At 42.9% G+C, this 576,716-nt stretch overlaps 1 long non-coding RNA gene across 1 annotated transcript; it reads right to left on the bottom strand.

Moving 5' to 3' along the window:
• Positions 1-123,965: 123,965 nt before the first annotated feature.
• LOC124596456 lies at positions 123,966-574,283 on the bottom strand. Its single transcript, XR_006978301.1, has 3 exons — positions 574,211-574,283; positions 331,205-331,285; positions 123,966-124,045 (listed from the first exon to the last, which is right to left on the bottom strand). It is a non-coding gene; the product is annotated as an uncharacterized LOC124596456 (long non-coding RNA).
• Between the last annotated feature and the right edge of the window lie 2,433 nt (positions 574,284-576,716).

The following is a 576,716-nucleotide window of genomic DNA, read 5'->3' as shown; positions in this document are numbered from 1 at the left end:
GTTCTAGGGGACTGATGACCACAGCAGTTGAGTCCCATAGTGCTCAGAGAGAGCCATTTGAACCATTTTTTCTGGTTCCGGGCGCTCTAAGCACGGTATTCTGTGAACGGAGCCGAGACCGCCTGTTCCTGCTTTGGGCGTAATTTTACATCTTGCATTTGTTTTGTTGGATGTCAGCTAGCCTGACCGAGATTATCATTAGTCGCTCATTAGACTGCCGCTAGACCGAGTTGCCATCTTTCGATCTGAATGCAACTCTTGGCTCCCGTTTCTTCGCCCGCGAAAGTGTTTTTGTAGCATCGTCTGTCACTGGCCCTTGTGTTTATTTTATTATTGCATTATTAAGTTCCCATCTTTTGTCTCACCTGTTTGGTGATCTGTTGTTTATGTTTGTTTATTAAAATTAACTTTTGCTATGTCATTCGCCGTTTGATCGAATGTTTGTTAAATTTTTGGGTTCAAATGGTTCAAATGGCTGTGAGCACTACGGGACTTAACATCTGTGGTCATCAGTCCCCTAGAACGTACAACTACGTAAACCTAACTAACCTAAGGACACCACACACATCCATCTCCGAGGCAGGATTCGAACGTACGACCGTAGCGGTCACGCAGTTCCAGACTGAAGCTCCTAGAACCGCTCGGCCACACCGGCCGGCTAAATTTTTGGGGTTAAAGGCCTTCATCCGTGATTGTGGTTACTTGCTTTAAAATTCTGGTTGCGACCATAATGGCTTGTTTTCCAAAATTATTTGCTGTCTGTATCTTATATATGTTTGTTTAATTGTTTTATAATTGCCATTCTGGCGTTAAAGGCCTTCAACCATGATTGTGGTTACGTGTCTTAAAAGTCTGATTGCGACCTCATGGGCTTATTTTCAAAATTATTTATTAAAATACATGAGTAAAATTGCGTAGCAAACCAATAGTAATTGATTGGGGCCCCGTCCACAATCGTAACCCAATCCTGCTTCCTTAATTACCAGGTTTCACAACATTGCGTGAAATAACGGCAGAAATCTATGATTGATGTGCGTCGAACGTATCCGATAGGACAGTGTGGCGTCACTGGGATGTGGCAGCAGACTACCGACGCGATTATCTTTCCTTACAGCACGACATTGCCTACAGTAACTCTCTTGATTTCGTGGCAGTATCAATTGGACCCAAGAAGAGTGGAAAACCGTGACTTGTCAGACGAGTTTGTGTGATGTCCTTAGGTTAGTTAGGTGTAAGTAGTTCTAAGTTCTAGGGGACTGATGACCATAGATGTTAAGTCCCATAGTGTTCAGAGCCATTTTTTTGTCAGACGAGTCCCAATTTCAGTCGGTAAGAGCTGATAGTAGGCTTCTAGAGTGGCGCAGAGCCCAGGAAGGTAAGGAACCGAGTTGTCAACAAGACAGTGTGCAAGCTGTTGCTGGCTACATAATGGTGTGGACTGTGTTTGCACGGAATAGACTGGGTCCTCTGGTCCAGCTGAACTGATCAGTGACTGGAAATGGTTATGTTCGGTACTTTTGAGACCATCTGCGGCCATTCAAGGACTTCATGTTCCCAAACGAGAAAGGAATATTTATGGACAGCAATGCTCCATGTCATCGAGCCACACATGATCGCAATTGGTTTGAAGATCATTATGGAGGGAAAGATTTGGCCATCCAGATCGACCGACATGAATCCCTTCGAATATTTATGGGACATAATTGAGAGGTCGGTTCCTGAACAACACTCTGCACCGGCAAAGCTTTCGCAATTATGGACGGCTATAGTGGCTTCATGGCTCGATATATTTGCAGAGGAGTTCCAACGACTTATTGACTCCATTTCACATCAAGTTGCTGCACTATGCCGGGAAAAAGGTGAGTCCGACATGATATTTAGAGGTATCCCATGGCTTTTACCACCTCACTTTAATGACGGGAACTGAAGATCGTATACAACGTAAGTCGAAGGGTAGAGACAGTGCCGATCAGGCACTGGAACAGAAACCTTGCATTCTACAAACCAATTTGGTGAGCTTCTGCAGGAAGTAACGATTTGGCACAAACCACTAGAAAAATGGCTCTGAGCACTATGGGACTTAACATCTATGGTCATCAGTCCCCTAGAACTTAGAACTACTTAAACCTAACTAACCTAAGGACATCACACACATCCATGCCCCAGGCAGGATTCGAAACTGCGACCGTAGCAAACCACTAGATTCAGGCAGAAATGATAAGAAAGATATGAGCTTTAAACTTCAACCGTAGCTCATCGAGGCAATGCTCGGAGACGATTATCTGAAGAAAAGGTCCTTTTGTAACAACGTTCCGGCAGTTTTCCTGCTCGTCATTTTCAGGCCTGGAGACAACTTCTAGGAAATTTGTTGATACACGGCTTCAGTGATCACTGTTACTTGGATGACAAGTCGCGAGAACTTCCTCAGCGAAAGCGGTCAAGAAATCATGCATTTTCTTACTATCTCTCGTGTCGCAAAAGTACAGCTCGCGTTATTCTCACGATAAAAAGTTAAAACTGAAGAAAGAATTTTTTTAAAAATTAACTGCCGGGAAAGTTTTAACGGTTCATTTCTCTTACAGTCTAGTTGCGCCACTTGGCTAACGTAACATAATGAAGAGGGTCAGGATATAACGTCTCGTCGATGCCCACATCATTAGACACGGCGAAAAAGATCGGCCTTGGTCAAGACATAAATATCAAAGGTTGATAATATCTAAAGGGTTGTGTATTTGTTTCCTCCTAAGTATTTACAAAATACCTGTGGGATACTCTATGGAAGTATTTTTGGTGCTATGTGTATTACCGCATGTACGGAGAATGTTGAATTACGTAATCATGTGTCTACTAAGACGTAAGTAATACCTTGAAGAGCTTTTTTCCCAGAGCTGGTTAGGTCTCATAAAACCGCAAAGTATTCGTTTGTACGTATTCGGGATATAGGTGTCCCCGTTATGAGAGCAGCGTTTTATCGCTGTTTCAATTCCGTCCATCAAAAGCAGTTAATGAAACAAATATCTTTCGCAGAAATTATTTTGAACGAAACACGCAGTTGTCGGCCACATAATTTGCACTGTTTAATAAACTGCAATCCCCGCGCTGCCACCCACACCAGTAACGGTCGTTAATTTTTGGCTTCGATTTGGAAGTAAATGTTTCCGACTGCACACGCGGCCAAATGAGGTAGGTAATTAATACAAAGGAAGAGTTTGTGCTGTTTCCCCCTGTTATCAAATATTTGACAGAGAGATTCGTTCTTCAAAGGTTGCTGGTTATCCCCAATCAAGGGAATTCGTGGAAAACTCGTCGGTGTGTCGTCCACGGTTGTCTGTATCACTAAGTAAATATTGCAGTGATTAATCATTTAAGACAGTGCATTACATTATAAACAATTGAAAAAGAATGTTTTATTTTTTAGTAAAATACCTTTAGCATATTAAATTACGAATAAATGTAATTCTGCGGCCTAATGCAGGACCAGCCAATGTCAGAGAATCTAATTTGTGGGAATCGAGCATTGAAATTAAGAAAAAGCGTCAATACTATTAACTCTGTTAACACTTTGTTCTGCAGTTTCATATTTGGTAGAAACAAATATGATAATGAATGATATTTTTTGTGATGTACGTTATCAACCACTTTTGTTATTTACAATTTTTCTGACATTTGTTGAGGTTGTATTGAATTTTTTTCAGCAACGTTTAGACGCAGGATGCTTTTATGGCATTTTTTATTTACGAAATATGCCTATTTTTGCCTTTTTAGGCACAAAAATAAAATCAGGTACTTGCATATTTATAATTTGTGCATGTTCTACATTTCACTCTAATCCCCGTGCATTGATACTAAGGGCAACGATATTAGATGACGCTGTATATTACAATATTTGAAGGCGTTCTACATATGGAATCGTCACTGTATATATCAGTCCGTAGTAGAGAAAGACGAAACAACCTTTTAAAACTCAAATAAAATATAAATTACACTTTTATCTGCCAATTTCTCTACACAGTCTCCTTGACGATTCGAAACCAGGTTCTTATAAAACGTCCTACTGTGTGGGTGAATAAGGGACATTAATGACTGTAGGTCTTTCACCATATCTGCAGACGATCGTATAGGTTTCCTGTGAACGGGTTACAAGTCATGATTCACCGGTTACTTGCTTCTGCCTGTTGCATTTAATATCCTGAACGCCTTTTGTGGACTGAAGTAAAATTTATGGTATACGTTCGCAGGCTGCAACAATTTTATCTTTAACCAACAAACGGATTCTCTAAATCTTTTGCTTTCTCTTAACGCAACATCCAGGAAGAAGTTAACTGAAATTAAGCAAGCCGTCCTGCTCAAGTTAGATTACGTTTTTCGGTGGTTTTTATAGGAACTAATCTGCTCAAATTAGCTCATTCCGTAGGTATATCAGTTTTTGCAGCTGTATTCGCTTTTGTTTTTTCGAAAGCAGCCTGTATGGATTCGTGATCCACGTGGGCGTGATCAAATTCAAGGAACATCTCATTAATAACCGTCAAAGCGCTCAGTGCTTTTCTCCTGAAATATATTCATGAACATGGTTGAGAAGTTAATATTCCTGTTATGATAACTGCAACAGTTACCGAACATACTTATGTCAATAATTTTAAACATAGCTACACAACAGCAACGGTTTCACATAACAGAATTATAAACAGCCGACCAGTTGCAATGGATAAAGAGATTCTTTACCTAGTTTCCGACAAATATAAATTTGTCTTCTTCAGAAGGTAGCCTAAGGACAATGAACATCATAGCTTACATTAGAAAAGTATGAAACTTAAGGCAAGAATAAGTTTTAACACAAATTAGAGAACTCTTGCATTACAGAAGTATGATAACGAAGACTGGTGCTTACAATTTTACATCAGTAAGGACTAGTGTACCATCGCCGTTTTTACAATTGTCGACATAGATCCATTTGTCAGAAATGAAATATGGCCCTAGAATTAGGGTTTGTTACGTAAATATAAAATAGTTCATGGATCCTGCAGAGCTCACAACCGACTGAGTGTAATCGGCGAGCGTAGTTACTCTGAAAACAGGGCAGGTGGCGCTCGTGGCGAGAAACATGTATAGTGTCGGCAGACTTGCCAACACTACGTACACTAATAGAAAGAGGCGGCCAAGATGCACGCGCTAACTCACGCAGGGTGGCGTCAGGTCTGAAACAGGATACGTAATGAATGCTATAAAGAAAAGTACGTAGCTGCTGGAATACTTAACTTTAATCCATCATTTGTATACAGCGTTCTTGATGAGACAAGTGAGACTCTCTCTAGATAAATGCAATGTAATGCTAATGGCGCCTTGCTAGGTCGTAGCCATTGACTTAGCTGAAGGCTATGCTAACTAGCTGCTCGGCTAATGAGCGATGCTTCGTCCGTGTAGTCGCTAGCAAAGTCGTCCGTACAACTGGGGCGAGTGCTATTCCGTATCTCGAGACCTGCCTTGTGGTGGCGCTCGGTCTGCGATCACTGACAGTGGCGACACGCGGGTCCGACATGTACTAATGGACCGCGGCCGATTTAAAGCTACCACCTAGCAAGTGTGGTGTCTGGCGGTGACACCACAACATGTGCCGATTGGCGTACAAAGGCAACGTGTAAATTATCAGCATTAATAACGTCCTTAGGTAGAGTAACAATAAAAAAAAGGAAGGAAATTAACACTCACGTTATAACAGTATGGGAGCATTGGTACAAATTATGTAGTTATACATGAAAAAAGAAGGTGGCGCTTACGCCGAGAAACATGCGCCCAGTGGCATATACAGCCAAAATATAAAAAATTACATCACTATATTAGAGAAGCCCACAAACGGTATATATGTCAGAACTTTAAAATTGACAATAATGGCTCTTGTCAAGAAAGAATTAGGAACACTGGTACACGATCCTGTAAATATACATTCTCAGGGAAAACCAAAATTTTAGAGCCAGGCAAAATCACATAAGGGCCGATGGAGTGGCAAACACACATCGTGAGAAAACCACATTATATAAGGGGTAGTGAGCTTAAAGCACTGAAGGTGCATCACAGCTTCCTGAGGAAATAAACCACTAAGGTTACCAGCATTAATGTTATACCATAAACAGTACAGGTTTAAAGCCTTCGAAACATTGTCTACAAGCAAGGTTCAACTGATCGTTCAGTATATTACCGTCCTTGAGCTCAAGATGTTTGAAAATTTGTAACTCTTCCCACAGATCTAATCTACGCCCTTTGACTTCTCTGTGTAGGATAACTGTCTCTTCTAAATGTTTAGGCGTATGACTGGCTATCAGGAGGTGTTCAGCAAGAGTAGAACTGTGTATATTCGCTCCTTTTTTACCTAGTGGGTGTTCTTTATATCTTGTTTTCGCAGCTCTGCCTGTTTGACCAATATAATATGAAGGACAGTTATTACAGTTCTGTTTGTAAACCCCTGAATTTGAAAACCAATCGCCGGCGATCTCTACTGAATGTATAAGATTTCTCTTTAAACTCTTATCTGTAGAGAAGGAGACGTTACAGTTATATTTTCTCATTAGAAGACGTTTTATCCTAAACGATATATTACCAAGAAAGGAATGGAAATAATTTTTTTAGCTTCTTTGCTGTCAGTGGGGAGGTTGTTGCTCAAAGTCGAACAGTTTTGGAAAGTTTTCTTACAGAACATGTAATCAATCCTATTCTGATTGTACCCATTACTAACCGCAATCGCTTTGAAGACATTCAATTCTTTTTGTTGATCGGCAGGTGATAAAGGAATAGTTACCATACAGTGAATGGCAGAATGAAAAAACGCCACTTTATGAGCTTTCGGATGAGTTGAGTCAGCAGGGATGACATTATCTGAATACGTTTCCTTACGGAAGATGTTGAAATTGAAGGAACTATTCTGTATACAAATTGTTAAATCAAGAAAGTTAAGTTCACCTCTTTTATTCTGAAGTCTTTTGTTAAGGAAATTTTTTCATGTAAACTATTGATAGTATTGAAGAGAAGCTCTAACTCATGATCAGTACCGTCAAAAGCAATGATAATGTCGTCAACATAACGTGCATAATAACGGATTTTGTGGCGTGATTCTGAACTTGAATTGAAGAACGTTATTTCCAGAGCGTTGATGAAAACATCTGCCAAAATACCAGCGAGGGGACTACCCTTTGCTAAACCATCTGGTTGTACGTACATTTTCCCATTGAACGTGAAATAATTGTATTTCAAAACGACTTTAAGCAAACTAATCAGTTCCGCAATCTGAATTTCACTTAGTTTCTTATGTTTTAGTATATTCTTTTTTACAAGGGCTATGGTTACATCGACAGGGACACTTGTATAAAGACTGACGATGTCAAAGGAAACAAGTCTAGTTTCAGTTAAAATATTGTTGAACAATTCCTTGCTGTTTTTAACTGAAAAATTATTTTCAAATATGAAAGCATCTTTAATTTTAAAATGGAGGCGCCTAGCGACTGTGTGATGTGGACTACCTATTCCAATCACTACAGGGTGAATAGGGGTGATTTTGTTTGTGCAGTTTAAACTGACTTCTGAGCACGGGTGGTTTCGGGTTCATATTTATAAGCCATTTCTTTTGGAAGTTATTGAACAAGCTGAGAGAACTAGCTTAAGTACGCCGGATTTCTTTTTGCAATTCCGCGGTTGGATCTACGGTAACCTCAGTGATGTAAAACTAGGTAAAACTAGGTAAAGAATCTCTACATCTATTGCAACTGTTCGGCTGTTTAAAATTTTATTTATTATGTCAATAACTTATATGATTGGGAATACAAAAATCTGTGTTCACATCCTTCGTGGCCAACAACAGTTTCATGTCACATACAGTGTAGCACTGAGCGGATATGTGCGTGTTGGTTACGGAGCACACAGTTAAACTGAGCATCCACAGCGATCGTTTATGGAATGCTATCCCACTGTGTAAAGGGGTGTCGGTAAACACTTTTGCAAATCAAAGCATAGCCAATAACTGCTTTGATTTTCTCTAATTTTTTTATCGAATTTCTTCTGCTCATAGTCAGATTCTGCTAAATTTAAAAACACTTTTTTGATGGATTTTAATTTTTTCGTTTTCATTATAAGCACTGGCATTGGAAAACGCATAAAATGATTGAGTTATGAATACAATGATTACTGTTGCATGAAGTACTTACGTGTTTATGGTATGACACTGGTTTTCCGGAAACGATGTTCTGTCGTTCCCATTAAAGATATTTTGTTTAGTTTTACATATAAAACTTGGTAATATTCTTAGCCAATTACATAATGTAATCAAAGTTGTTAGACATTGACTCTGGTTGTTCTTGCAAAAAGAGCTACAGAATTAATCGTACATGATAAACGATTTATTTTGGAAACATTACTCAAATATTCTTTTCACCGACCAGCAAGACGTGCGTCATCAGGGTATATGATGTCGGCTACATTGTTAGTATCCGAAACATGTCTCCGAGTAGGTGTATTCAATGAACGTTTCCCTCAGCAGTATTCCCACCATGTCGCCACGTGCAACACCTTCAACGGCGTAAATCTAGGAAAACTTTCTGTGTGCCACAATAAACAGCGTCACTAGTACACAACGTCGAACAAGATCGAAACCGTGGACATACGAGGGCAGTTCAATAAATAATGCAACACTTTTTTTTCTGAAACAGGGGTTGTTTTATTCAGCATTGAAATACACCAGGTTATTCCCCAATCTTTTAGCTACACAACACTATTTTTCAACGTAATCTCCATTCAATGCTACGGCCTTACGCCACCTTGAAATGAGGGCCTGCATGCCTGCACAGTACCATTCCACTGGTCGATGTCGGAGCCAACGTCGTACTGCATCAATAACTTCTTCATCATCCGCGTAGTGCCTCCCACGGATTGCGTCCTTCATTGGGCCAAACATATGGAAATCCGACGGTGCAAGATCGGGGCTGTAGGGTGCATGAGGAAGAACAGTCCACTGAAGTTTTGTGAGCTCCTCTCGGGTGCGAAGACTTGTGTGAGGTCTTGCGTTGTCATGAAGAAGGAGAAGTTCGTTCAGATTTTTGTGCCTACGAACACGCTGAAGTCGTTTCTTCAATTTCTGAAGAGTAGCACAATACACTTCAGAGTTGATCGTTTGACCATGGGGAAGGACATCGAACAGAATAACCCCTTCAGCGTCCCAGAAGACTGTAACCATGACTTTACCGGCTGAGGGTATGGCTTTAAACTTTTTCTTGGTAGGGGAGTGGGTGTGGCGCCACTCCATTGATTGCCGTTTTGTTTCAGGTTCGAAGTGATGAACCCATGTTTCATCGCCTGTAACAATCTTTGACAAGAAATTTTCACCCTCAGCCACATGACGAGCAAGCAATTCCGCACATATGGTTCTCCTTTGCTCTTTATGGTGTTCGGTTAGACAACGAGGGACCCAGCGGGAACAAACCTTTGAATATCCCAACTGGTGAACAATTGAGACAGCACTACCAACAGAGATGTCAAGTTGAGCACTGAGTTGTTTGATGGTGATCCGTCGATCATCTCGAACGATTGTGTTCGCACGCTCCGCCATTGCAGGAGTCACAGCTGTGCACGGCCGGCCCGCACGCGGGAGATCAGACAGTCTTGCTTGACCTTGCGACGATGGTGACACACGCTTTGCCCAACGACTCACCGTGCTTTTGTCCACTGCCAGATCACCGTAGACATTCTACAAGCGCCTATGAATATCTGAGATGCCCTGGTTTTCCGCCAAAAGAAACTCGATCACTGCCCGTTGTTTGCAACGCACATCCGTTACAGACGCCATTTTAACAGCTCCGTACGGCGCTGCCACCTGTCGGAAGTCAATGAAACTATACGAGACGAAGAGGGAATGTTTGAAAATATTCCACAAGAAATTTCCGGTTTTTTCAACCAAAATTGGCCGAAAAAAAAGTGTTGCATTACTTATTGAACTGCCCTCGTAGTAAGAACCGCGCACCTCAGACCGACAGCCGCAGAAGAACACCCACTGCGCCAGACCGAAGAGTGGACAGCCTGGAAGTTAGTCTACAGACTGCGCTCTAAAGCTGCAAGATCCAAATAAATCACTTAGGGGAGGCGCTGCCTTAACAGACTATGTGACTGCGAACACCTGGAGACTGCCACACGCTTGGCCTGTGTCCAAATACGGACACTTTGGAACATCTACACAAGGCTAACCCAAATGCACTGGACAAGGCCAGCTTTTGGTCTACGGCAATATAATGTAAAAAATCTACATATACATGGATACTTTGCCAATCGCACTAAAGTTCCTGGCATACAGTTAATCGAACGACCTTCACAATAATTCTCTATTATTCCACTCTCGTACAGCGCGCAGAAGAAACTAACACATATACCTTTCCATGCGAGCTCTAATTTCCCTTATTTTATTATGATGATCGTTTCTCTCTATGTAAGTTTGTGTCAACAAAATATTTTCGCATTCGGAGGAGAAAGTTTGTGATTGAAATTTCTCGAGAAGATTCCACCGCAACGGGAAACGCCCTTGTTTTAATGGTATCCATCCCAAATCCTGTATCGTGTCAGTGACACTCTCTTCCCTATTTCTCCATAATCCAAAACGTGCTGCTCTTCTTTGAATTTTCTCGACGTACTCTGTTAATCCTATCTGGTAAAGACCCACATCGCGCAGCAGTACTCCGCAAGAGGACGGACAAGCGTAGTGTAGGCAGTCTCTTTGGCAGATCTATTGCATCTTCTAAGTGTTCTGCCAGTAAAACGCAGTTTCTGGTCCCTTCCCGCACTATTTTCTATGTGTTCTTCCCAATTTAAGTTGTTCGTAACTGTAATTCCTAGGTGTTTAGTGAATTTCCGCCCGTGTTTGATTGATGTATCTTGTGACCCAAATTTAAGGGATTCCTTTTAACATTCATGTGAATCCTCGCTTTTCATTTTTTAGTGCCAGTTGCCCATTTACTCAACATTCAAACGTATTTTCTAAATTGTTTTGCAGTATGTTTTGATCTTCTGATGATTCTACTAGAGGTAAACGACAGCGTCATCAACAAACAATCTAAGGCGGCTGCTCAGATTGTCTCTAAATCATTTATATAGATAAGGAACAGCAGAGGGCCTATAAAAATATCTTGGGGAACGCCAGAAATCAGTTCTGTTTTACTCGATGACTTTCAGTCAGTTATTAAGAGCAGTGACCCTTCTGACAGGAAATCACGAATTCAGTCTCACAACTGAAACGATATTCCATAAGCACGCAATTTCACTTCAAGTGGCTTGTGTGGTACAATGTGAAAAGCCTTCTGTAAACCTAGAAATAGAGAATAATATACACTGCATAATATAATAAAAAGAAAAGAAAGCACCTAGAAGTGGAGGAGGCAACGAAATGAAACTTCGGGGCTTGAGCAGGTAAGTGATATTATTTCAGTCATTACAAAATGGACTCAAATTCATAAAGAAGTTGCCATTATGAGCTCGTTTACCTGTGTAAAGTTCCACCCACTCTTGCCTGGATGCATGCTCTGATTGGGTTGGGAATAGTGTCGTAAGGCCGTTGTACATTAGATTCTGGTGCCAGAATGGTTCGATTTGGTCGTACACGTGTTCCATGGGCGACAGATCACTGTAATTTGCTGTCCATTTGAGTCCCTCAGCGTCACGCAGTCAGTTCGTAGAGACACGTACCAGGTGCGCAAGAGCATTGTAGCGTTGTAAAATAACACCACCATGCTATCAAATGAGAGGTAATATGTGAGGACGCCGGATGTCAGTGGTGTATGGTTGTGCCGTCAGAGATATTTCAGTCATTACTGACGATGACGTCAAGTCATAACTAATAGGTCCCCCAGCGAAGAGGCCAGTAGTGTCTCCGCTGTGCCTCTCAAACGCATTGGAAGATTGAGTCCTCTCAAGAATCAGCCATTTGTGTTGTGGTGTCAACGAGAGCCTACACATAGGACGGTAATTCTGTATTGTGGCTGCTGCCTCACTAATGTGAGGGATAACACAGAGAGTTGTAAGGAGTCTTTACTTGTTTCCTGATGCCTGGAGCAGATATGAAACGATTACGATGTGCTTGGTGCACAATACGGCTATCCTTCCTTGTGGTGGTCAGGTTTGTTCAACTGGAACCTTGTAGAATACGCCTGACCTCATTTTCCATCCAGTGCCCCATCAGGCCACTGCCCGTCCCAATGCCCCAAAAAACTCTATGCTGGAGCATTCGAACAGCTGGCCAAACTGAGACCCACAATGAGGCCATTTTCGAAGTCTTGCACCTGGTGATAACGCTGTCACTTAAGAATGTGTGGCATTCCCGTGTCTTCCACAGTGTCTGTTCAACATCTGACGTTGTTCACGCCCCTTATATACCCTACCAGGCCTCGTAACAACACTAATGCAAACTGTTGGCCGTTCTACCTATAGCAGACAAGTGCTACTCTAATTATTTAATGACCTACAGATAGTGTGTACCTGTACGGTGTTACATTGACATCCGATCACGTATCCTGGATACGCCACTCTTCTTTACAGGTAGCGTATGAGTTCGCCCTTAATTTTCTTTTGCACACACTATTTTTGCGATTGTTACACGAATAAATATAAAAGTAAGGGTTGATTTGTTGGTACCTTTTAGAATACCACCGAAGACACATCTGTCAGTGGCTACGGCGCATGGTCGTAAGCGGTCGCATCTGAATGTCATGGATTGGTTCAAATGGCTCTGAGCACTATGGGACTCAACTGCTGAGGTCATTAGTCCCCTAGAGCTTAGAACTAGTTAAACCTAACTATCCTAAGGACATCACAAACCTCCATGCCCGAGGCAGGATTCGAACCTGCGACCGTAGCGGTCTTGCGGTTCCAGACTGCAGCGCCTTTAACCGCACGGCCACTTCGGCCGGCTGTGTCATGGATTGGACAGACAGCTAAAAGTGCAGTAAGTCACTCATAAATTCAATTCTGGATGACAACAACCGAAGAGCACTAATACTGCACCGAACCACCACGTCGCTAAGCGGTGCTGAACCAACCATTCCAGATCCCTACATCTACATATCGAAAACAACGAGGCAAGGAGGTTAGTATGGGCGAACGAAGAGGGGTATAGCATGATCGAACTAGGAAACGATCACCAGCACAATTTGGTACACGCCCACGTCAAGGTGCAGGTACATCAAAATTTTATGGATTCTAATAAGATCAAATGATTAGTGCTACTTACTCTATTTTAATTTTCTCTTATTCCGGAGGAATATTACTTTGATTCTTGGTTCGATTTCAGTAACAAACATAGGCACTAACTATCATTTAAAATTAATGTCTGGCGTCTCTTAGTGTGTTTTACAGTATAATTTTGGTCAGAAAGTTGTAAAGCACTGATAATCTCCTTGAAAACTGCATTCGTTTATATTCTCTCATTGTCGATCAGTCAGTAAATCAATTTGTCAAATACTGGATTGCTCTTTGTTATTTTCATTATGACATCGGAAACAAATCTGGTAGAAGCTAAGAGTCACTGTCTTCGGGATACATGTCTTCTTTGTAATATCAAAGACGGTCTAGGTCTCCGAGGAGCCGGGTGTGTAGCACATTCCATGCAAATGTGACGTCCTGCACCGGGCGGACTATTAGAACAGCCGAAGTCAGACTCAAGGCACATTGGCGACGCGCCCAGCCAAAGCAACCAAGCAGACCAGCTGTCTCAGAGAACTGTCTCGAATATAATCGTGGAAATAAATGGGATTAGACCAGTGAAGTGGAGCAGGCGTAAAATTTCTGGTACAGTGTAATTGAGGAGTCTGTTGTAATAAAGATATCGGAAAACCTAATAAACCTGGACGGAGGTTCAAATTTAAACAAGGCTTGGGGCCCGGCACTTAATTTATTAATTTTTCGTCTGCCCCAAAATCTACCAGAGTCGCAAAACCCGGAGAGAACCTCCCGTGTAACGGAATGACTATGTGGTCTCTGAAAAACAAAACAGCACCAAAGGTCGCAGTGGGCGTTGGGAGTTGAACTCTGCTATAAATAGCATCGAGAGACGAACACGTTCCGAAGTATTGCATTCGTGCGAACGCTCTGATTAATGCAGTTACAGACAGCATGGTTCGTATCCATCTCTTCAGCAAATGCAGACAGTATGACTATAAGCATTCTTGACCAAATGAAAGGTATACTGATGTTCAGCATAATTCTTGCTTCCATTTTATGAACGATATTTCGATGAGCGACTCAGTCTTCTTCGTCAGGTGGTGCATCTCATGCTGTTACGATCACCATCGAACTTGATTTCAAACAGACTTTCAAGAATGCTGACTAGCCCTACTGTCCGCATTTGCTAAAGAGATTGATACGAACCATGACGTCTGTAATTGCATTTAATACAGCGGTCGCACAAATGCAATACTCCGAAATGTGTTAAACAGTGTGTGCATTTGCATAATTTCATAATTGTCGGTGCATAGCTCTCAGGTGTAAAAACTATTAACGTATTTTTAGCCTTTAATGTGAAGGTACACCTACATGTTCACAGGATTAGTCAAAATGAAAAAAGATTTCGACAGTGTAAAATGGTGTAAGAGGAAAGTATAGGTAAGCTGTAGGGAGAGATGGGTAATATACACTACGTACAAGACCCAGAAGGGAATAATAACAGTGGACGACCAAAAACAAAGTGCTCGGATTAAAAAGGGTGTAAGACAGGGATGTAGTCTTTCGTCCCTACTGTTCAATCCGTACATCGAAGAAGCAATGATGGAAATAAAAGAAAGGTTCAGGAGTGGATGTAAAATTCAAGGTGAAAGGATATTGCTAACTTGAGTGAAAGTGAAGAAGTATTACATAATTTGCTGAATGGAATGAACAGTCTACTGAGTACAGAATATGGGTTGAGGGACAATCGAAGAAAGACGAAAGGGATGAGAAGTAGCAGAAATGACAAGAGAGAGAGACTTAACATCACGATTGGTGATCAAGAAATAGAATGCCAAAAGGGCATTCATGGCCAAGAGAAGTCTACTAGTATCAAACCTAGTCCTTAATTTGAGGAAGAAATTTCTGATAATTTACGTTTGGAACACAGCATCGTATGGTAGTAGAACGTGGACCGTGAGAAAACCATAGCAGAAGACAATCGGAACATTTGAGATGTGGTGCTACAGACGAATGTTGAAAATTAGGTGGACTTGTAAGATAAGGAATCAGGAGATTCTGCACAGAATCGGAGAGGAAAGGAACATGTGGAAAACACTGACAAGTAGAAGGACAGTATGACAGAACATCCTTTAAGACATCAAGGAATTACGCTACTGGCCATTAAAATTGCTACACCACGAAGATGACGTGCTACAGATGCGACAATTAACCAAGAGGAAGAAGATGTTGTGATATGCAAATGATTGGCTTTTCAGAGCATTCACACAAGGTTGGCGCCGGTGGCGACACCTACAACGTGCTGACATGAGAAAAGTTTCCAACCGATTTCTCATATACAAACAGCAGTTGACCAGCGTTGCCTGGTGAAACGTTGTTTGATGCCTCGTGTAAGGAGGAGAAATGCGTACCATCACATTTCCGACTTTGATAAAGGTCGGATTGTAGCCTATCGCGATTGCGCTTTATCGTATCGCGACATTGCTGCTCGCGTTGGTCGAGATCCAATGACTGATAGCAGAATATGGAATCGGTGGGTTCAGGAGGGTAATACGGAACGCCGTGCTGGATCCCAACGGCCTCGTATCACTAGCAGTCGAGATGACAGGCTGTAACGGATCATGCAGCCACGTCTCGATCCCTGAGTCAACAGATGGGGACGTTTTCAGGACAACAACTGTTGTGTACATAGTTCCACATATTCAGCGCGTACACAACTTTCCCACTAGAGAGCGCTCCGCTAAGCACAATAGCGCAGGCGCAGCGCTTGTCCATCTCTGCACTACGAGATGGCGCTGTCTTAGAGACAGACCAAATTCTGCTTCCGCCGATCCGCGTATTAATATGTAACGCAGCCAATGAGATTGCTGCTAACGTAGAACCTTTTCTCCTCGCGGATCACACTCGCGCAGTGATACCTGAACGCTCGAGGTATTATAACGAGTGTACAGACCTCCGATTAGTCAGTCTGCATTAGTATGTAGTCGATTTTCAGTCTGCGCCTAATAAGATTATCATATTCCTGTACATATCCATGAAGATAAATGAATAGACAGTTTGTCAAGTATCAGTGATATGTGAGAATAAGATTAACGTACCAAGATCAAAGGAACTACAGATTGTCAATTGTAAATAGGATCTAGAATCCAGTTAAGTCAGGTTTATGATTGTTATTATTTTAATAAATGTGTGTGAAAATTAATCAAGTTCTGTTTAAAGTTGGTCACCGTCAATCTGCTACTCTAAGCGTGCAAGTGGCATTTCTATCGTCTGACCTAACGGCAGAAGATAAACACGCCACGTTAAGACCACGAGACATATTGCTGACACTCGCCTACTTCGTTAGAGCGACAAGTCAAATAATCTGATGGTGTGTGTACCGAAGGTCTCACTGTACGCACACCACAACAACCATCTGCCGAAACAGTTCGACGACGTTTGCAGCAGCTTGGACTATCAGCTCGGAGACCATGGCTGCGGTTACCCTTGCTGCATTGCCGGTCGAAGTGGCCGTGCGGTTAAAGGCGCTGCAGTCTGGAACCGCAAGACCGCTACGGTCGCAGGTTCGAATCCTGCCTCGGGCATGGATGTTTGTGATGTCCTTAGGTTAGTTAGGTTTAACTAGTTGACGTCATAAGCGCGTGACTGCGTGTGAGATCGCTCTCTAAGTTTTCATCTATTTTTATGTGTCTGATATATATTTTAAGTGTTTTTGTGATAATATTTACTATATAAGTGACTTATTAGTGGTTTCTTCATTCACCTCTGCATTTCTTGTGTTGTGGCCTGATATTTGTGAGTGTTTCGTATCGAGCAACTTAACCTCTTACCCGTGTTTACATTCCGCGCTGACCAGTTGCAGCTGTAGCGGCGCATCGAAAGCTAAGTACTAATTAATTGTTTGTGTATAGTAGTTTATTTAGGAACTTTAGTAGTCTTCAACCGGTGTTCTTGGTGTTTTCCGGTGAAATAACTTCAGAAGAAATTTTTGCGAACTGCTTTCAGTTTCGTTACTGTCATTAGACGTTTGATTTTCTTTCTGTGTTAGTATTTTGTTATATTCTCATTTGTTGTGATTAATACTGTCAATAATAGTAGTTACTTCCCTTGTAGAGCAAGTTTGTGATAATTGTAGTCAGTTTTTAACATCTTCTTATTGTAGTAGCGGAATTTACAAGGGGAGGCCGCCAATTGTGAAATTCAGATTCGATTCATACTGCGCATAATAAAAGCTCATGGCCAGAGGTGTAATGTGGCAAAGCACCAAGATGCACTTCTCAGCCGTTGTCGAGAAAATCGACAGTTAAAAGAAACCGTTGCGGTGAAAAACTCTCTACGATTAATAGTTCTCTACAGCGTCGTGGCGCAGCGGTAAGCGCTCGGGTTCGTAATCCGAAGGTCGCCGGATCGAATCTCGCGCTATGCAACTTTTTTTTAGTATTTGTTTTTTATAATTCAAATATATATATATATATATATATATATATATATATATATATATATATATATATAATTCCCGGCAATCAGTTGCAACAATTATGCATATAATAAGTTGTTGCAAGTCGTGGAAAACCTGGCGACTTCGAACATCATTATGTTTTCCGCAAACAAAGTTGTATTTCACAAATATTATTAATTGTCTTCATAATGTTAACCACGTATAGTTAACGGAAGACGTAGAAACGATATTCCGAAACGAATACGTATAGCGTAAGTCAAACGTTCGAATTAGAATAGAGACCCCACGAACACAAATTTGCTGTGGCAGGTATGAAATATAAACTCCGTTACTCGCTCGTTACACTTGAGTGACAGATGTTGAATGGGCCGAAACGAGCCGCCGCATAACAGCGTAGTTGCCTGCTAACTTCGAAAGAAGGTAGATGCGGTCCCTAGCGCAACTTATAACATTGTCGAAAATCAGTGCGAACGGGAGAGCTTTGGTACACCCTGTTAAAAAAACGGAAAAATTGAGGCGGTACAATTGGAGACCGATCCGCCTTCACCAACATGCATAAGCAATTCATTAATACTTATATATATATATATATTTGAATTACAAAAAACTAATAATAATAATAATAATAAAAAAATTGTATGGCGCGAGATTCGATCCGCCGACCTTCGGATTACGAACCCGAGCGCTTACCGATGCGCCACGAAGCTGTAGAAAATTATTAATCGTCGAGAGTATTTCACCGCAACGGTTTCTTTTAACTGTCGATTTTCTCGACAACGGCTGAGAAGTGCATCTTGGTGCTTTGTCACATTACACCTCTAGCCATGAGCTTTTATTATGCGCAGTATGAATCGAATCTGAATTTCACAATTGGCGGCCTCCCCTTGTTAGATAAAGTTGTTTTCTTGTTTCAATAATTGTAAAATTTTACCATGAGTGAGAAGTGTGGGCTTTGCCGTAGGTTCGTGAGTAGTGGATTGCGGTGTGAGACTTGTTCGAAGTATTTTCACTGGGGGGAATGCAGTGGGGAAGCCAGTGGGCATTCTGGTGAGATCCTCTCCTGGAACTGCAGGTTATGTAGCAAGAGTAAGTTGATAGAGGAGCAGGAGCGTAAGATCTGTGCCCTTCAGGTGCAGTTGAAAATCGCACAGGAGGAGTTAGATAGGATGAGGAGGGAGAAGGGGGTTGGGGAATGGGAGCTGGCTGTTGGCAAGAGATCTGCTAGGAGAAGAAGATTTTCAGATAGTTTTACTATTGGTGTTTACAATAGATATGACCGACTGTCAGTCTAGTGGAGAGGAATTTCTAGTAGCTGTAGATGTAGGAAGTATGCAGCAGACCTCAGCAGTTACGGTGGCTAGGACAGTTGCAAAGTCTAAGATAAAGAAGAAGGTTCTGCTGTTAGGTAGTTCTCATGGTAGAGGTGTAGGCCAGCAGTTGCAGGAAGTTTTGGGGAGTGAGTACCAGGTCACCAGCATTGTGAAGCCTAATGCAGGATTGGCTCAGGGGACTTTTAACATAGGGGGGTTATGTAGGGATTTTACTAAAGAGGATCAGGTAGTGATTGTGGGTGGGGCTGGTAATAGTATTGATAGGGATGGGGAGTATGACATAGATGGTGACCTGGAAAAGATAGCCACTCAGACTGGCAACACGAATGTGCATTTCGTGGAACTGTTTCAGCGTCACAATCGGCCTCATCTTAATACAGCCGTCAGGCGTAATAACATGAGACTTGGGGGTGCGCTGATGACAGAAGGCATGAGTCACATTTCAGTGGTGTCAGTGGAGTCTATTAGTAGGACGGGTTTCACTAGACATGGCCTGCACCTCAACAGGTATGGGAAGGGGAGGTTGGCAAAACTTATAGGTGACAGCATAGGTGGGGGTGGTGGGATCACTCATGGGAAAATTCCGGTAGTTGTGGGTGTTAGAGCTGTACCTTTTTTAGATTGAAGTCAGCTGATAGGTATTCCTGCTTAAGGGAAGTCTCTCTAACAAAGAAACCACTTTCGACAAAGCTTAGGTATCCGATTAATCGGGGAATTAGTATATTTCATCAAAACATACAAGGCATTAGAGATAAAGTTAGTGAACTGCTTATAGATGTTGACTCTGAAATTATTGGTATATCTGAACACTTCTTAAATACGGTGATAATTCAGAAGCTTCCTTTACCAGGATACAGGTTGGCTGGTAGCTTTTCTAGGAGCTCTTTGCGGTGTGGGGGAGTAGCCATGTATGTGAAAAACGGTATCCCATTTGAGTCAATTGATGTTTCAAAGTACTGCACCGAAAAGGTGTTTGAATGTTGTGCAGGTGTGGTTAAATTTAGTGGAGCTAAACTTCTTACTGTTGTTATTTATAGATCCCCAGACTCCGATTTCACAACATTTTTGCTAAAGGTAGAGGAGGTTCTTGGTTCACTTTATAGGAAATACAAAAAGTTAGTTATATGTGGTGACTTCAATATTAATTGTATAAGTGATTGTGCAAGGAAAAGGATGCTGGTAGACCTCCTTAATTCATATAATCTTATGCAAACCGTATTCTTTCCAACGAGAGTGCAAGGGAACAGTAGAACAACCATAGACAATATTTTTGTTCACTCGTCATTATTAGAAGGGCATTCTGTTAGCAAAAAGGTGAATGGCCTTTCAGATCATGATGCACAAATTTTAAGTCTACAAGATTTTTGTGCTGCAACACATGTTAAATATAGTTACCAACTTTTTAGGAAAGCTGATCCAGTTGCTGTAGAGACTTTTGTAAACCTTATCAAGGAACAAGAGTGGCAAGATGTTTATAGCGCTGATACGGTAGACGATAAATATAATGCTTTCCTCAAGGCTTTACTCGTGCTCTTTGAAAGTTGCTTTCCGTTAGAACGTTTAAAACAGGGTACTAGCAGAAACAGGCAGCCTGGGTGGCTGACTAGAGGGACAAGAATATCTTGTGGAACAAAGTGGCAATTATATCAAAACCTTAGAAACAGTCAAAATCTAAATGCAGCAGCCCATTACAAACAGTATTGTAAGGTGCTTAAAAAAGTTATTAGGAAGGCAAAAAGTATGTGGTATGCAGATAGAATAGCTAAGTCTCAGGATAAAATTAAAACCATATGGTCAGTCGTAAAGGAAGTGGCTGGTCTGCAGAGACAGGTCGAGAATATAGAACCAGTGCGTAGTGGGGATGTCCGTGTTACTGACAAGTCGCATATATGAACAGTACTTAATAATCACTTTCTGAATATAGCAGGTGAACTAAATAGAAACCTAGTCCCAACAGGGAATCATATAGCGCTCTTAGAGAAAAGTGTTCCGAGACTGTTACCTGAAATGCTCCTCCATGATACTGACAAGAGGGCGATTGAGTTAATAATTAAATCACTAAAGACCAAGAACTCTCATGGATATGACGGGGTATCTAGCAGAATACTGAAGTATTGTTCCACGTATGTTAGCTCAGTACTTAGCCATATCTGTAACTTTTCCTTTAGGAGTGGTCGGTTTCCTGACCGATGAAAGTACTCTGTAGTGAAGCCACTTTATAAAAAGGGAGACAGGGATAATGTTGATAATTATAGACCTATTTCTATGCCATCGGTGTTTGCTAAAGTTATCGAGAGGGTTGTATATACAAGGTTACTGCAGCATTTAAATTCACATAATTTGCTGTCAAATGTACAGTTTGGTTTTAGAAATGGCTTAACAACTGAAAATGCTATAGTCTCTTTTCTCTGTGAGGTTTTGGATGGATTAAATAAAAGGTTGCGAACGTTAGGTGTTTTCTTTGATTTAATGAAGGCTTTTGACTGTGTTGACCACAAAATATTACTGCAGAAGTTGGAACATTATGGAGTAAGGGGAGTAGCTTACAACTGGTTCGCCTCCTTCTTTAAGAACAGAAAGCAAAAGGTAATCCTCCGCAATATTGAGAGTGGTAATGATGTTCAGTCCCAATGGGGCACAGTTAAATGGGGCGTTCCCCAAGGGTCGGTGCTGGGGCCACTGCTGTTTCTGATTTATGTAAATGATATTCCTTCTAGTATTACAGGTGATTCAAAAATATTTCTGTTTGCTCATGACACCACATTATCAAATAATGTAGTTCATGATATAAGTTTGTGGCTTGTGGAAAATAATTTGATGCTAAATCACAGTAAGACTCAGTTTTTACAGTTTCTAACCCACAATTCAACAAGAACTGACGTTTTAATCAGACAGAATGGGCATGTTATAAGCGAGACGGAACAGTTCAAGTTCCTAGGCGTATGGATAGATAGTAAGCTGTTGTGGAAAGCCCATGTTCAGAATCTTGTTCAGAAACTAAATGCCGCTTTATTTACCATTAGAACAGTATCTGAAATAAGTGACATTTCTACACGAAAAGTAGTATACTTCGCATATTTTCATACGCTTATGTCATATGGTATTATTTTTTGTGGTAATTCTTCTGATTCAAAAAGGGTATTTTTGGCTCAAAAACGGGCTGTTCGAGCTATGTATGGTGTAAGTTCGAAAACCTCTTGTCGACCCCTATTCAATAGTCTGGGAATTTTGACATTGCCCTCACAGTATGTATTTTCTTTAATGTCGTTTGTTGTTAGCAATATTAGCTTATTCCCAAGAGTTAGCAGCTTTCACTCAGTTAATACTAGGCAGAAATCAAATCTGCATGTGGAATGCACTTCCTTGACTCTTGTGCAGAAAGGAGTGCAGTATTCTGCTGCATCCATTTTCAATAAGCTACCACAAGAACTCAAAAATCTTAGCAGTAGCCCAAACGCTTTTAAGTCTAAACTGAAGAGTTTCCTCATGGCTCACTCCTTCTATTCTGTCGAGGAGCTCCTGGAAGAGCTAAAAAATTAAGCAAATTCCAGTGTTACATTCTTGATTTTCTTTATTTAAACTAACGACTTGTCGCCTGAATATGTTTCTTATATTTCATTTTATCTGTTTCTACAATCGTGTAATAATTTCATGTATTGACTCGTTCCATGACCATGGAGACTTCTCCTAAATGTGGTCCCACAGAACAATAAATAAATAAATAAAAATAAAAAATAAATAGTTCTAAGTTCTAGGGGACTAATGGCCTCAGCAGTTGAGTCCCATAGTGCTCAGAGCCTTGCTGCATTACAGACAGGAGCGCCTGCTGTGGTGTACTCAACGACGAACCTGGGAGCACGAATGGCAAAACGTCAATTTTTCGGATGAATCCAGGTTCTGTTTACAGCATCATGATGGTCGCATCCGTGTTTGGCGACACCGCGGTGAACGCACACTGGAAACGTGTATTCGTCATCGCCATACTGGCGTATCACCCGCCGTGATGGTGTGGGGTGGCATTGGTTACACGTGTTGGTCACCTCTTGTTCGCATTGACGGCCCTTTGAACAGTGGACGTTACATTTCAGGTGCGTTACGACCCGTGGCTCTACCCTTCATTCGATCCCTGCGAAACTCTACATTTCAGCAGGATAATGCACGACCGCATGCTGCAGGTCCTGTACGGGCCTTTCTGGATGCAGAAAATGTTCGACTGCTGCCCTAGCCAGCACAATTTCCAGATCTCTCACCGATTGGAAACGTCTGGTCAATGGTGGCCGTTCAACTGGCTCGTCACAATACGCCAGTCACTACTCTTGATGAGCTGTGGTATTGTGTTGAAGCTACATGGGCAGCTGTACCTGTACTCGCCATCCAAGCTCTGTTTGACTCAATGCCCAGGCGTATCAAAGCCGTTATTGTGGCCAGAGGTGGTTGTTCTGGGAACTGATTTCTCAGGATCTATGCACCCAAATTGCGTGAAAATGTAATCACTTGTAAATTCTAGTATAATATATTTGTCTAATGACTACCCTTTTATCATCTGCATTTCATCTTGGTGTAGCAATCTGAATGGCCAGTAGTGTACTTCCATGGTGCTAGATGGGGCTGTCGAGGGCAAAAACTGTAGAGAAAAACAAAGATTGGAGTACATCCAGAAAATAACTGAGGGTTGGTACTTGGTGTTGTAGCAACACGCCTGGCCTGAGCCTTGACAGGAGTAGAACCGTCTTGAGCTATACTGCCCGTTTCGAATTGAGCCCCAATGACCAGCGAAGACGTTTCTGGAGACTCACCAGACAACAGTGGGATACCAGTCTGATCGTCAACCGTCATGTTGTCCGGCAACGGGGAGTGATGGACTGGGGTACCATTTCAAGCCGTAGCAGGATCCCTTGGGTTGTCATTGCAGCATCCTTACAGCTCGGCGATATGTCAACCATATTATACGCCCTGTTTTGTTGTCTTTCACGACAAGCCATCCTGGACTTACATTTCAGCAAGATAAAGTCCTTCCACACACGGTGAGCTTGTCTTCGTACCCCAAACTCTACCTTGGCGAGCAAGGTCTCCGGATTTCTCCCCAATTGAGAACGTTTACTGCTCAATGGGCAGAGCCTTCCAACCAGCGTCTCTTGGACGGAATTTGTCTCGATATCCCTCATGAGTACATTCAAAGACTCCATCAATCAATGCCAAGCCGAATGAATGAATGCTTGCATAAGGACCAGAGGCGGACCAAAGCGTTATTGACTTGCTAAATTTGTGAAGCTCTTTCCCTTGAATAACTCACCCAATTTTTATGAAATTGTAGTCATTTATTTGTCTGTACATGAACGTCACATCTGCCGATTTCTGTCCGATTCGGATAGTTTGTTCACGGTGTCTTCGTCTTGTGTTTGCCATGTTGTAACGTCGCAAGTTATTACGGGATAACATTTACGGCAGTGAGATACGTCGATGTGGAGCGGGTGGCTGTGAGGAAGCTGCAGGAAGACGCCTCAGTTATGAATCACTACGCAGCTGACGCTGTGTGGCCGTGCGAACGGGCTACCGTGTCACCTAGTACAACCGTATATTCGTACCCCCTACGAATCTAAATAAATCATAGCAAGAAAATAAATATGTAAATGTCGTGTGACTAGGGCCTCCTGTCGGGTAGACCGTCCGCCGTCTGCAAGTCTTTCGGTCTGACGCCACTTCGGCGACTTGCGCGTCGATGGCGATGAAATGATGATGATTAGGACGACACAACACCCAGACCATAAGCGGAGAAAATGTCCGACCCAGCCGCGAATCGAACCCGGGTCCTGAGGATTGACATTCTGTCGCGCTGACCACTCGCCTACCGGGGGCGGATATCATAGTAAATATTAACCAATTGTTTTAAAACTTGGTCTACTTCTTTTTGTTATTCATTAGAAGATCTCATAAAAATTGGAGCTTTCTAACTATTATAGTTTCTGAGATTGAGAAAATTACCTAAAAACCATAAAGCCGACACTTGGGTGTAAAATATAGTTACGGACAATAACCGTTTGTCTTTTGTTATCAACTGAAGTCATAAGTTAAGTTCTCAATGTGTAGAATCATTTAATTGGGATTTTTGTTTTCAAAAACTTTAATTATTTCCCATTTCGTAGTATGAAATTCATGAAAAATTAATATTTGTTAATTATGTTGTTGTGGGAATAAATGGGAAAGAACGAGAATGTGTATGTGGTACGTACGTTAAATTCGCAATCGGATCGTGCGAAAGCTGTATTGTACCCACATTACTGATGACGTATGTCAAGGTGTAAGAAGGCAGTCAGACTATCAGTTTGAAGTGTAATCGGTTTCTAAATTAATTTCAACATTATTTTTCATTTCGGTCTTTTTATTAAACATTATTCTAATATTTGCATTTTAGAATGGCGCAAATTACTTTCTGAAGAGTGATTGGCTTAGGCAAATTTTAGCGCAAGAATGATCTCGAAGTTCATTCTGATTGGCCTGTCAGACTGATCAGCCAATCGGGCTGAAGCTTTTCCCGCCCGCAGAAACTGAGACATGCAAAGAGTGGGGAGGCATTGCAAGAGTCGATCGCCAGCTATCGGACGCGAAAGGTCGTGGTAAATGTCTCGGTGCTCATTATATGTAAAATGAAAAAACCACCTTCCACGCGGAGCACGTCCGTGTCTCACCACTGACTTCTAGTATCAGCCGCACGCAGTTGACGTTAACAAGTGTATGGGCCTGAAGATGACGTTGTTACAACGTTGAAACTAGTTGCCAAAATAAAATCGACACCTTAAATACAGCTGGAGGAATTTCTTCATTTTTAATATAGAAGAAATATCGAGTTCTCGCGTTTAGTACAATTCGTGACTAAAGCTGTTGCAGTTACGAACATTTTGATGAAATTTTGAAGTTTCAGGATTGTTTTGTTGGAAAGTTACTAGCGTGTGAACTTTCAGCCTTAGTGAAAGTTCCGCGTGGTATATTCTGTATTCATTTATGGAGTGTTTGGCGAGCACGTCTTTTATGTAGGGCCACTAAATGAGACCGAATGTAGAACGCGTCAACAGTGGTGAATCAGAGACTGTGAGATCGCAAACATGAACGGGCCGGACTTGTAATTTCTGGCTGCTTTGAGTGTGAAATTTGTTGTTTGACTGGGAACTGAGAATGATAGAATAGTACCTCACTAGATGTTACTAAGCAATAAATATTACTGGTCTTGAAATTTTAGGACGCTAATTTCAGTCAAAAATACACCATATTAACACCCGAAATCTTGATAAATAGAAACATTCGGGAACTGTTTCCACCTCTAGAGTTACGCAGACTCTGCTGGGTAGGTATTAGGCGACGTTTTCTTCAACGCTGCTTTTCCACTTTCTAGTAAGTACCTACGATTGCAGAGTGAAGGGACGTCGAGCGGAGGCCGCACTAAGGTAGGTGGGAATTTAATATGAACAGTACGACGAATGTTCGAGACATATATTTAAACCAGTCCCGCCTCAATGTTTTAACAGTGTACGTCATGGACTTTAAGTTAGGTAACACAACTTAAATCCACCGTATACGAGGCGTATGATGTAAGCTGGATTGCCTAACTTAAGGTGCATGAAATATTTTCTGTGGGAATTTCAATTTATCATCCTGTAGCAGAGGCGTCGCACAGTTGAAGATCCTTTTATGTTTTCACTCAACTATGATGACTAAAGGATTGATACAAACGTTTAAGCTGATATGTGACTACGTACTGGCAAATAATTACGCGCACTAATATTATTGGATTTCAGCGTATTTCCTTTGTTAAGCAATCTTGGTTACATAAATTATGGACTCCACAAGGGTAGCTTAGCATTTCAGACTAATATCACACCAAATTCGCAGATATAACATTAATATGCAGTGTTGTTACAATTTAGATAAATTAAAAGTGCCCCCTTTTTTTTTTAAAGACCTGGATAGTGCACAAATGAGCATCCACGAAATTACGCCTGAATCTAGGCTAATCTGACGCCCCCTCTGCTGTTGCGTCTGTGTCGTCAGGTAGAACAGTAGCTGTCTGTTCTCAGCCAAGAGCGAAATTGGTTACCGCATTTCACCTATTTTGATTCAATAATGTGGTATGAAACAACAATTTGTAGGGACTCTGGTTTAACATGGAAAGTTGTCGTTCTCCAAAAACGCGCTACAAGAGTAGTAAGCGGTGTGACCACCATCTTATAGACATCCGTCTCAGGAATTTTGATTACTGGTTCGTAGTATATTAATTCCCGCATGAAGTTTGCTGTAAACGACCTACTACAGTTCAAAAGGAACAATGGTGTCCGTAATTACAATACCAGGAGAAAAACTGAAGTGAGAAGTCGCGGCTCCAATGTCTGGAAAGCTGATAACGGCCGTGAGAGCGATGTGCTTCTCTCACGCCACTCCATACCGCATATAATGACGCCATTGGCACAGAATGACACGGCAGTCGGTCTGAGCCTATTGATCTGTCAGGGTCAGAACGCGGAGCTGCCGGCCGCGGTGGTCTAGCGGTTCTAGGCGCTCAGTCCGATACCGCGCGACTGCTACGGTCGCAGGTTCGAATCCTGCCTCGGGCATGGATGTGTGTGATGTCCTTAGGTTAGTTAGGTTTAAGTAGTTCTAAGTTCTAGGGGACTGATGACCACAGATGTTAATTCCCATAGTGCTCAGTCATTTCAACGCGGAGCTTTGTTTTGCTTGCTGTTACTCGACATTAAGCCTGTCTTTATCACAAAAAGTGGTGCACGATGCCGCCACCAAAATTTTCATCGCTTACCCAATGATAGAAAATATTTGACACTTAAATTGGAAAGAAACTGAAAAAGCTTCTCGTTGATAAATCCTCTTTCGTAGAAGAATTTCTATATCCGTAATTGTAAAACTTGGTGAATAGGAAGAACTAATTGACATTTGTATTTTTTAGAAAAAGAGGAAACTTGTAAATGGTCAGAATGTAGTCACATTTATATATGAATGTTTAATGTAAGTATAAAGTGACTTTTTCCACAACATTACGATTAATCTCACAAATGATCACGGAACATGGAACTAACTAGCATCATGCCTCTGTAAAGGAATCTGTAAAGCAGCCAATGGCAGGATTGAAATGTGCTGCTATGTGCCTTTCTCGTAATCGTCGACACACCCAATGTGTGATAACAGTTTAAAAACCCCACATCATCTGGTTCCTCATAGGCTATTCCACATTGTATCGCTTTGCAGAACTTTGCATGTCTTATGTAAGCCAAAAGTAAAACGTCGAAATAATTTTCCTCTACCGACAACATACCTTCCCGTCTTGTTAGATTGATCGCATTCAAGTATATGATTGCTGACGGCGGTGGCCGAGCGGTTCTAGGCACTACAGTCTGGAACCGCGCGACCGCTACGGTCGCAGGTTCGAATCCTGCCTCGGGCATGGATGTGTGTGATGTCCTTAGGTTAGTTAGGTTGACGAAGTTCTAGGGGACTGATGACCTCCGAAGTTAAGTCCCATAGTGCTCAGAGCCAAGTATATGATTGACTAGCCGTCAATATCACGTCCTTCTACTATCCTTTCTGATGCCAGGTTAGCTCAGTAGCTGTAGTGTAGCCTCTCGCACATTTTTTTGGGTGATGTCATCCTTCCCTTCTGTAAACGCGACCATTATCTCTATTATCTCTATAAGGCAATGTCCCGACTAACTGACTCACTGACTCATCGTCGGTCAGCCCAAACCACTAAGAATACGAACTTGATATTTGCTGAATGTGTTGATCTTATGCCGTAGCGGCGTTTAACAAGAGATTTTTCGGAATTCCACCCCTAAGGGAATGAAATAGGGGAAGTGTTCTTAAAAACATGTCACTGTTAAGGCAATTTTAAAGATAGACCTACGAAAATTAGTATTTGGTTTCTCGGTCATAAAACAAGAGCTATTTGTTTCAGCATTTTTGGAAATTTGAACCCTCTGGGGTAAAATAGTGGGTGAAAGTTTTCTCAAAAGTAAATCAATAATAAAACACTACTAAAGTATTTTTAAAGCTACATCTATGAAAAATGGTATTTGACTTCTTGGTCAGAAATAAAAAAAAAATGCTTGCTACAGTGTTTTCTAAATTCCATCCCTAAGGATGTGTCTTATGAAATATTAGAAATGCAAAATGCGTGTTTCACTGTTTTTGGAAACTGAGCACTTCTGAGGGTGAAACAAGGATGAAAATTTGTATGGAAATATTTCATTACGCAAGCATCTTTGTAGATAAATTTATCAAAATTTGTGTTTGCTTCTCTGTTAGAAATAGAAAAATACACATCTCATTGTTCCTTTTTACTCAGACTCTTAAAGGGGGTGGCATAGGGGGGGCCGGGAATGAAATGTTGTATGAAAACATTAAATTGTGAAAACATTTTTAAGCTATATCTATGAAAACTGGTATTTAGTTTCTGAGAAATGAAAGAATATATTTTACTGTTTTTGGAAATTCAATCCGTAAAGGGTCGAATAATGCCAGACTGATTCACTGATCATCATCAGCCAACCCAAACCTATAACGATAGAAACTTGACACTCTGGGAGGATGTGGATTGTATACTGTAGGCGACGTTTAAGAAGGGATTAAATTACACTCCTGAGGGGATGAAACAGGAGATGAATTGATATACACTCATAAATACACTACTGCCAATTAAAACTGCTACACCATGAAGAAATGCAGATGATAAACGGGTATTCATTGGACAAATACACTCCTGGAAATGGAAAAAAGAACACATTGACACCGGTGTGTCAGACCCACCATACTTGCTCCGGACACTGCGAGAGGGCTGTACAAGCAATGATCACACGCACGGCACAGCGGACACACCAGGAACCGCGGTGTTGGCCGTCGAATGGCGCTAGCTGCGCAGCATTTGTGCACCGCCGCCGTCAGTGTCAGCCAGTTTGCCGTGGCATACGGAGCTCCATCGCAGTCTTTAACACTGGTAGCATGCCGCGACAGCGTGGACGTGAACCGTATGTGTAGTTGACGGACTTTGAGCGAGGGCGTATAGTGGGCATGCGGGAGGCCGGGTGGACGTACCGCCGAATTGCTCAACACGTGGGCCGTGAGGTCTCCACAGTACATCGATGTTGTCGCCAGTGGTCGGCGGAAGGTGCACGTGCCCGTCGACCTGGGACCGGACCGCAGCGACGCACGGATGCACGCCAAGACCGTAGGATCCTACGCAGTGCCGTAGGGGACCGCACCGCGACTTCCCAGCAAATTAGGGACACTGTTGCTCCTGGGGTATCGGCGAGGACCATTCGCAACCGTCTCCATGAAGCTGGGCTACGGTCCCGCACACCGTTAGGCCGTCTTCCGCTCACGCCCCAACATCGTGCAGCCCGCCTCCAGTGGTGTCGCGACAGGCGTGAATGGAGGGACGAATGGAGACGTGTCGTCTTCAGCGATGAGAGTCGCTTCTGCCTTGGTGCCAATGATGGTCGTATGCGTGTTTGGCGCCGTCCAGGTGAGCGCCACAATCAGGACTGCATACGACCAAGGCACACAGGGCCGACACCCGGCATCATGGTGCGGGGAGCGATCTCCTACACTGGCCGTACACCACTGGTGATCGTCGACGGGACACTGAATAGTGCACGGTACATCCAAACCGTCATCGAACCCATCGTTCTACCATTCCTAGACCGACAAGGGAACTTGCTGTTCCAGCAGGACAATGCACGTCCGCATGTATCCCGTGCCACCCAACGTGCTCTAGAAGGTGTAAATCAACTACCCTGGCCAGCAAGATCTCCGGATCTGTCCCCCATTGAGCATGTTTGGGACTGGATGAAGCGTCGTCTCACGCGGTCTGCACGTCCAGCACGAACGCTGGTCCAACTGAGGCGCCGGGTGGAAATGGCATGGCAAGCCGTTCCAGAGGACTACATCCAGCATCTCTACGATCGTCTCCATGGGAGAATAGCAGCCTGCATTGCTGCGGAAGGTGGATATACACTGTACTAGTGCCGACATTGTGCATGCTCTGTTGCCTGTGTCTATGTGCCAGTGGTTCTGTCAGTGTGATCATGTGATGTATCTGACCCCAGGAATGTGTCAATAAAGTTTCCCCTTCCTGGGACAATGAATTCACGGTGTTCTTATTTCAATTTCCAGGAGTGTATATTATACTAGAACTGACATGTGATTACGGGTCGTAACACATCTGAAATGGAACGTCCACTGTTCAAAGTGCCGTCAATGCGAACAAGAGGTGACCAAGACGTGTAACCAATTCCACCCCATACCATTTCGCCGGGTGACACACCAGTATGGCGGTGACGAATACACACTTCCAATGTGCGTTCACCGCGATGTTGCCAAACACGGATGCGTCCACCATGATGCTGTAAACAGAACCTGGATTCATCCGAAAAAATTACGTTTTGCCATTCGTGCACCCAGTTTCGTCGTTGAGTACTTCACCACTGTCTGTGATGCAGCGTCAAGGGTAACCTTAGCCATGGTCTGCGAGCTGATAGTCCATGCTGCTGCAAACGTCGTCGAACTGTTCGTGCAGATGGTTGTCTTGTAAACGTCCCCATCTGTTGACTCAGAGATCGAGACGTGGCTACACGAGACGTTACAGCCATGCGAATAAGATGCCTGTCATCTCGACTGCTAGTGATACGAGGCCTTTGGGATCCAGCACGGCGTTCCGTATTACCCTCCTGAACCCACCGATTCCATATTCTGCTGACAGTCATTGGATCTCGACCAATGCGGGCAGCAATGACGCCATACGATAAACCGCAATCGGGATAGGCTACAATCCGACCTTTCTCAAAGTCGGAAACGTGATGGTACGCAATTCTCACCCTTACACGAGGCATCACAACAACGTTTCACCAGGCAAAGCCGGTCAACTGGTCTTTGTGTATGAGAAATCGGTTGGAAACTTTCCTCATGTCAGAATGTTGTAGGTGTCGCCACCGGCGCCAACCTTGTGTGAATGCTCTGAAAAGCTAATCATTTCCATATCACAGCATCTTCTTCCTGTCGGCTAAATTTCGCATCTGTAGCACGTCATTTTCGTTGTGTAACAATTTTAATGGACAGTAGTGTAAAAAAGTATATATTTCAGAATTTTTGGAAATTCATCCACAAAGGGTGTAAAATAGACAATGAAAAGTTTTAAGAAAATGTTTTGTTACATTCAAATTTTTAAATCTAAATATATGCAAGTTTGTATTTCATTTGTCGGTCATACATAGAGAAATATGTGTTAGGAGATGAAGTTTCTATGGAAATACCGCTACAAGTACGCAAAAGGCATAATTAACAAAAATCTTTGATGCCAACTGCCAGAATCGCTTTTTGGTCAATGATGCGTTCGGTGAAAACCGTGTTTTTATGACCTTATTTAGCGTGAAAAGTTGAGAAGGTGTTGCAATTTGTGAACAACATAAAAATTCGATTATAGAAAAAAAAAATCTGTGCAGGCTTTACAGTCTACGCAAGCGAAACAGCGAACGATAAGATAGTTTCACATAACCACTAATGGCAATGATTCTGAGACACGTATGCGTAAGGGATGGCCATTCGAGTGCAAGTGCCTATCTACATCACAGGGGGCATATTCACGCCGTTACGTCAGGATCTAATCGAAATGTAAGCACGAATGGAAGCATTGCGTTTGACATAGGGAGCCAGTTTTGCGTTACACCTGTATGTGAATGAGAATCGTGTGAAGCACGCTATCGCAGCAATTTCCGCTAACGCTGTTCCCATTGTGTGTTGTGCGCCGCGGCGCTCATAAAGCACTGAGGCGACCCCTATCAGTGATACACTGCGACGGTCAGATTGGGTTTCCAAGCCACCTGCCGGTGGATTGGTTGCGACCTGGCCCGCACTGAGATAATGTGGTGAATTCCATTTCCTCTGCAATGTCCGATCGCCAGGTGGTTCGCGGTCATCCCTTCACACCCGATAACGTAATTTTCCGGTGTCGGGCGTTCAGGAGCCACCACAGACACCTACCTGCCTCGCTCCAGGTCGCTTCGGGTCTTTATTTTCTGTTCCTTACAGAAATGCTTTCGAAATGTCTTCATGGGTCTCTGCAGGGCGAAGTTTCTCTTCGGTACTACGCACAACTTAGGAATATCTATTTCATTTATTTATTTGTTTCACCTGATCTGATTAGGGCTATCAGGCCCTCTGTTACATCAGACTAGGATTTCACACATATAATATCTATTACATAGTAGTTACCTTAGAAGTAACAGTTTTAATTTGACAACTAATATTTAAAAAAATTATATTGACTATGAACTAACAATGTTAATAGTTGTACTATGAATCCGATTGCCACTAACAGTGATAATACGAATAATTATCATAATAATGACAATAATTGTGTAATTAATAAGAATAATGACGGTGGAAGATGTAAAAAGAATTTGTAGGCTTATAGAATAGGTGTTTTATGATGTCGCGAGTTCTGGGAAAAGGAAATTTATGGAGGCTGAATTGGATAAGAGTACTTAGAAATGAAGAAGATTAGGTTGTAAGAGGGTTGGTTGGTTGACTGATTTGGGGGACCGGACAGAACAGCGAGGTAGTCGGTCCTATCGAATTAGGGAAGGATGGGGAAGGAAATCGGCCGTACCCTTTCAAAGGAACCATCCCATCAGTTGCCTGGAGCGATTTACAGAAATTACGGAAATCCTAAATCAGGAAGTCAGGACGCGGGTTTGGACAATCGTCCTCCAGAATGTGAGTCCAGTGCGCTACACACCGTGCCACCTCGCTCGAGTAAAGAGGGATGCACAAGGGTAACTACTGCGTCTAGGGACAATGATAATTCTTATTGTTGCTTTAGTGGATATGTCATTATCTCTCTTCTGAAGCTGGAGGTGCTCACTTTTCAAATAGTGTGGGACGTTGTTCCAGAAATGGGTTCCTGCTACTGAGAAGGCCTCCGAGAAGGTGGCTGAACGATGGAGTGGGTCAGAAAGGATTTTTCTCTGATGGGAGTGGGTGTTCTTCTCATGTTGTCCAGAGAGGAGCCTTAAGGCCGAGGAGGGAGATGAGGGACAGTGTTCATTGGTAAGACGATAGAGAACACAGACTATGGAAATCTCTGTGCCTCTCTATGTCCAAGCAGGACAGGTCTGCATATGATGGTGAAATGTGATCAAAGAGTCGAACATCATAGATATGTCGAACACAGGCATGCATAACCTGTTGTAGGAGCCTTGAGCTGTCCTAGAAACGCCTTGCAGGATAACATCAATAATTGGAAGTATAAGTGTTCGTACAAGTTTCTCTCGCAGGTGAAGTGGTAGAGCTTGTTATATTTTTGTAGGGCAAGGGGAGATGCTGATGCCCTCTTCCAAATTACAGTTACGAGCTCAAGCAGATTTAGTTTTTCAGCTGTTATTGCTCTTACTATGTAGTCGGAGAGAGGTCGATATTTGGTCCATTTAGGATTAATGTTGGTATTTGGGGCGAATGAGCCTAGAAGGCACAATCATTATCGCATGGGTTTTGGATGCCTCGAGATTTAATTCTGTATCCTGGGCCCATTTGGTAGTGTACAAAGGTCGGATTTGAGATTCTCGCTAGCTATTTATAGGCTTTGTACTTAGATACGACTGGAGGCTCATGTGGTCTCTGCAGTAGGACAAAACTGATGCTACAACATTTATGTACAATGAAAAGAGTATAGAACCTAATACCGATCGCTGCGGAACGCCTGGTACTACCTGCCTCCTTTGTGACTTTATGGTGCCGGACGTGACTCATTGCTGGCGGGCGAGACGTCAGCTACTGGGGAAAGCATTGCACAGCAGTTAACAAGAAATTTAGGCTTCGAAGTTTGAAAAGTAAAATGTCATATTCGACGATGTCAAATGCTTTGATGAGGTCTAAGAAGCATATGATAGTTGCCTCTTGTGCATTCACCACAAGTTTCAGATTATCTGTTTCCTTTATTAACGCAGACGTTGTGCTGGGATGTTTACGGAAGCATGACTGGTATTCGTTTAGTAGATTGTTTGTAGCTAGGTAGTTTGTTAGCTGGTTATGGACTATATATTCTAAGGGCTTGCACAATGCAGGAAGAATTTAAACAGGTAGGTAATCAGAGGGTGATGTGGCAGTGTCCCTTTTAGGTACGGCTTAGTTAGTTAATGTTTCAGGCCTCAGGGAATACACTTGTTGTTAAAAAGTGTTTGATGCTGGTCTGATATGCATGATGGCTTTCTTGACAGTGTTGCAAGTAACATGTTTTAATGGCTACAGTCGTTTACCCCCGTGGATAAATAAATGAGTCTATTTTCCGTTTGTGCTTCAGTTGACATTGTAGGTAACGTGAAGTACGGGTTCAGGTCATTGGCTGGGACGATGAGATCAGCTCTAGCTTTTACTTTGTCTATATCAAGATCACGCAAGTTTTTCCATAGGACAATTAGTCTAGCTCTGTTATTGCTAAACGTAGGGGCATACCTGATTTTTGCATTTCTGACGGTTTCACGGAGCCGGCCGCTGTGGCCGAACGGTTCTAGGCGCTTCAGTCCGGAACCGCGATGCTGCTTCGGTCGCAGGTTCGAATCCTGCCTCGGGATCGAATGTGTGTGATGTCCTTAGGTTAGTTAGGTTTAATTAGTTTTAAGTCTAGGGGACTGATGACCTCAGTTATTAAGTCCCATAGTGCTTACAGCCATTTGTACCATTTTTGGTTTCACTGATACTGTTCCGCTTATGCTTGCAATTAATATGTTTTGCAGGCGTGGGGCGTAGTCTGTATGCCGAATGTGCAGCGTCTCTGAGATTAATGAACTATTTCCGTTCTTCAATCAGCCAAGGTGCAGGTTTGCTTTTCATTGTTCCGGTCTTTAAGTCGATATATTTGTTATGTAATTGAGCAAGTTTGTTAAGAAAACTTATAAAGTTTTTGTTTATTTCCCAGAAACGTATATACGGGGGTCGGAACTTAAATACTTCAAAAAATGGCTCTGAGCACTATGCGACTTAACTTCTGAGGTCATCAGTCGCCTAGAACTTAGAACTAATCAAACCTAACTAACCTAAGGACATCACACACATCCATGCCCGAGGCAGGATTCGAACCTGCGACCGTAGCGGTCACGCGGTTCCAGACTGAAGCGCCTAGAACCGCTCGGCCACAGCGGCCGGCGAACTTAAATAGTGACAACTGTTTATTCACAACCGATACAAAAAGGATTACATGTTTGCACCTGTTACTTTCCTTCAAAGTAGTCACCAGCGTTGTGTAGAACCCGTTGCGAGCGATGTGGAAGGCTTAGTATACAGTTAGAAGAACCTGTTCTGTTGACGGTACGAATGGACATTGCACAGTGGAGGTCTCAAGCACCCGTTTGCCCGGATGTATCCGGACATGGCCTGTCGTAACAGGAAACGTGATCCATCCGACTAGATGAGACGCTTCAATTGATCCACGGTGCAATCTCGATGGTACAGTGTCCACTGTAATCGTAAATTACGATGTTATTCGATCAATATGGGGGGGACATACACTAATCAGCCAGAACATTATGACCACCGACCTACTACCGATATAAACCGGTCAATATATATATATATATATATATATATATATATATATATATCAGCGTAACCTGTCTAGGAATGACTGCTAGTCACACGCACTCTCGCTGCATGTAGTATCAGTGAGCGTGTTTTCTCTATACAGAATCGGGAAGCCCCGCGATCTGTCTGAATCTGACAGAATGTAGATTGTGACAGCCTGGAGGCTCGGCACGAGCTTTCTGAAAACGTCTCACGTTCGAGGAGTGCTGCGATGAGTGTGTTCAACACGTGGCGAAACCAAGGTGAAACCACGGCCGGACGTCGTGGGGTTGGGCGGCTACCCCTCATTACAGATGTCAGACGTTGCAGGCTGGACAGACTGATAAAACAGCACAGGCTGTGGTGGAATTAGCATCATATTTTAATGCTGAGCCTAACATAAGTGTGAACACACAGTGCACCGAACACTTCTAGTGGTGGGCATCCGCAGCCAGTGACTCTTGGATGTGCCAAGGCGCCGAGTCCATGGGGCATCAGGGGCCCGAGCCCCCTCAAAAATTCGCTTGGGGGGCAGCGTCCCCTCCCCCCCCCCCAATAATTTAAGAAAATTATTAGTTATATTATGCTGTGTAAAACCACAAAATTATGTTGGAATTTATTATTTTCCTTGTTTGACGACAGTTACCTTTTAAAATATATTCGTAATGAGTTAAAACAAATAATTATTAGAGTAGTAAGCAAATGAATTGAAAACGAGTGATGTGAATCATGCTAGTGTTACGGTGCTGTGGGCACACTTAGAATTTGTCCCGAGGCAGGTTACAAACGTGCAGGCTACCTTGAGTCAATGTTGTAATTCAAGACTTATTTCTTTTTACGTCTTTATTGCCATGCAGTGAACCCAGTAGAGGATGTCAATGGAAAAATTCAGTGCCCTCATCTAAGTATTGCTGATCTGGAAAACATATATGAGGGTTTGATTTGTATATTAAATAGAAGGCGTGATAGTTTCGGACACTTCTGGGAATTGCGTTGAAAAGAACAGCCTTCACAAGTTGATGATCCTTCGCTTCCTCGGAATCGAAGTATACCAAAGAAGTATAAAAACAACGATGGCAGCTCACCGCACACTTTCAAAACCCCAAAGGAATACTACAGAGCTATTTACATTGAAGTTTGTGAAACGGTGCAATCTTGCATTACTGAGCGGTTTGGTTCAACTGGACTCTCACAGGTCATTGCAGTTGAACAAGAGTGCTTGCTTTTAGTAAACAGAGGTGAAACAGATTTGGAAAAATCAACTGAGTTTTTCAAAAATGACCTAGACATTGAGAGACTGCGCATACACTTGAATATAAAACAACTGGTCTTAAAAGCATGCGTGATGTAAGAAAGTACATTACACAAGAGCCTGCAGTTGGGGAAATGTTATGTGAATTAGTGAACTGCATTAAGCTTCTCCAAGTCGTTCCAATCACTACAGCAGCAGCAGAACCGTCATGTAGGGCCCTTAGACGTCTGAAGTCATATCTTCGATCATCAATGGGACAGAAGCGATTGAACAACTTGGCTGTTCTTCATGCCCACTGAGATGTTTTGGATGAATTGGATATCCGATCAGTCATCAACGACTTCATATTCAGTAATCCAGTCAGACGGTCGACATTTGCCCCTTTCTAAAGACACTCTAGCCATAATAATGGCATTTAGAGGAATGTTAAAAATCTTTATAAAATAGAGAATTAAATACATACGTAATGTTAAATTTCCAATTTCAAAACATTAGTACTGTACTACTATGTTAGTATAGTATTCTATTAGTTATTTTCAAATACATAAATATTTTTAGGGTGTAAGACCCAATTAAAACCCGCTATTTACATATTTTTTGACTGAGAGTATTAGGCATACTGTATTAACTTCGTTAACTGTATTAAATCATTAACTTTGAATATTGTTTATATTTAATGAACTCTGAGCCTTATTCAAAGTAAGCTTAAATTAGCTATTACACTTATTAATCAAAGTGTTATTACTGTGCGACAGCAATATTTTATGCCTTATTCTGTTAATAATAGTTTAGGATTTATTTAAATATAATTTCAGTCTTTTCAGAGCTATATACTCACTGCTCTGCAATAATCTATAAGCACGAGTATTACTGTAAATTAAATTAGTTTTTTTACGAAAATACCGTGCGTATTTATGTTTTGTTTCTTTTTTCAAATCCAAAAAATATGTCAGGCTTGTCGAGTTTCCAGGAGTGTCGAGTTATCGAGACTCCAGTTTTCGGGGTTCTAATGTTGATCATATGACTCTAAGATGCTCAAAAAACTTTAAAACTCACTATTTTTCATCTAAAAATTAGAAAATTTCCCGGTTCAAGACAGTATGGCACCCCATCAATATTTTTATAAATCGGCGTCCCTTAATACCGACATAGGCATCTAAAAGAGACGTAGACAACTACGACTGAAATGAGCACTTGATTAGCGGCACCGGACGTTGGCGCACTGCCAGAGGGTTGCATAGTCTAATGATTTCCGATACCTTCTTCATCATGCCAGTGGGAGGGCGCGAATCCGTCGCCTTCCAGGGGAACAGCCTCTTGACACGTGTACTACAGGATGGCGACAAACTGACGGCGGCTGCATTATGCTCTGGGGAGCAGTCACGTGGGCATCTATGGGTCCAGTGGAGCTCGTGCAAGCCACCATGACGGCCAAGGAGTATCGTGCACTGGTTTCGAACGACGTACACCCCTTCATGACGATCATGTTTCCCGACGGGAGTGACATTTTTCAGCAAGATAAGGTGCCGTGCCACAAGGCAGGAGTGTGATAGAGTGGTTTGAGTAACAGAGTGACGAGTTCCAGTTGATGCTGCTGGCCTTCCAACTCGCCAGATCTGAACCCAATCGTACACATCTGGAACGTGACTGAACGTGGTGGCAGAATCCATCTTCGTCTCCCCGGAATTTACGGGAATTAGATGACTCGTGTATGCAGATGTGGTACCAGCTCCCTCTAGCGACCTACCAAGGCCTCATTGTTTCCATGCTACGACGTGCCGCCGCTCTTATCCGTGCCAAAGGTCGACGTACTGTCTGTTAGATTGGTGGTCATAATGTTCTGGCTGTCCAGTGTATAGGGTTTACCCACTTCAGACTTCCACATGTTCAACAATGTGCACTAAATGTTGTGCTACGGAGCGCTTTTGCCTGCACCAACACTGTTCTTTGTCGCCAGGCTCCCACCCATCATCCTTTACAAATCGATAGAGGCATCGACCTCAAGCGCCTGTGATAAAGTGCGGACGTGCAGCACCCTGTTGCACTAATCGTGGTTCCGTCCCCTTCAACCGCTTTTCTTGGATTTTCATGACAGTAGAACACGAACAGTTAGCACGCGAACAGTCGACCAGTTTAGCTGTTTCTAAGATCCTCTTTCTCAGAGTCCGTCTACAACAACCTTCCCTGTGACAAAAACGCTCATCTTCTGGATTTCCTTATTTGAGGCTCTTATCATCCTTAGATTGTTTGGCTTTTCGTTTCTGTTGCGCTTATATACGTTCCTCACCACGTCACGGCATCCAATGTCGCGGCTGGCACTATTCGTAATATTTTATTTCATCAGTGTATACTAAGATCATTAAAGGCTGCTTCGCAGACATCAGTGACGCGACAGTGTCATGACCGGTCCGTTACACAACCGATTTGTTTGAAGGTATTGTTTCATGAATTTAAAACTCGCCCGTGGCGTCACCGTGACAGTCCACACCCTGCTCCTACCGACGTCGTTTCGTAATCGCTGTATTTCTGGCGTCCAACGATTTTTCACTTGAGGCCGCGACACGGTCAAGTTGTTGTGTTGTCGTGTGGTAGTTTATCATCACAAACGTGAATGACGGAAAAGTTATTGAAGTAGTGCACAACAATCCTGAGTTTTATGATGTCTCCAGTCCGAAATACATGGACACCGTGGTGAATAATACACACTGGAATAAAACAGGAGCAAAATAATAAATAAAAGAATTAAAAAAATAAAACTGTAAGTACTTACGTGTATATGTCCGATTTTACTTTAATGAATTTAACAAACTAGTAAAAGATTGTTGGCTACAGCTGTAACATTTTCTTTCCGCATGCCCCGGCATCTAGTTACACTGAGCACCTACAAAAGGCAACAAAGTTATTGAGAATGTCATTGTGTATTTAAAGAACACTTACCCGGTGTTCGAATTAGCCTGAACTGAAACATGTTTCCCATCCCGAAATTCTACAAAGTTAGGAAAAATGCCACATTTCATAAAAACCCTTGCTGATGTTCCTCCACATTTCGTCCATTATATTTCCTGTATTTATCATGCAGGTTTCTCATACATCGCCGCGCGGGGTGGCAGCGAGGTCTGCGGCGTCTTGCAATGGTTCACGCGGCTATCCCAGTTGGAGTTCGAGTTCTCCCTCGGGCATGAGTGTGTGTGATGTCCTTAGCGTAAGTTACTTTAAGTTAAATTAAGTAGTGTGTAAGCCTGGGGACCGCTGACCTCAGCAGTTTGGTCCCATAGGAACTTACCACAAATTTCCCATTTTTTTTTCCTCATACACTCTTGTGAACTGCACTGTGCTCCAAGCGAAGCTAAGTGAAATCGCGTTTAGTGCATATACTGTGGGCAGATATCTGAAAAAAAGTATACAGTAGGGATATAACAGACGAAGATTTCACTGGTGATCCTAACGGTGATGAATCAGTATCGTGCGAAACAAAAGAAGGCACTCAAGATTACACAACAGAAGCCAGTAATGATGAATGTTGATGTCATATATTTAATTACCAGTAAATTGTCAAAGTGTGTGTTAATTATATTATATACTAAGTAACTTCAAGCAAACTTCGCGGCGTGGTCTGAGACACCTTGCCACGGTTCGCGCGGCTCCCCCCGTTGGAGGTTCGAGTCCTCCCTCAGGCATGGGTGTGTGTGTTGCCCTTAACCAAAGTTATTTTAAACTAGATTAAGTAGTGTGTAAGCCTAGAGACTGATGACCTCAGCAGTTTGGTCCCGTAGGAAAGTACCTCAGATTTCCAAATTTTTCAAGCAAACTCCCGACATGTGATGGCTTTTCTTCAGGATGTATTTTGCTTTTTCAGATGAACATCCAACTTGTACAACAGTAAGTTGAATGAAATTTCCGACATACTGAATTATTTATAAAACTTCGGTCTATCGTCCATCACTGCACGGTACAGAATGGCAAATTCCCTTTCTGATGGTCATTTTTTCCCTCCTAATGACCCACTTTCCTATCTTTTTCCAATTATTTTTCCACTTCTTCATCCAAAATCACAGCGATCAGGATGAAACTGTCGTCCGAGCTTTGTTCCCGGCCGCCGCAGTTCACTGCTACAGGACGGAAGATAATGGTTCTGAGCACTATGGGACTTAACATCTGAGGTCATCAATCCCCTAGAACTTAGAACTACTTAAACCTAACTAACCTAAGGACATCACACACAGCAATGCCGGAGGCAGGATTCGAACCTGCGACCGTAGCGGTCTCGCGGTTCCAGACTGAAGCGCCTATAACCGCTCGGCCACCACGGCCGGCACGACGGAAGAAATACAGAACGCTGTGGCTGGGCATCATTGTGGCAAGACGGCCGGTGCAACTGAGCGACGATCAAAGCACTGTCGCGTCACCGATGTCTGTGTGTAAAGCGATGTCAACGGTCCCGTTACATTTCTGTTGGAGAAAAACTTCGTTATTTAATGTGAGAAATATCTAAGATGCCACCAGCTGTAAGTTCATCTCTAATTTATTTTAAAAGCCGCTGGTTTCGACGATATAGTACGCCATCATCAGGCCCTCTTTTCTACTAGGGTAATCCCAAAAGTAAGGTCTCCTATTTTTTTATAAATACATATACCTGTTGTTTATTTCTGCAATGGTTTACATCAGTTTACAGCTTGAACATTTAGCTATTTTTCGACATAATCACCATTTCTGTCGATGCATTTACGTAGATGCTGTGGCGATTTTTGTATGCCCATGTCATACCAGCTCGCCGCCATGCTGTTCAGAAAGTTATGAACCTCTTCTTTCATCTCGTCGTCGGAGTTGAATCGCTTTCCGGCCAAATGATCTTTTAACCTGGGCTGCAAGTCAGGACTATAGAGTGGATGGGTGATTATGTTCCACTGAAACTGTTACAGGAGAGCTACGGTTTGCCGACCGATGTGTGGCCGAGCGTTGTCATGGAGAGCGTGTACGCCCTCGCTCATCATTCCTCTTCTCCGGTTCTGAACTGCCCGTTTGAGTTTTTTCAGAGTCTCACAGTACTCGTCTCCGTTAATTGTGGTCCCAGCGACTCAGCTCCAACGACGAGGAGAAAGAAGAGGTCTATAACTTTCTAAACAGCATGGTGGCGAGCTGGTATGACATGAGCATACAAAAACTGCTACAGCGTCTACAAAAATGCATCGACAGAAATCGTGATTATGTCGAAAAATAGCTAAATGTTCAAGCTGATGTAAACCAGTCTAGAAATAAACAGGTCTATGTTCTTATAAAAATCGGAGACCTTACTTTTGGGATTACCCTCGTAGATAGTGGCTGAATTTTTCTATGACAAAATATATGTACGTCATGTATGAAAATTAACCGTACTACACACGTTACCAGCCTACGTATGAAAGATTTTAGCAAAAGTCAACAGCTAGAACAACAAACTTCGTTATTTAGTGTTAAGTGATGATGCCATATTAGGCAAAAATGTTTTAGCTTATAGCGTACTCTATCCGTTATTCCATGTTACAATATTATAGTTATCAGTCGACAGCTTTCCTTTGGAAAGCGCTCCGTCTGCGTCCAGGCTTTACGTGACCGCCTGAGCGGTCAGACTCCGCCGTCTCCCTTTATGCCGGCGACGACCGCTGTGGCGGCTGCAGCTGCAGCGATAGGGCGGGGGGTTTGCAGCCGAGCTCCAGTTTGGCGGCCCGTTAATAGCGGCCGCAGCCGTGACTCCAGCCGCAGCTGGAAGCTGGAACTAGGTGTCGGTGGGTGGAGGGAGGCACACGGACAGGGACAGGCACAGGCGCAGCCACGGTCTGACGCAGGTGTCGCGGGCCCTGCCGAGGTAATTAAATATCGACCCGGCCTGTTGCCGCCTCTGCTTGCCTCTGCTGCTGCACTAGAGCGCCCAGTCCGCCTACAGGGCCGCTGCCCGCGCAACACGCCAACCCTTTGACGCCGCCTGGTGCAAGCGCCGCTACTTGATACCTGCCACCTGGGCATCTACAGGGTGACTCATGTGTCCCTCCCGCCATCGTTTAATGCAGTCAACAATCTTACTTCTCGTCTGCAAGAACCACGCTCGAGATTTTCATATACTCTCGCTTGCAACACACAAACTATTAGTGCTACAGAAAAAATGAACAAGGCCATATCTGTAGGAAATTTAAAGTAGCTAAATTTTGCACTGAGGTTTTCATTCGCTGGAGGCCACGGTTTTACAGTTATTCTAGAAAAACTGACCTTTAAACGCATCTCCATCCCGACACTCATTTCTTACCAGTCAAGATTTCTAGTATGTTACTCGTGGCACTCTCTGCTACCACTGCACTACATCTGATGCTAAGCAAACGACAGATTCATTTGCATGCATAAAGAACGTATTCACAGGATGTTAGGGATGTAAGTGCTGTTACTGTTATTATTGGTAACTTGGTATGTACTCACTTCAGTGTGTTAGTTGTTTTGTCTCTGCAGCTAACAATCTTCCCACAAACAAGTCATATAATATATTGCCTGACGTTTACCGCTCAGTAGTAACTGCACCACTAAGTGGACTACGCCCGTCAACACAGACTAACCATTTGCGTCCACGTTTCCACAATGTAACATGTGTTCTGTTGCCCAGGGGAAAAAAACATTGATGGGTTGCACTTGCCAAGTATACTTGGAGATGCTAACCAACCTAAAAACATACTACACCTAATAGCTGTAATTTTTAGTCTGCAACTGAAGTAAATACTGATGCAATGTTATTAAGTAGACTGACATCAGTCACCAATAAAAATATCTGCACTTATATCCCTAATACTCAGTCTAGAGGCTAAAGAAAAATCAAGACACTTTCATAGGATTTGTCGACCTGGAAAAAGCGTTCGACATATAAAATGGTGCAAGCTGTTCGAGATTCTGAAAAAAGTAGGGGTAAGCTATAGGGAGAGACGGGTCATATACAATATGCACAACAACCAAGAGGGAATAATGAGAGTGGACGATCAAGAACGAAGCGCTCGTATTAAGAAGGGTGTAAGACAAGGCTGTAGCCTTTCGCCCCTACTCTTCAATCTGTACATCGAGAAAGCAATGACGGAAATAAAAGAAATGTTCGGGAGTGGAATTAAAATACAAGGTGAAAGGATATCAATGATACGATTCGCTGATGACATTGCTATCCTGAGTGAAAGTGTAGAAGAATTAAATGATCTGCTGAACGGAATGAACAGTCTAATGAGTACACAGTATGGTTTGAGAGTAAATCGGAGAAAGACGAAGGTAATGACAAGTAGTAGAAATGAGAACAGCGAGGAACTTAACATCAGGACTGATGGTCACGAAGTCAATGAAGTTAAGGAATTCTGCTACCTAGGCAGTAAAATAACCAATGACGGACGGAGCAAGGTGGACATCAAAAGCAGACTCGCTATGGCAAAAAAGGCAGTTCTGGCCAAGAGAAGTCTACTAATATCAAATACCGGCCTTAATTTGAGGAAGAAATTTCTGAGGATGTACGTCTGGAGTACAGCATTGTATGGTAGTGAAACACGGACTGTGGGAAAACCGGAACAGAAGAGAATCTAAGCATTTGAGATGTGGTGCTATAGGCGAATGTTGAAAATTAGGTGGACTGATAAGGTAAGGAATGAGGAGGTTCTACGCAGAATCGGAGAGGAAAGGAATATGTGGAAAACATTGATAAGGAGAAGGGACAGGATGATTGGACATCTGCTAAGACATGAGGGAATGACTTCCATGGTACTAGAGGGAGCTGTAGAGGGCAAAAACTGTAGAGGAAGACAGAGATTGGAATACGTCAAGCAAATAACTGAGGACGTAGGTTGCAAGTGCTACTCTGAGATGAAGAGGTTAGCACAGGAAAGGAATTCGTGGCGGGACGCATCAAACCAGTCAGTAGACTGATGACCAAAAAAAAAAAAAAACCTCAGTCTAATGTGACAACTTTTAGAATCATAGTAAACCGTTATATTTTAGGATTCGAAACAATGCGTTTATGAATTGCCTAGGTTATATAATTTCAAATTCAGGCATCATTTAGTGTAGTGGCGTACAATCGGCGATAGTGACCAGTCACCTGCGTTATGTTTTGTATCTTATTTACCTCGACTCAAGACAACAAAATTGATAATAAGACAACATTATTTCATAAAATAAATATACTAAGACATTGATGTATTAAGATCTTCCTGAAAACCTATTTCCTCTTATTACGGTTGTGTTTTATGATGGTATCAAATTATTTAAGAAAAACACAACAACGATCACGGGATGATCAATCAGTGCTACAGGCACTGGAATCTTTCAGAAAATGAAAGATCCCGTTTGCTGCAGTAGCCAATCTATTCATTGTCTCAAGAAAGATACATAAAAACAGTTCCTTAAAAAAACCTTCGTAATACTGAAGATAAGAATATTCTTGGAAACTTCATATGGGCGTTCAACCAACAGCAAGAGAAAGAATTCGTTAAACATATTTTCGACGAAGTACGAAAGTATTATGGCACATCACTAATTTATTATTGCCGCTTGGCTTTTCCGTCGCACCCTTTCAATGAAGTGACAAAGATGCGAGGCAGGAACTAAGTGACACAATTTAGGAAGAGTCATCGAAATATAAATCTCAGAAAACCAGGTTCCGCTTCATCTTAGTCTTTGCAGAAAGACCTGTAACGATACATTCGTAGTCTGACATTCCGCAGATGTGGCTGACACCAACACTTGAGGACGACTCCCGAGATTCCATTTTCCAAAAGGCTGGAACTCCATCCCACTTCCGTAATGACGTGAAACGGTGCCTGAATTAACAATTCCCACAGTATTGGATACGCCGCAGTGGTCCTGATGATGAAGCGTTGAGGAGATACCTTCTTTTTATGGGAATTTTGTCTGAGACCGAGTACCACCACTACGTCGATACCTGACGGAGCTACGATAGTGGAGCATAGAAGCGTTTGCTGCTGTTGATTTATGTGTGGGAGGAAATGGAAGTGTAGATACATGATGAAATACCCCCCGGATATGGTAATGTTAAAATTTATTAAAAAATGAATCAGCGATAACGATATAATCAAAGAGCGTCTATAAGCGTCGGCAAAGACATTAGTTATGAATGCGTAGTAAAGCAATGACCATAAAACATCATTCACTTTTTTGTACATGATTTCGTTTCACTCTTTCGTATGTAGAAGTTTTGTTACGCTGTACTTCTCGGAGTGTGACGGGCTACGAGTCTTTTGTATCATATGTGTTTCTGAGTAAGGGAAGACTTAATAACAGTATTAAGTATTTTTATTAATGTGAAATAGAACAAAGTTAAGAAGAATTCCTTCACATTTTATATCATCTTGAGAGGTGCTGGTGTTCCCTAGAGTCAGCTGCTACATCTACAACTGAAGTTGAGGAAAAGAAGTCCACGGTCATATTTTCGTAAAATTAACAGAAGAAGAAGATTCCAGAAGACGATAAATATAATTAAAAGATATATAGTTTTGGGCACAGAAAACGAAACGACCAAGGTACAGTGAATGAACAATAACACAATTTCGTACAAGCAGAACATTTCATAACAACGCAATTGTATTAACATTCAAGTAATATTTTTTATTATAAGACATGCACCATCGACGAGGTATTTGCTGTAACGCGAAGGGGGACCATCTTTCTAAGACAGATAAGAACGTTCGATGTATTATGTTATTTCTAGTATATAAAGGATTGCTATGTTACCCAGGGGCTCCGAGAGTATTTTGTAAAGGGTTCCTTCTGTTTTTGGACTCCCTGGGCAGGATGTTCCAGGAGAAGTAGCAAATGTTTTAGGAGGTGGTGACATAGACTATCTCCAGAAAAAAAAATTCCCTATAATGAAATTTCCTGGCAGATTAAAACTGTGTGCAGGACCGAGACTCGAACTCGGGACCTTTGCCTTTCGCGGGCAAGTGCTCTACCAACTGAGCTACCCAAGCACGACTCACGCCCCGTCCTCACAGCTTTACTTCTGCCAGTACCTCGTCTCCTACCTTCCAAACTTTACAGAAGCTCTCCTGCGAACCCGAGGTACTGGCGGAAGTAAAGCTGTGAGTCGTGCTTGGGTAGCTCAGTTGGTAGAGCACTTGCCCACGAAAGGCAAAGGTTCCGAGTTCGAGTCTCGGTCCGGCACACAGTTTTAATCTGCCAAGAAGTTTCATATCAGCGCACACTCCGCTGTAGAATGAAAATTTCATTCTATTCTCTATAACATGTATGCAATTTTTGTTGGTGTCAGGAATGCAGCTGTTAGATTGTGACTCAGGAAAGGAGGGAGGAGGAGGAGGAGGAGAAGATTACTGTTTAACGTCCCGTCGACAACGAGGTCATTAGAGACGGAGCACAAGCTCGGATTAGGGAAGGATGGGGAAGGAAATCGGCCGTGCCCTTTCTAAGGAACCATCCCGGCATTTGCCTGAAGCGATTTAGGGAAAGCACGGAAAACCTAAATCAGGATGGCCGGACGTGGGAATGAACCGTCGTCCTTCCGAATGCGAGTCCAACTCAGGAAAGGCAAAAAGTTCAGAGTTGATTTTGATAAATTCCTCCTCTGTGTTCTAATTTTCTTGACACAATGCGTGCATCTTTTCTGATGTCCTACTGGTGCTGTTTTATGTTTCTTCGTTTATGTTTTTCTTTGCAGACTTCACCTTTCAAACAACAACTCGGATAAAAATGTAAAGGGATCATGTCCTGGGGCCTTGGTGGCCAAGAAAAGCGACAAGTTTTCGTCACTCTGTCCCCTGGAGGATGTTAAGTTTAGATGATGTGTCACCTGACGGGTAGAATGTGAAGGCGCCTCGTCATGCTGCCGCGCGGAGTGGCCACGCTGTTTGAGGCGCCATGTCACTGACTGCGCGGTTCCTCCCGCCGGAGGTTCGAGTCCTCCCTCGGGCATGGGTGTGTGTGTTGTTCTTAGCATAAGTTAGTTTAGGTTGTGGTTAAGTCTAGGGACCGATGATTTCAGCAGTTTGGTCCCTTAGGAATTCACACACACACACACACACACACACACACACACACACACTCGTCATGCTGGACGAACAAATCTATCCTTGTAGCCAAAGGAACCTCTTCCAATAATGCTGGAAGGCAGTTCCAAGGAAGCCTAGATAACGATGTCCTTCAAGACGACACGATAACACAACAGACTATGACGAGACTACAAACGTGTGATTCTGGAATAAAGTAGATGGAGATATAGCAGTTATCAATCATACACCACAATACACCTTTTGCCCCTTTAACATTCTGTAACATTGGTAATACATATTTTCTCAATGTCATTTCATTGATTTATTTCCAACTTTAGGACCGCATAATTTTTGTGTCATGTTTATTGATCTATTGTTTTGAAATGCTGTGCAAAATTAATCGATTATTCAGTGTAAACTAAATACAGTAATTGTATTATGTAAAATTTTCTGCTTACGTATTACAAGTATTTAGAAATGGGTACGTTTTGTACTCTACGAGTTATCGATGTAAAGCTTAGGTATCTTCGGTCTATGTTCTCTCTGGCGATCAGTCAGGACACACACACACACACACACACACACACACACAATGATCAGCCAGATCATTATGACCACCTACCTAATAGGCAGTACGTCCACGTTTGGCACGGATAACAGAGGCGACACGTCGTGGCATGGAAGCAATGAGGTCTTCGCAGGTCTCTGGAGGAAGCTGGCACCACATCTGCACGCAGAAGTCACCTAATTCCCGTAAATGTCGGGGATGGGGCGATGAGTTCTGACACCACATTCAATCACATCCCAGATGTGTTCGATCTGATTCAGATTTGGTGAGTTGGGGTTCCAGCATATCGATTGGAACTCGCCACTGTATTCCTTGAGCCACTCCATTACACTACTGGCCTTGTCACACTGTGCATTATCTTGATGAAAAATGCCACTGCCGTTGGGAGACACGATCGTCATGGAGTGGAGAACGTGGTCTGCAACCAGTGTTTGATACTCCTTGGCCCTCGTGGTGCCTTGGATGAGCTCCACTGGACCCATGGATGTCGATGTCCCCCAGAGCATACTGGAGCTGCCGCCAGCTTGTCTTGACCATGTAGCACAGCTGTCAAGGAGCTGTTCCCCTGGGACAGCATGATGAAGAAGATACCGGGATTCATCAAGCAATGCAACGTTCTTCCTCCGCATTAACGTCCAGTGCCGATGGTCTGGCGGTAAGTCGCGCCAGGGTAGCCTAATGGCAGCCGGCACGGTAGCTCAGCGTGTTCGGTCAGAGGGTTAACTGCCCTCCGTACTAAAAAAAACTGAGTTAATAGATCAACAACGAACTTGAACCGATATCTTACGACGTCCACCCCGAGGAGATGCAACGAACAAAAGCGAACAAAATGAGATTTTAAAAAATTGTAAGGCGACCGCTCGCGGTAAACGGGAAATCCGGGTTAGAGTTCCCTTCCAGCACAAATTTTCATCGCCGCCATTACATTATGCAGCTGATGGCTGTCCGTATTCGAAACTGCGAATACATTTCATGCTCATAAGATTTGTCGAACTAGAATCTTAGATCAAGTTTTGAAGAAACCCATGTCCGGAAATGCACAATTTTGAAGATTGGATTACTGTCGGATCTTCCGCATCACGGTACGCACACAGCGGACACAACTCGCTCGGACCTGTGTACTCTATAGGAGCCCTTGGCTCATGCAGTCTAAAATGATCCAATGCGTTCGATATTTTAGGAAATTTGTAGTAACTTACAGGGAAAGACGTGTGAAATATAATCTGTAGAAGAACCAAGAGGGACAATAAAACTGGAAGACCAAGAAGGAAGTGCTCGCATTACAAGGGGTGTAAGACAGGAATGCACCTTTCGCCCCTAGTGTTCAGTCTATATACCGAAGAAGGAAAGAGGGAAGTAAAAGAAACTTTCAAGAGTGAGCTTAAAAAATTGAACGTGGAAGGCTATCAATAATAAGAATCACTGATATCACTTCTACTCCCTGTGAAAGTGAAAAATAATTACAGAATCTGTCAATGAAATGAACAGTCTAACGAGTACAGAATATGAATTGAGAGTAAACAGGACAAAGACAAAACGAATAAGTAGCATAAATGAGAATAGCGAGTAGCTTAACACAAAGAATGGAATTCACAAAGTAGACAAAGTTAAGGAATTCTGCTTTCTTGGAAGCAAAGTAATCTGTGACGGACGAAGCAAGGACGTAAGAAGCAGAGCAGCACACGCAAGAGGGCTTTCCCGGCTAAGAATATCTGATAACTTAAGTTTGGGGCACACCGTTGTTTCGTAGTGAACCATGGACAGTGGGGAAACTGGAATCGGACAGGTTCGAATCTCTTGAGATGTGATACTACAGAAGAACGTTGAAAATCAAGTTGACTAGTGATGTTCCTGCCGAATCGGCGAAAAAACGAACATATGGAAAACACTGACAAGAAGAAAGGATATGATGGTAGGGCATGAAATCCGAACGCAGGGTCGCCAGTGAAGTGCATCACTTGGTACTGAGAGTACGTTTACTACGAACACCGATGAAGTGATCCGAAAACATACAAGTATTACACACATAAAAAAGGTTTAGAACTTTCCAGGAGTGATAACGAGTAACAGCATGCGGTCGAGTTCGAATTTCCGGCAAGCAACAGCCGACCATCAACACTAGCAACTGCGACACACTGCACACAGCACAGATACCCACAATACTAAACATGAAGCAGGCAATGATGTCTTTTTCAAAATGGCTCTGAGCACTATGCGACTTAACTTCTGAGGTCATCAGTCGCCTAGAACTTAGAACTAATTAAACCTAACTAACCTAAGGACATCACACACATCCATGCCAGCGGCAGGATTCGAACCTGCGACCGTAGCGGTCACGCGGTTCCAGACTGAAGCGCCTTTAACCGCACGGCCACACCGGCCGGCCGATGTCTTTTTCCTTCGAAGTTTTCGTGACTTCTTACAAGTGTCTTTATACCGCAATCTGTGCTGAAGAAATCCTGCTAACAGCAGAGGGTATCAGAGAGTTAGTAGGTGAAATACAAAAAAATGTACTTTTGCGTTTTCTTTACAAGCTGAAAATTATCATAAATAAGGTCATATCTACACAGAAGTAGGTTTTCTAGTAGAAGTAGTTTATCTGTCGGTGTATAAGGTCGTGGTCCACGAAACTCTCCTATTCTTAACGTTTCGCCCAGAACTATGATCTTCAGAGGCGTTGCTCCTCCGTTGAGTCTTGCTGACTGATGGGTCTGACGTCTGAGAGCGACACGTATACTGTAGAAACAGGGGCGTGGCCGGAGTTACACGTGATAAGCAGAGATAATCCTCGTCCAACATAAAATTTTTAACTGTCGACTATCGTCTTGTCAGAGACAAAGAAACTGTTTAGAAGTTCACCAGGGCTATTGTCCATATGTCGCTAAGTTTCATGGTCTCTTCCTTCTTATTAAAAGTATCCCTATGTTTATATGTTTCAATGGCTTCTCTGCATAGCCATGGATAACAGCTCGTCGTCGTAGATAAAACTTTTGGTTCAAAAAACTTCTCTTGGTTACTTCTCGACTGAAGAGCATGCTCTGCTACGAACGATTTGTCTACTTTCCCTAGTCGACAAATGGTTTTGTGTTCCTTTAGCTATGTACTCGTGCTTCTCTAGGTTGTTCGAATATAAACTTTCCCACATGTACACGGAATTTTATATACCTGACATGCTGACAGAGGTTGGCGTTTATCCTTCACGCATGAGAGTGGTTGATCTATTTTCTATGCTGGTCTAAAAACGGGTCTAATGTCATGTTTCTGTAAAATCTTTTCGATACGAACTGGAATTGATACTTTTTAGTGAAAGGAAGAGAAAATGTATTCTTCCATCGCTGTTTTTCATGCTTGACCTTCGGTCTTCCGATATTTAGTCGTAGAATTCAGTTTACTTAATTCCGCGAGTAGCCTTATTTTCGAAAGCATGCCTTAGATGTTTTAATTCTGCTCATGATGTGTAACTTCGGCCAAGGTCATTTTTCTACAGTATTATGTCGCTGTCAGACATCCGCGACCCGTTAGTCGGCAAGACTCAAAGGAGGAAGACCGCCGATGAAGATGTCCAGCGCAGTTCTGGACGAAACGTTAGGAACAGGAGAGTTTCGTAGACCAGAACCTTATACGCCGAAAGGTAGACCAGTAGCAATGTCATTCGGTCGGGAAAGCCTTCATTCTATCATCAAAAGTAATTTACCTCAGTTCATTATATTTGTGTTTAGCTTTACTACATTTATACTCACAGTTTGAACAACACCGCAATTTGTTGGCTTACGTTACAATCCCTGCAGTAATATGTGAGTAACAAACTAAGTTGATGTGACGACAAGCAAATGCAAGAAGTCGGTGACTCACAAAATTACAAGTCGATTCCTCACTACCGCTACATCTTTGTATTAGTGAGGACACCAACTACGAAACACATGAGTCATGCCATGAAATATCCCACTGTGTATGCATAGCATGAGATGCTATGCGACAGACATGCCAGCAGCATTACAAACTCCCAGGCGACTCGTGGATGGTGACAGAGAGTAACGGAATGAGAAAGATCTGTTGTGGGTGGCGCAGAGAACCAGCAGAGAACGTTGCAGAAAAGGCAGTGCAATGAAGTGACATGAGACATAATGATTTTAACCTACATCCACAATATGAGATTGATGAAAGGTGAAGATAGTGTTGTGGTTCCACATTGAAAGAACGTATGCTTTATAACTACATGCAACTTACACTGTACGGTATACGAGGTAATACGGTAAAAATAACCACAATAATAATAGTATTCTAAGTTTGATTTTTGAAGAGCACTTTCACGTGGATGAAGATACCACTAATATAAATCGAGAACCTGGGGACACTAAGCTTACACAGAAAAATAAGAAATTCACAAAATTCGCAGCAAAAAAAAAAAAAAAAAAAAAAAATTGTTCATTGGTTCTGAGCACCATGGGACTTAATATCTGAGATCATCAGTCCTACTTAAACCTAACTAACCTAAGGACATCACACACATCCATGCCCGGGGCAGGATTCGAACCTGCGACCATGGTGGTCGCGCGGTTCCAGATTGAAGCGCCTAGAAGCGCTCGGCCACACCGGCAGGCTCTCAGCAAAGAAAAGATGTATTCAAGAATACCAAAGGAGGTTAAAACTGGTAGTAGGAATCGAACTCAACTCTAAATACAAACTTTTGAAGATATGGTCCCTGATAATTCGTAAGTCAGTACATCTCCGTTTGGGTACACTGGACACTTCAAGACATTTTGTCTGCAGGTAAGACACAAACGTTACTGACCATGTATATTACTGTACATCCCAGAGCTGATATCGACACGTAAGATAGGGGATCGATGCCTGACGGAGACAAAAGCGGGCACCATAGTAAAATGCGGCAGACAGTTTTCACAGGCATGGGACTCATCTACTGAATGCACCACTAAAGTGTCAAATAACTCAGTTCGAGATGCAAATGTAAACAGAGGAATTTTTGCCCGCTCTATAAACAGTTGCATGAAATTTTCCACAGAATTCAGATGATAGTGGTGTTTACTCTTTTCCACAAAGTAACATTAAAGTACAAACTCAGAACAAGTTTAACAAACCTGAAGAATTATTGCCCAAGCTAAAAACAATTGCATGGAAATTGGTTCCGAATTCAGATGATAACGGCAGTTACTCTTTTCTACGATGTAACATGAAAGTGGAAACTCAGAAAAAGTTGAAACTAAGCTGGAGGCACAAATCTCCCTGTGGTCCGTACCCAAGACTTAAAGATAGCTTGAATGTCTGATGTCATCAGATGTATCTATGACTTAAAACAGGAAGAATGGGAACAGAAACTCTAACAGTGTCTACACAAGATAAGGCGTTGGGGATGAAAAGCTACGAAGAAATAATGGAAACCATTCAATCCAATAGATATCGATGGATGTGCAGTCCGAGACCATGGATCACATAATATCGGGCTACCATGTCTTAATAAGAATGATTACCTCAAGAGGCACAATAAGGTGTGCTCATACGTTCACTGGTAATTACGTAGATCTTCGGCAAAACGAAAAATTTTCGACAAATGTTACGAACACAGACTTAAAGCGGTCACTAGAGCTCGAGTAACTGTCCTGTACTACCAATAAATGCATACAAACCTGACACTGTTGAATTGGAACAGACCTCTTAATTAGAGTCCTCCTGTACCAGAACTACGGTTCGCTAGTTTTGGTACTGTACATAAGTGTAAATGGTGGGATTAAGTAACAATTGCTGAGGAATGAAAGAAATAGGAAGTGCAGGGAAGCTAAGACGAAATGGCTGCAGGAACAATGTGAATACATCGAAAAAGATATGATTGTCGGAAAGACAGACTCAGCATACAGGAAAGTCAAAACAAGTTTTGGTGACATTAAAAGCAACGGTGGTAACATTAAGAGTGCAACTGGAATTCCACTGTTAAATGCAGAGGAGAGAGCAGATAGGTGGAAAGTATACATTGAAAGCCTCTATGAGGGTGAAGATTTGTCTGATGTGATAGAAGAAGAAACAGGAGTCGATTTAGAAGAGATAGGGGATCCAGCATTAGAATCGGAATTTAAAAGAGCTTTGGAGAACTTACGGTCAAATACGGCAGAAGGGATGGATAACATTCCATCAGAATTTCTAAAATCATTGGGGGAAGTGGCAACAAAACGACTATTCACGTTGGTGTGTAGAATATATGAGTCTGGCGATATACCATCTGACTTTCGGTAAAGCATCATCCACACAATTCCGAAGACGGCAAGAGCTGACAAGCGCGAGAATTATCGCACAATCAGCTTAACAGCTCATGCATCGAAGCTGATTACAAGAATAATATACAGAAGAATGGAAAAGAAAATTTAGAATGCGCTAGGTGACGATCAGTTTGGCTTTAGGAAAAGTAAAGGGACGAGAGAGGCAATTCTGACGTTACGACTAATAATGGAAGCAAGGCTAAAGAAAAATCAAGACACTTTCATAGGATTTGTCGACCTGGAAAAAGCGTTCGACAATATAAAATGGTGCAAGCTGTTCGAGATTCTGAAAAAAGTAGGGGTAAGCTATAGGGAGAGACGGGTCATATACAATATGCACAACAACCAAGAGGGAATAATAAGAGTGGACGATCAAGAACGAAGTGCTCGTATTAAGAAGGGTGTAACACAAGGCAGTAGCCTTTCGCCCCTACTCTTCAATCTGTACATCGAGGAAGCAATGATGGAAATAAAAGAAAGGTTCAGGAGTGGAATTAAAATACAAGGTGAAAGGATATCAATGATACGATTCGCTGATGACATTGCTATCCTGAGTGAAAGTGAAGAAGAATTAAATGATCTGCTGAACGGAATGAACTGTCTAATGAGTACACAGTATGGTTTGAGAGTAAATCGGAGAAAGACGAAGGTAATGAGAAGTAGTAGGAATGAGAACAGCGAGAAACTTAACATCAGGATTGATAATCACGAAGTCAATGAAGTTAAGGAATTCTGCTACCTAGGCAGTAAAATAACCAATGACGGACGGAGCAAGGAGGACATCAAAAGCAGACTCGCTATAGCAAAAAAGGCATTTCTGGCCAAGAGAAGTCTACTAATATCAAATACCGGCCTTAATTTGAGGAAGAAATTTCTGAGGGTGTACGTCTGAGTACAGCATTGTATGGTAGTGAAACATGGACTGTGGGAAAACCGGAACAGAAAAGAATCTAAGCATTTGAGGTGTGGTGCTACAGACGAATGTTGAAAATTAGGTGGACTGATAAGGTAAGGAACGAGGAGGTTCTACGCAGAATCGGAGAGGAAAGGAATATGTGGAAAACACTGATAAGGAGACGGGACAGGATGATAGGACATCTGCTAAGACGTGAGGGAATGGCTTCCATGGTACTAGAGAGAGGGTAGAGGGCAAAAACTGTAGAGGAAGACAGAGATTGGAATACGTCAAGCAAATAATTGAGGACGTAGGTTGCAAGTGCTACTCTGAGATGAAGAGGTTAGCAAAGGAAAGGAATTCGTGGCGGGCCGCATCAAACCAAAAAAAAAAAAAAAAAAAAAGTAACAACCGAAGCGTTAGTAGGGAAGGAAACACATACGAGTGTTTGAGAGAGAAACTGTGAACAGGCGACATTTCGCTGTTTCTGGTTTGTTTCGTCGTTTGTTTTGCAAATCATTAGAACTGCGCATCGTTCAGTGTGTTTAATATGCTTACAAAGTACAAATTCGATGCTATAAGTAATACAAATTTGTTATTATCGTAACCCCTGCGTTTTTACGTAACGAAAGCAATTTCTTTTGATGTAAGTACAGTTTACATTCGCGAAAATAAAAAATCTGCACCATTATTGTTGTTAATTTGTACTTAGTAGAACGTTCTTCATATTGATCAAAGACAAAGGTTTCCTGGTATTACTGATAAGTATGAATGTTATTTACGAATAACAGAAACATGTTCTATACAAGGTTGACGGGGAAGTGAAGCGATTTTTGATATAAAACTCCTTGGCCTTTTGCGGGGAAGTGCTCTACCATCTTAGCTACCCAAGCACGACTTATGACCCGTCCTCGCAGCTTCAGTTCCACCAGTACCTCGTCTCCTACCTTTCAAACTTCACAAAAGCTCTCCTGTAGAACTAGCACTTCTGGAAGAAAGGATGACAGTGATGCTGATGGAGATTTGATAGAGGAAGATATACAGGTCGGAGATGAAGTGGATATGAGTGACTGTGAATAATATGGTAATGGTACTTAGGTAACGAGTGGATCTACTTTTGTAGACAAATAACGTATAACAAATTACCACCTGATGTGCGAAAGAAGGTTTCAAGGAATGTAATACGTGAAACTGTGCACGTTTCAGGGCACTTTAGACCACTACTACAAACAAGGCCAGATTGTTTCAGACTATTTATCACAAGTCATATGCAGAGTGTGATAGTAACGCATACCAATAATCATGCAGATGATAGCAAAATTCTGTAACCAACTCTTGAATGCAGGATTGAACTTGATTCTTAAGACCTGCAGGCATTCTTTGGCCCAATAATAATAACTGGCTTTCATAAGGCACGTGGGAAGCATTTGAGTGAATTCCTCTCAGAACTAAGAAAAGAACTAGTCAAACCTCACACTGAACGACGAATTCTGTCGCTTTAGAGCAGAACACAATGCATTCTTTCAGCAATAATATTTCCAGGCTTCACGGATGTTCTAAGGGAAAAACAACACGATAACCAGGAAGCCGATGTTCCAAATCTGAAAAGAAAACGGTGTGATTCCTGCCCTAGGTCAAAGGGCAAGAAAGTAAATCAACAATGCGATGGATGTCACAAGTTTGTCTGTAAAGAACATGCTAGGATAAGTATGTTGTGTAATTATATGACATGGAGAGTGAGTAGGAGTGTATTTCCAATAAAATTCCATGTAAGTGATATTACACAAAACATTAATAAATTACATTATTGTTACATAGTGTGTGGGCTATGAATATTTTGCGTTAAAATAATTTTTGGAACTAAACAAAGTAAATAAAATACGTTTTCCTATTTCAGAGGAATGTAGTAAATATTTCGAACTTATTATGTAACTTAATTACATTAACCTTGATTTGAATTACCTTGCAGGTCACACTGGGGTCCACTGGACCCCAGTAAAATATTATCATATATCATTAATATAGACAATGGAGTGTCTCATGTATATGGGACGTTGTAAATAACTACTTAATTACCTGTAGTGATATTTTATTCTTACAATAATGAGTAACATATTGGATTTATAAAATGTCCATAGTGTTATTAATAAGTAGTGTTTTGTATTTGTTTATGTTTAGATTTCTCATATTTGAATGTGTATAAAGCAGCAGAATGTCTATGTAATTATTACAATGAGTAACATACGGTATTTACAAATTTGGTAAATGTTTCACTTCAACATTATACCGAAAATTAATTTTAATATATATTTTTTGCTAATGTATAAATTCAACATGAGTCTGAATGTGAATGTATAATGTAATGTAATATAATATAATATAATATAATGGATTATTTGATTTTTTACAGGATTTTTGGCATAGGGTGTTTACAAAATTACTATTATAGCATAATTGTGCAAAAACGCATAAGAAAGATGAAACTAATGTAAATTATAATCAAGTGAAAAACTGTAACTAATGTATTAATCACTATTTGTATTATCATTGAGAACACATGGTACAAATTAGGGCTCCATGTTCATCACAGATCGCCCTTTTACAATTCTGGCAACACATTTTTGTTTTTCTGTCCCTTTTCCTTGAACTTTACTGGTTAGAGGTTCTGGTCTGTCTGGTGGAACAGTATCTATTTCCAATGTTTCTTCTAGATTTCTCTTCACATTCCTTCGTAGTGTAGGTATATTCAATCTAGCCCTTAGGTGAAGCGCTATTAAGTTCCATGACAGTTCGTGCAGAAATTTCCTTCGTGGCTTCTTTATTTCAGTGCTGAGAAGGGTAAACAGAACCATAGCATTTATCCCACTTTGATCAAAAACGCCACGGAAAACTCTCACAGACGATCTTCTTGTTGCACGTGTAGCGGTGTAAGTTTTGCACAGCTGATCAAAAGTGTCAGCACCACCTTTTGTTTATTGTATGAAATTATCATTTCAAGTTTTCCTGTTATTTTGTCGATGTCGTTTGAGTAGTGCACGGTAGACACCAAATGTACAAATTTATTCTTCTTTTGGAGATACGACAGTGGTGCCTTATTCACATCAAAGGCAAATTGTGTTTTTCCGACATTTTGAGAATGTAAAAATGATTGTGGTATTTAAGATTTATTTTTTCTTACGGTTCCCAACATTGTTAAACCAGAATTTGCACTCATTGTCTGATAAAGAGGAGCTGATGAAAACCAGTTGTCAACAGTCAGGTTATTATGAATTGGATCTGATAACTTTCTCACATAATAAGATGGGACAGCTTCGCGTTCTTCTGTTACCACCTTGCCATGTATGGAATGGCGTTGAGCATGTAATAAGTCTTGGAATCATTCAACATCAAAATATGAATTCCATATATGTCCGACATTGAAGACATGTATATTCTAAATGGGCATCTGCCACGGAAATCCTTTAGCTGCTCGTCTATTTTACAGTATTCGAAAGGGGCGTATAGGGATTTACAGTTATCAATAAATTTAGTCCAGATGCCCCGAATGGGTGCAAATTAGTCTTCTTGTTTTCTTTACATGCGGGTTGCTCTGTCTACAAATCTTAGACAACCAGTCAAAAACTAAAATAGCCTTTATGACTTTGTAGCGCGAAATAGGGCACTGCCAAATTTAGGAGACCAAAGTTCTTCTACATTTGTGTGAGCAGCCCTGTTTACGACGCAGAGATACAAGGGTCCAATGGCAGCTCTTAGCTCTACAATATACGTAGTGTTATGGTAACTATCTGGGTTTCCGCTTGAAGAACGTTTGTGAATAATTTCGTCGTTTGTGCAAGTGACAATCGTGTCCAGCATTTCATCTGTCACTAATAATTTCCATGCTTCAACTGGACTAGAAACAGACCTTGCTTGACCCTTTGGTCCTGGGAGTGAGTAACTAAATTTATGGATTTGGTTCTTTCTCTCTTAGATGCTGTAGTTGAAGCCCACTTGAGCCGTTCTTACTTAGAAGGATGTTACAGTTGAAGGAACTACCATGACTATCACCATCGTCTACTCCATTCTCTTCTGTACCTGATGGTTTCGGTATTTCGACAAAAATCAGGAACTTCATCAGAATCTAGGCATCCAAATGAATCGTCTTCCTGGTGCAACTCGTTATAAGTGCATTATATATATCGTCATCAGTTGTGAGTCGTTTATTCATTGTCACTGAAAAATGAAATAATATGGGGCTACATTGAAAGAAAATAGTTATAAGTTAAACACAATATACATTTCAGTATTGTACACTTACCAAGTTATTATTTTCAGTCTGTATAAATGAGCTACACGGAACGCACACTGCAGTAATCAAGACCCCGCGGACGTTTACAGCTTGACACTACCGTAACAACCATGCAAATGTTTGAGTTAACATCGCATACATGTAGGCAGTGTTACCAACCTAGTATACACTAACTTTCAATAAATTGTAGCCAACATACTCCTTGTAACAAGAAATAAAAATTACGCTTGTGTCTATAGGACCCCACAGTGTGCAGCGCGAGGGTTAAGAAACTATTGAGTTGTAATATCAACATGGTGCATACGATTCTCAATAAATTATAATTACTTTCGTGGACATACTTCAAATTTTATCACCATAAAATTGCTTGAATCACTTTAAAGTCAAAAAAGACGCCAGGCATGCAATATGTTTTTCCAGAGCTGATACCATGCGAGGGATGTAGAGTGCCACATATAGTAAAAATTTCGGGAAGAAGACTATTGATGTAGACATACGCGTGAAAGCCTCTGGGGCAACAGATAACAGCTCTGTTGACGTCAGCGACATAGCGCTGACATGCACGACGCAAATCTTTTCAGAAAGCATGCTTGCAGAGGTCATGTCCGGTACTGTCCTTTATTTGCGGAAGTGACATTAATGTAAGAGTTTTGACCGTTAATAATACACTAGATTAAGCGTAAAATTTAGAAGACAATGGGGATAAAGTATAGGAAATGAAAGTGTGTCTACAACTTGTACTGGATTGAAGTTGCAAGAGCTGGTGGTCATGAAGAGGGGGTGGAGGGGGGAGATGGTATTTGACAGAGAAGTGGAACAGAGACGTAACCCACCACCAACCTCGCTCCCACCCGTCTGTCCCGTACAGAGAGCGAGCAGTAAACGAAACCAAGGGCAAATTTGTACGATGCATTAAAGCTAAGGGAGAAGTTATAAAACTTTAAGATATGCCGATAACATTCTAATTCTGAAAGAGACAGAAAAGGACTTGGGAGATCAGTTGAATGGTAAGGGTAGTGTCTCGATATAGGATTATGAGATGAGCATGAGCAGCAGTTAAAGAAGGGAAATGGAGTACAGTCGAATCAGGTGACAATTAGATTACGAAATGAGACCGTGAACATAGTAGAAGAGTTTTTCTATTTGGGGAGTAAAATGAACGAAGACGGCAGAAATCAGGACAGAATAAAACGCAGCCTTACGATGGGAGAGAAGTTATTTCAAAAAGGAGAAATATGCTATTTAAATCAGGTGCACCTAATGGAGGTCACTGAGCGTGTTTGAAAAAAGTAGCATAGTTTACACAGGATTTCTGTCCCCGAGGGAATGCATGGATATTATGAAAAATTCAGGCTGACAGACACCCATAGAAAGACGCCAAATATCACGCGAAGTCGCAAGAAAATTATCAGGATGGATTATTCTTCAGTTAACCACGTATCATTCTTGCCGAGACTGTGTAGAACAGATTAAACGTACAACGTCAACAGCAGTCAGCCACATGTGCGGTTTAAAAATGTTTAATTAAACTAAACCACTACATATTTCTGATAAATTACAAATCCATATTCAGGTGGCTCTTACAGATTTTCTTGCTTTCCTGCTACGACCTCGTTTTATAGCCGTTATTGGTTTTCTGCCGACGTTTATATACGTAGGTTGGAACTTAAATAGTGGCAACACTGCTGCGGAGACAGTATGCGATGTGCTGATAGTACACGTTGTTGATATACCTGCCTTACCTCCTAGTGAGCGAGCGGTCTAACGTAACGGTGTCACTATGTTTTCGAAACAGGAAGAACGGAGTTGGATCAAGATTGAATGTGCCACAGGTCGTACAGCACGGCAGTGTCATCAAGGTCTTCATGAGGGGTGAGAGGAATCGGTATTGCAGTACAGAACAGTGGCACGTTGGGTAAAAGCTTTCAACGAAGGTCGGCAAACTGTGGCAGACATCCATCGGGCGTGTCGTCCTAGCGTCTCTGAAGAAGAAGAGAATGCTGTTTCCGCGATAGTGGACAGTGGTCGACGCCATACACGCGAAAAATTCCATCACGATGGGTTCCGCATGAATTGACGGAAATGCAGAAATTGATGCGTTACGACGCTGCTCAGACGCACTTGGAGAGCTATGAACGCGAAGGAAAGGCGAGACATGGACCACATTGTACGAGCTAAAACTGAAACGCCAATCCAACGAATGGCGCCATTATGGGTCGCCGCGAAAGTCAATAGTACGTCAGAGCCCCAGTATGGTGAAAGTTATGGTGATTCTCGTGTACGACTGTGATGGTGAAATCCTAACGCATTACGTTCCTCCACGGCAGACGGTCAGTGCACAGTATTAGTGTTCGTTCTTGAAGCATCACCTGGGACCAGCTTTGCGAAAGAAGCCGCGACACTTCCTGCGCAACCCACCCATCATTTTGCACGACAAAGCTCGGGCGCATACACCGCACGCTGTGGCTGCTCTGTTCGGTATATGGGACTGGGAAGTACTGTATCATCCACCATACTCCAAGGACTTAAGTCCTTGTGACTTTGATTTGGTTCCGAAGATGAAGGAACCACTTCGTGGCATTCGCTTCAGAACTGTTCCAGAGATTCGACAGGCAGTTGACCGCTCCATTCGCACCATCAGCGGAACAGGCTCTGTTAACGGTATACTACGCCTTCCACATCGCTGGCAACGGGTGATACACAACGCTGGTGACTACTTTGAAGGACAGTAACAGGTGGAAACATGTAACTCTTTTGCATCAGTTGTGGATAAATAGTTGTCACTATTTAAGTTCCAACCATCGCATTTATTATACATGATTTTACTTCTCTTTTCCATCCTTTAGCCTTACAGAATTAGCAAACGCTTACTATGGTGTGCTCCCATACGCCGTACAGCACCTGTTAGTTAACATCTTCACTACTCTAGTATCTTTGGAATTAATATTTTCGTTACTCATGTGAAGCTGGGCGACATTTTGTAAATGTCTAGCCTATGTGCAGCCATAAAACAGAAAAATATGAGAAATGACAGTTTCCAGAGAAATTAACCGCACTCATACAGTGCACGTGCCAAAATGTGGAAGCTTCAAAATGTATAACACAAACACGCGACGCATTCGTTTCACTGAAATATATAGTGGGGTGACAAAAGTCATCGGCTACCTCCTAATACTGTGTGGAACATCCTTTCCGCCGGAGTAGTGCGCAAATCGACGTTGCATCGACTTAACAAGTCGCTGAAATCCCCTGCAAAATAATGAGCCATACTGCCTTTGTAGCTGCACATAATTGCGAAAGTATTGCTGGTGCAGGATTTTGTGCACGAACTGACCTCTCGATTATGTCCCATAAATGTTCGATGGGATTCATATTGGGAGATCGAGGTTGCCAAATGATTCGCTCGAATTCTCCTGAATATTCTTCAAACCAACTAGGAACAATATTGTCCCGGTGACGTGGCGAATTGTCATCCATAAAAATTCCATCGTTTGGGAAGAAATACCATCTAAATAACCGCTATTTCCCCTCAATGATCGGTTCTATGCACCAGAGGACACAGTTCAGTCCAAGTAAACACAGCCCACAGCATTATAGAGCCACCAAAAGCTTGCACAGGGGTCGATGGCTTCGTGTGGTCTGCGCCACACTCGAAAGAAACGAACTGCTAATAACATCTGATATTGGAACTCATCTGACCAGGGCACGGTTCTCCAGTCGTCTTAGGTCTAGCCGATATGGTCACGATCCCAGGAGAGGCGCTGCAGGCGATGTCGCGCTGTTAACAAAGGCACTCGCGTCGGCCGACTGCCGCCGTAGCCCATTAACGCCAAAATTCGCCGCACTGCCCTAACGGATGCGTTAGTCGTATGTCCCATACTGATTTCTAGGGATATTTCAAGCAGTGTTGCTTGTCTATTAGTACTGTCAACCTCTGCTCTCAGTCGTTAAGTGAAGGCTGTTGGCCACTGCGTTGTACGTGGTGGGAGGAAATGCCTGATATTTGGCGTTCTCGGCACACTCTTGACTCTGTGGCTCTTGGAATACTTAATTTTTTGACGATTTCCGAAATGGAATGTCCTATTCTCCAACTTTCATTCCACCTTCAAAGTCTGCTAATTGCCATAATCCAGTCAGAATTCTTTTCGAATGAATCATCCGACTACAAGTGACAGCTCCGTCAATGCTCTGGTCTTTTACACCTCGCCTATGCGATACTTCCGGCACATATGCATGTCGCTATCCCATGACTTTTGTCACCTCAGAGTAACTGTACCTTATAACTGTACTGTTTCCAGGGTTCTAACAATTTCTGCTTCTCACTAGGTGGCGTATAGACTGAACTAACAACAGCTCACACCCCTGTGAACAGTCAATATTGTCACCCTCCAAATTGGAATGGATAGCAAAGAAACTCTAAAATATGCTTTCATAGGTACTCTCGCCACACTCCATAGTAATTCACAGAGTACAGATACATTGGAGCGACAAAGAAACGGATATAGACATGCATATTCAAACACAGAGATATGTAAACAGGCAGAATATGATGCTGCGTTCGGCGACGTCTATATAAGACAACAAGTGCCCGGCGTAGTTGTCAGATCGGTTGCTGCTGCTACAATAGCAGGTTGTCAAGATTTAAGTGTGTTTGAACGTGGTATTATAGCGGGCGCACGAGCGGTGAGACACAGCACCTCTGAGGCAGTGATGAAGTGGGGAATTTTCAATACGACCATTCCACGAGTGTACCGTGAATATCAGGAATCTGGTAAAACATCAAATCTCCGACATCGCAGCGGCCGGAAAGAAGATCTTGCGAGAACGGGACCAACGACGACTGAAGAGAATCCTTCAACGTGACAGAAGAGCAACCCTTCCGCAAATTCCTGCAGATTTCAATAGTGGACCGTCAACAAGTGTCAGCGTACAAATCATTCAACGAAACATCATCGATATGGGCTTTCGGAGCACGACACCAAGCTTTACGCCCCGCCTGGACCCGTCAACACCGACGTTGGACTGCTGATGACTGGAAATGTGTTGCCTGGTCGGACGAGTTTCGTTTCAAATTGCATCGAATGTACGTGTGTGGAGACAACCTCATGAATCCAAGGATACTACATATTCAAAGGAGACTGTTCAAACTGTTGGAGGATCTGCAACGGTGTGGGACATGTGCAGTTCGAGTGATACAACTCTGACAGGTGACACGTACGTGACCATCTTACCCGATTATCTGCATCCATTCACGTCCTTTGCGCATTTCGACGGACTTGGGCAATTCCAGCAGGACAATGTGACGTCCCACACGTCAAGAATTGGAACAGAGAGGCTCCAGAAACTCTCTCCTGAGTTTAAACAATTCCACTGGCCACCAACTCCCCAGACATGAACATTTTTGTGCATATCTGGGATGCCTTGCAACGTGCTGTTCAGAAGGGATCTCCACCTTCTCCTACTCTTACGGATTTATGGACCACCCTGCAAGATTCCTGGTGTCAGGTCGCTCCAGCACTACTTCAGACATTACCAAGTCCATGTTGCGTCGTGATGCGGCACTTCTGCGTGGTCCTGTGGGCCCTACACGATATTAGGCACGTGTACCAGGTTTTTCAGCTCTTCAGTGAATATTCCCAACAGCAAATTTCTTTTGTCCAGAATAATGTAGTAGATATTTGAATTCGTGCCACGAGGAAGAAGAACTGTTCACTCGTAAAGAGGAAGACGGAGGTGGAGGAAAGCGAGAAGGTCTTCGGTAAGGGAAATAGCAGGTAATAGAACGTTTCTCTGGGTCGTCGTTATCATGGTTTCATTCCGAGAAACCGGCCTATAACACCTTTGTACGTACGTTGTGCCAAACATGACGTTAACGTACAATAAGTATTACCCTCTGGGAGGAATTTTGAATTTTACCTAATGGAAAGAGGGTATCGAAAATGAATTTCGTTACTATGGCAATTAGTAGAAAACTGAAAGACTTTAATTTTATAAGTAATGAGAGTAGTAAAATTCTTGTAAATGATATACTAAACGGGTGCCAGCCTAGTTAGGCATCACAATTTGAAACATTAAGCTCAAAGAATTTAAATACAATGTAGCAAAAGGGGGTTTCATTTTTTCTCTCTTGGTAAAGTGCAATGAACACACAAATACCAGACGAACGGACCCATGGCAAACAGTAGTTATCATTTGCATAAATTAGCGCTCACAGAAAGGTAATTAGCACTTTACTCCTTTTAATAATTATTACCACCTCAACCATTAACCAATTCAGCACGAAAAGGTTATCAAAGACATCACGAGACTAAATGAAGTATGACAAGAGTCCTGGTTTAACTAACACACACCACAAATGCAGGTAAATAACACTGTACAAACACTTGTTTACACACTCTCATTTATGGAAATACTTTGGATTGCTTTAGCAAAACAATCTTTAGTTTAACTTTCTCATGATAGAAAAGAATATAGTGGGGACCCACAAAGAGTCATTTCCTTCATAAGCAAACTATGCACACGTTTCACAAATAATTTGCATCACACTAATACCGATTTCTAACCCAACTTGGAATTATTTATCTTTCAATGCTTTATAGCAATTTACATTAACAATATTCTTAATTACCTTCAAGGTAAATTAAGTTCAAAGTAAATATAAGTTTCAAGGAGGTTCAAAATTGTGTTCTTCTTTCATTACTTGTGAAGCAAGTGATTTTTAACTAACAACATATATGCCCTTTAGCACTAAAACTTTGGCAAATTCAAAGTAGAAAGAATTCAAAGCAAAATAAAGTTTTTTTTATAAGTTCCAAATTACGTGTCTCTCTCTTTACCTGTGAAATAAGTAATTTAACTAGCAACATTTATATGATTTAACACTGAAATTTAGGCACATTGAAATAGAAACAAGTTAGTGGTTATTCATAAACAGGATACTCGGCCTTTAGCATGTTTAGGATAGAACCTTGCTTGGTTTCATGAACAAGACAATTTCAAAGTTCAAACGCGAATTTGTATCATTGAAATTATTATTGAAAAACACCCACACACAAGCATACTGGTCCATACTGTGATACGTGTCTGAACTCTTGCAGTTGGTGGAGCAGTGACGCAATAGTGGTGGCAAGCACGTGGCGGCCAAGTGGTCCCATGCTCTTGAAGTTGAATGCTCTTTTAAATTCTTTTGGTGACGTATTTCCTTCATTTCAGAGCCATTCCATGATAACAAGAGCACCATTCGACAGCCGAAACCACACCCGAGGCAATTTCAACATAAATTGCCTTCCAAATGCCTCACTTGGCACCCGCATTGTTAACAGTACAACGTCTAACCACTGACTGCGTAATGTGCTCCCTCTCTTGCCGCCCAAAATGACCATCAGATCCACCTTTTCCCACGCGCCAAGCCCCTTCCGTAGTAGAGGGGGCTCCCTACGCCTTTTCCTTGATATAATACTACTTCCCTAAGTATGGATCAGTATTCAAAGTACAATTGCTCTTTTACAAACAGGCATAACTTACAAAATTTCATTAATTTTAAACGTCTTTTACGTTTTCTACTTTACTTATATTACACATATCAACTTTTCCTTCACAACTCAATGAACTTAATCAGTAAAGAACAACCACTTCATAGTCACGTACATAGAATTACACAGTATAAACTACTTACAATCGATACTGGTGTTATGGGCTGTGACAAAGATGAGGGCTTTCTGTTTGCGGCGCGCTGCCTTCAGCTACTGCACTCTCGTGATTGTCCTCGACAGTGGGAAACAGCCGGAGCGGATTCCTGCCGCACGGTCAGTTGCGATGGGCAGTCGCGTGCAGCAGCGACCCCGATGATCGATTGCGGTGAGCGATATCTCGCTGCCGAAAGCGATCTAGGGCCGCCTGCAGCCAGAATAGCGCTCCACCCCACCCGACTTCACCGCTCACCTGCAGGCCCGAAACCATTGTCCTCTGTCCAGCGTAATGGCCGCATCACAGTTATTTCTCTCTCTCTCTCTCTCTCTCTCTCTCTCTCTCTCTCTGTGTGTGTGTGTGTGTGTGTGTGTGTGTGTGTTCATCAGCCGACAGGTTGCTGAAAAGAGCTGATATCGACGATGGTGGGTTGTTCCTCTTTCCTTTGTTGCACTGCACATTAAAGACCAAAGCTACGGGAATATACTGAGCAATTAAATGTGATTTAAAGTCCTGAGAAATGAAATGCATTCTCGATTAATTTCTCTCCAAGCGACGAACGTGCATAGGTACTTAATCTGCTCCGGCTTAATCCGCTCTCTATTAGTTCCTTGCGGCGTGGGCTTGGCGCAGAGAAAAAATTCATTCACTTCTTCGGTTGAGGCCTGAGAAGCAGTTTCTGGGTTTTCCTTTCTAGTACCTAAGCTACGGAGATTATTTCACAGTCAACAATGCGGCATCCACCCTACACAAAGCTCCTTTCAAAATTCATTTCTCACGAATAATTACTGGAATTACTTCAAAAGCTGGTAATCCCGTAACACACTGAAAAGAAATCGGAACACCAAAAAATATTTAATATAGAGTAACGAAATTTCGGAAAAACATTTGTCTAAGTAATATATGTAGAAAGATCACAGGTTAATGTAAGCGCGAAATGAGCTAAAACAAATGTGAAGTGCTCGTACGTTACTAGTCGATGTAACCGCCAGATTGTTGAACGCAGCCGCGTAGGATTAGCCGAGCGGTCTCAGGCGCTGCACTAATGGACTGTGCGGCTGCTCCTGGCGGAGGTTCGAGTCCTCCCTCTGGCATGGGTGTGTGTGCTTGTACTTAGGATAATTTAGGTTAAGTAGTGTGTAAGCTTAGGCACTGATGACCTTAGCAGTTAAGTCCCATAAGATTTCAAACACATTAGCTTTTTTTTAAAATGCAAACATGCAAAAGTGCATGAAGTGTGTTGCACAGGTACAGGATGGTTGTTTGTGTGATGGATCTACATGTTTTTTGCACTTGATTAGGCGATACAGGGACGATTAATGCTGACTGTGGATGACGCTAGAGGTGTCCTGTATATGCTAGACTGGAGACAGATCTGACGATCGAGTTGGCCAAGGCAATGTGACGACACTCTTTAGAGTATGGTGAATTACAATAGCGGTATGTGGACGAGCGTTATCCTGTTGGAATACGTCCCTTGAATGCTGTTCATGGCCGGCCGCGGTGGCCGAGCGGTTCTAGGCGCTTCAGTCCGCCACCGCGTAACTGCTACGGTTGCAGGTTCGAATCCGGCCTCGGGCATGGATGTGTGTGATGTCCTTAGGTTAGTTAGGTGTAAGTAGTTCTAGGGAACTGATGACGTCAGATGTTAAGTCCCACAGTGCTCAGAGCCATTTGAACCAATGCTGTTCATGAATGGCAGCAAAACAGGTCGAATCATCAGACCAACACACAAAGTCGCAGTTAGGGTGAGTGGGATTACCACGAGAGTGCTCCTGATGTCATACAAAATCTCACCCCAGACCATAACTTCAGGTGCATGTCCAATGTGTCCAGCTCGCAGACAATTTAGTTGCTGACCCTCAACAGCCCTTCTTCTAACCGACACACGGCTATCACTGGCACCGAGGCAAAATCAGCTTTCATAAGAAAATGTAACAGACCTCCACCCTTCCCTCGAACGAGCTCTCGCTTGACACCACTGAAATCGCAATTGGCTGTGGTTTGGTGTCAGGACTACAGGGCGTCTGGCTCGAAGCTGTCCTTGAAGTAAACGGTTTGTAACATTTGCTGCTGTAGATGCAATACGATGTGTCAGAGGCATACCGTACACGGTGGTCTTCCCTCTCGGTAGTGCCACGTGTCCGTCCAGAGCCAGGTCATCTTTTGACAGCACATTCTCGTGCTGCCAGCAATCACTTACAATGCCTACATTTCTGCCAAGCCTCTCTTCAGTATTGCAGAAGGTTCATCTAGCTTCTCGTAACCCCATTATGCGACATCGTTCTAACTCAGTGAGGTGTTGATTACGACGTCTTTATCACCGAAAAGACTTTCTTCACTAACATCAATTCACCGCGTCCAATCTTAACCATTACACAGTGTATTTGAGACAAAACTGATTTGCATCCTCATAGCGGCACTCTTGGGTGACTAGCGCGAAATTTGAACACACATCATTTTTCGGATGTAGAAACACGTCTGACAACTTCCGTTTATGTCGCACAACTCCTTCTTGGTGTTGGAATTTTTTTCCGTCAGTGTATATTGCTTGTTTTCTAGTAGTTTCCGTCTGTGCTTGCCGCTTATGGGATTTACATGGATAATCTAATTCATTCATTAACTTTTGAAAACGAAAGTTTAGGGTACTCATAATTCTAACTAACAATGGATAAATGTATGGTACGATACAAAACTAGGAATTTAAGGACGTTATTCCAGGGTGCCGTCGGCCAGAGTGGCCGTGCTGTTCTGGGCGCTACAGTGTGGAGCCGAGCGACCGCTACAGCCGCAGGTTTGAATCCTGCCTCGGGCATGGATGTGTGTGATGTCCTTAGGTTAGGTAGGTTTAAGTAGTTCTAAGTTCTAGGCGACTGATGACCTCAGAAGTTAAGTCGCATAGTGCTCAGAGCCATTTGAACCAGGGTGCCCATCTGACAAAACCCATGCACAACTTCGTTATTTATTTATGTAGCGTATGGCAATGCACATCATTTTATGCTTCTTACAAATGTTTTAACAAAGATATACATAAAAAACACAATAAAATACGCAGTACAAGAAATATAAAACATACAGATAATGGGCAATACAAGTAAATGCAAACATCAAGATTATATATGGACAATATAATTAAATGCCAACATCAAGGTTATGTATAAAGACGTTTGCGGCGTCTGTTGTCATCAGAAATTCACTGAACTTGCCACTGTATGCTCTTCTGTCGCACTCTTGGACGATGTGGCGGATGATCTGTCTCTTGGCTGCAGTCCGCGTCGGGAGTTGGCGTTTTTCCCCCCACTTGTAAAGAGTATCTGCACATCTTCCGTGATTTGTGCGTATTCTGTTAAGGGATTATCATATTTTACGCTGTAGTTCACACCCTGGCGGTCTGTCAGCGATGCAGATGAGACAATGCTTGGGACACACTTCTCGAAATTGGTCCCTCCAAATCTTTATTGCATCAAAGTTTATACTTTGCAATTCCTTGGCTGTTATCACTGTTAGTTGTCTAGACCGAAGTCTGTTTCTTTCCTGCCCAGGCATGTCGCAGTGTACAGGTACTTGGGCGTTGTCGATTATCTTCCTATTTTCCCGGAGAAGAGGATTCTTCTGACGGAGGCCCGCAGGTGGTATGTCGCTCAGAATTGGTAGCCAATGTGTTGGGGTTGGTCTCATGGTTTCGCTGACAATTTGCATCGTGCTATTCAGCTGCACGTCGAGATTTTTTTGTGTGAACACTGTTCATCCAGACCGGAGCGCAGTACCCAGCGGCCGAGTAAACTGTGTACCCAAACTACCTGGAAGATGTGGATGGCATATAGGCAACATACAAGCTGATCAGTAGTGGAGTCAACACGGAGGCCTGTGGTAGGCCGTTGTTCAAGGTTCTTTGGACGCTTATCTGCTCTCCTGTTACTACTTGGAATGTTCTGGCAGCAAGCATCGCATCTATAAGTCTGGTTGTTGTCAGGCAAAAGATTCTTTGCATGAATTTGTACAATAGGCCATGTCTCCAGACAGTGTCGTAGACAGCAGGCAGCTCTACGAAAACAGTTGTCTTTAATTTCCTTTGGTACCCAGCATCTATGTACGTAGTTAGTGACATAACCTGGTCTGCACAGCTGCGCGCAGGGCGGAACCCGCCTTGCTCCACAGGAACAGGCTCCAGAATTTTGGTGACAGTACGGTTATAGAGAAGTCTTTCAAGGAGTTTATAGACAGGGCTCAATAATGCGACTGGGCGGTAGCTCTTTGGTTCGTTACTTGGCTTCCCTGGCTTTAGGAGAGCAATGATTTTTGATCGTTTCATTTACTGAGGGACTGCGCCTATGTTATAATATCTGCAAAGAATTCTGTTAACCATCTTTTCGCATATTTTCCGCAGAAGAAACTCCGGATGGACTCCATCAAATCCAGGTGCTTTTCCAGATTTTACGTCTTTGAGAGCGCGCATTATGCCTTCTGCCGAGAATGCACGGGAAAAATCCGTTTGGTTATCACAGAGAGATTTTAATGTTGTGAGCTCATGCTTGAAAACATTAAAATCTCTCTGCGATGACCAAATGGAATTTTCCCGTCCATTCTCGGCAGAAGTAATAATGAGGGCTCTCAAAGGCATAAAACTTCGTTAAATGTTTGGTAGAAACAAAAATGTTAACCAGAGCTTTGTCGGACCTGACTTACTGTACTAGCTCAAAGAATATCGTTGAGATCAATCTCAGTTTCAATACCAAGTCGGAAATGCTTTACTTCCTCACGTACAACTGTGTTTGTTCGCCACTGGGCCGCTGTTGGTGGTCTAGTGACTAGTCTAACCAGCACGGTAGCTCAGCAGGTTGGGTCAGACAACTGGCTCCCACTCTAGTAAAAAAAAAAAAAAAAAAAAAAAAAAAAAAAAAAAAAAAAAAAAAAAAAAAAAAATGAAATATTAAACGATGAACTTGAAGGGATGTCATGTGACATCCACCCGGACGAAAGGTCGAGAATAGTGATGAACAACATGGAGAAAAAGTGGTTAGGGTGGCTGCCTTCAGATCACGCAGTCCCGTGTTCGATTCATGTGCCGGGTCGGAGTTTTTCTCCGCTCGGGGCAATCATTTCCTGATCATTTCGTCTCGTTTTCGTCACAAAGGTGCTGATGTCATCGAAGTGGCGTCAAACAGAAAGACTTGCTCCAGGTTGCGAAACTACCCCAGACTTGGTCTCCAGGCCATTCATGGCATAAGATCATTGCATTTCATTTTCTTCACCGTCTGTAGCTACAGATAATGGCTGATTACATATTGACATTTGTTTCTGCTGCAAACTCGGATAACTTCACTGCGGCAGCTCTTTGCACCAGATCGGATTTATTCTTCTGCGATAATGGTATATTACATAAACACTGCTGGAGCTCATAGGGCTCCTTTGAATAACCACCCAATTTTAACTAAATATGAGAAGAGCACTACAGTACCAATTAACTGCGAAATTTCCTCTCTTCTATTTGTTTTGAGACAGACATGAAAGCTTATTTGCCGCTGTACGCATGAGAGCGATCTGCATTATTCGATAAAAAAGGAATATGACTGTTATATAGAGCGCCTACTGTTATTTGAGAGCTCTGTCAATTAATAACTGCGAGTGTGCTAGTAATTAATCAGTTTGCAGATATCGTATTTTACTTTAACATATCTGATACAACATTAAACGCTTTGTGTACATGCACATGAGCATTTTAGTTTTCAAAAATCCTTGTATGAATGAAGTTTGTTTTAGCTTTGCTGATAATGATCATAAACAAAATCAGAATCTCATTTGTATTTCGATACACATGTAGATATCGACTGTTTCAAGGCCTTTGGAAGAATGTCTGTAAGCAGGTTTAGCAGGTTTAGTGGATACAAACATCGGACAAATGACGTTGCCCTTTGTGTTTTATTGGATGTTACAGTATGAATAGCTTCATTATTAATTTCTGGAACAGAAGTTCCTTTATAAATGCCAAATACCACTTCATTCGGTCAATATACTTTACTTCGAATATTCTTCTAACTCTCACAGCGCATCCTGAATGCATGCATATTACTGCACCCCCCAAAATCGAAAATAATAACAATAATAAAAGAAAGGTTAATAGTTTTAAGGATCGCCACTGTAAGACACGGCAGCGCAAATATAAGAACGCAGAGCATGTTCAAATGTGTTTAGATTATACCAAAAACCAACTTTTTTGAAAGAAACACGACGAAATATGTAAAAATCGCATTGGTTAAAAGATATGTCGTGATGGGAAACGTAGTTTTTTAAAATCACGTTGTACGTCAAAAAGCGGAGGCATTGTCCACAATTGACTATTGTGGAAACGATATTTTCCGCGGAGAAATTTCTTCATTTAGCTCGGTTATATGCATGCCTGTATACATCAGAGAATCTAAACATTAGAGAATTTAGGAGGCGCTAGATTGGTGTAAATGAAATCCAGAAATGTTCAGCAATTGGCGATAGCTTTTCTATTAGCCAAATGTTAGAGAACCATTCCAGATAAAAGATTGTAGTATGGCCCCATTGCTCTATCACTTTTAAGACATAATATAAGTATCTTAGAACTAAAATGCAAATTACACAAAAGTAATAAATTATGGTCAGAGTCATTATGTGCCCCTAGAAAGATTTTACAATGTGAAATCTGGTTCTGAAATCTCCAATTATATATTGAGTCTGAAACCTACTTGTGTCTCCAGGTCTCTTCCACGTATGCATCCATCTTTTATGATTGTTAGTTAACGAGCATTGCACTCTCATTTAAATATATGGTCATAAGAGTCAGCCTAAAGGAATTGTCAAACAAACCTTGTCGTCCAGGCCTGTGTGCCACAAAGGGCAGAGATTCACCACGAGGTGGGGAAACTCACAGGCGTCTATTATCTATCGAGGCCTAAGCACTGTAGTGTGCGAGTGAGACAGAGGAGAAACTGCGTCGTAGGGAAACTCCTCCGTAGAAGGCGTTTGTGGCCAGGGAGACGTAGGAGTGTTAAATATGGCGGACCTAAGATCGGCGATAAAGAGAACCATTTATGGAAATTATTTAATTCTGCGGTAATTCAGGGAATGAAGCAACAGTAATTTTAATCTGCAATCCTCCATAAATATCCATGGTGCGCCAAATAAAACTTGAATTTTGCTCATATGTACAATAGTCAATGATTTACTCTTAAAGTGAAATTAACAAGCCTTGTAACAATGACCTGAATGCTAAAATCTGAACGCTCTGGTCGATCTTAACGATCTACGCTTCATATAGAGAAGCATCATTAAAATGACAAACGTTGTAAATGTAAACTCTGTCACATTATTTGTTTAAAACATATAGTAAATTTAAAATATCAATATTTTCTTTTAAGCATCAGATCATCATTTCCTCCACACAAAACACATTGAACGATGACAGTATGACACCTTTTTGAATCATTAGGTAATTGAATATTTGTTGTAAAGTTTAGTGCATATTAGTTACTTCTGATCTTTATATATTTATCAGAAAACACATTGGTGAAAGGCTACTGGCCGTGACATTCAAAGCTAAGAAGGAAACTATTGGTTTTATGTAAACGAATTCAAGGTTTATTATTATTGTTAGTTTATTTAGAGCGTGAAAGTAGTGAAAAAATGGTTCAAAGGGCTTTGAGCACTGTGGGACTTAACGTCTGAGGTCTTCAGTGCCCTAGAACTTAGATTTACTTAAACCTAACTAACCTAAGGACATCACACACATCCATGCCCGAGGCAAATGATAAAATGTAGAATAATGTAGAATAACCTGCAGCCAAGCAGGTGGACGGCTTCAAGAAAGGGAACTGCCCTAGTCAGTGGAGCGGGGATATTCGGTGAACGGGAAACGGGACCGGGGACAGGCAGAGGCAGTGTGCTGGTGCAGACGCGAAAGTGGAAGGTTGGGCTGGAGACACCAAAGGGTACAGTTCTGACTGAGGCATGAAAGCAGAAGGTAGGGATGGAGACACCAAAGGGTACAGTTCTGATTGAGATGCGAAAGTGGAAGGTAGGGCTGGAGACACCACAGGGTACAGTTCTGACTGAGATGCGAAAGTGGAAGGTAGGGCTGGAGACACCAATGGGCATAGTTCTGACTGAGACGCAAAAGCAGGAAGTTGGGTTGGAGACACCAAAGGGTACAGTTCTGACTGAGACACGGAAGCGGAAGGTTGGGCTGGAGCACCAAACGGTACAGTTCTGACTGACACACGAAAGACGAAGGTTGGGCTGGAGACACCAAAGGGTACAGTTCTGACTGAGACACGAAAGCAGAAGGTTGGGCTGGAGACACCTAAGGGTACAGTTCTGACTGAGACGCGAAAGCAGAAGGTTGGGCTGGAGACACCAAAGAGTACAGTTCTGACTGAGGCACGAAAGCAGAAGGTAGGGCTGGACACACCAAAGGGTACAGTTCTGATTGAGATGCGAAAGCGGAAGGTAGGGCTGGAGACACCAAAGGGCACAGTTCTGACTGAGTCGCGAAAGCAGAAAGTTGGGCTGGAGACACCAAAGGGTACAGTTCTGACTGGGACGCGAAAGTGGAAGGTTGGGCTGGAGACACCAAAGGGTACAGTTCTGACTGAGACACGAAAGCGGAAGGTTGGGCTGGAGACACCAAAGGGCACATTTCTGACTGAGACGCGAAGGCGGAAGGTTGGGCTGGAGACACCAAAGGGTAAAATTCTGACTGAGGCGTGAAAGCAGAATGTTGGGATGGAGACACCAAAGGGTACAGCTCTGACTGAGACACGAAAGCAGAAGGTTGGGCTGGAGACACCTAAGGGTACAGTTCTGACTGAGACGCGAAAGCAGAAGGTTCGGCTGGAGACACCAAAGGGAACAGTTCTGACAGAGACACGAAGGCAGAAGGTTGGGCAGGAGACACCAAAGGGTACAGATCAGAGTGAGACGCGAAAGCGGAAGGTTGGATTGGAGACCTCAAAGGGAACAGTTCTGACTGAGACGCGAAAGCGGAAGGTTGGGCTGGAGACACCAAAGGGCACAGTTCTGACAGAGATGCGAAAGCAGAAAGTTGGGTTGGAGACACCAAAGGGTACAGTTCTGATGAGACACGAAAGCAGAAGGTTGGGCTGGAAACACCAAAGGGTACAGTTCTGACTGAGACGCAAAAGCGGTAATTTGGGCTAGAGACACCAAAGGGCACATTTCTGACTGAGACGCGAAAGCAGAAAGTTGGGCTGGAGACGCCATAGGGTACAGTTCTGAGAGAGACACGAAAGCAGAAGGTTGGGTTGGTGACACCAAAGGGTACAGTTCTCACTGAGACGCGAAAGAGGAAAGTTGGGCTGGAGACAGCAAAGGGCACATATCTGACTGAGACGCGAAAGCGGAACGTTGGGATGGAGTCACCAAAGGGTACAGTTCTGACTGAGATGCGAAAGTGGAAGGTTGTGCTGGAGACACCAGAGGGTACAGTTCTGACTGAGACACGAAGGCAGAATGTTGGGCTGGAAACACCATAGGGTACAGTTCTGACTGAGACTTGAAAGCGGAAGGTTGGGTTGGAAACACCTAAGGGTACAGTTCTGACTGAGACACGAAAGCAGAAGGTTCGGCTGGAGACACCAAAGGGCACATATCTGAATGAGACGCGAAAGCGGAAGGTAGGTCTGGTGACACGAAAGGGCACAGTTCTGACTGAGACACGAAAGCAGAAAGTTTGGCTGGAGACACCAAATGGTACAGTTCTGAGTGAGACACATAAGCGGTAGGTTGGGCTGGAGACACCAAATGGTACAGTTCTGAATGAGATGCGAAAGCGGGTGGTTGGGCTGGAGACTCCAAAGTGTGCAGTTCTGACTGAAACACGAAAGCGGAAGTTGGGCTGGAGACACCAAATGGTACAGTTCTGACTGAGACACGAAAGCGGAAGATTGGGCTGGAGGCACGAAAGGGTACAGTTCTGGCTGAGACACGAAAACGGAAGGTTGTGATGGAGACACCAAAGGGCACATTTCTGAGTGAGATGCGAAAGCGGAATGTTGGGCTGGAGACACCAAATGGTACAGTTCTGACTGAGACATGTAAGAGGAAGTTTGGGCTGGAGACACCAAATGGTACAGTTCTGACTGTGACGCGAATGCGGATGGTTGAGCTGGAGACACCAAAGTGTACAGTTCTGACTGAAACACGAAAGCGGAAGGTTGGGCTGGAGACACCAAATGGTGCAGTTCTGACTGAGACACGAAAGCGGAAGGTTGGGCTGGAGACAGGAAAGGGTACAGTTCTGACAGAGACACGAAGGCAGAATGTTGGGCTGGAAACACCATAGGGTACAGTTCTGACTGAGACTTGAAAGCGGAAGGTTGGGTTGGAAACACCAAATGGTGCAGTTCTGACTGAGACACGAAAGCGGAAGGTTGGGCTGGAGACACCAAATGGTACAGTTCTGACTGAGACACGAAAGCGGAAGGTTGGGCTGGAGACACGAAAGGGTACAGTTCTGACTGAGACACGAAAGCGGAGGTTTGGGCTGGAGACACCGAAGGGCACATTTGGGACTGAGACCCGAAAGCGGAATGTTGGGCTGGAGACACCAAATGGTACAGTTCTGACTGAGACACGTAAGCGGAAGGTTCGGCTGGAGACACCAAATGTTACATTTCTGACTGAGACACGTGAGCGGAAGTTTGGGCTGGAGACACCAAAGGGTACAGTTCTGAATGAGACACGAAAGCGGAGGTTTGGGCTGGAGACACCGAAGGGCACATTTGGGACTGAGACGCGAAAGCGGAATGTTGGGCTGGAGACACCAAATGGTACAGTTCTGACTGAGACACGTAAGAGGAAGGTTCGGCTGGAGACACCAAATGGTACATTTCTGACTGAGACACGTGAGCGGAAGTTTGGGCTGGAGACACCAAAGGGTACAGTTCTGAACGAGATGCGAAAGCGGAAGGTTGTGCTGGAGACACCAAAGGGTACAGTTCTGACTGAGACACGAAAGCGGAAGTTTGGGCTGGAGACACCAAAGGGTACAGTTCTGACAGAGACGCGAAAGCGGAATGTTGGGCTGGAGACACAAAAGGGTAGAGTTCTGACTGAGACGCGAAAGCGGAAGGTTAGGTTGGAGACACCAAAGGGTACAGTTCTGACTGAGACACGAAAGGGGACAGTCGGTCTTCAGGCAGCTAGGAAGTGAGACGACTTAGAAAACGGTTGAAATGGCTCAGAGCATAGAACTTAGAACTACTTAAACCTAACTAACCTAAGGACATCACACACATCCATGCCCGAGGCAGGATCCGAACTTGCGACCGTAGCAGTCGCACGGTTACGACCTAGAAAATGTCGCATTGTGTGGTATCATTTACGGGTTGTTAATTTAGTTCCCGATAGTATAATTAGTGTTATTATGTGTTACATTAACTTTGTTTCATACCATTTCGCAAACTTGCCATCAGCCGGACAATGTTACCAAAGGGGCACAAGTGTCTAATTTAGGGTGTGTAATGTGACACGTGTGGTTCAACACCTAAACAAGTTAAAGCTAAGACATTTCGACGAAGAGTAACCACATGTGAGCCCGAACATCTTTGGGATGATAGTTTGCATGATTCTTGAACCAAGTGTTAGCGATGATGATTCTTAAACCAAGTGTTAGCGATGATGGTTCTTAAACCAAGTGTTAGCGATGATTTAATTATGGTTTGTTCAAAATTCTTCCAAGCTTTCTCTTTCATTCCTTTCGCCGAGTCCATATTCACCTACTATTTTTCCTTCTCAACCTTTGCCTAGAATGGAATTCCAGTCCCCCATTACAAATAAATCATCGTCTCCTTTAACTGTCTGAGTAATTTATTTTATCTCATCATACATTTCTTCAATCTTTTCATTAACTGCGGAGCTATTTGGCGTAAAATCTTGTAGTACTGTGATAAACGCGGGCTTCGTATTAACCGACAGAAAATAATCAAGTTGAAGTGACACCTTTCGTTGCCCAAGGAACCGTTAAAGAGTCTCTACCGTTCCTAATCTGCATGAAACATTTATCAAACAATCTGAGCAGCACCATTACATTGTTTGGAGATGATTCTGTCATGTACCGTCTAGAAAAGTCATTAGAAGTTCAGAATCAATTGCAAAATGATTGAAACACGATATCTGTATGGTGTGAAAAATGCCAGCTGACTCTCAAGAAGGTAAAGTGTGAGGTCATCCACATGACTATTTAAAAAAATCCATTAAATTTCAATTACACGATAAATCACAGAAACCTAAAACCTGCCAATTCGGCTATATACTTAAGGATTATAACTGCAAACAGCTTAAGCTGGAACGATCACACAGGCAATGCGGTGAGGAAAGTGAACCAGAGACAGGGTTCAATTGGTAGAACACTCAGAAGATGAAACAGTTGTACTAAAGAGACCCTGCTAGAGTACTGGTAAGCGGTGTCGGATCCTTACCGGACAAAATGCTCTAAATGGCTCTAAGCACTATGGGACTTAACATCTGAGGTCAGCAGTCCCCTAGACTTAGAACTACTTAAGCCTAACTAACATAAGGACATCACATACATCCATGCCCGAGGCAGGATTCAAACCTGCGACCGTAGGTCTTTACCGGACAGAATTGGCAGACAACACCGAAAAAGTAATAAAATGATGGTGTTGTACTATTGGGAAACAAGGGAGAAACAGGTGAGAGAGTGCCACGGACTAAGCAAATTCGTAGGGCAATCATTAAAACAAAGGTGTTTTTCGTAGCGGTGAAATCTTCTTCTGAAATTTCAATCATCAACTTTTCCCTCTGAATGTGAAAATCTTTTATTGACACTAACCTACATACGAAGAAATTATCTTCGTAATCAAATAAGAGAAATTAGAGATCGTTCACAAAAATTTTAGTGTTCGTTTTTATCACGTTCTGTTAGAGAGTAGAAATTTAGAAAAAAGTCTGAAAGTGGTTCGATGAATTTTACCCCCACCCCCACCTGACACTGAAGTATGAATTACAGAGTATTCATTCAAATGTAGATGTGGACGTCACTCTTCGAGGGCCTGCCATTGAACGGTTAACAGCACTTGCTCTTTAGACTCATTTTAGTAATTTCGTTGGTTCGTTTTAGATCCCAAAACCAAGAACCATCTCAAACTGTGTACTTTTCTTTTCTCTAAACTCTCGTTAAAGAATCAGTAAAAGCGAAATGGTTTTTATGAAAAATCAATCTTCCTTGAAAGAGAAACGTGATCTGTCCTACGAATAAGGTTAGTACGTTAACATTTGCCTCTGAAGTAGAGTTTTTGGAATTAGCGAAAAAAATAAAGAAAAATCTACTTCAACGATGTTGAGATATACGTTTTGAGATCAAATGTTGATCGATTTAAACTATAAAGATAAACTTGAAATAAGACAGTTTTTTTTGCAAATAGTTTTTATCTGTTTATTGTTAATGATTTGTTTCGCAAATCTTCAAATTAACGTAGAGGTGCAAAATAACGCTGTGGGGCACAAGTCATTAAAAATGGGGTATGGGAGTAGTATGGGTCAAAGTTCCAGGTTGTGTAGCCGTCCGCACATGTAATAATAACTGAACGTACGTAAGGAGCAATGTAGTGAACCAACGGATGTGCCTCAGACTACCCATATCCCCCCTCCAGAATCACCAAAAGTGAACGAGAGTTCGAGCTTACTGCATTCAGCCCATAATGCCTTGGGTGGGGACAGTGTGTCGTGGACAAATGCACTCTCCGAGACAGTGCTCACCAGATCTACGTCGTACACCCAAACGACCATCACTTCTGTGCAGGCAGAATTTGCTGTCATCACTGAAGACCATTGCACGCCATTCCTTCCTCCAAGTGATCCTCTGACGGTACCAGTAGAACGTTCCACGTCAGTGCTGTGGCGTGAGTGGTAGACGTGCTACAGGCGTGCGTGCCCATCATCCTACTGCTAATAAACGGTTCCTAACACTTCGCGTTCATACGTCTGGGCTCACAAACCCTCTTATCTGTGCTGTGGTAGCTGGACGATCTGTCGCTGCTTCCTTTACAATACTTCGACCTGGCGGGTGTCGGTGCTGCGCAGACGTCCAGAACCTCGTCTACGGGTGTGAGATTGTTCACGTGACTACTGATACCAGCATTGCCGTACAACTGACGCAGTGTGTACAGCTTGTGTTGTAATTCTACGAATGGACCATCCAGCCATACAGAACGTCACAACTTGACCCCTTTCCAACTCGCTCTGTTGGCTACAGGAAGCTCGAGTGGGTCTCCGTGGCACAGTTGCCTACTTGCTTCACTTGTTAGCATTACATTCAGCCTTCAGGCTGTAAATATTCCCCATTAAAAAGCAGACACAGATGGCGCTCTCGTAGCTATGTCGCCACGCTTCCTTTTGGTGGACGACGCTGAAACCATTATCAGTACATCTGCTATCCCACAGGTGGCGTGTGTAGTCATCGCCTTTCCACGTGACTACTTTTTTCCAGCATTGTAACTGTTGGTCCTATAGAGGCGTCACATACATTATTGAAAAGGGGAGGAACGGTAGAATTTAATGTTCCGTCGACATCACAGTTAATAGGGATTGGTCGTCTTTTGGGGGGATGCACGAATGGCGAATGACAACAAGGAATATTGGGATAAAAAGTAGAAAACCTTTTTTGAGAAACAGTCTGTAGAATTACAATATGATAGTACGGGTGGACACAATTTACGTTAATAACGCCCGTAAGTTACGCTAAAGCTAGAACGTAGGAAAGGAACGTCATACGCATATACACTGCTGGCCACCGTAAATGCAACACCAAGAAAGACAAGAGGTAGCACAACAAAATTTATTTTGTAGATAACATGTTGACCAAGTATCAAATGATTACGTTTACAGATGTCTGTGACATGTGGTTCCTGCCAGAATCAGTAGCCAGAGTAGCCGCCATTGCTGGAGATCACCGCTGCCACACGTCTCGGCATTGAGTCAGAGAGACGTTGGATGTGTTCCTGGGGTACAGCAGCCCAAGCAGCTTCCACACGTTGCCAAGAATCATCTGGTGTGGCAGCTGGGGATGTAATCTGGGTCACTCGTTGAGCAACCATGGACCACATGTATTCTATCGGCGAAAGATCCGGAGAGCGAGCCGGCCAGGGAAGCAATTCAATCAGTTTATTGACGAAGAAACTTTGGACAATGCGTGCAACGTGTGGTCGCGCATTATCCTGTTGAAATATGGCTGTGGCCGATCCCTGAAGGTAAGGAAGGACAACTGGCTCCAGCACCTCGGATATGTAGCGCCGGCTATTTAAAGTACCGGCAATGCGTACTAGAGGCTTGCGAGAGTAATATCCAATACCGCCCCATACCATAATACCCGGTGCAAGACCAGTGTGGCGGTGCATAATGCAGCTGTCCAGCATCCTCTCTCCACGGTGTCTCCACACTCGAATCCGACCATCGTGGTGCTGCAGACAGAAGCGTGCCTCGTCAGTAAAGACAACGTCATTCCATTCTGCCGTCCACATCCGTCTGTCATCACACCATTGGCGACGGAGACGTCTGTGGTTCTGCGTCAATGGTAGACGAAGCAATGGACGTCTTGCGGACAGACCACTCTGCTGTAAACGGTGTCGAATGGTACGCGCAGCCACTGGATGATGCGTTACAGACGCAATGAGCTGTGCTATGGTTCGGGATGTCACTGAGCGATCCGTCACTGCCATGCGCACAATTTGCCTACCAGCACGAGCAGTGGTGCACCGAGGTGAATGCGATCGACCACGTCGGTCCGTCGTACCCTCCTGCATCCAACGGTCACATATCCGCATTACAGTTGTTTGGTTTCGTCCAACACGACTATCGATTTATCTGTATGATAATCCACAATCTCGGTATGCCACTATCCTTCCTCTGTCGAACTCGGATACTTGATCGAAAGATGTTCGCTGTTGTCTACGAAGCATAACTGATCGTCTTGTGAAACAACCACAAGGTAAACACACGTGCCGAACGTACACTCGTCGAAATCGCCAAGCCTTAAATGGCGCTATGAGGTGGCGCCACAGGCGCGCGTGATGTGCGTCTGCGCTGAAATTCTAATGAGTTGCATATCTCATCCCTGCAAACTCATGGTGTAAATTTCACTTGATTCGGATGCTTCCTTCAGGGTGTTGCATTTACGGTGGCCAGCAGTGTATATTACGGCAACGAAACATCTACCGGGAGCGTCCGCTGAATAAAGCTTAAAACTTTAAAAAACTTTAAGAACTTTAAAATTTAAAAAATTATTCTGTCGCAAAAATGTTTTATAGGATTCTTCACTTTGACAATTGAAAGGATCCAAGATTGTATTAAATTTTGATACTTATTAAAAGTAGATAAAACTTAAATTTATAAAAATTTTGAAACATACTTGAAAGGAAGACGTGGAAAACCTAAGATAATAAAGTGCATGCATAGGAGGCAAGCCGTTTACTTTCCTGTCGTCACTATGACAGAGCACACGGCCGCGTCACGTATTGCGATTCCGTAGAGAAAATTTTCAGAAGGGTGTGAATTCCTAATGGACCAAACTGCTCAGGTCATCGGTTCCTAGACTTACACACTACGTAAACCTGCTTAAACTAACTTATGCTAAGAACAACACACACACCCATGTCCGAGGGAAGACTCGAACCTCCGGTGGGTGGGGCCGCGAAATCCGTGACATGACGTCTCAAATGCTATTTTCAGGTTCTGTTTTTCCATCAATATCTACTTACTTACCACATTTAGTCCATGTAGAACATCACTCCATTCTGTGGCAACTCCTTCCTGGTTTTGTTATTCTGGCCCAAAATTACGTCTTAATAGTTTTCATTTATTTTCTACTCACCAATGGATCACTGTGGTATGACTTGTTTACGACCCATCAACTATATTGATATCTGGCTGTTGTATTCTATGACATACTGTCTTTTAGTGGTGTTTTGTTCTGACGGACAACGAATGTTGGCCGACCGGGGTGACAGAGCGGTTCTAGGCGCTACAATCTGGAACCGTGCGAACGCTACGGTCGCAGGTTCGAATCCTGCCTCGGGTATGGATGTCGGTGATGTCCTTAGGTTTAAGTAGTTATAAAGTTATAGGGGACTAATGACCTCAGAAGTCAAGTCCCATAGTGCTCAGAGCCATTTGAACCATTTGAACAACGAATGTTGGGTAAAAATGTTCCGAGCATTTCCGCTCTAATGTTTTATTTATGTGAGTACTAAAATTTGATATTCTCATGTAAAAATTTTTAACTTTTCTTCAGAAATTTTTAAAATCTTAAATAATATACAACTCCAGTGTATATCTCAGGGTTGCTACTCCTTCTGGAATTACTGTTATACAGACGTTCACCTGAAGGATGTGGCTTTTAATGCCACGAAACGGGTAGTGATCCAACAATAGAGGACAAAATACAGCTGAAGCGGTTTATTAATACCAAAGATGATTACTCATAGCTGTGGTTTCCCTGCCTATAAGGTTGTCTGCACTTTCGTCTTTTTCCGTATTTCTTTCAATCCATATTCCCCATTCATCATACAGTTCATTCCATTCTACATTCTTCACTTTCACTGAGGACAACAATGCCATCAACAAATCTGATTACCCTGAATTTTTGTCCCATCCGCCACTGCTTCTTCGACACATAGATTGAACAGTTGGGGAGAAAGACACTCTTTTTAATCCGAGAACTTCGTTTTTGGTCTGGCAGTCTTATTCTTCCCTCTCGGTTCTTGTACATACTGTATATTAACCGTCTTTCCCCATAGCTTACCCCTACTTTTTAATATTTTTGAACAACTTACATGAATACATATTGTCGAACATTTTTTCCAGGTCGACAAATTCCATGACCATGTCTTCAACTTTCTTCAGTCTTGCTTGCATTATGAAGCGCAATGCAGGATTGCATCTCTGGTGCCTTTACTTTTCGTAAATGCAAACTGATTACCATCTAACACACCCTCCATTTTATTTTCCAGTCCTCTGTATATTACTCTCGGCAGCAGCTTGGACGCTTAAGCTGTTACGCTGATTGTGCGATAATCCCCCCATTTATCTTCCAAACTTCAAAATTGCGTGGATGATATTTTTCTGAATGTCTGATAATAGATTCTACACACCGACGAGAATAATCGTTTGGTTCCATCTTCCTTCAATGGTTTTAGAAACTCCAATAGGATGTTATCCATCGATTCCGCCTTATCTGATTTCAAACGTTCTTAAATTCTGATATTGTATCCCTTATCCATATCGACGCCAAATTTTTGTTCTATCACGTTCCAAGAAAATTCCTCCCCGCTCATGATACCTTATTTCCATCCATCAGCTATCTTCTTGCGTTTAACAGTGGTATTCCCATTGCGCTTTTGATGTTACCACCCATCATTTAATTTCATCGATGGCTGTTTTGACATTTCTGTATGCTGAGTCAGTCCTCCAGAAGGTCATTTTTCGATTTCTTCTACATCTACATCTACATCCATACTCCGCAAGCTACCTGACGGTGTGGTGCGGAGGGTACCTTGAGTACCTCTATCGGTTCTCCCGTCTATTCCAGTCTCGTATTGTTCGTGGAAAGAAGGATTGTCGGTATACCTCTGTGTGGGTACTAATTTCTGATTTTATCCTCATGGTCTCTTCGCGAGATATACGTAGGAGGGACCAATATACTGCTTGCCTCTTCGGTGAAGGTATGTTCTCGAAACTTCAACAAAAGCCCGTACCGAGCTACTGAGCTTCTCTCCTGCAGAGTCTTCCACTGGATTTTATCTATCATCTCCGTAACGCTTTCGCGATTACTAAATGATCCTGTAACGAAGCGCGCTGCTCTCCGTTGGATCTTCTCTATCTCTTCTATCAACCCTATCTGGTACGGATCCCTCACTGCTGAGCAGTATTCAAGCACTGGGCGAACAAGCGTACTGTAACCTACTTCTTTTGTTTTCGGATTGCATTTCCTTAGGATTCTTCCAATGAATCTCAGCTTGTCATATGCTTTACCGACGATCAACTTTATATGATCATTCCATTTTAAATCACTCCTAATGCGTACTCCCAGATAATTTATGGAATTAACTGCTTCCAGTTGCTGACCTGCTATATTGTAGCTAAATGATAAGGGATCTTTCTTTTTATGTATTCGCAGCACATTACGCTTGTCTACATTGAGATTCAACTGCCATTCCCTGCACCATGCGTCAATTCGCTGCAGATCCTTCTGCATTTCTTAACGTCTTTAGTGCAAGTACTTCGTTTTCTTTGCCCAGCACTTACTACTTATTTCATTCCTAAGAGAGTTATAGCGCCGTGTTCCTGTCTTTCCTTAATCATTTCTGTATATCCTACTTTCTTCGATCAATTAAAGTATTTCTTCGGTTACACAAGGTTTCTCTGCAGTTACGTGCTTATGCTTTTTTTGCCAAGTATGTGTGATCGCCGATCCAAGAAATGTTCACTTCTCTAACGAACTTCAGACGCGTGTCAACATTTTTCAGTACTTCAGTATCTCTATTCCTTCCACACAGATGAGTCTCTTAAGCTTCAGTCTACTCTTCATCACCGTTAAATTGTAATCTGATTCTATATTATCACCTGGGTATGCTTATCAATCCAAACTATGGTTTCGGAATTTCTTTCTGACAAATATGCAATTCAACTGCGATCTCCTCCTGGCCTCGGATCTTTTCCAAGTATATCTCCTCCTCTTGTGATTATTGAACAGAATATTTGCTGTTACCATCTGGAATTTATTGCAGAACCCAATTAGTCTTCCCCTCTGTCTTACGTACTACCAAGCCTACATTCACCAGTAACCCTTTTTTCTGTTCCTTAGCCTACAATTGCATTCAGATTCCCCATGATTATTAGATTTTCATTTCCCTTTACACACTGAATTACCCGTTCAATGTCCTCACATAGTTTCCCTTTTTCTTCTGCTTGAGGCATAGGCATCTATACCTGAACTATGGTTGTCAGTGTTGGTTTTCTGCCAAATTTTATGATGAACTGTTCACAGTAGCTCACTCCTATTCACAACGAATCGTATTCCCGTTATATATTTTCTGCTACTGTTGATGTTACTCTGTGCTCGTCCGACCATAAGTTCTTGTCTCCTTCCATTTCACTTCACTCACCTCTAGTATATTTAGAGTGAGTCTTTGCACTTCCTTTTTCAGATTTCCTTTCTTTCCTACACGTTCGGACTTCTGACATTACCGAGCGAGATGGCGCAGTGGTTAGCACACTGGACTCGCATTCTGGAGGACGACGGTACAAACAAAATGGCTCTAAGCACTATGGGACTCAACATCTGAGGTCATCAGTCCTCTAGACTTAGAATGACTTAAACCTAACTAACTTAAGGACATCACACACATCCATGCCCGAGGCAGGATTCGAACCTGCGACCGTAGCAGCCGCGCGGATTTGGACTGAAGCGCCTAGAAACGGACGGTACAAACCTGCGACCGGCCATCCTGATTTCGGTTTCCGTGATTTCCCTAAATTACTTCAGGCAAATGCCTCGACGGTTACTTTGAAAGCGCACGGTCTACTTCCGTCCCCATCCTTCCCCAAACCGATGAGACCGATGATCGCGCTGTTTGATCGCCTACCCCAAGTCAACAAAACTACTTTTGACATTCCAAGCCAAGAGTCGCAGAATGTTATCCTGTCACTGGATATTCGTTTGACAAGGCTGCTGGCAAACGAGATGACTTATTGAACCGAAAATCCTCAGTCACTGTTGCTGATATTTTATATTCCGAACTTAGGCAGTGGCTGCGGTCGAACTTGGGACGCAGGGGCTGTTATTACTACTCAAAGACTATACCCCTACCCCATTAAACAGTGTGAAATGGATGTACGTTGCATTAGTATTTCGGAGGTGAAGAGGTCTGGTAAGAGTAGAGTGGCGTGGAGATTTGCATGAAACCAGTCTTTCTACTAAAGACCACAAAAACAACATTTCATTACCACTGTTTTCATTTGTTGATGTTCATCTTACAATCTGTTTTGAAGAAAAAAAACCATTCTGTTCAACTGGAAATTTATAATACATTACTTATTAGTAATATTTGAGATGTACCACAGGTCATTGCAGGTTTTCTTACTATCTGTTTTGAAGAAACTACCCATTCCGTTCAACTGGAAACGGATAATAAATTATTTATTAGTCGTATATGAAATATATCACAGGTCATTAAAGGTTAGACCCTGATCGGACAACTTCAAATATGCTGATTTCCGTGGTAACATTTAAATTCCTCGCCGTATATGGCTGTCTCAACGTTAAAATTATTTCCAGGTATAAGGGCGCAAATTTAGGAACCATACATAAATAGTCATAAAATCACAAAAGCCTCTTAATCACATGTTCTACGCTGTCTAAACCAAAGTTTCACACTCACCTCTAGGACCAATCCCACAATTTGAGAAAATTCACAATCGTTTGACGTCACTTGTTTATGTAATTCGAACCACTTCAGCTGCAGTTCCACGTGTGCAGTAAGGCGTTGAGGTATGGCGTGAATACGTCTAAACGATCAGCTCTTTGATGAAGCTATCTAACGAAATGTTGGAATCTAAGAAACCGCGATATAATACAGACATAATAGCACGCCAAGCAGTTGTATCTTTCACATTCCCGAACGTGAATGTTTGCATTAGTATTGTGAACCGAATGAGAGCCACCTATAGGTGGGATTGATAAATCTGGAACTGGTCATGTACCCGTACCCAATATATACATATATTGGGTACATGATCTGAAAAACTAAACTAGCAAATAATACTACGAGTAACTGACTTAGATCCGGAAATCAGAGGTCTTCCCGAGGGATGTATTATGACGGAGTACCTATATAAAGACCTTATCACAGAATCGTCGACGATCAACGCAGCAGATATGCTCTCGAGTAAAAAACGATTTAGAATAAGTGTTCCACATCACCATCGTTCATTTAAAGACAGGCTTCAGAACGTCTCCTCACAGATGGTCGTAAATGTCCAAAATTCCCAGACGTATTCCGGAAGCGCTGAGGAGCATTCAGTATGCATTCGGCCGTTCACCATCAATTATCATCATGAATAGGGCTAGATACATTAAGGTTTTTAAACGGCCTCACACAAAATTAACCAGCGGATTTAAGTCTGTGGAGCTGGAAGGTCATTATGTTGACGAGCCACGATCGGTACATTTGCTATCGAAACGCTATTTACCAGGACTCACGCATACTCAATGGTGATGAAATTAATCGCTTTATAATTTCTGCTCGCTTGTGGTGTGTCTTAATTAACATAGCACTAGACAAACGCGTCATAAGATTGGAATACGTCTTATTGAGGAAGCCATTGGTTTCCGAAACCATATTCAGTAGGTCTCTTTTTATTTCTTGTCTTTTGCTCTTCCTTTTTGTAACTACGAGAGGCGTCCAATAAGTAATACAAAATATATATTCTCGCTTAGCTGCCGTTTAAAAATGTGAAATTTTTTGTTGAACATCATAGAATATTCCCGCATTAGTCCCTGAAGTCATGAAGTTCCGACAGGTTGCGGCGCGGTACCTAGCTTTAAAAATGGCTTCTATAGCGGAGGCGTGTTCCAAGCAGAGATATGTCACTGAGTTTCTTTTTCGGGAAACCAGAGTATCGCAGATATTCATAGGCACTTGTAGAATCTCTACGGAGACCTGGCAGTAAGCAAAATCACGGTGAGTCGTCGGGCGAGGAGTCTGTCATCATAGCGTGGTCGCGCTAACCTGTCCGATATCCCGCGTGCCGACCATCCGCAAACAGCTGTGACTCCTGCAATGTTGGAACTTGCGTACACTCTCACTCGAGCGATTGACGGATGCAAACGAACTTCTCTTTGTCCATGGCAACGCAAGGCCTCACACTATTCTGCCAATACGAGAGGAGAGCAGAGAACTTCATTGGGCTGTTTTTCTTCATTCACCCTAGAGCCCGGATCTCGTACCTTCCGACTTCCATCTCTTTGGCTCAATAAAGGATATGCTCTGCGGCAAGCAGTACGTGGATGGTCGGGAGGTTATTGATGCATCGAGACGTTGGCTCGGACGTCGACTAATAGAACATAACAATGCAGGAATACGGGTCCTCACAGTAAGGTGGAGTAAGGCAGCCGCATTAAACGGAGATCGTGTTGAAAATTAGGGTTTTGTATCCAAAAGGTGTGAGGAATAATATGGTGGATTGAAATCTGAATGATACCAACGTCTTATAATTAAATTTTGTCCTAGACATGTTAATGTCATGTTTATCTACGATAGTAATGGAAACTGAAGAAATGAATTGAAATCTGTGTCACAGTCGAGAGTCGAACGTGGATTTTCTCGCCTGGTAGGCAGAGATGGTCACCATTACACCACAGCACTGGCGTCAACGTTGCTGCACGAACTAGTCAAGTCGAGTGCCCTCTCCAAAACAAACTTCAATTCATATCTGCAGCTTATTTTCCCCCTAAATTGTCACTATTTTCAGGGCTCTCCGGCATTGGAATAACACCCCAGCGTTGGACGTAATGGGGAAGTACTGTACCATCTATCTATAAGATAACTTGTGGGCCGGCCGCTATGACCGAGCGGTTGTAGGCGGAACCGCGCGACTGTTACGGTCGCAGGTTCGAATCCTGCCTCGGGCATGGATGTGTGTGATGTCCTTAGGTTAGTTAGGTTTAAGTAGTTCTAAGTTATAGGGGACTGATGACCTCATATGTTGAGTCCCATAGTGCTCAGTGCCATTTGATAATTTATGGTACAAGACTTCCCTATTACGTCCAACGCTCGGGTGCTATTCGAATGCCGGAGAGCCCTGGCAATAGTGACAATTTAGAGGGGAAAATAAGCTGCAGGTATGAACTGAAGTTTGTATCAGAGAGGGCATTCGACTTGTGTAGTTGGTGCAGAAATGGTGACTGTAGTGCTGCGGTGGCGTAATGGTCTGCATTTCTGCCTCGTAAGCAAGAAAATGCACTTTCGAGGCATGACTGTGGTACAAATTTAATTTATTCAGCTTCCATCACTATCGTAAATAAAATCAACGTCCCTTATGAAATAGTCAAACACTCGGTACAACTGAGAATTGCGTTGGAAAAGTAGAAACTAATCAGACAGCGCGATGCTGAAATTTCACTTCATAAAAATAATTTATTGCAGCGTGTGGTCCATGTCAAGTCCACCGTAATTTATATACTAACAACAATTCCCTTGGCAGTAGGACGTTGTTTATTCAGGGATGAACTGTGGCTCCTTGTCAGAAATGACAAACGCAGAGTCAAGCCGCTGGAACGCTATTTCTTCTATTAAATTTGGAGGTGAAATAAATACTTAAGAACTCAACACTTACTGCTTGAAAGAATAGAAGTTAGAATACCGCGAAAATTGAGGATTTCACATGTTGACTGGGTAGGCGATGAACGTATGCCAACACAAGTCTACAGGTGTAAGCCTAAAGGGTTCGGCCGAGTGTGTCAATCGGCTTTCGGCCGTGGTCGCGTGCGGACCTGCTCCGAATGCCCGATACCGCTCCGCTTACGGAGTTATTTACGTCCGCGTCATGGTATTTGCGTTGTATAGCGTCCACCAATAATGTACCTTCTGGCACACTCTTTCCGCCGAGCGACACGTAAGGTTACGTTCCACGCCGAACATGCACGACCACGTTCTTATGAAATTGAACAATTCATTCACGAGGGTTTGCACTTGGGCCCACAAGAAGCGATAGGTATTCAGTTCTCTATCACCATCAGCATCTTCTACATTGAAATGACTATGGAAGAATCATGCGCTGATGTGATTAGACTGCACGCACGTGGACTAAAATTCAAACACTGTAACAGGCATGTGACTTCGTAGACTTTCTCGGCGTAATACGTCTGTTCGCCATCCTCAGGGGAACACTGCGCTGCTGAGTCATACTGAGAACTGATGGGCATATTGAGGAGGTGATGGTAGACCACGCTGGTTTCGGTCTTCAAACAATTCGGATGCTTCAACTCACCATGGGGGTTCTCGAAGACATGGTCGTTGAAGTTTTTCGAACCTATAGCAATGTTGTGCGCCACACCGCGGAAAAATGGCAGACGTTCAGGACATACCACGTGTTAAATGGTGTCCAAAGGATCAAGAACTAACCGTCTAAACTTCTACCACCCTCCCTGCTGGCAGGTGGTGTGCGAGTCATCGTCATGTATGATGGCCGACATGTGCAGGATGTGGACAGGAGGGCCTTCTTAGGTCCTATTGTTTCCGTTGGCGTTTGCTCCAGATCCTAACTGGTGACGAAGCTCCCATGGACACCTATGTCTTGGCCATGTGCAACCTGGATGGCTCACTCAGGATGCGCCTGTTCTTCCACCACCAGTAGACCTCAGGAACGACGGTGTGCACGAGATCTCAATGGCAACACGTCCTTTGACGGCGACGGGACACACAACTCTCCAAAGCTCGGTGAACGGCTCACCCGCGGTGATGGACTTGAGTGTGGTGCTTACCTCAGCTTTCCTTCAGACGAGCAACAAGTAGGACAACGAAGAGTCATATTCCGATATGGAGCAGCACCTCCAAAAGCAGCGATCACCCCTAAAACGGAAGAAGTGAAGTCAAAGGCCTCCTCCATATGACATCACAGGTAGTGGATCAGATACCAACGACTGGTCCCTTTGAATGCCGTGGCGACAGGAGTAGCCACACCCAGTCTGTCACCTGGGTAGTATCCTTTCACTGCCTGCGATCCCACCTGACAATGATGGATATCATAGACGGAGGTTCCCCAGATGCCACATTGGCAGCGTCACCACCCCTAACCAGTCATGGATTTGATAGTCACCAGCCACCAGTTTCGATCGCCTGAGCTGACGATGTCGACGATAGTGCAGATCGGGATGCTGGCTCACTCATCAGAGAGTGCCTCACAGTGTCCCCCAACAAGCTTCCACCTAATGATAGTGGTCACAGTGGCTGGGCCAGATGTCGACACTGCCGAGAAGTGGTGGTCACTGACTTCTATTTTCCAGTTGGCTACACAGCCATGGTTCCAACATTGTTACTGATATGGATAAGGTAAATGTAAGTGGTTATAAGCTCTCTGCACATGTAATGAGAGAAAATATGGAGAAAGGAGGAGTTGCCATATATGTCAAAAGTTATCATTGTGCAAAAAGTATAGAAACACAAAAGTTTTGTGTAGAGAAACATATAGAAGCATGTGCCTGTGAGCTTAAATTAAATAAAGGCACATTTATAATTGTAACTGTATATAGGTCCCCATCAGGAAATTTTCATCTATTTCTGAAAAATTTGGACTCCTTGTTGTGCTATCTGTCAGACAGGGGGAAGCAAATTATTATTTGTGGGGACTTCAATGTAGATTCTCTGAAAGAGGGTAATAGGAAAAATGACCTTGAAGTATTACTCGGTTCTTTCAGTTTGACACCCGTTATTGATTTTCCTACTCGGGTGGTAAAGGATAGCAGCTCACTGATAGATAACTTCTTTATAGACCAAGATAAGTTTAACCAGATAAATGCTCAGCCTGTTGAGAATGGTCTTTCTGATCATGGTGCACAGCTAGTTACAATATATGACATAGCTCCATTCAGCAATACTAAACAGTCCTCGAAAGTAGTACGTTCAGTCAACAATTTAACAATTGCAAATTTCAGGGAAAGCCTACAGCAGTTAGACTGGAATGAGGTGTACCGTGAACCTGATGCCAATTTAAAATATAATTTATTTCATGACATTTTTGTAAATGCATTTGAAAACTGCTTCCCCAAGAAAATAGTTAAATATACTCGTAAGAAACCTTGTAACAAACCATGGATTACTAAGGGTATAAAAATATCTTGTAACCGGAAAAGGGAAATGTATCTGACAGCAAGAAAGAGTAGTGACCCAGAAACTATCAAAAATTATAAAAACTACTGTGTTATATTAAGAAAAGTTATTAAAAAATCCAGGAGTATGTGTATCATGTCTGAAATCAGCAACTCTGATAATAAAATTAAAACAATTTGGAATATTATTAAAAGAGAAACAGGTCAACCAAGAGCAGAGGAAGACAGTATTACCATCAAATTGTATGAAAACTTTACGAACAAAAAGTCAGAAGTTGAAAATATTTTTAATAATCATTTTCTAAATGTTGTGGATATAGTAGGATCCAGGTGTTCATTAGAAGATGCTAGGCTGTTAATGGAAGAGGCCAAACCTATGCAATTTGATACAATTGAAATCTCACCCACTTCTCCCTCTGAAATTAGGAAAATAATAAACTTGCTTAAAAGCAAAAACTCACATGGAATTGATGGCATTTCCAGCAAAATACTAAAAGCTTGTTCTCAACTGATAAGTAAGATTCTCAGCCACCTGTGTAATAGCTCTCTGGAACAGGGCATTTTCCCTGATAGACTGAAATATGCTATTGTTATACCTTTGCATAAAAAGGGGGATAGATCTGATGTCAACAATTACCGTCCAATCTCCCTTCTAACAGCTTTATCCAAAATTTTTGAGAAAGTAATGTATTCAAGAGTAGCTTCACATATCTGTAAAAATGAAGTACTAACAAAATGTCAGTTTGGTTTCCAGAAAGGTTTTTCAACAGAAAATGCCATATATGCTATCACCAGTCAAATTTTAAATGATCTGAATAACCGAACACCACCCATTGGGATTTTTTGTGATCTCTCAAAGGCTTTTGATTGTGTAAATCATGAAATTCTGCTAGACAAGCTCAAGTATTGTGGCATGAGTGGGACAGTGCACAAATGGTTTAATTCGTACCTAACTGGAAGAGTGCAGAAAGTTGAAATAAGTAGTTCTCGTAACATGCAAAGATCAGCACATTCCTCAAACTGGGGAACTATCAAGAATGGGGTTCCACAAGGGTCAGTCTTGGGTCCTTTGTTGTTCTTATTATATATTAATGACTTGCCATTCTATATTTATGAAGAGGCAAAGTTAGTTCTCTTTGCTGATGATACAAGTGTAGTAATCACACCTGAGAAACAAGAATTAACTGATGAAATTGTCAATACTGTCTTTCAGAAAATTACTAAGTGGTTCCTTGTAAATGGACTCTCACTGAATTTTGATAAGACACAGTACATACAGTTCCGTACAGTGAATGGTATGACGCCATTAATAAATATAGACCTTAATCAGAAGCATATAGCTAAGGTAGAATACTCCAAATTTTTGGGTATGTCCATTGATGAGAGATTAAATTGGAAGAAACACATTGATGATCTGCTGAAACGTTTGAGTTCAGCTACTTATGCAATAAGGGTCATTGCAAATTTTGGTGATAAACATCTTAGTAAATTAGCTTACTACGCCTATTTTCACTCATTGCTTTCATATGGCATCATATTTTGGGGTAATTCATCACTGAGGAATAAAGTATTTATTGCACAAAAGCGTGTAATCAGAATAATAGCTGGAGTCCACCCAAGATCATCCTGCAGACATTTATTTAAGGATCTAGGGATATTCACAGTAGCTTCTCAGTATATATACTCTCTTATGAAATTTGTTATTAACAACCAAACCCAATTCAAAAGTAATAGCAGTGTGCATAACTACAACACTAGGAGAAAGGACGATCTTCACTATTCAAGATTAAATCTAACTTTGGCACAGAAAGGGGTGAATTATACTGGCACTAAAGTCTTTGGTCACTTACCAAATAGTATCAAAAGTCTGACAGATAACCAACAAGTATTTAAGAAGAAATTAAAAGAATTTCTGAATGACAACTCCTTCTACTCCATAGAGGAATTTTTAGATATAAATTAAGAAAAAAAAGAAAAAAAACAAAAATATTGAAAAAAATAATAAAAATAAAAATAAAAAATAAAGAAAAAAAAACACAAAAAAATAAAGTTGTTATATTAACTTAAGTATGTTGTTAAATTAACCTAATTATGTCATGTATTGGAAAATTCGACTTGTTCCACATCATTACGAAATATCGTATTCATGATCCATGGAACTAGTATTAATCTAATCTAATCTAATCTAAACAGTGGCGGAGTGGTCATGCTCGTCCCTGAAGGGCTCCTCATTGAAGATGTAGTGTACATCCCTAATGCTAGGGTTATGGCCGCACGCTGTTCAGCGTCTGAAACCTAGTTGTATATACACCATCTGGCTCCAGTCAACGTCATGAGCGACAAACCTTCTTTGCTGATGAGGCAAAGTTGCTTTTTGAGGGTCCCCTGGATGATCTGGTCCTCATATCCACACAAGGGCCTACTGATCAACTGCCATGACATTCCCCATGTGGGACCCTCTCTGTTGTCATCGAATGAGTTCAGCTAATGGACACAAGGGAGAAGAGTCATGGCACCAGCGTGGGTTTCACATATTGTGCGGCGCACTCGACCAGTTGACTCGACAGTACCTACCTCACTTGTTTCTTTACTGGCAACACTCAACATGTCAAAGTTTGGCCCCTGGCTTTCTCTAAACATAAGGCCTACATCTACCATGTCGCCCTCACCTGCAAACTGGTGTGGCACCTGTGGAAATTCAGCGCTGCCCCTGACTGCTGACAGATCGCTGATGAAGCATGGGCCCTCTGTCATCGACGTCGCCCTCCTACACATCTACCATATCCTGTTGGCTGTCCTGTGTGAAACTGGCACTATCCAGGACATTCATGGGATTTGGTAAAGACGTCAAGGCTGGGCAAACGACTTTTATTACATGTGCTTACATTACTGAACTTGCATTCTCTCCTGCCATCAACTGATAGCGCATAATGCTAAAGTGCTGGTCACTTAACTCCTACAAGAATACTTGGAAGGGACCCTTGTCAGGTCCTGACCCTACAACCGTACATATCATGAAAAGCCATCGATGTACCACCTCCTCACAAACCGTCATCGTCGTCGTCGAGCTCTCACACACAACCTCACCAATGCCAAAGGACGATGGTATACAGTACTATGCAGTGCGCCGTTGGTCATACACTCCATTTCCAGTCAGCCAGCTGTATGCTGCTGTCTATCATCCAACCTTAACTGAGGATGTGGCAGCACTCACGATAAACACCATACCAGTGGAAATGGATCAGGAAACTTTAGGATGATGTGATGATTGATGAAGTCCTAGGTGCTACAAAGGTGGGAGCCTCCAATAGCTTCCCACGGACACGATGGCCACCCCTCGAATTTTATAAGTGTTTTAACCATCCGTTGGTACCTACTTGGACGTTCATCTGCCGTGAACTGATGTTCCCAACAACAACGATCCCGTCCACCTTCCTAGATGGGTTCGTTATCCCCATTCTAAACGGCATGGTCGATCGCAGATATGTCATTACTGGCCCATCACTCTACTCAATGGTGACACGAAAATATCCACCCATTTATTGGAAACACAATTTAACAAGGCAGCGTAATACGTCATGTCTCTTGATAAGACTTTTCTTGATAGTGACAACATTTATATGGCACTTGGCCATTATAAGGACGTGATGGCCGTCGCCAGGTCGTGACAATTGCCTGGTGCTTTGGCATCGCTTGACTTCATTCAGGCATTCGGCCATGTCAGTGACACCTTTTTGAAGACGGTCCACTAGCACATGGGTTTTCCAGCTGATGTAGGAGCGGTGGTAATATGCCCCTTGAGCGGCGCAACTTCGAGAATATTCTGTAACGGATGCCTCACCGCGCCTCTAGCGACTGAGCACTCCATCCGGTAGGGTTGACCACTTTTCCACGATACTGTATGCTTTGGTGTTTAGAGCCCCTACTCCAGGAACTTCGCCACCACCTGGTGGGTCGGTCGTTGCACGGACACCGCTTCTGTTGTAGCCTATGCTGTCGATCTCGTCCTCAAGCTACGCAGCTCTGACGTATGACCCGAAACCGGTAATTTTAAATAAATGATAATTTGCGATCGTGAGTTTCTTTCTAATTATCATGAGTAATTCTGACATGGATGGCGACATATGGCTTTCTTAACATTTTCAAATCACATGTTCTACTCATCAGTAAAGTCCTACCGGGGAGGTGTGTCGTTCCTCTAAATACGACCACCGCTGTCCGCTCCTTAGGCATCGATTTTAACGAATGGTATTTGTCGTTCTGCGAAAAGAAACGGCAGACGTCTCCTCCAAACGATAAGGGCTGGCCTCATTGATCACCAACTAAAATCCCTCGACACTGTACAGAGTGTGTGATACGTGAATGTCTTCCACATCTCTCGTATCCTTCATACGACCGAGCGAGGTGGCGCAGTGGTTAGCACACTGGACTCGCATTCGGGAGGACGACGGTTCAATCCCGTCTCCGGCTATCCTGATTTAGGTTTTCCGAGATTTCCCTAAATCGCTTCAGGCGAATTCCGAGATGGTTCGTTTGAAAGGGCACGGCCGATTTCCTTCCCAATCCTTCCCTAACCCGAGCTTGGGCTCCGTCTCTAATGACCTCGTTGTCGACGGGACGTGAAACACTAACCACCACCACCACCTCATACGACACAACTGTTGCCGGCCACGTTTACCCTTGTCCATCGTACGCTGATGGCGATGTGGTTCTTTGTCACCATCGGGATGTTATTGAAATTTCAATGTGCTTCCCTTGCCTTCCTATGGGAGTATGGTGACATGGTGCGGTCGACTCACTTGATGTGTCAGACAGAATTACGTCACTTTTTGTTAATTTCCTGCTGGAAGTCTGACGCCTTTCCCTGAAAAGCCTCACCAGACTGCTTTTAAATAAATATATGTCGATCTTTATGTCAGCCCCTGTCATGTTATCAGACGTTCCACCTCCCTTTTATCTCTTTCGTCATTTCTTTCTGGAATTAAGTTACATCCTCCACTCCTTACCACTTTCACGAATACTTTAAAAAAGGCCGTATATGATGTGTTATCAATGCATCGGCCCACGATCCCATCGAACGCAAGTTTCCGCAGATGGTATGGAAAGCGGTGCATGCAGGCTTCCTCGAGACGAGCGTCCAGTCCGCCTGGTATTTCGCTGTCAGTTGCACACAGGTCGACCGGTCTCGTTTGCACTGCGTCCGCCTTGCTGACACACCCCTATGTGTTGACTACGGTTTGGAAGACACAGACGTCCATCGATTCTCATGTGGTCCATCGTTTGATATCTGGGGGCTCGCGCAGCGTATCTTTACTTTCCTTGCCAGACAGACACCTGCGCAGATCGCTTTTCCTGGGGCTTTTTATTCCCGACATGATTCATTACCTCGCAACTAAAACTAACACTGCGAACCGTATATGCGGCCATATGATCACCTACCTTTTTGGCTCCGACGAAAAATCCGCACTGGGTTGTGGGACGTGCCTAAATGATCGATACTGTGCACTTGTTCGCAACCCCAGATACAAGCAGTTCTTTTCAAATTTTCTATGGAGTCGTTTTCATTACCCACCTTCAAGCTGGAACATCCAAGCCATGAATTGCAGATTTTTTTTTATGCCGACATGATGCTCTGAATGAGCTCCCAACAGAATAGCAGTAAAATTTCGAGAAGACATGTTTGGGTATTCCACCAACCGAAGGCGCAAGTGACTCCTGGAACACTGGTACAAATAAGAAAGGTAATAAAATACAAATAAATTAAAAGAAAAAATAAAAAAATAAAACATTACAAAAAAACTGTAAATAGATGAAAGACGCCCCTAAACAACTCCTTTCATTGTCATCGCTCATGTGCATGCTCTCTCCCTCTACTTTATTCGTGTCCTACCACCCTTTAGTGATAGGTTTGTTGTTCTGGAATAGGCATAGACAGGCGCCAACGCCTGAAGAAGTGAAGTTCTTTCTTTCTTAAGAACAAGTGGCGGTTGCATGTAGATCTTCTTTTTTTTGTAGTGTCCCTTTCCTGTTCAAAGGCTTCAATAAATATGTAAAACGAAAAGGGAAATGGGGGCAGACCAAACGCAAGATAAGGAGGAAAGTTCGAAGTTCACAGCAGATCGGAGGGCCTAATGCGTGAAGAAGAAGATGATTTTGATTTAATAGAAACCGTCGTTAGATAAAATGAGTACCCACATGTCAGTTACTTAACTGCGAAATGCATTACGAATTAATTTGCATCTAGAGTGATGTGTGGAGAATGAGGGATACGAAGTGGCTGCACATAGGTCTGCCTCATTACTCTGGTGGGGGACGGTGGCGCCGCCTCGGTGGCTAATGGCCACACCCGGTCTGCGCAGCTGCAGCAGCCGTTAGGCCCAGAAATCCCGTTAACACGCCATTTGCAGCGGCCAACTCTGTGAGGAGTTCGCCTGTTCCGCGAGGTGGAGCACCGGCCCCGCCCCTGCGGGAGCGAGAGTGTCTTCACCCAGTGCCTGCGAGCGGTAGCAACGGCGCGTGGCCGCCAGATAGCGCCCGGAACGGCCAAATTCCGCCCGCGATACTGGATAGGATAGTGCAGCCGCCCCACTGCCCTGCCGCCACGGTGAGCATGGCGAGCACGTCTGTTGCGTCCAACGGCAAGGGCAGTACACTGGAGTTGGAGTGGCTGTTACAGTTACCGAGTAGACTGCCTAGTCTATAAGACGAACAAAACTGATACTGAAACTTAACGTTGTATACCGCAAGTGCTGTAGAAGAGACAAGCAGACACTGGTCGAACACGCCCTCCTCACCAGCCCACCGCCCCCTCCCCCCCCCCCCCCCCCCAACTCCCCGTTCCAGTCGGCTGAAATGGCCACTCAGCACTCAGTTGAAGACTGCACGTATAATGGCTTTAAGGGGAAACAGAATTTTGATGTTTAGTATTTCATATAATTACTGACCAAATTTAAAAATTTCATACGTTGTAATAATCTGCAGCGGAGTGTGTATTGATATGAAACTTCCTGGCAGTTTAAACTGAGTGCCGGACTGGGACTAGAAGTCGGGACCGTTGGCTTTTAGAAGCAAGTACTCTACCGAATGAGCTGCCCATAGCCCTTAGGAACGCTCCCTGTCTCTTCGCTGCTACTGCCAGCGAAAACTTTAATTGTTCCCAGCGCTTGTAATTTTATAGTGTTAGGGAGAAGCAAGCCAGTATCAACCCCTTTCATTAATAAAGTGACAACTCTCCTAACCATATATCTCTTTTGATACGAAGTATGTGTATTAACTAACATAATTGCTGACTTTTAATTGATAATTCCAACATGTGAGGTTACAAAAATATCGGCGCATTACAAGACGATTGAAAATAAGTTTTCTTACAACGTGGAGCTAGATTCCTTAAGGAATTCGGGTGAGTAAGTTATTGTTTCAGTGGAATGGTTTATATTTCTACACATGTCAGTTTCTAAATTTCACAGCTAGCTTTCGAGGAGCAAAGCATGAAAACTAACTGTTTCGAAAAAGAGAAGGAATTATAGAAATTGCAAGCTACATTGAACCCATTAAGTGACAAAATGTTTTTCCAGTATGACAATAAAATCATATTACTACGAACGCTGGGTAAACTCTAATAATGTAACTTCTCAGTTTATTACTTATTTCCAACTCCACCATTGGGTATGGGATGTTAAATATTCATAACAATGAATCCGGAGAAACGAAATTATGCCTGACATTTTCGCGGTAGCGCCAGTTGTTCGCGGGCGTGCTTAAAACTTATGCCTCTGAATTTTTCATGTGAAAACTCTTAGGAATTTTTCAGTAAGGCAAACGTAATTAACATTCTACATCTTTGTTCTTCATGTCAACGTATTAGCAGCTCCCTGACGCTAGAGAACTCAGAATTGCAGCGTGTAACGTGGCGGTGTATAATGTAACTATAACGGTGTGTGAGAAACAGCGTGCTGTAATCGAGTTTCGAATTGGAAGAGTTCGTCCACACATGAAGCAACCACTCCATCAGCATAACAATGGCAGACCACACACGAGCGCTGCGACGTCTACAACAACTCGACGCCTTGCGTTCACTGTCGTCGAACATCCTCCATATAGTTTCGACTAAGCCCGATCCGATTTTCATCTGTTTCCACAACTTGAAGAACTCCATCGAGGACTTCACTTTGATAGTGATGAACTGGCGAAAGCAGAGGTGAAGTTGTTGCTCCGACAGTAATGTCAAACATTCTACAGTGACGGTATCAATAAACTGGTCTCTATTTCGGGGAGCTGTGTTCGTCGTCACGGTGACTATGTTGAGAAATAAATATGTAAACATGAAGATTAAACATATAGAATGTTAACAGCGTTTGCTTCATTCAAACAGCTTTAAGAGATTTCATACAAAAAATTCGGAGGGAATATTTTTCAACACGCCCCCGTGTATACATTTACCAGTTACTGTAGGAAATACTTTTGGGTTGCTTGCGTGAGTACTTACTGCCCAAGTGGATGGGCTTACGACCTCGCCAGAAACATTCAAGCCAAGAGGCTGACCTCATTTACTATCAACAACAAATCTGACACATTTCATGAGTCCACAGCCTACAGACCACAGATAAATGAGCAAGGCAAGCCATGAATGGAAAGACCCTCCACTAAGAAAAAATAATAATAACAGGAAGAATGAATTCCCGAAAGTAGGTAGAAACGACCGAAACAAACAGCATCCGTTATTTTGAAGCTCACACAGCCTTAGTAATCAGGTATGTGTTTAGAGTCGTAGAGCTAAGTGAAGTATATATTGCGGTGAGCGTAAATTTCGATTTTAAATTTTGTAAATTATGACGTTGTCAAACTTGTGACAGGTGTGCAACACATATAGTTCTTTATCTAATTACGTGACAGAAGAATAATTATTAATTAGAATATTTCGGTGAATAAAAATTTCTTGGATAGTATGATAAAACGATGCCCTAAGCAATCATATAAGCATATTATTATTATTATTTCTTTACTTTCTCAGACGTCAAGTCTGGTTAAAAATGGAAAGTGACGAAGACCTTGATCAAGCGTCATTTCCTTTTAACTGTACGGTATATGTTATATTGCATTTAGGAACTTTCGGGTAATTGAACATGTATCAATAATTACGGATTTCTGTAGTTGTATATATAAGTTTGGATGTAGCTGTTTTGCATCGATGTACTGGTGGATATTGTGTGGTACGACTCCTGTAGTTGATAGTATAATTGGTATAATGTCAACCTTATCCTGATGCCACATGTCCTTGACTTTCTCAGCCAGTTGGATGTATTTTTCAATTTTTTCTCCTGTTTTCTTTTGTATATTTGTTGTATTGGGTATGGATATTTCGATTAGTTGTGTTACTTTCTTCTTTTTATTGGTGAGTATGATGTCAGGTTTGTTATGTGGTGTTGTTTTATCTGTTATAATGGTTCTGTTACAGTATAATTTGTATTAATCGTTCTCCAGTACATTTTGTGGTGCATACTTGTATGTGGGAACATGTTGTTTTATAAGTTTATGTTGTAAGGCAAGCTGTTGATGTATTATTTTTGCTACATTGTCATGTCTTCTGGGGTATTCTGTATTTGCTAGTATTGTACATCCGCTTGTGATGTGATCTATTGTTTCTATTTGTTGTTTGCAAAGTCAGCATTTATCTGTTGTGGTATTGGGATCTTTAATAATATGCTTGCTGTAATATCTGGTGTTTATTGTTTGGCCCTGTATTGCAATCATGAATCCTTCTGTCTCACTGTATATATTGCCTATTCTTAGCCATGTGTTGGATGCGTCTTGATTGATGTGTGGCTGTGTTAGATGATACGGGTGCTTGCCATGTAGTGTTTTCTTTTTCCAATTTACTTTCTTCGTATCTGTTGATGTTATGTGATCTAAAGGGTTGTAGAAGTGGTTATGAAATTGCAGTGGTGTAGCCGATGTATTTATATGAGTGATTGCTTTGTGTATTTTGCTAGTTTCTGCTCATTCTAGAAAGAATTTTCTTAAATTGTCTACCTGTCCACAATGTAGGTTTTTTATGTCGATAATTCCCCTTCCTCCTTCCTTTCTGCTCAATGTGAATCTTTCTGTTGCTGAATGTATGTGATGTATTCTATATTTGTGGCATTGTGATCGTGTAAGTGTATTGAGTGCTTCTAGCTCTGTGTTACTCCATTTCACTACTCCAAATGAGTAGGTCAATATTGGTATAGCATAAGTATTTATAGCTTTTGTCTTGTTTCTTGCTGTCAATTCTGTTTTCAGTATTTTTGTTAGTCTTTGTCTATATTTTTCTTTTAGTTCTTCTTTAATATTTGTATTATCTATTCCTATTTTTTGTCTGTATCCTAGATATTTATAGGCATCTGTTTTTTCCATCGCTTCTATGCAGTCGCTGTGGTTATACAATATGTAATCTTCTTGTTTAGTGTGTTTTCCCTTCACTATGCTATTTTTCTTACATTTGTCTGTCCCAAAAGCCATATTTATATCATTGCTGAATACTTCTGTTATCTTTAGTAATTGGTTGAGTTGTTGATTTGTTGCTGCCAGTAGTTTTAGATCATCCATGTCTAGCAAATGTGTGATTTTGTGTGGGTATGTTCCAGTAATATTGTATCCATAATTTGTATTATTTAGCATGTTGGATAGTGGGTTCAGAGCAAGGCAGAACCAGAAAGGACTTAATGAGCCTCCTTGGTAAATTCCACACTTAATCTGTATTGGCTGTGATGTGATATTGTTTGAATTTCTTTAGATATTAAGTGTGGTTTTCCAATTTTTCATTACTATGTTTAGGAACTGTATCAATTTAGGATCTACTTTGTATATTTCCAATATTTGTAGTAACCATGAGTGGGGTACACTATCAAAAGCCTTTTGGTAATCAATGTATGTGTAGTGTAGCGACCATTGTTTAGTTTTAGCTTGATATGTCACCTCTGCATCTATTATCAGTTGCTCTTTACATCCTCGTGCTCCTTTGCAACAGCCTTTTGGTTCTTCATTTATAATTTTGTTCTGTGTTGTATATGTCATTAATTTCTGTGTAATGACTCAAGTTAATATTTTGTATATTGTTGGTAGGCATGTTATGGGGCGAAATTTAGCTGGGTTTGCTGTGTCTGCTTGATCTTTAGGTTTCAGATAAGTTATTCCATTTGTAAGTGCATCAGGGAATGTGTATGGGTCTGCAATGTAACTGTTGAATAATTTAGTTAGATGTGAATGTGTTGAGGTGAACTTCTTTAGCCAGAAATTTGCTATTTTATCTTTTCCAGGGGCTTTCCAATTGTGAGTAGAATTAATTGCTTGGGTGACTTCATGCTGCAAAATTATAACTTCAGGCATCCGCGGTATCATCTTGTATGTGTCTGTTTCTGCTTGTATCCACCGTGCAAGCCTGTTATGTTGTACCGGGTTTGACCATATGTTGCTCCAGAAGTGTGCCATGTCTGTTATGCTTGGTGGATTGTCTATTTTAATGTGTGTGTTATCTATTGTCCGTTAAAATTTCTTTTGGTTTGTGTTGAATGTTTGGTTTTGTTTCCTTCTATTTTCACTTTTTTGTATCTTCTAAGTCGTTTGGCCAATGCTTGTAATTTCTGCTTCTTTTCATCTAATTGCTCTATCACTTCTTGTTGTGAGATTTTACCTAACCTTTTTCGTTTTTTTTCTGACATTTGATTTCTTATAAATTGTGTTAGCTGTCCAATGTCTTTTCTCAGTTTTTCTATTCTGATCTGTAGCCTGTGTTGCCATGCTGGTTTTGTGGATTTCTTCTGTGTGTTGGTTTTTCTGATCTCTGACTAGTGTGTATATTTAGTGTAGTAAGTGCTTCTATATAAACCAGTAGTTGTAACTCTTCCATAGTTGTGTTTTAATTTATTTTGTTGTGTATGATTGTGTTGATAGTTTTTATTGTTGTTTCGACTTGTGGGTTATTTGGCGGTCTATGCAAGAATGGTCTAATGTCTGTATTTGTGTCTTTGTATTCTATATATGTCAGTTGAAATTTCTCTTCTATATCTAACATGTGTGTCACTTCATGTTCTATTTGTGCTTGTTCTGGTGGCTGTCTTAAGATTTCGTTTTCCTCTGATTGTTTAATTGATATATGTTGGTCTTTGTTTGTTTGCTCTGGGATGTTTGAGTCAATTACTGTATTTTCTTCTTCTTCTGATTGCACATTATTTTGTTTCAGTATTTGTTGTACTTGTTGTTTGATGTTTTCTAATTCTGACTGGGGTATCCTGTTATTTTTGATTATTACACGGATCTGATCAGCTGGTCGTTGTTCTGTTAAAAAATTTAATTCTGGGTATCTGGTAATAAATGTAGTGTATACTTGTGATCTGTATCCAGTTATGTTGGTTCCTAGGTTTGTTGCTTGGTAATAACAGAACATGAGGTGTCGATTAACTTCATCTGACCATCTTATCCTCTGTCTTTGTTTTCCTTCTAGGGTGGTTGCAGGAAGCATATCCTGCAAAACACCTGTATTTGGATTTAAATCATTTTCCAGTTGGCTAGCAGTGTCGTTATCATTGTGGGCGGGCATAAGGTTCAAGCATCGTCCCCGACCATGACGGCTCTTGACCGAGGCTTCTTTAGTTCTGTCCTGAACCAAGTAATCACACTAAAAGGGGGGTTAGCCCTATTAGTGGTTTGTTCTTTTCGTCGCCTTTTACGTGTGGCAGAACATACCGGAGGCCTATTCTTTTCCCAGGCCTCGACGGGATTTATTATTATTATTATTTCTTTCTTGTCTCAGACGTTATGTCTGGATAAAAATGGAAGGTGACGCGGACCTTGATCAAGCGTGACTTCCCTTTAACTGTACGGTATATGTTACATTGCATTTAGGAACTTTCAGGTAATTGAACAAGTGTCAATAATTACAGATTTCTGTAGTTGTATATATAAGTTTGGATGTAGCTGTATTGCATCGATGTACTGGTGGATATTGTGTGGTATGACTCCTGTAGTTGATAGTATAATTGGTATAATGTCAACTTTATTCTGATGCCGCATGTCCTTGACTTCCTCAGCCAGTTGGATGTATTTTTCAATTTTTTCCCCTGTTTTCTTTTGTATATTTGTTGTATTGGGTATGGATATTACGATTAGTTGTGTTAATTTCTTCTTTTTATTGGTGAGTATGATGTCAGGTTTGTTATGTGGTGTTGTTTAATCTGTTACAATGGTTCTGTTCCAGTATAATTTGTATTCATCGTTCTCCAGTACATTTTGTGGTGCATACTTGTATGTGGGAACATGTTGTTTTATAAGTTTATGTTGTAAGGCAAGCTGTTGATGTATTACTTTTGCTACATTGTCATGTCTTCTGGGGTATTCTGTATTTGCTAGTATTGCACATCCGCTTGTGATGTGATCTATTGTTTCTATTTGTTGTTTTCAAAGTCAGCATTTATCTGCTGTGGTATTGGGATCTTTAATAATATGCTTGCTGTAATATCTGGTGTTTATTGTTTGATCCTGTATTGCAATCATTAATCCTTTCGTCTCACTGTATATATTGCCTTTTCTTAGCCATGTGTTGGATGCGTCTTGATTGATGTGTGGCTGTGTTAGATGATACGGGTGCTTGCCATATAGTGTTTTCTTTTTCCAATTTACTTTCTTCGTATCTGTTGATGTTATGTGATCTGAAGGGTTGTAGAAGTGGTTATGAAATTGCAGTGCTGTAGCTGATGTATTTATATGAGTGATTGCTTTGTGTATTTTGCTAGTTTCTGCTCGTTCTAGAAAGAATTTTCTTAAATTGTCTACCTGTCCACAATGTAGGTTTTTTATGTCGATAATTCCCCTTCCTCCTTCCTTTTCGCTTAATGTGAATCTTTCTGTTGCTGAATGTATGTGATGTATTCTATATTTGTGGCATTGTGATCGTGTAAGTATATTGAGTGCTTCTAGCTCTGTGTTACTCCATTTCACTACTCCAAATGAGTAGGTCGATATTGGTATAGCATAAGTATTTATAGCTTTTGTCTTGTTTCTTGCTGTCAATTCTGTTTTCAGTATTTTTGTTAGTCTTTGTCTATATTTTTCTTTTAGTTCTTCTTTAATATTTGTATTATCTATTCCTATTTTTTGTCTGTATCCTAGATATTTATAGGCATCTGTTTTTTCCATCGCTTCTATGCAGTCGCTGTGGTTATACAATATGTAATCTTCTTGTTTAGTGTGTTTTCCCTTCACTATGCTATTTTTCTTACATTTGTCTGTTCCAAAAGCCATATTTATATCATTGCTGAATACTTCTGTTATCTTTAGTAATTGGTTGAGTTGTTGATTTGTTGCTGCCAGTAGTTTTAGATCATCCATGTCTAGCAGATGTGTGATTTTGTGTGGGTATGTTCCGGTAATATTGTATCCATAATTTGTATTATTTAGCATGTTGGATAGTGGGTTCAGAGCAAGGCAGAACCAGAAAGGACTTAATGAGTCTCCTTGGTAAATTCCACGCTTAATCTGTATTCGCTGTGATGTGATATTATTTGAATTTGTTTGGATATTAAGTGTGGTCTTCCAATTTTTCATTACTATGTTTAGGAACTGTATCAATTTAGGATCTACTTTGTATATTTCCAATATTTGTAGTAACCATGAGTGGGGTACACCATCAAAAGCATTTTGGTAATCAATGTATGCATAGTGTAGCGACCTTTGTTTAGTTTTAGCTTGCTATGTCACCTCTGCATCTATTATCAGTTGCTCTTTACATCCTCGTGCTCCTTTGCAACAGCCTTTTGGTTCTTCATTTATAATTTTGTTCTGTGTTGTATATGTCATTAATTTCTGTGTAATGACTGAAGTTAATATTTTGTATATTGTTGGTAGGCATGTTATGGGGCGATATTTAGCTGGGTTTGCTGTGTCTGCTTGATCTTTAGGTTTCAGATAAGTTATTCCATGTGTAAGTGTATCAGGGAATGTGTATGGGTCTGCAATGTGACTGTTAAATAATTTAGTTAGATGTGAATGTGTTGATGTGAATTTCTTTAGCCAGAAATATGCTATTTTATCCCTATTATGTTGTACCGGGTTTGACCATATGTTGCTCCAGAAGTGTTCCATGTCTGTTATGTTTGGTGGATTGTCTATTTTAATGTGTGTGTTATCTATTGTCTGGTAAAATTTCTTTTAGTTTGTGTTGAATGTTTGGTTTTGTTTCCTTCTATTTTCACTTGTTTTGTATCTTCTAAGTCGTTTGGCCAATGCTTGTAATTTCTGCTTCTTTTCATCTAATTGCTCTATCACTTCTTGTTGTGATATTTTACCCAACCTTTTTCGTTTTTTTTTGTGACATTTGATTTCTTATAAATTGTGTTAGCTGTCCAATGTCTTTTCTCAGTTTTTCTATTCTGATTTGTAGCCTGTGTTGCCATGCTGGTTTTGTGGATTTCTTCTGTGTGTTGGTTGGTTCTGATCTCTGACCAGTGTGTATATTTAGTGTAGTGAGTGCTCCTATATAAACCAGTAGTTGTAACTCTTCGATAGTAGTGTTTTAATTTATTTTGTTGTGTATGATTGTGTTGATAGTTTTTATTGTTGTTTCGACTTGTGGGTTATTTGGCGGTCTGTGCAAGAATGGTCTAATGTCTATATTTGTGTCTTTGTATTCTATATATGTCATTGTTATTATTGTTATTATTATTGTTACTATTACTATTTTCCAATTCCATCGTGGCAGGCTGTTACAGCAGCCAGTTTAAAAGTGTATCACAACAAAAGCAGTCTCGTATGTCTATTTTACATTATATGTCGTTTTAAGGTTGATGGTTCACGTATCTAGCTGCTTTTCTTTTACACAATCTGATGATGCCCCAAAAGGGAGAACCGCGCCATTGGCATCAAACAACCGAGACTGTTTTTGTTCTGAAATTATTATTTTTATTATCACTATATTAAAACATGCCATACATCTGTGGCACGTTAAAAGGGTGGATAGCATCAAGCAATAATTGTAAGGGAAGGGGGCAGAGAGGCAATAACAAGCTGTGACCCCTCCAGACCCACCCGAGTCCCGGCCAGGATGCGAAGGAGATCTGATTTCCAGTCCAGGGTATGTTGCTTCTTATTCTAATCCCAGTGTGTAGTTGCAGACAGATACCAATTTATCATCGATTTAGATCTTAATGACCATTATCAGAAGTGTTTTACGATGAAAAAATTTAGAGGCAAATAAATTTGCGAAGTGAACTACGCAACGTTACATTGTACACGGTAGCGCTGCCATATCTGCATAGGTATCAAACACAGGCTAGATAATCCTACCTGAACGTCAATACTTTAAAAAGGCGGTAGTACAAAAGTAATTATGCAACATATGTATGTCAATTAAAATCAAATACAGAATAATATATTTACATTAAGTGCAGTACAATAACCAGTCGAACGATGTATCAAAAATTTCTGTAATCATACTAATTACACCGAGTGCTCGAACCTCTTGGGGGATAAGACAGCCCTCCCCCGCAAGCTCTCAAAACTACGGTAACACTTGTAGCCGTAGATTATACTAGGTGTTGGAAACGTTATGGAGAGATATTGGTCCAAATATATTGCAGCGCTACCTACAATTCATCTTGTGTAGATGGTTTCACAGGGCCTACAGCGCTATCGACAGCTCGACAACATCCTACAAATACTCTATTGGATTAAGACTGGGAGGAGGCGGGAGAAAGCCTTGTTCATTACGCCAACTGTGTGGTGGAGGTAAAGACTGGTGATTCGTGCCAGGGTCTTGTTGAAACGAGGCTTCACCATCAGTGTACTCTAATGGCAGAGAAAGGTGCTGACCATAAATTCGCTGTAGTGTCCATTAAGCTATCTCCGTACAACCAGAGAGCTGTGACATCTCACATTTTGCTGCCGAAGCAAGTGCATCATATTAGTTTAACTTCTGGGATGCAGGTAACTGCAAGAATGTCCACATAATGTACACCCATCAATGATTCCTCCTTCCGAACAATGGTGCACAACTGCGACCATGTGAACAACCAGACCACAACTGATCCATCCCTGCCGGGATACAGTTCTTTTGACATGTAGAATGAGGTGACTGCGGGGGAACCACATATAGAAAATTCGGGTTTCCAGGTGAAACCGTACAACCAAACACTTACGGGGCGAAATTACAATGAAATGAATACCCCTAGTTCCATACAGGTGTTGATACAAATCAACGGGGACAGCTGAAAACGTGTGCCCGACCGGGACTGGAATCATGGATCTCCTGCTTACATGCCAGATGCTCTATCCATCTGAGCCACCGAGGACACAGAGGGTAGCGCGACTGTAGGGGCTTCTCTCTGGCACGTCTCCCGTGAGACCCACATTCCCAACCTATTGTCCCGGACTATATTCAGAGTGCCCCTTTCCCATTATACTCATTGGTCGCGGCACTGCAGAAGATGGTCAAATGGCCGGTGGTAGCAATAACTTCCAGAGAATGGGGTGCATTATTTCCACGCGTAACAGCGCCACCGTCCAATTCCAAATATGGCCACCAGATGTAGCGACCAGTCATCGTAATTCATAGCCTGACACACCTGACTAGTCGCAGTTCACTTGTTGACGTGTCAACGTGAGCTTGGACTCAAGGAGCACGGCATTACTGGTAAAGCTCTTTTATCAGTACGATAGTAATGCTGCAGCTGCACTTCGAGAGTATCGCTGGCTGAAAGTATAATGGAAGGCTCCCCTTTCTCCACCTGCTGTGTGGAGCATAAGTTCGAATCAACTGGAGAACTGGGCGTTGCTCTGGGAAGAGGCCGACGACCGGTTGCACCACAGGTGGTTGATGAAATCGCTGTTGTCATGGTAGACAACGCTGCGCGCAATTCCCGATCGTCATACAGTGAGTGTACTGTGTCACGACGGTTGAACATCCCGTGGTCCTCTGTATGGGAGGTGCTCTGAACCATTCTCATATGATATCTGTACGAGATCCTTATCGTACAGCAGCTTTCACCACAGGACGCACAACGACGTGTTGACTTCGCTCTCTATTTTCCTCGCAGTGACTGAAGTTGAGGACGGCTGGCCCTGACCATCCTATGCACAGACTAAGCTCATTTTTCTCTGACGGATGAGGTGACCACACAGAATTGGCGAGTGTGGGGGTCTTCACCGACATTCACTGTGCACGAAGCTCCTGTGTATGGTGAACTTGTCACCATATGGTGTGGATTGACGGCTAATTCTTCATTGGCCTTTTTTGGACACATTGACGCTGAAGGACCAAAGACGTGCAGTTTGACTGGCCAGCGTTACTGCGGTACCCTTCGCCAGCATGTCATACCCGCACTACAGGGGAGAGCGTTGACCTCAACAGTTTTCATGCAAGATGGGGCCCCACCACACGTCGGTCGTGAAGTTTACCTGCTCCTCCGAAGCACATTTGGAAACGATCGAATTATCAGCCGATCATTTTCCAATGCTTGGCCGACACGATCGCCTGATCTCACTCCTTGTGATTTCTGGTAGTGGGGTTAGTTGAAGACAGGGCTTACCAGAGGAACATTCACACATGTTCTGATCTGAAGCGCAGCATATCAAGAGGGGTAGCCAGCGTACCTACAGGCATGCTTCGCTCTGCTGTGCAGAATGCAGTACTGCTCTTTCAGAATCTCCTGGACACTGATAGGCGCCATATTGAGCCCCCTTTTTAGCAGTAATGGTACTGGTATGTAATGGTTTGACGTACCATAGCAACACTTCAAAAGTGTTTCAACTGAATTGATTATGCATTATTTATTTTGCCCATGACCTTGACTTTAATGTTACCAAATCAGGTACTCGTACGGTAGCTAGCAGCCCTGCGTGAAATACCCACAGAAGTAAATTTGGGATGTACGAAGAATGTATCCGTTAGGACAGCACTGCGAAATTTGGAGCAGCAGAAGACCGAAGCGAATGTCTTTGATAATAGCACGACATCGCCTCCATGTTCTCTCCTGGATTTGTGACCAAATCGGTTGGACCCTAGACCGAAAACGGTGGCCTGGTCAGATTACTCCCTATTTCAGCTCGGAAGAGCAGATAATAATGTTTGAGTGTGGCGCAGTCCCCACTAAGGCATAAACCCAGGTTGTCAGTAACGCAATGTGCAAGCTAGTGGCGTCTCTGTGTTTACATGGAATGGACTGGGTCCTCTGGTTCAATTGATGGTTCAATTGGACCAGAGGCAATGGTTATGTTCGTCTACTCTGAGACCATTTGTAGCCATTCATGGGCTTCACGTCGATGAAATGCTCATGTATGACAATGCGCCATGTCACTGAGCTACAGCTGTTCGCGAGCCACCCAAATTAAATGAATCCCATCGGATATTTGTGGGACACAATCACTGGTCAGTTCGTCCACAAACTCCTGTACCGACAACACTTCTGCAATTGCGGATAGCTGAGGAGGGAGCATGGTTCAATATTTCTGCAGAGGCCTTCCAAGGACTTGTTGAATCCATGCCACGTAGACTTGCTGCACTAATCCAGCTAAAAGGACGTCCGACACAATATTAGGAGGTATCCCAAGACTTTCTTTACCTCAGTGTGTGTGTTCATTCACGAAGTAGCCTGTCTGTGAAGGCAGCAGTGCCCCTACCAGCGGTGGACTTGCGGTCGCGCCTGGGTTGCACGCAGACGCTGTTGCAGGATACATCACAGAATATATGACCCTACCTGGCATACAACACACACTCACGTGCCATTCAGCCACTCAGCTTGAGAGTGGTAATCATCGGACATGCTAAAGGTCACCAATGTTCGTTGTTACAGTGACAGAATATACTTGCTCATGCCAGTCTGAGCACTGATTCTAGATGTCAGAAAAGGGACATGAAAGGAAGCTCGAGTGCACCTGGAGCACAGTCGTTGTAGGAATAGGTTCCTGATGCCGTCATGCAACTGGGTGCCGATCTGCCCTATAGTAGACTGTCGATATTCCTATGTGGCCCTGAGGAAACGACGTAACATGCGTTCTTCAGATGTTTGTGTTCGTTCTCAGTGATAATTTACGTTTGTACGTCATATGTATGATAATGAACATACATTTTTAACCCTCAAATAGCAATTCTTTTGCAATCTCCGAAATGGTAAGACCCGTGTCTCTTGCATACATTATCACTTCAAGTTGAAAGTCGATTAACACGCACGAGCTGCCATGTTTACCAATCACCTGTCGTTCAGTAGACTGCTTAGATACTGCCATTCGCCAGATCTAACTGCAACAACAGCGCATCAAACACGCAGGGCCGATTCAAGATCATTTTTACACATGAGTGACTAAGCACTTGGAGTCCCCCTCCCCTTGTTTTCCACTGTGGGGCTTTCACCCGTGTCAGTTTTCGCTGCTTATTGTAATACGTCGCGTACAGAGATCTTCCCGTTGTGTCGCTTCTGATGACCCTATCCGCTTCCCCCCCCCCCCCCCCCCAAACTGTGGCTTGTGTCGCTTGGTCCTTCAATTGGCCCGACATATACGGCACATCCTCAAATGGCACGACTCTTCCCCTGACTTTCGGCTACAGAGTTTAAAAAATCTATGAAATGTGTTTTCAGTCTGTACGTTCAGCGGGCCTTGAAGGAAAACAAGAAGAAATTTAAAAGGGAATTAAAGTTCAGGGAGAAGAAATAAAATCTTTGAGGTTTGTCGATGACATTGTAATTCCGTCAGAGGCGGGAAAAGGACTCGGAAAATCAAATTAACGGAGTATTTAATGCCTTGACAAGAGACTGCTAGGCGAAAATTTCAAATTTTTTTAAAAAAGTTTAATGGAGTGTAGTAGAAAAACTCAGGCGAATTAGGGCAAATTACGTAAGGAAATGAGACACTAAACGCAGTAAATCAGACACTAACGTAGTATATGATTTTTGTTATTTGGGCATCAAAATAACTGACGTTGTCGAAAGTAGAAAAGGTATAAAATACAGGCTACAGATAGCAAGAAAAGCACTTCTGAAAAATACAGATTTGTGATATCGAATGTAAATTTAAATCATACAGTCTTTTCGGAGAATGTGGGGTGGTTGTAATTAAAGTTCATGTACTCACGTAGGTCCAGTGTGGACTGCAATTATCGTATGGCAGAGAAACTTGGTACATACGCTAATCCGTTAACCGAGTTATGCTGGAAAACTAATTAGTTAAAAATGGGGCACCAGGTGCAAATGTGGCACTGCACACTATTTTTGTGACGGTATGACATCCATACTGTCATTTCAGAAGCCATAACGTGAGTGAACAGTATGGTTAACGACAAGAGAGACCGTGCTCTGTTATCGAAACTGTCTCAAGTGAACGGCAGGAATTATAGTGCTGCCCTGTGACAGTATCGCTAACAGAAATGTCTGAGGAGAGGCCCGATGTCATTAAGTGTTTTAAAGCAGATGATAACGAAATTCGAAAATACGGTTGAGGTGGGTGTGCTAGCTGAAAGAAGAAGGCGTCTTGTCCCAGTGGAATTTGTTGATGAGCTGGCTGTTACTATAACTGACCATGCAGCAAGTACCTTGGTTAGTACCAGTGATTGTGCAATGTCAGAAGAATTTGCCAACAGCACTAACTGTGCGATACATTTTACATTGGTGCCCATACAAGATTCAGACTGTGCAGCAAAACTGAAACTTCATGACTCGCAGCAATGTTCTGAATCTGCCAGTTTCTGGCACGAATCGAAGTTGATAATATGTGGCTGGTCATGGAGAGACGATGCACATTTTTCACTACAGAGTGCAGTGAATACACAGAACTATCGTATTCGGGACGTTGCTAAAACGCGTGTTGTACACGAAGATCCATATGTGACCGTATGGTGTAGATTCACAAGCACTTTTATTCTTTCAACTGAATATACGCAGAGGGCCTGTCAGATGTACCGTGGTGCCTGCAAGTTATCGAGACCTACTTGTATAGCGTGTGATTCCTGCTTCAGAAGAGTGCAACTGTGTAGAAACCACTGTTTTCGTGTAGGATGGGGCAACACCTCATGTCTCTCGCCCAGTGAAAGATCTGCTTAATGAAACCTTCCATGAACGTATTATGCCCAGAGGTCTTCCAGATGCATGGCCTGCAAGATCACCTGATCTGAGTCCACGTGTCTTTTGGCTCTGGGGACAGATAAAACAAAGTGTTTAACAGGGACACCTTCGGTCTCTACCAAATCTAACGGCCAGTATACAGAAACACGTTGCTCACATTTCACTGGAACTGCTGCGAGCAACTGTTGATAACTTCGTTATATGGATGCAGCATTTTGTTGACGTCTCTGGTGCTCGTATTGAACAATTTATGTAAGCGTCAGTTAATAATAAAACAACATAATGCATTTCTCGCTCGTTTGACTTTTTCTGCCCGCTTCTCGTTCCTAATCCATTATATATGGAAACATTTCTATACATCTTTCTTGCATTGACGTCGCCGTTTTGCACCTTTCGGCAAAAATTGGTAACAATTTTTGTCTGTGTAAATCTGTTCAGCATTAACGCATTAGCATATCTACGATGTTTCGCTGTCATGCGATAATTACAGCCCACACGGGCACAATGTGACTAGCTGCACTTTAATTATAACCACTCCGTATTTTTCTAAGAGTGTCGCATTGTAATGAAGTAATAAAGTTCTGCTGAGAAGAAAATAGAAGCTTCTGTAATGTTGTGTTACAGGGGAATGCTGGAGGTTTGATAGATCGTATAATTAATGACGACGCACTGAAACGAAATGGGGAGAACAGAATTTTACATCACAACTGAGTGAAAGAAGGTATCCGTTCACAGACCATATCCTGAGGCATTGAGGAACTCTTTGTTTGAAGATGGAGGGAAGTCTGGGTGGTAGGTGCTTGAAATGTATTTAGGTTGCTGCAGTCACACTGATATGAGGAGAGTTGCTTGCACGTGACAGGTTAGCTTGAAGAACTACGTCAAATCACTCTGGAATGAACGACACAACAATGCCTTGTCATTAAAATGCACGCTCACAAGATTGTGTATTGGTTTCTAAGTTTGTCAGAGTTACTGTGGTAGCTCTTCTGTATCGATATAATGTTAAAGTTCATGAATGCTTCAGTGCATTGCAGGTATGGTGGCTCTCGTATTAATGTTAATAAAATCTTCTCTGGCTTGCAAGCGATACAAGAGGTTAAAACTACTTTGCATAATTTACTTCTTGGCAGCTGCCAAGTGGTAAATTGCATTAATCATTAAAAGGTATGATCCCCAGGGGTGGGATCGACATATGTACGGTGATGTTGGTTAAAGTTCAAGGTATTACACTCTGCAACCATTCGCCCTGGTGGGCTCTTGTTTGGGAAAAAAAAAAGAAATTTTTGTGATGCTCTACAGCTTTATCAAAGTTGTAATTTACGACATACTTGCGCAGCGTAGTGGTTATAGGGGTCAAATCGCCATGGGTGCTTCGAAATTGTGTATTTTTAGATCTTTGTCAAAATGCCTTTGATCATTATTTCTACTCAATTAATTGGTTTAAATGTAATATTATTATTTCTCTTCCTGTCACATCATTTCGATCAACGTATTATCTTTTTCAGTTTATCTCAGTTTTAATTCCCACCATTACCATTCGTTTTCCAACTGGAATCTTTGCGCATGTGAAGTGAACTATTTAATTATTTTTATTTTTCTACCATAATATTTAAACATTTGAAAATACCGATCTATCAGTTAAAGAGCTAGAGACGAAATAACCTACTAATATGAGCATTGGAAATGTAATTTTCATTGCAATGTAAGCATTTTCTTCGGTGGTAGTCATTACACAGACATTTAAAACAAATTCTTATTGCATTATGAATAAAATAACGCCGGTGAAGATTTAAACCAAAGAAGGGATTATAAGTACGTGAAATTCAAGCTAAATGAGGAATAGAAACAATGAATGGAATAAAATGGGTCAAAATACGGGACGATGAAACGGAAGAAACTAAATCGATATTAATACAAGAAAATCATTAAAATTACATGTCGAAGATTCCAAGAGGAAAAAGAATGGTAGGAATTAAAAAAGACAGCAAATGAAAACCTTACTACGGTGATTAAGATGATGTGGCAAAGGAATAGAAATAAAAAATTATATTTTAAAACAATTAATTGAATTAAAATAACGATCAAAGTCATTTCGATAAAGTTTAAAAATAAAAAATTTTAAACCTCCTAGCGATATTCACACCCACAACCTTCTGCATGTGGGGCTAGCACTGCAACCATTATGCTATGCAAGCACTAATTAAAATACACCTTATTAAACCTGTAGAGCATCAAGAAACATTCCAAAAACTTTCTTCTTCGATTACTTACAAACGAGGGTCCACCAGGGTGAATGGTTGTTGCATAGTATAATACCTTGGAGCTTAACCTACATACCGTATAGAAGGTTTCAAAAAATCGATGCAACCGCTGGGGACTTCTTCCCGTTAGACAGCAACATGGACGTAGCTTTTTACCACTTCATGCGGCGGTAGTGTACACTGTAAAAAGCTCGTAGAAGCTAACCACCTGACAAGGGTAGCTGACGCATCTTCGTTGGTGACAGATTTTCGTATTCACGCAGTTGATTTGAGATCATTTTCTGAGTAAACCTCTGTCGAATAAAGCGCAGTGCTAGAAGCGCCCCTGAGGAAGTCAGTGTCAATAGAGAAGAGAGAGCTGGAGTCGCCGCGGAGGGAGGCGCCGCTTTGAGAGAACTTCTTCGCCTCTGGTTAAACGTCCGACTTGCAGAGGGGACAAGTTCGACGGAGACACACCAGTTGGTCCTGTGGGAGGAGACGCTGGCCGACTTCAGTCTTCCATTCACTCTCTACGTTCCGAGTACGCTGGTTGCCAGTCGAGGTCAAGTAGGCGCTTTGGAGAAATTAATTCGCAGCTGAACTTTTAATGACAACCGACCTGCTAGGTGCTTTGTTTATCTGTTGCGCTGTACCAGCTACGCAGCTTCGTGTGAGCTGCCAAGGCGAAACTGTTCACGAATGTCAACGAAGCCGCTTACAAGCAGTCTTTTCATTTCTGAGTGGAATGCACTTTATACAATGAAGAGGCAAAAAAACTGATACACCTGCGTAATATCGGGTTGGGCCCCCAGGAGCACGCTGAAGTGCCACAACACGTCAACAAATGTCTGAAGTAGTGCTACAGGGAATTGACACTATGAGTCTTTGAGGGCTATCCGCAAGTCCGTAAGAGTACGACTGGGTGGAGATCTCTTCTGAGCAGCACGTTGCAAGGCATCCCAGATATGCTCAATAATGTTCATCTCTGGGGAGTCTGGTGGCCAGCGAAAGTGTTTAAACTCAGAGCAGTGTTCTTGGAGTCACTCTGTAGCAATTCTGGACGTGTGGGATGTCACATTGTCCTGCTAGAATCACCCGTCGGTATGCACAAGATACATGAATGCGTGCAGGCGGTCACGCAGGATGATTAAGTACTTGTCACGTGTCAGAGTCGTATCTACACGTATCAGGGATCCAATGTCACTCCAAATGCGCACGCTCCACACCATTACAGGGCTTCCACCACCTTGAACAGTCCCCTGCTAACATACAGGTTCCATGGATTCGTAAGGTTGTCTCCTCACACGTACTCTTCCATCCTGTCCATCCGATTTGAAAGGAGACTCGTCCGAGCAGACAAAATGTTTCGACTCATCAAAAGTGGAATGTCCGAGTTGTCGGGCCCAGGTGAGGCGTAAAGCTTTGTGTTGTGCAATCATAAAGGGTACATGAGTGAGCCTTCGGCTCCGAAAGAACATATCGAAGATGTTTCGTTGAACGGTTCGCATGATGACACTTGTTGACGGCCCAGCATGAAATCTGCATCAGTTTGCGGAACGGTTGCACTTCTGTCACGCTGAAGGATTCTCTTCAGTCGTCGTTGGTCCCGTTCTTGTAGGATCTTTTTCCAGCTGCAGCGATGTCGTAGATTTGATGTTTTACCTGATATTCACGGTACAGTCGTGAAATGGTCGTACAAGAAAATCTCCTTGGAGACGGTGTGTCCCATCGCTCGTGCGCCGACTATACCAGCACGTTGTAACTCACTTAAATCTTGATAACCCGTCATTGTAGCAGCAGTAATCGATCTAACAACTGCACCATACACTTGTTGTCTTATATAGGCGTTACTGATAGCAACGACGTATCCTGCCAGTTTAAATATCTATGTATTTGAATACGCATGCCTATACCAGTCTCATTGGCACTTCGGTATACGTAACTGCATCATCTGAAAAAATATGAGGCTGCTGTTAATATTTTGTGTCAGATCGTTAATATGGCAGCAAGGGTGCACATACACTTCCATGGGGTACTCATTGCATTTTTCGATGACTGAATCATAGATAACTCGTGACATACTTTTACCGAGAAATGCACATCCAGTTATATATGTTGTTGTACAGCCCGTGAGGTTGTCCTTTATTTAATGAACATTGGTGTAGCAGGGAGTCAATCGTCTACTGAAAGTCAAGTAATACTGTGCCCATTGATTTTAGGACGGCGTGCGGGAAATGCGCAAGCTGGGTTTAGCATTACTGATATTTCGGGAATCGATGCTTGTTAGTGCTGAGGAGCTCAATCTGGTCGAGATAACGCATTATGTTTGAGCTCAGATTATTTTTGTGAGATTGTACGGCAGTTAAATTTCAATGAGATTCCACAGCATTTTCTGTGGTGGTTTACTTCAGTTTCCCTTCTTCGTATTATTGGGCACTGATTATTGTTCGACTAATGTACAATATATTGAATTTATTGTTGGATTCTAGAGCATGCTTTAAGCTCGAACTGAATGATGCTCCTAGTGGGAAAGGAGTTTGTCTGAAAGACACACGCATGCGCAAATAAAACCCAGACACGTAGCGGTACATTCCAAATTACCCATTACTCAAAAATGTGTTCGCCACATTACCTCATTCTTTCCTGGAACGAAGTTGAGAAAACACAAAATACCTTCCAAGACACGTAACTGGCACCAAGAAATTTTGATGTAAGAATCACCTTACATTTAACTGCACGGTGAAAGTTTAACAGAGACGAGAGCTTCATCGCATGTTCCCGGAAAAAACGTGGGAACACGGAGGTGATTCTCCAGCAGCAGTCACAGGATGTGTTGTCTTTAGGAAATCAGCCCTGAATGGTTATAAGAAAATGTTGAAAGTCGGCAGTAACTCTACTTGGTGTATGGATTTGAAGCTCTCCTTATACAAGTATATTTGATTTTCAGCTCTTTTGCTAGTGATAGAACTGTATAGTCAATTGTCAGTTCTCTGGCAGATAACATTGTCCGTAGAAGGCAATACAATTATCCCCTTCGTTCGTTGTTCGATTAGCCAGTTTTGAAACTAAGTCATTTTAATTACCTACAAAATAACTCTGAAGAGTGGAGAAGAATTACACTAACTTTATGCACCATAGAAAACCATTAAACATAACCACAATTGTGATTAAATTTAATAGAATCAGTCTTACGTATTTATACTCAATCATTACGCAGTACTTGTACGTCATACTTAACACAATCAAAAAGTCATTCCATTTGTGACGCCGTACGTCAAGGAATCCATTTAAATTACAATCTAAGAACGAAAACATCATCCTGGAACACATAAAGATGTCATATTAACCGTGAACCAAAGCACACTCACGTACAGTGTGTGGCTGGAATTAGCTACAACAATTTTGTAACAAGAATGGCACAGATTACCTGTCACGGACATTTTTGTGTATTCCATGATGTGCTGGCAAGTCATTCAAGGCAATTTAATGTTATATACGAAAATAGATCATAAGAAACATATGTTACAGCGTCAGAGTAGATTAATGAGACGTCAAAGTGGTATACATCAAACATACATTAAAAAACGATAGTTTAAGATACTGAAGGTAGGGCTCCAAGTGCGTATTTATTGTCATATTGGAATTTTCAGCTCTGTTCTAGTTCTTTTTCTTAAGTGATTATAAGTACGAATGGCTACGAGAAGGATATAGGATGTCGATAGCATAATATGCATAATCTAAGTTTTTGCCAAAGATGAGATAGACATCGGAGGGACTGTACACTGCAGCATGGTTCGTCTACAATGAAATAAATTGGCTTAGAAATATATATGCATAGTCTAGGAAGATGCTTGTTATATGCCTATACATATTTACGTTATATCACTATGCAATATAATTTTAAAAGGAGCCTGTAATTGAAAATAAAGGAATGTGCATGTTATTATCTATAAAGAGAGCCAGAGACGTCACTGGGGAAGAATATTTTAGTATGAATGACAAGTAAAATGTTTTGTGTAGGACCCACAACCAGTGAGATTTAATAGGTATGGTTGACAATTAGGCGTACACAGGACTGGGGCAGTAGTTCCTTCGCAATTGCGTTATCCCTCAAGGAAATGCCGTAGTGAGTTATTTGATTTTGTAAATTCTATTAATAAAAGTACGTACAAGATAAAGGCTACTTAAATTCAGCTGTAGCGCATTCTTACCTTGTAGAACTGAATAGAATTGTTGTTGACTGATAACCGCCAGCCGTCAGACGTTCATCTCGGGCAGGAAGTCAAGCCGGGATGCCTGTAACATAAATAGAATATTTGTCACGTGATATAATTCTTTCAGCACGAGTTACCTGCCTCTGTTAGTTGTCCAACCAAACAACCATAAGGTAGTGCTAGACAGAAAAACACGACGGAGGCAGTCCGTTTAAGTTTATTACTGTACGCATAAAATGGTCCGTGAACAGCACGTACACACACACGTGCCTGTCATTGATGTTGTTTACAGAGCTGCAGGAGTCTATAGTCTCCTGAAATTTAACGCAAGATAGTGCAAGAGTTAAACAGCACAACCTGAACGTAAGTGCAAACAGCAGAAGTGTATGAGCCAGTGAATGAGAATATTCACACTGTAAAACACAGACAAAAAAAAAAAAATTAATGTATCTGAAAAGACGACATCGATTTTGATCCGATGCCGGTATATGCCACCTGGAGGATAGTAAATGTACTGATAACGGTTTCATTGTCTTCAGCCAACAGATAGCGCTGTGGCATAGCTACCAGCAACATCTACGTTTACCCTTTAATAAGGAACGTCCATAGTCGGAAGATTCAGTATGGTGCAAACGTGTGAAGCAAGAAGGCAACCATGCCACAGAGACGCACTCATGCTTCTTATGGTCAAGTGAGCAAATTAGAAAGGGGTCAAATGGTGGTCCTCCGAGTGGCGGGATGGTCCTTTCGGAGAATGGCCATACACGTTGGACGTGATGCGCTAGTTGTGCAATGAGGTTGGTATCAGTGGTTATATGAACATTCTCACACCCTTAGACGAGGTTCTGGACGCGCTTTGCATCACAGAAGCCCGCCAGGATCGTAATATTCTAAGGGTGGAAGTGGCAGAATGTACAGTTACCACACCATAGATAAGAGAGTTTGTGAGTCCAGACGTGTCAACACGAACGGTTGCGAAACGGTTGTTAGCAGTGGACTACGGGCACGCACGACTCTAGCCCGTCATCGACTCACACCACAGAATGGACGTGCATTGCTCGACTGGTGCAGTCAGAGGATCACTTGGAAGATGGAATGGCTAGCCGTGGTCTTCAGGGATGAAGGGAGATTCTGCTTGCATGCAAATGATGGTCGTTTGCACGTATGACGTAGAACTGGTGAGCGCTGTTTCGTAAAGTGCATTTCTCCAAGACACACTTGTCCCATCGCAAGCCTTACAGTCCCGGGTGCGATAAGCAACAACACTCGTTCACCTTTGGTGTTCCTGGAGGAGACGCTAACCAGCACTACGTACGTGCAGGATGTTGTTAGATTCGTTCTTTTGCCGTTCTTGCAACAGCAAATTGATGTGTTGTTGCAATACGATAATGCGCGCCCACATACTGCCCGTGAAACTCGACGTGCTATGCCAGACGTGAAGCGAACTTCCCTGGCCAGCATGATCTTCGGACTTCTCTCCAATCGAGTACGTTTGACAAATAATGGAACGTAAAGTGAATCGAGTGTCAGTCAGCAGCTGCTATAGAAGTACGTGAACAGGTCGAGCAGGTGTGGCATAACGTATCCCAGGACAGTATTCAGCATCTGTACGATCGACTACATTGCCGCCCGTGGAAGCTACACTGCGTAAAGCTATACTACGTACTAATATGGATCTTTCATCATGGGTCGCCCCTGGTATTCAGAACCGCTTGTGCTATTGATCTGTAAATGTAATCATTTCATGTACTCCATACGCACCGTTGCAACAATAAATCTTGAATGAATTGAAAACCTTTAAAGTGGTGTACTACTTTTTTCCCAGCAGTGTATTTTTAATTTGCAATGGGAAAGATACTTTCCAAATGAACAAAAGTTATCCTTACTTCCAGTCTGATCTCTAATATGACCTTAGAAACAAGATTACTACCCTAGTTTCCTTCCTGATCTCTTCACGGAAATAAATTGTACTTCCTACTCCAGCCGCTCATCTTTATTTATCTATCTCTATAACATAAGACTTTTGTAGCTTGTCGTGGTTACGAGCGGTTGCGATCTGTGGAGTAAGTCAGATACATGTACAATACAATGAAGAATTATTATTTACCTATTGGAATAAAAGGGAGTGCTGAATCTCTAATCATGTTGCACTCTGTTTGCGATTCTCTTACAAGGGGAAGGCCTCAGACATGGCGAACCGATTCGGCTCAGATTTGGCAGGTCGCTTGTGTACTACCTAAAACGAAGGACTCTAAGATTTTTGGGTCAACACTCCCTCAATTTTGAGAAAATCACCCCTAAAAGGAGCAATCGACTCAAAATTGGAGGGATCGATAGATAATTGTAAATAGTGCATTTTTCATCATCAGGTAGGGGGTCCGCAAACACAAACTTTTCCAGCAATCGAGGAGAGAAACTTTTACAACTGCCGCTTCTGTACCCACATGGTAAACCCTTTTCGCCGACAGCGACGATAGCGCAACGGCCAAGATAAATGGATGGGAATCGGAAAACCAGGGTTAGAATCTCGAAGAAACCTAGCAGATGTTAAATGGTTCAAATGGCTCTGAGCACTATGGGACTCAACTGCTGAGGTCATTAGTCCCCTAGAACTTAGAACTAGTTAAACCTAACTAACCTAAGGACATCACAAACATCCATGCCCGAGGCAGGATTCGAACCTGCGACCGTAGCGGTCCTGCGGTTCCAGACTGCAGCGCCTTTAACCGCACGGCCACTTCGGCCGGCAGCAGATGTTATTCTTTTCGTCAATTGATAGGGATAGGAGGGTTAATAAGGTAAATAAATCAATAAGGAATGATGATAATAAGATAGGCAAACTAATTTTCCAAACGCCGTGAGTTAGTAAAATATTAAACTTTTAAGCCTTTTTACATGAAAACAACTCCGAGTAAGAGTGCTGCGAATTTCTCACGAGGGATCACAGATAGCCAACTGCGCGACGCTTGTTTACAGTGAGGCACGGGACAGAATGCAGGCGGGGAGAGTTATGTTGTCCCGGTTGCCTCTTCGTCATATCATAGTTGTGAACCTGGAAAAGTGAAGGTGTCCAGCACGAGCCTTATAGAAGTCAATCGGAAAGAATTGTTTTCCGTCATTAGGCTGCCGCGAACCTCGCGGATACATGTAGTGATTCTTCCATCGTTAATGCGAAGAATGAAATACGTTATGAGAATGAATACAGTGTTCTTCCGTAAGTAACATGTGACGAGTACTGTTTGTAGTAATTTGCTCGTCTGTTTAGTCCGTAGTAACTAGTTATTCTTAGTTGTGTAATACTTTTCAGGTGCATAATCTGAATAATGGAGGATGTACGCTCTTCGACTATCGCTGAAATATATAGTTGGGAGCCTGTCACAGACGATGGCAAGCGGTGAGTTACCGACGCTGTGTTTTGGTTTGTAAAAGTGTTGCAAGACAGATGCATTATCATTGCACTACCGGAAGCAGGCAGTTCTATTTCTCGGCGTTCCAGATTGATAGGAGCGGATGTCGTCGAGCGACTTTCGGAGCTGACGAACGAAATGACTTTTGTTGATACTGAAGTACTATACCATGAAGACGAAGCAGAAGGTGATTCAGTGGAAGATATCCCGACTAGTGAATCGCAAAATGGTCGTAACACTTTGGAAATCTCCACGTCACTGGGAATATGTGCTTCATCTGTTCCCGATGACTATTACGAACCGGTTACTAAACGATTCAACTACGGCGCTATACCCCTTGAAGTAAATGTAAAGGCGGTAGCGCTTGTCAGGAATCATCCTAATTGGAACTTAAAAACACTGCAAAAGCATGAGGCAACAACAGTCCTGAAAAGGAAGAAGGACTTGAAATTGTGGGAAGGTGATATCGTTAAAGGAGGGACAAGATACGACAAATACCAGGCGATAAGTAAGTAAGTGGACATACGACGATTTGTCGAATCTCGTTGTCGTAACGAGAATGTAACAACGAGACTACTTCAGGAGTAGGCTGCAGGTGTAGCGCTTCAATATACTGCCAACAAGGATTTTACATTTGCTGCATCATTATCTTGGGCAAGAAATTTCAAATCGGACTGTAAAATTCGTCAACGGCAGGTCATTAAAAACGTCTCTCATAAGGAGGTACAAAATATAGAAGATATGCAGAAAGTGGCGGCTCTTTTTAGCACGCAAACAGCGTCACTTATGACCGGTTTTAATCGTGATTACTTGATCAACGCCGATCAAACAGCATGTGAGTATCGGGTGAACATTTGACGCATGTTATCGCATAAGGGAGAAAAACGAACCCTTGTCGCAGTTGGTAGTAAAAACAAACTGACACATTCGTACACGGCGCAATATGCCATCACAGCCTCTGGAAAAGTGTTCCCTGAGGATTTCCTGTGTTTACAAGAAACAAACGTTACTTTTGGTCCTCGGGTTATAGAAGAGGTCAGTCGTTGAAAAATGTTTACATTACCTGCTCCAAGTCCGGGAAACTGACGAATGCGATTTACAGAAAATTTCTTGAGAATTTTTTAAAACCATACGTTTCTGATAACAAGTTTTGTCTAATACTGGATTTCCAGGAGTGGAAAAATTATACTACAATATATGACACAATGTTTATAGATGGCGAGGGTCAGCCGACGTGCACAGTAAAAGTAATACCGCCAAACTGCTCACCTGTGTGCCAGCCGTGTGATGTTTATTTCTATCGCCAGGTTAAAAACTTTATTTCCAGGTTTCAGAATTGCAGTGTGCTTCTGGAAACCCAGCGAGAATTGCACAACCGCACGGTTGCAATAACTATTCACAGAATAATTCATAACCACCGATTTTCCAGGCAACGATATCGTATGTGCGGTACGCATCAAAATTAATTCCCGAAAAAGACATATTTTAAAATGTAAACCAAGTTTGTTTTCCGCCGACTCTTCAGAAGGAACAGTATAGCTGCCGAAAGATTGCATTCATTAAATGTTTTTGGTGCCGTGAGTATATTTGTTTCGAATGTTTATATAACAAGTACCATTCATCTAGTTGTTCGAAGAAAAGTGAGGACACGTAACAGTTACTGGACGAGCCATTTTAAAGTGACCTGGAGAAACATTTTAGTTGTTTACTATCCAAAGAGGTTTGAGAAATTTATTGGCCTACCTTATTATTATCATTCCTTATAGATTTACTTGCCTTATTAACCCTCCTATCCCTATCAATTGAGATATGGAAAAATACAAACGGAAAGAAGAACATCGGCTAGGTTTCTTCGAGATTCAAACTCAGGTTCTCCGATTCCCACCTTGGCCGTTGCGCTATCGGTTCTGTCGGCGAAAAGCGTTTACCATGTGTGTAGAGAAGCGGCAGTTGTAAAAGTTTCTTACCTCGATTTCTGGAAAGGTATGCGTCTTCGGACCCCATATTTGATGATGAAAAATCCTCTATTTACAATTATCTATCGATCCCGCCAATTTTGAGTCGATTGCTCGTCATAACCTTTAGGGGAAATTTTCTCAAAAACGCGGGGGTGTAGACCCAAAGTATCTTAGATGCCTTCGTTTTAGATTGTACACAAGAGACCTGCCAAATTTGAACCGAATCGGTTGGCCGTTTCTTAGGCCTTCCCCTTGTTAGTCAAATTAAAAGAACGTCACTAACTTACGAACGATGCTAGACAATGGTGCCCTCTGTAGCGTCACCAAATATGATATACAGTTAAGAATTTCGGAGTAATCAGGAGAAACGTCAACCGATTTCAAATTCCACCCATATACGGAAGACAAAGACTCTAAACCACTACTACACTACCAATATCATGTTAGCCATCACTCTGCACGAATAATCGTACACTTCATTTTATTTCAGCGGTAAAATATACTGCTGCCTGTGCCCTAGTCAAGGCGGTTGTGAATATAGGAATAACTGTCATGCCAAGCTGGCGGCAGCGAAATCAGATACACGGAAGTACTGTCCTGCAGACGGTTGATGGATTGAGACCCAACATCACAGTTACCGATAGTCAGCGTAAAACTGTTATGTTGGCCACTAATACATCGTGTATATGGATCGTGGCAACTCCTTCAGAGTAAGCTAAGGCCTAAAGATGTCGCATTGAAGCGCCGAAAGTGGTAACTACACAATAAATGTCATAAGGACGGCTGGAGGCATTTCATTTTCCTACAGAAGTAATTTTTATCCGCAATGATATTTCAAAGAGGCGAACACACGCCTGTATATGAAAACTAGCTAAATAACAGTAAATTATACAATTAAATACAACAGTCACTAACTTTTACATTTTATTTTGCCAATATGCGTTTCGGGACCACCTTTAGGTACCTTAGTGCAGTCCTTTGTTTGTCATGACATCAGCGGCAGTAGTGTAGCTGATGCCCAGCGCAAAATTTCAATTCATTTTCTGAAACCGTGTTTGAAGTCAGATACGTTACGGAAATTAATTATGAGCGATGGAAAATTTATGGAAATGAATGCTCTAAGCCAGCTACAATAAGTTAATAGGTTTTTTAATATTTTACGCGACAGGCCTGTGTCGGCTTATTGCCATTATGAGGTGACGTCTAATTGGAAGTGACGACCACATTGCATCTATAGTAAACTTTTCCTCTCATGTCTCGGTTGTATAACAGTTCTTGTAGTGATCGAAATATAAAAATTCGTCTTTCTCATATATTTTGACAGTTCATTTTTCACATTTCTTTACTATGATGCTGTATGTTTTACTGTATTATATATTTACTATACATAAACTAAAGAACTGTCAAAATATGTGACAGAAACCTTTTTTTACGTTTCGATAACTAGAAGAACTATTATACTTACCGAGACATGGCGGAAAGACTTTACTATGGATGCAATAAGGTCGTCACTTCCAATTAGACGTCACCTAACAATGGCAATAAGCCGAAACAGGCCTGTCTTGTAAAATATTAAAATACGTAGTAACTTATTGCAGCTGGTTTGGAGCATTCATTTCCATTATGCCTTATACCGACATATGCTACGCTGCAAGACCCAACAGAACGAAAAAGAAAATGGAAAATTTGTACAGCGATCCAGGGAGAAAGCTACGTATGAAATAATGTTCATTGCTTGATAATTCAGTTTTTATTTTTTGTGGGAGTAAACTGAAAGATGAAAGAGAAAGTGAAACTAGAGCTACGTTCATCTTCATTAAATACGAACAGTGATTAAACTAATAAAAAAACTATACAGAAACTCCACCGACACAATCCCGGAGGTTATTCACTGATAATTTTAATACAAGGGGACAGCGCTTGCTCATCATCACCGATTTCGTCCTAATTTACGGTATATGCATGGCTTCGTCAGAACAAGGTGGCAAGTTGTAGTTCCAGATGACGGATAGTTTGGGAAAAATACTATTTTTTGTGCAGGTGAGATGAAGCGTGAACCATTTACGTCAACGTAGTTTCCAGGCAGCGGTTGGCGCAGCGAGATGAGCACAGAACGGTCGAGTACCTAAACGGAAACCGTTTTCTTTAAATTTTCAGTTTTGACTTTACTTATACCGCACAGAAATCGAAATTGTATTTAATATATTTTTTATAAAAGGCATGAAAAAAGAAATAGAGCAAAATTTGAGATTGTATATAAATTTCTAGCAAGAGATCATAAGGTGTATACAAGAACTTCGTATAAAAAACTAAAAACTTTTATTACTTTAAAGTTGATGATTTACACGTGTTGTAGTGACATTATCGTATAAACAGGTACCATGAATGTTCTCGGCAACTTACACAAATTATCAAATTATGAACACTGCATTACGAGGATGTTTTAAGGTTTATATAGAAGAACTAACATGGGTTATATTCCTAAATGGTTTGCTCTCATCGCACAGTTTTTCAGCAAACCACGCGTAACACAATATATTGGGGAGGATAGCTGGTGATGTACTGTGGAATGTATTTTGATGCAGTTTTTTCGAGATGTTTCCTTTTCTCTCTGGGTGAGATAAGAGCACTTTTGAATTTTGTCATATACCTGACGATAAAAATAAACATCATATGTTTACTCTAGCGGAGTGCATATCGGGAGAATCTCTTTAATACTGCGCGACGGCAATTCTTCTTCCATTATTGTGAATTCAGTTATTATTTTCACTAGTCAATTAAAAGAAGAAATTTCTCCTCCTGAACGCGGGGCTCCATCATGTCACTCAAAACGTTTTCTATATGTCTGCTGTAAGTTTCGAAGATTTTACAGAAGTAATGAGTGATAATATTCCTAACTTTGCAGCGTGCTCACCGACCGTTTTTTGAATACGCGTTCAAAAGAGCCAGTACAATCTTGTAGACACATGTAGACTGTCGAAAATAATTTTGCAGAAAGGTTTATAGCACACTGTGCTGTATGCGAATGTGTTACTTTTAGTTTATTTGCGGGGTAACTGACCTAAGAACTGGAATTGAATTTTTTTTGTTTCTACACTTCTGTTGTGGTCGCTGGGGAATAATTTAGTCACTTGATGTTCAGTAACTCAACAATATTTACGCTTTCCGAGTGAACTTATCTTCAGAATATCTACAGAAAAGCTACAAAAGTCTTAAGTTACACAGTTATTTAAAATAGTTAACAAAGACTAAATTGACAAAATAACATGAATTACAGTTAACATGCCAGAAGAGATACGCGGCTTTATACACACGGTATATCACGTACAAGTAACCAAGTTCAAAGTACTGCTGAAAGAGCAAATATGACGTTACGTAGAAGCTGAAAAAAACGAAAAAATAGAAAAAAACAGGGTGCCGTGCAGCAACTTCCAGCAAAAAGTCTTACGCACATCCAAAAAAGATATTGTTAGCGTCTTGTGGAACAGCGACGGTGCGGTGTACTGTGAATTGCTTCTCTCGGGTGTAACCATCACAGCAGAAATTTATTGTCAACAAATAAGATGCAATGCAGACGCAATCCTAGGACAACGAGCAGTAAGACTACGGGAATTGATACTTCACGACGATAATATCCACCCTCATTCTGCTAGACTGACACAAAACACTACACGACGGCTGGGAAGTCATTCCGCACCCAACTTATTCACCTGATCTTGCGCGTTCAGATTTTCACCATTTCCGCTCTCTATTGAACAATCTTCAAGGGACTTCCTTTCCGGATGAAAATGTGCTCCGAACATCGCTCGACGAGTTTATTCATGGATAGCTAACTGAATAACGTAATACATAATTCAAATAAATGCCATTTTTTTACTATAAGTAGCAATGTTAAGGATCGTAAAGCAATCGGTATATTTAACTACATTGGCAAACTTAAGGAGACAGAAACCGTTAACATTAGCGTTTCGTGCGCCAAAATTAGAATAACGGTAAAATATTTACATTGTCTTTATGGACGTATAACATTGCAAAATGCGTAATCATTAACAAAAGGATAATACACTGAAGCGCCAAAGATACTGGTATAGGCATGCATATTGAAATAGAGGGATATGTAAACAGGCAGGAAAACGGGGCCGCGATCGCCAACGCCTATACAGGGTGTTACAAAAAGTTACGGCCAAACTTTCAGGAAACATTCCTCACACACAAAGAAATAAAATATGTTATGTGGACATGTGTCCGGAAACGCTTAATTTCCATGTTAGAGCTCATTTTATTACTTCTCTTCAAATCACAATAGTCATGGAATGGAAACACACAGCAACAGAACGTACCAGCGTGACTTCAAACACTTTGTTACAGGAAATGTCCAAAAAGTCCTCCGTTAGCGAAGAGACATGCATCCACCCTCCGTCGCATGGAATCCCTGATGCGCTGATGCAGCCCTGGAGAATGGCGTATTGTATCACAGCCGTCCACAATACGAGCACGAAGAGTCTCTACATTTGGTACTGGGGCTGCGTAGACAAGAGCTTTCAAATGCCCCCATAAATGAAAGTCAAGAGGGTTGAGGTCAGGAGAGCGTGGAGGCCATGGAATTGGTCCGCCTCTACCAATCCATCGGTCACCGAATCTGTTGTTGAGAAGCGTACGAACACTTCGACTGAAATGTGCAGGACCTCCATCGTGCATGAACCACATGTTGTGTCGTACTTGTAAAGGCACATGTTCTAGCAGCACAAGTAGAGTATCCCGTATGAAATCATGATAACATGCTCCATTGAGCGTAGGTGGAAGAACATGGGGCCCAATCAAGACATCACCAACAATGCCTGCCCAAACGTTCACATAAAATCTGTGTTGATGACGTGATTGCACAATTGCATGCGGATTCTCGTCAGCCCACACATGTTGATTGTGAAAATTTACAATTTGATCACGTTGGAATGAAGCCTCATCCGTAAAGAGAACATTTGCACTGAAATGAGGATTGACACATTGTTGGATGAACCATTCGCAGAAGTGTACCCGTGGAGGCCAATCAGCTGCTGATAGTGCCTGCACACGATGTACATGGTGCGGAAACAACTGGTTCTCCCGTAGCACTCTCCATACAGTGACGTGGTCAACGTTACCTTGTGCAGCAGCAACTTCTCTGACGCTGACATTAGGGTTATCGTCAACTGCACGAAGAATTGCCTCGTCCATTGCACGTGTCCTCGTCGTTCTAGGTCTTCTCTAGTCGCGAGTCATAAGCTGGAATGTTCCGTGCTCCCTAAGACGCCGATCAATTGCTACGAACGTCTTCCTGTCGTGACACCTTCGTTCTGGAAATCTGTCTCGATACAAACGTACCGCGCCACGGCTATTGCCCCGTGCTAATCCATACATCAAATGGGCATCTGCCAACTCCGCATTTGTAAACATTGCACTGACCGCAAAACCACGTTCGCGATGAACACTAATCTGTTGATGCTACGTACTGATGTGCTTGATGCTAGTACTGTAGAGCAATGAGTCGCATGTCAACACAAGCACCGAAGTCAACATTACCTTCCTTCAATTGGGCCATCTGGCGGTGAATCGAGGAAGTACAGTACATACTGACGAAACTAAAATGTGCTCTAACATGGAAATGAAGCGTTTTCGGACACATGTCCACGTAACATCTTTTCTTTATTTGTGTGTGAGGAATGTTTCCTGACAACAAGTGTCTGGCGCCGTTGTTAGATCGGATACTGCTGTCACCAACGGCAGTTTATCAGGATTTAAGCGAATTTCAACGTCCTGTTATAGTCGGCGCACGAGCCGTGGGACATATCATCTCCAAAATAGCGATTAAGTGGGGATTTTCCCTAACGATAATTTCACAAGTGTACCGTGAATATCAGGGATCCGGTAAAACATCAAATCTCCGACATCGCTGCGGCCGGAAAAAGATCCTGGAAGAACGGGACCAACGACGACTGAAGAGAATTGTTCAATGTGACAGAAATGTAGCACTTCCTCAAATTGCTGCAATTTCAATGCTGGGCCATCAACAAACGTAAGCGTGGGAATGATTCAACGAAACATCGTCAATATGGACGTTCGGAGCAGAAGACCCACTCATGTACCCTTTATGACTGCATGACACAAAGATTTACGCCTCGCCTGGGTCCGTCAGCACGACATTGGACTGTTGATGACTGGAAACATTTCCTGGTCGGACGAGTCTTGTTTCAAACTGTATCGGGAGGATGGACGTGTACGGGTATGGAGGCAACCTTGTGAATCTATGGGCACTGCATGTCGGAGTGAACAGTTGAGCTGGTGGAGACTCTGTAATGGTGTGGGGCGTGTGCAATTGGAGTGATACGGGACCTCTGAAACGTGTAGATACGACTCTGACAGGTGACAAGTACGTAGGCGTCTTGTCTGATCACCTGCATCCATTCATGTCCATTGTGCTTTCTGACGGACTTGGGCAATTACAGCAGGACAATGCGACACCCCACACGTCCAGAATAGCTACAAAGTGGTTCCAGGAACATTCTTCTGAGCTTAAACACATTCGCTGGCCACCAAACTCCCCCAACATGAACATTAATGAGCATATCTGGGCTGCCTTGCAAAGTGCTTTTAAGAAGAGATCTCCACCCACTGGATTTATGGAGAGCCCTGCAGAATTCACAGTGTCCGTTCCCTCCAGCACTACCTCAGACATTAGTCGAGTCCATGTCGCGTCGTGTTGCTGCACTTGTGCGTGCTCTCGGGCCCCTACACGGTATTAGGAATGTGTACCAGTTTCTTTGGCTCTTCAGTGTAGAATGTAATTATGAAGGCTTTCGCGGCCAGTCAGTTGACACTAAAGTTTTATGAATATCGTACCGCAAAAATGGCTCAAATGGCTCTATGCACTATGGGACTTAACATCTGAGGTCATCAGTCCCCTAGGCTTAAAACTACTTAAGCCTGACTAACCTAAGGACATCACACACATCCATGCCCGTGGCAGGATTCGAACTTGCTACCGTAGCAGCAGTGCGGTTCCGGACTGAAGGGCTACAACCGCCCGGTCACAGCTGCCGGCTTCTCGTACCCCATCATAATGTATAAACCCTTACCGGGGAATCATGGCGTGTAGGCTTTCAAGGCCGGTGTCTTCATTAATTAAAACGTCCGAGCTAAGAGGCTATGGTTGAACAGCGGTAACTCTTAGTCGTGACGTTTCGTTTCCAACTACGAGAACATGTTCCGAGGAGAGCCAATGTCTGTCTGCTAGGGCTTGGAGGTTACAATTACATAAAGCGCATAGAGGGCGCCACATCTCGTCATGTGCTATCGACAGTGGAACTATCTCTGGCTAACGTTATTACTGACGATCAAAGGTAATCGATCGTTACATCACTGGTACAAAGTCGACCGCCATATCTTATCTAATTATAAGCGTTCTTCTTTTATGTTACATACGCGCATAACAATTCTATATCTTAACTAGCATGTACAGAGAATACTTAGAGATCTATAAACACCATAATGATTTTAACAGAAAAGAAGAATTCTTAAAGATAAGATATAGCTGTCGACTTTGTAACAACGATGTAGAATCAATCACCTTTGATCGTAATGGCGTTAGTGAAAGATAGTTTCACTGTCGACAGCACGGGACGAATGGTGGCGCCCTCTATGCTCTCTACAGCGCCAAATATCTCACGAAATATGCATCAAACGATAAAACTACAAAGAACGAAACTCGTCTAGCTTGAAGGGGGAGACCAGAGGGCGCTACGGTTGGCCTGCTAGATGGTGCTACGATAGGTCAAACGGATATCAGCTGCGTTTTTTTTTTTTAATAGGAACCCCCATTTTTTATTACATATTTCGTTAGATATTTGGCCCGGTCACGATCAGTGGACCACCCTGTATATAAACGGTACCTCCATGGCGTAGTACCTCCTTGAACTTCCACTGTCGGAAGGTGGTATGGGACTTTCAGTGCCACCCCCACACCTTCAAAGTGCACTTCAATGAAATCATTGGAATTACATCTATGTAGAACAGAATAAATTTAGCCTTACGCCAGAACAGTAAGACCGAGATCCACCGGTGACGCTGTACCTCAACCTAACCCCCCCCCCCCAAAAAAAAAAAAAACCTAGCAGCCAGTCGTTAGCCAGTCTCGGAAGATGTTTCCTGCAGTTGGCAACGAAACTTCAGGAGGAGGACGTTCTATCGTTCCACCACCGCCTCTTAGCCCTGACGTTTTAATTAATTTACTGGAGAAATCAACGTTTCGGCCACGGTTACAGTGGCCTCCTTCTGGGTCTATTGACGTGATTTAGCCGTGAGCAGTCACTTTTATTTTGCCATTGCCGCTCGCTGAGCACAACGTTACGCCATGATTTTGGAACGTCGTAGCTGTGACTGGTTAGTTGTGGCGGGAGGAGCGGGAACTTTAGGACTGCTGCGGTGGGCGGAATGGGGGTCTGCTGTTAACTACTGCTTCTTGTGTCGTTTGTTACGATTGATGCTCATTGGTGAATGAGGCGTGGGCTCCTCTGTTCAAACGGTGGGCGGAATGGGGGTCTGCTGTTAACTACTGCTTCTTGCGTTGTTTGTTACGATTGATGCTCATTGGTGAATGAGGCGTGGGCTCCTCTGTTCATGTTGTTTGGACATTTTGTTATTTCTGTGGCTTCCCTGAACTTGCATTTCGTCAAATTCAGGTGCTTAGCCAGTGCGCGAGTTTCGTTTAACGTGATTTCCTTGCCGCAGTCTTGTCGGTGTTCGATTAGTGCAGGCTTGCCGTGCTGCCTCATACGAATGTATCACTCATATTCCTGCATGCGCGTAGCTATCGGGCTGCGTGTCTCACCGATGTACATTGATCAACCAGAAAGTTATGACCGCCGATCTAGAATCGATATAATCCTGTCCAGGCGATAGCAGCGTCACCTGCAGAGGAATGATTACTTCAAACACATGCACGGTGAACGTAGTATCTTAGAGTGCCATCCACGTGTAGAATGGGGAAAGCGCGCGGTCTATCTGAGAGGGCAGATTGTGATGGCCCACTGTCTCGGCACGAGCGCTTCGGGAACTGTACGACTTGTCGAGTGTTCGAGGAGTGCTGTGGTGAGTGTCTCCAACACGTGGCGAAACCAAGGTGAAACGTCCAGACGGTGTGAGGTCGGGGAGCCACCCCTCATTACAGATGTCGGATGTGGTACGCTGAGCAGACTGGTAAAACAGGACAAGCGGCGATCTATGGCGGAAAGAACATCAGACTAATGCTGGACAGAGTACAAGAACACACAGTGCACCGAACACTCCAAAAGATGGGCTTCCGCAGCCGACGACCCGTGCATGTGCCAATGTTAACACCACAGCATCGACAACTACGTCTGAAACGGGCACATGACCATCGGCACTGAATGTTGGTGCGCAGGCAGAGCGTTGCATGTCTGATGGATCCTGATACTTTCTTCATCATTCCTACGGGAGGGTGCCAATCCGTGTTGACACCTGTACTGGGTAACATTCATGTGGGCATCCGTGTGTCCATCAGAGTCCGTGCAAGGCACCACGACGGGCAAGGAGCATCGTACACTGGTTGCAGACTACGTACACCCCTTGATGACCATTATGTTTCCTACTAAAATGTAGACTTTCACAGCCGGAAATGTCATGTCCATTATAATTATCCGGGCTATTATGCCGTGGTCGGTTGGTGAATTCTTTGTCAAATCCCAACGTTTCATCCCCGTCAGCGGGAGACATCTTCAAGGGGTTCGGTAGCTCGATGGAAGGTCCAACAAGCCCACTGGCTCGCTACTAACTGCCGCTAAATTCCGTGTCAGCAGCGTGACGTCACGTGTTCTGAAAACGTCAGTGCAATTGGCCGCTGTCCGTTTCCGTCGATCGCCGTTGCCATCACCCTGTAGTGGACCTGTGGTACACATCTTCTTTATCACCGGCATCCATATACCGTTTAATTTCACGCCCTCCTCCTTACGATTGAAATTATTAGGGTGTTTAGCGATTTCGATTGCCTCCCTGTAGAGCCTTTCGTAATATCCGCTTGTGGCCGCTAGTACTTGCGTCTCCTCGAAACGAATATGGTAGTTCCGTGGCTGGAAAGCATGCTCCGCAACAGCTGATCGTTCCGTTTCTCCTCTTCTACAATTGCCCTTCTGCTCTTCCAAACATTTTGAAACCGTTCTTTTAGTGCTACCCACATAAACATCTCCACAGCTGCATGGGATCCTATACACTCCAGCTTTTTTCAGTGGTTTGCGAGCGTCCTTGGCAGGCTTAAGGTATTCCTGTATCTTCCTGGTGGGCTTGTAAATTACAGTGATTTTCCGCTTCGTCAAGATCCTCCCTATTCTTTCCATTACATTTTTAACAAACGGCAGGAAAACTTAGATTTTGCAGTAGCCTGTACGTCACTATGATTTCTGCGTGGCTATCTCAACGCACGTTTTATTTCGGCGGACGAACATCCGTTCTTCATTAGTGCATTGTGTCTATGTGACGATGATGTGCTGATTATATTTACATGTTTTGACGATGCCAAAAAAAATGTTCAAATGTTTGTGAAATCTGATGGGACTTAACTACTAAGGTCATCAGTCCCTAAACTTACACACTCCTTAACCTAAATTATCCTAAGGACAAACACACACACCCATGCCCAAGGGAGGACTCGAACCTCCGCCGGGACCAGCTGCACAGTGCATGACTGCAGCGCCTAAGACAGCTCAGCTAATCTCGCGCTGCCGATGTAGCTACTGATTTAGACTCAAATCTTCCCATCGCTCATAAACGCCCATCTTTCGTTTCTGTTGTCAATAGGTCTGCCAAACTGCAACTTAAGGACATTACTATCAGAAAAGATACTGATATTACCGTTCAAGTTGGAATTGTTAACTGATACCCTGAAAACTTCGTTCGCGAAATGGGACTTAAGATTCTCAACAGGGGGAAAAAGAAAAAAAAAAACCACCTGCTGTACATTCTATTGAAAAATTGTATTTGCTTCCTTATCTTATCTTGGTCCTGTCTGTGACAAAATAGACTGTGCCTGTAAGAAGGCCTACTTAAAAATAGGTTCTCGCAACCACAAAAACTTGGCTTTTCCACATCATAGTGTTGATGGCTGTAGAGACAAACATAAAGAATCTGAAGTGTACAAAATTAACAGTGGCTCGTGTGATAGAATTTACATAGGGCAGATTGGAAGTTATTTTGCCACTCGTTGTATGGAACACACTTTTAAAAACAACAGTGCCCTCGGTTCACATTTAAAAAATGAAGGTCGTGTACTGTCATCTATTGATGACGATGCGGGAATCTGGCATATTGAGCCAAAAGGACAGGATATGAACGTCCTTGAGGACATCGAAATTTACATTCACCGTTCTAATAGTCCTTCAAAAGTATTCAACGAACAAACACCAATGACGTTTCAATATATTTGCTGGGCTGTTGGTTACACAGATAATTTCCAGGTTGCGCTGTATGTCTCTCGTAGTGTTTTCCTGCAAAGATTCATTCCTCCATATGTGGTTCTTATGCATCTTTCGGTCATATGCAGGTGGTGTTGCCATTGAGGCGAAAGATAGGAACTCCATTAAATAAACCTACGAATAATGGAAGCAGAAAGTGCGAAAACTTGACTTATTGTTTGCATAGTAACGAATAATTCTAATGGTAGGGGACCTGAAGGCCTCAAACGTTTTAAATGTGTTTACTACTTTTATCTAGGTGTTGTTTTAATTAGTGATGATAATATGAGGAAGTTAAATCTGATATACAGTCTTACAGGTATTTAAGAGTTCTTTGATTACAGAAACAACAAAGTTAAGAATAAATATTCCCTTGTGCGACCAGTTGCCGCTTAGAGGTGAGAAATGCGGACGATGACAGAAGCACATACAGGTATAAACAAACTAAGGGCAGTTGGAAGGAGATCTGCGAATGGAAGATGTTTGCAGACAACAGTGATACATGGAGGCAGGTTATTGAGAAGACCAAGGCCCATCTAAGTTCCAAATGCTGAAGAAAAAAAAGATAATGACAAAATCGCCCCAAAGTAGGCAAAATTCCATTCATTTTTTATGATGTCTTTACAGTGACGTAAATTTATTCGAGTGCCAATTGGAGAGTAACAGGAACTGCTGTACTTATACATCTGATTGCCCAGTTATTTTCACTGTCTCTTGTTGACGTTGCAGCTCTTTACTTCGTATTTCCTTGCTTGCTACGAAAAACTGGAGAGGTATACTGCTTTCTGCAGTACAATGTTTTATAATTCTTTTTCATCCAGGCATGATTCAGACTTTCTGTACTATCTTCAGTGGGTTCATTTGTTTATTTTCTTTCTCATCTGAATCAATTATTTGTTTAGTCTCGCACCTTTAAATCTATTACACAATCTACAGCTTGTCCATTTCTGGTATTGTGGTATTTGTGTTGAGTGAAAACACTTGTTACTTTCGCTGTTGCCATTGCACATGCATTCTGTGTGCTCTGTTAGCTAAGCGCAGAGTTTCTAACGCCTTTACGTAACGACAGCACCGAAAAAAGTATGCGTCTCAACATGACGCAAACAAGGTATAAAAAACACCACGCCATAAAAAAGAATGACAAGCTGTAGATCGTGTAGTATGTTTATAGCTATCGGCATAAACAACTAATGGCATTGTGTGAGGAAGAAAAAAAAAAACGTAAACTAAATGAAGACGGCACAAAAAGCGCTGGAACATATCTGGGTGAAACCGAAACTATAAAACAGTACCTCGCATAAGGCAGAATTCTTCTCCTGTTTCGTGACCCTCTAATGGACAGGAGAGAGGAACGAAGGACGTGGGGATGAAACTTGAAATTTTCTTCGCACCGTCCCAGAGACACTAGTGCACGACCTGTCGCAGCTGGTATTGCTGAAGTGCGACGTTGCCACTTCTCAGTGGTAGATGAACGGCGTCACGCAGAGCTCGCGTGAGCGAACTTGGCACCGCGGGACCTTAAGCACTCTTGCAGAGGGAGGCTTTCAAGTCACGCAACGCGCCGTGAGCAAGTGCAGCTCTACTAGTGCGAGCAGATTTTTCGCCGTTCCACAACTGCTTTCCCAAACAGAGTTGGTAAATGTTTGCGAGTGGGTAACATGCCTTGTGTCTCTGCAAACGTAATGCCAATTTAGCTACGATCTGAAACGTTCGAAATGGAAACGAAAGGTAGTGGACAATAAAATATTTTAATTTAACTAATATAATACCAACGTAGCAGTGCATTGTTTCAAAATGAGAACTTCAGCACGTCAGAATTGGCGAATATTTTGATATATAAACTGATGGTTGACCCATTACTCACTTCGTGATCCACAACAATGGTAACATTTTAAATACTAACGAATTAAAATTTTATACCGGACACGTACTTAGACGGAAATTGAGTAAACAGTGGACGCTTCACTACCCCACACTGAGCTATGGTCTGTCATATAATTCAGTTTGCTTCCACTGTCAACATCACTGAACCAGTGTTACTTGCTTTTACTTACATTTTATTCTCTAAGTAGAGCTGGCTGTTGGAGCAGAACTGTGTAGCGTCAGGGACTCATCAGCCAAACTTCACATGGGCATGTAGTGGAATAGATGGAGTCTCACCCGGACATGTTTGGGAGGACATCTCTAGTTCTGGCATTTACAATGGAAACGAGGGGAGCCCACCGAAAACGAGAGCTGTAGATCGGCGTGTGAAGCTTACTAGGATGGATGAGCTGGTACAGAAATCTGAGTTCTTGTCGTGGCCACTCTAGTACCTACACCTAAATCGAATGCAACACATCGGCTGCCACTGTAATGGAAAATATAACAGCCTCCACAATATTACCACCAGTATCTCCTCATCCTCATGTGTAGATGTGCTCATAAGGACAGCAGCAGCAGTATGGCGATGTAGGTTGACAGCATCAATCCTCTCCACAGTAAGTGTCTATACGCCCTATAGTTGTGATGAGGCTTCAGACTTTCTACATACTACACTGCTCCCGACAGACTTACCCTCAGTCTCTCGGTATTAATCCCTAACAATCACTTCCTCGTTTGAATGTTTCACCTTGTTTGTCCTAACACCTTGAACTGTGTTTACCGTTTTCACTTCCTCAGTACTACGGCTGAATGTTACATCAATGCACTTTATGGTTTTGGCAGCTAGTTGTTTTTTTTTTCTTCTGTTACTTCATTCCCACAAAAGTGGGGCTGGAAAGGGGTGGTGGGCTGGCAGCAATTATCTGCAATACTGTACAGAAGCAACGAAAAAAGCATGCCAAGTTTGAAAGAAGGCAAAATCCACAGGACTGTCAAAGTTTTACACAAGCCCGAACTTTAGCGCGAACTTTAGTGCAAGATGCTTTTAATGGTTTCCGCAACGAAACTCCGTCTCGAAATCTGGCAGAAAACCCAGAGATATTCTTGTCGTATGTAAAGTACACCAGTGGCAAGATGCATTCAATACCTTCAGCGCACGATAACAATGATGATGTTATTGATGTCAGCACCACTAAAGCGGAGTTACTAAACACGGTTTTCCGAAATTCCTTCAAAAAGAAGACTAAGGAAATACTCCATAATTTGAACCAAGAACTACTGCCAACATTAGTAACTTAGAAGTACATATCTTCGGCGTGGTCAAGCAGCTTAAAACAATTAAGAAAGGCAAGGCTTCCTTCCACATTTCATACCACTCATGTTCCTTCGGGAGTTTGCTGATACAACAGCTCCACACTTAGCTATCATATACAACCGCTCGTAGATATATCCTTTCTCTTAGACTTAAAAGTTGTACAAATCACACCAATACCCAAGAAAAGAAATATGAGTAATCCGCTGAATTACAGACCCATAACACTAACATCGATTTGCACTAAGATTTTATAAGATATACTGTGATCAAACATTATGGATCGCCTCGAAGAAAAGGATTTATTAACAAATAACCAACACGGCCAGAAAATACCGTTCTTGCGAAACACAATTAGCTCTTTATGCCCAGAAACTAATGAGAGCTGTCGACTAGGGACGTAAAATTGATTCCATGTTTTTAGATTCCCAGAAGGCTTTTGACACCGTTCCTTATAAACGACTTCTAAACAAACTGTCTATGGAGTATCGTCTCAGTTGTGTGACTGGATTCGCGATTTTCTGTCAGAAAGATCACAGTAATAGTTGATGGAAAGTCATCAAGTGAGACAGAAGTAATAGACTATCTGGCGTTTCTCGAGGAAGTGTTATAGGCCCTTTGTTGTTGTTGATCTACATAAACAATTTAGGGGACAATCTGAGCAATCCTCTAGGATTGTTTGCAAATGACGCTGTCATTTGTCATCATGTAAAGTCATTAGATGACCTGACGAATTCGAAAATGGTTTAGACAAGATATTTAAGTGGCAACTGACTGTAAATCATGAAAAATGTAAAGTCATCCACATGAGAATTAAAAAGAATCCACTAAATTTCAGTTGCACTATAAATAACACAAAAGACCTGTAAACTCAGCTAAATACTTAGGGATTACAGTAACGAATAACTTAGCCAAGGACTGCGATTTATTGTCAGAACATTTAGAAAATTTAAACGCCTAATAGACAGCTTACACTCCGTTTGGACGTTCTCTTCTGGAGTATTGCTGTGCAGCGTAGGACTCGCATCGTATAGGGTTGACTAAGGACATCGAAGAAGTTCAAAGAAGAGCAGCGCGCTTTGTATTATCGCGAAATAGGGGACGAAGTGCCACGGATACGATACACAAATTGGGAATTGGGGTGGCAGTCATTACAACTGAAGCAATTTTCTATGCGGCAGGACCTTTTCATGAAATTTCAATCAACAACTTTCTCCTTAGAGTGTGAAAATATTTTGTTCCCTCCCTCTCCTTCCTACTTAGGTAGAAATAATCATCCTAATAAAATAAGAGAAATCAAAGCTCCTACAGATAGAGTCAAGAGTTGCTTTTCCCCGCGCGCTGGGGGAATGGTAGAGAAGTAGCTTAAAGGTGGTTCGATTAACCTGTAAGTAGGCTGTTTAGGTTTTTATATTGGTAACGCCACGTAGCGCACTGTATCAAAATCACTGGCTGCGCTGTGTGCAGTCTGCGGCTGGGTGGCATTGTTGTAATATTCGCTATTGTAGTGTTGGGCAGCTGGATGTTAACAGCGCATAGCGTTGTGCAGTTCAAAAAATGGTTCAAATGGCTCTGAGCACTATGGGACTCAACTTCTGAGGTCATTAGTCCCCTAGAACTTAGAACTAGTTAAACCTAACTAACCTAAGGACATCACAAACATCCATGCCCGAGGCAGGATTCGAACCTGCGACCGTAGCGGTCTTGCGGTTCCAGACTGCAGCGCCTTGAACCGCACGGCCACTTCGGCCGGCTATACCGTTGTTCAGTTGGAGGTGAGCCGCCAGCAGTGGTGGATGTGGGGAAGTGAGATGGCCGATTTTTGAGAGCGGATAATCTGGGCCTGTGTCCATCAGAAACAGTACATTTGTAAGAATGGATGACATGAACTGCTATATATATTATTACTATTAAGGTAAATACATTGTTTGTTCTCTGTTAAAATCTTTCATTTGCTAACTATGCATATCAGTAGTTAGTGCCTTCCGTAGTTTGAATCTTTTATTTAGCTGGCAGTAGTGGCGCTCGCTGTATTGCAGTAGTTCGAGTAACGAAGATTTTTGTGAGGTAAGTGATTTGTGAAAGGTATAGGTTAATGTTAGTCAGGGCCATTCTATTGTAGGGATTATTGAAAGTCAGATTGCGTTGTGCTAAAAAATATTGTGTGTCAGTTCCATATGAAACGTCCCCTTAGAAAAATTATACATGACTGTGCTTAAACTGACAGTAAAATAACCAATGACGGACGGAGCAGGGAGGACATCAAAAGCAGACTCGCTATGGCAAAAAATGCATTTCTGGCCAAGAGAAGTCTACTAATATCAAATACCGGCCTTAATTTGAGGAAGAAATTTCTGAGGATGTACGTCTGGAGTACAGCATTGTATGGTAGTGAAACATGGACTGTGGGAAAACCGGAACACAAGAGAATCGAAGCATTTGAGATGTGGTGCTATAGACGAATGTTGAAAATTAGGTGGACTGATAAGGTAAGGAATGAGGAGGTTCTACGCAGAATCTGAGAGGAAAGGAATATGTGGAAAACACTGATAAGGTGAAGGGACGGGATGATAGGACATCTGCTAAGACATGAGGGAATGACTTCCATGGTACTAGAGGGAGCTGTAGAGGGCAAAAACTGTAGAGGAAGACAGAGATTGGAATACGTCAAGCTAATAATTGAGGACGTAGGTTGCAAGAGCTACTCTGAGATGAAGAGGTTAGCACAGGAAAGGAATTCGTGGCGGGCCGCATCAAACCAGTCAGTAGACTGGAAAAAAAAAAAAAAAAAAAAAAAAAAAAAAAAAAAAAAAAAAAAAAAGACTTCTCTTGGCCAGAAATGCCTTTTTTGCCATAGCGAGTCTGCTTTTGATGTCCTCCTTGTTCCGTCCGTCATTGGTTATTTTACTGGCTAGGTAGATGAATTCCTTAACTTCATTGACTTCGTGACCATCAATCCTGATGTTAAGTTTCTCGTTGTTCTCATTTCTACTACTTCTCATTACCTTCGTCTTTCTCCGATTTACTCTCAAACCATACTGTGTGCTCATTAGACTGTTCATTCCGTTCAGCAGATCATTTAATTCTTCTTCACTTTCACTCAGGATAGCAATGTCATCAGCGAATCGTATCATTGATATCCTTTCACCTTGTATTTTAATTTCACTCCGGAACCTTTCTTTTATTTCCATCATTGCTTCCTCGATGTACAGATTGAAGAGTAGGGGCGAAAGACTACAGCCTTGTCTTACACCCTTCTTAATACGAGCACTTCGTTCTTGATCGTCCACTCTTATTATTCCCTCTTGGTTGTTGTACATATTGTATATGACCCGTCTCTCCCTATAGCTTACCCCCACTTTTTTCAGAATCTCGAACAGCTTGCACCATTTTATATGTCGAACGCTTTTTCCAGGTCGACAAATCCTATGAAAGTGTCTTGATTTTTCTTTAGCCTTGCTTCCATTATTAGCCGTAACGTCAGAATTGCCTCTCTCGTCCCTTTACTTTTCCTAAAGCCAAACTGATCGTCACCTAGCGCATTCTCAATTTTCTTTTCCATTCTTCTTTACATTATTCTTGTAAGCAGCTTCGATGCATGAGCTGTTAAGCTTATTGTGCGATAATTCTCGCACTTGTCAGCTCTTACCGTCTTCGCAATTGTGTGGATGATGCTTTTCCGAAAGTCAGATGGTATATCGCCAGACTCATATATTCTACACACCAACGTGAATAGTCGTTTTGTTGCCACTTCCCCCAATGATTTTAGAAATTCTGATGGAATGTTATCGATCCCTTCTGCCTTATTTGACCGTAAGTCCTCCAAAGCTCTTTTAAATTCCGATTCTAATACTGGATCCCCTATCTCTTCTAAATCGAATCCTGCTTCTTCTTCTATCACATCAGACAAATCTTCACCCTCATAGAGGCTTTCAACGTATTCTTTCCACCTATCTGCTCTCTCCTCTGCATTCAACAGTGGAATTCCCGTTGCACTCTTAATGTTACCACCGTTGCTTTTAATGTCACCAAAGGTTGTTTTGACTTTCCTGTCCGCTGAGTCTGTCCTTCCGACAATCATATCTTTTTCGATGTCTTCACATTTTCCTGCAGCCATTTCGTCTTAGCTTCCCTGCACTTCCTATTTATTTCATTCCTCAGCGACTTGTATTTCTGTATTCCTGATTTTCCCGGAACATGTTTGTACTTCCTCCTTTCATCAATCAACTGAAGTATTTCTTCTGTTACCCATGGTTTCTTCCCAGCTACCTTCTTTGTACCTATGTTTTTCTTCCCAACTTCTGTGATGGCCCATTTTAGAGATGTCCATTCCTCTTCAACTGTACTGCCTACTGCGCTATTCCTTATTGCTGTATCTATAGCGTTAGAGAACTTCAAACGTATCTCGTCATTCCTTAGTACTTCCGTATCCCACTTCTTTGCGTATTGATCCTTCCTGACTAATGTCTTGAACTTCAGTCTACTCTTCATCACTACTATATTGTGATCTGAGACTATATCTGCTCCTGGGTACGCCTTACATTCCAGTATCTCATTTCGGAATCTCTGTCTGACCATGATGTAATCTAATTGAAATGTTCCCGTATCTCCCGGCCTTTTCCAAGCATACCTCCTCCTCCTGTGATTCTTGAACAGGGTATTCGCTATTACTAACTGAAACTTGTTGCAGAACTCAATTAGTCTTTCTTCTCTTTCATTCCTTGTCCCAAGCCCATATTCTCCTCTAACCTTTTTTTCTACTCCTTCCCCAACAACTGCATTCCAGTCGCCCATGACTATTAGATTTTCGTCCCCCTTTACATACTGCATTACCCTTTCAATATCCTCATACACTTTCTCTATCTGTTCTTCTTCAGATTGCGACGTCGGCATGTATACCTGAACTATCGTTGTCGGTGTTGGTCTGCTGTCGATTCTGATTAGAACAACCCGGTCATTGAACTGTTCACAGTAACACACGCTCTGCCCTACCTTCCTATTCATAACGAATCCTACACCTGTTATACCATTTTCTGCTGCTGTTGATATTACCCGATACTCATCTGACCAGAAATCCTTGTCTTCCTTCCACTTCACTTCACTGACCCCTACTATATCTAGATTGAGCCTTTGCATTTCCCTTTTCAGATTTTCTAGTTTCCCTACCACGTTCAAGCTTCTGACATTCCACGCCCCGAGTCGTAGAACGTTATCCTTTCGTTGATTATTCAATCTTGTTCTCATGGTAACATCCCCCTTGGCAGTCGCCTCCCGGAGATCCGAATGGGGGACTATTCCGGAATCTTTTGCCAATGGATAGATCATCATGATACTTCTTCAATTACAGGCCACATGTCCTGTGGATACACGTTACGTGTCTTTAATGCAGTGGTTTCCATTGCCTTCTGCATCCTCATGTCGTTGATCATTGCTGATTCTTCCGCCTTTAGGGGCAATTTCCCACCCCTAGGACAAGAGAGTGCCCTGAACCTCTATCCGCTCCTCCGCCCTCTTTGACAAGGCCGTTGGCAGAATGAGGCTGACTTCTTTGCCGGAAGTCTTCGGCCGCCAATGCTGATTATTTATCAGAATTTAGGCAGTGGCGGGGATCGAACCCGGGAGCGAAGACGTTTTGATTATGAATCAACTACGCTATCCCTAGACCACGACCGAGCGAGGTGGCCCATACTTTGATTGAGGACAGATGCTGATTCCCTCTTCCCTAGCCGGCCGCGGTGGTCGTGCGGTTCTAGGCGCTCCAGTCCGGAGCCGCGCTGCTGCTACGGTCGCAGGTTCGAATCCTGCCTTGGGCATGGATGTGTGTGATGTCCTTAGGTTAGTTAGGTTTAATTAGTTCTAAGTTCTAGGGGACTGATGACCACAGCAGTTGAGTCCCATAGTGCTCAGAGCCATTTGAACCATCCCTCTTCCCTAAATTTCTTGGAGATTTACATCTGCCCATACATGCTGGTTATGGGAATTTACAGCACTATCTCTTGTGAAACCGGCCTCATCGGTAAATAAAATCTTGGATGTGAACAGTAGATCTGCGACAAATTTCTGCCACAGCCATTGACAGAAGCGCCCTCTGCCATGGTGATCCTGTGGCCTTCAAGCCTGAACACGCTCTAGATGATGCGGATTCAGCAGACAAAAGAGTGAGATAAGCCTTCTGCTGCTGTTAATCGTTGCACACTGGTCCCAGGGATTTCTTCCACCGCACGTAGCATACACTCCTCCATGTCAGGCGTGCGGACTGTGCGGGCTGCCGGCCGGGGTGGCCGAGCAGTTCTAGGCGCTATAGTCTGAAACCGCGCGACCGCTACTGTCGCAGGATCGATTCCTGCCTCGGGCACGGATGTGTTTGATGTCCTTAGGTTAGTTAGGTTTAAGTAGTTGTAAGTTCTAGGGGACTGATGACGCCGAGCGACGTGGCGCAGTGGTTAGACACTGGACTCGCATTCGGGAGGACGACGGTTCAATCCCGCCTCCTGCCATCCTGATTTAGGTTTTCCGTGATTTTCCTAAATCACTTCAGGCAAATGCCGGGATGGTTCCCTTGAAAGGGCACGGCCGACTTCCTTCCCCGTCCTTCCCTAATCCGATGAGACCGATGACCTCGATGTCTGGTCTCCTTTCCCAAAGAACCCAACCCCCAACCCTTCGCTTTCATCCTACAAAGAACTACAAAGGGGACTGATGACCTCAGAACCATTAGAACTGTGCGGGCCTTTACTACCAGTCTTCTGAGGTGCAAGGGTACCTTTGCCCTCGGACGCTGGAAAAGTTTGCCGAACAACTTATCAGAGGATATTTTTCATCGTAGAAAGCACGGGCTCGCAGCTACGTCCACTTGCTAAGCCATGGTAGAGTATCACATCCTCCATTTCCACTTGTCGAGTAGTAGGTTTCTGTTGCTAACAATTGGTGGAAGAGAGAAGATGTAAATGTATTACATCATTTGTATGAAAAAACAGCGCAATAACAGCAAACACTTAAGTCAATCCACGTTTGGAAGAAGATAAACACCATGATACGTTTCGAGGGTCGATAGTAATGTACAATAATGTACACAAATTCGACAAAAACTGACGTATGTAAATTGAAGGGGGACGACTGCGATCAGCTGCAGCGGTGCATTAAGTTGAAGTAGAGGCGACGAGTGAAAATGTGTACCGGATGGGGATTTGACCAAGGCCTCTCCTGCTTATTGAGCAGGTGCGTTAACCACTGCACCACCCTGGACACAGTGTTATCGCAACTCCGCGGACTATCTCGGTACGCCTCACTGCCGATCCACACTCCCATCGAGCGTCACCTACCCGCAGTCCCTGTCCATTATACTCCTGTCCATTATACTCCTGTTAGGGATTCCCACAGGAGGTCGGACGTATTTGTCCATTCTCACTGAAGAAAGTGGATTCATTGCCTAGCCGGGCTTACCAACTGTTTGAATGCACGGTGTCTTCCAAAGAACTGACACCAGGCAAAGAACTGACACCAGGCAGATCCAGCAGCTACAACAAGACTCGAACCACACGATTGACTGCAGAGCACCTAATGGTAGGTAGAGAACTGTGAGTAGTCATAATACCCTGACGAAACATTTGACGGAGCACCAATGCAACGACTGTGCTACTATGAGCAACCAAGCGTCGCTCAGCCCTTCTTATAAACACGTGTTTATCTCGGAAAATATGCGTTTCCGGACCTATGTTTATTGGACTTATTTTTCTTGCTTCGATGAGCATTACCAATTACCACCTGTCAGAATATTCAACACTTTTTTTGAACACGCTGTACAAATTACATAAGAGAGGAGGAAGTACAGATCGCTCTGGAAAGCCATTATTCAGTTCTTTTGAACTGTTTCTTTTCCTGTAGTTACTGAAAATGTCCTTTCAGCTCACATGTTGTCGATTATTTTTGTTGACAGTCTGCTTGGGACAAAGAGCAATAATTTATAAAGGACTTAGAAAACCACACCTACCCGCACTATCAACTGCATATCGTCTGCGTAGCAACGTGCCTAGGCACTGTGTCAGGCGGCGAGGCTTTCCTCGGTCCTGTGTCTTATGAAGAAGTACTCCGTCTTCCAGGCAGGCAGTTCAAGGGTCGCACGCTTGTGAGAAGATGGCTCGTCCCGCACATAAGTCAACGGCGGCTGGTGGGGAACGTTTAATTTGAGCAGGGCGGCTGGAGGCGAAGACGCGTGCTTTGTTAGGAGGGCGCTCGGGGGCGGGGGGCAGCCGGCTGGCTGAGGCGACTCTGCCCGTAGCCGGCAGCGCCGGCGCTCGCTGTGCGCCAAATTAAGTGCCGGAAAAATGAGGAGAGGCCAGGCGACGGCTGACGGATGGGCTGGTCCCTCAGCACTCTTCGCCGGCGTCTCACGCGGCACCGGCCTACCAAGGTCGGGATGCTAAACAGCAGTCTGGTACTTACTCGGCCTGTAACCTAATGTTAGCGAAAGAATTAAATTTTTTTTTCTATTCCCTACACTAGAAATTCCCCCTATTTGCAGACCAGGCCCTACCACACACTATAACATCGGTAAAAAAAAAAAAAAAAAAAACGAATATGAAATTGTAACGAGACACCACAATACAAAGAAACACGAACGAATAGAAGACCAATGACAGTTGGAAAGTCTACAGGGTGAAAACTATTTAAACCGACAAACTCTGGGAGGTTGTAGGGGACATCGAAACAAATATTTTCCCCTAAAGTCATTTTTTCCTACGAGGATTATTTAAACCGTTGGAGGCCGTATTACGCTCTTCAGTTGTTAGAGGTCGTATTACGCTCTTCAGTTGTAGGCAACTGCTGTCGGTGTTGTTTAATTGGGACGTATCTGCTACCTAGTTGTTGTCTCTTGGTCATAAAAAAATGGAAAAGTGTTTGTTGGTTTAATTAATTTGCTGCCAGAGATGTCTTCCTCTACTGGTTTAAATACTCTTCATACGTAAAAATGACATTAGGGAAAAATATTTGTTTTGATGTCCCCTACAACCTCCCAGAGTTTGTCGGCTTAAATACTTTTCACCCTGTATATGCAGTTGATGCACACAGCTAACGCACAGTCAAACTGAAGTGTTCAATTGAAATATGTTCGATTACGCCGAATATCGAACATTCTGGCTTATGCAGGTCATCTGACTACAACTACAAGGCTATACATATGAAATAATACAGTGAGGTGACAAAAGTCATTAGCTAGTGATATGCACAAACACAGATGGCGGTAATATCGCGTACACAGCCCACAGAAATGCTGTGCATTGGCAGAGCTATTATTTGTACTCACGTAATTCATGTGAATGAAAGTGGAATGATACTTGGAGCTAGACGCTTGCGACATTCCAGCCCTTGCCTGCTTAAGCTTACAATAATAAAATAAACTTGTTGGACTATTACAGGCCACTGACTGTGCTTCACCAATAAAAAGAAGCGAAACACGTATTGAATCCATTTAGTTCCATTGATAGACCGCATCTCCAGTAAAGAATAAATCTGTGAGGGACTTAACATAAATACTGCATAGAATATCTGTAATTTTTATGGAAACGAGGTCGGTTTTGTAATTTAACGATGTAAGAGAATAGTTCGGCTCATCCATGTTCATGAACTTTTTCACACTATTATTGACTCGATTCGGAAGTACAAGCTTCCATTTTCAGGATGCAACCATTACAAAAACCGTAACATCAGCGTATAAAACCACAAATCATTTCGTAAAAGATGATAATATTTGCAAATTAGGCTGTCTTAGGCGTTTGGCAGTCTTGTCCGGCATCATATCCGTTGTGAATGTGCAGTTTGTCGAACTGTGTAGTGTCATATAGATCAATAGCAACTGTCACTTGTTGCCACTTGTTTTCTTGCTTGTCCGATATACTCGGTTTAAGAAGTACACGAAGCGTGCACTTCTGCAGGTCAACTGATATTCACCAGTACTGAACTTATTATGCACTAGTTGTTAAAAACGTTTGATTTCTTTAACACAACGTATTTCAGGACACCGCTGTGCCATTAGCATGTCCATAAAGGGATAATGGAGTCCCGTATCTCAGCAGGAGTGCATTATCCCTTTATTCGTGGTACAGTTGTACAATTGTTTCGCAACAGCTAACCTGAGACGCCTCTCATTTGCATTAATTTGAGAAAGATAGGCCCCTTTCCTTTCTCAAACACACACGGCTTGGTTGTCGTTTCCCTTGAACAGAAGGAAATCCAAGAAGAACTTAATGTCCTAGACAAAATCTATACGGAAAGATTAGGATCGAAACTCCGTTTCAGGATAGCAGCGTAACATTGCAAAAGGATGAGAAAGCAGAAAAATTTAGAAACGTTTCTAAACGTTTCTCTTCCCTACACAGGTATCATGTCTGACAAAATAACCATAGTTTTCAGGACATTAAAGTTCGCATAGGCTACTCCGCTGATAATACGTTAGCATAACTATGTGATGTTCCACTCAACAAACCAACTCCTTTGATTTTTCTGATGTATCCAAAATTAATTCTGAGGCCCGTGAGAATTTTTACATACGACAGGCGGGTAGAAGCTTTTCCAAAAGATTTGGGATCATATTAACATAAGCGAAAATTGTAAATTTACGCTTATGCACCACTTACCACAAGTAAGCATAACTTGAAAGAAATTCGCAATTCTATGGAAATTTCCATAAGAGTAAAAATGAAAGGCTTCTAGATATACTTCAAGAAAGATATTGAGATTGTACCTTGGTCGTATTAATTTTGGTCACTTATTCGTTTAAGTAATGTTGGTATTTACTATTTATACTGTTTTAGGCATGTCTGATAATTTCCTTACATAATAATTATGCAGGGTCTCTCAAATCCCTTGGATCAAACTGAGATAGATGATAGTGGATCCATAGCCGTTTATATTGAAACGGGGGACAAATTAACATCTAATTCAGGTAGCATCTCCTCTATTTTTTCATTTTTGTTCCGTTCCGTTATCCTATTACTTTCTTCCATATTGCTATAGCTAACTTTCAATTTCTCTGTCAGACTGCTAAAATCACAATGCAGGATACCCACACTGCTGTTCACCGCGTTCTTGTTATCTCTCATAGTGTTTATGTTAGTGTTCATAGTGTTCATATTGACACTCACCTTTTATAATATTTCCATGATTTCAGACTCGAATGGTACACTCTGATTCAGTTTATGACTTTTGTCTTCATCTTCTACTGGTCCACATCCCACTTTAACTGGACGTGGAATGACCGGTTCTGTTTTTGTGCATCTACATCTACATCATACTCTGCATGCAACCTAACGGTGTGTGGGAGAGGGTAGTTCTGGTATCACTAACGATCCCTCCCCCCTTTCCCGGTCCCATTCACAAATGGAGCGTGGGAAATACGATTGTCTGTAAGTTTTTTTATTGGCTCTAAATTCTAGAATTTTCTTGTCGTGGTCATTTCGTGAATTGTATGTTGGAGGATGTAATGTGTTGTCATGTTAGCGCAAAGCGCCCTCTCGAAATTTCAGTAGTGAACACGTACGTGATACACAACGCCTCTCTTGTAACATCTGCCACTGGAGTTCGTTGGGCATCTCTGTGACGCAGTCGCGCCGACTTAACAACCCGTGACGAAACGCACCAATCTTTGTGGGATCTTCTCCATCTCTACTATCAGTTCTTCCTGGTAAAGTACCCCATGTAGATGAACAATACTCAAGAATCGGTCGAACAAGCGCCTTGTACGCCACTTGCTTTGTGGGTGAGTAACATTTCCTTAAGAACCTTCGTATGCATCTCAGTCTGGCATTTGCTTTTCCAACTGTTTGCTTTGTTTGGTCAATCCACTTAAGAACGCTCTGGATATTTACCACCAGGTATTTTGGGATAGATACTGTTTCCAGAAATTTATCATCAATAGCGTTGTTGTGGAGTAGTGGATTTCGTTTCTTATGTATGTGCAAAATGTTACATTTATTTCCGTTCAGGGGCAACTGCCAGAGCCTACAGCATTCATCAGTCTACTGCAGATCGTTATGAAAGTCGGTCTATTTTTTTTTCTTCATTGAATTTTCCCTTTATACAAAGGTGAGTCGCAACGGCGAACAGATGCTGCTCTTCGGCCAACAGAAAGAACATATAGCAAACATGGAGACAGAAATAGAAGTTCATGAATGTTAAAAAGAGAAGACACACAAAAGAATAGTGATGAAGGCGTTCGTCGGAAGGCACTGGTTCCAGAAACAAGGTCCACAGTGAGCACAAACAAAGGTAATTAGTTTTACACCTGAAGAAGGACCACACCGAAGATAACACTGATGCACAAAAGCGAAGAGAACACTGTTGCACTAAAACACTGATGACGATCTTTGGCACAGAAAACACTGAACACACTAGATGAGATTGGGGGGGGGGGGTTCAAACTGGGTATAGGGGACAGGCAAGGGGTGGGGAAGGAGGGGTGGGGGGAAGAAGCGAGCGTGAGAAAATAAGGGAGAGGGAAGGGAAGAAGGTAGGGTGGTGTGTGTAAGCGCAGGGAGGAGGGGGAGGGAGTGGGAAAAAATGGGATAGGGAAGGGGAAGGAAGAAAGAATGGTGAGAAAGAAGAGAGAGGGAGCCCTTGAGGAAAGGGGGGAAGGGGGAGGGGAAGGGGGAGAGGAAGGGGAGGATTAGATCTGGTAGGACGGGGTCGATACAACTGGCATAGCTAGTTACTTACAGACAACCGCATCATTTATGAACAGTCTTAAACTACTTCTGACGCCTTCTAATAGATCATTAGGTCCTAAAACACTTCCTTGAGGTACTCCGGAAATTATATTCACATCCGTCGATTTTCTTCAGTTAAGAGCGACAAATTGGGTTATGTCTGGAAGGAAGTCCTTAATTCAGTCACAAATATGACCCTACACTCGGTTAGCTCGTATGTTTTCCGCTAGATGGCAGCGCGGGACCGTATCAAATGCCTTTGGCATCAACCAGACCGCCGTTGCCTTCAGTGCTACAAATCTCGTGGAGAAGCAGAGCAGGCTGAGTTCCGCAAGTTCTCTGATGGTGGAATCCAATTTGATATTTATAAAGGTTTCTGGCCTCCAAAAAGTTAGCATAAAACATGTTCCAAAATTGTACAACACATTGAAGTCCTCCAAAAAGTTAGCATAAAACATGTTCCAAAATTGTACAACACATTGAAGTCCTCCAAAAAGTTAGCATAAAACATGTTCCAAAATTGTACAACACATTGAAGTCAACAATATAGTCCTACGACCGTTCTTAAAAACGGAAATGAACTGCACTTTTCTCCTGCCGTTAGGTACCCTTTGTTGCTCCATCGGTTTACGGAAAACTGCTGCTGGAAAGGTAGCACGTTCTTCTGCATAATATTTGTTGAATGTTAGAGACACCTTATCTGGTCCTGATGACTTTCCAATACTAAGCAATTATAGTTGCTTTTGTGTTCTGCGATCAGTTTTAGCAATATCTGACACTTTTGTTCCAATTGGACTGTCTCCTCTCCCCGAGTGCGCTACACGCTCCACACCTACGTTTACGCTGCTGGTGTAACCTGTTGATTACTGCATTTGCACGTTTGCCACTTCTAACAGCTGCATCACAGTTTCGCTCTATCTTGAATTCTACTAACATTTCTTCAAGCGGTGTAAATTACAGTGCTCTCTTTCCTGTCTTGCTTCCACACAGATGCAGTTCAAAGAAATTTTACAACGTCTTGAATGATCTTTCTTATCACTGTTTTGATAGTTTGTGTCATGGATTTTACCAAACATCTGGAAATGTCCTTTCGTAACAGTCTCTGCACTGTAAATTACTGTCGTAGAAAGACCACGAATAATATCACCCTCCTTGTACTGACAAATAGTAAGTAACGTACCTCTCAGTGGCCTGTGTATAACCAAACTTGAGTGAACTTATCGTACCCCAGTGTTCGGAGTTACAGTTACGTTTCAGCTGTGGTGCGTCTGTCAACGTGACGTCACTTCGTGGCCTTGACTTCCGAACGGAATGTAAAATTTACACTAGCAAGTTATGGCAAATTCACATGAAACCTAGCCTTCTTTTATGCAGTCATTACAGTAACAGAACACCCAGCAAAGTCCTGTTTTCACCACTGTAACCCATCTTACTATACTAGGAAAATACATCACGCATAGTAATTTTGACACATACGACCGCATGTAAGCCGGAGCTAAATTTGTTATTACGGGATAATCGTTTGTTTAATACCAAAGTGTAAACTGGATGTGTGGTTCGGTTACTTTACCAGCCACACATGTAAATACAGGAAAGCAATTCAATAAATACGTTCAGTATCGTTTTGATACAACTATACAGTGAATGATCAGAGTCAGGATGAGAGCCTCTACAAACTTACCGTTAGCGTACTGATGAGGCAAATTCTGGATATTCTTTTACCATGAACTAAGTTTGTTTTATGCAAGATTTTTCTATTTTTGTAAAGTTATTTGAAAAGGAGACGGATGCAAGAAGCTACTTTGTCTATGTAGCATTCTGACTATCATTTTGAAATTTACATTAACTTAACCATCGAAAGAAATTACATTCTGTCTAACATTTTGAAATTTACAGTAATTTAAATATCGAATGTAATTAATGTTGAATATTACTTTAACGACAGACGAATTTAATTGAAGCAAGATAAAAAAGGCGACAAGTTCCACACAAATGTATGAATTAGTAGTAGTTAATTCCACCAGTTGGTTACTAAAATACGACGAGAATTTGACGTTATCGTTTAAGAAATATACCCTTTGTAAAAACATATTTATAACACAAATTATGTTTTAATGTAACAAAATGTGAAAGGATTTTGATGCTTTTGAGTAACACGAAAATATAAATACGAAAATATGAATAACTACACTGCACAAACGTCCAGATGTAGAGCATTCGCAGTAAGATGTGTTTTTATTCCTTTCACACAACTAAGCATTTAATTACAATAAGGGTTCTTGCCTTGCAGCATTCGAAATGTTATTGACGGTGATGAATATGACACTCAATTTCTCCATGTGTCAAATACTATTGTTTAATATATGCTCGCCATGTTGTCAACCAGAGGTGTTATTCTTGAAGTGATTGTGATGTAATGATTTGAGAACGTGTGTCCAGATATCTTTGAATCTGCGACTATTAAGTTTTGGGGACAACTGATAATTGTGTAAACCGTTGCTACATTCTGTTGTAGACCATTCGATTTAAAGTCCGCCACATGTAAATGCACATTTTCCTATGGGCTTGAGGGCGTTATTTACACGACTCCACTATCGAATAATTAGAGTCACTCATCTCAAACACACTTTTAACGTACTTTCCGTCATCAAATTTGTTACGGAAAAGGTACAAGAGTAATTTTAGTAGCTTAAAACAAACAATATCCCTTTTGTGCTTGCCATCAAGCAGCACGTGTACTAGCAAACTGCCCTCCAGGCTCATTCAAAGCTAAAAGCGCACAAAGCTAAAAGCACTCAAAGCTAAAGGCGCTCAAAGCTAAAAGCGCAGCAAGGTCATCCAACAAACGAATCAGGGGAAGAGAGAGTGTATTTCACCGAATTATTCGGTTTAATATTGGAAACGCTAAAACAACATAATACATATCCCTAGGAAGACGCACATTCATTTTCAATTACTAAATTAGTTTTATAAATATTAACAATTATTAATTTCAAATGGTTGAAATGGCTCTGAGCACTATGGGACTCAACTACTGAGGTCATTAGTCCCCTAGAACTTAGAACTAGTGAAACCTAACTAACCTAAGGACATCACAAACATCCATGCCCGAGGCAGGATTCGAACCTGCGACCATAGCGGTCTTGCGGTTCCAGACTGCAGCGCCTTTAACCGCACGGCCACTTCGGCCGGCAATTATTAATTTCCATATGTTTATAAATCTTTCAGATAGAGTATTTGAAAACGAAGATAATAACGCAGTTTAACCGGTTTCATCTAATAGTCAGCATCGATTATCATATAATCGATAATTATCGATAGTTAAAAGGGGCGGTCAAAAAGTTTCCGTTTGAGAGTGTAGCTGCAGTGTATATGCAGCCCAGGGAAGCTCCGACGTGTATATATAGGCAGGGGTTAGAGTGGCCTTCGAAATGAAACTTTTTGATGGCCTCTTATAAAAACACAATATATTCAAGACAAATTTAGACTAAGTAGTTTGATGTTTACTACGTCACAAGACGTTCTTGATTTTGACTGTAACGCCCATTCAATTTGACGATTTGAGTACTAATTCCTTTGGAACACAATTTGTAAGTGTTGTAAATCTCCGTCGAGGATCTCCTTGCCTGGAAGTGTTCGAGTTCTATGTATCGAATTTCTTTGTGACGGACGGTGACGGCTCCAGGCTCGGGGGTAGAGGTCAGTTTGAAAGGGTTTTCTGTATACACTGTGACACACGGATCCGTCCAGTCTTTTCGTAACTAAATCGTCAAATAAACATAGCTGAACACCCGAAAGCATGCTATTATGTCACACCCAGCTGTCAAACGAAACCATACGACCGAGGAAATATACCACTGTCGTGCTTTTTATCAGGTTTTGCGGTTATCAGTGTACCTCCATACTTGGACACTATTTGTACAAGCTTGATGTTTGGACTAGAGTCCGTAAGTACCACTCACTTTTTCTGTTTCATATAGAACAAATGCCTATTCTTACGAACCATTGTTCAAATGGCTCTGAGCACTATGGGACTTAACATCTATGGTCATCAGTCCCCTAGAACTTAGAACTACTTAAACCTTACTAACCTAAGGACATCACACAACACCCAGCCATCACGAGGCAGAGAAAATCCCTGACCCCGCCGGGAATCGAACCCGGGAACCCGGGCGTGGGAAGCGAGAACGCTACCGCACGACCACGAGATGCGGGCCCGAACCATTGTATGTACTTGTTTGAGGCATGCTTCGAGCTTCCTTAAGATGACTAATAATATTCGAAATTGCACCCATGAATGGAAACTTCGTGGACTTGCTCCGAGGGGCTGAAAACTGTAGTGTTCTTCTGAATGGGTCAGATGCGCACTACGCATCAGGGGCCGCAACGCAGGTTGAGTTTTTTGTAGGTTAAATGACTTCCCATCTAGGCTGGACGGCGATAGCTGTAATAAGATCCAAAGAAATGCCCGCTATAGACGAGAGCATAAAATCCTAGTGATTAACTACCGAAGCATTCGCAACAAAATGTTAGTATCTCAGACACTTATGGAATGCAGTGGAGCTCACGCGATACCAGGTGGAGAAAGCTTGTAGAAACTTGAAATTAATGCCGATGGGACTTGGCGGAAAATTTAAGTGTATATCGTAAGATTAAGCTAATGGTAGACGAGAAACTAAAACCACATAGACAGAAACTGAAACCACGTGCGAGACTGTATGGGCAAGATTAAGTATCAAGAATGGGCATAAACATGTAATATGGTCCTTCTGTCGACCACAGGACTCACCTCGAGATGTAATCGAAAACAACAGAGAGAAGCTAGATTTACAAGTACTGTGACTATCGAAAGAGACTTTAATCATCCAACTATCAATTGGGATACTTGCAGGTTTGTTAGTGGTGTCCTGCGAAATATTATTCAATGCCTCCTCTGACAACTTCCTAGAACGGGTTGTTCGGAAGTCCAAGCAGGATGGAAATATATTGGATATAACGGCAAGAAACAAATCTGACTTCTTTGAGGAAGTCCACACGTAAACAGGTATCAGTTACCAAGAGACAACTGTAGCTACAGTGATTACCAAAATACGGAGGGTAACTAAAACAACCACAATGATTTACATTTCCAGCAAACTAGATACAGAGGTACCAGTGTCGTACCTCAATAAAGAACTCAAAACATTTATTTCTGGAGAGGAGCATATAGATGAAGTGTGGGTCAGATTTAGCAGAATAGTTGACCATGCAAGTCTTAGATATGTACCTAACAGGATAGATCATGATGGGAGGGACTCACCATGGTGCACAGTCACCGTAAAGAAACTTATAAAAAAAACGGAGATTACTGCGTAATTAGTGTAAATCAAGTCGTAAGGCTATAGATAATGATATGCTGAATGAAATGCGTGTTAAGAATACGACTCTTGAGACTTTCATTTTCCGTAGTAGAACATTATCGAAAGATCTTTCACAAAACCCAAAGATATTCTGGCCACACATAAAGGTTGTTAATGGCACCAAAGTTAGTGTACACTTTTGGGCGGGAAAGGAACTAAAACTGAGGGTAGCGAAGCAAAAGCAGAAATGCTTAGCTCTGTTTCCAAATGTTCCTTTATAAATCAAAACCCAGGAGAATTGACCCGCCTTAAACCTCGTGTGAAACAGGTATTTTGCCTGTGTTGTTGAGTAACAGCTGAACTCGCTAAAACTGAATAAAATCCAGGGATCGATCAAATCTCTGTCGGCTTTCACACGGAAGATGCTGCTAAGTTAGACTCTCTTACAATCACAATCTACCGTAGATCCCTCAGGAAAAAACAGGGCCCAATAGTTGGAAAAAAGTGTAGGTCACACCGTCCACAAGAAGGGTAGCAGAAGTGATGCAGAAAACTACCGTCCAATATCCTTGACATCCTTTTGTCGTAGAACATTGGAACGAATTCTGAACTCAATTATAATGAAGTGTCTAGGACAATATGACCTACTCCACGATAAACAGCATGGATTCCGAAAACATCGATCACGTGAAACCCAACTCGCACTATTCTCACTGACATACCGAAAGCGATGGATCAGGCATATACAATATTTCTTCATTTGGCGCATTATCACATCTACTCTTATTATCGAAACTACCATGGTGTGGGGTATGAAGCAAAATTTGTAGCTGGATTGAGTATATTTTTTTAAGGAGGACCCAGCATGTTATCGTGGGTGGATAGTCGTCTATAGACGTTGACGTAACTTTAGGTGTGCCCCAGGGCAATATGTGGGGACCCTTTCTGTTCATGTTGTATATTAATTACCTTGAGGATGACATTAATAATACCCTCAGATTTTTCACAGATGATACAGTTATCTATAATAAAGTACAGTCACTTCTTGGGAAGTGGGGCAAAGATTGACAACTTCCTTGCAATAAAGAGATACATAAAATTGTACCCTTGGCAAAACAAAGAAAAAGGTCTTATCCTATTACTACAGTATCAGAGGGTGACGAGTCTAGAAACATACCACAACCTCTACGTGTCGTTCCCGTAGGGGTCACGGCGATAAGATTAAAAGTCACTCACTCTTCCCGCGCTCCATACGTGAATGGAAAGGGGAGAAGCTCTAATAACTGCTACAGTGGGAAGTACTCTCCACCATGCGCTACACAGTGGGTTGAATGTATACGTAGAAACAACCATGTTTAAAGTTAGTGTTCTTTGCAGATCACACTATTCTTCAAAGAAAAAGAACAGTGTGAAGCCTACTTTCATCACAAAGTCTCCGTGAGAACAGAAGAAGCTGAATGATTTAGCGACAATAGAGCTGTGAGAAAATGATGAGGAAACCTTATGGATGTGCTTCAGAGATCTGCCACGGGCGGAACCCTCCAGACAGTTATTTTATATTTTCCCATTTTTGTGCCTCTCGGGTGGAGCCCTGGTGGTATAGATTCTCTTTGCCAGAGAGTAACTTGTGTGAATGTGGTCCGCTAGGTGGCGCGTTGCGGGTCAGTGAAGAGGTTTTAGGCCACCAGCGGCACGAGGAGGTAGCGAGCCGGGCCGGTACTGAGAACAAATCCGGTTTTCTGTGGAAAAAAGTTTTGTCTGTACCTGGAGTGATACCGAGACCCCATTCGAGTTGAGGGCCGTTTGTTTGAAACATCTTCTGGAATCAAGCGTTTGCTGGTCGCACTGTACTGATGTTCATAGATGTGCTGCAAATTAACGGTGTCTAAGCTTTCGGATCCTGTGTCCGTTGACCGGAAGAAATTGTCGGTCGAAGAAAAACTTGAAGCTCTGTACAGCCTTCACTACGCTCTCACTGCATCCTGTTTGCATTTATGGACAAGCACTTGTTCACTCCGTGCGAAGCTAAATAGTTCTGCTAATCAATAGCTGGTGATCTGTTTATTTTATCTTTTCGTGTTGTGAAGGTTGTTATTGAGTCTGCCAAAAAAATGGCTCTGAGCACTATGGGACTTAACATCTATGGTCATCAGTCCCCTAGAACTTAGAACTACTTAAACCTAACTAACCTAAGGACATCACACAACACCCAGCCATCACGAGGCAGAGAAAATCCCTGACCCCGCCGGGAATCGAACCCGGGAACCCGGGCGTGGGAAGCGAGAACGCTACCGCACGACCACGAGATGCGGGCTATTGAGTCTGCCCTTGTGGATGCTATTTGTATAGTGTGTATGTGTGGGACCGGTAGCAGCTGACTTATGTTTCATGTTTTATCATGTCAATTTAATGAGTGTATAATATATCGCCAAGAAGTCGAACGGAAACGTGAAATAAAATATGACCGCAAGCTTAAGGCACTGTAAACCAACTGAGGTAGCCGTGGATCAATTCTAACACTGTAGATAGGTCTTTAATTTATCACATTTGTAATCACATAAATAATCACATTTGTAATCACATAAATAATCACATTTGTAATTGAACAATTTGCGTCTCCTTATTTGGTGCTCATCTGAAGGCACTCAGAGTTTAAGCTTGTTTTGAAATTTTCTGGTTCGAATCCTGCCTCGGGCATGGATGTGTGTGATGTCCTTAGGTTAGTTAGGTTTAAGTAGTTCTATGTTCTAGGGAACTGATGAGCTCATATGTTAAGTACCATAATGCTCAGAGCCATTTGAACCATTTGAAAATTTCTGGTACTTCCGTACACTACTTGAGTAAATCTTAAATTGTGGCACAAGCCAAATTGGTGTACTCAAAACTGTTGAGTAGGGGTCATGCTGTAATTGTTATTGTATATTTTAAGCTATATTGCTAAACTGATTTTATCTTAAGACATTTTCAATTTCAAGTGATGTCAGTTTATCGTTATAAACTTTGTTTAAAGGTTTACTACATGCATTTTTAAGAGAGGTTTAGGGATTTAAATTTTAATGTTAAGTAGCTATCTAGTTTCAGCTGGACTTTTAATCAATGTCGAATTGTGTTGAGCTTAAATCTGACATCATTGTATCACCACTATATGCCATCAATACTGGATCAAGGTTATATTTAATCAAAAATATTGCAACGGTTAACTTTAAAAAAAAAAGGATTAGGCAACACATATTTTTGCAGATGTTGAGTGGGAATATATTGTTAATAAATTTGTTGTAAAAACATGTCTGAATTAATGTTATGCCGGCGCCTTAACATATCCTGTAGCTCCTACCATACCAAGAGGTATAACAAAAGCCACAACTAATACAGGCATAAAATTGGGGGCTGCAGCATTGCAAAAACATCTTACATAAAGTTTGTATGAGTTCGATTACTTGATTATTCAAGACGGGAAACATGTAAAGATTGTGGAAAAAAGATTGAGTAAGTACTACTATGTCTTTAAAATTCTTAGACAGTACTCTAGTACCGAAGCCGTACTGTGTGCTTATTGACCAAATGAGTATAGTCTGTCACGGAATAGTATGACGTCCCGGAGAAATTAAAAATAATCCATTAAAATTCAGAGACCAGCAACAAGAACAATGAAAGGAGTTACTGATACGGAATTTTACAGGAACATTTAAAATAATTTGAAATTTTGACTCTTCCAGCAATGTATGTAATGGTTGTAAACGAACAGACATTGTCTTCTGAATGGTTAGACAAGGTGATTTTTTTCAAATATTCCTTAGGAGTTAAGAACACTTGTTCAGTAGAAGAGATTCTTTCAAAATACCGAAGATGAACAAGTGCTCGTAGATCTTAAGTTGTTCGCTTTAGAGCCCGTGTTCAGGAGATAACTTTTTCTTGTTTTGGTCCAGGCTATCACCTCAGAAAATATGGAAAGCTAAGAGCTTGCACGAGAACTAACGTGTTTCACAGTATTAAAAATGAAGAGGTGCTCAGAGCTCTTAAGGTGTGAATTTTTGGACCATGTGTACTACACTTTTTCGCTTCTCAACTCAGGTGATTGATATGCTACTGTCTCGTATGTGTCTTGTTCCTTCGTTAATTTATGACACAGTTGTGATTTTCTGTTTAAATGCCAACACAACTGAGATATCATGTAGATAGGGAATCGACACAGTCGACCTATCTTGGAAGTACCGGATACGGGAGTGGTTTTCGTTCATGAAATATGCTCCCAAACTTACGGCTGGTGTGGTTGAGTGTCGGTCTTTGCAAATGAATTATGCAGTGACGTGCGACTTGGGCGCAAAGAATCCCTGAATAATTCAGCTGGGCAGACATCTCCTCGGTAGACGTGGCAGAATTTCGCGGAAAGTGTACAGCCAGCTAGCGAAAAGTTGCGGTGTTACGAATCGCAACAGGATTCTTGAGTGCGTTACGTATTATCCTAAGCAGATTCACTAGAAACACTTTTCTCTGAAATTTTATGCAGCAGACAACAGCACGTTCGGCTCCTACATTTATGCAACTGTCATATTTGTTATGTTCCCAATGGAATTCAATCTAATTTCATTCAACTCTTTAAAAATACTGTGCAGACTGTTCAAGTTAAGGCATTACATTATGTTCTTCTAATCCAGAAGAAGTAAGTACATTCATATGAAAGGAAAAAGGAGCACCCACTGAACGTCATAGCTATTTGTAAATACAATATTTTTCCTTATAAACTGAAATATTTAGACTTTATAATCAGACAGACCGTTTTACTGCGCAAACATGTCGCTGACAACGACCAATTGTCTGTAATGTAGTGTGAAGTATTAAATATATCGGTCGGGTTAAATGATTTAACTAAGCCCTTCACATCTCAGTAGAAATTTAATTTCTGCTGGAACTTAGTCTTAAATTCCTCATATGATTAAATGCGAGCATTCCACTTTAGGTCTAATATATGGTAACTAGAATGATGGTAAGTAAATAACAAACAGTATTTGTAGTCAGTTAAAATACACTGAGGTGACAAAAATCACGGGATACCTTCTAACAATGTGTCGAACCCCTTTTGCCCAGCGTAATGCAGCAACTCGGCATTATGGACTGAGTAAGTCGTTGGAACTGCGCTACAGAAATATTGAGCCAAGATGCCTCTATAGTCATCAAAAACTGCGAAAGTGTTGCCCGAGCAGGATGTTGTGCACGAACTGACCTGTCGATTACGTCCCGTAATTGTTTGATGGGATTCATCAAACCATTCGCTCGAACTGTGCAGAATGTTGTGGTACGGTGACACGGTACTTTGTCATCAATGAAAATTCCATCGATGTTTGGGAGCACGAAGTTCATGAATGGCTGAAAATGGTCTCCAAATAGTAGAATATAACCATTTCTAGTGAATGATTGGTTCAGTTCTACTAGAGGACCCAGTAACCCTACGACTTTCTTTCTTGTATTACACTCTTTGTTTCAGATTAGCCCTTATACCTTAGACGGTTATGTTCGAAACTCTATCTTCTCCTGAAGGATCTCTCCTCCACGCCCCCCCCCCCCCCTTACCACCATCGGGTGTTGTTGCCTGATGTCTTAACAACTGTCTTGATATCGTAAGTTCTGCTTTCTTCTGGTCAGTGTACTGATCAGCCACAAGATTATGACCAAATACGTGCTATCGATATAAACCTCCCCAGTCCATAGCCGAGTCACCTGGCGTGGAATAAGTGCTAGTCAGACACAAGCACAGTGCATGTAAAATCTGTGAGTGTGCTGTCCGTCAGTAGAGTGGGGAAATCTATCTGAGTTTGACCGGCGGCAGACTGTGATGGTCTGGAGGCTCGGCACGACCATTTCGGAAAATGCACGACTTGGCAGGTGTTGGAGGAGTGCTGTGGTGAGTACCTTCAACACGTGGCGAAAACAAGGTGAAACCACGTTGAGACCTCGTGGGATCGGGCGGCCACCCCACTTTACAGATGTCGGACGTCGTAGGCTGGCAGACTGCTGAAACAAGACAGGTAAGACAGGTGGCGAATTATAGCGTAAGTGACATCAGACTTTGATGCTGGGCAGAGTACAAGTGTGTGAACACGCAGTGCGCCGAAAACTCCTAACGATGCGCCTCCACAGCCGACGACCCACGTATGCGCCGATGTCAACAGCACGAACTCGGCAACTAAGAGTGGAATACCCAAGTGACCATCGGCACTGGACGTTGGCGCAGTGCCAGAGCATTGGATGGTCAGATGAATCCCGGTACCTCCTTCATGCCTATGGACGGGAGCGAATCCGTCGTCTTCCAGGGGAACAGCTCCTTGCTGCAGGACGGAGACGAGCTGGCGGCGGCTCCATTATGCTCTGGGGAACACTCACGAGGGCATCCGTAGGTCCAGTGGAGCTCGTGCAAGGCACCATGACGACTAAGGAATATCGTGCAGACCAGGTACATCCCTTCATGACGATCATGTTCCCGGCGGCAGTAGAATTTTTCAAGAAGATAACTCGCCATGTCATCAGGCCAGGAGTGTGATGAAGTTGTTCGGGGAACACAACGTCGTGTTATAACTGGTGTGCTGGTCCCCCTACTCGCCAGATCTGAACCCGATGGAACGCATTTGGGACGTGACTGAACCTGACGTCAGAACTCATCGCCCCCTCCCTGCAATTTACGTTCTGTGTGCAGATTTGGCGCCAGTTTACTCCAGCGACCAACTAGAGTCTCATTGATTCCATACCACGACGCGTCGCCGTGCCAAAGGTGAACGTACCGGCTATTAGGACGACGATGAAGTCCCGTACTCCTTCGCAGTGCGTAGGGGACGATGCAGGAGACCCGCACCGCTGTACTAGGCAAGGTCCTATCGGAGGTGGTTTGCCGTTGCCTTCCTCCAACCGTAATGGGGATGAGTGACGATGATGAAGTCGACACAACAACACACAGTCATCTGGAGACAGATAGAAATCTCCGACCCCGCCGGGAATCGAACCAGGGACCCCGTGCTCAGAAAGTGAGAGCGCTACCGCGAGACCACGAGCTGGGGACGGCTATTAGGTAGGTGGTCATAATGATCTGGATGATCAGTGTATTTCATGCTAGCTGATTGTGCAGAGAATTCCTTATTTGTATCTTATCAGTCCACTAATTTTCAGCATAATCCACAGATTTTTCGATTCTGTAATTTTCCAGTTTTCTCATAATCCATTACTCAGTTCGACACATACCACTGCTCCAGGTGAACGTCATCAGAACATATTTCTCCAAATTAAGTCCTTTGGTTGATAGTATCCGACTTCTTTGAACGAGGAATGCTCTCTTCGCCCGTTGCAGTCTGTTTCTTATAGTGTTGGATTCGTCCGTCACTAGCTATTTTGTTTACAAGGTAGAAGAATCCCTTCACTTCGTCTGAAATGAATCACAAAATTCTGATGTGTTGTTAATCATTAATCTCAATTCTAGTCCTCCTCATTAGTTCCGTATCTCCTTTGTTTACCATCTATACACTCATAACAGTTCAACAGTTCCTTCAATAGCAATGTCATCAGCGAAATTTGTAACTGATTCCTTTCTCTTTGAATTTTAATCCGACTACCATACCTTTCTTTTGTTACCATAATTGATTCCTCGATGCATAATTTTAGTACTTGAAGAAAAGTATTTAATTCCTTTCTTATGTCCGTTTAAACAGGAGACTCTTACATTCTTATTTTTACCTCTCGTTCCCTGGACACAAGTATATTACCCGCCTTCCTATAAAGCTTATACCTATTTTACTGAGAATATCAAACATCATGCGTCATTTTACATTGTCGAACGATTTTTATAAGCCGTCAAATGATATAAGTGTCTTGATTTTTCCTTAAGTCTTTCTTTCCATTTATCGCATCGACAGAACTTCTTCTTTCCTGTTTTTACCGTTAGTAAAGCCGAACTGATTATAATTTAACAGATCCGTTCTTCTAACATGAATAAAATCACACATCCTTTGATAATATATCAGTAACTTTGTTTGAGCTTGCATCAAGGGACATCCATCACGTGGACCAACTCTGAGGAAGTATGGCCACAACTTTATTTTAACTGCGCTCATCCACAACTTTAATTCAGCTGCAATTTTGTTAAGTGTTAAAAATGAAGAAGACGACTACACTGAGGTGACATGCACATAAACAGATGGCGGTACCGTCCGATACAAAAGGTATGAAAGGACAGTACAACGGCGGAGCCGCCACTTGTACACCAAAGATATATGTGAGAAGTGTCTGACTTGATTACGGCCGCACGACGGAAATTAACAGATTCTGAACGCGGAATTATAGCTGGAGTTAGACACATGAGACATTTCGTTTCGGAATTCGTTAGGGAATTGAATATTCCGAGATCCAAGATGTCAATAGTGTACCGAGAACATATTTCAGGCATTACCTCTCTAAACGGACAACGAATTGGCCGACAGCCTTCAGTTAACGACCGAGAGCAGTGGTGTTTGCGTAGAGTTGTCAGTGCTAACAGACACAACACTGACTGAAACAACCACAGAAATCAATGTGAGACGTACGACGAACGTATCCATTAGGACAGTGCGGCGAAATTTGGCGTTAATAGGCTATGGCAGCAGACGACCGACGCGAATGACTTTGCTAACAGCACGAAATCGCCTGCAGCGCCTCTCTTGGGCTGGTGACCATATCGGTTGGGTGCTACAAGACTGCAAAACCGTGAACTGATCAGATGGTTCACGATTTCAGTTGGTAAGAGCTGATGGTAGGGTTCGATTGTGGCGCAGGCATCACGAAGCCATGGAACCAAGTTGGCGGTGGCTCCATAGTACCGTTGGCCGTTCTCTGGACCATCTGAACTGATCATTTACTGAAGATTGTTACGTTCGGCTAGAAGCAAACCCTTTGCAGCCACTGATCGACATTATATTCCCAAACAACGACCGAAGTTTTGTGGATGACAATGCGCCATGTCATCGGGCCACGATTGTTCGCGATTGGTTTGAAGAACTTTCTCGAAAATTTGAGCGAGTGGTTTGACCACCTAGATCGCCAGACATGAATCCCATCGAACAGTTATAGGAGGGACATAATCGAGAGTCAGTTCGCACACATAACTTTCGCAGTTATGGACGCTTTAGAGATGGCATGGCTTAATGTTTCTATAGGTGACTTCCAAAGACGTATTGAGTCCATGTCTCGTCGAGCTGTTGCACTACGCCTGCCAAAAGAAGATCAGACACAATATTAGGAGGCATCCCATGAATTTTGTCACCACAAAGTATATGAATCCGTGTATCGTTGATGAATTTATTATTGACGATAAACCGTTCAGAGAAGAGATCGTCAAGGCGAAAAAATGTGCTGACTTACCCATTTGGACGACAGAAGTACGACATAACTACTTTTAAAACCACTCAGATTTCGCATGCGGCCAGCAGGAGCTAGTGACCAAAGGTTGTATTGAACGGTGTGTTCAACAAGGGACCTAGAAACGACGGAGAGGCTTCGTCCCGCCGTAGCCCTCAGTGGTTCACAACCCCACAAAAGGCCACAGCAGCCGCGTGGGATTAGCAGAGCGGTCTAAGGCGCTGCAGTCATGGACTGTGCGGCTGATCCTGGCGGAGGTTCGAGTCCTCCCTCGGGCATGGGTGTGTGTGTTCGTCCTTAGGATAATTTAGGTTAAGTAGTGTGTAAGCTTAGGGACTGATGACCTTAGCAGTTAAGTCCGATAAGATTTCACACACACACACAGGCCACAGCAGTCCATCCACCTCACTGCCACCCCACACCGAACCCAGGGTTACTTTGCGGTTCGGCCCCCAGTGGACACCACCACCCCCAGAAACTTCTCATAGGAGACAAGTGTAGCACGGTAGAGTAATTATGGTGTACGCGTACATGGAGACAGTGCTTGCGCAGCAATAACCGATATAGTGTAACTGAGGCAGAATAAGGGGAACCAGCCCGCACTCGCCGAGGCAGGTCGAAAACCATCCACAGGCTGGCCGGCACACCGGATCTCGACCCCAATCTGCCGGGCGGATTCGTGCCGGGGACCGGCACGCCTTCCCGCTTGGGAAGCAGCGCATTACACCTCGCGGCTAGCCAGGTGGGCTCCGACCAAATGGTGCCTACCCGACCAGCCACTTAAGAATTGTTGGATAGTTGTCTGCGTAAAGGAAACAAAAGTCCAGGGGCAGCACCAAGAGAGTTGCCGAACTGCAAGGCATTTGAGATGTGGTGCTATAGACGAATGTTGAAAATTAGGTGGACTGATAAGGTAAGGAATGAGGAGGTTGTACGCAGAATCGGAGAGGAGAGGAGTATGTGGAAAACACTGATAAGGAGAAGGGACAGGATGATAGGTCATCTGCTAAGACATGATCCCTCCCTTCCATGGTACTAGAGGGAGCTGTAGAGGGCAAACACTGTAGAGGAAGACAGAGATTGGAATACGTCAAGCAAATAAGTGAGGACGTAGGTTGCAAGTGCTACTCTGAGATGAAGAGGTTAGCACAAGAAAGGAATTCGTGGCGGGCCGCATCAAACCAGTCAGTAGACTGATGACCAAAAAAAAAAAAAAAAAAAAAAAAAACATGCATTTGTTTAATTGCATCTCAATGTTGTAGCCCCCCCCCCCCCCCCCGTTCACAAGTCATAAGAAGGTGTGAAAAAGCATAAACAGTCTTCCCCGCTGTCATAAAAATGGTTTAGAACGGTTTCTGGTGGCTCCACCCTATTTAATGATGATGAGGTCCCATACTCCGAGGAGCGTAGAGGACGATGCCCTATATAGCAGAGCAAAAACTGCGGTCACGCAAGACACTAAAGAGGTGAGATCACGTACATTGGAGTTGCAGCCCCATCATACCCTCACAAAATGTTTTAATGGTCCGTTATATATATATATGTGTGTGTGTGCGTGTGTGTGTGTGTGTGTGTGCTCCATGCTCCACTGAACAATTTGAGGAAGGGAACTTGGTATCGGAGAAGCCATCTTAAGGAGATATGGAAGTAAACTTGTCTTCCGCTTTGTCTAGCATTACTGTTTTCCAGCTTATTCACAACTAACATGCGTATAAGTTTGCACTTACTATGCTGTTTATTTACATGTACATTCTTTATTCCCTGCAAGGAAACAAGGAGGACGAGTTTGATTACCAGGAAGTCATGATGCAGGTTATGTTATTCTACTCGCCCATAACGTGTTTTGATGACTGGGTGTTGTGTGCTGTCCTTAGGTTAGTTAGGTTTAAGTAGTTCTAAGTTCTAGGGGACTGAAGACCATAGATGTTAAGTGCCATAGTGTTCAGAGCCATTTGAACCATAACGTGTTTCAGTTGTATCGTATTTACATTATCCCATAACAGAACATGCTACGAATCAACGACAGTACCAGTGCTATTCGGTCAGGAAGGTACAGTACAATACGATGGAGAAGTACCGGTACAGTATTTCCCAGTCGCTGGATTGGAATGGGAGGTTCTATTCCACAGCCTGCGAGATCATCTGACCTGAATCCCCTCGATTATTTCCTAAGGGGATATCTAAAGTCACTTGCGTATGAGGCCCCAGTGGATACGGAGATGGAAATGGTTGGCAGAATTGTAGCTGCCTGTGATGTCATTCGAATCACACCAGGGATATTTGTCAGGGTGCGTCAGAAATTTGTTCGCCGAAGGCATACTTGAATTGTGACTGATGGCTGTCAGTTTCAGCCCATTTTGAGAGATACAGTAAAAATGGTACTTTAATTGTGTGATGATATTTCAAGTTAACTGAATGAAAAAGTACACTGTAATGTGATTTTATTCCTATTATCTCCTTAAGCTGGCTTCTCCGATCTCAGGTTCCCTACCTCAGATTGTTCAGTGGAGCGTCCGCTATCTCCTCTTAAATTTTTGAATGCTCTTACGGGCACACCATATAAGGAGCGCCGTCAATTTTCGTAGCTTCTTCGAGGATCGGTAGTGCCAGCCATGATTTCGAAATCCTTCTCCCGCTTCATACATCCGTAAATTTATACAGGGTGACTCACAAACTATTGCCTTCTAGAATAACTCCGAAAGTTTGATAGTAACCGAAATGTTTGTAGGACAAAAGCTGCGTGTGACAACTGGGGCCATAATATGATGTTGGTTTTTTGTTGCTAGGTGGGGTCGCGTCAGTTTTTTTTTGTTTTTTTTTTTTTTTAACGGGTAGCTCTTTACTCGCATGAAGTGTTTAGTGCTGTTGACAAGGGATTTCAAATTGATTCCGTATTTCTGAATTTTCGGAAGGCTTTTGACACTGTACCACACAAGCAGCTTGTAGTGAAATTGCGTGCTTATGGAATATCGTTTCAGTTATGTGACTGGATTCGTGATTTCCTGTCAGAGAGGTCACAGTTGGTAGTAATTGAAGAAAAGTCGTCGAGTAAAACAGAAGTGATTTTTGGTATTTCCCCAAGGTAGTGTAATAGACCCTATACTTTTCCTTATCTACACTCCTGGAAATGGAAAAAAGAACACATTGACACCGGTGTGTCAGACCCACCATACTTGCTCCGGACACTGCGAGAGGGCTGTACAAGCAATGATCACACGCACGGCACAGCGGACACACCAGGAACCGCGGTGTTGGCCGTCGAATGGCGCTAGCTGCGCAGCATTTGTGCACCGCCGCCGTCAGTGTCAGCCAGTTTGCCGTGGCATACGGAGCTCCATCGCAGTCTTTAACACTGGTAGCATGCCGCGACAGCGTGGACGTGAACCGTATGTGCAGTTGACGGACTTTGAGCGAGGGCGTATAGTGGGCATGCGGGAGGCCGGGTGGACGTACCGCCGAATTGCTCAACACGTGGGGCGTGAGGTCTCCACAGTACATCGATGTTGTCGCCAGTGGTCGGCGGAAGGTGCACGTGCCCGTCGACCTGGGACCGGACCACAGAGACGCACGGATGCACGCCAAGACCGTAGGATCCTACGCAATGCCGTAGGGGACCGCACCGCCACTTCCCAGCAAATTAGAGACACTGTTGCTCCTGGGGTATCGGCGAGGACCATTCGCAACCGTCTCCATGAAGCTGGGCTACGGTCCCGCACACCGTTAGGCCGTCTTCCGCTCACGCCCCAACATCGTGCAGCCCGCCTCCAGTGGTGTCGCGACAGGCGTGAATGGAGGGACGAATGGAGACGTGTCGTCTTCAGCGATGAGAGTCGCTTCTGCCTTGGTGCCAATGATGGTCGTATGCGTGTTTGGCGCCGTGCAGGTGAGCGCCAGAATCAGGACTGCATACGACCGAGGCACACAGGGCCAACACCCTGCATCATGGTGTGGGGAGCGATCTCCTACACTGGCCGTACACCACTGGTGATCGTCGAGGGGACACTGAATAGTGCACGGTACATCCAAACCGTCATCGAACCCATCGTTCTACCATTCCTAGACCGGCAAGGGAACTTGCTGTTCCAACAGGACAATGCACGTCCGCACGTATCCCGTGCCACCCAACGTGCTCTAGAAGGTGTAAGTCAACTACCCTGGCCAGCAAGATCTCCGGATCTGTCCCCCATTGAGCATGTTTGGGACTGGATGAAGCGTCGTCTCACGCGGTCTGCACGTCCAGCACGAACGCTGGTCCAACTGAGGCGCCAGGTGGAAATGGCATGGCAAGCCGTTCCACAGGACTACATCCAGCATCTCTACGATCGTCTCCATGGGAGAATAGCAGCCTGCATTGCTGCGAAAGGTGGATATACACTGTACTAATGCCGACATTGTGCATGCTCTGTTGCCTGTGTCTATGTGCCTGTGATTCTGTCAGTGTGATCATGTGATGTATCTGACCCCAGGAATGTGTCAATAAAGTTTCCCCTTCCTGGGACAATGAATTCACGGTGTTCTTATTTCAATTTCCAGGAGTGTATATAAACCATTTGGGAGACAATGTGACCCGCCATCTTAGGTTGTTTGCGGACGACGCTGTTTATAGACTGGCGCGAAAACTGGCAATTGACCCTAAATTATGAAAAGTGTGAGGTCATCCACATGAGTGCTGAAAGGAATCCGTTAAACTTTGATTACACGATAAATCAGTCAAATCTAAAGGCCGTTGAACTACATATCTAGAAATTACAATTACGAACAACTGAAATGGGAAGGAACACATAGGAAATGTTGTGGGGAAGGCTAACAAAATACTACGTTTTATTTGTATCAGGTCTACTAAGGAGACCGCCTAGACTATGCTTCTCCGGCCTCTTTTAGACTACTGCTGCGCGGTTTCGGGTCCTTACCAGATAGGATTGGCGGAGTACGCCGAAAAAGTTCAAAGAAGGGCAGCACGTTTCGTATTATCGTGAAACAGGGGAGAAAATGTCACTGAAATGATACGGGATTGTGATGGACATCATTAAAACAAAGATGTTTATCATTGCGGAGGAATCTCCTCACGAAATTCCAATAACCAACTTTCTCCTCCGGATGCGAAAATATTTTGTTGACGCCGACGTATATCGCCAGAAACGATAATCATAATAAAATAAGGAAAATCAGAGCTCGTACCGAAAGATATAGGTGTTCGTTCTTTCAGCGCGTTATTCGAGATTGGAATAGTAGAGAATTGTGAAGGTGGCTCGATGAACCCTCTGCCAGGCACTTAAATGTGATTTGCAGAGTATCGAAGTAGGTGTAGACATGATGTCTGCTGACTGCTATTTTTATCTGTATTCTGTTGGCTCAAATGGCTCTGAGCACTATGGGACTCGACTTCTGAGGTCATTAGCCCTTAGAACTTAGAATTAGTTAAACCTAACTAACCTAAGGACGTCACACACATCCAGGTCCGAGGCAGGATTCGAACCTGCGACCGTAGCGGTCTCGCGGTTCCAGACTGCAGCGCCTAGAACCGCACGGCAATTTCGGCCGGCTGTATTTTGTTATTAATATATAAACACTCCACAGTTTTTATAATATAGGACGGAATACCTCCGTTTCTTAAAATTTATCGTAGTTTGTTACTTTGTCAAATGTCTTTTCATAGTGAATGAAGGTAGGAAAAGTTGGTAAATTGAATTCATTTTGTTTTTCTGTCAGTTTTGTCGTACTGAAGGTAAAGGTCGAACATAACCTGCCTTTTCGGAAACCATGCTGCGGATCTGAGTGTGTAGTTTCAGCAATTTGAAATAGACGCTTATTTAAAATTCTAGCATAAAGTTTATCACGTGAACTCAGAAGGCTGATACTTCTGTAGTTTTGACATTCATGTCGGTTTCCTTACTTATAAATTGGGCAGATCTGGGCTGCATTCCGCTCTTCAGGTATATGACCACTTTGCCAGCACATGCTATTATTTTCGTAATATTTGGAGAATATTTTATAACCTCTGTGTTAATTTTGTCACGCCCTGGCGTCTTGCTGTTCTTTCTGCACGTTATTGCAGACTGTAGTTGCTCCAACGTTATTAAGTCTGCGATCCTATCTGCTTCAGACAGAACCATCTGTATATCTTCGCTGGAAAGCCCATTACACACAGCAACGTCATACGGCAATAATTCTCGGCTCCTGTTTGCGTTCTGGAACAGCTTTTGTTCCACAGATTGTTCTCTTATCTGTTCCGCCGCTCCGTTTCCAAACAGCACAACAAACGCCGTATTTGCAGCGGGCGTCATCGCCAACTTCCTGCTGCGCAGCTGTTGTTAGCTGACTCGCACTCGTTCCTCTCTCTCTCTCTCTCTCTCTCTCTCTCTCTCCCCTTCCCTCCTCCCACTCTGTGCCATCACTTCCGCACCACTGCCTCACGGCTGCCCGTTGTGGATAACGGTTCCTTTAATCCTCTGCATTGCCAGAGCGCTCGACTTGTTTCCTTTTTCTTTTTTCACTCGCAGGCTTTTCACTGGCTGGTGCTGGATGACAAGTGCTTGTGTGTGTGTGTGTGTGTGTGTGTGTGTGTGTGCTGGATTAGGACAGGCCTCGATCGTTCCCCCCGACCGTTGTTGCGGTGAACATTGTGTGGGAGGGCGCTCGTGTGTGAGCGCATGTGGTAGACATCGTTTTTATCGGGCGCCATCCGGCTGTACGTGCAGTGGAGCGGCAGCCGATTCCTGCGGTCGTAGCTTTGAAACGCAAAACCGGCAGCTGCGTTCCTTTCCGCTACATTTGTAATGTCTCGTGTCAACAGCTAGACAGTAAAAAGTGTGCTCTGTCCCATCTGAAATCACCGGGTCATTCTGCACTACTAGTCTCGTTAGTACTATATTACCAACATTTTACTGTATTTGCTCAGAAATTTAGTTGTCTGCGTTCTATACAGGGTGTTGCAAAAAGGTACGGCCAAACTTTCAGGAAACATTCCTCACACACAAATAAAGAAAAGATGTTATGTGGACATGTGTCCGGAAACGCTTAATTCTCATGTTAGAGCTCATTTTAGTTTGTTCTTCCACCTACGCTCCATGTCGCACGTTATCATGATTTCATAGGGGATAATCTACCTGTGCTGCTAGAACATGTGCCTTTACAAGTACGACACAACATGTGGTTCATGCACGATGGAGCTCCTGCACATTTCAGTCGAAGTGTTCGTACGCTTCTCAACAACAGATTCGGTGACCGATGGATTGGTAGAGGCGGACCAATTCCATGGCGTCCACGCTCTCCTGACCTCAACCCTCTTGACTTTCATTTATGAGGGCATTTGAAAGCTTTTTTTCTGCGCAACCCTGGTACCAAATGTAGAGACTCTTCGTGCTCTTATTGTGGACGGCTGTGATACAATACGCTATTCTCCAGGCCTGCATCAGCGCATCAGGGATTCCATGCGACGGAGGGTGGATGCATGTATCCTCGTTAACGGAGGACATTTTGAACATTTCCTGTAACAAAGTGTTTGAAGTCACACTGGTACGTTCTGTTGCTGTGTGTTTCCATTCCATGATTAATGTGATTTTGAAGAGAAGTAATAAAATGAGCTCTAACATGGAAGGTAAGCGTTTCCGGACACATGTCTACATAATATATTTTCTTTCTTTGTGTGTGAGGAATGTTTCCTGAAAGTTTGGCCGTACCTTTTTGTAACACCCTGTATAGCACGATGTAGCTCTAGGTTTTCAGAAATTAGATTAGGGCCATGGATCTAAAAGCGTTTCAGTTCATTTTGTTACCTTGGAAAGATGGCAATTACCCCCACAACTCTCGGACCTCTCTCCCCCAACCACTAGCTGCTCAAAAATGGTTCAAATGGCTCTGAGCACTATGGGACTTAACATCTGAGGTCATCAGCCCCCTAGAACTTAGAACTACTTAAACCTAACTAACCTAAGGACATCACTCACATCCATGCCCGAGGCAGGATTCGAACCTGCGACCGCAGCAGTCGCGTGGTTCCGGACTGAAGCACCTAGAACCGCTTGACCACAGCGGCCGGCCTACTAGCTGCCTGCTACGGTCGCAGGTTCGACTCCTGCCTCGGGCATGGATGTGTGTGATGTCCTTAGGTTAGTTAGGTTTAAATAGTTCTAAGTTCTAGGGCACTGATGACCAGTGATGTTAAGTCCCATAGTGCTCAGAGCCATTTGAACCATTTGAACTAGCTGCCTCCATCACCTTACAGGCATCCCAAGTAGTGGAGCGGTATCACTGGACCATTAGGATAACAGCTGCAACGACTGATTGAGCTTTGGGTTACACCTTTAACAAAGAATGTAGTAGTTCCCAAATCTAACAGTGCCATAAATTTCTGTATCACAACCAGTTACATGGACTCAGTGCCTATGATAATTTTCGTTTTTTGGTGCGATCAACAGCGTGGTTATCAGCGCCCGTACAGAATCCCAATCTTTTCACTGCCCAGTCCCTCCATTTTCCTGGTGATGAAATGTTGAGGACATCACATCCAGTCCCCGGGCGGAAAAAGTCCCCGACCCAGCTGGGAATCGGGTCAGGGACTCCGTGATCCAGAGGCAGAAACGGTAACCACCAGCCCGCGAGCTGCGAACGACTCAGCCCGGCTAAGGACAATGTGACTTCCAAGTTAAATTTTTAGTTCTGATTTATACTAAAGGAAAATAAATTTAACTTGATTAAAAAGCTGCATAATAAACCATTAATACACAGGAGGGTGTGGGTGAATAAGAAATAAATAAATGTGCTTAAATACACTATTCCACGCAGATATCTTAACTAGGAATAATAAACAACGCGCCTTACCAGCAATATCACGGGTCCAGAAGGCGAAAGAACTGCCAACCTCTGTATACAGTGTCAACACTGGCGCAGTAGAGACGATACTAGATATCGTATGAATTCAACAGATATGCTATGAGACTCAATGTACCGTTTCCGCTGTGTCCTTCACAAGATCCAGAAAGCAACGATACACAGAAAGGCAACAAGCTAACTAGTACTCAGCCGCAACTGAGTTAAGGCCAATCAGCAGAGACGGCACAGAAAGACGATTTTTATTTTGTGCTTCAGGCATACGTCACTCAAATACTTCTCAAGCGGACGTTCATTTGCGAAACGCTGTTACAAGCAGATACACGGGCCCTCTTAGACAATAACCGCACAATATTAACAGTACTTCGAGACAGCATCAGTACCACATCTAGTGTCTGTGTAAAGAGCACCAAATATCGATGTTCTACTAGTGACTGTAGTTCCCGTTCGCTGGAGTCAGGACTAGACCAGAGCTAAAGACAGATCAAAGCAAGTGGACATTGAACTATTCCCACGCACCATCTTTGTACTACAGTTAAGTATTTGGAAGACTCCTATAATTAAATTATAGTAAATTGTGGCAGAGCTGCGTTGCCATCACTTTTGCCATAGTGTTGCCTAGCTCTCTTCGGCTCTCACACTAGGCTGCATATTTCGTGCGTGTAAGCAGTCCCGAACAGAAACTCGGTCGGCAGTAAGAGGTTCTCTTTCTGGCACATTAATATGTTTAGCGCGAAGTATAAGGAGGCGGTCAAGACGTTTTAATTTTAGGGCTGCTTGCTATGCGCCTTGCTGTGAGGACAGCATTTAGGCGCATGCGACGAGCTGAAGACCAGTGAAGGAAATTTGCAAAAAAGCATACATGACTGACTTCTATGAGAAGGTATGGGAAAGTTGGTACCACGGTACGACAAAATCTCGACGTTGGAGCCATGACTATATAGAGAAGTATCTGGAAGGTGTAGCTAAATGTTGCACATAAAACAATTTTGATTTTCACTGCGATTTCATTTCGTAACCGATCGAAAGAAGTCCTCGTGTTCTCGCAAAAAAAAAAAAAAAAAAAAGTGTAATGAGTCAGTATTCAAAGTAAAGAACAACTAATTCTTTGTAACGGTACGTGATATGTGTCTCGACACAACCGAGTACATACAGTACAAAACGTTGTCTTTACATGTAGCCCTAATTCCAGTAATTCCTAATTTAAATGCAGTAACAGTTCACCTTACTTAAAAAGGTAATCATGGAGTTTCAGTTATCATTTCAAAAGAATGAAGTCATATTACACACTGAAAGCTCTGCGTCATACTATCGTAGCATGCTGCTAGACGGGTGAAAGTAAAATGGCTTAGCCCACCTATAAAGCGGAATAATGTGTGGAAGTTTGCAATCGGCAGCAGTGAACACGTTATAGCCGTGAATTGCTAAAGAAGTGACGTATTGCAGTTCTGTGGCGCGGGCAGTTCGGTGTCTGAAGTTATTTTATGTTGATAACTAATGAACTTTCCAGAGGTCGGGGGCAGAATTTGGCCCTCTCTCAGAGGGATATCCAATCAATCAATCAATCAATCAATCCCAAGAGGAATAACTACGTGGATAAGTGCCAATGTTAGACGAACGTGCCGGCCGAAGTGGCCAAGCGGTTCAAGGCGCTACAGACTGGTACCGCGCGGCCGCTACGGTTGCAGGTTCGAATCCTGCCTCGGGCATGGATGTGTGTGATGTCCTTAGGTTAGTTAGGTTTAAGTAGTTCTAGATTCTAGGGGACTGATGAGCTCAGAAGTTACCTCCCATAGTGCTCAGAGCCATTTGAACCATTTTTTAGACGAACGCATTGTTGACTTGCTCTATTTATGGAGCTATATTTCTTGAACAAATCATCCAATTTCTCTGAAACTATAATCATTTGTTTGTCTATACATGTACATAATATCAAGCGATTTCCGTCCCATTTGGATACTTCCTTCGCGGCGTATGTTTCGTGTTAGCGTGTTTAAAATCTGTTTGGGGGATTTTATTGACTCTTCAGCAGAATGCTTCTATAATGCATAAAAGTCAATGGATTTTTAAAACTGCTTTCATAACGTGTGGACGGTTGAGCCATACTTCTTCCGTTGTGGACCATGTTATACTTTGTAACAAACGTTCTTCTACCATGGAACACTTTATCTGCAAATAAACTCATTTTTCTTATTTCATATCTACTTTCCCTGTCTTTAAAATGGAAATACATGTTATTTTCCAACAGCTTCTATTTCAAAAACGTTTTTAACTTGTAACTGGTTCTTCATAATACTTATGAATTTGATTTCACCTACTAATTAATTATTTGTGTGTACTGGAGTAACAATGTAACACATAGACTATTTAATACACTACTGACAAGATTTTCTCGTTTGCAACACATTTCAATTTGGATGCAATCTATACTGTTAGGTAAATGATCCAGTTGTACCTTGGAATAGTTTTTTCTCACTTAGTAAATCCACAAATTTATGGAGTAATATCTGTAGCTTCAGAAAAATTCGGCAGCACGCGTAATGTGAATGCTATCATTTCAAATTGGGACAGAAAAATACATTAAAGTTTGTTTCAGTGCAGCCTAGAGACGAAAGTCAGCTCCAAGGTGCAACACTCTCCCGAACCGAATATGGATCTCCAGGCCGGGACTACTCAGGGGAATATCACCATCAGGAAAACCAGGACTGGTTTCTGTGGGTTGGCGTGTGGTGAGCTAGATCTCTTAATTGGATAGGTAGGGTACAGAATTTAAAAAGGGAAAGGGATAGTTTCAATTTAGATAGATACTGGGAGTTTGTGAAGTGTGGCGACATGAAAAACAGGACTTGTGGTCGGTTCCCTAAAATATTATTAATACAAAATAAAACAGTTGTAATGCAGGAATAGCTCTCATTAATGAACAAGAAAACTGCACCGCCTGTCAGCTGCTATGAACAGCACAGCGAACACATTATCACAACCAAGATAGAATCGAAGCAAACGCCGAGCGGAGGAGTACAAGTTTATATACCATCTAGCTCTGCAGATGATGAAAAGATTGAGAGAATTTGTGATGAGGTATGTTAAGAGAGACGGAATTTAAGTGCGGCCCTTGACTGGAATTTAGTAGTATGAAAAAGAAGACATGGAAAAATAGGAGAACAACATGGAATGGTGGGAAGGAATGAAAGAGGAAGCCGCCGGGTAGAATTCTGCTCACAACATAATCATCGCTGATAGTTGGTTTAATTATACGGAAAGAAATTTGTATACGTGAAAGAAACCAGGGAATACTGGAATGCTTCAGATAGTCTGAGACAGAGACTCTGAAATCATATTTTAAATTGTTATACGTTTGCAACGACATAATCTATCTGATCAAAAGTATCCGGACACTCCCAAAAACATACGTTTTTCAGTGCATTGTGCTGCCACCTACTGCCAGGTAATCCATATCGGCTACCTCAGTAGTCATTAGACATCGTGAGGGATCGGAATGGGGCACTCCGCGAAACTCACGGACTTCGAACGTGGTCAGGTGATTCGGTGTCACTTGTGTCATACGTCTGTACGCGACATTTCCACACTCCTAAATATCGATAGGTCCACTGCTTCAGATGTGATAGTGAAGTGGAAACGTGAAAGGACACGTGCAGTACAAAACGGTACAAGCCGACCTTCTCTGTTGACTGACAGCGACCGCCAACAGTTGAAGAGGGTCGTAATGAGTAATAATCAGACATCTATCCAGACCATCACACAGGAATTCCAAACTGCGTCAGATTCCACTGCAAGTACTATGACAGTTGGGCGGGAGATCAGCAATTTGGATTTCATGGAAGAGCGGCTGCTCATAAGCCACACATCAAGCCGGTAAATGCCAACGACGCCACGCTTGGTGTATGGAACGTAAATATTGGTCGATTGAACATTGGAAAAACGTTGTGTGGAGTGACGAATCAAAGTAAACAATGTGGCGATACGATGGCAGGGTGTTGGTATGGCGAATGCCCGGTGAACGTCATCTGCCAGCGTGTGTAGTGCCAACAATAAAATTCGGAGACGGTGGTGTTATGGTGTGGTCACGCAAGCCGGCCCCCCTTTTCTCTCTTGTTGTTTTGCGTGGCAAAATCACAGCGCAGGCCTACATCGATGTTTTAAGCATCTTCTTGCTTCCCACCGTTAAAGAGCAATTATCAGGGATGGCGACTGCATCTTTCAACACGATCGAGCACCTGTTCATAATGCACGGCTTGTGGTGGAGTTGTTACACGACAATAACATCCCTCTAATGGAGTGGCCTGCACAGAGTCCCGACCTGACCCCTATAGAACACCTTTGGGATATTTTGGAACGCCGACTTCGTACCAGGTCTCACCGACCGACATCGATACCTTTCCTCAGTGCAGCACTCCCCGAAGAATGGGCTGCCATTCCCCAAGAGACCTTCCAGCATCTAACTGAACGTATGCTTGCGAGAGTGGAAGCTGTCATCAAGGCTAAGGGTGGGCCAGTGTGACACTTAATTCCAGCATTATCTATGGAGGGCGCCACGAACTTGTAAGTCATTTTCTGCCGGGTGTCCGGATAGTTTTGATCACATAGTGTTTATGAACTCAGACCATAATTCATTAGTAATGAAATGCAGAGTATACTCCTGGACTATGTGATATTCCGTTCGAATTATTGGGTTCATTGGGATAGTCAGAAAAGCGAAAACTATTCCATCGGGTGTGCAAGATATATGAGACAGGAAAAATACCGTCAGAATTCAAGATGATTGGTATAGTTCCAAAGAAAGCAGGTGCTGGGAGCTGTGAATGTTACCGAACAGACACTTTCATAAATTACCGTTGCAAAATACTGACACGAATTATTTACAGAAGAATGGAGAAGCTGATCGAAGATGATCTTGATGAAGATTTGTTTGGGTTTAGGAGGAATGTAGGAAAACGATAGGCCACTCTGACGTAATGACTTACCCTAGAAGACAGCTTGAACTAAGGCAAATCCATATTTATAGCATTTGTAGATTTAGAGAAACCTTTTGGCAGCGCTGACCTGACTTACTATTTGAAATTTTGAAGGCAGCAAGGATAAAATACCTGGAGGAAAAAAATTATTCACACTTGTACAGAAACCAGATTGCAGATTTAAGAGTAGAAATCATGAAACGGAGTTGATTGATGATGAGGAGTTAGTGAAACATAGATGTAGCCCATCCTTGACGTTATCCAGTCAGTACATGGAGGAAGCAATAAAGGAAGCCAAGGAGAATTTGAGGACGGAATTAATATCCAGGGTGACCAAACAGAAACGTTGAGGTTTTTTCGATAACATTGTAATTCTATTAGAGACAGCAAAGAGCAGCTGAACGGAATGCAGAGCGTCTTGCAAAGATGTCGCAAGATGGGAACATCAACAAAAACGAAGCCAATAATCTGAAAAGCGGACTAAGCACTACAATCATTTCTAGTAGGGTGAGCGGTTAACTTCCCCGTTGTTATCTTTTGTTTCTCTCTCCCAGTCTATGTTAGAGCGTGTCGGTTGCGTGTGTGCCAAGGCATCTCATATGCACGCTGCTTGCCCGCTTGGTTCAATGCTCGGAAGGATTCATTGAAAGGGGAACGGCTCGAAGTTAGTAACAGATTGACTAGGTGATTATCATATCAAGATTTCGCAACGGAAAACGCGGGGGAGGGCTAAAGTATCCAAGTGAGCAAGTAACTAATTACCACGCTCTAAAATGATTTATATTCTCTCTCCTTGCTAATTTTCATTCCCGCCAGATTATTATGACTTCAATTTAGTACTAACATTGTTCTCTACACAGGATGGGGGTGTTATGATCAGTCACTGAATCCATGAAATTAAGTTCATATAACATTTTTATTGTTTACGCAGAGACTTTACAAACGTTATAACCACTTTATTACTCGGTTATTAGTCGGTTTGCTTGAACAGTGATTGAAATTCGCACCCCATGTTGTTACTTGGACCGAATCGTTATGAATTAATGAATGGGCCTCGGTTCCTCAATGGTCTCTCTCTCTCCGTTACTTCTCAGTAGAGTTATAGTAAAGATTCTTGGCAGGAGAACGGGGGAAACAAAGCAGACACAAACACCTGTCGAACACACACACACAAAAATTCTTTAAGCATAAAACATTCTATAAAATTTGGCACACGCAAATTAGCAATTACGACACACGCAAGCATCCTCATCTTAACTATTTTCCACAACGAAATGGTAGCTCGCTGGCGGTGCAATTCGACCCCACGTGAGTGATCGACACCAAGGGCTAATTTTTCTTTTGTACTCACCCCATTGTTCATTGTTGTTTTCAATCTATACAATCATTCACACGCACAATCAATTATTTATCAGTTAATTAGGACGTGAAGTCTCGTCTAAGTTGCTGCTTGCAAATGGGGGTAGTCATGAATCAAAAGATCTGTGCACAAAATTTATGAATTTGCCAAAAAATTACGTCACTCGCACAGAGCCTTAAGTAACTCCCACAAAAAGCACGCCAATCCTAACAGGTTTCACACGGAGTCATCGTCTAAATTTCTCATCATCAGTTACGACCACTTATTAAGCTAACGAGGCAGGTTGAGGCCCCATGTTACTTTAGCAGACCAGTAAAAAATGGTTCAAATGGCTCTGAGCACTATGAGACATAACTTCTGAGGTCATCAGTCCCCTAGAACTTAGAACTACTTAAATCTAACTAACCTAAGGACATCACACACATCCATTCCCGAGGCAGGATTCGAACCTGCGACCGTAGCGGTCGCGCGGTTCCAGACTGTAGCGCCTAGAACCTCTCGGCCACTCCGGCTGGCCAAGACCAGTAAGAAATTTAAAATTGCAAAACGCTACTGCTAAAAGCGGAGCTATATGATTTTGATACTTTTGCTGGTCTCGTGTGCTGAAGGCACAAAGTGACTGCGGTACTGCAAATGGATAACGTGAGGCCCCATGTTCACCTCTGGAAAAGAAACCCTAACTGAAAATTTTAATTTTACGGGCATAATTTCTAAAAAAAAAATGAACGGTCGTAACTACTTGCTGCCTATTTCCATCCTGAAAAAGAATGTATTATTAACGATATAATAAACTATACCTCATCCCATAAAGAATTTGGTGGCAAAGACGGAGATCTCCTCGATTTCGTCCGCTCAGTTCAACGGCTTCCCCCAGAGTGGCCCAGTCATGGCGGCCCTCACCGGTGGTTCTCCTCCTCCCTGGAGGGTAGAGGAACCTGTTACCAACCCCGAACTACCCCTGGCAAACAGGTGCATCATCGCTGCCTTTACCCCAAATTTAAGCTAGCAGTAACCAATCTACAGAGTGACCACATCTCTGCCTTGCCACTACCAGCAGACGAACTCTTAATACAAACACCAAAGTTAACTAACTCAAGGCAACGTAGAGGGATTAAGGAGAGGAAATGCATATGTGCAATTATGAATTAAATAAACCGGTAGTCCATTTCTTCACTCGAGTTATAACATTTCTTAAATTTGGAAAAAAAAATGATGAAAGTATCTCAAACATCTATAGTATTCCACATAATGCGGAGGAACAAGCTAATTATAATGAGATGGAAGAAGCTGTTCCCTCTCAAGTGCACAAAGGGTCCGATAGATAACATTATCGTCATGCGCCGGCCACTGGTGAGGCTGAAGCTGTCTAAGTGCCACAAAGCTTTGTAGTTGTTTGCAGTATGTGACAGAGATTTTGTACAGATTGAAAAAGTAAGAGATTGGAAGAAGCTCAAGTACCTAAGGATCTTGTAAAACTTATGGAGAATGCAACACCTAGGAATCCATTCGTGGTTACTATGCTCCAGCCTGAGGACTTTTTCGGTTTTAGGAAAGCGGCCGATACAAGTGTTAACACAATGAAAATAATTATTTCCAAGTGAACTTGGACTCAAATGAATAAAACTGCACCTGGTGTCGTCAAGATGAGAACGATGTTTAACGAACTTTAATACTGAAGTACCTACAACATTTTCAAGAAAGGGATTTCCACTGATGCAATAAAGAACTTGGTTTTACCGTCACGACTGTGAAAACAACTTGTCAGCTGAAAAGAAAAATGACTTGCAACAAACGCTGCCGTATCTGAAAGCAGCTCAGAATATTTTTCGAACTCTTAATCAATTATAATTACTTCGTGCTCTATAAAATTAAAAGAAGGATTAAAAGTGATTTACTCACAGAATAGTGTTTCTGTAAAATTTATCTGTGAAACTTTTATTATTAACAAAAGTGATAAATGCTTGAGACTTCTTTCATTGACGTTTACCTCGTTTTCGCCGATACCTGCATGGTATTCAGCACGTTCTGCGTTTTTCAGAATACAATATTTATTTTCATTGATAACAGTAAGGGAACTGAAAAAATAATATTGCAGAAGTTGTGTGATTCTTACGGTAGACAACAAATAAAAGTATAGTGAATAGGTTTTTTTAATTAAAATATTTTGTCAAGACAAAAAACTAAATAACTCGGAGTCCGCCCTTTGGCACTTAGCCCTTTATTGATTTCCACTGTACAATTAGTGTTTCTCCTCTCTAATTCTTGATACAATGCTCATATTCTCCACTAACCCTTTCTTCTACTCCGTCAACTACAACCGCAATCCTCCATGATTATTAGATTTTCATCTCCTTTAAGCGCAGTAATTTACTTGTTCAGTATCCTGATGCATTTTCTCTATCTCTTCGTCTTCGGCTTGCAACCTCTTGTCTTGCTGTCGATTCTGCTGACCCTATCACTGAACTGTTCACAATTTTCCTTTCCAGGTTTTCTACCCTTCCGACCGCGTTCAAACTTCTAACAATCTACGCTTCGACTCGTGGAACGTTATTCTCTCGGTGGTTATACAGTCTTCTCCGCACGGTCATCTCCCCCTTGGCAGTCCTCTCCCGGAGAGCCACGTGGGGACTAGTCCGGAATCTTTCGTTAATGGAAAGAATATCATGGCACTTTTTCAATTACAGGTCACATGTCCTATGAAAAAACATTATGCGTAAAAAAGTCAAAACAAACTTCAGTGAAATTAAAAGTAAGGGAGGTAATATTACATGTGGAATGGGCATTCCGCTATAAAATGAAGAGGGGAGAGTGGGTAGGTGGAAGAGTAAATTGAGGACCCTTATGAGGGGAAACACTTATCTGATGACGTGACAGAAGACGAAACAGGAGATGATAGGGAAATGACACGGGATACAGTATTTGAATCAGATTTAGCTCTGAAAGAATTAAATTCATCTAAGACAGAAGGGATAGGTAACATGCCGACAGAATTTCTAAAATCATTGGGGGAAGTGGCAATAAACATCTACTCATGTTAGCGTATAGATATATGAGTCTGCCGACATATTATCTGACTTTCCGAAGTATATCATCCACACAATTCCGAAGATTGCAAGAGCTGGAAAATGCGAAAAATTGGAAATTTGTAGTAAGTTCCTGTGGGGCCAGACTGCTGAGGTCATCGGTCCCTAGGCTTACACACCAATTAATCTAACTTAAACTAACGTACGCTAAGGACAACACACACCCATGCCGGAGGGCGGACGTGATCCTTTGACGGGGGGCTGAGCAAATGCGAGGATTATCGCACAATCAGCTTGACATCTCGTGGATCCAAGTTGCTGATAAGAATAATACACAAGAGGAGGGTAAGAAAACTGAGGATGTGTCAGATGACTATCAATTTGGTTTTAGGAAACGAAAAGGCATCCGAGAGCACTTCTGACGTTGCGGTTGGTAATGGAAGCAAGACAGAAGAAAAATCTAAACACGTTCATATGACTTGACAACTTGGGAAAAGCGTTCGACAATGTACAATGGTACAAGATGTTCGAATTCCTGGGAAAAATAAGGATAAGCTCTAGGGAAAGATAGGTAATATACATTATCTATAACGTACATTGAAAAGGGAATGAGGGAATTGAAACAAAGTTCTAGAGTGGGATTATAATTCAGGCTGAAACGATATCAATGTTAAGATTCGCTGATGAAATTTCTATCCTCAGTGAAATCGAAGAAGAATGATAGGAATTGATGAACGGAATTCGCACTCTAATGAGTGTAGAATATGGATTGAAAGTAAATCGGAGTAATAAGAAGAAGCAGACGTGAGAACGTCGAGAAACTTAACACCATTACGGGTGATCCTGAAGTACATGAAGTTAAAGAATTCTGCTATCTAGGCATCAAAATAACTCCTGACGGACGCAGCAGCAATGGCATAAAAAAAGTCTAGCATTGGCAAAAAAGGCATGCCTGATCAAGAGAAGTCTACTCGTTTCTTAATTTCAGGAAGACATTTCTGAGAATCTAGATTTGGAGTACAGTATTGTATGGTAGTAAACATGGACTGTGAGAAAACCGGAACAAAAGGTAATCGAAGCATTTGAGATGTGATGGTACAGAAGAACGTTGAAAATTAGGCGGACTGATAAGGTAAGGAATGAGGAAATTCTCTGTAGAATCGGCGAGGAAAGAAACATGAGGAAAACACTGACAAAAATAACGGACAGACGTCAGGGAATAACTTCCATGATACAGTTTTAAACGTGGCTCTCAGCTACCGTATGTAAGTTTCAACATAGGAATCACACAGCCAACGGGTAGTAAACCAGTCTGCTGTTGTGCCTAGCAAGGGGTACGTGCGAAGGACTGCAACGTTTTTGGTTCTAATTTGTGACTTGAGCTTACCTGCTGTAAATTTTGGCTATTGTCTTCTCGCAATGTAACTTTACGGTTTCTTAAAATTTCATTCTGATGAAGACATCATTAAAAGTGTCGAAACCTAGGTCAGTGTACCAAACAGCTATTTGTAACCGGTGGGCTGTGTAATTGCTATGTTGAGACTTTCATGGTACTAGAGGGAGCTCCAAGGTGTAAAAACTGTGGACGAAGATAGAAATTGGGATACATCCAACAAATAACTGGGTACATAGGTTGCAATACTACTCCGACATGAAAAGAGGAGGAATTTGCATCTTGCTGTAGCCCATTTAGAAGACTGATGACTCAAAAAACAAATAATCTCCACCGCGTTCGGTGGGTCTTAAGGTTTCAGTGTGAAGTGATTGATGTCGTATAGTGGCATGCTGGATGTTGCTAAAACTGAGTGTAGTTAAATTGATTGAAATCAGTAATGACTTCGATAACAAACCGTACAGTCTGTTTATTTTCTAGGGTCCTTTAGCAAGAGCCTGAGTTAAAATGTGGCCTCACTGCGTATTTGGAATCAGCCATGGGGCAAGTAATACCAAACCCTTAAATAACTTATGCGAGCAGTAACTGAAATAAACGATACAGTTAAATATAGCGCGCTCATTGTTGATCTCTTTAGAATACGTGGCAAATATGAACGCAATGTTTGATGTCAATTTTAGGGTCAGAAGGTAAATCCATGTTTCAAATAGTCGAATATTGCCTGCAGTTACTTTCGTTAGACCTTATGAGAAAATGCGCTCCTAATGTGTGGTGGTTACGTCGCAGACTAGACGTTACAGACTTCCACCATTCTCCACTGATGGTAAGCACAGTGTAGTACAAAATACACTCAGCTTCGGCAGTCTCAATAGAGAAGCTGGACTGCTGTTTTTAAAAGGGGTGGTCAGTACCGAGTCGGGTCGTGTAATTCCCTTGTAGGAACTTTTCCTGTACAGGACTTCATCCACTTTGTACGCACTTATTAGCTGTGACACAGATCGCCTGTTGTCATTACAGCGCCCTGCGCAAGTATACTATGTGATCAAAAGCATCCGGACACCTGCCTGAAGATGACTTACAAGTTCGTGGCGCCCTCCATTGGTAATGCTGGAACGTTTTTCCACTGTTTAATCGTCCAATGTTTACGCACCTTATACCAAGCGAGGCGTCATTTAATATTTACCATCGTGATGTGTGGCTTATGAGCAGCCACTCGACCATGAAATACAAGCTGCTGAACTCCCGCCTAACTGTCATAGTACTTGCAGTGGATTCTGACGCAGTTTGGAATTCCTGTGTGATGGCGTGGATAGATGTCTGACTATTACAAATTACGACCCGCTTCAACTGTCGGCGGTCTCTGTCAATCAACAGAGGAGGCCGGCCGAAGTGGCCGTGCGGTTAAAGGCGCTGCAGTCTGGAACCGCAAAACCGCTACGGTCGCAGGTTCGAATCCTGCCTCGGGCATGGATGTTTGTGATGTCCTTAGGTTAGTTAGGTTTAACTAGTTCTAAGTTCTAGGGGACTAATGACCTCAGCAGTTGAGTCCAATAGTGCTCAGAGCCATTTGAACCAACAGAGGAGGTCGGCCTGTACGCTTCGGTGCTGTACGTGTCCCTTCACTTTTCCACTTCACTATCACATCGGACCTGGGGATGTTTCGGAGTGTGGTAATCTCGCGAACAGACGTATGACACAAGTAACACCCAATCACCTGACCACGTTCGAAGTCCGTGAGTCGCTCTGAGCGCACCATTCTGCTCTCTCACGATGTCTAATGACTACTGAGGTCACTGATATGGAGTACCTGGAGTAGGTGGCAGCACAATGCACCTAATATGAAAAACGTATGTTTTTGGGGGTTCCGTATACTTTTGATCGCATAGTGTTTGTTAACTGTTGTAAAAATGTGTTCAATAAAATTATCGCATCTATATGTCTTTTTTAGTTGTTCTGGTAACAGTTTTAAACAAACTGATGCTGGAAATATTTTAGTTACTCAATGGTATTGGTTTCTGTCATACTTCAGCAGTACGCCTGAAGGACCCTCAACCCTGCAGATGGAGAAGCAAAACTTACATGCATAACTCCAAGGCGTCACTTCCCAGGGTTCTGGCTGCCAGCGAATGTCATACGGCAACCAACAGACGGCGGGGAAAGCGCAACCAGAGGTTATCCCCTCTGGGTATGTACTTCCCTCTGCAGAGTCGCACGCGCGGGAGTAGATCCAGAAGCATAACTCCGCGCACCAGCTACGTATAGCGGCGCAACTGCACTCATCGTCAGATCCCCGCCGACACTCTAGGCCAACTCATGTGCTGGCTAATACTAGTCCATGAATCAGAACATTGTTGGAGCCACCGAAGTGGAACTTCGGACCCGTCCACCGCTACGTTCGAGAAGTATCTTCCGCTAGTTGCTGCGGAGGTACTGGCGGAAGTACAGCTGTGAGGGCGAGCCGTGAGTCGTGCTCGGGTAGCGCAGCTGGTAGAGCTTTTGCCCGCAAAATACGAAGGTCCCGAGCTCGAGTCTCGGTCCGCCACACAGTTTTAATCTGCTACGAAGTTTCATAACAGCGCACACTCCGCTGCAGAGTGAAAATTTCTTTCTGTAAACATACCCCAGGCTGTAACAAAGCCATGTCTCCGCAATATCCTTTCTTCCAGGAGTGCTTGTTCTGCAAGTTCCGGAGGAGAGCTTTTGTGAAGTTTGGAAGGTAGGAGACGAGGTACTGGCGGAAGTAAAGCTGTGACGAGGGGGCATGAGTAGTGCTTGGATAGCTCAGCTTGTAGAGCACTTGCTCGAGAAAGGCAAAGGTCCCGAGTTCGAGTTTCGGTCCGGCACACAGTTTGAATCGGCGAGGAAGATTCAAACTCTCCTTTCTTACAGTGGGAGAGTTTTTTGGAGTAGTGTCATCTTAATTAACTTTGTTGTTTTCCATACGAACGTCTGATCGATCTCTTTGAGAGTTTTGTTTTAAATTTTTAAGAAGAAATCTTTTTGTTTAACTATCAGTATCAGTATCAGTAAACCATTCTCTCCTTGATTTGGAGGGTGTTGTTCTCATGCATCTCACCACTTGCTTGTATTATATAATCTTATCAGCTGTTAAGAAGTTAATTTTACGTCTCGTAAATCTTCGTCCTGCCCCCATGAACCATGGACCTTGCCGTTGGTGGGGAGGCTTGCGTGCCTCAGCGATACAGATGGCCGTACCGTAGGTGCAACCACAACGGAGGGGTATCTGTTGAGAGGCCAGACAAACGTGTGGTTCCTGGAGAGGGGCGCAGCCTTTTCAGTAGTTGCAGGGGCAACAGTCTGGATGATTGACTGATCTGGCCTTGCAACATTAACCAAAACGGCCTTGCTGTGCTGGTTCTGCGAACGGCTGAAAGCAAGGGGAAACTACAGCCGTAAATTTTCCCGAGGGCATGCAGCTTTACTGTATGGTTAAATGATGATGGCGTCCTCTTGAGTAAAATGTTCCGGAGATAAACTAGTCCTCCATTCGGATCTCCGGGCGGGGACTACTCAAGAGGACGTCGTTATCAGGAGAAAGAAAACTGGCGTTCTACGGATCGGAGCGTGGAATATAAGATCCCTTAATCGGGCAGGTAGGTTAGAAAATTTAAAAAGGGAAATGGATAGGTTGACGTTAGATACAGTAGGAATTAGTGAAGTTGGGTGGCAGGAGGAACAAGACTTTTGGTCAGGTGAATACAGGGTTATAAATACAAAATGAAATAGGGGTAATGCAGGAGTAGGTTTAATAATGAATAAAAAAATAGGAGTGCGGGTAAGCTACTACCAACAGCATAGTGAACGCATTATTGTGGCTAAGACAGACACGAAGCCCATGCTTACTACAGTAGTACAAGTTTATATGCCAACTAGCTCTGCTGATGATGAAGAAATTGATGAAATGTATGATGAGATGAAAGAAATTATTCAGGTAGTGAAGGGAGACAAAAATTTAATAGTCATGGGTGACTGGAATTCGAGAGTAGGAAAAGGGAGAGAAGGAAACATAGCGGGTGAATATGGATTGGGGGAGAGAAATGAAAGAGGAAGCCGTCTGGTAGAATTTTGCACAGAGCATAACTTAATCATAGCTAACACTTAGTTCAAGAATCATAAAAGAAGGTTGTATACATGGAAGAATCCTGGAGATACTAGAAGGTATCAGATAGATTAAATAATGGTAAGACAGAGATTTAGGAACCAGATTTTAAATTGTAAGACATTTCCAGGGGCAGATGTGGACTCTGGCCACAATCTATTGGTTATGAATTGTAGATTAAAACTGAAGAAACTGCAATAAGGTGGGAATTTAAGGAGATGGGACCTGGATAAAGTGACTAAACCAGAGGTTGTACATAGTTTCAGGGAGAGCATAAGGGAACAATTGACAGGAATGGGGGAAAGAAATACAGAAGAAGAGGAATGGGTAGCTCTGAGGGATGAAGTAGTGAAGGCAGCAGAGGCTAAAGTAGGTAAAAAGACGAGGGCTAGTAGAAATCCTTGGGAACAGAAGAAATATTGAATTTAATTGATGAAAGGAGAAAATATAAAAACGCAGTAAACGAAGCAGGCAAAAAGGAATACAAACGTCTCAAAAATGAGATCGACAGGAAGTGCAAAATGGCTAAGCAGGGATGGCTAGAGGACAAATATAGGGATGTAGAGGCTTATCTCACTAGGGGTAAGATTGATACTGCCTACAGGAAAATTTAAGAGACCTTTGGAGAAAAGAGAGCCACTTGTATGAATATCAAGAGTGTTGACGGAAACCCAGTTCTAAGCAAAGAAGGGAAAGCAGAAAGGTAGAAGGAGTATATAGAGCGTCTATACAAGGGCGATGTACTTGAGGACAATATTATGGAAACGGAAGATGCGATACTGCGTGAAGAGTTTGACAGAGCACTGAAAGACCTGAGTCTAAACAAGGCCCAGGAGTAGACAACATTCCATTAGAACTACTGACAACCTTGGGAGAGCCAGTCCTGACAAAACTCTACCATCTGGTGAGCAAGATGTACGAGACAGGCGAAATACCCTCAGACTTCAAGAAGAATATAATATTTCCAATCCCAAAGAAAGCAGGTGATGACAGATGTGGAAATTCCCGAACTATCAGTTTAATAAGTCACAGCTGCAAAATACTAACGCGAATTCTTTACAGACAAATGGAAAAACTGGTAGAAGCCGACCTCGGCGAATATCAGTTTGGATTCCGCAGAAATATTGGAACATGTGAGGCAATACTGACCCTACGACTTACCTTAGAAATTAGATTAAGGAAAGGCAAACCTACGTTTCTAGCATTTATAGACTTAGAGAAAGCTTTTGACAATGTTGACTGGAATACTCTCTTTCAAATTCTAAAGGTGGCAGGGGTAAAATACAGGGAGCGAAAGGCTATTTACAATTTGTACATAAACCAGATGGTATTTATAAGAGTCGAGGGACATGAAAGGGAAGCAGCGGTTAGGAAGGGAGTGAGACAGGGTTGTAGCCTCTCTCCGATGACATTCAATCTGTATATTGAGCAAGCAGTAAAGCAAACAAAAGAAAAATTCGGAGTAGGTATTAAAGTCCATGGAGAAGAAATAAAAACGTTGAGGTTCGCCGATGAGATTGTAATTCTGTCAGAGACAGCAAAGGACTTGGAAGAGCAGTTGAACGGAATGGACAGTGTCTTTAAAGGAGGATATAAGATGAACATCAACAAAAGCAAAATGAGGATAATGGAATGTAGTCTAATTAAGTCGGGTGATGCTGAGGGAATTAGATTAGGAAATGAGACATTTGAAATGGTAAAGGAGTTTTGCTATTTGGGGAGCAAAATAACTGATGATGGTCGAAGTAGAGAGGATAGAAAATGTAGACTGGCAATGGGAAGGAAAGCGTTTCTAAAGAAGAGAAATTTGTTAACATCGAGTATAGATTTAAGTGTCAGGAAGTCGTTTCTGAAAGTATTTGTATGGTGTGTAGCCATGTATGGAAGTGAAACATGGACAATAAATAGTTTAGACAAGAAGAGAATAGAAGCTTTCGAGATGTGGTGCTACAGAGGAATGCTGAAAATTAGATGGGTAGATTACATAACTAAAGAGGAGGTACTGAATAGAATTGGAGAGAAGAGGAGTTTGTGGCACAGCTCGACAAGAAGAAGGGACCGATTGGTAGGACATGTTCTGAGGCAGCAAGGGGTCACAAATTTAGCATTGGAGGGCAGCATGGAGGGTAAAAATCGTAGAGGGAGACCAAGAGATGAATACACTAAGCAGATTCAGAAGGATGTAGGTTGCAGTAAGTACTGGGAGATGAAGAAGCTTGCACAGGATAGAGTGGTATGGAGAGCTGCATCAAACCAGTCTCAGGACTGAAGACAACAACAACAACAACAACAACAAATCTTTGTCTGTGTGGACGTGGTATTGTAGTCGGTAGAGCACTATACTCGGGCCCCGGAGGTACTGGGTTCAATCTCGTGTAGGGTCGGGCAATTTTTATCTTTCCAGTGCTTTCAGGACGTTCCCAGGGCCACACAGTGTGCTACAAAGTCAGTACCAGAGATCTTTCCTTGATTTAAAGGTGACGGGCTTGCCTGTCACCCGCCACCCCTAGTGCAGTTTGGAGGAGTGGCCGCTGTCAGGCCAATAGGCCGGTCACTGGCCCTTGCCACAGACTTCACTTTATCTCTCACGTCTTTGTCTGATAGCAGCTAACCTGTCAATGCCGTGGTGAAAGGGGCTGCACTCCATCTGCAGTCAGGACAGTAAATAGACCGGTCATGGGCATTCGCCATAGACGTTACCTTTACTTTTCTGTATCTTCTCACATCTTTTTCTGATAGTAGCTAAAAGAACATACACAAAAGCAAACAATAGCGACCGCTAAGCGTCGTCTTGCTCCCCTATTGTTAGTGACACCCACCTCCCAGTCGTTTTCATTCCACTGCCCTCCTCCAGAAGTAACAGAGCCCCCCCCCCCCCTCCAACCCGCCTTAGGGGGCCATAGCGTTGAATACTTTTGTAATGTATTGCGAATACATAGAAAGAAGGATCCTTTATTGTATGATTATATGATAGCGGAAGAAACACTGGTAGCAGTTACTTCTGTAAAATATCTGGGAGTATGCGTGCGGAACGATTTGAAGTGGAATGATCATATACAATTAATTGTTGGTAAGGCGGGTACCAGGTTGAGATTCATTGGGAGAGTGCTTAGAAAATGTAGTCCATCAACAAAGGAGGTGGCTTACAAAACACTCGTTCGACCTATACTTGAGTATTGCTCATCAGTGTGGGATCCGTACCAGATCGGTCTGACGGAGGAGATAGAGAAGATCCAAAGAAGAGCGGCGCGTTTCGTCACAGGGTTATTTGGTAACCGTGATAGCGTTACGGAGATGTTTAATAAACTCAAGTGGCAGACTCTGCAAGAGAGGCGCTCTGCATCGCGGTGTAGCTTGCTGTCCAGGTTTCGAGAGGGTGCGTTTCTGGATGAGGTATCGAATATATTGCTTCCCCCTACTTATACCTCCCAAGGAGATCACGAATGTAAAATTAGAGAGATTAGAGCGCGCACGGAGGCTTTCAGACAGTCGTTCTTCCCGCGAACCATACGCGACTGGAACAGGAAAGGGAGGTAATGACAGTGGTACGTAAAGTGCCCTCCGCCACACACCGTTGGGTGGCTTGCGGAGTACCAATGTAGATGTAGATGTAGATGAGGTAGTGATGACAACTGTAACATGTTCATTGAAAGACGTCTTTATGTTAACCACCATTTGCTGTACAAACTTTACTGAAATTTGAACACAGAGATTTTCCACAGATGTTTAGTGCTCGTGTCGCAATAGCTGTGCAACCCAATCCCTTTAAAAAAAGAGAGAGTATAAGAAATTAAAACTGCTGTTCCAATCACAGATATAATTTCCTTATACAATTAGAGTTCAATGGTAGGAGACACGGTACTTGCACATTAAGGACACGATGAATTTAATTCGCTTGATTATGCATTAAAAATTGAGGGTGGCGATAAATATTTACCCTGATTTCAAGACTAAATACTAGTTTTATTTGTGATGGGAACTTTTGTTTTGTTTGTTAGAGGCTATTAGCGAAGCCATGAAGTTTCTGTAAAGCTGTGTCTCATTCAACACATTCGCCACAAGAGGTGCTATGTGAGCTATATCGTAAAAATGGATCCCACTAGGAGAAAGCTCAATGTGTTATGTGGCTAGCAAAACCAAATCATCGATTACTATGCAGCGAAAGTTTATGTCCCATTATGGAAAGAAAGTACCTGATGTCAAGTTAATCAGAACATGAATGGAAACGTTTTCTGCAACGTGGTCGGTTCAGAAACGGACAAGAAGCGTCAGACTGTCAGATTCGGAGGTGACTGTGCAGGCAGTTCAAACTGCATTCATGCGGTCGCCACAGAATCGATCAGACAAACTTCGCTGGAGGTACAAGTGCCAAACAGTACTGTGCATAAAGCGGTTTGCGAACGTCTTAAATTGTATACATAAAAGGTCGAAATTGTTCAGGCATTACAACCAGATGATCGCCCCCAAACGTGAACAGCTTTCGATGGACACTCCGAACCGTTTGGGCGAGAACAATGATTTCTTGAAGCCTTCCAGATGAGGCTACATTTCATGTTTGTATCTCAGTTAACAGCCATAATGTTGGGAACTGGGAATCAGAAAATTCTCATTCCAGACGACAACATATTCGGGACAGTCCAGAGGTTAATGTGTTGTGTGGATTAATGTATGCTCGAGTGACTGACCCATTTTTCTTCCTTGAAAGCAATATAAGTAGGCACGTTTAGCTAGACATGTTGGTGCATTATGTCGTACCCCTGATGAAGAACACACAAGACACAATAATTTTTCAGCAAGAAGTCACTCCCCATCATCGGGCTCTAGAAGACCGCAATTTTCTTGATGGGAACTTTCCCAACAGGTGGACTGGCAGTGACGGTCCAATTCCATGGTCTCCGAGATCAACTGACATTACTCCCCGGGATTTCTTTCTTTGGGGGTACGTAAAAGATATACAAAACAGAAAGTCCTGATAGTGTGACATTGTAACAACGCATCAGAGAAGCCACAGGCATAATTACACCAGACGCTGCAGAGTGTATCCAAGAGGCTGAGTACCGGCTCGATATTATGCATATTATCAGGGATAAAGTGATTTAAATGTAGAAGTGTATAACCTGTAGTAAATGTTTATGTAAGGTTCAAGACTTAACGAGCAGAGGCATTTTAACTGAATCAACTGCTGGTTTTTGGTCAAACTTTCTAAATTAACTAAACAAACACTGTTTTTTGTCTTGTTTCACAAATCTTATTATTTTAGTGCACAACCTAGGTTTCGGTTTACTAGTTCATTTTCAAGTTTATTACTGATTCCAAAAATGATAATGCAAAGATAAACATGATAATAAGGCAAAGATAGTTATCTCAACTTCTTAATGTATCGATATTTGGCTAAATGCAAAATTACTTCCATGACCGTTTTTGACAAATTACATATGGAATTAGACTAACATGACTAAACATACATAAGGATACAGTTTTGCATGACCCAAGAATTTTTTATCTACTGATGGACTGAGGGCCAATTTGTACTTCTATCCCGGAGCTGTGATAACATATAAAGAAGTGTATAATTGAACTGTGATAGAAGTAAAACTCTGGGCCTTTATCCATTAATAGATGAAAAGTTCTTGGCTCATGCATAACTTTATTCATATGTATGTTTTGTCGTGTTAGAGTAATTGCTGAATTGTGTAATTCCGCATGTAATTTGTCAAAAATGATCATTGCACTAATTTTACATTAGGTCAATGATCGATACGTTAAGAAGTTGAGAAGACTATCTTTGCCTTATCATCATGTCTATCTTTGCATTATCATTTTTGGAATCAGTAATGTAGTTGAAAATGAGCTTAACACCCGAAACCTAGGTTGTGCTGTAACAATAATAAAATGAGTAGAGGCATATTGGTATAACGCATGTTTTATTTTCTATATCCAATAAAGAGTTACATTGTTTTGTTATCAGGGTAAGCGTTTTCGAACACCCTTAATTTTCTCAAGTTGCCTGTAATCATTGAGAGTTTGCCCGAGCACAGAAGTACCAAATTTTCTGGGTCCACTTATCACTTCATTCATAAATTCCTCAAAATGGTGTAAAACTGCATAAGTTTCAGTCGTCGTTGGTTTCAGAAACCTTCACCAAAACGACTGTTACGCGGAGGGACGCCGTCCTGTTCGACCGTCAGATGCCTGGCGTCACCCTGTGCTTCGGTGGGCCGAACAGCCCCTCGGCCGTAAGCCTAAAGGACCGTCGGTATTCCCGTCAATGCTAGTTTTGGCAACAGGGGCTTTTCGCTCTCGGAGGAAGCATACAGTGTGCCAGGACCCGAAGCTACAAAACTACTGAGACCTCAGTTCGTAGCAGTACTAGACAGGCTTTACTTCGTGACCAGCAGTCGTGAGGTAATAACCACCATTTTGCGATTCATGTGTTCGTTTCCAGTATCTTTCAAGCGACCGTGCGCAGTTACGTTCAGTTCTGATCAAGAAATTCGCGATAGAACTGTTGTAGCAAAACGTACCGTGGTTAAGATGCCCGTGTTCGATTTGCAGCGCGGTGAATCTGCCTCATCGTTTTATCACTGTTAAGCGGTAGTCTTTATCATGCTGCTCCTGTCCATGTGCTCACAACGTGTCTCTACTCACGGCAGTCTACCTTAATTTGTGATTCCAATCCTGGGGTTCGTCTTAATTAAGCTACATCAAAACTCTCTATAGGGACCGGAATAGTCACCGTTATTTACGTACATTTTTTTTTATCTTTTCATGTACTTGGCCCGCAACAAGTCTGCAGATCGCTTGCGTAGTCTGAAATTGTGGACGGGCTAGTTATCAACTATTTGTAACTAGACTGCCTCTCATTTGAATGTGTCTACGAGAATACAAGTGCTATTCTTTTAGCTGTATGTTACCGGTCTGTAGTCCCTCCCTGTTCTCTTCGTCAGTCAATTAATTTAAAACAACAATCGAAATCCCTGCAGTATGTGAAGAAGAAGACGACTCCGTAGCAGTCCGGAGAGCAGCAGATCATCACGCGAGGTCCTCCTAATTGGATGGTAGGGAAGAAGCTGACAAGCAGAAATCATTTCTTTCTTTCATTGCAGTCCCTGTCTGCCTCGATAGCTGAGTGTTCAGCGTGATAGAAGGCCATGCATAGAGGCCCGGGTTCTATTCCCGGCTGCGTCGGAGATTTTTCTCCGCTCAGGGACTGGGTGTAGTGTTATCTTCGTCGTCATCTTATCCCCATCGACACGCGAGTCACGGAAATGGCGTCACCTAAAATGACTTCCACCAGGCGACCGGTCTCCCCGAAGGGAGGCTCTAGCCACATGACACTCATTTCGTTGCAGTCCCTTCGAAAGCTACAAAATGCGCAATTAGTTTTGGTCAATGGGTATCATTTTCTGGCACCTTACAATTATAAGCAAAATAGACTATTTGAAACGTCCCATTAGAAAAATTATACATGACTGTGCTTAAACTGACACACAATATTTTTTGCGCAACGGAATCTGTCTTTCAAAAATCCCTACAAAAGAATGGCCCTGACTAACAATAATCTATACCTTTCACAAATCACTTACCTCACAAGAATCTTCGTTACTCAAGCTACTGCAATACAGCGAGCGCCACTACTGCCAGCTAAATAAAAGATTCAAACTACTGAAAGTACTAACTACTGATAGGCATAGTTAGCAAATGAAAGATTTTGATAGAGAACAAACAATGTATTTAGCTTAATAGTGTTCAAAAGTCTATATACGAGGGTTATTCCAAAAGTAAGGTCCGATTGATTGCCAAATTGAAACCACAGTGAACATCAGAAATGTTTTACTTGTAACAATTAGCTACACCTTTCAGCTACTTCTCTACGTAGTCGCCGTTCTCACTTAGACTTTTGTCATAGCGTTGTACCAACTTTTCAATAGCCTCATCATAGAAGGCAGCCGCCAGTGCTTTCCGCCAATTCTCCACGCTGGCCTACACCTCGTTGTCTGTGTCAAAATGTTGTCTTCAAAGACAGCGGTTCATGTGACCAGAGATGCGGCTGAGAATTGTCGTGAAGACGAAACATCACGACAGTTATGTAATGTTGGCTGCATAGCTTCAGGCGAAATTTCTCACCAGGCCCTCGTACTTGGCGGCAGACACTATTTTCTAGACATCTTTACGCACTCACTGCGAGCTCAGAAATGAGAAGAGCGACGTGATGCTAACTGGGGTTATACTAGAGACACTACCCAACACATCTGTGCAAAGCTTTATAGGATTTTCATAGTCGTTTCCATTTCGCGACCGATCGGACCTTACTTTTGGAATAACCCTCGTATATATATATATATATACGAGGGTTATTCCAAAAGTAAGGTCCGATCGGTCGCGAAATATATATATATATATATCCGCTCTCAAAACTCCGCCATCTCACTCCCCACATCCACCACTGCTGGCGGCTCACCTCCAACTGCGCAACGCTACGCGCTGTTAACAGCCAACTGCCCAACACTACAATGGCGAACAACAATGCAGCCAACCACAGACTGCACACAGCACAGCCAGTGATTTTCATACAGAGCGCTAGGTGACGTTACTAACATATTATGTAATTGCGAAATTCTAAGAATTTATAAAAGAATTATAATTTTTTAACACTGTATTGCTTAATATCAACAGGTACATCCTAAACAAATAGTCGTTTCAGGATCTTGTCTTCCGACTTATTAAACGTAATTGCCTTGATACTGACTTAAATAGGGAAAGATCAGTTTTTATGTTGTGCGCCACTAACAGAAAACATCTGTACTACCCACGAAAAGGCGGCATATACATTTGGTACTGGAGTGGTGAAGTTGATATTGTTCATGATAGTCGCTGTGCTAAATACAGCAGCCTGCGTACACAGCTAACCTATCTTATTACTCTCACGTGGCAAATGTTGCGAAAATTTCGTAACATTCCATCATCTCTGTTTTAATTTGGCAATGTTCCTCTAATATACTGTTTCCAAGACACTACTCATTTCTTGCAGATTAAAACTGTGTTTTGGATCGAAACCCGAACGCGGGAACTTTGCATTTTGCGGGAAACTGCTCTACCAACTCAGCTACCCAAACACGACTTACAATCCGTCCTCATAACTTCACTTCCACCAGTACTTCATCTCCTATTGTCCAAATTTCACAAAAGTTCTCCTGCATAGCTTGTGGGACTAGCTCTCCTGGAAGAAAGGATTATTTATTTATTCGTATGGGTCATTTCCCCATGCAGTAATCGTCCCTACCACAGTTAACCTGCTCTCAGTGCTTGCACTTAGTGAAGTGGCTCATATCACTTTCCACGTACGTGTACTAAATGCCAGTTGGGGACGATGTAACGTCCGTTTTATTTTTAAAAGATTTCCGACAAAGCCGTGCTAAATGTCAGCTGGATCCAATGGCACGTGTGCTTTATTTCAGAAGTAATACCACAACGTCCTACAGCATTGGGATAATGCCTTCTGTTATGGACTTTAACTTTTGATATTTCTGATTGACTTGCACAGTGTACTAAACAAGAGGCTATTGTCTGTAGTATCCGGTTTTGTCAATACGTGATTTTGGTTCATTTCCTGGTTGACGTTAGTACTTATTTTGTCATATGGAATTACGTTATGCTGTGAGAAATGTGAGTTTCACCTTTATTTTCGATAAGGTTAGTAGCTGAAGCAATGAAGTAAAATTTGGGCCACAGCCAGGACTCGAACCTGGGTCCCGTGCTTACAAGGCAGATGTTCTAAACAACACATCACAACAGCACAGTGGCTGCCACAGCCGCACAGACTACGATTGTCCACTGCCCTGCATAACACAAAACATCAATTCACACCTTGAGCCCATCTTCCCCTTATTAAATCGTCAGCATTCCCTAGGCTGTCCGACACTGGAATAACACCCCAGGTTTGCACTTATTGGGAAAATACAGCCTGTTCCTCAGATGCACGTGATGTATTGATTGAGTGGATTCACATTTTCCTGGAGACATGAGAGTCTCAACTTTATCTTCTATCCTTATCGACGGTATTTCGTAATAATTTCTTCAGTAGGTTAATTTCTCTCCTGAAGAAATATTTATATTTGTCGAAATCATGGCAAATGGTTAATAAGCCTTTAATTCTGCAACTGGCTGGGTGTTTTCTTATTTTCCCAATCTATCAACCTTCCAGTTCATATTCTTGTGGCAATTTTTCCTTTTCGGTTTCGTCCTATTTTCCTAGCGTCAGTTTCTCTTTAACGTCCCTGCATTCTCTGTCTAGTGGTTGCTGTTCGTGAACTGTTCTCGTAGCACTGAAGGCTGACCTTTCCTGCCAGTAGTATGGAGAAGCAGCCTACTCTCCACATTGCCTTTGCTACTCCCCAAGTAACAGCTCGTTACAGCCCCGGAATACTCACCCCGCACCTCCCACAGCCGCCTCCTCGTTGGGACTGAACGCGACGCGCAGTGTGTGGCGGTAGCTGGCCCGTGTCTGGTAACTGCCTTCCGGCGCACCGTTGGTGGGCGTGGCCGCGTGGCCACTCCGCAGGCGCGCCGGGTCAAGCGGATGCGCATACATCTGCATGCCAACGCGCGACAAAGGAGCGCGCCCCGTGAATCGGCCCGCCCCGCCGCCCGCCGGTGCTGCTTTGTACTGTTCAGCTCTTGTCGCCTCGAAAGTCACAGCACAGGTGCTGTAGTAAGCAGCACGCACGGTAGGTGGCGAGTGTGACTCCGAGTTCAGCAAACAGCTGAACAGGTGAAGCATGCGGCCTGTGTGATTTATTAGTCTCAACAGATTCATCCCCAGGGCACAGTGGAATGAAAGCTAAAAGGTGGGCGAAGAGGCGGTACACAGTGAAAGGGGCAGTATACCACGTGACAGCCCAGCGAGTAGAGGCTTATGCGTTTGGCGTTGTTTTTTATGTTAGTTTAAGCCTGATGGAGGTACTTAGGGGTATGTCTCAAACCTTTTGGACCAAACTGAAACAGGTGGTATTAGGTCTACAACAGGTCAATACAGGGACGGTTGATGCTGTTTGTGAATGACGCTGGAGTTCTCGTCTGATGATAGTCCATGTGTGCACGACTGGACACAGATCTGGCGATCGAGGACCAAGGCAACATGTCGACACTCTGTAGAGCATGTTGGGTTACAACAGCAGTGTGTAGGCTTGCGTTATCGTGTTGGAAAACACCCTCTGGAACGGCGTTTATGAATGGCAGCACAACAATTCGAATCAATAGATTGACGTACAAATATGGTCAGGATTTTTGGGATAACCACGGGAGTGCTCCTGCTGTTATGGAAATCGCACCTCAGACCATGACTCCAGGTGAAGGTCCAGTGTGTCTAGCACGTAGTTACGTTGGTTTCAGGCCCCCAACTGGCCTGCCTCAAACCAACAGACTGCCATCATTGGCACCGAGGCAGAAGCAGCTTTCATCAGAAAACACGACCTCCACTCTGCCCTCTAATGAGCTCTCGATTGACACCAACAAAGTTGAAAATGGCGGTGGTTTGGCGTCAGTGGAATGCACGCTACAGGGTGTCTTGCTCGGAGCTGTCCTTGAAGTAAGCGATTTTTCATAGTTCGTTGTGGCACTTTGGTGCCAATAGCCGCTGGAACCGTTCGTTGTGTCACTGTGGTGATGAATGGTTCTCAAAGCACTGTTGCAGTGCAGTACGACGTGCCAGAGAGCCACGCCAACACGATGATCTTCTATCTCGGTAGCGCTAAATGGCCGTTCTCTGGAGAACGTTCTTGTTGCAGCCGTACTCACCATGACCACCGCTGCCAGCAATCGTCTAAAGTGGCTACATTCGTGCCATGTGTTTCTGCAGTATCGCAGAAGGAACACACAACTTATCGTAGCCCTATTAAAAGGCGCCGTCCAAACTCAGTGAGGTATTGATAATGACGTCCTTGTCACCTTAAAGGCATTCTTGACTAACGTCAGCTCACTATGTCCAATCCCCAAAGTACCTAATGCTCACGACACTTGCAGCGTGTATTTGAAGCAAACTTAGTTTGCATCCTCTTATTGGCGCTACTAGCGTAGAAACACGCCAACAAACTTTGATTATATCACACAATTCCTTCTTTTTGTTGCGATTTATTTCACCGTCAGTGTAGGTTAGAGTTTCGCATTTTGCAAGTTGCTCCGTCTGGTCACTAGATCTCTTGCATAAGTAGTCATCCGGCAATGACACCATAGTCGGTACAAGATGGATACGATTTTGTTGGGTGTTGGTAAACTATTATTGTGTTAATATCGATAACGATAAGGTTCATTTGTCGATATCCTCTGATCAGAAAATACGACACGTGAAATGTCAACGGCTCTACCTTGTTGAACGGTTCTCGTCAGACTACCACAGTTGAGCATAGTTGGGTGCGGACAAAGCCTGGGTGGGTAAACCCCTGGGCACGCCACGTCCTATTGGCCAGTGGGTGGTGTAAAGCTGCATGCCCTCGGGAAAAAATGGCTCTGAGAACTATGGGACTTAACATCTGAGGTCATCAGTCCTCTAGACTTAGAACTACTTAAACCTAACTAACCTAAGGACATCACGCACATCGATGCCCGAGGCAGGATTCGAACCTGCGACCGTACCAGCCGCGTAGTTCCGGACTGAAGTGCCTAGAACTGTTCGGCCACATCGGCCGGCTCCAATATCTTTGGGTGAACTACAGCACCCTGTAGTAAGAACAGTGAATGCAGTAACTGTCCACATGTTTGAAAAAGAGTGGAACGCGTTTGACTATCGTGTGAATGTTCGTTGTGCATCCGATGGAAAGCACATTGAATATTTGTGAAGGGTAAATAATAATTGCACAATGTACCTGCATGCATGTAACTATATACCCCGGTAAAAAATGGATGACTCTTTCGAAAATAAAAGCTTTATGGTGCTACACTTAAGTTAAAGTTCATCTCAGATGTTACCTGCATTCCTATGTAACATACAGTGTTGTGAAACCATATTGAAAAATTGTCTACGTTATTCATAGTGTAGCAAGAACGGAAACTGCACGTAGACCACTGTTGGAAACTCGTCAAGAATGGTAAGCAGCTTCCCACCATGGGTCTTATTCTCTTCTCTCATCCATCTCCATTATGATCACGGAAACGGTATTTCCTCCCAGCAAAAAATAGTCGCATTTATCCATTCATCTGCTCTCATGACAAATGATTTAAACGCCAACTTGTGAAGAGCTAAAAGAGAAATAACGCCATCCTGAGTAAGTGGGGTATACCGTTCCCAATCCGAATGGTGAATTACCAGTACAAGAAATGTAGGAACTCAGCTTTATTTGAGACAGACCACAGTGTGATTTTTCTCGTCATACTGGTGACATTTTGGTCCCTCTGCCCCTACCTAAGAGGAAAGGTAACATATTACGGTATCTCGCTCCTGAACAGCATATCAAATAAAATCACAAGACAGACTCTCGCTGTCAGCGATCAATATTATTTACGGAATATGGAGAAGGTGAGTTGATATATATTAAGAAACGAAAGCACTTCCTCTTCAGGCCACGAGTGGCCTACCAGTACCATGCGACCGCCGTGTCATCTAGCGTGGAGGATGCGGATAGGAGGGGCGTGGGGTCAGCACACCACTCTCCCGGTCGTTATCGTGGTATTCTTGACCGAAGCCGCCACTATTCGGTCGAGTAGCTCTTCAATTGGCATCTCGAGGCTGAGTGCACCCCTAAAAATGGCAACAGCGCATGGCAGCCTGGATGGTCACCCATCCAAGTGCCGACCACGCCCGACAGCGCTTAAGTTCGGTGATTTCACGGGAACCGGTGTAAACACTGCGGCAACGCCGTTTCCCCATTAAGAAATGAAAGGAAGTGCTTATTTACAATGTCTTTGTGTGAGTATTCTTTTTTTTATTTTATTTTTCTCAGCCGAAAAGATGCGATCTTGGGCTGCAGTAGTCTGCACACGACATCTATTCGGAACTGCTTTTTTTTATCTGTAGTAATGTCATTCCCTTGGTGTGGCAGGTGGTAAACTTCGATTGACTGGTAGCGTACTCTGAAAATGCATTCAGATATCTATGATAAGGCGAATATAAAAAAAAGTAAAACATCGCTAAAGCAGGATAGGAAATCAAATAAGGTGAAGCTGAATCCAATTCTCCAGATGTCAGAGATTCAGATCGATACCAAACGTTTTATACAGATACAGTAAGAACCAAAACACCGATTCAGTTCGTGCTTTGTTCTGTCGTCCAGTATAATATGCGGAAACGGTAATTAAAAGTGATACCCGAATTATGGAGCACAGGAAAAGTGTATTTGTGAGTGATCGGTCTGTATATCTCGCGCCAGTGAGTTGAGAGAGCGTGAGGTCGTTGTACCAAAGGTCCCGCGTCCAAACTCCACTCATGACAATTTGTTTTAAATTGTTCATGCGTGAAACTGATATATGGGAGAACATTTTCCCGACATGTAAGAGGACTTTTCGGAGTTTTTATCACTGTTCGTTTGACAGTCTGGATTCGCATCATTAGTTGAAAGTAGCAAACCTATAGAGTTCATTTGTGTAGATGGGTGTGGTGTTCTGCCGGACATGTGCGACAGAACAGACACCACTCGTGATGAAGCAGCGAGTGCGTTTGTAGTTCCACAGAAGAAACATAAACAATCGGAGCTGCAGAATAAAGAAACAATTGCATTACACGGGTGGATGTATTAACAGTCCACATAACACTTTCATGCATAACACATTAAAGAAAATTGTCATCATTAGGGCATGTACTCCGATCGCTCGGTACGACGATCTAACGCTGTACCAACTTCCCCGCGGATGCTATACGTATTAGTTACATAATGCTTTTCGTGTGATCCGTAGTTCTGGTACTACTTTAGCGTTTACGCCCGTTCTGCTGGACGATAACACAGAATACGAACTAAATAGGAGTTTTGGTTGGTAGTTTATCGACATATAACGTTTGCTACCCATCTGAGTGTCTCACACCTGTAGGTTTGGGCGTGAGAGAAGTAGATTAGGAAATGAGACACTAAAAGTAGTAAGTGGATATTCCTTCTTCTGCAGCGTGTTGACAAAGTGAGCAGCCCACACAAGGCACGTTGTTCCGTCCATGACACGCATCGCGCTCTGCTCAACTGCAGTCAGTATTAAGATTTATTCACGCACCCGTCACACAGGTGGCTGCACGTGGCGTTTTCATTGATCACAGATCTGTGTCACTTTTCGAAAATTCCAGCAATGAAGGTAAGATGAAACTAGTTTCATGAGCAGATTATTTCTATATACCAACTTCTGAGTCAATCGACTAATACGTTTCCGTTCGTCCCGCCGTTTTGTATAAATACTGTTGTGGAGGAGTATTTAGCTTGAACATCAGTCGGGGCGTACCCACAGAGCTATTTAAAAAATACTGAAAAGGAGAAACAATTTCTAATGTTCTGAAACATTATATGAACCGGTTTTAGGCTTCTCAGGCCATCTACAGATGACAGAAAAATATGAAGTACGACTTACACAGATATTATTTGTACAAAAAATATAAAAATGACAGGGTTTACACTGGAAAACATTACAATAATTATATAAACTAAAAGAGGAGTAAATAAAGTTTTTATCGTGAGATACAATTATCAAATGATGAGAAGTAAGACGCATATACATTTTGAATACAGCATGTCTAACGAAAACTTAATTTAACAAAGGGGAAAATAGAAACAATCTGATCATGTAATGCTAGGCTGGCGTTCTGTATCACGCGTTTGCTGATTTCCAGTATTTCATCTTTCTGCTTTTCTTGGCAGAATGTAGAACTTCACTTTCTGTATCGTATGAATGGTTTTCTGTTAAAAGAAGACCAGCAATGATCGAATCTTTCTTCCTTAACCGTCAGCTTGTGTGACGTCCACGTAGGCTAATTACGACAATTACTCCTCTCTGAACAACATACACTTTTCACCCACCTTGAAAGTAATATTATGTATACCGCTCTGTGTCAAGGGTTGCATTATTTGCAAGACTTTAACCTTCTTGCAAGATTTTCTGAAATGTTGCCAATATATGGAATTTTGCACCAGGATTTGTAACCACTGATTGCTCTTGCAAAACTATAGAAGTGTAATTTTATTTGTTTTCTTTTTTCGTTGAATATAATCAATCACGGCAGAGCTACAGTCATTGCTGGAAGCGATTTGTTCAATGGCTTGTAGTTCTGTTTGAAAATCTGATTTGGATGTAGCAGATGTGAGGGGAAGCACCATTGAATGGAAAGCTGAATGTTAGTGACTGTGTGGATGCTGGGAGATTATAGGGATTATCGTATCAGAAGCTATTTTTCTTCTAGATGCTAAACATATATTTTCTTGTATGAACATGTACATGGATGGATACCCGTGGTCTAGGGGTAGCGTATTTGATTCATAATCAAAACGTGTTCGGTCCTGGGTTCGATCCCCGCCATTGCCTAAATTTTGAAAAATAATCAGCAGTGGCGGCCGAAGACTTCCGGCATAAGAAGTCAGCCTCATTCTGCCAACGGCCTTGTCAAAGAGGGCGGAGGAGCGGATAGAGGTTCAGGGCACTCTCTTGTCCTAGGCGTGGGAAACTGCCCCTAAAGGCGGAAGAATCAGCAATGATCAACGACATGAGGAAGCAGAAGACAATGGAAACCACTGCATTAAAGACACGTAACGTGTATCCACAGGACATGTGGCCTGTAATTGAAGAAGTGTCATGATGATCTCTCCATTGGCAAAAGATTCCGGATTAGTCCCTGATTCGGATCTCCGGGAGGGGACTGCCAAGGGGGAGGTTACCATGAGAAAAAGATTGAATAATCAACGAAAGGATAACGTTCTACGAGTCGGGGCGTGGAATGTCAGAAGCTTGAACGTGGTAGGGAAACTAGAAAATCTGAAAAGGGAAATGCAAAGGCTCAATCTAGATATAGTCGGGATCAGTGAAGTGAAGTGGAAGGAAGACAAGGATTAATGGTCATGTGAGTATCAGGTAATGTCAACACCAGCAGAAAATGGTATAACAGGTGTAGGATTCGTTATGAATAGGAAGGCAGGGCAGAGGGTGTGTTACTGTGAACAGTTCAGTGACCAGGTGGTTCTAATCAGAATCGACAGCAGACCAATACCGACAACGATAGTTCAGTTTTCATGCCGACGTCGCAAGCTGAAGATGAACCGATGGAGAAAGTGTATGAGGATATTGAAAGGGTAATGCAGTATGTAAAGGGGGACGAAAATCTAATAGTCATGGGCGACTGGAATGCAGTTGTAGGGGAAGGAGTAGAAGAAAAGGTTACAGGAGAATATGGGCTTGGGACAAGGAATGAAAGAGGAGAAAGGCTAATTGAATTCTGTAACAAGTTTCAGCTAGTAATGGCGAATACCCTGTTCAAGAATCACAAGAGAAGGAGGTATACTTGGAAAAGGCCGGGAGATACGGGAAGTTTTCAATTAGATTACATCATGGTCAGACAGAGATTCCGAAATCAGATACTGGATTGTAAGGCGTACCCAGGAGCAGATATAGACTCAGATCACAATATAGTAGTGATGAAGAGTAGGCTGAAGTTCAAGACATTAGTCAGGAAGAATCGATACGCAAAGAAGTGGGATACGGAAGTAGTAAGGAATGACAAGATACGTTTGTAGTTCTCTAACGCTATAGATACAGCAATAAGGAATAGCGCAGTAGGCAGTATAGTTGAAGAGGAATGGACATCTCTAAAAAGGGCCATCACAGAAGTTGGGAAAGAAAACATAGGTACAAAGAAGGTAGCTGCGAAGAAACCATGGGTAACAGAAGAAATACTTCAGTTGATTGATGAAAGGAGGAAGTACAAACATGTTCCGGGTAAATGAGTAATACAGAAATACAAGTCGCTCAGCATGCAGGAAAGTCAAAACAACCTTTGGTGACATTAAAAGCAACGGTGGTAAGATTAAGAGAGCAACGGGAATTCCACTGTTAAATGCAGAGGAGAGAGCAGATAGGTGGAAAGAATACATTGAAAGCCTCTATGAGGGTGAAGGTTTGATGTGATAGAAGAAGAAACAGGAGTCGATTTAGAAGAGATAGGGGATCCAGTATTAGAATCGGAATTTAAAAGAGCTTTGGAGGACTTACGGTCAAATAAGGCAGAAGGGATAGATAACATTCCATCAGAATTTATAAAATCATTGGGGGAAGCGGCTGCAAAACGACTATTCACGTTGGTGTGTAGAATATATGAGTCTGGCGATATACCATATGACTTTCTGAAAAGCATCATCCACACAATTCCGAAGACGGCAAGAGCTGACAAGTGCGAGAATTATCGCACAATCAGCTTAACAGCTCATGCATCGAAGCTGCTTACAAGAATAATATACAGAAGAATGGAAAAGAAAATTGAGAATGCGCTAGGTGACGATCAGTTTGGCTTTAGGAAAAGTAAAGGGACGAGAGAGGCAATTCTGACGTTACGGCTAATAATGGAAGCAAGGCTAAAGAAAAATCAAGACACTTTCATAGGATTTGTCGACCTGGAAAAAGCGTTCGACAATATAAAATGGTGCAAGCTGTTCGATATCCTGAAAAAAGTAGGGGTGAGCGATAGGGAGAGACGGGTCATATACAATATGTACAACAACCAAGAGGGAATAATAAGAGTGGACGATCAAGAACGAAGTGCTCGTATTAAGAAGGGTGTAAGACAAGGCTGTAGCCTTTCGCCCCTACTCTTCAATCTGTACATCGAGGAAGCAATGATGGAAATAAAAGAAAGGTTCAGGAGTGGAATTAAAATACAAGGTGAAAGGATATCAATGATACGATTCGCTGATGACATTGCTATCCTCAGTGAAAGTGAAGAAGAATTAAATGATCTGCTGAACGGAATGAACAGTCTAATGAGTACACAGTATGGTTTGAGAGTAAATCGGAGAAAGACGAAGGTAATGAGAAGTAGTAGAAATGAGATCAGCGAGAAATTTAACATCAGGATTGATGGTCACGAAGTCAATGAAGTTAAGGAATTCTGCTACCTAGGCAGTAAAATAACCAATTAGGACGGAGCAAGGAGGACATCAAAAGCAGACTCGCTATGGCAAAAAAGGCATTTCTGGCCAAGTGAAGTCTACTAATATCAAATACCGGCCTTAATTTGAGGAAGAAATTTCTAAGGATGTACGCCTGGAGTACAGCATTGTATGGTAGTGAAACATGGACTGTGGGAAAACCGGAACAGAAGAGAATCGAAGCATTTGAGATGCGGTGCTATAGACGAATGTTGAAAATTAGGTGGACTGATAAGGTAAGGAATGAGGAGGTTCTATGCAGAATCGGAGAGGAAAGGAATATGTGGAAAACACTGATAAGGAGAAGGGACAGGATGATAGGACTTGAGCTAAGACATGAGGGAATGACTTCCATGGTACTAGAGGCAGCTGTAGAGGGCAAAAACTGTAGAGGAAGACAGAGATTGGAATACGTCAAGCAAATAATTGAGGACGTAGGTTGCAAGTGCTACTCTGAGATGAAGAGGTTAGAACAGGAAAGGAATTCACGGCGGGCCGCATCAAAACAGTCAGTAGACTGATGACAAAAAAAAGTACATCTAGATCTACATGGATACTCTGCAAATCACATTTACGTGCCTGGCAGAGGGTTCATCGAACCACCTTCACAATTCTCTGTTATTCCAATCTCGTATAGCGCGCGGAAACAATGAGCACGTATATCTTTCCGTACGGGCTCTGATTTCCCATATTTTATCATGGTGATAGCTTCTCCCTATGTAGGTCGGTGTCAACAAAATGTTTTCACATTCGGAGGAGAAAGTTGGATATTGGAATTTCGTGAGAATATTCCGCCTCAACCGAAAACGCCTTTGTTTTCATGATGTTCATCCCAAATCCGGCATCATTCCAGTAACTTAAAATTTGAAAACAAACTGGGAAAGCTTTTCCTTCACAACTCCTTCTGTTCCATGTAAGAATTTCTATTACTGTAATGTGTAAAAAGTGGTTAGGACTTACTAACCCTCAACATCTGTATACATTCTTGTCTTTTTTTTAAAAAAGGAAATATAGAGACGTCAGACGGCAGCCAATGCACAAATTAATTTTACGCTATATTAGAAGCACATTGCTACCGAGCAGTTGCTGCAAAGCTTTTAAATATAACCTACTTAACGTAGGAATATTATGACTGACAGTCAGACAGAGCTTTAAATGAGCAAAAAGACCTACGAAATGGGAAATTCCCTGACAACTTTCTCCCAGTTGTACGGCGAAGCATTACAGAAGCATAGAATGTAAAGTTATCGTTACACTCATAAATAAATGTGACTGTAATGCGAAACATCTCGAACGATAAAGCAAGTTTTAATCGACACTCATATTTCTGAGTACTGTTTCGTTAGAGTACTGTGATACATCTGAGATATAAGATCCTTATACCAACTATTCGAAAATGACGTGCTCCTACAGTAACAGAACAAATACTTACGAATCATACACCAAATTACATACACCAATGATGAACGATAATTAAATATAGCTGAGAACAGAAGTATATGCAGGTTAACTAGCCAATTTCTGTAAAATAATTGTAATCTTCCTATTGCTAAGTACGTTATATATCAGAGCTTCGCAACAACTGCTCGGTAGTAGCTTGCTCCTAAAATAGCGTGAACACCTCGGAATTATTTTATGAGCATATCATGATGTAACAGGAACAACAACGTATATGACACAAGCCGCTACTAAAAAATCATCCATAAAGTAAGTTATAATGCACCTAGTATATCTACAGATATGACTGGTTGTTACATCAAAATCACAAGTGTCACTAACGTATTCAATGTATAATGGTTCCGTTTTAGATACTTGAAAATGACGTAAGGCTGAAATTGTACGATCGTACAGGAAATAAACAGATTGGCAGCTGAAGGCTTCAGGAAATCTATCAAAAAATTAATTTCCCATGTGAATGTAAAATTATTCCTTCCACATCATTAAGCTCTATCATGCAAAATGATCAAATGGTTCAAATGGCTCTGAGCACTACGGGACTTAACTTCTGAGGTCATCAGTCCCCTAGAACTTAGAACTACTTAAACCTAACTAACCTAAGGACATCACACACATCCATGCTCGAGGCAGGATTCGAACCTGCTACCGTAGCGGTCTCGCGGTTCAAGGTGTAACGCCTAGAACCGCTCAGGCACTTCGGCCGGTGGCAAAATGATCTGTGGAACATGAAACTAACTAACTATCTAACCAACTCTGAATGTACAAGTGTACCCTGATGAACATTTAAGGTTCCTCCACATTACTCGTCACAGTGAAACGATTAGTGGTAAGCGATTAGCACAAGTGCTGAGAAATTTTGCCTCTGGTAGCGGACACGCTGAGGACTCAGATTTTAGCGCCTGTAGCCATTTAATGCCCGTTAACTCAGCTACCCCGCACTGGGGCGTAAAAGACAGGTGTTCGCCGGAGACTGGCCTGTAAAGACAGAATGTGCACATTAAGGCAGGCGAAGACCGGTCACCGCTCGAACAGAGCCGGCGCGCGCATAATTCGGCGCGGCAATATGGCGGCGGTAATTGGACGTTATGTTTTGCTTAAAATGCCGGGCGGCGCTCATTAGGGCGGCTGTTTCTCGAGGGGACGGCCGTCGCCGTAATTAAGTGCGGCTTTTATGTCGCGGGCACGGGCAGGGCTCCCGCAGCGCAACGGCGAGGCCTCGGCGCCCGGTCCAACCCCAGCTGGACTGAATATTCATGGCGCCCCCGGCGGCGGGGGGCGGCAGCGGCTCCCGGCGGCCCAGTTTCCACACTCTGGACCGACGGCGCGAGCGCCGACTGGGCACCAGTCAGCACGACGGGCTGTAGCAATCTACCACACTTCCGGTTAATTATGGCATAAACGTAGCGTGTACCTAAAGTTCCCTGTTGTGTGGGAAATGCATCTACTCCGAAGAATGACTGGAATCCCAGAAATGTAGGTGCATTTATAAAAGAATCGCCAATGCTCAGCACTTGTTGCAATGGAAATGGAAATGGAAATGAGCGTTTGGCGTCATTGGCCGGGAGGCCCCTTACGGGGCAGGTCTGGCCGCCTTGGCGCAGGTCTTATTACATTCGACACCACATTGGGCGACCTGGGCGCCAGATGGGGATGAAATGATGATGAAGGCAACACAACACCCTGTCCCTGAGCGGAGAAAGTCCCCGACCCAGCCGACAATCGAACCCGGGCCAGTAGGACGGCAATCCGTCACGCTGACCACTCAGCTACCGGGGCGGACACTTGTTGCAGTGACGGCAAGAAATAAAACTCGTTTAAGGTTAAAAGAATGTACTCTGGTATCCAAAATCAAAACAAAAAACCGCTATTTCCCTGTCCTGTGTCTAGGTCAGGATATAATCGTACCAGCTGATAACATGTCCGTACGAACGTGTTCTGCAAGGAATATGAGATTCTGATCAACGGATAACCACGCCAGCGATGACGTCAGGGTACCCATCAAACGGCGTAATACTTGTCGAGTAGTCCCACATCCACAATCACTGTGTAGAGAGTCACAGGTAGTTCAGTATGGCAAAGGGAATATGCCTAGCAGACCCTCTTCAGTGGAGAGCCGTAGGAAGAATGGTAGCAGGACAGTCGCAAATGGATGTGGCCCGATGGCTTAACGTGGATCGTTCTGTTGTTTCTCGGACGTTGCGTCAGTTGGTAGGGTCCGAAACTGTACCCCAAAGACCAGAGCAGGGCCGACGACGTGTGACATCAGAAAGAGCTGACCGTTATTTGGCTGTAAGATGACGACAGTACCACGTTAGTACTGCACGGTAACTGCCATGTGGTCTCGCAGTATCCACTGGAATTGTTGTATCGAGATAAACGCTGTAGAGAAGGCTTCGGCAGAGCAGCCTTTATTCTTATTTATGGATTCTTCTGTCGCTTCTTGATAGAACAATTCCATACTGAGGGGTGAATAACACTTAGGCGGTTTTTTTGTTCTACTGATTTTAATGTGTATGAACTAGTTTTCGGCTTATTAGGCCATCTTCAGATAACTACTATTGTTACAAGGAGCTTGTGTTCTTACGAACCAAACATTCTGGACTAAGATACAACGCTCTTACATACGATATTTAGTTGTGGTATTGTCTTTGGAATTGTCAAACGGGTCTTTTGACTTTTTGTTTTGCAAAACTGTTCTTTACCATAATAAATCACATTTTATGGTTTTTCAGTACCATGTATGACAACAATTAGAATTATTTAGAATACACATTACTACAAAATTTTGTGTTTGTTGTGAACAGTTGCAGTGGACAATAATTGTTGGTTGCACGACAGTTTTACAGACCAAAAAGTCAAAAGACACGTTTGACAATTCCAAAGACAAAACTGCAACTACAGATCGTATGTAAGTCCGTTGTATCTTAGTCCAGAATGGTTGGTTCGTTAAAGACACAAGCTCATTGTAAACAATAGCCAGTAGTTACCTGAAGATCGGCTAATAAGCCGAAAACTAGTTCATACAAATAAAAATCAGTAGAACAAAAAGCGACCTTTATGGTCGAAGGCCTGCTGTATATGTACCTCTGACGAATCTTCACGGAAGGGAACGTCTAGACTGGAACCGTGAACGTGTCACCTCGACGGCCGAACAGTGGGCCAATGCTCTTTTCGCAGATCAGTCCCGACTGGGCCTGGAGAGTGATTCTCGACGGACTGGCATCGGGAGAGAACGTGAGTTACGATATCGGGACCTAGACCTTGTAGAATGAGACCGGTATCGAGGGCGGTCCCTAATGGTGTGGGCAGGGATTATGTTGATCACTTAAACAACTCTTCATGAAATTGTGCAGGTCAATCGGTAAGGTTTAATTGCTGTCAGATAGCGTGACGAGATTCTGGGGCCTCACGTGCAGTTGTTGCAAGGTGCTGAGGACCCAGACTTCGTATTCATGGACGGTAATGCTCGACCTCGTAGAGCACGGATGGTTGATGTTTTCTGAGAAACGGAATATACTGCCTGCATGGCGTGGCCTGCTAGCTCTTCCGATTTGAATCCCATGGAGCATGTCTGCGATGCAGTGCGGAGACGGATTGTATCAAGTCAGCATGCGCCTACCACTACCCAAGACTTGCGTGCTGCTTTACGGGAAGAAAGGGCGTAATTCCGTCAACATAAGGTTGATGACATCGTTCACTGCATGTCCTGTAATTGTCAGGCCTGTGTTGCCGCCAGAGATGGTCTCACCCCATACTCAGAACATTAATCAGTTGTCAGAAAGTGTGTGCAAATCCGTTAAGATAAAAAATACGAAGAACACTTTTGTGTACCGTTATTCATAATGCAAAGTTACGTTCTATTGTTGTTTTTGTAGTCTTCAGTCCAGAGACTGGTTTGATGCAGCTCTCCATGCTACTCTATCCTATGCAACCTTCTTCATCTCCCAGTACCTACATCCTTCTGAGTCTGTTTAGTGTATTCATCTCTTGGTCTCCCTCTACGATTGTTACTCTCCACGCTGCCCTCCCATACTAAATCGGTGATCCCTTGATGCCTCAGAACATGTCCTGCCAACCGATCACTTATTCTAGTCAAGTTGCGCCACAAATTTCTCTTCTCTCCGATTCTATTCAATACCTCCTCATTAGTTATGTGATCTACCCATCTAATATTCAGCATTCTAATGTAGCATCACATTTCGAAATTCTATTCTCTTCTGTCTAAACTATTTATCGTCCACGTTTCACTTCCATACATGGCTACTCTCCACACAAACACTGTCAGAAACAACTTCCTGACACTTAAGTCTATACTCGATGTTAACAAATTTCTCTTCTTTCAGAAACGCTTTACTTGCCATTACCAGTCTACATTTTATATCCTCTCTACTTCGACCATCATCAGTTATTTTTCTCGCCAAATAGCAAAACTCATTTACTACTTTAAGTGTCTAATTTCCTAATCTAATTCCCTCAGTATCAGCCGACTTAATTCTACTACATTCCATTATCCTCTTTTTGCTTTTGTTGATGTTCATCTTATATCCTCCTTTCAAGACACTGTCCATTCCGTTCAGCTGCACTTCCAGATCCTTTGCTGTCTCTAACAGAATTACAATGTCATCGGCGAACCTCAAAGTTTTTATTTCTCCTCCACGGATTTTAATTCCTACTCCGAATTTTTCTTTTGTTTCCATTACTGTTTGCTCAATATATACATTGAGTAACATCGGGGATAGGCTACAACCCTGCCTCACTCCCTTCCCAACCACTGCTTCCCTTTCATGCCCCTCGACTCTTATAACTGCCATCTGGTTTATATACAAATTGTAAATAGCCTTTCGCTCCCTGTATTTTACCCCTGACACCTTCAGAATTTGAAAGAGAGTATTCCAGTCAACATTGTCAAAAGCTTTCATTAAGTCTACAAATGCTACAAACATAAGTTTGCCTTTCCTTCGTCTATTTTCTAAGATAAGTCGTAGGGTCAGTATTGTCTCACATGTTCCAACATTTCTACATAATCCAAACTGATCTTCCCCGTCGTCGGCTTCTACCAGTTTTTCCATTCGTCTGTAAAGAATTCGTGTTAGTATTTTGCAGCCGTGCTCTCTTTGGGACTGGAATTATAATATTCTTCTTGAAGTCTGAGGGTATTTCGCCTCTCTCATACATCTTGCTGACTATATGATAGAGTTTTGTTAGGCCTGGCTCTCCCAAGAGGTCAGGAGTTCTAATGGAATGTTGACTACTCCAGGGGCATTGTTTCGACTCAGGTCTTTCAGTGTTCTCTCAAACTCTTCACGCAGTATCATATCTCCCATATCATCTTCATCTACATTCTCTTCCATTTCCATAATATTATCCTCAGGAACATCTCTCTTGTATAGACCCTCTATATACTCCTTGCACCTTTCTGCTTTCCCTTCTTTGCTTAGAAATGAGTTTCCATCAGAGCTCTTGATATTCATGCAAGTGGTTCTCTTTTCTCCAAAGGTCTCTTTAGTTTTCCTGTAGGCAGTATCTATCTTACTCCTAGTGATATGAGCCTCTACATCCTTATATTTGTCTTCTAGCCATCCTTGGTTAGCCATTTTGTACTTCCTGTCGATCTCATTTTTGAGACGTTTGTATTTCTTTTTGCCTGATTCATTTACTGCATTATTGTATTTTTTCCTTTCATCAATTAAATTCAATATCTCTACGTTCTGTATGTCTTACTTTATTTCTACTTTACTGTCGCCTGTTTATACTGTTTTGTGGCAAAATAAACGGCAACCTTCCAAAATTTTGGTTTGTTGCTTTAATTTTGAACAGCAGTGTAAAAATATGCTAGTTGGAATTACAAAAGTGAGTTGAATTTGAAAAATTTTACGAGTTTCATTGATGAATTAAAGATTATTAACAGCTCATTAAGTGAGTAAAATTTTTGCCATTGTATTCACTATGTGTTAATGGTGAAAAACTTTGTAAAATTCTTGGTTTTGTTGCAAGGGGAAAACAGTAGAAAACTGGCAAATATCCCTCTAGCAGGACTTCAGATGGGTATACCACAGTGAACAAACATCTGTCAAATAGAAAGAAGCTCATGGAAATCAATTAGCAATAATCAAAGGACAACAAAACCAGTAAACAGTTACGTAAATGGAAAAACTCGTGATATCACTCACTGTAATACTTACTGTCTTTAATTTTACTCAGAACTTTATTTTTGTTTATTCAATACTGAATGTTGTCATTTAGATTAAAATTTATCGTAATGAATGTAGCATCATTCAATGATCACTATTCTGTGAGCTGCAGTTACGTAATTTGTAAAGTTAAAACTTCGATTGTGAAAGATTGACAAAGCACATGATGCGGTTTTACTGATTCATTGTTTTCTTGTAACTTCAGATTTTATTACTGCTCATTAACAAGTACTGCTAATCAGTTTATACAGTTACTACTGTTATTGGCTCAAGACGCTTAACACACATGTCTGACTGATTGAAGTTGCGTAAAAATGAAAACTTACTTATCCACAAAAATGTACAACGAAATAACTTTTATTGAATTTTACTTCGTTAATTACTCTGTTTCAAACTGCTGTTAACTAGACCGAAACACTTGCATTAGTTATTGTTTTGCAAATAATTGCTGTTCTAATTACTACTATTATTTTTATAATAAAAACATTGCGAGTATTTCCCTAGCATTAGGATTTTCCTGGATCAACAATAATGGATAGGATGGTGCCTGCTTAGGTATTACACCTTAGGTAAAAATAACTTCAGGTTGAGATGTCGTCGATGCGATGTAGGCATTGTTCGTTGACAATGTGTATCACAGGCTCTTCTTCTTGCAGCTCCGTAACAAATGTAATTGGGCCCACAGTACTATTCACGGTAATTAGCATCCTCTTGCAGTAATTGCGCTGTGCCCATATAATGCCGTATATTAAAAATGTACACCGAAATAACTTTTATTGAATTTTACTTCGTTAATTACTCTGTTTCAAACTGCTGTTAACTAGACCGAAACACTTGCATTAGTTATTGTTTTGCAAATAATTGCTGTTCTAATTACTACTATTATTTTTATAATAAAAACATTGCGAATATTTCCCCAGCATTAGAATTTTCCTCGATCATCAATAATGGATAGGATGGTGCCTGCTTAGGTATTACACCTTAGGTAAAAATAACTTCAGGTTGAGATGTCGTCGATGCGATGTAGGCATTGTTCGTTGACAATGTGTATCACAGGCTCTTCTTCTTGCAGCTCCGTAACAAATGTAATTGGGCCCACAGTACTATTCACGGTAATTAGCATCCTCTTGCAGTAATTGCGCTGTGCCCATATAATGCCGTATATTTCGCCCGTCTGAACCAAATATTCGCCGAACCATTACACACATTAGCAGCGCTGTTTCACGACCATTTCTCAACAAGCAAGTGGCAGCGCGACCTTACTCGACTGCCTCTCTTAACTCTCTCTTACGTTCTGCTCTCCACTGAACTCAACCGCTGGCGCACTTGCCCTCCCGGCGATAGTGCAACTGCCAGTTCGCTATAATCTCTGACAGTATCACATTCCCCTGACTAAGCCAGAGTGTCTACTTACAACTACGTTACAACTAAAATTTATTTAACTTTAGAACGAGAACATATTCCGTTTCATCATACAAACATTAGTACACTTATTTACAAACTTTGATCTATAGAAAAAAATACATCTAAAACTAAAACTGCAAGGAAAATGTTTTGTATCCCACAGAGCTGTGGTGTTGCAAGTATTCCTCTCCACCGCAGTCAAGACAAGAGGTACGTCCGCAGTATTCACGTAGCAGCTGTTACTGACTTACAGAACCACGCGAAAAAAAAAAAAAAATCTGTCACCCCCAGGAGAAATCGCGGTAACAATAAATAGGACGCCGTCGGTTGACAATCACACAGACTCTCGTATGGAGGACATAGTGATAGGCATCCCTGGCGTAGAGAAATAACTGAAAGACTTAGACTGAAATTCCTTTGAAAAACCGAATTGGTCATCCAGGAGGACTCGCCATCTTTCTGTCTTTGGCCATTTTCCACTGTTTCGCCTAGGTCTTGCCAACTTTTCTTGCATCCCCTTCCATCGAACTCTTCCACGTATCTCTAGGGCTGCCTCTCATGCTTGTTCCTCGGGGATTCCATTCCAATGCATTCTTTTCGACTGCTCCATCTGGCATTCTAAATGTGTGCCGCAGCTAACTCCACTTTCCCCCACGTATTTGTTCTTCTATAGGTGTCTGGTTTATTTTTCTTTAGAGATCTTCTCATTACTTACTTTTTCTGCACAACAGATTTTCATTAGGCGCAGGAGACACCTATTTATGAAGCTCTGTAGCTATGATGTTATCTTTTTATCTACTTTCCAATTATCACTACCTTACAGCCTTCACGTCTGCATTAAAAACACAAATTTTAGTTTTTCTTGTAATGTCTCTGCCTCTCCATACCGAATACAGTTGTAAGAAGGCAGCATTAGTCTTCTTTATGCTGTTATTCAAATTTTTAACGACCCCACCATATTCTGTCCCGACACACCCAGATACAAGTTGGTTGGTTGATTTGGGGAAGGGGACCAACCGGAAGGTTATCGGTCCCATCAGATTAGGGAAGGATGGGGAAAGGAACCTTTCAAAGGAACCATCCCGAATTTTCCTGACGCGATTCAGGGAAATCACGGGAAACCTAAACCAGGATGGGCAAAAGCGCGTTTGAACCGCCATCCTCCCGAATGCGAGTCCAGTGTGCTAACCACTGCGCCACCTCGCTCGGTCCAGACACAGGAATGAACTGACAATCTCAACTTGCTGCTCCCCTACAAGCATTTCCTTTGTTTTACTCATATTTATCTTGAGCCCAGCAATCTCTTCTTCTTTTGACAGTGTGTTTAATTTACGTTTCATATCTGTGAGCCTTCGAGCTAACAAAACAATGTGGCCTGCGAAATGCAAATCCCCCAGGTGTTTTTAAATCCCAAATTGGATTCCTCGTCTCCTACTCTCTGTGACCTTCCCCATAACTGAATCAAGGACAAGTAGGAGTCACGTAGGTGGTAAAATACAACCCTTCCGGACTCCAGGTTTTACCGCTTTTGGATCTGTGAGATTTCCCTTGTGGATTACACAACATTTGTCTCTATCATGCAGACTTCTGATGATGTTTAGAATCTTCTGTGGTACACCACACTTCCGTGGCACCCGCCACAGCAGTTGATGTTTCACAGATTCGAAGGCCTCTTCAGAATCACTGAATTCCAGGTACATGGTTGCCTGGAATTCTTTGCTTTGCTCTGATAGGATCCTAAGCGTATTAATAAGATCAACGTAACTCCGTTGTGCTCGATAACCGGCCAGTTCTTTACACAGTTGATTTTCAACTGAGTCGTTAATCCTATTTAAAGTAACTCCGGTGAGGACCTTACTTGGAATTGACAGCAATGTAACACCTCGCCAGTTGTTTCAGCCTGACAAATTTATTTTTGAAACCTTTATCACCAATCTACTTTTACATTCCTCTGGGGTTTTCTCGTTGAGCAAAATATACTTCAACCAGGTGTGGAGAGTTTCAATGGCACTTTCGATATTCGCTTTTAACAGCTCCAGTGCTGTGTTGTCTGGAACTCTGACAGAATTACAATGTCATCGGCGAACCTCAAAGTTTTTATTTCTTCTCCATGGATTTTAATACCTACTCCGAACTTTTCTTTTGTTTCCGTCATTGCTTGCTCAATATACAGATTGAATAACATCGGGGAGAGGCTACAACCCTGTCTCACTCCTTTCCCAACCACTGCTTCCCTTTCATACCCCTCGACTCTTATAACTGCCATCTGGTTTCTGTACAAATTGTAAATAGCCTTGCGCTCTCTGTATTTTACCCCTGACACCTTCAGAATTTGAAAGAGAGTATTCCAGTCAACATTGTCAAAAGCTTTCTCTAAGTCTACAAATGCTAGAAATATAGGTTTGCCTTTCCTTAATCTTTCTTCTAAGATAAGTCGTAGGGTCAGTATTGCCTCACGTGTTCCAACATCTCTACGGAATCCAAACTGATCTTCCCCGAGGTCGGCTTCTATCAGTTTTTCCATTCGTCTGTAAAGAATTCGCGCTAGTATTTTGCAGCTGTGGCTTATTAAACTGATAATTCGGTAATTTTCACATCTGTCAACACCTACTTTCTTTGGGATTGGGATTATTATATTCTTCTTGAAGTCTAAGGGTATTTCGCCTGTCTCATACATCTTGCTCACCAGATGGTAGAGTTTTGTCAGGACTAGCTCTCCCAAGGTTGTCAGTAGTTCTAAAGGAATGTTGTCTACTCCGGGGGCCTTGTTTCGACTCAGGTCTTTCAGTGCTCTGTCAAACTCTTCACGCAATATCATATCTCCCATTTCATCTTCATCTACATCCTCTTCCATTTCCAATAACATTGTCCTCAAGTACATCGCCCTTGTATAGGCTCTCTATATACTCCTTCCACCTTTCTGTTTTCCCTTCTTTGCTTAGAACTGGGTTTCCATCTGAGCTCTTGATACTCATGCAAGTGGTTCTCCTTTCTCCAAAGGTCTCTTTAATTTTCCTGTAGGCAGTATCTATCTTACCCCTAGTGAGATAAGCCTCTACATCCTTACATTTGTCCTCTAGCCATCCCTGCTTAGCCATTTTGCACTTCCTGTCGATCTCATTTTTGAGACGTTTGTATTCCTTTTTGCCTGCTTTATTTACTGCATTTTTATATTTTCTCCTTTCATCAATTAAATTCAGTATTTCTTCTGTTACCCAAGGATTTCTACTAGCCCTCGTCTTTTTATCTATTTGATTCTCTGCTGCCTTCACTATTTCATCCCTCAAAGCTACCCATTCTTCTTGTACTGTATTTCTTTCCCCCATTCCTGTCAATTGTTCCCTTATGCACTCCCTGAAACTCTGTACAACCTCTGGTTTAGTCAGTTTATCCAGGTCCTATCTCCTTTTCCCACCTTTTTACAGTTTCTTCAGTTTTAATCCACAGTTCACAACCAATAGATTGTGGTCAGAGTCCACATCTGTCCCTGGAAATGTCATACAATTTAAAACCTGGTTCCTAAATCTCTGTCTTACCATTATATAATATATCTGATACCTTCTAGTATTTCCAGGATTCTTCCATGTATACAACCGTCTTTCATGATTCTTGAACCAAGTGTTAGCTATGATTAAGTTATGCTCTGCGCAGAATTCCACCTGGTGGCTTCCTCTTTCATTTCTTAGCCCCAATCCATATTTACCTGTTATGTTTCCTTCTCTCCCTTTTCCTACTGATGAATTCCAGTCACCCATGACTATTAAATTTTCGTCTCCCTTCACTACCTGAATAATTTCTTTTATCTCATCATACATTTCATCAATTTCTTCGTCATCTGCAGAGCTAGTTGGCATATAAACTTGTGCTACTGTAGTAGGTGTGGGCTTCGTGTCTATCATGGCCACAATAATGCGTTCACTATGCTGTTTGTAGTAGCTCACCCGTACACCTATATTTTTATTCATTATTAAACCCACTCCTGCATTACCTCTATTTGATTTTGTATTTATAACTCTGTATTCACCTGACCAGAAGTCTTGTTCCTCCTGCAACGGAACTTCACTAATTCCCACTATATCTAACTTTAACCTATCCATTTCCCTTTTTAAATTTTCTAACCTACCTGCCCGATTAAGGGATCTGACATTCCACGCTCCGATCTGTAGAACGCCAGTTTTCTTTCTCCTGATAACGACGTCCTCTTGAGTAGTCCCCGCCCGGAGATCCGAATGGGGGACTATTTTACCTCCGGAATATTTTAACCAAGAGGACGCCATCATCATTTAATCATACAGAAAAGCTGCATGCCCTCGGGAAAAATTACGGCTGTAGTTTACCCTTGCTTTCAGCCGTTCGCAGTACCAGAACAGCAAGGCCATTTTGGTTAATGTTACAAGGCCAGATCAGTCAATCATCCAGACTGTTGCCCCTGCAACTACTGAAAAGGCTGCTGCCCCTCTTCAGGAACCACACGTTTGTCTGGCCTCTCAACAGATACCCCTCCGTTGTGGTTCCACCTACGGTACGGCTATCTGTATCGCTGAGGCACGCAAGCCTCCCCACCAATGGCAAGGTCCATGGTCCATGGGGGGGATAGCCGTCTTAGTGAAAGAAAAATTTATGACCGGATATGTCACTTTATAATTGGATGTGTATCTAACTGTGAAGAAAAGAGTGAGGATGGGCCGTACGCTTCGGAAGCGGACAGGAATATATAGAGACAACTGAACAAATGCTTTGTGACAGAATTGTTGATATTTTGTTTGAAACGAAAATTATCCACGATTCAGCATCTATGAACGCACAAACACAAACAGGAACGTTTGGAAATGTCGAAATAACATTTGAGGAGAAGCAATATTTCCTCAGTCACATAGTAACCTTTGATGAGACTTGATTCTATCGCTAAGAACCACAGAATAACTAGCAGAACGTGGTGTGGAAATATCCATCTTCGCCTACAGCAAAAATATTCATAATCCAAACTTCTGCACGGAAGTATTGATAACAATGAGTTAGGATATGAAAGGACCACTGATGATTTTTTTAACTTATAAATGTCAGCTATTGTGAGTTCTGGAACCCAAAATTAAAACGAATAAGAGAAGGAAGCTATGTGAAAGTGTGATTTTGCTTCAGGGTAATGCCTGACAGCAGAGGAGGTTGCTGTACAGTGGTGAAACAGATATCAAACAGTGGTAAAAATGAATAAATTTTCGAAATTTCTAGAGGAACCTACAGTTAGCTTAACTTAAATCTCGTGATCTATTATTTCCACTGCTTGTGTATGGAAAATTGCGAATTACTGAATGTAATCAAGCTATTGTCTGGACTGGTTCTGGCCTTGACTTTCCTCAGTATGTGATCTCACAACGATACACAAAAATTGTAGAAAATCAGCTGTCTCCACAATAATTCACGGGAAAACATAGAAAAAGGAAAATCAAATAAATTTTGTGAAACAGTTTTCGTAAAAAAATTGATTTAAGCATGCACTAATCCTTGCAGCGCCAACCTATTTCCAACGCAGCAATATAATACCAACTAAACTGAAGCAAAATAAGGCAAATGAAGGCATTAAGATTCAAATGGTTCAAATGGCTCTGAGCACTATGGGACGCAACTGCTGAGGTCATTAGTCCCCTAGAACTTAGAACTAGTTAAACCTAACTAACCTAAGGACATCACAATTATCCATGCCCGAGGCAGGATTCGAACCTGCGACCGTAGCGGTCTTGCGGTTCCAGACTGCAGCGCCTTTAACAGCACAGCCACTTCGGCCAGCTTAGCATTAAGACCAAAAGAATAAAAATGTATCCACTTCTACATTCGAGCGAGTACTGTCACACTCCATTTATATGTGAGCAGTCACAGTCCATTGATCATAAATATATCCACGGTACCATAGGGTGACAAAAAACACATCTCACTTCTACTGTACACGCTGCCAGATGCAATGTAACGCAACTATTCTTAGTGTTGTTTTGAGGCAGTAGTTATGTAAATGGATTTTTGATTAATTCTTCAGATGATTAATTACGGTAACAACAATGGCTCATGGCTCATGCATACAATTCAGTACAGAGAAACAGACTTTAGCCTGGGATAAAATTTTCCACACGGACAAAAAATAAGCTGGAGTTCATTTAACACGTTGGCTGACGCACGCATGGTGATGGATGTCTCAGTGTCGGGCTGACGAACACCACTGCGCCTTGTGTCTGGCTTTGCTATGGTGGCATCGTGGTAGCCAAAGTGTTTACAACACTGAATTCTCAACTGTAATGTGTATGAAGTTACTGAGAGGTCAATAAAAAACTGAGTGGATCCTAACCGGCGAGTAGCAGCTCTTTAGCACGTTGCCATAGCTGTTGATACGTAGGCAGATGTTGCCAGCGCTTCGATCTTGTAAATGAGCAAATCCACACTTGCTCGTCGTATTGCATCTCCTCGAGTAACGCTGTGGGTATCTTCTCCATACAAATAATCTTATTACTTACCTTTACAAGTGCTCAGCACTCCATCACATCTCCCCTTGCATTCTTCGCTAGCCACATTCCTACTGCCATATGAGCTTCACGCAACAAACAGTTACTTCAACACTACTGATCACTCGTAAAATAACTCGGATTTTACAGGATTACAGCTTTCAAGAATAGGATGAAAAATGACTGCGTGCTTATAGACGTTAAACAAAATCTGAATATGACTATTTAGAAAATATTAACCTTACGAATTACGTGAATGAGTTAAATAAACGACCAGCATATGGCCCATTCTGGACTTTCACGTTATAACTATGCAGATTCGACACAACAAACGTAGTTGAAAAAAGCGACAAATGATATCAGTGCGTATAGCCATAGTTTTACACTATAGCAACCATATATACATGCTGGCGTATTTCATCTCGGTGACTGTGCTCAAGTGCCTATAATGAAGCCATAAAAGGTTTGTAAATCGATTTTCCAAATATAGCAAACAAAGAAGACGAATGAGTGGAAAGTTAGTGTGAAATGGTCTCCGTACCCAAAACAAAGTAATTTGTAGCTGTAGACTTCATTATTCAAAGCTACTGAAGCAAAAGAAATTGAGTATTGTGAACAGTACGTATCAGGACGAAACACACGTACATGTTGCATAACTGTACCTACGACACGAGATGGACGGTAGTTATCAATGTTCCTTGGAACACAGAAGGAATTAAAGCTTAGTTCCACTCTTCCTTTTCTATAGCTCATTTAGATGAGCACTTCTAATACTATAATTACGTGCATTCATTTTAAATCATAATGGATCACATAATTGTTCCCCTAACAGGAGTAATCTGAAGCAATGCTGTTTGTAAATAAGATGCTTATTACATTAAAAAATTGGCGAAGCTTGAGTAGCACTAACGCACTGAGGTTTCTCAATTCAATGACTTTTCCCTGTTATCGATTTCTATACTGGCAAGATATTGGTCCGAGAATTTACAAGGCTGTATCAAAACCTCTACAGCACTTCCTCAGACTAGCTTGAACGTACAAAAAGAAGCGAGCTGGGGACTTCAGTTTATATACGTAGAGGGAGAAGATCTAGTAAAAAATTTTTGCTTACTTACTAAAACATTACTACGACATACATTTTATATTTGCTTGCAGCAATGTTCGTCAGTTATGCTTTCGAAGGATCACGAATGCAATGTATATTCAAATCGCAAAATATATTTGTTGTGCGACAGATTAGAGTTTAACAAGTTTTAGAATTTTACTTTACTTGTTCTTCGAAACCTTTCTTCTTGTCGAATTTCGTGATTCTAGATCAGTTGGAAGTATTCTATATGTCTTGACGTCCGAGCTTGCGAATATCAAAATATGTGACATAAAAGGCAGAATCTTTTGATTGCGCTGACTTAGAAGCTTAAAATTTTTACTGCACTGAGGGACCAAGGACTACAGTATGTGACATAAATTTTAGCTTCATACTCCAACACCCGAGGGACAAGGACTACAGTATGTGACGTAAATTTTAACTTCATACTCCAACACATTCCAGACAAAAAGGGATCTAAGAAACGGGCAGACAGACAGACAGATAAAAAATTAAAAAACATTTTTCGTTTGATATAATTAGCGACCAGCAATTTTCGGATGCCTTCCTTTACCTGCACTGTGAAAACTTGCTTCTTGCCGAATCTTATGATTCTAGGTCAATGGGAAATACCCCGTAGGTTTTGATGAGTGTCTTTTCGGGTATCAAAACGTGTGACAAAAATGACCATAGCATTTCATTAAAGTGACTTAGAAGCTTAAAATTTTTACACCGCCAAGGGGCCCCAGACCTTAATATGAGACCTAAATTTGAAAGTAACACATCTACCAGGCCCCGCAAAAAGGGTTCTTAACATTCGGACAGACACAGAGACAGAGAGATGGAAAATGAAGCGATACTATAAGGGTTGTGTTTTTACAGACTGAGGCACAGAACCCTAAACAAAGTCCCAGACCACCAAATACATCCTCTTTCTGACACAATGGCGTGATTAGCCTTACGACACAAGAATGTCAAACTTTGATAACCAACAGATGCACTCTAATGACTGTAGATTCCCACTTTGTACGCGTGAGAGAGAAGTTGGCAGGGGCATGTTCTCTCCCCAGATGGAAGTCCCCTCTCTCCCGCTCCCTCCGCCACCTGCCTGAACGCTCCCCGTCGGGGAGGAGGATGCATCGTCTCGTGTAAGTTTCGATGGACTACTATCCTGAAGAAACCAAACTTGTATCTCGAGTCCAGTTAAAGCTCATATTAAGTACACAGATCAGATTTGTAACATTTCAGGTTGCGATGACCATTACTGTGATAAACGAGCAATTGTTCATTAGATGTGAAGATTTTCACACAAACCGAAACCGGTTATCTTGTTATTAAAATGCGACACCGGTGACAAATAAACTATTCTTTGCTACAGTAACAAACTGGCAGACTAATTCTCATTTTTTAAAGGTTCCATTGGACTATGTGAGCAAGGTATTTGTCCACAGAGTGAGGAAACAAATATCGTACACAATGCTGTTTCGAAAATTCCAAACCTAAAGAATTAATAAGACGTGAAAAACTGTAAGACAGTAAATGCATAAATAACATTTAAAGAGAAAACGTCTTTCCCTATGGTGTTCATTGAATGAATATTTCAGTTTCTTCTGAGATAGTCAGTTTTGTGAACAACATATATCATGACATCGATGTGAAGAACTGGCCGAGTAAGTAACCCGAGCCAACTGAACAGCAGCTTAGCTTCATGAGTGCATAGAGGTACTCCAAAAATAACACCATAGAAGATAAGAGAGTGAAAGTATTTTTATGGTGAAGACAACAGCATTCATTTTCTGCACAAAATCTTGAACGTGATACTTCCAGAATTTCTTCCATCTTAGTCCTGCGTACGTGACTGTGGGGCACTAAAATTTAGCTGATAAAATTGTTCTGTGTCAGAAACTGTTTGCATTGAGTTCTACGGTAGTTAAGCGGTAATTGTTCTGTGATAGGTATATGCTGATGTTCCTGACTGGTGCCTCATCATTTATATCACATTCCACGTGTTTCACAATAGCACCTGTGACATCCGCAAAGATAATTTTTTAACTTTTTTATTTGTTTTAACGCTGATAACCCCACCGTTGAGCGCCGATAAAGTCAATCAACAATTTTTATGTCATTTGTTATCTTTAGTGGTGGCAGATCATTGATATGTACCAAGAAAAGAAATAGACCCATAACAGAAACCTTGGCACCCTGTATTTTGCATAAACTCTGCACACTGCGGACATTTCAGAACGGATGTTGGGTCTTATGCTTGACGAGGAAGACGGCTCAAATGGCTCTGAGCACTATGGGACTTAACTTCTTAGGTCATCAGTCCCCTAGAACTTAGAACTACTTCAACCTAACTAACCTAAGGACATCACACACATCCATGCCCGAGGCAGGATTCGAACCTGCGACCGTAGCGGTCGCGCGGTTCCAGACTTTAGCGCCTAGAACCGCTCGGCCACCCCGGCCGGCGAGGAAGACGAATTAGAAACTGTCATAAAGTAGCATTTTAATTGGAGATACCTCGAAAGCGACAGTTAGGCTTTTAAGTTCGCTAAGAAAATCATATAAGTATTTCTGTATTTTACTCATGCACAAACACACTAAGTATAGCGTAATACGTGGATGCATAGTGTTCCGCAGACACCTGGCTCTCGAGAGAAACGCGTTCGCCGGGCTGGTATAACTGCTAGGCGACATGCTAGCAGCATATCTCAGCTCGAAGCACGCTACCTGAGCCCAGCACCGCGAGCCTTTGCCCGCATTTATTTTCGCTAAGAGCTTATTGCCCCATCTCTCTGGATAGCTTCGTATCTAGTCTGAGAAAAAAGAACGAGAGTGCTTTCCGTGGAAGGTCAAACGCCAAAGTCGGGTCGTCGGCCGAGTTACACTGAGGTGACAAAGTCATGGGGTAGCTATATGCCTACATACGGGTGGCGGCAGTGTCCCGTACATAACCGTAAAAGGTCAGTGCATTGTCGGAGCTGTCATGTGTATTCCTATGACTCGTGTTAAAAGGTTTCCGACACGATTATGGCCACACGACAGAAATTAACCCACACTGAACGCGGAATAGTAACTTCGAACGCAGAATGGTAGCTGGAGTTACAGATATGGGACATTCCATTTCGGAAATGGTTAGGGAATTGAATATACCGAGATATACAGTGTCAAGAGTGTCGAGAATACCAAATATCAGGCATTGCCATTCATCACGGACAACGCAGTCGTCGACCGCCTTGACTTAAGAACCGAAAAGAAAATGGTTCAAATGGCTCTGAGCACTATGGGACTCAACTGCTGAGGTCATTAGTCCCCTAGAACTTAGAACTAGTTAAACCTAACTAACCTAAGGACATCACAAACATCCATGCCCGAGGCAGGATTCGAACCTGCGACCGTAGCGGTCTTGCGGTTCCAGACTGCATCGCCTTTAACCGCACGGCCACTTCGGCTGGCTTAAGAACCGAGAGCAGCAGCGTTTGCGTAGAGTTGTCAGTGCAAACAGGCAAACAGCAGTGCGTGAAATAATATAAGACGAATGTATCCGTCAGGAGAAATTTGAAATTAATGGGCTATTGCAGCAGACGACCGACACGAGTGCTTTTGCTAACAGCACGACGTCGTCCGCAGTGCCTCTCCTTGTCTCGTATCATCGGTTGGGCCTTAGACGATTGGAAAACCGTGGCCAGGTCAGATGAGTTGTGATTTCAGTTGGTAAGAACTGACGGTCCTCTGGTCCAACTGAACTGATCATTGATTGAAAATGGTTATGTTCTGCTACTTGGAGACCATCTGTGGCCATTCATGGACTTCAAGTTACCAAACGACGAAATTTTTATTAATGACAATGCGCCATGTCACAAGGCCATAATTGTTCGCGATTGGTTTGAAGACCATTCTGGACAGTTCGAGCGAATGATTTGGGCACCCAGATCGGCCGACATGAATCCCATCGAACATTTCTGGGACATAATCGAAAGGTTAGTTTGTGCACAAAATCCTATACAGGCAACACGCAATTATGGACAGCTATAGAGGCAGCATGCCACAGTATTTCTTCAGGGGACGTCCGACAACTTGTTGAGACCGTGCGACATCAAGCTGCTGCGCTACGCCGGGAAAAATAAGGTTCGACACAAGGTGGCCATGACTTGTCACCTCAGTGTAAAACTGTGTCTAAGCAAGCACATAAAAATATAAAGCGAGATCACTACAAACTGTGTGACATGAATTTAGCTCAAAAGAGAGTACCGTCATATTAATTTCAGTTTCGTTGAAGAACTTATGTAGAATGCCATAAACTATCTGTAGAGTCAACAAATCGTCCAAAAACTGAATTTTCACCAATATAAAGTTTATTCAGGCATTTGTGAGATGTGAAGAACGTTCTACACGATACTGAATATGATGTATCAGAGAGCTTCGTACAAAGAAGAACTGTTTTGAAGATAATCGGTCGGGAATATATACTTCTACATCTAGATTTATTCTCAGAATGTACATAGTGAATTAATATCACTTACCAAATTCGTTATCTATTCTTCACTTCTGGTGCAATAACTATTGAAGGAGAAGTGGGAATAAGTAAAAGATGGAACTCATGCTCAGTATGTTTCAAGAGAAATAGTTGCACCCATAGATCATCTTTCTTGTAACTACTGGAAATTCAGAGTTTGCTGAAGGTTGCTATGATACTATTAGAATGAATGAACATCATTCTTCTTTGAATTCGTCCTTTAAATCAACACAGGAAAGAAGCTAGAGTCAAGAGTGCGTAGGCAAGATGCTATTAGTGAATTTCTACATTCATTGGCAAATATTATTTCTTACTTTCTTTAACTTCTTGATAGGTTTTGGCTTGGTTGAGTGTCCCTCCGCGTAAGTAAGGGATTTCTAGTCTCTAACTTGATGGCGTAAAGCAATAGAATCTATCAGTAATTGTAGAGGCTGAAAGAGATCAACTTTTTTTCGTTAATGGGACGAAGGTTAGTATCTGTTCTTGACGAAACAAAGGAAGAGCATCTGAGTCGAGCAGGTAAGAAATCAAATCTGGCACGCTTAATTTTACAGTCTCGCCGTAACCAGACACTTGCCAAAGAAATGAAACTGTTGCCACAAAGATTCCAACTAGCGATAACACGTCCCGGTCTTTTTCCGCGGAAACGAATTACGTTGCTGGATATGTTGTAGATGTCGCTTCTTCCACAACTGCGAGAACAAATCAAAAATTTCGTTTGTCAGTAGCACGGAACATCATCCGGACTGGCACTTTAATGTGAGAGTATTTGGTAACAGTTAGTTGCCTCAGCGATCATCGGTTCTAAGGGGCAAACGGAACCGGCACTGCACCTTTGTCCAGTAAGGTCATTGCGTAGCGGCAGCAGTGAATGAATTAACTTCGGATACACAATCGAAGGTACGGAAGTTTGTCGTGCGTCCGATGGAGAGGATATTGAACTATTGTGACAGGAGAAGGAACTTTGAGCCGCGCGGGATTAGCCGAGCGGTCTAAGGCGCTGCAGTCATGGTCTGTGCGGCTGGTACCAGCGGAGGTTCGAGTCCTCCCTCGGGAATGGGTGTGTGTGTTTGTCCTTAGGATAATTTAGGTTAAGTAGTGTGTAAGCTTAGGGACTGATGACCTTAGCAGTTAAGTCCCATAATATTTCCCACGTATTAATTAAACTTTGTTCTGAGTGTCTGTCTTCATTCATCTAGAAGATCTAGTCTTGTCAAATAGTATGAATCTTTCTGAGGAAACGTCCTATGCTGTCAATGGATGTAATAATCTGGCTTAACAGCTCATACTGAAGGAAATTAGTGTCAGGGGAAACAAAGTTGAAACAATAAAAGAACGCATTAAAAATCTGCCCTAGTAACTCTTTCTAGAGACAGACTTAATTTAAAACTTAATTACATGATGAGTGGTGCCTGGGATGAGCCTAATGCACTTGCTAAGGGGATTAAGTAAGTTCATTTACTCATACCGTGGAGAATTTTAAATTTGAACAAAACAGTAAACTGCCTGACAAAAGCAGATCACACCCCATCAACACAGTAGGTCCTCGACGCTAAACTGACGTACGAGGCAGTAGAATTAAATCTGCCACAATCCTCCTTGCACATTTTAACATCATTACTGAAAGCATTCTGTAATCCAGATGAGACAAAGGCATCATCACGAGAGTTACAATAAATAAAATAAACGGATAACTCAAGTTTCAAACTGTTCTAGAAATAGAAAAATATATATACATTTTGGTAACCTTACGTCTAAGTGAGAAGAAGACAGATGTCTCGTACATAACGTCATTAACAATCTTTATTGTCATAGACTAAAATTTTCCGGAAATTACTTCTTCAGTTGTGCTCATTACGTATGAAAGTGACTGCCATCATGCACTCATATAGCAGATTTCAGTATGAAACTCCATCTTATGTCTTGGTAATATACAGAATGTTCCAGTTCCGTTTGGAATGTGGCTATGACAAATAAAAGCCACAGATTAATCCACAAAATCACTATTTTTACTCAAAATAGTTTCCCCCAGAATCAATACACAGCTAAAATCGTTTTAAAAGTGTTTTGAAACAGACATTGTAGTCCTTTTTTGGAATTAATGCAGTATAATGTTCACTTGTATCGTAATTTTGTCGTTAATTGCCAACTTCAATTTGGGGAACTACTAAAAGTCGGGTGGAGCCAAATCCTGCTAATACGACGGCTGATCGTGGACTGTGATTCATTTGATAACCAAAACCTCGCACACAGTCTTCGCTTTGTGGGCTGGGGAATTGTCGTGGAGGAGCGACCAGCAACATAACTCCCGATATTCAGATCGAATTCGATGACTTCTCACCCACAAACGATGGAGGATTCAAAGAACTTGATGTTGCCTCAGCACTCCATCGCCGTTTCCGCTCTAGTGCCAGACAAGTACTCTTACATTCGTAGTCTGGACCCCTGTTGCAGTGAAACTCGTGCTTTGGCCTTCTACGCGGACGTTGTTGAAACTTCAAGGCTGGTAACGCCACTACATGAGACAGCATTGTAATTTCGACATTTTACACAAGAAATCCTAATCGAGGGCATGGCGAGGTAGGACCCCGCTAACAACGATGGCACAGATGGGGCGCAAACACTGACTGGAAAAAAAAAAAAAAAGGAAAACAGAGCGACAGACCCTTTGACAATTTACTGGGAGAGGTACGTGTGTTCTCCCACCCCTCCTTTTCCTACCTTCTTCCTATCACAAGACTCATTTCCCTCGCCCCACGACTGTAAACACACGCTGCATTCACGGTGTCATTTCTACACGATCATATCGCCAAAGCAGCGTCGTAAACATATGATTATTGCGAACAGACGCCTGTCGGTGTGTGACGAGAGTGCGCTTGGTTCACAGTTAGCTCACGCTCAACACTGAAGTTCTTGTGGCACTGTAGCATCTCAGAGGGCCGGCCGGGGTGTCCGAGCGTTTCTAGGCGCTACAGTCTGGAGCCACGCGGCCGCTACGGTCGCAGGTTCGAATCCTGCCTCGGGCATGGATGTGTGTGATGTCCTTAGGTTAGTTAGGTTTAAGTAGTTCTAGGGGACTGATGACCTCAAAAGTTAAGTCCCATAGTGCTCAGAGCCATTTGAACCATCTCAGAGGTATGCGGGCGCATGCAGTGGCAAATACGCTGTTTGATAAAAGCAGTGCGATTTCTGCGGGCTGAAGACTAAGAGGCAGAACTCAGATGCATCATACCACTTCATTTCACTATCTTGATATCAAATCTAGCGCTGTTATTGATACAGCGGAAGTAGTTAATAAAGTTGATGCACTCAATTTTGGTGCGAAAGACGTTTTGAAGAGCACTGAAACGGTATACCATCGAGACTTTTTGAAAGTTTATTTATCTTTTTAAGTACGCATTAAGAGGTGTTAATTAAACACCGAAACAGCTATGAAGATTTTTTTGACAGTGGCAGTGACTACAGCATCTTGTGAATTCAGCCCAAGCACATTAAAAATCATATAAAAGACACTTAAGGTCGAGCAGACTGTCAAATTTTGTAATCTTATCGGTATAATACGACACAGTGCTAAGCTTGACTTCAGTGACGTAACCAATGAGTCTGCGTCGCACAAGCAAGAAAGTGCAAATGGGACGTTTCCTCCACTCTTCATTATACTTGTTTTCTTGCTTTTCTTTTACATTTAACTAGTTTAGCGCCCACTGCTTCGCTGACGTAGACTGTATGGTCTGCACAGATTTATTTTTCTTTTTCTTTAATCGAATTTTTATGTTATCCACAGATTGCAGTATCTTCTAATCATTTCACGCTAATTAAGGCCATAGAGGCATAGACTTTTTCGAATGACCTCTGACCAAAAGGGATTCTGGTGGTAGTCAGAGGTCTGCCATTTGAATTCTTGTGGTGACATTTCCATAAAAACTTTCATCCCTTAAAACACACTTCTTTAGAAGTAAAATAACGACTTCAGAGATTTAGCTTTAAATGTGTTGAAATATAACGAAAGATATTCATGAAAATTTTCGTTAACTATTGGAGCCCGTTAAGGGTTGAATTTCCATAAACACTGAAACACACTTCTTTTTATTTATACCGAGAAATCAAATACCATTATTTATAGAAGTAGCTATAAAATGATTTAGTAGTTCTTTAATAATGACTTACTGTTTTTAATAAATTTGACCTACTGTTTCACCTGCATAGCGGTTAAATTTTGAAAACTGCTAAGATGTGTATTTATTTCTGAACCAGAAACCAAACACCCATTTTCGTTGTTCTAGATTCAGAACCGCCTTAATAGTGACACATTTTCAAAATACCCATCATCCCTTGTTTCACCCTTTAGGAACGGAATTTCAAAAAAGCCATTCTTAAATGACGACTACCGTACAATATTGAAATTTCTATTTTCTATCCATAGTAGTTTGGGCAAATAAAGTCTGTCATGACATTTCCTATAAACGTAAAGATTAATAATTTATGAACAATTAATAATTCATGAGGAACAAATAAAATATTTTCTTTGCTTTACACCACACAAAAGCCAATGTTCAGCAGTTGCCATAAACAAGATGATGTAGTTTTCGTTTTAATTTCAGATTCTTTTGAGCTTTATAAAACTTGTTATTTCTATAGTACAATGATCCATTTAATGTGTTCTGCGTAGTATTTTCATTAAAATAATTCATTTAAGTTATATTTTACCAATAATGCTTAATTTTTATGAAAACTGCTGAAGAAATTTGTTAGATCTGCATAGTAAAAATTTCACAAATTGAGGAAATGGGGTAGCTTTAGCAGGTTTTCAAGGAGTGCAAGACCACTTTGGTACAGCCTTTAAAACCGTAATGCCTGACAGTATCTGTTTTGTACAACGACTATGAGGCCTTATAGGAGATATTAAGTTAATCCCTTACTTTACTAAGGTCTCTGGCCCATGGGTAATGATTTTTTTCCCAGAAAATAATTGCCTGCATTTTGCACTTCAATAAGTTTCCAGCACGCATCCATCCGTCAGTTCTTTGTCCTGGAGTCAAATTTTACACACACTTTTCTATTCTTCAAAACAATCTGGAGAATGCCTTCAGGACATCTTTGTACAGGTACTGCTCCGTTGCAAATCATGACACAGCAAGGTTGACATACTACGGCGGTGAGCTCACTACTTAACACTGGCCAGCCGAAGTGGCCGTGCGGTTAAAGGCGCTGCAGTCTGGAACCGCAAGACCGCTACGGTCGCAGGTTCGAATCCTGCCTGGGGCATGGATGTTTGTGATGTCCTTAGGTTAGTTAGGTTTAACTAGTTCTAAGTTCTAGGGGACTAATGACCACAGCAGTTGAGTCCCATAGTGCTCAGAACCATTTGAACCATTTGAACTTAACACTGTCTCTTCACAACTGGTTGGGTGAAAGCACAACTGTTGTTTACAGTTGTTAGTTCAAGGAGCCACCATAGTTACGGCACTCATGTGGCGTATACGCCAAGAATAAAATCAATCTCGGAACATTTTGGACGCACGGTGTACTCTCCATACTACTGCCGCTTTAGTAGTTTGTTGTGATCAGCTGACAATCAACAGTGTATACAGAGAGTTTACTGTGTGTCTCAGTGTACCACCTTACCGCCGGCGTGCGCTGCCTTTGGGAGAGTCAGTCTGAGACCTGCAGACAGCTACCTCAGGAAGGAGCCGAAATTTAATAGCGCCAGGGCGAGCGACACTGTGTGCGAGGTGGCGGCGTCGACGCGCCCGGCCTGCAGCGCCGCGAGGTAGGGGAGTCCCCTGACAGGGCTGGCTGGCGCGTAGTCTGGTCACGCGGGAATTCCCCTCCACTCTCCTCTCACCCCTTCCCTCTTCCTGCTACTGCCTGCTAGCTGCGCTGCTGCCTGGAATGTTGATGATGCCGCTGACGTCACGCGTCCGCCATAGCAATGCAGCAGGGCCTCACGTCAGGCGATGACAAATGAAATCTCAACCATTTCGCTTAGTACGAATTCATTTCTGCCCCACAAATTCCTCTTTTGTACTACCTTCGGTAGTTGTATATAATTACTAGCTAGAAGCCAATCAGTTTTGCTTAAGAGACGATTAAGTCACCACAGAGGAGGTTCTGAAGTTGCGCTTGATAATGAAAACAAAATTTAATAAAAGTGAGGTAAAATTAGATATGTATACCCAGAAGAGGTTTTTTACAGTTTAAAATTGTACTATCGTAATTAATGATTACAGCCAGAGGCTGCGCCTAGTTGAAGATTCCTGCAGGTGCCGCATTCAGCGCTTTAAGCATCGACGCTAATAGGATGTGCTGACCGAGGACGAACTTCCATGTGCTGACCGATGACGAACTTCCATGTGCTGCCCAGTGAAGACCGTCAAGACAGTGTTATAAGTGGTGGGCACGTGGGCACCTACCTATCGTTCGGGATTAGTTCTGTGTTCCTGTTTGGTGCTGAAAGTTACACCAAACTGTTGGTAGCTAACTCCACTGACAAACATTCGGTGTACAAAGACACGTGGATGTTTCGGGCCTCTGCTTATAGCTGGCCACGGCTGCCACGGGTTGTCAACAGTGCAGCAGTTCTTCACCAAAAAGTTGAGTAAAATTTATTTGCTTAAAGTGCACTTGTGTCAACTAATCTTTTCCTTCCCTCCCCAGATTCCTACAGCGAAAGATAGTTTTGATTACTTTCCACCTATTTATCATTAGCAACGAGGACATAAATTTGGCTCCTCAGAACAAAATGGCTGCCAAATTTCTTCATAACAAAAATGCTGCAAGATTTTCGAAACTCTCAGGTATGTAGCTCTGAATCGTCACACTTCCTCGGGCGTTTACGGTATGTTTAAGCTGCAACCTCACTGCTCGGTGCTAGCACATCGCTGCTCGTTGCTAGCACATCGGACCACCTGCTCATTGGGAGTCGAGCATTGTTGCATTTACAATGCAGTCTTGCAGCTCGCAGGAAGTAATCACCCAGTGCTGTTCCCATAGAAAGCACAGCGCCTGCAGGGTCAAATGCGCCAATGATGCAATGACCATGAAGCAATCAATCACGCCTCAAGTTTCAGCACGTACTACAACGGTAAGAGCGCGAAACACACATCAACTTGATATCATGGCCTGGTAAGTATCGCTGCCAGAAACAGGTTTTTTTATGGGTATCAGGTCACGGTCTAATGCATGTTGAAAGGTATGTGCTGAGATTCGATCAGGATATGTTGATAGTTCCCAACCGCAAGGTTGGACGAGTAGTACATCTTCGAATAGTAAGATCTTTGACAGCTAACAGAACTAGGTGCACGCAGTAAAAGTTGGGGTAGTGGTGAGGAGATGCGCAGAGACAGCAGACGTGTTTCGAGTCGGAGCTAGATGCCTGCAGGAAGCAGCCGGGTCGTGACAGCATCAAAGTAAGAATTGGCGCTACGCACATATTAAGCTATATATTCAGCGAAACTCGTCACATACCTGGGGAAACTAGAAAGAATAATTAATAAAATAGGTTTTCTTTGGTTAAATAATGTCTAAAAGATAGATAGAAATCCCATTGTTGGTGCAATAAGCGTTTTGTGAAACTTTCTCGTAAATCCATGCTATAGAAGTTTTTTTTTAGTTTTTCACATATGCCTTAAAAGTTCGAACAATATATATTTTTTAGATAAAATTAGAGTTTCATCTCACACCTTTTGTCGTTCTTCGCATCCTGTGCTTGCATTCAACCAAAAGGTACATTAAAGTAATGTTCCCGTGAGTAAAGCTAATAATTTCATTTATCAGAGTAAAATAATCTATATGCCATTGCACAGTTGGCAAATTATTCAGATCAGGACAGAATTTTTATTAAGTAACAAACAGGGCCAAAATGAGTAAAGTTATCTAGAATGAAAATTTTATGCCATTGCACTACGGCTGAATTGAATATATGTTTTATTATCGGTTAAACGGGAAGGAGTGCACGAGCTAAGTCCACAGACGCAGTCAGATGCAGGTTGGTGACTTTCATTTATTTTTACCACTAAACTTTCATGCAGTCAGATGTGTATTTTGAGTATTAATTTTCCAACAATATTTTCATGCAGTCAGATAAAGTTCAGTTCAGTAAAATACAGAGTCAGATGCAAGTTTTATTAAAGACTAAAGCAGTCACATGCAGTACAGTCTAGTTTAAATAGAGAATTTTTATTAACAAAACTTTCAATGTTTCTGTGAAAAACTATTCGTCTACTAAAGCAGAAGATATGATCAGAGGCTATAAATACTCAGACAGTTGTTTCAGACTTAAACAAGCTCAATAAACCGAACTGTTTATATGTATCCAGGCAAAGGTCGGTTCGTCACTCCATGGACCACAAAGTCGCTCAGATTATAACAGCAGAGCTTGTAGTACGAAGGAATTTCTTCTATTTCTTTTATTTGTCACTGAGGTCAATAACCTGTTTAACTTCAGCCCTTCTTCCTTTCCGTTAAAGTCGTTTCTGTGCTATTAAATTTATATGGTCTCTCTGTACATGTAGCACAGTAATGGTTGGATCTTGATAAAACCACAGTACTGGATAAACGAATTTGGTGGTTCCTTGGTCTCAGTGCTTGATGTACTACAGCTGACTAACCCGTGTTGCTCACATGGTGGCCGTAAGTTAACTACAGTGTTCAAACATTCATGGACGTTTCTCGCCTGTTTCAATAGCAGATACCTTTTGATGGTTGTTTCTACGAATGAGAGAAAAACTTTCCGTTAGCTGGTTCCTTTTCATTTGAAGCTGTATATCTTTTGTAACGTTGTGCCCCAGATCTTTTAGGAAGGAGTGCCTATGTCATTAAATGATCGAGTTCTTTCTCCAAGTGCTGTGGCTCACATATTCCGATCTTCACCAATGTTTTAATCACTTAATCCGTTGTGAAGAAATTGTGAGAAGAAGCTTTGTAAAAGCATATATACATGTTAGGAAGAGTTTATTCTCTAAAGTTCGATCAGATATATCTTTACATCCAAAAACAAACCGAACAGGATGGTTGCTGACATAACGATCAGGCAATTGCGAGAATGCGTTTGTTTAAGTTTGAAATCGATATCTGAGATTTTGCAGTCTTTGATGATCTCTCCAGTGTTAAGCAGCGAATCATTAAGCACACAAACATGCCTTAGACTAAGGCCTAATGGCCATACACAAAAACCAAGGACGCAAATACTGGCCCCGAAAGCCTGCATTCTATGAATGTCGTGCTCCTTCAGAATGTCATGTCGCTACCATTTTTCTCTTGTGGTAAGCGGGTATTAACTTTTCACTGTCCTTCGTTTATTTATTTATTGTATAAAGAAACCACGATGTGTTACATGTCACTTGCAACTGGCTGATAAGCTGCCGACGACTGATGCCTTTCTATCCAAATTTTCTGTTATGTGCGGAATGAATTTAATTTGTCTATAGCCGGACAGGATGGCCGAGCGGTTCTAGGCGCTACAGTCTGGAACCGCGCGACCGCTACGGTTGCAGGTTCGAGTCCTGCCTCAGGCATGGATGTGTGTGATGTCCTTAGGTTAGTTAGGTTTAAGTAGTTCTAAGTTCTAGGGGACTGCTGACCTCAGAAGTTAAGTCCCATAGTGCTCAGAGCCATTTGAACGATTTTTGAATTTGTCTATAGCGTTACAACAAATATAACTGCAATATATAAATAATCAAGTAAAGTGATTCATAAATTTTGATAATATAATCTCAAAAATCCTCAGCAACTGTCACTAATCAGTGTAGCAACCACCAATTTACAGATTTTCATATGACATTTTGAACTGAATCTTCCAAGTTAGCTGCTAATAGTTTAATTATATTTTTTTTCATTCAATAGGCTTATTTAGGCGGTATTTTCATTGTCAAGTACACGCCTAACTGGACGGAACGAACATATTACATCAATGATGAATCTGTTTGTCAGTTGCCGCTGTTTCTGTGATGCTAAAATAAAGTTACTTAGTAATTTGGCAGCTAGCTTGCTGACAAAAGGATTGATCAGTGATGCAATATGTACGTCTCGTCTAGTCTGACGTGTACTTAACGAAGCTAATCTCGCCGAAATAGCCCTATTGTACGAAATATAATAAAACTGTTAGTAGCTGACTTGCAACATTCAACTGAAAATATTACGACGTTTTTCGTGCTCCAGGCCCAAATATACAAACAAAACTATAGATTCTACACTACAGTTTGCTGGTACCATCCAAGCCACTGCCATCTGGCCATGGAAGGAGTCAGTATACACTTTACAGACTACTGATTAGAAAATTTGTAAACAAAAGAAACTAACGACTACTGAAATACGAAAATAAAACTAGAAAGTAAATTATTCGAATAAATAACGCACTACAAAGAAAAGCGCTCAAGTACTGGGAGAAAATCCTGCACAGAACAGAAGGAGTGTTCCACAAGAAAATGATTCATTTTAAATTAGCAGACTTGGAGTTTGTCACACAAATCTTTTTTTTTTTTTTCGATTCTGCTGGAAGTGTATTCGAAATGAAACCTACTGGCTATAGGACATCTTTCTGTGCAATGCTTAAGGAAATTTTATCCAAATCCTCATCGTCTTTGCGTTTAGTGATCACTGAATAAGGATTGCAGTTTATTCTGAATAAGTGAATGATCTCAGTAAGAAATATCGTGATGGAATATAAAACGTAAAATGTGTTATATCTACGACATTATCCTGTTACTTAAGTAGCGTTTATTTCGAATATCTCGCCCAGCACCAAGTTCCAAGTGAGTGGAAAAAAGTGCAGGTGACTACTTTTATAAGAGGGACAAAAGAACGGACCCCTTAAATGAAAGACCAGCGTCTTTATCGTCGGTCTGCTGCAGAATTCTTGAACAATTTCTAAGAACGAATATACCAAATTTCTGGGAGTCGGCAAAGCGTTTGCCGACATATCAGTAGCATTTAGATATCATCACTCATACGAAACTCAGCTTTCACTTATCTCACATGCTACAACGCCAATCATATTCGTAGATTTCCAGAAAGTATGTGACATGGTGCCCCACTGTATAATGTGACCCAAGGTACCAGCATACTGATTAGGATCCCAGATAAGTGAGTCTCGAAGATTTCTTGAGTAGTAGACTGCAACACATTGTCCTCGACGGCGAGTGTTTAGAGCGATGACCGTATCGTCAGGAGTGCTCCTCGGGCCGGCCGCTGTGGCGGAGCAGTTCTAGGCGCTTCAGTCTGGAACTGCGCAACCGCTACGGTCGCAGGTGCGAATCCTGCCTCAGGCATGGATGTGTGTGATGTCCTTAGGTTAGTTAGGTTTAAGTAGTTCTAAGTTATAGGGGCCTGATGACCTCAGATGTTAAGTCCCATAGTGCTCAGAGCCATTTTGGTGCTCCTCGGAAGTTTTATAGGACTGCTCTTATTCTCTATATACAATAATCTGCTGTTGTTTACTGATGTAGCTGTGTTGCACGGGAAGGTGTCGTCGCTGAGTGGCTGTAGGAGCGTACAAGATGACTTCGATGTAATTTCTAGTTTGTGTGATGAAAGGCAGCTAACTCTAAATGTAGAAAAATAATACGAGCGAGTAGGGAAAACAATCCCATAACATTCTAATACGGCATCAGTTGCATACAGCTTGATACAGTCACGTCGATTAAACATATAGACGTAACGTTGCAAACAGTATAAAGTGGAATGGGTACGTAAGGAGAGTTGTAGGGAAGGCGAATGGTCGATCTCAGTTTATTGAGAGAATTTTAGGAAAGTATAGCGCATTTTTTGTTACCTGTAGGTTCTATCAACACGTCAGTATTACGTAGCTTCTTCGCGAGCTCAAATGGGAATATTTGGAGGGAAGATGACGTTCTTTTCGCGAAATACTATTGAAAAGATTTAGAGAAGCGGAATGTGTTGTTGACTGCACAAAGATTGTACTGCTGCCATGTACACTTTGCACAATGTCCGTGAAGGTAAGCGGAGAGGAACTAGGCCTCGTAGGGAGACGTATAGCTGTTTCTCCCTTGCGCCACTTGGAACATAACTACTAGTGTTACTTGGTACCCTCCGCCACGCACCGTACGGTGGCTTGTGGAGTATGTTTGCAGATATAGATTCACATAGCGGGATGAAAGCGTCCACGAAAACGATCCAAAGACACGGTCACGGACTGACATGTAAACTATAAGAGCGAGACAGAGGATCAAGACCCTTATGACCTAGTGAGGTGTCGCAGTTGTCAACACACTGGATTCGCATTCGGGAGGACGACGGTTCAAACCCGCGTCCGGCCATCATGATTTAGGTTTTCCGTGAGTCTCTAAACCACTTCAAGCAAATGCGGGATGGTTCCTGTGACAGGGTGCAGCCGACATCCTTCCCCATCCACCTCTAATCCGATGGAGCCATGAGTTCGTTTTTGGACCCTCCCCCCGAATCAACCAACAAACAAACCGATCCTTATGCGAGCGTGCGTAGGCCGAGTAAGCCATATCCGGACCCGCCTACTACGCGACTGCCTTCATTGTCTGCGTAGTGGACTAGAAATGTCCGACGTGAGAGGCACAGGGCAATGTATGCGGCACCCAGCCACTTACGGCTGACTCGCGGATCACCGTGACTGTCGACCAAGAATGAGACCTCTCGTCTGACGCAGATGGGTCTGGCGGAGATATCAAAGAATATGTCTCCAGGAATGGCAGAGTAAGAATTCCGAACACCTTGAAAGGTTAAGATAGATGTATATATCACAAGAAATGTCAGTTTGTTTGGTATGTTTGCAAGTTTTCTTTTTTGGAATGTTTAAAACTTTGTGCATCTTTGCATGCCGAAAACATGAAGGATACACATTCTTTGGCTACCAGAGGTCGTAGTATTATTGAGTGCAGCTCGAGCTAGCGAAGAAATCGGAAATAATTGTCGGGCAGAGAGCGAGAGAGAGAGTTGTGTTGTGGCAGAGTAAGGAGATTGGATGGCGGATGTGGCGCACAGAGATTTTTGTTTGAGGATAGAGGATGATTTGATATTATTGTGTAGAGAGAAAGGTCATTTGCAAGAAAAGATAACCTACATTTGGTTTATTTTGCTGCAAGAACTAGTTTAGCGATTATTTCAGTGTAAAGATTTAATTTTGTTTAACAATATCTACATGTTGGTATCCAGGGCGAATTATCGGTCATGTGTCCAGTATCCTAATCACTTTCTTCCCACCAAGATTAACTTAAAAATATGCATTTGTAATTTCTCGCGGCGTAATGAGTAATCCAGTACATTTCGAGGGTGCAGCGGTGCAAATATTACTTCTTCCTCTGATATTTCGGACGTGGTCTGGAGGTCACACTACCAGTTTATTATCGACTCAAAATTGTGCATAGATGTCGGTAATAAAATGATTATGCGACCTCAAGAGCAGATGAGAGGAAACGCAGATCAGAGCAAATCGTAATTACTTTTTTACATGAGAAATCGCTACGCGAACTGTTTGATAATTTAAAAATAACAAAATTGTATCGATATAGGTCCCACTGTTGATGGCTTAGAGCAAGGAAAAGTCAAAACGCGTGTGGGAAAAATAAATTAAGTGGCAGCAGGAAAAAGCAGTTTATTTACGAAACAAGTAAATCAAACCTCATTTACACAACTATGTTCGTCTTTAGAAATATTGTAGCAAAAGCGATTCCAGATCAGACGTTGTAATAGAAAATAACACACACACACACACACACACACACACACACACACACACACGCTCACATACAGTTTGCAATTACTAAAAGTAAAAGAACGTTAGTTTCAACCTCTACATCGGCCCACACGAAGTCGGGGAACTGACACTCCAGATATGCCTGCCGGCGCTTACTGGCCTTTGACTATTGTTAACGAGTGTAGAGAATTACCCCATAATACGAAGCCTCCACATTTTGTTACCGGTAACAGTGGAGGTTATTCATATTGTACAGATAGCAGTACTTAGTTTGCGCATAAGATCTTGCTAGTGAACCCATCCAATCTCCTCTTCTTTTTGAAAGTTCTGGGAGTGTCTAACACCGACATGTTCTTCGTTTTATTTTAATTTAGTACGACTGAAGTCCCTTCAGAACTTTCCAAATTTCCGTTCACCACCACAATCTCAGGTTTGTCCTCTCCATAGAGTGTATTTTATCCATTTATTTGTTTCTTTCTCATTTTTTTTCGGGCGTAAGTCGCTGTTACTGTTCCTGTGTCGTGTTACACACACACACACACACACCTCCATTTTCATATAAGCAGAGGGCAAAATTTTTAGTTCGTGGCAGCTCCTCTCGTGGAGTTCAATAAAAAATTGTTATGATTGCAGGACTGGACAATTAACTGCGGGTGAGGAAGCAAGTCTGTCATTCGAGTACTAGCCGAGTGAAAAATTCAATGTAAACAGTGAAATCAAATGGAATGCATCAGTGCCCGCGCGGCTTTAGGCATGCAATCCGAAACGCCTGGGTCGGCGTGGGCGACCGCTCGAACCGCAAACACACGCCCCCGCACACATATGTGGCGTGCACCGCACATTCCACACAGGGGGCAGACCACCCTCGAAAGGCAACACCGGAATCTCAACAAGCATGATGGGAATGAGACCAGCCGACCGGCTAACCGCAGCATCCGACATGTGCGCACTCACACTCTCGTTTTTTTTCATAATTATTTATCTCGAGTTAGAACGCAAACAGCTATCACGATTTAATATCACCGTGATGTTGTTGTTGTGGTTTTCAGTCCGAAACCTGGTTGTATGCAGCTTCCCATTTTATCCTAAACTGTGCAAACCCATTCACCTATGTATAACTGCTCCAACCTACGTCCATCTGAACCTGCTAACTGCGTTCGAGACTTGGTTTTCCGATACAATTCCTCTCCCCCCCCCCCCCCCCTAACCCCTTCGTTCCCAAATCGATGTGTCCTGCAAACTATAGCCTTCAGATTGTGCCACAAATTTCTTCTTTCCCAATTCGATTCACCACCTCCTAATTTGTTATCCGATCCATCCATCAGCATTCCTCAGTAGCACCACAGTGCATTAGCTTGCAGTCATGTCTGAACTGTTTGTCGGCTAAGTTTCACTTCCATACATGGCGACACTTCAGACAAATACCTGCAAAAACATTCCTAATCAGATTTTAGATGTTAACACACCCTTGTTTTTCAGAAATGCTTTTCTTACTATAGCCAGACTACATTTTATATCGTCTCTGCTTTGTCCTTTATCAGTTATTGTGTTGCCCAACACTCATATACAACTTTTAATGTCGGGCTACTTCAACTCCCACAGCGTCGTCTGATTTAATTCGACTACATTCCATTACCGCTGCTCCACTTTTGTTGATTTTAATCCTATGTTAATGCTGTGTTCCCTTTTCTAGACACTATCCCTTCCGTTCAGCTGCTCTTCCAGCTCCTTTGCCATCTCCGACATCCGGTAGCATCAACGTTTGGATTCGTCTCACTGAGCTTTATTTCCTGTTCCAAAGTTCTCCTTGGTTTCTTTTACAGCTTACTCAAAGTACCGTTTGAATAACATTTGGAATAGGTTACAGTCCTCATTCACTCCTTTCTAAACTACGGCTAGCCTTTCATATCCTTTGACTCTTATAACTGCAGCCAAGAATTATCTCCATATGTTTTCAAAAACTGTTAATGATTGTCGCCGAGTGTGGTATCTTCAGAATGAGGAATTGAATTATGGATAGAAGATGTGATGAAACTTGGGTGATATGAGAACCACTTCGTTTAAGTGCGTATCTACGAATTACACCGCCATAGGATTACTGATAACGCGGTAAGGTGAGGCGCTTAAGTTCCCACAGTGAAAGTGCCGTCCGCTGTTCACTGTGAGATGGATTATTGTCATGTGCATTGCTTCTAGTGTTATAGTTTCCAAAGCACTCAGCATAAGCGAGTAGATGGTAAGACAGTTGGTTATTATTTATTACAGAATACGTAATAGACAATATGCTTTTTTGCAGTGACTATTTATTCATATGTTATTCCTCATAATGCTGCTTCAAAAAGCAAAATTCTTGTTGACCTTGCTCACTTTTAACATAGCTGACACGGGCAAGTTGAGTGGGACGATTTGATGACCTCGTCATATATTGCGTAGTCAGTATCTCCAAGCAGGTACAGTAGGTAATGCAGTTATTGGGTTGAAACAATATGAGATTGACCCTTATGATCTTGTGCTTAATTAACATCATTCTGCTGTGGCAAAAGCCACAGATCGTTATGTCGTTGCGAACCTCACCGTAACTGAGAATGCTCGGCTGCAGCATCTAGGGGTCAGCTCACAAAAAAATCTTAGTTATTATTCTTAAGAATATCAGGCAGAGCATTATGAAGAACGTCGACCTTCAAAAAATGCTGCTCCCAGTAAACCAAAACGTTGCTGAAGAATTTTTGTAAAAAAAAAAAAAAAAAAAAAAAAAAAAGCGAAAAAGTCGAAGTACGCAAAGTACAAGTATTTGGATAACGTTACTGTAACACAGATAAGGAAGCACACATGGCACGAAAGAACATTCAAAACGATAAAGGAAGCCTTCCAAAAAAAAGGATGGTGTGCTTACGTTATCTACTTTGACCTTCCACTAGAAAAATGGATGGTATCTTGCCACTGCTGCTGTCTGTAGCCGCGAAGAATGCGCACTAAAGAAATGTCACCAGGAATAGGCTGATGTCTTCTAGATAGTATAGTACACACCGTACTAGAAACTTTTCATGAATGGAACTAGCCGAAAATTGTAACTGACGAAGCGGTTCGAGTGACGTATCGCCCACGTCTTTAGTGCACTGATACATCCGAACTAATGTCATTCAAACTCCACATGTTTGTACACGATATCGATAAAAAAATTATTAATAATGGTACCGTGTACGCAACTACGAAAGAGTGTTCTCTTTTTAAGATACATGATTAGTTTTATTCAGTTACAGTACAGTAAACGTTATGATTTTCTCATCTTTTTCTTGTTTTTAAAGTGGATTTATTTATTTATTTACTCGTCTAGTTCCATAGGACCAAATTGAGTAGCAAATCTCAAAGGTTACTGAACGTGTCAGTATATGAAATTACAATATAAAAGTAATAACAGATAAAATAAAATGTTTATGAACCCAAAACAAGTCAAGCCATAAGTTTCAGTAAACTCAACAGTATAACATAGGAATTAGCTTAATTTTTCAAGGAACTCCTCAATATCATAGAAGGAGCGACCCATGAAGAAACTCTTCAGTTTCGATTTGAAAGGGCGTGGATTACTGCTACGATTTTTTAATTCTTGTGGTACCTTATTGAAAATGGATGAAGCAGTATAGTGCACATTTTTCTCTACAAGAGTTAAGGAACTGCAATCTAAACACATATAGGACTTTTGGGTAGTATTAACTGTTAATTGTTGCGAATAAACTGATATTGTTAACAAGAAACGACAGTAAAGAATATATTTAATGTGAGGTCAGTGTCAGAATACCCTGACTAGTAAACAGGGGTCGACAAGAGGTTAGCGAACTTAAGCCACTTATCGCCCGAACTGCCCATTTCTGAGCCAAAAATATCGTTTGAGAATGTGAAAAGTTACCTCAAAATATAATACCATACGACATAAACTAATGAACATTAGCAAAGTAGACTAATTTCCATGTCGAAACATCACTGAGCTCAGATACCGTTAGAATAGTAAAAATGGCAGCATCAAGTCTTTGAACAAGATCCCGAACATGGGCTTTCCTCGACAGTTTACCGTCTGAACACCTAGAAATTTGAACTGCTCAGTTTCACTAATCATATGCCCATTCTGTGAAGTTAAAACGTTGGGTTTTGTTGAATAGTGTAGTATAAATGTAAAAACTGAGTCTTACTATGATTTAGCGTTGGTTTAATTTCTACAAGCCATGAACTTGTGTCATGAACTGCACTATTTGAAACAGAGCCATTGTTACACACAACGTCCTTTACTACCAAACTAGTGTCATCAGCAAACAGAAATATTTTAGAATTATCTGTAATACTATAGGGCGTATCATTTATATAAATAATTCTAGAAGGCATATCATTTTTATAAATAAGGAACAGGGGTGACCCCAACACTGATCCCTGGGGATCCCCCCCCCCCCCCCATTTGACCATACTCCACTCAGACCCCACATCACAACCATTCTCAACATTGTTAATGTTGACCTTGTAAACTCCCCCTCGCTTATCGACCCTAATGACACTGAAAAATTAAACCGCGTGTACCTAATGGAAATTTGGGAAAAGCAATCGTCACCAAAGTCAGTTTGTCGGTAAAGGAAAAATGCAAATGAAACTGGTGGAAATTAATTTTGAAAAGGGGTAAAGTTAATAAAGGAAGTAAATGTGCGGCCGTTACGTTAACAATTAACTAGCGGTAATTAGATATTTGAGATTTGGGGGAAATTACGGTCGCCAGTCCTAAGGACAATTACTATAGTAACTGAAAAAAGAAAGGTTATTACACATATAATTAGCACTAGAAGCGCGGCAACTGAAGGATGACACGTGTAGTGTGAAAACTGAAAGTTTGTCAGAAGTAATAAATTTCGCTACACTCTGACTTAATTTAGCAAAAGAATTAATAAAACCGGAAAATCGAAAGTTAATTTAGTGACTGAAGTTAATAGTGAGCTTTCTTTCTGAAGCACATCGAAATTCAGTAAAATACGGTTAGTCTTGGACTACCTCAACAATCATTTCAAAAGCTACTTGAATCTACGCTGCAGTCACAGGTAAGCTAAAATACGGTAACAAAACTCGCACTCTTAATTTGTGCTTGTGTAATCTAAATATTGTAGCCAGCTATGAATACCTTAACTGAACTTTGAAATTATAGCAGTGAAATCGAATGATGCTGGCGTTTGAATTTCAACGACACTCGGGTTCATTCCGGAAAAGGAAAGGACCCTGCTTGGTAATGCAATTGGGACAATGAGCAACAAAGGTTCATGCTACATTGCTATAATTTTGTGATCTGAACAGTTTGAAAAGCTGAGGTCTGCCATACAGTTCTAAAACTTTACGTGCTTCCAGTCTTCCTTGTTGGCTGATTGAAGGTTTGAAGCCGTCGATCGAGGAGGTGGCGACAGTCACTCATTGTCGGCCGTCGCTGTTGCAGAAGCTGGATGTTGGCGCGCCTTCTTCTCGACACGGTCACCAGGCGAAACGGGCTCTTGATGTGCGCCAGCTAATGCTTCCCGTCCGCGACACCGTGTCAGAAACTATCATAGCAAGTCGAGTGCAATTACATGCTGCCGAACCCCGAAAGCGCGGCAACTCGCGGGTGCGTCCCACCACACACCTGCTCCACTGCACCACCCCAGCGAGACTCTCCCTCTACCCGCGCTCCACGCGACAGAGTTAACACTACCAAAGATCCTAAACACTTCTGTTCTCCACACGACCTATCGATGTATTCGTTCGATAGCATAGTTTTCCCTAGGCCAGACCCAGCGTATAAATACAAATAATATTCACAAAACAAACCAATTATAAATCGGCATAAATGCATAAATATATACAAATAGTAAAAAAATTACAATATACAAAGACACAGAAATGTTATATCTTCAGGTAACAAAATAAGGAAAAAATTTGCAGTGCAATAGATGGAAATAGGAGGATATGCATTTCTGGCGTTACAACCTTTTGCTGTCTGTTGTTAAGGTAATAGGTGAACCACTTGTCAGCTGTTCCCCATATTATATAACGGTCTAACTTCTGGAGTGATATTTTGTGATCAACACAATCAAATGCCTTAGTTAAATAAAAAAAATACGCCTAGCGTTCGAAATCTTTTGTTTAATCCACTCGGTACCTCACAGAGAAAATAGAATATAGCATTTTCATTTGTTAAACGACTTCTAAAGCCGAACTGTACATTTGGTAGCAAATTATATGATATAAAATGATCAATTATCCTTACATACACAGCCTTTTCTATAACTTTAGCAAGCACTGGTGGCGTAGAAATAGGTCTACAATTGTCTACTTTATCCCTTTCTCCCTTTTATAAAGCGGCCTTACTACTTAGTACTTTAATCGTTCAGGAAACTGACCATTCTTAAAGGAAAAATTATAAATATGGCTAAGTACATGGCTAACATGGCAGGACAGTAGTTCAATATTCTGATAGGCACTCCATCATATCCAAGAGACTCCTCAGTCTTCAGTGATTTAATTATTGAATCGATGTAACGCTTGTGATGTGATATCTACATTCAGCTTCATTTGAATATTTTCCCCTTTGACAATGGAGCTGTAAAGAAAGAACAAAAAGAAGCTGAAAGGATTTGTGACACCGTAAGAGGCGAACAATGACACATATCAAGGCTGACTGTCAAGTCTCCTGGCAAGGTAATATCTTTCAGACGACCTATAACACAGTTCATACACAGGTAACGAAGGGAAGGAATGTCCCTTCCAGACACCACGTCTCCCCTCTCGCAGCGATTCTTCTCAGCTGCCTGCTGTAAACATGGTTGGTGGGATGAAGATATTTGAATTTTTGAAGGAGAAAAATGTGTCTGACTTATATTTACGAAATACAGTTGTCTAGAGCTATGCTAATTTACAGCCATGAACTTATGTCATGAACTGCACTATTTGAAACAGAGCCATTGTCGCACACAACGTCCTTTACTACCAAACTATTCAGGTACTGAGGTAAGAAGACTGTTTTCCAAAATTAGCTTCTAAACTCGGCAAAATAACTGCGATTGAACAGGCTAGTAATAATTATACTGATGATGTTCGGAGTGCTGCAGTATGGGTTGTGTACATCGCAGGATGCTGAAGCATCGTGAGTATGTTCATTAACCCTCTGAGTCTCACCAACATGAAAATAAATAACGTTAACACTTTTCCCTCAGTTAACCTTTATTATCACAGTAACCAAGGAATACAAGAAGAAATTGATTAAAAGTAAGTACTCAGTTGTGTTAACAATGTGGTTTCAATTCGAAACATAATTATAAACATTTTCACAATATTAACATTTATTGTAATAGTAAACAACTAAAAAAAGGAGAAATTGGCAAAAAGCTTTAACTACTAGGTTTCACATTAGAACAATTAGGACGTACAGTTTTCAGCCATTCATCATTTCAGCTGATATATTTGTAAACGAATTCGCGTTTTCTCTTGATACAGTCCTAAATCTCGAAATTTCCGTTAATTTATAATGCCTGAAAAAGCAATAGCTTCAAATAAGAAGCAAAATGGATCGAAAATTTAATAAACTGTTTTTCAAAACTGTGAAAGTGGTTTCATTTTAAAACCACTCATAAAAGTAGTAGCAACGGCGTTGCCGCAGTGGCTATCCCGGTTCCCATGAGATCACCGCAGTTAAGTGATGTCGGGCGTGGCCGACATTTGGATGAGTGACCATCCAGGCCGCCATGCGCTGTTGCCATTTTTCGGGGTGCACTCATCGTCGTAATGCCAACTGAGGAGCTTCTTGACCGAATAGTAGCGGCTCCGGTCAAAGAAAACCTGTATCACTACATGTGTCCGTCTTACAACATCATCGGTAGTGTCAAGACAAAGGCACTGGCACTTAAAATAATTAGTGAAATGTTGTTTTCAGCAGAAACCATTGGTACTCGGACGTTTAAATGGTGAGCTCACTGAGTATGCTGCATAAAACAATAGTTCCACATTCTGCCACCAGGCGAAAATATGGCGTTGTATGCAGTCAGAAAGTGGTGTGGGTGCAGAAAAAGGTGAGGAGCAATATAATACGCGATAATGATGGTTCTGGCATGTTTATTAGGATATGATCATAAGTTACAACATGAGTTCATTTTGGTTTCCCGACTCAGCAACATACTCTATCCGTAATCCTGTGTGGTCGACAGTTGCTCGTAGCAGGTCTGGTTTAGTCAGAGCGATATGTCGTCGTATGCTGTTCTTCAGAACAGGAAGAGTCAAGGTACATCTCTTGTAGACACGATCTTTGAGACATCCCCGTAACCATAAGTCATGTGGACTTAGGTTGGGGATGTGAAAGGCCACACATCTTGGAATTGTTTAGAGATGACGTTTCTCGAAGCAAATCTTTCACCTAACAATAGACATGTGGCGTCGCCCCATCTTGCGTGAATATATTTGTGAGGATACAGTTGCGTTCTTGCAGAGGTGGACACACGTGATGCACAAGGAGGTACTTTTAACGTGTAGATGTCACTACACACCTAACAGGCCCAGAAAGTGTCATCTCCTCTAGAAGTCACACGACATTTCCATTTTATTTAACATGCCATCTATTTCCACGGGTGCCAAGAAACAATGGCAAATTACAGCCTTATTAACTACGAGGGTTATTCCAAAAGTAAGGTCCGATTGATTGCCAAATTGAAACCACAGTGAACATCAGAAATGTTTTACTTGTAACAATTAGCTACACCTTTCAGCTACTTCTCTACGTAGTCGCCGTTCTGACTTAGACTTTTGTCATAGCGTTGTACCAACTTTTCAATAGCCTCATCATAGAAGGCAGCCGCCAGTGCTTTCCGCCAGTTCTCGACGCTGGCCTACACCTCGTTGTCTGTGTCAAAATGTTGTCTTCAAAGACAGCGGTTCATGTGACCAGAGATGAAACTCAGGGGGAGACAATTGCGGACTGTATTGTGGGTAATCTAACATTTCCATTTGAAAACGATGCAGGAGCATCTTCATTGCCCCTGCAGAATGCGGCTGAGAATTGTCGTGAAGACGAAACAGCACGACAGTTATGTAATGTTGGCTGCATAGCTTCAGGCGACATTTCTCACCAGGCCCTCGTACTTGGCGGCAGACACTATTTTCTAGACATCTTTACGCACTCACTGCGAGCTCAGAAATGAGAAGAGCGACGTGATGCTAACTGGGGTTATACTAGGGACACTACCCAACACATCTGTGCAAAGCTTTATCGGATTTTCATAGTCGTTTCCATTTCGCGACCGATCGGACCTTACTTTTGGAATAACCCTCGTATCTTGGGGCTTCATTTGGTGGACATTCTGAATCGTGTAGGCATATCAATGTAAAATGCGCCGTAAAATCTAATGAACTGTTGACTAGGGGAGAAAGAATTCCCGTGTAGCAGTGGCTGCAGAATTTGAAGTATGTGCTGCATGGTCCGCTATAACTACGGCAAGTTCGTCAGCAACTGTCATGTAAATGGGCTACCTCCCTCACCCTTCTGCACTAACTAATTCACCTCTTTCTTCAAATTTCTTGATCACATTCCTTAGCTCACTTATTGAAATTCGGCCACTTCGCATCTCTTTTATCAGTGATATTGCAACAGTGCAGCGGTTGTGTTCCTAGCGTCCTGATAAAACAACTTTACGAGCAGTGCACGGTCTTTCTTCTCAATAGTCATTGCGTTTCGCAGGAAAAACTTTTATCTTATTAACCCTTCACAGAAAGAGTCACTCCACAAAAGAAATCAACACGCGTCCCAAAGCGGCAAACAGCATACTGACATCAAAATAAGAAATATTTCGCATTATGGCTGCTTACAGCGCCATATTTTCACTTGGTGGCAGAAAGTGGAACTATTATTTTTTCAGCGTACTTTCCAAGTGCTGCGATGTATACAGCGCGCACTGTAGCACAAGTGGCGCTGCCCCGTAGAGTTGGCACTGACTTTTTGGTTTTCTTTTGCTGGGTACGCTTATTACATCAATAACAATAAAAAAAGTTGTTAGCGTAAAATATGGGTATAAGAAAAACAAAAAAGAAAAGGGGTAAAAAAGAAAAACCAAGAATCTAAAAAAAGACAAGAAAATAAAGAAAATTCGATAGCGTTGTACAGTAACAATTCAGTAGTATCCATGCTCAAGGGTTCAAAACTCTGTTTGGGCATTCTTTTTTTCTGTTCAGTTTGTAATCTCTTCGTCTTTTAAATGTAAGATTCTTCAAGTACATTCATCGCAAATCCCTCGCCCAGTACAAAGTCCCAAGCGAGTTAAAAAAAAAAAAAAAATACGCAAATGACTGCTGTACATACGAAAGATAAAATAACGGTCCCGCAAAATTAGAGATCAGTATCCTTAACAACAGAGTTCTTGAACATATTCTCAGTTCGAATACATTAAAATAGCGTGAGACAGAAAAGCTTTTGTCCACAAATCAGCATGGTTTCAGAAAGTATCTATTGTATGTAATTCCTTGCCCTTTTCTCGCGTCCTATCCTTCAAACTATGGATGAAGGGCAATAGGCAGATTCCATATTCGTAGAAATGCAGAAAGAGTTTGACACGGTGCTCCACTGGAGATTTAAATAAGGTCCGAGCATATGGATTAGAATCCCAGATATGGGAGTGGGTCCAAGAATTCTTACGTAATAGAACCTAGTACGTTGTCCTCGACCGCGACTGTTCGTCAGAGACAAAGGTATCTTCAGGAGCGCCCCAGGGCAGGGTGATAGGACCGCTATTAATAGCCGGCCGCTGTGACCGAGTGGTTCTAGGTACTTCAGTCCCGAACCGCGCTGCTGCTACGGTCGCAGGTTCGAATCCTGTCTCGGTCATGAATGTGTGTGACGTCCTTATGTAAGTTAGGTTTAAGTAGTTCTAAGTCTAGAAGACTAATGACCTCAGATGTTAAGTCCCATAGTGCTTAGAGCCATTTGAACTATTTAATCCGCTATTAATCTATGTATACAACAATGATCTGACTAACGGATGAGCAGCAATCTGTGGCTGTTTGCTCCTGATGCTGTAGTGTATGGGGTGGTGTCCTCGTTGAGCGTCCGTGAAAGGAGACGAGTTGTCTTACAGGAAAATTTCTGATTGTTGCAGTGAGTGGAAGCTTGTCCTAATTGCTGATAAATGTAAGTTAATGCAGAAGAGTAGAAAAACAGTCTTTTAATATTGTAATACACCATAAGCAGTGTGCTGCCTGAAACATCTGGGTGTAACTGTACAAAGTAATATGAAATGGAATGAACATGGCAATAGGGGAGGCGAATAGTCTTGTGTTTATTGATTGAATTTTAGGAAAGCGTGGTTCATCTATCAAGGAGACCGCGTTTAGTATACGAGTGCGACCCATTCTTGTGTACGGCACGAATGTTTAGGGTCTCCTCCAGATAGAGTTAAAGGAAGGAACCTCAGCAATTCAGAGGCGTCCCAGTAGATTTGTTAGCGGTAGGTTCGATCAACAGACAAGTATTGCGAAGATGTTCGACCCCAAATGGGAATCTGTGGAAGAAAGACAACGTTCTTTTTACGAAACTGTTTTGGGAATATTCAGAGAATCGGCATTGGAAGCAGACTGCAGAATGATTCTAGTCTCTGCAACGCACAATTCGCGTAAGAAAATTTTGGAAATTTGTGGTAAGGACTGTGGGACCAAACTCCTGAGGTCATCTGTCCCTAGGCTTACACACTACTTAATCTAACTTAAACTAACTTACGCTAAGGACAACCACACACCCATGTCCGAGGGAGCACTCGAACCTCCGACGGGGGAACCGGGCGAACCGTGACAAGGTGCCCAAGACCGCACGGCTACGCCGCGCGGCTTCGCGTAAGAAACACGAAGGTAAGGTAAGAGACATTACAGTTCGTAAGGAGGCTTAAAGGCAGTCGTTTTTCCCTGGCTCTGTTAGCGAGTAGAAGTGGAAAGCAAGTGTTAAAGCAGTGGTAAAGGCACCCTCCGCCATGCACCATACGGCAGCTAGCGGAGTATGTATGTAGATGTACTGTAGATGTAGAATCAAATACCCTCTCAACCTGTGGTGTTTCATTTCGTTTCCTCCTCTTTCTGGGTGCTTAATTAATTTGCCAGGTGGTGAAGTTTGCTTCGCTGTTACCTGCAACTTGGAGTAAGTATTGAACGCCCTGCAGAAGTGTTCGTTCCCCGCCAAGAACCCTTAGATGCGTGAGAAGTAGCGGGCGCCGGTATAGTCCCCAGAGCGGGGTCGTCTTGGGGCAGTTGATTGGGCAAGTATATTGAGCATTGGTCCTTGAAAGCGTTAGTCCAGCCTCTGCTGCCGACCATCGACGGTTCGGCAGAATACGAAACCTGTTGGTGTGGGGAATAGACTCCGATGGGTGTGTTGCAGCGGTGGCAGCGTCTCGTCAAGCGAGTTTCACCATCGGCCTGCCATCGGATTTCCAATATTTTAGCGTAGTACTGGCACCAACGGCAATGATGGAATTCTAAATGAGCCTCTACATGATTTTGCTTAACATTTAATTAATGTCCCCACCTCTGGCACCTCAACTGTGGGCGAAAACTGTCAACTACGTAAAAAAAGACTGAGCAACAGGGTGTGTCTATAATGGCCACTATCTATATTACCTTTATTTCACTTCATATTTCACTAAGAGTTTTGGTAATTACCTGAGCCCCACACGCACGCATATTCAATACATTTATGTGCGATTTGTCAGTTCACTTGATGAATGAAACCATGATTGAGAGTGTACAAGATAAATTTCAGTATGTAGATCTGTGGGAGTAAAAGTAGTCTGCTGCTGTGGCAGAATAGCCAACCCTATAAAGCAGGTACCAGGTAGCAAAGAGGTTTCTGTTCGCCATGACCGAAGCTCTTGTGCAGGTTGGCACCACACAATAGGGGGCTCTCTGGACACTTTCGGAGGAGCGGGACGCGTGGGTTCCGAAAGAGTTCACTCGTCAGTGCTCCGGGAGACGCGAGACCGGCGACACCGAGTAAGTGCGAATGTGCCCGTTCGTAGTTAATTCATTATCTTATTTTTGTAGATTTCAGCTTGAGTCAAAATTAAGGTCTTGCTCTCATTGCTCATTGGTCGTATACGGAATTCTTCTTGCTAATTTCGAAACATTATTACCAGTTGCACTTAGCCACGCATGTAAGCTATTGTTATGCTTTACCTTTGTTCAGACATTAGGACACGAGATGTATCTTCTCAGTTCAGTCTGATTTAGTTCGTTGGTGATCTCACGAGTGTAGCATAACTGAACAGATTTGTGACTCTTCTCCAGTTTCGATTTCAGTTCGTAATCTAGCTTCCACATGTCTTTGTTGTCTCATCACGTCTTAAGTACGGATCTGAGACCATTAAGTTCGCGTATCGTATGTCTCACTGTAAAGTGTCCTTTACAATTTGCTTAGCTGTTCTGAATTTCTTTTGGCCAAGCGGCTAAAGGCGCTACAGTCTGGAACCGCGTGGCCGCTACGGTCGCAGGTTCGAATCCCGCCTCGGGCATGGATATGTGTGATGTTCTTAGGTTAGTTAGGTTTAAGTAGTTCTAAGTTCTAGGGGACTGATGACCTTAGAAGTTAAGTCCCATAGTGCTCAGAACCATTTTTTAAATTTCTTTTATCCACAGTTTTTTTTTTTTTGTGACGACCACGTGTTCGTGGAGTGAGAATTTTTACATATCACAGTTACTGATTATAGGGGTAAAACTTCCAAATTCGTTTCAGAATTTCGTATATGATGCAATTATTAACAGTTTACTTTGAATCCTTGTTCACTTACTTTGTGCACTCAAGCCAATGGAACAACGTGATACTGGCGAAATTTTTATTTATTTTAAAATTTATTTTGAATCTCTACGAAATGTGTACATGTGCGTGAATGTCGCCATTGGAAGATTCCTCTGACCCTTCCATAATTAATGATAAATCCTACAGTGGTCTCCAAGACGCAGTTGTAAACGTAATTTTGTAACTTACCCGAGAGTTATGGAGAACAGCAACCATCAGACACTTATTAGTTGTTTAGTTTATTAGTTTGCTCAGTTGTGTCTTGAATAAATGTGATATTTGTACCAGTGCACGTGCTTGCGTATCCCTTCACAAACTTCCATTTTTACGTCCAGCTGGTATCCGTTAAGCAACAGATGAATATTGCCAAGTTATGTATTTGATATTTATTCAAAGATAATAAATGTGCAGATACGGCAACTAAGTTCTATTAAAAAAGCAAAAGGTTTTTCTCTCATGTATATCCAGACACCGTCTTCCCACATTCCGTGTTAATAGATACCTCATTTTTATGGATACATTTATCACGAACACCGATCCCCAATTTGCTGCTTCACGTAGAAGTACCCTTCGTCAGTTCATCGGAGGTGCTTCTCCACCAGAGTGCATTTAATCTGCCAGACTGTTGCTCGACTTCGTGCACTCGCTAATCAGGTGGTACACAGCAGCTTGACGCACGCTGCCTTCTCATGGCACTTCAGGGCAGCATAGCGAATTCCCTGACATTGAGAGCGCTTCGTGGTACTCCAGTTTCTTTCTTTTTGTTTAGTGCTTCATTACCGTCTCTTTGAGAAGAAGTAAGCTGGGCTGCTGGTGTATCGGCTCGTCTTTACTCGGTAGACCAGTGAGAAACAAGGTCTGCTCAACACTGCCCTCGATCGAACGTTCTGAACTGTAGGGTCTGGCAATAAACTTTTTGACAAGTCCACGACCGTGGCTTCAGGCGCGGTAGGTGGCATGTCACGGATGACAGCCAGAGTCTTGGGATTTCGTCCAGTCAGTACATAATTCAAAATTCCTTTTCCGAAATTCCTACGAAGGGAATTAGTTGTTCGGCAAACCGAATGGTTTTGCGTGTGAAAAATTTGCGGAAGTCTCAAATGTGTTTTCAGCGTCCATGTAGTTGTCTGAATTCGTAGGGTCTGAATCTTTAGTTCCCTGTGAGCCAGAAATTTTTCCTTCACGCTTGCCATGGTATCTCATACAGTTTGCGCTCTATTTTTTGGTCGAATTGTCAGGGAATCCACGTTTCCGCAGCAGACTGTGAGTGAGAGTGTCCTCAGAATGTCTATAGCACGACTTCATCAACAAATGGGTGGTGTTTGCTGTCAGTGAACGTGGTTACCATTTCGTCGAGACCTGCAGAGCCATCGCCTAGGTAATGACGACACGCACGGGTAACCAGGCAGTGCCACGAGTCCTCTGGTGCTGGCTGCCTATTCTACCGTCGAGCAAGGAAGACACCTCGCAGCTCCAGCTACAAAAGCGGCTCGGCGTAGGTTGAAACCAGTCGGGAACCTAGGTCTTGTACTTCAGCCAAGTGGTCGCTTACACTTATCAGAAAAGTGACAAGGCGTCCGCCACAAAAGAAAGTACAAAGCTGATACGACAAGCAACCAGGAATAAGCACAAAATCAGGGCAACCCAAGCAAGAACACGCAGGTTAAGGCGGCAAATAATTCACAAGGCGTTAACAACTGGTAGTTCAAGCTCGTGAAGGACCGGAGCCCACATACTCTGAAACGCACCGGCTCCCCGTCTACGAGAAACCTGCTCTGTAATCTTTCCCTGTATACGGAATGAAGTTTTCGAAATACACAGAAATTGAGCGAAATAATGTGATTACCGGTGTGGCGAAGCCTGTGCTTTACTTCCACGACACTTCGCATAGAAAAAATAGATCGCCATACACCACACTTATTCACCTGTCTTCTCGTTCTACATCTGCATATGTACTCCGCTAGCCACTAAGCGGTGTGTGGCGGAGGGCACAATTCGCGCCAAAGTCATATTCCCTCCCCCCCCCCCCCCCCCCCCTTGTTCCACTCGCGGATTGCGAGAGGGAAAAACGACTGTCTGAACGCCTCAGTAAGAGCTCTAATTTCCCTGATCTTTGTATGGTGATCATTGGGCTATTTGAAAGTTGGTGGTAATAATATACGCTCTACATCCTCGGAGAAGATCAGAATTCGGAATTTAATGAACAGCCCCTTCCGTTTAGCGCGCCGTCTATCTGCAAGTGTGTCCTACTTCAAACTTTCTATGAGATACGTAACGCTCTCGCGATGGCTAAACATACCAGTCACGAATCTTGCAGCTTTTCTTTGGACCTTCTCAATCTCTTGAATCAGACCCAACTGGTAAATGTCCCTTACAGACGAACAATAGTCTAAGACTGGACGAACTAACGTGTTGTAAGCTATTTCCTTTGTTGAAGGACTGCATCGCTTCAAGATTCTACCAATAAACCGCAATCTAGAGTTTGCCTTACCCGTTACTTGTATAATCTGATCATTCAATTTGAGATCATTTAGAATAGTCTTACCCAGATACTTGACGGATGTTACCGCTTCCAGAGACTGTGCATTTTTTTTGTACTCGTACATTAATGGGGATTTTCGCGTTGTTATACGCAGTAGGTTACACTTACTAATATTGTGAGATAACGGCCAGTCTTACAACACGCATTAATCTCCTGCAAATTCTCATTGATTCGTTCACAACTTTCGTGTGATACTACTTTCCCGTAGACTATAGGATCATCGGCAAACAGTCTAATGCCGCTGTCAATACCATCAACCAGATTATTTATGCAAATCGTAAAAAGCAGCGGACACATTACGCTGCCCTGGGACACACTTGAAGTTACGCTTGTTTCTGTTGAAGTCACCCCCTTCAGGACGACATACCACTCCCTTTCTATTAGAAAATTTTCTATCCAACCGTATATGTCAGCGGATAGACGGTAAGCGCGCACTTTTTGGAGCAAGCGACAGCGTGGAACTGAGTCGAACGCCTTTCGAAAGTCGAGAAATATGGTATTAACCTGGGAGCCGGTATCTAGAGCCTATTATACACTCCTGGAAATTGAAATAAGAACACCGTGAATTCATTGTCCCAGGAAGGGAAAACTTTATTGACACATTCCTGGGGTCAGATACATCACATGATCACACTGACAGAACCACAGGCACATAGACACAGGCAACAGAGCATGCACAATGACGGCACTAGTACAGTGTATATCCACCTTTCGCAGCAATGCAGGCTGCTATTCTCCCATGGAGACGATCGTAGAGATGCTGGATGTAGTCCTGTGGAACGGCAAGCCATGCCATTTCCACCTGGCGCCTCAGTTGGACCAGCGTTCGTGCTGGACGTGCAGACCGCGTGAGACGACGCTTCATCCAGTCCCAAATATGCTCAATGGGGGACAGATCCGGAGATCTTGCTGGCCAGGGTAGTTGACTTACACCTTCTAGAGCACGTTGGGTGGCACGGGATACATGCGGACGTGCATTGTCCTGTTGGAACAGCAAGTTCCCTTGCCGGTCTAGGAATGGTAGAACGATGGGTTCGATGACGGTTTGGATGTACCGTGCACTATTCAGTGTCCCCTCGACGATCACCAGTGGTGTACGGCCAGTGTAGGAGATCGCTCCCCACACCATGATGCCGGGTGTTGGCCCTGTGTGCCTCGGTCGTATGCAGTCCTGATTGTGGCGCTCACCTGCACGGCGCCAAACACGCATACGACCATCATTGGCACCAAGGCAGAAGCGACTCCCATCGCTGAAGACGACACGTCTCCATTCGTCCCTCCATTCACGCCTGTCGCGACACCACTGGAGGCGGGCTGCACGATGTTGGGGCGTGAGCGGAAGACGGCCTAACAGTGTGCGGGACCGTAGCCCAGCTTAATGGAGACGGTTGCGAATGGTCCTCGCCGATACCCCAGAAGCAACAGTGTCCCTAATTTGCTGGGAAGTGGCGGTGCGGTCCCCTACGGCACTGCGTAGGATCCTACGGTCTTGGCGTGCATCCGTGCGTCGCTGCGGTCCGGTCCCAGGTCGACGGGCACGTGCACCTTCCGCCGACCACTGGCGACAACATCGATGTACTGTGGAGACCTCACGCCCCACGTGTTGAGCAATTCGGCGGTACGTCCACCCGGCCTCCCGCATGCCCACTATACGCCCTCGCTCAAAGTCCGTCAACTGCACATACGGTTCACGTCCACGCTGTCGCGGCATGCTACCAGTGTTAAAGACTGCGATGGAGCTCCGTATGCCACGGCAAACTGGCTGACACTGACGGCGGCGGAGCACAAATGCTGCGCAGCTAGCGCCATTCGACGGCCAACACCGCGGTTCCTGGTGTGTCCGCTGTGACGTGCGTGTGATCATTGCTTGTACAGCCCTCTCGCAGTGTCCGGAGCAAGTATGGTGGGTCTGACACACCGGTGTCAATGTGTTCTTTTTTCCATTTCCAGGAGTGTATATCATGCACAAAGAGTGTCTCGCATGACCGCTGTTTCCTAAGACCGTGTTGGTTTCTGCTAGAAAGATCATTACATCTGAACACAAAATATGTTACATGATTCTACAACGAATAGATGTCAGTGAAATTGGCTGGAAATTGTGTGCATCCGATTTTCTACCCTTTTTATAGATTGCTATGATCTGGGCCTTCTTCCAGTCCCGTGAAACTTTCCGCTGTTCCAATGATATCTGATAGATGATGGATAAGAATGGTGCTATATTTGTAGCATAGTCAACATGTAATCTTACGGGGATACCGTCTGGGCCAGATGCCTTCCTGGCGTCTAAGTATTTTAACTTTTGTACAATCCCAGATACACTAAACACTATTTCAGCCATCCTTGTGTTTGTTGAATAACTGAAAGGGAATGGTGCTGCAGTCCTCTACCGTAAACGAGTTTTTGATAGCTAGGTTTAGAATTTCGACCTTCTGTTTATCATCACCAGTTACATTACCGGTACTGTCAGCAAGAGAAGGTATTGAATTATTTGTAGCGTTCATAGATTCTACGTACAACCAAAATTTTTTGGGATTATTTTCAGAATCTGCAGATAAAATATTGCTTTCAAATTCGTTAAAAGAATCTCTTATTGTCCTTCTGACAGCTGATTTCGTTTCTCATAATTTCTGTTTGTCAGCGAGGCAGTGACTACGTTTAAAACGACTGTGCAAAATTCTCTGCTTTCTCTGCAACTTCCTAATATGTTTGTTGTACCATGCTGGATCCTTTCCCTCCCCTATATTTTTGCTAGGCGCATAGTTCTCTAGCACATGGTGGACAATACCTTTAAATTCCGACCAAAGATGCCCAATATCTTTGTGTCCCGCGGTGAATGCCTGGAGCTGACTATGAAGATATTAATTAATGACACTTTTACTTGCTTTCCCAAACAAGAAAACTCTACGCTGTTTCTTTGGTTATAACTAACGCAACACGTTTGTTTCTGAAAGTAGGTTGGTTTTATTCAGGATTCAAATACACCATATTATTCCCCACTCTCATACCTACGAAACTCTATTTCTCAATATAATCTCCGTTTATTGTGACAGCCTTACGCCACCTTACTATGAGACCCTGTATGTACGCATGTTACTACTCTACTGGTCGATGTCGAAGCCAATGTCTTGCTGCTTCAATAACCTCCCCTTTATCAGTGTACTGCTTACTGCGGAGTAAATCCTTAATTGGGCAAAACAGCTGGAAGTCAAAAAGTGCGTGATCAAGGCTTTAGCGTGGATGAGGAAAGCAGTCCAATGAGGTTTCGTGAGTTGCCCTCCAATGCACAGACTTGTGTGAGGCCTGGCATTGTCATGGAGAAGGAAAAGTTCGTTTGCAGTTTGTGGCAGTGAACACGTTGAAGTCATTTCTTCAATTTCCTGAGGATAGCACAATAAATTTCAGAGTTTACTGTTGCACAATGAGGGAGGACGTCAAACAGAATTACCCCTTGAGTGTCCCAGAAGACAGTCGCCATGACATTAACGGCTGAGGTTGGGGAACTTTTTTCTTGGATAAGTTGTTGTGTGGTGCCACTTCATGGATCGGACAAATTTGCGCGACCTTGTTGCGATGATGAGTGCTGAAGTTGGAATGTACCAGGTTGTCCCACAGCAAATTCCGCATATTTTCAACTGAAATTGGAAGAGAAACAGAACGTGTTGCATTACTTCTTGAACGAACATCCATCGTGTGTTACACTTTCTCACCTGCGACTAGGTTGGTTATGTTCTGAGTTAATTTCCAACCGACACTGAAGCATTATGAAACGATACTGTATGTTATCAGACACCGTGCTTGTTGTTTTTACGTGACGCAGTGTAAACTCCCGAATGACAAACACGGTGCGTGGAATCTGCACAGTGGCCTTTGACGGCGTAAATAACTTTGCTGTTTAAACCGAATTTTGCTACATAGCGCTGTGGTGTAAAAAGAGAGTAAGCGCGTTCTGCCGTATCAGTTTACACATCACCGCCAAACGCTTAATTTGATGGACCCATGTTTATACTGTACCCGAGTCAGGCTGGTGATAAATGTTTCTTTTTTACCCAATCTCTGGAATTAATCAAATGGGGGACAGAATACCGGTATTTTAACGTTTATAGCAGTCTCTCGTATTTCAAAAAGCGTGTCTGAATCTTCATTCACTCATTACAAACTAACGCAATCAGAAGGAAAGTCTTAGCTGCAAAAATTATGATTTCCTTTTTCTGGCGAAAGTGTTTTTTTTTTTCCTTTATTATAAATACCTTTGACACAAAGGGGTGTCGGCAACGGCTTACAGACGCCGCTCTTCGGCCTGTATAATAACAGAAATCGTATAGGAAGACATAAAAGCAGATACACATGAATGTTAAAAACAGTTGGTATACATAAGAATGTGATGGAGGCGTTCGATGGAAGACACATGACACATAAGCAAGGTCGACAGAGAACACAAACGAAGGCAGTCAGTTGTCCACCGAACGAAGGATTACACCGAAGAGAACACTGACGCGCAGCAACGGCGAAAGAAACTGTTACACAAAACACTGGCGATGATCTTTCGCGCTGAGAACACTGAACAAAAGGGGGAGGGGGCAGCCGCCGGGGAGAGGGGACATCATGGACTGTGCGGCTGGTCCCGGCGGAGGTTCGAGTCCCCCCTCGGGCATGCGTGTGTGTGTTTGTCCTTAGGATAATTTAGGTTAAGTAGTGTATCCACAGGACATGTGGCCTGTAATTCAAGAAGTGTCATGATGATCTCTCCGTTGGCAAAAGATTCCGGAATAGTCCCCCATTCGGATCTCCGGGAGGCGACTGCCAAGGGGGAGGTTACCATGAGAAAAAGATTGAATAATCAACGAAAGGATAACGTTCTACGAGTCTAGGCGTGGAATATCAGAAGCTTGAACGTGGTAGGGAAACTAGAAAATCTGAAAAGGGAAATGCAAAGGCTCAATCTAGATATAGTAGGGGTCAGTGAAGTGAAGTGGAAGGAAGACAAGGATTTCTGGTCAGATGAGTATCGGGTAATATCAACAGCAGCAGAAAATGGTATAACAGGTGTAGGATTCGTTATGAATAGGAAGGTAGGGCAGAGGGTGTGTTACTGTGAACAGTTCAGTGACCGAGTTGTTCTAATCAGAATCGACAACAGACCAATACCGACAACGATACTTCAGGTATACATGCCGACGTCGCAACCTGAAGATGAACAGATAGAGAAAGTGTACGAGGATATTGAAAGGGTAATGCAGTATGTAAAGGGGGACGAAAATCTAATAGTCATGGCCGACTGGAATGCAGTTGTAGGGGAAGGAGTAGAAGAAAAGGTTACAGGAGAATATGGGCTTGGGACAAGGAATGAAAGAGGAGAGAGACTAATTGAGTTCTGTAACAAGTTTCAGCTAGTAATAGCGAATACCCTGTTCAAGAATCACAAGAGGAGGAGGTATACTTAGAAAAGGCCGGGAGATACGGTAAGGTTTCAATTAGATTACATCATGGTCAGACAGAGATTCCGAAATCAGATACTGGATTGTAAGGCGTACCCAGGAGCAGATATAGACTCAGATCACAATATAGTAGTGATGAAGAGTAGGCTGAAGTTCAAGACATTAGTCAGGAAGAATCAATACGCAAATAAGTGGGATACGGAAGTACTAAGGAATGACGAGATACGTTTGAAGTTCTCTAACGCTATAGATACAGCAATAAGGAATAGCGCAGTAGGCAGTACGGTTGAAGAGGAATGGACATCTCTAAAAAGGGCCATCACAGAAGTTGGGAAGGAAAACATAGGTACAAAGAAGGTAGCTGCGAAGAAACCATGGGTAACAGAATAAATACTTCAGTTGATTGATGAAAGGAGGAAGTACAAACATGTTCCGGGAAAATGAGGAATTCAGAAATACAAGTCGCTGAGGAATGAAATAAATAAGAGGTGCAGGGAAGCTAAGACGAAATGGCTGCAGGAAAAATGTGAACACATCGAAAAAGATATGATTGTCGGAAGGACAGACTCAGCATACAGGAAAGTTAAAACAACCTTTGGTGACATTAAAAGCAACGGTGGTAACATTAAGAGTGCAACGGGAATTCCATTGTTAAATGCAGAGGAGAGAGCAGATAGGTGGAAAGAATACATTGAAAGCCTCTATGAGGGTGAAGATTTGTCTGATGTGATAGAAGAAGAAACAGGAGTCGATTTAGAAGAGATAGGGGATCCAGTATTAGAATCGGAATTTAAAAGAGCTTTGGAGGACTTACGGTCAAATAAGGCAGAAGGGATAGATAACATTCCATCAGAATTTCTAAAATCATTGGGGGAAGTGGCAACAAAGCGACTATTCACGTTGGTGTGTAGAATATATGAGTCTGGCGATATACCATCTGACTTTTTGAAAAGCATCATCCACACAATTCCGAAGACGGCAAGAGCTGACAAGTGCGAGAATTATCGCACTATCAGCTTAACAGCTCATGCATCGAAACTGCTTACAAGAATAATATACAGAAGAATGTAAAAGAAAATTGAAAATGCCCTAGGTACGATCAGTTTGGCTTTAGGAAAAGTAAAGGGACGAGAGAGGCAAATCTGACGATACGGCTAATAATGGAAGCAAGGCTAAAGAAAATCAAGACACTTTCATAGGATTTGTCGACCTGGAAAAAGCGTTCGACAATGTAAAATGGTGCAAGCTGTTGGAGATTCTGAAAAAAGTAGGGGTAAGCTATAGGGAGAGACGGGTCATATACAATATGTACAACAACCAAGAGGGAATAATAAGAATGGACGATCAAGAACGAAGTGCTCGTATTAAGAAGGGTGTAAGACAAGGCTGTAGCCTTTCGCCCCTACTCTTCAATCTGTACATCGAGGAGGCAATGATGGAAATAAAAGAAAGGTTCAGGAGTGGAATTAAAATACAAGGTGAAAGGATATCAAGGATACGATTCGCTGATGACATTGCTATCCTGAGTGAAAGTGAAGAAGAATTAAATGATCTGCTGAACGGAATGAACAGTCTAATGAGTACACAGTACGGTCTGAGAGTAACTCGGAGAAAGACGAAGGTAATGAGAAGTAGTAGAAATGAGAACCTTAACATCAGGATTGTTGGTCACGAAGTCAATGAAGTTAAGGAATTCTGCTACCTAGGCAGTAAAATAACCAATGACGGACGGGGCAAGGAGGACATCAAAAGCAGACTCGCTATGGCAAAAAAGGCATTTCTGGCCAAGAGAAGTCTACTAATATCAAATACCGGCCTTAATTTGAGGAAGAAATTCCTGAGGATGTACGTCTGGAGTACAGCATTGTATGGTAGTGAAACATGGACTGTGGGAAAACCGGAACAGAAGAGAATCGAAGCATTTGAGATGTGATGCTATAGACGAATGTTGAAAATTAGGTGGACTGATAAGGTAAGGAATGAGGAGGTTCTACGCAGAATCGGAGAGGAAAGGAATATGTGGAAAACACTGATAAGGAGAAGGGACAGGATGATAGGACATCTGCTAAGACATGAGGGAATGACTTCCATGGTACTAGAGGGAGCTGTAGAGGGCAAAAGCTGTAGAGGGCAAAAGCTGTAGAGGAAGACAGAGATTGGAGTACGTCAAGCAAATAATTGAGGACGTAGGTTGCAAGTGCTACTCTGAGATGAAGAAGTTAGCACAGGAAAGGAATTCGTGGCGGGCCGTATCAAACCAGTCAGTAGACTGATGACAAAAAAAAAAAAAAGCTTAGGGAGAGTGGACAGGCAGTGGGGAAGGAGGGGGAAGGAGCCAATGGGAGGGGAGAGGTTAGTGTTGGGTATGGAAGCCCAGGACAGGAGGAGGGGGAGGGAGTGGGAAACTGGGAGAGAAGAGGGGGAGGGAGAAAGAAGGGTGAGGAAGGAGAGAGGGAGCCCTGGAGGAAAAGGGTGAAGGAAGAGAAGGGGAGGTTTAGATATGATAGGAGGGGTATATGGAGGGAACATCATCAGGAAGGGGGAGTTGGTGGAAGCCACCTTGTCATGGGTGTGGAGAGTGTGAAGATGGAGAGTGGTTGGGATGCAATGGTAGAGATGTGGCAGTAGGGTGGGGTGGAAGAGGATGGGAGAAGCAAGTGGGTGGGGAGGATCAAGCTTGCGGGAGGTGTAAAGGATCCATATCCGTTCAAGGAAACGGAGGAGATGAGGGAAAGGAATTAAATCGTAAAGGATCCGCGTGAGGGGTGGGAGACAGATGCGATAGGCAAGGCAGAGCACATGGCGTTCAAGGATTTGAAGGGACTTATAGCAGGTGGCAGGGGGGATACCCAGGTGGGGTGGACTTAACAAAGGATGAGGTGGATGAGTGACATAAGTGTGGAATATAGTGGAGGGGTCCAAACCCCATGTTCGGCTGGAGAGGAGTTTGATGAGGTGGAGACAGGTTGGTGCCTTGGCTTGGACTATCTGGAGGTGGGGGATCCAGGAAAGACGGTGGTCGAAGGTGACGCCAAGGTACTTCAGGTTGGGGGTGAGGGCAATGGGACGGCCGTAGATGGTGATGTAAAAATCCAGGAGACGGAAGGAAGGAGTGGTGTTGACTACAATGATTGCCTGGATTTTGGAAGGACTGACCTTGAGCAGCCACTGGTTGCTCCAAAGTCACTCAGCTCCAACGCAATTCACTCCACAGCTACACACTACACTTTTCTGTCCACGACTGACACTTGCAAAGCACTGAGGTGTCTTTCGTGGTCAAATAGAACAGCGTTACCTGCAGGCTCTGCCAGTGTCGGTGTTCACATTTCAGCTTGCATTTCTCTCAATTTTTCCACATTTTTATCAAACCTCTGTATCTCCTTCACCCGAAAATTTCAGGTCTCACACTGATTTCTTGGCCTCAAATTTTGTCTGATGTGAACCCGCTGGAATACACAGGACGCCAGCTCCGCGCCCAGAAACCGTCGGAATTGCTTGATCTGAGCGTAGAATTCTGGTGCCACTGGAGAGTTACCGAGGTCTATAGCCTGTGTCATGTAGAATGGCACTTTCGCGTATGGAGGCGGAGCGATAGGGAAGCGTGAAGAGGATGAGGTCTGCGCATGCGTGGCGATAGAGAGTGGGCAAACAAAGTTCGTGTGGCCAATCTGTTTTGCTGCGAACAACAATAACGTTCATTTGGGAAATCTTACTTCACATCTTGAGGTTGTGTCCACGGTTCCCTAGAAATTGTCTGTGTGACGTCGGATGCATTCCACTATTGAACAGCGCGCGGGAAACACGAACGCTTTACTCCTTCTGTGCGAACTCTAATTTCTCTTATTTTATTATGGTGATCATTCTTCCCAGTGTAGGTGAGCGCCAACAAAGTATTTTCCCACTCTGAGGAGAAAGATGGCTACTGAAATTTCATGAGAAGATCCTGCCACAACGAAAAAGTCTTTGTTTTGAATACTGCCACCCGAATTCGCTTATCATATCCGTTGCAGTCACTCCCCTATTTCGAGATAATACAAAATGAGTTGCCCTTCTTTCAACTTTTTCGATTAATCCTATCTACTGTTCATCCCACGCTGAATAGTAGTACTCCAGAATAGGGCGGAAAAGCGTGACGGAAGTGATCCCTTTAGCAGACCTTCTGCATTTTCTAAGTGTTCTACCAATAAATCGCAGTCTTTGGTTTGCTTTCCACATAACATTATCCACGTGATCGTTGCAATTTACGTAGGTTCTAACTATAATCCCTAAGTTTACAGTTGAATTTACAGCCTTTAGATTTGTGTGTTTTACCCTGTAAACCGAAACCATCTGCTGACTTTATACGACGCTAAATCACTGCATCATCCACAAACAGTCTAAGGGGGCTGTTCAGATTGTCCCTTAAATCTTTTATTAGACCAATAACAGCAGAAGGCCCACAACACTTCCTTGCGAACGCCATATATTACTTCTGTTTTACTTGATGATTTTCCGTCGATTACTACATACTGTGACCTTCCTGACAGGAAATCAGGAATCCAGTCGCACACCTGACACGATACTTCATAGGCACGCAATATAATTAAAGCTGCTTGCCGTCACCTGACATTCATTCGGAAATCACACCAAAACGTTTACAAATACACATTCACAGCTGTACTGCTCCAAGAAAGTAACATGGATATCTGAATGAGAAATTCGGTTGCTTTCTGAATGAAACTGAATTGTCGCGAAATACGGCAATAGCAATGCGGGAGAGAGATTCTCGCAGTCTAGTTTTTACACTACTGGCCATAAAAATTGCTTCAGCAAGAAGAAATGCAGATGACAAACGAGTATTCGTTGGACAAACATATTATGCTAGAAGTGACATGTGATTACATTTTCACACAATTTGGGTGCATAAATCCTGAGAAATCAGTAACCAGAACAACCACCTCTGGCCGTAATAGCGGCCTCGATACGCCTGGGCATTGAGTCAAACAGAGATTGGATGGCGTGTACAGGTACAGCTGCCCATGCACCTTCAACACGATACCACAGTTCAGATCTGAGATCTGGAGAATGTGCTGGCCAGGGCAGCAGTCGAACATCTTCTGTATCCAGAAAGGCCCGTACAGGACCTGCAACATGCGATCGTGCATTATCCTGCTTAAGTGTAGGGTTTCGCAGGGAACGAAGGAAGGGTAGAGCGACGGGTCGTAACACATCTGAAATGTAACATCCATTGTTCAAAGTGCCGTCAATGCGAACAAGAGGTGACCGAGATGTGTAACAAACGGCACCCGATACCATCACGCCGTGTGATACGTCAGTATGGCGATGACGAATACACGCTTCCAATGTGCGTTAATCGCGATGTCGCCAAACACGGATGCGACCATCATGATGCTGTAAACAGAACTGGACTCATCCGAAAAAAAGAAGTTTTTCCAGTCGTGCACCCAGGTTCGTCGTTGAATACACCATTGCAGGCACTCCTGTCTGTGATGCAGCGTCAATGGCAACCGGAGCCGTGCTCTCCGTGCTGATAGTCCATGCTACTGCAAACGTCGTCGAACTGTTTGTGCAGATGGTTGTTGTCTTGCAAATGTCCCCATCTGTTGACTCAGAGATCGAGACGTGGCTGCACGATCCGTTACAGCCATGCGGATAAGATGCTTGTCACCTCGTCTGCTAGTGATACGAGGTCGTTGGAATCCAACACGGCGTTCCGTATTACCCTCCTGAGCCCACCGATTCCATATTTTGCTAACAGTCGTTGAATCTCGACCAAAGTGAGCAGCAATGTCGCGATACAATAAACCGCAATCGCAATAGGCTACAATCCGACCTTTATCTAAGTCGGAAACGTGATGGTACGCGTTTCTCCTCCTTACACGAGGCATCACAACAACGTTTCGCCAGGCAAAGCCGGTCAACTGCTGTTTGTGTATGAGAAATCGGTTGGAAACTTTCTTCATGGCAGCACGTTGTGGGTGTCGCCACTGGCGACAACCTTGTGTGAATGCTGTGAAAAACTAATCATTTGCATATCACAGCATCTTCTTCCTGTCGGTTAAATTTCGCGTCTGTAGCACGTTATCTTCGTGGTGTATCAATTTTAATTGCCAGAAGTGTAGCTCGGGCCTAGCCGCTGGGAGAGATGAATCTTATTGGCTTCCAGCAGTTATTGGTGGGGGATGCGCAGAACGCCTGAAAATAGGGCCCCCTTCCTACATGATGCGAACTGTAGTCAAATCCATAATGTGCAGAGCCGCTGCTGGATTGCGTTCTACAGTTACCAAGCATGTGGCGATGATGATGTGACTGATCAGTGCAGCTCGAACGCCGAGAAACAATATGCGCAATAAAATATGCATGAGGTGTTAACGGAAACGGCACGGGCAGGCAGCTATAGCTGTGCCTTTAAACTGAGCCGGAGCAACAGAGGGTTCTGGCAACGGCCGCGGACCTGCATCAGCAGGCGCCGTGCCGGTTATCTGCGGGCGATCGCGAGGCGCTCCCGTAACGGCCCCAGGTCACGTAAACTCCCCGCCCGCCTTACTACGGCGACCGGCTAAAGCGTTCTGGCACCGACTAACCCCATTTCGTTCGTGTACTCTCGTCACGTAGGAACCCCCCGCCTTACTCGCTTTTTACAAGCGGGGCTCGTGGATGAGAGAGACGACATTCTGTGGATGGTGATTAAATTCAACAAGGTGAACCAATTACTCCTCCTCTTCGCTTCCCACCAACTTACTGCCCTCCTTCGCTTCAGGTGCTTTTCTGGACGTTCGTCAATATCTTGTGTCTGAGGGCGAGTAAGTCTTTGCATGTAATGGAGCCCTTCCGGATCTTACATTCACATTAATACTACACGCCTGTGAGTCTTTCTATGATTATATAAAAACCTTTCTCCTTCTTAGTTCGCACTTGCGAGGAAGAGACAGTGATCGTATGTACTAGAAAATCAGAAAATTTGTATGTCGTTAAGCATTAGTTGAGCTGAATTGTATATTCGATTTTTTTTAGTTTTCTTGACGGCTTGGTCAAGAATTCATTAGTGCTTCCCTTTCAAGCCCTACCATTCTCATTACTATAGTCTGGTTTCTACAAGTTGAAGATAGGCTTTATCCCCGTTGCTTTCAGGATTTCAACCGTTTAGTGCATACACCATTGATAAAACATTCTCCCAAACCGCAAAGCCGGCTGGGGTGGCAGAGAGGTTCTAGGTACTACAGCCTGGAACCGCGCGACCGCTACAGTCGCAGGTTCGAATCCTGCCTCGGGCAAGGATGTGTGTGATGTCCTTAGGTTAGTTGGGTTTAAGTAGTTCTACGTTCTAGGGGACTGATGACCTCAGAAGCTAAGTCCATTAGTGCTCAGAGCCATTTGAACCCTCAAACCGTAAGCGCCATAAATGCAAGTTTTCCTTTTTATGAGATAAGTCATAGTGTCAATGTTTCTTCGCGTGTACATCTGGAATGCTTACTTAATCTTTCCCGAGGTCGGAAACTGGCAGATTTGTCACTCTTTTGCAAGAAATTCATACTAATATTTTGCAACCAAGACTGATCAACATAATGGTTTGGTAATATTCACACCCATCATAACCTGCCTTTCTGGAAGTCGAATGCTTACATTCTTCGTAACGTCCAAGGTTTTCACGCGGCTCATTCACTGTTTAATGATAATATCGTGACCACCGACCTGCTATCGATATAAACCGGTCCCGGCGATAGCAGCGTTACCTGGCAGGGAATGACGTAGTCAGATACACGCACAGTGCATGTAGTATTGGTGAGCGTGCTGTTGACGTGTAGGATGAGGAAGGCGCGCCATCTATCTGAGTCTGACCGAGGGCGGATTGTGATGAACTCGAGGCTCGGCTCGATCATGTCCGAAACTGCACGACTTGTCGGTCGGGTGTTGGAGGAGTTCTGCACCACAGCCTTCAACACAGGGCGAAACGAAGGTGAAACGCATCCGTACGTCGTGGGGTTGGGCGGACGCATTAATGCTGGGCAGAGTACAATTGTGTCTGATAATACAGTGCACCGAACACTAATAACGATGGGCCTCCGCAGCCAGCGATCCATGAAAGTGCCAATGTGAACACCACGACATCGGCCACTACTACTGAAATGGGGACGCGACAGTCAACACTGGACGTTGGCGCAGGGGCAGAGCGTTGCATGGTCTGATGAATCCCGATACCTTTTTCATCATGCCAATGGGAGGGTGCGAATCCGTCGTCTTCCAGGGGAAAAGCTCTTCGACTCTTGTACTGTGGGACGGAGACACACCGGCGGCGGCTCCATTATGCTCTGGGGAACATACACGTGGCGTCCTTGGGTCCAGTGGAGTCTGTGCAAAGACACCATGACGGCCAAGGAGTATCGTCCTCTGGTTGCAGACCAAGGACACCCCTTCATGACGACCATGTTTCCTGACAGCACCGTCATTTTTCAACAAGATAATGCACCATGTCACGAGGCTAGGAGTGTGTTCAAGTGGATCGAAGAACACAGTGACGAGTTCCAGTTGATATCCATGCCCAACAACTCGTCAGATATGAATCCGATCGATCACATTTGGGATGTGATTGTATGTAGTGTCAGAGTTCGTTCCCCCCTCCCCCTTACTATGTGCGCAGATGTGGTGCTAACTCCCTCCAGTTACGTACAAAGGCCTCAACGCGTCCATGCCGCTGTTATCCGAACCAAAGGTGGACATACCGGCAATTAAGTAGGTGGTCATAATGTTCTGGCTGATCACTGTATATTTTGCACACCACATGTAACAGTATGTTAATGCGGTGCACCCCCACGGATGTCAATAAATCTCACGGAATGCCGTCTTATTTCGTCTTAGATCAATCAGTGCCCTAGAAAATATTTCTCAGAATAGTGTCACCTAGAAGAATGTGTAATTAGATGAATGGCGAACACTAACTTCATTTAACGAAGGTTTATTCAGCACTTGCACGTTCAAGAGGGCAGAGCGAACACATACGGTTTATTTACAGTTACAGAACATTCCAGCAGAGTGATTCCAGACATCGGTGGATACTTTTAGAATATACTCGAACCGAATATGGAAATTAAAATTTTACAGTTATAGTCTAGTATCATAACCACCACACCACGGTGACTGTGCTACTCAGCTTCTTCTGCGACCTTTCTCCTTCTTTGAGAGAACAACGTCTCGGTGTTACATCCTCCTAGCTCGGGAATGAGTCATCAGTCCAGCATACTCAGACTCCCGATGACTGATGTTCGCCCTGGTGGTGATCTTTATAGAACTTCCTTTGCCGCTACGCTTTTCGTCACCTTTCCACTTGTTGCCTGTCGGTGGAGCTTCGAATTTACTCTGGGTTGCAGGATCCTTATAGGGCTTCATTAGAAGGACGTGGACCGTATCTCTGATCTTTCGTCGTCTTGTGTCGGGGCCAAAATCTTCAGCTTCATAAGTAACATCAGACAACTGTTTTACAACCTTATAAGGTCCAAAGTAACGCTTCAGGGGCTTCTCAGAGAGACCAGCCTTCCAAACGGAAGTGAAGATCCAGACGAGGTCACCAGGCTGGTAGACAACAAGGCGGTGGCTCGCGTCATACCTTCGGCGATCGTTTTCTTGTGTCTGCAGCGTGCGGTGTCGAGCTAACTGCCCAGCTTCCTCAGCTCTGGTGAACCCCTGGTCGGTGTAGTCGTCGTCCACGTGATCAGGATGTAACGGAAACACGGTGTCCATCGTCGTAGTGGCCTCTCGCCCATGCACCAAGGAAAATGGCGTAAGTCCTGAGTTGTCTTGTTTGGCGGTGTTGTAGGCAAACGTTACGAAAGTAGCACCTCATCCCAGTTGCTCTGCTCAACACTGACGAACATTGATAGCATATCGGCCACGGTCTTATTAAGGCTTTCCGTAAGCCCGTTAGTTTGCGGGTGGTAGACAGTCGTCATCTGATGAGAAATGTTGATCATACGGTTTATCTCTGTCACAAGATTCGATTGAAAATCGTTCCCTCGATCCGTAATTAACGACCTTGGGGCAACGTGTTTTAATACAACGTCTTAGGCGATGAATTCGGCTACCTCGAATGCTTCGGCTGTTTTCACGGCTTTTGTAATGGCATAGCGTGTCAGATAATCAGTGCAAACAATAATCCATCTATTGCCACTAGCAGACGTTGGAAATCATGCGAGAACGTCAAACCCAACACGCTGGAAAGGCGTTTCGGCTGCTGGAATTGGTGAGTCGGCCAGGTGGTTTCTGAGGAACTTCGTTTCTTCTGTGGCTCTCTCGACATTGCGACACATAGTGACGAACATAGACTGGCAATGGCAAGGAAAGCGTTTGTGAAGAAGAGAAATTTGTTAACACCGAGTATAGATTTGTCAGGAAGTCGTTTCTGAAAGTATTTGTATGGAGTGTAGCCATGTATGGAAGTGCAACATGGACGATAAATAGTTTGAACAAGAAGAGAATAGAAGCTTTCGAAATGTGGTGCTACAGAAGAATGCTGAAGATTAGATGGGTAGATCACATAACTAATGAGGAAGTATTGAATAGGAATGGGGAGAAGAGAAGTTTGTGGCACAACTTGACCAGAAGAAGGGATCGGTTGGTAGGACATGTTCTGAGGCATCAAGGGATCACCAATTTAGTATTGGAGGGCCGCGTGCAGGGTAAAAATCGTATAGGGAGACCAAGAGATGAATACACTAAGCAGATTTAGAAGGATGTAGGTTGCAGTAGGTACTGGAAGATGAAGAAGCTTGCACAGGATAGAGTAGCATGGAGAGCTGCATCAAACCAGTCTCAGGACTGAAGACCACAACAACAGTGACGGACACTCCTAAATAAACCTGGCCAGAAAAATCTCTTGCGGATTCTATCGTATGTCTCAATAAATCCTAAATGTCCGGCCTCAGGTGTGTCATAGAATTTCTGTAGAACATCTGAGCGAATGTGTTTAGGAAATCACTGGAAGCCACCTCTTTCCAAATGGATCAAAGTTTCTCTTGCAAAGTAATCCATTAACTACCCTAAATTGGTCTTTCACATCCTCTGATCGATTTAAGGCAAGCATAATTTGAGATATCTTGGCGTTCCCCTTCTGCACAGCAGAGAGATCCTGGAGTGCAGCGAGACAGTCACTATCTTCATCAAAGTTTTGATGGTCTTGCACAGGGTTTCTTGAGAGACAGTCGGCATCTTGGTGTTTTCTTCCACTTTTGTACACTATGGTAATGTCATACTCTTGAAGACATAGTGCCCACCTGGCGAGTCGTCCTGATGAATCCTTAAGACCTGTCAACCATCAAAGTGAATGGCCTTCCATAGAGATACTGTCGAAATGAGCACATGGTCCAGATCACAGCAAGACATTCTTTTTCTGTAGTTAAGTAGTTTCTCTCGGCTTTTGTTAGTGTCCTAGGTACGCTGGCAAGCGCGACATCGGCACGTCCCATCCGTCGTCGGATCCAAGTTGTGAAGTCTCTTCTTCGACCCCATCTGCCGTTGTGTTAGAATTTGTGTTATGTTCATGGGTTTGGGTTTGTTGTATACCACGGGAATCATCTTCATACATGCCTCTTCTGTATCCCACAGCGGGACGCAAGTGGTACGCCATCCTGCAATGTCCAAAACATAGAATAACCTAGTCAGCCACTGTGCTCGATAATGTAAACATAATTCGTAGCTGCATTTGCATTGCCATTTCTTCTTCTCCGTACTCAACTTGTGCACAAGCCTATATTTGGTGTTACCCTGATCTCCACCAGATCTGCACCGATCCCATACCCACTGTCATGTGAGTGTAGTTCTGTAGGTGCTCTCTCGTCATACAGACCAAGTACAGGATCAGTCGTCAGAGCTTTTCGCAGCACATCGAAAGAATCTTGTTGAGCACCACCCCAGATAAATTTAGCATCAGCTTTTAAGAACTCTTGGAGTGACCTGGCTTTGATACAAAAGTCTTTTATGAAACGACGCTAATAAGAACGTAATCCGAGGAATCTTATCACATCTCTAATACTTTTAGGAATAGGAAATTCCGTTATAGATCTCACCTTTTCTGGGTCTGGCCGCACACCTTCGTCTGACACAAGGTGTCCAAGTATTTCGATTTCTTTTGCTCCAAAGAGACTCTTTCTTGGATTAAGATTTGGTCCGGCTTTTTGAAGACACTTAAGAACGGCCCTCAGTCTTTTTACGAGTTCATCAAATGTCTCTGAGAACACTATAATATCATCTAAATAACAAAGACACATCCTCCACTTCAGGTAACATGCGTTCAAAAGTTCCTGGTGCATTACACAGACCAAACGGCATTACCTTAAACTCATACAGACCCTCAGGGGTGATGGATGCAGTTTTCTCACGATCAGCCTCATCTACTTCGATTTGCCAGTATCCCGAGTACATGTCCATGGTTGAGGAAAACTTAGTCCCCTTCAGACACCCCAGCGTATCGTCAGTTCGTGGAAGGGGGTAAATGTCCTTTTTAGTTATCTTATTAAGCTTCTTGTAATCAACACGCAAGCCTCAACTGTCATCCTTCTTCCTAATGAGAACCACTGATGACGACCATGGGTTCTGCGAAGGCTGAATGATGTCATTCTTCATCATTTTCTCTACCTCGTCGCGAATTATTCGACGTTCCGTTGCTGACACACGGTATGCTCTCTGGCTTATTGGTTGATCGTCTCCAGTGCTGATCCGGTGCTTCACCGTCGATTTCAAAAATGGTTCAAATGGCTCTGAGCACTATGGGTCTTAACATATGAGGTCCCAGTCCCCTAGACTTAGAACTACTTAAACCTAACTAACGAAAGGATATCGCACATAGCCACGCCCGATGCAGGGTTCGAAATTGCGACCGTAGCAGCAGCGCGGTTCTGGACTGAAGCCCAGAGAACCGCTCGGCTACAGCGGCCGGCATCGTCGATTTGTCTAATTTGCTCTTCACCTGTGGACTGAAGCATTCAGAGAACTCTTGAAGAATGGCAAGTAGCTTCTTCTGTTGCTCCTTAGTGAGATCTGGCGATAGTCGAGCTAGAAGATCGTGTCTCGTAGTGGTAGCGCTAATTGCGCCCACAGACTCGGCATGGGAGGTTTCTATGACGCTCAGCTGTTCTGCAATTAACGGCTCAGCATTTGTTAAGCACATGCGTCTTGGAAGGATCTGTGGTTCTCGTCGACAGTTAACCATCCACAATTCATCGAATCCATTCTTAAACGAGACGACAGAGGCTGGGATGACGAAGTTATTCTTCAGTGGCATGCTTCTCTTACATTCCACTACACGATCCATGGGTTGATGCACGGCATGACACGTGACAGTTACCTTTCTAGCGCTGACTGAAGGAATGATCACTTCATCCAGCACACATAGTCTCCACGAACTCGGATGCGCATCTTCCTATGCACAATATCTCATCCCGTCTAGGATAATCTTCGAGCGACCACAATCTATAATTGCCTGAGAAGTTTTCAAAAAGTCCCATCCGAGAATTACGTCATGACTATACCGTTGTAAGACGTGGAATTCTAAGGGCTGTGTATGGCCACCTACACGAATGACACATATTCCTGTCGGTTTTACATATTTTAAATCAGCGACCTTCAGCAGAGATGTTTTGCTGTCGACGAATAAGGTTTTCTGCAACTGGCGACGGTATTTCTCCGAAGTGACTGAATATGATGCTCCAGAGTCCACAAGAGCTTGGGCTGATCGGTCATTCATGAGGATATCGACGTAGTTTCCGATCATTTTTGTATATGAAGATGGTATCTGTTCTTTCGGACATGTCCCTGTCGACAGTTCGGTCTTGATTTAATTATCATATCATCCCAACCCGAGCGCCAATACGAACTCAAAAGTAGGCAGAAAAACCGAGCTCGGCGACCCAGAATAATTACTGCCGCAAGCCAAGGAGTGCTGACGGGTGAGATAAGCGAGGGCAAATATGATCATACACTGAGAACCACCATATCATAGGCGTGTGCTCGGCCCCTTAAATAGAGACTCTTTCGGAGCTGAAGAGCACATTCTGTGATAGTGTCAGTGCATCCACGTTGCTAGAACCAGAAAGAAAGACAGTCTGTTGAGTTTCAGTAAGAACACGACAAGCTGATCGATGATCTACATCTACATACACTACTGGCCATTAAAATTCCCGCACCAAGAAGAAATGCAGATGATATACAGGTATTCATTAGACAAATATATTATACTAGAACTGACATGTGATTGCATTTTCACGCAACTTGGATGCATAGATCCTGAGAAATCAGTACCCAGAACCACCACCTCTGGCCGTTATAACGGCCTTGATACGCCTGGGCATTGAGTCAACAAGAGCTTGGATGGCGTGTACAGGTACAGCTGCCCATGCAGCTTCAATAAGATACCACAGTTCATCAAGAGTAGTGACTGGCGTATTGTGACGAGCCAGTTGCTCGGCCACCATTTTCAATTAGTGAGAGATCTGGAAAGTGTGCTGGCCAGGGCAGCAGTCGAACATTTTCTGTATCCAGAAAGGCACGCACAGGACCTGCAACATGCAGTCGTGCGTTATCCTGTTAAAATGTAGGGGTTCCCAGGGATCGAATGAAACGTAGAGCCACGGATCGTAACACATCTGAAATGTAACGTCCATTGTTCAAAGTGCCATCAATGGGAACAAGAGGTGACTGAGACGTGTAACCAGTGGCACCCCATACCATCACGCCGGGTGATACGCCATTATGGCGATGACGGATACACGCTTCCAATGTTCGTTCACCGCGATGTCGCCAAACACAAATGCGACCATCATGATGCTGTAAACAGAACCTTGATTCATCCGAAAAGATGACGGTTTGCCATTTGTGCACCCAGGTTCGTCGTTGAGTACACCATCGCAGGCGCTCCTGTCAGTGATGAAGTGTCAAGGGTAACCGCAGCCATGGTCTCCGAGCTGATAGTCCATGCTGTTGCAAACGTCGTCGAACTGTTCGTGCAGATGGTTGTTGTCTTGAAAACGTCCCCATATGTTGACACAGGGATCGGGACGTGGTTGCACCATCCGTTACAGCCATGCGGATAAGATGCCTGTCATCTCAACTGCTAGTGATACGAGGCCGTTGGTATCCAGCACGGTATTACCCTCCTGAACCCACCGATTCTATATTCTGGTAACAGTCATTGGATTTCGACCAAAGCGAGCAGAAATGTCGCGATACGATGAACCGCAATCGCGATAGGCTACAATCCGACCTTTATCAAAATCGGAAACGTGATGGTACGCATTTCTCCTCCTTGCACGAGGTATCACAACAACGTTTCACCAGGCTACGCCGATCAACTGCTGTTTGTGTATGAGAAATCGGTTGAGAACAGTGTCAGGTGGTCTTTCATTTTCTTCAAATCCTTGTCCTTCTGAAGCAACACTGACGATTACTGTTTCTACACGTTCCAGAACATTTTCAATTAGCCGAAACACAAATCAGACTGTTTAATGAAACGGGATTGGTAATTTGCTTACCATGTCCTTAAATTAAAACAACACAATTTCAATTGATGGTTACAAATCAAGTTCGAATCAAGTAAATTCAGCATCAGATCCGATGTTTGTAATAGAGTGAACTAATCATCAACTGTTAGTGTCGCCATCTTTGAAATTCGTGATTTTCGTTTTAGAATTATTCGCTCCGAACTTAGATAGAAAAAATTTTGAACTATATTCCCATTTGTCTTACCACATGATAGCACAGAACACTTTTGGAAGTATGATTTCTGTTCACCCTACTGTTTCCATTCACCCCATTTCATGGTATAGCAGCAATACACTTCAACCAAGAGTATTTGATGAAGTTCCGACATTTCCTGTTCAAATCAGGAGGGAACAAATGTTTGGTGTGATGGCATTTTGTCAGTTCAATTCAGTTTTCTGATGCGGCTAGACCCAGCTGCAACCCGACACGAACTGCAGTTGTAGATCAAGTGAGGCCATTACTGCGGAGAGAGGGTAGGCAATACCCAAAGAAATTACATACGTCATAGCTGTTACTACCGACGTTATACACTACCGATTCAGCTGCCTTCTTCACATTTTCAGTTCTGTCAGCGGAGTACTGATTCCCTCTTACTCTGAAAGTTCTGAGAAGTAGTCTTGCGCACTGTGCTAAATTAGTATTTCTCAGATGAAGAAAAATCGGAGCTGTGAAGCAGGCTTAATGTTTTGTGTTCTACCTCCATAGCCTAGAAGGTAAGGTGCAACAGTTTGATTTCGAGTCCATGGCGGCGTATCGTTTTCCTTCGTTAGGAAGTATCACTATAGTGGCCACTCCTAAAATGGCTCTGAGCACTATGGGACTCAACTGCTGAGGTCATAAGTCCCTTAGAACTTAGAACTACTTAAACCTAACTAACCTAAGGACAACACACACATCTATGCCCGAGGCAGGATTCGAACCTGCGACCATAGCGGTCGCGCGGTTCCAGACTGTAGCGCCAGAACCGCTCGGCCACCAGCGGCCGGCTGGCCACTCCTAAAGTGGCAGCAAGATTCCAGCTGAAAACGGCAACTGATGTCAAATTTTCCTTCTACGTAATATGAATGTGCATTCAGTTGTCTTTGAAGGTGGGTACAAAATTTGCACTCACATGGATCCATGCCTGCTTTACCGTCGTAGCTGCAGTGTTGCTTACATAATAGTACCGAAAATTTTATTCGCCGTTGCTGCGAAGTTTTGACTTTTCCACAGGGAACTCTCTGTCGATTGGATATCACAATAAGGTCTTTGTGTGTCTGGTATTTCCTACCGTCGTCAGTTTCTCCTTTAATTCAACAGACTCGCGATTATAGTCTGTTCGCTTCCTTTGCAGCTTCTTCAAAAAAATGGCTCTGAGCACTATGGGACTTAACATCTATGGTCATCAGTCCCCTAGAACTTAGAACTACTTAAACCTAACTAACCTAAGGACAGCACACAACACCCAGCCATCACGAGGCAGAGAAAATCCCTGACCCCGCCGGGAATCGAACCCGGGAACCCGGGCGTGGGAAGCGAGAACGCTGCCGCACGACCACGAGATGCGGGCGCAGCTTCTTCCTGTGAGTCAAGAGACACTTTATAAGATTTATTGTTGATAGTGAAAGCAAGACACGTTAATAGGATTTGTCGACAGAGAAAAACAGTTCAGTTTAAAATGTTGTAAGACGTTTGTAAATCTCAGGAAAACAGATGCAGACTATAGAAAAAGACGAATGATATACAATATGAACAAAAACCAAAATGGAAGAACGGGAACCGAAGACCAAAGAAAGAAGGGCAGGAATTAAAAATGGTGAAAGACAGGGATGCAGTCTCTTGCGCCTTCTATTCAACCTATCACGGAAGAAGCAAAGGCGGAAATAAGAGGAAGATTCTGAACAGGGATTAAAATCCAGGGTGAAAGCGTATCAATGATAAGATAAGCCGAAGAAGCGGTCACCCTCAGTACAAGTGAGGACGAATTGCAGGACCTCTTAAATGGAATGATCTGTATAATAAGCACAAAAACTGGGCTCAGAGAAAAACGAGGAAATACGAAAATAACGAGGAGTAGCAGAAACCAGATCAGCGATGAACTTTACATCAAAACTGGGTTCTAAGACATAGACCAGGTAAGTGGGTATTGCTGCCTCGGAAGCAAAATAACTCACCAAGAACAAAACAAGGACGACACCAAAAGCAGACTAGCACAGGCGAAGAAGGCATTTCTGGCCAAAAGAAGTCCTCTCGTATGAAACATAGGCCTTAGTATGAGGAAGAAGTTTATGAGAATGTACGTCTGGAGCTAGGCATTGTGCGATAATGAATCGTGTCTGCTAAAATACCCTAAAAGAAGAGAATCTAAGTGCTTTAGAGGAATGTTGGAAAGTAGATGGAGTCATAAGAAATGAAGAGTTTGTCCGCAGAATCGGCGAAGTGGAACATGGCCATAATGATTGAATTTTCTCATATTGAGAATATTAAAGGAGCGACGTCTTTTACTGGTTAAACATTGAAAAGCCTAAATCGCATGAGTATTTCGTTACCTAAGACAATCGGTTTCGACGTAGTTTGCTGTCACCTTTAAATTTTTTTTGTTTTTTTTTTTTTTTGTTCTTGTGAAACGTGTCAACTTTACCAATTATAATGTGCACCTGGCGTGAAGTCTAACGTAAAATGGACACTTTTCACAACAAAAAGATTTTTAAAACTTTAAGATCTGTCGAAACCGGTTGTCTTAAAGAAATATTTATACGATGTGGGCTGTTGAATGTTTCAACGTGCGCAAAACTTTAAAAAGGAGAAGCGACGGAAAGGTAGTAAATGTCCTAATACGCCGCGGAATAATGTCCGTATAGAGGGAGCTGTAGATGGTAAAAACGTTTGGGGTTGACAGAGTTCGGAATACATCCTATAAGTAACTGAAGACGTTGCGTGCAGCTGCTTGCCTATATTTCTCTGTCATCATACAGTAAATAAACTGCCTGCCTGAAATGAAGAGGTTGGCACAAGATATGCATTTAGTCAAAACGCTGACGACGAAAAGAAATGTGGAAGAGCAGTCTTTAAATTGAAGAGACGTCCACTAAGAATTATTTAGTTCCCAGGACTGCAGATACTGGTATGACAGGCACACGTCTGCTTTTTCCAAAGTTCGGGCGTCAATGTTTTGCAAGGACATACAGCGGATAGGCACTGGCCGCAAGTATACAATCATGTGATCGAAACAACGTTGCACTTTCCAGAAAAAACAGAGCTGCTATTACCATGTACGAACACACGCATATCGATGGAAAGGCGTTCTGAAATTCAAATGAAATTATGCGCACTTTTTAACGGACCAGCTCCGTTGTATGGCGGTTTTTAAACGCTTGTATTTTGATACTCGCTAAAGAAGCTGGCAGTCGCTCGTTTTCAGATTCACCATTACCACTGCTTTAATTTGCGTAATTGGGGCTCAGCGCAGTAGTACCCGCACGAACAGGTTTAATTACTAATTAATGGCGAAACGTGACGTTCTGTGTCACGTGAAGGTGCAATGCAGGAGTCCGAAGTCGTTAGTTAGAATTTCTAGGGCAGTGTTGTTTCTGGTCAGCAAGAAAAATAACACAAGGGCTCATATTTAATTTTATCTGATTAATGATGCTATATTCTCAAATAAAAATTAGATATGTGTGTGTATGTTAGGTTTTTTGACAGCTCTATCCAACTTCAGTGTGTTATCTCAAATTGTGAAACGAAACCAATATTAAACTACGGATTATTGTCTTCATTCACAAGTAATGCATGGCAATGCCAAGTTTGATTTGGACTTTCAGATGAAACAGAAAAATATTTATGTCTGTTTTGAAAACTGTGTGTGAAAGGTTTTCGGAATTGTAGCGCACGTATATTATTCAGAACTGTGATGAAAAAGCTTCCTTATACATGGTGGTCCATTGATCGTGACCGGGCCAAATATCTCACGAAATATGCGTCAAACGAAAAAAACTACAAAGGACGGAACTTGTCTAGCTTGAAGGGGAAACCAGATGGCGCTATGGTTGGCCCGCTAGATGGCGCTGCCATAGGTCAAACGGATATCAAATGCGTTTTTTTTAAATAGGAACCCCCCTTTTTATTATTTTTTTGTAGTACGTAAAGAAATATGAATATTTTAGTTGGACCACTTTTTTCGCTTTGTGATAGATGGCACTGTAATAGTCACAAACATATTGCTCAGAATTTTAGACGAACAGTTGGTAACAGGTAGGTTTCTTTAAATTAAAGTACAGAACGTGGGTACGTTTGAACATTTTATTTCGGTTGGTCCAATGTGATACACGTACCTTTGTGAACTTATCATTTCTGAGAACACATGCTGTCACAGCGTGATTACCTGTAAATACCACATTATTGCAATAAATGCTCAGAATTATGTCCGTCAACGATGCATTTGGCAATACCTGCAACGACATTCCTCTCAACAGCGAGTATCTGGCCTTCCGTATTGTTCGCACATGCATTGACAGTGCGCTGACGCAGGTTATCACGCGTTGTCGGTGGGTCACGATAGCAAATATCCTTCAACTTTCCGCACAGAAAGAAATCCGGGGACTTCAGATCCGGTGAACTCGCGGGCCATGATGCTTCAACGACCAATCCACCTGTCATGAAATATGCTATTCAATACCGCTTCAACCGGACGCGAGCTATGTGCCGGACATCCATCATGCTGGAAGTACATCGCCATTCTGTCATGCCGTGAAACATCTTGTAGTAACATCGGTAGAACATTATGTAGGAAATCAGCATATATTGCACCATTTAGATTGCCATCGATAAAATGGGGGCCAATTATCGTTCCTCCCGTAATGCCGCACCATACGTTAACCCGCCAAGGTCGCTGATGTTCCACTTGTCGCAGCCATCGTGGATTTTTCATTGCCCACTAGCGCATATTATGCCGGTTAACGTTACCGCTGTTGGTGAATGACGCTGCGTCGCTAAATAGAACGCGTGCAAAAAATCTGCCATCGTTCCGTAATTTCTCTTCTGCCCAGTGGCAGAACTGTACACGACGTTCAATGTCGCCGCCATGCAACTCCTGATGCATATAAATATGGTACGGGTGCAACCGATGTTGATGTAGTATTCTCAACACCGATGTTTTTGAGATTGCCGATTCTCGAGCAATTTGTCTACTACTGATGTGCGGATTAGCAGCGACAGCAGCTAAAACGCCTATTTGGGCAGCATCATTTGTTGTGCAGGTCGTGGTTGACGTTTCGCATGTGGCTGAACACTTCCTGTATACTTAAATAACGCAACTATCCGGTGAACGGTCCGGAAACTTGGATGATGTCGTCCAGGATACCGAGCAGCATACATAGCACACGCCCGTTGCGCATTTTGATCACAATGGCCATACATCAACACGATATCGACCTTTTACGCAATTGGTAAACGGTCCATTTTAACACGGGTGATGTAGCACGAAGCTAATACCGTCCGCACTGGCGGAATGTTACGAGATACCACGTACTTACACGTTTGTGACTATTACAGCGCCATCTATCACAAAGCGAAAAATGTGGTCCAACTAAAACAATCATTTTTCCTTGCGTACTACACGAATATGTTATAAAAAATGGGGGTTCCTATTTTTAAAAAAACGCAGTTGATACCCGTTTGACCTGTGACAGCGCGATCTAGCGGGCCAACCATAGCGCCATCTGGTTTCCCTCTTCAAGCTAGACGAGTTTCGTTCTTTGTAGTTTTTTCGTTTGATGATTATTTCGTGAGATATTTGGCCCAGTCACTATCAATGGACCACCCTGTATACATAGTAAGACAGGAAAAAAGACACACCACGAAGGAATTATTCGAATGGTTGGAAATCGGTAGATGTGACGCATACGTACAGACAAACAAGTGATTACAGTTTCAGAAAAATTGAATGATTTATTCAAGAGAAAGAGCTTCACAATTGAACAAGTCAATCTCGCGCAAGTCCACCTCTGGTCCTTAAGTAGGCAGTTAATCGACTTTGCATTTATTCACACAGTTGTTTGATGTGCTCCTGAGTCATATCGTACCAAATTCTGTGTAATTGACGCTCTAAATCGTTAAAATCCTGAGATCATTGAAGGGCCCTGACCATAATGTTCCAGTCTTTCTCGATTGGGGAGAGATTCTTCGACCATGCTGGCCAAGGTAGAGTTTGCAAGCACGAAGACGAGCAGTTGAAACTGTAACAGTGTGAGGATGGGCATTATCCTGCTGAAATATAAACCCAGAATGGCTTGCCATGAAGCGCAACAAAAAGGGGAATAGAATTCGTCGAAGTTTCGCTTTGCTGTAAGAGTGCCTCAGAAGACAAGCAAAGGAGTCCTGCTATGAAATGAAATGCCACCCCCAACCATTACTCTTGGTTGTCAGGTCGTATGGAGGGCAACAATCAAGTTGACATCCCTCCGCTGTCCAGGTCGTCTCCAGACACGTTTTCGCGGATCGCCAGGTCTCAATTGGAAGTCGGACTCCTCACTGAAAATTCTACTCCAGTAAATGAGATTGGATGCTGAAGGCGTGTTTGGAGCCACCCTGGATAGCAGTGGGATATCAACTTGATTGTCGCCGGGCATACAGCCCGACAACCAGGAGCCTTGGTCCGGAGTGTTGGTTGTCATCAGTGGCACCCTGCCACCAGACGGTACGACGACGATATTCTACGATCCGTTTTGTCGTCCTTCATGGCAAGCCATCCTGGACTTACATTTCAGCAAAGCAATGCACGCCCGCTCACGGCGTGAGTTTCTACTGCTGACCTTGGTGCTTGCCGAACGCTACCTTGTACAGTAAGGTCGAAGGATCTCTCCACGGTTGAGAACGTTTGGAGCCTTACTAGCAGGGCCTTTCCACCAGCTCATGGTTTTGACGGTATATCGCTCCAATTGGACAGAATGTGGCACGATATTTCTCAGGAGAACATCCAACAACTTTATCAGTAAATGCCAAGCCGCGTAACAGGTTCCAAAAGGGTCAGAGGTGCTATAACGCGTTATTGGCTTGCTCAATTTGTGAATCTCTTTCTCTACTTTTTCTGAAATTTTAATCATATCGTTGTATGTGATTGTATGTAGATGGACAGCATATCTACATCTACCGATTTCCGTCCCATTCGCATAGTTCCTTGGTGTTTTTTTTAAATTAATTAATGTTTTTTTTTACTCCAGTTATACCCAACATGTAGCTTCTTTGAAATCAGACTGTTCAATGCTGTGTGGAATGGACTGGATCACAGGATGTCCAGTTTCGTTCACATCGACCTACTGCTCATCTGTCACTCTGCGGGAAGGCTCCCCGTCGAATTTTTTTTTGGTCGTCAATCTACTGACTGGTTTGGTGCGGCCCACCTCCTTTCCTGTGCTAATCTCTTCATCTCAGAGTAGCACTTGCAACCTACGTCCTCAGTTATTTGCTTGACATATTCCAATCTCTGTCTTCCTCTACAGTTTTTGCCCCCTACAGCTCCCTCTAGTACCATGGAAATCATTCCCTCATGTCTTAGCAGATGTCCTATCATCCTGTCCCTTCTCCTTATCAGTGATTTCCACATATTCCTTTCCTCACCGATTCTGCGTAGAACCTCCTCATTCCTTACCTTATCAGTCCACCTAATATTCAACATTCGTCTATAGCACCACATCTCAAATGCTTCGATTCTCTTCTGTTCCGGTTTTCCCACAGTCCATGTTTCACTACCATACAATGCTGTACTCCAGACGTACATCGTCAGAAATTTCTTCCTCAAATTAAGGCCGGTATTTGATATTAGTAGACTTCTCTTGGCCAGAAATGCCTTTTTTGCCATAGCGAGTCTGCTTTTGATGTCCTTGCTCCGTCCGTCATTGGTTATTTTACTGCCTACGTAGCAGAATTCCTTAACTTCATTGACTTCGTGACCATCAATCCTGATGTTAAGTTTCTCGCTGTTCTCATTTCTACTACTTCTCATTACCTTCGTCTTTCTCCGATCTACTCTCAAACCATACTGTGTACTCATTAGACTGTTCATTCCGTTCTGCAGATCATTTAATTCTTCTTCACTTTCACTGAGGATAGCAATGTCATCAGCGAATCGTATCATTGATATCCTTTCAACTTGTATTTTAATTCCACTCCTGAACCATTCTTTTATTTCCATCATTGCTTCCTCGATGTACAGATTGAAGAGTAAGGGCGAAAGGCTACAGCCTTGTCTTACACCCTTCTTAATACGAGCACTTCGTTCTTGATCGTCCACTCTTATTATTCCCTCTTGGTTGTTGTACATATTGTATATGACCCGTCTCTCCCTATAGCTTACCCTTACTTTTTTCAGAATCTCGAACAGCTTGCACCATTTTATATTGTCGAACGCTTTTTCCAGGTCGACAAATCCTATGAAAGTGTCTTGATTTTTCTTTAGCCTTGCTTCCATTATTAGCCGTAACGTCAGAATTGCCTCTCTCGTCGCTTTACTTTTCCTAAAGCCAAACTGATCTTCACCTAGCGCATTCTCAATTTTCTTTTCCATTCTTCTGAATATTATTCTTGTAAGCAGCTTCGATGCATGAGCTGCTAAGCTGATTGTGCGATAATTCTCGCACTTGTCAGCTCTTGCCGTCTTCGGAATTGTGTGGATGATGCTTTTCCGAAAGTCAGTTGGTATGTCGCCAGACTCATATATTCTACACACCAACGTGAATAGTCGTTTTGTTGCCACTTCCCCCAACGATTTTAGAAATTCTGATGGAATGTTATCTATCCCTTCTGCCTTATTTGACCGTAAGTCCTCCAAAGCTCTTTTAAATTCCGATTCTAATACTGGATCCCCTATCTCTTCTAAATCGACTCCTGTTTCTTCTTCTATCACATAAGACAAATCTTCACCCTCATAGAGGCTTTCAATGTATTCTTTCCACCTATCTGCTCCCTCCTCTGCATTTAACAGTGGAATTCCCGTTGCACTCTTAATGTTACCACCGTTGCTTTTAATGTCACCAAAGGTTGTTTTGACTTTCCTGTAAGCTGAGTCTGTCCTTCCGACAATCATATCTTTTTCGATGTCTTCACATTTTTCCTGCAGCCTTTTCGTCTTAGCTTCCCTGCACTTCTTATTTATTTCATTCCTCAGCGACTTGTATTTCTGTATTCCTGATTTTCCCGGAACATGTTTGTACTTCCTCCTTTCATCAATCAACTGAAGTATTTCTTCTGTTGCCCATGCTTTCTTCGCAGCTACCTTCTTTGTACCTATGTTTTCCTTCCCAACTTCTGTGATGGCCCTTTTTAGAGATGTCCATTCCTCTTCAACTGTGCTGCCTACTGCGCTATTCCTTATTGCTGTATCTATAGCGTTAAAGAACTTCAAACGTATCTCGTAATTCCTTAGTACTTCCGTATCCCACTTCGAATATTAACTAGAAAATGGCAGACATTTGACAGGTCAAAAGAACTTCCTGTCTTTGTAGCGAATTATTCTCTTCTTATTCTCCTTCTATTATGCTATTACAGTGAGAGGAGTATGTGACGTCATTACTAAGGCTCACCAGTCTATTCTGTAGGGTGTTTCAAAAATATTCGTGCTATTTTACATTAGCACATCTTCTGCAACAGTGAAGATACTACGGATGAATTTTAACTTACGCTTCGAAAATATGAGTTTACCTTGGCTCCAAATGTAGGCAGCTGGTTCACGGTATAGCCGCTAGGTGCTTCCCTTCAGCAGCTGCTTCACTCACCTGCTCCCTCGGTCCCTCGTTCATCAGCGAACATCGACTCAACATGGTGACAACACGCTCCGTTGCAGCATGTGCATTACACCTACAACTGTATGGCGTAGTTTTTGCCGAGAGTAAGGTATTCCTGCAACTCAAAGCATTCAACCACTGCGTCACCAGTTTCAGCACACTGGTTGTTTTTGTGGCGGGAATCCACTGGAAGCCCCATTACCTCGTTCAAGATCTGGAGAACATTCAAAAAGTTAGAGCGTACGAGAATGGTCTGACAAATCTAGGAAATTTCCGCGAAAGAATGGCACATTTTTGTAGCACCATCGTGGTTGGTAAGCCTTGATATTTCAAAAACCGCACAAGGAATTTCAACAATGGACAGCGTGCTGTATATTCTTGCCTGCCGTCTGAACTGGTATGTGTGTCGACTGCTATTGAAATTGGAGAAAACCGAGATTCGTGGTGTTACAAAAATTTTCATTCGAAGGGTTGCGTTGGATGAGAAAAGACCAATGTTGCTATGCAAAAAAAGTGCTGTTTCACCGGGTTAATGCACCATCCCACTCATTAGAGATAACATTGACAAAAGTGCATGACCTGGGCTTTGAACTGTTTCCTCATCCACCCCACTCACCAGACAAAGCTACAAGTCACTTCTTACGGTTCGCGAAATGGAATTGTGGCTTGCTGGGAAAAAATTTTCGTCAGAAGAGGAGGTCTTCTAATTCAAGTACTGAATTTCCCTTAAATGTATTCGCAGTTGAAAACGAACAACCATCAGCTGTATAAGGATTGAAGAGAATGAAAACTTGCTCCGGACCAGGACTTGAACCCGTATTTCCCACTTTACTCGAGCGGTCACCTCAATCGCATTTGCTATCCGTGTACGAATGACAGCCAGATCCAGACTTAATGCAACACAACCTGTACCCCTCCACACATTATGTAATTCCCCTGCAGGTGAGGACATTTTAGTTGAAGGTCCCTGCTTGGTATCGACGGATAAATACGGCATTGTGAAGATGAAGGATGGAATATTGTATCAATTACTGATGAATGGAGAACGTAGTGGCTTATTGTTTATCTACCAACATTTCGTGACCACTTATTAAAAGATGCCCTCTTTGTCTCAAGCAACTGTTGAGCATAACACAATTTGCCAAGTATTTAATATCTGAGATAGTTTCCCATATTTATAACAATACTTACCCCAGTGATATATATGCTGGTTTCGGCGTCTTGACGCCGGTCGCTGAGCCTGATTCTGTACAGTGAATTTGTTCATGTTGCCAAACTAAATTACGTAGCGTATTACCCATATGCGGCTAGTATCGCGCGGCAGCTGACGCATGTCCAAAACTTTCGAACAGCAACCTCATTCAACCGAAGTCGAATTTCTACGGGTTATTGGCTTATCCTATCTGGATATTATGATTAAATCAAGGGGACTAAATCCCAACTGCACTGTGTTCGACTATAAGTTGTTGACTACCACTGTGATAGATTTGATAAGATTTTATCGGTGAAATCCATGTTCATTGATGTTCCATTACTCATACCATACTTGTAATTTATAAAGTTGTCTATTTTATGTAAGCATGAGCTGCTTATTTAATTTTGTTTCCATTACTGTAGTCAGCATTCTTACAACACACACACACACACACAGAAAGAGACACACACACGCAATACATACATGTAATAATACAAACAGTGTGTAACGGAGCACGTTGTACATAAATAAACAAACAAAAACAGCATTCTTTAATTAGTTATAGGTCAAGAGTTAGTTTATAATAAGGTACAGTTTCACGCAGTCCAGCTTCATGGTTCTACTTACAACAGTAATTCAGTTTAAAAAGGAGAAGTAGCCACCTTACAAGGTAAACCGCTTCCTGTCGCATTTAGTGTACAGTGATGAGGCTACGTTCTACTCAAGTTGAATTGTGAAGCGATGCAGTGTAGGTAATGGGGAACAGATCAGGTAGGTGCCTTAGTGGAGTGTGAGGGGCGGTTCTCCAGAGCTTCATGTGTTTTCCCGAGAAAAATTTACGATCCGATCATTTTAGAGAAGATTAACGTTTTTCATAGTTGCGGGGAGATGCCGAAGCCTTCCATTTTTAAACTAGAAGAAGCATCACCTCTCTGACATTAGTGTGTAAGAGCATTTCTAAACAATTACTTGCGTCAGCGATCAGTGGTGGCGGAAGGACTTCGCTTTGCACTGTTGGCCTCTAAGGCCGCTTGACTTCAGGGCATGTGATATTTTTATCGGGTTTGTGAACGACTACCTGTGTAGGTGCCTCCCTTTGCAAGAACGCTGGTGGACTGCGACGTGATTTAGCAATAGTAGTGAATGCGATACGTGCTCTCGGAAGTACCAGTTTACCTCTCGTCTGAATGTTTGGCGTGTATCCTGTGGAGTAACCCAAGGTCAGTTATCCGAAAACTTTTATCCTAAATGTATTGCAAAAGTGTTTCCACGTTTGTATGTGAAATCACATAAGCGACACACCCTTGCAAAATACACTGAAGACCCAAAGAAACTGGTACACATGCCTAATAACCTGAGGGGCCCCCGCGAGCCCGCAGGAGTGCTGCAACACTACTTGGCATGGACTCGACTAATGTCTGAAGTAGTGTTGAAGGGAACTGACACCACGAACCCTGCAGGGCTATCCATAAGTCAGTAAGAGTACAAGGGGGGTGAATATCTCTTCGGAACAGCACGTTGCAAGGCATCCCAGATATGCTCAATAATATTCATGTTTGGGGAGTTTGGTGGCCAGCGGAAGAGTTTCAATTCAGAATAGTGTCCCTGGAGCCATTTTGAAACAATTCTGGACGTGGGGGGTGTCGCACTGTCCTGCTGGAATTGCCCAAGTCCGTCGGAATGCACAATGGACTTGAATGGAACCGCGCGGAGTGGCCGCGGGTTTGAGGCGCCATGTCACGGATTGCACGGCACCTCCCGCCGGAGATTAGGGCCCTCCCTAGGGCATGGGTGTATTTGTTGTTCCTAGTATAAGGTAGTTTAAGTTAGTTTAAATAGTGTGTAAGTCTAGGGACATATGACATCAGCAGTTTGGTCCCTTACGAATTCACACACACACACACACACACACACACACACACACACACACACACACGCACGAATGTATGCTAGTGATCAGAGGATACTTACGTACGTGTCAACTGTCAGAGTCGTATCTAGACGTATCAGGGGTCCCATATCAGTCCAACTGCCCACGCCCCACACCATTACAGAGCCTGCACCAGCTTGAACAGTCCCCTGCTGACATGTAGCGTCCACGGACTAATGAGGTTGTCTCCATACCCGTAAACGTCCATCCTTTCGATACAATTTGAAACGAGACTCGTCATCAACAGTTCAATGTTGGTGTTGACGTTACCATGTGAGGCGTAAATCACTGTGTCGTGCAGTCATCAAGGGTACACAATAGGGACTTCGGCTCCGAAAGCCCATATCGATGATGTTTCGTTGAAAGGTTCGCACTCTGACACTTGTTGATGGCCCAGCACTGAAATCTGCAAAAATTTGGGGAAGGGCTGCACTTCTGTCACGTTGAACGATCCTCTTCAGTCTTCGTTGATCACGTTCTTGCAGGATATTTTTCCAAAAGCAGAGATGTCGGAGATTTGATGAAAATCCCCACTTCATCACTACCTTGGCGATGCTGTGTCCCATCACTCGTGCGGCGACTATAACAAGTTCAAACTCACTTAAATCTTGAATACCTGCCTTTGTAGCAGCAGTAACCGATCTAACAACTGCGCCAGACACTTATTGTCTTATATAGAAGTTGCTGACCGCAGCGCCGTATTCTGCCTATTTACATGTCTCTGTATTTGAATACACATGCGCATACCACTTCCTTTGGCGCTTCAGCGTATATACCTTAGAAAATAAAAACTTTATAGTCGAGTGCATCAGATAAAATTTGCAGCAATTCTGTATCTCCATTCCTGACAAAGAAACACCCCCGCGAAATCACATTTTTTGTTGAAACAAGCTGCGACATCGTCGCGAAAAACACCCGTATATGTAATAAATTTCCTTTAGTTTACGTCTGTGGTCACAATCTTTTTGTTTAACAGATTACCGGTTTTGGTCTTTAATGACCATCATCAGACCTGTTTCATAAAAACAAATACATATAAATCACATCACGTGCACGAGTATTACTGACAACATGACTCGTGCATGTGATGTGGTTTATATGTATTTGACGATACTGGTGCTGATTCCACATTTAACATTTGACGATGCCACTATGGCTGCAGTACATTAGGACTTTGTTTTTATGAAACAGATCTGATGATGGTCATTAAAGACCGAAACCGGTAATCTGTTAAACAAAAAGATTGTGACCATAGACGTAAATTAAAGGAAACTTTTGTTGAAAGACCCTGAGTTTTGATCTTTATTTTGCTTAGTGTTTGTTCTGAAATCTTATGACAGTGGCTGAAGTATGTTAACAGCCACATGACAATACGTATCTTCCTGTGTTTGTTCGTGTTCCATAACTTCAGCAATGCTAGCTAAATGTTTGCCAACTGGCGACCTTCGCATAGCGGTATAGCGGTGTCTTTTATGTGGTCTTATTTTTATTTTGCGTACTGTCAATACGACTGTTTATAAGTCAATTCACAACTATTTTAACAAGTTGTATGTAAAAATGACCGACAAACGGTCAGAAACATTTAATCAGTAAAATATGGAAGTGTCGTGCACTGGGTCCGTCTGTACCTTGGAAATGGTCAATGTGTCCTGTGGACTTTATATCTTCAATTACGAGACCCAGTATTTCCATAATAAAGAATGGCCCATACGGAACGCAACCTCTAAGTGCATAAAAATGGGTCAAATGGCTCTAATCACTGTGGGACTTAACATCTGCGGTCATCAGTTCCCTAGACTTAAAACTACTTAAACCTAACTAACCTAAGGACATCACATGCACCCATGCCCGAGGCAGGATTCGAACCTGCGACAGTAGCAGCAGCGCGGTTCCGGATTGAAGAGCCTAGAACCGCTCGGCGACACCGGCCGGCTAAGTGCATAATAAGGTACAACTGTACTGATGTAATTAGGTAATTTACATATTCATAAAGTTTATGCTAACTGTGTTTCTGTATTAAATATCATCTTTTTCCAATGCCCGACACGGCTCTGTAGACAAGGTCTCGTTTCCCATAACTTTTCAGCTTTCTAGTTCTGAAACTACACGCTTAACCGCAGCCTTGAGCTATAGAAACGATCGTGTTTCGTTGGTGTACATACGACATTCCATACATCCTCCAAATATAAATCAAATGATGTGAAATCACAAGATCTTGGTGGCGGTTGTGAGAAATCACCTGGCCAAGGAACTTCTCTCGTGAAAGTCTGTCGTTGCAATCGACGTGTGATAGGCTGTGCCATTTTATTGACACCACACGTCTTCACCATCCAGTTCAGACCACAATAACTTCTTAACATACTGTGGCAGTGTTCGCCGTCCGCTGTTACTACATTCCAGAGGCTATCCTCGAAGAAGTGCAGTCCAGTTATGCCTCAAACCAAATCCGGCCCCACAATGTTACTCGTTGTGAATGTAATGCCTTCTCCATAACTATTTGAGGGCTTTTTGTGTCCCTAGGATCCTGCAATTTTGTTTGTTCGCGAAACAACTGAACGGAAACTACACGTCACCAGAGAACGTTACTTCCTTGATGAAACTGTTGTGATCTCTTTCTTTCACAAACTCGATGGGCAAATGCTCTAAACTTTTTGAGATCGTTTTGCTGTTGTTCTTATATATCAGTTGGATTTTGTAGGCCCTAAATTGCTGATTCGTTCAGAATTAGTTGCATGCTCATTCTGGGAATATCCAGTGCTGCGAACGTCGAGGAATAGACTTTGCCGGACTTAAGACTAACATTCTCACTCAAGATGGTGAAAGTCTCCACAGAAAGACCAATCACTCTCAACACATTCGACTTACTAGTTGGATTACGTTGATTGGATTACGTTGACCAAATATTCTATGGAGCTTACAGACAGTCTGTGTGGAACACTCATTGCATTTGTTAAGTCTTCGCTATGGCAGCACGGTGTTCCGTTGTGTAGCACCAAGTTACTAACCACACACACACACACACACACACACACACACACACACACACACACACACACACACACAAAATAAGAAAACTATGCGATATTCAGTGTTTTCAGTGCTCGCAGGAGGAAAGGTGGGCATTTCATTTCAGAAGTTGCGTTCTTTGTGCACTGACAGTATCGTGGGTGGGTGGGTGGGGGGGGGGGGGGGTTGGCGGAGCTTTGTGCTAACTTCATAAAAATATTGTAGCCTAGTCTGGGACTTAATATTTTAAAATTTAAAAAAAAATATTTATCGTTTTTGGTGAAATCTTCTAAAGGATTTTATAAGTGATTTAAATTTTTCAATGAAACTCAACCCATAAATTTAAGTCTAAGTAGCAGATAGGAGATCATGGGCTATCCTATTTTCCGGCTATAAGTGGTTTCTGCATGTACGACTGCTGATGACCTAGGCAACAATTTATAAGAAGCTGAAAATAGTAAAAGAAAAGAGCTGCATCGTTGTTTAACGTATGTGGCTGGCTGCGTCTCGGTGTACCTGAAATAATTTACAATTAACGTTCATCTGCTACACTGAAAATGGCAATAACTCGGGGGATAGGTGGTCTACGCAATACGAACATTAAATAAAATCAGTCATTTTGTATTAACGAACAACAATTATATTCTGAGATACTTGTTGCGTCACGTACCCTACTATCCACGTAATAAAATGTTACTGCACAAGTTTGGCTCTTGTTCTTCCAAGGACCCAAACAGAAGTGAGTGTTAATAGTGTCACAGTCCTCACACAATTAGTGTTAACACTTTGCCGTCGGTACGTCTCGTACAAATGTATTCGTTTGGCGCCAGCAGCTCTAATTCGGATTACTTGGCTTGTCGCTGGCCATTCTTGACATTATCAGGAGATTATAAATTGTTAAGTTTTACTAATCTCATCGTTAGTTCTCGTAAGTTCTCAACGCTCTTCCCCTACTTTCATGAAATGTCGAAGATGTACGAGTGTAAATAAATACAAAACTTGTTTGTTTCATTTATTTGTTTGTTTGCATTGTCTATGGTACTTAGTATTTCTCTTTCATATGATATGCAGCAAAACAGTTTCCAAGATGTAACGCAACTCCAAAAGACTTATACATTAAATTTGTTTTTCTTCTTTTTTGTTTTTGGAACATACATGGAAGTTTCTCCGTTTTTGTTTATTCGTTTCGGAAATAAGTATTAGTTGGTGTTGGTTTTTGTGACCGGAAAGTCTGTCAACCGGAACATGATGAGACGTACGCGATGTAGTGGCAACCTCCAAGTTTTACTCTGAAGCAGCTACATGGTCTCCTATGCACGAATCAGACACTGCGCGATACTATGCTCACGACACCACTGTGGTGTTGCCGGACGGCATAGTCTTAACAATCAACACTGTATTTTCTTTGATTTGCTGTATCGTATATACTATTAGCTCAGTTTATTGGATTTTTTGCTTTTGTCACTTCTTGTCCTTTCACACGCAAGAAAATATTTATTTAGCACTTTTTCTAGTTCCAGGCGACAATACAGTCTACACCGTCCCTTCAGAGATGTTATCTGTGTTACAAATATGTTTGTTTACATTGGCTATAAGGATAAAAGATCGAACCGTTTCCACATAAATAATGAAACGTCTCTGTGAGATTCGTTTCATGCTACTCATGTTGTATTTCGTGCTGTCGCACTCAGTTATTTGTAATTTAATTTTATACTTCGTGTTTGTCCCCATTCAGCGGTATACAATTACATTGAAGTATCAGTTTTTCTATTAAGCATCTAATCCTATGTAAATTACCTATAGTTCATGTTCTCGTTTCCTTTCTCTCTTTATCGTCAGTGTGAATGAGTGAGTGAGTGCGTATGTTGAATTTGTCTTACACGTGGTAGCAGGACAACATCTGGCTGTCTGCTGTGGTAGCTTCGTGTAGCCAACGTAGCTTTCTTAGTCAAGGCAAAAGTGATTTGTACGTTTTCGACAGTCATTCGACAGCAGTTATCTTGGTAGCGGAAAGGACCCCTCTGGTCCATTCCGGCTACCTGGGGGAAGGTCGTTGCAAGGAGAGCGTGCTCTCGTCACTCGGGACTGGACCTTTGGTGAGTCAAGACGGTACTTTTACGAGCGACTTGGGGCTGGGGACTGCATTAACGGGTGGTGGTATGTAGCTATTGTAAGTTATGTACACGTCTGATGTGCTAATTAATTTTAAAGTTCGGTAATTGTATTCATATATTTTTCAGAGTGTAGTTAAGCGTATATTTTCTGTGTTTAGTAAGCTTCTCCGATCCTTGCTATGTGTAAACAGAACACGTGGTGTAGGATGTTCGTTACTCCACCACAGATTTAAAATTCAGTTGTCTGACTTTTCTTTTAACTGGCATGTATGTGTGAACTATTCTCGTGCGTATGTGTTTTATTTCGTCTACTTTTTGTTTCCTTTCAGTTTCAAAATGTCTTGGTAATTCCACCGTGTGTGGTTTTAGTGATATCTTGAATAGGTTTTATTCTTAATTCCACTTGATATTTAATCGCTATTTGCGTCTAAACGGTTGATATTTGTATGTTTTAAGTATTCTCATGTCTTAATAATTTTGCTTTGTTCAAGAATATTCATAGCATTTGCGGGTATTTCACGCCAACCTGACTTAGTTTGACAGGCAAGATGATGCAGAAAAATTTCTTTGTCAGTTAGTGTCCCATAGTATCCTTGTTCACAATAATTCAATCATAGCAATAGGGTTCAGACTCTGAGTCTCTGACTTACTATGATGGCCAAAATTCCTTTTACCTCTGTTCTTCTCTGTGTGAACCATGTGTTAGTTTGAACTTTTCACATCAGCGCCTAAGATTTCCTTTCCATTTATCAGCGCAACGTACCTCAGCGCTCAATATAATAATGATATAAGTGAATTTATTAATTAAACAACAAGCAACGGCAGATCATGGTTTAGAATCACTTTCCACGCCCGGGTTCCCGGGTTCGATTCCCGGCGGGGTCAGGGATTTTCTCTGCCTCGTGATGGCTGGGTGTTGTGTGCTGTCCTTAGGTTAGTTAGGTTTAATTAGTTCTAAGTTCTAGGCGACTGATGACCTCAGCAGTTGAGTCGCATAGTGCTCAGAGCCATTTGAACCATTTAGAATCACTTTGTCAGTTTTTAATATGATGTTTTATATTAATAAATTATGTTAAACTATGATGACTGTTTCTCAGACAAACCTGATCCCTTTTGTAAGGTTATTTTTAATACATCCCACCTGTAGTTTCAGAAGCACAGGAGACAGGTCTTATATTTGTAGACTTTTGTCTCATTATCTTGTTCTGTTTGTTAGGGCTTAAGCTCCTGCTTGCTCTAAATTATTTGATTTAACGTTTGTACTTAAATTGTTCCCACACGCTCATTCCGTATTTCCACTGGGATCTTTTTATTAATGTCAACACGTTAGCTATGGTTACCAATTCAGTGATTAATTCTGTTCTTATATTAAATTTTCGCAATTTTCATTACATTGGGTGGCGACCCAGCGAAATTTTACGGCACACTAATCTTACTGTAGACTGCAGAGTTCCAGATTGACTAACTTCCCGAATCTCTGTTTTGCAAGCCTCTTTCCAGATAACCATTCAACTACTAACAATCATTAAAAAAAAATATAAACGGGCTGCACCAGAATCTGGACATGTGCACAGTTCAGCTATTACATTAGATGGTTATATATACGTAAATCTGTTCTTCTTGTATTTTTTAATAATGCGTTGCACCAGAATATGAACAGGCGCAAAATTCGATTATTATATTAATTTATTATATGTAAAAGATTATAACAGATAATGTATATCTAACATAGGCTGAATTTATTAAGAGATGAATGGGAGTGGTCACACTAATTGCTCTGCATTGCGACTGTAAATTATGAAAATACTTCAACTACTTTGTCAAAGCCTTTGAAAAAGTTGGTTTAACCTCTTTCGCTATTGTTCTTGAGTAGCGGTTCCACATTTTCTTTCTGTGGGTATAGAGTTCTAGTAGTTCGTACAGTGGCAGTCTGTGCCCTTTGTTGAGCGTATGTAGTATTTCAAAGTTTCTTTTCTAGATTGCCTAATGGATATCCAGTGTCTTTTACATGGGAGCCTGTTTGGCCTATGTGCCTATGTGCTGAGCTGGGCACATACGAAGCCAAATAGGCACAGTTCACAGTCAGAAAGTCATGTTTCTTAATCTAAAGTACCAGAGGAGTTTTGCTATTTGGGGTGCAAAGTAACTGATGATGGTCGAAGTAGAGACAATATAAAATGTAGACTGGTTATGGCAATGAAAGCGTTTCTGAAGAAGTGAAAATTGTTAACATAGAGTATAGCTTTAAGTGTCAGGAAGTCTTTTCTGAAAGTATGTAAGTTTGTGTATAGAATGTAGCCATGTACGGAAGTGAAACATGGACGATAAAAAGTGTAGAAAAGGAGACATAGAAGCTTTCGAAATGTGGTGCTGCAGAAGAATGTTGAAGATTATATGGGTAGATCGCGTAACTAATGACGAGGTACTGAATAACACCTGCGCGGGATTAGCCGAGCGGTCAAAGGCGCTGCAGTCATGGACTGTGCGGCTGGTCACGGCGGAAGTTCGAGTCCTTCCTCGGGCATGGGTGTGTGTGTTTGTCCTTAGGATAGTTTAGGTTAAGGAGTGTGTAAGCTTAAGGACTGAGGACCTTAGCACTTAAGTCCCATAAGATTTCACACACACACTGAATAGAATTGGGGAGAAGAGGAATTTGTGGCACAACTTGACTAGAAAAGGGATCATTTGGTAGGACACATTCTGAGGCATCAAGGGATCACCAATTTAGCATCGGAGGGAAGCATGGATGCTAAAAATCGTAGAGGGAGACCAAGAGACAAATATACTAAGCGGATTTAGGAGGATGTAGATTCCAGTAGTTATACGGAGATGAAGAGGCTTACACAGGATAGAGTAGCATGGAGAGCTGCATGAACCATGTCGTTTGGCACGCTTCCTGTTTTCCCCTTGTTTTACTCTGTGTGGAGTTTCCGCGCTTTCCTAGGGGGTAATGCTATGAAGCACGTCTGCGGCTGCCAATAACCTCCGGAAGGTGGTTTCGTCACTGAATGTAAGGTTTTTCATCTAGTTAGCGCAACGGCCGTCGTCTGGCGGGGACAATCTCCCGGTGTTGTGGGAGCTATTAATAACTGCGTGGCAACGTTTCTCTGCTTTGAGTTTGTGATCAGAAATTGCCTTGCATATGTACGCCATTCTGACTTAAGGCGCGCGTCGTAAAGAAACGAAACTATTTTGGCTGTGGACCTTCTGCAAAACGTTGTTTTCTCATGGACGTAGGTCACTGGATAAGCACTTTGGAAAATTTTAAATAACCTTGTACTGCCTGGCGGAGAGATAGAGCCAATAAATTTGATGGATGTCTGAAATGCGAACTTATGTTATGTTCGTCAATATGTCCTGTGTTTTAGTACGTAGGCATATTTAACTTTAGTCGTTATTGTGTATATATTCTTGTGTTAACGAGTTTAGTCCACGTGACATTTAAGTGCTTTATTTAATTATATTTAAGGTAGTGCTAGAGTTTCTATTTGGTAATCCGCCTAGCCACGAATGATGTCGGTTGCTCGGTCTGTCTGAAATGTTGGGCCTTTTGAGTAGAGGCCGTTGTTGACTTGCTCTCCTCACCTCCGAAGTCCCGTATTGACACCACGGCGGTAGTTCTGTTGAAATCTCATTTGTAGAAGTAATCAATTCTTGTGAGCACAAATGAAGCTACCTTTGCTTCTGTAATTTTCGGCCGCTGGCCAGCAAGCTTTGGTTAATGATTAAAAATCGCCAACTGGTCTTCGTCCAAAGCAGTGGCTCGTGTTAGACGAGTTCCCTTTCCAGTTCGGGTAAATGTTTCCTCCTGGTGGAGACATTCTCTTTCCTTAGCCACACTGGGGTAAAAGTTGCCCGAGTGTCTATTGACACTCAATGTTCCAGGAGAACGAAATAAGTATTGTACACTATTAAGATAGTTCTAGGCTTGGAGAAATTGCTGTTTGGTTAAATTTAGCCTTCCGTGTCGGCAATACGGCGTATTCCACGATCCAACATTGTTATTGAACTGAAAGATTTGGTTTTTATAAATTTGCTGACTCGTGACTTAATTATTTGCTATTGATGTTAATTGCTTTAAATGAATCTTCTTTAACTTGTGGTTATAATTCTTGATGAGTGATTGCCCTTAATGGTGTAACATTTAATGTACGTCTGATTGTCCCCTATGTTACCCACTGACCTCATTCAGAGACTGAAAAGATGATCCTTGCTCAAATTTATGGGACTTTATTAACCGTTGATCTATATTGTTTATGGTCTTCAAAATGTTTGTTAAAAAGGACTAGTTTCAGATTCATTTTATTTATTAAGTAATTCTTAAGTTATATAGCAAATATCACGTGTACAAATATTCTCTCATTCTTACACTTGCTTGTTCTGTGGTTTACACTGAAGGGTGTGACAATAAATGCAAAATCTAAAGCGAAGCGTTGGGGCGAATTAATCCTTTCCCTTATCAGTACCGTTAAAGATCACTGATTGTTGGTCGCTTGTTATTGAAACTGGTTGGGAGAATAGTTTGACCCCGTAGAAAGAGTACATCACTGCATCAAACCAGTGTCTGGGCTGAAGACCACGACAACAACCACCTCAAGAGTGCCTTTTCGGAATAAACAATGTTCATCATTAGTAAAAGACGCAAAATAGCCTGCACTGCTCTTGGTCTGCTACTGTGAAAAGACGTCTGCACTCTTCACCAACAACAGCTATGTAAATAAATAATTCTCCACCTGAAGATAATGATATGAACTATCGAAACACATAGTGACAAAATACGCAGTGACTGACGCAGAAACTATTTCTACCCGTTACTTATTCAGTTGTCCCCAATTATGAGGGAATGTAAGTCTCCTTTTTCTCCGCCCATTCGTCTCCTCCTTCGTCTCCCCACGTCCGTGTCAGCGTCTGACCAGCGTCCCACTGTGCACCCAGCCGCCCGACCGCGCGCCAGGGCCCGCTGACGGACGCCAGATGCGGGGCGGACGCACCTGTTGTCCTCCGCCTCCGCTGCCACCGCCGCTGCTGCCGGCGCCCCGCTCCGTCGGCGTCGATCAATACACGGCGTGCCGCGACGCCGCGACGCCAGCCAGCTGACGGCGGCCGGCCCCTGTGGCCGCCGTGCCGCACGCCACGGTACATATTTACACCGCGTAAACTACTCCTCGGCATGTCCTACACGACCAGATCGGACGGAAAATTAGTCACTCCCACGAGACATCACGCTAACACCGTACGACACCGCCTCTCCCCTTGATAATGGTCTCAGTGAGCGAGGAGGAGTGTCCACTAGTTTGTTCATGCATGCCGTACCCCACTAAACCCACTGCGGGAGACCAGAATAGTCCGCTCAAAGCCTTATATTTGTTTTGCCTACTAAGGACCACATGAAACCACACATCTTCTTTCTTTTCTCCCTTCTTTCTTTCTACTAGTTTTTCATTCTTTTCCGACATTTTTCTCTTCTTTCTTCTGCCCATATTGCACGTGCGTTTTTCTTTGTTTTCTCCTGGGAGCCCATGAAACTTTTTATTTTTGGTCTGAACTTTTTCCTTCCACCTATTTCATCCTCCGATATTTCCACTTCCCTCAGGTCTAGCTTATTTTATCCACTTCATTTATGTTTTTGTGTTTCTGTCAAAAAAGTCAAAAATTCTTTTTTTCAATTTTTTTTTCATCCCTCCTTTTTAGGTAGTCATGGACTACAACTCTTTTCCACTTGATCGTGATTAATATTCATTCTATTTTTTCATAAATTTCATTACTGCTTCGTAATTTCCATTTCCTATTGTCATATTTTGGTCCCAAGATTTTCCTGATTACTTCCTTTTCCTTCTTTCTTGTTTCACCTAGCTGTTCAGCTGTATTGAACGAGAGGCATTCTGAAGAGTAAAGGCTTTCGGGTCGAATCGATGTTGTAGCGTCGGAGTTTTTCATCACTGAAAAAGGTACTTTCACTTTTCTTGCCGGCCGTTGTGGCCGAGTGGTTCTAGGCGCTTCATTCTGGAACCGCGCTGCTGCTACGGTCGCAGGTTCGAATCCTGCCTCGGGAATGGATGTGTGTGCTGTCCTTAGGTTAGTTAGGTTTAAGTAGTTGTAAGTCTAGGGGACTGATGACATTAGATGTTAAGTCCCATAGTGCTTGGAGCCATTTGTACCTTTTTTTTTCAATTTTCTTGCCCTTAATAAGGTACCTACTTTGTCCAAAGTATTTGGTTGTATTTTTTCACCAAAATATTTAAATTTGTATGTATGTATGTATTGAACTGGAGACAGAGAAACGACGGAGAGGCTTCGTCCCTGCCGTAGTCTATAACACTAACTTGGGGGACGCCAGAAATCACTTTTGTTGTACTCGATAACTTTCCGTCAATTAGTACTAAGTGTGACCTCGCTGACAGGAATCCATAAATTCAGTCATATAAATGAGACGATATTCCATAAACAAGCAGTTTCACTACAAGCGGCTTGTGTGGTACAGTGTCAAAAAAAGCCTTCTGGAAATTTAGAAATACGGAATCGATTTGGAGTCCCTTGTCAGCAGCACTAAACACTTCGTGTGAGTAAAGAGCTAGTTGTGTTTCACAAGAACGATATTTTCTAAATCCGTGTTGACTGTGTATCAATAGACCGTTCTCTTCGAGGTAATTCATAATGTTCGAACACAATATATGTTCCAAAATGCTACTACATAATGACGTTTATGATATGAGCCAGTAATTTAGTGGGTTACTCCCACTACCTTTCTTGAATACTGGTGTGACATGTGCATCTTTCCAGTTGTTGGGTACGGATCTTTCGTCAAGCGAGCGGTTGTGCATGAGTGTTAAGTATGGAGCTATTGCATCACCATATCTGAAAGGAACCTAATTGGCATACAGGCTGGACCAGAAGACTTGAGCCGGCTGAAGTGGCCGTGCGGTTAAAGGCGCTGCAGTCTGGAACCGCAAGACCGCTACGGTCGCAGGTTCGAATCCTGCCTCGGGCATGGATGTTTGTGGTGTTCTTAGGTTAGTTAGGTTTCACTAGTTCTAAGCTCTAGGGGACTAATGACCTCAGCAGTTGAGTCCCATAGTGTTCAGAGCCAGACAGCCGGAAGACTTGCTTTTATTAAGTTATTTACGTTGCCTCACTACTCTGAGGATATCTACTTCAAAGTTGCTCGTGTTGGCAGCGGTTCTTGATTCGAATTCTGGAATATTTGCATAGTCTTTTTGGTTGTGGTGCTATTTGAAGTCGCAAATCTACCGCGTTTGTTCGACCTCATTAGGGATGTTGAAAAAGAACTTCAGACGGTAGTTTCTCGCCATACCAACTGATAAGTTAAACCGTGCTGTCCGCAACTTTGTGCCTGGACTGGCCGGCCGGTGTGGCCAAGCGGTTTTAGGCGCTTCAGTCTGGAGCCGCGCGACCGCTACGGTCGCAGGTTCGAATCATTGCTCGGGCATGAATGTGTGTGATGTCCTTAGGTTAGTTAGGTTTAAGTAGTTCTAAGTTCTAGGGGAGTGATGAGCTCAGAAGTTAAGTCTCACAGTACTCAGAGCCATTTGAACCATTTTTATTACAAAGAACATCGTCTTTGCTAAAAGACAATTCTTATGTTAATTACGGCCTTTGCATCGTATGAAGCGCCATCTGTTGGCCATTTTGTGCACTTTTTTTGTTTCAAAAAAACCCCATGTCATTTCAAGACTATGTGACAATTTTTACCTATCTGCCCACATTATTCCGTGAAGTATTGAATTTTCAAATGTTGATGAACTTTTGTGGCACTTTGTATTTTTCGTTACACACTGTAGAGTGGCTTACCGAGGATGTAAATGTATGTTGGTGAGGGGCAGTAGTCAGAATATAGGTGAGGTCGCGGACACGCGCGAGCTGTCGGCCGCTCCTCGTCCGCTTTAAAGGGCCCAATGCCGTGTGGGCCCGCCGGAACAGTAACCCGCAGCCTGGGATCGATTAATTACCGGCCGCACTCGGGGTTAGGGTGGGGCGGCAGGGTCGCGCTGCGGCCGTGCTGTGGCCACGCCTAGCCGCCACGCCGCGTCCCACGGGGCGGCGCCGGGCCCGGCCCCAAGCGGGACACGCTGTGACCGCCGGCAGGGGCTGCCCTGCTCCGCGGCACAACACTTGCTGCTACGAGCGCCGCCGTCTGCTCTCTACACACATCTGCGTCCGTGCAGGCACTACGTACACCACTGTACAGTGGCTGATACTACATTCATTTTATAACGTGATTAGCTTCTTCCCCATACCTACCCCCGCTTACGCGCATGACACGTATTCAACATGTAACGGGTATAAGCGCAGATGTTTCTCTTAGTTACTGACGACGGTATACTGAGCAACGTTACATCAGTATTTACGTCATTTAATAATTATACCTGTTAGAAGTCGCAGGTTTTTAGATTGGTTAGTACCTCCAATTACATGCGCAAGAGCAGGTCAGATGTTGAAGTGTGGACGCAAAAACATTAACCTAAACTGAGAGGCGAGCCAATTTATCCCATTGGTTTCTCATTGGTTTCTTGTCGGATGAAACGTGTGATCTTTATATATGTGGTATGGCTAAGAAAGGCTATAATATGACATGACAGTGTCCACACTTTCATCGTCTTTCCATGCACTAAATTGTGTACATCAGTGTCCTATAGGCCGCACATATGGAAAGGGGCGAATGAGCTATCAACCACTTTTATTTGGTGCAGCCTGTCGCGTGTTATGTACTTGTGGTTAACTGAAATTTACCATGACGATCGAACCGCCGAGGGGGGTGGGGGGTGGGTGGCTGCTGCACGTAATGCCAGAGAGAGGATGGATCAGCCTATCAGGCTATCTTTGGATATCGCCATTCCATCACATTCCTGTCATGATACCGCATTAAGAGACGATAAATATCACGAATCGTCGAGTCTCTATACGACGGCAGCTCATGGCGGACATAGCTGTAGCCTACAAGAAATGAATCGGCGAGATGTTGCCGACTGGAACAGGTGGCGCATAACAGCATAGCATCTGTTCGTCAATCAGTGCCGATGTTATTTTCTATGCGTCCGACCATTCAGTATTGTGAGCATCGCCCGCATGAACAGGGCTGAAGGCTTAAGGCGGATTTTCGTAGATCAGGGGTCGATGGAATCCCCAGGCGTCTCATCGTTTCCACCCCTCGTAATGGGCTGAGGTGCCCATCCAGTCCTCGTCCATTGGGTGATATTCCCGGTTTTGCCACATTCAGAACACTGAGAGCCACAACTCCATAGCGTGCGAACCAATCAAGGGACCTCTGCATCTCGTCTTCCGATCATACAAGGAACAGTAGATCGTCCGCATACGCTCGAGAGATAGTGTTGCCTCTCAACTGCATGCCAGTGAGCGTCCGCCCAAGAGGACCACTGATTTCGGACAGGCTTGCCTCACCGAGCTCAAATCGGTACAGGATTCGCATCTCGGCCATTCAGTACAACTCTGGAGATGACACCCCGCAGCAGCCACGTGATTTTCTTAATAAAAGCGTGTGGAAACGTCATGCAGCGCTTGACGATGTTAGGAAGTCATGAGTAATCCAGGGAAAAGCCTGGTCAAAGTCGGCAGAGACCACAGCTGCTCTAATCCGACAGGTGGTGGTCAGTGCGATCACGTCTCTATAGTCGCTGAGAGCCTGTTGTATGTTGCTGTGTATTCCAAGACACGTTCGATCTGGGGAAATACTGTGTAACAATATTGTCTTGAGCCATGTCGCCATCAGTTGGACAAAGGTTTTGTAATCACGATTCAGCATGGTGAGCGGTCGGAACTAATCCATACTGTGGCCTATAGCCTTTTCTGGTATCGGGAGAAGGTATCCTTCAACGAAAGCCAACGGCACATACGTGAAATGCTGCAAGAGGTCATTATACGTGTCAAAATTCCTGTAAAATATTTACAAAATTCTAGGGGTAAACTGTAAGGTCCAGGTGATTTGTTTGCTGCCTCTTTTTGAGTGCTTCCAACATTTCATTTTCCAAGAGCACTTCCTTATTCATCTGGTTCCGTCTCGCCTGTGTTGGTCGCAAGATCTCCTCCCCAAACAGTGAACAACCGACGAAATACATCCAAAAATGTTAAAGCTATGTCCCTTTATGGCTTCATATGCCGACCATTCACGGTCTGAAAAGTGTCAATTAACGTTCGACGAAATCTTCTTTTTACTCTTATCACATGATGTGTTCATGAAGGTTACCCATCAAAACCGTCCAAGAATCTGGCCTTTAAAGGAAAGTCTCTATCCCGCGTCTTGTGGGAGTGATACTGCACGCTTTTACACGGTTGACTTCGATCTGACAGACGGGGGCTTGCAAGCACAGCTCATGAAGCATAATACTCCATATTGCCCGGTGCCACTGCATTTTGACTCTGCCGTGTGTAATAGGAGCACGACGTAAAGTCGGCTTCGCACATCACACTCATTATTGTGTCACCATTGTGTATGTTGGGGGCCACCGACCACATCTGGCGCACACGTTCTCAATTCACTCGTGACACTCTCGATCTGACAATAGGGAAACATTCAATTTCCAAGGTCCTCGGCTGCGCCACACACACTGTCGTAGTAGTTTGATGGTTCTCAAGTTTGCTAGATGATCAGTAAAAGGCGTAGGCCATATTTCAGTAGCAACGTCGCTTCCTGTAGTGCACTGGAGACATAAACACAGCCAATACGGCTCACCTAGTGAAAAATGTGAAACTCCCACTTTTCCCGTGGATCAATTTCCATGTGACACATGTCCAGGAATATTACTTGTACTTCCTTGCAGGTATTAAAATTGGGAGTTTGATCCTTGAGAACTAGGAAGCTGTTGAAGTCACCATCGACGGGAAAGTGGTCGTACCTACTGGCAAAACGAGGTGCAATAACGGCAGAATAAAACTGTGCTTTCTCATGCGCCGATCAGTGTCACAGGGAGTGTAGATGTTGATCTACATCTACATCTACATTGATACTCCGCAAGCCACCCAACGGTGTGTGGCGGAGGGCACTTTACGTGCCACTGTCATTACCTCCCTTTCCTGTTCCAGTCGCGTATGGTTCGCGGGAAGAACGACTGTCTGAAAGCCTCCGTGCGCGCTCTAATCTCTCTAATTTTACATTCGTGATCTCCTCGGGAAGTATAAGTAGGGGGAAGCAATATATTCGATACCTCATCCAGAAACGCACCCTCTCGAAACCTGGCGAGCAAGCTACACCGCGATGCAGAGCGCCTCTCTTGCAGAGTCTGCCACTTGAGTTTATTAAACATCTCCGTAACGCTATCACGGTTACCAAATAACCCTGTGACGAAACGCGCCGCTCTTCTTTGGATCTTCTCTATCTCCTCCGTCAGACCGACCTGGTATGGATCCCACACTGATGAGCAATACTCAAGTATAGGTCGAACGAGTGTTTTGTAAGCCACCTCCTTTGTTGATGGACTACATTTTCTAAGCACTCTCCCAATGAATCTCAACCTGGTACCCGCCTTACCAACAATTAGTTTTATATGATCATTCCACTTCAAATCGTTCCGCACGCATACTCCCAGATATTTTACAGAAGTAACTGCTACCAGTGTTTGTTCCGCTATCATATAATCATACAATAAAGGATCCTTCTTTCTATGTATTCGCAATACATTACATTTGTCTATGTTAAGGGTCAGTTGCCACTCCCTGCAACATCGGGTATCATGAATTGAAGCTGATAGATCCCATGCAGATGGTGGAAAAGAGGGGTCCGTTGCCGATTTTTCTTCTCATATCAAGGTCGTCGTGCCACGTTTTCTGCCCGAGTACGATGTTTTGCGCCTGAAGTACCCAGGTATCTCATGGAATGCGTTGAGCCGTTCTTCTTGCACGAACAGGACATCAACGTCAGAAGCGTATAACATATCGTGAAAGAGTTGTAACGTCACTGTTCAACCAATGTTGCGGATATTGACAGTCCTAGTTTTATAGGATTGCGTTTCGGTGTCCACCATACCAAGTCGAAGGGTGTAAGGGGTGTATCCTCAGCGTAGAATCCCGCAATTTCCACGGTGGAGCTACCTTCCTACAACCGTCCAACGTTATCCATCATCTGAGTAGGTGGGCGCCACCATGGCGTCCCTAACAAACCGTGTGTTAGCGCCTTCGGCGTCGTCTTCGTGGTCGCCCAGTCGAGGGTGTCAGGAGCCATACTAGCTTCTGATCCTTATTGTCGGGTAGTATTAGCGGCGCCTCTGTCGCATCCTGTTGGAATCTGGAAGACTGTACAGGATCCGTAGGGAAGAATTATCAGAAAAGCATGACATCCTCTCACCATCTGGAAGCACACAGTCTGCCTCATCATGGTGTTACAGTTCTCGTGACAAATTCTCGAAGGATTTGTAATTGCCACTGATCTCAAATAGCATTGAACGGACGTAGTCTTGATTGAGTCTGCGTATTTTGTGTCGTTTCGAAGAACGCTGTACACGTGCGTACGTCAACGTCCGTAGTGAGTGGTTCGTCCTGATGTGCATCCTCCACTTCGTCGCGTGTAACGTCATGCATCTCCACATCCACGTTATGCTGCAGTATTACTTCTATCGCCTCTGACACTTCCGGTAGTGTGTCGGGCTTAAGTGCGACGGTATTTTCTCGACCGTACGCAACGGTACTGCTGCCACTTCCTGAGTCAGCGGATCGGTAGAAGACTTCGGCGTCGGTGCCGGAGTGTTGCGATGTGTCGCCACGAATGACAACGGAAGATACGTGGTCGCACCTGTAACTTCTTGGTCGCCTCAAGGTAACTGAATTAATATTCTTTAGAGGCATTCCGACCGAACAGGGCCCTCACTGTCGCATCTGGAATAAGTCTTTCAGTGTCTGTCGTGTATCGCCATGGCTTTGCTGCCCCCGATGTACATATGTGAGGGAATAGGTTTCGTGAACTCAATGCGTACCTTTCAGAAACTGTTAAGTACTGGATAAGCTGTGAAAATAGCACAGTTTTCGGCGGTGTGGCTGATGACCATACCATATTGTTGTAATGCATCTGAGTGTCGAAATTTTATTCGCCGCTTGACATCGTTCAGTTTCTTATCACATGCCTGATCTGTGACCATCTTGACGTAGGCGACACTGCTTAGGATTGATAAATTGATTGAGGTCTTTGTAATTAATGTGCATTTCACCTTTCAGACAGCGTTAGATTATATGAGCCTTAGGTCTCACATACCCGTTACAGAACGTGAATTTGAGTATTGTCTTTCTGAAAGAGTGTACCATAGTGCTCGTGTATAAGAATTTACACACGCAGAGCCAGCTGGAGTAAATACAACCTCGACTGTGAGCATTTGCAGCAAGGACATAGACAGTACGTCCGAGCTGCTTCACTGCCGAAGCCACACGGCGAACTCGACTACAGAGCCACTTCTGTCTCCACTCTCGTTGTAGTTATTGTTTAATCGATCAAGTTCAATTACTGATTCACGTCTTTGAGTAGGACCATGTGAGATGCTTTCCAGGGGTCGTGGTACAGCGTCAACTTCTTTGGGATTCACTTGGTAGAAGAAGCGTAGGGAGGCGCAGTGAGCTAGGAAAAGTGCATGACGGAGGCTACTTCTACCACCGTTATCGAGTTTCTGTCCTATTCCGTTATCGAAATGAAAGAGGGAAGAAACACTGCCGTTATATCTCTATGCATGGCCTAATCTCTCGTCTTACTTTCAACAATCGTAAGCGAGATGTGAAAGGACGGCAGAAGATATTTCGCATACTCTTCATTCAATACAAGTTCTCAGAAGTTACCCGCAATGTTTTCTCGAGAACTACTTCGTCTTTCTTTCAAGGATTACAGTTTAAGTTCCCCGAGCGTTTATGCTATGCTTTCGTGTGAAATGTGCTGGTTTGGCCCTCAGGGGGGCCCCCCTGATGCTAATCCTATTAAAAATGTATGGTGTTATATCACGAAATAATCAAAAGGAAAAAAGATCTTCACCTTGAAAGAGATGGCAACGCAAATTCGACGCATTCGGAGGTCTCTTCCACGTGAATGCGCGGAAAGCTTTGTTGCAAGCATGCCTGAGAGATACCAAGTAGTTATAGAGACTGTGGGTAATTGGACGTATTATTCTTCTCTTGTTCATATATGATGTATGTATGTTTTAGTTTCTTTGTCGAATACATTTTTCTACTAATTAAGCAGCCCACGGTCTCCTTAACAGACTGTAACATTTTAACATAATCCTTACATGTTTAAATGCAATGAGAGGGTACAGACACTATTCGGTTTTTTCTCCTTTTTTCAGGCATAATGTGGCATTTATGCGCATTTAAAGAGAGCTACCATTTACACACCAGCTAGAAATTTCCTCTCTTTCTCCATATCATAACGATCGTCCAACGACCGTACTTTACACAACATCACCCCAACTAACAATCTCACAGTGCTGCCGATCCTGTCCGAGATATCGTTTCTGTACATTGAGTACATTACAAGTTTTTTTAGCTTCCTTTCTATTCCACACAACAATCCCCGTACAATGAGATGTACTGGGCTATATTTTTTCAAATACACGTGGAGTGTACGATGTGTTCATCAAGACAATCCATATGACAGTCTGTGACAACGTCTCTATCTGTGAACAAGCAATGTCTGTGAAAGTGTAGCTTAATACACTGTAGTTATTTGGATGTTCCGTAGATCATGAAAACTGTCTCTCGCTGTGATATGAGACGAATTAATTAGCTAACTACCAATGAGACAGACTTGTAACGGCATCGACAGTGCCGGGCAACCTCGACCCCGTTGGAGAGAGGTGAGATCAGCAGTAGACTTGTCAGAGCGGACGTTACGACTGCCCTCAACCATTGCCTGTTGGTTCTCTAGTGCAAACAGGACCAAATCCTAGTTGATTTTAGTTCAGTATTCATCAAATATCTCATGCCCACGTCCAGCAGGTGGAGCGATGGACCTGGAATTCACGGCCCTCGGGGATAAAGCGTTGTCGTATATTCAGCTGCGGCCAGCCCGGCCCAGCGCAACCCACAAGTGGAACGAACTTGAGATCTTCCCTCGTCTAATGGTGGCTGAGTACAGGTACTATTCCTACAGAAACTTCTTTTAGTCGTAATGAAACACGTAAACACAATGCCTAACGTATTTTGCAGTTAGTTGATTCTATGATCTAAAAATTATTATTATTATTTGTAATTACACTGAGGTGACAAAACCAATATCCATACATACACATGGAGGTAGTGTGGCGTACACAACGCAAAAAAGGGCAGTGCAATGGTGGAGTTGTCATTTGTACTGAGGAGACTCATATAGAGATGTGTCCACGTGATTACGGCCATACCATGGGAATAAACCGACTTTGAACGCGGGATAGTAGTTAGAGCTAAATGCATGAGACGTTCCGTTTCAGAATTCGATATTCCGAAATCCACAGTGCGAAGAGTGTGCTGACGGTACAAAATTTCAGGCATAGCCTCTCATCACAGACTACACAACGGCTTACGGCCTTCACTTTAACGACCGAGAGCAGAGGCGTTTGTGTATAAGTGCCAGTGTTAACAGACTCCATCTCGATAGCTGAGTGGTCAGGGCGACGGAACGCCATGCTAAAGGGACCGGATTCGGTTACCGGCTGGGTCGGATATTTTCTCAGCTCTGGGGCTGGGTGTTGTGTTGTCTTCATCATCATCATCTTATCCCCATCGACGCGCATGTCGCCGAAGTGGCGTCAAATCAAAAGACTTGCACCAGTCGACCGGTCTACCCGACGGGAGGCCCTAGCCACACGACGTTTAAATTCTGTGCTAACAGAGATGCCACACTGTAGAACACACGACGAACGTTACCGCTAGGACAGACGGGCGAAATTTGCCGTTAAGGTCTATGACAGCAGACGACCGACGCGAATGCCTTTGCTAATACTTCCTCATCACCTGTAACACCTCTCCTGGGCTCGTGACAATGTAGATTGGACCATAGACGACTGTAAAACCGTGGCCTGGTCAGATGAGTCCCGAGTTCAGCTGGTAAGAGCTGATGGTAGGGTTCGAGTGTGGCGCAGATCCAGCGAAGCCATGGACCCACGTTGTTCAAATGGTTCAAATGGCTCTGAGCACTATGGGACTCAACTGCTGTGGTCATAAGTCCCCTAGAACTTAGAACTACTTAAACCTAACTACCCTAAGGACAGCACACAACACCCAGCCATCACGAGGCAGAGAAAATCCCTGACCCCGCCGGGAATCGAACCCGGGAACCCAGGCGTGGGAAGCGGGACCCACGTTGTCAACAAGGCATTGAACAAGCTGGTGGTGGTTCCATAAAGCTGTAGGCTGTGTTTACGTGGAATGGAATGAGTCCTCTGGTCCAATTGAACCGATTATTGATAGGAAAAGGTTATTATCACCAGCATGGAGACCATTCGCAGCCGTACATGGACGACAGTGCGCTATGTCACCGGGCCGCAAATGTTTACCTTTGGTTTGAGGAGCCTTCTGGAGAATTCGAGGGAATGATTTGGCCATCAAGATCGTTCGACATGAATCCCATCTAACATTTATGGGACATAATCGAGAGGTCAGTTCGTACACAAACTCCTGGACCGGCAACACTTTCACAATTATGGACGGCTATGTAGGCAACACATCTCAACATTTCTGTCGTGGATGCCCAACGACTTGTTGAGTCCACGCCACGTCGAGTTGTTGCTCAATGCTGGGCATAAAAAGGTCCGACACGGTATGTGGAGGTATACCACGACTTTTACACCTCAGTGCAAATGTACTTACGAGTTTGGTCAGTAATTAGAGTTTAGGAGACTGTAATATGATGCTATAAAAATAACTAACAAATGATTGCGTCAGAGCTTTGTTGTAAGCACGCTGACAATGTCAAGGAAACTCATACTCTAAGGAACCCAAAGAATATCTTTTAATGTAACTACACACCTGGAAATGGAAAAAAGAACACATTGACACCGGTGTGTCAAACCCACCATACTTGCTCCGGACACTGCGAGAGGGCTGTACAAGCAATGATCACACGCACGGCACAGCGGACACACCAGGAACCGCGGTGTTGGTCGTCAAATGGCGCTAGCTGCGCAGCATTTGTGCACCGCCGCCGTCAGTGTCAGCCAGTTTGCCGTGGCATACGGAGCTCCATCGCAGTCTTTAACACTGGTAGCATGCCGCGACAGCGTGGACGTGAACCGTATGTGCAGTTGACGGACTTTGAGCGAGGGCGTATAGTGGGCATGCGGGAGGCCGGGTGGAGGTACCGCCGAATTGCTCAACACGTGGGGCGTGAGGTCTCCACAGTACATCGATGTTGTCGCCAGTGGTCGGCGGAAGGTGCACGTGCCCGTCGACCTGGGACCGGACCGCAGCGACGCACGGATGCACGCCAAGACCGTAGGATCCTACGCAGTGCCGTAGGGGACCGCACCGCCACTTCCCAGCAAATTAGGGACACTGTTGCTCCTGGGGTATCGGCGAGGACCATTCGCAACCGTCTCCATGAAGCTGGGCTACGGTCCCGCACACCGTTAGGCCGTCTTCCGCTCACGCCCCAACATCGTGCAGCCCGCCTCCAGTGGTGTCGCGACAGGCGTGAATGGAGGGACGAATGGAGACGTGTCGTCTTCAGCGATGAGAGTCGCTTCTGCCTTGGTGCCAATGATGGTCGTATGAGTGTTTGGCGCCGTGCAGGTGAGCGCCACAATCAGGACTGCATACGACCGAGGCACACAGGGCCAACACCCGGCATCATGGTGTGGGGAGCGATCTCCTACACTGGCCGTACACCACTGGTGATCGTCGAGGGGACACTGAATAGTGCACGGTACATCCAAACCATCATCGAACCCATCGTTCTACCATTCCTAGACCGGCAAGGGAACTTGCTGTTCCAACAGGACAATGCACGTCCGCATGTATCCCGTGCCACCCAACGTGCTCTAGAAGGTGTAAGTCAACTACCCTGGCCAGCAAGATCTCCGGATCTGTCCCCCATTGAGCATGTTTGGGACTGGATGAAGCGTCGTCTCACGCGGTCTGCACGTCCAGCACGAACGCTGGTCCAACTGAGGCGCCAGGTGGAAATGGCATGGCAAGCCGTTCCACAGGACTACATCCAGCATCTCTACGATCGTCTCCATGGGAGAATAGCAGCCTGCATTGCTGCGAAAGGTGGATATACACTGTACTAGTGCCGACATTGTGCATGCTCTATTGCCTGTGTCTATGTGCCTGTGGTTCTGTCAGTGTGATCATGTGATGTATCTGACCCCAGAAATGTGTCAATAAAGTTTCCCCTTCCTGGGACAATGAATTCACGGTGTTCTTATTTCAATTTCCAGGAGTGTATAACGTTGTTAGCGCGAGTGCCCGCAACGTAGAGGTGGAGGCAAAGAAAAGAGTTGCAAATGATCTGTGTAATGATACGGACATGAAATGTTGGTGAGGTAATATCAAATGGAGATTGTTCTGGTTTTGTTTTCGTGATATGGTTCAAATGGCTCTGAGCACTATGGGACTTAACATCTGAGGTCATCAGTCCCCTAGAACATAGAACTACTTAAACCTAACTAACCTAAGGACATCACACACATCCATGCCCGAGGCAGGATTCGAACCTGTGACCGTAGTAGTCGCGCGGTTCCGGACGGAAGCGCCTAGAACCGCTCGCTCATGGCGGCCGGCTTTTTTAACACGTGCCAAGGCAAAATATGTAAGTGGGCGAATATGTGTACGGGTGCAGTATATGGTTGTAAGAAGGTTTATCAATTAAGGAAGATTACGGTGTGTCCCAAAATTATTCATGCTGCTCGCTGACCAAGAATAGTCTGTCGTCAATAATGGATCCCACCAAAATCATACGTCACAGCACAAGCAACTCGTCGCCAAGTAAGGTCCAGGCAGTTTATTTCTAGTTGTGTAGAAGGTTTCGCAGCGTAGTAGTTACTTTTTTTTTTTTTTTTTTTAAGATTAAAGAGTTATTTTGTCAAATTATAAACTTAGTGAGGGGAGCTAATTGGTCCTAGTAATTAATCACCAGCAGGGTCCAATCCGTTCTAGTAAAACTTCCGGGGCTTGCCAAATGGTTGTTGGTACTAATGAAATCACTGAAGACCGTAATCTGAGATATAACGATTAACGAACAGCAATTAGTTTTGGCCACGGTGTTTGAAACTTTTCAAACAGTCAGCGTAACAGTGATTGACGTAATTCAGGACAGTTTTCATAAATTGTTGCTGGTCATTGCCTGGTATTACTACGAGTAACTATAAATAATTTCAGTATATTTCAAATTAACATCATTTTGTTCAAGCTGCACGGGTCTTTGACATCTAAGCTCCCGCGAGTGCATTCTGATCAGTTGCTACCTTATTATTTAGTACCAGTTACTATGTGATTTCAAAGCAAATACAGCTTTTGTTCGTTTTTGAGCTCGCGACCGCAATTATTCTTCGAAATTATTGATATCTATAGCGAATCGTTAACTTATTATCATTTTCATATTTCGACCATTGTTACGAGAATGTACTGTCTCTTGTCGGAACTACTTTTTAACTAAAAATATTTATCATCATTTGTTGAATTTCTTCGAATAGGAGTAATAAATATATTTTTCAGACGAAAATCATCATTACAAATTCTGTATATTGTATACCGCACTGAATTCATCTTGTAGATCAGTTGTATGCTGTCACATAATTTCTCCCATTCAGTCGCCACTCACCGTTTGGGCATTTTGCTCCCGAGACGAAATTCGTTATTAAGAAAACCCACTATTCAGCAACTTGGACAGAAAATTAAACTAAGGCCAAGTATCGGAACGATGGTAACAGTGACGACAGGCGATAAGAGTGCAGTCAACAATAATAACATCTTGTTGTTGTTGTGGTCTTCAGTCCAAAAATTGGTTCGATGCAGCTTGCCATACTACTCTACCCTGTGCCAGCCTCTTGATCTTCGAATTACTACTGCAACCAACATCTTTATGAATCTCAGTACTGTATTCATCTCTTGGTCTTCCTCTACGATTTTTACCCGCCAACAGTTCCCTCCAGTACCAAACTCATGATCCATTGATGTCTCAGAATGAATCATATCCACCGATCCCTTTTTCTAGTCAGGTCGTGCCAGAAATTTCTTTCCTCCCCAATTCTATTCATATCTCCTCATTAGTAATAGGATTCACACATCTAATCTTCAGCATTCTTCTGTAGCACCATATTTAGAAAGCTTTTACTCTCTTCTTGTCTAAACTGTTTATCTTCCATGTTTCACTTCCATAAATGGCTACAAATACAATGCTTTCAGAAAAGACTTCCTAAAACTTAAATCTATATTCGATGTTAACAAACTTCTCTTCCTCAGGAACGTTTTTCTTGCAACTGGTAGCTTACAGATCATATCCTATCTATTTCGGCCATCGTCCGTTATTTTACTGCCCAAATACCAAAAATCATCTACTATGTTAAGTGTCTTTTTTCCTAATGTAATTTCCTCACCATCACCTGTTTTGATTCGACTACATTCCATTATCCTTGTTGTGCTTTCGTTGATGTTCATCTTGTAACTACCTTTCAAGACATTGTCCGTTCCGTTGAACTGCAATTTCAAGTCGTTTGATATCTCTGACAGAGTTACAATGTCATTGGTAGAACTTAAAGTTTTTATTTCTTCTCTCTGATCTTTAATTCCTTCTTCAAATCTTTCTTTGGTTTGCTTTACTGCTTGCCCAGTGTATCGATTGAAAGACATCGGGAGTAAGCTACAACTCTTTCTCACTCCCTACTCCGTCTCACTCGCTACTCAATCACTACTTCCCTTTCACGCCCATCGACTCTTATTACTGCCATCTGGTTTCTGCACAAATTGTAAATAGCCTTTCGCTCCCTGTATTTTACCCCTGCAACCTTCAGAATTCCAAAGAGAGTATTCCAGCCAACATTTTCAAAAGCTTTGTCTAAATCTACAATTGCCGTAAACATAAGTTTGCCTTTCCTTAAACTCCCTTCTAAGATGAGTCGTAGGGTCAGTAATACCTTATGTGCACCCACAGTCCTCCTGAATCCAAACTGATCTCTCTCAAGGTCTGCTTCTACCAGTTTTTCCAGCGCTCTGTACAGAATTAGTGTCAGTATTTTGTAACTATGACTGACATATTAAACCAACAGTTCGAAAATATCACACCTGTCAGCACCTCCTTTCTTTGGAACTGGAATAACTTCATTCTTCTTAAGTTTGAGGATGTTTCCCCTGTCTCATATATCTTACACTTGTCGTAGCTGGTTGTCCCAAGGCCACCAGTAGGTAGTACTTCCTTCCACATTTCACCTTTCCGTTTTTGATTAGTACTGGTTTTCGATCTGAGCTCTCGATATTGATACACCTGCTTCCCTACTCTCCAAAGGCCTCTTTGATTTTCTTGTAGGCTGTATCTATCTTTCTCCTAATGAAATATGATTCTAAATCCTCACATATGTCCTCTGGCCATTCCTTCTTAGCTGTTTGCACTTCCTGTCAGGTTCGCTTTTTAGACGTTTGTACTCCTTTCGCCTGCTTAATTTGATGCATTTTTACGTTTTATGCTTTCACCAGTTAATTTCAATATCTCCTGTGTTATCCAAGGATTTCTACTAGGTCTTGCTTTTTTACCTATTTGATCATCTGCTGCCTTCGCTATTTCATTTCATGATAAAGTTATGCTCTTCCAAAATTCTACCAAGCTTCCTCTTTCATTCTGCCTCCCCCACCCCCCACCGCTCCATTTTCACCCACAATTTTTCATTCTCTTTATTTTTTTCTATCGAATTCCAGCCCCCCACCACAATTAAATTTTCGTCTCCCTTAACTACCTGAATTGTTTATTTTATCTCATCATACATTTCTTCAGTCTCCTCATCACCAGCGGAGCTAGTTGTTATATAACTCCGTACTACTATGGTAGCCGTGTCTGTCTTAGCTACAATAATATGTTCATTATGTTGTTCATAGTAGGTTCCTCGCATTCCTATTTTCTTATTTATTATTAAACACACTCCTGCATTACTGCTATTTGATTTTGTATTTACAACTCTCAATTTAATTGACCAGAATTACTGATCCTCCTGCCACCGAACTTCACTAATCCCCATTACATCTAACTTAAATCTCTCCATCTCCTTTTCAATATTTTCTAACTATCTGCCCGATTAAGGGATATAACATTCCACTCTCCGATACGAAGAACGCCAGGTTTGACGACGTTCTCCTGAGTAGTCCCCGTCCAGAGATCCGAATGGAGGACTATTTTACCTTCACAGTATTTTACCCAAGAGGGTGGCATCATCATTTGATCATATAGTAGAGCTGCATGTCTTCGAGAAAAGTTACGGCTGTACTTTCCTCTTACTTTCAGCCTTTCGCAGTATCAGCGCAGGAAGGGCGTTTCGGTCGATTGAATAGGCCAGATCAGTTAATCATCCAGACTGTTGCCCCTGTAACTACTGAAAAGACCGCTGCCCCTCTTTAGGAACCACACGTCAGATACCCCTCCGTCGTTGTTGCACCTACAGTACGGCTATTTGTATCGCTGAGGCACGCAAGCCATCCTACCAAGGGCGAGGTCCATGGTTCTCGGGACATGACTTAACAACATCAAAAAGATCAACTGATTCTGCTGAGAACTGAATGGGCCGAGTGGCATTTTCATTTGTGCAGATGCGTGTGAACTCGGTTATTCATTGTTTGCAGTACTGGGTAAAGTTAGACTTAACTGTGAAACTGAGGTACCAACGTACGATTTTGAGTACTATATCAGCTAGTTTTTACAGGCTGTGAGATGTAAGCAGGGTGCATGCATGGATGTGATTTGTACATCGGTAGCTAGTGTAATTTTTTGCTCATTACATTTACCTGTCACACATATAAATGGTTGATTAAATGTTTAAGGGTTAGACTCCAATGATTTTTAATTTATGGAGATCATCATACCTGTCGCTAAAATGCGACAATGTTGCTTCCTCCTTCACGTACCCCTAAGGGAACTTTTGCAACCAACTTTGTATCCCAACGATTCATGGGCTTAATTAGTTACGTGTTCATCGCATCTACAACTCTTAATTCACGGTAATATCAGTTTTACCCTACCAATACCAGTGTATTTTCCATAACTCCTACTACCAAGGCGGGTGGGGGTGGGGGGGGGGGGGGTGGGGGAGGGGTTAATTTACGCCCACAACCAAGAAGAAATGTTTCGTTCATTATTGTTAACTATTGTTAACAACGTATTTTCTAAGTAAGTGTTGATGTATCTGCAGGGTCCAGAACCTGAAAATATCTTTTACCACGACATCCACAGGAGTGTTGCATTCTTCATTAATGTATACATCGTGAGTGCGAGTACTCCATGACCATTACAATTTTTTTAATGCTGATTTCGTTAATTACCGTCGAATTTTATTCACGTCATACATTTTAAGGGATCCTGAAATTGAAAATATGGCTATGACATTTGTTGCAAGAAGCCACATTTGCCGCAAAAGGCAGAGTAAATGGCGGCTAATAGATTGTTATCTCAAAAATGAGCACGAACATCTTGCGTTAAATACTAAACTTCTTGTCTGTATCTTACGGTGTGAGGACATAATACGTTTTTAATGGGGATCGCCACATCGAATGGGTTGCATTTTACTGAGAAATTCAAAGAAATAATGTTATCTGGAAGAATGATTTTTTTAAAGTTTAAGATATAAAGTACATAATTAGATAACAATATTTTCGAAAGTGGGCAAAAAGTAGCCCCCTCCCCTGTGGTATCACGAGGTTTAAATGATGTACAGTAGAATTACTCTGTTCCGTACGTAATTAAATACTGTATAAATAAGTATAATGTTACCCTCTGGGGGTATGTGTACCCCGGCTGTAAACCACTGCTTTGCTTCAACTAATGAAAGCACTGCAGACCAGTGTCGCTAAGAAGAATGAATAAATAGATCTATCAACTAAAACAGTAAAGAATTATTTCCGCTGAAATAACGACAGTAAACATACAGACTGGTTACACCTGAGAGGAAAGAATAAGTAATTCACTCGATACGAAAATCTCCATCAGACTCTATGATGTATTTTCAGTCGACAGCTTCCAAGGTATGATTTCACTTGAAAGAAATAAATAACAGTCCGACCGATATGTGAAACTGCAACCGTCTGAATCTATTTCTTTCATTCGACTGATTCCGTAGACTGGTTTTACTCAAACAAATTAGTCAATAATTCACACGACACATAAAACTGCAACACAATTAGTCAACCCTTCTCCAACAACCGACTGTATGGACTGTATTCATTCGGTTGTTGCCAAGAGCCTATTGCTAACATTTGCTCCCCACAAAATTCGCAGCCCTACTTATTTATCTGTTTACCTGATGATGACCCAATAGCCGAAAACCAATTAGATAAATAAGAAATATTTTAGAATGTCACACAAGTATCATGTGTTTTTCATTCATAAACATCGATATTCTAAAGTCGTAAGAGAAACGATGTTGCCAATATTCTATTTTATGATAGCAGTTGTAGTGTTGAGAGATTTTGATCATACTGACATTTTTAAGAGGTGTGACTGTAGTGTTATGAATCCAAGTTCACGATTATATTGAGTATGTGTCATGAGAGACATTAGCAGAAAGTGGAGGATGAATATAGACGGCGATATATGGTCGACTCTTCTGGACAAGAACTAATTGGGTCAAAGTTATTAACGTCTCCATCCGATGTGGCGATCCCCATTAAAAACGTATTAGGTCCTCACACCGTAAGATACAGACAAGAAGTTTAGTATTTAACGCAAGATGTTCGTGCTCATTTTTGAGATAACAATCTATTAGCCGCCATTTATTCTGCCTTTTGCGGCAAGTTTCCGGCTATGAAAACTTCATCCTCCAACAAGATACGTACGAGACCTTCAACGTTCGACAGTACCTGCGCTAATCTGCTCTATCCAGGCGGTTTCATCCAAAAATGAATGCAGAAACAAAATTGTACTTGTTGTTGCTGCGGCAATTATAAAGTCGTACCGTTCATAATGTCGTAATTCAGTTTCAATGCTTTAGACCACGCGGCTGGGAAGGATACGGTTAAAACAATATTTGTAGAAATAATATAAAAATGTACGATGTAATTCTAATTTCATACAAGATGACAAGTTTTCAGGTTAATGCCGCGGCTAGTACTGTAGAATGCCAATACAATAGACAGAAGAGGGTGTGCGTTTCGTATATGTGGAGCTGTTGACGTTTTAGGTGCAGCACAAGTTTAAATAAGACATTCGTGGAGTAACTTATTGTTGTCCACTTTAACAATTCTTTCAGCGATCTCTAAGTAGCGCATATAGAATGGAAAACATGGGTATTTTTTACTTAACATGGTGCTGCAGCGCCGAAAGAGGGACAAATTGAGAATCAGCTAAGAAAATACAGTAGTTCAACTGCCGAAACAAAGACCTTCTGTATGGTATTTATACTGCTGTAATCCTGTTTAAATTACAGATGAAATAATGAAATCTGATAAGGTAGATCACTGACTAGCTTACTAGTTTTTCTACTCATCTGTCAGAGCTGATATGTGTAGCTCAACAATCTTGTGATCACTGATCCCTGTATCTCTCACGATGCTCTATATTTGGTCAGGATTATTTGTTGCTAAGGTGTCAAGTACGTTTCCAGAACCATTTCCACTTCGAATGGTCGCTTGAACTTATTTTCCAAAATCATTTTCTAAGAAAGCAATCAGTACGATTTCGGACGACATTTTATGCCTACTACTGACTTTAAACATGCATTTTCGTCAAAATATTGAACGTAGATGGAAGGCACCAACAACTTTAATTCTGTGAGTGGGGTACCTACTTCAAACGAGACTCAAGTTTTCTTTGAACTGTTCAGAAACTGCGTAACCTGTTATTATAGCTGGTAGTATAAACCCTGAAACGAATGTGATTCAACATCTGAATTGAAATAGTTCGCTCAGCGTTGCGTAAGACGTAGTTTCCCAAAAACCAGACTCATACATACGAAGTGCTACAGTAAAATCATACACACTAAGACTAATAATTTTTGGATAACATTTAAGAACTGGTCTTAGCTGATCAGCCTTATCCAGTGACCATACTTACACCTATAATACAGTTCTTTTGAGAAACACTATCACGCGTTTTAAATATGCCATAGGATTGGCTTACTAATCGCTAAGATAAATACATGCAGCGATGTGATCAGTGTATTAATGTCATTTAATATGATCATTAGTTAACAGTTTTGCGTGAATGAATGACCGGAGTATTGTGCATTTTGTTGTTTTTAAGTGCTCTCTGTAACAGCAGAAGTTCATGAACGGATAATCTTCATTGATCTGAAATCAAACAGCTTGAGTTAATGTGTTTCGAATTACTGTAAGGTTGCAGAACAAACTCTTCGTGATTGTCTACACTACAACAAAACTTTCAGTGATATTACATAATAGTACACAGACTAAATTCATGTTAGAACTTGACTCTGCCTGAAGATAAAGTCGATATATACAGCCACTGTGTTTTTATCTTGTTAGTTTCCAGAAAAATAAAAAAACAGTTTACATGCCTATTATCCATTATTACAACCGACCGAGCAACATTAACTCTTATGTAAATAGTTACAAGGTAAACATGTTGCAGTTCATGCAAGGATATTCCACGTGATCTCTTCGAAAGTCACTTAAAAGATACTTTTTGCAAACTTTTAGTGAAAGCCTAGTTTGATTGCCTAGAACGTATTGCAAAAACTACATTGACAGGTTAAAACTAGCAGAAACTCCAGCGTAGTGGCGTCTTACCTTCGAGATGTGAGTTGTATGTTGGAATGTTAATCACTCGCTGCTAATTATTCATCTCTGATGAGAAGTCAAGCCGGAAACCTGTAACAAGAAGACAGCGTGTACAACTTTTTACAGAACCCTACTTGAGGTTATTTGTATGATATATTAAACTAAACTGAAACTAAGATAAACTCCGGCCAAACAAGTCTCTGAAGACCCAACAGTACTGACCGACCGCCGTGTCATCCCCAGTCCACTGGCGTCACTGGATGCGGATACGGAGGCTCATGTGGTCCGAACACCGTTCACGCTGTCGTTGTCAGTTTTCGTGACCGGATCCGCTACTTCTCAACAAGTAGCTTGAAAACAGCGTTCACCTGACGGGATGGACACCCAGCCACGTTTTAGCTAAGCCCGACAACGCTTAACTTCGATGATCTGACGCCAACCTCTGGTACCACTGCGGCAAGGCTATTGGCGGTATGATACATTAAGAACTGGAATACACATTACTGATGTTTTAGAAAATCGTAGTAGAGCGTCGGTACTGTGTATTTCAATTTTAATATACCGACTGATTATTCCTCATAACCTTAAGCGGCCCCTAGACTGTCAGTAATAATGGGCACTAATAACGTACTATGTATTGATGATTGGCTTTATGCAGTGAATCGCGCAAACTTCACGCCCAGTCTCGGAGATGCAAAATGACAGAGGGCTGCCTTTGGGCTGCCTTTGCGCTCGCAGGAAGAAAAGAGAAGGTAGAAATGGATGTAGGAAGGTGTAAGAAGAGTGGAAAACTTATCACATGAAGATTTACTAAGTAACTTGAGGATAAGCGAGCCAAATATTGTTGGAACTTTCTGGAGACGGACACTCGCTCATTTGATGTTCTTTAACAAATGCAAACGAGCTATAATCAAGAAAAGTGACACTTATTTACGACAAACTAATCCCGCAACTGAGAGCTTGTCAGCTACGAGTACCTTACGTTATTTGCCTACAGGAAATTCATTTTAAGACCTAAGATTGGTAAGAACGGTAAGCTTTATAATGAGAGAGACGTGCACAGCTGTTACAGGCATTTTGAAACATTACATAAAGACGTGGAAATGTGTACATACACATTTAATGTTGAAAGTATTGGCTCCAGTTGCTCTTCAACTCTAGATCCCCTTTTCGTTGCACTTTCTATAATTACTTTACAATGAATTTAACTTCGGTATTAACTGAAGTCCATCCACTTCCGTATACAATTCCCTATACTTTGCCGACCACTGATCATATTGTTCGCCTTTCTTCTGAGGATTAGTATACTCGCTTTCTTTTACATACGATAAGGCTGGGAGACTTCTACAGACATCCAATACTTCTAAAATGAAGATAAGTTCACATTGATTTCGAAGCTATATCCAAAATTCAGTTTCAAAACACTACAAACTGGGCAAAATAAACAATTCTGCATACGAGACTGAGCTGACAAACTTATGCAATATTAGCCGGAGACGGACAAGGGAATCGTCTAGTCCGACGTGTCGAAACCTACCCTGAAATTTTTCACATGCGAAGAATGCACCGTGGCCGAGCGGTTCTAGACGCTTCAGTGTGGAACCGCGTCACCTCTACGGTCGCAGGTTCGAATCCTGTCTCGGGCATGTGATGTTCTTAGGTTAGTTAGGTTTAAGTAGCTCTAAGTTCTAGGGGACTGATGACCTCAGATTTTTAGTCCACAGTGCACAGAGCCATTTGAACCATTTAGAAGAAAACACCTAAGGAAATCCTCTGTCAAAATTTTGGCTGATAAGGAGCACTGTAAGTATTTTTTGAACAATGTTAAAGTTGCTTGTAACAACAGTTTGTAGAGCCTTTCCTGCCTACCGCGCGATTCCGCGAGTAATGAAACGCAGAAAAAGTACAGCCGCGTAGTGCGTCGTCCAACATACACGCGCGCCCAGTTTAAGCGCTTAAACCATACCAAAAATGTCTCAGATCATTAACTTTTTAAAATAACTTTCATTTCGAATCGGCAGCTAAAATGTAAATCTGAAATGTAGCACCGTACAAGACTTTGATTCTCATTTCTCTTCTAGTAACATGTGGAACAATTTTATCTAGCTCTGGATTTTAATTTGTTCACACGAAATATTTTACAACAATACCTGTAGCTCAGTAGTTACGATAAATTTTTTTTAAAAACATATACACTGAGGTGACAAAAGCCATGCGGTAAGTCTTAATATCGTGTCGTACCTCTTTTTGTCCGACGTAGTGCAGCAAATCGACGTTACACGGACACAACAAGTCGTTGGAAGTCACCTGCAGAAATAATGAGCCATGATGACTCTACAAGCGTCCATAATTGCGAAAGTGTTGCCGGTGCAGGATTCTGTGCACGAACTAACCTCTCGGTAATGTCCCATAAGTGTTCGATGGAATTCCTGTGGGGCGATCTGCGTGGCCAAATTATTCGCTCGAATTGTACAGAAAGTTCTTCAAACCAATCAAGAACAATTGCGCCCCCCGTGACACGGTGGATTGCCATCCAGAAAAATTTCATGGTTGATTGGGAACATTAAGTCCTTGAATAGATGTAAATGGTCTCCAGGTAGCCGAAAATAACCATTTCCAGTTAATGAACGGTTCAGTTGGACCAAAGGACACAGCCCGTTCCATGTAAACACATCTGAGACCATTATGGAGCCAAAACCAGCTTGCACAGTGCCTGGCTCTATGGTTTCGTGGGGTCTGCGTCACACTCGAATCCTACCATCAGCTCGTACCAACTAAAATCGGGACTCATCTGACCAGGTCACATTTTTCCAGTAGTGTAGAGTCCAGTTGACGCGGTCATCAGGCCAGGAGACACGCTGCAGGCGATATCGAGCTCTTAGAAATGACACTCGCGTCAGTCGTCTACTGAAATAGCCTTCTGACGTCGGTTTTCACTGCACTGTCCTAACGGATTCATTAGTCTAAGCCCCACATTGATATCTGCGGCTATTTCATGCAGTGCTGCTTGTCTGTTAGCACTGGCAGCGCTGCACAAACGCTCCTGCACTCGATCGTTAAGTGAAGGCCGTCGGCCCTTGCGTTGTCCGATGAGAGGTAATGCCTGGAATTTGGAATTCTTGGCTCTTTCTTGATACTGTGGATCTCTGATTATTGAAATTTCTAATGATTCCCGAAATGGAATGTCACTTGGGTCTAATTCCAAGTCTGCGTTCAAAGTCTGTTAATTTTAGTCGTGCGGCCATAATCACGTCCGACACCTTTTTACATGGACCACCTAAGTGCAAATGACAGCTCCGCTAATGCACTGCCCTTTTACAGTCTATGTACGCGATACAATGCCATCACGTGCATATCTCTGTCCCATAAGCCATAGTGAAATGTTCCTTATTTATTCCCTGTTCTCGTCACAGAAATTTGAAACGTAGTACTGGATGACGAAAGAAATGTTTTGTTTATCGAGATGCCGAATTACAGTAATAGTTCTGGATAGAATGCCAATTATATTCTTTTCATCGTTGTCCTAAATGAAGAGACGTCGTTAGGTCCAGGTGAAAAGCCAACGAAACCACAGAATTATTTTCGAATGCACAAGCGACACTTTCTTTTCCTTTTCTAATCCGCGTACATGTGGTGTCTGTTCTTTCGGATAAGTGCAATTTGCACCAAGCAGCTTTTGTACGAAATATGATTGGCTGGATTTACACACAGCATTTTAGGGGATAACAAGAAGCCTAGACTTCACTTCAGCTAGGAATTGCTGTACAGTATTAACTATTAACGACATCTCGTCTACTTGTTTACTTGCAGTAAATTTCGTACTTTCCCGACTTCCTTTTCCGTACAATTTCCTGACTCTCTTTAACGATGTAGAGGCAGCCTGGAAATAAGTAATGCTAGTCTCGGTTGCATTTCAGAGTGGCTTGACCCATAGGTCTCCCTCGGTAACGGTGCATTAATCCTTACAAGCAGTTCTAAATCTTTGCAAGACTTTTTCTTTCACACTTTTGTGAGTTTGATTTTGGTGCATGTTTCATACTTTCTGTAAGTCTTTTTTCACATTTCTACAACTTACATTCGCCTTTTGCGAAACGAAGCCAGCTTTTCATAAGGCTTAACTTTAAAAATTTTCTCCCTCCTTCGTTTAACCAAAAAATTTCAGCCTTTTCTTTGTCACTGAAAGCTATTTCTGAACATGTTTTCTTTGGGCTAGGACGGTACTGTATTTTTTTTTTACTTTTAAGTTGCACACCTCCCGTCATTCGAGCCATAACTCATAAAATTACCAGTTATTTAATATTTTTTCAATGTTTCCACAATTACTAACGAAATTTTGACATTGTTGGAATGAATGTTAAATAAAATAACTAATAATAACACATATGTAGATCTTCAGGAGAAGTAGTTGATTTCGACTGCATATGAAGTCATCTTTGCAAGGTTGTAAACATAGGTTCCACTTTACTGTGAAACCTAGGAACATGCACAAAGACAGATGAAATTAGTAACCACACTCGAAGAAAACACAAAGAAAATTAACTCAGTTGTATCACCATTGTTAACATCTAGCGATACCGCAGAGGCAACTACTAATTATTGCAGGTATAAATGATTCGAGGAAATAGTAACTATGAACAGTTCTGTGACAGGAATTATCAGTGGAAACTGAAATTCGGTTTACAAATTACGATCACGTTGTGCCGTGCTATCTACACACAGATGTGCCATCAACGAAGGATATCTGCTTCCCGTGTTACGCCTAGGCCGTCTGCTACTGCAACTGCTACTGCTATTGCTACTGGGGACCTACGATTCGACGATGTTCAACTTTTTTAAACAATTTTTTTTTTGCACAATGCGTTGCTCTGTCTTCAGTCTTGATCACAGACGGACAAGAATATTTCACATTACAAAACACTGCAAACTTTTACTGACAGTGTAGGCGCTGCTTTAGATATTTTAATGAAAGAAACATACTGAAAGCAAAGTCACTTAATGAAGCTAAAATTCAACACCTTCAATAAAGGGAAGTGGCTTACCTTTGGATTTTAGTACGCTGAAGTACACCTTGAGCTGCTTGATTATTGAATATTTATCGGTTGTAGTAAACGATGTTTCTATAGAGTTTCTACTATAGTTTCTCGTTTCCGTAGACAGTCACACGCAACTCTTCACCATAAATAATGCCCAGATATCTGGTTCAGAAAAGAGTCTACTGAAATATGAATGCAGTTAACAGCAGATGCTGTGTGTTATCGTAGTCAGAATGCGTTTGTTAATTTTTACTAGTTTCGTGTCAGGATGGTACTTAGTTACTGAGAACTCGTGACCGGTGTTAAAGCTGCACGAGACTCCACATATTCTACAATGTACAATTAATGTTTATTACATTATAGTTTATGCTGTGCTCATTTGCTAACGTGAGACAGAATCAGAAATAATAACACACATTGATAAGCCAAAACGTTGTGACCCCCGACCACGCTTGGTTGCTTCGGCTCTAAGGATGGGTATTTTCTCCCAGCATGATGGGCCAATGCACATTATAGTTATCAGGTGACATATTATCTAAACCTAACATGCCCCCGTAAGAAAGTAACCAGGAATATTTACATTTTTTGACCAGACACGCCCCCAGACCATACCCGTTTAGATATTTGCCTTAGGGAATGGAGTATATAGTGTCACAGCTCTCCCATTGCTTTGAGTTGGTGTTGTGCTATATTTGTTACCAATTATTGAGATTTTCCATCTATTGAACAAGCATGTTTTCATTAACGGTAATATTTTAGCAATACACTGTGTTCCTACGGTATGAAATACATCGAAAAAAAAAAAAAAACGATCTATGAATACTAAACCAGCACTAATTCAGAAGATGTCGTTCTTTAGAAATATAACTATCTCTTTATTCACACAAAGTAATGAGTTCTATTATCGACTGTGGATTTCAAGTTGCTTCTCAATATTTCTAGATTTCCAGATGGTTTTTATGTCTTTCCTCACGCACATCTTCTGATCAAGTTGCGTGCCTACGGAGTATCGTTTCAGATGTGCGACTGGATTCGTGGCTTCCTGTCAGAGAACTAACAGTTCGTAGTAACTGGCCGGAAGTCATGTAGTGAAACCGAAGTGTTAGAGGCTCTCTGCTGCTCTTAATTTTTGTAAACAATCAAAGAGAAAATCTGAGTACCCTCTTAGATTGTTTACAGATAATACCATCTGTCTAGCTATTTCTTCAGATGATAATAACGCATTGAAAAAGACTCAGACAAAATACCTGCAGGGTGCAAAAAGTAGTGAATTGACCCTAAACAGTAAGAGGTTTGAAGACTTCTACATTAGCACTGAACGAAATTCTTTACGTTTACGTTAAACGATAAATCACACAAATATATAGGTTGTTGATTCAACAGCATATCTTCGACCTCTTCTGGAGTATTGCTACACGCTATAGGATCCCTGCAGAGTAGGATTGACGGAGGACATCGAAAAAGTTGAAAGAAAGGCAGCTCGTGTAGCATTTTAGTGAAATAGGAGAGTGTGTCAGGAATATTTAAGTGCAATGGGATGGGAAATATTAATAATATTGACATTTTTCGTTTCGGCGAGGTCATTTAGGGAACTTCAGTCACCAACTTCCTCCTCCGAATGCGAAAATATTCTGTATAAGAAGTAAGAGATAGAGCGATTCTTAAGAAGTGCGTACCAGTTACTACTTCTTACAGTTTTCTGTATTTGATTTGTATATATAACATGTCTGGTTAATGTTGGTTTTCAAAATCAAATGCCGTTTCGTAACATATGGAGACGATACGAATTTACGATCCTCCATTACCCTATTTCATACTCGACTGTGCTTTCAAAGTGTTTATCTAAATATTTGTGCGTCTAGTACACACATATCTACGGACTCTGTCAACGTTTTCATATGTTGTGCTAGACGTTATGTACACTGTACATTATGACCTGTGGCTTTTGATGTCAGTAATAAATATCAAACGGAGGATACATATAATTTCTGTTCTATTATCCATCCTGTGCCTACCAAAAGCAAAAGTTAACTAATAGAGCTTCGTACATTACCTCAAGTCAGCGACGTTTATCAGGTGCCATCCCAGGCCCTTAATTCTGCTTGTGACAGAGAAGGGTACCTTTAATATCCTAGTAATATACCATTTAATAATGCACTGTGCTGTACCACACGTCTCTAACGTAGTTTTCATTTTAGTCCCATTTTAATACAAGAACATTTAAGTGGCCTGTTATGTCACATAAGGAATAACTTTCAATTAATTATGCTTTGCAGAATACTCAACGTCTACGTCACGTGTTCGACTTAACTACGAGCTAAAATTATCAGGAAAAGTGGCAATTTCCTCTCATTAAAACTTTCTGCCGAAGCAGAAAATAATTAGGCCCTTCATGCAGAAAATTAAACTTGGAAACACACCACTTTCATGTTAATTACAATTCGTGTGGAAATTTAATTCTTCGGCCAGATGAAGAGCGTGTGAGATGAAAGTAGAAGTCAAAATGTGAAAAAAGAAGTCAATTTTAAGACACAAAAGGGACAGAAATGTTGTTTTTGTGTTTTAGAGGTTATGACGGAAGGGAAATAGCAACCATACTGCACTGGAAGTATTTAAAGCATAGCAAAAAGTACATTAATGGCTCTCTTTGCGAACAGGCTCTCAAATCAACAAATCTACATATAGCAGTCTCTTATGATTACGGACTTTAACGTAAGTTATTTCTGTGGAGTAGCAAAAAGTTCCTCAAACAAGATCACGTGATAGTGTCTGAGCACCTTTCCCAACTGATCTCCATCTCCTAACTACATTCTTGTCAACGTAGCAATAGACATTGATCTTGCCTTTGTTATTTTCTTATTTTTTTTCCTGAACAGCAAAATTTCCTTAATAATTTTCTTTGTTCCTTTAATTTAAAAATCATCTCAGTTTTATTAAGTATCTCATTGTCCTCTTCACACACAATTGCATCACGTTAATTTTTATTGTTGTGTGTCATTCTGCATTAACGCATGTAATTGCGTGTCACATGCCGGTCCTTCCGTTTATTTATTTCTGGTCTGCACGTGTGTACGCATACGTCAGTTATGTTTTGGCACTGATAGGGGCTGTCAAGTCAGTCCACCTGGAGATACCAACCATTTTATTTCATTGTCGACAAGTTGCGTAATGTAATGATGGTCATTTATGTTTCGTGGCTGAGTATGATTATATCAGCCAGGGTATGTTCTTCCTCTTAGTTTTATAACTTCTTTCAACTTAAAGGTTTCGTTTTCTGCTATTCACGATTAATTATCAGGTATGTTTCCTGCAAGCGTACAACAATTCGCAACTTTTGTGCGGCCCCATCGGCGTAACACCAGAATCTTATGTGAACATTTTAACATAACAGTTATACAGGGCATTTGTTCCGTATGTGAAATGTTGATATTTTTACCATGAAGGATAGGATTTTAGATTTGTAATCGTGTCTCTTCTGTCACTTTAAAAAAATTAATAAAATTATTTGGAACGGTATGGAAACAATTCTTTGCTAAGATATTTGTTTTGTTCTTGAGCACTAGGACTCTTAGTCATGTTGCTTTCTATACGAATATGTAAAGGGCTTATTTCAATAGCAGTACAAGTCCATTTTTGCTCATTCTGAGATGCAGAGTCCTAACTAACCTAAGGACATCACACACATCCATGGCCGAGGCAGGATTCGAACCTGCGACCGTAGCGGTCGCACGGTTCCAGACTGCAGCGCCTAGAACCGCTCGTCCACTGCGGCCGTCTCAGAATGAACATAAATGGACTTGTACCACTATTGAAATAAGCCCTTCATATGTCGCTGCATCATTGTTATTACTAGCATATCGAGTTTGTGTCCAGCCTGCATTTAAAATAAGCATGGTATGTTAAATTAAAACATAAATTTTCTTATCCGTGTAACACTTTAAATTAGAGTGTGATGCACGTTCTTTTTTTTACATATGATGTTTTTTTCGCTTACGATGTCATACACTGCCATTTTTTTATCAGAGTAGTAGGTTTCACCTTTGTATTTTGTGCTTTGTCAAACGATTTTTATAATGAGTATTACACTGTAAAGAGGTTTCCCTAAGCTGAATTTCTGTATTTTGCTTCATTACAAATCTGAAGATGGTTGTTACACCCGGAACTAGCTAGCCGTCATATTTTAATTGTCTTATGGAAATTGTATCTAGGCATTAAAAGATTTTACTGATTTTATTTTTTAAATTTTAACAAACTGGATAAAGATCACCTTCTCCAGGGATTACTAATTACGTTCGTCACGCCACTAAACGTACGCTGCATCCTATGGAATGAGACTCATTTAACATTTTTTTGATAATGTGTGTGGCTCCAAATATAACGCATGTGTGCCTGTTTTGTTTTCCTGCTGTTGGCTTCAAGGATATTACTACCGCCTTTGTCTTTAACGACTGGAAGATCCTCGTGCGGGTAACAGTAGCTTTGGTCAACTCTACTCATAGCTGCCGAGTTGCATTATGAGACAAAAGAACGACGACAATGACAAGTAACAACATAGCGCAGGATACCGCTCTCTGACTGTGGCTCATGTTGGCTTCGTAACATATTAAATTCTCACGGTCAAAGTGCGTGTACAGTTCAGTAATCCTAATGATTTGTGTATTATCACTCCTTGATCTGTGGAATTAATTTCATTTAATCACAAGTCTGCTTCTTGGAATTGCAGCTTCAACAAACGGAGTAGAGGTAGAAGTTACCGCCACTCCCGTTGCTCGCTGCAAAAGACGAGGAGCCACGTGCAGCGCGTGTGGGCCGGCTGTCGCTGGAGGACTGGAAGTTCGCCACTGGCCGGAGGCGTCACCGCGTCCTGTTTAGCGGCCGACCATCAAAGCGACGCCGGCGGCGCCTATTTCCGGACACAGCCGTAAATCCGTCCGTCCCGTGGCGACAGCTCTTTGCCTCTGCGCTGGTACCGATGCGCGGCCAATACTGCGACTGGCGCTGTGGCGAGACGCATTCTCGCTACTGTACAAGACACACACCGCCGCAGTTCAGGACACAATCTGGGATTCGTTAAATATATTCGCAATTGCGAATATGGAAAATCATTGTCTGTAGAATGGAATGACGACAATGGAAATTTCTGCCGTACCGAGACTCGAACCCAGATTTCCGCCTTACCGTGAGTGGTCATCTTACCATTTGGCTAACGGTGCAAAAGTCACGGCCAGTTGTCTTTTATCTCGTCTGTCGTTGCAAATCTTAGTCCTTTCAGCGGGGTTTTCAACTGTGTAAATAGAAAAAAGGCCGCAGGGCCACGTCTCTAGAGCAAGGAGGATGAGACAGCACAGTGAATTCATTTTTTGTGGAATACTCATGCACCAACAGGGATGAATGTGCTGATGCAAGAGCCGTGAATTGTCTCGCAGCATTTGAGGCCGTTTCCTTGTAACATTTTCTCGCAGGTGTCGCAACACATCCCAATAGTACCATCGATTAACAGTTTGTCCCTGTGGTATGAATTCAAGATGAACTAATCCTTCAAAGTCAAAGAAAAATATCAGCATGGCTTTGAAATCTGACCTGACCTGACGAGCTTTTTTTGATCTTGGAGAACCTTTCCCGATCCATTACGAAGATTGACCTTTAGTCTCAACATCATAACCATAGACAATCTTCGATTGGCACGCACAATTTCTTGACGTCCCTGACATGAGCGTCGTCGGTAAACGGGAGGGGCGTCTTACACAGTCATTTTTAACTTCAGTCCAGCCACTTATAAGCCGTGTGAACCATTCGTATCATTTGGTGTATCTCGGTAAGGGTTTTCTTGAGTTTCACGCCAACTTTAATGCAGACACGTTGCTTCTATATGATGCCAGAGTTCTGCCATCTCGGAATTCGCAAACTGTGGGATGCAACATTCTACTCAATACAGCACTGAACAATAACTAACAGACATACAGCAATGAAACTTCCGGCAGTTACATATTAAATACATGCATGTGCAGAGATGCCAACCGCATTTCACACCCACACACGATTGGCTCGATGTTATGTACCTTTTTCAGCAGACCTCGTGTATTCCCGTACGGGTGAGACATTTTACGTGAAAGTCGCTTGTCCGGAATTGGCGGATAAATAAGATATTGTAGCGTCTGTTATATTCTGACCTACAATGCAGAGTTCCTTTGGACATGGATGCATGCATGCATAAAATTGCGAATATGGACAACCATCAGCTGTAGAATGACGGCAATGTAAATTTGTGCCGGGCAGTGACTCGAACCCTGCTTTTCCGTCTATATGCATTCGTGTCCAAAGGAACTTTGTACTGTAATTCAGAAAAAGACAGGCACTGCAATATCATCCAGTCATGGTTCTCATCCATTCCCACGATTCTAACGTGTACCAAGAACTGAAATGGGAACTTCCACTCATTTAGCACACTGTATGAAACATTATTCACACTCTGGTCACTCTGCACCTATTCCACGCCTGTAGTTGTGTGGCGTGACACTGTTACTGCAGTTCATGTATAGTTAATGACTGTTTGCTCTCTATTATAAGAACGGTCTATTAAAGTTTATGCCTTCCTAATCTAATTACATTCTATTGTTTATTTGCTCAGTGATTTTCTTATTGTACGATCGAATCCGCCTGGAAAAGGAACAGTGAAGTCAGCAGCATAGCCAGACACGACTCACATAGCCGGCGCTTCTGTGTGAGTGACGTCATGCCGACTCATAATGGAGCGAACTATCCACTAGGCCACACCCGGCTATCGACCCTGCTCCAGATGTCTCGACGAAGCTTAGATACAGGGGGCCATCGACAACTGTGAGCACGTGGAAACCGCATTTTAAACAACCATGACTTCATGTCAGCAGCTCGTCGCATTGGGCCGCCCGATGTCGCACAACCCGTGTCTGTCCTCTCCGCAAGACGTTTCAGTTGTCGATAAATGTCAGCAGTGATGGTAACATCTCGGGAAAGCAGTTCATAGTACACCATACCGTCGCTGTTCCACCAGGTGCTTAATACTTTCTTTTGTGGATGCACGAAGGAGCGCGGGGTTGCTGCGTTGTTTGGGCTCAATCATTCCTTTCTTTTTCTTATGTTAGCATAAAGACAGTATTTTCACCAGTAACGATACTGAATAGGAATGGTCGGTGTTGTTTACGAGCCCATTGATGACGAGCAAGCAAAGAAGCACAGATGGTCACCCGCTGGTTTTTGGGATTTTCGCTTAGAGCATGCGGTACCCGTACACCCGGTTTTTAACCTTCCCCATTGCGTGCAAATGTCGCAGGATGATGGATTGGTCACAGTTCATCACATTTGTCAGTTCTCGATTACCCTGACGTGGACCATTGTGAATTAATTCGTTTAAACGATCTCCACGAAATACCGAAGCTCTTCCTGAACGTGGAAAGTCACTAACGTCAAAGCGATCCTCCTTAAAAGGTGAAAACCATTTCATCACTTTAAGTGGCGCTTAGCATTACCTACAGAAATGTGGACCGTATACCTTATGATGAGCTGCTCGACAATTTTGCCCCATTGTTTATAACTCCCTACTCACAGCCATTGCGGTATCCTGGACTGCTACTACCACTTTGTAACTCACGGGTGACGCCTTCTGATCATTTCCTGTGAATTTTTAGAACCATATCCCGCAATGTTCGGCTGTTCCAGTTCGTCAGTATAAGAGGCCTGCGTGGTCTTGGTTTAGCTGCGGCTGTTCCTTCGCGCTTCCTCCTCATTATACCATCACCAACAGTCGACTAGGGCAATTTTAGAACGGTTAAAATGTCCCTGGCGCACTTGTTACTCAGGTGACACAGGCTGAACAGTTCATGCACCTACCCATTCTGCTACTACTGTTTCTCTGCCGACAGCAAATGCACTCCCGTTTGACTGATGATGCCTTACATTTGTAAGGTACGCGACCATTCATAGTTGGTATGTAGTACCGGGGAAATTATGTATTTGCGAAATAGTTATTATGTTTTAATATAATTCTAAATATTATTATGTTTGTTGTATAAAATTCAGTGAAAAATGTGTCATTGGTGTACCATTCCACCCATTCCTTCTTTGTTTCCCTCCATCCCTTCATACTATGATCCCTTCCAGTTCCTCGTTCCTCCACCCTTCTTCCCCCCTCATCATCCCTTGCCTATTTTCGTATCACTTCCCCCTTACCCCTACTCCCCTAAACATATCCTACTTCTGCCTCACTCTCCACTTCCATGCCGTTATTTTCCCTCCACCCCACGCCACTACCACACCTCCCCTATTTCTATCTATCTCTAGTCCATCCATACACGGTTAGAAAATTTGTTATTTATGATGAGATTTCATTTGTTTCTAACCCAGTTCATCTGCAGTCTCAACAGGTCGACAGTTGCTTGCATTGTTTCAAAACTAACTAAAAACATATATTGTCTTCCTTTATAATGACAGCATTTACATTGCTGTCTCCCAATGGAATGTTTGGACATGTGCTGTACCTTCTTTGTGTAACTCCCACGGCAGTTCTTATTTGTAATTTATACTGTGTTATTCTATTTTTCCTTTGACGTTATGACGCCTATTGAAAAAGAGAGACGCATTATGGTAAGTGTTACCTACGATGTTTTGTGTACTGTAAACGTTAAATCCTGGTATGTTTCGATCTTTGAGATCAACGTTATCTGGCGCCAAGATGAAGTAATATGGTTCTTGAGTCTGCTGCCACCAGTCGTTTGAAAATACGCTTAATGGCATTTGCGCATGATAGTGTACGTTTTTCTTGTATTGTTTAACTGCATGAGCTTTCCAAGAGCATTGTAAGCACTTACATTCAATGTGTAATTTTGCTTCAGGTATTACATTGACATAGTAGTAATTATACATATGTTTTTCTGAGTATGGTTTTTTTGATAATTTTGGGCGCAGTTAATTGATGGTGATTACTTGAAATACGTGATAAATAATTTAGCGATCAAGGCGTCTGCAAGGAATTGCCACATGTCAACACAATAGTCCGCGCTTCCTTTTTGTAGTGGCGGCTCTGCTCCTGTGATACCTAGTGATCAATTCCGCGTTAGATAGGGATGTCCAGATAGTTCTGATAACATATTGTACATTCTCCTCGTGCTTAGGGATAGGAAAGCGATATATATATATATATATATATATATATATATATATATATATATATATATATATGTGTGTTGTTGTTGTGGTCTTCAGTCCTGAGACTGGTTTGATGCAGCTCTCCATGCATATATATATATATATATATATATATATATATATATATATATATATATATATATATATGGCGTAGCAGTGATAAAGACACGAAACTTTGTTTCAAGTACTTTATCCACATGCCACGACGGTAGGGTGAACGATGAGGGAAGGGATGTGCGAGCAACACGTGAGACGCTCTCGACGGCCACTGTGCACGGACCTGCTGCAGGTGGGGCTGGGGAGGACAGCGGGTTGCCTATCGGCAGGCGCTGCCAACCGCCGCGGGCACGACAAGACAAAACAGAGTGCTGTGCGATAAGATAGCGGCCACCGCTACGGTGGAGGCGGCGGCAGCTACTGCAGTTCCCCCCCCACCCCATCCCATCCACTCTCTCTCTCTCTCTCTCTATCTATCACTCGGCTAGGCGGTATGGACGCTCCTGCTGCCTTGGGGAGTCACAGCACAGTCGGATAAATAACTCAAGCGTATAGCGTATTACTTGTTGATTAATCTTCCGGGTTCTATGGTCGTCCATCAGTCCTATTTTGTTTCTTTACGTTTCGTCCAGAGCTCTGTTTGACAACTTCAGAGGCACTCCTGCTTACGCTGAGTCTTACAGGAAGTAAGAGAGCAGCATAAATAATGGAGTGTAGCCCATGTTTACCTGTCAAAGAAAGAACTAAGCTATTGAACTAGCGCCTGTCAAAAATAAAATTTTGTAGAACCACTGCCCATTAATGGTGTCTCTAAGTTTGATGATTCCTTCTTTTCTATTAAAATTGTCATTCTAAACAAAATTTTGCTTAAAAAGTTTTCAATGGCGCTGAGCCACAGTCATACAATACTTTCTAAATCATAAAACGCCAGTTTACTGTGTACTGTTATATTTCTATTTTGTAGTATCCAGATTTCGGCTTTTATACGATTATGAAGTCAATGCTAAAGGTTGTTAGACCATTATCAACTCATGTCTGTTAAGGCAAGTATTGCCTTACAGACACGGCTTAATAATGATCTAACAACTTTTAGCACTGTAGCACTGTATTTGATAATGGCATGAGAATACCAAAGGTAGCTATAACAGTACACAGTCAAACGGTGGTTTACTCTTTCTTTTTTTATATATATAAAAAGCTGAGTCTTCGCGGTTTCCTATGTGTAAGTGGGAAAAAACCTATAGCTGAGCCTGTTATTCAGGCAGAAAGGATAATTTTAACAGAAATGAAGCCGTGAAATATATTGCTGTATGGGCAGTAGCTATGAAGAATCGATAGACAGGTATGCATGCGACAACATGCTCACCGATATGTTCTAAAACGCCGCGCATAAAAACGGAATTTTTCAGTGTTCACACCTCGAGTTCTATAGGTGATAAAAAGTAGGGTCAAGTCTTTTTGATATCCCTTGGGCTAGAGACCAATTTTATATCCAACAAAAGGATCGTCTTGGTGTCACTATCCCGCAGCACAGTGTCACCTTACATACTTTCTCCTACTTAGGCAGATGGAGCAAATCGATTGGCTCTTTTTGCATTTGATGTGTTCTTTGGTGACGTTGATGAGCCTTATAGACGAATTGTTATTACGTGGGTGATCCACAGGAAAACCCTCCAGAAATGTTTTTTACTATATTTTCACCGATATCAGCGAACCAAAACTCGGCCGAGCATTTCAACATAGCTATGCACATCATATGGCTGAAATTTTTACGATATATACCCAATATATTGATCTCAAATTAACTTGAAAGTTTTCTTGATATCTCTATCCATTTGCCAGATACAGAGGTTCAGATATACACTATTCGTTTAAGTAAAATACGCAAGTAATATTATTAAATAAATTGACTAACAATTGATGATGACGGCTATATCCGTGATATTCCCTGATTGAAACTGACGGGTATACCAGCGTAAATTTTATGGATACAATTCATCAAAATTGTATTACCTGTAGCCTTAAAAAGTGATTGAAACCATGATTTTTTGGTACCAAACCCCGGTTATGCACAGAAAGTAGCTGAACGTTTTACGATATAGTCGTAATATTTCGGCCTCGAACCATCTTGAAAATTTTCTAGATATTTTCCTCTGTTTCCGAAATACAGATCATAAAAGTTACTCTACATGTGCGTGCAAAATATGAACACAAAATGTGGCGTGAGGCGAAAACGTAAAGTGACGTAGCAGGGAGAATTATGATGTAAAGAGTCTCTGTTATCATCAGAAGGGTCCTGAGAGCCCCACGTTGTGTAACTGAAGCGCATTCGCAAGCAACTGAATCATTCGTTTAGTGAACGCTAAACGAAAAAAAAGAAAAAAAATTCATTTTGACAACACTTCTATCATTTTAAATTACTAGGACTGGGGGTAGATAAGAAGCTTTCCTGGGAGGATTTCGTTCAAGATCTTATGCAGAAACGGAATACAGCTATCTTATCTTTAGGAATAATTTGCAATGTCTCACGGTGGAGCACGAAGGGTTGTTTTCCTTCCTCGCTTTCATTCCGTTGTCCCCTTGGTAACACGTTTTGTTGCAACTTTGTGCGTTTGTCTAGAACATTCTTAGTTCAGGAAAAGAGGGCCTGGTAGACTGGTGGTGTCAGTTTGTGAACCTCGTGGAAGTAGGTGTTCAGATGTCTCGCAGTTCTTAATCTTCCATATCTGTACACAGAAAGTGTCATGGACTTTATTATTTGCAGTATTGATTTATTCATTCACTCAACACAAGACGGGAATACGATTTACACGTGGATAACACTTCCTAGAAAACTGTGCAGAAAGATCCGTACCATCGAACAGGTTTCAATTTGAACAGGCTTCCAGCAACACTGTTAAATTTGAGTTCTATATTCTGTCTTCAAAGCTGGAAGAGACCCTTATGGCACACTCCCAACCCATTCGCAAATTTCTCGCAATATTTGAGAACTTTTCTCTGCAATCTGTTATTTATTCTTATGTCGTTTCAGGAATTTTTCATGTTTTATTAATCCCTACGTTTCTTTTTAGTATATATAGAAGTAAGTAACTACCGACAAGGAGCTTGTAACGATCCAAGTGTCATTACGAGCATAAACTGTTAACTTCGAACGATATAAATTTTTTACGTAATAACATTGGATTGTAACAACTGGCAACGCTTAAACACTTGTCTGTTCTCATGAGTAAAGAGCCACGGGATAGACCACTCCTAACAATACGCATATGCAGCGTAGCAGGTTGTAACGAGAGTAAATATTGTGAAATGACTGTAACATTAAAAAGCCACCGTAAAGTGCTGCCGACTCGTAGCTAAAGTTGCAAGTAATGATGCTGTAAACATTCATAAGCCATATTTGCGATATTTGCAAATGTATGTTGCTTGCTAACGCTGCAGTCAGTTCACAATATTAGCTCTCGCCACGACCTGCTAGATTGCATAAGCGTATTGTTAGGAGTGGCCTATGCCGCGGCTCTTTACTCATGAGAACAGACAAGTGTTTAATCGTCGCCAGCTGTTACAATCCAATCTTATTACGTAAAAAATTTATATCGTTCGAAGCTAACTCTTTATGCTCGTAATGACACTTGGATCGTTATAAGCTACTTGTCGGTAGTGATTTATTTTTATTTATACACAAAAGAAACGTAAGGATAAAGAAAACATGAAAAATTCGTGAGGGGACATAAGAATAAATAACAGGTTGCAGAGAAAAGTTCTCAAATATTGCGAGAAATTTCCGAATGGACTGGGAGTGTTCTAAAAGGGTCTCTTCCAGCTACGGAGACAGAATATAGGACTCAAATTTAACAGTTTTCTGGAAGCCTGTTCAAACTGAAACCTGTTGGATGGTATGGATCTTTCTGTACAGTTTTCTAGGAAGTGTTATCCACATGTAAATCGTATTATCGCCTTGTGTTCAGTGAATGAATAAATCAATACTGCCAATAATAAAGTCCATGACCCATTCTATGTACAAGGATGGAAGATTAAGGACTGCGAGACACCTGAACACCTACCTCCACAAGGTTCACTAAGTGACACCACCAATCTACAAGGCCCTCTTTTCCTGGACTGAGAAAATTCTAGACGAATGCACAGAGGTGCCACAAAACATGTTACCATAGGAGACAACGGAATAAAAGCGAGTAAAGAAAACAACCCTTGTGTTTCATCGCGAGACATTGCTGATTATTCTTAAAGATAAGATAGCTGTATTCCATTTCTGCACAAGATCTTGAACGAAATTCTCCCAGGAAAGCTTCTCATCTGCCCCCCGTCCTAATAATTTAAAATGGTAGAAGTGTTGTCCAAATGAAAATCGTTTTTTTTTCCTTTTTTCGTCCATTGTTCTCTAAATGAATGATTCAGTTACTTACGAATAAGTCAACATTGTCAGCAACGAATTGCATAATGCAGTATGTGTACAGCGATGGTGCAAGTAATTTGTCTGTGTGTAGAGGAGACTGACGTGAACTAATTTCAGCGAGTCACACAATATTGTATCATATAAAATAGGAAATAAACGTGTGCTCTCGGATGAACAAATACGTTTGTAGGCGCAGTACTCCAACAACTGACAACTCTGAAACGCAATTGTATGCTACGAACGCCAGCAGTTGCTGTATCCGCACAGTCGATTCTTCCTGCGTGAGTGTGCGGGAGCATGCAAACAGACAGCGGCACTGACCCGCAACCTCCAGTTGAATTTTTCAACAGCTTCACGTAACCGATCCTGTGTGTTCTCTGCTCAATACTGTATACCTACCGAGCTAGAAAGGGAATAACAACGAGGCCAGAAGTGGGCCTTCGGCCTTATTTTTGTAACACTGTCCAGTTTAGGACAAGTTAACAAGCGAAACATAGAGCTCATGATGTTATTACTAGCCCTCAGCAACCCTTACCTAGGGTTTGAGAGAAAAAAGGTTTATTTGAGAGTTCGTATCCGATGATTGCAAACGCTGTCGAAGCAGCTAGACATAAGGTCTCACAGCAGTCGCAGACTAGTCGTGGACTTACCGTGAATCCTCAATCAGTTTTCCATAGTATACTTACAACACATTCGGCCTGCGCCGCAGCTCGTTGTTATATGCTTACTGTTAGTCCAGTTAGCTTGTTCTGCGCCTCTAATTGTCTCGACGTCGGCGAGACTTTTAATCCAAATATTTCTTTTCCTTCTCCTACCAAGAAACTGCGTCTAGTGTTGACATGACTGGTTGAAGTCTGTGTGTCAACGTATTACCACACGGTCAATTAAGTTTTCACGTCCACTGATAGACAATATGCGGTATAACTGGTTGTAAAATTGCAAAGTATTTAAATAACCATTTTTTAAAGTGGCATTTCTTGTACATAAACTGCTGGCCATTAAAATTGCCACACCAAGAAGAAATGCAGATGATAAACGGGTATTCATTGGACAAATATATTATACTAGAACTGACATGTGATTACATTTTCACTCAATTTGGATACATAACTCCTGAGAAATCAGTACGCAGAACAACCACCTCTGGCCGTAATAATGGCCTTGATACGCCCGGGCATTGAGTCAAACAGAGCTTGGATGGCGTGTACAGGTACAGCTCCCCCTTGCAACTTCAACACGATACCACAGTTCATCAAGAGTAGTGACTGGCGTACTATGATGAGCCAGTTGCTCGGCCACCATTGACCGGACGTTTTCAGTTAGTGAGAGATCTGAAGAATGTGCTGGCCAGGGCAGCAGTCGAACATTTTCTGTATGCAGAAATGCCAGTACAGGACCTGCAACATGAGGTTGTGCATTATCCTGCTGAAATGTAGGGTTTCGCAGGGATGGAATGAAGGGTAGAGTGACGGGTCGTAACACCTCTGAAATGTAACGTCCACTGTTCAGAGTGCCATCAATGCGAACAAGAGGTGACCGAGACGTGTAACCAATGGCACCCCATACCATCACGCCGGGTGATACGCCAGTAAGCCGATGACGAATACACGCTTCCAATGTGCGTTCACAGCGATGCCGCCAGACATGGATGCGACCGTCATGATGCTGTAAACAGAACCTGGATTCATCCGAAAATATGACGTTTTGCCATTCGTGCACCTAGGTTCGTCGCTGAGTATACCATCGCAGGCGCTCCTGTCTGTGATCCAGCGTCAAGGATAACCGGAACCATGGTCTCCGGGCTGATAGTCCATGATGCTGCAAACGTCGTCGAACTGTTCGTGCAGATGGTTGTTGTCTTGCAAACGTCCCCATCTGTTGACTCAGGGATCGAGGCGTGGCTGCAGGATTTGTTACAGCCAAGCGGATAAGGTGCCTGTCATCTCGACTGCTAGTGATACGAGGTGGTTGTGATTCAGCATGGTTTTCCATATTACCCTCCTGAGCCCACCGATTCCATATTCCGCTAACAGTCATTAGATCTCGACCAACGCGAGCAGCAATGTCGCGATACGATAAACCACGATCGCGATATGCTACAATCCGACCTTTCTCAAAGTCGGAACGTGATGGTACGCATTTCTCCTCCTTACACGAGGGATTACAACTACGTTTTACCAGGCAACGCCGGTCAACTGCTGTTTGTGTATGATAAATCGATTGGAAACTTTCCTCGTGTCAGCACGTTGTAGGTGTCGCCACCGGCGCCAACCTTGTGTGAATACTCTGAAAAGCTAATCATTTGAATATCACAGCATCTTGTTCCTGTCGGTTAACTTTCTCGTCTGTAGCACGTCATCTTCGTGGTGTAGCAATTTTAATGGCCAGTAGTGTACTACACTGCCGAAAAAAAATCGTACATCCTTCTAGAGATTCAGTTCTAGGCGCTACGGTCTGGAGCCGAGCGACCGCTACGGTCGCAGGTTCGAATCCTGCCTCGGGCATGGATGTGTGTGATGTCCTTAGGTTAGTTAGGTTTAAGTAGTTCTAAGTTCTAGGCGATTGATGACCTCAGACGTTAAGTCGCATAGTGCTCAGAGCCATTTGAACCATTTGAACCGTCTAGAGATTTCTAGTTAAGTCAAGATTTATTGTTGCCGTATTGCATATCGAGTACATGAATAGCAAAAGCGATTCCGAGGTATACCAGGTATCGACCCACGCTAAAACATCCATATTAGTACGTGGTGTAGCCTTCATGGACGGAGATGCGGGTGCTGACTCTGCCATCCACTAGATAATAGAGGTGGCGTATAGTGTCCTGGGATATGTTACGCCACGCCTGCTCGACCTGTTCGTGTAGTTCTATAAGAGTGGTTGGCTGACGAGTCGCGCAGGTACTTCTCGTCCCATCATATCCCACACGTGTTCGACCGGAGACTTCTGTGACATCGTCTTGGAGAATGAAGATGCTTCACATCTTGCAGAGCACATGGAGTTTTACGAACAGTGTGTGGGCGAAAATTATCTTGTTCCAAGAACTGCAAGGGAACCGAGCGCTTGTTAGCGGCCCCTACAAAAATATCAGTCGTGAAGAGAGTTGTAGCTTTTTACACACCACACCATAAGGCCTGGGGCAGGGCCAGTGGGTCTTGGACGAAGACACTCTTACAGACAGCTCTCATCAGTTCTACATCGTACTTGCAAACAAGCAACACTTGCGTGCAGGCAGGATCTGTTTTCATCGCTGAAAACCACGGTGCCCGCTTCCACCTTCCAAGTGATCCTCTGACGGCGCCAATCAAGCCGTGCACGTCGATGCTGTGGCGTGAGTGGAAGACGGGCTAGAGGGGTACGTGTGCCCGTACTCCCACTCCTAATAACCGGTCCGCAGCTCTTCGTGTTGACACGCCTGGGTTCACAAGTCCTCTTATACGCGCTGTGGTTCATGTATTACCTGTAACTGCTGCTCTTATTATATGGCGATCCGGGCGGGCATCTGAACTGCATGGAGTCCAGAACCTCGCCTACAAGTGTGAGAGTGCTCATATGACCACTGATACCAGCACCGTTGCGCAGCTGATGCAGCACGTTCAACATATGTGGCAGTTCTCCGAAAGGAGCATCCCACCCTTTGCAAAGACACAGTTTGTCCCCTCAGTTGGCTGTAGGAAGCACCAGTGAGTTTCTGTGGCATGGTTGTCTACTTGTTTCACATATCTGCACCGCACTGAGCCTTTTGGCTGCGAGCATTCCCTATTAAAGGGTAGACGTAGATGGCGCTCTCGTAGCTATGCAACTACGCCATCTGTAGACGGTGAAGCTCAACCATTATCAGTACAGTTGCAATCCCCCAGATGGCATATGGCGTCATCGGATCAAAGTGGCCGAGCGGTTCTAGGCGCTACAGTCTGGAACCGCGCGACCGCTAGGTTTAAGTAGTTCTAGGGGACTGATGAACTCAGCAGTTCAGTCCCATTGTGCTCAGAGCCATTTTTTTACGTCGCTTTTCTAGGCGTATTAATTTTTTTTCTGGTAGTGTACGTCACCAGCACCTTACTACATGAGAGACATATATGACGATTCAGTTTTCTTGTGTAATGAGAGGCAGAGCACATAATAGCTAATTACCGCTAATGATAAAGTTGGAAGATGACTGGTACACTGGTTTTTTTAGGGTTCAATTTTCAATCAGCAAAAACGATACTCTTATCGAATCATTTTGTTCTGTGTCTGTCTGTCCGTCTGTTACGACCACTTTTACTCTGGAACGGAGAGATGTATGACGTTGAAATCTGTATCAAGTACTAAAGTCTCTACGGGCTCTTGCCGGTGTAAAAAATGTAATCTCCTAATTCAATGAAGTCAAAAGACACGGACATTTATGCCATACATTTTGATAATCACTGATCAAAGCCTATAAATGAACTGTCTGTATACAGAATTAAGTTTGTGCAGAGCCCTCCAGAGCACAAATAGTACTTCAACCTTTCCGTTAAAAAAGTTCCTAAGTGAGTCCCGGCAAGAGCACCCAATAGGGCAACTGATTATCACTTTAATTATGAACAACTGGATGAAATAAATTTTGTTACCCGGTTCTTTTGATTTCTAGTGCAAAGAAAACAATGGTCATGCATTACTACCGGGATGGGTGTAACAGGTAGTGTGTAGAGAACTGGGAGCTGAGAACTGAGAACTGGGAACTCTCATGAGGTAGGTTATAGTAAACGAACTCAGTGACCCATACCAGTGCATTTTGATAAACAAACACAGGAACATAAATTCTGTCAACGAAACACATTCCCTTAAAACAAAAATTTATGCCTTGTGGTTCTTATGTAGTAGGCAGTACGTCATGCAGTTCAATGAAGGAAATTACGCGGTCCAGACACGTAAGAAGAAATTGAAGTACACTGCATTAGTCGAAGAAACGAGTGACCATAGCAACTCATGCACAAGGAGGCTACCATGTGTACAATAGTTTTACCGGTTCAATACCCAAAAGGTAGGCCATCTCCAAATTCGAATGTATGGATTACGAAACTGCTAAAACAGTGCCAGATGCCTATCTAACAGCTCAAAGCGGCAGTAAAAAAATTATTTTCGGTTATTTCAAAATAATTAGTGACCGAATTTTACAAAGGTAAATGCTGCCATAATCTGCTCAACACAGGTATAATCGTAAGTTAAAGTTCTAACACAGTAAGATAACTATTACAATTAGAAACTGTGTATATGTCTTGATGCAGTGTGCCGGCCGCTGTGGCCGAGCCGTTCTAGGCGCTTCAGTTTGGAACCACGCTGCTGCTAAGGTGGCAGGTTCGAATCCTGTCTCGGGCATGGATGTGTATGATGTCCTTAGGTTACTTAGATTTAAGTAGTTCTAAGTATAGGGGACTGATGACCTCAGATGTTAAGTCCCACATGCTTAGAGCCATTACAACCATCTTGAGGCAGTGTAACTCAAGGGATGCAAATTACCAAGATAATATCCACCCGCTATTTTAGAACGAGAGCACTCTGCGACTTCTAACATACTTCACACATGATTTCAAACTTTGAGAAACTTTCCATTGCTGATATACTCACAAAATAACGCAAGGAAAAAAAGTTTGTCGCTATTCACGCAGTAAAAAGTCAGAATCACGCATGACATTCTAATTTATTACTTCCTTACTAATAACATATTTTTCAGACAGTATACACACAGATCAGTAAATGTATCTTGAAATTTGTATCATTGTACGACGCATAGTTCAGGAGATATGACGTAGTAAAAATTGAGATGCACGAAAAATTACCTTTTCTTTGAAAGAAGTGCAATTTATCCATACTATACTCATATAAGGTATAATAGAACGAAAAATCCTCCTTTAATGACGCAACAAAACGGCGAAATGCCCTGGGCGGGGTATGGGTGTAAAAGTAGGAAACTAGCTGTCAGCTAATCGGCAGTTTCAAAGACATTTAAATCAAAACGTTTTGACAAACTCGCGTTTTTTTACTTTTCTGCTGTAGTATGATGCATTGTGTCAAGTAAAGTAGCGTCCTACATGATGTCATGTCGTGTAAGATGACAAATGCCGTCATGTCATCCAACATGAGATTTTTCATATCGTGCAGTACGACACACCTCATTGAAGTATAGGATGTATGCATCCACACTCTGGGATACTTCCCATTACAGATGCACTCCGACGCTCAGATTCCTTTTATTGTAAATGCATCCCACCTTTATAAGCACATACGTTTGTAGCTCATTGTTCTTACATCTCTTACCATACGTATAATAGTGGGTGGGTTTGGGAGAGCAATGGTCACCTCAGGAAAAAAATGAATATCCTTGCCCTACACAAAGAACGAAAAATTGTTTTAGCGTCCTCCCAGAAATTTTATCCTCCCAGGAAAAATTTTAACTATTACATTTATGCTCTTCTGTCTTGTGAAATTATACATTATTTACTGTGGCTAGCGAATCTTCTGGATACTGGGCACAGAATCATGGACTTTATTATTCTATAAACTACACGATGCAGATGTGCCAACATCTCGCAGCTAAGACAGCTCATTGCGCTGGGAAAGCTTTAGAAAAGCGCCAATACGTCAAGATACTTTGATTTACATGTGTCTGAAGCTGCCAGACAAGTCGAAAAGGTAGTTCCCTTCCTCTGTATCCCTAACGCTGTCGAGGACATATTCGTCTTTTTTGTGATATGGTGTGAGCAATTTTGATTCTGGTTTCCAACTTTTACTCTACCATAATTTTGACATTAGACGGCCACAGCTTGGCGACCGATGTAAATTTTTTGTGGCGACAACGGATCCGGTTTAGGTTTCTTTATTCCCTGTCGAACCATGTTGCTCACACCGTAGCAACGAATAAGGTTTTCACAAAGCAAGAGGAGGTTATTAATTACATGTATTTGTCTACCATCTTACAAAATTTCAACCGATTCGCATAGGTCTGAAACTAGAAGTGCTGCGCGTAGAAAAAAAATCCACAAAACACGTGTTTTGCGCATGAAAAAGACGAATGAAGCTTTTTTTTTAAATTGAGTGTCTTGTTTTATCCTAAGAGCACATTTTTTATTTATTTAATTCTCTGTAGGCCGTTTTCACGCATTCAGTTCATGTGGGGATGAATTTTACATACTACATTTAGCTCGACTTTAAGGCATCAAATTTCGACAACGGATAAAGATTATTGGACAAAAGTAATTTCGTTTTGACTGTATCCATTCATCACCTTGGTGCAAAGTTTGAACCTATTGACACATATTTAAAGGTTAGATGTGTCTCGCTTCAAAAACCTCCCAGAAAAGAATGTTGTTCGCACGTAAAACCCAAACGAAGCAAGATTTTTTCTGGCGGTAAAAAATTATCATATACCAGTGTCCATCGGTGGACCAGAACTGAACCGTCGGTCTCGCTCCAGTGAGAATTTTTTTAAGTGTGATTGTTTTTACACGTAGAATCCAAACGGTGCACATACAAATGATGTCATAAGCTCAACATAAATTTCAGCACAACTGAAATGTTTTGCAAAAGAAATTAATCGATTCGCACAATTTACCTGTGCGTCAGGCCTTGCTCGTCGTTCAAACTGACTTAACGCACTGTAACAGCGTAGCTAAGGCTATGTAAATAGCCTGGTTCCGTTATAGGAAAAATTTTTTACTCCGCGTTCCTAACTCAAATAGGAACCAAGGATCCCCACACCCTCAAGCAACAATACTGCGCGAGGCGTTTCCATACATGCAATATTGGAAAAGAAATCGCAGCCCAAAATGTAGTTAATGTAGAGTAATGAAATTTCGGCAATAACGTTTCAAGATCCCAAGTTAATATAAGCGCGAGATAAGCCACTGCGAAAGTGAAACGCTAGTTCATTTAAAGCCGGTGTAACTGCCAGAATGTTGAATACAGGCATGCAAACGTGCATGCATTGTGCTGTCCAGGTGCTGGATGTCTGTTTGTGGGATGGAGGTCCATGCCTATTGCATTTGTTCGGTAAATACAGGAACGATTAATGCTGGTTGTCGATGACGATGGAGTTGTTGTCCGATGGCGACCCACTTGTGCTCGATTGGAGACAGATCTGGTGATCGAGCAGGCCAAGGCAATGTGTAGACACTCTGTAGAAAACTTTAGGTTACAACAGCGGTAAGTGGACGAGCGCTGGAGTGGCCGAGCGGTTCTAGACGCTACAGTCTGGAACCGCACGACCGCCACAGTCGCAGGTTCGAATCCTGCCTCGGGCATGGGTGTGTGATGTCCTTAGGTTAGTTAGGTTTAAGTAGTTCTAAGTTCTAGGGTACTGATGACCTCAGATGTTAAGTCCCATAGTGCTCAGAGCCATCTGACGAGCGCTACGCTGTTGCAAAACAGCCCCCGGAATGCTGTTCATGAATGGCAGCACAAGAGGTCGAATCACCAGACTGACGCACAAATTTTCATTCTGGCTGGTAGGATAACCACGAGAGTACTCTTGATGTTATACGAAATTTCACTCCAGAACGTAACTCCAGATGTAGCACAAGTGTGTCTAGCATGTGGAACTATGGTTTCACACCCACAACTGGCCTCCTTGTAGCCAACGCACGACCATCACTGGCACGGAGGCAGACCAAGCTTTCATCAGAAACAAAACAGACCTCCATCTTGCCCTGCAATGAGCTCTCCCTGACACCAATGAAGCCGCTAATGGCGGTATGGCGGTGCTTTGGAGTCAGTGGAATGCACGCTATAGGGTGTCTGGCTCGGAGCCGTCCTTGGAATAAAGAGTCCGTTGTGTCACTGTGGAGCCAACTGCTGCTCAAATTGCTGCTGCAGATGCAGTACGATGCGCCGGAGCCAGACGCCGATTACGATAGTCTTCCTTATCAGTAATGGCACAAGGCTGTCCGGAGCCCGGGCTTCTTGCCGACGCTCTTTCTCGTGACCACCGCTGCCAGCAGTCATGTACAGTGGCTACATTCCTGCCTAGTCTTTCTGCAGTATCGCAGAAGGAGCATCCAGGTTCTCGTAGCCCTATTAGACGACCTCGTTCAAACTCAGTGAGCCACGAGGGATATCCGCGCGGTCTAGGGCGCCTTGTCACGGTCCGCGCGGTTCGAGCGTAAGTCCTTAGCGTAAGTTAGCTTAAGTTACGACGAAATAAATCTCGGGTGAACAGCCTGGTATGAGTGTGCATAGGACACAATATTTCGACAATCGACCACGTTGCCATCATCAGGTGCGCTGATGTACTGACCGGCGGTGGGCCGGCGCGAGGTATAAATAGGACAATCCCCCTCCTGCTCCTCCCTCAGGCGCTTCCTATGAGTCGGTTCGGTCCGCGCCCCGCGCGCGGTCCAGGTACACCGTCCGTTCTCCCGCCGTCTGGGCGCTGCGTCCTAGGTCTTCCCATTCAGGAGTGTCTGCCGGTACCGCTCTCGTTATTCTTCCCTCCTCCCCCGAAGTCGGTACCCTCTGGGAAATATCCTTTTTCTTCTTAATCCGGGTGATCGTGGGTTCCCACGCCTTGCTAAAGATGTAACCGATGTCACGATTTAGTTGTGGCTCCCTTATTCTGATCTCTATGGCTTCTTTGATGACACAGCCCCAGTATTTGGAAGTCTGTGTCAGGACTTTGGTTTGGTCATAATCCATGCTGTGGAGTTCCGACAGGCAATGCTCAGCGATTGCCGACTCACTGGGCTGTTGCAGTCTATGATGTCGTTGACGTTCTCGGCATCGGTCCTCAATGGTACGAATAGTTTGACCTGTGTATACACTACCGCGTTGGCAAGGTATCTGATAAACCGCTGATTTACGTAAACCAAGGTTTTCCTTGACACTACCAAGAAGGCTCTTGCTTTTGCTTGGAGGACGGAAGATGGTTATCTCTTAGTGTTTGCGTAAAATGCGTCCAATTTTTCCGTATAAGGCCCCACAAAACGGAATAATAGCCAAGGCCGTCTCCTCCTGAGGTTCATCCTCAGTTTTCGCCGGTGCTGCAGGTGTGGGATGTAGAGCCTTCCGAATTTTTCCTTCCTTGTAACCGTTCCTCCGAAACACGGTCTTCAGATGGTACAATTCTTGTTGGAGACTGTCCCTGTCGGAGATGGTGTGAGCTCTGTGTACAAGAGTTTTGAGCACGCCATTCTTTTGTGCCGGGAGGTGGCAGCTACCCGCATGTAGGTACAAATTGGTGTGCGTCTTCTTCCTATACACGATGTGGCCCAAACTGCCGTCAGCTCGTCATAAAATATGCCTGGAAAAATGGAAAAATCACATAGATTAAGTTAGATTAAGTAGTGCGTAAGCTTAGGGACCGATGACCTCAGCAGTTTGGTCCCATAAGATCTTACCAAAAATTTCCAATTTTTTTTTCGAACACAGTGAGCTGTTGATAATGGCGTCTTTGTTGACTTAAAGGCGTCCTTGACTATCATCAGTTCACCACGTCCATTCTCAAAGATAACTAACGCACACGACCGTCACAGCGTGCATTGAAAGCAAACCTGAATTACCTCCTCATAGTGGCGCTACCAGCATTACTCTTATGCGACTGACGTGAAGTCTGAATAGTCATACCTCAGATATAGAAACACGCCTAAAAACTTTCGTTTATGTCTCACTACCCCTTCTTGGCGTCGTGATTTTTCTTCAGTCAGTGTATTTATTACAGAAATTTCGCGCTGTAGCCATAATGTGACAGTTTAGTGAATTCAAACGAAATGTAAATGCATGTTGAAACCCTTTAGAAAATTTTCTTCATTGTACGGATAAATAACCTTAAATAATAAAATGTACATATTTAGGGTTCTATGTCTTCAACCATAAATGTTTTACATACTTAACATATGAGTACTAAGAAATCAGTTAAATACGTCAGGTACTTCACATTTTAACTGATATGTAAGTAATAATACGTTTGAAGCTTTTTTATACATGTGAGTTCGATTCTTTTGAGGAAGGGGAGAGTTACTGGTAAATCAGTACAGAGCAAAGCACAGTGACTCGACTCTCATAAGGCACAGTCCACTAGAATACTCACACAGGAAAACACTTCAGAAATGATGAACTAAACCCATAATTTATACAAGAATAATAAACAAAATCCCACCTGCATCACACACTGAGACAGGTGGACAGGTGCAAAGGCATTTACTTGGCGCAGAACGCATTTGAATGCATTTTCAACTCAAAAGACAAACGAAATCAATTACTTTTGAATCGATTGTGGGAGTGAACAGTGATCAATGTGTTATAAATATTAACTATCAAAAACAGTCTTGATGAGAATTATTAATAAATAAATTCTGATCAAGACTGTTTTTGATAGTAAATATTAGAAACAAAATCACCTATCAAAGTCTCTTAACTTGGCGGACGAAGCCATCCGTAATACTAAACCAACATCAAAACTCTATAAAGTAAGATTCTTATTAATATAATAACTCGCATGTTCAGTTATCTTGCTTTGCAACTACCCACAAACAGTCGAGGGGCAGAAGAGTATGTAACAGGCAAATGTCTAACACTTAAAAGAAGCTCTTGATGTCTCAAGTTTTCTCGGTGCGATTGAAGAATGCTGAACTTCCGGTTGTTCTGACGGGTTGTTGTTTCCATCTTATGCACAATATTTTGACAGGAGTGGCTGGAGTGCTGGCAACGAGTACACTTAACATCAATCTCGTGTGGGTTATTGCGTGTTCGGGAGTTGCCCAGAGTGTCTGGTTAATAATTTAGTTAAGAGGAAATACACTCCTGGAAATGGAAAAAAGAACACATTGACACCGGTGTGTCAGACCCACCATACTTGCTCCGGACACTGCGAGAGGGCTGTACAAGCAATGATCACACGCACGGCACAGCGGACACACCAGGAACCGCGGTGTTGGCCGTCGAATGGCGCTAGCTGCGCAGCATTTGTGCACCGCCGCCGTCAGTGTCAGCCAGTTTGCCGTGGCATACGGAGCTCCATCGCAGTCTTTAACACTGGTAGCATGCCGCGACAGCGTGGACGTGAACCGTATGTGCAGTTGACGGACTTTGAGCGAGGGCGTATAGTGGGCATGCGGGAGGCCGGGTGGACGTACCGCCGAATTGCTCAACACGTGGGGCGTGAGGTCTCCACAGTACATCGATGTTGTCGCCAGTGGTCGGCGGAAGGTGCACGTGCCCGTCGACCTGGGACCGGACCGCAGCGACGCACGGATGCACGCCAAGACCGTAGGATCCTACGCAGTGCCGTAGGGGACCGCACCGCCACTTCCCAGCAAATTAGGGACACTGTTGCTCCTGGGGTATCGGCGAGGACCATTCGCAACCGTCTCCATGAAGCTGGGCTACGGTCCCGCACACCGTTAGGCCGTCTTCCGCTCACGCCCCAACATCGTGCAGCCCGCCTCCAGTGGTGTCGCGACAGGCGTGAATGGAGGGACGAATGGAGACGTGTCGTCTTCAGCGATGAGAGTCGCTTCTGCCTTGGTGCCAATGATGGTCGTATGCGTGTTTGGCGCCGTGCAGGTGAGCGCCACAATCAGGACTGCATACGACCGAGGCACACAGGGCCAACACCCGGCATCATGGTGTGGGGAGCGATCTCCTACACTGGCCGTACACCACTGGTGATCGTCGAGGGGACACTGAATAGTGCACGGTACATCCAAACCGTCATCGAACCCATCGTTCTACCATTCCTAGACCGGCAAGGGAACTTGCTGTTCCAACAGGACAATGCACGTCCGCATGTATCCCGTGCCACCCAACGTGCTCTAGAAGGTGTAAGTCAACTACCCTGGCCAGCAAGATCTCCGGATCTGTCCCCCATTGAGCATGTTTGGGACTGGATGAAGCGTCGTCTCACGCGGTCTGCACGTCCAGCACGAACGCTGGTCCAACTGAGGCGCCCGGTGGAAATGGCATGGCAAGCCGTTCCACAGGACTACATCCAGCATCTCTACGATCGTCTCCATGGGAGAATAGCAGCCTGCATTGCTGCGAGAGGTGGATATACACTGTACTAGTGCCGACATTGTGCATGCTCTGTTGCCTGTGTCTATGTGCCTGTGGTTCTGTCAGTGTGATCATGTGATGTATCTGACCCCAGGAATGTGTCAATAAAGTTTCCCCTTCCTGGGACAATGAATTCACGGTGTTCTTATTTCAATTTCCAGGAGTGTATTTTTGATTTAGCAAGATGAATGAATACTCGTCATACTACGGTTTCAGGAACCTTTTCTCTGTGTGTGAGCATAATATTCAGTTAATCCTGAGATAAACTAAATATTCTATATATTCTAAATATATTATCAGGTATGACGTGTCAGAGTTCTTCCACTTTTATTTAGATGAACGCTGTCATCTTCAGCTAGATACATATTCGAAGGGGCCATGTTCCTTCGCAGTGTGCAGCTGCAAATTTGTTCTCTTGAACGCACTGACCGTCTTGTTTCACAGTGTTTAAAATGTATTACGGTGATTACTTTTGAAGTAATAAACAGTTTACTTAGTTTTTTCCATCTGTCTCACTTTCATTTGACTGCACCTTACACACTCTTAAGACAAAACAGGACGCACTACGAAGTAACTGTCTGCATAGGACGAAAGTCGGTAGACATGATGAACTTATACAGACGAGCAAACGATTACAATTCACTTCGCCAGAAGATGGGTAGTATGACACTTCGCGAAACGTTGCGAGATATCAATGCTACCACCCGGCTGGAGACCCGAGAAGCCTTCATCAATTTGAGAAAAGTTTGATGTTCTAATTAAGAGAAAGAGCTTCACAAATTTAGCAAGCCAGTAATGAGTTGGTCCACCTGTGTTCCTTATGCAAGCAGTTATTCGGCTTGGTATTGGTTGATAGACTTGTTGACTATCCTCCTGAGGAATGTCGTGCCAATTTCTGTTCAAATGATGAGTTAGATCGTCAAAATCGCGAAATGCTCCAACTGAGAGAGATCAGGCAACCTAGCTGGCCAGGCGGGTTTGGCAAGCACTAAAACAGCCAGTAGAAACTCTCGCCTTGTGCAGGCGGTCATTATCTCTCTGAGATGCAAGTCCGGGGCTGCTTGGCAGGAAGGACAACACGACGAGTCGTACAATATCATCGACGTGCCGCCGTGTTGACGACTGAAGGAGCACTACTACGAACAGATATGGCACCCCAGACAACGACTCCTAGTTGTCCGGCCGTATGGCGGGTAATACTCATGTTGGTATCCCACCGCTGCACAAAGGGTCTCCAGAAACGTCTTCGCTGGTGATAGGGGCTCAGATAGAAGCAGTACTCATCACTGAAGACAATTCAACTTCAGTCAATGAGATTCCAGGCCAAAGACGTGTCTGGAGCCGCCCGGACTGTGGCGGGATACCTACATGACTGTAGCCGGCCATGCGGCCCAACAGTAAGGAGTGATGGTCTGGGGTTCATTTGTTTTCACAGCGGAACCCTTTGGTTGTCATTCGCAGCTCCCTTACAGCACGGCGTAGGATGTACTACGTCCCGTCTTCTTGCCCTTCATGGAAGCCATCCTAGGCTTATATTTTAGCAAAATAATGCCCATCCACACAAGGGAGAGTTTCTACCGCTTGTCTCCGTGCTTGCCAAACGCTACCTTGGGCTGCAAGATCACCGAATGTCACCCACATCAGAACGTTGGAGTATTACGTGCAGAGCCCCCCAATTATCTCGTGATTTTGACGATTTAGCTGGCCTATTGGATAGAACATCTTCCTATAGAACGTCCAACAAGTTTATCAATCAATGTCAAGCAAAATAACTGTTTGCATAAGGAATAAAAAAAATCGTGTTTTGCTGTTGTTGCTAGATGTGCTCGAAGTACTTGCCCGTAATATCGTGGCCGGTTTTTCCTCACTTCCCAGCAACAGGTGCCACTCCGGGAAAACCCGCGAATTTCATCATTGGTCACATGATCGTGAAATATTGGACCATACGTCCACCGAAGTGTTTTGTTTCCCATTGAAGCAAGTTCTTCTTTTGCTGCAGGCCAACATCCTGCGCTGCAACTGGGTGGATTGTAGAGCTCTTTCTAGCTCGTTAGATAAATTGTGGTTACAAAATGTGACCCTTACGAGATGTGAGGACAAAAGATGTAAGCGCGGCTATCTGACATAGTACTCTTTTCTTGTACTTGGAGGAAAGCAACATGAGTGTTTCAGTGTGTTGAACCACTGGAGCGCGAGATTTGTGCGTTACTGTCTCAGGCGTGCCTCGCTAATAACCCTTGGCGACAGCAGGTAGAGCGCGGCTGCTTCAGAGGTGGAGCAGAAAGGAAATGAGGTCAATTAGTTCAGGATGTCGGGTCTGGCCGGGTGACGACGTTATCAGCGAGCCGGGATGGGGGTGGGGCGAGGGAGAGAATTTGCCCAGCACGGGCGCCTTGGCTGTGCGCAACATTGGGAGCGAAACGTTTATACGTGAGGCGGGATTCCAGTTCACGGGATTGGTTAGTACTGCGAGCACTCCCCAGTCAGTACTAACGCTGTTACCGACTCACTAGGATCTGAGTTACCTAACAGCGGACGGTACGCACATTCTAATTGGAGTCTACCTGCCAGCTCGATACTTGTGAACTTGTGATGCCTACATACATGGACAGTAAATAATTAGCTGGCGTTCTATACACTGAGGTGGCAAAAGAAATGGGATAATAATAAGCACATGCACAGATGGCGATGGTATCGCGTAAATAAGGTTTAAAAGGGCTGTGTGTTGGCAGAGCTGTCGTTTGCACTCAGGTGTTTCATGTGAGAAGTTTTCCGTCGCGGGACGGTAGATGGAGCTAGACACATGGGACGTTCCATTTCGGAAATCGTTAGGGAATTCAGTATTCCGAGATACACAGTTTCAAGACGGTGCTTAGGACACCAAATTTTAAACATTACCTCCCACCATGAACAACGCAGTGGCCGACGGCCTTCTCTTAATGGCTGAGAGCAGCAGCGTTTGCTTAGAGTTGTCAATGCTAATAGAGACGCAACACTACGTACAATACTCGCAGAAATCAGTGTGGCACGTACTACGATCGTATTCGTTCGGACAGTGCGGGGAAATTCGACGTTAATGCACTATGGCAGCAGACGAACGACGCAAATGCCTTTGATAACAGCACTACATCACCTTCTGCGCCTCTTCTGGGCTCGTGACCGTATCGGTTGGGCCCTAAACGACTGGGAAACAGTGGCGGGGTCAGATGAGTCACGATTTCTGCTGCTAGGAACTCACGGTAGCTTTCGATTGTGGCACAGACCCCTAGAAGCCATGTACCCAAGTGGTCAAACAGGCACTGTACGAGCTGGTGGTGGTTCCATAATGGTGTGGGTTGTGTTTACATAGAATGGAATGGGTCCTCTGGTCCACTTGAACCGATCATTGACTGAAAATGGCTACTTGGAGACCGTTTGTAGACATTCAAATACTTCGTGTACCGAAATAACGATAGAATTTTTATGGCTGACTGTGCACCATGTTACTGATCCACAATTGCTCTCGATTGATTCCAAGAACTTTCTGGACGTTTTGAGCGAATGATTTGGCCACCCAGATCACCGTATATGAATCCCATCGAACATTTATGGGACATGATCGATAGGTCGTTTTGTGCACAATAACCTTAACTGGCAGATTCTGCTCTAACGCAGAGAAACTGCTCGTGAATTAATCGTCAATTAACAGCTGTTTGTTTTTTTAATCAAGAGGAATTTACTGTGCATTTCAAAGATAATGGCTGTCCAGTTTATAAAGTTGCATGCTACCAATGGCAAGGCGGTAAATGCCTATAGCTGGACGCGTCAGAAACGCTGACGTAGCTCAGCTGCTGGTACGACTCGAAGCTCAAAACGAATAGAGGCAGAATGTGGCGACAGCTACAAGCTTTGTGGCTAGATTGAACCCATACGATAACAAGCTTACAGATTTAAAAAAATAAAGGTATTGGCAACTACGTGGGAGGGCAGAGTCCATAGCCTTCCTGATAAGACGTAACAGTTGGCCGCATCTTTCTGCTGACAAAGGTTTCCTTTTCTGGCCCAGTTTCAATCATTGCAGACTTGGTTTTCACTGTTTTCCTGTGCCTCTAGACGCAAGAAGAACGATCGTTTAACACGTGAGTAGTTTTGATGGTTGTTTTTTTTCTGTACGTAATAGCAAGCCTAGATAATATTTCAGTAGTTTTACTCTAGAGGAAGTAGAGCAGTTCCTACAACACGTACAAAGAATATTGGTTCGCTTAGGTAGCAGTCTTTGATATAGAATATGTTGGGTCTTGCCCACTCGTCTCGCATAGGGTGCCTAAGGGATGCCACGTTCTCGGAATGCTATACAACATTTGAAGCAAATAACATTAGTAGTTATTTCAGTAAAGCAGATTGATAATACCTATCTTTGGAATTACAATAACGTCTCGCGAGCGGTGGGCGACATGCAAATAAGTAATGTTGTTTGCTATAGACCGTGTCCAAGTAAGCAGTTGATACGGATCAGCCGGCCGAAGTGGCCGTGCAGTTAAAGGCGCTGCAATCTGGAACCGCGAGACCGCTACGGTCGCAGGTTCGAATCCCGCCTCGGGCATGGATGTTTGTGATGTCCTTAGGTTAGATAGGTTTAACTAGTTCTAAGTTCTAGGGGACTAATGACCTCATCAGTTGAGTCCCATAGTGCTCAGAGCCATTTGGTACGGATCACTGCTATCGTAGCACTCTCTGCTAGTCCGTACTAATACACTGCGAATAATGTCCACTAATGCCCGGCCGAGGCTGGCAGGAGCGGCGCCTACATTCATTTCGGATGGATACCGCTCCTATCGTGGTGACGTCCGGATCAGCGCACTATTGGCCGACATCGTCTCACCGCCTTCTCTTCTGTTGCGTTCTTCATCTTTCTTCCGGCGCTTGTGGTTACGCAAGAACAGAATACTTAACTCTGATGCAATCGATGTGCATATGAATAACAACACTCAGAGTGGTAGGTGTGTAAGTGCAGTCATGGTGATCACTTGTATTGTAGCATGTTGGTTCAAATGGCTCTGAGCACTATGGGACTTAACATCTATGGTCATCAGTCCCCTAGAACTTAGAACTACCTAAACCTAACTAACCTAAGGACATCACACACATCCATGCCCGAGGCAGGATTCGAACCTGCGACCGTAGCGGTCGCGCGGTTCCGGACTGAGCGCCTAGAACCGCGAGACCACCACGGCCGGCTATTGTAGTATGTACCCAGATCAGTGTGTTAGGTCTTTTTTATCTGTGTGTGACACTATTTCCACAAACAGGTCACAAGCTTTACGACCTGATGTTTTCTGTATGGCTGTAAAAGCAGCACTAAACGGACTACACCTGCCGTAGAGAATAACCGTTTTGCATTCACGTGTCAACACTTCAACACATGATCTGATACCCAGAGGAAAATATGTCTCAGTGCCTTGCTCTTCTCACACATACCTGGAGGTACTAACCAAGCTGGAAACATAGTACTCCTAATAGGCATAATTATTAGTCTACAAATTAAGTTAACAATGATGTAATTTTATTCGGTACAACATCCTCACTCACTAATAGAAATACCTGGAATTCTACCCATTACAAGCTATGTATGTAGTACTGTCACAGAGCACAGTGATAACAACATTGAACAATACTGAATGACAACCAGATGACCAGCCAGGGTAGCCGAGCACGCTAACGCGATGCTTCCTGGACTCGGGTAGGCGCGCCGGCCCCGGATCGAATCCGCCCAGCGGATTAATGACGAGGGGCGGTGTGCAGGCCAGCCAGTATGTGGTTTTTTGGCGGTTTTCCACATCCCGCTAGGTGAATACCGGCTGGTCCCCACGTTCCGCCTCCGTTACACGCGTCGCAGACACTTGAAATACGTCCACACTTGACGCAGACATTTGGGGTACACTGATTCCGTCCTGGGGGTATGGGGTGGCGGCAGGAAGGGCATCCGGCCATGACTAACACTAATATTGCCAATCCGTTGTAACTACGCCGATACTGCGATCGCTGCGGGACTATGGCGTAAGTGAAAGAAAGAAAGAAAGAAAGAAAGGAAGAATTGAACTACAATCAGATGTCACATTCGTTTCACAATGGATTTGGTGCACAGTCTACATCTACATCTACATCCATACTCCGCAAGCCACCTGACGGTGTGTGGCGGAGGGTACCTTGAGTACCTCTATTTCTATTCCAGTCTCGTATTGTTCGTGGAAAGAAGGATTGTCGGTATGTCTCTGAGTGGGCTCTAATCTCTCTGATTTTATCATCATGGTCTCTTCGCGAGATATACGTGGGAGGGAGCAATATACTGCTTGACTCCTCGGTGAATGTATGTTCTCGAAACTTCAACAAAAGCCCGTACCAAGCTACTGAGCGTCTCTCCTGCAGAGTCTTCCACTGGAGTTTATCCACCATCTCCGTAACGCTTTCGCGATTACTAAATGATCCTGCAACGAAGCGCGCTGCTCTCCGTTCGATCTTCTCTATCTCTTCTATCAACCCTATCTGGTACGGATCCCACACTACAGAGCAGTATTCAAGCACTGGGCGAACAAGCATACTGTAACCTGCTTCCTTTGTTTTCGGTTTGCATTTCCTTACGATTCTTCCAATGACTCTCAGTCTGGCATCTGCTTTACTGACGATCAACTTTATATGATCATTCCATTTTAAATCACTGCTAAAGCCTCCTCCCAGATAATTTATGGAATTAATTGCTTCCAGTTGCTGACCTGCTATATTGTAGATAAATGATATGGGATCTTTCTTTCTATGTATTCGCAGCACATTGCACTTGTCTACATTGAGATGCAATTGCCATTCCCTGCACCATGCGTCAATTCACTGCAGATCATCCTGCATTTCAGTCAATTTCCCATTGTTACAACCTCTCGATATACCACAGTATCATCCGCAAAAAGCCTCAGTGAACTTCCGATGTCATCCACAAGGTCATTTATGTATATTTTAAAAACAACGGTCTTACGACACTCCCCTGCGGCGCACCTGAAATCACTCTTACTTCGGAAGACTTCTCTTCATTGAGAATGACATGCTGCGTTCTGTTATCTATGAACTCTTCAATCCAATCACACAGTTGGTCTCATGATCCATATGCTCTTACTTTGTACATTAAATGACTGTGGGGAACTGTATCGAACGTCTTGCTGAAGTCAAGAAACACGGCATCTACCTGGGAACCCGTTTCCACGGCCCTCTGAGTCTCGTGGACCCAGCGCGAGCTGGGTTTCACACGATCGTCTTTTTCGAAACCCATGCCGATTCCTACAGAGTAGATTACTAGTTTCCAGAAAAGTCATTATACTCGAACATAATACGTGTTCCAAAATTGTACAACTGACGTTGGAGATATAGGTCTATAGTTCTGCACATCTGTTCGACGTCCCTTCTTGAAAACGGGGATGACCTGTGCCCTTTCCAATTCTTTGGAACGCTACGCTCTTCTAGAGACCTACGGTACACCGCTGCAAGAAGGGGGGCAAGTTCCTTTGCGTACTCTGTGTAAAATCGAACTGGTATCCCATCATGTCCAGCGGCCTTTCCTCTTTTGAGCGATTTTGTTTCTCTATACCTCTGTCGTCTATTTCGATATCCACCATTTTGTCATCTGTGCGACAATCTAGAGAAGGAACTACAGTGCAGTCTTCCTCAGTGAAACAGCTTTGGAAAAAGACATTTAGTATTTCGGCCATTAGTCTGTCATCCTCTGTTTCAGTACCGTTTTGGTCACAGAGTCTGGACATTTTGTTTTGATCCAGTTCTGCCTAATGTAAGCAGCTAGCTTCCGAACCTGAACTACGGTAAGGCTTCTATCAGAATCGGCTATCAAAGAGCCGGGGGGAGCAGGTCTGCGCACTGCCGTAGTAAACTTCCTGCAGCAGCGGCGTGTAGAACCTCTTGAGGAAGTGTCTTCGCCGGCATTTCTCATTCATGGCTGAATCTGACAGCGATTGTCCTTAACTTGTGGCTCGATCATGAGGTACGCACTTCACACTGGGGCCTTTCATTCTTCGGACGACGCCAAGGATGCCATCATTTTGAGTAATTATCAACTCTAGTCAAAACGACGGCGGCAAAAACTGTTTCCGGAGTTTTGTTCATTAGTATGCTAGAACTCACTATCATGAAGTTCCTTTTCTCACAGAAATTTCGTTAATGGCTTAAATCGTAATTTCTACTCGATCTTTTCTTTCTTTTTGTTTACAGCCTCTTGCGGCTGCCCATGTGTATTTCGTCACTGGGCTGTGCTGGGAAGGTTCCTTGTGTGTTACTGTCCCATCTGCACTCTGTATGTAAGGAAAGGTTAGGCAGCAAGTTTCTCATTCAAAAATTGCGTTTAAATGTCGGTTCTTTCTGAGAGGTCGTACTATCCCTTGTGTTGGAAGGAGCGACATATGCCTGCGCATGTTGGAAATCGACTGTGACTCGATCGTGGCACTCAAGACGCCAGTTTATTGTTCCACAATATGTTGTTCACGATCCAACGACTGCCTTGAGAACATGGAATCGATAGGTACAGGAGAACGATATTTAACGCCATGTAGCAACTTAGCGACCACAGGCTACTATCGTCCGAGAGGACAGGCACGTTTTTCACTCAGGCGTGCAGGATCATTCACGTCACATTCCTTAAGTCAGGAAATGGGTTTGTTTGATGCAATACGGGCGTGACAACGTGTGGATCACCACGCACAGTCGTCATGGAAACCACTGCTGCGGCTTCCTTCGACGTGGCCGCAGGAGATGCTCGCTGACAGTGGTGCGCACATCGAGAACGCTGGTAACAAGAGTTTACACTACCTTGTATTTTCAGACGTCCCGGTTGTGCATACAGCAGGACGAAGTGTGAAACCTTCACGGATGGAAGATCGACACCTATGATTTTAATGTGCACAACTTAAATGGGTAACGTTAACTTTAATGGCCTAGCTATTGATGCTAAAATGTGGATTTACTCGTAGAACACGCAATTTGAATAGGAAGTGTCTAACAGAAACAACATTTCGCTTAAACACGTTAATTTAATCACCCAAAACGTCATTTACATGTATAAGGCATGAGAAAACGGGGAATGGTTTACAAACACAAATTCCAGAAATTCTAATTAGTGACTTCAATTGATTAGCAGTGTTACTCGATTAGGCGAGAAAGTATGCCATGCTGAGGCTAAAGCTGATCAGAAAATCAATCGCAAAGCTTGTCAGTCCCACACTGAAAACATGGTGATCAACTGCAAAGTTCACACATTCAGCACGCCAAGGCTGATTCTAAGACGGGTACTAGTACAAAATCCTGAAAGTGTTGACCAAGAAAGCCCTATGACGCCGATGCTGCTACTTATGCCAACCGTAATTATATACGATTGCCGCAATGAACAGTGTCATCGTGTGTATGCTTCTGATAGAAGAGGAGGAAGCGTTGCTACGCCTGCAACTCTGCTTCCTGCTCGTCTGCTAAAACGTAATGAAATCCGTTCAAAATGGTTCAAATGGCTCTAAGCACTATGGGACTTACCATCTGAGGTCATCAGTCCCCTAGACATATAACTACCTAAACCTACCTAACCTAGGGACATCACATACATCCATGCCCGAGGCAGGATTCGAACCTGAGACAGTAGCAGCAGCGCGGTTCCGGACTGAAGCACCTAGAACCGCTCGGTCACAAGGCCGGCGCAATTAAATCCATCCCCGTAATTGCCGCTTGTAACCTCCCCCCTCCTTCCTTCTTCCATCTGTTGTCGACATTAAACAATGTCTAGTCCAAGTAATTGATAATCAAATGCTTTTATGAAGATTTGAGAGGAGCGAGCATTACAATAAACTCTCAAGTTTACTTAGCTTGTCATTTAGATATGGCTCCAGTTCTTCTTGTCTAGGGGTGTGATCCTTGAAGCTGAAAATCTCACATCATGTCCTCACTGTTGGTTTAAATTAAATACATTCGAAGATTGTCGTTGCAGTATTTTTTTACGTAAATACATTTTCTCATGTTTTAGTATATCATACAGTATTTTGATTTTTCATATTAACAAAGCCGAAATAGCATTGTCCGCAGAAAAATACAAAAACACCTCCGATCACATCAGAGGCAAGCTTACGACACCTACACTTGCGGAAATATCCATATTAGGATGGGTTTACAGTTTTCCTTAACAAATGAATTTCTACTAGTTTTCGTTACATTATTAATTTCCATTACTATTTCATAAATGAATCCAGAAATAAAAATAGTAAGCAGCACAGGATTGCGTAATTAATAATAGAAATTTTAAACGTGCGAATAATTCGTGATTTCAAATATTTCTAAAAAAAAATTAACCTTACATTCAGAGCTAGTACTTATCAATTTTAACATCGAAACTAAAATATCTTATAAAATAATTCCTTTTCATAAATTTTACCGTAAAATATAACATTCTGTGTATAAAATTACATGAAAGTTTTCAAAAAAGCAACCGAGATAATACTAACCAGTCTAAAATTCGAAAAATAATACTGGTATCGACAACGACTGCTGAGTAAAGGTAATGCTAAAGGAGGATGTCCTGTTACAAGCTGACATGCGCAACTGTGTACGGCTCTGAGTCCCCATAAGAAGACTAGCTGTGTTCCTCCTACACCTCTTCCCAATAAGTCTCTAAGTTTTGGTGGATTTTAATGCCCTGCTACCTTGTCTGGGAACTGTGCTGCCCGCTAATAGTGGAAAATGCAAAACACAGCAGTCCAATAGCGAGGTTGTCTCTACACACACAGAATCCCGCCAAAAGCAGTGCGTCGTGGTCTGACACCAGTCATACCAGAAAACGCCACCCTACCACCAAAACAGTACCGCTTAAGGGGCGTTTCCATGACGTCACTGACAAAAAGACGAGTGGCACATTTTCGTGCCCAGCAACTAGCTTTGCATCAGAGATCCTCTGGAATTCCAAGAGCAACTGAGGTTTGGCCAATGTTTTCTGCAGGCCACATTTTCTTCCTAAAACCATCAGATAGTTATCCACACAGGTCCACCGAAAAAATGAAAAAGCTACAGACTTCGGATACTAGCGTCTCCATCACAGTTCCATTTGGGCCGCTGGACTGGGCAAGGCGATGCAGTAAAAACACACAACAGTCTCTACCCCTGGCTGGGCCGTCGCGTCCTCGCTTCTGTGAACACCTGAGGCTCCGGCCTGCTCTCATGCCAAAGACTTATTCGTTCCATTCTCTGTTCATCCTACCTCAGATCCAATGTGTTGTGCCTTCCCACGCACACAAAATCGTCCAGAAACAATCGAGTCCAGTACCATGTTAAACGAATGAAAATGAGACTACATATAGCACAAAATTTACAGTAATGGTGATTCCACGTATTTCAATAAAGACATTCCATGTGGAACCCTGTCAGTATCATCCTCTAATTGCAGACACAATCTTACTATCAACGAAATTGGCATGCATTTCACATGAATGTACCCATGTAACAAGGCTTCCAGAAGTGCTTTGTCGTTGTCATAAGGACCCAGCACGTAGCATAATGGTGTAGGGTGTCAATGTGTAGACAACAGGATCACCTCCCCTGGTTCGCATTTGTAATAACTTGGACAGCAGCCGTTATATTTCTGATATGTTGAAGCAGGACTCTGTGCCTTATCTTTGAGATGACAGTGACTTTATCTTGCAAGAAGATAGCTTTAGACCGCATGTTGTCCAGGGATAATCTGAGCAGCCCTGTTAGGCATGTTAGACAGTTTGCGGATGATGCTGCTGTTTACCGTTAGTGAGGGCTCCAGAAGACCAAAATGAACTGAAAATGATTTAGACAACAACGTGCTAAAAAGCAATGCTCACGATCTTTTTGGTGAAAACTCTTAAAGGTTTATAAAGAAAACAAACCTTATTAACATTATACATCGATTTTTCTTCGTGATAACGTGGTCATTTCTCAACATAGTCTTACTGATGTCGAACACGTTGTTACCAATAAGAGACCAGTTTGCTGGTACCGTCACTATAGACTGTTGCCTTTGTTGATGGAGCAAAAACCTATTTCTGCTTGCCATGCTTTATCACTGTCAAAATGATGTCCTAGAGGGACCAAGTCGGAACTGTGTGGATCAATGACAGCAAACCTAAGCCATCAGATTGTTGAAGATGTTGCACTGCTTATGAGTCGTCTGACGTTGTCATTCTGAAGGAGAGAGTGCTCCATGTGTAGACGAACTCTTCGTATTGGTGCTTTCAGTTTGCTGAGGGTCTCACAGTACACCGTCATTGTTACGTTGCACACCGCCACGTTACACACTACAATTCGGAGCCCTCTAGCGACAGACAGTTGCAGCTTGCGTCAGTAAAGAGGAGAAGACAGCCGATCAGTATGCATGACATGTAACACCTCAACCGATATTGACAACAGAATAAAAAATTCGGAGACATTAGTTTTCAGCATGCCCTCGTGTGTGAGTGGTACAAAAATTTTCAGTTGACCCTAAACTATTAGAAGGGTAGAACTACTCCACCTGAGTGCTAAATAAGTTGTGATAAATTTAGTACACTTAATAAATCACACAAATTTCACGTTTGTAGATTCAAGAAAATACCAAGGGATTATAATTATTAATTACAAACAAGTTAAAGTTGAACCATCACATAGATAATGTTGTGGGGAATACGAACCCCAAGACTACCTGTCCGTCGTACTTATGGATTAGATTAGATTAGATTCAGTTTTCGTTCCATAGAGCAAAAAATAAGACGGTTCCCGTTGCTGTGTAACAAATGAGAAAATTTGAAATGAGAAACAAAACATCTGAATATACGAGTAATATTCGCCATCCCAGCCCTTTGTCAGGAGATTGTTAAAATATGTGAATACATTACAGTGAAGTGGAACTGCTAATATTTACAGAATTAATACCCTGTCAGAATGAATCACAGCTGCACACTTTTAACAAATTTATCATACACAAAATAACTAATCCTTACCGTTATGACCAAGCCTTGTCGCAACTGAAGTCTAACAGACTTTTTATTTAATCTGGTCTAAAAGTCTCTGTCAAGATATTCATTTATAGAGTATAAGGAGTTGCCTATTAAAAAATCTTTCAGACTCTGTTTAAATTGTACGTTATCTGAAATCAAGTTTTTAATGGTTGCTGGTAGTTTATTAAAAATGTCTGTTCCTGATTATTGGGTCCAATTTTGGGCCGAGAAAGTGATTTTAGGTGTTAATGTAGGTTGTTCTTCATTCTAGTATTGATGCTATGTGTTGAGCTATTGGTTAGAAATAGAGACATACTACTTAAAATAAATTTCATTAAGGAATAAATATACTGAGAAGCAGTGGCTACAAAACAAAGTTGCTTGAACAGGTTTCTACGTGATTTTCTTGTATTTACCCCATTGAATCTTATTATACGCTGTTGCACTCTAAAACCTTTCACTCGGTTGGACAAGTTACCCCAGAATATGATCCCATATGACATATTAGAATGAAAGTAAGCGAAGTATGCAAGTTTTTTACATTTATACCTCCTACATCTGACATGGTTCTCATTGCAAATACCGACTTGTTTAGGCGCATCAGTAATTCTGTGGTATGCCCATCCTAAGTGAATTTATTATCGAGTTGCAATCCCATAAATTTAACGCTATCAACCTCTTTCATCTGCATGTCTTTACGTGTCACGTAGATGCTGGAAGAAAATCGCTTACAGGTTCTGAACTGCACATAGTGGGTGTTTTCAGAGTTTAATGACAGTGAATTAGTTTTAAACCATTTATTAATGTCAGTGAAAATTTTGTTAACAGCCAGTTCTAAACCTGTACTTGACTTACTACTTACTGCAATGTTTGTATCATCTGACAACAAAACAAACTTAGCATCTGGCAATGTACCAGCTGAGAGGTCATTAATGTATACAAGAAAAACAACAGACGCAAAATGGAACCTTGAGGAACGCCACAGGTAATTAATTCCCAATCAGGATGAAGACTGACTGCCTACTCCGTAGCTATTTTGCAAGAATACCCTTTGTTTCCTATTAGTCAGGTAAGGCTTAAACGATTTCGCAGCATTGCCGGTGACAACACAATATTGTAATTTGCTTAAGAAAATGCTGTGATTACACAGTCAAAGGCTTTTGACGGGTGACAAAAAATGCGAGTACCTTCTAATTTTTTGTCTAATGAATTAAGGACGTTCTCACTGCACTTGTAATATCTTCCCCTATATAGAAGCCCTTAAGGAACCCAAACTGTCACTTGGACAATATATTATTTACAGTCAGATGCTTAAGGAGATGTTTAGACACAACCTTCTCAGATATTCTTGAAATATGCAGAGAAAGTGAAGTTGGTTGATAGTTTGACGATATTACTTTATTCCCCTTCTTGCAAAGAGACTTAACATCAGCATATTTTAGCCAGCATAAACACACAATTTCTCGTTACTAGTAATGACAGAGGATAGAAGTTATCGGTGTTTTCCACAAGCCACCTCCTGACTTTTGTGATTTTGACTTTAAGCGTGCAGTACCCGTTCACCCGATTTTTGAACCTTTCCCATTCCATGCTGATGTTGCAGAATGATGGAAAGATTTGCTAGTTTTGGAGTACACTGACGTGGATCTTTGTGGGTTAATGCGTTAATCGATCTCCATCAAACACCGAAGGTCTTCCTGAAAGTGGAGAGTCACTACCGTCGAAAAGGTCCTCCTTAAAACGGGAAAACCATTTTCTTGCCATGTTCTGTCCACGGGCATTACCCCATACACAACGCAAATGTTTCTGGTAGCATCTGCTGCCGTCACCACTCTGCTGAACTCAAACAATAGAATGGGTCGTAAATTGTCCGATTTCTCCACTAGGCACTTCATTTTATAGCGTCAACAGCTCCACTCACGGTCTCCAAATTACATAACGACAAAATGTAAACTTCAATAACAACAGTATTCTACAAATAAAAAATATCAATCCATAAATAACCTCTGGCAACCAAAATACAAACATGCAAAACAAGAACGCAACGAACTTATGCACCTACATCGTACAATCCACGTAAATTGCTGTGCAGTGCGAAACGTAAGCATGCCATACTGCAGGTATCTACACTGAAGCGCCAAAGAAATTGGTATAGGCATGCGTATTAAAATACAGACGTATGTAAATAGGCACAATATGGCGCTGCGGTCGGCAACGTCTATATGAGACAACAAATGTCTGTCGCAGTTTTTAGATCTGTTACTACTGCTACAATGGCAGGTTATCAAGATTTGTGTGAGTTTGAACGTGGTGTTACAGTCAGCGCACGAGTGATTGGACACGGCATCTCCGAGGTAGCGATGAAGTGGTCACTTTCCCGAACGACCTTTTCACGAGTGTACCGTGACTGTAAGGAATCCGGTAAAACATCAAATCTCCTACATCTCTGCGGCCGGAAAAAGGGCTTGCAAGAACGGGACGGACGACGACTGAAGAGAATTGTTCAACGTGACAAAAGCGGAACGAAATTGCTGCAAATTTTAATGCTGGGCGTCAACAAGTGTCAGCGTGCGAATCATTCATCGAAACATCACCGATATGGGCTTTCCGAGCCGAAGGCGCACTCGCGTACCCTTGATGACTGCACAACACAAAGCTTTACCACTCGCCTGAGCCCCTAACACCGACATTAGTCTGTTGATGTCTGGAAACTTGTTGTTCGGTCGGGCGAGTCTCGTTTCAAATTGTATCGAGCGGATGAACGTGTTCGTTTATGGAGAGAACCTCATGAATCCATGGAACCTGCATGTCAGCAGGGTACTGCTCAAGCTGGTGGAGGCTCTGTAATGTTGTGGGCCGTGTGCAGTTGGAGTGATATGGAAACCTTGATACGTCTAGATACGACTCTGACAGGTGACACGCACGTAAGCATCGTGTCTGATCACCTGCATCCATTCATATCCATTGTACATTTCGACGGACTTGGGCAACTCCAGCAGGACAATGCGATACTCCACACGTCCGTAATTGTTACAGAGTGGCTCCAGGAACATTACACATCCGCTGGTCATCAAACTCCCAAGACATAATCATTATTGAGCGTGTCTGGGATGCCTTGCAACGTACTCTTACGGATTTATGGACAGCCCTGCACGATTCGTGGTGCCAATTCCCTCCAGCACTATTTCAGACATTAGTCGAGTCCATGTCATTTCGGGTTGCGGCTCTGCTGAGTGCTCGTGGGGGCCCTACACGATATTAAACAGGTGTACCAGTGTCTTTGGCTCTTCAGTTTGGGCTACAGTGTAATAAACAAATAAATGAATAAATGTTTGAATGCTCTATGACGTGAAATTCTACCTTTTGATGTCGCAAAATCTAACCACATCCACGTCTACTGTCGCTTTCATGTCCCGCTTGAAGATGGGTTAAACGCAGCGCATTTTGTGGTTGCCCGCATTACACGACGACACTGATCACTTCTTTGTGTCACAAGTAACTGCCGCGTGCCCCCAAAGTTAACTGCGGTAATGCCCCTCAGTGGGCGTCGGTGGCCACACCAGCACTCGACCTCGCGCTCGTGAAAAGCCATTACCTAGCGATCCGCGGCGCGCCGCGTGGGGCGCGCAGATGAATCACTCGTCAGGCGTGGCGCGGTGTCTCCGCGAGAGAGGAGGAGCCGCCACAGAGGAAGCGAGCCGTGGCTGCAGCAGTGAAAAGAGCAGAGTGCCGCCAAGGGCGCGTGCGTGCGGCCGCGACGGCGGGGCGGCGCGCGCGGCCTCTTTTGATCGTTCCTCAAAGAAGGGGAGGCGAGGCTAGGCGAGGGAAGGGGCAATTAGGACGCACTCTCTTCCACTTTGGCCTTTTTTACTCGAGACTACCTCCTTCCCACCCACCCAGCGCACGAGTCACGCGTCACGGGCCACGACCTGGCTGGCGGAGTAGCGGAGACGACGCGTAACACAGTTTTGCCACACATCCTCACATTCTGCCCTCCATAATACAGTCAGATTCATGTTGCTACAAGCAAAGCATACACCAGACGCGTACATTATTTTTAATACCTGTCTATTACGTTGCTTTCTTGACTGTCTGCTTGTTCGTTACAATTTTTGCAATTGATTTGAAACTAGCTACTCGCCGGAGTCTTAAAATTTTACCACAGCAATATTAACTCTCTTTCTTCTCGGTCTGTGTGCGAGGGATGCGGCGAGAAAGGTTGGTAGCGCCTGACGTACCAGCTGCCCTGCAGGACCGGCGTGTTTTGCGGGTACATCTACATCTACATCCACGTGAGTGCTCTACAAGTCACCGTCAAGGGGCTGCCAAAAGATTCATCGAACTACTTTCACTCTGATTCTCTACCATTCCAGACTCAGGCAGCACGTGGGGAAAACGAACACTTAAATCATTCCATGTGATTCATGATTTATGTTATTTTGTTACGATGATTGTTTCTCATGAAAAGTTTTCGCAGCAACGAAAAATGCCTTCGTTTTAATGATTGCCACCTCAATTTGCGTATCATATTGCTGGCACTCTCGGCCCTATTTCGTGATGATACAAAACGGGCTGGCCTTCTTTGGAGCTGACCGGGGTAGCCGAGCGGTTCTAGGCGCTACAGTCTGGAACCGCACGACCGCTACGTCGCAGGTTCGAATCCTGCCTCGAGCATGGATGAGTGTGATGTCCTTAGGTTAGTTAGGTTTAAGTAGTTCTAAGTCTAGGGGACTGATGACCTCAGATGTTAAGTCCCATAGTGCTTAGAGCCATTTGAACCATTTGAATCTTCTTTGGACGTTTTCGATGTCTTCCGTCAATCTTGTCACGTCCGGATCCCGTACCATGCACCAGTACTTCATAAGATGATGGACAACCGTAGCGATGGCATCCTCTATGCTAGACACATTGCATCTTCTAAGTGTTCTGCCAATAAAACGCAGTCTCTGGTTCACCTTGCTCACTGCATTTTCTGTGTGATCGTTCCAGTTTACATTGTTTGTAATTGTAATCCCTAGATATTTAATTGAATTGGCAGCCATTATTTAGATTTGTGTGACATCGTTTAACAGAAGTTTAGTGGCATCATGTGAATGACCTCACACTTTCCATCACTGAGCCCCAAATTTTGTTATAAATCTTACAGGTATTGTCATGGTTATTAATAATTCCAAGCTCAGATCTTCAGGACTGTTGTATGGTGCTAGGAGAAGTTACTTTCTACTTAGTAGTTGGATTCAAAATATTATATAGAAGTTTACCTTTATTTAAATAATTATTCTTATCTCTTGTACCATTTATGTACATACTTAGAGGTAATGAATGCTGGTCTAGGAAACGAGATTCACAAACTTTTTCTAAAAATCGAGGTTAAAAATTTTACTATCTTGTTGAAAAATACTTGAGAGTTCCAGCTTGAATGTAAGGAATTCAGATGGCATGTCCGTATTACGTGAAGAAGGGGAAAGTTAAATGAAGCAATATAATGGAAGGAAATTGCAACACAACATTACCGAAAAAGAAGAGTCAGTAAATGAAATAAGTTGGAAATATGGAACTGTGAGAAGAATTCGGCAGAGGACGAAGGACTAAAGTTGAAAAAAGGGCTCTGGAGTAGATGAAATTACCTCGGAATTACTGAGATCTTTCGGAGATCCAGACGTGACAAAACTATTCCACCTGGTGGAAAAGATATACACTACTGGCCATTAAAATTGCTACACCACGAAGATGACGTGCTAGAGACGTGAAATTTAAGCGACAGGAAGAAGATGCTGTGATATGCAAATGATTAGCTTTTCAGAGCATTCACACAAGGCTGGCGCCGGTGATGACACCTACAACGTGCTGACATGAGGAAAGTTTCCAACCGATTTCTCATACACAAACAGCAGATGACCGCCATTGCTTGGTGAAACGTTGTTGTGATGCCTCGTTTAAGGAAGAGAAATGCGTACCATCACGTTTCCGACTTTGATAAAGTTCGGATTGTAGCTAATCGCGATTGCGGTTTATCGTATCGCGACATTCCTGCTCGCGTTGGTCGAGATCCAATGACTGTTAGCAGAATATGGAATCGGTGGGTTCAGGAGGGTAATACGGAACGCCGTGCTGGATCCCAACGGCCTCGTATCACAAACTGTCGAAATGACAGGCATCTTATCCGCATTGCCGTAACGGATCGTGCAGCCACGTCTCGATCCCTGAGTCAACAGATGGGGACGTTTGCAAGACAACAATCATCTGCACGAACAGTTCGACGACGTTTTCAGCAGCATGGACTATCAGCTCGGAGACCATGGCTACGGTTACCTTCGACGCTGCATCACAGACAAGAGCGCCTGCAATGGTGTACTCAACGACGAACCTGGGTGCACGAATGGCAAAACGTCATTTTTTCGGATGAATCCAGGTTCTGTTTACAGCATCATGATGTTCGCATTTGTGTTTGGCGATATCGCGGTGAACGCACATTGGAAGCGTGTATTCGTCATCGCCATACTGGCGTATCACCTGGCGTAATGATATGGGGTGCCATTGGTTACACGTCTCGGTCACCTCTTGTTCGCATTGACGGCACTCTGAACAGTGGACGTTACATTTCAGGTGTGTTACGACCCGTGGCTCCATCCTTCATTCGATCCCTGCGAAACCCTACAATTCAGCAGGATGATGCACGACCACATGTTGCAGGTCCTGGTTCAAATGGTTCAAATGGCTCTGAGCACTATGCGACTTAACATCTAAGGTCATCGGTCGCCTAGAACTTAGAACTAATTAAACCTAACTAACCTAAGGACATCACACACATCTATGCCCGAGGTAGGATTCGAACCTGCGACCGCAGCGGTCACGCGGTTCCAGACTAAAGCGCCTAGAACCGCAGGGCCACACCGGTCGGCTACAGGTCCTGTACGGGTCTTTCTGGATACAGAAAATGTTCGACTACTGCCCTGGCCAGAACATTCTCCAGATCTCTCACCAACTAAAAAGTCCGGTCTATGGTGGCCGAGCAACTGGCTCGTCACAAGACGCCAGTCATTACTCTTGATGAACTGTGGTATGGTGTTGAAGCTGCATGGGCAGCTGTATCTGTATACGCCATCCGAATTCTGTTTGACTCAATGCCCAGGCGTATCAAGGCCGTTATTACGGCCAGAGAAGGTTGTTCTGGGTACTGATTTTTTAGGATCTATGCACCCAAATTGCATGAAAACGTAATCACATGTCAGTTCAAGTATAATATATTTGTCCAATGAATACCCGCTTATCATCTGCATTTCTTCTTGGTGTAGCAATTTTAATGGCCATTAGTGTATATGGCGCAGGTGAAATACGCTCAGACTTCAAGAAGAATGCAAAAACACTATTCCAAAGAAGGCAGGCGCTGGCAGGTGTGAATTTTTTCGAACTACCAGTTTAATCAAGTTATGGTTGCAAAATACTGACTGGAAGTATTTACAGAAGAATGGAAAAACTAGTATAAAGTAACCTCTGGGAAGATTGGTTTCGGTTCTGAAGAAATATAGAAACAGTTAAGGTAATATTAACACTACGCCTTATCTTAGAAAATATGCTGAGGAGAGGTAAACCTGTGTTTATAGCATTCGTACATTTAGAGAAAGCTTTTTTACAACGTTGACTACAGTACACTCTCCGAAAATCTGAAAGCAGCAGACGCAAAATTCAATGAGAGAAGGGTTGTATGCTTGTACTAAAATCAGAATGCAATTATAAGAGTTGAGTGGAATGAAAGGGAAGCAGTAGTTCAGAAGGTAGTGAGACAAGGTTCTAGCATGTCACTGAAGTTATTCAAACTGTACATTGACTAGCAGCAAGGGACGCCGAGAAGGAATTTGGCATAGGAATTTAAGTTCATGGTGAAGAAATAAAACTTTGCAGTTTGCCGATGACTGTAGTTCTGTCAGACACGGCAATGTCTTGGAAGAACACTTGAAAGGCACGCATAGAGAGTTGAAACGAGGTTGTAAGGTGGATATCAACAAAAATAAAACAAGAGTAATGAAACGTAGTCCAGTTAAATCACGCGATACTGATGAAACTAGATTAGCAAATAAGACACTAGAAGTAGTCGATGGGTTTTGCTATTTAGGCAGAAAAATAGCTGACGCATGCTGAAGCAGTGATAGTATAAAATTGAGACTAGGAAAACAAAAAAAAATTTCTGGAAGAAATAATTTTTTAACTCTGGATATAAATTTATGTGTTAGGAATTCTTCACTGAAGGTGTTTGTATCGAGTGCAGTCGTGTATGGATGTGAAACGAGGATGATAAGCAGTTCGGAAAAGAACAGAAGCTTTTGAAATGTGGAGCTACGGAAAAACGCTGAAGATTAGATGGTTACGTCGTACAACAAACGAGGAGTTACTGCATTGAACTGGGGATAAAAGAGATTTGTGGTACTACTTGAGTAAAAGAAATGATCGTTTGGCAGGACACATCCTGAGGCATCAAGGAGTAGTGAGGGAGGCAATGGAGAATAGTGATGGGAGGGGGTTGAGAAAGTGGGATATAAACTGTAGATTGGAAACTGGGCGTGAGAATAGTTAGTTGAAATGGATGAAGGGGCAGTAAATATCCAGATATTAAGAGGAGTGCGCAGAATAGAGTACCGTGGGGAGCTGCATCAAACGAGTCTGGACTGAAGACCACAACAGCACATGTACACACTACTACTGTGTTGCCCTAACGTCAATGCTTGTCGCCTGGCACTCTCGTGTGGTATCCAGCAGCCATGTAATACATAGTCGGAAAAGTCAGTTGATGTGAGAATCAGTTTAGACAATGAGACACGAAGAAGAGTTGACGAGTTTGAAAGACGGCAAGACGTCTGGGCTCGCCTCTCTTTCGCTTTAATTATTCAGATGATGCGTATACAATTACGGCACTTGTTTCTAGCACTCCGACTGATATGAAGCTTATAAAGAGGGCTGACAGTGGTTGGGTACTGATTTTATTGATTTCTAATTGCATAGGGTAATTTGAGGTGACGGTGCTAAGTTTGTGTTTAATAAATTGTTTTGTTGGGCAGTTTCGTCAGCAGGTGGGCGAAGGGAAACTCGCCGAGACAGACACAGAGAAGAGGCCGCTTTAATGCCAGTTCGGGGATCAAGGACAGGTATATCTGCAGGGCCTTTGAGTTCGGTCACTGCTTTTTACACAGAAGGCGGCAAGCTGGCGGAAATTGCCTGAAACTGAACAGCGAACAGCGGGGGGACTCCCAGCCACGTGCAGAGAAGTGCTCTTAGAGGTTTTAGCCGAGTCACAATGGACTGGCGCCCTCATCATTGATCCCTGTTGAGGAGATACCGTTCTTCAGATTCTACGAGTATACACGACGATATTTTCCATGGTCCTTCCTGTGAGATCCGTATCCATAAACATTGCGAAAACGGGATGCCCATTGCGTTTCCTTTTAGAGGTCGTGTAGACACCCATGCCGAGTGATTTCCCGTGCGAGGAGAGAAATAGCATTTTGATGGGCAATTCTAAGATCACGTCAAAAGATATACCAGAGGCCGACTGTTCTCCGTCGTGGAAAGACTTAGGATTGGAGGAATGGAATTTGTCTGTCTTCTAGGGAGATGCGATTGGAATAAAGAATAACTACTGCATTTCGATTGGCAGTCTTCAGTTTTTCGGAAGTACTCCGCATCGCGTGTGTTTGAAAATGATTGTGGAGAGACTGACAAAGATGTTCAGACTTTGGCCGTGAGGTGACTCTGATCGGATATTAAGGCGATTCGTAAAAAATCGTCCAATCATGTTTGATCTGGAGATGCGGCAGCGGATCCTGCGACGAGAAAAGAAGTCTGAGGCTTAGTGTTGGAATCAGCGCAGGGGCGTGCTGATCGTAGTGCTGCAGACTTCCTCAATGCATGGTGAACATTTTGCAGCTCCGGCACAGTAGGAACCATTAAGGTGAATTCTCAGCGTTTACGGCATGCTCTTTCAATCAGCAGCAACCGCTGTTCAGTTTATGCATCTCGTTCTAGCTTGCAGTTTAGTGGTTCACAATCACTGTCAACCAAAGCAGAGTCAGACATACCACGTTACCGACTTGTGAAGTGGAAGGCATAGAGTAAGTTGTCGCACCAGTTCCCCAACTTCGTCAACCGTGCAGCAGTACGTACTTTGCTTCTTTAAACAGATGCTTAAATTTATGCTACGGTAGTGCCTACGTTGTACATGAATTTTGTTAATGTTTGTTTATTTCTAATTACGTCTGATTTCAGGTTTTCGTGTCATAAATCGATCGTTATCTTGAATGTCATCACTTGTTCCGGTAAATAACAAAGGCCAGGATGGAACGATAAGACTGGAAGATCAAGAACGAAGTGTTCGACTAAAAAGGGTGTAGACCTAAGTCAGGGATGTTTTCATTCACCCTTACTGTTCAGTCTATATACCGAAGAAGCAATGGCGTAAATAAAAGAAAGACTGAAGAGAGAAATTAAAATTCAGTGTGAAAGGATATCAATGAAAAGATTCGCTGATGACATTGCCATCCTCAGTAAAAGTGAAGAAAAATTACATGATCTGATGAATAAAATGAAACGTCTAATGAGTACTCAACATGAACTGAGAGTAAATAAAAAAAGACGAAAGTAATGAGAAGTGGTAGAAATGAGAACAGCGAAAAACACAACATCAGAGATGGGATCATGAAGTAGACGATGTTAAGAAATTCCGCTATCTAGGCAGCAAACTGATCCATGACGGACGGAACAAGGAGGACATAAAGAGCAGACTAGCACTGGAAAAAAGAGCATTCCTGGCCAAGAGAAGCGTGCTAGTATCAAACATAGGTCTTAATTTGAGGGAAAAAATTCTGAGAATGTGCGTTTGGAGCATTGTATACTTTTGATATGTGGACTGTGGGCGAACAGGAATGTATATCGGACAAACAATTCGCACGGTTGCGGAGCGTTGTACCGAGCACAAGCGCCATATAAAACAAAAGGAGCTTGACAAGTCGGTCATAGCAGAGCATTGCTTAGAAAACGGACATAAAATACAGTTCGAAAATAAAAAAGTGTTGGCTCACGCACCTACATATTGGGAATCCATTATAAAGGAAGTTGCCGAGATTCGTTTAAACAACAACAATTTCAACAGAGACCAGGAGTACACACTCAGCAGGGCATGGGGGGCGGGTGCTGGACATCGAAAGACAACAAAGACAGATGCGCGACGCGGGAGCGGCAGTTTCAAACGTGGCTCCTGCCCCTGGCGCCTCCTGACGTCACCGGTGCTGCCACGGGCATCCGCTAGCTGCCCGGATCGACTTACGCGCGCGCCACTTTGGTCTGTCTGACTGCTGATGATGTCACCATGTCTATACAAGCGAGAAACCGTAGCAGCCGCGGTAGTCAGTGAACTCCTGACGACGATGGCGGAGATGGCCATCGAAAGCTCGAGGGTTTTATTCGAACTGACGCGGCTTGAAAGCTGAAAACGTTTTATTCATGTATGCTGTTGCGAAAGATTCCGATGACACAAGGCTTACATAGTTACGCTGCATCTCCGTGTCCTCCCCACAACACTGTGGGTGACTCTGTCCATGGCCCATATGTTACACCTCAGACTTGAGAACAACACCGGACACGAAAAACGCTCTAGTTTATTTATTTTCTTATTTATTTTCAATATGAACCTTTTCAATATTTGTAATTCTATAGAGAAGGGAGAGCTGAAACCCGGTGCCGGCACATAGCCTACGCCTAGCGAGTAACACCAAGGGGGCCGGCGACGTCAACGGCCCTCTCCGACGGACGGATCACCCTCAACAGTGCCACATGCCATCACCTCATGAAACACTGCGGAGAGGTTTGGTATTCAAACCAGGACACTGGCACAACGTCTGGTGATCAGAGAGTTTACGCCACACTTCTCCACCCCTCGCGGCCAAGTACTGGCACTGAAAGATCTATCTACCACCAGGATTCGAACCAGCTTACCCCCAGGTGGAGCGCCACCGCACTAGTGTACGTTAGGGACCTTTCTTTTTTAAGGAATCTTCCTGGCCCCCAAAGGGAGAGGTGGGGACAAAGTGAGAGGGGATAGCAACCCGAGGGTTGGTCCCCATGCCCCGTTCCCTTCGCCCACGAACTAAGAAAAGTGTAGGAAACGTGGAGTAGAGGTACAAAGAACATCAATGCTTTATTTATTTATTTCCTGTTTTTAAATTATTGCTAATACCACCGAGACAATCAGGAAACCGGCGTCGTGAGGAGGAGGAAACGGCAAGCTGCCAGATTCTGTGAGACTATCGACGCATAATTTTGCGGAGAAGAACGTTCCGATGAGCGGAAAATGACCATTTCTAAGAGCGGTGGTGACGTGACCCAAGTACTGATTGCAGTAACGTCCCACCTCTGGAGTGGGTTAAGAAAGAAGCTACAAAGGAAATTTTAGAAAAATTGTCTGTGTTTGGAATTGGTAACAACTGCACAATGGGGTTTATTAAGAAAGTGTTAAAAATCAAGGATGTTTTTCCCGCCACTAGTAAACAAATAGTAAAATGCGTGTCCACAAACCACATTAGAATTCGTTTTCGCTTGCGGGAAGTATACTGCGTCAGGAAGGACGAGCAGGTGGATAGGTATCTGATAAGGAGTCATAGGGGTAATTAGGACTAGCATCTGTCGGACCAAGAACCAGACACCTCTCGGCGATCCGAGAACCAGGCGACGCTCGTCCGTGTCCAAATCGTCACAAGCGACACAGGACCTTAGCCACGGAGATGGGTTTAAGGAAGTCTAGTGACCGATCTACCTGTCACTATGAATAGCAAGCCTAATCAATTACATGAGTGCCATTGGCGTGTACGTGTGCTATGTTACACTGACATCCAAACATGTCTGCCGAGCGCTTCAATTTTTGTATTACACTGTATATAAAGCAGGACATCGTACAAATGGGAACACATCACTGTTTAATAGGCGTATCGGTTATTCAGTGATAAAAATGGAAACTATTACAGCATGAACTTGTAATATCCACGCATATATTTATTCAGAAAATACGACCGTTGTGTGTGGAATCTGAGTGAACATTATCGTGATATTAATAAAAAAGGACTTCGTCGTTAGTAAAATAATAAATAATTATTATCAGTGACATATTTTAATATTCTGTGAAAACCTGTATCTCAGACAATACCTACGGAAAAAAATGAAAATCTCCATCTTTTGTTATCTATGATTCTTCAATAAATCCTTCGTCTTGTACGAACTGTTGCAATGATCAGACGTGATTGATGTCTTGTAGCACTGAGGTCGGTAAAAAATTGTACTTTGTTGCTAATTTAATATTTGAAAAATAGAGTTTGAGTCACTGAAAAGAATCTACTTTGTTACAGTTTTATTTCATTGCGATTTTCGTCATGTATAAATGTTGTTTTTCTGATCAGCTACAAAGGAGCGCAAACCGATAGCGCTATTGATCTACAGGGCGTATTCTTGGTAAATGCTGAATAATAAGTGATTAACATTGAGAAATAGTTTTAAATGTTAATGCATATAGTAAAGGTAGAGAAAAGCTTTAATATATATTATTTGTTGATAGTAAAACAATGCCTGAACCAGATTCGGTAAGTGATTGTCTTACGCTAGCCACCGTCTTAGTGAAATATTGCAGCGGCACTTTTAAATCAAACTTTTAAACAGACATAAACCTTGAGGGTCAATTTTTACGATAATAATTGTATATTGGTGGCCCAGAAACCGCTCAGAAATAACAAATTCTACTTGGCTTCTGAATAACCTTTAAATATAGTGCAAACAGCACCTTTCGTGATAAAATTGTTCTCTGCTAATGTATGGACCCTGATTATTTTTTAAGAACTTTTATAAAATATTTTTGACAGGAAAGAATACATTAGTGTTGTGCGCATGTGGTATTCTGTGTAAAAACTGTTCGTTCTGCTTAAGGAAAAGTGTTGCCACCTTGAATAACAGCTCGGTAAATCGTATGAGATCACTCTTGTGCGTGAACTTAGTGCCATTTGCACTGCTTGAGAAACAACATTGCTACACGATCCCAAATGGAGATTTCTTTAACAGAATAACTATCTTTAGCCGGGAGGGAGAGGGATTAAATGAAACCTCATGTTATGCTAATAATAAGTAATTGATTTTGTTGTAGTCCTGCCAACGATTTGTAAAATACTGCAATTTAACCAGCACGCCACAAATTCCTTTATCGGAACTCACAAAACTTGTAGTCCAGTATTAATATGTCAGTGGGATAAGTTGATTAAAATTTCATCTGTTTACGAGTTGACATTCGGTATAGACAAAACACTTGCTACATGACGGCTATTGCTTATCGCTGAAGTTACTCCAACGTTTCAGGTGGAAGTGACAACACAGTATGTGTAGAGAATATGCGCGTTAAGCTTATCGCTATCTTTCGCCCAATGAGAAAGATCGAACCGTTGGCATGAGAGACAGTGGGGCAACCTATCACAGATCACAGAGACAGTGCTGACAGTATGGACTTAAGTCGACCATATGGCAAGAACATTATGTACAGGGCCTTCCAGAAGGACTAGAGTACAATAACTTCGTGCTCAAAAAGGTTACCTTCGAAGTTTTCTGGTAGTTTAGAAAATTGGTATTTTTATAGATTTCGACGTGCTCTTTTCGATTTTTCACTTTTTCTTCTCGTATCTTTGCCGCTCGTGCCACCATATTGGAAAAATTGCGCCCAAAACCAATTTTTGGACAATATGTCCTTTCCGGTTCATTTTATGATGAAAATACGCTACTGGCCACTAAAATTGCTACACCACGAAGATGACGTGCTACAGACGCGAAATTTAACCGACAGGAAGAAGATGCTCTGATATGCAAATGATTGGCTTTTCAGAGCGTTCACACAAGGTTGGTGCCGGTGGTGACATGAGGAAAGATTCCAACCGATTTCTCACACAAAAACAGCAGTCGGCCGACGTTGCTTGGTGAAACGTTGTTGTGATGCCTCGTGTAAGGAGGAGAAATGCGTACCATCATGTTTCCGACTTTGATAAAGGTCGGATTGTAGCCTATCGCGATTACGGTTTATCGCATCGCGACATTGCTGCTCGCGTTGGTCGAGATCCAATGACTGTTCGCAGAATATGGAATCGGTGGCTTCAGGAGGGTAATACGAAACGCCGCGCTGGATCACAACGGCCTCGTATCACAAGCTGTCGAAATGACAGGCATCTTATCCGCATTGCCGTAACGGATCGTGAGTCAACGTGAGTCAACAGATGGGGACGTTTGCAAGACAACAACCATCTGTACGAACAGTTCGACGACGTTTTCAGCAGCATGGACTATCAGCTCGGAGACCATGGCTACGGTTACCTTTGACGCTGCATCACAGACAAGAGCGGCTGCAATGGTGTACTCAACGACGAACCTGGGTGCACGAATGGCAAAACGTCATTTTTTCGGACGAATCGAAGTTCTGTTTACTGCGTCATGATGGTCGCATCCGTGTTTGGCGACATCGAGGTGAACGCACATTGGAAGCGTGTATTCGCCATCTCCATACTGGCGTATCACACTGCGTGATGGTATGGGGTGCCATTGGTTACACGTCTCGGTCACCTCTTGTTCGCCGGCCGTTGTGGCCGTGCGGTTCTAGGCGCTTCAGTCTGGAACCGCGTGGCTGCTTCGGTCGCAGGTTCGAATCCTGCCTCGGGCATGGATGTTCGTGATGTCCTTAGGTTAGTTAGGTTTAATTAGTTTTAAGTTCTAGGCGACTGATGACCTCAGAAGTTAAGTCGCATAGTGCTCAGAGCCATTTGAACCATTTTGAACCTCTTGTTCGCATTGACGGCACTTTGAACAGTGGACGTTACATTTCAGATTTGTTACGACCCGTGGCTCTACCCTTCATTCGAACCCTGCGAAACCCTACATTTAAGCAGGATAGTGCACGACCGCATGTTGCAGGTCCTGTACGGGCCTTTCTGGATACAGAAAATGTCCGACTGCTGCCCTGGCCAGCAAATTCTCAAGATCTCTCATCAATTGAAAACGTTGGTTAATGGTGGCCGAGCAACTGACTCTTCTCAATACGTCAGCCACTACTCTTGATGAACTGTGGTATCGTGTTTAAGCTTTATGGGCAGCTGTACCTGTGCACGCCATCCAAGCTCTGTTTGACTCAATGCCCAGGCGTATCAAGGCCGTTTTTACGGCCAGAGGTGGTTGTTCTGGGTACTGATTTCTCAGGATCTATGCACCCAAATTGCTTGAAAATGTACTCACATGTCAGTTCTAGTATAATGTATTTGTCCAATGAATATCCGTTTATCAACTGCATTCCTTCTTGGAGAAGCAATTTTAATGGCCAGTAGTGTAGTTATATAATAAATTAATCTAGAGAGAATTTCACGTATTTCACGTGGTAAGTTTTTTGCAGCAGATATAAAGCAATGCACGGCAGGTATAAAGGAATGTTGGTAATGTTGGCATTTCAGAAGTCATCGGTGGTGATTTCTGTACTGTCAATTTCAAATTGAATGACAGAGTAAAAAGCACTTAGTGCTATGGACTTGAAGCGTTCCTTATCTACGAAATTGCTTCATTCAATGACGAAGGAACGTACAAGTGTATCAAATCTTCTCTGTATAAGGCATTTCAGCAATATCATGAAGATATATGTTTTGGAGATGCTATGTATGTCATCAACAGAGGATACTTATTGGACTGAGTAGTTTGGCAGTGGGATGAATCGTTTTCATCCATTTGCCATGACAACGTCGCTTTCATTCGGTCGAATCAAAAAAGAACCGCCTGTTTGGCAAGTTAAATAAAAAATTTGAAGCTGCAAACTTCATGGTCAAGAGAGGCGCGGAAGATGCGGATACGTTAATAATCAATATAGCAATCAGCATTTCATCAAGATTCGATTCAGTAATACCAGATCGCGAAGATGTAGATCTTGTTATTCTTTTGACGGCTACCTACGCTTTCAAGCATATACGTTCTCAAGCCAAGAAAAGGAAAAACTTCGCAATACATATATAAACTTCGTAATAAATATATTCAACAAAAGTATCAAAGATAAAACTGACTGAGATATATTACTCTTTTACGCCTTCAGTGGCTAGGACACAATATCAGCACTGTTTAATCAAGGAAAATTAAATCTGCTAATCTACTCCTACAAAACCCAGATTTAAACGCACTTTTCTAGGCATTCAAAAACCAAAATGTTGACCCACAGATCATTACTGTGCTGGAGAACGGTTCCTCCGTGTCTAATACGGTTACAGTGGCGGAAAAAGTATATCCTTAAACACGTGTTCACAGAATCAGCATATAAAAATCAATTTAATATTGCATCGCTGCCAGCGACAGAAACAGCAGCAGGACAACATTCGTTCTGAACCCGTCACCAGTATCAGAAATGGTATCCTGTTGAAGAAAATGCAGAGCGATAGGGACGGAGAAAAGCAGGAATGGGCTAATTCAAGAAGGGATGTCGGGCAGCCAGAAGATGCCGATAGGCTGGATTAAAGTGCTCCGTTATACGCACGAACTGTCAGGGTACCTGTGGCAATTCCAGGTTCCACTACAAGGCAGCGGGGAAGAGGGAGAGATGGAGACTGTTCTCCAGCAGACGCATGACGAAATAGAGGAACAAGAGGATTGCGACGAAGATGATAATCTCATCGCGGTTGATGTTGAAGAAATTTCTGTCAGTGGCGTTTCGCTCACTACTGAAGATGATGAACTCGCAAATCCCGGTTCATCGAGTGTAGGGAAGCGAAGGAGGATGCGCAAAATTTCGTAATAGTGCAGTACATGTGGATTAGGTCTGCTGGTGATACCACAAAAAACGGACCCCAAACTCCACCTCATTGGCGGTTTGGAAATAAGTTTTGTGACCAAAACGTAAGTTGGAATAGACTGAGTGACACTATTGCGCTATAACTATCCATTTAACACATAAATTTTAAGAAATTTTGTCTAGCATAGTTTGTTACAGAACTGTTTTCATCATAACATCAGGCGGGAAGGAGATATTTTCAAAAAACCTACTTAAAGTCGAAACAGGTCATAATACATAAATACCACTGCGATCTACACTGTCAATTTAACAAAAATTAAACAGAAATGTTTAGGAAACAAATATAAGTTTATTGAAGACTGTGTAATTCTGGGAGATGATAGATGCAGCTATACAAAAATTAAAGCCCTTTGATAAAAATAAAAGTAGCAGTATAAAAATCAAGGGCTCAGGTGGAAAACTAGTGTTAAGCAAAGAAGAGAAAATTGAAAAGTGGAAGTAATACAAGGGAAATTAATTTGAAGGCAGTATTATAGAAAGGGAAGATGACTTGGGACATAAGATACTCCGGGAACAATTTAACGGAGCACTGAAGGAACTAAGTTGACATAAGGCTTGTTGAGTAGACGACATCCCCACATAGTTACTAGTATCCTTTGGAGGTCCAACATTGAGAAATCTGTTTCACCTGATGTACACGATGTATGAGGCAAGCGAAATACTCTCAAACTTCAAGACGTATGTAATAATGCCAATTGCGTGGGGTATATAAAATCCAAATATGTGCGCTGCAGGAAACCAGATTTACAGATGAAGATTTAATGGATTATGAAGGATACAGGATATTTAAAGGAAAGAAAGGCTGGAACCCATGTGGAAGAGGCCTTCCCCACCTTGGAACAGGCTTCATCACGAAATCTAACTGGGTAAACTCAATAACCGACTTCCAGTCACCTAATGAACGCTTGTCTTTTCTCACATTCCGCGCCCTAAATAAAACCTATACACTTATTAATTGCCACGCACCCATCAACAATGACAATAAGAAAAACCCTCAGAAAGTAGATACATATTGGGAATCTCTAGACCACGAACTTTCTAAAATCCCAACATCAAATGTGAAAATACTGTTTGGGGACTTCAATGCACAAATAGGCCAAGAAAAAAAATACAAAAAAACAGTAGGAAACTACCCGGCTCACAAAAGGACAAACAGAAATGGAGAAAGATTAATAGAACTATGCAAGGGTCATAACTTAAAATTAATGTCTACAAATTTCAAAAAACCTCCTAAGAAACAGAAAACATGGAAATCACCAAACACAAGTATTGGAGAGTTCCAGATAGATCACATAGCCATCACACACTATAATCAAAAAGAAATAATGAATGTGAGAGTTCGAAAAGGGGCAAACATTGTAACTGACCACTACTTATCGACAATCAAATTAAATTTCATACCACAAAGAAAGAAACAAGTACAAAACAGGAAAACTCAAAAGATAGACGCAATCATCTTGAAAGAGAAAAGAGAAGAGTTCTGTCAAAACATAGTTATATGTTCGGATAAATGGGAAGATATAAAAGAAGGAATGATAAGATCTGCTCAAGAAGTCGCAAAAATGAAAAAGAGAAAGAAACACGAATGGTGGGATGAGATATGTGAGGAAGCAATAGAACAAAGGATGAAGGCATGGAAGAAATGGCACTCAACCAAAAGTGATAAGGACTACCTGGAGTTCAAACAGCAAAGATCTTCTACAGCAAAACTCATTAGATCAGTAAAAAGACTATTTGAAAAGAACCAACTTACACAAATGGATAAAGATTTTAAGAGAAACAATAACAGATCCTTTTACAGCACATTCAGAAAGAAACTACAAAAATATGTAGCACCAAATCTGTGTTTTAAAGATACCAGTGGAAAACTGGCAATGAATAATGAAGAAAATTGTGAAATATTAGCAAAATATTTTGAACAACTCCTCAACTGTCAGGAACCTATTGAAAAATTACCAGCCAACACCCCAAACACAGTAAACAATAATTCTGAACCCCCATGCCTCATAGAAATCAGAGAAATCATTAAAAACCTTAAGAACAATAAAGCACCAGGGGAAGACATGATAATTTCAGAAATGTGGAAAAGTGTGGATAATACAACTCAAGAAAAACTACTGGGAATAATCAATGAGATTTGGAGAACGGAACGTATACCAGAAGAATGGAAAACTGCATTAATCCACCCCATCTTCAAGAAAGGGGATAAAACCGATGCAAATAACTACAGAGGGATATCTTTACTTCCGGTAACGTATAAAATTCTATCTAAGGCCCTACAAAACAGATTGGAGAAACAACTTGATCAAGAAATTGGTGAATACCAAGCAGGCTTTAGGAAGGGAAGATCTTGTGTGGAGCAAATTTTAAACTTGAAGTTAATTATTAAATATAGACGATTAAGAGGAAAAGACATCTTTATCACGTTTGTTGACTTCAAGAAGGCGTACGACTCCGTTGACAGAACAACCTTGGTTAACATCCTTAGGGAGTTTGGAGCAGACAAGAAAACAGTCGCAATCGTCAAAGAAACACTTAAGGATACCTATGCAAAAGTAAAGTTCCGTGGTGAGGTATCCAGACCATTCAAAATCAGAACAGGATTAAGACAAGGAGATGGGTTGTCACCTACCCTATTCAACTGTGTGTTAGAAAAAGTTATTAGAGAGTGGAGGAAGAAAACGACTGAAGAAGGAATACAAAAAATCAGATTAGGAAGAATAAAGGATGGATTAGAAGTAGGATGACTTAGCGATTCTGGCAGGAAGTTTGGAAGAAGCAGTCAAACAGATCAATATTCTGAACGAAACAGCAGAAAAAGCAGGACTGAAAATCTCCTTTGAAAAGACAGAGTACCTAACCAATGTAAAAGAGGCACCGAACAATATGATTACAAAGTATGGCCAGATAAAGAAGGTTTCTAATTTCAAATATTTAGGGGAAATCATCCAGCCCAATGCTTCAGATAAAGAAGGAAATAAAACAAGAACAAGAAAAATGGAAATGGCATTCCAGCTAACAAAGAATGTGTACAACAAGAAGTCAGTATCAATTAACGCAAAAATAAGGCACTACAACACTGTGATTAAGCCAGAGTGTCTGTATGCATCTGAATGTTTAGCAATGAACACTAACAAGGAAATGGAAGCTATAGTAAAAAAGGAGCGAAAAATCATTAGAAGAGTACTTGGGCCGAGGTTTGAGAATGGGACTTGGAAGCTTAGAAGTAATAGAGAAGTGTATGACAAAATTGAGAAAGTGGGAGATACTATGAGGAAGAGAAGAGTAAGCTTTTACGCCCATTTGAAAAGAATGAATGATGAAAGGCTGACAAAGAAAATATTCATGTTTTTTGACAAGAACCCCAGAACCCAAATTACCTGGTTCAAAGAAGTCAAAGCAGACTTAGAGGAGATGGGTATAGGAGAAGATGATATAACCAACAGAGACTTAATGAGAGACAAAATTCAACATTTTGAAGGATTTGAAGTGAAGAAGAGAAGAACTGGAGGAACAGTGTGGACAGAAGACCGAAGGGAGCAGCACAGAGAGAGGATGAAGACATATTGGCAGAAGAGAAAAGAGGAGGAGCGCAATAGGAGAAATGTACATTGAAAAATAGTTGTTTAACGCGGTCCCTAGACGGCCAAAATCGGAATAAAAAAAAAATGCCAATTCCAAAGAAAGCAGGTGCTGACAGGTGAGTATTTTACCGAAAAATCAGATAAATAGGTTATGGTTGCAAAATACTAAGAGAAGAATGGAAAAACTGTTAGAAGCCAACCTCGGGGAAGGTCAGCTTGAGTTCCGGAGAAATGTAGGAACACATAAGGCGATACTGATACAATGACATATCTTAGAAGGTTGGGTAACAAGAAAGACGGCTTGGTATATGGTATTTGTTGACTTAGGGAAAGGTTTTGACAGTAATGAGTGACATGTACTGTTTGAAATTGTAAAGGTAGTTGCTGAAAATACAGCGATCGAAAGGCTTAAATACAACGTGCACAGAAATCAAATAGCAGTTTTAAGAGTTGACGGCCCAAAAGGAATCAGTGGTTAAGAACGGAATGAAACAGGGTTATAGCTTACCCTGATTTTGTTGTATCTTTGCACTGAACAGGCTGTGAAGGAAACGAGGAAGAAATTTGGATGGGAAATTAAACTCTGTCGTCTGCCGGTGACATTGTAATTCAGTAACAGACAGCAAGGATTTGTAAGTGCCGCTGTAGGTATTGGACAGTGTCTCTAAAGATGAACATTAACAAAAACAAAACAAGGGTTATGGAATTTAGTCGGATTAAATCATGCGATACTCAGGAATTAGGTTAAGAAATGAGACACAGAAAGCAGTAGTTGCGTTTTGTTATTTGGGTAGCAAAATGACTGACGATGGCCGAAGTAGAGAGGATATAAAATGCAGACTGGCAATAGTAAAAATGTTCAAATGTTTGTGAATTCCTAAGGGGCTAAATTGCTGAGGTCATCGTTCCCTAGACTTACGCACTACTTAAACTAACTTATGCTAAGAACAACACACACATCCATGCCCGAGGAGGACTCGAACCTCCGGCGGGAGAGGCCGCGCAATCCGGGACATGGTGCCTCTATCTGCGCGACCACTCCGCGTGGCGGCAATAGCAAGAAAAGCTTTTGTGAGAAAGAGAAATTTGTTAGCGGCCAATTTGAGTGCCGGGAAGTGTTTTTAGCTGGTATTTTTCTGGAACGTAGCTTTGTGTGGAAATGACACATGGATAGTAAGCAGTTCAGACAAGAAGGGAATAGAAGCTTCTGAAAGGTGGGATTGTAGAAGTGTGATGGAGGTGTTTAGATCGCCTAAATAATGATGTATTGAAGAGAAACTGAAGAAACGCAATTTGTGACATAACTCGAATAAAAGAAGGGATCTGTTTTTAGCGTACATTCTGAGACATCAAGGAATCATGAGTTTAGTACTGAGGGATGTGTGCTGTGAGCGGGAGTTGGGGGGGGGGGGGGGAGGGAAGTAGGGAGATGCAATTGTAGAGAGAGTCCGAGAGACGAATAATACTAAGCAAGTTCCGATAATGTAGGTTGCAGTAGTTGCTCGGAGATGAAGAGAACTGGAGAAGATTGAGTAGCGTGGAGAGCTGCATCAAACCAGTCTTCCAACAGAAGACCACTGTGTTGATATGCCTCCAAAGACACCAGTCAAAGGGCGATGTAAACCTGGACTGCGCGCTGACCACACAGCAGGTCCTGTTGCGCTTAAGCAAAGCTCCAGAACGTCTGAGTCAGCTGTACCCCACATAAGTACTCAAATGCGCGGGGGTTCTACTGTGATGGAACCAGAAAATGGCGCGCACAGCTGGTGTAAATGCGCCCTACAGCTGCGCAGAAACTGATGGTGACTACCCCAGTGAAACGTCATGGCAGACGTACATAAACTGACGAAAAAAAATATTGCAACATAAACGAAAGTTGGTAGGCGTGTTTCTACATCTAGAAGATGTCTATTCAACTGCGCCCCAGTCGCGTAAGAGTGGCGCTAGGTGTGCCGCCATGAGGATACAAATCAGTTTTGCTTTAAATTACACGCTGTAACGGTCGTGAGCATTATTTACCTTTGAGATAGGACGTGGTGAGTTGATGCTAGTCAAGATTCCTTTACGGTGATGAAGACGCCATTATCCACACCTCACTGAGTTTGAACAGATGCTGTAACAGGGCTACGAGAAACTGGATGTTCCTTTTGCGATATCACAGAAAGGCCTTGCAGGAATGTAGCGACTGTACATGACCGCTAGCAGCGGTGGTCATGAGAATATACAGTCGCAAGGATACCGGGCTCCGGACGGCCACGTGGCACTACCGAGAAGCAAGACCATCGTGTTTGGCGTTTGGCTCTGGCGCATTATACTGCTCGTGCAGCAGCAATTTGGCAACAGTTGGCACCACAGTGACACAACAAACTACTACAAATTTGTTACCACAAGGAGAGCTCTGAGCCAAACGGCCTGTAGCGTACATTTCACTGAACCCCAACCACCGCCATTTCCGACTTCAGTGGCGTCAAGCAAGATGTCAATGGCGTGTCGGTTGGAGGTCAGTTGTGTTTTCTGATGGAAACTGGTTCTGCCTCGGTGCCATTAATGGTCTTGTGATGGTTAGGAGGCCGGTTGACGACATGAAACGAACCTGTCTGTCTTAGATACACTGGACCTACACCTGGAGTTGTCTGTAGTGCAATGCCGTTTGACGTCAGGAGCGTTTTCGTGGTTATACAACACACCCTGACTGCAAATTTGTGCGTAAATCTGCTGACTCGATCTGTTGCGCTGCTATCGATGAACAGCATTTCAGAAAGTGTTTTCCAAGAGGTTAACTCCCACCCACATTCAGCTGTAACCCAACATGCACTACAGAGTGCCGACATGTTGCGTTGACCTCCACGATCACCATATCTGTTTGCAGACGATCATATGTGGGATATCATCGGACGAAAACTCCATCGACAACCAGCATTAAGCGTCCCTATGTAGACAGACCAACTGCAATAGATCCTTAACGCCGTGCCACAAATTCACATTCGGCATCTCTACAACACCATGCATACACGGTTGCATACTTGTATTCAACATTATGGTGGTTACAAGGGCATCTAGCGCTTACATTAACCTGTAATCTTGCAAAATTTATCACATACATATGTCACCTAGAAAAAAGTGTAAACGAAATTTCATTACTTTGTCTTAATTATTTTTTTATATTGCGATTTTTCCTTCAGTGAATCACAGAAGGTGGTTACGAACTACTGCAGCCCAGAACATTTCTTAGTGATATCTAGCAACAAACAAATGTGTCAACATAGTCCAACAGCTGGCTCTTGCGACTGTTAAAATAATCTATGAGTAATTCATTCGAGCGAGCGAGGGAGAGTGCCTGCCTGTCTCTCTCTCTCTCTCTCTCTCTCTCTCCCTCTCTCTGAGTGTGTGTGTGTGTGTGTGTGTGTGTGTGTGTGTGTGTGTGTGTGCTTGCATGCATAAGTGTGTTTGTAGAGGGGGAGGGGTAACTGGGTGGGATGACATGATGTGAGTGTAGAGAAACAGCACCATTAGCATTTTAATGGAAAAAATCGCGGCACAAATGATATTGCAGGAGCGAAAAGGTGGGGTCCTAGTGCCTACATGCCCTGAATTTGATGCACCAGTTCAGTTTTTGTTTTCTTTAGTGGTTTCTCGTGGCACACAAAGATAGTGACATATGGAATACATTTCATTAATAAAGGGATTACGGCTGTCTGTATTCCGTTATATAGTTTCTTTTTCTGATACGTATTTTGGAGCGACGTTTCAGCATCAGAGTTTACAAGATCCATTTGAGGCCTTTCCTCGTGACCTGGTGAAGAATTCGCGTCTGACGACAGTTACATTTCCAAATAAACGTGAAAATATATGAGCGCTATTAAAAAGGCAGGGTACAGCACAATAAAGTACCGGCATATTGCGAGAATATGCATCAGTGATGGTCTACGGATGTTTCCCCTAAGAAGTTTCGTTTTCATTGCACATATATCACCATGAAGCTGAAGTATGAAACATTGAAAATAACATCCTATGCAGCCAAATACAAAACGGAAGGAATTACGCCATTGACCAGCAATAAAACAGATACCCACAATACGCAACTTTTGTTCAGGTTTCCGAACCCCAGTCGGTATATAAACGTAATCCGTACAGGATCACTTTGTTCTGCGTCCTCAGCAACGGGTGGACGAATCATGTTGGAATTTATATCACACACTTAGGTCTACAATGCCTTCGCGATGGAAAAAAAATTTAAACTTATAAGTCAGTGCAGTCAAAAGATATGGGAATTTATGTCAGTTGTTTTGACACTCGCAAAATCACTCATTAAAACCTATAGGCCACTTCCCGTTGGACTGTAATCCTTAAATTTCGCAAGAAGCAGGATTTCACAGTAGATGTAAAGGAAAAATATCCGAAAAGTGTTGATCTGTAATTATATCACACGAAACAATTTTTTTTCTCGATTGTTATACGACTCTCTCTCTCTCTGTCGGTTCGTCTGTCAAGAGGAATGGAAAGGCGTATCAAACTGAAATGTATGTAGTCCCTTGATAATCAAAAACAGTTAAGCTTCTAAGTCAATATAATCAAAAGATACGAACATTTTTGTCACACATTTTCATACTTGCAAATTCAATCTTTGTACCACATTGTGTACCTCCTATTGACCTAGAATCGTCAAATTTGGCATGAAGCAATATTTCACAATAAAAATAAAGGAAAAATGCCAAGAAGTTGTTAATTTTCCGGTATATTACTCTAAAAACCTATTTCTTTTGTCATTTGTTATCCGACTTCAAACTCAAAACATTCTCGAAAATCGGGGAAAAGGCACATATCGTCGAGGTTCTCGTTCCCCGGGATTAATGAGGTGCCTATATTCACAATTAAGTTTCTATGGAACCCTCAGAGCGCGCGTTCTACTCGCCCGGCCTTTTCTTTAAATTTTTTATTTATTTATATTTTAACATTACTGGTTCTCATACGTTTATCAGTCCATATTTCCTACTTCTAATGAAAACAGTACTTTACACTGAGGAGTCTGTGCAAGGCGCTATCTCAGTCGACCTGTATTACGTAGACACAGCCTCAGTATTTACATACCTCACACACGGCTGTTCTTCCATTTACTAACTGCCACGGAGTATGATGCTAGCATTCGTCATCCATAAATACATAACCAACATCCATCCGAGGCTGCAATTTCTTGGACCCTTTTTATCCTCGAATCCACACCGGAATAGGTTAGCATCTGATGGCTGACGATCGACTGGTTCTTTATTCCCAGTTGGCACGCTATTTTTGCGATCATCATCATTTACTTTGGCGCGCTTTTGCCTCCATAACAAGCACAGGGTCTCCCTTCCCTTCCTTCCACCTTTCTCTACTCTGTCGTCACAATTTTGACTATAGACACTATAAATGGATCAGCAAACTATGTAGACTTCCTGACAAAAAAGTGAAGCTTGTCCATTAGGCTGACGTGTTCCATGACCTCGGAGATTTGCTCCTCGATTTGATCATGTGGATCTAGACGAGTAAAAAGAAAGAACCCCTGTAGTAGTGTTCTTCGTGTTTACTGTTGTTACCAGGCTTAGTAGGGTATGTAAGTGCAATGAACAGCGTCAGACGGTAAGTGGTCACTGAGATGGAAATGGCGACGCCTTTACTCACTTGGGGCAGCGTTATCAGCTCCTAACAGAGTTTATAGCACTACTGGCGCAGTGTGCTATACTGAGCTTTTGTAAATCTTCCAACCTGTTACAAAGGAGCCAGGTATAACACCTACCGGCTAGTAAATGCCAAATATGACCTAAACCGGCAGTATAGTGTTATCCTCTGGGAGGAATTTTGAATTTGACAGTGTGTTACCTAACAGAATGAGGGTATCGGACATGAATATCCTATTGTTCGCAATTGTCAGAAAACAGAAAAAACGAATTTTGTTAAAAGTTACAGTAACAGAATTCTTGTAAATGAAATAATAAAACGGTCGCCAACCTAATTAGGCATAATAATGTGGAAACATTAGTTTGAATGAATCTATCTTTACTTGTGCAAAAGAAACTTTCATTACTTCCTTCTCAATGAAGTGCAATGAACCTTTACAGTAACCAGACGAACTACCCAGTGAATAGCAGTAGTTATGAGTACCATGTATAAGCAATCACAGAAATGAACAGGAACTTTATCCCCGTTAACCACAGTCTCCACTCCTACCTTTGAATAATGTAGCACATAAATTGTTCTCAAAGGCAACGCTAGACTGAATAGCATCTGGCAGAAGTTCAAATTTGATTAACACACGAAAGCACATCACAAAAGTAACAAGATTTGGTTTCCTTTCTAATATTAAAGATTGAAATGGAGGCCCACAAACTATCCTCTTTATAAAAGTAAACTATACACACTTTTCATAAAATAGTTTGCATTATGATAGCAGCTTAGTTACTTCCCCACTTAAGTTCATTTACCTTGCAAAACTTTGAAACAATTTGCTCTGGTAACATTCTCTACAGACTTCAAGTATGACTTCAAGTGAAAATTACACTTTGAATAGCATCAAAACCTAGCGCTTTATAATACCACTTGTGAAGCAAGTGATTTTCAGCTACAACTTTTTATGTAGCTGACTTTAAAACACTGACACTTGTAAAATATAAACAAACCAGAACACATTAGAGATTTTCATGGATTCAGTAATTAATGGCCCCTTTTATATCTCTTAAATTAATAATCTAACTCTCACTTCTATATATTTTGCATTCAGAACTCAGCATTGTTAAATAACACAGATGATTATCAGTTTTTCACACACAGGACACTCGGATATTGGTCCTTATGAGGAGAGTACCCTGGTAGATGCCATGAAAGGAAACAATTCATGGTTCGAACACAAAGTTTCATGTTATTTGCATTATTATTGCAAATTAATTCACGCAAATACGCTGGTTCATACTGTTATACAGTTCTAATCTCTTGGACCTGATGAAGTGGTGGCGTAATAGTGGTGGCGAGCCCGTGGCGGCTACCTGGTCTCTCCTTTGGCAATAATATGCTGTATTAAATACTTCTTGGCGACGTGAATACCATTTTTAGAGCCATTTCCAATGAGAGAGCACCATTTTACAGCCGCAATTACACCCGAGGCCATTCCATCTCAAATTAGTTACTGGATGCCTCGCTCGTCACCTGCGCTGTTGACTGATTGGCTGCTGGCTACTGACTCCTCACTGTGCTCTCTCGCTTGCCACCCAGACTGAGCACCAATTCCCCCTTTCGGCGCGCGCCAACTCATTTCCGTTGCGGAGGGGAAGTACTATGTCTTTTTCATTATACAATGCAAGTTCCTATTTTAGAAAGTCTCATTATTTAAATACACATTTACAATTCTACAAAACATATTTCGTGAAACTCTATTTCCTTACAGTAAATCAATGATATTAAGCAGTAAAGGAGAAACACTTTACAATCCACGTAATTACACTGAACAACTACTCCCTATCGATCATGGTGTTAGAAGTTACGCTGGGTGCCTCATCTTGTTCGTACGCTTCTCAACAATAGATTCGGTGACCGATTGATTGGTAGTGGCGGACCAATTCCATGGCCTCCACGCTCTCCTGACCCCAATCTCTTGAGTGCAATGTCTGTATTTGTGGGGCACTGGGATGTGTCAGTGGCACGATGTTGAACTGCATGGGAACATGATGGGAAGCATATGCATCATCAGGCGTTAGATCGACCACCTCTGCCCGCCATAAAGGAGTACTGTGCACGATGCACGGTGTTACCTCGTCACATCAGCGCCTGGCACCCGCGAACGAAAGTACTACTCCCTGCAACATCATGCTTCATCTTGCACCACTGGCCGGAGACCAGCAGCAGCCGGACTAGGAAGCGGCGGACTGCTGATGAACGCTTCATTGTCAGCAATGAATCGTGACTCTTGCACTACAGTGGATGACCATCGTTTCCTAGTATTGCAGCAACCTAAGGAGACATTCTGTTTTTCCACTGTTGTTTTACACCTGGAGTCGTGGGGAAGAGAGTCATCATGTATGACCTCACATCAAGGCTTGTAGAAGTCGAGGGAACTCTAATGCAATAACGGTACGTCACCAACGCCCCGTGTCCTCATGTGCTACTACTCACACGAGAGTATCATGGTTTCATTTTTCAACAGGACAATGCTCATCCACTCACGGCACGTTTCTCTATGAACTGCCTCCGTGATGTTGAGGTAGGTCTTGCTCATGTGGCCATCCAGAGCCTCACGTCTGTCCCCGACAGAACCTGTGTGGGACCAGCCCGAAAGTCAACCGAGTCCCCATGCGAGTAGCCAGTATGTTAAGGACTGGTATCAACAGCTGTGGGCCAGCTTGCCTCAGGAGATGACACAACGGCCTCATGAGTCCCTTCCGAACCGAAGAAGTGCAGGCTTACAGGCCAAAGGTGACGCAACGTCATACTGGTAAGCGAACTGAAACTGCCGAGTTCTTTGTAAATTTGACTCAAACTCTTAATCACTAAAATAACATCACATACTGAGACGGACATATCTTAGTACCCACTAGTATTTATATAACAGCCTACCCACAATTCAATATTCAATATCTCATAGGAAGCGTTATAAATTTGTAATATTCTCTTGTTTTCATTCTTTGGAACTCTTTCATTTGTTTAGTGACCTTTCTATGCATAAATATGTACCAATAAATTGTTATATTAACTAATACATTATTTGACTGGTAATACATTCCAAGACAAAAAATATATATTACTGTGGAACTATCCGAATAGGACGGAAATCGATATATGTGATGTACATGTACAAGCAAACAAATGATTGCAATCTCAGAAAAAAAGGATGACTTAAACAAGAGAAGGACCTTCACAGATTGAGCATTATGGAGGACGACTGTTCCAACGCGCCTACGGCCATCTTGATTTAGGTTTTCCGTGGATTCTCTGAATCGCTTCCCGTAAATTCCAAGATGGTTCCTTTGCAAGGGCACGGCTGATTTCCTTCCCCATCCATTCCTAATTCGAGTTTGTGCTCCGTCTCTAATGACCTCGTTGTCGACGGGACGTTAAACACTAATCTCATCATCTCAGGTTGAGCAAGACAGTAACGCCATGCTCCACCTCTGGCTATTATGCAAGCAGTTATTCGGCTAACCACTGATTGACACCGTTGTTAAATGCCCTCTTGAGGGATACCGTGTCACATTCTGTCCAATTGGTGCGTTAGATCGTCCAAATCCCGAACTATCTGGAGAGCCCTGCCCATAAAGCTCCAAACGTTCTTAATTGTTGAGGGATCTGGCAACCTTGCTGGTCAAGGTAGGGTTTGGCAAAGACGAAGGAAAATAGTAGAAACTTTCGTCTGGTGCGAGCGGGAATTATCTTGCTGAACTGTAAGTCCATCAAAAGCAACAACACGTGACGCAGAATATAGTCGACGTTCAACTGTGTTGTAAGTGTCTCGCTGATGACAACCAAAGGTGTCCCGCTACTAAATGAAATGGCACAGCTGATCATCACTCCTGGTTGATATCCCACACATGTCTAGGGCGTCTCCAGACACATCTTCGCTAATCATTAGGGTTCAGGTGAAAGCGGGACTCATCACTGAAGACCATTGTACTCCAGTCAATGATATTCCAGCCAGAAGACGTATCTGGAGATGCCCGGGACAAGGGTGGGATACTGTCGTGATCGTCGCCCGTCATACGGGGCGACAGTCAACAGTGATGACGTAGGTTGCCACTTGATTTCATTGCAGGACCTCTTTGGTTGTCATCAGCAGCACCCTTACAACACAGCGGAACGTCGACGATAATCAAGTTTTTGTTACCCTTCATGTCAAGCCATCCTCGGCTTACATTCCACCAAGACAATGCCTGCTGCTTTTCCTCGTGCTTTCCAGATCCTACCTTGGCCAGAAGGGCCACCGGATCTCTCCACAACTGAGAATGTTCGGAGTATTATGAGCAGGACCCTCGAACCAGCTAGGGGTTTTGACGATCTAACGCACCAGCGCCAGTTGGACAGAATTTATCACGATATCCCTCAGGAGAACATCCAGCAAGTCTGTCAATCATTGCCAAGCCGAATAATAGCTTGCATAAGGGCCAGTAGATAACAATTTTCTGAGAGCAATCATCAATACAGAAATTCTTATAGTATTTACGTCTTTTGTTTCTGTATGTATATTGTTTTGTTAGAGTAACTGTGGATGTAGCTACGTGTTGCATTGATCATTGCGTTCGTAGAATTTTGTAAACTGATTTGACTAAGAGGCAGGGCGCATCAAGTTAGCAGTTGTGGAATGTTTAGGTACTGAGATTCTATATAGTCAAGACAGTATCGTGTACTCTGGTTACCAGAAGTTCAGCTACACAGTTAAAATGATATTATTATTCCACTACTTTTAACTACAATCGGATATCCCGTCGAGCACATAAAATATTTAAAGACTCCACAGACTATCATAGAATTGTCTTAAATTCTATACACTGTCCAGTCATATTAATATGACCACCTGCCAACCATATTCTGGAGCGTGAGACATGCAGGATGAGAGTTTATGACGTTCTGGACTGTACCGGCAGGGATATGGAGCCATGCCATCTTCACTGCCGTGGACAGTTGCCCCAAGTTCTCGGTTGAGGATGCATGGTGCGAACTGCCACAGATTCTCGATCGTGTTCGGTGAGTTTGGTGGCCAGGACCTCGGGCTGTTCGATCCACTGAAGTACAATGTGAGCTGTGTAACAAACCTTGCTGGTAGATGCCTTTGTGCTGGGGAAATACAAACGGCATATAGAGGTGAGGATGGTAACCAAAGAGAGAGACATTGTGCCCTCCAGAATGACAGAATGACGAGATAATCACGAGATTATTCCCAGGACAATAAATATCGCAGGCTTTGATTCCAGACGTTTCATTCCGTACAAGCCAACGGCCATCTGTCCGATGGAGAGTAAACGGGATTTATCTAAAGAATCCAGCTGCCTGCACTCAGTGAACGTCCATTTGTGCTACTAACGTGCAAATTCCAGCCTTCGCCGCAGATGAACAGCAGCCAGCATGGGTGAGTGAACCAGTCGCCTGTTGCGGAGACCCATACGCAGCAACGTTCGCTGAACGGACGTTCAGGAGACACTGCTCGTGGTCTCTTGCTTCATCTGGGCGGTCATCTGCTCAACAGCTACACGCCTATTGGCCCTTACACATCTTCGCAGCAGTCGTTCACTTCTGCCATCCATGGCCTGTGGTGTGCCACTGTTGTCCCGGCGACGGTTTTGGATAGCGGCATTTTGCCATGCACAGCATACTTTCACGAAGGTGGCACGCACCGGTTCAGAACTGCTTCCACCCTTGGGCCAAGTGCCAGTGATTATGCCCTTTTGGAGGACAGATAAATAGCTCCATTTCCGCGTTGCGACGAAGGCTGCACTGTCTTCTGCCTTTACGCCACACTCAGTATGCACTCTGCACTGCTGGTGCTTCCACCCGCCGTCTATGAGTGGTTATTGCACGTTGACGTCGAACATAGGCAGTGGTCACGTTAATGTGACTGAACCGCGCAGATAGTCATGGGAATTACAGACAGCAGGTGTAGTAGTTATCACGTATATAATATGCTTACAGCTAAGAAAGTTTCATTTCGTTTCCTTCTTCTATTGTTGGTGCTCCTCTTTTGTTATTAGGCAGTGCAATGTTCTATAGTTTATAGTACACGTATAAAAATGCTCATATTCAGTATTAAATTACAAGTCAACACGAGTATTGACAAAGTACGGACAAAATATTGGTAAAACGTAAAACTGCGAGATTCATGAAGTTGAGGTGTTACAGCGCTGGAGAAACGGACTGCTACAGATCTTTGTCACATGTGGTATGCGGGATACTAACGTGATGTGGAGAATTAAATTGTTGTTGACCATACGTAAAGGAAAACTTACAGAGAGAGAAAGTGTGTGTGTGTGTCTGAGTGTGTGTGTGTGTGTGTGTATGTGTGTGAAAGAGAGAGAGAGGGAGAGAGAGAGGGAGGGAGAGAGAGAGAGAGAGAGAGAGAGAGACCGAGAGACAGAGAGAAGCTATGGTGGACGTGGTAAAAGGAAGGACACTGAACGACTTAAAAGGGGGACGTAACTGAAACTGGCCGAAAATGTCAATTTTCAATATATTCCTTATTTATTTATTAATAGAACTCAGGGACAATAAGTGCCCAAAACTTACCGGATGAAATCGCATCCGAGTCGTCTCGAAACTAATTACATGTGTGACCGGACCTTCCTACCACCCCCGCTCTTTCAAGCAACACATCAACACTAGCCCGGTCAACAACGATTCCATGGTTTACGTGCAAACAAACTTCCACGGGATACCCCTAGAAGGCTGTGATGTGTGCTCTTTGGTTTAACAGGTCACCTGTGATTCTGTTCCGTGTCTTAAAAAAAAAGTTAGAAGATGGAAAGGGCGTTGGTGCATACACAAGCCTCACAAACAAGATGATAGACGCTCTTCGGGTGTGTAATGGCAAGATTGTCAGACAGAACCAATCCATTGTAGGTGTCATGAGAGGTGCAGTATGTGTTACCTATTTCCACATAGTGTCAATAGATGAACGTTTCATTCATCATCTGTGCCACATTAGCTGGTGTAAGTATATACAGGCTCAAAAGAACAACAACGAGTACATTCACAAGGATAGGCTTCCAAATTGTATCCTCGATACTGTCAAGTACACTTACAGGTTTATGGCGTATCCTGAACTTCTAAAAAAAAATGTTCAAGGCACAACCCAGGATCCAAAAGTCAGTTGAAGAACTGTTAACAAAAGAACCCAGGAAACAAGAAACCGGAACACATGTCTTGAAGGAAAAGAGGACCCTACGTACAAATCTGGGGCCTTCTGAAGAGGCGACCTAAGAAAAAAAAACCATAGGTTGAGCTTTAAATTGCATTTCCTGAAAATTATGTTCTTTAAAGCATTTATTTACACAGAAGCGAAATTTAACCGACAGGAAGAAGGTGCTGTGATAAGCAAATGATTAGCTTTTCAGAGCATTCACACAAGGTTGGCACCAGTGGCGACACCTACAACGTGCTGACATGAGGAGTTTCCAACGGATTTCTCATACGCAAACAGCAGTTGACAGCCGTTGCCTGGTGAAAAATTATTGTGATGCCTCGTGTAAGAATTAGAAATGTGTACCATCAAGTTTCCGACTTTGATAAAGATCGGATTGTAGCCTATCGCGATTGCGGTTTATCGTATCGCGACATTGCTGCTCGCATTGGTCGAGATCCAATGACTGTTAGCAGAATATGGAATCGATGGGTTCAGGAGGGTAATACGGAACGCCGTGATGGCTCCCAACGGCCTCATATCACTAGCAGTCGAGATGGCAGGCACCTCATACGCATGGCTGTAACGGATCGTGCAGCCACGTCTCTGTCCCTGAGTCAACAGATGGGGACGTTTGCAAGACAACAACCATCTGCACCAACAGGTCGACGACGTTTGCAGCAGCATGGACTATCAGCTCGGGGATCATGACTGCGGTTACCCTAGGCGCTGCATCACAGACGGGAGTGCCTGCGATGGTGTACTCAACGACGAACCTGGGTGCAGGAATGGCAAAATGTCATTTTTTTCGGATGAATCCAGGTTCTGTTTACAGCAACATGATGGTCGCATCCGTGTTTGGCGACATTGCGGTGAACGCGCATTGAAGCGTGTATTCGTCATCGCCATACTGGCGTATCACCCAGCGTGATGGTATTGAGTGACACTGGTTACACGTCTCGGTCACCTCTTGTTCGCACTGACGGCACTTTGAACTGTGGACGTTAAATTTCAGATGTGTTACGACCCGTGGCTCTACCCTTCATTCGATCCCTGCGAAACCGTGCATTTCAGCAGGATAATGGACGATCGCATGTTGCAGGTCGTGTACCGGCCTACCTGGATACAGAAAATGTCCGACTGCTGCCCTGGCCAGCACATTCTCAAGATCTCTAACCAATTGGAAACGACTGGTCAATGGTGGCCGAGCAACTGGCTCGTCACAATACGTCAGTCACTACTCTTGATGAACTGTGGTATCGTGTTGAAGCTTTATGGGCAGCTGTACCTGTACATGCCATCCAAGCTCTGTTTGACTCAATGTCCAGGCGTATCAAGGCCGTTATTATGGCCAGAGGTGGTTGTTGTGGGTACTGATTTCTCAGGATCTATGCACTCAAATTGCGTGAAATGTAATCACATGTCAGTTCTAGTATAATATATTTGTCGAATGAATACCCGTTATCATCTGCATTTCTTCTTGGTGTAGCAACTTGAATGACCAGTAGTGTACATTTTTCCTCAGATTCTATGAAGGCTAGAATTATGAAATTTTGTACTCTTAGCTCTATAAATCCAATAAATGTTGTCTCAAGTGTAAATTTTGAAGTTGTGAGTGTAAGATGCGATATAGTGCAAAGTACTTGGAATTTTGTATTGTACATACTCAATTATAATTAAAAAATTATATTCAAATACGTTTCTGAGGTACATATCTTATTTTTAAGTAATTTTTTTGTATTCCATATAATAGTTTTATCTCTCTCTCTGTAGTGCGTGTGCGTGTGTGTGTCGCGATTGCTACGGTCGCAGGTTCGAATCCTGCCTCGGGCATGGATGTGTGTGATGTCCTTAGGTTAGTTAGGTTTAAGTAGTTCTAAGTTCTAGAAGACTGATGACCACAGAAGTTAAGTCCCATAGTGCTCAGAGCCATTTGAACCATTTTTTTTTTTTGTGTGTGTGTGTGTGTGTGTGTGTGTGTGTGTGTGTGTGAGAGAGAGAGAGAGAGAGAGAGAGAGAGAGAGAGAGAGAGAGAGAGAGAGACTCAGTAACTATGTCCTCCAAGAATAACTCCGAAAGTATGATAGGAGCTGAAAAGTTTGTGGGAGAGAAGTTGCATGGGACAACGGCGGCCATAATATGATATTGGTTTTTTGTTGCTATGTGGGGTCGCTTCAGAGATATGGAGGTAAACTTTTTTTTTTAATGGGATGGTATAGTTTGGTACTTACTTTGTGACAGCGGCTATAGAGATGAATCCAATGATGTGTAACAGTAAGGTCTTTGAAGGTCAACGAAGGTCACAAAGGTGGGATGAACGTCCGTTTACAGAAGGTGTTCGCAGTGATGACCATTGGTATCAATGCAGTGCTGCAAATTTACGAATCCCCAAAAGAAAAAATCCAGCGGCGTCAAGTCTGGCGAACGAGGCGGCCACGACACATCTCCTCCGCGTCCAATCCAACGATTTGGGAATTGTCTCTGCAGCTCATTTCTACCCATCAGTGAAAATGTGCCGGACACCGATCGTGGAGAAACCACATTCTGTTCCTTGTTCCTAAAGGTATTTCTTCCAATAACAGACCTAATGTTTCCTAAAGAAATGTGGTGTACTTCCTACCACTAAGATTTCCTTCGATGAAATAGAGGCCTATAATTCTGTTCTCCAGACTCCCACACCATATATTACCGACCACGGTTTGTGGTGTGCAACTTGCCGCAGCCAACATGGATTTTCAGTTGCCCAATAATGCATGTTATGCAAATTAACATTTTCATGGTTCGTGAATGTAGTGTCGTGAGTAAATAAAAGGAATTTAATAAATCCCTCTGGAGTTGACCCCATCAGCAGAATTTAGTGCGACGCAAACAATCGGTATCAGTTTATTCTTGGTGGAGACTGATATGGAAAGGATGATGTTTATGGCGATGCAGATCACGAACAACACTGCTCTGGCTCATGCCAGATTCCGTTGCGATTTGACGCGAACTAACACAAGGATCTCGAACTACAGGGGCAAGACCACCAATTTCCGTTTCTTCGTCCTGGTACGTTAAAGACACAGTTGTTGTCAATTTACCATACGCATTTTTATATGTACGACATGTAGGGTGAGTACGTTGAGGATATGTTTCAGCGTGTAAGTCTCTAGTTCTCACTGAATTTCCTTGGCATTCTCCGTAAATTGGAAGCATATCGAATACTTTCGGAGTTATTATAGGTGGCAATAGTTAGTGACTCACCCTGTATAATCGAAGGCACTTGACGGTAAATGTGTTAGTTTCATTTGAAACACAGTACGAAATTTCAATGCGCTGCTTCAGAAGTGTGGATTTGGTGCATCTTTTAAATGGCGTGTATTTTACATGTACGTCCCCGCTCAAGTATTATTCGTCCACACGGGTATTTGTGACTGGAGATGTGTTGCATCCTTTCGGCTCTCCACCGGCAACTGCAAGCGCGTTGTCGCGGTACATTGTCTGAAACTTCGCCCGTGGCGAGTTACAGCACTGGAATTGGATTCGTCGCGCGGAGCGCAAGTCGGCTAACCCGCGCCTACCTGATTAGCTCAGGGCGTCGCGGCCGGCGCCACGCTCCCGGTAAGTGTTGCTAATCTGCAGGGCTGGGGCAGCAGCCAGGCACTGAGGGTGCCGCTGCTGCCCGACTGCGCAAATATTTGCCCTCACGGCGGCCGCTGGCTGCGAGGCTGGCCGGGTAGGGACAGAGTGCGGTGAATAATTAAAACTGCAATCCGGACGCGGCGGCGCCGGCGCCTGCGAGTTACCCGAGCCACCGCCGGAGTTAATCCGCGCATAACTTCAAGTTGGCCCCACTACCTCCCCTCTGCCTCATTTGTGGCAGGCTGAGGGGGCGTGGCGGCTTCCCCAGCTTGTAATTATCCGAATGGCCGAGTAGTGCGCCGGGGGGGCTACACGTGGAGCTCTGTTCGAACAGCGTACGTCACTGTTCGGCAAATCTCGTGTTCTCTTCGAGTTTTTGATCGGCCTGCCATCTAGTGAATGTTGTTGGTACTATCGCAACGAGCCGTGTTAGCGTTTTGGAAGCACTGTTCATTCTAATGACAAAAATAATTTTGGGATACGGTCTTCTAGGGTGTAGCTCACGCTTAATGACGGCAACTAGTAGATAAATCAAATATCGCAATCGCGTTTGTCCAGTTCTCAAGTTTTAGTTCGACCAGTGATTTAGTGACGTCTGATGGTACTAGCTCCAAGGTGGGTCTTGCCGCTGTAATTTATTCTCGCGATAAAAATTTGTCATTTTATTACGATGTATTTCTTATATTCTGCATTTAATTCTTAAGTGTGTGTGTGTGTGTGTGTGAAATCTTATGGGACTTAACTGCTAAGGTCATCAGTCTCTAAGCTTACTCACTACTTAACTTAAATTATCTTAAGGAGAAACACACACACACCCATGCCCGAGGGAGGACTCGAACCTCCGCCGGGACCAGCCGCAGAGTCCACGACTGCAGCGCTTAGACCGCTCGGCTAACCCCGCGCGGCTAATTCTTAAGTAACTGACTTGACTGTTGGACTTACATCTTGCTGTCTAATTTCCAAACTGATTAAAATCTGATAACGTTTTTATCTACTATTCTACTATGTGAACCGGAACTGAATTGCTCATTTACAACGTACTTTTTAAACCCTTACCGCCTCTGATAAACAAACGAAATATTCTGTTGGTTTCAGTCAACTATTATTTTTTGGAGGACAACATATTCCACTTGGCTTCTACATCCATACACATCGGTACTACGCTGAAGCGCATAAAAAGAAAAAAAAAACATGCATATTCAAATTGAGATATGTAACCAGGCAGAATACGGCGCTGTGGTCGGCAATGCCTATATAAGACTAAAAGTGTCTGGCGAAATTGTTAGATCGGTTACTGCTGTTACAACGGCAGGTTATCAACATTTCAGTGAGTTTGATCATGGTGTTATAGTCGGTGCACGAGCAATGGGACACAGCATCTCCGAGGCAGCAGCGAAGTAGGGATTTTCCCGTACGTCCATTTTGCGAGTGTACCGTGCATATCAGGAATCCGGTAAAACATGAAATGTCCGACATCGCTGAGACCAGAAAAAATCCTGCAAGAACGGGATCAACCACGACTGAAGAGAATCGTTCAACGTGACTGAAGTGCAACCCTTCCGCAGAATGCTGCAGATTTCAATGCTGGGCCATCAATAAGCGTCAGCGTGCAAACCATTCAACGAAACATCACCGATATGGGCTTTCGGAGCCGTAGGCCCACTCGTCTACCCTTGATGACTACACGGCACAAAGCTTTACGCCTCTCCTGGGTCCGTCGACACTGACATTGGGCTGTTGATGACTGGAAACATGTTGCCTGGTCGGACGAGGCTCGTCTAAATTGTATCGAGCGGATGGACGTGTACAGGTATGGAGACAACCTCATGGACCCACGGACCTTGTATGTCATCATGGAACTGCTCAAGCTGGTGAAGGCTCTGTATGGTGTGGAGCGTGTGTGATTGGAGTGAGATGGGAACCCTGATATGTCTAGATAGGACTCTGACAGCTGACGCGTACATAAGCATCCTGTCTCATCGCCTACATCCGTTCATGTTCATTGTGTATTCCGACGGACTTGGGCAATTCCAGCAGGACAATCCGACACACCAAACAGCCAGAATTGGCACAGAGTGGCCCCAGGAACATTATTCTAAGTTTAAACACATCCGCAGGCCACTAAACTCCCCATACATGAATACTATTGAGCGTATCTGGGATGCCTTGCAACGTGCTGTTCAGAAGAAATCGCCCCCCCCCCCCCCCTTCCCAGTACTCTTACGGATTTATGGACAACCCTGCAGGATCCATGGTGTCAGTTCCCTGCAGCACTACTTCAGACGTTAGTAAACTCCTTGCCACGTCGTGTTGCGGCACTTCTGCGTGCTCGCGGGGACCCCACACATTAGGCAGGTGTACCAGTTTCTTTGGTTCTTCAGTGTACTACGTGAACAGGGACTGAATTGCTCATTGGCAACATTCTTCCTAATTCAATACCGCTTCTAATACACAAATAAAACAATACACTGGGTTCAGTCAAGTATAATGTTTTGAAGGACAACATATTCGTCTTTGTCTGTTACGTTACATTAAGAATGAACATAAATGTTTATACATCCATATATATCGGCACTACATGAGAACGCATTGTAAATTTGTCCAATACCAATAGGACTTTGTGCAGTGGTAGGATTAAACGGTATTAGGTGTTCACTTTTTCCGCGAGCTGTCAGAGTGTGGAAAAATAATTATGAAGGTGCTTCGATGGACCCTCTGCCAGGCACTTACGTGTGATTTGCAGAGTATCCATGTAGATGTAGACGTATTTCCTCCAGTCTCCCATGAAACTGTTAAATTTTAATCGGAGCCATACCTTATTGTTGTAGCTTGTCCGTAATTTCTTGCGTATCCCTTGCACTCGCGCCGCGTGACTCAAATGTCACGTGATTGTTCGAACAAGCTCGATACTGATCGAAAGCTGCGGCGTACGGGAAATATAGAGCCTGTTCGAACGCTAGTATCGTTTGCCCAGCACCAGTTACACGACAGTAGTAGGGGCATACGGGTCTGGTGCTATGGTTTTCTGTTACATCTTGTCACCCTGGAAACTATATCTGAATTTCTAGGGAAACTTATCAAGTAAGCAAGCTACTCATAATCAGCGCTGGGAACAATACCGCTGATCGTCAATTAACGACGTTAAGATTTGGGGTTACTGACTAGCCTTTAAGTTAATTTTAGGAAACGTTAGAGGACTTCCGTTAACTTTCCCTGAGCTCGTTAATCGTTATTCAGGCACCCACTATTTACGACAAAAATCATGTTCTGGCAAGTTCTGGTTATGTAGGCGTGTGGATGAGTTGGGCTGCGCGTGATCGACGTAAACAATAGAGTGCAAGCGAGAATAACCAGAAAACGAATGGAGACAGTGTTAGAAGAAACTTTGAGGCTCGAAGCCGCCAGATGCTCGAAGGACAGAAACTCCGCGGTGGTGACGGAAGAAGCAACGAAGAAGACGAAGAGAAGGTTTTTTACGTCAGTCGCTCAGTCTAAAGAGAGCAACTCGTCTGTAAAAAGTAAGGCTTAGAATCTAGTCAAATTGTGGCTGTACATGAAATCAAAAGACTTCTTCAACGACGCGCTATTTCTTGAGGGACAGATTTTAATAAATTTATTTAGTAAACTTAACATCCCTCTGCCCTCGAGAGCGGCAGTCGAACGACTATTTTCAGTGGACAGAGACACTTCGTCTCCTAAACGAGTCTCGGGAGAAAACTTCAACATGTTCATCAAGGAAAATATGCACCTTATGTGAGATACTATCTGATTCTCCTGTATCTTAATTGCCCGTTATTTAACATTGATAACTTAATAATTAAATGACTAAACTGATTAAACTATTTTTGTTATTTATGTTTGATGTCCTACCCAAACTTCTCCTGCCAAAATATTTTTATGTAAGCAACAGTAATATGATTGATTCATTAGCTCACTTCACTACTAATAAGCATCCCTGGGCTTAGAGAAACAACTGAAAGCAAGTAAATCACCAGATCCGGATGGAACCCGAGTTCGGTTTTACAGAGAGTACTCTAAGGCATTGGCAACTTACCTAGCCTACATTTATCGTGAATCTCTCGCACAGTTACTCACTGTAAGGCCTGTTTGTTCCACTTCTGCCAGACCCTTCGCAAATATGTTCTCCTATATACAGCTGCAATTACATAACAAAATTTAATATATTGCGACGATGACATGCTTGGCATGTAACACAATTTCAACTACTTTTAAATTTTAATTTATTAATCATCTTACACTGCACTGGCATAATGTACCCTACTTTCTGGCACGGGATGCGTTCAATAAGTAGTGCAATCATGCTTTTCGCAGCTAGTTTCGGTTGATTTTTTTTTTTTTCAGCATGGTAGGTAGCCTTGAAAATGGAATCTGTAACGGAGACGGATTCCAGGGAAAGAGCTGTCATTCAGTTCCTTTAGGCGGAAAACCAGAGCATCGTAGACATTCACAGTAGACATTCACCTGTTAGTGAACAACACAATGATGCTTGTTGGATGAGGCGTCAGTCACCACCACAACAAGGTCGCACAAACCTCTCAGATCTCACTCGTACTGGCCGACCTTGCACAGCTTGTCGCTGGAACGTGCAGACACTGTCATTCTAAGTCATCGACGGATGCTAACGAACTTCTCCTTCCGCATAACATATCAACACCTCACACAAGTATGCGCGCACGAAGGGAGCGCACAAAAACTGCGTTGGACTGATCTTCCTCATCCACTCTATAGCCCAAGTCTCACACCTTTCGACTTTCATCTGTTTGGACCAATGAAGAACGCACTCCACGGAAAGCGGTACCTGATTGAAAGGGGGGGGGGGTGTCATTTATGCAGCAGGACGTTGGCTCGGCCATTAGACTGGTACCAAACGGGCAAACAGGCCCTCCCAGTAAGGTTGAGTAAAGTCGTCGCATTACGTTGAAAATTCGGTGAGAGAGTGGGGGATAATATGCGGTACTGTAACCCTGAATAGAACCATCCTTTCTTGAGAAATTTGTTGCACGTCTTATTGAACGCCCCATATAGTGTTGTGCTTGAGAATGGCCTAATGCCGATATTACGATTGTGCAACAGAATAGACAGTACCTTTGGTCAAATGGCGGAACTATCATTTAAACAACCAGATAATCGTCTACGGTGGTCCGTTACCGTTTGTCTTGTCGTATGCACAAACCATTCTCGAGGATATCGTTACAGGTTACAAGGACCCTATCACCCTCTTCCCTGTCCTTACTACCGTATTCACGAGAGTCTGCTCGCTTTTGTGAAGCAGCGTGACCTTGCTACGACTTTGTACTCATTCACATTCTAACAGCTGCGCTGTTGTTTGACATATGTGTATGGCTTCTTACAACGGTAGAAGAATACTCACTAGCGTTTGCTAATACCATTCGGAGTACCTGGTGATCAAAAAGTCAGTGTAAATTTGAAAACTGAATAAATCATGGAATAATGTAGATAGAGAGGTACAAATTGACACACATGCTTGGAATGACATGGGGTTTTATTAGAACCTAAAAGATACAAAAGTTCAAAAAATGTCCGACAGATGGCGCTTCATCTGATCAGAATAGCAATAATTAGCATAACAAAGTAAGACAAAGCAAAGATGATGTTCTTTACAGGAGATGCTCAATATGTCCACCATCATTCCTCAACAATAGCTGTGGTCGAGGAATAATGTTGTGAACAACACTGTAAAGCATGTCCGGAGTTATGGTGTCTTCCAGCATCCCTAGAGATGTCCGTCGATCACGATATCCTTACGACTTCAGGTAACCCCAAAGCCAATAATCGCACGGACTGAGATCTTGGGACCTGGGAGGCCAAGCACGACGAAAGTGGCGGCTGAGCACACGATCATCACCAAACGACGCTCGCAAGAGATCTTTCACGCGTCTAGCAGTATGGGGTGGAGCGCCATTCTGCACAAACATCGTTCGTTCCAGCAGGTGTTTATCAGCAAGGCTGGGGATGATGCGATTCTGTAACAAATCGGCGTACCTCTCACACGTCACGGTAGCAGTTACAAAACCAGAATCACGCGTTTCCTCGAAGAAAAAAGGCCCGATAACGGTAGATGTGGTAAATCCAACCCATACCGTGACTTTCTCGTCGTGCAATGGAGTTTCCACGACAGTTCTAGGATTTTCGCTAGCCCAAATTCTGCAGTTGTGGGCGTTGACAGACCCTCGGAGCGTGAAATGAGCTTCGTCGGTCCACAACACGTTATTCAACCAATCGTTATCTTCCGCCATCTTTTGAAATTCCCACACCTCAAATGCCCTCCGCTTCACTAAATCGCCAGGTTCATGATGCCAATAGATTTTGTACGGATAGCATCGGAGGGTACGTCAACCAAACAGTAGTGTATGAAATGCCAGTGCAACGTGCGACTGCACGAGTGCTGACTTCCCCGTGCATAGACGAACCCGCTACAGTCTCCATTTCTCCCTGAACTGTCTCAGCAGCATTACGCCTTGTGCTCGGTCAGCCACTAAGGGGTCTATCGTCTAAACAACCCGTGACTTCGAGCTTCGAAATGATTCTCGCCACAGTTGCATTTGTCAGTTGACCTTTACCCGTTCGAATCCCCTTCGTATGGCGATAGGATCGTAACGCTGAACTATCACATTCCCCATTCTGATAATACAGCTTCACTAAAAGCGCCTTTTCAGGTAACGTCAACATGCTGCGACTGCTGGCGCATCTGATTCTCTTTCTCATTACAGCTCCTTTTATACACGATTGTCTTGTGCAGTCATTGACGTTTTGCTGTCCAACGTCATCTGTCGCACATTTTGTGAACTTTTCTTTTTTTTTTTCTAATAAAACCCCATGTCATTCCAAGCATGTGTGTCAATTTTTACCTCTCTATCTACATTATTCTGTGGTTTATTAAGTTTTCAAATTTATACTGACTTTTTGATCACCAGGTATTTGGAATCTCTGCAACAAACTCGTAGACACCGTAACATCATCCACCGAAGTGTTGGAGAAGGCTTGCCTGTGACTTACCGCCGGGGCGCCGCGCTGCCGACACGTATCCAGCCGTCAGCGGAACTGGAGCGAGCGCAAAGCCGGAGCCAGGCGGCGTGTTCTCCATCACGGAACGCGCGCCCGACTGTCTTTCGTCTGAGCGCCGGCGGATTATGCAAAGTGCGGCGCCCGGCTCTGCCGCGAGGGCGGCGCTGCGGAATTGAAAATTATCGCCCATTTCAGGGATTGCTTCTCACTCCCAGAATACTCGCGGCAGAATGTCAGACGAGCACAAGTTCTGGCGATGGATTGCTTCGAACTTCGCTAAGAGGATGTATCTAATACAAACAGCATTTCCACTCTCACCTGCAGGGCTTCGGAAATTCTTTTACCATATTTCGTGAACTGGATTTCCAGACTGATGAACCTGAACTTCACGGACGACATCTTGGAGGTTCTTCAAGGCTATTTTTGAACCATTTCGTGCAAGATGCGCGTGTTCTTTGATGGTTTGTTAGAAAACGATCATTTATTTATCAGTTACTCGGTTTGTTGCTCCAGTCACCTTCGCTTCTGCGAAAATACCTTCAAAACCATGAAAACGTGTGTAATATGCAATAATTCTTACTGAAAAGAGTTCTACTGCTCTTTGGCCTAGTAAATTGACATGGACTTATTTCTGGAGAGGGTCCAACTTCAGTAACACATTTTTCTTCTTTTTATGTCCCAGACATGTTTCGGTAAAGTTTCAGCATCATCAGTGGGGTTTTTGTTATCTTCTATAATGCAGAAAAAGTGATTTTTTCTGTTCGTACAAATATAAATTTGAGTCTTTAAGACAGTATTTACATATTTGGAAAACAGACAAAATGCTTTGTGTATTTTCTTTGTTACTGCATCCTGTGAATTTTCTGGATTTTATGTAATTTAATGCAGTTCTCTTGTTTCACAGTTTGCCATCTGGAAGAATATGGAACTTAATGTAGGACAGTTAGTTACTTTGAAAATTTACGACTAGGTATGTTATCGTTATGCATTGCATTAATTAACATTATGTGGAAGATTGTGTGCGTGTGCGTGTGTGTGTGTGTCTGTGTGTGTGTGTGTGTGTGTGTGTGTGTGTGTGTGTGTGTCTGAGATAGTACTTTGAGGGCTGGGACCAGATTTTCATTGCAGAGAACTGTGTATTCATTTATTACTTGTTCTCTTTTAATTATGGCTTTTTCTATTTGATAGTTTTCTTCGATTATTAGCTTTTCCGGAGGCTGTTGCAACATCTGAGAATTTAAAAGTGACTGTGTTTCACGTCCATAAGGTGTTCACAAAATGTAGGATTGCAGCTGTCAGTTTTTAATCCTCTTCTGTATTCTGTGTATCTGTCATTAAAGTTTCCGCTTGTGTGCCCTATACAGATTTTTTGCAGTGTTGTCGTGTCAGGTGGTAAATACCAGAATTGTTGTGTTTCTCTGTGCATGAGTTCGTTGCTCTTACTTTTCTTTGTACTGAGTTGTCTGTCCTATAAGCTGCTCTTAACCCTTGTTTTTTGAATATGTTGCCTACTTTATGGGCTGTTTTTTTTTGTTGTAAGTGAAATGGAACCATTTTCCTTTTGTTATGGGTGTTTCTTGTTCATGTGTGCTTGTGTGTGTGTTCTGTGTGTTTGAGATGTTTTTTTTTTTGTGTGCTGAGTTTCCCCTTTATTTTTGTATTATGTTTCTTAATCACTTTCTCTATAATGTTTGTACCATAGCCTTCTCTGTAGCTATTTGTTCGATTGTCTGTAATTTCTTTTTGTGGTTGTTTTCACTGAGTGGAGCTTTGTTGAGTCTGTACAGCATGTACTGGAAACTGGCAATGTTGTGCGTGATTGGAGGATTTGAGCATTTGTGTATGGCTGTGCTGGTGGTGGTGACTTTCCTGAATATGGAGAACTGGTATTGTTTGTTGTATCTTCGTATTGTGATGTCAAGGAAATTTAACATTTTGTCGTTTTCTTCTTCTATGGTGACTTTATTTTGGGGTGAACTGTGTATATATGATTGTGGAGTTGTTGGATGTGACTGGTTATTTCGTCTATAAGACTTATGATGTCATTTACATAGTGATGCCAGTCTACTATTCTATAAGTCTGGGTCTTACTACTGTTTCAGATTTTTGTTTTCAGTCTAACTGAGCAAAACATTGGCCAGGAGTCCACTGACTGGTGAGCTCATGGGAAGTCTATTCTGTTATGACTAGAACTGGTTGTCAAATTATAAATAATTTTGTTCTGTGATCAATTTTAGACTCCTAGCTATTTCTTTTATGTGGTATTTGGGAATGAATTCTGCTGTCCTAATCGTCGTCTGATGACGTTGATGGTTTCAGTGGTGGGGATATTCATATACATGAACGTGATCGCGAATTATGTGAGTATGGCTGTTGTGTGTATGTTGATGTCTTTGATTTTTTTTGCATCAGCTCTTCGGGTTGTATATGCTTCTGTTGCCATTGATACGTGGTGGCACTTCTGAAATTTACCGACAGATGTATAGGAGTGTTCTCCTCGTCGAGCTTTAGTAGGCTGTTCGGTGTTGGTGCCTCGGGGTTCTTTTGTTTTAGCCATTTCACTTTCTGTTTTGTGAACATGTGTGAGATATACTTTAGAAGTTTCTGTGTATTTTTCTATTATCTTACTGTTGAGACATTGGTTAGCTTTGTTATGTCGTTGTCTTCTAGAAATTTTAAAGTTTTTTTTTTTTTTTATTTCTCCTGTTTTGTTATTATCATGGCCTTGTTCTTGTCTGATACTGTGATGAGAGCCCCGTTGTTTTTGAGTTTGTTCACTGTTTTCCTGTAAGTTTTTTCTTCTTCAGTATTTGTTACTGTCAGTATGTTGTCTTTGTTTTCATGCGTCTTATTTCTTCTGCAACTAAATCTCTTGTCAGACCTGCGTTAAAGTTTGACTTACTGTTTTATTATGTATTCACTTTCTGTGACAAGATTTTCTGCTATCTACTGTGTAATGTGTGTGTTGATGTTGTAGTTAGGTAATTTTCTAGCAGAGTTATTTCTTGGTTAGTTAACTGTAAGCCACTTAGGCTGACCAGGCGTTTGTAGAACGTGTGGTTTTCTGTTTCTAACTCTTTTATTTCGAAAGTGTGTCTAGTTTTTGTTGTTGTTTCTCCAATTTTCTAGTTCCAAGTGAATTTTAAATAGTTTGGCATTGAGTTACTGTTACACTGACATGTACACCCGTGTAACTTTATGTGAAAGACAAATTCTGTTATACTTTACTTTTAAAACAGTTTGACGTAATTTTTCTGTGGTGTTCCAGAATTTCTGGTAGTGCTTGTTTGGAAATGCCAAGCAACGCATTGGAATAATTGAAGTACTGAGAGATTTTCATTCTGAAAGTGTGATGTACAATGCCTTCGTCATACACATTATTTGATGACACCTAACTCATTTAGCTGATTGGTAGTTGATAAAGGGATGGTTACAAGAAGGTGTATGACCGACTGAAAAAAATGCTAGCTTATGAGCTTTCGGATGCTTCGAGACAGCGGTGATAATAATGTCCGTATAAGTTTGCTTAAGGAAGACGTTGAAATTGAAAGATTCATTTTCTACATACATTTTTAAATCAAGAAAATTTAGTGCTGCTTTTTCGTTTTGAATTTCTTTTAAGGATATTCGACGTTGTGCAATGACCTTTCTTCCCGCAATAAGTAATTCATATGCATTCCCTTCTCAGGAAATATTTCTTATAGTATAGTACTTCTTCTTGTTAATAAATATAGCTGTAATCCCTCTTTCTCCTCAGACAGTACTTTGCAGAGAAGACTTTTGTATTCTGTGGAAAATGCTGGCGACTGGTTTCCAATTCTATTCTCCATAAATTAACCTGCAATAATTTCCCACGTTATTACATTGGTCAAAGAGACAGAGCTGTGAGGACGGTACACAAAGAGCATCTGTCAGGAAAGAGAGAAAGAAAAGAGCTAACATGCATAACTCTACATTTGCTGAAAATCTACTAATCGTCAACGACATTCTGAAAAATTTGGAGAATACAATTATTCTTCACAGAGAAATCAAAGGGTGTAGGATGCACCTTTGGTAAGAATTAGATATCTATAGACATCTTGAGCGCAAAAATGGGAATGTACTAAACGACCTGCACACAATTTTTCGATGGTTTCAAACCCATGCTGATCGCAAAAAAGTACGACTACCGGTAGCTTTTGCAAATGTTTCATTTCCTAAAAATTCTATAATACAATTTGTGTTGACAGTATCGTACTGGGATATTAGGATGCCGATGCCATTCACTTTCGTTACGTTTACAACTACTCAGAGACCTTAGAAATTTTTGGACTTTATTGTCCTTATGTTTAACAGCGTGCGTATGCACTGGCATTTTTACATCTCGTACGATGATATACTGGGGGTAATATTAATTTTATTGCAGCCATTATGCTTGTAATAACGTACTTATGCACAGACATCACTATTTCCGTTCGATAATGTACTGATATCCCTATAAGGCCAGTATATTTTATGTATTTGTCTTTTCCAACATTTCATTCTATACTCGTTGATTGGCATGGTATATTTCTGTTAGTAATTTCAACTTGCTTATTGGCTGTTTATACCGCCAAGCGTATATGTTTAATGGGGCATGGGCCTCAGGATTTGTTTTCCTAGTACCTACGCTCTCCTCTCTCCCTCATTCGGAATGTAGCTTTTAAAATGGTCTGTTGTCTCAAGAGATTGGTTTTACTGATATGAAAAGCCCTTGTTTCTAGCGGCCTTAATTTTTACATATCGACATACAGACCGTTGCCGATACAGGTCACGTAGAGACAGCTTCACTGACAGATTGCTAAAGTGAAATTCGTAAGTATTTATTGTCCTATGTTGCTATATACCATGTCGTTTGTGATATTACTACACTTGTGGTAGAGAGCAGTTTCTGTTTGATATGTAATATTGGCCATAGCGTTACCACAATAAGTTATGTCATCCCCATTGTATGTAGATTTGTCCTTCTGAGGAAGACGGGCTTAAGTCCGGCGAAACCATGGTACTGGTTATTTGAAAAACATTTACTGTAACTGGTTGGCTGTTTACTACACATGCTGTTCTGTTACCGTTGCTGTAGTGTAGCCATGTTCAAAATATTCAGCTCTTCAGCTGTCCGCCATCTTGTTTCCATTATTTGTAAACAGTGACATGTAAAGTTACTTCCTGCATGCCTCTACAGTGAAGATAATGGGGGAAATCAGCAAAAGTAAGTGAAACATATCGCAACCACACAAAGACACACACACGCAATTTTCCACATACTATTAGTTAATGGTATGCATACACATAACATGCTCAGTCGTAAATTTTAGAAGTAAGTAACTGTTGTACATTATGTTCGATATGGTTACAGATGACAAACTGTGAAACAAGACAGCTGAATTAAATTACATAAAACCCAAGAAATTCAATGCGTGTGGTAACAAAGTACATAAACAAAAAATTTTGTCTGCTTTCCAGATATGTAAAAAATGTTTTTAAAAACTCGAATTTATATGTGTTTCAGAGAAGTTGCAAAAACCCCCCTGATGATGCTGAAGCGTCAGCGAAACAAGTCTAGGGAATAAAAAGAAAAAGAAAAAATGGTATATTGCTCAAGGCAGACCCTCTCCAAAAACAAATCTCTTTGTAAGCAAACAGAGAGAAGAGTTCAACCTCAAAATGATTAAAGTGACATGGTTGCTGTACCAGCAGTAACAGTCGTTGTGCCGCTGCATCGTGACATTTAGTAAAAACACATACGACGTGCAAAACAGCCCACTCATTGTCTGTAAACAAATCCATACTGCTATGTGTCACTGTTTACATACAAGTAAAACTGTCAGAAAAATATACATGACACACCACCGAACAGCAGTGAATGCAGCTTGAGGGCGGAAAGTGATGTTAGCACCACTGTTGTCAACAGCACTTACTGTGGATGAACGGAACAAGTTTGTTTGCAAGCAGGACACGGAGAGCACAGCATCGACCTTTATGCTGTTGTGGCGTTATGCTCAGTACAACACAAATATAAATATCCAAAGCTATCAGCCGTACTCTGTATTCATGTGCGATAAGTACTTGCATGTCTTAAAGAAAATACAGTCTTCCGTCTGCTACAGTAGCTTCAACTTTGGTTGAGTAACGAAAACGCTTGTCATTTATACTCTGAGGTCAGAATTCCGGTGGTATTGATTGGTGCATGAATCGATTAGCACGACCCCGCATGGTTTGTGAGAGAAAAAGACACACTTTTTCCCACCTGCTTGTAACAAAAGTAGGTGGATTGTTTTCCCCTGTTTGTTTTTCTTCCTACCATTTTTTTTTCAGAGATACGTTCGGGATTATCACCTCTGGGGCACGTGCACTGTACCGAATATTTCAAACTTTAACTGAGGACTTAGCCAACTTGACTTTAGTATCCAGTACATTCATTTAGTTAATCAGAAGCTGTTGGTGTGATTAGTTTATGTAAAAACTTTGCTAGTTACAGACAGCAGTAACTGTGAATTTCGTTATCATTGTTCATATGTAAACATGTATCCCATTGAAACTTCCTGGCAGATTAAAACTGTGTGCCCGAACGAGACTCGAACTCGGGACTTTTGCCTTTCGCGGGCAAGTGCTCTACCAACTGAGCTACCGAAGCACGACTCACTGCCTGTACTCATAGCTTTACTTCTGCCAGTACCTCGTCTCCTATCTTCCAAACTTTACAGAAGCTCTCCTGCGAACCTTGCAGAACTAGCACTCCTGAAATAAAGGATATTGCGGAGACATGGCTTAGCCACAGCCTGGGGGATGTTTCCAGAATGAGATTTTCACTCTGCAGCGGAGTGTGCGCTGATATGAAACTTCCTGGCAGATTAAAACTGTGCGCCCGACCGAGACTCGAACTCGGGACCTTTACCTTTCGCTGGCAAGTGCTCTACCAACTTTGTTTTTTTTATCTTTTTTTTGGGAGCAGGAAGGCAGGGTAAACAAACAATCTGTATTCGTACAATTGTACTATCTTAGGAATAAGAAAAGGATCGAGACAGCAAAAACAAAGCAAAATCAATTTCGAAACCAGAAAATCAACGTAAAGGCCGCCCTTTTTTTTGTGTAACATGAAGAAAGTAAATGACAATCCTAGTCACGGGCGGGAGTGAAAATGAAGGTATCATCTGGATCACAATCCCTGCAGCACGCGGTGTCGCATCATAAATCTGGCAGACAGCCATATAATCTTGACCATTTCTGCCTTTGTGGGCGGCATATATTCATGTATTTCTCCTGCGTCGACCATGTAGGGGCCCGTTTTCTTCTCAGTGTGCTGTATGCCAATATAACTGAACCGCGCAGTATTGTCTCTAGTCGTTCTGCTGCAGGAGTCTTCTCAGTTCTGGGACACCCCAGCTGTCGGGCGGATTGTGAAAAACACTTCCTAAAAAATTGGAAAAGTAAGTCCTGTATTTCGTATGACTCCGTATGAGCTCGTGTTGTTCTTGTAAATACATCCAATAATCCATCACGGACTTAATATCGTACGAGTGCAAATATTTCGTCGCATGTCCAGCGATCCAATTGACCGCATACGTCTTTTGTTTGGGAAAAAAGGTCTTGTCCGGTAGAAAAAGTACATCCGATGTGATTTCTGTGTAGTTAGTGCGCCGAAGGAAGGCCAATATTCGAAGCGTCAGCATCCAGACGTCCCTCGCTGCGCCACACACTAAACCATGTTCTTCCGTTGCTAACAGGCCACAGTTTGTGCAAAGAGGAGAATCGACCATATGAATTGTATGTAATCGACTCCTGGTCACAAGTTTACGGTTTATAAGAATGTACCACATCGATCTCGCTGCTGTTGACAGTAATGGAGTATGCATTGCACACTGCACACCAAGGTCCCGAGTTCGAGTCTCGGTCGGGCACATAGTTTTAATCTGCCAGGAAGTTTCATATCAGCGCACACTCCGCTGCAGAGTGAAAATCTGATTCTGGAAACATCCCCTAAGCTGTGGCTAAGCCATGTCTCCGCAATATTCTTTCTTTCAGGAGTGCTAGTTCTGCAAGGTTCGCAGGAGAGCTTCTGTAAAGTTTGGAAGGTAGGAGACGAGGTACTGGCAGAAGTAAAGCTGTGTGAACCGGGCGTGAGTGGTGCTTCGGTAGCTCAGTTGGGGCAGTCGGCTTTCAGCCGTGTTACCGTGCGGACGGGCTCGGCGCGCCGGGCAGTGCTCCGCAGGTGTTGTTGTTTATCCGCTAGCGCGCGGTCGCGTCGTTGTCTTGCCGTATAGTACCTGTACCGACCCGACATGGCGTTCTCATATCGAAAAGCTACAATCAAACTAACGTTCAACGCATCGTACACGAGACCGAAGGCCCATGAAATTGAACGGTTTCTACGAGACATCATGCACATCGAACCACAAGAACTGATAGGAATTCATCTGTCTATTGTAACCAGCACAGTGTACCTCAAACTGATTGACGAAGCGGCCTGCGACAGATTACTCCAACGATCTGCAAACGGCTTTCGCTTCTGTCACGCAGACGGTAACGCGAGCGTGGTAGGAGTTGACCATGCTGGTCTGGGGGTGCGTACCGTGCGCATCTTTGAACTACCGTTCGAAGTCCCTGCCAACCTAGTCGCAGATGCGCTGCGGCCATACGGCGCAGTTCTGAGCCACACAGAGGAGAAATGGAACACATTCGAAACGTACCCTGTCCTTAACGGGGTACGACAAGTGCGCATAGAACTTAAGAAGCACATTCCATCGTATGTTTTCGTGGGTGGCTGCCGCGCAATTGTTATATATGATGGACAACCGAGGACCTGCTCGGGCTGCGGCCAGGAGGGCCATGTTAGAACTGAGTGTCTGCAGCGCCGCCTCGTTCAGGTGCCCCGCAGTGAACTTCCCCAACGATCCACTATGACCTCTCTCCCGCTAACATATGTGGAGGCGGCACGACATGATGTGACGGATGATCAAAACCTGCTACCTCCTCAAGCCGCTGCCAGCTCCGTTGGAGAGTCAGCGCCGTCGACGACGCCGCAGCCCAACGGTGCAGAGGTTCCTACAGCCTCCGCCCACCGCAGCGTCGTGGGCAACCAGCCACCGTCACTGTCGGGATCAGACACAGGGGTTCCTAGCGACCGAGACTGTGTCGAGCCCCGCCCTCCAGTGGATGTCGAATCTCGGACCCGAAAGCAAAAATCACCCAAGCGACACAAGAAGAGGCGATTGTCAGCTGACGAACAGGACAGGAATGTGAAGCCGGCGGAAGACATCGACTTCGATGACTCGCCCACAATTGCAACGGACTCCAGTGGCATCATTTACCAGAAGGTGCCTGAAGACAAGGAACACTCTCCTAAATCTGGTGGCCCAGAAAACGAGGCGCACTGCGTCGACTCCCAAAATGTGGGCTCCTGTGAAAGCGTCCAGCCCCCAATGACATCACAATCGTCTCTTGGTGATTGGGCAGACGATATGGAGGCAGATGATGCACAGCAAACATCGATATCTCCACCAGAGCCCATGGCTGACAATGAGCCCGGAGGGCTCTGCCAGTCAGGGACTTCTACGGCACAGTAATGCACGGCATGCAGGTGGATGGCTGTGTGGTGTGTGGTGTGTGAAATAACTGTGGGATTGCACCGGCACACTGCCTCCGCCACTTGATATGTCTCAGTCATACCGTGTGGGAACAGTCAACGTAAATGGTGTCCACTCCACTGTCAAGACCCGCATGTTACACGACATGATCAGAGCGGCAGACTTGGACATTGCCCTTCTCCAGGAGGTCCGTCCCGAGCTGTGTTTAGACCTATATGGCTACACCACGTACAGCCTACCCGTAGGTGATGGCGCAGGAGGAACGGCCATCCTTCTCCGAGATGGCATAGACGCGACGGACGCGACGTACTTGCCGAACGGGCGAGGCATCGCACTCACACTTGGCGCAGTGCGCCTCATTAACGTCTATGCTCCCTCCGGTAATTCGCACAGTGGTGACAGGCATGTCTTCTATTCGGAGGAGTTGGCCCCACTTTTGCAAGGAAATATGGACCATTACATAGTGGGCGGCGATTTTAACAGTGTTCTGCGGCCCGAGGACCAGATACCGCATTACGTCCCATGCCCCGCTCTACAAGCATTGATACGTGACCTCGCGCTCCACGACACATGGCTCTTGCATCATGGGACCCAGAGTGGATATACGCACTTTACCAGCCATTCTGCCAGTCGTCTGGCCCGGATATACGTCTCGCGTGCCCTCCGCACAGCAACCCGTGATGCAGAACTCTGGCCGACGGCCTTCACGGACCATCTCGCGTACATCTGCACTGTCACCTTGCCCCGACAACTCACAAGACGCAGCAGGGGCCCGTGGACGCTGAACGTCTCCCTCCTTCGCGAGGAAGCGTGTCGGCGAGCAGTCACTGACACGTGGCGTCGATGTATCAGGCGCCTGCCTATGTATGCTTCCACGTTGCTGTGGTGGCTGGGATGTGTCAAACCTGCCCTCCGAAAGACCTTGATGGCCTACGGGCGTGACAGATCGAACTGGCAAAGGGCAACATCGGAATTTTACTATACAGCGTTACGTGAGCTGGCGACGCAACCGCCGTCTCCCGAACGTCAGATGCCCGTACAACGCATCAAAGCTCGTCTACTTCGCATCAGGACAGAGCAGCTCGACGGTGTCCGTATCCGTGCGCGAGTGCAAGACTGTATCCCCAACGAAACAGCGTCAGTGTATCACATTGTGCGCGAGAGGCGCCACCGCAAACGTCAGCTCATTACGGCGGTAAACACGGAGGACGGCGGGCGCGCAGTGACACAAACGGACATCGCGCACACGTTCGCCAGACACTATGGGACCTTGTACATGGAAGATCCGCGAAATGTACGTGAGTATGACGGGCTGTTGCACGATTTTCCCGCCCCTCGGGACGTGGCACCCGATGATAGTCTGCTGTTGCCCATTACACCCGACGAGCTGACATCGGCATTGGCACGCGGAGCACCGAACAAGTCGCCTGGACCGGACGGTTTACCCCTGGAATTCTACCGCACTTTTTACCACCTTATGGGTGACAAGTGGCTCCAAATGTTTCAAGACCTGATCCGCCCTGATTTCACTGTCCCCACAGAATTCACAGAAGGCATCTTGATCCCAGTTCCGAAACCGAATGGTGGTTGTAGGTGGCAGGATTTTCGCCCACTCACACTCCTCAACAACGACTACAAGATCTTCGCCCGTATCCTCCGCGCGCGTCTCCACACCGCTATCGGGAAAGCCATCCACACCGATCAGACATGTTTAGGTGGTGTCAGCAACATTCATACGGCGTTAGGAGCATACCGCGACGTAATTGCTTTGACGGCGGCCTGCAAAATACGAGGCGCCCTTGTCGCCGTAGATTTTGACCACGCATTCGACCGCGTCGATCACGGCTTCTTACGCGCAGTTTTGCATCGCATGGGCCTCTCTCCGGAGTCTGCACAGGTGGTCCTTCGACTGGTCCACGGAGCGCGCTCCCGCATGATGGTCAACGGTTATCAGTCTGGTCACATTGTTGTTGGACGGTCAGTGCGACAAGGGTGCCCCCTGTCGGGCATATTATTTGCTGCAGCACTTGAACCAGCTTTACATGGTCTACGGCAGCGATTAACTGGTATCTCCTTGCGGGACGTGACCTTTTGTTGTGGTGCATTCGCCGATGACGTGGTGTTCCTGGCCAGATCCGAGGATGAAATGCATATGGCGCTACAATGGCTACGCCAGTACGGGGCGGTCGCTGGGAGCGTCATCAACGTGAAGAAGACAAAATACATGGATGTCGGAGGGGGGATTTCCCACACAACGGCGGTGCCCTTTGACAAGGTGCCCGTACTCAAGTGTTTAGGAGTGCAATTCTATAGCAATGTCCGCCGCACGGCGGCGGCTACGTACCGCCGGCTCCTACACCAGACACGTGCTCTGCTGCAGGACAACAAACTGCGTCGCTTGGATATGCTCCTCAGAACACGTTATGTCAACACCTATCTTGTCTCAAAACTGAACTATTTTGCGCATATCCTTCCCTTGACAGCTACGATGGCCGACAGATTTCAAGCAGCATATGGACATTTCGTAAGCACCGGTCTGGTTCTTAAAGTCCGATACGCTACCCTGACACTGCCGCAGCGGGCGGGCGGTATCGGTTTAATTCACGTATATAACCGTGCGCGATCGCTTTATCTCAACACTATGCGTCGCACGTGGACCTCTGCCCACGCCACTCTGACGGGCACCCTGATAGCGGAAGTAGCACCACACTCTCTGCATCCCCCGGTTTCTGTAGGACACATTTCACCGGCACTCACCCACATCAGAGACTTCTTTATTGACTTCAGCTACTTACGTTCAGAACTTCCGACGACACGGAAGCCCAGCACAAAAGACTATTATCGCCTCTATCACCAGCGGCAACCTGTAAATACGGTCACCCACAGACACCCTGAAGTTGCCTGGAACACGGTGTGGCGAGCGGTACACACGCCTTTTCTACCTACGACGATGCGTTCATTGTGGTACGTAGTTGTGAATGGGAAGTTCGCTACTCGTCAGAGGTTACATTCCATACATCTGACGGACGACCCCTTGTGTCCGACATGCTCAGTCGCTGACTCGGATGCGCACCGTCTGACGTGTGCCGCGACCAGCGAGTGCTGGCTACTGACGCAGCGCATGCTGGCATTACTCTTGCGGCGATTGCCGGAGTCTATCTCCCCTGATGACGTATTGCGCCCCGACGTCGTATACTTTCCATCAACCAGAACGAACGCCGTTAACTGGCTAAAAGGCATGGCCGTTTACTACATATTTTGCGATACTCCCAAAGGCACACTCGACTTTTGGTCCCTATTGATGACGACACATGCAGATTTCAGCCGCCACCCGAAGTACAGAACTCGTTTCGCAAATTATTTAGGTTCATTATTTGCGGATCCTCCTGCTCACTGGGGCGTTCCGGGTATGAGACGCTGAAAATGAAGAAGAATCCTGGAGCATATTGATCCTCTACGGACGGAATAGGGGGGAACCCCTCCCAACAGACGAGAAGACGACTCGGACGCTCGGCTACGGCAGTTGTAGGATCTTTCTTTGTAATGAAACAAAAATAAATCTATAATAAAAAAAAAGTTATAAAAAAAAAAAAAAAAAAAAAAAAAAAAGTTGGTAGAGCACTTGCCCGCGAAAAGCAAATGTCCCGAGTTCGAGTCTCGGTCGGGCACACAGTTTTAATCTGCCAGGAAGTTTCATATCAGCGCACACTCCGCTGCAGAGTGAAAATCTCATTCTGGATGTATCAGATAAAGTGAATAAAAAGTATATATAAATAAGTGAAGTACCCCTACACCTATGTTTGGAAATATTTTAGCAACTTTTACCGTCATTTTGTTTAAGAGTAATTAATATTATTAGCTAAAATACTGTAACTGAAGTAGAATCACTTATTTTCGCAAATTATACAGAATAATTCAATGGCAATTAGTGGTTCTTCTAAAAGTCCGCAATCTAGCAAATCTTTTTCCACTATCTAGCCGTTCTTAAAAAGAAATTCTGAATTCTAGCTTTTCAAAAGACAATCGGCAACAGTAAGTGAAAGTAGTTTTAATTGTTACAATTTTGTAAAACAGATGACGCTGGAAGACGTTTCAGTCACTCTGCTGAAGCGTTTCGTGTGAGTAAGATCTGCGCCTAAAAATTATTGAACAATGCACACAGACGAGTTAACACAAATCACAAACAGAAAAATCATGCCAAGTTTTATATAAGTTCCGTGTACGATAGTTTATTCACTGTCTGTTTTCAATGATACATAAATACTTGTTCTATAGATCATTAATATGCCCTTTCATAAAGATGTGGAATGTGCTACTGTAACGCAAGTTTTCTTTACACAAAATAATATTTTTTTCAGTTACTACTTCATATCCAAAAATTCATCTGTTGAGTAGCAGCAGTTGTCATTCAGAAAAGCTTTTAATTTGTTTTTAAATGTTGGTTGGCTATCGGTCAGAATGCTATTTGGCAAATGACCAAAGATTTTTTTGGCAGCATAATTCACAGCTTTCTGTGCCAAAATCGGCTTTAACCCATAATAGTGAAAGTCATCCCTTTCTTCTAACGTTGTAGCTATGCACTTCGCTGTTATTTTTGAACTGGGATGCGTTGTTAATATCAAGTTTTGTAAGTGAATATATGTATTGTGAAGGTACTGCGAATATCCCGAGTTCCTTAAATAAATGTCTGCAACGTGATCTTGGGAGGGCTCCAGCTATTATGCTGATTACATGCTTTTATGCAATGAATACTTTTTCTCTAAATGATAAATTACCGCAAAATATGATGCCATATGAAAGCAGTGAATGAAAATAGACATAGTATGTTAATTTACTGATATATTTATCACCAGAATTTGCAGTAACCCCAATAGCATAAGTAGCTAAACTTAAGCGCTTCAGCAGATCATCAATGTGTTTCTTCCAATTCATTAAAGCACACACCTAGAAATTTTGAATATTCTGCCTTCGCAACGGACTTCTGTTCATAGTCTATATTTAACAAGAGTGCTATGCAGTTTATTGTCCAGAACTGTATACACTACGTTTTCAGAACTGTATATACTACGTTTCCTCAAACTATAGTGATAGTCCATTTGCAGAGAACCACTTAAAATTTTTTTGAAAGACGTTACTTACAATTTCATCAGCTGACTCTTGTTTGTTTGCTGTGATTACTTTACTTGTATCATCAGCAAAAAGAACTAGCTTTGAATCCTCATGAATATTAAGTGGCAAGCCATTAATATATATTAAGAACAATAAGGAGTCCAAGACTGAACCCTGTGGGACAACATTCTTCAAACACCCCTCCCCCCTCGCCCAGTTAGAGAACTCTACTGATTTTTGCAGACTATCTGTACTGTTAATTTCAACCTTCTGCATTCTTCCAGTTAAATACGAAATAAACGATTTGTACACTGCCCCATTCATACAACAATACTTAAGCTTATCTAGAAGAATTTCATGACTCACAGAATCAAAAGCCTTTGAGAGAACACAAAATAACCCAATGGTCGATGTTCGGTTATTCAGTGCATTTAATATTTAATCAGTGAATGCATATATGGCATTTTCTGTTGAAAAGTGTTACTGAAAACCAATTTGTCATTTTGTTAGTACTTCATTTTTACAAGTACATGACGTACTCTTGAATACACTACTTCGTCGAAAATTTTGGCTAAATCTGTCAAACGTAGGACTGGGCAGTAGTTGTTAGCATCACACCTATCCTCTTTTTTATGCAACGGTTTAACAATAGCGTATTTCAATCTATCAGTAAAAATGCCTGTTACTGTGAGCTGCTACATATGTGGCTGAGAATCCTTCTTATCTGTTGGGAACAAGCTTTTAGTACTCTGTTGGAAATGAGATCAATTCCATGTGAGCTTTTACTTTTGAGTGAATTTCCTATTTTCCTGTTTTCAGTAGGAGAGGTGGGTTGAATTTCAATTTTATGTTTTTGAATAGGTATTGCCTCTTCCATTTACTGCCTTGCATTTTCTAATGGATCCTATTTTCTTTACAAGAGCTAAAAATGGTTATTAAAAATGTTTTCAACTTCTGACTTCTTGTTAACACACTTTTCATTGGGTTTGATAGAAATGCAGTCTTGCTGATCTCTCGGTTGCCCTGTTCCCCTTTTAACAATATTCCAAATTGTTTTAATTTTATTATCAGATATGCTAATCTGAGACATAATGTACATACTTATGGACTGTTTAATAGCTTTTCTTAATGCAGTGCAGTAGTTTTTATAATGTTTCACTGTTTCTTGATCATTACTCCACCTAGCTATAAGATACATTTCCCTTTTATGTTTACAAGATATTTTTATCCCTTTTGTAAGGGATTGTGAACTTGTAATTGACTTCACGAAATGTGTTTGTCTCCAACAACAAATTCTGCAAACCGTAACAATCGTAATGAACTGTGAACTATGTCATTTCCAAATAATATTTAATGCTCACAACGTATTCGTTTTGATATGACTATCTATTTGGAACGATAGTGTAATTAGGGAATGTGGTAATGATTTACTTGCCACACGTAAACTTTTGCATCACTTCAGTTTTAAATGACTCCATTCGAAAAATCACAATATGGGACATCAGCAGAGTATAATATGTGTTTCACTCCTTATCTGTGTACAAATTTTAGTAAATGAGGGCGTAAACAGTACGTTAATTAAGGCGAAAGTGCAATTAGAGAGTTTTGAACTGTAAACCCGGTGTGGACATCATCATTTGAATTCGTCTACTTTCGACAATCACCTTTGAGCTAGATTCGATAGAGGCGCAGCTACCGGAGACAGGTAAACGGAGTAATGTTACGTACTGCTGTGTACACCCTCTGCTTTCTCGCTGCTGGGACGTGCTGAAGTACGCTGTCGTGCAAAACTAAACGACGAAAGTAACTTTCGGATGCTGTGTCAGAGTCAAACAACGCGTTGGACAACGTTTCTGGGCGCGTTAGGTGTTCCGCCTCTCGCCATATGATGGTGAGTCCAGCATCCTCGCACTTGGATTTTTGTGGTCCAGTTGTTATGGCGTGGAGAGGCATAATGTTGCTTGGGCGTCCTAACCTCCAATTCATTGAACACGGTACACTCACGGGTCAAGGATATTGAAACACTTACTTCTGCCCCCTTGTGCGTCTTTTCAGGGGTGCATTCACTCCTGAATTCATTTTTGTGGTTGTGCCCGACTACATAGAACTGCGCAGGTGGTGGAGCTGTTGTGGTGTTCGGCAAATGGACTGGTCTGCCCCTTCTCCCGACTTAAATCAAATGGAGTAGGCGTAGATGGTATGGGGAGACTGCTGCCGCACGTTCTCGTGTACTAAAGACCATCCAGCAGCTGTCAAACGCGCTGGTGCGCCCTACCACAAGAACACCAAATCAACTTTGTGGCCAGTATGGGAGCACGCTGCAGAGCATACATTGCCATTTCTGGTGATAACACACCCATTTAATAATCATGTCCCGCCTTTTGTAATATCCGGGGGGGACCATTACGAATCGCGGTGACCTCACTGTAACTATTTTCTTTGAATAAAAGTATCTTTTTTGTTCGTCTCAACAAGCGTTTCTCTAAGGTACCATTTGTACTTGTGTTTGTGTGGTCCAAGTTTCGTAGATCTATATTACTTCACTGTGATACATCAATTGGAAGGTACTTCCATGCTTGAGTTTTGCAGTCGAGGGTGTTTTCGTACAGACACTTGTGCTACGATGTTGAAATGGGCGCAATGAAGCGACACGCTCCAGGGCTGTGGAGAGATGGTTGCTTGCTTGCGCAGTCTTTGTGTAATTATGTGTTACGTTGTTTCGAGATTTATTCATGCAATATATTTTGAATTTGGATGTCATGTGAGTAATGTTATTTTCTTGGTTCGGTTCTTCAACTTGGTTAGAACTCGTTGGAATCAATGGGCGTTTTGCATTCATTCACCCTAGTCTGCATGTAGATCATCCTTTTGTTTTTTCACTCATTAAACATTATATTGGGCAGAGATATGAATATAGGACTGTTTTTCTGAATTCTCTAAATGTATGTTGATGTAAAGAGACGTGAAGGGCATTAGTGCGAAAGACATAGCCAGAAATCTTTCTAAAGTTATTTTCTAATCCTGTGATCTTTGTCTAAATTCTCACATGTGATCCCTTAAGAATCTCGTTTAATTATATTTCACGGACAAAGTGAGGTTAGTTTATTATTTAATGCAGTTTTGAGCTGACAAGGAAAGCGTGCGTCGCAAAAGAAATGTAAGGCACGTCACTGCGACGACGGAGACGTCGAAATTTAGCTACCACATGAGCTTATTTCAAGTTATTGGGTGTTGTAGGACATCGTAATAGACAGGCAAGAACTAGATGATATTTATTGGAAATGTTACGGATTTGAGTTATCTTGGCATAACGTACGTTAAATTCATCTTTGCTTATTACGCTATAACGAAGTGGCTGCACACTACCCCATAAAAGATAGATGTAATCAAAAAATGGCTCTGAGCTCTATGGGACTTGACAACTGAGGTCATCAGTCCCCTAGAACTTAGAACTACTTAAACCTAACCAACCAAAGGACATCACACACATCCATGCCCGAGGCAGGTTTCGAACCTGCGACCTTAGCAGTCGCACGGTTCCGGTCTGAAGTGCCTAGAACCGCTCGTCCACCGCGGCCGGCTAGATGTAATCAGTCGAAGTTAGTTCTGTCTCGCTGATTCATGGGAGAAACGTCGTGGAGTAATTCTCATAGCCAAAATGGTATTTTTTAATCCAAACTACTTTATTCTACTGAAATGTGACCTTCATGACACACTGTAGCACTTCCGTTTCCTTCGAGACTTATTAGAAACATATCTGTGAATTTTTGTACCTGTAGCGAGATGCACTTCATCTTCGAATAAGGCACGCAAATCTGTAAACTACATCGACAGTCTTGACTCGTCTAAAAAAATATGTGCTCTAGGAACTGGATTACGTCCAGGTGCGGGCCCTATGTGTCAGCTACTTCTCTGTGATTCGGGAAACCTGAAGGCTAACTTCTGTCCACCAAAGTAATATCCTGAGTAAGATCATTTTGTCTAAGGCAGATACCTGACTTGATTGGTGACACCCTCACTACGGTAAAGTTTGGGCAGAGTTGTGCTGTCGCGTCAGAGGTGATTTCACGCCTCCCGTAAGGCTGGCAGCGAGTGCTCTACTGCAGCTGGAGCAGAGACATCTAGCGGAAGCAGCCGCCGTTGGGAAGGGGATTTGCGGTGTGCTGTCGACCCCGTCTCTCACACGACACGAGGGATTTCGCGGGACAGCCACGGCCTTGGCAGGCTCCGCTCTCCGCAGTTACATGTTTCTCAGTCTAACTTACTCTCCTTCCCCCAGCCGCCAAGGAAGCATATCTTGTTGACAGTAGCGGCAGTTCTGCTGCAAATCTGTACTTTTCAGATTGTCTTTCCGTAGTACAAAGCATCGAGTAATACAATTAATAAAATATTCCAGGCTATTATGCCGTGGTCGAAAGGACTTCACCTTGAAACCCAACGTTTCGTCCCCATCTGCGGAGGATATTTTCAAAGCGGATCGTAGCTTCTCTGAATGTCCGTTTCACACCATGGCTCACTACGTTCGGTTTTAAGGGGGATAGGACGTCAAACGGGCCGACTTGGAGAAGGAGAGGCATCTCAGGACATTTTAATTTCCAGTGTCTATACTTTTACAAATAAATCCATAAAACTTTGTCAGCATCACCAGGAAGGATTCAGGATTCACACCCATTGCAGTGGAAGTTCGAAAACATAACAAAATAAATTTTTTTTACGTGCGAAATTTCATCATTTCTTTCACTTACTAATGGCTGCATTTGTTGCTATAGGTACACTTTTCTTCATAAGTTAGAGAGATTCTTCGATGAATTTTGCACAGCATACAAACCATACCTAAAGGTGTATGAAACTCTAGAATTTATTTAATGTATGAATAAACGATTGAGCTCTTATATTTTAAACTTCATGTTTAGGAAAAACACAAATTTTCTAATTAATTGCCTCAACTTTTACCACAGTTTTCAATAGATTTGTAAAGATCTAGAGTTTCAACAATAGTAAGTGAAAAAAATGAAGACATTTCACATGTAAAAAAAAATTATTTTATTATGTTTTCGAGCTTCCACTGCTGTGAGTGTAAATTCCGAATCCTTCCTGGTCATTCTGACACATTTTTATGAATTTATTTGCAAAAGTATAGACAGTGGAAATTAAAATGTCCTGTGATGCCTCTCCTGCTCCAAGTCGGCCCGTTTGACGTGAAATCCTCTCGACCACGACATAATAGCCCGGAACATTTTATTAATTGTGACATTTCCGGCCGTGAAAGTTTTCATTTGACAGCCTCTAGTATTTTCGCGAGTGAACTTTTCTGTAGGTTTCATTCAAGAAAATCTGCTGTCTCATTTCGAATAGCTATTCGACTCATAAAAATATTACAGTTGCTGGTAACTCAAATTTACACTCGTTTTGTTAGCGAAAATACACGTTAGAAGTAAGTGGTAGGCATAAAACATCGTTCAAAAGTGCACCTAAAGCTTTCTCCGAAAATTACTTTGAACAATTAATTCAGGAGTCCACATGATGTTTAAATGGTTATGGTAACATACTAGACGTCTCAGTGACAAACAACCCTCAGCGAACAGGGAGTGAGAATGAATACCGCATCAATGAAATCCACCAAAATAATCGTAAAATATATCCTTTTTAAAAAACTCTGATAATAATTAGCTTGACGCCTGTCTAAGTCACCATTCCTTCCACACTAACTGTCTAATCGACGACCAGATCAATTGTGGCTTATATTTGAAGAAACAGTGTTGACAGCGATTCAAAGTTTTATGCCACGTAAATCAATAAAAGGTGGAACTGATCCACCCATGGTACACAAAACAGGTCAGAACAGGTGCAGAAACAACAAGAAAAGCGTGCCAGATTTAAAAGCATGCTAAAACTCCAAGAGCGACGACTAATTACTCCGAATTGCTTTTAAGGGGAAACGACATAATGACTGCCGAAAAAACTCCAAATATTTTTTATTACGGAATTCGAATGTATATACATTGAAAAATTATTCCCCAAAATATTATGCGCGAATTCCAAAAAGGAACGATTCTGTGAGCGTTTGAAGCAAACAGTGAATAGGAAAGTTATAAACACAAAACGCATTGACGCACTTGGCAAGCGCCCTTCAAATCAAAATATGGAAGAAATACGCCCATTATGTGAAGATGAGTCACCTGCCGCAAGGCGCTCAGCGACGAAGACGGGGTTGAGAACGAAAATGAGGGCTTATTAGGTCAAGCCATCCACTAGCCGGAGCGGTAATTATTATGAACCAGGCTTCGATGATATCCCGTAAGTTTCAAGTTTTTGTCCCTTTTTTATATGATAAATACTTGTGAAACTTTAAACGCGTTTTTCCGAAAACCGCCCCAATCTGTGTCGCCTGGCCACCAAGAGCTGCTGCAGGACGATTTGATTCATGGGTCCAGTTATATGGCTCCTTCCGTGTATAGCGATTTTACGACTATGACGAGTGGGGCCTGAAGATGGCATCAATGTAATGCCGAAACTGGTAGCACATAGAAGTTCATAAAATAAAATAAATTTCTATAATACCTACGGCTGTTGGTAAATTATTGCATCAAGAAAAACCGAATGAGAGTGTCCGCACGTTCCAACATTGCAGGAATCACAGCTGTGTGCGGCCGGCCGGCACGCGGGAGATCGAACAGGTTTGTGCGAGCTTGTTGCGATGATGACAGCCGCCTCACCCGACGACTCACCATGCTTTTGTTCACTGCCAGATCTCCGTAGAAATTCTGTAAACACCTATGAACATCTGCGATGCTCTGATTTTCAGCCAAAAGAAAGTGACTGCTCTCTGTTTGGAACGCACCTCCGCTACAGCGGCCATTTTGAAGGCTACGTATAGCGCTGTCATCTATCGTAACTTCATGAAACTATAGGGGCTGCAGCGGGAATACACCACAATGTCCCACAACAAATTCTCCATTTCTTCAATCGAAACTGGCCGAAAAAAAGTGTTCCATTAAGTAACGGAACGTCCCTCGTAGTTTCCAGAGCGAAACTCTGCTTCGTATTCTGACAGAAATCCAAAGAGATTCTGTTCATATCTAAAGCATACAAGCGAAAGACACAATCAAGGCCTTCACTGAACCAGCAATCGTAATGTTAATGGTTCAAATGGTTCAAATGGCTCTGAGCACTACGGGACTCAACTGCTGAGGTCATTAGTCCCCTAGAACTTAGAACTAGTTAAACCTAACTAACCTACACATCCATACCCGAGGCAGGATTCGAACCTGCGACCGTAGTGGTCTCGCGGTTCCAGACTGCAGCGCCAGAACCGCGCGGCCACTTCGGCCGGCAATGTTAATGGTAACGACATTGCTAAAGCTATGTTGCGAAATACAGTTTTCCCATGTTCTTTCACCAATGAAGACGCAGCAAACAGTACGAAATTCCAATCAAGAACAGTTGCCAATAAGAGTAATTTTAAAATAGTTAGGGGAGAGAGTGCCTCAGATATGATAAGCGAGTTGGACAGTCATTAAAACACAGGCGTTTTCCATTATGGAGAGACTTTTTCACGGAATTTCATCATTAGCTTTCTCCCTCGCACGTCAAAATATTTTATTGACTCCCACCTACATAGGGAGAGAAATGATATCGTAATAAAATAAGAGGAATCTGAGCACGCAAAGAAACATTATGTGTCCATTTTTCCGGTGGAAAGTGGAACGGTCAAGGTAAAGTATAAATGTGGCTCTATGAACCATCTGCCTGACACTTTATTGTGAATTGTAGCGTAGTCATACAGATGTAGAGGAACAGCTTACTTTTCATATCTCTGCACCTGCTGAAGGTAATTTGCAGCAGTGCACCTTTTACAGTAACCATAGCCAATGGAAGAAGGAAACAAATGAAAATAGCAGGCCCCTCAACGATCAGTTCTAGGACCATTTCGTTTCAGTATATGACTCTGTGGTTTGACGCCAGATCACGTTTTGTGCCTCCCATAATATTTCTTCGTCGTAACTGCTCGACATCGCCAGCTGGTGGCTGTTTCTCCCCACTAGCACAACTAGCAACTGCCAGTGTCCCCATAGCGACGTCTTGTATCGATGCGTCGTTTGAACTGCTTACAGACAGATGACACAGAGCTCCCTACCCGGAGCCGAGTTGTGGTAGTCCACGCCAGATCCAGGTGACCGGTCATGCACCTGAATGTCGCTGTGGCCGAGAGAAAAACCAAAACTTTTAGTTACACGGATCCTCCACTATGTTGTGGTATAAATGTCACCAGATAATCTCGGTTTTCTCTACATCTAATGGCAATAAGCAGAAGGTTCCTGGGTGTACTTCATTTGAATGTTGGGTCCCTATTGTTATTATTATTATTATTATTATTATTATTATTATTATTATTAATCATTCTTCTGACTGGTTTGGCCCGACCTGTGGCACGCCAAGAATTCCTCTTCTGCGCCAGACCATGAATTCCTCTCCTTTGGCAACCCTATCATCTCAGAGTAGTAGTTGAAACATTCATCCCCAATTAAGTGCTACATAATTCCAATCTCTGTCCTCTGCGCTTTTATCCGTCTACAGTTCCCTCTAGTATCATTGAGCTCATTCCCTATCACCCTACTCCCTCCTCTTTTCACCGATTCCATTCCTCGCCGATTGCGCGGAGAATGTCCTCATTTTCTTCTGTAGCACCACGTCTTATCAGATTCTCCTTCCAGAAAGACCAAACTGGTGATATAGTCTTTTTCTTCTGGTACATCGCAAGTCATGGCTAGCTTTAAACATAAATATATGTCCGAGTGATGCTAAATATTATAATCTTTACATAAAGAAAAGTATTATCTTGCCAATAACCTACAAATCGTGAGCTAGAATCTTCGAAATTAGTGAATCTAGGGAGTCAGTGAATTAACTCATGGCACATTTTTTGGGCAGATCTGTATTCACTATCAGAACTCAAATTAATAATACAAATTAACTACTTCAATAAAATTGAACCCTGACTTGCTGGTGTACCTATGTATCACCACAATAATATAAAAACAGTGTGTTTAGCGAGTATTCATGAGAACAGCGGCATATTCAAGTTTACAAAAATACTGACAAGTTTTTATCAATCTTTTTATAACTACAATGACGTAATAAATCTTACAAAAGAAATAACAAACACAAATCCCAAAAGAGATGGTGCTTGGTTGGCAAAGCAGTCATTGGGGTGGAAGCTATACAAAACTTCTTTTATAATGCAATCTGACTCTGATTACATGAATCCAAAGTAAGGCCCAATTCTATTTAAATGGAACCAACCATCACCAAGTACACCACGATCTATGGTTCACAGAGAAAGGGAGTTGCGAATATCATTTAACAACAGTACGCCGGTGCAGTAATACTTTACCCTTAGACCTTGATTCAGGCGGCAGCAGAATCGGCGCACTGTGGACGATGAACAGCGAAATGCAGGAGTTGTAATGCTCTGATGTGCCCACGAAAATTTGCAAACTACGTGGATTGGAGCTCTGATTATTAGAATGAGGGAAACTTCCCTATCAGAGCCCTGAAATCACAGAAGATTTCAGTGTGAGGTATACCCGTTCTCTAGTCCGGTCAAACCAATTTGAGTCACAGGCATAACGATGGGTGCTGAATTGTCAAACGCCAGATGGCCGGCTCAGGACGAATAAGTCCACTTCAGTGACACACCATATGTTCAAGATGATATACAGATCCACTGTCGTTACAATTGGAAACTGCGACTTGCTCTTGGTTTAGCACAAGTTGCAGACAACAAGTCTGAGCCCCTAGGGAAAGACCTGAAGTTCTTCACCATGGGAGGACCAGAACATTAAGAATCACAACCACTTTCCACCAAGCCTTAGTACGAGAGCCTAATTAGCAAAAACGAGACCACCTCCACATTGTACGAGACAATCGAAGTATCCTCTACTTATTGAATCTCCCATGTTGACTGTTGTGTTTGCCTGGTAGCCAACCCAGACACAGCACCGAGCTTCCCATGCTGGGGGAGCGAGCCACTGCTTTGAATATCCTGAGAGGAGCCAATCAGCGACTCAATGTCTCTCCTGTCTGGAAAAATAAGATTGTAGAATAGGGAGGCGTCGTTCTCACGGTAAGTATGGCCATGTTTTGGCAAAAAACGTCTACCTAGGTGGGACCATAGCCCCTCATTTATGAAGAGATCTAATCTTTCCAGGCTGGCCATTTCCAATCTCTGAAAGAAGGCTGTTAAGCGTCCCAGACAGTCGTAATCACGAAAGATGAGTTTTTGTCGCTCACTAAAAGAGTCTGGCGACCTCCTGGCGTCAAGGGAGTTACAGTATTGCCTCCATTAAACACGTACACCAACCGCTCTGTCCGTATCTGTTTCAGCGTAGAGACAAGAGCCGGCACGCCGGTCGTGAACATCAAAGCAGAGAGGGGTGTGAAGAAGACGTCACTCAATAGCACGCTGACCGACCCCTCTCCACGTCGACAACGAGACAGCAGCAGCCGCTAGGCGAAGAGAACATAAGTGCTGCATCCGACTGGCCGCGGGCCAGTTGAAGACTAGCCGTTCTAAGAGCTCTACAGCGGCGACTTAGGAACTACACTCCTGGAAATGGAAAAAAGAACACATTGACACCGGTGTGTCAGACCCACCATACTTGCTCCGGACACTGCGAGAGGGCTGTACAAGCAATGATCACACGCACGGCACAGCGGACACACCAGGAACCGCGGTGTTGGCCGTCGAATGGCGCTAGCTGCGCAGCATTTGTGCACCGCCGCCGTCAGTGTCAGCCACTTTGCCGTGGCATACGGAGCTCCATCGCAGTCTTTAACACTGGTAGCATGCCGCGACAGCGTGGACGTGAACCGTATGTGCAGTTGACGGACTTTGAGCGAGGGCGTATAGTGGGCATGCGGGAGGCCGGGTGGACGTACCGCCGAATTGCTCAACACGTGGGGCGTGAGGTCTCCGCAGTACATCGATGTTGTCGCCAGTGGTCGGCGGAAGGTGCACGTGCCCGTCGACCTGGGACCGGACCGCAGCGACGCACGGATGCACGCCAAGACCGTAGGATCCTACGCAGTGCCGTAGGGGACCGCACCGCCACTTCCCAGCAAATTAGGGACACTGTTGCTCCTGGGGTATCGGCGAGGACCATTCGCAACCGTCTCCATGAAGCTGGGCTACGGTCCCGCACACCGTTAGGCCGTCTTCCGCTCACGCCCCAACATCGTGCAGCCCGCCTCCAGTGGTGTCGCGACAGGCGTGAATGGAGGGACGAATGGAGACGTGTCGTCTTCAGCGATGAGAGTCGCTTCTGCCTTGGTGCCAATGATGGTCGTATGCGTGTTTGGCGCCGTGCAGGTGAGCGCCACCATCAGGACTGCATACGACCGAGGCACACAGGGCCAACACCCGGCATCATGGTGTGGGGAGCGATCTCCTACACTGGCCGTACACCACTGGTGATCGTCGAGGGGACACTGAATAGTGCACGGTACATCCAAACCGTCATCGAACCCATCGTTCTACCATTCCTAGACCGGCAAGGGAACTTGCTGTTCCAACAGGACAATGCACGTCCGCATGTATCCCGTGCCACCGAACGGGCTCTAGAAGGTGTAAGTCAACTACCCTGGCCAGCAAGATCTCCGGATCTGTCCCCCATTGAGCATGTTTGGGACTGGATGAAGCGTCGTCTCACGCGGTCTGCACGTCCAGCACGAACGCTGGTCCAACTGAGGCGTCAGGTGGAAATGGCATGGCAAGCCGTTCCACAGGACTACATCCAGCATCTCTACGATCGTCTCCATGGGAGAATAGCAGCCTGCATTGCTGCGAAAGGTGGATATACACTGTACTAGTGCCGACATTGTGCATGCTCTGTTGCCTGTGTCTATGTGCCTGTGGTTCTGTCAGTGTGATCATGTGATGTATCTGACCCCAGGAATGTGTCAATAAAGTTTCCCCTTCCTGGGACAATGAATTCACGGTGTTCTTATTTCAATTTCCAGGAGTGTATATTATTTCACTTGCATTAGGAATTGTCTATACTGATGAGATTCCTTATTTTGTCTGTCGCCCATTGCTTGCGACACATCACTGTAAATTATTGAAGTTAAATATTGTCATTTATCTTACTGTAATAAAACTTCATTAATACGATTTTCTTACATTGTTATCTAGCGCTCTGAGAAGCAAGTTTCCTAGACACACTATATTCTACGAGTAGGAGGGACACGACAGCGTCATCCCAGCTTTTAACATGAGAATCCTCGGAGTTTTATGACCTGCCAACCCTTTGCCGGGGGCTTAGATTACTGCGATCTCTCTTAAATGGCTTCCTCCACCCACTTTCCACCAACTGACCGCCCTCACGACAGACTGTCACTTAGCTCAGGTGAAATATTTTTCAAATCAGCTCCCTCCTGCTCTGACCTCAGACTTATCTGGTTATCCCAGGCGTGAAGAGCGATGGTGTTTAAAACAACTGTATTCCTCTGTATGATAACTAGGACTATTATACGTCATCCCACAATCACAAGGAATCTCGTATACATCTCGTTTTCTGAGTTCGAGATCGTCTTTGACAGGACCTAAGAAATTTCCTTAGTTTCTCTGGGAGGCGAGAGACACATAATAAGTAGTTAGGGTCTCTACCAATGCTTTCGCTTGCCCGCAGGAATAAAAAATCGACCTCCAGACGATGCTGATTAGGGGTCTCAAGGAAGTTTTGTGGGGATCAAAAACCGTGATCCCTGAGAGCCTTGAAAATATCCATTGAGAAATTCTGAAGGGTCACTTCACATCTTTTGTCCGAATGTCGTCGACATGTCTCAAAAAGTATTTATCATATTAGGTTACACTGATGACTGACATTAGCTGTCCAACGCAAGGGCCTGGGAGCGGTAGAGCAAGTACTGTCGTAGGTTTAAAAAAATTAATTGGCAAAATACTTTCACTAAGGAAGGTTTTAGCCTAGGCCAGACAAAATAGAGGTCACACATTTCCATGTAAACAAGAATCTCGTCAAACACAAACTTACACCACATTGTCTGAACATCTTTATGTCCAGAATAAAACTCCAACATACCTCAGCATGTTCCTGGATAGAAGTTTAAGCTCCAAACAATATGTAAACAAAACGGCCTAAAACTTGAACATATCTCCGAAAAAACTCTGTGGTAATGGGGTACTCGGCCTCTGTTCTCTGAATTTAATCTTCGAACCTGGTGCACTCTGCTGTGGAATATAGTGTCCCATGTACCAGTTTGGCTCAACAGCGCCCATGTGAAGAAGGTACATCTAAACTGCCCCACGTGGATAACACCTGCAAACATTAGGTGTACGCCCATCTGATGCCTCCCTGCTGGCGGTCACATTCACCAACCCCTAACACTCCTAATACGAAGGGACAGTGCTCTTTCCGCAGGTTACACTAAAATACATTGTAATTCTTGGGTGAGAGTTCACGAACTGTCCGAAGCTGTGAAAATACCCAGGCTGATAATCAGAGCACCTATGGACTTCAAGGCCAGATAGTTACTTGCCGGCAATTCCATTGTCATCACACCTCTAAATGTCGTTGCAAGCAGTGAGAGGGCACTGATATGTTTGCGAATAATCTCCCGTCACCGTATTTCATGGATTAAAGTGACGAATAAAATGTCAGGCTCTCATACCCCAAACATACAAGCTAACGTTCCAGTAACAGATGCAGTAGTAACACAGTTCTTAGATGAGGCTAGGCACATTTCTCACAATACCTTTGGCAAATTGTTCAAACGAAAAATGAAATGTCCTATAGGAGCCGATGTCACCATCACCACAGAAGAAAAGATTCCCAGACTAAACGCCTCCCGAACAAGCCATGTGGGCCCAACGGTACCGACAGGCCGCCATGTCATCGTCAGTCCACAGGCGCTACTGGATGCGGATATGGAGGGGCATGTGGTCAGCAAACAGCTCTCCCGGCCGTGTGACAGTTTACGAGAACGGAGTCGCTACTTCTCAGTCAATTAGCTCCTCAATTTACCTCACAAGGGTTGAGTGCAACCCGCTTGTCAACAGCGCTCGGCAGACCGGATGGTCACCCATCCAAGTACTAGCCCAGTCGAGCAGCGCTTAATTTTGGTGGTCTCACGCGAACCGCTGTTACCACTGCGGCCAGGCCGTTAAGAAAAGATTCCTAAAGGCCACAAAAGCATTATGGTGTTGGGAATTTGTTTGTTGCGAGATCTGTGTGCATAATCCTAGCGCCGACTTTCAATGCACTCACTGTACGGGCACCAGTTGATTTCACATTTTTCTCCAAGTTGAAAAAAAAAAAAAGTAGCTGGAACTCTCTTTTGCAAGTCGTGACGTTTTACAGTATCTGATAAACTGGCTGAGACACTAGGCAAAACACTTTACGACGTGTGCATAAAAAATAAAGGCCGGTGATTTTATGGATGTGTACATACGTCTTGTTAAATCCAAACTACAGTACTTCAGAAAAAAATCTTGTGGTTTGACTCCAGAGCATGGGTTCTAATTGTTTTCCATAGAAACTCCAACCTTGGTAGGCTTACTAGCTCTCCTGACAATCTCTGTGACGTGTCCACGGCAGGTGTTCGTAGTATTTAACGAAGATTATAAGCTGTATGGATGGTCTACTGCTGTCACGCTGCTGCTGTCACGCAGCAGGAGTGGGAGGAGCAACACGTCCGTGCTGCCTTCACGCCACTCAGCAAACAGCCGTCACCAAACGCACTATAATCCCACTGACGTGCTTCATCACGCGAAGAGCTCTTCAGGCACGGCTAAGTAAGGTTTCACAGCACACGACTGCAGCTATTGCTGCAAAGCGGCACAGTTTTTTACCTTTTGCTGCGCTAATAGCGACTAGTGGCACCCACGCGTGACACATTTACTCTTACGCTTGCCGACCCCTGAAAATTTCTTGAGGACTATCAAAGGTCAATTCGATTCTCTTTTAAGATTACAGTAGACTATCTCTAGTTCGGTCTCTTCTAAGTAGGAGTTCATGAAAATTAGGACTGGTTTATTGTCACGAAGTGAAATGCCGCCTTCCGTCTCACGCCAAGCTCATTTTCTGTTGGAAAGAGGTCAATGTTATTAATGAATGTACAGGTAATACAATATTATCTTAACTGCCAAACGAAAAAGGAAGATTTGGACTCACTTACCAGCTTCCTTGAAAAATAATCCTGATTACAGACAGTACTGTCCTACATTAAAAGAAATGCGATAGCAAATGCTTACAAAAGAATATGAACCAAAACTAATTCTTCCAGAAGCCATTTTCAACACATATTCGTTATAAAAATACGAGAGATATTCAGTAACTGATAAGACTTTTTTTCCTCTGCCAATTTCGACTGAAAAACCGCAGGCTTTGTTGAGGGACGTCGTGGAAGATTCCCGCTTCAGCTCCTATAGTTTCATGAAGTTCCGATAGGTGGCGGCGTTTTACGCAGCCTCCAAAATGACGTCGGTAACGGAGATGTGTGTCAAGCAGAAAACTGTAATTTCTTTTGACGGAAAACCAGAGCAACGCAGATATTCATAGGCGCTTGCAGAATGTCCACGCAGACCTGGCAGTGAACAATGAGTTGGGCGTGGTGACCGTTCTCATCGCAACAAGGTCGAACAAACCTGTCCGATCTTCCGCTTGCCGGGTGGAAGTACACAGCTATGACTCCTGCAATGCGGGAACGTGCGGACACTTTCATTCGAGGTGATCGTCCGATCACAGTCAAACACTACGCTGCTCAACTGGACGTCTCTGTTGGTAGTGCTGACACATTCGTCCACCAGTCGGGGTACTCAAAAGTCTGCACCCGCTGGGCTCCACGCCGCCTAACAGAGGACCTTAAACAGCAGCGACGGACCATCTGTGAGGATTTGCTTGAGCCTTTCGAGGCTGACCGTGACAATTCGAACATCGTCCCTGGTGATGAAACCTGGGCACATCACGTCGAACCGGAAACTAAACGGCAAACCATGTAGTGGTGCCGTACCATCTCTCCTCCTTATACAAAGTTCAAAGCCGAACGCTCAGCCAGTGAAGTCATGGCGATTGACTTTTGGGATTCTAATGGAGTTATTCAGTTTCACGTTCTCCCTCATGGTGAAACGATCAGCTGTGAAGTGCATTGCGCCAGGCTCAGGAAATTGAAGGAATGACTTCACCGTGTTCGTTGCCAAAAAACTGGAAACGAACGTCTCCTTCTGCTTGAGAACGAAAGGCCTCACATGAGCTTGCACACCCGAGAGGACCGCACGAAACTTCAGTGGAGCGTTCTTCTTAATCCACCCTGCAGCCCGTATCTCGCACGTTCCTACTTCCACTTGTTTGGCCCAATGAACGGTGCACTCCTCAGGAAGCAGTATATGGATGATGGGGGGGGGGGGGGGGGGGGGGGGTATTGATGCAGCGAGACGTTGGCTCCGACATTGAAGAGTAGAGTGGTACCATGCCGGCATGCAGGTCCACCACTACGGTGACATAAGGCCGTTGCTTTGAACAGAGACTGCTTTGAAAAATAAGGTTTTGTAGCCACAATTGTGGGGAATAGGAAGGTGTTTTAGAATCCTGTAAAAAAACAACCTGCTCTCGGAAAGAAATGTGTTGCGTTACATCTCGAACACTACTCGCATTGCAATGGCAACATCATCAGGTACGTAGCAGTGGCTCTTAGGCTGCTGTGGAACACATAAATGTTGATCCAGATGACAGCACAAAATATTTGGTGAAGAAAGTATCATTGTATAGCAAATGTAGTAAATGTAGCCTACAAAATTTTCAGTGATGTACAGATTTTTATTTTTGTATATAAATACTAATGGGTATGTGCAGTAGTAGATATATATATCAGCCTTGTTCGTTGTAACCTTTAAATATGTAATATAGCTTTACGTTGTTTAATCATCTACTTCATTACTACATCACTATACTAGTTGCTTTAAAATTAAATACGCTGTATATTATCTTACATAATACTCTAAATCATGTTTTTTGATTTATCCACTACATACGCTGTATGTCATATTCCAAATTATAGGTTCAGATAACTTTTGTGGAAAACATTTCTATAATTCGGGATTTCAGTAATTGGATCTGGAACTCGCCATAATTAATTCGCTTTAGTGAGGTTTCACCGTATTTCTGATTTTGCTTCTTTCACTAAGAACCTTAAATCAAACATTTTCTGCACTTAAACAACCTGAGCTTTATTTAATTTTTAAACTTTATCTCAAAGCATGTTACAAATATACGAAACATCAAAACAATTCTCATGTACCAACTGCCACATTTTACTAAGATTTCGACATGTGCTCCATACACAGAATTCTTCAAAATTCTATAATGAAGAGTTAATTCTGGTTTCTTGATGCAGGCTGCCTCTTCATCTGCTTGGAACCCATCTTCACAATTTCTTGCCTCTTGTGCTCCGTCCATGTTTGATACCTTCCTAAGAAACGTAATTTTGCCTTTTCACTACTCTTTCCGATTTATGCACTTTTTAAAGAGTCCTAACACTTTCTCTTCCATTTTGCTTCTATTTAAACTATGTAAATTTCTAATTCTTTAAATGGAATGTATTGTCGTACTTATTTTCATAATTTTACTGGTTTCGTTCAAATAGTCAAGATATTCTGATCTGTTAAAACACATAACAGGCATGGTATGTTTGGACTTAGACAAGTTACGTGAAACATGATATACGGTGGCTCACTTAAATGTTTCAGCGCAAATATCTCTGGTACAACGGCAGATGTAGAAAATTTGCACTCACAGGCATGAGTGTAAGGCACGGGCTTCTAAACGTAAATGCTATGAGACATTGTAAATCGGAAGCAGATGTAAGTTTCAACATAAACTTATGTTTAATTTCTAAATGGACACCTCGTATTATTTATTACGCAATTAATAACATGAAAAATCACAAAAAGAATAGCTTTGTTTTCATCGCGTTACGTCAATTACATCCCGAGAAGTTGGAAAGCGAAGTGGGCGCTTGAAATAAACGAAACGCGCCGCTGTTGCACGTCCCGAGATGCACTATTGGTCCCCATACATCAGTGTTTGTCGCAGAAACCCTATTGTTACTTTCGGCCCCCGTGACAACCGTGAAAGTAAGGTTACTTAAGTCAATCCCATCGCGATTTGAGCAACGTAGGGTTCACGCTTGCATCTTGAAATGTACAATAGCGGGGCATTTCGTTTATTTCAAGTGTCATCTTCGCTTCGCAATTTCTGGGGATCCAATTGATGTATTGCGGTTTAACCAATGCCATTCTTTTTGTGATACTTCATGTTAATAAAAAGAAGTAATACGGGGTTGAAAGAAACATAATTTTGTGTTGAGATTAATGTTTCTTACATTTTAGGATGTCTCATAGTATTTTTATTTTCATGGGCCTGTGTCTTACATTCATACCAATAAAAGTTGTTTTTCAATATCTATTTTTGTTCCAGAGATAATTGCGCTGAAACGTTGGAATGGACTCCCCTGCATGTAAGGTATCCTCATACAGAGGTGTGATCGAAGACACTTTTAAAAGAACATCCTTATCAACAAAACGAAGCTCACAAGAGAACATTCCCAAGTTTCAGTAAACGACTTTCATGAAACTTGGCAGGTGTGTAGAGAGCGCGAAATAATGCAGTACGTATTTTTTTGTTTGTGCCCAATATCGCTTTTAAGGGATAAAACACACCTTGACAGGTAATTTGGCGTATCAGTTTCAGAGAGAATATCGTCGAAATGAAGAATTTAAAAAATGTTTTTCATATAAAAATTGATATGTTATTAACGTTCTTGACAACTGTGTAATATGCTCTTGTAATAATTTGAAATTTTGTTGAAAACTTTGTAATACGCTCTTGTAATAATTTGAAATTTTGCAAAATAAAAACCGTGTGTAATAAAGTTGGATTCTGAAATACCATTTTTTGGAAGTTAAGCTGCTTTTGTGTGATACAAAGTAATGCTTTGGGATTTACGTAGTGCAATAAAATCAATAAGGAGTATTTAAACAAAACTTAAATAATAGTAAGAATAACTGTTAAATAAATTATATTGAAAATTTTATAGGATTTGCAATTCAGATCTCGGTTCAAATATAGGGCTCCAAGGGACTCCAGTTCGTAGCATACGTTACAGAAAAGACACATCGTGAGTTTAAGGGTTAAATACGACTTCCGTCAAAAATAAGCCAAGTTCCTCGGAAGCGGTGCTTGCACAATTGCCACACAAAATGTTTCTGCTCTCCAGCAAAGTCATCATAGGCGAGCTCAAAATACGTTCGGTAATCCTGCAGTGGTCGGCACTCGAGTGCGTCGTTAGCTGCTTAGGCGGCAAGATGGTGCGCAGCGCCGTGGCGGCGGCAGCAGGTTCGCGGCCACTCAGGAGGCGGGAGGCGCTATTTCTGCGGCGGTCGGCCGCCCCAAGTGGCGCACGAGAGCGCCGGCCGCCCGCGGCGGCAGCCCGTCGAGAACCCCTCACCCTCCCCCCCCCCCCGCCACCCCCACTCCACAAGCTACGCCTTTCAGCGGGCGGCGAATGAGCAGCCACCTAACAGCCATTCACCAGCTGCCGGCTGCGTCAGCAGACGCCACCGGGCCTAGGAACACAGGCTCTGCGACACCTACTACTGCACCTCTAGTGGTCAAAATTGCAACACCACCGTGTTAGCGTGCAGTGTACGTCAAACTGCAATGAAGTGTGGTACATACGTATATATGCAGTAAACATATCGAATAAGAAGTTGTCGGGTTTCCTCCCATGTCAAGAGATTAAAATTACATGAGCTTTCGGTCAAGCAGCCTTTGTCAAAGGGTATGACTGCCAGTGGGCTGCTGGTACGTCCTTATATACAGAAGTTACCATGTGTGACGTCAATGGCGCTCGCGGCATCGCCATCTATGTCTACAGTTTGTCTAAAATTAAAGCAACAAATGAAAATTTTGCAATTTTGCGTTTATTTTCCCACAAAATGGTATAAACAGGTGTTAGTAAAGCAGAAACAAAGTAAAGAATACAGACCCTAGACAACTGCAACGTGCATAACTGTAGACAAAAATGTTCTTCGTTTTCTCAAAATTAACGGATTTGCACTTCATCTACATCTACATCTACATTTATACTACGCAAGCCACCAAACGGTGGGTGGCAGAGGGCACTTTACGTGCCACTGTCATTACCTCCGTTTCCTGTTCCAGTCGCGTATGGTTCGCAGGAAGAACGAGTGCCGGAAAGCCTACGTGCGCGCTCGAATCTGTCTAATTTTACATTCGTGATCTCGACGGGAGATATAAGTAGGGGGAAGCAATATATTCGATACCTCATCCAGAAACGCACCCTCTCAAAACCTGGACAGCAAGCTACATCGCGATGAAGAGCGCCTCTCTTGCAGAGTCTACCACTTGAGTTTGCTAAACATCTCCGTAACGGTATCACGCTTACCAAATAACCATGTGACGAAACGCGCCGCTCTTCTTTGGATCTTCTCTATCTCTTCCGTCAACCCGACCTGGTATGGGTCCCACACTGATGAGCAATACTCAAGTATAGGTCGAACGAGTGTTTTGTATACCACCTCCTTTGTTGATGGACTACATTTTCTACGACTCTCCCAATGAATCTCAACCCGGCACCCGCCTTGCCAACAATTAATTTTATATGGTCATTCCACTTCAAATCGTTCCGCACGCATACTCCCAGATATTTTACAGAAGTAATTGCTACCAGTGTTTGTTCCGCTATCATATAATCATACAATAAAGGATCCGTTCTGCATACTCCCAGATATTTTACAGAAGTAACAGCTACCAGTGTTCCGCTATCATATAATCATACAATAAAGGATCCGTTCTGCATACTCCCAGATATTTCACAGAAGTAACTGCTACCAGTGTTTGTTCCGCTATCATACACTCATACAATAAAGGATCCGTTCTGACAAATGGTTAATGTGCTTAGTATGGGGTGTGACCACCTCTGGCAGCAATACAGGCCTCACAACGATAGGGCATGCTGTGAATGACGTCATCAATCTCATGTTGAAGCAATAACGCCCATTATTCATGTAGTACTGCACGCATTCTTGGAGAGTGGTTGGTGGATGATGATGTGATGCAGACCATCTCCTTAATACATCCAGACATGCTCTATGGGATTCAAATTGGGAGAGCCAGCAGGCCACGCCATGGGTGCAATATCTAGTTTCCAAAGAAAAGCGTCAACCACTCGTACTCTAGGAGGTCGAGCATTATCGTCCATCAATACAAAGTCTGGGCCTACAGAGCCTCGCAAAAACCGCATATGAGGTCCCAAGAAGTTCGTCACCATACCTGAAAACAGTTAAATCTTGCTGATTCACCTGTACAATTTCATGAAGAGGTCTTAGAGAGCTCTACATAATACCCAACCACACCATAAGGGATCCTCCTATCTATCGGTATCTTTCCACAATATTTCGGTGTAGTGGGACAACCTTTGTATGGACTCACTCTGCATTGTTGCCAAATTTACTCAAGACGGCGAATCCAAGATAGCGGCGATAGATACAGCAATGTCACAATGACATCAAGGCGAGAATTTCACATTTTGGCGGGAAAATAGGTCAATTGGACTACCTCCACTAACTTGACCCCTCCCATCCCCTCCCCTCCGCCCTGAAAATGGTGTGAAGTTCAGATTTTGGTGGGGAAAAATGGGCACTTGGGCTATCTCCGCTAACCTAAGACAACGGTGGGGAAAAAGGACACTTGGGCTACCTCCACCAACCTAAGTCAACCAACCGCCACCTCTTCCTTGGAATTAGTAGGAAAGGGACTCAGCTTGTGGTGGGCCACTGGACATGATGGACAAAAGTCGATATTTTGCAGGTGGTCTATATTTAAGGAATTTTAGTTGTCATAGGCAGTAGGTCCATAAAGTGCGTTCACCATGAGGTTTGGAGTCCAACTGACGTAGTACGCAGTGCTGCCACCAGACAGTGCTGTCCTCTCATGGTTGTCAAGAGGGGGAGGGGGAGATGGCGGGAAAATGGTTCAGTCTGTGTCCAGCTGCTGGAGAGGGAAAGAAGTGCACTTTTTTACTGTGGAAGAATTTATTTATGGTCGGATTTCATGTAACTAATTTATTACTCTGATACAAAACACTCGCTCTGATGTGCTTGGGGTCACAATACACTGACTGCAGACCTGCAGACTACTTGTAAATCACCGAAGTAATGCAGTAAACTGATGTAAATTGTCAAAATAATACATGTATAAAGCTCTGCGAACACACTTGCTAATCGTCAACTGTCGAAATTAGGCATTGCACAACCTAAACACCTGTAAACTATTCATAATTACCAAAATGACGCTGTAAAATGATGTGCAGGTACGCAAACAACTCATAAATTGTCAAAAAATAATGCATATTTAAAGATCTGCCAACATGGTGTAACCTCCCCCTCACTTATCGACCTTAATGACAGTGAAAAATTAAACCGCATGTACCTAATGGAAATTTGGGAAAAGCAATCGTCACCGAAGTTAATCTGTCGGTAAAGAGGGAGGAAAGGGTTACATCTAAATGAAAAGAAAAATGCAAATGAAACTGGTGGAAATTAATTTTGAAAAGGGGTAAAGTTAATGAAGAAAGTAAATGTGCGGCCGTTACGTTAACAATTAACTAGCGGTAATTAGATATTTGAGATTTGGGGGAAATTACGGTCGCCAGTCCTAAAGACAATTACTATAGTAACTGAAAAAGAAAGGTAATTACACATATAATTAGCACTAGAAGCGTGGCAACTGAAGGTTGAAACGTGTAGTGTGAAAACTGAAAGTTTGTCAGAAGTAATAAATTTCGCTACACTCTGACTCAATTTAGCAAAAGAATTAACAAAACCGGAAAATCGAAAGTTAATTTGGTGACTGAAATTAATAAGACGCTTTCTTTCTTAAGCACATCGAAATTCAGTAATATACGGTTAGTCTTGGACTACCTCAACAATCATTTCAAAAGCTACTTGAATCTACGCAATTTAGAAATAAGAGATTTAGCTTTGAACTTGAATTAAATGATTCTGAACAATTAACAATAATAAAATTTAGTACGTACCAAGCTGAGCTGCAGTCACAGGTAAGCTAAAATACGGTAACAAAACTCGCACTCTTAATTTGTGCTTGCGTAATCTAAATATTGTAGCCAGCTATGAATACTTAAACTTAAATTTGAAATTAAAGCACTGAAATGGAATTATGCTGGCGTTTGAATTTCAACGACACTCGGGTTCATTTCGGAAAAGGAAGGGACCCTGCTTGGTAATGCAATTGGGACAATGAGCAACAAAGGTTCATGCTAAGTAGCTGTAATTTTGTGATGCAACAATTTTAAAAGTTTGAAAAGCTGAGGTCTGCCATACAGTCCTAAAACTTTACGTGCTTCCAGTCTTCCTTGTTGTTGTTGGTTGATTGAAGGTTTGAAGCCGTCGATCGAGGAGGTGGCGACAGTCACTCATTGTCGGCCGTCGCTGTTGCAGAAGCTGGATGTTGGCGCGCCTTCTTCTCGACACGGTCACCAGACGAAACGGGCTCTTGATGTGCGCCAGATAATGCTTCCCGTCCGCGACACCATGTCAGAAACTATCCTCGCAAGTCGAGCGCAATTACATGCTGCCAAACCCCGAAAGCGCGGCAACTCGCGGGAGCTTCACACCACACACCTGCTCCACTCGCTACTCCAGCCCGACTCCCTCTGCCCGCGCTCCACGCGGCAGAGTTAACACTACCAAAGATCCTACACACTTTGATTCTTCACACGACCCATCGATGTAATCGTTCGATAGCAGTTTTCCCTAGGCAAGACCCAGCGTAAAAATACAAATAATATTTACGAAACAAACCAATTATACATCGACATAAGTGCATAAGTATATATATACAAACAGTAAAACAATTACAATATATAAAGAGACAGAAATGTCATATCTTGAGGTAACAAAACAAGGAAAAAAAATAATAGTACAATAGATGGAAATAGGAGGATATGCATTTCCGGCGTTACAATGGTCACAATGCTTAAACAGCAGAAAATAATGCACTGCACAAACACTCATTGCACATAAAATCGCTTTGCAAGTATCATTAAGAAATTCGACCACGATGTATCAGTGAATATTCCCTACAGAGGTTCCAACTTGCGCACGCACTGACGCTGAATCTCAATGCAAGCCAATGCTGGAGAGACGGATCCAGGGGTGCGAACCATTGCTCTAAGGTCACTGCCATCTACAGCCAGCCGTTGAAAGTTGCGTCTGTTTTCTGGTATACAGTTAGAGTTCATCAAGTGTTATACTGGTGTCACATGTCTATGTAACAATAGTCAAGTCTCCCTCTGGATACGCACATGTTCACCTAGGCACCATTGCTGACGCGATGACGCTTAGCTGTGGGTGCAGCAGGAGAGAGATGTTTGCATAGCAGCTCCCCATTGCAGATGCAACTAAAAGGTTCTCAGTGTTATTCTGACATGACATGTCTATGTAAATAACAGCCAAAAGCCCCTATGAATGCGCTATAGATATCTGTTGAAATACTTCCTAGAAAATATGGGGTGCATTCTACCTAGTGATCCTAACGCAACATCCCATACCACATGAGAGATGCGTCATTCGCGTGCACATGTTTGCCTGTGCAGTATGGCTGATGCATAGATGTGAGATGTGTGTAGTGTGGCTGGAATTTTCAGTGGCCTACATCTAGTGGTCTGGAGATGTCCAGATGCCACAATGTCGGATGAGGAACAGCATCACCCCATAGATGGACCATCTGCTTCAACTTGTCTTTGAACACCTGAACAAAGGATATATCACCTTACACTCAGAACTTTCCGTAGTAACTTGCCCCCTCCCCCCATCTTCTTTGAACTAGTCTGTAGAGGCTGCTATGACCCAGCACAAAGGATGTCTTATGAATGAATGGAGCATACTGATTGGCTCTTACTAAATTTACTCACAAAATTACCGATACTGTCGGTGTGGAAGCACTGTCCACTGTCCACCTCTTTTTTTTCTGCATACGAGACTTTCAGCAGCAAAATATGTCGCCATATTACACCGACAGTTAAACCCTCAAAAGTGGTGTACAGATCGTCAAGTACACAAAGACACTTGCTCAATTACACTGCTCTGTCACTGAGGACAGAAGCTTGAATATTACACCATGAAACCGATCTCCAACCTCGGAATATATCACCGCATACTATGTTGATGTAGTAAACATAGAATTCGAATCCTGCGCCATACGAAATCGTCCCTTTTGCATCATGCATAATGGTATCGACCACCAGACACTCGTACATATACCGTGAAGACAGACAACATAAGCAGATGCACCATAGGTATACTCCTCGCAGCATTAGATATTTCCCGTGAGGTCAGGCAGTCATCCACCACAGCCGACTGTCACAAGTCATCTGCCCCCAACGTGTGACCAGAGCGTCCTCAGTGGACCGAAGTCATTCTCCAAACTGTTGTACAAAGAGGGGGTAGGTCCCACTCAGCACAAACGCATTACTCTTTCTGTCCCTGACCTGCTTGCTTGCTTTCTACACCTATTTCCAGACTCTGGGATTACAAGGACATATGTAATTTCTCATGGTTTGCCAGAATATCATATTTGCTTCCCACGCCCGGGTTCCCGGGTTCGATTCCCGGCGGGGTCAGTGATTTTCTCTGCCTCGTGATGACTGGGTGTTATGTGATGTCCTTAGGTTAGTTAGGTTTAAGTAGTTCTAAGTTCTAGGGGACTGATGACCATGGATGTTAAGTCCCATAGTGCTCAGAGCCATTTGAACCAATATCATATTTACACGATACTCTTCGATATCAAGTACATAGCAATATCACTTGCTTAGCAATATCGCTTGTGCATCACAATTTCGAAGATATAGACCGGAAATTATTTCTCTAGAAACTCGAAACCTTAGCGAGGTGGAGCTTGCTGTAAACCACTAACTAGAAACTGATCTCGTCTGCGAAGAACTTTACGTGAAAACTCTAAAAAAATAAAGGGAACTGTTATTTAAACTCGCGAATATCGATGTCGGTGAATAACAGATTGTAAATTATAATTTACAAAGGTAACAAACGTGTTTCTCATGTCTAGAGAATCAGCAAACGTTTCTTCCACCCATTTTCACCTGCTAGATGCGCACACCACAATCGATATTCTCTCAACTAAATATAGGCGCGAAATGTGCAGAAGCAGTCAACTGCACAAATTACATTGGAGGGAATAATGGTCCAGTAGAAACACACGTCCATATTGAATCCTCTCAAATTTCCACGTGATCACGAAAGCAGTCCAACACATACTAAGTTTTATTTCGCTATTCATCCGTCTAGTGGATGACACGGTTAAGCCAGTTACATTCCTGCATCCCAACAGGCCTTTCCATTCAGACAGCTCCTGCCGTTAGCGGGAAACGCATGCACTGCGCACCCCTAGATAGAACCATCCTAGTGAACAGGCCACATACATATTTGATCGTTATACTTATAATTAAATATTACGATTGCGGTCTCAATTGGACAACATTCGATAATGAGCAAGGTATCGGAAATACACCCTGCTGATGGCTGTGGCTCTGGAAACAGAAATATGGCCACCATTCCCTTTGCATCTATCACAGTAGTCCACATCGAAACCATACCCTCCTTACGAGTGGACATAGTCTTTCCTTTGCACATGTCAGAACACACTTCATAAGTCTCCTCATTGCAAACCTATCACACACCGCTACAACTAACCAGGAAAGTACTTGGACTCGAACAAACAGATCTGTATGAACGTTTGGTTGCAGGACCATTATGTACCTCTAAATGTGCTGGTGGGTGTCTTTGATTGTAAATGACTGAATGTAAATGACAGAATGCATGTTCATGATAAAGAATCTGTAGTGCAATTTCGGCAGCATATTACTTGAACGTAGTTTAATGAAGTCCGTTATTCTCTTGGCGTATATTTTATATTGCCTGAAGAAATACACATCCAGAGGTTGTGCATATTTTGTAGTTTTAGGCGGAATGATTTTCAAATCTACGTGTTTTCCGCCAGATGCTTCCAGTAGTACTCGTTCATCCTTATGTACAGACCAGGAGTCACAAAGTACTAATGACTTTCTCGACAAATGTGGATTCAAAACTGACAGAAAAAACGTCTTCAGATGTTGTTTCGTCATCTTCCCACTCACAATTGCATCGACGACGACATTTGGAGGGCACCGCGTTTCTATTTCCCCTGACACGCGGGTCCAAACTTTCTACTGGATTCTTGGAAGCAAATATAGAGTTTGTCTGCCAATCGTCCGTCCATTGATATAGCAACATCGATCGTGTACCTATGTGTTGCACAGTTAACTGATTGCAACATCGCGACAGTGTTTCTCTCCCCTTTCGTAGATAGTGTTCTGTCACAAGAAAGTTCATAGTTGAACTGACTCAGATCACAGTTCCATAAAGAACTAATATCGATGTTTTCTCTAGTGATATGCTCATTGACGTCAGCATCAAACGTTTCAGCTCTTTCAATCAGCTCTTCTTCGTCATCCTTATCTTTTCGTGCTTGGAGCATAGTGATACGACGTGATGTTATCCTAAACTCCTTCTTCAAATTAGTAATTAATCCTAGTGAAACTGTAAAGTTTGTACACCCGAGATTTCTGGCTACGTCCTTTGAAAACTGTATTTCCTTTTCTTTTCTTTGCCACGTAATCCAGTAGGTTTTTAATATTGCTTTTAGACTTCAGTTTAGGGTATCTTTTCAGAAGCTTATCGTATGTGTCGAGACCTCTTACGTAATAATCATCGTACATGTTCTCCAATGTGTTGTCATCAAACGCCGTGATGATACTTGCAACTTTAACCTTCTTCTTGGGAGACGGTTGGTATTCACTGTCACTGCATCCATCGCCTCTTCCCGCACTTGCCGTAGCACTACCGTTTGCAATGAGTTGTTCGTCATTATCATCCCTATCATCATCATTATGTGTTAGTGTTATAACAGTATCTGTTTCTAACTTATGCTCATATTTCTGCACTATAATAGATACCAGAAAACATGCAAATGATTCGTCTTCTACACCAATACCATCTTCACGAAGAAGAGTTCTTCGTAACTTCATCTCAACCAATCGCAATACATTAGCAGGATTGATTACCAATCGCCGAGCCATCTGATACTTCAATACAGAAATAATGTCACAAAACGCAACTTCAGAGGCACACTGCACCGTCCCTACTGGTCCCGACTGGCGTACCGGCAGGTCAGTGTGCAATGCGGCATGGCATACGCAGAGGCCTCTAACGGACGACTGCAGAGTTTTGCAGATGCGGGAGTATCACTAGTGCAATAAGAGACCTTTACATAATTTCTTACACGATTTTGGCGTATTTGTTTTTTTTCGAGCCCAAGTACTTTCCTGGCAAGTGCAATACTTCGCCAATAACTGATTGCTGGCGATAATAACACTGACTGAAAATCGGCGATGGATGGACATGTCTCACAAATTTTTCCTGTGAGTGGTACCACTGTGTCTTAGAAAGAGATGCCTAACCATCTTATGATCTACCAGATGCTGAAAAAAAAAAAAAAAAAAAACACGATTGCAATGACTGTATTACTATCACAATTGGTCCTGATTCTACAGGTGAACACAAGTAACCATGTTAAATGCTTTACCGGCTCTATAAATCTAGGTATCGCATTACCTCCGAATGAACTGGTTTTTCAGACAAATACCATGGCACTGAATATAGACGGTGATCGCTGGATTCTATATTAACAGACCACATAGCCAACGATGCAACCTCGTGATAAAACCACTGAATTTAGAAAGTGATTTGGCTAAGGAACGTGGTTTGAAACTGGTATTTGCAAATCCCTAATGCCGTCACTAGATATTTCTTCAGTATTTGTAATGCATTCTGTATCGATGCCACATCAGAGGTTTGGTAATATATCCACTGCTCTATAGGTAAAGGTTGATTGACAAGGATAACAAACAAGATGGTGCGCTGATTGAGATCGTAAGAAATGTACACTAGCTTTCCAGATCTCTAGTGCTACACTTTGTGGTAGAATGAACTCTTTCCATTCAACCACATACCTGTGTTGTATCCAATTGAGAACTCCTTTAATGATTAGAACCACTAGTGAATCATATTTCTGGGACTCTCATATCTTGAAGTGAGTCACCTTTTTTGCACCTGTCTGTTATAGTAAAATTTTAGATAGTCTCTACGCGTCTTGCAACTGCTGCCATTTCTCCAGCTTTGTTCATGTGATTGTTGGAATTTAAGTCGGAACAGTGTGGAAGTCATAGAGAGATGTATCTATCACCTTTTGCAACCTGTGTAGAAACAGTGTGACCTAAGTTGCTGCAACACAACTGTGTTTTCACCATTCTGTGGAACTCGGAACTCCGTCAACTGTGTACAATGTGTAAGGTCAGCGCCAAACAAAGCCTGCTCCTGCAACACGAAGTAGTATAAAAGACAGTGCGGAAACTGTGGGAAGGACAAGGATTTTGCTACTGCGCTGTGTGTGCAGATCTGCGTCCCTCAGGGCCCGTTCATGTCAATCACCCAAACATACTATCATCATTATTCTGTTCCATCCAACAGAGAAAAATTACGAACTATAAAAGCTTCACTAACTTCATCCGATAGAGAACTCAGTATTTTTACTGCCTCTCTCTCCTCCCATATATCGAAAAAAAATACTGTCTGCATGCCGGCATCGAGCACATGTGAAAATCCTATTAAATATTCAGGTACTGATCCACTGCACAGACTGCGGCACAGTGCGGTTAAACTTGTCCGCTAACACTGAGTGAAGCAAGCGGCAAATTAATGTACACCTACCTGAGTACAGCGTTCGTTCACCATCCATTGCTCTGCATTCGTAGGTGCTATGTAGACGATGTTAAAAGCAGTGTTGAAGAAAACCATCATCCATACTTACGATTGCATAGTCTGCGTAACTCAGGTAACAAAGTAAACCCGTAAATCTCTAGTAATAATGGGCAAAAGTGGATGCTTCCTTCCTTCATTGAAAATGTCGGCTTCCAAATACTAATGTTTCCTATTGTCTTTTAGTTATGGTGTCAACAAGCTCACATTTACGTCGATAGCACATCTACTACTAGTCCATGCAGCTTATATCACGTGCAAGACAGCCAGCAATGTACTAAGTCCTAACTGAAATATTACGAGATTAATACAGTCAGTACTCTGCTACGAAATGAGTTTCACACTCGGTCCTTTTCAGTGGATTCTTCGAAAGAAGATATTCGCCAAAAAATGTTCTGTAAGTGCATTCTGAACACGCCATGCAGAATTCTTCACAAAGGCCGATAGTTTCACACGCGGTTTTCTCTACGACAAACTCTCCAAAATCTCCCAAACTCCGCAGAACTACCCATAAATGCATCTGCTTGCACGGCGATATAAACCAAACGCGAAATAACAGTCACTTCTTCATTTTACAAATAACTTTTTCGGACACGTCTAATATGACCTTCTCGTCCGGCAGCTAGACCATGACTGACTGAATGCCGTTACTTTCAGGGCACATAACTCATTCCAATGCGCGGGAAAACTTCACTCTGATCGGTTGGTCAAATGAACAGCCAATCAGATGATTCTTTCAAGATCATATTCGCGCCTAAACTGTTCTGAGTCAATCACTGCATCAGTTTCATTGGCGTCACTTCGACAAGCAGATTATTACTATAATGTTTATTAATTGAAACTAAACGAAAGTTAATCTTGAGATGACTTTAGAAAAATATTACTCTACAAATAACTATCCTGGCTGCCTTCTTACAAAAACAAGTACACTTGGAAATACGTCATCAGCAATGTGGGTACAAACATCTTTCCCACGTTGCGTAATGCATTACATGAAATTAATCATGAAATTTTACGTAAGTCCGACATACACGCTCTCTCTCACTCTCATTTACTCCCACAACGACATAAGACACAAATAATAATTTTGTCTGAATTTTACATTACGAAAATGAAAATTAAAGTTCTAAATGAAAATCTCAATTAATTAATTCTGCACACTGTGAGTTCTGTTTATGTTTTCAAATAATACCAAAAGATAAACTATTATAGCTCCTAACTGAATTTAATTCCCTAAGTGTCGGTTTTTGACTTTGTAAGTAATTTTCTTTATCTCCGGAACTATTATAGGTAGCGGTATCAGAATTTGTCTGAATAACAAAATGTCATGTACCAAATTTGGAATAAAACAGATAATATTTAACATAGTTATTTAGTTTCTTAGGTGAGGTGAATAAGTGATTTCTGTACGTGTCACGCAATCACTGTTTCAGTTCTAGCCATCCCCAGAAGGTGTTACCCCTCCACAAAAACTCTTTCTCCATCTCAAACAAGCGATTTCAGTCAATCATTATGTGATAACCAACAGCATACCAGTTGACGGATGGGATGGAAAAGACACTGTCCATGTACTGTAATAATAAGCATCACAGTTGAGAATGCGAACAATTTTTTTCAATTTTACAGTAATTTCAACAGTGAACAATGATGCGAAAGTATGTTCCCCAATTTCAGTATCATCGTTGAAACGTTAATTCTCTACTTTGCGAGTACCATTGCGGATGTAGATAAATGACTGTGCAGTACGTTCATTCATTGTTAATTCTCGAACATATATATCATCAAAGTATACCAGACAGCACTCTATATATTTCTAGCACCTCGAGCATAATGCATAATTTATGATCTATCTCTATGCGCATGGGAGTCACAGAACATTCTAACAGTCAGGATGAAATTGGAGACTGAAAGACCCCATCGCACTGTCTTTGATCAACCCGCCCTGCAACAGCATTACCGATTTAATCTGCAGCTGACTAGAAGTAGACCGCTACAGTCTGTGTCTCGAGAGTGAGTGGAGCTTGCCGAGTCCTAGCCCATCCAAGTGCACAAGATTTCTGCAGATGCACCCATGTGGAGGAGGTTATCACCGCTTATCATTGTATAGTAAAAGATTTGAAAGTGTTGTAATAGCAGACGGTTAAGAAGCACAAGAAACGGGTGGCTATTATGCATGATGGAGCACCAAACAGATGGAGTTCGAAGCATTTTACGAAAATCAACTATGCTATCAATTTTGAAGTATTGTTCTAGTGCCTGGGATCAGGATCAGGATGGTATTGGTAAGAGAGAACATAAACACACACACACTCCTAAGGCTACACGGTTCTGCAGTTAAAACAGGCTATGATGATAGATCGCTTCAGATTCTGACCTATTAGTCATGTAGAATTCAGGGCTGTTAATATTTCAATGTAAGAAATTTCTAGCGCATGACATACATCCTACTTGCAGATTTCTCAACGATAAACTATGGTAACAAACTGTAAAATGTAAAAAACTACTACCTTAAAACATTGACTCTGTGTGATACATGCGCAATATAGCTTTCCAGGGATGTGTAGCATCCACTGTTCACATCCGATCACAATTCATAAATTATACTGTTCCACATCAGTCCTATATAAAATGATGGTTAGTAACGGAGAATACCTCTTACAAGGGAACAGATAAACGCATAACGGCGGCGTTCGACATGTGAAATTACATGTCATGCCGTCACTAACTCTGTAAACAGCACATCTGTCAAACAGATGTATACACAGGGATTGCAGTGTCTCACACACCGCTGACTTAGAATCATCTTAACTACGAAACTGAAGTCTCGATTTTATACACAAGATGCGGCAGGGGAATGGAGTACAACGCTTAAACCTTCGTTCGTTTAGAGGAATGTATCGAAACAGGATGGTCACATTTCATCACACATGAGATGGAAGTCCTCCGATGACCGAGAGATTTGCTGTTGTCGATCGCAAATAGACAGTGCTCTAAGTCACATACAGAGCACATCGTTGTATACATGTCAAATGCAGGTCAAGATGGACGAGGGCTACCATTTAAGGTTGACGTGGAACCCTGCAATAGCAGCTGTACGTCAGGATCGTGCTAAGCTGCTAACGCTTCATGATTCTAACAAGGGGAGGCCGCCAATTGTGAAATTCAGATTCGATTCATACTGCGCATAATAAAAACTCATGGTCAGAGATGTAATGTGGCAAAGCACCAAGATGCACTTCTCAGCCGTTGTCGAGAAAATCGACAGTTAAAAGAAACCGTTGCGGTGAAATACTCTCTACGACTAGATATTATTCTACAGCGTCGTGGCGCAGCGGTAAGCGCTCGGGTTCGCAATCCGAAGGTTGCCGGATCGAATCTCGCGCCGTGAAATTTTTTTTATTATTAGTTTTTTGTAATTCATATATATATATATATATATATATATATATATATATATATATATATATATATATATATGTTAGTGAAGGCGGGTCGCTCTCCAATTGTACAGTCTCCATTTTTCCGTTTGTTTAACAGGGTATACCAAAGCTCTCACGTCCGCACTGATTTTCGACGATGTTATAAGTTGCGCTAGGGGCCGCATCTACCTGCTTTCGAAGTTAGCAGGCAACTACGCTGTTATAAGGCGGCTCGTTTCGGCCCATTCAGCATCTGTCCTTCAAGTGTAACGAGCGAGTAACGGAGTTCATATTTCATACCTGCCACAGCAAATTTGTGTTCGTGGGGTCTCTATTCTAATTCGAACGTTTGACTTACGCTATACTTATTCGTTTCGGAATATCGTTTCTATGTCTTCCGTTAACTATACATGGTTAACATTATGAAGACAATTAATAACATTTGTGAAATACAACTTTGTTTGCGGAAAACATAATGATGTTCGAAGTCGCCAGTTTTTCCAAGACAAACGACTTTCAACAACTTATTATATGCATAATTGTTGCAACTGATATATATATGTATGTGTGTGTGCGTGTGTGTATACACACATTTGATTTACAAAAGACAAATACTAAAAAAAAAAAATTTGCGTGGCGGGAGATTCGATCCGGCGACCTTCGCATTACGAACCAAGCGCTTACCGCTGCGCCACGACGCTGTAGAATATATTTAATCGTAGAGAGTATTTCACCGCAACGGTTTCTTTTAACTGTCGATTTTTTCGACAACGGCTGAGAAGTGCATCTTGGTGCTTTGCCACATTACACCTCTGGCCATGAGCTTTTATTATGCGCAGTATGAATCGGATCTGAATTTCACAATTGGCGGCCTCCCCTTGGAGGGGTGGGGAGGGATGGCCACCGCATGCTGGTGACCATCTATATATAGATGACGGCCGCAGTCCACCGACACTTTGCCAGAAGATGATGAGAATGACACTCATCGAAACGTCGCTTATTTTCGACGCAGCTACCCGGATGGAAGCCCGAGAAGATTTCATCAGATGGTTCTCTGTTTTCCTGAAAAGCGTCAAAAACAGTAGTCAACTCGTGTGTATTACTGTTACCTCAATATACATATAGTAGAATGCTGCCTTGGTGGAAAAAAGACTGTTTCCCTGGTTCCCTTCACTTCCATTTCAACATTTTCTTAGATTTCTCTTGCTGTCGTATTCTTGTACCCATGTACTAGAATTGTTCTCCACCAGCCAGAAGACACACAAGTACTTCATCAATTTCCCCACATTTCGGCGTACTTTCCCTCTATTTATACGCATTTTCTGTCATTTTGCGTAATTCTGTCAATTTTATGTCACTTCTACCCATGCGAGAGTGACTTCAGTCTGCTGAGCTCTCTCTGATCATGAGTCGAGGGTGGATACTTGTGACGGTCTGCTGTGGTGGATGACCACCCAGCTTTGCGGGAAATATCTGGTGCTCCGCGGAGTATACCTCAGTGCATATACTTTACTGTCTGGCTCTGAGCACTATGAGACTCAACATCTTAGGTCATAAGTCCCCTAGAACTTAGAACTACTTAAACCTAACTAACCTAAGGACATCACACACACCCATGCCCGAGGCAGGATTCGAACCTGCGACCGTAGCAGTCCCGCGGTTCTGGACTGCAGTGCCAGAACCGCACGGCCACCGCGGCCGGCTTTACTGTCTGTCTTCGCAGAATATGCACGAGTGTCTGGCGGTCGATAGGTATATGCATGATGCAAAAGAGGCGATTTTGTATGGCGCAGGATACGAATTGCACGTTTACTACATCGACATTGTACGTGGTGATATGTTGCTGGGTTTCAGATAGATTTCACGGTGTAATATTCAAGTTTCCGTTCTCAGTGGCAGAGCAGTGTAATTGAGCAAGTGTCTTTGTGTTTTTGATGATGTGTACATCACTTTTGCGGGATTTAACTGTCGGTGTAATATGGCGATCTGCGCTATATAGTTTATCTACTGAAAGTCTCGTCTGCAGACAGTGCTTCCACACCGGTAGCATCAGTAATTTGGCAGGAAAATATAGTAAGAGCGAATCAGAATGCTCCATTCATTCACAAGACATACTTTGCGCTGGGTCATAGGAGCCTCTACAGAGTAGTTCGAATAAGATGGGAGGGGAGGGTGGCGGGGGGGGGGGGGGGCAAGTTACTACGGAGAGTTCTGAGTGTAAGGTGATGTATTCTTTGTTCAGGTGTTCAAAGACAAGTTGAAGCAGACTGTCCATCTCTGGTGTGATGCTGCCCCTCATCCGACATTGTGGCATTTGAACATCTCCAGACCACTAGACGTAGGCCACTGAAAATTCCAGCCACACTTCTCACATATCTCATGACTATTCATCAGCCATTTGGGCAGGTAAACACGTGCCCATGGCCAACGCATCTCTCATGTGGGATGGGATGTCGCCTTAGGATCGCTAGGGAGAATGCACCCTGTATGATTCTAGGAAGTATTTCAGCAGACATCTATAGCGCATTCATAGGGGGACTAGGCTTTATTTACATAGGCGTGTGACATCAGTATAACATTGAGAACCTCTTAGCTGCATCAGCGAGGGTGAGCCACTATGCAAACATCTCTCTTAGTGCTGTACCCGCAGCTAAGCGTCATTGCGATAGAAATTGTGCCTAGGTGAACATGTGTGCGTCCAGAGGGAGGCTTGGTTCTTATTTGTATCGACATTTGACACCAGTATAGCACTCAATGAACTCTAACTGTGTACCAGAAAATAGATGCAACTTTCAACTGCTGGCTGTAGGCAGCAGCGGCCTTAGAGCAGTGGCTCGCAGCCCTGCATTCGTCTCTCCGGCGGTGGCACACGTCCAGAGTCGGCGGCATCTGTGCGTGTGCGAGTTGGAACCTCTGTAGGGAATAGTTCACTGACACGTCACGGTCGAATTTCTTAACGATAGTTGGAAAGCGATTTTACATTCAATGAGTGTTTGTGCAGTGCCTCATTTTCTGCCTTCAAAGCATTGTGAGTGCTTTGTCACAGCGTTAAATATGCATTATTTTTTGACAATTTACGAATTGTTTTAGTGTCTGCACATCCGTGTACTGCATTATTTCGGTGATTTATGAATAGTTTGCAGGTCTGTGGGCTGTTCAATGCCTCATTTCGACAGTTTAGTGAGCGTGTCTAGCGTTTTACATACATTATTTCAGTTTTCTATGAGTAGTTTGCAGATCTGTAGGGTGTGCAATGCATTACTTCGAAAGTTTACAATTAGTGAGCATGTTGACAGAGCGTTATACATGTATTATTTGGACAATTTACATCAGTGTACTGCATTATTTCGTTGATTTGCGTTTATTTTGCAGGTCTGTAGGCTGTGTATTGTGACCCCAAGGACGGCAGAGCGAGTGTTTTGTATCAGTGTAATAAATTAACTACATGAAATCCGTCTGTAAACAAATTCTTGCAAAATAAATAAAGTGCACTCCTTCCTCTCTCCAGCAGCTGGACACAGATTGAGTCTTTTTCCCGCCTTTTTCTCCCCTGGACTGCCACAGGATGACAGCACGCTCTCCTGGCAGTGCTGTGTGCTGTGTCATTTGGACTCCAGACCTCATGCTGAAAACACTGGATGGAGCTACTGCCTATGACAACTCAAAGTGTTTAAATATAGACTGCGTGCAAAATAAAGACTTATGTCCATCCTATCCAGTGACGCAGCACAGACTGAGTTCTTTTCCCACCAAATACAAGGAAGATGTGGCGCTCGGGATTAAATTAATGGAGGTAGCCCAAGTAACATTTTTCCCGCCATTTTATTAGGTTAGTAGAGGTAGCCAAAGTGCCCCCTTTTCAATGCCAGAATTTGAACTTCCCACCATTTTCGGGGGAGGGGGGAGGGGACGGGATTAGGTTAGTGAAGGTAGCCCACTTGATCTATTTGCCCTCCAAAATTTGAACTTCTCGCCTTGATGTCATTGCGACATTGCCATATCTATCACCTCCATCTTGGAGCCGTCATCTTGAAAATATTTGGCAACAATGCAGAGTGGGGCTGTACAAAGGTTGTCCCACTACTTTTGGGTCCCGAAATCGTGTTCCACGTTTCCTCCAAATGTGAATCCATTGACTATCATTCCCCAGACTAAACCAGAACCCATTTGTTAAAACAACATTCGCCCACTATTCGACTGTGCAGATGGCATTTTGGTGACTCCACTCTGGACGTTAGCTACTGTGAAGAAGCGCCAGAGGTAGACATTCAGCAGGTTCCCGACAATAAAGGCCGCTCTGCTGAAGCCATCTGAACACAGTTTGCCTCGATACAACACGTCCATTGAATACTACGAGCTCACACGCCGTGAGGTACCAAAGCGGTACTGTCGTGCCCTTACAGCCAAATAACGGTCTTCTCTTCTGAAGTCACATGTTGTCGGCCCTCCCTTGGTCCTGGGAATACACTGCCGTCATATCCAAGAAACAGCAGAACTATCCACATTAAGCCATCGGGCCACATCAGTTTCCGACTGTCCTGCTGCCTTTCTTTCTCTGGACCTCTACGACAGAGAATCTGGTAGGCACCTTATCTGCGCCATATTGCACCGCCTGTGCCTGCGTACACAGCGAGAGCGATATGGGCCTACCCAACAAACACTACCTCGTTTCATAGGTGCCCTTACGTCATTGTCCGTTGACTAGAATTGCATCTTCGGTGCAGAATACGATCGTACGGACATCTGGTTGACAGTTTGTATGATTATATCGTGAATTATACGCAGGACGGGGAAATAGCGGTTTGCTGCTTTAATTTTGGACAACAGTGTATACACGTGCGTGCGTGTCGGATGGGACTTATCATTCTTGTCCTGCTCCACTTGCAAATAAAGCGACGGGAAAATGACTATCTGTATCCCTCTGTATGAACACTACCCTCTTTGATCATGGCCCTAGGCGTAATGTACATTGGTGGGGGCAGAATCGTTGTGCAATCAGCCTCAAATGCCGCTTCTCTATCTTTTCTCAGTAATGCTCATCGAAAAGAACGTCGCCTTCCATCTAGTGAATCGCATCTGAGTTTCCGAAGCATGTCCGTAGTGTGTATACATGGGCAACGTTGACTCGCCGTTCGATTTGCCCGCTTTGGCCACGCGATTGCACGACCCCATGCTGCTGAGTTACACGCCGCTATGTGTTTTTTCGGCGTTGTCGTTGATTTTTATTCCAATTGCTTTTTTAAGTTTACAACCTCAGAAGCCGTTAGTTAGAGCCACGACAGATGTTTAGTTAGATTTTATCCGATGAAAGTTTGCTCAAGCGTGCTCAGCCAAAGCGGATATTTCGGAGTATTGTAGGCGATGAAACCTGTCACACTCATACCTGCGTTGTTCTACAGTGCGTACTCCTTGTCCGACGTAATGCTGGCCGCTCTCGCGAGGTGCCTAGTTGAGAGAAGGTGTTTTGAGACATGCTTCATCTTTAACTGGTCTCACAAATTGTCGCGTTTTTGTCAGAGATCTGAAGATCGATTTGATCTTGTGTCTTTTCAGCAGGCGACTGACATGGAGCCACAGAACGGCTAGAAAGAAATCATCTTTCCCTGCTCATCGTCGGTGGTCTTACTGTGATTCTCTTTTCTCTATATTACTTCTTTTATTTCCTGCCGTTACGTATCGGGCATGATAAGCCACCTGCTGAAGAAGCACAAGATCAAATCGATCGTCAGGTGTCCGACAAAAATCCAGCACTTACTGAGACCAGCTGGTCTCTGTGGAACAGTGCAGGAAGGAGCATGAGAGGTTTTATCGTCTGCGCTACCCCGTGAGATCCGCAGCTGAGCACGCTTGAGTAAACTGTCACCAGATCAATTTGGTGAAACCGCTGTCGTGGCTCACGCTACCGGATTGTGGACTGTGTAATTAAAGAAGCCATTGAAGTAAAAATGACCGATAAGGCCCTAAATAGAGACAGCGTCCTCTAGCTCAGCAAAGCGTGGAACTTAGATATAGCGCCGCTGAAGCGGGCACATCGAAAGGCGACTCAATGTATGCCCATATATGGCGACGCAGCGAGCACCAGTGACGTCACAGCCCGCAGCAGATGTATATAAGGGGCGTGCCAGCGGCCCCAGTGGCCTTCCAACTATAACCTGGCCTTGTTCCCCCCTCCCCAGGGCCCCCTTTTTCCTCTTCCCTCCTTCTCCCAGAGCGGATTTTCCTCCATCCCCCCCCCCCCCCCCCCCTCACTCCTGAGACCCGGCACCCCATACTTGCCTCTTTCCTTCCCACATCCCTCCCTACCTGGCCTTCTTCAGCGCGCCCCCCGCTTATCTCCTCCATCCCTTCCCCTCCCTCCCTTCTTCAGGTCCCCCTCATCTCCTAGCGCCTGGCAGATCCTCTGTATTGATCATCATCAGTGTGCCACATCAGTGTTGTCTAGTGCTGTTTCTCCTGTGCGTCAAGAGGTGTGATTTTAATTGTGTACTGCCTTGAGGTTCACCGTCAGTGTTATGTTATGTGCTCTGCCATCCGTCGATACCTTTATACTGTGCCTTGTGTTCTTTTAATTGTCGCAGTGTGTGGCTTTTTGTGTGTGCTACTTTTAAACAGTTTTTATCTCCATTTTAGTCACCCCATTTTTTCGTCTATTGCCTTCCATGTTGTTCCCCCTTTTTATATCTATGTTCATCTTATTCTCTCCTTTGCTGTTTTTAAATGTCTTCTATTGTTTTGTTCTATGTCTTTCGGCTGAAGAGCAGCGCATATGCTGCTGCCAGCCCGCCCCGATGGGGAATTGAAATACAATAAAGAAAAAAAAAAGGCCCCAGTGGCAGTCACACCACTTGACAATGGACAAGCAGTGTTTTGTCGAAAGATCGTGTAATTTTAATCACGTGGCAAGACTGGAAAACCGAGAACTTTGTATTTAATGTCACTGCCGCGAGACTCGGCATTCTTAAAGGCGACATATCATTTCCTGGTCGTCCATGTGTGTTATTCCCGTCCACTACTGTAGTCGCCTCAGCCTTTTACGGTGGTATCGGATTGTTTTTGTGTTCGGCACGAATAAGAGAGGCTGGACCTTCCCTGATCTTCTTAAATGGGTGCCAGTCGGAGAAGCCTGGGTTGACTATAACTGCGGGTAAATTCCCCAGGACGGACGGTGTTTTCTGGCACCAGTTAATGAGAAGTTCTGAAACTCTTTGTGGGAAGCAGCACTTTAGAGAAGCGTTGTGAGCGAGAGTGGAAATAGTGATACATTCTACTCCAGTTTCGGATTAGTCGTAAGGCCTTACGATAAAACCATTTTTAAAGCGCTTTGGAGCGCGAGGAAATGTGGAGGGTCGGCCGCAGCGCTCTTGAGGTTGAGGTGGCAAGTCGTTTGCCCTATGGGGCGGAATTTATGTTTTGAAGTAGTTATGATTTCGAAAGTGTGGAACTGATGATCCTTCGTGATCAACGAGATTAGTTTCCACTGTGGAGAGCCGGAAAGCATTCGTGTTCGGGCATCTAATTCTGCTTACGGAATATCCTGTTTTTCTAATATGAGTTTTGCCGATTAGTGAGCGTGGAATTCATTCGGTGAAAAGGTACCTGAGAACCGAGCGTGGAGCCATTACGTACTTGGAGGTTGTAGATATAGGATGTTTGAAAGTCCAAGACAACAACACGCCCTCAGAAGACTTAAACGTGGCATTGTCAAGAGAATTGGAGAATACATCGAAGTCGGGGGCGGCATTTATGCAAATCGTCTTTCAACTTCTACATCCGTATTTACAGTTACGTGACTATTATGCGTTCTACACTTAAGTGCCCAGCAGAGGGTTCATCCAACTACTTTCACCCTATTTCTATCCGTCCCACTCCCGAAGAGCTCGTGTCAAAACCTAACACTTAAATCTTCTCGTGCGAGCTCTGATTTCTCTTATTCTATTAATACGATCACTTCTGCCAGTGTTGGTGGGTGTCAAGAGAATATTTTCTCTTGCGGAGGAGAAAGTCGGTGACTAAAACTACATTTAAAAAAATCTTTCCGCAACGAGAACGCATTTGTTTTAATGCTTGCCATACCACCTCGCACATCACATCTATGAAACTCTCTCCCCTACTTCGCGCTAAAACCAGCTGCCTTTCTTTGAATTTTTGCGATGTTCTCCATCAATCAGATCTTTTAAGTATCCCATAGCGCACAGTAGCACCTCAACAGAGCACGGGCAAGCGTAGTGTAGGCAGCCTTTGTAGTGGATTTCTTGCGTCTTCTAACTGTTCTACCAATAAAACATAGTCTTTGGTTCGCTTTTCCCGCAAAACTATCTATTTGATCGTTCAAATTTAAGTTGTTCGCAATTGTTATCCGTAGATATTTAGTTGAATTGACAGGTTTCAGATCTGAGTTATATATCGTGTAACCGAAATTTATCGAATTCCTTTTAATACTGTTGTAGATGACCTCACATTTTTCTCTTATTTAGAGTCAATTGCCACTTTTCGCACCATTCATACATTTTGGGTAAATCATTTTTTAATTGGTTTTGGTTTACCGATTATTTTACGAGACGTTAAATGACATCCTAATTGAAAACAATCTAAGAAGGGGGGGGGGGTCCAGTTGTCTCGTAAATCATTTATATAGATTAGGAACAGCAGAGGACCTATAATACTTTCTTGGGGAACGCCAGATATCACTCCTGTTTTTTCGATGACTCTCCGTCTGTTCCCCGAAATGTGATCTTTCTGACAGAAAATCACGAATCCAGTAGCATAACTGAGATGATACACTATAGGCACGCAATTTGATTAGAAGTATCTTGTGAGGAACGGTGTCAACAGTCTTCTGGAAATCCAGAAATATGGAATCAGGTTCAGATCCCCTATTGGTTGGTTCAAATGGCTCTGAGCACTATGGGACTTAACATATGAGGTCATCAGTCGCCTAGAGCTTAGAACTACTTAAACCTAACTAACCTAAGGACATAACACACATCCATGCGCGAGGCAGGATTCGAACCTGCGACCGTAGCGGTCGCGCGGTTCCGGACACTAGCGCCTAGAACCGCTCGGCCACTCCGGCCGGCGATCCCCTATTAACAGCGCTCATTACATCATAGGAAAAAGAACTAGTGGTGCTGCCCAAGAACAATTTAGTCTGATTTCGTGTCGACAGTCTGTCAACAGATCGGTTTCTTTGAGGTAATTAATAATATTCGAAGACTGTATATGTTCCAAAGTTCTACTGCAAATCTACGTCAGTGAGAGAGTTCTACAAGTCACCGGATTAATTCCTACTTCCTTTCATAAGTGTTGGTGTGACCTGTCCAACTTTCCAATTATTAGGTAGGGTTCTTTCGTCGAGCGAGCTGTTGTGTATGATCGCTAAGTATAGAGCTCATTTCAGCACACTCTAGAGGGAACCTAGATGCTATGTAAACTGGCCCGGAAGACTTGTCTTTATTGGATGATATAAGTTGCTTCGATACACAGAGGATATCTGCTTCTAAGTTACTCATGTTATAAGCTGTTCTTGATTCGAGTTACGCAATATTTATTTCGTCGGCTTTGGTGAAGGAATTAAGGAAAACCGCTTTTAGTAAGTACACCTCAGTGAGACTGTCATCAGGAAAATGACTATCGCTGTTGCGTAGTGACGGTATTGCTTTGGTCCTACCTCTGGTGTACGTTACATACGACCACAATTTCTTTGGATTTTCTGGCAGATTTCGAGACAGAGACGTAATCACACTCTCAGTGAGTATTTGTTTGGGTTACATCCTAATAGCTGTATTTCTGCAAACAATAAAAATTGGACACAGTTTGCGTGGAATCTTACCACCTCGTAAGATACGTGCTGCCCCTGCTGATGCCCCGCTGTGTTCTCATATCCTATGCAAACAAAGCTGTCGACACGACTGCAGTAGCGTCGCTATTCAGTATGCCGGTGAAGCCGCAATCGCTGGCAGTGAGCCAGTCAACATGCACCGCTATTCGCCCCATTCCTAGAAATAGCGGAATACTGGACTCATACGACGGCCATTGCGTCCAGTCTAAGGGGCTTACGAGCTACATGACCCACTTTGGTAAAACACGCGAAGAGCACTCTGCAGAGCGCGTTTCACACAGGTGCCTGGAACATAAATGTAGTAGATGCACTAAAGTGACTCCTGGCTGTATTTGCGCATTTTATGTTGACTCTTTTAATGCGTTTTCCACACTCCGCAATTTCAGTGACACAGCGTGGTATTTAATTCATTTCTTGACGCCGCAGTCGATGAAAATAGTTTTATGTTTCCTGATGGTGCCTGGTCGCTGGAAATTGGTTGTGAATAAAGTTTTATTTCGTCTGCAGGTGTCGGTGCCTCTTAAATATGAGTTTATTCAAATCTTTACGACCTACCTGTCCCAATCTTCACAAAATACAACCGATTTATTTTTCCTGTTCGTGAAATCGAAAAGGCCGCAAGTAATGTATTAGAGATAGATACTCCATTTCTTGACTACCAAAACGTGTTCAATACAGCTCCATTTCGTCACTTTGTAAATAAAATGTAAGTGGCAGTCAATTGAAAATAAAACAAATTGAAAAAAATAACTAAACTGTCTATTATATGAAAAGTAACCGCCATGACTGTTAACACGTTTATCCCACTGTGGCACAAAATGGTCAGTGCCTCCATAACACAACATTTCCGGTTGCCTACTATGAAGGAATTTCTAATTGCGATAGTTAATTTTTTTTCTTTTTTCTTTTCTTTCGCTTCATTCAGTCTGTATATGGCTGCATTATGTCCTTTGACTTCAGGACGCAGAAGTTTTATCCTATTTCAACTTCTTAGTAATGGTGTTTTGGAATGTGTCATGTGAAGCTAAAAGAAGCGTCTGTGCAGGATACGGTGGACGATGCGCAGTGATCAATTTTTGTCCAAATCAATTGGTGAGTTCGTTCGTTTTTTCGAAAGGGGAGAGAATCATTTTTTGCCCACTTTGGGCCGGATGGCAACACAACCATAACATAATCGAAGCGCACGCCCTCCAAGAAAAATATTCAAATGTGTGTGAAATCTTATGGGACTTAACTGCTAAGGTCATTAGTCCGTAAGCTTCCACACTACTGAACCTAAATTATCCTAAGGACAAACACACACACCCATGCCCGAAGGAGGACGCGAACCTCCGCCGGGATCAGCCGCACAGTCCATGACTGCAGCGCTTTAGGCCGCGCACGCCCTCCAATCTTTTTCGAACGATACTACAGGAACTATTAGGTAAAAAAAGTTTGCCTTACTTATAGCATTTCGTTAATGGTCATAGTAATTGTGATATTTGAAATTAAGCAAGACACTGTGCGAAATTCGAGAAAAGTTTGCGATGGCTGGCTCTGAGCACTACGGGACTTAACTTCTGAGGTCATCAGTCCCCTAGAACTCAGAACTACTTAAACCTAACTAACCTAAGGACATCACACACATCCATGCCCGAGGCAGGATTCGAACCTGTGACTGTAGCGGTCGCGCAGTTCCAGACTGTAGCGCCTAGAACCGCTAGGCCACTCTGGACGGCCGTTTGCGATGGAAATAGGGGTCACTATGATTTCGTGTTCGGTGCATATCGCGTAATACGTTGCTGCATAAGAAATTTAGCTAACATATTGTTTTTTTTTTAAACCTGTGCGGAGATCTGTATCGGTCACAAATCTTGAGGGAATTGATCTGACGTAGCACACCCATTTGTGATGGTGTGCGTCGGCGATAAAGCTAGAAAGAAGTATTCATAACATTCCTCATACTTCATAAATTGTTTTGAGATATCGAAATGAGATTTTAGTAAATGATAGCAGGCAAAGGGGAGAGTATTTTTACACATGGTTATTGTGCGAAACTTAATTGTCAATCATGTTACTCGAGTAACCACAGACCTTTTCGATGTTAGAATGTAATTTGTAAGGGCCATGGATAGCTGGCGAATGAAGAAATGCTATGGGTTTTGGAACAATCTAAGCGAATACATTACACGTTTTTTTTGTTTTTTTTTATCGAGGAAGCGATTTTTCATAAGCTATTCATCATATTTGTCATCGGTTCCTCACTTAATAAACTTAATAAACCACTGTTTCAGTAGTCTTTTGCATTTTGGTAAAAGCAGCAAATATTAAAATGGTAACAAGTGAAATGTGGGTTCTAATCAAAATTCACCACTCACGAGGTTCCTCGTTTACAGCGGAATTCTTTTTGTATGTTAACAAAAGCAACTGCGGGATTGGCAGGCTTCCACTTAATATTTACAAAAAAAAAAAAAAAAAAAAAATTGTGAGCGTAGGCTTCAGTTTAGAACGGCACTTTCTCTACATTTCCCCTGCAGTGTATTGACAGCCTACCAGCAACCCCCCACCACCACGTCTATGCCCACGTTTGTCCAGCCGACTGCGCATCTACCGGTCACGTTATTCTGCCCGCACTCCAATATGCAACACTGTTGCATGAACTGTGATGCGAGAGCGATATCGATCCTGGGAGTCGAGCTGTGTCAGTCAGTGGGAGCACAGCGGCGTGAGGTGGGCGCCTGAGGTGGGTGTGAGGTTTATGTTGTGTAGTTGTGCTAGACAAAACACACGAACATTTAAATCGGCGTTCTTATTTTTCGCCCACAATTTAAATTAAATTTTAGCGTGGACGTTATGAAACAAAATTTTAGACTCTGTGAGTACTGTAAGCTTCGTGTAGTGACAATGTATACGAGAATGCGCTGTGTCTTAGGGATGGAAAAAGCAGGACAGTTCCTATTCCGTGTTTCCTCAATATTCGTCCTATTTTCCCCGACAGTGCGCCGCTATACGGTATATAGGCAGTGGCTATCTCTTTCTTTCTCCGTGGCTTCTTCCGTCTCCACACGCTGTACTGTAGAGGTGGGGCGGAGAGCGCTTCTGATCGTCCGTTCCGAGTACCCGTTTTCCCCGAATACAGTTTTTAGGTGTTCCAGCTCTTGGGGCAGACTCTCTGCGTCAGAGAAGGTGCGCGCCCTTTGCACCAGTGTTTTTAGCACCCCACTGCGACTACTTCTGTTTGTTCATAGTATTCTCCATTAAAGAGAAAATACGTGGAGGTAAGAACGTGCTTGAGAAGATCGGTCGTCTTCTCGTCAAATTTCTATGCAATAAGCTCAACTGACTCTCGAAGAGGCACCCTGGTGAATAATGAAACAACGTCAAAACTCACCAGGATATCTGAGTCTTTCAGCTTGAAGTTGTCGAGAGTCAGTTGAGCTAATTGCACAGAAATTTGACGCGAGGACGACCGACCTATTCAAGCACGTTCTAACCTCAACGTGAGTCGCAATGGGGAGCCCACTCTCGCCTGTGGCCGCATATTTCTATATGGAGTACTTCGAGGAGGAAGCTTTGGCGTCATCCAAATGGAACCCTACTTGTTTTCTACGCTATGTGGATGACACATTCGCGATCTGGTTCCATGGAAGGGACACGGTACTAGACTTCCTTACACACCCGAACTCCTTACATCCTATTCACTATGGAGACTGAAGCAGAAGGAAGATTACCATTCCTGGACATCATGGTCAAAGGAAGAGCGGATGGCACCCTGGGCCACGGGGTATACAGGAAGGAAACGCACACCGACCTGTATTTGCAAGCGGATAGCTGTCGCCACTCTGCGCAGAGGAATGGGGTGCTAAAAACACTGGTGCACAGCTCGCGCACCTTCTCTGACGCAGAGAGTCTGCCCCAAGAGCTGGAACACCTAAAAACTGTATTACGGACAAACGGGTACTCGGAACGGACGATCAGACGCGTTCTCCGCCCCACCTCTACAGTACAGCGTGTGGAGACAGAAGTTACGTAGAAACAAAGAGATAGCAACTGCCTATATACCGTATAGTGGCGCACTGTCGGGGAAAATAGGACGAATATTGAGGAAACACGAGGTAGAAACTGTCTTCTGCCCACCAAATAAAACGCGAGCATTGTTGGGAAATGTGAAAGACGATTTCGGTTTGCGGAAGGCCCGCATATACCAGAATCCGTGTCAGTGTCGGAAGACTTATATTGGACAGACAGCGCGCACCATTGAAGATAGTCTCACCGACCGCTGACGTGCGGGCACGGACCGCGAAGAGAACGCCTCATGAAAGGGGGGGGGGGGGGATAGTGTGCCCTTTGGACACTATGAACCGGCAGTACACCCGTTGACTGTTCGAGCAAGAAATACGCCGGGAGAAACTGAAGAATAACATTAAGTTTCGTTTATTTGCATATTTCATTTAGTATAGAATGTGATCAAAAGTATCCGGACACTCTCAAAAACATACGTTTTTCATATTAGGTGCATTGTGTTGACACCTACTGCCAGGTACTCCATATCAGTGACCTCAGTAGCCATTAGACATTGTGAGAGAGCAGAATTGGGCGCACCGCGGAACTCACGGACTTCAAAAGTGGTCAGGTGATTGGGTGTCACATGCGTCATACGTCTGTACGCAAGATTTCCCCACTCCTAAACATCTCCAGGTCTACTGTTCCCGATGTGATACTGAAGTGGAAGCGTCAAGGGACACGTACAGACCACCTCGACCTCGTAGGTTGACAGAGTCCGCCGACAGTGGGAGGGGGTCTTAATAGCCAAACAGATATCCAGACCATCACACAGAAATTCGAAACTGCATCAGGATCTTTTTTTTTTTTTTTTTTTTTTTTTTTTTTTTTTTTTTTTTTTTTTTTTTTTTTTTTTTTTTTTTTTTGGTCATCAGTCTACTGACTGCCACGAATTCCTTTCCTGTGCTAACCTCTTCATCTCAGAGTAGCACTTGCAACCTACGTCCCCAATTATTTGCTTGACGTATTCCAATCTCTGTCTTCCTCTACAGTTTTTGCCCTCTACGGCTCCCTCTAGTACCACGAAAGTCATTTCCTCATGTCTTAGCAGATGTGCTATCATCCTGCCCCTTCTCCTTATCAGTGTTTTCCACATATTCCTTCCCTCTCCGATTCTGCATAGAACCTCCTCATTCCTTACCTTATCAGTCGACCTAATTTTCAACATTCGTCTATAGCACCACATCTCAAATGCTTCGGTTCTCTTCTGTTCCGGTTTTTCCACAGTCCATGTTTCACTACCATACGATGCTGCACTCCAGACGTCCATCCTCAGAAATTTCTTCCTCAAATTAAGGCCAGTATTTGATATTAGTAGACTTCTCTTGGCCAGAAATGCCTTTTTTGCCATAGCGAGTCTGCTTCTGATGTCCTCCTTGCTCCGTCCGTCATTGGTTTTACTGCCTAGGTAGCAGAATTCCTTAACTTCATTGACTTCGTGACCATCAATCCTGATGTTAAGTTTCTCGCTGTTCTCATTTCTACTACTTCTCTTTACCTTCGTCTTTCTCCGGTTTACTTTCAAACCATACTGTGTACTCATTAGACTGTTCATTCCGTTCACCAGATCATTTAATTCTTCTTCACTTTCACTCAGGATAGCAATGTCATCAGCGAATCGTATCATTGATATCCTTTCACCTTGTATTTTAATTCCACTCCTGAACCTTTCTTTTATTTCCATCATTGCTTCCTCAATGTACAGACTGAAGAGTAGGGGCGAAAGGCTACAGCCTTGTCGTACACCCTTCTTAATACGAGCACTTCGTTCTTGATCGTCCACTCTTATTATTCCCCCTTGGTTGTTGTACATGTTATATATGACCCGTCTCTCCCTATAGCTTACCCCTACTTTTTTCAGAATCTCGAACAGCTTGCGCCATTTTATATTGTCGAACGCTTTTTCCAGGTCGACAAATCCTATGAAAGTGTCTTGATTTTTCTTTAGCCTTGCTTCCATTATTAGCCGTAACGTCAGAATTGCCTCTCTCGTCCCTTTACTTTTCCTAAAGCCAAACTGATCTTCACCTAGCGCATTCTCAATTTTCTTTTCCATTCTTCTGAATATTATTCTTGTAAGCAGCTTCGATGCATGAGCTGTTAAGCTGATTGTGCGATAATTCTCGCACTTGTCAGCTCTTGCCGTCTTCGGAATTGTGTGGATGATGCTTTTCCGAAAGTCAGATGGTATATCGCCATACTCATATATTCTGCACACCAACGTGAAAAGTCGTTTTGTTGCGACTTCCCCCAATGATTTTAGAAATTCTGATGGAATGTTATCTATCCCTTCTGCCTTATTTGACCGTAAGTCCTCCGAAGCTCTTTTAAATTCCGATTCTAATACTGGATCCCCTATCTCTTCTAAATCGACTCCTGTTTCTTCTTCTATCACATCAGACAAATCTTCGCCCTCATAGAGGCTTTCAATGTATTCTTCCACCTATCTGCTCTCTCCTCTGCATTTAACAGTGGAATTCCCGTTGCACTCTTAATGTTACCACCGTTGCTTTTAATGTCACCAAAGGTTATTTTGACTTTCCTGTATGCTGAGTCTGTCCTTCCGACAATCATATCTTTTTCGATGTCTTCACATTTTTCCTGCAGCCATTTCGTCTTAGCTTCCCTGCAATTCCTGTTTATTTCATTGCTCAGCGACTTGTATTTCTGTATTCCTGATTTCCCCGGAACACGTTTGTACTTCCTCCTTTCATCAATCAACTGAAGTATTTCTTCTGTTACCCATGGTTTCTTCGCAGCTACCTTCTTTGTACCTATGTTTTCCTTCCCAACTTCTGTGATGGCCCTTTTTAGAGATGTCCATTCCTCTTCAACTGTACTGCCTACTGTGCTATTCCTTATTGCTGTATCTATAGCGTTAGAGAACTTCAAACGTATCTCGTATATCTTAGTACTTCCGTATCCCACTTCTTTGCATATTGATTCTTCCTGACTAATGTCTTGAACTTCAGCCTACTCTTCATCACTACTATATTGTGATCTGAGTCTATATCTGCTCCTGGGTACGCCTTACAATCCGGTATCTGATTTCGGAATCTCTGTCTGACCATGATGTAATCTAATTGAAATCTTCCCGTATCTCCCGGCCTTTTCCAAGTACACCTCCTCCTCTTGTGATTCTTGAACAGGGTATTCGCTATTACTAGCTGAAACTTGTTACAGAACTCAATTAGTCTTTCTCCTCTTTCATTCCTTGTCTCAAGCCCATATTCTCCTGTAACCTTTTCTTCTACCCCTCCCCTACAACTGCATTCCAGTCGGCCATGACTATTAGATTTTCGTCCCCCTTTACATACTGCATTACCCTTTCAATATCCTCATACACTTTCTCTATCCGTTCATCTTCAGCTTGCGACGTCGGCATGTATACCTGAACTATCGTTGTCGGTGTTGGTCTGCTGTCGATTCTGATTAGAACAACCCGGTCACTGAACTGTTCACAGTAACACACCCTCTGCCCTACCTTCCCATTCATAACGAATCCTACACCTGTTATACCATTTTCTGCTGCTGTTGATATTACCCGATACTCATCTGACCAGAAATCCTTGTCTTCCTTCCACTTCACTTCACTGACCCCTACTATATCTAGATTGAGCCTTTGCATTTCCCTTTTCAGATTTTCTAGTTTCCCTACCACGTTCAAGCTTCTGACATTCCACGCCCCGACTCGTAGAACGTTATCCTTTCGTTGACTATTCAATCTTTTTCTCATGGTAACCTCCCCCTTGGCAGTCCCTTCCCGGAGATCCGAATGGGGGACTATTCCGGAATCTTTTGCCAATGGAGAGATCATCATGACACTTCTTAAAATACAGGCAGGATCTACTGCAAGTATTATGACAGTTAGGCGGAAGGTGAGAAAATTTGTATTTCATGGTCGAGCGGCTGCTCACGCCAGTAAATGCCAAACGATACCTCTCTTGGTGTAAGGTGCGTAAACATCGAACGATTGAACAGTGGAAAAACGTTGTGTGGAATGACGAATCATGGTACACAATGTAGCGATCCGGTGGCAGGGTGTGGGTATGGAGAATGCCCGATGAACGTCATCTGACAGCGTGTTTATTGTCAACTGCAAAATTCGGAGGCGGTGGTGTAATGGTGTGGTCGTGTTTTTCATGGAGCGACTTGCACCCCTTGTTGTTTTGCGTGACAATGTCACAGCACAGGCCTACACTGATGTTTCAAGAACCTTGTTGCTTACCACTGTCGAAGAGCAATTCGGGGATGGCGATCGCATCTTTCAACACGATCGAGCACCTGTTCATAATGCACTGCCTCTCACGGAAGGGTTACACGACAATAACATCCCTGTAATGGACTGGGCTGCATAGACTCCTGACCTAAGTCCTATAGAACACCTTTGGGATGTTTTGAAACGCCGACTTCATGCCAGGCCTTACCGACCGACATCGATACCTCTCCTCAGTGCAGTACTCCCTGAAGAATGAGCTGCTATTCCCCAAGAAATCTTCCAGCACCTAACTGAAAATATGCCTGCGAAAGTGAAAGCTGTCTTCAATGATAAATGTGGGCCAACACCATATTGAATTCCAGCATTACCGATGGAGGGCGCCACGAACTTGTAAGTTATTTTCAGCCAGGTGTCCGGATATTTTTGAATTACAAAGAGTATTTTGTGTTTATGCATCTTGAACTGAGTGAGACAAAATTTTTCTGTCTATTCGATTTCTACATTTATTAAGGAAATAATAGGAATAATATACCAAAAATCTGTTATTCGAGAAACTGCTATACCCGGTTAACACTAGAACCGCTGATATTTGGACATACATAGAACCGCGGCTGGGTCACTAATTACCCGTGATCTTTTCCTTTATATCTTCTATGTCAATGGGTTATTGTTACTGCCAATGAATCTATTGTTAGAAGCACTAGGAAATGTAGAATGAAATTAACAAAAATAAAAAAAGTTTAGACAAATTATAATTTTATATTTTAAAACTGAGTGTTTTTACTGACTACCGTTACATAATGAACACAAATAATAGTCTTTACATTTTACAAACGATTTGTTTCCTTCACAGTTAGACTTTACAAGGAAACGTGTTCGCTTTTTTTGTCTGTCAGGAATATCTTCAGGTCTGACAGGGTCGCTAGTCTTTCTAGTCGCTGCGTACTTCTCAGCAAGCTCGTCCCTCAGCTGCAGGATGAAATCCCTGCGTTTCAACTTTTTATCATTTAGAGAATTGAACAATACCCACACATTTATCCCAGCCAAATCCAGAAAATGGTAAAATGTGTGAACAGGACAAAGTCTCGATGGTGCTTTGACAGAGTATTTGCGAATCATTTGGTCGACCACGTCCACTCCATATTTAAAGCAGATATAAAACCTAACTGTATCTGGCTTCTTTTGTATACCATCCTCAATCGTCACATAAGGATGCTTAGTGCTCAGAATCAGGACTTTCGTGTTGCTCTTACCCTGATAAACAGTCAGTGCGGTAACAATACTGTGCTGTATAACTGTTCTCTTGCCTTCTTAATACAGACTGGTATTTTCCTGTGAGATCGATTTAATGTGTCCACAAGACTGGTAGAATTAGCTTTCAGTGTCTCAGAGAGCGCTCAGAAGATGAAATAATTGTCACATGTGACATTTATTCCTTTGTTGAGGTAAGGTTGCATCAATTTTTTTACAACAAAGTCACCAAGACGTTCATCACTCTGCCTAGTGTCATCTTTTCCTAGATAAGGGATAGCATTCACAATATATTTTGAGTCTTTATCTACCGCCATCCAATACTTTTGCCCGTATTTGTCCGGATTTGGGGCCATAAACTGCGTGAATCTGCAGCGGCACTTTGAAGGAAAAAGCTCTACGACGATTGTTATAAATGGACCTGGTATGTAGCTAGACTGTGCATTCGCAATGAACACATTCCAGATTTCTGATACCAAAGCAAACTTGTCTTGTCTTAGTCGTTCTGATCTTGTGGATCTAATGTCAAATCTGAGATAACGCATTATCTCTCTGAATCTGTAACGAGCCATTGTTGATTTCACAAAATTATTTCCCCACTTCACTGACCACAATGTGTCTAGTTCTAAACTCTTAGATCCAATAGCACCACGGACGTATAATATAGATATAAAAGCTTCCACTTCGTTAATTTTTATAGTCCACTCATATGAGCTCAGTACACGACGTGCTTCGGTTTCTATACATTTTACAATATGTTTCAAAATTTTGTCCGTTATCATTAGATGCCATGCACTGTAACAGGTCTCATTCACGTTTCGTTTTGCATGCGGAGATGGTCCTGTCCTATCTTTGAAAACATTCTGTTGTCCATATCTTCCAGCTGAACAGTCACCTATTACTCCAACTTGCCAGGTTGTTCCATCGGGTGCTACAATATCGCTACCTGAAGGAAACTGAAGTAGTCCAGAGTCCTGGGCATTTAGTTGTCGACGCCGACCTTGAGGACGTCCACTTCCTCGAGTTGACTTAGTCTTTGTGGCAGCTGTTCCTGTAATAGTAGTTATTTAATACTGAATATATTGTGTAATATTAGAGCAAAAAAAAAAAAAAAAAACACCTTCATACATGTAATATATAAATTGTAAAAATTCAACACGAAACAAAGTATGAACATAAGTGTTGCAATTGAAATTAGTGTCTATGCAACATATACATAAACAAAAATTATTATAAAACAGACACATGAACAAGCATACCTTTCTCATCAGCATTCAGAAGAACCTTCTCAGGAGTAACATCGTCTTCTGATGAAGAATCCGGAACTATTGGCGATGGAAATTCTTCCTCAGATAAAGACTCCAGCGGTTCGCCCTCAGATTCATTGTCTAAAATCTCACTTAGAGCATTTATAATGTCCTCTTCAGTTCGTAGAAATTTGGCCATAATATATTCGTAAGTTACAAGCACTATCTACACAGACAGAATACACTACTAAACCCGTTTTCGTGGTACAAAACTATGGCTGCGCAATATCTGCATATAAGATCAGACTTGTTTGAACCTCTCTCCCTCTCGTCCCCTGCTGAAAACTGGAACGTCAGCCGGAAGTGAAGTAAAAATGAGTTTTGCGATTGTTGACCAAACACACACTAACAATAGGCATGAAGCTGCATGAAAAATGCGATTGTTATAGCGACTGCGCCGGGCGGGTCAGAACTGACCCTTCCGCAGTTCTAGGTGAATCTTCATATTTCTCTTTTATGTTTTCGCCGTAAAATGTAGAATGAAGTATAATCACTAATTACCTCATTTCATAAAAAGTCACAGATATGTAACACTCTAGGCAATAATACAAAAGAGTGACAACGTAGGAATTATCAAGTGGGTCACGAGTGACCCAGCCGCGGTTCTAGTGGCGCTGAAACAAAACAAACGATATACAGGATAATCGGTTGATTCAGCGATAACCGCCATCCCTACTGCGATTGTCGTGACTAGACCCGAACAGTTTGAACGTAAATGAGTTGCACAATCAGTCTACCTAATGTACCTTGAATTTATTATCTTGTGTGCAACTTTATGAACTGCCGTGTGCGTTAAAATACTAACTGACATCATGGAGACTTTCAAATGTTTATGACCTGTGGTGCTGTTTTCGCCAGAGCTGGAAATGACGATCGTGATTGCTAGCAACGAAAAGATTGAAATTTCGAAACCGGCGACTGAAAATGAATTTTATACTACTTCAAAACTGTTTACGGGCTAGTGGTAAAAAGAGTAGTGTGTCTGAAGAACGTCGTAATGACACTCATAAGGAAATAGTTCTTCATAACGATTATGTCCGACCGGACTGTAACCAAAAGAATGTAACGGAGGGTAGCGTTTGTACCTGAGGAATCTTATAACAAAGAAGAACGGATATTCGTTAGTTTCACAGCTGATGGAGCCAGTTTAACTACGATGCCGACAACAATGAGCTACTGCTGACGTCGCAAAGCATCAATTACCAAAAGATAAGCTGTAATGCAAAACGCTCTTTCCCTGTAAAGACTCAAAGCAGTTCATGTAGTTTCATCTGTGATTTCTTCCTCTTTGCCATAAACTTTTCTCAACACTTGCTTTCTTTAAAAATAAAGGTAATTTCAGTGAAGTGTTCTACAACTTGTGTTGACACTGTTGATTTCGCTATAAACAGTGGCCGTTACTATTTCCTAGCTTTCTTTTTATTTTATTGTAGTTGCTATCGCATGTGTTTTAGCGTATTCTTCAGGAGGTATGTGCTTTTATGAATGCGTACAGTGTTTTACCAGTTGTATTTACGTATTTTACCGCGGTATGTGGCGTTCCGCCCAAGTTGTGGCGTCCGCCATTAGAACCGACAGCCGACCTATCATAACAAGGCTGCTTGCTCGCTATTGGCGCAATGCACGTTATCCAGGGGAACTTCAATTTTGACAGCTGTCAGCTACGTAAACTGTGTTTACATCCAATAGGGCGTCCTATTACCGCATACTCATGACTAAATGAGCGTTTGTTTGACTTTCCATAAATAACTGTACAAAGTTATAGCCACTTCCTAATTACTTACGAAATCAGTGGGTTGATGCACAGGTTCGTAAAGTTTTTCTGTAAGTTTACTAAACACAACAGATACACATAACAGAGACGTTAGTCATCAATAATATATTCTCTTTCTGTATTTACAACAGTGTGCCAACGCTGGGTAACTTTTCGATTCCGCAACTCTAGAAATCACGTGATTTTGAGGCGAAGAACTCGTCGATCCATGTTCGGAGCGCATTTTCATCCGGAAAGGAAGTTTCTTGAGGGCTGTTCGGTTGAGAGCGGGAAAGGTGAAAAATCTGAGGGAGCATGAACAAGCGAATAAGTTGGGTGCCGAATGACTTCCGAACCCAACTTCTGTATGATGTTTTTCGCTGTCTAGCAGTATGCACGCGGGAGTTATGGAGGAGTAACACCACCTCACACAGTCTTACTGGTCGTTGTTCTTGGACTGCGTCTGCAAGACGTCTCAGTTGATGAAAAAAAAGTCTGCAATGATGGTTGCACCTCCTGTCGTGGTGACGTCCTAGTCAGCGTGCTATTGCCTGACGTCGTCTCACAGCCCTCTCTACTATATCGTTCTTGATCTTCGTGCCGGCGCTCGTCCTTACACCGGAACACTTTATTTGGGTTCAACTATTCCCTTCTCTTCCTTATTTTGGCGTAAAGAAACCATTTATCGACACCAGGAACGATGCAGGATAGGAATGGTCGCTGTTGCTCAAAAGCCGATTGATGATGAGCAAACATGGATACACATATGGCCACCCACTAATAGGCCTACTTGTGATTTTATGAGTTTTGAACCTTCCCCATTGCATGCAAATGTCACACTTATCGTTTAACGATCACTGTTCATCACATTTGCCAATTGTCGAGTACAATGACATTGAACATTGCGAATTAACGCGTGTAAATGATCTTCTTCAAACCCCTAAGGTCTTCCAGAAGGTGGACAGTCACTAACGTCAAAACGATCCTCTTTAAAACGAGGAAGCCATTTTGTTGCCGTGCTCTGTCCACTGGCATTATGCCCACTCATAGCGCAGAAGTTTCTCGCTGCCTCCGTTGCTGCCACCCCTCTATTCAACTCAAACAGAAAAAAAAATGTCGAAAACTTTCCGATTTCTCCACTTGGCACTCCATTTTGTAGCGTCCACAGCTCCGCTCACTGTCTCTAAGTAATAAGATGACAATATTATTTGTTGTTGTTTCTGGAAATGGCCTAATAATCCGAAAACTAGTTTGAAATAAACAAAAATCAGTAGAACAAGAAAAAGGGTACCTGTAATTCAATCTCAAAAAATGCCACTATGTAAGCTCAGATAGCAATAGGAAACTATAAATAGGAAATCAAAATCGATAAATAAAAACATATTTCGTACAGGTTTTGTTTGCACACTAAAATTCCTGTTGCTATATGAACTTCTGCACCACCCTAATATTTTCAGGATGCTTTGTGTTTTTGCGTTTTTTCGGAGTTCTTTACACAAACTCTGACGTGGTTACTTTAGATAACGTTGTAAGTAAAACGGATTCTTTTGCGATTAAATAATCAAAATTTACGGTCAAAATGACGCAAAATTAGGTATCTGGGAACTGTTTTCTTCACACTACGCAGCCATGATTGTGCCCAGGCGTGCACGTCTTCATCCGAAGTGGATCGACCGCCAGAAATGTCTTTCTTCAGGGCTCCAAAAATACGGAAATCGCGACTGGAATGATCCGGACTGTGTGGAGGACGTGAAAGTGCTTCCTAGAGAAACTTTTGCAGCGTAATCAAAACAGCATCTTCTAAAAGCACATGTACGGGCCCTCATATTTCCAAGATTGTTTCGCCTTAGGTTGCAGAAGTTTCCCATGGGGAGCGTTTAGACACATTCAGAGACAGCAAAACGCAGGACACTGTCTTTAACGGGAAGAAGTCGACACTAATGTTAAGTACTGTCTGCTTTTCCTCCAGGTACTGTGACAGGATCCCCGTTACCGTTCGACATACACTGACCAGCCAAAACTTTATGACAGCTGTCCACCACAAGGTTGAACGCCGTCTGGTGGCTTTGAGGGCACCTGACGCTCTAAAGATGATATTTAAGCCGAGAAGTTGATAATACGGAATCATTCCAGTAAAGATGCAGGCTGCAAATAAGGTGTTCTTCTGACGGAACCTTCTTTGACAAAGGATACACCGTTGTGATCTGGCAGTTGGGAACGAGCATCTCGCGAATGGTGAATCCTGCCGGTTGCTACTCTCGTGAGCATCTATGGGAAATGGTTGAAGGACGGGTGGAACTATAGACAAGTGACAAGGTGCTGGATGTCGACGTTATATCAGAGAATGTTGAGGTCAGAGGTTTGCCCGCTCTGTAGAGCGCGATTGGCGGCGCTCTGTGGCAAGTCTGGCGACAAAGCGTAATGCTGGTGCAAGGCGCAAGTGTTTCAGAACACCTTGTTTAGTTCAAACTGTCGAACCTTGGGCTGCATAGAATTCGACACCGAATTGTTCCCACGTTGACCCATCTACGTCGTCAGCTACGACTGCAATGGTCACGGAAACATGGGCATGTGTCGCCTGGGGGGATGAATCACGCTTCATGTTACATCACCTCGATGGTCGTGTCCAGATACACGTTACACCACGTCGACTGTTGTGTCCGAATACAAATTACAGCAAGTCGATGGTCGTGCCTGGATACACGTTACAGCATGTCAATTTTGTCCAGATACACTTTGCAACAGCCGGCCGCGGTGGTCTCGCGGTTCTAGGCGCTCAGTCCGGAACCGCGCTACTGCTACGGTCGCAGGTTCGAATCTTACCTCGGGCATGGATGTGTGTGATGTAGGTTAGTTAGGTTTAACTAGTTCTAAGTTCTAGGGGACTGATGACCTCAGATGTTAAGTCCCATAGTACTCAGAGCCACTTGAACCACTTGAACCACATTGCAACATGTCAGTGGTCGTGTGCGGATACACGTTACACCACGTCGAAGATCGTGACCGCGTACATGTTACAGCACATCGACTGTCGTGTCCAGATACATGTTGTAGCACATCGATGTCGTGTCCAGATACAGGTTACAGCACGTCGATTGTCGGGTCTGGATGCACGTTACAGCACGTCGATTTTCGGGTCTGGCTACATATTACAGCACGTCGATTGTCGGGTCTGGATACACGTTACAGCACGTCGAAGATCGTGTCCCCATACATGTTACAGCACATCGATTGTCGTGTCCAGATACATGTTGTAGCACATCGATGTCGTGTCTAGACACAAGTTACAGCACGTCGATTGTCGGGTCCGGACACACGTTACAGTATATCAATGGTCGTGTCTCGATACGCCGTCATCCAGGCCGCTTGAAACGTTCGCCGCTCACTGACACAGACCATTGGGACAGTATTATGCTAAGGGGGACATTCACCTGGATTGCCGTAGGACCTGTGATAGTAGCGAAACACACCATGACAGCTGTTGACAACTCGAACATTATTGCAGACCACTAATTCCCTTCATGCTTGATGATTTCACTAATTCACGGGAAGTGCATGCTCCGTGGGTAGTCACCTGGTGTGACACATCTCAGCAAGCATAAGAAGGACTCCTCAGATGCAAGCCACTAAGACTTGGTGCTGTACTGCGTTCCAAATGTCAACTAACGCGGTATTAAGCAGGTGGTAAAATTTTTCGACTGAACAGTGTATGTTCCCCAAGATTCCTTAGCACACACAAAGAAGCAGACGGAGGTATTATCATTATAGTGTATTCAACTCAACTACAGCTTTGAATCATAGCATCCAAATACTGGTGACATGTTGTGACAAAACAACCTCTGTGTAATTTGAGAGGTAAGGAAGCGAGCGCTGCTAGCGCCACATCATCATAACGCGCCTGTGTGTAGTAAACAAAGTATTGTGCCATTATCTAAGCGTGATATTAAACACTTTTGTCAGTGTATGCTTCAGTGTATTAATGTTAAAATTGTTAAATCTCAGAATGATCACGTGAACAAATTTCGCTAAACATATTATTTTAAGAAAACAGTAAGTGGTGCTAAGTAATGAAGCTAGAAACCTAAAAACTGTTTACGGTGTGCAAATGTATATCACAGTCAACAGTCACAAGTCTCAACCCGACCGGTGCAAAATGTTGGTCAAAATCGGCGTTTTTACGAAGAAGCTAAAAGAAAGATGAAAATTAGTGTATAGATTTAGCTTGATATAAAAACATTAACTATTTAATTCCATTAAGTTATCTCTATTAATTTTCAAGTTACTTACTAAAAGCTACATTTGAAACAAAAACGTCCTTACTCGTAATAGGTTAAGTATCATTTGTAATTGTTACAGAGATTTCTAATTACAGCACTTCATTAAATTCACTAAATAATACTAAAGAGGTAGTGCAGAGGTAATGTTCTATTGTAATTCCGGTTCTATAAATTCTAGCCGGCAAAGCTAAAACTTGTCAGTAACTAAAGCAAACTTAACTCTAATTATATAAAACTGTGTCTAAGATAGGGACCGTTTAAATGCTGCTGACTGTGCCCACAGCGGTTGGTAGCAGATGTTCTGTTCGGCGATACGCGGCGCCCATATGTAAATACGGCCAGAGAGGCAGCGTGGGAGGCACTTCCCACCGAGCTATCAACCTGTCCGCGCCAGTCAAACGCCAGCACACACTCTGCCTCGGATGACGTCAGAGCTAGCCACCTACCAAATGTGTTTTCGGTGTTAACAGCAAGTGAACTCACAAGGACTGTACACCGTCCTGCATCGCTTAGTTTTGTGTGCCGCCCGTAATGTTGAGAAAACTGCGTGGCAAGTGGTCATATTATTTTCACTTCTGTGGCAAGCAATTAACTTAAATGATCATAAATCAGGCGGATAGAACATTTTTCTTGAAACTTACAGTAGAGGTCACCTCTTAACTGCTAAGAGTGCCGTTTCTGATAGGGACATTATTATTATTGTTATTATTAGGAATATTATTATGTTTGTGCAAGTGAACTTTCACTGAATAGATTAATTTATAAATAAAATGGTTCAAATGGCTCTGAGCACTTTGGGACTTAACTGCTAAGGTCATCAGTCCCCTAGAACTTAGAACTACTTAAACCTAACTAACCTAAGGACATCACACACATCCATGCCCGAGGCAGGATTCGAACCTGCGACCGTAGCGGCCACGCGGTTCCAGACTGTAGCGCCTTTAAGATTAATTTATAGTTGTAGTTCCTGATCCTGCTGAGTAAACAGCATACAAGAATATTTTATTTAATGAGTACTAGAATAGCGTAACTTGCAGACTGGAAATTATGGTCAGTGTTTTCTTCATAGCTTTCTGGGTGACCGCAAAAATAGCGTTCAGGCTCTTGTAAATACCGGACGAATATATCCCCCCCCCCCCACCCCCAACGTCTTACAGAGGATATGTCAGGGCTATGGCCTTGTGCACGTCATTCATTTAGTGATGGCCATTTGGACGCTGAGAACCAATGCTTGCATGCAACTCTTTCACATAAGATACAGAAGTCATATTCGCTATGTTGCGGGACAGTTTTTCGGAACCGTCACGCTACATATGTAAATTCATTTTAGAGATCCACCTTCGATCTGAATAATTAATTGCAAGTTGATAAGTGAATTTATATCAAATGTACAAGTGGCTGTCAGCTTCTGTAGTAGTCTAAAAAAGAATTGCATGCTAACGGGAAATAAAGGAACGTTTTGGAGGCACAGTGGTCGAAATGGGAGCAGGGGCGAACGTCGGAACAGTCAAGAGACGTACTGAGCTCTCGTTAGAAGGCTAGCGAGGGGAAGCGGTCATTGCCAATGGAAGACCCCGCGCACATATTCGTGACACCCAGGGCGCCGCCTTGCAGATGGACAACAGTTAGGACATCCTGTAGCAACCACACTCATAAATGTTCTTACGAGATGTAGTCAGGGTGAGTTTTAAGGAAAGGCGTTATTGTCAGCCGAACACACATAGTCAACTCTTGGCACCACCGCTGCAGATCGGTACCTTGCAGGTGGAAAGACAACCCCAAGCTAGGCCTTTGAAAACCATGAGATTCCTCAGAACACGCAGCTTTTACAAAGAAAACATTGTTTAGCGACATAAGACCAACGGACATTGGTTCATCTAAACTTTTCCCAGAGAAATGGAGAAGCATGGCAGTAATGACAGAAAGCTGTTTCATTCATCAAGGGGAGAGACAGGAGTAGCGAGGGACGACTTTCTTCAAATTGTAGAACAGGGATCACTGGTTAACCAAGTAAAACGTACATTGCGCTCTCTAATGAATCACTTTGATCAGTTGGAGTTCGGAACATCTAGACCCCAGCCAGTCGAATGAAACATAGAAAGAAATACGCAGCAAAGCGAAGTTTTCCTAGTTGGATTTTTTTGTACATAGACCGCTTCACTTAGTTGCCCCATCTCTCTTCATCTAACCTCGTCACCTGCTTCAGTGAAAGTCTTGTCTTGGAGACTGGTGCTACTGCTCTGCCATCTTCATCTTTTTCAGCCACCAGCAGATCTGATGCGTTTGGCTGGCATAGAAAATTTTCTGGCCATTCAACATCTAGCCACGCAAGAGGGCCGCTGGCGCTGCCGCTGATACGAGGTCGCAGTACATCAGTCACTGGCAGCTCCGTTAGGAAGAGACAAAGCCACTGGCGCATGAGAAGTAGGGAATTTCAACCCAGTTGACAGGATTACAACCTCAATTTTTAAGATTTGCCTCCGAAATCCACAACATGTGTGACGTATTATCTTCAATACTTCCACCTATTACCTTCAGTAGTTTTATACTACGTTAACCAATTTCACGCCAGTCACGTAGTACTTGCACGATTTCTCTCAGTTCCCACCTCCCCTCCCCCAACCCTCATGTTATATTCGTCAGATATGCTTACCCACAGGTTGCCTGCACTCATGTTAGATTTGTCAGATATGCGTATCCACAGGTTGCCTGTATTATGTGTCTGTTAAGAAATAGCCATAGATTGCCATAATTACAAGTAATTAAGAAGTTGCGACAGTTTCCATTATTCAATAGGAAGTGTTAATCGTCAGTGTCACTGTTTGAATATCATTGTACCTTTATTGTTAATTGTCTGACTTTTGATGTGGAAATAAACCCATGTAATTAGAATACGTGTTTCGCTTAGCATTTTATCGACCGATCCCAAGCAAAGTTTATTCCAGCTAGCTTTTGTTCTGCATAGTGGCGCGGATACTGCAGACCACACTGTAGTTAATTTCACGATAATCACACCAAACGTGGTACTTTACACAAAGGGTTCTATGGATGTTGTGTGCTACGATGTGTGTTAGTTACAGAGTAAGAACGCCGAATCCGGTATTTTAGAGAAGCATCCGCCCTTGAGAGAAAATTGAATACGTCCAGTATTGGATCGATATTTCCACCGATGATATGTACGAGATAGCTAACGAAATGTTCGTTAAAGTTGTAACAGACATTAACCTAAATATGTTGGCATCATCTAACATTTTATGGTTCAAATAGCTCTTAGCACTACGGGAGTTAACATCGGAGATCATCAGTCCCCTAGAACTTAGAACTACTTAAACCTAACTAACCTAAGGACATCACACACGTCCATGCCCCAGGCAGGATACGAACCTGCGACCGTAGCGGTCGCGCGGTTCCAGACTGAAGCGCCTAGAATTCCTCGGTCACTGTGGCCGGGCTAACATTTTACATCAACGACTTCTTCATATCATCAGGTCAGAGTCACACGCCGTAAATGTACAGGGTAGTTACAAATAAAGTGCAGTGGTTCAGTGTGGGCTGTAATTATCGTATGGCAACGAAACTTTGTCGATATTCTAATTTGTTAATGCGGAACCGATTACAGTTGGAAAAAAATTAGTATCAATTTTGGTCACCAAGTACAAATCTGGTGCTGTGAATGCAAGAAAAAAGTATAAAAATGTTTCCACGTTTAATAGATTAGGAACTGGAGATCGTCAGAGAAGATGAAACAAGCGAGAAGGTCATAATGTTGATTTCATTATTAACTTCCGCTTACACAGTTTGTTCAGTATGAGCATTGGAGGTTGTAACACTTACATCGATAAGAAGTAGGTTTATATTACGCAACTGTGTAGCTGCAATTATGGAGTGTGTATTCCGTGTTACTTAAGGTCTTTGATTTGTCATAGGAGATTTACAGTTCTGTAATACACACATGAAGAAAGCAAAATGATTTGTTAAAATAATGAATTTTTATTATATGTGTATGTTTATAAGAAAAACAATGTAAATTGGAAGCTGGTTCATGCTTAGGGCACTTGTATTGTAAAATGTAAAAGATGTAGTCTCAGCTACAAAGATGTAGTCTCAAAGCCCCCCGCGACGGAAGTGGCATGGCACGATGTAAAAGGTGGTTTTAGCCGGCGAACTGGGCGGCTCCTTGGTGGGAATGGTACGCAGTAAATGACCAGCCGTAGCACAGTACACTTCGACGGTGCCAAGAGAGGCAATTAGAAGCTGCTTTGCAAGGATTTTTGACTGGGATGTGGATCTGGCTATTGTTTGGTATTCACGGCAAAAAGTAATGCCTCTAATATGTTGAAAATGCAACGCCAAGAAGAGAGTTTATACAGAGCATTCAAAAGAGTCGTGAGTACAGTTAGCCACCATGTCGCTTCCAACCAAAACTTCGCCACTGCTTCGCTAACTTCATACATCCAGATATGTATATGAGCATGGACCAGTTATTTTGTGTGAGTGGTTTTAATAATAGTCCAAATGCTATAAATCTGTGTTCGGAACCATATCTTCTATCCTGAACACGAACCTATGGAGGGTCCTCTCCTAAGTGCTACTACAACCGAGTATCCTGCTTTAAATGAACTATTGTTGCTTTCAGGTGTTCTAAAGTGGTTTCTTTTTGTTTGTCAAATGTGAAAGGAGTAGCAAAAGTTTAAGCTAAAACCACAAAAGTGAAGTCAGATAGGATTTTGCTAAACTACTCTCAGTTTATTGCAAAGTATAGTTTTGCGAGAATACGGTGCCGGATTGTGTAAATGTTTTTGTCTGAAATACCTGCTTCACAGGTGGTGAAAAGGAGACAAAGAAGTTAAGCTTGCTTTAAAATTAGTAGTGTCTTGATTCCTATCATGAATGATTCTTTTTTTTTAAAAAAAGTTAATTGAGCTCAGTGTTGAATTTTTTTGCCTTGCAAAGTAGAATATAAACCATTCTAAGTGAAGCTAAGGAGCAGCTTTGTATGAATTAGACTTTTCTACTGAAATAATCATGGAGATCGACTAGTGACATTATACTAGTTTATGGGTCCCCATCATATTCTTCATGTATTTTGAAAGATAATTGAATTATTACTGCTGCTAAGGAAATTATATATATATATATATATATATATATATATATATATATATATATATATATATCAAGTGGAGTATAAAGAGTGTAATGACGTTATTAATTGTCATTATTTGTGGTTTTAGATGTCAGTTGAGATAGAAGTCCCTCTTGTCCAAATTTAGTTCGGTACTTCACACTTCATGCAGTAACATTTCAGTATTGGTTTAAGTAAAGATCTTGAGTGTAGCTGTTATTAGTACGAGTTTAGTGCAAATTTGCTTTCCATAATTACTGGAGTGTGCGTTATTGATAACTGCTGCTACACATAGCTCAGAGTACGCTATGTCTGTTTGTATCTTGTGTGCTATTCAAAGGGAAATATTAATGAAAGTAACTTCAACAACGAATAATGTGCCCAATTGTGCTGGCGACCGTTCATTTTTTTCATTCACATATGGATTTTACCACTTCAACTCGCAACGTTAAAGTTCATTTAGTTTTCCGTTAATTTCATCACATTCAGAATTATAGTCCGATACCTTTATCCAAGCTTTTGACAATGTTGATTGGAATACTCTCTTTCAAATTCTGAAGGTGGCAGGGGTAAAATACAGGGAGCGAAAGGCTATTTACAATTTGTACAGAAACCAGATGGCAGTTATAAGAGTCGAGGGACATGAAAGGGAAGCAGTGGTTGGGAAGGGAGTAAGACAGGGTTGTAGCCTCTCCCCGGTGTTATTCAATCTGTATATTGAGCAAGCAGTAAAGGAAACAAAAGAACAATTCGGAGTAGGTATTAAAATCCATGGAGAAGAAATAAAAACTTTGAGGTTCGCCGATGACATTGTAATTCTGTCAGAGACAGCAAAGGACTTGGAAGAGCAGTTGAACGGAATGGACAGTGTCTTGAAGGGAGGATATAAGATGAACATCAACAAAAGCAAAACGAGTATAATGGAATGCAGTCGAATTAAGTCGGGTGATGTTGAGAATATTAGATTAGGAAATAAGACACTTAAAATAGTAAAGGAGTTTTGCTATTTGGGGAGCAAAATAACTGATGATGGTCGAAGTAGAGAGGATATAAAATGTAGACTGGCAATGGCAAGGAAAGCGTTTCTGAAGAACAGAAATTTGTTAACTTCGAGTATAGATTTAAGTGTCAGGAAGTCATTTCTGAAAGTATTTGTATGGAGTGTAGCCATGTATGGAAGTGAAACATGGACGGTAAATAGTTTGGACAAGAAGAGAATAGAAGCTTTCGAAATGTGGTGCTACAGAAGAATGCTGAAGATTAGATGGGTAGATCACATAACTAATGAGGAAGTATTGAATAGGATTGGGGAGAAGAGAAGCTTGTGGCACAACTTGACCAGTAGAAGGGGTCGGTTGGTGGGACATGTTCTGAGGCATCAAGGGATCACCAATTTAGTATTGGAGGGCAGTGTGGAGGGTAAAAATCGTAGGGGGAGACCAAGAGATGAATACACTAAGCAGATTCAGAAGGATGTAGGTTGCAGTAGGTGCTGGGAGATGAAGAAGCTTGCACAGGATAGAGTAGCATGGAGAGCTGCATCAAACCAGTCTCAGGACTGAAGACCACAACAACAACAACAACCTTTATCCATTAGATGCACGAGCGGTCAGAATTTCAAAATCCTCTCAGAGGGTACCATTAGCTTGTTTCACGGTACGCTTGTGCATTATACGTGGCAAGTTAGCGTTATAAGTAGCTTTTCCTGCGACAAGTCTAAAGGTTAGGTTGTTAGGGAAGAGTAACGTAAAACCAACAGGCTAGTGTCATAATGTGTCGACGAGATGGTTTATTCCTAAAACGAAGTGATTAACATTGCTCGCAGCAGTTCCGGTGGAATACGAGCAGCGTTTTCCTGTATAATAGCCTTCAGAGAAGGTAGAGGGTGTAGGTGTCACTTATAAATACGTTCTTTTAGATATCCCCAGAGCCAAAATTCACACGGATTCAGATCACGTGATCTTGCAGGCCACGCATCTGGAAAACCTCTGGAGATAACACAATCACACGGCCTCATCTTGCTGAAAACGGTAGTTTCCATGCATTTGCGCTCCATCAAAGCAGGAATCACATGTTGTACAAAGAGGTCACGATAACATGCAGATGTCACGAGACATCTGAGAAGCCCTCAATGTGCATTCTCTTCGAAGAAGAACGGACCGAGAATAAAGGTACCTGTGAATCAACACCACACAGTCACATACCGAGTGCAATGGCTCTTCATGTACAACACGTGGTTTAACAGTACACGACATTTGGCAGTTCTGCGTATTCGTTGCTCCCCGTACTGTGAAATGGGCCTCATCACTTCATAGAATATTGCCTGGTCAAATGTCATCAACTTCGATCCGTGTCAGAAACCGAAGAGCAAATTCAGAATATTGCTGCGGATCGGGAAGTTTTAGTTACTGTATCATCTAGACCTTGTACCGCTGTAAAATAGACTGCAAATGTTCCGTACTATTGACCATGGGGTGGTCAACTCTCGTGAAACTGCTTGTGCACTAGTACTAACTGGCTCAGTCACAGTAAGAGCAACCTCGTCAACAAGTCAACAACTTCCATCACACCAAGATCACCCGTGTGTTCCAATTTCATTGTCATCTTCTTAAATCCATTTAATGACAACGGATCTGTCCTAAGATCTTTCAGGCTGCGATACTCTGTCAATCCAGCACTGTAATTGCTGCCGTTCACATAAAACAGTTTCACTATCTTCGAAAGTTTACAAATCTTTAAGATAATGCAGCGCTTCAGCAACCGTGAATTGTTCGGACAATAAGATATTCAGCCTTACCTTGCAACTGAAGGCCGAATTTCTTACTATCTTCGAAAGGACTCGTTTCTCGATAGCAGTAAGTTCACTCACCTTATGGCTTTTCAGCGTTGCTGTTATGCCGTCATACAGCCAGTTTAAAGCACCAGATTTGCAACTGGTGGCCGCAATTGAAACTAATTCTTTTTGCAGCGGAAATCGGTTCGGCATTATCGCATTGGCAGATTAACAGTGTAGTCTATGAAATACAGTCATATTCTTAATGCTACGAGAACGTTTGTGGTGAAGATGATCGAGAAGCGTAGTATGTCTCCTGTTATCCTTAACTACCATATCCAACGTGATGGGCGGCTGTAACAACGTTTTGATAGCTATTGCAGAACATGAAAGTTACTCTGGAAACAATTATTGTTAATCTGAATGTGCAGCTCCAAAGGACATAAAGACAACCGCGCTACTGCATGAGACGTGGTAGTAACCAGAGCAACTTTATAGTTACTAAAATGAAAGTCTGTCGCAGTAACTGGAATACGATCATATAAGACTGCTTCTTTTTTAAGTAAATGAGCTTTTTTCTCCGATTGCGTCTAACGTAGAGTCCGTGCTTGAGGAAGTATTTTGTGCAGAAGACCGATAAGCAATTAAGGACACCGTGGAAAATAGGAAAGAGTTTACGTGGCAATTGATGTACCCTGAAGGAAACTGTCTGGATCCATGGTTCAATGCAGCATCTGACGATGTAACCGTTGGACTATATAGCAAGGCTGTAGATTTACTGTAGGCATTCTAGCAGTATTTGGAGACAGTGCGGCAATTTTGTTCTAAGTATTGTCTCTGGGCTGCTCCTGATCCCGAGACTGCGTGGATCTGATGCACAAGATTATGAAAGACGCGAACTTGTTTGTATTGTTAGTGCCTCTGTTCAGTTGACGAGTCCCTACGTAAGATATTCAAGTGGGTATATTTCTCTGTAGTACCTACATTTATTTGTAGTTAGTTTCCTAGTATTCTATAGTTTACTTCTTTCTAAACAAATAGTCGGTTATCGACAGTATTAGGTTGAAAGAGGTAGTATTTTGTTTTCATTAATTAGCCTTTAGACTGATTTTAAATGGCACAAGGCACTGTCCACTGTTACATAAGTGTAATAGTCATATATGTTTACATATAGTTTGTTTTTGTCCATATTTAATTGCATATTTACAAATTTATTCAAGCAAAAGCTATTCATAATCGATATATACTCACACTTTTAACGATAACAGGGACAGAAGCTGTATATTTCCACTGAAACTGACAGATCACTTACATTAATATTTGAAAATTCATCAACACTGTGGAAAGATTTGTTCTTTCAGCCAGGATTCTACTAATTTTCTGATTTTATCAGCTTCCAGATAGCCATTCCCACTAGGTACGTTGTTATTAAAAGATTTTCCTACAACGATTTGGTATTTTTGTTAGTCTTAGTCTAGTCCAGGGAATATTTAAAACAATCCTGTTATTAGCTCTGTAAGTGTGGTTATGTGCTCTTGTTTCTGTTATAACTTCCTTGCACGGAGCGAGGAACAAGAAGTTCTGCACAAAAAGAGGCAGTCTAGCGAACTATACTCACAAGCCTTTCAAAATGAGTCGTAATGACAGAACAGATGGGCAATAATTCTCAGCATATGTAATGTGATATATAGTCGCATATTCCACAGATACCAGAAATTTGCTATGGAATATCCTTAAAAAAACCATACAGCCGGAATTAAAGATTTACTTGATGATGACACAGGAAAAATTACGATCGACAGATAGATTCAATGCCTGTACATCAAGAAGCACTTTGTCCTAAATTGGTTGGCGTGGAACACATGATAATGTCGGGGGTACAAGTAGTGAAATTTCTGAAGTCGTACACGTTATTCCATTCTTAGTTGCAAGAGTTTTCGATGGAAATGAACGAAGAGTATGGAGGCTTTATGTATTACTGCAAAGTACATTTGTTACGTCCAGGGGAATGCCTGTAATGATTTTCTGTTTAAAACATGCTATTGTTGAATTTATGAAGCAAAAAGGAGTGCAGGAACGAAAATTAGAACATTCAAAATGGAGTTCAGACCTAACATTTTAAGTGGACTGGCTGCATACTGTCCACAATAAGACACTTCCAGTTGAGAAATAGTTTATTTCTGATTTGGTTGGGGTTTCTTAAAAACATTGCATTACAGAAGAGACAGCATCTAACAAAAGACATCGACCATTTCCGTAATGTAACTGACGTTGCAGAAAGTATAAGGTATGAAGAATTGATTGTGGCCTTCAAAGAATTACAAAGATAGTCTTCTAACAGTTTTGAGGGCACTGACAATCTTACGTTTTTCGAGATTTTTTTTAGACTGTTTGCCGTTTTAACTGAAAACGCCCCCGTGCATCTGCAAATGCAGTTGAATAACTTGCAATTCCCATTTAAAAGACAAATTATTCTACGTTGAAACTACCCAGGTGGACTAATTTGTTTTCCTGAGGGACAGTTTTCACGTCTCCACAATTAGGCTGCAAATGTGATAAACTATTCCGATCAAAATACACTCCTGGAAATTGAAATAAGAACACCGTGAATTCATTGTCCCAGGAAGGGGAAACTTTATTGACACATTCCTGGGGTCAGATACATCACATGATCACACTGACAGAACCACAGGCACATAGACACAGGCAACAGAGCATGCACAATGTCGGCACTAGTACAGTGTATATCTACCTTTCGCAGCAATGCAGGCTGCTATTCTCCCATGGAGACGATCGTAGAGATGCTGGATGTAGTCCTGTGGAACGACTTGCCATGCCATTTCCACCTGGCGCCTCAGTTGGACCAGCGTTCGTGCTGGACGTGCAGACCGCGTGAGACGACGCTTCATCCAGTCCCAAACATGCTCAATGGGGGACAGATCCGGAGATCTTGCTGGCCAGGGTAGTTGACTTACACCTTCTAGAGCACGTTGGGTGGCACGGGATACATGCGGACTTGCATTGTCCTGTTGGAACAGCAGGTTCCCTTGCCGGCCTAGGAATGGTAGAACGATGGGTTCGATGACGGTTTGGATGTACCGTGCACTATTCAGTGTCCCCTCGACGATCACCAGTGGTGTACGGCCAGTGTAGGAGATCGCTCCCCACACCATGATGCAGGGTGTTGGCCCTGTGTGCCTCGGTCGTATGCAGTCCTGATTGTGGCGCTCACCTGCACGGCGCCAAACACGCATACGACCATCATTGGCACCAAGGCAGAAGCGACTCTCATCGCTGAAGACGACACGCCTCCATTCGTCCCTCCATTCACGCCTGTCGCGACACCACTGGAGGCGGGCTGCACGATGTTGGGGCGTGAGCGGAAGACGGCCTAACGGTGTGCGGTACCGTAGCCCAGCTTCATGGAGACGGTTGCGAATGGTCCTCGCCGATACCCCAGGAGCAACAGTGTCCCTAATTTGCTGGGAAGTGGCGGTGCGGTCCCCTACGGCACTGCGTGGGATCCTACGGTCTTGGCGTGCATCCGTGCGTCGCTGCGGTCCGGTCCCAGGTCGACGGGCACGTGCAGCTTCCGCCGACCACTGGCGACAACATCGATGTACTGTGGAGACCTCACGCCCCACGTGTTGAGCAATTCGGCGGTACGTCCACCCGGCCTCCCGCATGCCCACTATACGCCCTCGCTCAAAGTCCGTCAACTGCACATACGGTTCACGTCCACGCTGTCGCGGCATGCTACCAGTGTTAAAGACTGCGATGGAGCTCCGTATGCCACGGCAAACTGGCTGACACTGACGGCGGCGGTGCACAAATGCTGCGCAGCTAGCGCCATTCGACGGCCAACACCGCGGTTCCTGGTGTGTCCGCTGTGCCGTGCGTGTGATCATTGCTTGTACAGCCCTCTCGCAGTGTCCGGAGCAAGTATGGTGGGTCTGACACACCGGTGTCAATGTGTTCTTTTTTCCATTTCCAGGAGTGTATGTGTGTGAAAGGCCTTGTTCAACTATGAAAATCAAGAAGTCACAATTACTTGGCAATATGAGTACAAAAATCTGTGAAACTGGTCGCGTCTCTCTGCGTGCCTACACTTTGTACCAGATAAAAATTTATGTCTTCAGTGCACCAAAAATAATTAAATAATACAGCAAAATTGTTTTGTTTGCAATCAGTGTTGTTGAGAAATATGAAATCAAGTTTTATGGAGTGGTACTGTACCGTCATGTCAATGTGGCACTTTCGCAGTTCCCCATCTTCCTCCTCCACACCATTTGACAGTCTGGTTTGGTGATGCGCCACGGCGAGACAGTTATGGCATGCGAGCCAGTGGGCCAGAGCACTGCTCCCGTTTCGAAATCTTGGCTGTCTCTGTTCTGAGGGTTCCTTAAGGGCTCCAAAATAGAGAACGATATTTACATATGCCGTCAGAATTCATTAGGTAACAAATTAGAGGCTACTGGCATTTTCTGTGACCTGTCAAAAGTCTTTGACTGAGTGAATCAAAGCATTCTATTAAGCAAATTAGAATATTATGGAATCACCGGCAGGGCTAAGAAATGGTTAGGGTCGTACCTAACAGCAAACAAAGGTTGTCGTTGTGAAATACTTGTGGAGCAAGCAGTCAGTCTTCATCTGACTGGTAATTAATTACGCGTAGTGTCCCTAAGGGTTCCAACTTGGGCCCATTGCTTTTTCTGTGTACGTTAATGACTTTTCATCTATTATATTCCAGATGCAAAGTTTGTTTCGTTTGCAGATACAAATATTGGAATTAGTAGCAAGTCAAGTATAGTTTTAGGAATGACTGCTAATCAAATTTTCACAGAGATTAATAAATGGTTTAAAGCTAATTCAGTATCGTTAAACTTTGAAAAGACCCACTATATGCAGTTCAGAACCTATAAGAGATTTAGAAGAGGTTGATAGTGTTAAATTACTGGGATTACAACTCGATAATAAATTCAGTTGGGAAGGACATACCATGGAATTGATGAAGCGCCTAAACAATCTGTATGCAGTGAGAATTATGTCAGATGTAGGAGATATAAATACAAAAAACCTTGCATAGTTTGTTTACTTTCATTGTACTATGTCATATGGAGTCATATTCCTGATAACTAATCAAACCAAACAAAAGTTTTTAGTGTGCAAAAATGTGTAATAACAATCATTTGTGGTGTAAATTCAAGAACATCAACCAGTAATCTGTTCTAGGAACTATAGTCCAAACACTGCTTCTCAGTGTATTTATATCTTAATGAAATTTGTTGCAAGTAATTTCCAGCCAATAGCTCAATACATAATCAGTACTAGGAAGAAGAACAAGCTATATAAAGACCTGAAATCACTTACCTTGGTTCAAAAAGAGTTCCAACAATCAGGAACTCACATTTCCAATAAATTGAGAGCAACCACTACAATCTTGGTTTCAGATAAAGCGCAGTTTAAACAGAGTTTGAAAGACTGTTTGATAGGAAACTCCTCCTATTCTACGTGTGAGAATCTTAAAAGGGACTATTAGGCTAGCTTAAATAAAAGTGTCTGTTATATTTCAGTTTTGGCAGCATTGGTCGCAACAATCAAGATTAGGCATTTTGCGTATGATAAACTTATTAAAACTGCATAGCTATGTTTCATTATGACAGCGTATTAATTCTGTAAATATTAGCGCTTCCACTTCGCAGTAATGTAGTCACATTTTTTGACAATCTCCTGATAGATGATCAAGGTAGTAAATATCATATTCGGATGTTTTATGTTTTTTGTTTTAGATTTTCTGACTTGTTGCACACCCACGAGAATCATGTCATTTTGGAGGCTATGGAACGAAAATTGAATCTAATCAAATCTAATCTAACCTAAGGAAGTGTGTCCTATTCACCTGCCGGGACATAGTCAGTGTACTCCACCTGTTGCGTCTGGAGTAAATTCTGTGTGCAACAGTGAGAAAGTTCCTTTAATGTTTGTGTCAGTGTACCTGAGGTGGCATGTGGGCTCCAGTCCAGTACTCACCTAGTGGCTTGTGGGAAACCATCTAAGAAACATACCAAGGCTGGCTGACACACTTCCTCGTCCACCACAGCCGTAACATGGTTCTGCCTAAGTTCACTCACAATTTTCGTCATACGAAGAGAGGTCGTAAGTCTGCATCAGGCACTGGGGATTCATTTCTTCGGGCTAGCGAGGACCACGCCATTGTACCAGCTCTTTCATGTGCAGTGCAACCAGGAGGACAAGAAAGTTTTTGTGGAACACACACACACATACGCGCGCGCTCTGGTGCAGGTGGAGGCGAACTTTCAGCGCGAGAACGGCCGGGTAGATGCGTCCGGCTGATTGGTGGCGGCTGACCCGGCGCCAGACGGCTGCTATCTGTAGCGGCCAATCAGGGGCCGACTCTGTTACTCGGCTCCCGGCCGGCGGTTTTGTCGCAGGAGCCGGCGCTGTCTCTGTGGGCACAAAGGAGCCCCCCACACAATAGCGTGCCCACCGGCTAGAGGCAGGCGGCGGCTGGATGCCCCGGTCACGTGACCAGCACTGGAGTAGCAGATTTAATTTACACCGCGGGCACTGGGTCAGCCGCCCGCTCGGCGCTCTCCCTCTCAAACGTGGCCACGGCGAGCGCGCACACACTACTAAGTTTTACCCATACGGGCAGTACTCGGATCTGACAACAAAAGCATCAGAGTACAACCGCAACGTACAGTATATCTTTCTTTACTTCCATTCAACGATCACAAACAAATGGTCGTCAGACCATCGATTCCAGTCTATAACGATGGTCTTGAGATATCTCAGGAAACAGGAAGGCAAACACAACGCTGTCCAATATACATGGTTCTTCTTCTGTAGTGGTTAATCTAAGGATTGGTTTGCAACAGCTACAATGGCAGCTTGCCTCCATTCTGTGCGTCTTTCAGCTTTTCTCTTCATTTCTTTATAGGTGTTACATCCCACATCTTTCACGATTTGATCCAAGTACCTCAGCCGTCGTCTTCCTCTTGGTCTTTTTCCCTCGACATATCCCTCTATGATTGTGTTCAGGAGTCCTTTATGTCTTAATAGATGGCCTGTAAATTGCACTCTTCTTTTAACAATGAAACTCCAGAAGCTTCTCTTCTCACCTGCTCTTTCGAGAACCATTTCGTTTGTGACCTTGTCGATACATTTTATTTTGAGCATGCGTCTGAAGCACCACATTTCAAAAGAATTTAGCTTCTGGTCTTCCTCTGTCCCGAGAGTCCATCTTTCACACTCATAGCATGCCACACTCAACACATATGATTTCAAAAATCTTTTCCTGATTTCAAGGCTGATGCTCTTAGATGTTAAGATGTTTTTCTTCTTGTTAAAAGCAGCCTTTGCTTGAGCAATTCTACTTCTCACTTCTGCCCTGCTCCTTCCATCCCTGGTAATATTACTGCCCAGATACGTAAATTTATCAACTTGTTCAAGCAGTTCATTGCCTACATGAACTTGGACTTTACCTTGATCTTTTTTGTCGCATGCCATTACTTTTGTTTTTGCTTTATTAATTCTCATATTATATTCTTCCCCCATAACTTTACCCAATCTATTCAGTAGGACTACAAGATATTCTTCACTTTCAGCTAGGACAGCTATATCATCGGCATATCTTATCATATCTAATCGTTGACCATGAATTACTATACCTGTCTGTGAATTTTTCCTTACTTTTTTCAGCGCCTCTTCAATGTGTAGGTTAAATATAACAGGGGATAGTGCGCTACCTTGTCGGACACCTTTCCGTATCTGCACCTCTTCTTGTTTTTTCCGCAAATATTGAAAGGGTACTTGTTTCATGTACAAACAAAACGCATCAGTAATGTAAATAAACTGTACCTGATTAAACAAACAGGTATGTCGTCTTCTTTTTCTCCATTTTTTCCCACTCATGTCGGTAGACGTTGTAGTACTCAAGATATGGAAAATTTATTTCATTGAACTTTGCAACGGGATGCTTTTCGGGATGTCAAATTAAACACTTTTCAGGTGGCTAGTTTCCGAACTTATTTTATTTGACTGCCAGTTTCGACGATTTACTACGCCATCTTCAGACCCCTGACCGACGTGTAGGAAGATTCCACCTCGGTTCTGATAAAAACGGGCCAGCAATACTAGTCGCCAGATGACGGTTGAAGGTATCGCTACAGCAAGCATAAATCTACTAATACCAGTATTGCTGGCCCCTGTTTAGATCAGAACCAAGATGGAATTCTCCTACACGTCTGGGGCCTGAAGATGGCGTAGTAAATCGCCGAACCTGGTGGACAAATAAGTTTGGAAACTAGACGGCGGAAACGTGTTTAATTTGACATCCAGTATCGATCTGCCGAGTCCCGCAACCCTCTCATAAAAGATGGATACACAGGGATACTCTTCGTGTCGCCTCGGTCATCAGTAACCTGAACGCATCCTCATACGGGAAGATTCAAGTAACGTCGGTGTGGCCATGGACGGTGCATCCAACCTCACGAGAGTAGAGTTGTAAAACTATCGTCTACTATAGACTATAATAAGTAACTGTACAGTATGGTGGTTTTCCTGATAGTTTTGGTCAGTAACTATTGTAGCAGCGTTGCCTGTACGTTAGGTGTGTTGCATATCTGTCAGGTGTTACCCCGTTTGCATCGCTTTGTTTGCAAAAGCGATCCGTATATGTAAATTGAGGGTGGAGAAGGGAGAAGGGACTATCGGTGTCAGCTGGATCGGGAATCTACGCGGAACCAGCGGTGATGGGTGAAAATGTGTGCCAGACCGGGACTCGAACACCGGATGATCTGCTTTCTACGCAGTTGAGTTAACCACTGCGCCACCCAGACACAGCGTTAATGGCAACTGTGAGGACTATATCAGCGCGCCCTACACCCGACACAAATTCCCATCTAGCGCCACTTGTACGCAGTCCCTGAACGTGTCCTTCACGCTCGCTACTGTGAGATTCCTTGTGGAAATCAGGTGTTATTGTGCATCCGCACTGAAAAAAGATGGATTCGTTGCCTGTCGAGATGAATCAATTATATATGAACATGTGATGTTTGTTGTTTCAGACATGTCAGAAAAGTTCAGATGGCTCTGAGCACTATAGGACTTAACTTCTGAGGTCATCAGTCCCCTGGAACTTAGAACTACTTAAACCTAACTAACCTAAGGACATCACACACATTCATCCCGGGGCAGGATTCGAACCTGCGACCGTAGCAGTCGCGCGGTTCCAGACTGAAGCGCCTAGAACCGCTCCGCCAACCCGTCCAGCATGTCAGAAAGAACAGACAACGCGCATGCATATATGTGATCAGTGTCTTACTAGATTCTCCTGGAAACCAGAAGCAGTGAACCATATAGAAACTGTGGATACATAAATGACCATGTAACCTATGGAACAGTTCTGTTTTATATGGTTATCCTCCTAAACTTTTAATTAAAACTAAACACATTTTTTGTAGGAAAATTAAAACTGCCATTTGCGAAGGTTGTTGATTTGCAATGTGAAGCAGAGGGACCTCATATGATTTGCCCTCTGAGCCCTCTTCAATGGCAGTTGTTCTCTACATTTGTCACGCAAAACAACGAAGTTCGTTTTTATTACGGTATATTGATAATTTTTACTTATGGGCATTGTAACAAGCGTTCAGTTCATAGTGCTGTGGAATGTGGGAAAAAAACCGCAAATTGGCATTCATAATAAGAAAAACAACACCAAAAATGCAACACAATCGTAATATGTAAGAAATTGTCCACGCAACCTGCCACTGATGATGCCTTGCAGAAAATAAAGGCGAAACGCGTATGGCACTAAAATTGTGTTTTATTCAGTTGCTGTCAGACGGTCCATAAGTAAAGATTATCAATATACCGTAATATTACACGCAACTGAGGAAGACAGGACTACAAAAGTTGAAGATGTTAAAAACGAAGTTCGTGTACGTAAATAGACGCAGCATGTAATTCCCACGTTAGCTCTGTTACAACGCACATTTCCTTCCTTGTCCATATGCTAGTCGTGTTGTTCTGTCAGCAGTATACATAAATAAAAACTTCAATTTCCATCAACATCTTATAGGAGGAAAAGGAGAGTTTGATGTTTAGATAGTAAGAACATTAGGTTATAAAACTTTAAAACTTCTCAAAATCGGATAAACCTATTCTTGAGATGCAGTGCACTTTATTTACATAACATCGACAAATTACAGAAAGTATTTGTATTAAATTTAATAAGGAAGTCCCATAAATCAGGAAAATCGAAGGTGAAAAAAAAACCTAGGTGTAGCAGGACGCCAACCTATTATACACTATTTCGTAGCTTAGCGCGTCTACCAACTACACCACACTGAATTTCTGTAGAAGACGATTTTATGTCATGCTCTTCGGAAGGCTGCGATCGCTCACAGGTTATTAATTAGCATTTAACAACAAATATTGCCAAGAACGACGTTCTTTTGAAGCTTCATGTTTGTGCTGTTGGCTTAAAACTGCCTACTTGCATAGCACTCAATTAAACACGAAGATAACTAAACATGAAAATTCTTTAAAGGTCAATATCACGTTCCAAGTCATTTTATTACAACAAATTGTACCACTAACGACGTGTTTTTGAGAGACCTTCATCGCAATGGTGCTTAGAAATAGTTACGAGATAAAAAAAAGGGGGGGCTTCATCTGGAAACGACATAGAAAGTGCTCTTGCTTCTCATTGGCTCTACTTTACACGGCACATTGCTGAAATATCTCAAAACTTATCTTATTTTACAGACAGCGAAATAGTTCCTCAACGGGAAATACAGGAACTGATGACACAAAACTCGTACAGCTCCACCTGAAAACTAACTAACTCGTTCCGTATGAGGACAGCGTAAGCAATGAAAGTCGTGTACGCCATTTGCTTAACACAGATAATATAATTTTTACACGACTCCTCTTGACGCGTTGCCGCAAGATACTATCTTGCATTAACAGACGCCTCCAGTCACAATTTTCGTATTTTATTTAAATAGCGATACGTAAACAATTGACATATAAAGAAAAGTTATTTCCGTAATTTTAAGGATTTATTCCAAAGTTCTTTCCTGCATATGTAAATTGTTTAATAATTCTATCTTTATCACTGCGAATAAACTCATATTTGATCACACTATGTACAAAAACATCTGTGAGGTGTTTGCAAACATGTGTATACAAATGTGCCTCTTGAGTGAAGTGGTGTGTACGAAAACGATGGAGAAAAGAATGTATGCTGGTGCTAAAGTGACAAAAACGCTTTTCTTGGATTATGTGGTACGTTTACCCTGTTCATCTTTTCCACTATTTGCTGGCCGCGGTGGCCGTGCCATTTTTCCCACTATTTCGAACATATTTTCCGCGTTTGATTTACCAAATTCATAACCGAACACTAAACTTTTCATGACAGGAATATGCATTTCACCTCATTCAAGGGGAAAAAAGCATGTATTAAGACAAATTACACCTGATGATGGAACCCACAGGGTCCAAAATGCATCGTGTACTTAATAAAACACGAAAAGTTGTGACTGAAGGCGTTTGTTAAATCATACTTCCAGTGAATTGAATACAGTCACATTTCAAGCTGCGGAATATGGACAGAATTCCCCTTATTCTATCCCTGGAACAGACAACACCGGTTGGACTAGTTAAAATACAAACTGCCACAGGGGAATGTCGCGATTTGATTGCACCGGCAGCGGCGTGCAGAATCTGCGCCGCAGTGATTGCCACTGCTTTTGACAGCGCAATCGACAAGGTGCGGCATCGTTTTCTATTCTCTGTAATGGCCAGAATGGGTTTCCCATCCGCCTTTATTGCTATCATCCGGCGCCTGTATACGGTAGTGCCGTATCCGACTGCCGCGTGGCGGGACCATTGGCTACACGCCGCTCCATAAGGCAAAGTTGCAAAGTTGCCGACTTTCGAAACTTCTCTGTGCGATAACCTTGGCGCCGCCCATCTGGAGCCTGACGGCCCACCTTCCTGCTCTCACGTTGCGACAGCACACTTTTCGTTGTTGTTGTGAGTGTACAGACTACCTCCTCCTCTCAGTCCACTCGCGAACAGAAACACAGATAGTACTCAATCTGATATTACCAAATGAAACTGCACGGACAGTACTATTAATGTGGCTGAATCCTCGGGGATGCGTAATGGACGCGGCCTCGGACACGCCGACTTACCACTCCTTCTACGCGTGCAGACACTACGATACATTGGTATCATTTTCGCCTCCACTGTGCGCCGCTTCACTTCCACCAGTTTTCGGCGTACTCTCCAACTCATCCTCACGGCAGTGCGAAGAAATCTCCTCCACTGATTCGATTCTTTGCAACGTGTCAAATACCTCATGCGACATGTGGCTTCCAGGACGGTACACATCGCATAGATACTCCCACTGCTATCAACAAGTGAACGCAGGTTCCAGGCCGTGTATGACCGATACGCTCTTTAAGGTCCGTTACGAAACGTTCTCCCTAACCCCGCGCTCGGGGCTCCGTGGCCCTGCGAATGTGCGATTCCGATTGGCGTCTTTGTACGTGGCTACCAATCACCAGCAGTGGAATGAGGGCACCTCCCTTGTGTGCAGTTTGCTGGACGTTCTTATGAAGTCCATATCCCCTCCGCTGTCAGAAGGCCGTATCATGAATCATACGGCGCACATTTCTGATTTCGTCGTCGACTTCACTAACACTCATACTCACTTATCGGGTACGCGCGATCCTCGAACCAAAGATTTCTATGCCTCAATACTGAGTTGTATACATCGCAACAACATTGAACTCAAACAGCCGTCGATACGGCGGCCCACGGATTGGCGTCGTGTACACCAGTCTTTCCTTCCCTCCAATGACCGAGCAACACGGTCCCATGTCGCGTGTGGAAAATTCACCACAAATCAACGTCTTTACACTATCGGAATGTCCGACACTCCACTCAATACAAGTTTCTACCGTATGGACGATGATACCCACCACCCGACACATGCTGCCATGAGTGACGTCGGGAAACTGGGTCAACATTTCGTTGCCGGCTACCTCTGCGTACCGCCTGACTCGATTGAACCTGTAATCTCTCCCTTCCTAATCGTCCTACTGGATTTCGATATAACTGGCCGTGATCGCATGTGCCTAGTGAAATTTTAGTGTTTGAGGCTATCGTTAACGAAGGAAAGTAACACTGGTTAGTTGGGGGAAAGTGTACAAAAGACTCTTCTGAAGGAATAATCTATTCTAAACTTAAGCTAAATACTGATGAAATTTTGAAAAGGGTGGAATATAGTGCAACCACACACGAACCACACAGGGGCGAAAAGGGTACCACGTAATATTTAGTACAAAAATTACTGATAATACATAAAAAACACTGTTTAGCTAAAAATGGATAATTAAACGGTCGCTAGCCTGCTAGGGTAATGGATCTCCAGAATCTTAAGAAAGGTAATGGCAAAGAAATTTAAGCAATAATCATTGGCGAGGCAATAGGAGGTTGTCACGCTTTACCACAACGAAACAGTTCACGAGAAAATAAATGAATGAGAAAGCACTGAGTTTGGAGTTTCTTATTCTGAAATACTAAATTTTGAAAGTAAAGTAAATGAAGTCATTGGTTAAATAATTGACTGGCTTAACTTTTTTATACAAGCAAGCTAACTTTGATTATAGAAAGATAGAATTAAGTTTGCTTTAAGCAAATATGCAAGTCATTTTACTTTTAATATAACAACAGTAAGGTACATACCAAGGCAGCAGAAGGCTCCCTAAGCTAAATACAGAATAAATAAAATTTGCACTCTTAATTCGTGCTGTATCTCAAGTTTTTGGTTCTGGCAGTGAAATTGCACACACCGGAAGCAGCTACTAGGGTAGCAGAGTACGTGTGGCGTGCACACGGGGGTTTTTTAGGTTAGAGGGACCCCCCCTTGGGCGAAACGATAAAATACCTGACGGCTTACCAGAGAGGACATTATCATCGTTGATAAAGAACGTCCGTCCTCAGAGACCAAAAACAGGAAAAGTTAACGTAATATTGGTAAACTGCAGGAGTATCCAGGGCAAGGTTCCTGAATTAGTATCTCTTATTGAAGGAAATAGTGCGCATATAGTATTAGGAACGGAAAGTTGGTTAAAACCGGAAGTGAACAGTAACGAAATCCTAGACACAGAATGGAATATATACCGCAAGGATAGGATAAACGCCAATGGTGGAGGAGTATTTATAGCAGTAAAGAATTCAATAATATCCAGTGAAGTTATTAGCGAATGCGAATGTGAAATAATCTGGGTTAAGTTAAGTATCAAAGGTGGGTCAGATATGATAGTCGGATGCTTCTATAGACCACCTGCATCAGCAACCGTAGTAGTTGAGCGCCTCAGAGAGAACCTGCAGAACGTCGTGAAGAAGTTTCGTGATCATACTATTGTAATAGGGGGAGACTTCAATCTACCAGGTATAGAATGGGATAGTCACACAATCAGAACTGGAGCCAGGGACAGAGACTCTTGTGACATTATCCTGACTGCCTTGTCCGAGAATTACTTCGAGCAGATAGTTAGAGAACCAACTCGTGAAGCTAACGTTTTAGACCTCATAGCAACAAATAGACCGGAACTTTTCGACTCCGTGAATGTAGAAGAGGGTATCAGTGATCATAAGTCAGTGGTTGCATCAATGACTACAAGTGTAATAAGAAATGCCAAGAAAGGAAAGAAAATATATTTGCTTAACAAGAGTGATAGGGCACAAATCGCAGAATATCTGAGTGACCACCATCAAACGTTCATTTCTGAGGAAGAGGATGTGGAACAAAAATGGAAAAAATTCAGAAACATCGTCCAGTACGCCTTAGATAAGTTCGTACCGACTAAGGTCCAAAGCGAGGGGAAAGATCCACCGTGGTATAACAATCATGTACGAAAGGTACTACGGAAACAAAGAAAGCTTCATCATAGGTTTAAGAGTAGTCGAATCATAGCTGATAAGGAAAAGCTGAACGAAGCGAAAAAGAGCGTAAAGAGAGCAATGAGAGAAGCATTCAACGAATTCGAACATAAAACATTGGCAAACAATCTAAACAAGAACCCTAAAAAGTTTTGGTCATATGTAAAATCGGTAAGCGGATCTAAATCCCCTATTCAGTCACTCGTTGACCACGATGGCACCGAAACAGAGGACGACCGAAGAAAGGCAGAAATACTGAATTCAGTGTTCCGAAACTGTTTCACTGCGGAAAATCGTAACACGGTCCCTGACTTCAGCCGTCGCACGGACGCCAAAATGGAAAATATTGAAATAAACGATATCGGAATTGAAAAACAACTGCTATCACTTAGTAGCGGAAAAGCATCCGGACCAGACGAGATACCTTTAAGATTCTACAGTGATTATGCTAAAGAACTTGCCCCCTTTCTATCAGCAATTTATCGTAGATCGCTGGAAGAACGTAAAGTACCTAGCGACTGGAAGAAAGCGCAGGTCGTTCCCATTTTCAAGAAGGGTCATAAATCAGATGCGAATAATTATAGGCCTATTTCGCTTACGTCAATCTGTTGTAGAATAATGGAACATGTTTTGTGTTCTCGTATTATGACGTTCTTAGATAATACAAATCTCCTTCATCATAACCAACATGGATTCCGCAAACAGAGATCATGTGAAACTCAGCTCTCCCTACTTGCCCAAGAAATTCACAGTGCCGTAGACACTGGCGAGCAGATTGATGCCGTATTCCTGGACTTCAGGAAGGCATTTGATACGGTTCCGCACTTACGTTTAGTGAAAAAAATACGAGCTTATGGAATATCGGACCAGGTTTGTGATTGGATTCAGGATTTCCTAGAAGAAAGAACACAACATGTCATTCTTAACGGTTCAAAATCTGCAGATGTAGAGGTAATTTCGGGAGTACCGCAGGGAAGCGTGATAGGACCTTTATTGTTTACAATATACATAAATGACTTAGTTGACAACATCGGTAGCTCCGTGAGGCTATTTGCAGATGACACGGTTGTCTACAAGAAAGTAGCAACATCAGAAGACTCGTACGTACTCCAGGAGGACCTGCAGAGGATTAATGCATGGTGCGACAGCTGGCAGCTTTCCCTAAACGTAGATAAATGTAATATAATGCGCATACATAGGGGCAGAAATCCATTCCAGTACGATTATGCCATAGGTGGTAAATCATTGGAAGCGGTAACGACCGTAAAATACTTAGGAGTTACTATCCGGAGCGATCTGAAGTGGAATGATCACATAAAACAAATAGTGGGAAAAGCAGGCGCCAGGTTGAGATTCATAGGAAGAATTCTAAGAAAATGTGACTCATCGACGAAAGAAGTAGCTTACAAAACGCTTGTTCGTCCGATTCTTGAGTATTGCTCATCAGTATGGGACCCTTACCAGGTTGGATTAATAGAAGAGATAGACATGATCCAGCGAAAAGCAGCGCGATTCGTCATGGGGACATTTAGTCAGCGCGAGAGCGTTACGGAGATGCTGAACAAGCTCCAGTGGCGGACACTTCAAGAAAGGCGTTACGCAATACGGAGAGGTTTATTATCGAAATTACGAGAGAGCACATCCCGGGAAGAGATGGGCAACATATTACTACCGCCCACATATATCTCGCGTAATGATCACAACGAAAAGATCCGAGAAATTAGAGCAAATACGGAGACTTACAAGCAGTCGTTCTTCCCACGCACAATTCGTGAATGGAACAGGGAAGGGGGGATCAGATAGTGGTACAATAAGTACCCTCCGCCACACGCCGTAAGGTGGCTCGCGGAGTATAGATGTAGATGTAGATGTAGATTGAAATTAACATTTAAAATTTTAAATTATTTAAGCCTCTGGTATGCAGTAGAAGAATGAACAGTTATAGAGGCAGAAAATTTAGATTGAAACTGGCCATTAGCAAACACACAAAACTGGCAGTAAATAGTTAATCAATTTTTATATTGTTATGACATTCGGTGTTTGCATGGGAAGGAAAGGGATCCTGTCTGTTAATAATGTCTGAGGATAATGACAACCCAGGTGCCCTACAATTTTTAACGATTGTAGGTTATTATCTAAGTGAGCCGAACTGCGGCTCGCGTTGGTGCCGTTGGCATTGTTTAGTTGGTATAGTTACAGTTGTCGTCTTCTTCTTGTGTTCATTGGCGCCACTCCGTTTGCAAACGTTGTCTGTCCGCTAGTGGCAGCAGTGGCGGTTATCGATATCTAGTAACGGTGGTACCATCTTTGGGTCGACGTTGTGTTGTTTGCGTGTGGTGTGAGTCGGCAGTTCGGTCGGGGACGGACGATGAGCCAGATCCGCGCAGCGCCAGAACACGCCGGGAACACTGACGGCACGCATGCACTGACGGATGGAAGGGCTGTAGTCGTGATGGGTACAACCTCGTTGTCAACCGGACCCAGAACTTTAAGTTCCGAAATCTTTTTGTCAATTACTCGCAAATGAGGGCGCACCAGGGTGAGTAGCTGCAGTGTGTGATACCTGAGATGTTAACATTTTTTGTGTCGTCGGTCTTCTGGCTGGTCTGATGCGGCCCGCCACGAATTCCTCGCCTGTGACAACCTCTTCATCTCAGATTAGCACTTGCAACCTACGTCCTCAATTATTTGCTGGATGTATTCCAATCTCTGTCTTCCTCTACAGTTTTTTCCCCTCTGCAGCTCCCTCTAGTATCATGGAAGTCGTTTCCTCATGTCGTAACAGGTGTCCTATCATCCTGTCCCTTCTCCTTGTCAGTGTTTCCACATATTCCTATCCTCTCCGATTCTGTGCAGAACCTCCTGATTACTTACGTTATCAGTCCAGCTAATTTTCAACATTGGTCTGTAGCACCACATCTCAAACGCTTCGATTCTCTTCTGTTCTGGCTTTCCCACAGTTCATGTTTCGCTAACATACAACGTTGTGCTCCAAAAGTATATTCTCAGAAAATTCTCCCTCAAATTAAGGCCTATGTTTGATACTAGTAGACTCCTCTTGGCCGGGAATGGTCTTTTGCCAGTGCTAGTCTACTTTTGATGCCCGCCTTGCTCCGTCCGTCATTAGTTACTTTGCTGCTAGGTAGCAGAATTTCTTAACTTCATCTTCTACAGTGACTGTCAATCCTGATGGAACGTTTCCCGCTGTTCTCATTTCTGCTACTTGCCATTACTTTCGTCTTTCTTCGATTTACTCTCAATCCATATTCTGTACTCATTATACTGATCATTCCGTTCAGTAGACCATGTAATTCTTCTTCACTTTCACTCAGGACATCGTAAATAACCTACATGACGGTATAGCCAGTTTCATAAAGTTGACCCCACCGCTGGGGACCTCTCGTAGTGAGAAACGGTGTCCCCGCGGTCACTTCTTAATCGTCGACTCGTCCTTAAATTGTTGGGCTCAGGCTATTCGTTACTTAGTACAGAAGTTGAATGCACGATCATACTGTTCTCATCTAGCACTGACAGGGTGAAATGAGCGATTGTCCGGATCAAATGATCTATAACGAAACTCTATTTTGTGAGACTGTGGAGAGTTTAAGACGAAAATTAGAGGTCGCAGCGTATACAACTACAAATGTGTTTCAGTCGAAGAAGAGTGATGTGTGGAAGAAGTCAGATCAGGGGCGGGCAAACGTTGCACGCGGCTCATGAGCACACAGCGCTGCACGTGTGCTGCTCGCGGGCAATCGTCGACAGGGGCAGTGGCGAGGGCCAGCAGGTTGCGGCAGTGTAGTACAAGGCTAAGATGCGGACGTTCAAGCGAAGCGACCACTACGTAGTGAACGTTGTATTTCAATAACCGGAAAATGCAGAGTGAATCAAGGAAACGGAGAATTGGAGATTTGCTATCTTTTAAAAAGGAATGGGAGAATCATTTTTTTCTCTGTGCAAAAACGTGAAAATTGGAAATGTATAATATGTGACAGTATTCTGGCTGGTCAGCGGAAGTTTAATATTGAACGCCATTATAATAAATTTCAGTATGTTGCCGTTCTTGGTGCAATATAAGAGGAATTTCTCAAGCGATTTGGGGATATATCTTACTTATCCCAAGGTTTTGAATAGTTCTCGAGACAATCTGCTGTTTCTATAGATGATATTCATCCCAGTTTGCAAATGGAATTAATAGATCTACAGCGTAATTCTCGTCTGAGAGACAAGTTCCTTTTGGCAAGACGTGTAATAGATTTTTATCACGACTTTCCACAGCAAGAGTTTCCTCGTCTCCATCGTGAAGCCATGAAGATTATGTCAACGTTTGGCTCGACATACGTTTGTGCGAGATTTTTTTCTGTTATGAAAGTCTCGGTTAAGAGCAAACATCAGTAATGAAAATTTACGTAACTGTTTGCGTTTGTCTGTATGTAGAAATTTTGTTGCAGACATTAAACCTATTGTAAACTCCACCTGTGATAATTAAATAAAACGTATCGTAGTTAATAGGTACTCTTTCAAACCACGATTACTTTCAAGCACTCCTACTAACCTTATTCCTTAATTCAGTAAAGCAGGCCAGGAAATAAGACGCATTACAAAGGAAGAAGCGGTGAGACAGTATGGCGGGGAGGGGAGAGAAGCGGGTGGCCAGCTTGCCCCTGTGTGCGCGCAGAACACCTGTTAACTGCACACGTGCATGTGCACCGCACACGTGCAGAATTCCTGCCCGCCCCTGAGTTAGATGTTATAGCCACTCTTCAGAGGTTAAAAATACAAAGTTCGACCGAGGAAAACAAAATGGTTGTATTCGTGTTTATTCCTTGTGCACCATGCACCATGTGCTATGTCAGATGAAAACTGGGCACCGAACAACGTCACCAATACGTCCCTACTTCCCAAGTACAGGGTATTTGTATGTTATTTTGTGTGTTCTTTTAGTCATGGTAACGTACTATTATGGACTAATAGAGGGCTGTGTAGCTTATCATTCTGCAACATTTTCTTAGACTGCTGTAAGATTGTTTTCATAATCAATCACCATTTAGAGAATACACTTCTTCCTCGTGTCTTGTTTTCCTGCCCTGTCGCCAGAGACTTTGTAACGTGTCGAAAATGTATTTATGGTAACATATTCTGTTAGACATTTGCTGGATAAAAATTAAATACTAAAATAAAAATACTTCAGTTGTAAAAAAAATATTTGTACATACACACACACACACACACACACACACACACACAGAGGATGTGTCAAAACGGCTAGTACAAACTTTGGGAACAGGTACCATACACAAAACCAAGAAAAACATTCATATAAACATACGTTTTCGAATTAATAAAGGAAGTCTCTTCACGGTAAAAGCTCGAAATTTACGCTTCTTGCTTCTAAACATGCATACACTCGTCGAATCATGGATTACCTCACAGTTTCAAAAACTCCCCAAAGGTTTCGAATGGTTTCGCAGGCTTCCATGACATGTCGAAGATGAGTTTCCCTACATAATGTTCTGCTGCATAGACCAGCTGTTTATGATGACTCCAGCGATAATAATTCAAAGGATTGACGTCGGAGCAAGGTGCGAGCCATGGAACTCGTCTTCCCCAACCTATCCACATGTCGTGGTGGGTGCCAGCCAGTGCGTCTCGAACACTGAGACTGAAATGTGCCACAGCTCCATCTTGTATAAACCATCTGTTTCTTTTTATTTGATGGGGCACATCTTCTAGTAGGTCTTGGAGGACGTTCTAAATAAAGTTCCCGTAGACAGAAACTCTAGCACAAGCTGGAAGAACTTATGGCCCTACTAGAGGGTCAGGCCCTACTAGAGGGTCACCTACAATTCCAGCCTACATCTTAATCTTAGACTGATGCTCAATTCTAGCCTACACTGTAGCATGAGGATTGTGGTCGGGCACTATGTGTTGTTTGTGGAATTTTTGTTATACTGTCTCTTCCTACGTTACGTCTCTGTCTATGAAACTGAAGAGGTTAACAACAGACTGGCAGTTTGTGCAACAAATCATCGGCAAAAATTCTCCCGTGTTGGGTGATCGACAGATGTCAGGCCTTGTACACGTTGAAGGCGATACAAATACATGAGCTGCTCGTGAAGTATCCTCCATGCTGAACTTGGAGATGTTCCACATTGCGCCGGCACCTAACCCCCCTTCGAACAAGTAGAAATTGCTCTTCCTAGACAGGTGTACGAGCCATGGGTCTTCCTCGATCAACAGTCTGTGGTGCTATGGATCCTGTCTCGGAAATGCGACTATACGACGCACTAATGGTTGGATGGCGCGGCTGTTTTTGGCCTTGATACGCCATCTTATACAGCTGTACAGCATGTTGTCCATTACCAATCACGTGGTCTTAGATAAAAGTCATGTTTGGCTGCTCAGACATGAATATCGTGTCACGTTTGAACGGAGCACTTTCAGTTAACTCACTACCTGTAGTACAAGTACAGAATGGGCACGTTGAAGACAGATGAATGACGATTGCAAACAAGTATCCATGCCAACACAACACTATCTAGGAAACAATGAATCAAACAAGTGCGTAGATAAGAGAAATTGTGGGGTTGCATCTAGAAAACTGTTGAACGTCAGGTTCCTTGTTTTGGTACAAGGAACCTGTACTCAAGGGTGAAAATTTTTTTTTTGAAATACTACACAAGGTGGTCAGAAACAGTATGCAAAGCTTGGAAGGGTATTGCACAGGAGGCTGTGGTGAGAAACAGTTGTTAAAAAAAATCGATACGTTGTGACTTTTCCGAGTTATTTAGCATTGAAGTTCCCAGTCAGGTCCGCGCACGCGCAAATTCAAGCAGCCTGCCAGGAACAGTGTCGCCGAACTAGTTCTTCGTTTTGTTTCCTCAAACCGAACAAACGAAGCATTTGCTCATCTAGCTTAAATTTCACACTACCGAGGAATGAAGAAAAATCCCCGCCTCCGTCTGGGATCGAACTCGTGTCCTCCAGATCTAGAGCCTAGTGTTCAACTCACTTTTTTTTACCTTTGCCTTTCGGGGCAAGTGCTCTAACGATGGTCTTTTTTTGTCACGGGAAGCATTTTAAACAAAACATCTTAATTTGTACAAGCATAAACACAACGTAAAGGACATCCCTCCAGCGGAACCAACATCAGACACTTCACTCAAATTTACTAGCCACAAGATGTGTTCACTCAGGTACGAGCAGCCCTTAGCGGCTAGCCATCTTATCTTATTTACAACTCGATGCAGTGGTCGAGTTAGCTCTGCATGCTACTGTGAGTGATGCTGTCGATCTTGTCCCAGGCATCTCGATGCAAGCTGATACTTAGTTGATAGAAAATGTCCAAAAGTTCCTCATCTGTTCATGCTAAGTATCTCCGTACTGGAGAAATCGGTCTTGGTGGAGCACGTGCTGTGTGAGATCGACCACATGGTAAAGTTCACCGACACACATAAGGCAGATGTCGGAATTTTATAATTTAGTAGTACCGACTCATGAAAAAATGTGACCTTTGACATTGAACGGTACACGGGCTGTAATTAAATTTGAAGAACACGGAAAAATGAACACGGAAAAATACTGTTTCTTGCGCATGTACTGACAATTATAAAATCAGTAATAACTAAAACTTTGTCAGCATTAGAGTGCTGGGGAAATCTCAAAACGATGTTGCTTATGTCGCTTTGGATTACACAGAAACTTACAGCCATAGTACACACAATATCCACACCGTCACACATACAATTAAACTACTAATTACGAATTAAATTGGATAAATAATTTTGCAAGGAATGATGCGTAGTTTCTTATTCTACGACTTTACTGCAATGGCGTCCGCCCCCGGTAGCTGAGTGGGTCGGCACGGTAGCTCAGCGTTTTCGGTCAGAGCGCCGTTTGGCCTCTGTAATAAAAAACTGAGTGGAAGGATCAACCACCGAACTTGAACAAGATGTATTGCGACGTCCGCAACGACCAAACACAACGATCAGTAACGAACAAAAAAAAAAAAAGGGCCCGGGTTCGATTCCCGGCTGGGTCGGAGATTTTCTCCGCTCAGGGACTGGTTGTTGTGTTGTCCTAATCATCATCATTTCATCCCCATCGACACGCAAGTCGCCGAAGTGGCTTCAAATCGAAAGACTTGCACTAGGCGAACGGTCTACCCGACGGGAGGCCCTCGTCACACGCCATTTTTTTTTACTGTAATGGCGATGCAGTACGTTCTATTTAATTCATTGCCAAACGTTTATGAAAGTGGGTTGGAAACATGGTCAAGTAACACATGGATAACTTGGTTTTAAGGAACGGTATTGCCTACAGCGATAATAACAGCTGCGCGGGATTAGCCGAGCGATCTAAGCGCTGCAGTCATGGACTGTCCGGCTGGTCCCGGCGGAGGTTCGAGTCCTCCCACGGGCATGGGTGTGTGTGTTTGTCCTTAGGATAATTTCGGTTAAGTAGTGTGTAAGCTTAGGGACTGATGACCTTAGCAGTTAAGTCCCATAAGATTTCACACACATTTGAACATTTGATAATAACAAGGTATTTTTTTCTTCGGAAACTGCTCTTTACCAGAAAAAAAGGGTCACTTAGTTGAACTGTTGTCGTCGTGGTCGTATTTTAGGGGCAGATAACCTTCATGTCCTTCGTCGCTCACTTAATGGCAATGTCACCTCAATGATTCCATAGAGTCTTTCCTCTTCTTCTGATATTTCCGTATTTTTCCCTGTACTAGGCAAGTTTCTCTTGGGCATTTCTTTATCATTACAAATACTGCTGTTGTATTCCAAGCACAACACACAACAACCAACTGCCACAGACTGTTAACTGTACTCACAATATGACAAAAATTCAGACTCTGCCTGGCAAATGCAGCTCCTGTATAGCTATGTCAATTTGTTATAAATGCTACATTTGCTGTCAATACATATTTAGTGGTTTTTACATTATTATTTTCGCAGTATTAATCACGAAAATAATAACAGCATTTACAAGTTTCTTCATACAGGAAATGACGACATTTGTACAAATATTTCTTTACGCTTCGAACAGATGGCTTTATTTGTTACATGTACAGATTACTGGGGCTTGCTTTCAAATATCTCAAACTACGCTATGAACTTAAATTTACAGATATACGAATAAAATTTATGCTGTGTCATCAAGTTCTAAAAGTGTGTGTATTTAAATATGTCTTAGTGTCTTTACTTAATTGTTTCATTATGCACAGAATATCCTGCCGTACAGAAGGAATATCATACCCGCTTGTTCAGAGAAGCTATGGAAATGCGCAAACATGACAATAGCTTCAACAACAAAGAGAAAGCCTGAAGGTGAACTGATCCTGGATTCCCGGGCTGCAGGGAAGGACCGTTGCAAGGGGTGAACTGCGGGAGTAATATCCACGGACCAGAGACAGAAGGTTACTGGCATTACGTTAAATATGTAGGTGAAGACCAGTGACACATCAGGTACAACCTAGAAAAATCTGCTGTTTTCGAACTCAACATTACGGATATTAATCTGTGGAATTACAAATTGTGTCAGCAGTTTCGATAGAGAGAAACGGCTCATACTCGGCAGTGCTTGGAAGCTGGCACTTCACACCGAAAGTCTGCGCAGCATTTTGTCACTTAATATGCATCGTTATCGTAAAGAGATGCTGCGAATAGCGTTTCAGCGTTGGTGCCATTCTAATCTATGAAACTGGAATTGTCTCGCGAATTTCGTTTGTTTCGCTTTCTCTAAGCTAAACTTGAATATTACATGTATCTGCCATCTTTTTACACATTTATTCTAGCTATGTTCAATAATGCATGCGGATGGTAATCTAAATACATCAGACCAGTGTGGTGCGACATGTTCGTGCAGAAAAAATGTTATATTTCTCCCTCGCAGTCAGATGAAAGCTGTTCGTGTGGAAACGTTATTTATGCAGTTAGCATGTAGAAAATTTTCCACTATGCGCGCCCTGTTTTGATGTAGCGTTGTTGATGAAATATCGATATATCAGTATTTTTTTCCAGAAATGATCGATTATGTAGGAGATATTTTTTTCTCCGATATATTGTCACTGAGATGGCACTAACCGAACGAGGTGGTGCAGTGATTAGCACACTGGACTCGAATTCGGGAGAACGACGGTTCAAACCTGAGCCCGACCATCCTGATATAGATTTTCCGTGATTTTCCTAAATCACTTCAGGCAAATTCCGCTGGTTCCTTTGAAAGAACGCGGTCGATTTCCTCCCCTGTCCTTCGCGAATCCGATGAGACCGATGACCTCACTGTTTTGTCCCTTTCCCCAAATCAACCAACCAAACGGAAATATCGAGTGCCGATATTTTTAATTTATATTTTTCTTGCAACTTTCGATAAATGTCTTAAGTTGTTTTTTTATGTTTTAGTGGAACATAATCCTATTTTCACTGTGTGAAGGAGTCGTATTACTTCTTGAGCTTTCATCACGTCGAGTCTTTGGCTCTGAGCACTATGGGACTTAACTTCTGAGGTCATCAGTCCCCTAGAACTTAGAACAACTTAAACCTAACTAACCTAAGGACATCACACACATCCATGACCGAGGCAGGATTCGACCCTGCGACCGTAGCGGTCGCGCGGTTCCAGACTGTAACGCCTAGAACCGCTCGGCCACCACGGCCGGTCATCGAGTCTTTCTCTTTGACTATGTGAAGGAAGTATAGATGGCACAAAGAAGAAGTCCGATCTCACTGGGGGCTGGCAGTGTGAATGCAACAACAAGATATCCAATGTGAAGAAATAGCACATCAGTTGCGCTACAAAACAAAATCGGCATCCTTCAAAAACAGTTGCTGGAAGTGATAACAAAAATTTAAATGACAAGATGTGTCTTTGATGTGGGCGTGGACGTATGAGGGGAAATGCTGACGTAATCGGCTATCGGTGTTACCAACAGAAACCTCAAATTTTAACATCATTAAGCTGCTTTGACACTACAACAGAAACTGCAACGTTTAACATGATTACGCAGTTTTGACACCACACCTGCTAGGTAGCTGGCATTTACAGAAATGAAGAGACAGGGAAGTTAACATGAAGTGTTCCATACAAATCCGATATGTGACGAACCCGAACGACGGACCCATCGGGCATCTTTTATTGTGCCACTTACGTGCAGTTACCATTGTGAGCAACATGATTGTCACCAAGCGTCAATGTGGCGTCGTGTACCTTTCAATTCTCACTCTAAGGGGGATAAGCAGGCTGTAAAGCACATAATATCTAATAACAAATCAGTACTTAAATATGCAGCTAAAACTGATAGTATACTTACAATGTGTAGCCGTTTGCTTTTTTTTTTTTTTTTTTTTTTTTTTTTTTTTTTTTTTTTTTTTTTTTTTTTTTTTTTGCCTGTACGTCGCTATTTTTCCGTCGATATATCAATAAATCTATAATCTCTGTCAATATACCGACAGCCGAGACTGACATTAGCGAAAGTTTTAAAAATATAAACATTCCTAGTTTGATGGATGTACATAGTCTGAGAGAGAAACCCGTGCACAGAACGTCACCAAGGCTCGATCGCGACTGAGTGTGTCCATTTGCATGTGCTTTGGCGTTGCTGACTGCCTGTGTTTTATAAAGCGGAGAACAAGAGGCACTGCCGACAATGACAGCGCCCGAGAAAACAGTTGAAACAAGCTTAAGAGAAATGTCATTGTGTCCTATTCTGTTATAAGAGGAGAAAAATGCTGCTTTTTAAAAGTGAGTATACGGGCATCTGCTTATAGTTATAATACTAGTAAGAGCGGTAGATGTGTCGGAAAGGTAGAGAGACACAATGTAATACAGAGTTAACAACGTATTGAAAACTAATGTGGCTGTATGGGCGTGTATTTACAAGTGCTATATACGACGTCTGTACAAAAAATTCTGGTACTTTGTCCACATAATTTTTCTACGCATACCTTTTACTTACTGGACGCGGTCTCCTTCGAAATACTTTCTCCACAATTAATACACAAAATTTCCTTTCATCTCGTCTGTCTTTGCAAATCTTCTTCCTTTCTAGAGGTTTTTCAACTGTGAAAATGAAAAATAGAAGTCCGCAGGGTCCAGGTCTGGAGAGTGCGGAGGATGAGGCAGCATAGTGGTTTCATTTATTGGGCAACGTCACCAACAGGAATGAATGTGCGGGTGCACATTTTCGTGATGCGAGAGCAATGAATTGTCTCGCCACATTTCAGGCCGTTTCCCTCTCACATTTTCTCGCAGGTGTCGCAACACGTCCCGATAGTACTATCGATTAACAGGTCGTTCTTGTGGCACCAATTCATGGTGAACTAATTCTTCAAAGTCAAAGAAAGCTAATAGTATGGATTCGTCATTTGACCAGACCTGACGAGCTATCTGGACTTGGACAACCTTTCCCGACCCTTTGTGAAGACTGAACTTTGGTATAATAAGCATCACCGTAGACCCACGTCTGCCCCCCGCTACAGTCGCAGGTTCGAATCCTGCCTCGGACACGGATGTGTGTGATGTCCTTAGGCCCGTTAGGTTTAAGTAGTTCTAAGTTCTAGGGGACTGGTGAACTCAGACGTTAAGTCCCATAGTGCTTAGAGCCATTTGAACCATTTTTGAACCACTGGCGCGAAATTACGAACTTTTCGAAATTTTTTGAGCAGACCCGGTAAATTCGGTATGTTTCACGTGGGAGTTTGCTGCCAGTCAATCTGCTGAATGTACACACATTTAGAGCAATTTTCAGCCTCAGATGTCATATCAATTCCAAACCATTGTGCTTATTTTAAAGTACACTCCTGGAAATGGAAAAAAGAACACATTGACACTGGTGTGTCAGACCCACCATACTTGCTCCGGACACTGCGAGAGGGCTGTACAAGCAATGATCACACGCACGGCACAGCGGACACACCAGGAACCGCGGTGTTGGCCGTCGAATGGCGCTAGCTGCGCAGCATTTGTGCACCGCCGCCGTCAGTGTCAGCCACTTTGCCGTGGCATACGGAGCTCCATCGCAGTCTTTAACACTGGTAGCATGCCGCGACAGCGTGGACGTGAACCGTATGTGCAGTTGACGGACTTTGAGCGAGGGCGTATAGTGGGCATGCGGGAGGCCGGGTGGACGTACCGCCGAATTGCTCAACACGTGGGGCGTGAGGTCTCCACAGTACATCGATGTTGTCGCCAGTGGTCGGCGGAAGGTGCACGTGCCCGTCGACCTGGGACCGGACCGCAGCGACGCACGGATGCACGCCAAGACCGTAGGATCCTACGCAGTGCCGTAGGGGACCGCACCGCCACTTCCCAGCAAATTAGGGACACTGTTGCTCCTGGGGTATCGGCGAGGACCATTCGCAACCGTCTCCATGAAGCTGGGCTACGGTCCCGCACACCGTTAGGCCGTCTTCCGCTCACGCCCCAACATCGTGCAGCCCGCCTCCAGTGGTGTCGCGACAGGCGTGAATGGAGGGACGAATGGAGACGTGTCGTCTTCAGCGATGAGAGTCGCTTCTGCCTTGGTGCCAATGATGGTCGTATGCGTGTTTGGCGCCGTGCAGGTGAGCGCCACAATCAGGACTGCATACGACCGAGGCACACAGGGCCAACACCCGGCATCATGGTGTGGGGAGCGATCTCCTACACTGGCCGTACACCACTGGTGATCGTCGAGGGGACACTGAATAGTGCACGGTACATCCAAACCGTCATCGAACCCATCGTTCTACCATTCCTAGACCGGCAAGGGAACTTGCTGTTCCAACAGGACAATGCACGTCCGCATGTATCCCGTGCCACCCAACGTGCTCTAGAAGGTGTAAGTCAACTACCCTGGCCAGCAAGATCTCCGGATCTGTCCCCCATTGAGCATGTTTGGGACTGGATGAAGCGTCGTCTCACGGGGTCTGCACGTCCAGCACGAACGCTGGTCCAACTGAGGCGCCAGGTGGAAATGGCATGGCAAGCCGTTCCACAGGACTACATCCAGCATCTCTACGATCGTCTCCATGGGAGAATAGCAGCCTGCATTGCTGCGAAAGGTGGATATACACTGTACTAGTGCCGACATTGTGCATGCTCTGTTGCCTGTGTCTATGTGCCTGTGGTTCTGTCAGTGTGATCATGTGATGTATCTGACCCCAGGAATGTGTCAATAAAGTTTCCCCTTCCTGGGACAATGAATTCACGGTGTTCTTATTTCAATTTCCAGGAGTGTAATTACAACAGACCGCCTTGATCAGTGTGTCAGCCAAAGTGTTACGAGCAGACAGAAACAGCCAGACTACGCGTAAGTGGCGATTTCAGTAGCAGTCGCGGGACTTGGCCACTAGTGCTCCTCGCTATGACGCGTCGCCGGCTAAGTGGCCACACTTTTTCTACGCCCGCAGTTTTTGTGGGGAGGCGATTGGCCGCGCCAGATGAGTGCAAAGAGGCTCTGCGCGGATAAACGACACCTCTGCGTGCCGGCAACAAGTATGCTCCACTTTATCCTCTTTTGTGGCAAAGAGCTGCGCTCGATGGCCGCGCAAAAAGCGCCTAGTGGCTGGTGGAAATGTGTGGCGGCTCTTGTCCCATCTGGCTACAAGTTAGCCACCAGAGAACTAGCAGAGTGAAGCAGCACAGACCTACCAGAGACAAATATTTAGCAACAATGTACTGATAAAATTATTTTATGACACCAAAAGAATTTAGAGAAGCTATCTCGAATTCTGTTATTATAGCGTTGTTACTAACAATCAATGATTTTGGTCAAGGCATAAGCAGTACATATCAGTGGCGTCACACGGTCCTAAATCTTAATCCGCTGCCTCAACATTTCTGTCCACTAATGCTATCGATATACTCTTGGGAATTCTGAACGTAACATGGACAAAATACAGGAAGAATGTCACCTAGATCCTCTAAAGGGAGTTATAATAGTCGATCGACGTGAACGGGAAGCAGTAGTTGAGGAGGAAGTGAGACACGGTTGTAACCCATCCCCCATATTATTCAATCTGTATTTTGAGCAAACTGTAAAGGAAACGAAGGAGGAATTTGGAAAGTGCATTGAAGTTCAAGGAGAAGAACTAAAATCTCTGAGGTGTTCCTATGATACTGATATACTGTCAGAGATGGCAAAAACTTCGGAGGACAGTTGACCAGAATAAATAGTGACTTAACATGAGGTTGTAAGATGAATTTAAAATAAGTAAAACGAGGGCTATAGAAAGTTGTAGAAGTACATCAGGCTATTCTGAAAGAATTAGATGAGGAAATGCGACACCAATATTAGTAAGAATTGACGATTGTTGAAGTAGAGGGAATACAAAGTGCAGACTGGTAGCAACATGAAATATTTTCCCGCAAGTCATCAAAATGCTCTCCCATGCATGTCTCACCACCAGCTATTTCACTTGGTATGGCGATTTCTACGAACAGATGGAAGGCGTCGCCATGGGTAGTCCTCTTAGTCCAGTGGTGGTCAACTTCTTCATGGAACAATTCGAAGCACAGGCACTGGACTTGGCGACTTGCAAACCTAAGGTGTGTTACAGGTACATCGATGATACTTTCGTGGTGTGGAACCATGGTGAAGAACAGCTCGGTGACTTCCTACGTAACTTGAACAGCCTCCATGCCAACATAACATTTACCATGGAAGTAGAAAAGGACAAGAAAATTCTAGATGTACTGGTCACAAGGGATGGCAAAAACCTGGGACAAAGCGTGTATCGAAAACCGACACACACGGACCGATAACTGCACAAACTATCAAACCACCACCCGAGCCAGAAAAGAGGCATGATTAATACGCTCGTAACGAGAGCAGTACGAATATGTGAGCCGCAGCACCTCAGACGAGAAATGCAACACCTGGAAAGTGTTCTGAGGAGCAATGGGTACTTCACAAATGATATTAGAAGTGTAACGGAGCCAAACACTCGGCGAATTATGGAATCAGAAAAAGAAATGTCGGGTACGGCCTTTCTGCCATACATTTCCAGAGTGACGGACAGATTCGGCCGTATATTGCTCAAACATGGAGTAAAGACGATTTTCAAACCAACAATGAAGATCAAAGAGTGTCTTAGATCGGCGAAGGAGAAAAAGGACCCACTTGCAATTTCGGGAATGTACCGTATACCATGCACATGCGGAAAAGTTTATGTCGGAATGACTGGACGATCAATTAACACCAGGATCAAAGAACATAAGCGACATTGCAGGTTGGGGCAGGTGGAGAGATCGGCCGTGGCAGAGCACGCACTGAGTGAGACCGATCACGTAATAAAATTCGCCGACACGGAAGTTCTGGCTGTAGAGAAGCACTATCACACGCGCTTGTTCAGAGAAGCTGTAGAAATACAAAAACACGCGAACAGTTTCAACAAGAAAGAGGAAAGCCTTAAGGTGAACGGATCCTGGCTTCCCGTACTGCAGCGAACGATCGTCGCAGGTAGCAAGAGGAGAACAACACCGGAAACAACCCCAGAGAAGCCCTCGGACGTTGGCGCGACAGGTACATATAGTCTGCGGCCGCGAGCTCGTCTCCAGTTCACCACTGGCAATGGAGGGTGAAGCTTCGACAATGCCAGCCACTCGTGCTGGCGAAACGTCAGTAAAATCATTAGATGAACGTCGGCCGAAGAACCGGAGACAGAAGCCAATACGCAGTTTGTCAACATGAAATGTGTTTATGAGAAACGGAAATTTGTTAATATCGAATATTATTTAGAGCTAAAAAACCTTTTTATAGTATTTAATGAAAAGACATTGAACATAATAGTGGACAAAAGAAATTTAGGGTGCGAGTTGACTAAAACATGGGGACAGTTTACACGGCACACCTTGTAGAATTAATACATAAGTAAATTGGTAAAGGAGGGAAGTGCTTCACGTTCACAAAATATCACTATCCTGTTCCAACGTATACGAGGGTGTACTAATAAATAGTGTCACCGAATTATTAATGTAACACCTCCTAAAGCTTTTTAAATAAAACGAACGTTATTAACATTGTACATCTTTATTTTTCATGTCTGCACATGTATTTCTCAACATAGTCACCTTGGCGATGAGCACATTTCTCCCAACGAGAGAACACTTTGTTCACACCGTCACTGTGAAATGCTTGACTTTGCTGAAAGTGCCACAAACTTATTCCTGCTTGCACCGCTGTATTAATGTCAACCTAAAGTTCTCTAAGGTGTTTCTGAATTCTGGAAACGGACGAAAATCGGGTCGGACCAAGTCGGGAGTTTACGGAGGATGATTGACGACAGTGAACACAAGGCATCGAAAAGTTGCAGATGTCGCAGCCCACATGTGTGGCCTGGCTTTTTCATACTGCAGGAGAGGATGCTCCGTGTGTGGACCAACTCATAGAGCTCGAAACTTGATTACAGAACGCTGCTTCTCACTCACCGACGTATTAACGTTGCACGTCGTCATGTCACATGCTACAGTTTGTAGCCCTCTAGCGGTAGAGGGCTGCAAATATGTAGACACGAAGAATAAAGATGCAGAATGTTAATAACGTTCAATTTATTTAAAAGGCTTTAAGAGTCTTCACATAAAAAGTTCGGAGGCCTTGCTTTTCAGCACGTCTTCGTATGTTGCTACTAATTATTAAAAAAATATTTGCACATAATCAGATATGAGTACTTGCTAATAATGACACTTTTTGTAAAGATAAGTTCTCATGGGAAATCACATCATATTAAAAAAAAATCACACCATATTCGTCGGTAAATCGAGGGCACGGTGTACCGTATCTTTACCCCGTTCATTGACAGAGTCACCATTAAAGATAGTAACAACGAAATCTGGTATTTGGCAAACACTTCGATCGTTAGTTTATATCGCTATTACACATTTGGTGTTACTTCCATAATTTCATTGATTACTTAAAGCTGGAATAAATTATTCACAGCAGGTAATGTATTTACTGCTGGTGTTCAGTATCAGTCCATCAATTTTCCAAACACTTGCTTTTGCAAAAGACAGATAAAACGTGAACGTGTCATATAGAATAGATGCCTGAGAGATTTCACTAAGCTGTCCATAAATCTACATGAAGTATTGTTTTTCCTTCACATTCAGGTTGTTTCAGGAGGGATGGCGAATTTGAACATATCATTCTGAGACGGTAGGCGTCATGTACATGGGAAATGGCACATGCAGATTTTTTTTCTTTGTTGGATTTAAATTCCTCCCCCCCCCCCTCCTGGCAACAGCTTAATATGCTGCTCTACAGCCTACACAACAGTTAAAAAACATAATGAGAATGGAAAAAAAAACAAGAAAAACAGGCAATAAAATGGTGACATTGAAAAAAACTGTAAAATAGCGGTAAAGTGGGGAATTTAAAGTATAAAAACACTGCGGTGACGATGCGGATGAAAACACGGCGACAGTCTGGTTTCTGGTGGTGGTGGTTAGTGTTTAACGTCCCGTCGACAACGAGGTCATTAGAGACGGAGCGCAAGCTCGGGTTAGGGAAGGATTGGGAAGGAAATCGGCCGTGCCCTTTCAGAGGAACCATCCGAGCATTTGCCTGAAACGATTTAGGGAAATCACGGAAAACCTAAATCGGGATGGCTGGAGACGGGATTGAACCGTCGTCCTCCCGAATGCGAGTCCAGTAGTCTGGTTTCTGTTCGCACGAGATAAAAAACACAACTAGCGACAGCATGGCAACTGTTCACAACACTGAAATGGTTCAAATGGCTCTGAGCACTATGGGACATAACTGCTGAGGTCATCAGTCCCCTAGAACTTAGAACTACTTAAACCTAACCAACCTAAGGACATCACACACATCCATGTCCGAGGCAGGATTCGAACCTGCGACTGTAGCGGTCGCGCGGTTCCTGACTGTAGCGCCTAGAACCGCTCGGCCACCACGGCCGGCACACAACACTGAAGACTCACTTATAACAGCACTATACAAGTGACACGGCGGCAGATGGGGGGGACAGGGGGGAGGACCCGGACCTATGATGGGGAAAAGGGGAGAGGAGAGGAAAAGGAAAAAGGGGGACATACAAAAGAGGGGGCTGGGCAGACGCAAGAAGGAATGGGAAAGTCAGTGGAGGGGAGCGCAGAAAGGCAGAAAGGACTCAGGGGAGAGAAGGGTGGCAGAGAGAGGGTAGATGGGGAGAAACAGTATCGAAGGGGGGGGGGGAGAGGGAGCCTGGGAAAAGGGCAGAGGAAATGGGAGGTGACGATCAGAGTTCATAGAAGGTGCGACAGAGGGTGGGGGTTAGAGAGGAGAGGAGCAACCAGGGGATGAGGGGGTTAAAGGTGGCGGGAGGTGTAGAGTATGCGGATACATTCGAGGAATAGGAGCAGATGGGGTAAAGGAATCAGGTCATAGAGGATCCGTGTGGGCGCTGGGAGGCACATACGGAAGGCGAGGTGGAATGCTTGGCACTCGAGGATCTGGAAGGACTTTTAGAATTTGGGGTGGTGGGTGCTGGTTTTAAACATGGACAAATATCAAAGGAGAAAATTTATTAATAAGAACCACTAGAGTATTACATTTCGCTGCAAAAGTCGGTTTAAAATCCCCACAAAATATTACAGCTAATAGCTAGATATACAGGCTGATTATAATTAAACTTTCAAAACGCTGCAGAAATAACGCCACTGCCAGAACAGAATGACGTCGAATTGCAACGAAATATTACTGGAGAAGGGGAAAAACATATGGCAGAAGAAAAATATAGTGTGAAAATTGATCAATAGATGGCGCTGTATGTGTCAGAATAAATAAAAGAAAACGCCTGTCGTACGCACAACCCATTGAATTGGTATAAACACACCGGGCACACGGCTTTTACTCCTTTCGCGTCTGCGACGTCCGCCATGAAAGTCACAATGCAGGATTGCACTCTGCTTGTAAAGCTGTATTACAAGACTGATGACTGTGCACACGTCGCTCTGCAGAAGCTCCGGACACTGATGGGTTTGGAAAAAGGCGAAGGTCTGACAGCTGCCGTGGGTCTGGAGAAAGTGATTCGGAAATTCGAAAAGATGGGTTCATTTGGTGTGCAATCTCGTAGAGGGAGGAAACGAACTGATTCGACGTCAGTGGAAGAGAGACCTTTCCTTTAGGATTTCTTGCTCGCCTGGAAGTGGACAATGATTGGCCGCTGAAGATTTTGTGGACAGACGAAGCCCACTTCCATCTGACAGGAAATTTCAATACAGAGAATTGTGGACTATGGCAACGGAAAATCCACACGCAAATCAACCAGTACCACTCCATCCTGAAAAGGTCACGGTGTGGTGCGGGTTTACAGCATCATTTATCAAAAAAATTCTAAATTTGTGGTAAGATCTTATGGGACCAAACTGCTTAGGTCATCGGTCCCTAAGCTTACACAATACTTAATCTAAATTAAACTAACTTATGCTATGGACCACACACACACCCATGCCCAACGGAAAATTTGAAACTCCGACAGAGGGCATCATTTATCGTAGGGCCATATTTTTTCGAAGAGAAAGGTGCTTTCGGTCCTGTTACCTGTACCGTCACTGGTAAGGGCTACGAGTGTCTTTTGCGAAACCACGTCATTCCAGCTCTCCAGCATCGTGGATGTGTGGGTGGGATCATTTTTACGCAAGATGGCGCACCTCCAAACATTGCAAATCCAGTTGCATTAAACTTGCAAGATCACAGGTTAAGGTAAGCGCGAGATAAACCATTGTAAATGCTAAAATGTTCAAATTGGTGTGAATCTTAAGGGACTTAAAGCTACGGTCATCAGTCCCTGAGCTTACACACTACTTAGCCTAAATTAACCTAAGGACAAGCACACACACCCATGCCCGAGGGAGGATTCGAACCTCCGCCGGGATCAGCCGCACAGTCCATGACTGCGCTGGTACAGAGATAACTAGTATAATAGCTAGAATGTTGAATGCAAACGTGAATACACTGTTGTACAGATGCTAGATGTCAGTTAGTGGGATGCTGTTCCACGCCTGTTGCACTCGGTCGGTCAGTCAGTAAGCACAGGGACAGTTAATGCTGTTTGTGAATGACGCTGGAGTTGCCGTCCGATGATGTTCCATACGAGCTCGGTCGGATACAGGTCTGGTGATCGAGTAGGCCAATTCAACATTCCGACTGTCTGCAGAGCGTGTTGGGATATAACAGAGGTACGTCGGCGAGCGTTTTCCTGCTGGAAACCACGCACTGGAATACAGTTCATGAATGGCAACACAACAGATCAAATGAGCAGACTGACATAAAAATTCACTGTCAAGGTGCGCGGGATAACCACGAGAGTCCTCCTACTGTCATCCGAGGTCGCACCCCAGACCATAATTCCAGATGTAGATCCAGAGTGTCTAGCGGGCAGGAAGGTTAGTTGTAGGGCCTAAAATGCACTCCTTCCCACTAACACACGGCCATCACCAGCTTTCTCTCCAGTGAGTTCTCGCTTGATAGCGCTGAAGTCACAAATGGGGGTGGTTTCTGGTCGGAGGAATGCGCCTTGCAGGGCGTTGTCTCTCGTCTGTCTTGAAGTAACAGGTTTGTAACAGTTTGTTGTTTCACTATGATGCCAACTGCTGCTCAAATTGGTGCTGCGGATGCAGTACGACGCACCAGAGTCATACGGCGAACACGATGGTCTTCCCTCTCGGTAGTGCCACGTGGCCGTCTGGAGGCTGGTCTTCTTGCGACCGTACGTTACACATGAGTCGATCGTTGGACGAGTACTGTAGTTGCTTTATGTTAGTGATACACCATTACATTTGATTGAGGCGGAGCATTTTCAGATGATACACGCATTACTGTGAAACCATGCAAACCACTGCCAGCAGTCATGTACAATGGCTTCGTTCCTCGCAAGTGTTTCTGCAATATCGCAGAAGGAACATCCAGCTTTTCGTAGCCCTGTTACAAGAACACGTTCAAACTCAGCGAAGTATTGATAATAGTGTCTTTGACGTCTTAAAGGCATTCCTGACTAACATCAGTGAGCTGTGTTGCAGCTCACGTTGGTGTCCTTGGTAGGTTGGCATCGCGTGATAGGGAGAGTGGCGTCTCGTTTCTTCTGGTGTTTACTGGCGCCACTACGTTTGATAGCGTTGTCTGTCCGCAAGTGGAAGCAGCAGCGGTTATCGATACATAGTACCGCAGTGCTATCTTTGGAGGGACGTCAAGTGCTTTCCGGGTATGAGTGTGTTGGGGGAGTTCGGTTGGGACAGAGCAGCAGTGAGGTCCAGCAGCGCGAGGACCTGCCGGGACCACTGGCGGAACGCAGGCGTTGCCAGATCGAGGGGCTGTAGCTGCGAGGGCCACAACCTCGTTGTCCACTGGATCCAGGACGTTTGAGTTGAGTGAACATTAACCCAGTAGTGAAACCTCCACTATTTTGAGATCATGCCGTTTGTTCACGCGTTGCTGCCCTAAGGTCACTGAGACGAGGAGCAACAAGTGGAGTGTTTGTAGTTGGCGAAATTAGTTAGCCGTCCTCCACTTCTTATTATTAATCATTGAATTCCTTGTGTTTACTGGTGATGTTCAACCAGCGCTATTTTCCTGCCTAGCGGCCGCTAACGCCCCAGTTACCTGCCTTGGAGGTTAGGTTTCACAGCAGTGTACCTTTCCTCGTCTTGCTGCTGTTGGACTGCTTTGGTTGTAGTGGTTCCTTCTGCTTCTGGATGTTCTAAACCCCGGATTCTGAAGACGCAGTATTGTCCGCCAGTTCCGCCTTGCCTGGGTTATTCCATCATTGTACTGGTTATCAGACGTTAGGTACATTTTGCAAGAATGTTGGTCTGCGTTTAAACTGTCACTAGTATGAGTTGCCATCCGGTTAAGTGAATACAACTCTTGGCTGCCTGTCTCATCGGTTACGAAGTTGAGCGACTTTCCCAGGCGGATCCTAGGAGCACTGTCTGAGGCCCACTTCTCTCTTGGTTGATCAGATTGTGATGATTTTTTTTTAAATATTTTAATTTTGAGTTTGTAGTGTCACCGCCAGACACCACACTTGCTAGGTGGTAGCCTTTAAATCGGCCGCGGTCCGTTAGTATACGTCGGACCCACTTGTCGCCAATGTCAGTGATTGCAGACCGAGCGCCACCACACGGCAGGTCTAAAGAGTCGTCCGAGCACTCGCCCAGTTGTACAGCCGAGTTTGCTAGCGACGCTACACTGACAAATACGCTCTCATTTGCCGAGATGATTGTTAGCATAGCCTTCAGCTACGTCATTTGCTACGACCTAGCATGGCGCCATAGCATTTGATAATTAATATTGTGAAGCTTGTACAGTAACGAGAGGCGTACACCGATTGTGGATTAAACTTAAGTATTACATCCACTACATACTTTATTTGCTACTATACATTCCCTTAACTGTTCCAGACCTCACGCCAGTCTGCGTGAGCTTAGAGGCGAGCATTTCGGCCTCCTCTAGCAACACGGTGTTGGCTCTTCTGCCAACACTACATATTGGCGACGAGTATCAAAAGGGTCTTCTTCTTTCTACTTGCTTAATTTACTTGTGTCATGGCTTCGCCCCAATCTCCAGATGTACTGTCCGAATTTTATCGCTTGCAGAATCAGCAGACACAGGCCTTATTGGATGCCCTTGGACAGCTCGTCCAGGTCAACGTGCAATGTAAAACGATGCGGCAGCCTCCGTTCTGCTGCTACCGCAGCCACGGCACGCTGTTGCACCACCTTTTCGTCCTTTTGATGCGGCGCTGGAGGGCTGGACGGAGTGGTCGCGCCAATTTGGATTCCATCTCGCCGCCTACAGAATTCAAGGTAACGAGCGGCAGCCTTTTTTGTTAGCATCCGTCGGGGTGCACACGTACCGTGTGATAGTGAAATTATTTCCCCGACGCAACGTGGCAACTCTGTCCTACGACGAAATTTTGTCGGCATTAGATGCATATTTCAAAGAACCAGTCAATGTCGTTGCAAAAATGTATGCCTTCTTTCGTACAAAACGTACGGCAGGTCAAACTAATAGGGAGTGGGTTGCAACTTTGCAAGGCCTTACTAGGGATTGTGCTTTTGAGTGTGAATGTGGACTCCCTTATTCAGATACAATGGTGCGTGATGCAATTGCACAGAACATTTCTGATGTTCGTATAAGGGAACAGATTTTTAAACTAGTCAATCCCTCCCTTCAACAAGTGATGGACATATTGGATCGGCAGGACACACTTGACTTTGCTCAGGAATCTAACTTCGCCAGCCGTGTGTCACATTAACTGGCCCGCCCGGCGAGGTGCACAGAACAGTAAACAGCCCTCGCGCCTGTCCGCACAGCTGCCGCCAAGCTCTCCGCTAAGTGTGCCGTGCAAGCACACAAATGCAGTGCTAAAATCATGCCCGTGGTGTGCTACTAGACATTCGAGTGACAATTGCCCATCACGCCAAGCTATTTGCTTTTTCTGTAATAAAAAAGGACATGTTCAAAGTGTTTGCCAGAAAAAGCTCAGAACGGTCACACACAACCATTCCAGGCCCTTTGCTTCGCGCCGGAATCGAACCAAGACTACTCAGACTCGTGAACCTTCGCCCATAGATATTCATGTAGTTCATTCTACTCCACCCAGTGCCACTCTCTCTATCAGTGACTGTGTTCGTCCCACAAATAGTGTGCGTAGCCGTCGACGGAAATCACATCAAATAGCAAGTGCTTCTGTAGCAGTGTCTGTTCACGTTACACGAGACAGTTGCTCTTGTCGTCTGCAGGACCATAAACTTTTTGTAGACTTGGACGTTCATGGCAAGGTCATACCATTCCAGCTCGATACCGGAGCTGCAGTTTCACTAATCAATCACGACACGTACCAACAGCTGGGCAAACCTCAGTTACGTGCCGCAAATGTTAAGTTACATAGTTATTCCGGTCAGGATATCCCTGTGTTATGACAGTGCAGCTTTCTTGCAACATACAAGGGACAAACAAAACTTGTGTCATTTTACGTTCTTCGTTCTTCTTCTGTAGTGAACTCGTTTAGTTTAGATTTATTTCAATTGTTTAACTTGTCTATAGTAAATCAGGTCCTATCAGTGAACCAGACAGTGCCTTCAGACAGTGTTTCTCGTCTATGTGAAGAATTTGCAGACTTTTTGCACCGGGCCTAGGTTGCGCTCAGAACTATACAGCACATTTGGAACTGAAAGTAAACGCGCAACCGAAATTTTTCAGAGCGCGCAATGTTCCCCACGCATTGCGTGATGAGGGGACGATATTGTGATTTCCGGAAAGACGGAAGAAGAACATTTAGCCAATCTCAGAACATTATTTCAGGTCTTGCGACAAAACGGTCTTCGGTTACGGAAGGACAAATATGTGTTTTTTGCTCGTGACTTACCCTATCTGGGACATGTCATCACTGCCCAAGGCATACATCCCAGTCCAGAGCACCTCCGTGCCATACAAGATTTGCCTTCGTCGCAGAATTTGAAGCAGCTACAGAGTGTGCTGGGAAAAATTACTTATTACAACAAATATGTGCCACATGCCTCTTCTATTTCTGCTCCGCTTCATCGCTTACGCCGTAAAGGTGTTCCGTCCGTCTGGACGACGGACTGCGAACGCGCCTTTTGCCAGTTGAAATCGGCGTTGCTTTCCACTACTTGCCTTACGCCATCCAATCCCCGGAAACCCCTTTTGTTGATGGTAGATCGGATTTCGGAATCGGTGCTGTGCTTGCGCACAAAGATGGATCGCATGATCGCCCTATTGCCTTTGCGTCCAAATTGCTCTCGTCTGCGCAAAGAAATTATTCACAGATAGAGAAAGTAGCTTTGGCTCTCGTATTTGGTGTTACTAAGTTCCATGATTTCTTGTATGGTCGTCACTTTACCATCATCACAGACCACAAACCCTTGACATCGCTTTTTCATCCGAACAAGCCTGTACCTCCACGTACAGCGCAGAAATTCATTCGCTGGTCAATTTTCCTCTCGCAGTACCGCTACGATATCTTGTATCGGTCCACTGCTAAGCACGGCAACGCTGATGCGTTGTCCTGTTTGCCTGTTGCTGAGGATAGAGCGTTCGATTCTTCCGAACTTGCTTCCATGTTCATTGATGCGGAAACCGATAACGTGGTCGAATCGTTTCCGATTGATTTTCGTCGTGTAGCTACAGCCACAGCTGCTGACACTGTCCTTGCTACCGTTTTGCGTTTTGTTGCTACGCAATGGCCTTTGTCTAAGTCACGGATCGCGGATCCGTTGGTTCGCCGATTTTTTGCTCACAAGGAGAGACTTTTTGTACGACGTGATGTTTTGCTGTTGCGTTCTGATAATGATCAGTCCCGGGTCGTGGTCCCACGTTCGTTACAGTCCTCTGTCTTACGGCTTCTCCACCAAGGACATTGGGGTATAGTGCGAACGAAACAACTTGCTCGTCAGCACTGTACTTGGTTCGGAATCGATGCTGCGATTACGAAAATGTGCTCTTCTTCCATGGCGTGTGCCGAACAACAATCCGCACCGGCGCGGAAATTCTTTGCATGGCCGAAAGACACTTCCCCTTGGCAACGCTTACACATCGATTTTGCTGGTCCATACTGGAATGCTCGATGGTTGGTTGTGGTCGATTCTTTCAGTAATTTTCCTTTTGTTGTCAGGATGTCTTCCACAACGTCATCTGCCACCATCCAAGCGTTATTCGCTATCTTTTGCATTGAAGGTCTTCCACAGACTATTGTTTCCGACAATGGCCCATAATTCATGTCCGCAGAATTTCAGTCATTCTGCCAGGCCAATGGTATTCAACATCTGACATCCGCGCCGTTTGCGCCTCAGTCAAACGGTGCCGCTGAACGATTGGTCCGGACTTTCAAGTCACAGATGTTGAAGTTGAAAGAGTCGCATTCTCGGGGGGACTCGTTGTTGCTCTTTTTGTCTTCGTATCGCTCTCAGCCCCGAGATGGTCGCTCGCCGGCTGAGTTGCTCCACGGTCGTCCTCATCGAACCTTGATGTCTTTGCTACATCCGCCGCATCAGGTTCCTGTGCAGCGGCAACCACCTGCTTTTGCTCCAGGCGACGTTGTATACTATCGCAACTATCGAGGTTCACGGCGGTGGCTCGCAGGGAGCATTCTTCGCTGCCTCAGCCGCGCTATGTATTTGGTTTTGGGGGCCTCTGGTGAGGTGCGTCGGCATCTCAATCAGCTGCGCCTCTGTCGTCGCACGGGTTCTGCCGCTCCCCGTCTGCTTTCAGCGACGGTGCCGTCCGGTCAGCGCCCTGGGGACCCATCTACTGGCTCGCCTCATCCCCCAAGTGTTACCGACGCTGCCTTCCATTTTGGCCCATGGCGACGCGCCACCGCCGCCTGTTCTCCCGCCGGCGACGTCCGCAGTGGACGCTTCGCTGCAGCCGCCAAGCGCCTCCCTGGGTCACGTGACGCCGATCGCTTCCCGTGACCAGCTGTCCTCCTACATGGAACTCTTGCCCGCTCCAGACCGGATGTCGTCTTCGCTCGTCGGCTGCACAGCACCGATGGAGATCGACCCTTCGGCCCCTCCTGTCTCTCTAAGGGCGCATACACCGCATGTTGGCGTGCACCTTGGACTAGGTTTTCAGGCGTTTCCTAGCTCCCCTCGGACCGAATGGCCGGGTGCAGGTGGCACAGCCTTGCCTGTTGTTAGGCTCCCCACCTCGTCGCATTCGTCAACATGGGGTCCTCCCCACGGCAGGCGGAAGCCTTATAACACAACCGTACGCCGATTTGCGGGGGAGGAATGTGGTGTCACCGCCAGACACCACACTTGCTAGGTGGTAGCCTTTAAATCGGCCGCGGTCCGTTAGTATACGTCGGACCCGCGTGTCGCCACTGTCAGTGATTGCAGACCGAGCGCCACCACACGGCAGGTCTAAAGAGTCGTCCTAGCACTCGCCCAGTTGTACAGCCGACTTTGCTAGCGACGCTACACTGACAAATACGCTCTCATTTGCCGAGACGATAGTTAGCATAGCCTTCAGCTACATCATTTGCTACGACCTAGCAAGGAGCCATAGCATTTGATAATTAATATTGTGAAGCTTGTACAGTAACGAGAGATGTACACCAATTGTGGATTAAAGTTAAGTATTACATCCACTACGTACTTTATTTGCTACTATACATTCCCTTAACTGTTCCAGACCTCACGCCAGTCTGCGTGAGCTTAGAGGCGTGCATTTCTATCTCCTCTAGCAACACGATGTTGGCTCTTCTGCCAACACTACAGAGTTATTACTATTAGGGCCCTCAGCGGACAAGTAATTTGAATTTCTGGTGAATAAGGCCTTCAAAAGCTTGAACGTGGTAGGGAAACTAGAAAATCTGAAAAGGGAAATGCAAAGGCTCAATCTAGATATAGTAGGGGTCAGTGAAGTGAAGTGGAAGGAAGACAAGGATTTCTGGTCAGATGAGTATCGGGTAATATCAATAGCAGCAGAAAATGGTATAACAGGTGTAGGATTCACTATGAATAGGAAGGTAAGGCACAGGGTGTGTTACTGTGAACAGTTCAGTGACCGGGTTGTTCTAATCAGAATCGACAGCAGACCAACACCGACAACGATAGTTCAGGTATACATGCCGACGTCGCAAGCTAAAGATGAACAGATAGAGAAAGTGTATGAGGATATTGAAAGGGTAATGCAGTACGTAAAGGGGGACGAAAATCTAATAGTCATGACCGACTGGAATGCAGTTGTAGGGGAAGGAGTAGAAGAAAAGGCTACAGGAGAATATGGGCTTGGGACAAAGAATGAAAGAGGAGAAAGACTAATTGAATTCTGTAACAAGTTGCAGCTAGTAATAGCGAATACCCTGTTCAAGAATCACAAGAGGAGGAGGTATACTTGGAAAAATCCGGGAGATACGGGAAGATTTCAATTAGATTACATTATGGTCAGACAGAGATTCCGAAATCAGATACTGGATTCTAAGGCGTACCCAGAAGCAGATATAGACTCAGATCACAATATAGTAGTGATGAAGAGTAGGCTGAAGTTCAAGACATTAGTCAGGAAGAATCAAGACGCAAAGAAGTGGGATACGGAAGTACTAAGGAATGACGAGACACGTTTGAAGTTCCCTAACGCTATAGATACAGCAATAAGGAATAGCGCAGCAGGCAGGACAGTTGAAGAGGAATGGTCATCTCTAAAGAGGGCCATCACAGAAGTTGGGAAGGAAAACATAGGTACAAAGAAGGTAGCTGCGAAGAAACCATGGGTAACAGAAGAAATACTTCAGTTGATTGATGAAAGGAGGAAGTACAAACGTGTTCCGGGGAAATCAGGAATACAGAAATACAAGTCGCTGAGGAATGAAATAAACAGGAAGTGCAGGGAAGCTAAGACGAAATGGCTGCAGGAAATATGTGAAGACATCGAAAAAGATATGATTGTCGGAAGGACAGACTCAGCATACAGGAAAGTCAAAACAACCTTTGGTGACATTAAAAGCAACGGTGGTAACATTAAGAGTGCAACGGGAATTCCACTGTTAAATGCTGAGGAGAGAGCAGATAGGTGGAAAGAATACATTGAAAGCCTCTATAAGGGTGAAGATTTGTCTGATGTGATAGAAGAAGAAACAGGAGTCGATTAAGAAGGGATAGGGGATGCAGTATTAGAATCGGAATTTAAAAGAGCTTTGGAGGACTTACGGTCAAATAAGGCAGAAGGGATCGATAACATTTCATCAGAATTTCTGAAATCATTGGGGGAAGTGGCAACAAAACGTCTGTTCACGTTGGTGTGTAGAATATATGAGTCTGGCGATATACCATCTGACTTTCGGAAAAGCATCATCCACACAATTCCGAAGACGGCAAGAGCTGACAAGTGCGAGAATTATCGCACAATCAGCTTAACAGCTCATGCAACGAAGATGCCTACACGAATAATATACAGAAGAATGGAAAAGAAAATTGAGAATGCGCTAGGTGACGATCAGTTTGGTTTTAGGAAAAGTAAAGGGACGAGAGAGGCAATTCTGACGTTACGGCTAATAATGGAAGCAAGGCTAAAGAAAAATCAAGACACTTTCATAGGATTTGTCGACCTGGAAAGAGCGTTTGACAATATAAAATGGTACAAGCTGTTCGAGATCCTGAAAAAAATAGGGGTAAGCTATAGGGAGAGACGGGTCATATACAATATGTACAACAACCAAGAGGGAATAATAAGAGTGGACGATCAAGAACGAAGTGCTCGTATTAAGAAGGGTGTAAGACAAGGCTGTAGACTGTCGCCCCTACTCTTCAATCTGTGTATCGAGGAAGCAATGATGGAAATAAAAGAAAGGTTCAGGAGTGGAATTAAAATACAAGGTGAAAGGATGTCAATGATACGATTCGCTGATGACATTGCTATCCTGAGTGAAAGTGATGAAGAATTAAATGATCTGCTGAACGGAATGAACAGTCTAATGAGTACAAAGTATGGTTTGAGAGAAAATCGGAGAAAGACGAAGGTAATGAGAAGTAGTTGAAATGAGAACAGCGAGAAACTTAACACCAGGATTGATGGTCACGAAGTCAATGAAGTTAAGGAATTCTGCTACCTAGGCAGTAAAATAACCAATGACGGACGAAGCAGGGAGGACATCAAAAGCAGACTCGCTATGGCAAAAAAGGCATTTCTGGCAAAAAATGCATTTCTGGCCAAGAGAAGTCTACTAATATCAATTACCGGCCTTAATTTGAGGAAGAAATTTCTGAGGATGTACGTCTGGAGTACAGCATTGTATGGTAGTGAAATATGGACTGTGGGAAAACCGGAAATGAAGAGAATCGAAGCAATTGAGATGTGGTGCTATTGACGAATGTTGAAAATTAGGTCGACTGATAAGGTAATGAATGAGGAGGTTGTACGCAGAATGGGAGAGGAAAGGAATATGTGGAAAACACTGATAAGGAGAAGGGACAGGATTATATGACATCTGCTAAGACATGAGGGAATGACTTCCATGGTACTAGAGGTAGCTGTAGAGGGAAAAAACTGTAGAGGAAGACAGAGATTGGAATACGTCAAGCAAATAATTGAGGATGTAGGTTGCAAGTGCTACTCTGAGATGAACAGTTTAGCACAGGAAAGGAATTCGTGGCGGGCCGCATCAAACCAGCCAGAAGACTGACGACACAAAAAAAAGTTAAGATCTCAGGTATCACACACTGCAGCTACTGGCCCTGGTGCGCCCTTATTTGCGAGTAATTGGCAAAAAGATTTCGGAATTTTGTATGACAGTCAATAACGTTAAGAAAGTTGCATCATATAGTCTGCGTGAGTGGTGTTTTGGATACGAATCTGGACAGCTGCAGTGATTTTTTAAAAATATTTATCGAAATGACTTTTTATTTTAAAATATTTATCGAAATGACTTTGATCACTGATGACAAAAAAAAGGCCTTCAGTCGTGGATGCAATTGGTCTTAAGAATTTTTAATTAGATACCATCTCTTAATAGTAAAATTTTCATGATTGTCTTTTTTCAAAAATAGTTTAGTATATCTTGGAGAAGTTAAACTGTTCTTAAGAACTGCTATCCAGGCCTTCGGCCGTCAAATTGATTTTTGAATTATTACTGTGGGACCTTCAGCCGACAAATAATTGGAATTTGGAATTTCTGGTCAATAACGGCTTCAGCCGGGAGTGCAACTTGCTTAAGAATTTTTTATTAGACATTGTGTCTTAACAATTAAATTTGATAACTGTTCCTTGTTGTCAACCTCATTTGTAATTGGTTCCAAATAAAGTGTACGTGATTAAAAAAAAAAACCTGAGCTACCAACGGTAACTGAGTAAGGTCCCGTCCACACCGAATCCTGCCTTTCCCTAAGTCCAGGTTTCAATCAGCTCTACACTTTCAATCTCAAAGGTAGCCAGCGCTCACTACCGTTACAGCGCGTATTTAAAGCAAACCTGATCTGCACGCTCACAGTGGCCCTAGTAGCGCCACTCTTATGCGACTGGCGCGAAATTTGAATAGACATCATCCTGTAGATTTAGAAGCACGCCTACCAACTTTCGTTTGTGTAGCACAACTCCTTCTTGGTGTCCTCTGTCAGTGTACGTGCCTGCGTAATAGGATCGCCCAGACGCCTTCCGACTGGAATTTAACGAACCAGCCACACTAGTTTGCTTCCTCGGACAACACGTGTTATGGATATGCTACGGGAACTCAAATGGGAATCCCTGGAGGAAAGGCGACGTTATTTTCGAGAAACACTGTTGCGAAAATTTAGAGTACCGGTATTTGAAGCTGGCGGACGAACGATTCAATTGCTGCCAAGATACACTCCGCGGAAGGACCACGAAGATACAGATACCAGAGGCCGTAAGGAGGCATACAGGCAGTCGTTTTTCCCCCGCTCTATTTGCGAGTAGAACGAGAAATGTTATATATATATATATATATGTTGACGACTATGTGGAGATGCACCTTGGAAGAGATGGCTGCAACAAGGGAAGTATTTTATTATCCATTTCATTGTGCCTGGTGCATGTTCCATTTTAGCGAGTTTTAACAGGTTTTTTTACTTTTTGTTATTCTGATGACGGAAGCTTGACTCCCGAAACACGCCAATCTTAGTGTTTTACACTATAAACAAGTGGTTGAGCCGATATATTTTTTAACATTAACGATGAGTACGCTCTTCCTTCATGACGATGCCCGGCACATTCTAGTCGTAAAGTGATACATCACCTAAACCTGACATTTCTTGGAAGCCGAATCACCCCAAATGGTCTCGTTTCTTGGCTACCATTGTCCATCGGTCTTTACTCCTTTAGATTTTTGCCTCTTGTGATGGTCGAAATGCGAAGGCTACAAGGAGAAAGTAAACATAAGTGACGAAGCGGAAAGCACAGTGTTTCGCAGCGTACTTAATTTGAATATTGAGTCCCAGTTTACCAGTTTATTTTTTTCTTTGTTTTTGAGTTGTCAGTCTTCTGACTGGTTTGAATAGGACCGACACGTAGCCGGCCGTTGTGACCGAGCGGTTCTAGGCGCTTCAGTCTGGAACCGCGCTGCTGCTACGGTCGCAGGTTCGAATCCTGCCTCGGGCATGGGTGTGTGTGATGTCCGTAGGTTAGTTAGGTTTAAGTAGTCTAGGGGACTGATGACCTCAGATGTTAAGTCCGATAGTGCGTAGAGCCATTTGAACCATTTGACCGCCACGAATTTCTCTTACGCCATGTCAGAGTACTACTTGCAACCTACGTCCTCAATATTTGCTAGGTGTATTCCAATGTATGTCTTACTCTACCGCTTCTATCCCCTACAGCCCCCTTTAGTACCCTGGAAGTTATTCCCTGATGTCTTAACAGATGTCCTGCCACCCTGTCACTTCTTGTTGCCAATGTTCTCCCTATACCCCTTTGCCTGCCGATTCTGCGGACAACTCCTTCATTTCTTACCTTAACAGACCACCAATATCCTAACACTCTTCACACCTCAGATGCTTCGATTGTCTTCACCCCGAGTATCCAACAATCCATGTTTCACTACCGTAAAATACTATGTTCGAAACGTACATTCTCAGAAATTTCTTCTTCAAATTAAGCCATAGGTTTGATACTAGTAGACTTTTCTTCGCTGGGAATGCCCTTTATGTCAGTGCTGGTCTCTTCCTTATGTCCTCCTTGCTCCGTCTGTCATGTGTTATTTTACTGCTTACGTAGCACATTTCCTTACCTTCACTAGCTATGATGTTAAGTTCCTTGTCATTATTTCCGTCTTTCTTCGATTTAGGTGTCAGTCCACACACAGTCTGTACTCTGTACAGACTGTACTCCCTCCATATGTGCTCATTAAACTTTCATTCCATTCAACACATCTGCAATTCTTCTTCACTTTCACTGAGGGTAGCAATTTCATCAGCGAATCTTACCGTTGAAATTATTTCACTTTGAATTTCAGTTCCGCTCTTGCACCTTTTTTTATTTCGCTCATTACTTCTTCGAAGTACAGACTGAACACTAGAGCAGATTGACTACATCCTTCTCTTGCATCGTTTTTAAGCAGAGCATTTCGTCTTTTGTCTTCCATTCTCTCTGTAGCCAAAGAAATTGTTTTATTCGAATGAGTCCACAGTCGCACCTTGTAAAATATTTAATATCCCTACTTAAACACGCTATGTATTTCTATCTTCTTTCGCCTACTATTTCTTACGGAAATAATGTTTATATGGAACCGAGTGTCAGACTACAGCTATTTAACTACCCCATGAAGCCACCATATCTGACGTCTTCATCCAACGGACGAATCACCATCAATAGTGTCACATCCAGCCTATACATATAACATTGTAAAGTTGTTTCAAAATATAATGCAGTGCATTTCCACAGGCCGAGCTGTCATGAATAGAAGATCAGCACTTCTTTCTGTGACAGAATTCTCGTAATGATTCTCTGGCACCGAAATTAGAACCGTCAGCCTTTTCGATCAATGCACTGGCCTGTATAGGTTAGCACAGGACAGGCATATGTCCACTTAATCAAATTAAAAAAAAAATCAACGGAAGAAATTCTGCTGAAAGATTAACAAGAAGGACGCACCCTTTCTCTCCAACAGCGACACATTCGCCGATGATAAGAAAGAGGAGACAGCCAGTGATGCAGGCTAGGCTAGAGCTCTGTGGAGCCTAGCACTTTTCCCGTGATCGATGAGGCCGATAATTATTGTCTCTCTGCCGGGACTCTCGGCTTTCAGGGCAGAGAGGGTCAACCTGTCACGTGGCTGATGTTACTGTGCTACTGTGTTCTCAAATTCAGCTGCTGGGGAGTACTTTTACAATGTATGTACCTTGACACGTGATTTTAAGTATGTGTTGTTGTTGTTGTGGTCTTCAGTCCTGAGACTGGTTTGATGCAGCTCTCCATGCTACTCTATCCTGTGCAAGCTTTTTCATCTCCCAGTACCTACTGCAACCTACATCCTTCTGAATCTGCTTAGTGTATTCATCTCTTGGTCTCCCTCTACGATTTTTACCCTCCACGCTGCCCTCCAATACTAAATTGGTGATCCCTTGATGCCTCAGAACATGTCCTACCAACCGATCCCTTCTTCTGGTCAAGTTGTGCCACAAACTTCTCTTCTCCCCAATCCTATTCAATACTTCCTCATTAGTTATGTGATCTACCCATCTAATCTTTAGCATTCTTCTGTAGCACCACATTTCGAAAGCTTCTATTCTCTTCTTATCCAAACTATTTATCGTCCATGTTTCACTTCCATACATGGCTACACTCCATACGAATACTTTCAGAAATGACTTCCTGACACTTAAATCAATACTGGATGTTAACAAATTTCTCTTCTTCAGAAACGCTTTCCTTGCCATTGCCAGCCTACATTTTATATCCTCTCTACTTCGACCATCATCAGTTATTTTGCTCCCCAAATAGCAAAACTCCTTTACTACTTTAAGTGCCTCATTTCCTAATCTAATTCCCTCAGCATCACCCGACTTAATTAGACTACATTCCATTATCCTTGTTTTGCTTTTCTTGATGTTCATCTTATATCCTCCTTTCAAGACACTGTCCATTCCATTCAACTGCTCTTCCAAGTCCTTTGCTGTCTCTGACAGAATTACAATATCATCAGCGAACCTCAAAGTTTTTATTTCTTCTCCATGAATTTTAATACCTACTCCGAATTTTTCTTTTGTTTCCTTTACTGCTTGCTCAATATACAGATTGAACAACATCGGGGAGAGGCTACAACCCTGTCTTACTCCCTTCCCAACCACTGCTTCCCTTTCATGCCCCTCGACTCTTATAACTGCCATCTGGTTTCTGTACAAATTGTAAATAGCCTTTCGCTCCCTGTATTTTACCCCTGCCACCTTTAGAATTTGAAAGAGAGTATTCCAGTCAACATTGTCAAAAGCTTTCTCTAAGTCTACAAATGCTAGAAACATAGGTTTGCCTTTCCTTAATCTTTCTTCTAAGATAAGTCGTAAGGTCAGTATTGCCTCACGTGTTCCAGTGTTTCTACGGAATCCAAACTGATCTTCCCCGAGGTTGGCTTCTACTAGTTTTTCCATTCGTCTGTAAAGAATTCGTGTTAGTACTTTGCAGCTGTGACTTATTAAGCTGATAGTTCGGTAATTTTCACATCTGTCAACACCTGCTTTCTTTGGGATTGGAATTATTATATTCTTCTTGAAGTCTGAGGGTATTTCGCCTGTTTCATACATCTTGCTCACCAGATGGTAGAGTTTTGTCAGGACTGGCTCTCCCACGGCCGTCAGTAGTTCCAATGGAATATTGTCTACTCCGGGGGCCTTGTTTCGACTCAGGTCTTTCATTGCTCTGTCAAACTCTTCACGCAGTATCATATCTCCCATTTCATCTTCATCTACATCCTCTTCCATTTCCATAATATTGTCCTCAAGTACATCGCCCTTGTATAGACCCTCTATATACTCCTTCCACCTTTCTGCTTTCCCTTCTTTGCTCAGAACTGGGTTTCCATCTGAGCTCTTGATATTCATACAAGTCGTTCTCTTATCTCCAAAGGTCTCTTTAATTTTCCTGTAGGCGGTATCTATCTTACCCCTAGTGAGATAGGCCTCTACATCCTTACATTTGTCCTCTAGCCGTCCCTGCTTAGCCATTTTGCACTTCCTGTCGATCTCATTTTTGAGACGTTTGTATTCCTTTTTGCCTGTTTCACTTACTGCATTTTTATATTCTCTCCTTTCATCAATTAAATTCAATATTTCTTCTGTTACCCAAGGATTTCTACTAGCCCTCGTCTTTTTACCTACTTGATCCTCTGCTGCTGTCACTACTTCATCCCTCAAAGCTACCCATTCTTCTTCTACTGTATTTAATTCCCCCCATTCCTGTCAATTGCTCCCTTATGCTCTCCCTGAATCTCTGTACAACCTCTGGTTCTTTTAGTTTATCCAGATCCCATCTCCTTAAATTCCCACCTTTTTGCAGTTTCTTCAGTTTTAATCTACAGGTCATAACCAATAGATTGTGGTCAGAGTCCACATCTGCCCCTGGAAATGTCTTACAATTTAAAACCTGGTTCCTAAATCTCTGTCTTACCATTACATAATCTATCTGATACCTTTTAGTATCTCCAGGGTTCTTCCATGTATACAACCTTCTTTCATGATTCTTAAACCAAGTGTTAGCTATGATTATGTTGTGCTCTGTGCAAAATTCTACCTGGCGGCTTCCTCTTTCATTTCTGTCCCCCAATCCATATTCACCTACTATGTTTCCTTCTCTCCCTTTTCCTACACTCGAATTCCAGTCACCCATGACTATTAAATTTTCGTCTCCCTTCACAATCTGAATAATTTCTTTTATTTCATCATACATTTCTTCAATTTCTTCGTCATCTGCAGAGCTAGTTGGCATATAAACTTGTACTACTGTAGTAGGTGTGGGCTTCGTATCTATCTTGGCCACAATAATGCGTTCACTATGCTGTTTGTAGTAGCTTACCTGCATTCCTATTTTCCTATTCATTATTAAACCTACTCCTGCATTACCCCTATTTGACTTTGTGTTTATAACCCTGTAGTCACCTGACCAGAAGTCTTGTTCCTCCTGCCACCGAACTTCACTAATTCCCACAATATCTAACTTTAATCTATCCATTTCCCTTTTTAAATTTTCTAACCTACCTGCCCGATTAAGGGATCTGACATTCCACGCTCCGATCCGTAGAACGCCAGTTTTCTTTCTCCTGATAACGACATCCTCTTGAGTAGTCCCTGCCCGGAGATCCGAATGGGGGACTATTTTACCTCCGGAATATTTTACCCAAGAGGACGCCATCATCATGTAATCATACAGTAAAGCTGCATGCCCTCGGGAAAAATTATGGCTGTAGTTTCCCCTTGCTTTCAGCTGTTCGCAGTACCAGCACAGCATGGCCGTTTTGGTTATTGTTACAAGGCCAGATCAGTCAATCATCCAGACTGTTGCCCTTGCAACTACTGAAAAGGCTGCTGCCCCTCTTCAGGAACCACACGTTTGTCTGGCCTCTCAACAGATACCCCTCCGTTGTGGTTGCACCTACGGTACGGCTATCTGTATCGCTGAGGCACGCAAGCCTCCCCACCAACGGCAAGGTCCATGGTTCATGGGGGGGGTTTAAGTATGTAGCCGACGGTTATTGCTCTGTATGTAGGGCGTATCATAGTTCACAGCGGAAACTGACACGACTGAAAATACAAGTAAAATTATTTCAGTAAACATTTCTTTGCATACGAGCTTTTAGCGAGGTAATTTTGACTTAGTGATTACAAGCCGTAACTGACTTAAATACAAAGATACTCATAGTTAGCAAAAAATTAGTTTAAATGTAAATCACTCAATTAATAAAAACCTCTAGGTTAAGTGATTCCATAGTTATACATTTACTGAGCATGTAATAAATGATAAAGTATCATCAGTTGAAGTCTTTTGTGAGTTATCAAAGGCATTTGGTTGTGTCAATCACAATATTGTACTAGAGAAGTTAAGATTTGATGGAATGCGTAGTTCAGCAGCACCCTATTTACTTCTTATTTAAGAAACACAATGCTAAAAGTTACCATAAGCTGTTCGAGTAGCACAAAAAGGAGGATCCACCTTCTGTTTGAGAAGTATTAAAGATGAGTCCCACAGGGCTCGATCGTTGGACCATTACTGTTCTTTATGTTAATGTCTTACCACTTTATGTGAATAAGAAAGCACAACTAGTCCCATCTGCAGATGAGACAGGCATTATTGTGAACCCATGCAAAGTAGTATCAACAAAGAAAATAATGAATGAAGTAACTGACTGGTTTTCCACGAATGGGCCAGCTTTAACTTTTAAAATACACATTTGTATAGGCTTTTACTGCCAAAAATATCGTACTGTAACAGTTCTGCTACATTTTGACATAATATTCTATTCATGACAGTTATCAAATATAGTGTAATAATACTGAAGGCTACAAAGATGGATGCCTTCGAGTCTTTCAAGCAGCAAACAAAAATGTAGTGGAGTGAGCGTCATTAAGATGACACTGGATGCCTGTCTTTGGAAGACAGTCTGAGAGGCAATTTCAAACAGATACCACTGCCAGTTACAGAATTTTTTAACTACTAAATTATTTATTTAGCGACATGTTTCGAGAGGATACCTCATCATCGGGCTATATGGGCACTAGAAAAACATTTAACATAAGGCTTCAAATTATAGAAACTTTACTATTATATGAACTCTTTTACTGTTATAGTTATTACTAAATCAGGTTGTAACGTTTTATTTTACAGAAATAATGTAAATACTAAATTGTTTCAATATTCTCAACCAATCGAGAAACTGAAGTACTGATATAAATGTGTAGGGGATAGGACAACCAATGAGAGCGCATCTAGTGGGAACAGCGAATGGTGGAAGAGACGCGAGGATGTGACAGAAGCAGACAGAGGGTTACTATAGACAGAGCCTCGCCATTGTGGGTGGACGAGAGATACGAGACTGGAGGAGTATCAGCAGGGTTCACCGAAGCGGTGCGGCAAAGGGGGACGCGCCCCCACGCTACATTGTAGGCGATATACCTGCTGCCGTTTTGGAGATTTATTTGCTAATTCAGCTCTTAATGCCTAGACTTTGTACATTAGTTCGGAGCTAGTCTCGAAAGTAAATATGTCTACTGTCTGATGAGCAATATAAACGAAGGGGGCGCCACGATCTTGAGAAATGTCCCCTGTAGTTTCAAGGACTTCCAAGAAGGAAATGGTATTAACTGATCTTAAGACTCCAGCGATGGTTCAGAACTGCATTTACAAACACTAAGGTGACTAAAGTCATGAGATGCCTTCTAACATCATGACGGACCACCTCTTGTCCGGCATAGTGCAGCAACCCAACCTGGCCTGGTCTCAACAAGTCGTTGGAAGTCCCCGGCAGAAATACTAAGTCATTCTGTATCTATAGCCGTCCATTGTTGCGAAAATGTAGCCGGTGCACAATTGTGTGCGCGAACTGACCTCTCGGGTATGTCACGAATATTCCATGGGAATCACGTCGGGCGATCTTGCTGGCAGCACTATTCGCTCGAATTGTCCAGAATCTTCAACGTGAACAATTGTGGCCAGGTGACATGGCGCGTTTTCATCTATAAAAACTCCATCGTTGTGTGGGAACATGAAGTGCATTTATAGCTGAAAATTGTCTCCATGTAGCACAACATAACCACTTCCAGTGAATAATTGGTCCATTCCATGTAAATTCGGCCTACACTGTTATGGACTGACCACCAACTTCTACAGTGCCTTATTGATAAATTGCGTCCATGGCATCGTGGGATCTGGACCAGACTCAAACACTACCATTAGCTCTTAACAACTGAATACGGGGCTCACCTGACCAGGTCACGGTTTTCCACTCGTCTACGGTTTAACAGATGTGTTCACTAGTCCAAGAGAGACGCTGCAGTTGATGTACTGTTAGCAAAGGCAGTCTCGTTGGTCGTCCGCTACCGTAGCTCATTAACGCCACATTTCACCGCATTGTCTTAAAGAAAACGTTCGCCATACATTTCACGTTGATATATGCAGTTATTTAACGCAGTGTTGCTTGTCTGTTACTACTACCACTCTACGCAAACGCCGCCGCTCTCGGTCGTTAAGTGGACGCCGTCAGCCACTGCGTTTTTCCGTGGTGAGAAGTAATGCCTGAAATTTGGTATTTTCGGCACAAGCTTGACACTATGCGTCTCAGAATATTGAATTCCCTAACGATATCCGATACGGAATGTCCCATAAATCTAGCCCCAACTGCCAATCCGCGTTCAAAGTCTGTTAATAACCGTCAGGCGACCGTAAACACGTCGGAAACCTTTTCATATGAATCACTTGGGTGCAAATGACGGCTGCGCCAATGCACTGCACTTTTATACATTGTATAGGTTACGCTATCACCAACTATATATACTTTACGTATATCGCTATCCCAAGACATTTTTTCATCTCATTGTAAGTTACCACTGCTGGGAATACATCATAAAATGTATTTGGACGGATGATTGTAAATTACTGGCTCTGCCCATTGCAGACTAATTCCGAAAAGTGTAGTGAACTATCCGAGACTTAGAAATGTGCCCAATATAACTGCAAACAATAGAATTAACTGCCACAAGGGCCTTTCACTTGATTAATTCTGTCAGTGTTGTGGGTTGGTTTGGAAAAATAGTCACTACTTCGTTTCAGTAATATGTTAGTGGCAAAATTAATGAGAAACTCTTATTTTTCATCTCATTCAGGTGTATTGTGTAGCAAATGGTATTTCGCAAAGATTCCGATACAACCAAATGTGTGGAAGAGCGGACGAGGCTGGACAGAATAGAAATGGAAGTGGTTGAGACCGGCCTGTTACCAGTGTCAGAGCGTTTCCTGTGTGGCTTTTACAACACCAATGCAGAAGGGTCTGGTTGAGCTAGCCGGCTGCATATATCGCACTTTTTTTGTCGGCAATAGCTTTTGCTTTGGACAAGCATGTATTACAATACTGAATCCAACTAAAACGAAATCTGACACGTGAAAAATATTTCGACCTGAAGGGAAAGGCTGTTTGTGTGACGACTAGCACTTGGTGTATTACGTGTCGCAGTTTTACTATCCCAAGTATTGTCTAACGTTGCATCTTCTATTAATCTAGCACAGCAACGTGAAATAAACACTGCAGAAAATATTAAATTCTAAGGTGGACATAATGATGAAAACTTAAAATTAAAAAAAGCGCATTGTAGACCTAGTAAAGCATTTAGGTTCGACTGTCATAAGAGTAATTGTCAATTATGAAGATAAAGATGTTAGTAATTTTACATGTTTTGCGTATTTTCATTCGCTGATGTCATACGGGACCCGTCTCGTAGACAAAAAGTATTCATACCACAAAATAGAGTGATTAGAATTACAAGCGAGTTACACAAACGTACATCTTGCAGATATATCTTTAAGCAGATGGGTATATATTAACAGCCACACACAGTACATCTATTCTCCTAAGAAATTTTTTACCTACAATCCGTCTCAGTTTGAGAGTAACGGACGCATCCTCGAGTACAATATTACAAGGAGAAACGATCTGCAGTACCCTTTAACGAATCTAAATTTCGCACAGGAAGGCGTGAAATATGCAGCAAAAAGACTCTTCCTCAATCCACCCATTGAAAGAAAAGTCTAACAGATGAAAGAAGTATTTCTAAATGTTGATCAAAGACTTTTTTCCATAACAACTCCTTCTATAGCATACGAGAATATTTCAACAGAAATAATTTGTCATTTATATAGAAGAAAATCTGGATATGGCCAGCACGTAGCCATAGAAATGTTTTTTATTCTTATTACGGTTGCCTACCTCAATCAGTCAATACGGAAACCTTATAGGATCACTTTGTTGTCTGTCTGTCCACCTGTCAGTCCGGCTGTTAAAAACTCTTTTCCTCAGGAACGGATAAACACATTAACTTGAAATTTATGTCACATACTCAGCTCTATAATCCACTGGCTGTGAAAAAAATTGAAGCTTCTAAGTCAATGCAGTCAAAAGATACGGTCATTTATGTCACATATTTTGATACTCGCATACAAACTCATCAAAACCTATAGGGTACTTCCCCTTAACCTGGAAACAGGAAACTTCGTAAAAAGCTAAGTTTCACAAAAAAATCAAAGCAATAATACCAAAACTGTTAACTTGAATTATATCACATTAAGAAATTTGTGTTCATTTATCAGTCTGTCCGTCCGTCTGTTAACGCCTTTTCCATTTTCAGGAATGTGCAGACTTATCAAGCTGAAACTGTTCACACACGAAGGTCTATAGTCCCTTAGCGGTGTAATAATGTAAGCTTCTAAGTCAATGAAACCAAGAGATACCGCCATGCATTTCACGTATTTTGATACTCGCAAATTCATTTATAAAAATCTAATCGGTACTTCCCACAGACGTAGAATCTTGAAATTTGGCAAGAAGCAAGGTTTCACAGTACAAGCAAAGGGGGAAGAAATCGAGAATTATTAATTTCTAATTATATCACACGAAAAAATTCCTTTGTCATTTGTAACCCGAATTCAGACTTGAAACTAAATATCTCTCTAAAGTCTTTATATCCCTGGGACCAATATATAGGCAGTGCAATTGTCGATAATAGGTAAACTTAAGGAAAAATTATTGAACGACAGACAGAGCTAGGAAGACATCAAAAGCAGAGCAGCACTGGCAAAAGAGGGCATCCCTGGCTAAGAGAATCTACTAGTACTAAACATAGGCCTTCCGGCCGGGATGGCCGGGCGATTCTAGGCGCTACAGTCTGGAACCGTGTGACCGCTACGGTCGCAGGTTCGAATCCTGCCTCGGGCATGGATGTGTGTGATGTCCTTAGGTTAGTTAGGTTTAAGTAGTTCTACATTTATCTACATTTATACTCCGCAAGCCACCCAACGGTGTGTGGCGGAGGACTGATGACCTCAGCTGTTAAGTCCCCTAGTGCTCAGAGCCATTTGAACCATTTGAGCCTTAATTTGAGGATGAAATTTCTGAGAATGTATGGTAGTGAAATCATGCTACAGGTGAATGTTGAAACTTAGATGGACAGATAAGGTAAGGATTGAAGAGGTTCTGCGCAGAATAGCAGAGGGAAAGAAGAAGGGACAGGATGATAAGACATCTCGTAAGACATCCGCGAATAACTTGCATGGTATTAGAGGGAGCTGTAGAGGGTAAAAACTATAGGGGAAGACAAAGATTGAAATACATCCAGCAAATATTTGAGGACATAGTTCGCAAGTGCTACTCTGAGATGAAGAGGTTGGCACAGGAGAGGAATTCGTGGCGGGGCACATAAAACCAATGAGAAGGTTGATGACTCAAAAAAACAGGCAAAAATCGTCGGGATTCTCGGTTTTCCGTGTGGGTGAGCCGTCTTTATACCTAATTAAGTTTGTACGGATCCCTCAGTGTGTCATTTTTTAAAACTTGTTCCATGTTGTTCATCTGACACTTTCCGCATCAATACGTTCATAATGAATGTGATCTATAGAAGAAGTAACTGCCTGACTAGTTCCTATAGTAACTGTAATAAAATTTCACTCATGACCTATCTTAATATAAACTACAACACTCCTTCAGCACGTTTCATTGTACAATGTACTTTACATCCGTACCTGTTAATGCAGGTGTTCCTCTCTTTGTACCCGCATATGGACGCAGAACTGCACTTCTCTCTGCAGTAATTTTCGTGTTGTTTCAAACATCCCCGAATCACCTCTCTTATTTTAACAGGAGTTATGAAACAACAAGACAGTGCTTCCTATATTTCACACTCTTTCTTTTCCCATTTTTAAAGTAACTTCAAATTGTCATTTTATTGCTAATGTTAATTATTTGAAATACTGTAACGCAAAATCAACACAAATCATTTACAAATAAAGCTGCAAAGAAGCGTAGAAGATAGGTTTCCAGTCAGGGATTTTGTGATATGAAATAACAGTCTCTAAAAAAATGGCACTAATGTCGCTGTACATGAGAGTGCCACGGACAGATGCTAGTTGACAGTGAGTGATGTCGGAAATGAGCATTTGGTAAAGCGCGCGCCAAGCATTGTGTGTGAACGTCGTGGTGATACAGTGTTACGCGCAGCAGGTTGAAAATAATGAATGGAATCCACCTCTAAGTAAGACTATGTCATTTCAGAATTTTAGAAATGTAAAAGGATTGCCACAATATTACAATCAAGAAATTAACATTGTAGATGGTTTGTTAACTTCAGATTTAGTCATCACTGCTAACAATCGGATTCTGTTCCCATCATTGTACCAACCGAGTGTCATATTCATGAAAAAAAAAAACTGTATTCATGAAAGAGCCAGACAGTAAATCATAAATTTTGCTAACTCGGTGAAAAGAGAAACGAACAGTGTCGATTAACTTTTGTAAATTTAATTACCTTCTTTACCTTTTTCAGAAAGAGACATTTTGTTCATTGAAATCAGTTTGCTGGTAAAAGTATAGTAAATAATTTATTTCAAGTGTTATAAGATTTTATGTATTTATATAAATGTTGTATTATTCTTGGCTTTCATACTTCCTGCGTTGATTGTTTCCACTGTTGCTGATTCTGACGTATTCAGTGTAAATTTTTAATGACTCTTAAAGTGGATTGCGTGTACTGAAAAAAAGGGTAGTGAAACCCGAAGACAGTACATATTACAGTGAAGTTACTATTCTCTATTATTACTGTGTTATGTGTCACACATAGTAAATGACTTTTAATTTCGAATTATTGCCAAGTGTTTCGTGACATTACAGTTAATTTTGAAATACTTTTAATCGTATCTCATTTTCAACCGGGGTCTCGCGCTTGCCTTGTCTGTAACTGCCGAGACGATTAGGAGTAGTTATTACTTAAATTCACATTTTCACTCAACATAATCAGTTCGACAACTTTTGCTCAAGTAGGAGCTCGCTACCATATTATTTCATTCAATGACTTAAATTTTTCTAAATTTCCTGTCAAAATTAGTAACATTCTCTTACTTATTCAGATTCACTAAGCAAAATTACACATTTTTCCAGTTTCAGTCATTATTAGGGCAATGAGTTTCGTTGGAATAACAGCTTCCAGTAGTATACTGATTAGTATTCTGCTGATAAAAATTTATTCGGGATGGATTTCTTTCCTCCACGTTACAGGACACTAAGTTACACGTGTCATTCAGAACCTGAGAATGTGGGCAGATTACAGACTACACAATTTCCTCATCCAGTTCTTCCAACTTGTCAACAAGAGGGCTGTACACTTCACTTTTGAGGTGACTTCAGGGTGAAAAATCCGCAGTACTGAGACCAGATTGTCCTGAGTGTCAAGGTGCAGAAACCGCTCGATATATCATCCAGGACCATAGAGCCGCGTTAGGTATCGCCTTACATCACCAGTAAAATCTGTCGTAATACATCGACCACTTTCCCCAACCATGGGCAATAAAAGAAATATGAGCCCATGTATGTAAATGTTACGTCTACAACTTCGAGTCGCCGTTTTACAATAGATGGCAGTATCAGCAAGTGGTGGTGCAGGTGGTAGGTCGTAAATCTAACACAATGTGATTTGTGATTCATCATGAAGCTGTTCTCGACTGAACCTGTAAACTTACGCACCCAGTTCTCGTCATTTGCGGGATGTTTTGATTTTCTGCCTTAACCGGAAGAAATCTGCGTTTGAGGCTTATAAAATGCTGGGTAAGTACTATGGTGAGGCATCTATTAGTGAAAGAACTGGCAGAGAGTGCTTTTAACGCTTCCCTCAGAGAGATTTTCTCGTCTGAGACTAGCATGACGTTGAAGAAAGAAGGTCTTCGAAGCTACTGAGTTGACGAAAACAATCACAGGAGATCGTTAGCGAAAGTAATTGACGGGTTCGAGCTTAGCACTGAAAGATAAACAGCCACAACACAGCGACAGACATGAAAAGTTGATTTTGCACCATGACAATTCTCGATCTCATGTCACAAAACCTGTCAAAACATACTAGAAAAAGTTAAATGGTAAGTCGAATCCCACTCGTTATATTCTCCAGCAATATCCCCCTCTGACTACCACCCTTTCTGATCGGTGGCACACGGTCTAGCTGACCAGCGCTTCTGGTCATATTATCAAGAGCCAAATTTGATCGATTCATGAATCTCCTGAAGAGGCTCCCAATTCTTCCGTTTCGGAGATCGTATGCGGAATTCCAAAGATGAGAAAAATAGTGGCCATAGATGTCCAATACTTTGAAATGTAAATTATTTGTACGTTTTTCACAATAAATCCTCAAAGTTCGAGAAAAAAAAAGGCGGAAGAAAAATTGTAGACCTAACTCTATTAAAATTTCTCATTTCAGATACACTGGTGAGAGAAACTTGAGAACGGAAGCGACTTCAGCATGAATTGCCACTGCCAAATAACATAGCTCGATGAAACTTGGAGCGCACGAACGAGTTTAGCGTACGTCATCTCGCAGGTTTACGCCTACTCAACAGGCAGCCGAAATGACACCGCAGTACCGCGTGCAGCCTTAATGCCCGTTGGAGCCACTCTGCCTCTTGGGACACAGCAGTTTCACAACAAACGTCATCTCAATTAGAAGATATTTGATCTTCTGGAAGAAGGTCCAATAATAAGCACCTGTTAACGTTCTTGAGAGACGCACACTTCGAAGAATACGGTAGACGGAGTAGTGGTGGACCAGGAAATACGTGCCTACCTTAATACCGTGTGTAAGCAATGGGGCCAAATGATTTTGAACCCAGAGTTTAGTTCTGTGCTGCACCTAGATACAGTTTTCATTGTTCACAGATGAGGCCTCTTTCGACAATGATGTCGTTTTCTGCTACTGCAATCTCCATCCCTGGAGTGTTAGAAAGACATACTCCCCTTAGTCTCGTATCATCTATAACGATTCTCCATCAGCTGATGTTCTGGTCTGATATCGTGGGAGATCAACGATCTTGTTCGACAATGCTGGACATACCCTCATGTAGCGAGAGCTGGCAGCACTTAATGCACCCAGGAACATTGCCGAACATGATCGTTTTGGTGGTGCAGTTGTTGTGTGGTGTCATAATGTTGCAGGGGCGTAGTGACCTCCAAATCTCTGCACACGGCACCCGTACAGGTCCACGTTGTTGGGGCAGAGTACTACTTCCTGATGTGTGTCCTTCAGGGTTGCATTCGACCATCACTTCGTTTTTATGGAAGACAATACGCGACCGCATCGAACAGCTCAGGTGGAGCAGCTCTTGGAACAAGAGGATTTTCGGCGTATGCACTGGCCTGCCGGTTCGCCCGGTTGTAATTCCATAGACCCCATGTGGAACGCGTTAGGGAGAACGTCCAAATGCTCCAACGACCATCCAGCAGTTGTCAGTCATGCTGAGGGGAGTCCGCAGCTCGTGGTAGTGGATAGCATTGCTGCCTCTGGATTACGGGGTCCCGGCCTGGTTGGGGTCTTCTCTGCCCGTAGACTGGGTGTTTGTATTGTCCTCATCATCGTTATCGTCATTCGTGACAGTAGATAGATTGGATTGTGTAAAAAAATTAAAATGTGTAAACATTGTGGCTTTCAAATGGCTCTGAGCACTATGGGACTCAACTGCTGATGTCATTAGTCCCCTAGAACTTAGAACTAGTTAAACCTAACTAACCTAAGGACATCACAAACACCCATGCCCGAGGCAGGATTCGAACCTGCGACCGTAGCGGTCTTGCGGTTCCAGACTGCAGCGCCTTTAACCGCACGGCCACTTCGACCGGCATTGTGGCTTTGTACAGGCGCTGACAACCGCACAGTTCAGCGCCCTGCAAACCAAAATCGTCATATTTCGGCGGGATTACACCCCGCCATTTTCAAGGCAAATATCGGTGGTCACTGAAAATGTTACCTGGCGGAATACCCTTAAGTTGTTTGAAAATTGGATACGCCAGGAGAAACTCAGGTCTCAAAATAATCATCCTTGCGCCTGTACAACAGGTTTTCTTCCACAATCTAGATTTTTCCCTTAGGCTAGTTTCAAGTATAACAAACATTAATAATCATTATGTCTGAACAGAACGCAAGTCAACATCAATTTTTTTTCCTTTATTATAATTTCCATTCCCCATCAGGGGCGGGCTGGCAGCAGCATAAGCGCTGCTCTTCAGCCGAGAGACATAAGCAGACAGGAAGACAATATAAAGGAGAAAACATGGCGGAATATAGAAACAAAACAGGCGGGAACATAAGAAAAGAAAGCATACAAGGCGGTGACTGTAAAACGAAGGTAAAAGTCTAAAAAAGTATTTTAAACAAAAAACACACACTGGATTAAAATGCACCAGGCAAAGTACGACCAGAGCATAAAAAGCCACAGGACGTTTAAAACAGCCACGTGACGGACGACGTAGCACGGAACAATCATGGACGATAAACAGGTCGAGCACACAATTAAAACCACATCACTAGATGACACTGTAGAACGGCACCGAAACACAAAACTGACGCAGCACACTGATAACGATTAAAAACATGGGAGGATCTGCCAGGGAGGGGACGACAAGGGAGAAGAGAAAAAGGAGGCGAGGAGAGAAATGGGAATGAGGTGGGGGGGGGGGGGAGGCGCCGAAGGAGGGATAGGAAGGGAAGGGAAGGGAAGGGAAGGGAAGGGAAGGTAGAAGAAAGCAGCCGGGGGGGGGGGGGGGTTTGCTATAGGGACTCAGTGAGAGAAGCAGGAAAATTTGCTCTGGGCGAAGGAGGGGTGAGGAAAGGGGCGCTGGGGAGGGGGGAACAAGGCCAGTTACAATTGGAAGGAAGGGTAGATGTCACGACGAAGTTCAACATTCGGGAGGAGGAGGTGCTAGAGATAGCCCCGATGAAACAGTTGGAGGGTGTGGAGGTGGAGAGAGGAAGGGAAAATGTATCTTAGATTATATAAACCAACTTTGTCAAAATTAAATGCGAGAATATTTGTGTAATAGGCTAATTTACTGGAAATTATTATGATTTATTCACTTGGTATGATTGTGGAGCAAAATAGATGACCAAATCACAGGTTTTAAACTTCGCTACACTGTAACTAACTTGCTAATGGAGCCCAGTAAATGAATTAAAAACGCAAACTTTTGTACAGTGATTTATTTCAGCTCATCATCTTTGCATTGCAGGCCGAGTTATCCTCTGGCAACATAAGAAACGTCTGAATGGCCTAAACGAACCTTTTGTGAAAATATTGAAAACAGTTTTCAGTTGCAAAATTTCATATAATTTCAGCGGATGCGTTTTGTAACAGGACACTGTTTTCGTTAAGAACCAGTTAACCGTTGTGTGTGATTATCATTATTGATAATCTTTCTTTACATTCATTTACAGATAGTCAGATGCAGTTTAGATTAACTGTTATCACATACATCAAAAGTTATTTGCACAATTATGTTCGTGTTTAAAAGTAGGGTGGAAAATACGATTCTAGATCAGACGCCGTACTTGGAATTTAAAAGTACTTGCTTTCACATTGCTAGCGACAGGTTTAGGCACACACAGCTACCAGTTGAGAAAAGTAAAAGCGTTTTAGCTTCAACTTTTCCATGGGCACCAGCATCTACGGCCAGGCGGCTTGTCAGACGTCGCAGTAATAAATTAAACACGTAGAACCACCTATCTTTTATTGAAAATCGTATCAAAAACCATACTTTAGTTCCTGAGATTATCCCTCATATACAGGCGCGGCAGAGGACTTCAGTAACATCTATAGATGAGAAGAGGAGGCGTGTTTTCTGAGAGTCGTTTGAGATTAAACCACATTAACTCATACACTGGATATTCTGTTTAAGTGAGTGTAACGTCACTAAAGACTACAACAAATTTACATGGCGTGTATGTTTCGAATGAGAATCACGAATCCAAAATCAGCAACAAACATGAACACCACATCTGAACAAAAGGCTAAGTCACAAGAAGTTTCCTCGAAGTATATGTTATTTCAAAAGTACGATAGTGACTTTTGTGTAATAAATCGACTTTTTAAGTATTGACTGCAGAAGAGACATTCACACACATGTTAAAAGAGATCGATGAAAGAAAATGATCCTTGTGAAAATACGTCGCCTTCGGCTCTTACTAATGGTTAAAACATTAATTACGATTTCGGCATCCATAATGAAACAGGAGCGGAAATTAAACTTCAAAGACCAAGATTTACATCGAGGAGAAGTTTGCTAAGACACACTGCAAACACGAAAGGACCGATATTAAGATAAACAAAACGGAATACAAATGTTGTTCGTAGAAGACACAACACGAAATATTTGGATGATGAAAAGACAAATAAATAATTAACGTAATGGAATACTCGTTAATTATACAAAAACATCTTTTCAGTCAATATTTGCGATCCATTAACAAAGTCCCTCTTTTAGAAAGGTTGGCAAACAGCCAGTGTTTACGTTAAAGCTGCCGAAAGCGCGCAAAGCTTTCTGAGCGTAGTAGAAGGTCGAAGGCGCGCACGCGTCCAACATCGCAACAAGTCTGTGTATTGATAACGTTTTCCAAGAGAGAATTCTATCTATATAATTTATATTTTACAATGAGGGTCATTACAATGGTCGGTATATTACCACCTCCTCACTCCCCCCCCCCCCCCGTCTCATCCCTTCCAAGGATTAAAAAAGCACTTAAGTATTTGCAGTAGTTTTTTTTGCATCTCTGTAACAATGATTTCTTTTCCATGCTCCATCTATGGTCATCAGTCCCCTAGAACTTAGAACTACTGAAACCTAACTAAACTAAGGACAGCACACAACACCCAGTCATCACAATGATATATATTATTATAATTTGTAGCATGAATCAATAGTTAACACGTGACAACTTTTTCTATGAAAATTAATTATTGGCAAATAGCACGCCCATATAGTAACCAAATCATGCGCTTTATAATACTGACCTACCACTACAGGGTGAACCCGAATTAAATCGACAAACTGTCAGTGGCTGTTTAACGATATGTTTAATGAATGAGGCCCGTTAGTCTGTGTTGGTCAGTTTCAGAGTGACTGCACTTAGGTTCATTTCTTTCGCGGATTTACTTTTGTATCTGTATTACACTGAAAGTATCAGCACAACATTTCAAATGTCGGTGGTGTGACTGAAAGACTTGCCTGGAAACAAATTTGTTCCATTCAGTAACAGCAGTTGCCGTTGTTGACAGTAATACCTACTCCACACATCGCCCCCCCCCCCCCTCCCCAGTCTAACATTAAGTGTTCCTCATTACTATCACGTGTTTGTGTTTCGGGCAGCGTTAGTTGTCCATTTCACTGGTGAAGAGAGCTTTTAAATTGCGGGAAGAAGCTAGGCTAAGATTCTTTGAAAGAATCTTAAGTAAAAGTAATTCAACCACGAACAAAATACGAGGGCAGTTCAATAAGTAATGCAACACATTTTTTTCTGACACAGGGGTTGTTTTATTCAGCATTGAAATACACCAGGTTATTCCCCAATCTTTTAGCTACACAACACTGTTTTTCAACGTAATCTCCATTCAATGCTACGGCCTTACGCCACCTTGAAATGATGGCCTGTATGCCTGCACGGTACCATTCCACTGGTCGATGTCGGAGCCAACGTCGTACTGCATCAATAACTTCTTCATCATCCGCGTAGTGCCTCCCACGGATTGCGTCCTTCATTGGGCCAAACATATGGAAATCCGACGGTGCGAGATCGGGGCTGTAGGGTGCATGAGGAACAACAGTCCACTGAAGTTTTGTGAGCTCCTCTCGGGTGCGAAGACTTGTGTGAGGTCTTGCATTGTCATGAAGAAGGAGAAGTTCGTTCAGATTTTTGTGCCTACGAACACGCTGAAGTCGTTTCTTCAATTTCTGAAGAGTAGCACAATACACTTCAGAGTTGATCGTTTGACCATGGGGAAGGACATCGAACAGAATAACCCCTTCAGCGTCCCAGAAGACTGTAACCATGACTTTACCGGCTGAGGGTATGGCTTTAAACTTTTTCTTGGTAGGGGAGTGGGTGTGGCGCCACTCCATTGATTGCCGTTTTGTTTCAGGTTCGAAGTGATGAACCCATGTTTCATCGCCTGTAACAATCTTTGACAAGAAATTGTCACCCTCAGCCACATGACGAGCAAGCAATTCCGCACAGATGGTTCTCCTTTGCTCTTTATGGTGTTCGGTTAGACAACGAAGGACCCAGCGGGAACAAACCTTTGAATATCCCAACTGGTGAACAATTGTGACAGCACTACCAACAGAGATGTCAAGTTGAGCACTGAGTTGTTTGATGGTGATCCGTCGATCATCTCGAACGAGTGTGTTCGCACGCTCCGCCATTGCAGGAGTCACAGCTGTGCACGGCCGGCCCGCACGCGGGAGATCAGACAGTCTTGCTTGACCTTGCGGCGATGATGACACACGCTTTGCCCAACGACTCACCGTGCTTTTGTCCACTGCCAGATCACCGTAGACATTCTGCAAGCGCCTATGAATATCTGAGATGCCCTGGTTTTCCGCCAAAAGAAACTCGATCACTGCCCGTTGTTTGCAACGCACATCTGTTACAGACGCCATTTTAACAGCTCTGTACAGCGCTGCCATCTGTCGGAAGTCAATGAAACTATACGAGACGAAGCGGGAATGTTTGAAAATATTTCACAAGAAATTTCCGGTTTTTTCAACTAAAATTGGCCGAGAAAAAAAATGTGTTGCATTACTTATTGAACTGCCCTCGTAGTATACAGAATATTTAATCGACCGATTATTGAGAATTGTTGATCAGTCTGCGACCCTTGCCAGGTTGAATTTACAGAAAAGAGAGAGTCTATCCAAGGCAGAACGGTACGTTTAATCGGTTAGTGAGCGCTAGAGTAATATGGAAATCTTCAACAAAATCCAGTGGCAGTTCGTCTTGAGGTTGAAGCTAACTCTTGTGCCAATGATTGTTTAAAAATAAATTTCTGTTCGAACAGGTTTAGCATAAAAAACACATTTTGTCTTTCTTTCTACCCAGACGTGTTTCGCTGAAGTTACAGCATCTTCAGTAATTTTCTTGTTTTTTTGTTAACAAGTTCTGTGAGTTTTGAAACTTACTGTAGGTTGCAGTATAGCTGTTATTCTTCTACAGTTTACAGTAACAACTGTACTGAAAACTACAGAAAGCTACAGAAACTACTTCATATTTGAACAAAAAATCAGATAACAAACTAACTGAAGATACTGCAACTTCAGAGAAACACGTCTGGGTAAAAAAAAAGAAAAAAATATGCTTTTTCAAGGCGGAACCTGTCCGAAAACATATGCAGTGGCAGTCGCTGCAAGAGAGATGTCTCGTATCACGTAGAAGCTAACTGTTGAAGTTACGAGAGCGAATGTTCGAAGAAGAGTTGGAGAGTATATTACTTCTTCCCACATAAGTCTTTCGAAATAACCATGACGAAAAAAAGAAACACAGAAATTGGAGTTTATACTGAAATGTTTCCACAGCGTCGTTCACCTCACATATCATTCGCGAATCGAAGAGGGACAGCGAAAAATCTTTGTGGTTCAAGAAGTATCCTCTACCACACACAATGCGCTGGCCCGATAAGTAGAGATGTAGATGTAAGCCGTGGGGGTCTGGCACCAAATCACTCAAAAAAGATCCCTGCAGAACCCAACGAAATGTTGTTCACCCTGTTTATTCTGAATTTCTGTCCTGAAGGCGATAGTAGATCATGTTAGAATTGAATGTACAAAATGGCGTTAGAAGGTAGTGACGTAGTAGATTAAATATCCGACCAATAACCATACCCATTTTTCTATCTCTAGAGGATGCGGCAGTTGAGGCACCAATGTAGTATTCGAGACGAGCCGGATTCAAGTACACAGCTGACTGTTTATTATGCGTTGTGAGCTGTTCATATCTTCTAAATCTTCCCTCGTATCTTCTAACCAGCTGATTTTTGACATGCATGCAATTAATAATGTTGTAGCTTTTAGTGAGTGTTTCTTTGTCCATTCTATAAAATACGGCCGTAGAATTTCATGCGTGTCTGCACACTGTCATGATTTACTATTATTATTATTATCATCAGTTGTTGTTTTTGTAGTGATATACAACCTACATCCTTCTGAATCTGCTTACGGTATTCGTATCTTGGTCTCCCTCTACGATTTTTACCGACCACACGTCCCTCAAATACCAAATTGATGATCCCCTGACGTCGCAGAATGAGTCCTATAACTCGATCCTTTCGTTTGATCGAGTTACGCCACAAATTTCTTCTTTCCCCAGTTCTTTTCAGTACTTCCCCATTAGTACAGTTCTGATGCTAGAGGGTTAGAGGGATGGGCAACAGACACTTCCGTTTTAGAAACATTACTCCTCAGTCGTCGTGTCTTAAAATATTCATAAAGTGCATTGAAGCTGTCAAATGTTCTTCAGATTCAGAAAGATCTTCGCTCTGATATGAAACTAAAAGTTTGTCTGCTTACTGGAGTTTCCATAAGTTCAACCTAGCCCCCAGTATAAGCCATCCACTCTTCCTTTGACTTTGTTCAACATATTGCTTAAAAGATTACCTAAAGTACTACAATGTACGGGTTGGATTTCCTGCTCTCCATCGTAATATTATTGTCTTGTGGAGGACCACACAGTTTCCTAAGAAGTCTTCGTGGTGGCGTCATCACTGCTAAATCATCATCAAAGGCTTAACATTTGACGTTGATTTTTCATCCAGAATTTACAATGTTTACACCTTTTTACATTTTCCTTTTGGCCATTCAAAAATAGTTCAAATGGCTCTGAGCACTATGGGACTTAACTTCTGAGGGCATCAGTCCCCTAGAACTTATAACTACTTAAACCTAACTAACCTAAGGACATCACACACAACCATGCCCCAGGCAGGATTCGAACCTGCGACCTTAGCGGTCGCGCGGTTCCAGACTGTAGCGCCTAGAACCGCTCGGCCATTCCGGCCGGCTTTTGGCCATTTTTGACGGTTGTTGAAGGGGGTAGGGGGATGGGGAAGAGACCTTCTAACACCTGTGCATATGTGAAATACCTCTCCGATTACACACCGAGCAATTTTAATCTTGATGTTGTGTTTATAAGAGTATAAGTTTGAAATGAAGGTTCATACAGGTACAGGGCCACACCAGCGAAATATTTCCTTTACTAAATGGAGTACAAAGATAAAATAACGTGGACTCACCAAATAATTGCTCACCCTGGAACTGTTCTTGATGCTTCCTCTTAGAAACCCTTCCGGCCAAAAGAAGTACCTGAAACAAGATACATTACGATCAGCACATCGTTACAGTAGAACAGTGTATGTACTGCATTAGGTGTCATGAAATCTGCAGACTCTCTAGCCGTTCTCTTTACCTGTGTATTTAATAATACCTAGTTATCTATTGTAAAAGCCCTGAAAGACATCGTTTAATGGCTTACGTTTCTAAATTTGTTTCTGTACTGTGATAAGGATAGCGTATCTTTATATGGATCAAATTAACGATTTTGTTTTCATGCTTGTAATGTTAGTGAACAAGTGGTGCTGAGCAGTCACTGAATCACGGGGCTCATTTACTACAAATGAACCGTGCTTGAGGTGCCATGGTTACCAGCTACACGCGGAAGAGCATGTGGGCCGTTGAGGAACAGAGAAAGACGTGCTAGCAGCATATAGGTATGAGGCGGGCCTGTGGGTCTCAGTCGGTGAGTGGTGCCTGTGAAATACAAGAGTACACAATCGGCTACCGGATGATTCTATAGTTCTGAACTGTCAAGCCATTTTACCCATCTGAGCGGCAAACGAAGGTAACAGTATAACACAATTTGAAATACAGCAAACGACGTTCCATAGATTATGACAGGAACTATGACACAGAGCCTCTCAAACTGACAAAACACAGTTACTTTACACTGATGGGCAAAAAGATTGTGACCACTAGTTTAAAAGTGAGTTAGTCCATCTTTTGAACGCAATAGATCAGCGATTGTGCGTGGCATGGATTCTACAAGTAGTTGATAGATTTCGGAGATATGAAGTACCGTACGTTTGCGCCTAGGTCACGTAATTCACATAAATTATAGGCCCAATAGCGTCCCAGATGTGATCCATAGATTTAATATCAGATGTATTTGGTAACCATGTATCAACATGAGTTCACTGTCATACTCATTAAACCACTGTAGCTCGAGTCTGGCCTTGCGACATGGACAGTTCCACTGCTGGGAGATGCCATCGCCGTTGGTTAGGACATTAACCATGAAAGTGTGCAGGTGATCCGGAATAACCACGACATAGTTCACATTTCTGATCCCGCCTTCGATTACTATCCAGGACCCATGGAAGCTCAGGTGATTGTCTGCCATAGCATAAAACGGGCCCCACCGGCAGCGTCCGCGACGACGTGCATGTTTCGAGCAGCGATTTACCTAGCTGATGACCTTTTTGGATCCGACCATAGATCTGGTATAGCAAGAAACATGATTCTTCCGACCAGGTGACACATTTACACTAGTCAACAATCCAATCTCTACTGCAATGGTAATCGGTGTATGTGTATGTGTGTGTGTGTGTGTGAATTCCTAAGGGACCAAACTGCCGAGGTCATCGGTCCCTAGACTTACATACTACTTAAACTAACTTATGTTAAGAACAACAGAAACACCCATGGCCGAGGGAGGACTCGAACCTCTGGCAGAAGGGGCCGCGCAATCCTTGACATAGCGTCTCAAACCGCGTGGCCACTCCGAGCGGCGTCAATGACGTGATCACTACGTCAACACGGAAACACTTAAGTGTCGTCCGACGTGCAGCCCCATGTTAAGAAATGTGCAGTGAACCGTGTTTTCCGGAACCCTTGTGAATGCACCAGGTTTATACACTGAGTTGACAGAAGTCGTGTCGGACCCCTTTCTCCCGGCATAGTGCAGTAACTCGGCGTGGCATTGGCTAAACGAGCCGTTGGAAGTCCCGTGGAGAAATACTGAGTCATGCTGCCTCTACAGCCGTCCATAATTGTGAAAGTGTTGCCGGTGCAGGATTCTGTGCACGAACTGATCATTCGATTATGTTCCATAAATGTAAGATGGCATTCATGTCGGGCGAACCGGGTGGCCAAAGCATTCGCTCGAATGTGCAGAATGTTCTTCAGACGAATCACAAACAATTGCCGCTCGATGACACGGGACATTGTCATCCATAAAAATTCCATCGCTGTTATGGAACATGAAGCCCTTGAACGGCCGGAAATGGTCTCTGCTGGCTCAGGTGGACCAGAGGACCCAATCCGGTCCGCATAAACACAGGTTATGGAGCCACCAACAGCTTGCACACCGCCTTATTGACAACTTAGGACCATAGCTTCGTGGGGACTGCGCCACACCCGAACACTACTATTAGCTCTTACCAAAATGATATCGGGACTCGTCTGACCAGGCCACCGTTTGCCAATCGTCTAGGGTCCTACCGATATGGTCGCAATCTCAGGAGAGGCGCTGTAAACGGTGTCGTGCTTTAGCAAAGACACTTGCATCAGTTGTCTTCTGCTATGGCCCATTAACACCAAATATCGCCGGACTGTCCTAACGGATACGTTCGTAGTATGTCCCCCATTGATTTCTGTCGTTATCTCACGCAGTGTTGCTTTCATGTTAGCACTGACAACTCTGAGCAACTGTCTGCTCTCGGTCGTTAAGTGAAGGCCATCCGT

Source organism: Schistocerca americana, chromosome 2 (assembly GCF_021461395.2).
Source record: "Schistocerca americana isolate TAMUIC-IGC-003095 chromosome 2, iqSchAmer2.1, whole genome shotgun sequence".
Classification (NCBI taxonomy): domain Eukaryota; kingdom Metazoa; phylum Arthropoda; class Insecta; order Orthoptera; family Acrididae; genus Schistocerca; species Schistocerca americana.
The sequence above is the reverse complement of the archived record's forward strand: the minus strand, read 5'-3'. Positions and strand labels throughout refer to the sequence as shown.